This window comes from Hirundo rustica, chromosome 3 (assembly GCF_015227805.2).
Source record: "Hirundo rustica isolate bHirRus1 chromosome 3, bHirRus1.pri.v3, whole genome shotgun sequence".
NCBI classification, from domain to species: domain Eukaryota; kingdom Metazoa; phylum Chordata; class Aves; order Passeriformes; family Hirundinidae; genus Hirundo; species Hirundo rustica.
The window spans coordinates 36,134,179-36,610,214 of NC_053452.1; the positions used below are offsets into that span (position 1 = coordinate 36,134,179).

At 38.9% G+C, this 476,036-nt stretch overlaps 3 protein-coding genes and 3 long non-coding RNA genes across 9 annotated transcripts; 4 read left to right on the top strand and 2 right to left on the bottom strand.

Annotated features, from left to right (window-relative positions):
• The first annotated feature begins 165,000 nt into the window (after positions 1–165,000).
• LOC120750459 (uncharacterized) lies at positions 165,001–168,522 on the top strand. 2 transcript variants are annotated; one of them, XR_005699996.1, is made up of 5 exons: positions 165,001–165,217; positions 165,296–165,540; positions 165,805–165,929; positions 166,229–166,351; positions 167,879–168,522. It is a non-coding gene; the product is annotated as an uncharacterized LOC120750459 (long non-coding RNA). The 2 variants fall into 2 exon arrangements; XR_005699994.1 differs by lacking the exon at positions 165,296–165,540.
• An 18,982-nt stretch (positions 168,523–187,504) lies between these two features.
• Positions 187,505–191,025, bottom strand: LOC120750458 (uncharacterized). Its single transcript, XR_005699993.1, has 3 exons — positions 190,901–191,025; positions 189,125–189,168; positions 187,505–188,061 (listed from the first exon to the last, which is right to left on the bottom strand). It is a non-coding gene; the product is annotated as an uncharacterized LOC120750458 (long non-coding RNA).
• Positions 191,026–227,880: 36,855 nt separating this feature from the next.
• Positions 227,881–401,340, top strand: CRIM1 (cysteine rich transmembrane BMP regulator 1). 2 transcript variants are annotated; one of them, XM_040058377.2, is made up of 17 exons: positions 227,881–228,242; positions 242,112–242,285; positions 309,402–309,644; positions 318,403–318,523; positions 334,298–334,419; positions 346,755–346,937; positions 351,014–351,211; positions 367,640–367,768; positions 379,517–379,673; positions 382,294–382,415; positions 385,850–386,059; positions 390,347–390,562; positions 392,301–392,522; positions 396,975–397,169; positions 398,163–398,285; positions 399,631–399,818; positions 400,236–401,340. In XM_040058377.2, the coding sequence occupies exons 1-17, from the start codon at positions 227,891–227,893 to the stop codon at positions 400,410–400,412; spliced, it is 3,132 nt and encodes a 1,043-aa protein (XP_039914311.1). In that variant the 5' UTR covers positions 227,881–227,890; the 3' UTR covers positions 400,413–401,340. The 2 variants fall into 2 exon arrangements, with proteins under 2 accessions (XP_039914311.1, XP_039914313.1); XM_040058379.1 differs by lacking the exon at positions 227,881–228,242 and adding an exon at positions 283,194–283,294 and having other exon boundaries at positions 242,165–242,285.
• On the bottom strand, positions 362,342–371,632 carry LOC120750134 (uncharacterized). The gene is made up of 3 exons (XR_005699918.2): positions 371,493–371,632; positions 371,227–371,372; positions 362,342–364,649 (listed from the first exon to the last, which is right to left on the bottom strand). It is a non-coding gene; the product is annotated as an uncharacterized LOC120750134 (long non-coding RNA).
• Positions 401,341–404,965: 3,625 nt separating the features above from the next.
• FEZ2 (fasciculation and elongation protein zeta 2) lies at positions 404,966–431,692 on the top strand. Of its 2 annotated transcripts, XM_040058909.2 has the most exons (9): positions 404,966–405,230; positions 406,710–406,818; positions 409,851–409,967; positions 411,287–411,431; positions 414,060–414,328; positions 417,101–417,181; positions 421,296–421,371; positions 423,572–423,637; positions 429,527–431,692. In XM_040058909.2, the coding sequence occupies exons 1-9, from the start codon at positions 404,995–404,997 to the stop codon at positions 429,541–429,543; spliced, it is 1,116 nt and encodes a 371-aa protein (XP_039914843.1). In that variant the 5' UTR covers positions 404,966–404,994; the 3' UTR covers positions 429,544–431,692. The 2 variants fall into 2 exon arrangements, with proteins under 2 accessions (XP_039914843.1, XP_039914844.1); XM_040058910.2 differs by lacking the exon at positions 417,101–417,181 and having other exon boundaries at positions 404,969–405,230.
• A 14,494-nt stretch (positions 431,693–446,186) lies between these two features.
• On the top strand, positions 446,187–474,566 carry LOC120750971 (opsin-5-like). Its single transcript, XM_040060176.1, has 6 exons — positions 446,187–446,307; positions 454,788–454,993; positions 468,875–468,974; positions 470,283–470,387; positions 473,242–473,465; positions 474,126–474,566. Exons 1-6 carry the CDS (start codon positions 446,187–446,189, stop codon positions 474,564–474,566), a joined length of 1,197 nt encoding a protein of 398 aa, XP_039916110.1.
• The last annotated feature ends 1,470 nt before the right edge of the window (positions 474,567–476,036 follow it).

The following is a 476,036-nucleotide window of genomic DNA, read 5'->3' on the forward strand; positions in this document are numbered from 1 at the left end:
AAGGAAGGAAGGAAGGAAGGAAGGAAGGAAGGAAGCGAGGAAGGTAAGGAGAAGGAAGGAGTAGAGGAAGGAAGGAAGGAAGGGAAGGAAGGAAGGAGGAAAGGAAGGAAGGAAGGAAGGAAGGAAGGAAAGGAAGGAAGGAAGGGGAAGGAAGGAAGGAAGGAAGGAAGGGAGGAAGGAAGGAAGGCAAGGAGAGAAGGAAAGGAGGAAGGAAGGAAGAAGGAGAAGGAAGGAAGGAAGGAAGGAAGGAAGGAAGGAAGAACGGAGGAAGGAAGGAAGGAGGGAAGGAAGGAAGGAAGGAAGGAAGGAAGGAGGAAGGAGGAAGGAAGGAAGGAGGAAGGAAGGAAGGAAGGACGGAAGGAAGGAAGGAAGGAAAGGAAGAGGAAGGAAGGAAGGAAGGAAGGAAGGAAGGAAGGAAGGAAGGAAGGAAGGAAGGAAGGAAGGAAGGAAGGAAGGAAGGAAGGAAGGAAGGAAGGAAGGAAGGAAGGATCCCCTGTGGTGCTGTGGCTGGGCATTATCACATGAAAGGCAGCATGTGATGCACTGGGAAGTATTAATCTGGAGTGCAATGCTGCTTTTTTCCTCTGCTAGAGTGAGACCTCTGTGTGTATAAACAAACAAGCTCACGCAGGGCCAGGTGTCCTATGCCTTCCACCATGTATTTATTTATTTATGCAGTGTCTGCAGCACATTTAAAGGTCAGTGTGGATTACCTTGACTAGATAGCACCTGGAAAGTTCTGTTAACCACAAGTGCTTAACCTGAATGTCATGGATCTATTGGAAAACTTTTAACTTGCATAAAGCTACCTCTCAAGCCACTTTCCTGTATCCTCTCTTTCGAGGTCTTGCATTCCACATTCCTAACTGGGATGAAAGTGCTCTTGTAATCCTGACTCTAAAAAGTTATACCATCAGTTACAGGTCTTCTTGTGTCTGTTAATATTAAAGTTTCTTCAGTATTTATTTTATTTTGTTTTGGGGTATTTCATTTTGGTTTGGGTTTGGTGTTTTTTGGGTATGTTGGGGTTTTTTTTACCTATTGATAGTTTTGCTCACAGAAGTGACAGAGGGACAAAAAACTTGACAAAAAAAAAAAAAAAGCCAAAATAATTCTCCGTTAGTCTGTGTTCTCATTTACACCAGGCTTAATTTGAAAGAATATGTGTTTCACATTGAGCCGGCATAAAGGACTACACAGGTGCAAGGCTGTACAAAGTCTTCCCTGAAACCAGGAATGTTCAGCTCATCAGCAGTCTTTAAAATTTATTTTCCAGTAAAGCCACTCCTGTATAGCTTGTGACATCAGGACAGTCTCACTGAACTGATTGGAATGTGGCATAAACAGCTGGATCACCAGAGGGGCAAGGAGTGAAAACATCCTGGAAAGGAAATGGAAGGGAAAATTAGTCATATAATCCAGTGTTTTAAAATCCAAAGGGAGAGGCCCACTGGGAGTGGAGGTGGCTGCATTTGTGTGCCTGAGAGATGCAGTGGAGGTGGTGAGGTGAGAAAAGTTTCTTGTCGGGAGGAGGCAGTCAGTGATGGCCGAGTCAGGGCCTTCCATGGAGGTGGAACTGGGTTCATGGGTGTTTACTGTGTATCCCCCCACCAGCATTCTTCTCTTCATCGGACAGGAAGATCAGAGGGATCACGGACAGTGGCTGACAGCCAGACAGCAGTCTGGCTGCTGGGGGTTGCTTGCTGTAGGCAAACCAGGACCTGTCTGGGACCATACAGGCAGGTGGCATCACGATCCTTCACCAGTTTGACCTGTTTTGCTTAGGTAATTTACCACTCTACTCCTCAGACCAAGTTCAGACGAGTGAATAAGTCCTTCTTCTTTATGTTCCCATTGAGAGGGTCTCTATTTTCTCAACTCTTTTATAGTAATGATTTCATCCTTTTTCTAATAGCTCTATTCTCAGAGCCCATCTAAAAATTCTCTAAAGAAAATCCCATTCTCTTTCTTGAATGCTTTCTTTCCCTTTGGCCTATTTTGCTTTTCTCTGCTTTCATGACTATTGCCTTCTTTTTCTTTATTTAGATTGCATACCAGATCACTATCTAAGCTCATTTGCTTTTACTTTGGTATCTGTTGCTCATTCCCATAGTAAATGTCATTTGTAAGAACTGTGATTTTGGAATCCAGAGTCTCTTGTGAATTTTCTTCAATGTTCAGTGTTGTGATAATTTTTTCTTTCTTTTTTCCAACTCTCTTTGCTTTTCATGTAATTAAACTGTTCCTTTTCTCTTATGCTTTCACTGCCCTAAAAATCCCTGATCATGTATCTCCTTTGGTCTACATTACTTTATTTTTTGCGCTTCTGCTGAACTAAACCAGAGAATAAGTTCAAAGTTGCCCTCCTCCAGTTCAAATCCTGCTCGACATGCTATACTTTCAACCCCTTTTCACCCAGTTGTGCAGTGCTACCCTATGCTTCTTATTGAACATAACAATTCTTGTTTTTACAAACTTTGCTTTACCCTCTTTCACCTCCATTTATGCAAAAAATATTGCCTTCATATACGAGTTACCAAAGTTATAAGTTCTAATACCAGCTCTGAACATCTTTATTCTTGTATCACCTCTTAAAATATTTTAATCAAGTAGTTATGAGGTGAAAAACCTTTTCTATTTAAGTATAAATAGAATTCAATTAACAGCATCTTGTCTATTAACTGCTAACATGTGCATTAGGCAGAATAAGTTTGATATAAGACAAAACAGCATTTTGATATATCCTTTCCTTTTATCATGAAAAGGGTACTTCAGTGATTCAGGTCTCCAGGATTATGAATTGACAATTGACACTGAGGAAAAGCAGATTTATTTTACTTTGGATTTTTTAAGCAAAGCTCTAAAGATTCCCCTGAGGCTGTTGGACTTGAGGCTGAATGAAAAGCTGAAATTTATTTCACTTGTCCCTAAGCCACCACAGGAGACACAGACTCTTCATATATGTCACTGTTTTGCTGACTTTAATACATATTCTCAGAGAAACCTTTGCCTTTAGCCTGGCAGAAGGGGTGGTCATATCCTAGGCCCAGCCAGTGACACTGTGACCTGAAGACCCCCAGCCTAGAAATGATTCCTCTTAGTGCAAAGGCTCTTTTCTCTCCTGCCCAAGTAGCATTTAAACAATTAAAGCATAGTAAACCACTTCAAAGAGGCAGCCCCATTATGGAGTATCCTGCAGCAGCCCAGTGTTTTGGAAAACCCAGGTAAATACATCATTCCAGATACCTATAATAAATCAGATGGGATCTTCTGAACATCAGCCTAAGCAGCCACTCCCTGGGGATTTTGTTAAAGCAGAAATGCCTGAACTTAACCTGGCCCCATTCATCCTGCCCTGCTTGTTTTCCCTCGTACCAGCTGAAATCCCACAGGCAGGGCAGGACCAGAGCAGCACAGCACGGCACTGGGCTTTGGAGCACCAGTCAGGGTGGGCTTGCACACCAAACCTCAGGGCCACTAGAGGTGTCTGTGGAGTTGCACAGGGGGGGCTGAAAAAGAGGCTGATGGTGCTTAAGGGTTGTTCTCAGGAATCTAAGTTGGCCTGCTGGTACAGGCATCCTGTATGTGGAATATTTCACAAAAATGGCCTGTTTTCCAGGATGATAAAGGCCACTTGACAAAGCATGACTTAAGTATCTTCAACTTGGCCTGATATACACAACAAGACTCTCAAAATAAAAGCATTTCTGGCAGGGTCAGCAGCGCTTTTAAATAGGGTTTGGAACAATTAACATTTTGTTGTGTTCCCAGAAGACAAGCCTGTTGCTTTCTGTTTAGTGAGTGCCAATTCTGATACTGTGACTGGTTTTTTCTGAGCAATTGTGAACACCCACCTAAAATCTGAGGATGTTGTTGTTTTCAGAAAGCAATGTTTCTGAGGGAAATGAGATTTGTTTTTTTCCTCCGGTCTGACTTGCTCAAAAGAAATAAGTGTTGAAAGTGTTTTAGTGCCATAAGTAAAGCTCTGGAAAATTAACACTGGTACTGAACTTTTCCACCCTATAAAAGTCTAGATTCTCAACCACAAAGAATAAAACTTGGTTTTAGGACAACAATGCATGCTGAAGATTTTGTTGCTGGAAATTCTCTGAGGTAAATTCCCCTGAGAATAAGGCACACACTGGAAAAGAGGACAGACAGAATAATTTTTCTGTATTTACCAAGTAATTGAGTGCTTTCTCAGTGTTTTGAAAAGTCAAGTAGTTATATGGTTGGATTTTGCTAGTCATTGACTTTGGGATTAACTGATTTCTCATATACAGTGTTTCTCAGGTTCTTATGACTCATGTATAGTCTATATTGATTTACTGTATATTTAATCAAAATTTCTTGTATTTTTGCTGTCTGATAGTTTCAGCAAGAAGTAGAGTAATTGCAGCCCTCCTTTCCACTGGTGATAGTAATGTTATAAAATAACAGTGATTAGTCTCTGTCACTGTAAAGCACTTAACCCATTTTTGCCAATCGAGTCTTGATTTCCATGGAAACAGAAGATAGTAACACAGGCAAACAGACAACAGATTTTTTTTTTTGATTTTATTTTTTTTTTTTTTTTTTTTTTTTTTTTTTTTTTTTTTGTGGGTTGCCTTTGTTGAGTTCAGTTGTCTTCAAATTTCATTCACAAAGTTCTCCTTCCTCCACATTTTTTCCCTTAAACCTCTAGATTTTAGGGGAAGATTCAATCATCTGGTTTTCATTTTGTTGCAACTGGTTTTAAAGAAAATTTGTGGCCAGCGAAATTTAAAAAGATGAAAGACTTGGACATTGGAGTCCTGAGTTAATTCCCAAAATTGTCTGAAGACACTTTCTCAGAGATAAAATGAAGCCTTAGTGGAGCCTGTTGTTGCTGTAATATATCAGGAGAGATAAAAGTTATTGCTTAGATTACCACTTTTACCATATTAAGTTACATGTGTAGAGATGATTAGAGGGATACACAGTCAAATTAGATTTGGGTTACTATGTCCTTAGAAGGAGGATTTTGGCCTTTCTGAGAAAATGGAGATACTTCTTTAAAGCCTATTAAAATATTTTAATATCTCACCCTGCTGCATTAAGGACTCTTGAAAGGATAGCTTATCAATTAGATTATATTGACTTTAGGTGAGGTTGAGAAGGCATGAAGTAAATTTTAGAAATTAAATAGATCAAATTAGCTGTCTATCTGCATAGACAAATACTTCTAAAGGTCACAAAGGTGAACTAGATGCAAACCATTATTTAGCACAAAGTAATGCTAAAGTACTATATTCCAAGAATAAAGAAGCCGAGCTTCTTTTCCATGCAAAGCTTGCTCATGAATAAAAATGTAATCTTTTTCACCAATTCTTTTCTTACCAGTAATTTTGTGACAAAAGCTATGGGTGACAAATGAGATACCCAAAATAACCAATTCACAACATTTTCTGTTCAAAGGATGACTGATCATATAAATCACTTACAGAATAGGCTGCCACACTATACAAACAATGAGACAGGTCTCTCTAAAACAGAGGAGACTGATTGCTTCTTGTGGTTTTATTCTTTTCTAATTTAGAAATACATAAGAGATAGAACAGAACATGAACAGATGAATAGGGAAGGTGAAAGAATCCACTTATAATGTACTCTTTCCCTCTCCATATTTTGAAAAATCATTGTGGCCTGTGGAAGCCAAGAAGGCTTGTAGGTTTTTTCATTACCTCTCTTATTAACGGTGTTGTGTACTATATGGGAATGCGCACTGTGAATTCATGCTTCTCTGTGACAGGTATAGCTATTCCTGCCTTGAAAAGCTGATGACTTTGATTTCAGTGAACATCACCTCAGAGCTCAGGTGCTGTGTTTTGTCTCTTATTGTTGTAAAGTTGCTTATTTCCATCCCTGATAGGGGAAAATACAGCAGCATTGTCAATATAAATATGCTTTTTTTTTTTTGTCTCCAAACAGTAACTTATTTTCATATCTGCATGTTCCTCCATAAACAGAACATTGTGACACTTTATCCTTGTTTCACCACTCCTAGAGAAAACAATCTTAAAAGTCTTCTCAGGCTCCCAGCGCTCGCTGGAGGCAGCTGCTCTCGGCACAGCAGCACAGGCAGCCCAGCACTGCAGCAATGCACAAAACAGCACAGCCTCTCTATAAGTGGCAGTTTTGAAATACTTCAGATATTTCCTTTGTTATCCTAGGGGAGACTTACAGAACACACAGCTCTAGACTTGCCTTCCCATTCATTCCACCCCAGTGCCTTCTGCACTTATCAGAGTCCCTCTAGCCACCCACTGATTTCTGCATTTAGTGAAGGTCATGGTGCTGCCCAGGTGCCAGCAATAGAGGCAGAGTCTCACCATCCCACAAGCAACTCCTGGCTCAGCACAGCCACACCTCTTTGGCACCACCAGAGATGCCTCAAACCCCAGGTGTCACCAAGAGCATAACTCTGGGCACTGTGACACTGGACATTTCTCAGATGTCTGAGAAGCTCTCTGCCCTCCACAGCAGGTTTAAGAGGCTCTTGGCATGTATTTACATTGTTAGCAGCATCACTTTGTTAGCACAGTCATTCTCAGTGCTGATGGGATGCAGCTTCTCATACCCCTGTCCCTAACTGCTTTAGTCACCCTTCAACTGTGCATTAGAAGTGAAATAATTGCAGTTTCTGATGAGCACAATAAAATTTGTCTCCCAAATTTATTGATATGGAGACAACTATCTGGCAAATGCTTGAAGATTTTTATTTTGTTACACCATTTTATCCCCATGGACTTTTTACTGGGACCACCAATTAGCTTCACAGAGATAAATGAGAAACAAAGATGCGATTTTTTGCTGCTGTCACCATGGGACCTATTTTAGTTAACAAGGTAACAGGGAAACCTTCCAGGTCTTTTTCCCAATCCTCTCAGCTGTCTAGACCCACAAACTTGATTTTGCCAGAGTAAAGACTTCATCAAATATATTTATTTTGTTCCACAACAACTAAGAATAACAGTTGATTCAGCTAAAATAAGCCCAGAGTTTGATATTGGTGATATCATATGGGGAACCATCCCTGATCAATTTCTTTCATTTCACATTTCTTGATTTATAAGAAGTAGGATGCCTTTAGAAAGTAATACCATGGTGTCTTTACAATAATTGTGGTTCAGGGGTATTACAGAGTGCAATTTTTTGGAACACAGTCTTATGGTCTCTTCCCCCAAGTAACACAAAAGCAATTTATAGAAATAGAAGTCTAAAGAGGATTTGAGAGATTACTTCACCCATTTTTGCATCAAGGCGTAGTGGTATTGTATGGAACTACATAGTGGCAGATAGTAAATATGGCACAATGGTGTCCATAAGAAAAATTGATAAAGGGAAGTGAATATCACATTACAATGCATTTTCAAGAGTTTAATTTAATTTTTTTATCTTAATATTATCACAGACTTGATGCACTAAAACTTGTACTGTTTGGTGTAGGTTGTGTTTTTATTTAGCTAAATCTTGATGCCAGGGAAAGTATAGCTACAGGACTTAGTACCAAATAATATGCAGAATGTAAATTTTAAACAAAGACAGCAGTACGGACTGAAAACGTATAATTTGAAGTAATTCATAGGGGTTTTTTGTATATTGTGAGATATATATGTATTTTATGTCTTTTTCTGCTGCTCCTTAGATTTGAAACAGAAATTAGTAACACTACTTCAAATCAAAATTAATGCTAAGATTTAGGTTTTATTGTCACCATAATTTTTAGATTATAATAAAACCAAAAATTTCTAATATATCTGTAAAATAAACTTGTACTTGTTTCTTATTTTGAAAACATAATATTCTACCTGAAAAGTACTCAGTACTCTCATTCCTTTTCTTCATTATTCTTGTTTAAAGTACTTACAACATGAATGGCTATAAATCTCTGAGGGCTCAAAGCTTATCCTACAAGGGTTTTAACAGAGGAATTTCAGTACTGTGTGCTACAGAATAGCCTGCCGAAAACTCATGCCAAGTTGTGAACAATCCTTCCCAAAGGATATCAACTTTCCATCACAATTCCCTTGTGATTTTCAGAAGTCAGTACGTGCTTTAAATTTTGGTTATGTGAAAGACTTTGTTTTCTATTCTGGCTTGTGGGATCTATTTTTCATACCTTCCTAACCTTCTTGGGTAAATTGTGTGAAAGATAATTTAGGCTGGCAGCTCTCTAATACTCCACCCAATACAATTCTGCAGCACCTGTGCTCTGTTCTTGCTCAATAATCTACCTGAAAATTTTAATAATTAGGCTTGCCTCCATGATTTGAATTTAGAAAGGAGTGGATGGGTTTCCGGAAAGTAAGGTATCTACCTGCAGAGAGAGAACTGAAACACTAGTGCCCTCCAAGGATGCTTAATTGCTAGAAGCGACCCTAATTAGTGGGAGTAAACAGGGGAAAAAGGCAGCAGGGTGGACATCTGGTGCAGTTTCCTGATCTCTACCTCTTCAAAATGTAACTTACAGGCAAAATCTGTAAACTGAGTAGTAAACCTCCTGTGTCCTAAGGGATCACGATGTGAAGAACACAACACTTTGATGATTTCCCTCTATGTGTAAACAAACTCCATCTTTTGTTCCTGTGTATGCTTAAACTAAAAAGGCACTTAGCAGTTCATAAGCCAGAAAACTTGACCATTAGTTCCCTTACTGCTACAGTAATGGTGTCTTATGTGCTATGAAATTACTTCGACAGGAGTCAAACTACAATTTATATAGAAACTGTGTGCACAAAGTGGCAGCCAGCAATCATCAGAAGAGGAAAAAGAAGGTTGAAGAGCATTTGCCCTCTGAGTGTGATATCAGCCAGCTTGGAGCAAGTGTCAGAAGTGTTGACATATCACAAAGGCATTAATTCCTATCTGAGGTAGAACAATTCTCATTTCAGTTGTTCTGCTTCCAAGTTCCCTACACTGAAGGTTGTTATGCCTTTATTTTGAACACTGTATGTTATATTACTTTATATCTCTCTCCACTTAGAGATTTGTGACCAAATCATTTTAGCCTAAGATAGAATATTTTGTAATTAATTAGGCACATAATGTCCCCCAACTTGTCCTATTTCTTGTGATGCAGCAGCAGCAGCAGATCTACAGCTTCTGAACTGCCCTCCTCATCTCATGGAAAATCTGCTGAAGAATATAAGAATATGAAACAAATTATGAATGAGAATTAATGTGTTGTGCTCCTGATTGATGCTCTTTAGTTTGTCCTCTTTTATGCATCACAGAAAAAAACCAAAACAAAACAAAACAAAAAACACCAAAAAAAACCCCAAACCAAAACAAACCAAAACAAACCAAAAAACACCAAAACAAAACATGATGACATGTAAAACAAAGTATTCTTCTTGGGAAAATAATTATAAACAAGTATGATCTTATGGGAGTTAGGATTCTTTCCTTTTGTTCCTTTTTACTTACAGAATTTTTTTCCCATAAGTTGCTAGGAAACACTAATGACTGGGTACTTAAGAAAAACAAAGGAAGTGGCCAAGCTCAGGGGAGGAGAGCATCTGGTTGCACTTCTCTTATGTGGGAGTTTCTCTCCAAGGGGCAGAGATACTGGGAGGATTGGGCTGGTAAAAGACAGGGCTGGGGCAGCTGCTGGCTCTCTCTCTTGGATTCTGACAGTCGTAGTTGCTGCTTGGGGAAGGGAATCTGCTGCTGCTGCCTGAGCCCAGCTCAGTCCTGCTTCTTAAGCAGTGGGGTGAGCCTCTGCTCGTGAGAGCAGCAACTGAACTGGGAATTTATTATCACCTGCCTCACTAAAAGAAGGACCTATCCCATCCGCTTGGATTCCCGGGATCCTGAGCTCACCTCTCCCTGCCCTGCCATTTCTTCGGCACTGCTCCAAGCTTTCACTGCACCTGCCAAGATATCTTGCCAGCCCACCTTGATGCTCCCAAGAGTCTTGTTGGGGCACTGGGATTGACAGCCCCAGGGTTTGTGAAGCAAATCCTCTCCTCCATCCCTTCCCGCTCGACCAAGCCACCACCACCACGTGCTCCCCGAGCTCTCACCACAGCGCCCCCTGCAGCTGCGGAGGACTCATCACACCCACCCTGCCGGCCGGGAGCCAGCAGCGCCCCTGCCGGCTGTGAGCGGAACTGCACCAAAGGGGAAAGTCTTGCGGCCAAGAGGGGGTCACTGGGTTCCTGGTGCTGTTTGTTGTTAATGCCAGAGTTGTTGCTCATTTGCTTTGTTATACATACTAGTAAAGAACTGTTATTCCTATTCTCACATTTTGCCTGGCAGCCTCTTATTCAAAATTATAATAATTTGGAGGGAAGTGGTTTACATTTTCCATTCCAAGGTAGGCTCCTGCATTCCTTAGCAGACACCTGCCTTTCAAACCAAGAAAGATAGGAAAAAAATACCGAGGAAATAATTGGCAGCTTTTAAATGTTTTTAAATGTTAATACTATTGGAGTTTTCTTCAGTCATTCTTTTCTTATTTTCAGACCTGCCAGTTGGTAGTTTATTAATTACTCACAACCCAAACAGAAAAAAAGAAAAAAAAGAAAAAAACACAAACAAACAAAAAAGAAAATAAAAACAAACAAAATACCCCCAACAACAACAACAACAAACTGAAATAAATATGTATTTCTAACTTGTGATAAGAGCATCCTGTAATTTTAGATTAAATTAAATGTTTGCAACTATTAATAGGTTCCATTAGTGAGCAAAAAAATTACTCAAAAAATCATCAACAACCTACAAATTGACATATATTTTACTTGATTAATCTAATTATCATGCTTTGTTATAATTGTGCAAGTAATTAAAATATAATTCAAGGGTGAATCCTTCACCTTCACTTTCACCTCTGACAGAGCATTTCCTTCATGTTCCATTCACATTTTGTTGGGATCAAAAGTTGTTATGGCTATATTTGTCTATTGCCTCCATCTCCACTACTGTTTCCTTTTCTTTCCTTCAATTTCTTTTTAATACACCATAATTTTATACATAAACATGTAATTCAGAAAACAAGCTTTGGGCTATTTTGCTATATGAAAAATGTTCCATTTCTGATAAGCTTGAATGCTTTGATGTGGTTCCTTTAAATAAATTTCAGAATTATGACTTTATAATAAATCTAAGAAAATTTGGATTGTTAATCAACTTTCTGGCAGGAAAGAAGGATGAAAGATGAAAAACATGAAATTTTACCTTCAGGAAGGAACTTTTTTTTTCCCCCTTCCTTTTGAATAATTAATTTTTAGAAATAAATTTTAATATGTACTTCTTATTTCTACTCCTTGTTCAGACAAAGTCTTTTCATTGGTTTTCTTTCCAGAAATCACCTTCCATGCCATGAGAACATATGTAATATCAAGCATGTACTTGAAACTCCCTGAACAAGAGGCTCATTAATAGAGTTTTAAAATTTATTAATTAGTTCCTGTAATTGGGCCATCTGTCACAAGAAGATGAAAAGCTATGTGGAAAGAGTCATTCATTTGTGAATTGGGAAATAATTTTTAGTCATTTTACTGTTTATGTCCTTATTATGTCCTGTAGCTGTGCCTTTCCCACCGGGTGGATGCTGGCCCCTGGCTGGCTCAGATCTGCACAGCGACCAGGAAGTTTTCAGTCCGGATATGCAAGCAGGTTAACTTTACCTGCTGGCTCGGCTTCTCAGCAGCAGCTGGACCAAATAGTGTTGTGACAGCAGCGGCAGTAGGAAAAGGATGGCTCTTGGCTAAGCAGGTTTAAAGATGTTTATTCAGGCCAAACTGCGGGAGCACCGCAGCTGGTCCAAACTGCAGACCAGAGAGAGTTTGAATCTCCCTCTCTCATCTTATAAGTGGGGGAGGATTCAGGGGAGGTTACAACAGGATAACAAATCAGGGGATTCAGGGGGCAACAAGGGGTGTCCACCTCCAAGCCTCTGACCACTAAAACAAAGGGTAAAGGAATTCCCCCCGGGGCGACCTATCACTCAACACCTTCCCTCTGGGATTTCCCAATCTGGGGAGGGGTCTTGAAGTGATAGACAGGCTGCCCCAGAGCCGGGGGGGGGAGAGGGGATGGACAAGGATAGGTGGGGGGTGGGATGATTGACATAAAACATTTTCTTGTTATACAGAAAACTCAAAAAGCGGATGGACTGTTACAGAACTGGGGGTACAGTGAACTGAACCATAACATAAAACTTCTTATAAAAACTTAATAAAACAATTCTTGCCCCGCCACAATTTCCAAATAATTTTTTCCTCTGGTACCTGCAACTTCTACACAGAGGAGATATGTACCAGAAAGGCAGATGCTGTTAGAGAAATACTACAGAATGTTCTCATTTCACATTGTTTCTTGAAACAAAATTCCTCATTCTGAGTCATAGAATCATATAGGTTGGAAAAGACCATTAAGGTCATTGACTCCAACTGTAAATGGCCAGAGGCAGCTATTTCACAGAGAAATCAATGACATTCAAGTGGTCAACTACTAATTAAAAATATGAGCCATGAGTCTATCCTCCCAAATACAGGAAAAAAAGGAGACAAATATTTTAATGCATTGCATTATAGACAACTTATTAAAAAAGAGGATTGACAAAACACTTTGTCTCCTGGCTGTTGGGTTTTAGATACTCACCATATTAAAGTTGGTTTTGTTACAAACTTCTCAGGTTTTCCTTGGTCCAGGTCTGTAGATATCAGAGGGATGAAGATTTGCTGCTCCCTTGGAGAAGGGCTGCTTAAGTTCGGAAATATCATATGTTATATTAGCAAAGAGAGAAGTGTTTCAGAGCACAGCTACTGGCTGTGGTACATTGTTTTTATGAACATCAGAGCTGTGACAAACATGTTCCTGTGCTGGAGGAAGCTTTAATGTTTAGGGGTTAGTAGCCAAAAACCTAGCGAAAAAGATTTCCCTGAAATTTTCAGTCATCTCTGAACTTACTGTTGTTCCCAAATTCTCCACTTAATTTTTTGTCTGGGACTGAAGCTGTCAACTTCTCTGCCCAGGCTGAATTAAATCTTCCTGAAGGTTACACCTTGTAGAAATCATTGAGGATATAACTATTAACTTGAGGGAAGTAAATGTGAAGGATGGCAGAGTATTTCAAGCAACAATTCATTTAAACTTCATATTGCAAGAGCTGAGTGAAAAGCTTCCATACTTATGGCTCCTGCTCAGTAGAGTTTAACCCTGGTGCCATTTTCTGGGGTACCTTGTACCTAACCAGAAACCATGTCCAGTCCACGATAAGGAGCTGAACTTAGGATTTTAAATGCTAAGACCACTAACCTCCACAGTTTGATCGAAGGAAACAGGCTTCTTGGCTGGTAGCAGTTCTGGAGAACTGACATATAGAGCTACTAGAGGGAACCTGGTATATCTACAGTCATTTCTATTGGTTCTAAAAGACTAAAGTATCATGCATCAGTACTTCTGTTTATGCAGATCATCCACAGAACACCAATGGCACTTTCATTAGTTGGACAGTCCAAAAAACTTAGACTTCAGTGTCAAGGCTGACATGGATTTTGATAACAAAACTGGCAGTCGTCATATTTGTCACAGAAAGTCATCCAATACTAAGCCAATAGAAACATTAATAACCTGTATATCCTCTGCAGTAGGAGGTCTCAAGAAGGGTACTTTTTGACAGTCATTTTCCAGCAAAAGATTCTGCAATGAGATGATCTCTAGAGATCTTTGGAGTTCCTAAAAACCAAAACAAAAACAAAAATAGAGTTTAAGAGACAGCAGCTGTTCCTGGAACAAGGTAAAAATGTGGCTACATGTTCATAGGCCATACAAATGTCTCTTTATAAACAGTGTTTTGGGAGAGGCAATTCAGGATTATGCAGCTTCACTGTACATTGCAAAGTATTTCAAGCGGACCAGGGAGCTGACTTTAAGAGAAGATGGGAATTTGGCAAGCACTGTACCGGCTATCTGGAGCCAGGAGTATTTATCACCATCACATAACTGAAGGCCTAAAAAGTATCTACATGCAAATGGAATATTAAATTACAAATCAGTCCCTAAAAAAGCAGTTTCCAGGAATTTTGAGAATTGCAGATTTATTATTGTCCCATTTTTTATTACTATTACTTGTAACAAAATAATCTTCAATAATAAGAAAAAATATTGGGATTTTACTGAGGTTTTTTGGAGTTCATTTCAGACACCACATCTATTTTTTAAAAGTGTGTAAGAAATTTCTTACGGGAGGAAAAGGTATTAACCATCAAAGAACTGAGGCACACATAGAAACCAACCGTATGTAAAGCATTTGACTGCAGTTGTGGTGGCCACAGTCCTGTGTGTTGGTTTACAGTACATAGATTCCCTTTTGTGACTGACAGGTGAAGATCTAAACTGCATATTAAATTAACAATATGTGCTGGAGCAACCAGAAATGGCATTACCTTAATCTCAGTTATCCCTATCTCTTTTCCACAATCAGTACTGTTGAAAAAAGGTTAGTTCAGCAAATGATTCTTATACTATTGTCATCTTCCTAAGTTTAATTTAGATTTAAAAGTAATACATTTTCCATCTCTGAGTGATAGCAAACAAAATCTGGGAAACAGAATCCTTGCAGTTTACACAAACACACACACAACATACACACACACAAAAGGCAAATAGAAAGAACCAAAAACATCCTTGCAATTTCATCCATTTCTTTTTAAACCAAACATTATGACATTTCAGATCTTGGCTAAGTTGTAATTTGGGCTTTTGAAAAGCTTGGAGTTTAAAGCAAGATTTTTGCTTCTTCCCAAAAGGGTTATTTAGAAAGAGGCATCAGTAATGAGTGATACCCTATGAAGTTGCATGAGAGGAGTCTTGAGGTGTGGGATAGCAAGGAACGGAAAATACAATGGCTTGTAGTGTTTCATGGAGGTTGTTACAGACATTGAAGACAGGGAAGTTATGTAAGTTTGAAAGGTATAAATAAATTACAGGAAAAAAAGGAAATAGTTCCAAACCACCATAACTGCAAGCAAAGCCTGAAATCATTGCATTATGAATAAACCTGATGTTGCTACTCTTCACTCGGTGTCCCCTTTTCTTGTATATTTGCTCCAACACAGTCCATGCTCAGAGTTTACGCCTTTCTTTTCCTTCTTCTCCTTGAAAAAGAATCCTAATGGCATTAACGAGATCATATAAGGCATTTATTATGCCATAAAACACTGAAAGCATCTTTGAACATTTATGATTTCTTTTTATTTGAAGATATTTTATTAGAACATTAGCAATGGGCCTGGTAGTTTTAATGTCTCAGTTATTTACTACTGATTGGGTGATGAGGTTTGTGTCTATTTGGTTTGGAGAGGTTTTTTGATTCCTCTTCTTAATTTTTTTCAGATGACCTAGAGGAGTAAGTAGAAGAAACTCCTGATACAAGATAGATGACTTTGAAGCTATGATAGAATGTTTGGAAAAAAACAGAACACATAACAAAGAACTTAAATCTGTGTAGCTATCCTAATCACCCTCTATGTGTTCTGAATTTGGTACAGAGGATAAATTACAGAGATGAACATAAATTTTCTCTTATTCTTTGCCTCGTGAGTGTTCCATAAACACCAATTTCTGCAGAAGTTGATTTATCTACCTTCTCATCATGAATTCAGCAAGTTACTTAAGCACGTGCTTATGTATCATTAATCACTTTTTTTTGTTGTTGGATTTGGTTATAATATTCCAGCAGCTTCTAAAAATATTCAGGTACTTGAGTGCTTTGTTGAATGAGCTGGTAAAAGCATGCAATACAGGCTACAAATATACCTATGCAACCTAAGCAGGAAAATTGCCAAGAAAGAGTTAATAATCATCCTTACTCCTATATGTATGGCACCAGGGCTCATGGGGAGGACAAGACTTGGCACCTTGGGATTTACCACAACCATAAGTCAGCCCCGAATGCTGCCATGGGTCTTGAGTTTTCTACGAGCATACTGCTGATCTTGTGTTCATCTGTAATCAACCAACAAACACACTTTATGCCTAGTAATTGTCTAGGGTTATCTTACATGGCCTGTGTCTAAGAATAACTGAAAACATTTCAGAATTCTTTTCAGTTCAGAATACATGGTGCTATAAAATAACTTAGTGATTATACAGTCATTAATTTCCTTCAACTATTTCTTCCACTTTAGCAAATCTTAACTACCCTGCCTCTCCCCAAAGCATCATGGATTTCCCACTTGAAGTCAGATAGATAAAACACTTTATAGGATAGCATGAAATTACTTAGTTTGGTTTTATTACACGATTTATTTTTAAATCCTGAAACATGAAGGTACATTCATAATTTTATTTCCTTTGAGTCTGTTCATTTTAAGAGAGATATCTATTTTAATCTGTTCTCTGCATACTCCTACAAATAGATAAATTAGCTATGTCTCTCAACAGAATCAACTAAAAGGCTTATCTTTGCATATGCAGTTGTTCAAGGAAAGGAAAACACATTTTTGCAAAGAGAGGGTTCTGTTTGTTCTTTTAAAATTATTTTTTCGTACTGTTAAAATGACATTGCACTACTGAGTCTCCTAAGCTCCAGGGCTACCCATCAACAGCATGCTAGGGCAGAGACAGACTGACAGCCATCCTGCCTCTTGCTGCCAAAACATAAACTGATGCCTTACAGAAGACCCCCCCTTCAAGATGAAAATCATTGCATCCAGGACAACAGAAGAGGTATTTACAAGTCCAGTTCTGGGACCATAAATCATAGAGCATCAACATCTTGAGTGCAATAAATAATAGCTCAGTAAAATCTGCTGTAATCTGACTATGCTTTCTAGACGTTACAACAGGACTATCAAGGAGATGCTAAAGATTTCAGTGCTGTGAGTCCTGAGTCTTGCTGTCCCAGTAAACCACAGCAATGGAAGGGATGCAGGCTGCACACCTAAAATATTTATCTCTGTTCCCCAAGCTCTGTGAATCACTACAACCTATCACAACACTTCTTGCTTTTGCATTTAATGAGAGGACAAAGCTGATTTTCATAGTGATTGCTGCTAGGAACGGTGCACCCAGTAAATCAGCCATGTAAAAAATGGGTGAGGTTTTGAGTCTATAAAGGCGCATATTATGAAATCTAAATTTTATTACAGACAAATGAAAACAGCCATATCATCCAGATTTACAATCACAAATTTTCTTTGTGTAATTAAAACACAATTTTCTAATTACAAGAGTAGAAAATCTGGCATATGAGCTTTTTTCCAAATGCACTAAAAATACAGTAACAACTGTGGTATGTACTGACAGGCAGAATTTGATTACTGAAATCGGCTATTTTACCCAAAGTCTGTCTCCCTGGAACTTTATTTCAAGAATGAAGCATCATTTCACAAGTGGTATAATTTTATGGTGTAATAAACATTTAAATTGTAAATACAATTTCTGGAAAAAGCTCTTTTTAATGTTGCTTGAAACATTTACTTTTTTCATACATTACTTCTTTTTTTTTTTTAATCTCGTTTAAAACAAAAGTCAGTAAATTCTGTCCCTTATGGGTTTGGTTATATTATGGTTATATCACTCCACTTTCTCTATGAGTAAAAATCAGGAATAAATAAGCAAAAAAATAGTAGTGCAATGTGAGAATGTTAAGGGCTAACATTTATACATTTCAAGACCTATAGAATTTTCAAGTTAATCAGAGTTATTTTCTGTAGTAATTGAGAATAGGTTCTACTAGTCCCTCTAATCTGGCTCTTCAGTCAAACTGTATTTAATAGTGCCAATATTTCACTGAGAGTATCAGTTGCTGCTCAGTAAATGATGATTGCTTAAATGTCTTAGTCTTCCTGGACACTTTGCTTTTGGATATGCTTAGTTAACTTACTTCTGATCCTGCAGATACACCAAATCAGAATATGCTGAATATGGAAATTGCTTTCAAAATTGTCAACATAACAGAGCTGTAATTCTAGGTAAGACTCTGGATGATACTATGATATTAATACTAAACCAGAAATTTCTGTAAAATTGAGTAGTTGTAAGAACTTAGCCTTTTCTTGCTAGTTGCTTGTATTAAAAACTGTTTGGGTCTAGCTGAAGACTTCATTTTCATTTCCATGCTTCTACTGGCTTTTTGTTCAAGGACTTATGGAGAGAAAATATGTACTGGAAATCAACGTTAGCATTTCAGTCAGTGCCTCAAAGCTAGTCTCCTGTAGCAGGGAATTAATGATGTGACCAAGATTCAGGAACAGAGCAGCTTTTGCCAACTAGGGTCACAACTTCTACACATTCCCTGCACAGCTTAAGCTTCACCAGTGTGTAAAGCTTTGAGCTGCCTAACCCAGATACTTATAACCTCTTCAACTGGCTCAGCCTCTTTGTGACAAGAGCCAAGCTGAGAGCAGTGGTCATACAGAGGATATCTCCCACTTCCTGTTTTTCATGAACACATTAACTTCCACTCACCTTCCACCAGCACCTTATTCTGTGCTCATCTTTGGAAGGTGATGGCAGCTCTTCCACCAGATAGATTTAAAAAGTGTCAGATCAATTCACTAGGTATCAAGGATTTTGAGACACCAGCTATAAATGCAACATCTGCAATGATTCTCTGCTCAGACATGGTGGAAAGTGCCTGAACTTGTAGTGGAGGAGTGTCATGATTCAGTTTTTCTTCTTTAAAATTGACAGGGAAAAAAATAGTGATATAGGAAATGGCGGATACCTCAAACAGCTGGAGTGCACTGCAAAAGAACTTGCACTCGGCTGGTCCCAGCTATACAGAAACATGTTCATTCTGATTCTGCTAAAATGAATAGAAACTCCCAGTAACAGGCAGACAAGAGTTGAACATGAAAGTGTGACCCAAAGCTTAACCAGCTTGGAAAATAAAAATATTTTAAAGTCTACACAAAACAAATTGTGTATAGAGTTGCTAAATGCAAACACACGATGGACATTCAGGGAGAATATACATGGACCCTATGCTAATAAGCAATTAATGACTTAATGCCCTGAGGTACATGCAACACCTTCACACCTGCTACTTCCTTCCTTTTAATGCCACTATTGAACTGTGATTAAAAATCAGGTTATGTCTTAGCAGTCTCAGAGACAGTCAAGACCACTTGTGACTTCAGGCTCTTTTACAATTACGGTCATCCTGTCCCTAAATTCAGAGACACATGAAAACTGCTGAAATAGACAAGGTGTTCCGGGCGGTTCTACAAAAGACGGATGATCAAGTCATAATGATGCACTTCACACCAATTCCAGTGCACTAATGGCTATTTTGTAGAAAGCTCAACAAAAGAGATTGCAAGATTAGAGAGAAGATGGGAAGGCAAATTTTGAAGCCTTTCATCGCGTTCTAGCTAGTGTGTGTTTAGTTTGAATAGACAGTGTTCAGCTCCGTGGTACTCAAATGACTGTGAGCAGTCACGGTGCTATGCTGAGAGCACAAACTGCACCAAGCCTCACTCAGCCAGCAGGCTTACTCTCAGTTTTTGCTGTATGTCTGCTCAGACTCACCCTTGTGCTGGGTCTCTAACTGCAAATTCAGATACCTTTATTCTGTCATAAACCAAATCAGAAATCTCAGTTACAAATCTTCTTGGACCTCAGGCTCTGAGATAAACATCCAGATCTAAATCCAGTGCATTGTGGTTTTAATTTGGGTTTGGGAATGGATTTTGTTACAGAAGAAGATTAAAGATGCAAAATACTTCTCCGAAGAAGATTTGGGGAAAGATTATGGCTCCATCCTAATTTTATGGACATAAAAGTTCACCCCACTCAGCATTATCTGTCACAAAATAGAGTGTCAACATTTTCTGACTCGGATAAACTTCCCAAAGGAGGCTTTGTGCTATAAAGTGATCATCCTCTGCCCCAATGGGCTGTGCAGCCTGAAAATTTGTATCCCGCACTCCCCAGGGATCTTTTGAAGAGCAATGGAGCTAGAGAGCTAACTGTGAATCCACCAAAGCCATTCACGTTCATAATGGGGCCTGGATCTTGGCTTCCTGCACCCCACAGTAACAAGGTATCCCAGCCACCCAGCTATCACTTCTCCAAGATATGTCTTACCTAATTTTGCATTGTTGGAATTCATTTGTGGTTGAAACTCTTCAGTAGACAGGTACAGCATGGTCCCCCTTTCTTCACCGCCAGTGCTCTATCACCTTTGCAGGAGACTTAAGCCTTTCTTTGCCCTTTTCCTGTTCTTTTCTGCAGAATAGTCTAATCTTTTCTAAGGGAAATAGTCTCCTTCCCCTTTCTGCCCAGGCATCTGGACTATCACCCTTGAGGCACTAATCTTTCTCAGCTTTTGTGGGTCTTTGCTCCAAACTAGAACCATAACACTAATCAACATGAGAGGCAGAGGCAGCAGTACCATCCCCAGCACCACCATTTTATTGTTACTATCCCCTGTGCCACACAGCCTCTCTTTCAGAGGGCCTCCTCAGTTTAAGTCTCTCACAAAGCTTTAAATATTATCTAGCCATGGTGATATCAGTACCTTGGCACAGCAACCAGGAAAATGACTTCTCGCTAATTCAGGTAGCTGATAAGAAAAGGGATTTGAGATACTCTGTGGTTCCTAAATATGATGGTGAAAGTAACAATTAGGTGCTCATTTATGGACTGAGTTCTCAGAGCACTGATTCAAACAAAACACTTATTCTTGCCTTTTGAATTTATGCTAACCCAGTGCAGTGCCCTCACCAAGCCAGATTCATCATGTGCTTAAGTTTGGGTATATGCTGTCTAAGCTCTTTGTAGAATCAGGATCAAGAGAAATAGCTGAAGATGGCAAAAGTGCTCAAAAGCAAGTACAAAGCCATTATTGACATCGAAAAAGAAGAATCTACACAGAGGAAGGAAAAAAACCACCCCTAGGGCATGTTAAAAAAATGACTGGACAATATTTTGGACAATAAATATAGAAAGTTCACTTCTTTTAGTGATTAATGGAGCAGATTGATGTCTGCTTGCTGGTTTTGCTCAAGACCAATTTCTCAGCTCAGTCACCACTATATTGTGTTATAAGAATCCCAGAGGGAAGCGTTTTTCTCATTTAGCAACATTTCTGCCTTTGCACATATAAGGTATTACAATTTCTGGTAAATCTGGTTTGTTGGTGTTTTTTTTTACTTCTGTTTTGATCTAATTACAGGTTATTAGTTTACTAGGTACACAGTAAATTTGAGGTTATTATTTTTCCTGCTAATGTTAGTTTTTTGGAAACAACCCCACCCAGAGAAAAAGAAAATCCCCAAGGCTGTAAATACTGTACAGTGAGAAATTTTTTGGGGAGGTTTTGGGTAGGAAAAAGCAGACCTGATCCAGAGCTGACTAGTTATTATCCAAACCCTCTTGCAGCCTTTTATCAGTCTCTTAAGCCTGCACCAAGCAGTGGATGTTTGATAGCTGGTTATAAAAATTCTTACTTTTCCAGATTAGCTGTAAACCACTTTTAATGTATTCCTTCTGTTTGCTCATACAGCCAGTTTATATTATTGCCACTGTGGAAAGAAATTAGTTTATCTGTGAGTACAGATGCAGCCATTTGCAGAGATGGCAAACCAGAAAATAATTGCTTACCAATGCTCTTTCTTTTGTTTGCCCTCTTTCAGAGAATTCCTTCTGGATTTATAGATGTGATCATGAGTCACTGTTAGAACTGCAATACAAAAATCCAGTATTGCCTCTCCTATATAATCGCAGTTATGCCCCACTGATCATTGGGTAGTTCATGGGTTGTTGGATTTTTTTTTCTAAAACTTACTCTTACTCATTCACAAAACCTGACCTTACTGCTCTAGCAGTGATACATACCAGTGTTGGAAATGTGCAACTTATCTTTTCTTATCTGTTTTACAGGGCTTTTTTCCTATTACTTGCTAGAATAGGGACAACTGTTGCAACATAATTGAGACTCCTGCTAATCAGTTTGTTATCCAAGCTATCTGCTAACATCATATATAGACAAGATAAACAGGCAATTATCATAGAGAACATTTGCTAAACAAAGCTATCATTAATAATAAATGAAACTTCGTTCCCAACTGCTTAAGTACAGTAGTTATTAATTATCATGTTGCCCCAAGCTATTTGTGTAGAGTGTATAATTTAAAATTCAGCATGATCTCAGCTGTACTCCCTGAAGCCTTCAGAGCTATCTTTTGCATAACTTTAAACTCCAATATGTTGGCTGTGAAAGTTTCTGCCCCAGCTCTCTGCATCAAAAGGCCAAGAAATGCAATCTTGTGTTTATGTGGAAGAAATTACAACTATTAAACAGGCGTATGTAGAAAATTCCAGAATATAGCATGCAACTGAATCAGATCTGGTTTTGCCACCTGTCATACACAATCACCTCCAGCTGTGCAATAAGCAATTTGGAGGTAACCAACATTGTCCTACATATTTTTCACTTGAAAAATTATTGACAGTCCTGTTTTCATCACCAGACAGCTTTACCATCCAGTTTTCAAAATCCTACATAATTTAAACTCTTATTACACACAGTATAACTTTGGAAAATTAGATATTCTATGTAATGTAAAACCAGATGTCTTTCCCACTAGAGGTGACAGTATCATCGTCATAGTTCCATGGCCCAGGCCTTCAAGGTTCATGTGCTCACCCTGAGAGGGAGATGAAATACTAGGCTGCTGGCAATATACTTACACTACATTTTTACAACAGTACAATCCAAAGCTCCGAGATTATCACTTGCCTCCACACCTTGATCTCTCACCGTGTTTCTTTCAAATGGTTCCAAGAAGCCATAAGTATTCTCCTGGAGGCTTACCAAATTTAGAACTCAGACTATGACAGAGTTGTGTGTTTTCAGTGACAAAGACCAGACATTTTCAGAACAGGCCTGTTCATATTTGCCTGGTGACATAAGACACCATATAACTCTGGTGTAGAAGGGAAAACCGCAACATCCGCACAGGCCAGATCCACTGGCTTTACTCACCACTTTTTGCAAGCGTACCCAAGATCTCTCTCCATCTCTCACTTCCCTGCACTACAGAGCTCCTACTGCAGTTCCCAGCAAATTAAGTTATTTTTTAAATTGCACTTACTTTAGTGTTAAATCATCACTGCCTTGTCAGCTGCTCCCTGAAAGAAAACACCCAGTGGGTGATCTATTCTACCTCCACCTAACTCTGGTTTCTCTGTCTTTAGCAGCTTAGTCCTATCAACTGGTCTTGCCTCCCTATTACACACCTATGTCTCACTTCTCTATGCCACTGAAGGCATTGAATCTCAGTATTGAGCCACTTAAACAAACAGTCAGTGAAAAAAAGTAATTACTTAATTATTTTTCTTTAAGAAGACCTGGATTCTCCACAAATGCCTAATTAAGTAGTTTTAAAAGATATTGTCTCCATGGCATGCGGCATTACTTTGTTATCTGGTATCCCATAATGTTTCCCATGTAATTTTCTTTTAACATGATTAGTTCATGAAGATGAATCAAGTAAGCATGGTAATTGCCATGAACCATAAAACAACTTCTCTCTGTGGCAGACTCCTGCCATTCCCCCTGCCGACTGTACAGGGGAATTTAAGGCAAATTTCAGTCCAAAGAAAATACACGTAAGTTCAACTCTAGTCCTTGGAAATGTATGTACTTAACTAAAAGTGTAACAGGATCTTCAGCCTCTGTGGCACACCACAAATGGCAGACTTGAAATTATCTGGATGTGATGGAGACAACAGTGACCAGGTGCTTGTTGCAAGCATAGTCTGAGGCTGTAACTGGATGCTGGTAACTGGGCAGGGGGTTTATCGCCTGCCTTATTTTGCGGGGGCACTGTGGGCTTAAGCTGTGTGTTGTGAGGGACTTTCACAAGTAATAATAAACAGAGAGCAAACAAATAAATAATTAAACTCCAGTATTTTTTCATTGTTTCATTAACTTTATTAACTTTTCCAAAATTTTAATTGCAAATGCCATATAGAGGAATGAGGTGAAGGGATTGCAAATTCAAAAATTGTAATAATGATCTCCTGTCACATCCGAAAATCTCTCATGGGCAGAGTATTCCTTGGTCAAGAGACTCATCCTCCAGAAGTCTGGGATGGAGAAGATAAACATGATGTCTCCGGTCCCCATAGGTTCCCCAAATGTCTGCTTCTTTGCCCCTATGTTCTGCCCTGTGAGGATCAGAGCCAGTGCCAAGATGGCTGGTTTAAATCGCCATCCCATTTTTTCAGGAAGCCAGCGATTGCATGAGATGATGCCTTTAGGCGTGAATGGCAACAACAGCATTAGTGGGATCCCAAGGTGAGGTGAGATGAGAGTGAACAAGGCAGCAGGTTCTTTTCCAAAAGGAATTTCACACAACACTGAGAAAATATTAAAATACAGTGAAAATACAAAGACTGGACAATAGCTCAGACAGTCCTGTACAGTCCAAACTCACAAGAGAACAAGGAATTTGGGAAATACGGGATCATGCAGATTGAAAATGCATTTTGCTGTGATTGGGTACCAATCATCATGTTTCACCTGATGCCAAGGGTTCAAGTAATGCAATACATTATTAACAGATACTGCCAGAAATTCTGCCTCTTGACTTGGAAGCTGGGTGAAGCAGGTGGCTTCTGGAAGTCTACTGGTAGTGGTGTTTAAGTTCTCCAAAAATAGTACAGGCTAACAAACAGATTTAGAGAGATCTCTTCCTTGATAAAGAAGAGAAAAAGTGGCTTGGACATTAAGTGTCTAGGATGAAGTCGAACTGCACAGGAGCTGCTGCTCCAAATAAGGTCCACACTCCCTCTTGATGGATAGGCTGAATATCCAGCACGCTGCAGCTTTACTATCCAGTGCATGGAGTGAGTGCTTTTCCTTCGCCTCCTGAACACTGGACAGCAGGTCTGTCCAAAAGAGCTATTTCTACCTTTGTGTGCATGTGTGACAAAAATTCTAAAAGGGCAGCCTTTGTATCTAACCTCACTTTTATGTCTTTTGAGTAGCCTCTAGGTCAGAAACATTGTTCTGGGAATTGGAGAGAATGTAGAATTAACTCTGCTTGTAGCCAACTCTGTTTATCAGTAGCACATTTTTTTTTCTGTAGGTATGTGTAAAAAAGCATACTTATTGGTCCTCTAAAAGAAACTTAAAAATAGAAGGCCTTTCTTAACCTGTTGAAACATTGCTCAACTCTAAATTTGAGTACTTCTGCAAATATTAGTTGTAAGTATGAAATGTCAATTTTGTATGAAAATTTTCTGGTCATATGATTTTTATACATATTTTCCAAGGAACTGAAACTCTTTAAACAACCGGTTCAATATTCTCAGGGATAAAAGTACTCAGTAGTTAGTTATATCAGCTGAGTAATGTATTTATCATGTATGAGATTTATCATGTATGTTTCTGGAAATACCTCTGTGATACAGCTGTTTTTACAATTCTACTTCCCAAAAAATTCCATTTATTTATTCTGCTTGTGCTCTTAAATTCTTCTTCCACTTAACTAGAAAGTTTAGTGTGTGGCAGGAAAAGCATTTTCCTCTGTTTGCGCAGCCTCAAAATGATTCGTGTAGTTAAAATTTGCAGACAAACTCAAACAAGCCCTATGATACAATTGCTTTCTCATAACTACTATTTTTAAATACTTCTCTTAATTTTTTTTAATGTAGAAAAAAGTTATTAGCATTTCTATAATTTGTCCAAAATTAGCCATCAATTTCTTTGAAAGATTTGCAAGAGGGGAACCCTGGTTGCGTTATAATCAATCAAAGTTTGCTGCATGACAGCAGGAGTGACAGCATTTCTCTCAGAGATTTGAGCCGCCACTGGATTAATGTGATGTGGATATCAGATCCCAATATCAGACATGAAGTACAGGAATATTTCTATATTAATTCACAAAAATTAGGGGGGGGTTTGTATCTATTGTAATTGGGTTGTGTTAATAGTTTTGTTGTTAGTCTCCTATAAAAATAAAGGGGAAAAATTACCTATATTTTTGCTAATCTCTTTTATGACAGGTAAAAAATAGGGAGCATGAAAATTGTAGGCCGTTTAAATATTACTCTGGAAAGACCTCAAAGGAATGATGAGCATATCACTATTTTGGAGTTGGGAGTTTTCCTAGATTGAAGCACTTTTGCTAAGTTCTGAGTTTGAAATTCATAGTTTCTGACACTGACCCGCTGGATATCACCTTCTCTCAAGATAGATTTTGGGAATCAATGGATGTGATCGCAGCACGCAAAGGAATTACACGGAGACAAGAGATTTGCAAGGCAGAGCTGCTTCTCAGAGAGAGCCCAAGGCCGAACCAAGGCCAAGAGCCTCTCTGCCTGTTTATTTCTTACTTTTTATACATTTGTGGGTCTGGTTGTGGGTTGACTTCTGGAGTTAACCCCTCCCAGCCGAATGGCCAGACCAACTGTCAGTTACAACTGTTTTCAGGTTAGAAATATGCAAACAAAGGACAGGGAATGAAAAACAGAGAGTTTGTTTACGTTACATGTGTGAGAAAAAGCAAAAACTGCTCCTAATATTGTACAGAAGCTAAAGAGACTGACTGCATCTTATGAACAATCAGAAGGCTTAAAAAAACTCAGAAAAACCAGGGTGACAAGTGGACAGTAACATTTTTTTATTCATCTTTCATCTCATAAAAACAAAGTGCTATGCCAATGCCACTGTTCTGTTTCCAGAACATGTTGTCTCAGCAGAAGGCTACCTGTGAGATACAATCTCAAAATACCTTGGTTATTCAATTTTTCTAAATATTTTATCTTTCACATCAATAACACAGACAGGTTTTTCTCTGTCACAGGCAATGGCAGCAGTCCAAGATGCTCTGAACAGCACAGACTGAGAAAGGCCAAGCAGTTCAGTCCTCAACAGACATACTTGGGGCTTTTTCACCTGCAAATCAAATGTTTATCCTTATGAATTACAAGTCACAGAAGTTTCTAGGCCAACAGTCAGTCCTCAGTGGGTCTAAAGATCTTGTTCCACGTGCAAAAATCATACAGGGAAGTTAAAAGAGTTTGTTAATCACAATGAAGGAGCATGAAGTTTATGTCCATAATACATTGTATATTGACCCTACTCTTTATTGGTAACTGGACAATATGATTTAGCTCAATAATACCAGAAATTAGTAAAAGTTCAGTGTTTCTAAACCTTTGCTTAGAACCAATATGTTGTTTTGGTGCTCAGATTTTTTTTTTAATGAGACCACTGGGAAAGTCAAACATTTTTTGTCTAAAAACTCTTTGAAGAGAGACACAGGATTTGTTTTCTTACAACTTCCTGTACTGACCACCAGATATACCTTAGTAAGAGTTCTTAAAAAACATTAGTATATCAGAACTATAGGGAAGAGAAGTTCATATTTGTTGTCATTCCTGAAAATTAAGTTAATAAATTAAATCACAGTAAATTCCATGTAGTACTCTGGTCTTGCACCGAGCAATGATAAATATCATATGGGGTTATCATTCCAGTGGCATTGTGAGATATAAGAATTTTTCTCCTTTATTAGGTTGCTATAATATGACAGAGAAATAAACAAATAATTTAGGCGTAGCTTCTCCTTAGGTGCCAATATCATGTTTCATTTCTAGTTCCCTGTGGACACCACTTGTCACAGGGAAACTTCATCTATATGTGCTTATAAAAATGTTTTTAATAAATATATTGGAATGTTATTAAATTGTTCTAAATTTAGGGAGAATTTTATCAGCAAGAAAACTCATTAGGCTTTCATTTCTGCTCCAATGTTGACCCTTGTAACAGATTAGCTCTTCTATTAGCAAAGCCAAATGCTTATCAAAATTCAGGAAAAGAGCTGAACTGACACTTGGCAGAGATTCTTGACATACGCATTATTAATATATGGAAGTTTATTTTCAATTGCTCACAGTATCATAGGATCACAGGTTCACATATTGTTTGAGGTTGGAAGGGGGAGGTCACCTGATCCAAACCCCTGCTCAAGCAGGTCATTTGGAGCAGGCTGCCCAAGACCACATCCACATAACTTTTGAATATCTCCAAGGAGGGAGATACCACCACCTCTTGTGGGCAACTTATGCCATTTTTTCAGTGAAAGAAATCTGTTACAGTTGAAAAAGTGTCTTCTGATGTCCTATGTTTCAGTGTGTGTTGTTGCCTCTTGTTAGTGGGCAGCACTGACAACAGCCTGGCTCTGTCTTCTTTACATCCTCCCTCAGTTATTTGAATACCTTGATGAGTTACCCCCTAAGCCTTCCCATCTCCAGGCTAAACAGTCCCAACTCTCTTAACCTTTCATCATCGGAGAGGCGTCCCAGACTGTTACATATCTTAGCAGCCCTTTGGTGGACTCTCTGCTGTAGCTCCATATCTCTCTTGTTCTGGACACAGTAAACTGTGATCTATTCAGGAATAACTCCGCTGAATATAGCATAACCTCTGGGCATTATTGCACTTTTGATTAAGGCACTGAATACGGGTATTAATAAAAGGTAGCATAAACATCCCTTATTCTCACATAACTGACAAATAGATGTTATTTGGTGGAGTAGATGGTTTTAGTTCAGGCAATCACCTAAGTCAAGTTTTGAACAGATTTTGTGTACTGGGACAGGAAGGAACGGAAGATATTACAGCCTGGTAGCATCAGAGCTATCTGAAGACAGGTCCCGATTGTAGAGTTTTCCCCTGAGCACAATCCAATTCATTCAGCTCTGTACAGAGAAGGCCTGAAGTTTCACCTTTACTGATGCCACTTGTAGACTTTTGCTCTAAACCTTCTTTGTTCCAAATATTTTCTCTGTTGCTTCAGCACCAACTCTTATTATTGATCTGAGTTTACACAGAAGTAAGATATAGTCCTTCTGTAACTTTTAAATAACTTACTCCAGTTGTGCAATAACAGCTGGACCCTTTCCAAGAGAGGGATGCACAGCAGTTTAGGAAATATGTCACACATATGACATAACTGTGAAACCTACTTACTTTTGTAAGAAAACAGGGACTAAGATTTAAAAATAACTATGTGGATTTTGGCATCAACAAATAATTTTCAGAGAAGTCTGCAGTAAAGGTGAATGTCCAGTAATTTCAGCAGTGTAAAATAGTATTTCCTTGGCAGGATTTTTTAGTATTTCCAGATGTCTTTTATCTCCTCTGTCTTTCAAAGACAACAGATATTTACACCTAGCATTATCACATCAAGACCTAAACACATAATACTCATGTCTTTTTCCCAAAATACACACTAGTCTCACTCATATGAGTGTGTTTAAAAACAAATTAAAATCATACTTTATTTAGATCACGCAAGCAGTCTAGTTCAGTTTTTTTTCCTAGGGGACCAGCTCTGCATTTGGTAAATAACAAAGCAAATAACCAGCCCACCACGGGAGCAGAGTGTGGGAGCTGGCACTGTACATCCTGGCACTGAGCCTTAACTCCCAAGCTTGGGACCTGCTCAGCCCCTCCCTGGTCTCGTGAATTGTTACTGCATGCAGCTGGGAAGAGTTTCGAGAGCAAGGAATAAGGGAAACTTGCACTGCAACAGCTAGAGGCATGGTACCAAGATGTGAATTTGGCCTCTTAGGCAGGAGAGACCCTGAACTGATGTGTCCTGAATTGCACAGACCAGTTGTGTCCCTTAGTATTTGGGTCAGTCCAAAGCATTTTACCCTTTCAGAGAAAAAAAAAAAAAAAAAGCCCGTGCTGTTTGTGAGGTGCCCACATAAACAGACAGACCATTTAACGTGAAGAAGTACTTACAACACTCTGTTGGCTTTGAAAGATTAGGATTCTACTTCATGCTGGAAATGGGCAAAAAATCTGACCTTTTTAAGCAGATAGAAAAAAAAATATATAACTCTAAAGCAATTGAGAGTAGGAAGTCAGATAAATTTCAAAATTAATATTCTCCACTGACATAACTTTTCGAGGGTTTTTTGTTTTTTTTTTTTTTTTGTTGTTGTTGTTTTTTATACCAACATCTCTGTTAGTTAGTCCCAACCATTACACCAGGGTCAGAAGTCCCACACAACTTTGGAAATGGCTTGTAATGTGAAACCCAGCTTCTACAGTGTTTGTAGAAACAGGCAGGTATTAACTACTCAAAAACTCCATAAGGGTTCAACCACTACAGTCAACAAATGTACAAGACAATCTTACATGGAAAAAAAAAAAAAAAAAAAAAGGGGGGGGGGGGGCATAGCATTAAAATTTTCTTTATACTTACCTGGAATTCTAAACTTCTTTACTGAAGTGCTTTGGCTACTAAGCAATTGCATGACACAGCATATAGACATACTTTGACAACTTTAATTCTCTGCCTAGAAAATAAAGAGGGGACTTGCTGCACATGCATACACATAGATAGACATACATAGATAATGTTCATAACATTTACGTGAAGTTTGTGAGACAAAAAGTATCACAACGCTGTGTGATATCACTGGCCTCATCTAAAGACACCTGCAGCTGTGAATATAAAAGAAAGTCTTAAAGAAAGTCTGTGTGGTTGTAGACCCTGTGGAAGGCTGGGTATATGAAAAACATTACAATAAGTTGTGCAATACTAGGGAGTTCATAATATGTGTTATTAGGCACAGTAAAAATAAGGCATCTTTAAGTGGGTTAAGAATTGTGTGGCAGATCCAGAGAACTGATAGGGGGATGGCTCTAAAGTTGTTACTGTCAGGAATCAATACCTTGTCCCACAGAGATCACAGACTTTGAAAATACTGTTGTTTCTTGCATGCCACTGACGGGTCACCTTTGAGAGAAAAACACACAACTGCTATTCAACAAAATCGCACCTGATATGTGGGAAGGTTATATGAAGTCTACCAAAGAGTTTGCTTTTCCCAGTGGCCTTTTTGCCTGTGATCTCAGCCTCTCTTAACATGACCAGTTAAGCACTGCAATGTTTTAGGAATTGCTCTGTCCCTGGCAGACAACACTGCAGAAAATGTGTGCCTGGATGAGATGGGACCACCTTTGGCCCTCCAGTTTGATTCCAGTACTACTTGCCTGGTCTGTCAGAATCCCTTTTTGTTGATATTGTTGCAATTTTTTTCTTTAATGAGCAAGATACTTTAGTCCAGCACAGATTGACTGCTACGAACAACAAAGTAACAGGGTGAAATTTTAGCATCTGAGGGATACATTTTGGCTAAGTAGATCCAGCGGTTCTTTCTATCTTACCACTAGCTTTTTAATTGTTAATTCACTTGTATTTTGGTAACGCTAAATAATTCACGATATTGTAGAAGTTACCAGGATGGAGGGATTACTACTGGCATTTTAGTACATAGAAAACATAAAAACTTATTGGACATCTAAAGTAGCTGGATTTCCCTGGTAAAATAATCACTGGTGGTATAATTATGACATTCAGATGTTCATCTTTATGTCTCAAGCTTAACAGCCCAGTGAATGGGTGGAGCTGGTTATGGCTTGCAGAGTTATTGTTTCAAGTTGTCTGTAGGTTCATTAATACAGCATTGCATTGCACGTGCTTAGTTCACACTTTCAAGGTGAATTTCCACCAGAATGACTACAGAGCATATCTGTGAAATACCCTCTCTTCCAAACTGCCTTGGCTAAGATAACGTGCCATTGCCTCTGCTACTCCTCACTATACTGTTGTTTTCACAACTGTTTAAATACAAGGCACATTTAAAGAAATGGTTTCTTATATTTTGCCTTATGCCAAAATATGTCTGGTGAAAAAAGGACCATGCTACAGCTAAGAATATGTAACTGGCAAACAATATTTTCATTTCTTATTCAGGTTTTCGGAAATGTTACATAGCTATACAGTCCCACAGCATATGGATTGGGAATATTCTCCCATGTATACACTTTACAGATCTTGGAAAGAGAAGATGGGGATGAGGCATTATGCAGTGCATTAATACAGAACCCCATAACACTGTGAAATTACTGCTGTTGCTTTCCAGCATGTTGGAGGAGTTGGTGCTAATGACTATTTTTTGTCCTCTCAGCCAAAATGTCTCTCGCCACAATTGCTCCTGACAAAATTAATCACATTTTGCCATATGTTTCCTAATGATCTGCAGATGACAGTTTGATAGCAGCTGTTGGAGACCAAAGGTATGTAAGATAAACAAAGAATGCATCACCATTAAAAAGCTGAAATGTTCCTGTAATTACAGATCTCCATCAGAGTGCAAAGCCTGAAGTATGTTGACAGCAAGATCTTTCCAATGTATGGATAAAAATTATTTGTTTAGACATTTAGAGAAGGCAAACACGTGTCAGTAACTCTGCAATAGTTTGCTTAAGTGAAGGAATATCAATTACATCAACTCCTTTATCCTAGCACTCCACAGGAAAATATCCTTTCCTACTAGTCAGAGGCTATCCTTACATATCAGTCAGAAACTGCTAGTAAAGCTATACTATTAGCATAAAATTTGAATTTACCATCTTGACTCTGAATCACCTAAATAAAGTTCACACTGTTGTAACTTTTTTTTAATTTATTTCTGATGAGTTTCTTGTGAATTGTGCAGATTAATCATGTGTAACTCAAGTTATCAATTTGCCATGAAAACACTCATGAATTTAATTGCTGATAATTGCATTTCAAAGTGAAAATTTTCCCATCAAATATTTTTACCTTAAACCTTGTTTTCAACTTTGATAGTCATGGCTTTTCTTTATTGAAAATCATTTTAGGGTTTGAAATCTATTCAAGCACAAGATGAAACATAAGGGAAATGCCTGCATTGGGAAAGAAACCCAATCCCAGTGACTTTACTTTAAAATAAAGGAACAGAAAAATAGACCTTTCACTTTCTGGGAAAAAAAAAAAAAAAAAAAAAAAAATCAATAAAATTAGGTAAGATATGAAAAAGTTTTTTAAGAACAATTCTTTTCAGTTTTGGAATTGTCTGATCTTTAAGGTCCTTTCCAAGCCCAAGCAGTCTAAACTGAAATTTCAGTATATTCTCCAGAACACCGTGTATAAGTTAATAGTACTAGTTCAACAGAGTCTGAATATTCATAATGAAAATTTAAGTTTTACTAGGTTGGAAAACCAGCTGAAGACATGTAGAAAAAAATATAATTTAAAAAATTAATACAAAATTCTAAAGGGTATGATATCTTCTGCTTAGAGATTCTGCATACTCTCTCACTCTGAAACTCACATCCACTAGGTATGATGATTTGCTAAAAAAAAAAATAATAAAAGATATGTCCTTTTTGTCATGCTTGAGGTTTTTTCTGAGTTCATGCTATTTTGCCCTGGAAGAAAGAATTTATAAGCTTTTATAGCATTGAGCAGGGTTTTTTTTTTCCTCGCTAGAGGCATCTAAGAAATGCAGGGCCAAACACAAAGCATGCCCTCAACAAGGACTGCATTTTTGCCTCTGCAATTTTTCAGGCACAGCTGAACTTACTTGAACATCTAACTATTTGATTTACAGATGCAATCAGGTACCTGCATATACAAGTGATTGTAACTGCAGGTGTTAGATTGGGGACTGTCATTTGAAATTCTGCCTCAAAATTTACAAAATAATTATTGTTGAAATTATTTATGTGGATTCATCAAATGAGCAAGCTTTGCTACTTTGTATTCTCCCCATGTCAGACACTTTAAACTTTTAAACATGTTTAAATCCTTAGGTAGCCTTTCTGTTGATCTCTGCTCTCATTATCTTCCCTGCTCCATTTTTTTTATACCTAGTGTGAACAGAGTCACTCACCCTGGGAAGAAGGCAACATTTATTCTATGTAGCTGTGCACCTGGCTCAGTGTGCTGAAGGATTGGTCAGTCCTTTCCTTTTATATACAGGACCTGGGAACAAAATCAGACACATAAAAACTGTGTGAACCACGCTCTCGCTCCCTCTGATTCAGGCTTCAGCTGCACAAATGAAACCATTCTCACTGACACTGAGGCTTTATGTAAGACTTTAACAACTGAGCCAACAACATGATGGCCAAAATGTGGCTCCCCATGCTATTACTCCATCTAACAAACAACCTCAAAATCAAAAGTAAGGTTTTCCCCTTCTGTCCTTTTGACAGTCCTTTGTCTGCACTCATAGGAAGACAATCAATACACATGAAACAAAAAGATAATGGAAGACCTTGCTCTTCAAATGTTTTGCATGAGACAAAGTGATATTAGCAGGTCACACATCAGTTCTGTCCCACAGACAGGAATCATAAGGACTAATGTCACCTTACCCGTATCTGAAAATGCGTATAAATAATTTTATGTACTAACAATTTATATATTACTAAAATACAACAAGCAGATCATGTGCAATGATACTCTCTGAAATCTTATAGGAGCAATAGAAATCTTCACATGCGGCCCCTGGGACCTGTCCTAACATTTCTGTGTTTTCCAGACTGCAGAAGGGCCATTATAGTGACAGATTGTTCAGGTAAGAAATGTATTGATGACCACTATATTTACTGTTCCTGCACAAGACCAAGCTTTCCGAGAATTGTGCCTGTGGAAAGCTCCATGGCCTGTAGAGGAAAAAAACGACAACACTGAAGACTGCCTTTTCTACAGACTCTACCAAATGCTGTACATTTTAATAATATAAATGATCCAAAAAAATTCAACCATTACAAGATTTTAGTATTTAATTTAATTTAATTATAATAATAATTTTGTTCTTTCCCTTTTACATGAATTTTATCTCCCTTCTTTAAGATAATAGATAATAGAACCCTCTTCTGCCAAAGTGGTGTCTAGCTCATTGGGTTTAACCTGGCAGTTTTCCAGATCATTAAAGATATTTTTCAGTCTTAAATATTGGCTGTGACACAGTCGTCTCTTTACTCTGTCTAGATTAAAGTTAGGAGTATTTGTTTTCCTTTCATTACTCTCCAACATGATGCATGTTGGTAAAATTCATTAATAGGAATTACAAAAATTATTCTCATTTGCCTGGGCCCCTTTGAGGGCAAAGTAAAGTTTTCCCCAAGCAATACTGAAAACAGCAGAAAATGTAAATAATAAAAAATAAAATTAAAAACCCACCATGAGATAAGCCCAAGCAAAAATGCAAATGAATTAATCATGTTATCTGCAGAAGGGTAGCAGGAATTAAAATCAGCATCTCAAGAAAAGGAGCATCTCTGGGTGGTACCAATGCCAGGAGAGCTTTAGCAGAGTGTATGAACAAGGAGCCAGGAAAGAAAGATTTAATTTGCTTAGGGCTTCAGAGCATCTGCCAATCTCCACTGAGAAAGAACTTCTTCTTCTGCAAAGTGAAGTGGCAGCCCTACACAAGGCAAAGCTCTGGGAACACAAAATTGCATGAGGTAACATTTAATAGCCATGGGGCTGTAGCACGTCCTGCCTCTAGTTCCTGAATCATACCACAGGTCATCAACAGGATAATTAGAAAGATTTCTACTGACATCAGAGGCCTTGGGCCAGGCTCTGAGAAAGGTGTAAATGTATGCCTGGTGATGGCACACAGACAAGGACTTTGCATCAAGCTCTAGATGTTATCTGGTAGGTAAATGCAGACTCTGATTATTATGATTCCACAATGAAATCTGCAAACATATTTCTGCTTCTTAATATCATAAGATAAGCATAATTACAAAGGAAATTAGAATAGAATGACAAATGTAGCTGGGGGTTAGTAGTCATTAACATATAGAGGTTGGCTAGGATGTTGCTGTGGGGGAGAATGATGCCAAATGAGACATTAAAAGGGAGCAAATGCCAAAATTGTCTAACACCATTTTTCTTAATAATACAAAGAATAATTAAAGGGGGTGAAAAACACAACCCCTAGATAAACTTTGGGGTAGAAATTTAATGCTTTTAGGAATTAGAAATTCCTTACTGAAAACTTCCAGCTTCAGTTACCCTGTATTTCCAGTCACAGCCTCTGTAAATTAGCTTGGAGAAATTGTAATGTTCTCTATGGCTATGGAAAATTCTGGAATGCAGCAAAATTATGCAGCAAAAACTATGAGAACCCCCTAGAAATTAATTAGTGTCTTTCATCATTCTCCAGAAGCTGTCATGCTGTATTGGAAGGAATCATGATCCCAATGCCACCAACCACACACTCATTGACTGCAATGTGATTCTCAGTGAATCCAATCTTCCCACCAAGTACAGCCCTTGGTAATTCCTATGGTGACATCCAGATGTTTTGGAATCTCTTAATGCTCCACACAATTAACTTTTTTAATTGGATAAGAAAGAAAGAAAGAAAGAAAGAAAGAAAGAAAGAAAGAAAGAAAGAAAGAAAGAAAGAAAGAAAGAAAGAAAGAAAGAAAGAAAGAAAGAAAGAAAGAAAGAAAAAGAAAGAAAGAAAGCCTTTTTTTAAGGTCTTGTTGTTGGTCATCATGACTTTGGGAAATCTTATCCCTCACTGAGGCTTAAAGAGCAAGATAAAGCACATCAGAGATAAAACAATGCTGTGGAAACTTCCTTCTTTTAGATTAACTTATAAAGTTTTTTAATATTACCAAACACCTTTGATTATCAACCCTTAAACAACTCAACAGACCATCCTTCCCTCTTCAGGGCATTGTCTTCCCTTTCCTTTGGGACTCAATAAAACTGCTACCAGAGCTGCAAAAAATCAACACAATTCTCTCTGCATCTACTGCCACATGACAGAGGCAAGCCCTTGATTATTTCCATCCAACACAACGAGTACACACCAGCCTATGAAATGGCTGCAGTGTGCAACAAAAAGAAGGGCAAAAACCTTTAAAGATGTGTCGTGTTTTAACAGGCCATGACACAGCCTTGGCATGTGCCAAGGGGGAAGGCAGAGGGAGCTGCCTGGGAAGCATGTAATGTTTACCTTCCTGACACAGAAACATTTTTCCTGGGCTTGTCATCACTTCTCTTGAATAATTGCCTGGAGGAAAGAAAATGGTTTATACTGCTTCTGTAAGAGCAAACCAGTCTGCCTGCCAGCATCACTGGGGCAGGGCTGTCACACTCCTCAGACATGGGGCTGGGTCTCAACTTGCTCAATAAACTTTGAAGCAAAATACAGAGTGGGTAAGATGTAAGATATATGATGTAAGAGACAGGAGCTGGAGTTAGGGAAAGGAAGGAAAGAGGTGGATAAGACACCGCTATGAAAAATTCTTCCTGGAAGTGTCTTCATGAAGTCTAGAAAATACCCACTCCATTGTGAATATGGGAAAGCACAGGGAGGATGTTTCAGATGTCTGAATTGCCATGCCAAGAACATACAGCTACATGGCCCCTCAAATTGTCCTAGTTGGGACTGACAGACAGTATGATGCCTCCAAGTGTGCAACTGCACTCCACTGTGTTGACAGTATTACTTGTGCACACATTTAATGACTGACACAGTATAATGTTTTCAGGGTTGACCACATTTTCCGTTCCAGAGAGAAAGGTGTGGCTAAGCACTGGGCTTCTTTTGAGACCAAGCATCAAACCTGCCCCCCTGTTAAAAGTACTGTTGGGAATATAACACCCTTCTTTCAATCTCTCTGGGAAGACTATTTATTTGGTAGTATGACAGATATAGTCACATCTTGCTCCACCAGATCCATTTCAAATCAGATCTGAAGAAACACTTCAAAAAATAGAATTAAGATTAAAAAGGACCTAGGCTCTCCAGCCAGGTGTCTACACGTTTTTCTTTTGTTCCTAGCATTTTGCAGATGATTCAGGGAAAAAGGGAAAGAAGGTAGGATTTTCTGATGGGCAAATGTATGTGTCTCAGCTTGGAGTGGCCACAGAGAGAATTCCTCCCTGCTTTTCAGTGAGTGACTGATTTGTCTGTAACAGGACAGTCAGATGTAAGAAGCAAATGTTTGCTATATAGTGTAAAAGCACTGTTTGAATTTCTCTTCTTTTACAAAATTTTCAACCAGGAATGTACCCTTTGCATTACAGTTCAGGATAGGAACTAGCCACCCTTAAACGCTACTAGAGAAGTGGTTCCTCGGTGTGAAGAAAATGTGTGGATCTTTTATTTCAAACTGAATTGGGAGAACACCTGTTTTTAGACCAAGTACATGGCTGTCAATGAAACTTACATACGGTTCCAGAGAAGATTTCCTTTTGTCACTTATTTTATGCTTAGATCTGAGAGTTTTGATGGCACCTAATCAAATAAAAAGGAAATTGGAGAAAAATGCAGGATAGAGAAAATAGTAAAGGTGGTTATGCATTTGGTAGAGGTACAGGGAGAGATAATGGTCCCTTTGCTACCAAAAGAAAATGCGTCAACAGGGTTAAAAGGCACTGGAAGCAACACGGATGGCAATGTAATTTCTGAAAATGAAAATGGTTATGATTTTTATTGGCCTGTAGAAGAACTACATGGTAATAGTACTGCAGCTGGTGAATCTCAAAAGGCAGCTGAGGAATAAAAGCATGAGGTGCTGCCAAATGACCTCCTTGGCAGCCATGATACTATCAGTTCCAGTGGGGATGCACTTTTCAGATTTCCCTACAGGATGCTTTGCTTGGCCCTTCAGCCCATCAGCTCTGGAAAAGCTGGTAGGAACAGAAGTATTCGTTTTAGGTTTTAACACTGTAAATATTAAAGAGGATATTTTGGTCCCTTTTTCCCTCCACTTCCCTTAGCCATTCATGGCCCCTGGCCACGATGGAATCAGAAACAGCCAGAAATGCAATCTGCCGGTGCCACTGGCAGTGAGTGGATGGTGCTCAGGTGAACAGTGCCCCATCTCTCACCATACATCACCTCTGGTCTGGTCTGCTGGGAACAGAGCTCCTCTTTCCTCAGTGCCTGCAGTCCTCACTGCTGTTTGCCGCTGGTGTGTAGAGACAGATCACTTTTACGGGCATTGGTTCTCTTCCTCCTCATCTGTTTGCACACTAGAAAACAGGAGGAAAGCCTGACTTTAGTCTAATCTGACTTTACAACACTCCATCACTCAAGATAACCCACTGAAGTGTCCTTTCCACTAGAACAGGCATGCATGGGTAAAGCATGGAATTCCATAGATTTTATCCCAGTTCACACCATTACTATGTAAGCTTGGACACAAAGGGATAGTAGGAGAGAGGAAACATTAAATATTTTCATTGTTTACTTCACTATTTTAACTCAGTTGGAAATAAAAGACTTTCGTGTTTTAGAGCTGTTTGTTCTTTGTAAAAGGCATGAAAATGGCTGATGGAAACAACTGTTAGGGAAAGATTTTCTGTTGGGAAAACATAGGCTCTGCAAATCAATATACCTCAAGGGAAAGATCAGTTTTATGAAATTTTCCCATCATGGTAATATAAATTAAATGCTTTTTGTTTACATTAATTTTGCCTCCAGTTAGACCAACACTGTGCCTGATAGCACTTGCAGCCAGAAAATACTCTTCCTTATTCTCCCCAGTGAGCCAAGCTTTCTGTTTGATCTGTATCTCCCTCATGCACTAGAGTTTTGCATTGATGGTGATTTCCTCTGATGAATCCCCAGAGTTTCAACTGAACTCAGAAATGGGAAGGGAAGAAAAGAGAAGGGAAACCAAGAACCATATTACAAATAGGCATTAAAGAAGACAAAGACATAGTAATAACAGTCAGGCTGAGCTGGATGTGCTGATATTGCCAGTTCCCTTTGATTTTAAGTAATTTAATTCTGAAAAAGCTCCTAAATTCTTGGCTACTTGTTCTGAATTGGGTTTGGATTTAGGTATACTTATATTTTGCTTAGACATATTTGACTGCTAACAGAGGAATCAACAAAGGAGCGAGAGCAAGAATAAGTTCTGTAAATGGTATGTTAAGAACAGCAAGCATGGCAAAGCCCTGATCAAGTGCAGAAGGATGAAGAATTAAAGGGGAAAACATGAAAGAACAAAACTTGGTTGATTTCAGTCGAAGTTAGATTGTGATTGTCTTTCAAACTGTGCTGTGCACCACTGTCCTGACTGATGTTGCCATGGAAGAGGGAAAGCTTCTCACACAAATATTTTTGACACCAGGACAAGGGGATTTCCTGGCAGAATGGAGACAGCTACTGAAACCCTCTTTCATCTGATCCTAAGGTGGCCCTTCTTAAGGGTTTGCAATGGACAAGGAGGGGGACTTTGGGTGAAAAGTCATCATCCCTTTCAGGAGCCATGCAGACATCCCTTTCTGGCAGAAGAGGTAGTACAAGCCATGTCTGGGAAGGTGATGGGTATATAATGACTATCTGGTTGTGACCATGGGTCTGCACCATCTAGATAAGCCAGTACGTGGGGGCTGAGGCTGCCAGGGTGAAGTACAGGCTTTCTGTGATTCTCAGGCAAGGAGATTGCTGCTAATTGGGAAAACCTAGGGATATGGAGGGTGGTGTCCGTCTTTTTCCATGTTATAATATAGTCACTCGGTCATATATAAACTCTCTTCCTTAATTAGGAATACTTCCGAACACATGCTCCTTACTAAATATATATCTCTAATATCTGCTTGTTTAAACTCTAGTTTTACAATGCATTTTTTCTCTGTTTTAATTAGAAAATGTGATAAAGCTATTCAATGAAGTGGGGAACAAGGTCTTATAACATGAAAACTTGCAAAGGCTTCTTTATGACAGAGACAGTTTGAGGAGTGATAAAATAATAATGCAAGTTCTTTCTTTTTCGACAGGCCAGATTTACCAGTACACCCCAGACACATGACTCCTCAACAGCCACACAAAACAGCTGTAAACCTGGATTAACCAGGCTGTTAAATCGAGTTTACAGCTGCTTTGCATCACCAGAATGGCCCAAAGCAGGCAGCACATACCAGTGAATATGGGCCTAATTGTACACTAATGAACGATGAAGTAGTTTAGGATGCAGTATTCACTTTGGCAGAATGAAAAAGAAATTTTTATATAGAGCAGATAGGTTAGAATTTATCCTGGCTTTGCTCAAGGGGAAAAATTCATCCTCTTTTATTCTGAATGGATTATAATTAGGAAAAGCATCAGAGACTAATTATTCAAGGTTAGAAATTTAAAAGAGCTTTAAGAATATATCCACTCTTTACAGACATATTAATTCCTACTCAGGATGAAGTAACAACAAGTGGAATTCACAGTTTAATTGTAAAATAATGGTCAAAAAAACCTGCTTAGGTAAGCACGTGTTTCCATTAGGGAAGAAAAATCATTACAGAAAACAAGATTAAAAGTTAATGTTGCAGATCTCATTGTCTGTATAACTTCATTAATGCTGGATAACTACTGTATAATTAACACAGTGCTCATTGTAGAAATCTGTTAAAACAGTTAAAATGAAGTCCACCTGCTTAGTTTCTAGTTACCTTAAAAAAACCCCCAAAGATCAGAGTATTTTTCAGTGCTTTAAGACACTGGTTTTCTTCTGTAAATAAGGCTTACAGCCTTAAGGCATTCATCTTGCTGGGAATCCAACAGTCTTCAATATAATTTGACAAACACAGAAAGCATAAAAACTCCAGATGACTGCCTCTCATTTGTATATGCAATGAATCACACTTAAATTGCAGGGAAAAGCTGTGACAGGACAACTCAGAGCAGAGTGGCACATTTTCCTCTTCACCTTCCCAAGCCTTCACCAACAGAAGTGCAAGACATGATTTGCACACCTGGGCCCTCTGTAGTGAAGACTCCTGCATCACACATCCCTCCAGGTCACTCCAGAAGCCAAGAGGGACCTGGCCTTTCTACTTGACTTACCTTGGGGGCTCTGCCTTCCAAAACTGGTTGCCAAACCAGTTTTCATTCAAGCAGAACTGAGCCAGTTTCACCCAGGCTAGGCACAGTCTGACTGTGGGCACATTGGTGTGGCCAGGGGCAGGCTGAGGTGAGCACAGATTTGTGTACCGAGCCTTAGCCCACATCCATCCAGACACCCAAGGCTGTGCCTGCTGTGCACGAGCCCAGATCCCACCTCCCAGCTGGATGGTGACTAGGCCACCACGAATGTGCTCACCACGAATACATGGCTTCCCCTTCACAGCTGAGCAGCATCCAGCTGGCCCAGAGCACGAGCGCAGAGAGATGATGTTCACCTGCAAAACACCACGTAAAATACGCCAGTAAAATATTACATTCACTTTGAAAGCACATTGTCCCAAGAGGGATAAAAAAATAACAGTTTAAAGAAAAGGCAGGAAAATCTGGTCTTTAGGGTGTAAGATATTTGACCTTTTTCATTCCTGAGTGCTGAGCATCCCCCACAATTTCAGTGATAATAATAGCAGTAACAATGACAAGAGGAAATCAAAATCTGAAACAAAAGGCAGAGCTGAACTCAAAATACTAAGGAGGTATTCAGAAAATTATGCAGCTACAAGGCACAATTTAGGAAATCATACTTAAACAGAGGGAATAGAAAAAAGGAGGAAAACCTCATAAAAAAAAAAAGGAAAAAACTATTCAGAAAAGTCTTTTGTTGTTGAAACTATAAAAGCAAATGATGAATCAGATTGTGCTATATCATTAGAAGGAAATGTCTCTTCCCTATGAAAATGGCTTTTATCCAACTCAAAAATACAATTTCCATGTTGTATTTAGTAGAGATCTCACTTCTTAGGGAAAAAAAACAGGCACAAAAAATACATTTCCAGGGCCAATATAAAACCTTTTGATAAAAGTAACTACTTCAAACAAGTGAAAAGCTTGTGGACACATTCATAAAAGCAAATATTCAGGAAATATTACAATGATGATAGAAGATGGTTGTTTAATAGATGCACACTACTACTGCTTCCCTTTTTTACACCACCCAAGACATACTTTATTATAATAAATCTAGTCAAATCCAAATGGAAAGGTACTGCTCACATATATGTGCAATCCTCTGACCATAATCCCACAGGAAGTATATTGCTGCACGTCCTTACAGACCAGTCTCTCAGCTGGCATAAAATTTTGTCACCACCTTGATCTCAAAAGAATGAGCCCAGATTACACACAGGGAGGATCTGGACCCTTATTTAATGTGACTGTCTGTCTCTTTTAGTGCTTCATTATTACCTGCATGGATGAGCAGGTTAACTGGGTATCTCTGTCTGGGAGGATACCTGATATCTAGGGGGAAGAGTGGATGTTTTTCTGGGTGCCTGCTCCCAGAGACTAGATTGGTTTATGGAGGAGTCTTCTGGTTCTCATTTAGGGGACAGTTAATTTTTTGGTCAGACAGATTGCAGGTGTTTTGGGAACAGTTTGTTTTCTGGAAGTAGGATCTTGATATGAGAAACTGGGAACAGAAGGGGAAAAAAAAAAAAACAAAAAAAAACCAACAAAACCAGATTACAGGGTGCTAGCTCACTCCCAAATTAGGGCTCGGTGTCTGCAGCTTCCAGGCAGGGACAGCCACAATTTGAGCTGCCCACAAAAGGCCGTGGCTGAGCTCTGCTTCACTGCTCACTGGGGCACAAGGGAGACCCAAGACTGATGTGCACTGGATGCTCCGTGCCTCTATCCCCAGCCACCCAGGGCATTGAGGAAAGTCAAGCACATGTCACTCTGAATTTATCCCCGCATATGCTTTCTTGGAAACATGGGGGATAGGGCATGCTCATCCTCTGCCATAACAGCATGCACTTATGCATTTATGTAAGTGCATTGGTACCAGATGGAGCTCTCACTCCAATCACTCTCCACTTAATCCATATTCCTAAAGAAAATTCAATATTGAGTAAGGCACTGAAATATTTCAGGATCTGTGTCGCTCTTGAGGTCAAGATCGCTCAAGATGAACCTGACACTGATTTAAAATAGCTTGGAGGACATTAACTCTGAGTGTTCAGGACAGCAACCAGCTATTCCCTCCCTTGGTTTAACTTCTTTAAAGAAGTTGTTTTGCTTGCATCCATCACACGTGAATGAAAATCTTTACACACATCTCTGAAATGTCTGAAAGTGGCCCTTTGTTGGAGCAGATCACTAGATAACTCTTCTGATGTAGTACCATATTTCATGTGTTATAACTAACACAAAAATAATGCTGGTGTTTCGCCTGTTTGTACATCAAAAGCTAGGAAGATGCAAAATAGAATGTGAGTGAAACTCTTTATAAGAGAAGTGCTAGTGGTCAGCCAAACAGGGACTAATTACAGGCAAAGTAGAAAGCTTGCATGTGGCCCCAGGAATACACCGGACCTAGTGGTAAAAGAAAGCCCTATCAGATTTCTAAGAACATATCCTTTCTCAAGAAGAAAGAAAAAATATCAGTCCCACAGATTTAATTGAAAGTAGTGATAGAAAATCTACTCTGAGCAGCAACAAATAAATATATAGCACAAAAGCCAAAGGTCAGACAAGGTAGATTAATGGTTTTTCCCCTTCTAAACTAGCTTGATTTCTACATTCCTTTAAACATGAAGCTGAACATTAAACAAGGTGATTTTTACAAAATGCAAGTTTGAAGAAGATCTCTGTTGGACACAGTTGAATGTGTTGGGTTTAATCACACCAATGATATGTTTGATGTTCAACTGAACATAACCTCTTGAAATGGGTTGTAAAGTGGAAAAATAATAACAAACATGTTATTTTCTCATGTAAAAGAAAAAATGCATTTCTTACACTATTTTGCTACCATCATTTTTGGTCAAAGATCACATGTTGTTAAACCATTGCATATGAAGAAACTTGGGAAGAGTTTTGAGGGGTTTTTGTTTCTTCATTTTAAGTTTGGATAAATTACTCTCTTGAAAAACAAGATTATATAATAGCTCAGCTTCTATGGAAAAACCCAGTCGTCAGTCTAAACTAGTTTCTGATAAAAGCGAGCAAGCATGTTCACCGCACTGAAGACATTTCTCTCACAAATGAAACATTGTATGTGTTTCAGGTAGGACAGTCCTCAAAGACTAAAAGATTTGGGTTGGGTTTTGTCGCAGCGGTAACATTCTTAATTCATAACAAGAAACCAAGAAAGGACCACCTTTTTAAAATATATATTTGTTGCTATATAAATCATGGTTTATGAATAGAAAGAATGATGGATTGTATCCCATTATAGATATAATCCATGGAGTCTGGTGTATCATATTTCTCAACAAAGATTTGAGATTGTTACATTTGAGACCATTTGAGACTGTTACAGCCAAGTGAGTTCTGAAAAAGCATGTTTTCTGTATATTGTCTGTAAATACGCATCTGTGTTTAGACAGGAATACATGTGTGTGTCTACAGACATCTCTACACTGAAAAAAAGTAAAGAAAGGTACCAAAATAGTGAGAAATATATCTGAAAAAGAAATAGCCAAAACATATGTTTCCCCCTTGAACAACCTGGAGAGCATTGGATAAATTTGGGTTCTTGTCAGGTTTCTGCTCTGATTTGCCTCCAGAGCACAGGACGGTCACCTGTCTCCTCTTGCTCTACCATGTGCTGGCAGAGATTGCACATCTCCTGTCACTAGGTCCCTAATGCTGAGGAACCACAACAAACAGGGTGACTGCAATCCCCTCTATAGTTATCATGTCTTGGACACATCTGTGGAGATAGAGAGCAGTGCTGAAAGCCACAAAAACAGGCCATGCTACATAAAACAGCTTTTGGGAGTACAGGCTTCTAAACTTCAGCTTGAACATCAGTCTCACAGCTGCAAAACTCTCTGTCTCAGGCCCTTTTAGGGCTAGAAGTGAATCCTAAGAGTCTTTGATATTACCCCCTTCCTGTTACAGGAAGTATCCTCTTCCTTTTCTTGAGATCTACAAATTATGGAACTCTTACAGAAACAGAATTTGACAGTTTTCCAGGACTCTTGCTTGGTCTTCCAATGCTAGGACTACTCTATCTTTAGGGAGAAATATAGGTGTTTGCTCTGGAAAGGAAATAGATATGTGGAAGGTTAGACTGCAACAAAGAGGGAAAAAGACATCAGTTTGAACCCGCTCAAAAGTTTGGGTGTTGAATGAATTTTCTTGAGAGGACAGTAGCAGGCTTCAAACTTCAAACTTCTTGAAACCACTATATTAACACTTCTAACTGGAAAGGTTTCATCTACTTGACTTCGTAGTGACAGATGAAATCACATAACACATGCATTAGAAATGTATGTAGAAATGTGTATCAATCAAAAAACAGTAGGAATTTTCCACCCTTTTGTCTTTCTCTGTTACAACAAGAGACAACAGAGAAATGAGGCAATCGATCATAGCTTGTACACTCAGAGTCCTAAGGCTTGCAGGATGCTCTGTAATTTGTGAATTGACCTCTTGGTGCCTTTCTCTTACTAAGGTTCTCACAGAAAAAAATTATGTGCCAATGAAGAGTGACACAAGATTCATCTTGTTTGACTGGCTAGGTCACAACAACAGTTTAGGTTATTCTACAGCCATATGTGATGTCTGGGAAAGATATAGTGAGGCTCTGTGGAATTACTTCCTACAAGCATCACCAGGAAAGCCACAAAACACACCTAGGTCTATCAGATGGAAGATCAGGTGATCCATAATACAGCAGCAAGCACAACAACATAAATACCTTGGATTAAAGGAAGCAAAAACCAATCTGAATAGCAGTGGGTAGCACCCTGCACGGCAATTGTGTCCACTGCACTGCTCCAGTACATGCAACACGTATGGTGCCACAAGACTAATGCCATAATTTCCATGCATTGCCATTTGGCTGCCAGAAAAGGAATGGTCAAATTCAGCAACAAGGACAGACTGGCCTTGGGTCTGGCTAGTCCTCAGTTCCTCAGTGGGTGTGCTGAGCTCCCTGGCTGTCCCTGAGGTGGCCTGCAAAGTGCAGTAGTGTCCTCTGAGAGACGAACCAAGGCACTCACTGCTGGCCTAGGACCAAGGGCGTACATGTTTGTGCACCTGTTCATCCAGCATCCTTTGCACCTGCATCTCCTACTAGCTCACTACTGTTGTTTAATCAACCCATTGTTATCCCTGAGCAGCATGGGCCAGCAATCCCTTGTGTACCAGCCTCTTGCCGGGGCAACCTAGAGGTACTCTATAGATCTGGTAGTTCTCTGATAACAATAACCTTCATACTGTCATACAAGCCTGAGCTGTCGACTGCAAGAGATATTTGCCTACACACTAGGAAGGCAGAAGTGGGAAGTTCAGCAGAGGGTTATCCATAGAGGGATAATGTGCTCTTCTTATCTGGCCACCTTTGCTCTTCCTATCAGGTCATATATTTATTTACTGAATAAAACTGTATATAATGAGTCCTGCCACATCCAGCAGTGATGCACTGCCCACACACACACTCACATCACTCACTGCTCTGCTATTTACTTCTGATTTATGGTCCACTTGCAATCCACATGGAATGGGATTGAAAATGTTGCACTGAGTGAACTAATTATAGACCACTAGATTTATAGGCCACCTACTGTATTCAAAAATAATTGAACTGTGAAATTATTAAGTTAATTGACAATTTCTGTAAGTTTGAGGGCTAGGTAGTTACAAATGGCAAATATGGAAGAAAAAAAAGTATATTAAGCAGAAATGGAAAGAATAAAAAAATTCTGGTACTTCAGAGGTCTGTCTTTAACTTCAGTATGTATGAGCTCTCATCAAACCAGTGAATTCAAACAAAGTATGAATCTTCAAGAAGGAAGAACTAAAATAGTATCAAATGTATTAGAAAAATATATTAATTTCTGAGAAAGCAATGCTGAAAATCAGGCTAATAATGAAATAAAACTGAATAAGAAATATTGAGGAAATAGGCAAAAGCAGGAAATTGCAAATACTAAACAAAATATTTGTGTGAAAATAGTCATATGAGAAATATGGAGACATATATGGAGGAATAGATTTAATGCATCATTTTTAGAAAGAAGTTTTAATAATACAGGATGGGACAAAGAAGAAAATTCGTACAGTGGCCTGTAATGAAATCCATGATTCTGGTCACTGTAAAAAGAAAAATTACAATAGCATTTTAAGCAGAAAAAAATTATTAGAAAAGCTCAGAGGATCTTCAACTGTAACAAAGGACTGAGTACTGAAGTCACAAATATACTCAGCTAAAAAAGTGAATACACAGACAATATTGTCACAGACCTAAGTGTTTTCTTCTCCTTTGTGTTTCACCAAATAAAACTGGTGACATTTCTGACACTCGGACACGTTTATTATGCAGTGAAAGCCATGGAATAAGTCTCCTAACTGTCACTTCAAAAAAACCCTAGGTAATTACACTTCCTTGAGAAGACAAAACCTTTTTCATTGGTGAGATACTCTAGCATTTCAAGGGCTCAGAAAAGGGAATATACAGGGAAATCTTATCAGGACATCATTTAGACAAAGTGTTTATATTCAATTCTGTCAACAACAGGCTTCCCATCTGCTTCAGGAGGAAGAAGAGATTAATAAAAATAACTTCCACCAAGACAGAGTTAATCTCCAGTTCCTCCTCCTGTCACTGTGGAGAGGCAGACTGCAACAGGGTCCATGTAGTTCACCAGTTGCTTCCACAGCACTCTGGGCTGGTGGTGATATTTCAGGGACATGGCAAGGTCACAGCTGTCCTTCTGAATCCGCTCTTCCACCCTCTTTCCACCAAATTCCATTCATCCCTTGGACTAGTGCAGATGGTCCCCCGCCTCCTGATAAATCTGCTCATCTTATCCCAGTATTCATTTTTTTAACAGCATCTCTAGCCAAAGAGTGCCCACTTGACAGTATCACAAAAGTCTTGTTGACCAGCTTGAGAACAGAGATAGCCAAAATTCAGAGCTTTGTATTTATTGGAACCAGTAATATTTTGCAAAAAAACCCACAAACTGAAGGGAATCATAGAAATAATACCAGTGTAGTATAGATTTCAATTTCAAATTACCTCAAGTTTCATTCAACATTTCCAAAAAATTTTCTGGTTTCTTTTTTTATATTTACATTGATTTTATACAGTTTTGCAACATCAATAGCGGGTGCATGTTGCATGTCATATGATAACCTCCTGTGTTTGTTTTATAGTTAAATTATCAAAAGGCTTTATATATAATGATATCATAATATCATGATATAATGATGTAATATATATAATAATGACTTACCACCTTTTTTTCAGGCTCAAAATATCTTCTGCCTGATCCTATTATTGTGTGATAATCAAAGGGTTTTCCCTAAGAAAAACCTTTTCAAGGATAGTTTCTTAATAGCCTGTAAAAACTTCATTAATCCTGTCAAGTAATTATTCACAGAACTAGTATCATGTGACATGGTCAAGGGGAGAAATTATGATCATATCTGGGCCACTTCTCCCTAGTGATTTGGAAAAGCCTAATATGTGGAGCCCTTTCTTTGGTTACCATGTTCAGCAGGAGCAGAAAGGCTTCAGCAGCATTAGAGGCACTCAGTCTCTCCCAGGATCTAGAAGGAGTCAGGTATCTCTTGATGTACCTGAAGGGGGTTCTTTAACACTCCCTTACAACAAAATCCTAAAAGTGCAGAAGACTGTGAAAAAATCTGTCATAAACAGTAAACCATATAGAATAGTGTGAATTGAGTAGTCATGGGGAAAAAGAACACCCCGGAAAATGGATTGTTGCCATAACTTCAGAAATCTATGCAGCCTGTGAATTGTCTGCACAGTTCCTTTGGCATGGTGTTATTAAAAAGAAAAAACAGGACAAATTTCCTCATATAATCACTTGCACAATTTTTATGGTATCATTAGAATATACCTTAGTAGCAGAAATCTCACCGTGAACGTACATAGCATTATTTTCTGGGTTTTTTTTCCATCTGCTCTGCATTTTTTACCATATATTAAGTATGTTTGCTTTCCTCACTGGTGCTTAACAATGGTAATGGCTGATCTGTACAGTACAACCAGCAGCCTGTGCAAGATTTCATAGGAGCACTTTGTGGTGTGCATTGAAGGACCAATGGAGTCATCACAAATGTTTGAATGTGATTTATCTTCATTTTATCTCTTAAAGAAATTCAGATACCCTTTCCATCTAGCATGATAATTTGTTTAGTGCAACGTGCATTTGGTAATGATAACAAGGGAGACATGTTTAACCTAAGGTACTGCACACTGCACTCAAAATAGACTCTTTAATGTGTGCTTGTATAAACTGAGAATTTAAACTCTCAGTCCATGTGAACAGCTCCTCTGGTACTGTGTTTGTATTAGAGGAAAACTTTTAGGACATCTCTAGGAAACTAATCCCCAGGAGGGCTGAAATTCAGAGGAGGCTAATATGTCTGCACCTTTGATCCACTCTCCACACAGCAAAGCCAAACGGGATTATGTCAAAGCCTTTAACAAAAATACTTGGAGAATTTTAAGGCCAGAACTATCTGCAACATTTAGCATCCAAGATCTTTTTCATTAGGTATTCTTTTGTCGTATTTCTGACTTAGACACATGCAAAACAGTTTGCAGGGATGACAGGAGTAAATGACACTAAAAGTCTCTGTGTAGTCTTCATATTCTGCCATGTAGCAGACACTGCTGAAGTATGTCAAAGTAAGGGTTAATTTAAGGAAAAGAAGCACATTTTCACTTCCTTACCTCCCTCTATCTCCCTAAAATTACTAAATATACTGAATGTTTAAAAGTTCGACCTTCATTACTTCCTTTGTTGCTTACCTTCATTTTTCAAGGCAAGAGAACTTACTTATTAAAAAAGCCTTGAAAAAAATGTCTGAATTAAGTTATTTTGCAAAAATTTGATTCACTCACATAGCACTACAATACAGTGCATATTTTGCTGTTTATTGACAGTCAGCTCAGTGTCTGCACAATAGTATCAAAGTCATACTTACTGAAGAGCAGGGTAGTTCAGCAGGGCAACTCACCTCTGGTAAGATTACAAACACTGCTAATATCCAGAGCTATGTTTTGACTAGTAGCAATACAGGAATGTTTGCAAGAAAACTCGTCTTTCCAGCGAGAGAGACCACTGTGTCATTTAATTGCATTTGTAGAAGTTTTAAATGACAGGTTTTGTTCTGAGTAGGCGGTGACGATACTGCAGAATTTCACAATGTGACTGTGGTAAATGCACGGCAAAGGCAAAGACTGCTTAATAGACAAGGAACCTCAGCACCTATTATTACTATTCTTCTGAGAAGTTGGATTTCCTTAAATCAATTTCATATTTCAAGGGGTTTTAGTCAGCATTCAAAAAATTTGTATTTAGAACTTAACAGATCAAAATCTATAGACACAGCCCTGGAGATTCTGGTTAATGTAATGGAAACTGGCCGTGAATGTCTAAAGTAATATGTTTCAGGGTCTCGCTGTCACTATAGAAATGAAAAGTCAAGCCTACTAAGCAGTTCAGCTTCATGTCATCATTATTTTTTCTTGTCCAACTTTAAATTCCTGTGATCTGTCTTTTCTGTAGGGATCAGAAAATTTTTAAAATGATCTTCCCTCAAGATGGATATTTCAGGTTCTCAGAAAAGCCTTACACAGCTCTCAGAAACCATGTCATTCAGGTAGCCAAAGAAGCCAGTCTGATGTCCATTTCACGTTTTACTAGTGACATTCTGCTGTAAGACCAGCCTCGTTTGGAGCCAGTCCTAAGTGATTTTGCTTCTCTGTGCAGGTCAAAGGATAACTAAATGCCTGTGAAATAGTACCATGGCAGCAAGGTAATACTCCTATATTTCCTTTAATGACAGGTTTTGTTTTTCACTGCCACTCTACCCCATTAATCCCATTCTGAGAGCTGAAAAACGAGGTTCCATATATCCAGGTAATGGGTTGCATGTTTTCAAGGTCTCCTCCACATCCAAGTCTTCCTAACTCTTGAAGAACCATTACCAAAGTTCCTGAATTCTTTCTCATCTTATGCAATGTTATAAAGTACTTTATACCCCAATGAATTCCTAGTAAGGGTGGCTCTCCACCTTCCATATGCCAGCCCCAAGGTCTGCTTGAATACAAAGTCAGTTTGCTCCACACTTGCAAGCTCTAATAGGGGAAAACACATACGTGTTAGAGCTTGCTCTCGTTGGAATACAAAGGAAGTAGAATTTATTCTACTGAGGTTACAGCAGACAAACATGTTTCTTCTCAGAAGGACACAACTGTGTTTTCACCACATAGCTCAGGGCCTGTTTTCTGTCTCACTGCCCATCCAACCCAGGACTGAGCTCAGACTTTGACCCAATGTTGGCCAGGTTGGGTGACCTAGAGTTGTTCTGCTCAGACTCACTTGCAGTCTCTCTTGGGGGACATTATTTTTAATGGCATTGCATCCCAGCCCCACCCTGCTTTGGAGCTTCCCACCATTCCTGGGGAGCTTGAAGGAGTCGTGGGGCAATGATGCTAGGAAGCCCTCCCCTTCATCCACAGCTGATCCTTCACTCCGTACATGCCGGCAAAGTAACCTCAGAGTTACTTTGGTAACTCTGGTGGAAAGGGGGTTTGCAGAGTCTGGACACAGATGTGGCACCCAGTGTGATGAGGGATTTGTCAGAGGCATCCTAGATGAAACACTAGCAACTCTTCCTTCAGGATGGCTGCATGCTCTCTCTTGCAGTCTTCCCTGGAGTTATTCAAGGTTTTGACTTCCCCCTCACCCTTCAATTTTATATGACTAGGAGATTTTTTGTAGCAAGAGTTTGTCCCTTATTTCTATGAGCATGCCATTCATGTTTACCTCAGAAACCCCTGCCTGGACTTGTTTAGAAGAGTAAGTAACAAATCAGATAAAGTGTGTGTGACAGGGCAAAAGAGAGTAAATCACTTCAGGAGCATAAATCAGCCTCCTGCCGCTTGTCCTTCTAGAGGTTAAAGACAAAGTGACAAGCAAAGACAACAGAGATTAAGGAATAGAGTAGCTAAGCTGTCTTGCAAGGAGTTTATAATCTTTTGGTAATTAATCACCAATAATGGGGTCTGATCTGCAAACACCTACAGAAACTGCTATTCCTCACACTTTTGCCCAAATGGAGTAAAGTACAGAAGTGTCTCAGAGATGTGAAAATGGGCAGGAATCTTGAAATATCCCAACATACCAGCTGGGATAATTTAGATGATAGTTTTTACACAGATAGGTTTTCAGCTTTGAATAATAGGAGAAGGGCAGCTCGGGGTTTCTTTTACCCCTTTTCTTGTTTGCTTGTTTATTTATTTATTCCTATTAAAATATCTTATTATTAGACCAATGATTACTCAGCATCCATTAATGTACTTTCCTGGCATAGAAATTTGCAGAAGGAAAGTAATCCATGGTGAGTAAGAAAGCATTATTTTTAGGCACTAAAACAGGGCAGGTTCCTCAGGCTCTCTCTCACAGCCAGGAGTGAAACTTTGCCCTTGATACTGGTCCAATGCACAGTCATTTTACACTGCTCCATCAGCCTAAAACAGACTTCAAACCTAATTCATCCAACTTCAAGGAAGCACTGCAGGCTTTGCAGTGTTGCCATTTCAGGTTCCGAGGTGCAAGACCCCCAGCTAATAGCAGTTTGTGGGACCCTAGTAGGAGTCTGCAGCACACACCAGCTGCTCCAAGCATGGGCTGTGCCCGTTCTCCAGCACAGCCCTGAGCAGATTGGTGATCAGAAGACCACGTACCATGCCCTTTTTGGTCACCATTGAGGACTGGGCCCCAAAATTCTCATTCAGAGGGAGCTACAGGCCAGAACAGAATGTTCTGCTCAGGGTTGTTCCTGACAGCACTGCACATCCAGTGTGTGGTAACCACTGTCACACATGTGGTGCACTCAGCCCTTTATAACAATTAATCCACTCAACTGACCCATTCTTTACATTATTTAAGTTAGTTTCCTATGCAGATGGTAATTTACTCTAACATTCATCAGCTTTTTAGGATTTCTAGATGTGACCATTCCTAAAACCCGCCAAAGCCACCACTTCTCCATGAAACTTTTGTGTCCCCTGCCGGAAGGACCAGCAAAGCTCCATCTGTGGGGAGTCGAAGTTGCTGCCGCAGGGAAAGGACACTGACACAGAGACAGGAAGAGAGAAGAGGGAGGATTCTTGAGCTTTGTCCACAGTCATAAGATGGTACATCAGGCTTTCCCTGGGAATGTTCTAGGGGAGCTAAAGGTCCTGAGGGTTTTGCCAGTCAAAATCAACTTCACCTCATGCACGTGGGTGCTCAGCTTATCTGGTCTTCCAGAACAGATAAGATACTCTTTCAAAACAAGCAATCTGCTTCTCAAGATCATACAATACCTGGAGTGTTCTCTTTCTTAGCAACTTTGGTCCTGTGCCAGCAGGACCAGGGTGTCTTTGCTAAATGGAGCTCTATGAGCACTGGTTTTCTGCATCCCCTGCTTTTCCAGTGCGTACCAAAACCCAGCGGTGGCCTTGCCTACTGTTGCATTGTAGACACGCATCCGTTCATGCTGTATTCTAGACAAAGAGAAGAAGGGAAGTACTCTTTCCAAGCAGGAAGACTGTGTCATAACATGGTCCCAGGGACAAGGTTTCACATCCATCTAAGGACAGACCATTGCTTAGTGAACAAAACCGGGACCATTGATAGTCCACTAAATAGAGTTAAAGTGACAATTTGCATTAAGCCAATTCATGATGGACATTATTCCATCCAATTAATTTCCAAGGAGGAGCTATGGCTGTGGAAATATAAGAGTCTTTAAGTTTCTCAGCTTGCAGCTAGGAGTTGATTTTGAAAAAAGCAAAAAACTGAGAATGGCCAAGAAACATATTCACAAGAATCAAAGCAATGGTTTTAAAAAAACAGCCAATCAGAAGAAGACAGATTTGACACTATGAAGTAAAATTATCTACTAAGCAAAATTAGGTTCAAGTATTATGACCAAGAAGGAAAATCCACAAAATGACTGCTTTAAAAAGAATTAAAAACTCAAGTTAAATTAAGGTATTTTGAAAATAACGTGGAAAGAAATCTTAACATATGACTGTCAAATCTGGACAGCTCTACAAGGAAGGCAGAAGTTCTGGAATTTCATTTTGAGATTAACTAATAAAAAAGAGGGGAAAAATGTGAACTTGTGGTGCTTTATAGCCACCAAAAATACTGTTTAATCCCTTTAGAGATGCAAAAACCTCTTTTTTACTGGTTTACCCTCTTCAAAACTCAGGCTCAGTGTATCCTGAAAGTCTCAATTTTTTTTTGAATAGCAGTAGAAATGACAACCAAACACATGAAGAACCATGCCACTTGACAGCCAAATTGAAGAAGTGAAATTTTATTGAGATAGGAAATGCACATTTCAAAATCCTTTGTTTTGGTTTTGTGGTAGAGATTTTTTTTTTTTTTTTTTTTTTTTTTTGTGGTTGGTGGGGGTTTTTTTTTAATATTTGGGAAACTGTAAGTTTTGATATACAATGTTCTCTCAACACAGTTTAAAAATCTTAAGTGCTGCACTTGCTATAACTAAGTCATCCCCTGCTCTGAAAACACGGAAGATCAGACTTGATGTTTCTGGCATTTCTAGAGTAACAGGTAGAATACAAACATGTTACAAGTAAATGTTTTCTTCCATGCGACATAAATGAGTGAAGAAAGGCACTATCACCTTCTCCCCAAAGATTGCACACATCTGATGAAGTCATAACATATTGCTCAGCACAGTCTTTCAGGAAGCTGAGCCTCACCACTGAAGCTCAAAAGCAAACTGCTGTTGACATGTGGGTGTTAGCCTGGATTGTCAGCCAGTGCCCACACCAGGACCTTGCTGATGTTGTGCTTCAGACCTCAGGATATGAGAGGTGTTGGCCCTGCCCAGAACCTCAGGCAAGCAGGAGAAGGCCCTGGTTTCTGAAACCTCGGTCAAATCCTGTCTGTCTCTCTGATCATTTGTACGGTGTTCACTGGCACATCCTCTGAGGCCTTAGTCACTTTCTTGTCCCTGAGTCTCAGAGTAATTTAGTTCTTCCACCGAGCCTCTGAGTAATTAAATAACACTTTCCTTCCTTTTCTGATTCCCCCTTGTGTCTTAAAACTTCAGCGCATCTTCCATAACACATTAAGGTAGAGATCTCTGGCTTCTCTAGTCTGTCACACAGAAACACACGTGCCCACTTGGGAGATAAATACAGATAGGCTGTATTTATCACTGCCTACATTCTTCCCCAGAGTTCTTCCTCCTCCTCCTCCTCCTCCTCCTCCTCCTCCTCTTCCTCCTCCTCCTCCTCCTCCTTCCACGTCCATGCTCCAGGGGTCTCCAGGGAGCCCACGCTGATCATTCCACATCATTGTGAGAAATGTCTTCATATTTATGACATTCTGCCTCCAGCTAATAGGCACATCATTCCCCAGGGTAATCTTGGCATCAGCTACAGCTACAATAGCCTGTATGTTGCAGACAAATTGTTCTTGGACACCTACTTACCAAAACCTCTAGCAACAAGGCGCTATTCTGCCAATGCATTGCTAAATTTGCTGGGGTTAGCCTTGTCATTGGGAAACTGGTGGTTTGTTTTTTGGGGTTTTTTTTTGTTTGTTTGTTTTTGTTTTTTTTTCTATAATCCCAAATGTCTGAAGTGTTCAAAGCAGCTGAGTCTAGACAATGGTCTGGCTTGGATTTTCCAATTTTATCTGCATCCTTTCTCCAGGCTCAAGAATTAGGACTTAAGCAGTGACAGGGTATAAATCCACACAATTTATGATTTTGCGCTTTTTTCTCCCCTGTAATGGACTATCTGGAAACTGATAAAATAAAATAAAATTAATTTTATTTTCTTGAGAAACATGATGAAAGCAGAAAATAGCAGGTTAAAGAAAATGAAAAGTAGAGAATTCAGCTTTCAATCAAAGGACTTTTTTTTGTAATATATGGGGAAAAATAACTAATGGCTATCAGGAATCTGAGCAAAGAGATTATAGAATATAATTTTAAAACTTGAAAACATGAGGTAAACAGGGTTTTCCATGTGAAAAGATAAAGGAGAATCATATTAGAGACTACTGAAGGACTCATTGCTGTTGACTTTTTTTTACAAGAGCAATTTGGAATATGTGGGTAAACATGACCTGATGGAGAATTTTCTCTTTCTGTCCTATAGTAGTCTGCATGGCAACATGAGGTACCTTTGCAAACCATCACTAGCAAAGACTTTATAATCTCTGAGGATTCAGAAATATAAAAACTCGATAGGACCTGCAGTGCTTATGATGGAGCACAGACATTCTCATTCCTTGCTCTGGTTTGTTACACAGCCTGCATATTCCTTTTCATAAGGACGGCTAAAGTTTTCCTTGAGGAGGACCATTTAATGCCTGAGCTGTGCCAGTGACTGCAAAGCAGAAACATTCCCTTCACCAGTTCCTGCACTACAAAACTATTTGGAAATCTAAAAGCGAGAGTAGTAAGACTGTGCTTGTTCCCAAAAGCAAATGCACAAAAAAACCCCAAACACAGACACATGCAGAAATCCCTGCCTCACCCAAAATGCCAGAAGGATATGCTTAAGTACTACCTTTTCCTTAAGTCAGCATGTGCTTTACAAATGCAGATGAATCCTGAAGAATAAGAGACCCATGGAGAAAAATAACATATAATCACCAGACTAATGGCTGCTGTGCAACTCATATGTGTGAGCACATAGGAAAAACACAGCCTTGGCACGGAGCCTGGGATGCTGCTACCTAATGATCATGTTTCCACAGAACTTCTTCAACTAGGAAAAACTTGTTACCTGACAAAATACATTTTCCTTCCCTAGAATAGATATATGCAAAACATGTCAAAAATCCAGTATGAAATTATACCAGATAAGAAGTTTCAGCATCCTTACCAGGAAAAATGAGGCTTTTCTGAAACCCATTGGGGGGAAAATCCCTCTTTAAATTAGTCTATCTTCAGAAATTACACATTTTCTACAGAAAACACAGAAACGTCATGACAGCATGTCTTTCCATCATTTTTTCATTCTTCTTTTATTTTAATGGGGGATGTTATGTTTTGTTTGGGGGTTGCTTTCCTGTTATAATTTGGGGTTTTTTTCTTCCAGGACTAATATAATGGTTCTGTATAATGAGCTTTTCTCAGCGACAAATAATCTTATACTTTGTTAAAGCATTTTCCTAACATTGAGCACATACCAATATTTCCATTTTCTGTTCATGCCAAAAAACATGGCTTTGTGGTAAACAGGAATGTAACTGCAAATATAGATCTATTCAAATGTTACCTGGATGTGTCAGAGCTGATATCATTATTGGACAATGTTTAACTAATTGATAAGATAATGCTGTAATTATCAAGCCACAACTTAAAAAAATAAAGATACATCGTATGGGAGTAAATTGAGACATTACTCTTGTCTTTTGGCATAGAAATCAGAAACGGTAGCTATTATCATGGGCATGTACTAACATTCTTAGTAAGCTTATATCAAATGAAATGCGTTAAAAAGGAAGAACACAAGGCTAAACTTCAATGTTGAAATTGGTCTGACGGTCAAGATAAAATTTCATCACTGATTTATCAGTTCTGTTGTTTCAGCTCTTGAGTCCTAACACCTCCATCTCCGAATGCATTGTTTCAGTTGTTGTGGAAGCTGGTATTTCACACAGCAGAGGCTGGATTTCCCTGACTGAGATCAGTTTAACTGCAAGCAGTTTGTGACATCATCTGTAAACACAAAATACACCGTAATGGGATACTCACATGAAATTATTTTTACCTTACATGTGGCCCATCTAACATCAAGGATCTTTAAGTAACTTAGGAGGAGGGTATATGGTGTAGCAAAACAAAGACAAAGGTAATACTGTGATCTGGGCCAGCATTACGAAAGAAAAGTATGCAGATTTAGAGCTTGTTACAGCCTCCTCTTGATTCCAGCTGTAAATCCTGTTGGAATCTGCACTGACTTTAATACCTGATTAGTATTTAATTTTTTTTATGAAACCCCATTTAAACATACTTGTGTTTATATATATATATATATATATGCATATACATATATAAATATTTATGCTTTCATACATTTATCTCTGTGTGTACATATATATGCTGTAGAGGAATAGAAAGACATGTATAAATGCACTTCACAAAATAAAATTATATTATAAACTACAGGCAGATAACAAATAAGCCTGCCATTTTCCTACTTGAATTCTATCAGAAAAGCACTCTACTTGTACTTCCTTTTTTAAAAATAGGTATGTTCAGTGCTTACAGCATGCTGTTTTCATTACAGATTGTCAGTGTGCTGGGAATTAAGACCATGTTACACATAGACAGATGTTATTTTATAGAGTGTCATTCAATGTAATAGTACCAGATTTTAGCACTTAGCCTGCTTCCAATTACCCATTAGCAGTTTGTGTAATTGGGGAGGAGGAAAATACCTACTCTGCATTGTAGAAATTATTTCAGGATATCTGCGTCCCAAACTTTGTGAAGTCTTTGCTGTGAGCAGTAACCATTGTTTAAAATAAAATGCTTTAATCAGGAAAGGAGTGATTGAAAAGCACTTGAGTATTTCTGCACGGCAAAGTTCCCCTTCTCACCTTTATTTCAAATCCCTAATGAAGCAGAAGTCTTGCCTAAAATCCTGTGCAAATGTAGCTGATAGAAGGAAACAATCTGATACACAATATTCTGATGTCACTGTTTGCTGGTTGTTTGCACTCATTTCTGGTTTCTTAGTGGGTTTTTTAAAGGGAAATTTATGTATGTAGATGACTGTCAATTTTATTCTATCATAAAACACCCACACATCTGGAAAGTCCTCACATTCAGCCCATCCTTTGTCAGTGATGCTAAAGCAAGCATCTGCTATGTGCCTCTTCAACAGCACGCAAAATGTTATTGAGCATCAGGCAATGATATGCTGTTATTGTTCTCTTGATATATTTTTTGGATCCCAATTTGTGATGGTACATATAAAGATGGATGGTGTTTTCTGAGAAGTTTTCACAGATCCATAAGCAAGTTTACAAGAGAAAGCAGTATGCATTGGGCTGTAATGCCTCATCCAATACAACTGGGAAAAATCTAATGATTTACCAAGCCAATCTTGATAGCCAGTTTCCAGTGAAGAAAAGGCCAGGCTCTCCAAACACACCTTCAACAACAGGTCCTTATTTTAAGAGCATATTCAGAGTGCTGAAGCCGTGAATATCTTCTAGAGGAGTGCTTTTTCAGGGGGTGTGCACATTCATTCCTGTTTGTTGCAATGCCCACACCAGGACCTGGAGAGTGATTACCTCTAGGACAACCCAGTGTCCCGGGGTCAGCTTCCTCCTGGCAGCAACCAGCTGCACCCCAACTGGACTCCTGACTCTCACTACTGGCTTGCGAGCAACAATTTCATTGGAAATTGTCTCCTTCCACAGGTGGAATAGTTGCGTGTGCATGCATGTGCATATGCTTGTAATCAACTCTGAACCCCTTGTGAAGAAAGACATTTGCTGGGGAATAAGTTTATTTTTCCTTTTTGGGTACTACTACAGCCTCTAAATTTTGGAAAAACGTCAAAAAACAGTGCACAACAGGATCATCCTTCTTCATTAGAAATCTTTTGGTTTTTTTCTAACTTGCTCATGTTTTTTACTTTGTGGAACATTTTTTTGGCACTGAAAAACCAGAATTATTCAAGTATGAGCACAAACAAAGCCTGTCAAGGGTTGTACTCACCAGCTATTAGTAGAGAGTAACAATGGCATTGTATGAAGAGTATGAGCCATGCTGGAGAGGTCCACCAGGTATCTAGCTATGCTCAACAGCATTCTTCAAGATCGAGAATCTCCTCTGGGGAATTAAGCCCCCAGAACAACAGGCTAAAAGGCTGAGGAAGGGCTAGGTCACCAGGGGGAATAACTTGAGACACAGAGCCATAGACAATATGAAGAATGGACAGAGTGATCAGTGAAGTCCCTGCCATGGTACATACCAAGGACAAAGGTGGGTACTTTATGGATTGATCAGCTTTAAGGAAGCATTTTTTTTTACATAATTTGTCCTAACTGATTCCCATAATAAAATAATGTTCTGAGTTGCCCCAGTTAACAGAACCCAAATATCGCTGGCAATGACAGACCATTGTCCCTACCTGTCCCTCACATGTTCTGTTGCCACATTCAGTGTTCCTCTCTGAACATGAATTTATCCTCAGACCCAGGAAGGCAGCATTTTGCACCCTCCTCTCCTGAGGACCTTATGCCATTTGTACCACTTGACTACTGATCCTAAATTAGATTGGGTTAGAGAGCTGTACAGCAGAACTGAGTGTACATCTGACACTCTCTGGCACAGACACCAGAGTTTCCTTAATGATAGGGAATCCTTTAGGAAAAAAAGCCCATAAACATACTGGATAAAATGTGCAGAGGCAAGTTTTCCTCTTCTTACTCTGTTTTTCCTGCTTTGCCCTCCCCGGGTTGTAAGTCAAAAGGGCCAAAGTTTTATTGAGTCTTCTCACTCCCTTGCAGTTACATTTTGAGGACCTGTGTACAGGACCCAGGTCAGAGCAGCCTCGTGATAGTTCCAGCTCCTGTGAGGCAGCCTGTTCATTCCCTTTTCAGCCACAGCTAAGTGGCTGGGACAGTCATGAACTGGGAGCTATACAAAGAGCTGCACAAATCAAACAGAATCAAACAGACAAGGAACACAATTTATATAACCAACCAGACAGTTTATGTTACAGATTTGCTTATCTCGGTTGCTTTTTTAAGATAGTATTCAAAGAAAACATCTTTGTTGCCATAATGTGCAGATATGTGATGTAATGTGTCAAATTTCAATACACTCCAATAATAAACCTTTAATCTTTACCACTCAATTGTGGTCAAAAATCTCCTGACTCAGCCTTTGAGACATGTTGACATTTCTAGTGGTAACTTGATACAAGAATATTGAGTACTTAGAATTGTGATAAACACCATATTGAATGCGTTGGGTTTTTTGACTATTTTGAGTGTCAGCCAAGTTTGTGGATAAATGTATCAAATAGCTCTGCAAGAATATGCTTCAGCTTCACTCATAGGCCTGGACATCTCTGACAAAAATTTCTCTAGTTTTTGATTTATCTTCATAAAATATCATCATTTCTCTCGGGAATAACCATCCTTCTTTTGGAACAAGTCTTCTTGTTTTCTTCAAGCTATTTTGTACAACAGCTCCTAAATCATGAGTCTCTCCAGTCAATTGCCAAATCATGACAGCATGTCAAATTCCAGTCCCAAGTACACTGGTGTTAATTTGGATACTAGACACAAAGGATGTGCTCCTGATTTATGCCTTTGAAAGGCAGAGAAGTCTCTGTAATTCTCTGAAGAGGAATTACAGGAAAGTACTTCTGCATCAGTGGTGAAAAAAATTGTTTTGTCCTATCAGAAATTTTGTCTGCAGGACTTACCAGATAAAATGAACATTAAAAGATGTTTAAACCTAAACAAAACAATCAGAGGAATAATCCAGGCACTTCTCTCCCTTTTGTCTTATCGTCAAATCTGGTTCATCACTGTATTCCTCTCCCTGACTTTGGTGACCATCAAGGTGGTCAGAAGGCAGTTTGCACACACTGGCATGCTCTCCTGCCATACTCTTTCTGAGTATACTCCTTGGGACTTGTAGCTCCCAAAGGGGCATGGGAAATGTGCACAACTTTGCATTCCTTATGCCAGATGACTTTCCCAAAATGCAGTAGAATTATCTGATTTGCTAAACACTCTGAACTTCCGTCATATCTCCAAAGTAAATTGTAACGTTCCTTTGCAAATCTGTTTGTTCCACTCAATAGGTTCTCAGCAAAGGCAAAGCAACCATCTTTTCCTTCCTTCCCTCTCTTTTCTTAGACTCTGAAACGATTTGATTCACACATTAGGCTCATCTTTTTTTTTGTGGCTCATTTCTACTGTTATCAGTCTATTTCCATTTATTTTTACTGGAAATGGGCACTGTTGGTTGTCAATTAAGACCTGTTGATTAAACATCCCAGGTCCTTAAAGGATGTATCAAATTATGGCAACTAAAATTTCATTACCCACCTTCATTTTGGTAATATATTAGAAGTTAATAAGCATCATAAGTTGAGATTTATCAAGCAGAGATATAGGCTAGCTGCTGTTTGGCAATATTTTCTACGTTTGAATTTGTTCAGAATACACATCTCTTCATTCTTCAGTTTATCTATTGCAAAGCCATTTTTTGACACTGGAATCCCATCTTCCCTGAGCAATGGCAGAAAGGATTTAATAAATAAGGTAATTGTGACAAACACATAATTCCCTCCAGCCTCATATCTCAAAGATCTCAGTCTCATGCAAGCAACAGAGTTCTCCATGGACTCACCCTGCTGTAACATTCACATTGCACCTTTAATTCCAGTTAGATCTTGTCCAGTGGTTCAGTTTTGTTTTATGTTAATACTCCAGGCCATGAAGCAGGGTATCCAGGGACAAGCTGCATGTCTTGTTCATCTCCCCTAAATCCAAGGGAAGAGCACATTAAAACCCAGGCAGAAAAACAGGCAGGAAGCTGAGAGTAGTTCACATTACCCAGGGTTAAAACAGCCCATGATGATCAGTATGCCCTCAGATAGAAAAAGCATAGGATAAGAAGTATTTTGATAAAGGGCATTTTTTCCCCAGATCTTAACACCACAATGTAATAGTACCAATCAGCAATCCTTAATTTTCAAATGTTCTAAAACCAGTGGCTGAAAAATCGGTTTCTCACAAGATGATAAAATAGTGTGTAAAGTATGATACACTTGAAAAAGAATACAGCACAGCAGATTGGACACTGAGTTCTGTATAACTTACCAGCAGGGCGTTGGGGTCTTTTACTTTCATTTGTTCTAAAGCTGTATTTCAGATCAATTGTGATGAATATAATACAGAACTACCTTATGAGGAGCAGCTGAGGTCGTTTGGTTTGTTCAGCCTGAAGAAGATGAGACTGAGGGGTGACCTCATTGTGCTCTTCAACATTGCCACAAAGGAAAGCAGAGGAGCAGACGCTGATATCTTCACTCTCATAACCAGCAACAGGGCTCAAGAAAACAGCTTGAAGCTGAATCACAATAGGTTTAGTTTGGATGTCAGGAAAAAGTTCTTCACCCAGAGGGTGTTTGGGCCCTGGAACGGGCCCCCCAGAGATGGGGATGTAGTCACAGCACCAAAAAGTATTTGGACAACATTGTCAGGCATACGATATTTGGGATGCCCTGTGCAGGGCCAGGAGTTGGACTTGATGATCCTCGTGTGTCCTGTCCAACTCAGGATATGCTATGCTATGCTATGACTCTATCCTGATGGGTCCCCTGCAACACAGTATATTTTATTCTATAAATTTGGTGGGGAGTTAATTTCATCATATAGAATTTGGTACAGGGGGTATAATTGCTCAGTTTAGCCTGATGATTCAAATAACCCACAGAGAAGCTGAAAATTTGTAAGTGATTAAATAAGTTTTTATGATAGAAAAGGTAACAAAGGAAAAATTAACAGAAAATATCAGGAAAAAACTTCCAGATGGCAAGATGTATTAGTTGGTGAATAACTTCCCAAGGGATGAGGTGGAAGTTGCATTGTCTGGAACTTTAAAAATAGACTCTGACAGATATAAGCAAACTTACAATAAGCAACGACCTTGCAACAACAAGAGGAACTGCTTAGTCTTCTTCTCTAAGATTAGTTCTTATTTACAGTTTGCATCCCCTTGTCCAGGCAATGTCCTCTCTGTGTGTATTCAAGAGGCTCCAAAAATCAAGAACCGTGGCACTCCCCTTCATCATCAGATTAGGTGCTTCCAGTGTTAAATCCACGAGCAACAGTTTAGGTGGAAAAATACTACAGATGGAACAGAAACCATCATAATCTCTGCACTTCAGCAAAGAAGGTATCTAGAATATTCACTCTCTTTAGCCTTAAGTTACATGGAAAAAAAAAAAAAAAAAAACACCAAAAAACCAAAGGCCATGTACAAACTTTTTAGTACAAGTAAATGAACCCTTGAAAACAGCTGTCAATGAGAGTGAGGTGAGGAAACAGTTAGCAAAAACACAGAGGTACTGTGTGTCCTATAAGGAAAAAGGTGGTACAAAAATATGAAGCAGTATATTCACTTGTTTTTGGTGAGTACAAAAGCATCTTGGCTCTCAAATACCAAGAAAAATTATGAGCAAAAAAGTTGATTATCAAACATCTTGGTGGTACTAGAAAACAGAACAAAGTTTAGTGTGGCACACAGTTGATATCAATTGTTTCATTGGCAACTGACTTAAGATATGATATCTTAGACCATGATTTATTCAATGTTCTTAATACAGATGATACAAAAATCAAGCTCAATTTTAACACCTTATTACAAAGAAAAAAGTAAGATCATACACTTATAGACTGATTCCCATTAAGACAAAAGAATTTGCTGTATTTTTGATGCTGTAGGACCTATGAATGAATACAGTTTCAAGGTATTTTAATATTACCTAACTTGATTTTCAAAAACAATAGAGAAATCTAAAAGCTTGACTTTCAAATACCCCTTAATTCATCCAAACAAAGTGTGTGGTGGTACAGATGCTTTCCTACAGGGGTGCCATCACTTGGATTCTTTGCATGGATTTTGTTGTCAGTCTGAACAAAATTATGGAATAACTACTTCTTAATGAGCTGGCTGGTCATCCATTTAGCGAATTGTAGTCCTTGCTGTATGAATTGGCAGTGGAAAACCGAGCTAGACAGTCACTCTAATGTGAGAGGAGAAAATTGGCCTTCACACAACCTGCTTGGCTTCCAAACTAGGCTGCCTAAGCACTCCCAGAGCACCTAGGCAATACACTTGATGAAAATTAGGCTGTTGTTAAGCATACAATGTTTAAGAAAATCAAACCAGCAATATTTTTCTATGAACCATTTAAAATTTAAAAATGGAGAACTGGCATATGTCCACTGCTTTTTAATGCCAATTTCCTGAACTCCTCTTTCCCACATTATATCAGTGAGGTAACAGAGGCTGATCCTCTGATCCTCTACTGTACCTGAGAAAGAGAGAGAGGGAGAGCTGCTTAAGCTGGCTCTTTGCTGAATTTTTGAGCCAAACATATCACAACCAGAGTTAGAGCCATGTTCAGTCATCTTCAGCTTCTCTTGATGGCCTGCAGCCTTTGACAGAACTTGCACAAACACAGGGCTGCTTGAACACCTCTTTTGAGTTTGCCCTTGTGTAGTGACGTCCCTCTTAAGCCCTCTCTCCTGGCCAGCTGTGACCTCTTTGACATTAGATGTTCCAGCTTATTCTGCTCCAAGCACTGCTCTGCTGCGTGTTGTACACCTCATTTGAGTTCATGTGAAACATTTTGCTTTGTTCTGCATCTGCACCCAACCCACCAGGTGTCTCCTAGGGAAGGAACACTTTCAACAGCACACATCGATTACCAGGTCAAATGTACTGGATTTAAACCACAGAATTGTTTATGGCATAAGCTGAAGGTACTTCAGAAACCTCCTCCCCTCCTTGCAGACAGCACCAAATGAGGCAGGCTGCATCTTGGAAGGAGCGGTTCCACAGCTAAGACACTGGGTGACTTGTTGAAAGCAAGTCTTGTTTAAAGACAAATCATTGAAGGAAGCCAACATGCCTCTTCTTCCAGCAGAAACCAGATGCGCTGGCCAACAAGGCATGCACACGACTTATTATCCTGCTCAGGGTCTTCCCATAGGATTCTTGATTGAGACTGGGGACAGAAGAGAAAAATTATTATTCTAGAGAATAGTTGCAGTCTGCATATGGGAACGAGTCTGGTGGAACTGAATTTTCATTTTTTTTCTTGCCGTTCATGCATGGAAAACTTGCAGAAGCAGATTGTTATTTACATCTGCTGAAGTGCTACAAAGAGACACAATTTTGCAGGGCCACATTTGGTTCACATCCCACATAGCAATGAGCAGCTAAAGCTGAACATTAAATGTCATAACCTCTGAGGAAACCTCAACAAAGTAAAAAATCAATATGCCTCAGTGCTCACCAGAAAAATTATCATGCAAAGAGAGCACTTGTGTGTTTTCTTGAATAACACTGAACAATTACAGAATGCTGCCAGGGTGAGTAAGGGTGATCTATCAGGAATCTTTGTGCACAGAAGATGGTGAATTACACCACATTTCCTAGTTTGTCTGACCCCTCCTCACTGCTTTATGCAGCAAAGAAGAAATCGCTACCCCTATGAATTGTGTGTGAATTTACAGGCTCGTGTCGTACCAGCTGAAGTAGAGAGCTGGCAGTTTCACAAGGATTCAAGCTGTTAATGGCTAAAATGCTGGCAAACATTAAAGCTTTCTTAGGACTAAGCCTTGTTCTTGCTGAAGTTAACACAGCCAGTTCTCACCCTTCCTGCCAGGGTCGGCAGGAAGGGCAGCTGGGATAAGTATCATGTGAAACTCTGGTTGGGAGCCGAGACACCTGTGGAGCCTGTTTGGCTCTGGCCTCTGTTGTATGTTTGGAAAGGAGAGCTGGAAGGGTCTGTATTTTATGGATGTCCTCATTCACCTCTTCCACAGTCACAAGGTGAGTTCAAGCTTTTAGGCTTGTGGCACTAAAAGTGGAGGTTTTCATAGTCTTCCTCTCACTAAAAAAATATCTGTAATTCACCTACTATTAAATAGTGTCTGAGTCTGCAGCTCCTCTGCCTTTCCACCTATAATTAGTTATGGATATAACTGCCATTGTCAATAGGGTCCCACCTGGGAAACTACTTTTGATGTAAGTGCGCACAAGAAACTTCTTCCACTGAAAAGAGTGCAGTATTTATTAAGCAAAAAGCACACAGCCATTAGAGAAAGACTTAAAACTTTACATGAATATTTAAAACACTGCACATACCCGTTACCTTCCATATATTAATTCCAGTTTTAGCTGGTTCATTTTATCCATCCCCTAAAAAATGCCAGGCTTGGCATTGGTAAGGCTTTCATTTCTAGAACTTATGCCTCCTTCTGCTTATATCCTTCTGCTTTCTCCTTTAAAATTAATTTCTTCTTTACCATACCTAGGTTTTATTTATTTGGTGCTCCTATTCAAATTCCCTGGAGGCTGTGTGCCTCCAGATGAACCTCACCAAACTGGTTTGCTCTTCTCTCTGACGGGGAGATGGAGGCTGTTTATAAGAGGTTCTCTAGATTTTCTGCTTGGAAAGTAATACCTTCAAGTTTGAAGAATTCTCTAAATAGTTAGATATGCAGCATTCATGGAAGCATATTTGGATGTAGCTGGGCATAGGCAAGACAGGCACCATCCTAAGACAGAAGACTGTCAGCAATAGGAAAGTGTATGGGTTTAGCCCCAGCTGACAACAAAGCACCACATGGCCACTCAATCATTTTGCCTTGGGCTGGGGAGAGAATTGGAAGGGTTATAGTGAGAAAACTCATGGGCTGAGATAAAGACAGTTCACGAGGTAAAGCAAAACCTGCACTCTGAAGCAAACAAAACAAGGAATTCATTCACTGCTTCCCATGGGCAGGCAGGTGTTCAGACATCTCCAGGGAACCCAGGCTTTGTCATGGGAAATGGTTACTCAGGAAGAAAAATGCCATCACTCTGAATATCCCTGCCTCCCTCCTTCTTCCCACAGCTTTACATACTGAGCATGACATCATATTGTATGGGATATCCCTCGGGTCAGCTGAGGTCAGCTGTCCTGGCTGTGTCCCCTCCCAAATTCTTGTGCATCACCACCTCATTCACTGGTGGGATGGGGTGAGAAGCAGAAAGGGCCTTGGTTCTGTGCAAACAGTGTTCAGCAATAACCAAAACATCCTTGTGTTATCAATGCTGTCTTCAGCAGAAATCCAAAACACTGCCCCTTACCAGCTACTAGGAAGAAACTTAGCTCCACCACAGCCAAAATCAGCACAAAAAGGACTGCACTGCGCACACCAGATGTCTGTGACCTGTTTATTGCAAGGGAGCAGAAAAACAGAATAGCTGCAGATGCTCTCAAGGGAGAAGTTCTGTGTTTGGGATGGCAAACTCTCCTGAGAGAGAGAGGGTATATGTCCTCTCCAGAAGCACCAGATGCTGCCTTCACTCCTCTCATACCTTTGAAAAGGGAGATTCAGCCGCTTACCCATCCCACACCACAAGCAGTTCAGATATGGCCAGCCCACATCTCCTCATCCTTAGGGTAGGAAAATTCAGTTCTGTGTCTCTTGAATGAGCATGCACACTACACCATGACTGGCATTGGTCAGGTCTGCAGCAATAGAAATTTTGTAAATGACTCTTCCAGATTAAGCACGGAGGATTTTCCCCACTCCGGTTTGTGGGGAAAGGACATACAGCTTGTTTCCAGATGACCTCAGACTTGAACATGAGTTATCTTTCTCTGAGAACTACTTGGAATATGGGCATGCACTAATCTCCTAAGAGAAATCCTAAGCAAACAGAGAAACTCCAATTGTTTTTTTTGGTTTTCAAGTAATGAATGAAAACTCACTTTTGCTAGACCTGTGGCCAAATGCCTAGACAACAGAATGCATTTCAAAACCCCACTAACACGTAAGGGAATCACAGCTTATGTTTGTTTGAGTCTGCATATTTGAAGAGAACTTATAAACTCATTTAACTCACAATTTTTTGAGAGAAGCCTTGTCAAGGGCATATGAAATAGAAACACTGGCCTGATGGTGCTCAAGAATCACTGGCATCAGGCCTAACTCATTATTTTATGAAGGGTCTGGCAGTCAATCAATGGGAAATTATCTGTGCTGTATTGACATAAATCATAATTGGTTTCCCTTGAATGCCATGCCAACTCCTTAACAGAATGAGTTACTGTATGCTTTATACAAGTTTTCTTTCTTTATCAGTTGAGTTTAAACCCATCTTTGAATGCAGACGAACAGTGGCAACCCCGGCAGAGCAATCCCTTGGGAACACAAGAACTGCCATACCTAACCCAGCAACCTGCATCTAACAACAGATAGTATCTGATGTCTCAGAAGGCAGGGAAGTGAGAAAGAAAATGCATCTGTTTGACCATGCATTGGGATTATAGGAAGCAGGGTTTTAAGAGACTTCAGTGTTTCTTCTGTAAATGGGAAATTTGGCTGCCTCTCTCTTTTCCCTTTCTGCAACTTTGCGTATATGTGCCTATCAATATGGTAGCACATTCACATCCTTAAATTTTGCTCAGAAACTTACTGGGTATGGCCTTCTCTTTTTTTTCAACCTGGAGATGAGCATGGCAAAGCAGTACTTTTATTTTCCCTCTGGTTCTCAGCTGACAGTTTCTTCTGTGGGTACAAGAGTTCCTACATGTCATGGTATCAACCTGGCCTTCCAATGCTGTTTGTCACACCCTACCCAGCTGATACAGTGACCAAAGAGACCTAGCACAAAAGTAAGGCGGCTCTCCCTTGAAGACTTGTCACCTTGCTCACAGTCATCTTCGCAGTGGAGTTTCCTCCAAGAGTGCTGCTAACACAAGGACTGCCAGACTCTCTTTGAAGCCTGTGGCATCTCTGATGATGGGTACCAAATGGGGCTAACACCAGCCTCTCTTTCTCTCCAGTTTTGTTTTCTCCAGCTTTGTTTTCTCCAGTTAAAGAAGACTGGAGAAGCAGTGCTGAGGGTTACTCGCCAAAGCCCGCTGAAGTCCCTGTTCTGGGACAGGGAGCATAAGAAAATGAGAGAAGAAGGAAAAAGCCATAAGAAGGGGAAAGGATGGGAATAGCAGGGTTTCACATTCACAACTTTCTGATGAGTGGCAATGTTTTCCATCATGCTACAGTCAATGAACCAAAGTCCATCATGCCAACTGCCCCCTGCCTTCCTTTGTGAAGCAAGTCCCAGGGCCCAGAGCAGCCCTTGCCTTGTATAGCTGCTGCTGAAAGGGTCAAAGGAGCCGCTGCGGTCACATCAAGGGAAGAGCGGCTTCAGCGAGTTCATGGCAAGTGAGAAAAAACATAGGCTAATGGAACTAAAACTGCAGTAAATCTCTCCTCCTGATTGCTCTTTTTTCCCCATTTTTTTGTTGTTGGTGGTGGTGGTGGTGGTTTTTGTTGTTTTCTTTTTTTCCTGTATTCATTATAAAAATTTTCCCATCATAGACCAGCAACTATTCTACTTTTAAATTCTTGGTGAGTTAATAACTCTTAAACCATACAAACTGGCATTTAGAAACTTGTTGGGTTTGGGTTGGTTTGTTTTGTATTTTTTTTTTTTTTTTGGGGGGGGGGTGTTTGTTTGTTTGTTTTTCATGTTTTCTTTTTTTTTTAATTTTCCTTTTTTTTTTTTTCATCAAGCTGTTCTATGTTGAAAAACACATTCCAGGATGTTCTTCCATCAGCCAAAATAAGCATACTTTCTATCTGTTCAGGCACGAGGCATACATCTTAGATGCACTTGTATTAACTCAGTAACCAAAGGAGACTCAGGACTTAAAATGGCCTGTAATTTCTTGGCACTTGAACTGTGTACTTACAGTAATATCATAGGCTGACAGTTTGTTGATTAAAAGCAAGCCAAGTAAAGCACATGCAGATGTCAGTGCTTGATTTAAATGATTATTCACATACTCTCCTAGGTTAAATGGAAAAAACCCTCCACATTTCTTTCTGCAGCATAACAATGTAATACATAATCTGGAGTAACAACAGGACTTTTTTTCCCTCTCTAGTAAAATTTTTCTTACTATAGGTCTGTATAATACCTACATCAAATTTTCAGTGATCTTTTGAATATCTTGCTCCAGTATTGTATTCCCTGGAGCTAACCTCAGCTTTAGAAAGACATGCTTATTTTAAAAGAAAACAAACAAACAAATAGAATTGTTTTTAGATTGCAGTAAGTTAAAAAATTAAAAGTTATTTTTTCTTTTGTAGACCTCCAGAAAATCTTCAGACCATATAAATGCATACTTTGTAATAATAAGGCAGAGTGGCCTTGAACAAGTCAGTAAGTCTTTTGGTCTAACAGCATTTCATACAATAAAACCAGAAATTTGAAAATATATTAATCATGTCAATATACGACAAGAATCAATTATGCTGAAATCAGATAACAAGATAAAAGGTAATAGAAAAAGGTAAAGAAATACAGCAAAATGTTGTATTTCATACCAAAAAAAAAAAAAAAAAGTTGCAGAGATCTCTTCCCTATGGCTCTACATAAACTCAAAATGGAGAAAAAACCCAAAACATTTAACTATCCTAGGTAGGTATGAAATTATGTCAGCATAGGAGACATCAAAATTGTCTCAGAAAAATTTCCAGGCATAAGGTGGGAGTGCAAAGAGCTATGAAGAGAAGAAAATGGATAAAGATAATAAAATCGTGACGCATTATTGCAAAGTTAGCCTAGGGAAAAAGAGCTCTGTGAGCAGGTGAATGAGTGATCTGCTGTGATGATATATACTCCAAAGAACAGTTAGTAGTAGTTATCTCTCTCTTCCAGACAGCAATCAGACCAGGTCTCCATTCCAAGATACTAAAACATTCCCAGGAAATATCTGAAATAACAGCAATAGAAGAGGCACTGTAAGCAGCAGTGGGAAGTGATGCAGTACAAAAACACACTTTCAACAGCATTGCCAAGCCCTCCATTTTATATCAAAAGGTTAATAAAATTTTCTTTGTTTTTTTAATAGCTACATAGATGGAGATATCCTCAAAATAATTTCATGCACAGTTAACTTTGTCAAGAGGGTCTCAGAAGAAAGTCTCAGAGAAGAGAAGGGATCTGTCTCATTCCAAAGAAAAACAGCATCTTGGGACAAAAGCTTGATAGCTGGGAACAAGTGAGAGAAGTAAGTGTAAGCAGTGCTGACTTGGATGAGGGACAAGAGTAACAGAACAGAGGAAAACAACATCGTAGGAAGAACAAAAAAGGCAGAGAACAGACTGCATTTCTGAGCTTTTCAGATGTCTGTGTATTAATACAAAAAGCATGAGGAGCTCTCTGGCAGAGCTGGATGTCCTTAAACAAGAACAAAATTATGAGTCAACTGGAATAGAGACCTGGTGGGAATACTCACATGGCTGGAATACTTACCAGCTTATTCAGCCAGGGAAAGGCAGGGAAGAGGTGCTGCGGAGTGGCAGGACGTAAAAAGGTCTATAGAGAAGCAACTTGATAATAATGAGGAAAAAGCAAAGGTGTTATCATGGCACATGTCAGCCATCAAACCAAGGGGATCAAGTGGAAGACGCTTTGTGAGAAATTAGCAGAAAGCCCCCACATACAGGGCTTCACAGTAAGAAGCTTGAAAGCTCAAGCATCTCTTGGGAAAGAGGAGAGCAGGCTCTCCAGAAACTTCCCAAAGAGGAAGTTTGATTATTTTTTGATGGAGAAAACTGTGCAAGCAACCAGAAGGCAAGTAGGTCTGAATCTCAGCGAAGTCTGTAGGGAAAAATTATTTGAAAATGTCAGAATTGAAGGTAAAAACAGGAGTGAGCTGAGGAAATGAGAGTTAAAGAGTCTCAACAAGTGAAAAAAAGCAAAGACAAGATATTGGACTGCAAAGAGGATCTTGAAGACCCAATAAATAAGATTCTGTGGGAAACAGGGAAAAGGAGTTCAGAATTGTTGACACCTAAGGAGATAATAAAAGCAAAATTTTGGAATATTCTGGTCAGCTAGGGAGGAAATGGGTAGGAAATGTACCAGGAATGCAATTTGATAAACCATGAGGATCTCTGAGACAAGAAAGAGGCATACCAGAAGCAGAAATAAAGTTTGATTCCTCAGAATTACTACAGTCAGGGAGATCATTATGTGAAATGAGATATGACTCAAAATAAGTCTGGGATGACAAAACAATCCAGAAGTCCACTACAGCAGGTTGAACAGAGAGAGACAGAGACAGAAACAGAGGCAGAGAGAGAAAAAGGACAGAGGAAGCTAAAAGGCTGAAATGCTTGGTATATTCTTTTGATTCAGTTGTCATTAAATTCCATATGAAAAGAAAAGCTATCACACATGAGGAAAAAAAATCTAGGTTACTTAAGGGAGAGACAAGCTACCGAGCACTTTGGTTTGGGGTTAGTTTTTCTATTTTTTCTGAATTGCTTGGCCTAGTAGAATTCACCTTCACTGCTGAAATATGGTGTCAGAGTCGTTAGTGATTGCCTTCATAAGGGTTTGGTCTGGAAAACTGAAAAAGATCAAACAAGACACCTGTTTCAAAAGCTGTAGATAAGAGAATGGAGACTTTAACATCAGTTCCCAAGAAATGCCAGAAAATTACAAACTGTTTGTAAAAACTGAAAGAAGCCAAGTAGGAGGCCAGCTTGGTCTGTCAAGCATATACCAATCTGAACCCGTAAAATTTCCCTCTTTGACAGGGAACAGGATTTGTGGACAGAGGAAAACGTGTCAAAAGTCTTCATTTCTTAAGGTCCTTGACATTGTCTCAAGTAATATAGCAAAGGAACTAGAGAAACTTGGTCCAGGTGAAATTATTAAAATGTGTGGAGGAGAGCTGCTCAGATGTTCAGAAGGTTCATAATAAAAAAAAAGAAGGCAGTTTCAATCACCATTTCATCACAGATATATCCTGAGCTCACACTGTTCTTTCTTAATGTCCTGGAAACCATGTAGAAGGTATGGTTACTACAATTTCATATGACACAGTAAATTAGAAAATGGGGTAAGAATTCATAAAGGTCTTAGCAAACTGAAAAAAATTCTCTGTAGAAATATTCACTTGGCAAAAAAACTTCAGGAAAGGAACTCTGAAGCCTATAGACAATCAAAGCTTGACCATAAGTTACCAATCTCATATTGTTGCAAAAAGTGTAAACACTGTGCTGGCACATGCAAACATAAATATTTTGTATGAGACACACAGAAAGTTTCTTCCACACAATTTTCTAAAATTCTTTGTCCCAGAAAGGTATTCTTTAAGTAATATTAGTTCAGTGTCATAAAAGCCTATCTAAATCCTCTTTACAAAGAATAACAATACATCAAATGAATTATTCATTTACTGAATAGTAATGTTAATTCATGCTTGCAAGAATACAGAGATGCTATCAAAGTCTGTAACATGAATACTGTCTATCTCTGTCATGCTCAGATTTGGCATTTGGAATGATACACAAAACTCAGACATCAATTGATCACCAGGAGAAGGCAGGAAGATTAAAATTCATTGATAGTAAAGAGAAGGAAAGTCCTCTCTATCATCTTCTTCTATCCCCACATTTTGTTACTGCTGCCTTTTACAAAGCCAATGACAACAAATTCATTTCAATTTATATCTATATTTATAGTCACATTTTGATCATCATGCACTGTCACATTTTAAACCACAGCAGAACACGATTTCTTGTTTTAATTTCTTGGTTTTCCTTTTTTGAAGATTAAAGCAAAAAGTATTTTGTAGAAATGTAGAGAAAATCCCCTATCACTGTATTATTAACTGAAAGCCAGTATTTTTTTCTCCAGCCAGGCTGAGATGGCCTCCAGGTCACCCAGCTGCCAACCTGTAACAATGAGAAATAAATCACCCAGCTGCTTCATTATGGTTTTCCCAGTAATGTTAGAATCTTCTCCACTGGATTTCAAAAACAGAAACAACCATAAAGGTCCCCCAAAAATCCACAGGCTTGGATGGGTTTTCTGAAGCCTTCACATTCTTTGTTGGCATAAGAGACCTTGTTCAGGCCTCCAGCTCTGGCAAACACCTTACAGACGCATGGATCACACAAAGATGATTGGAACATCTTCTCCAGTGTCTGTACTGGATGTTTCTACATTAATGAGGGCTCAGCCTCAAAGAGAAGCAATACGACAAAAACTCTTAAAGAAAACTATAGGTTTTTATTTTAAAAGACATTGATCCCAAGTAAGAGAGAATAGAGGTGCCTTTGAGACAATGCCCATTTACAGCTACCTCAAATTAAGCAAGACCACAGGGCTAAGAATGGTTGACAGTGGGCTGCCATCACTAATGACATGCAGTTGGCATAGTAACACTTATGTTCTTTCCTATAGCTCTGCGTCATTCTCAATACTAGGTAGCATGGCAGTTCTGGGCAACTGATGAGAACATACGAATTATTAGATAATCTTTAAAAGTATTTGCTGAATTTTGTTAAATAAACTGACCTATAGTTCTGCATAAATACAGAAAGAAAAAATGTGTTATTTTTAAGGTTACACACTGCACAATGTTATATACAATATGGAGCTCCCTAAAGTTTTTAAACATTTAGAGAAAATAAAATTTGGCAGAAATATGTTGTAAACAACATCTACCTATATACTCAATGAATTACTCCTAATAAATGCGTCATAGGTAATTTTTAAAGGCCTTTTGAAACATCAAATTATTCTACTGCAAATAATGAAGTATTGGTTTGCAATATTTTAAATAAGTGTGTGACTGATGAGCTGAATTTAAATCCTTTAAATCAGTTTACCTCAATTTTATGTTGAAATATTTTCTGAAGCAGATAAATCTACCTTGCAACCCCTGTGTTTTACTCATTCAAATTGTTCCCAATTTTAATGTTGCTTGTATACTCAACAAAACTTCCTCTTTAAAATGCCATCTGTTCTGTGATAAATGGAAGCTTTCATTTTCATCAACACCTGGAAGAAGGTAAAACTACTATAAGAGCACTTGGAATAAAATAATAACATCTCACAAACAAAAATAAGCTGTTATCCACACCATCTCAGGTTAGCTGCATCTGCTAAACTAAATTTGTGAGTGTAAATATTGGATACATTGAAATAGTTTCAATAGTCTCCACTTCTCCCTCCTTCCCTCTCCTGTTTCTTAAGCTCTTCCCCGTTTCTCACTCTTACTGTAATTCTTAATGGCATTCCTTTCATTGTTCCTATGGCCAGACTGAGTTAAACCTATATGGGCATTTTAAGCATCCTCTCAGATAATCTCTCAGATATCCTTCTAACAATCTGAAATCTGGATTTTTTGAATTTGATAATGTTGATAAGGACAATATACCTCTTGAACTTTTAAAAGTACTGCTATATTCCCAGCTCTAAGACCCAATTTAATACGTCCTTTTAAGCTTACTGTATAGCAGCCCATAGAGTTTTAGGGATCTACCAATGCAGATCACCCATAATCACTTCCTTGGAAATTTTGCATCAAATTATAAGGTCCAAGAAAGTGAAGCAATAGATCATAACTTATAGCTGAAGTAATGAGATTGTTCAGCCAAATTTACTCAACTATTTATGCAGAATAAGTACCACATCTGTCCGCTGTTGGTAAGGGTCTTACTAATAGGGGAGTAGTGCCTTGAAGGATATATCCTGTATTCAGGATGGATAGGGTATAGCTGAAGGCCAATAGGCAGCTGTTGGAAAGGTACAAAGAGACTGAAGTAACCAGTGAGAGAGGGAATGGGAGGTAGGAAAGCTGTGGAAGGCAGTAGCTGAAGCCCCTGAAGGTGTGCAGGAACTTCCTGAAGTTAAGAAGTAGCTGAGAAGGTAGCCAGAAGAATGATGGAGTGGTGTGATGCAACCTCCAAGTTCAAAAAAAGCTTATTTCTTCAGAAATGTCCAGCAAAGCAACTTCTAACGAGATCTGTCACATGTTAGTACCATGCTGTGTGCGCTCTCCAAACACAGATAACAATGGGCTAGAGACCACGGGCTTCCTCCAGTGTAAAGCCTGTTACTGGTATAAAACCCTAAGAAATGCTACTAGTACCTTCATTATGGACACAACAACTTACATCATTCACTCAGTAGAACACATGAAAAATAAAATAATAATAATAAAAAAAAATCTTTAATGCTTCAGAAAGGCTTCCAGGTGGAACTCTCATGGTAGCTCCTAGCCCAGGTAAGGAGGAAATTGCCACTCTTAAGCATCTAATTAATGTCCGATTCTGACAGAGCCATCAGTCCTCAGGATATGTGCATGAATCTCACATAAGACTGTCTAAAAAAGGGTGTCACTGCAGACTCCAGCTGTCTGAGGATGTTGCCTGGGGCTAGGATTGCTGCTGTGGGCAGTGGAGACCAGGGCTGACATCTGGCAGCCAGGATATGCTTTGACTGGATTAAGTACACAACACAATAAGATACCTGTTGTCTGAGTTTAAGTCAAACTACATTATTCTCCTTTTTTACTTGGTTCCAGTCTTTCTTATCTTTAAATATTTTAGAGATATCCTTAAAGATTTTAAGACTCTGATTTAAATGTGTCTGGCACTTGTGGAAAAGGATGAACCAGAATAAAATTGTCCTGCTGGAAGTGCTCAGGCTGCAGGGTGGCAGCAAAGCAATTAAAGCTTCATGTGTGGGTGGCCCTGAGAAGTGCCAGAGAAATAAGGGCACAGAGCAAGGAAAAGCAGCATCTGGGGACAGTTTCATAGCAGTAAAGAAGCTCTGCATGGGCAGCCAGAGCCCTGCCCGTAGCCAGGGTGGACAAACCACTCTACCCTCAAGCAGCAGCAGACTGAGATCATTGCCGCTGTTGAGACTGACACACTAGGAAGGTGCTTTCGAAACTGTGTTTCACACAGGTGGACATGCTTACAATCTAAGATCTGGGGGACAGAGAGGTCACAGCAGCAAGGCAGGAGTCAGTTCCAGCTAACTTCAGGCAAAGGAGATCCTGGCATAGAAACTGAATCTAGCCCAGCTCTGTTTGGGGAGGGGAAGGGGGTAGGAAAGAGGGTGGAGACTAAATGCTCCCTTGAGGGAGGAAAGTGCAAGTGTTTGGGGCAAAAGATCAGGAATTCTGTTTCTCCCAAAGGCTGTGAAATTGAGCTTGCTAACATGATATACTGGTACAGAAAAATATAGGTAGCTACTTAGAACATTCCCTACAGTTGATAACATTACAGACTACTATGTAATCCTAATGAAAGCCTAAGGTGGACTGGGTTTTCAAATGGCCCACACAGAGCACCACAAGGTGTTTGTGCCAATAATTCAGATGACTTCACAGGCAGAGACATAAACGACTTCATGCTTTTGCTCCTATCACAGAGCCATGCAGTTTCAATAGTTCATGAGGACATTCAAATATATGAGTTATGAATAAATCTATTTCAACCAGTATATACACAGAATAAAAGTCTATATCTATTTACAGTGTATATAACTTTTCCTACATCCCAATTTTAATTGCTATGGAATTGAACATCACTAGCCTTGGCTGGATTTCTCTTTCTACAGTCAAGATAAAGTATTTTCAGTATTATCATTATGCCTATCTTCTGCCTCCTGCATTGCACAGTTGAGACTGGGTCCAGGATTTATCATTCAAAAGCCCAAACATCTGTGCTAAGAAATGCACTGCTACCCACCACTGCTACTCCAGGATGAGCTTATAGTAAGATTCAAAGGTTGCTTCATACTCATGTAAGTTGGCAAGTGTGAACTTGCTCCTTGGAGCAAGTCAGCAATGTCTAAAAAAAACCCAGAATCAACAGCATCCCTGTACAGCCTCTATCTAAAAAGTGATTTACTGCCTTCCATTCTGGAGAGCTGATCAGATAAGAAAACATAACTAAAGAAAAATATTTACTTTAAAAATCCATCCCTTCCTCCCAAAAACACTTGCTACACAGCCTTGAGCCCGTAAGAGTACAACCTGCATTGTCTACAAGCAAACACAAAAAGTTATATTGTTTTATACAAAAGCCATCTTGTAAACATTACCTACTACCTAGTAATTTTGTCTGCATTTTATGGCATTTTTCTATGGGCAGAGTACTCTAACCTATCTTAGAGTACCCAAAGCTGAATAAAATGTGTCGTATCTAGACATTTTTAAAGGTCATTAGGTCATTAAGTACCTACACATTTTGCCTGGCTTCCCAAGTAGAAGAAAGCCATTCTGTGGAGCTGCTGCTCCAGCCAGTGGCAAAAAAAATGTCACAGCATCTTGCTTGTTCCTGCCTCAACAGTAGCAAAAAAACCCTTCTTTTCACATCCTGTGTTTGTTTAAGCACAGAAGGTTTGACAAAATTACTTCTAACTTATGGAAGATCCTCTCAGAAAATCTGTCCAACCCTTTGAGGGGAGGCACTGGGTGAATACCCAGGACTCCAATTTCATTTTGGAGCTCTGCAGTAGGCTGGGATGATGGAAGCTGGTCATTCTTGTTGTGTACATCTGGTCAAGATGCCAGCAGCTGCCCACTGATTTTACCCATGTGAGACTTTATAAATACAGCCTCAATCAGCACTTACACAGACTTTTTTTGGCCTCGTATTCCGTAATGTTTCAGGTCTCCACCAGCACCAGACCTTCCCCAAGTCCATCTTCTCCACCTTTTGCCTGCTCTTAAGTTTGGGACAGTGTACTGGGAACATCTCCTGTAGCACCTGGACATCCCAGTTAACACAGTGGGGTACTGGCCCTGTTTGAAGAATCAAACCCAAATGTTGTTGATTATTTTTTTCTTTCAGTTTTTCTTCTTCTTCTACGCTATCCTTTCTTTGCCATTATGTCATGGTTTTTTGTTTTGTTTTGTTTTGTTTTTTCCCTCATGTCATCTTTGCTGTGTCTGGAAATAGATTAAGAGCCTGGAGCAGAGCTAGAAATATAAGAGTTGACTTCTAGCCATTTGAGGTTCTGGCCATGAACAGCCAAGAACTACTGACAACACATCCACAGGCCAGGGGAATAAATTCTCTTTGGTTTCTCAGAGGTCTCTTTTTCAAAGGTCTCTTTGGTCCCTGCTGAAGCTCTTATAGAAAGTATAATGGATGGGAAAGGAAAAAACAAAACAGTTGTTCTCATCAGTCACTGATATATCAGGGCACTCCTCCTAAGATTTCTGCAACTAAACACACTAATTGTTGCTGTAGCTAGGGTTAGTTGAAAATGGTTTAAGTCAAAGCAGCAGATGAGTCTTGTTACAAGAATTAGAAACCAGTGCTCCAGAAGTCTCAAATTTGACTGTGAATTTCTGCTGTTCCTGTATTTCAGGAGAATTATCTTTGATGTCAAGAGGCCCAGCTGCAGAGCTGAAGAATGAAAGACTGTCGCCACACCACAGCTGCTCTGTCATTTTTCTGTGTTTAGGCACACACCAGGCTGTGCCTCAGCAAGGTCTCTAGCCCGGGCTGAAAAGGAACCAGCAAGACAACTGATGTTTCATTTCAGCACCACATTTTTCTATCTGTCTGCTTGTTTTGAACTCTTTTAGAGTAATAAGCAAGATTAATATTACTGGTATTACTGGTAATAATCTACAAATATTGGTGAAGTGATAACATTTTCCACTTGGTGGCAGATATTCCTTTTAAAAATAAGCACAAAGCTCAAAGGAATATTTAATGCCATTTTGTAGTGCTGAAAAGGTCTGTGGTACCTGATGAGCACAGAACCTGTGGATGCAGGGCTGAGCTGCAGAGTTTTGGGGCAAGGACTTGCCCCAAGAGCCAGGTATGCATTTCCTCCTGCTTCTGAACCCACCCATCCCCACAAGTGTCCCCTAGGGTAGACAGAAAGGTATGGGCTTTACCATTCCAGGAATCCACGGCACTCCATGAAACCCACAGGCCTTGAAGAATGTTAAAGCACACAGTTTTGGGGTGTGTCAGCAGAAGATCAGCTTCCTGTAGGCTGTGTAATTGAGAGGAGATGCTCCTTCTGCTCCTGCTTTCTCCCACTTACCCGCAGGCTGGTCGCTGCCAAAAGGGGCAATTTCTCCCCATTCTCTCATGCAGTGCTGTGCAGAGCACCCAATAAGGACATTAACTGCAAGGACACTATTTTTAATTCAGGGCACCAGAAATACAAGCTGCTGAGAGCTGGAGAGAGATCTAGGGAAGTATTGCCTGGCCCCTGCTTCATGTTCTGTCATTCCAAGGCTTCCACGGTCATTCCTCTAGGAAACTGGGCTCTGGATAGCTAAACTGTTACCATGCCCCAGGACAATCAACTTTTTTCCTTTTTCTTCTAAGATCCCATCATGGTGGGAAGGCAGAGGACAAATTTTACCCTGATAGCTAACAATGAACATCCCAGAATCACGAGAATCCCATCTACCTGCAGGTAGGGCTGTTGTACATTCAATCAGGTTGCTGACTAGAAACAAGGTCACTGTACTAGCTGGCAAGAAATTAATCAATTAAGTTCATGAATGTCAATGCATATTTGCATGAAACATTTTCTTAAAAAAATTCACAAAATATTTAGGATCTTACTCTTCCTTCAATATTTAGCACGATCCTTAAAATACAGCCTTTTTTTTTCTGGTGGAAGTCAATGCCTGTCTTCAAAACAAGGCCACTGCCAACTCAGTGTTCCGAGAATACTTCTCTATTACTGTTCTGAGAATGCTTCTTGAAGTAATACTATGTCAGCTGGGGAAAACAAGCAAATATTGCAGTGAGACTTCTCTATTGAGCAGAAGGGTGTGGTGGAAAACAGCGCTGTCGCATAGTGCTGTGGACTGTCATGTCCTTTCTGCAGCAGGACCCCTCATTTTCCAGGTTATGTCTTCATCTCTAACATACCTGCATATTCTTTCAAGAAAACAAAGATATCTTGAGGCCATGACAGGTACTTCTGGAGCTGAGATTTATTTTGAACTGTGTTTAACAAGAACACATAGAAATGCATCCTCCCTTAGCACAAAACAAAGCTCTCAAAGTTCCCTTCTCTCAACACTGAATAGGAAGTTGAGTGCTTCTGTCTAATTATTCTGACCTTTCTACTCTCAGGATTTGACTAAGACTATTCAAGGAGCGGAGAAAGACGCTCTGTATTGCCTCAGTAATGTGTTTCTTGGTGGGATCACAGCCGTCTGACACTGTACTGTGTCTCTTCAGCACTCGCTTCCTCTTGAGCCTCTTATTTGGTACCAAAAAAAAAAAAAAAAAAAAAAAAAAAAAATTAATTCCACAAAAAAAAAACAGCAGGAGAATATAAACCATTCCCATCAATCCAGCATCTCTCCTGTGTAAGTGTGGCTCTTTGCCATTGAATTTTAATGCCAATGAATCCCATCCCAGAAAGGGCATGGGCCACTGCTTAGTGATGCTAATGAAACTTCCCTCCCTCGCTATTGCAGCTGTATCTGCTTCAAGAACTGATGGTGGAAGGAAGGTGGCTTTCTCTCAGCTGGAGGGTCATATGTGACATGGACAAGCGATAGGTGCCAAGGGGTCTGTTGGGAGGACCAGGTGCCAGAAATTTCCTAGCTCTGCCTCAAAACCAAAATTATATTTATTTCCACTTTCCAGATAGTTGGCATGATGCTGCCTTTGTGCTAAGTCAACCACATCATGTCCCTACACAGGGAATTTTGTGTGGGCTCACAGTTAGAGTCACATTTTCTATCTCATTACTTTTTCTCTTGCTCATCCTGACCTTCTCACAGGGCTTATTTTCCCCTTCCTCTTCACTTTTCCATGTCCTCCTCTCTGCTGCTTATGACAGTGACAAGGTACAAGAGTGGATATCTAAATTTCCTTCCCTTCTTACTAATTACTTTTGCACTCTAGAGGAAAAAAAATTCAAAGGTAGGTACCATACTAGTTGGGCATGAAATTTCACCCAGAATTTCCCCCCTCCATTCTTGTGCTACCTTGTATTGCCTGAGACTAGGCTGATTGATATCACACAGGAAAACAAACTGTTAAGTGAAAAATTACCAAGATCAGAAATGTGGAAAATGACAAGTAAGTAATTAGAACAGTTTAGCCCACTTATCTGAATTGGTTTTTATTATTTATCTGCTGACATTTTTGTACAGCATTGGAAAATTTCTTCTTCCAGCCAGGTGGACTAGTGAATACCCATGCCATCTGCTTAAATGTCTAATTTGCAGTATGCCATCTACATGACCTTCAGTTTTCAAATCATTTTATAACCCATCAATCTGTGCATCTGGCACAATATTCTCTCTGTGTACCTGATAACTGGTTAGTACACTTTAACCTCTCTCATTGCAAACAACAAATATTTTCTATGCTCATCACAGCTTTCTTCCTTCCCATGCCTTTGCTATTGCATGAGGACAACATAATGAATTTATCAGGATCAGAACCTCTTTCGTCTGACATTTTTGAAGAATCCATTTCCTCTCAGCACTCAGATTTTTTTATATATTTTGGCTGGTTTTACCTGTCCTGCAGACTCTGTGAAAAAATACCAGTTCTGCATTTTTAAACTGGAAAAACTATGCAACTCAGCACAGAAACTGAGACTACAAAGAGCATGTAAGACAAAATGCTGTGGACTGAGAGCATTATTCATGCAGGTGCTCACAACCTGGTATTCTTCATAAAAATAGTATCCGGTTCTGTCGTCACTACAATTGTCCAGAAGAATGAACAAAATCAAACAGCTTGCTACATGCTCCAGATGGGGTTAAGTGAGCGCCCGCTCCTTAAAGCATTTTCTGAAAAGTTTATGTCATGCCCTTCAGCTGCCTGGCCATCAGTGATTTTTCAGATGAATTCACTGTTTCCTTCCTTGCTCCCAGACAGTCAGATGCCGCTGATGCGGCAGTACCAGGAATGTGACTTATGTTAGAAAGGGAAATGCTCGCCCGGCACATGTTCAACATGTGTTGCAGGGAAGACACAAGCCCAAGAAGATAGCGAGAGCCGTAGATGCCTCCTAGTCCTGATCACGGGCAGAGTGAAGCGCAGAAGCTCTCAGAAAAGCTTTTGCGCTGAAGGAAACAGATTGTCAGGGCAATGCAGGGCAGTTTGATGGGAAAATGTTTGCATCCAGCAACACAATGGAGCAGAAATGGAAGGAAATGAAGCTTGCTGTCTTCTGTGGGGGCAGTAAGGAAATTGTTCGTATCTTAAGGCCTAAGCTAGGACACTAGGAAAAGAAGTTAATACTCCCTTTGTTTAAACTGGAAAGCATGGCTCATATTTCCAGTGGACCTGTTAGGTTTTGGCATGAAACAAGGCGAGACAGTCCATGTGAACATGTCTTAGAGATGCCAAAATGGTTATTGGTGGGTCAAACATAGCTGCGCTTCCCTCCTCAAAAGAAAGAAGGATGACGCTGAAGACCATTTTCAGGCAAATCAAGATGACAGCTGGTAACTGGCATTGGAGCATTTCTTCTGTCACCTCTGATGCCTTGTTTAAGCCATGCTAAGTCTGCTAGGATTAAAGTAAACATTTTCTAGTCTCAGCTAAATGTTGGCAAACAGGTCTTGAATCTGTGATTGGAACTGGCCAGGAATTTTCTGGCTAGTTCCTTTACTGGAAAATATGAATTTGTAAAAACTGACACTTTAGTCCAAAGAACATTTCTAAGTTAAGAGACAGAGAGACACATTTGCTACCACAGTAATATGAAGGCAGTAAGCAGGATATCTTATCCTTGCTTTATCTTACTCAGATCATAGATTTTGGTCTGGGTTTGCTTGCTGAGAGCCTGGTCCATGATTGTAGACACAGGGGTCAGTCTGACATCAACACCTCAAGGGTTTCTACTTGATGCCTGTGCAGCTGTTGATGACAACAGGTAATGTAAGAAGAATGACAGATTTTCTATAAATTATGGTGCATATCCTGGATGAAAGAAAAGAACAGAGCTTTTTCCCTCCAACCTGCTGGAATTACACCTATTTCTAATTCATGGTCAAAGTGTGACTTTCTAGAAGTATTCTGTTTCGTCCAGTCCTACAAAAGGAGGGATGCTGAAATCTGAGCAGAGTTTGAGCACGGCCCTCACCACATATGAATCAACCATGCTGGCAGTGCCAGCCAGCGGAAGCCCACCAGCAGTAACCTCACTCATCCCTTCTGCATTTTACTGGTGTAACTCCCACCTTTTATGAAATATCCTCTCTGTTCTCTTAAGCCCTGAAGATTTTAGCAACCTGCTGTCATCTATGAAACCAAGATCAAAGGCAACAAAAATGCCTGTCTAATCTTGAATGTAATCCTCCTTACATGCAGTTGTTCCTGAGCTGTGGGTCAGTGCCAGCAGTCTTTCTATCCCCATCTTTGAGCTCGGGGATTAAGACACTGGGGTCACTCACACTGCTGCCACCATGGATCTGACTATTTTCCAGCTGTCCAGTTTTTGCTCCTATTCATGGTGTGTAGTACACAAAGGCATGGGCAGAGTTTGTGAGTAGTTCCACAGCATATGACAAAGCTATCAGAAACAGGCCTGGCATCACACTTTTCAAAATGAAAGTTCCTATCATTAAACAGTCACTGACCCCTTGGCAGCAGGACCAGACAGGTGGGACACTGCAAACAACTTTCCCTATAAATGCCAACACACAGTCCTTATCTGACACTGTACAGCTCCAGGTGATAAAATCGGTTTGACAAGAGTGGAAGCTGGGAAGCCTGCATCACCGGAGCTGTATGAAGCTGGAAAAATAAATAAATGCATCACTTTTTTTTTTCTTCCAGATGGATTTTCTTTTATCTTTCATTCATGCTGTATTTCTTACATCTGTGTGAATTTGTTAGCAATGAGACAGCACATCCTGCACAGACCACAGATCATCCCTTTTGTGCATCCTTTTAAAGCCTGGCCAGGCTCTTCCTTCCTTGACAGGGGATTTAACATCACTCGTTTAATATTCCCAAGATTTTCTTGGGCTTAAGCATTCAAAATATTATGTAGTTCTAACTGTTCCAGTAAGACTGCAAAATCTCAAGTGCTTTCATTCCCCTAAAAGCTGGCAAGGGATATGTAAGTTCTCTGTGTTTTTGTTTCACTTACTACACGATTTTTTTTCTCTTTCTCTCCCACTTGCCAGTGCAAGACCAAAATCTGCAAACTTCTCTCTAAACCACCCTGTGCCAAATTTTCCAGGAAGTAATCTGTAGTATCAAGTCCCACAAGGAGCGGTTGTTCCCACTGCACACATCTGCACAAACAACAGCACAAGGAAAGATTATTAAAAGCTATGCAGTTTCCTATATTCTTTGAATCTATGTAGCTATAACCTATTTAGTAAGAAAATTTCAAAATTTCAGCTGTGATGTTTAATTTCATCTACGATCGCATTTGTTGCATATAGGAATTATTTTATCCACTGCCTTAAATAAGTAATTTACCATTTTTATCTAAGATTACATTGAATTCAATTGAATTCATACATTAGTGCTACCTAACTATAGTGCATTTAGGATAATAATTTTAAATTTAAATTTTACATTAATATTTTCTTCAGCTTTTAAAGAGGAAAAGTTGCTTAGCTTTAAAATGTGTATCTCTTAGGTAAGTAACATTAGTCATTGTTCATTGTGAAAAACACAGCCACATGTTTACTGTCATACAGATTCCTGTTGAATAATTATGAAAATCAATACCAGTTTTTCTTCCCTGGAGTTAAAAGAAAGACTCTTATTTAAAAGAGGGACTCTTGAGAAAACAAATTTCATTTCAAAGGTTATTAGCAAAAAAGAAGCCTTTGTTTTAATCTTAATGGAATCATTCTCTTAGGATGACACAAATATCCATAAAGCACCATGATTTCATTTGGGTTTTAAAGAAGAAAAAAACAACTTTATTTTCCCTTGACACAAAACAAGATTAGCTGGGGTGGTTTTTCTCTGCATTGGGTAATACAATAATGGCTAGGTTGTTTGTCTCTGGCCATCGCACGAGCATGCAGGGAGCAGGGATGAAGACATAAAAGATTTCCTCTGCAGAGCCACTAAGGAGCAAGAGGCGGTGTGCCTGGAGCTCAGCTTTCTCCTCCCACAGCTCCCGGGGCTGGCTCCAGCATCACACGTGCCTGCCGGGCACTGCTGGCTCCCAGAGCGACGCAGATTCACCCCTGCGGTTGGCACCGCAGTCATGGCCAAGGAGGGAGCCAGGAGGAAGTTGGGTGGGGGTCTTGGATTCTCTGGGCCGGCCAACAGAACCCATCTGGGCACAGCACACCAAAAATGAAGCTGCTGCTTTCTCCGTTGAGCAGGGTGCGGATTGTCCTGCGGTTTGCAGCTGTGGGGAAGGCTGTCCTTCCTCCAGCCAGAAACCACCAAGGGCTCTGTTTACATCACTGCAGCTGTGAGGTCTCCCAAATGCAGCCCAGCTGTTAAAAGCCAAAATGAGCTCCAAACTGTGAACCAAATTGTCCTCCTACGTCTGCGTCTTCAACCCCATCCGAAAAAATGTGCACTAGTAACAGGACAGAATCAGGGTGTAAGGTGCAGAGTACAGCTATAGCATTTCTCCAGTGGTTGGTCGATATATCCTACTGTGCATCCATGCAAAAGGAGCTATCCCAGCCCCTGGCAAGGCCCTGGAGAGAACCCCTTACCGTCACAGAGGGTAAAGCGACCAAATTGCAAAATATTTGCCTGACTTTTCCCAACTCTTATATGGGGAAAATCTCCAAAAATAATTAGGCCAAGATGAGTAACTGAGTTTACTTAATAGTTAGGGGTTTCTTAGAACAAATACTTTGAGGTCTTCAGTCTTGAAAATGTGCTCATTAATCAGAGGGCAAGACCTTGGAAAATACTGAAAAGGTCCAAGTGCTGAAAAAAATATTTTATCCCATGTTAGTAAATTACCTATAAAAGCAAGAGGCCTAACTAAAAAACATTGCAAAGCTGGAGAGGATCAAACTTTGCTCATACCCTGTAGCATGAATCTAGAATCTGGCTGTACCTAATAAAAATCTCCCCCTTAGTACATAGTGCCTTATGAGAGTTTGTGATTCCTAAGTTCAGGGGAATTATTCTTTCTTTGAAAGCGTCTACAGTGAAAAAAGACACTCTTTTGGAGCACAGAAAGAAAGAAAATATTGTGTTTGTAGCAGATATCTGCTGGAAATTCTGCTCCAGCTATCATAACCTGAACATGTTCTCAAATTAAACTACTAAGAAAGTTCAACAAGTAGAGCAAGGTTTGTTTTCTCCATGGTCCGTTGTGAGCTTGGGTACCTTATACTTCCTCAAGGCAGAGCCAGTGTCACATTTGAGAAACATGTCATGCTCCAGATTTATTTGCATATACAAGAAGCGTATTTTGCAGCACAGTTTGAGAAACAGTTTTTAAAAAACAAATGTTACTGATAAAAACAAGAGGGGGGGTATTTTTCAAGTCAAATGTTTTCTTTGGGAACAACTGAAAGGAGGACATGTACAAAGCCTTGTACCTCCTGGAGCCCTCCTGGAAGTAAGTAGCACTCTAAACAGAGGCATTATCAAAGGAGTCCTGAGCATCTCAGGAAATTAGCTGCGCTACCTTAACCACATTTGTATTCAAATCCGTATTAATATGGGCATCAGATCCGTGCTACGTTTTCATGATTTTGAGGCTATAGCACAGACACGTGACAATCATTTACATTGTATGCTTTGGAAATTAGTGGTCAATATAATAAATCTGTTTTCAGAATGTGCAAGAAAGAAAGGTTTCATTTCTACATAAGGAAACTATTTTCAGGAAATGCCAAGTTTCTGTCAAGATATTAAAAATTAATTTTGATAAAGCATTTGAAAAATATTAGAAAATATAAATAGCACATTAATTATAATTTCATAATAACAATAAAATTGTTTGCTTTTAATAGGGACTTTAGCCTTTCAAAAGGGATTTTTTTACCAGTGAATAGCTGATGTTTTGATCAGCAGGAATAAGAGGAAAAAAAGTTGTGAGTAAATGTTTTTAAATGGACAACTAGCTAAATATGCAAATAATCTACGCAACATTCATTTTCTATTATTTCCTAAGGGGAAAAAAAAAATATGGAACTGTTCCATCTGATTCCTCAACAAGTCCTGAAGGGTTGTTTAAAAATGACCCATCTATTCCTACATCTGTTTAATTAATGCAAGTGAATGTGTCAAATATCCATCCTGGTAATGGATTTAGAAATTATCTACAAGCAGCTTTGGAAAGCTGTAGGCAAACAGAATTTCTCAGTATCACTATGCAGAACATCCTGCCCTACATCAAGGCATAGCTGACAAAGTTGAGGTAAAGCGAATGGGCTACAAAAATATGTGCAGCTTTAAATTTTCTTGTAGCAGACCAAAGCAGCATTACCATAATAGTTACATCTATCATGTCTTCTGTCACATAATTTCTGGCTCTCCCGCTCTAGTTTTGCCAGTCTTGAATGCATATTTCTCTCGGTTTTGCTGGTGTATCTGTAAAGCTTCAGGCGAAGTTCCCTCACTGATCCTTTTGCACATACTCCCTGAATCAAGCCAGAAAGATACTTCTTATCGCCTTCTTCAAGTTCCTCCCCATGACATACATATTTTGGGATGCTGACAAGGAATGAGAACCTGTAGCAGCTGGGGTGAGCAAAAATCACTTAAGAGCCACTTTGAAAAATGCCTTTCTTGAAAAAATGTTAGTTAACAAAGACATGTGTGATCATGTTGCCCATGCCTAAATTGTTTCCTCCACTTAATTTTTATATCCTGGCCCATTTTGATGGCAACTCTGTTTGTTAGTAAAAACAGCATAATTTTTACAGATAAGGAGAGCAGAAGGTGAAGGAAACATGGCAGATGGGCTTTGATAAGAAGAACATTGACCTAGAGCAAATGAAACACTATCACTGAAGGAAGTCACTCTTTCACAGTTACAGACAGATTGTATGGGACATCTTTCTGCAAAATATTTAGCCATCAGACATGCAGTTTTAAAACAGCTAAAAGCCTTTTCAGAACTGAAGTCTATCTGCACAGAGAAGAAAATGAGAAAGCAATTGCTTGACGAAGCAATTACTTTCAGCATTTACCAGACAAGGATCTTCCATTGTGGGTGTTAAACTCACAAAAGGGTTACAAAGATCAATACATCTGGTTCTGTTATATTGTCACCTCTTGGGAATGTGAGGAGACAGTAACTGATGTCCAGACGTGTCAGGCATCCAAACTTTGAGATGGTCTCGCAAGGAAACCAGCTGAGGCGTGTAACATACTCAGTCCTGAAGAGATGGGTCAACAGCTGAAGACCACAGCTCTTTATTTAGCACTCCTCTGAGGATGTTCCTTGTTCCTCAAGGACCCTGGTCAGTAATGTGGCCCCAGCACTCCATAGGTTCTTTTCACAGAGAATCAGCTCAAAGTATTCTGGTGTTTCTATCAAATCTGTAGATGTGTGGGGCCTTTGGTGTGAACCTTCCTCTTTTTTACAAGAATAGAGGGACAGGCTACGGGAGCTGGCCAGAGCTCTGACCTGCTTCTAAGGGCTTATCCAAGTCTTTGCTGTACTGCCCTCTCCTGTCACTCCTCTCTATCATTCTCTCTAATCTGAGCAATTACAGATTTACAAGATTGAAAGAGGAACTTTGACCATAGCAGCCAGAGAGTCTTCAGATGTGAATTGAAAAGCAAAATACTCTCTGTCCAGCAGAGTGCCACTGACCAGAATCAATCAGATGAAGAAATCTTCAGAAGGCAAGGGGGCCGATTGTTTCTCTGCTAGTTTCACTGGCTGGGTGAATGCTGGTTTCTCCTTTCTCTTTTCAACAGGTGTTGAAACAGAGGAGCAGATCTTAATCAGCATGGTTGTTTCTCCCAGTCATTAGGGACTGGTACCTCTCTGTCTCTGGGACATCTTTGCCTCTGGAACTTTGACTAGGAGAATCCTGCAGTTTTCCAGGGAGAAGAACTTGCTGTAAAAGTAGCCTAATTTGAAAACTCAGTTAGGAGAGTGATGCAGCACACTGCAAATGGGGTAAGAAAGTTCTTCCTGGATGGGAGAAGACCACATTCTTCCTGCCCACAGGCTGCCTCACCCTTCCCTGTCCTGAAACAATGCCAACAAGAGGGACAGAAATAGCTGGGCATGAAAACTAGAGACATGGGGCATCAGAAAACTGCAGAGAAGTGCCACAATCAGGAAGAAAACATTCCAGCTAACTAAGGAGAGGGAGAAGAAGCAATACTCCCTACAACACCCAGAGGTTTTCATTCAGGAAAACTACCTAAAAGAGTATTGATCCCTTGCTTGGTTCGAAATGAGACAGATTAGGTGTGTAAGCCTTAAGAAAGGATTTATACCATGAAGCCCATGTTTACAGATATACTAAAATGAGGCAAGAAAGAGTGTTTTGGACACATCTGTTGTATCTTCTACTAATTAGCTATTTGTGTTCCCCTGATGAACACCAGGGCTTGTATGCAGTTTCTTCTCAGATATACAACTGTATAATTGATCATAAATGTCTATAGTGCCCCTTCACTGAAAATTAGGAGGCTACAAGCCTGACACCTGAAAGTTAATTCAATTCCAAGTGTAATATTTAGGCGTCATGTTGTCTGTAGATATTCTGTATCTCACTCCTTGATCTTGTACATGTACTATTTTTCACTTCCCCAGAAAATCACAAACCTTATCAATATTTAAATATTGGATTAGTCTGGTGTGAACTGCTCTTTGGCAGGTTTTGTTGAATTCTGTCCTCTGCTCCACTCACCTCTATTTTTCGTTATCATTTCTTTCAAAATCCTTTCTTTCTCTACTGAATGTTCCTTAAGTTTTGTTTATGGCAGGCTACTAAATGAGCCATTAGCTTGAAAAGCTAGCTATTTATTCATCTGTGGTGCCATAATTTTATACTCACAACACTGGGTAGGCTACACCTTAAATGTACGTAGTTAAAATACAGGAAATTCAGCACTGCTACTTTCTTAATTTCTACTGAGTTTGACTAAAAAATTGGCTTTTACTGGCAAATTTCAAATCCTGTACTTGTTTTTTGGTGCTGCTCTTACACAGAGAAATCATAGAGTATGTTGAGAGAACAGAAGAAACTCCAGGAGTGTCCTCTAAGGCTCTCCTATGCCAAATTTTTTGTTCTTGCCTGTGGTGTGTGACCAGTCTTTGCATTGCATCCTCTCTCTCAGCTTTGGCTCAATCATCCTTCACTCAGCCCCTGGTCTCTGATATTTGTTCAGAAACCAGAGCCTCAGCCTCACCTAGGGCTGGGGAGTGCACAAACTCCATCTCTCACTCTCACCCATCTGCTTCCAGGACCAGGGGTTTCTGCTACTGCTGCAGACAGAAGTACAGAGCAGCTCCTCCTTGATGCCACAGGGTCTGGGAGAGGGTCTGAGACTGAAGGTTCCAAGGCTGAGTTTCCAGCTGCTTGATTATGACATCCCAGATAGCTCAGGTACTTATGCTCTGCTCCCTCCATGCCTAAAGGAGCAGATGTGCTGTTTCAGAGATATTTCAGAATTATGGAAAAAATTCCTACAGCCAGCTGATTTTTTCCCCTCTCTTCTAATGCCTTCTGCTGCCACTCCCAATTTCTAGGAGCCATTTTCCTTCTATTTCTGGATAAAAAAATACTTTAGAATTTGAGCTAGTCTTAGTCAACTTGAACCTCTGCCCCATATTGAATGTATTCCACCTGTGTTACTTTTTTCAAGGTCATCACTTGAAGGCTAATTTTCTCATTATGTTTTAACATTTTTTAGAAGGCTTGTATCACCCTAATATCTGGTGGTTTTTATATTTTCCTGTGGTTTATGATCTGTATGAGTCCACTTCTTTCCTGATGTGTCCCTGTAATAATTTTTGTTTGCTGGATATGCTCACTCCTACCATCATTCACAGGCAGTTGTTGACTCAAATAGCTTTGGGAATTTTTTCTCACAGTTTTCTCCCTCTGATAGTTTGGCAAATTCCTTCTAGGTTTTATGATTTTGATTATAGGAGAGTCAAGCCTCCTACACTTTCAAACCCCTGAACACTTCAGTCCAGTTGACTTTACTGACCACCTCCTTCAATTTCACAAGCTTTGCCTTCCTGAAATGACTCTATTTATTTTAAACTTAATCTTAACTTTTGCTCATAAAATGCAAGATAATTTTCTGCAATCAACCCATTTAGAAAATCCTTAAGCCTACACAAAATCTAGCTTGAAATAAGTATGTGCAAATTCTCTTTGCCCTGTTGTGGCTGTGACAGAGAAAATGAACAGTGTTTAAGGACTCTGCACTTTTATTATCATAATGAAGAAATAAGAGCTGCAAATACAGTTTTCATTTATAATGAGCCTTAAATTTGTATGTTTCATCAGGAAATTTTTTTTTGCAAATGAACTGACATGACATATTCTGAAGGTAAAATCTTGGCTTTATGGGAATAAACAAGGAACTGAGTTTAGTAATGTTAGGACTTTGTCCAAGAGTTGTGAAAGCACTATCAAGTGTGGGAGCTCTCAGCCCGCCTTTAGAGAAGCTGGCTGTGCATCACTTCCAATGTGTCAGGAAAAACAGGCTGATAAAAGGCATCTGGGAGCAGACTAATTATTTTTCACTTTTGCATGTACTCTGTGTATTTTTGCAAAAAGTTCTAAGTAATTGTTAGGAGTCCAATGTGGTGAGAAAATGTTGACCTAAAAGTGAAATGTGAAGCTTAAAATACAGGCCCAAACTGAATCAAAGGTGTTATAGTCATGTGCACTGGGGCTCAGAGGTTATCTTCACGAGGGAATAATTTTTTCTTTTAGCTTAGTCTGCTTTTGCTTTATTAGTCTTGTAACTAAAGAGAGATAAAATATTCTAATAATAATTCATTTGAATTTTCCTTCCTCATATGAAAACCACAGGCATAGACTACCCTGATTTGTAGCTTCATGATACTCAATAATCAAGAAGCATTCAGGTGTCTAGGCTGCACTCTAAATGTCCTTGCAAGTCTTGGAAATTCAGTGCAATTGTTTACTCCTGTAATAGTTTTAATTTCAAAAACCTGGCGGAAACACCAATAAATGTAGCGGTTTCACATTCACTAAATTCTGGTCTTAGTACTCACTCTTTTTCTGTGGGAGAGAGACTAGGAGAAAAACAAAGCACCTCAACTTTAAAAAATAACAAGGAGATTTATTAACACACATTAAAAGAATGGAAAAAGAAAGTTGGGAAAAAAAACTAAAAAAAACCAGAATGAAACTCCAAAAACACTCTTCCTTCCCCTTACCAACTGCTAACTTTCTTACAAAACAACATAAGGAGACAAAACTTGTAATTTTCAGTCAGTTTCACCATTTGACAATAGTCTTTCATCAATTATTTAGGAGAAGAGTCTCTCTTAGAGTCATGGATCCCACTGACAACTTAGAGCAGTTCTCTTGTGGGTTTTTAACTGTCACAAAAACAACCTCCCAGAGAAAACCTGCCTTTGTGACCCTCCCAGGAGCAGTTTCCCAAGCTGCTTATGGGTTATGGGTCTTAGACTTTTGCATATTGAGGTGTCACCGTTTAAAGATAAATATCTCTAAAGGCAAAGGATTCTTCATCTCAAGGTATAGAGATATCTTCTCACTTCTTCACTAGTGCAGGGGGCTTCTCATCTCTATCTCTGTTGAAGCATCTTTTAAGATTAATATTACTTAGTCCATCACAAACACCTTTGCAAACAATCATCTCCCCAAATGCATATCTTTCCCATGATTTAAAGGAATAATCTAAATATAGAGATCGTTTCCATGGCTCAAATAAGAATGGAACAACCAACTCTTCAACCCTCTGTCCCAATAGTATTTTCACTCTTGCTCTACTGACTTCATGCTGTTTCTTCTTTATGTTCACTCTGTCCTTTCTTTTCTCTCTCAGAGAAGGGCCAAGCTCTGGAAGCATCATGTTGCCAGGAAAGGGTTAAATCTGCCCAGAGCCTCTTCTCTCCTGCGGCAGCTCATGGTATTAGACGTTCAAGGCCACGCTAGTGAGGGAGGAAGAACTCACACAGAAACATCAGAGATCAGAGAACCCGGACAGTCTGGAATCACAAAAAAAAAAAAAAAGGGCAGGACCATAAATGCCTTCTCAGCCCACCCCTTGGTGTAAATCAGGGCAGCCTCAGCCCAAATGGTGCCCATAGCTCTTATCAGAGGCCCGGCAGAGATCTCTCCCTGCTCCAGGGAGTTTGGAGAAAGTAGTTGTTGTAAAACAGTAACCTCTCCTTCTGCCCCCACACCCGGGAGCCGACGGAATCCGGCCAGGCCTCAGCCAGCTCTCCCCCAAAGCGGGGAGCAGCAGGCCCAACTCGATGTTACCTGTCTCTCTCTGGCCAAAGGAAAGAAGAAAAAGGACCCACCTACAGGAAATCAAGGGGTTTTATATGGTACTTCCCAAAGTCGTAGCCAACGATTTTCAGTGGTCAAAACAGATGCCAATATTCCAATTAACCCTCTGATAGGTCCCTGTCCTTTCTGAAACAATTCCCAGGTCCTGACCCGGAGAATCATTCTACATTCCTCTATCACTAAAAACTAAACTGTACTAACCCATGACAACTCCACAAAATATTCCAGGCATTCATTACCTTATTTTGCACAAGAGTTGCCATAATTTATCCGGAAGAGAGAAGTGTTACAGCATGCCACAAGCAACAGAGAGAAAAATCCCAGTAAGAGATAGACATGAGGCCATCTTCCCTCTAAGACGTCCATGTGCTTGGGGGATGGTGAGGAGCGCGCTGGGAGCCACTGTCCAAGTTGGCACAGGTAATTTCAAGATAGCTTAAATATCCTTGCAACATGCTTCAGTCCAACCCTGGTTAGTGGGATGTCACAAAAAGACTGAGGAGGTGTTGGGCCCTGTCTCTGTGGCAGCACAGGGTGGAGAGCAGGGCAAACCATTCCACCGCAGGCAGTTACGTGGGTACCAGTTGCACAGCTCCTTGAGGGTGTTGATGGTGTCCTTGCACCAAACATTCAAAACTTAGGAGCATTAAATAATATTGAGAAGTATGAAGTTCCCCTTTTCCAGTCAGAAGCTTTTTGTGGTGCAAATTGTTTATAACAGTGGGTTATTATCCTTAGGCATTTCAGATTCGGTGTACAATTACAAGTCAAGTTTAAAAGCTGGACTTGAACTCATGGTTTGTTTAGGGTCTTGTGAAATTTTCCCCAGAAGAAATTAGCCCAGTGTGGAAAATGTGTAAGAAATACCTACAAATCCTAATTACTTATCCCAAAGAACAAGTTCTTAATATATTCACTAGTTTTATTTTAAGAACTCATACTATGGTTTTTTTATTTTTATTTCCTCAGAGAGATGAGCACAGAGTCTGAGATACCTGAAGGAGCAGATCTGTACCCAGCTCAGCTGGTTTTCACATCCCAGGGGGGTTTCTTTCACCCATCCACTCTATACCAGGAAGCCTGTTCTTCTTTGCTACCTATCTTGCATCTGAAAACAAATATACATAAGATAGGAAACATGAGCAGGAAGAAAAAATCAGAGTGCACCACATATTGTAATGAAACATACAGCTTTTCTTCATCTCTAGTATTTACTAGAGAATAGACATCAGGTTTCTGACTGACCAAACCAACTGCAGCAGGCTTTGTAGACAAATGATGTTTTAAAAAGCATTTTAGATCCAGGTTTCTTGTGATCCCTCCTGGAAAGAATTAATCAGTTCAACATGTGAGGGGGCGTTTTGGTCACTGTTGAGTTGATGTCTGAAGTGCACGCAGACAAAATAGTGTTTGTTTTTCTTTCAAAGAACAAGCTTTGTTGTTTCATGAATGACTACAATTCATATTTCTTCCTGAAAGGAAAAGAAATAATATCTACATTTATATTTTTGCTCTGTGAGCATATTATTTTTTATGTGGGTGGTAAGCTAACACTGTACTTACTATAAACTGTGATCTTTCTAAAACCTGCCCTCAAAAACATAGCAGCTTAAGCCAACTATCAATGCTGTCAATACTTATGTTTTACAATTTCATGGTTGTCATGTAAGAATTCAGATAAGTAAAACAAGAATGACTAATTGCTGTGGCAAAATGTTACAGACATTTACAAAAAATCATTCATTGTAATGAATTACACCTGTGTACTACAGCTAATTATTAATGCTTGCTTAACTTTGGGGGAAAAGAAGTAGTAGTTATTTGATTACTGATTATAATTTTCTAGTTACAGCCAACAGCCAAATATTTTTCTTTCATTACCAAATAATGGCTATTAAGTTAAATGTGTCTGGGCAAACTTCCTATGTCTTTGCACAGTTCTGCAATAGGAGCCCAGCGCAGGGTAAAAGCCAGGGCTCGGGCTGGGACACTGCTCTTTCTCACCATGCAAATGAACGTTTTCCTGAACACGTTTCTTTTTCTCCCTTCTCTTACACCACTTGCAGCATTCACTCTTATGTTATGAGACGCATTCTCCTGGGAATGAAACTTGGGGAGAAAAAGTAAATGTCTTTTAGCCAGTGACAATCAAGAAGATTCAAAACAAGACTCTGCAAAAGCTGTTTGTGGCCACTGCCTGTAACACAGAGAGTACAAGTGTTGGCAACACCTCTGTCAAGGACTGCTTAGAGCAATGGACCAAAGACAGAGATGTGTGCTCCACAGGGAGAACTGTTGTCGGGTTAAGGAGAATTTTAGATAGGCAGGTCTTCATATACCCTTTAATTTTGCATCAAAAGTGATGTCAAGAGAAAATGCAACTCTCTTTCCTCCTCATGTGTTGATTAAGAGGTTAACTTCCAAATAAACCTCCAGGTAAATGCAGCATGGCACTACTCTTTCCTTTTCAATTTTTAACAAATACCTTGCTGTACTATCAGACCCCTGATATATAACTGAATATTTTCTTCTTAGCCTTCTGTCCAAACATATCCAGTGCCATTTTGTTCATATGTATGCACCACATTGCTCTGCCACATCAGTTTGTCACCCTTATGTTTCATTCTTGTCAGAATCCAGCTTCATTATCTTTTGATAGACCATTATTTCACCTCTGTCACACACAATGTTACTTTTTATTTAAAGCAACCCTGGCTTGAAGACGTTTAGAGGAATCGCCTCTGCCATTTCCATTGGTGCACAGGTGAAGTTCATATACTCCTTTTAGTCCCCAGAGGTATTAATTTTTACAAGGCTTTTTGTCTTCTGAGTGTGGAAACCCTTTTGCCATTTTATTAAGTAGGCAAGCAATACATGAAACATAACCTTATATCTGTTCATGCACTTATTCTTTGGCACCCCGTGTCACTCTGGACCTTCACTAGGGCAGCTGAAAGACTTCAAACACAACCACTATATATACCATTATGTAGTTATACAGATAATCCTCAGCTGTACCACTGAGAATTCCAACAAATCAATACTTATCCAAGTCAGTAAAACCAGGACCGAGTTCTGACTTCTTGTGCAAAATTTTTTATTCCTCCATTTCAAATGGAGGAATATTCCTCCATTTCAAGTAATTAAAACTACTGCCTACAGACTTACACACACTTTGTGGAACTCAGTATAAACCTAAATAATGGTCTAACCTAGTGCAGTGAACAGCAAACTCCCACAGCAGAGGGGCAGGTCCATGGGCTGCTCTTTGGCCACTGTGCTGGGTCAGTAGCTCTGGCAGAAAAATGAGGCCAGCAGCCAGGCAACAACTTTCATCTCCCTAATAAGAAATGTTGTAGCCTTTATATCTGAGTGCTCAGCAAACACTCCCCTATCCATTTCAGAGATAACTGAGGCATGAACAGGAATTATTGTTCAATTTTGGAATGTGATTTAATTACAATTAGAACCAATGTCAGTTACGTAGATTTCTGAGTTATTAAATTCCTTCAGTAGATAAGCAGACTCCCTTGCTTAGCTCTTTGACACTCTTTTAGTGATTTTAATGTCTCTATTAGATTACAGGACTTTTTACCATCTCAGAGATGTTCAGTTGTTAACTTAAGAACAACTTATTGGATTGAAAAAAAAAAAGTTAAATTTAATGGTGGTATTATCAATCAAATGATCAGCTGCCATCTCTAGCTTTACCTTGAGTGCCAGAGTCCTAGAAACTAAAATTGTAATAATAGTAAATAAAAAGCCCAAGAAAATCTGAGTGCTAAGGAAATGTGGCAAACTTTGAACAGAGCCAGGAGAAAAGGAAGATAAAAAGTGTGAATTAATCTTAGCCAGAGAGAAACTTAGAAACTCTAAAAATACTGCCTGCTGTCTCTTTCCATATACCTTCAGCAGTAGGCAGCTACCAGTGTGTCAGTCTGTGTCTGTGAATACATGTAAAGATAGCTGATATCCCAAGGCATCTGAAATAGCTGCCACCAAACACAGAAGTAGTCCAGAGGATTCAGCAGGGACCCTGGCAATAACAGATAGCAGTGATGGGGAGGGGAAAGGCTGCAATTCACTTGTATTTTCACTCATTCCCTACCATTTTTCTCAAGAATTATTAACTCTTCGGGCTACGCAGATGTAGATGCTGAAAACTGACTACAGCAGCTGCAATTCATCTTTACACTTCAGCAAGCACTTCTACGCTAAAAGGTAGCTTTTAGCAGACTGATACTGAAATCTGTGTGGCATTTGAAAGTGCATAAGTATTAATGGGTGTGAGGGGCTGAAATGGAGCCAGGTGAGTTTCCCGCAGGCCTCCTACAAAACACTGGCAGCCAGCTTCTCGCTAGAAATCATCTTCTGATGAGCAGCGTAACTCAGTGAAATTTAAACTCTCAGGACGTGCCATCTGTAATGCTTACAGAACCAAGAAAACATTAGGAAAACATGCAGAAAATGAACACATTGCCTAATTTGCCTCAACTGGATCTCAATCTGCAGCTGAGCGACAGGAGCATACTGCACCCACCTTCTCTTCTGGATCCACCTCACACCCTGCCAGAATCACAGAATCACAGAATCACAGAATCACAGAATCACAGAATGTCTAGGTTGGAAGAGACATTCAAGATCATTGAGTCCAACCCATGCCCTAACAGCTCAACTAGATCATGGCATCAAGTGCCACATCCAGTCTTTTTTTTAAACACATCCAGGGATGGTGACTCCACCACCACCCCAAGCAGACTATTCCAGTACCTTATCACTCTTTCCATGAAAAACTTTTCTTAATATCCAACCTATATTTTCCTTGATGCAGCCTGAGACAGTGTCCTCTTGTTCTGTCAGTTGCTGCCTGGAGAAAGAGCCCAACCCGCAGCTGTCTGCAACCACCCTTCAGGAAGTTGTAGAGGGTGACAAGGTCACCTCTGAGTCTCCTTTTCTCCAGGCTGAACAACCCCAGCTCCCTCAGCTATTCCTCACAGGGTTTGTGTTCCAAGCCCCTCATCAGCCTCGTTGCCTCCTCTGGACTCTCTCAAGCATCTCAATGTCCTTCCTAAACTGAGGGGCCCAGAACTGGACACATCACTCAAGGTGTGGTCTGACCAGTGCAGAGTACAGGGGAAGAATGACCTCCCTGCTCGTGGTAGCCACACCATTCCTGATCCAGGCCAGGATGCCATTGGCCCTCTTGGCCACCTGGGCACACTGCTGGCTCATGTTCAGCTGCTGTCACCAGTGCCCCCAGGTCCCTTTCCTCCTGGCACTGTCCAGCCACAACGTCCCCAGCCTATAACACTGCAGGGGGTTATTGTGGCTAAAGTGCAGGACTAGACACTTGGACTTATCAAACTTCATCTTGTTAGACTCTGCCCATCCATCCAACCATTCCAGATCTCTCTGCAGAGCCATCCTACTTTCCAACAGATCGATACATGCTCCCAGCTTAGTGTCATCCGCAAATTTACTAATCAAAGATTCAATACCCTCATCCATGCCATCAATAAAAATATTTGATCAGAACTGGTCCCAGCACAGATCCCTGAAGGACACCACTGGTGACTGGCCCCAGCTGGATGCAGCACCGTTCACCACCACTCTCTGGGCCCAGCCATCCAGCCAGTTCCTAGCCCAGCAAAGAGTGCTCCTGTCCAAGCCACAGGCTGCCAGTTTATCCAGGAGTATGCTGTGGGAGAGTGTCAAAAGCCTTGCTGAGTCCAAATAGACAACATCCACAGCCTTCCCTGCATCCACCAGGCAGGTCACCTGGTCATAAAAGGAGATCAGGTTGGTCAAACATGACCTACCTCTCCTAAACCCATGCTGGCTGGGCCTGAGACCCTGACCATCCTGAAAATTCTGTGTGATGAGACTCAGTATAAACTGCTCCATTATCTTGCCAGGTACTGAGGTTAGGCTAACTGGTCTATAATTACTAGGATTCTCCCTCCCACCTTTTTGTAAATGGGTGTCACACTTGCCAGTTTCCAGTCATCTGGCATCTTGCCAGTGAGCCAGGACTGATGGTAAATGATGGAGACTGACTTTACAAGCTCATCTGCCAGCTCCCTCATCACCCTGGGATGGATCCCATCTGGGCCCATAGATTTATGGGTATCCAAGCATCTCACCAGTTCTCTGACCGCCTCCTCTTGGATAATGGGGGGACCATTCTGTTCCCTGACACCATCAACCAACTCAAGAGAACAGTTGTCTCAAAGGCAAGTTGTCTTCCCACTGAAAACTGAGGCAAAGAAAGCATTAAGCACTTCTGCCTTCTCCTCATCTGTGGTTATTAAGTTCCCTCCCTCATCCAACAGAGAACAAAGGTTGGTCTTACCCTTCCTTTTACCATTAATATATTTGGAGAAACATTTTTTATTATTTACAGAAGTCACCATATGAAGTTCAAACTGAGCTTTGGCCTCCCTAAATGCTCTAGCAGCCCCCTTAAATACTTCCTGAGAGACCTGACCCTCCTTCCAAAAATGATACATCCTCTTTTTATTCCTAAGATCCTCCAAAACCTCCTTGCCCATCCAGGCTGGACGTTTACCTCATCGGCTCATCTTTCGACACACAGGGACAGTCTGTTCCTGTGCCCTCAAAATCTGTTTTGAAGTATGCCCAGCTTTCCTGAACTCCTTTGTTTTTAAGGGCTGCTTCCCAAGGAACTCTCAGAATAAGTCTCCTAAATAGGACAAAGTCTGCCCTCCTGAAATCCAGTGTAAGAGTCTTATTGCTGTTCCTCCTGATTTCACCAAATATCGAGAACTCTATAATTCCATGATCACTGTGCCCCAATCAAACTCCAACCACTACATCTCCCACCAGCCCATCTCTATTTGCAAACAACAGATCTAACATAGTCCTTCCCCTGGTGGGCTCATCCACCAGCTGCAACAAAAAGGTGTCCTCCATGCACTCAAAAAATTTCCTGGACTGCCCCTTTTCTGCTGTATTAAGTTCCCAGCAGATGTCTGGCAGGTTGAAGTCACCCACAAGAACAAGGGCTGATGATCCTGAAGCATTCTCCAGCAGCTTATAGAATAAGTTGTCCACCTCTTCCTCCTGGTTGGGTGGACAATAACAGGCTCCCAGTAGGATGTCAGCCTTGTTGGCTTTCCCCTTAATTATTACCCATAGGCATTCAACTCCATCTTCATTACTTTCAATACCTATGACGTCAAAAGTCTTAATATAAAGGGCCACCTCTCCACCTCTTCTCCCTTTTCTGTCTCTTCTGAAGAGCTTGTAGCCATCGAGTGCAGTGGTCCAGCTATGTGACTCATCCCACCATGTTTCCGTGATGGCAACTACATCACAGCTTTGCTGTTGCACCATGGCCTCCAACTCTTCCTGTTTGTTACCCATGCTGCGTACGTTGGTATACGGGCACTTCAGCTGGGCTACTAATTTCACCCCTAACTCAGCCTTGCAACCCTTGGGCCTGCTTCCAGACAGCCCAGCTGCATCCCCTTCCCCCTTCAAACCTGCTTTAAAGCCCTCTCAACCAGGTCTGCCAATTCATGAGCTAAGAACCTTCTACCCTTAACAGAGAGATGTATCCCATCTGGTTCCAACAGAGCAGGTGCCGTAAAAGTTGCCCCATGATCAAAGAATCTGAAATTTTATCAATGACACCAACCTTTAAGCCACTTGTTAATGATGTGAGTTCTATTTCTTTCATCATTTTTCTCTGCTACCAAAGGGACTGAGCAGAACACTACCTGGGCCCCTGTCTTATCAACCACTTGACCTAGTGCCCTAAAGTCTCTTTTAATCACCTTGACACTCCTCTTTTTGATCTCATCACTGCCAGCCTGGAGTATGAGCAGTGGGTAATAATCAGAGGCCTGAATCAGCCCAGGGAGTCTCTCAGTGATATTTCATACCCAGGCCCCAGGGAGGCAGCAGACTTCCCTGTGGGATGGGTCCAGGCAATGTGTGGGGCCTTCTGTTCCTCTCAGAAGTGAGTCACCTACTACTACTACTACTACTCTTCTTTTCTTCTTGATGTTAGAGGTAGAGATCCATCTTACAGCTGAATCATAACTGGGAGGCTCACTGGGCAGATAATTTCCCTCTAAATCATCTAAATCATCTGGCTAGCTCTCTAGATCCAGGGCCTCATACCTTTTCTGAAGTGGCACCTGGCTAGGGGATGGGGGTCAGGAGGAGGTTTTATTATTACCTCCCCGAGCAGGGACCCATTTCTACTCCCCTTCATCTACCAGGTGCCCTTCTATTGCCTGGGAGTAGGAGGCATATGAGTCCTCTGAATCTTGATGGGCCTCCCTTAGGGATGGAAGGGCTGAACTCCACCAGTCTATTTCCCTTTCACTTCCCCTGATACTTCTTAATCTTTCAACTTCCTCCCTAAGTTCGGCCACCAGTGAAAGGAGGTTGTTCACCTGTTCACTCCACAGGCACGCCTCCTCCGCAATACCCCTGAAACAACCAATAAGCTCAAACACTCCGGGCAGGAATGGGTCTGTACCTGTACAGATACATCCCTTTTGGAGGGCTCCACTTGGTCACGTACACTTGTACCAACCACAGTTTTCGACCGTGTCGAAACCATGATTAACAGAAACCCCAAGACCAACCAGCCAGCAGAAACACCTCAAACAACACACAGCACACCTTGCTAGCAAGAGAACTTTCAGCCCTGCTTGCTTGCCCTGCCTGCGTGAACTGCCGCGCAAACGGCCGTGGTCACGCCCCAGATCCGTGCCATGGCCCTGTTTGCGTGCTCCTGTTCATCGCGCTCCAGGTCACTGCGCTCCCTAGAGGGCCCTTACAATCAGCCACTCAGCAACTGAGGAAACTCCACCCCTTGTTCCTGAGTCACTCACCAGAGGCCCTGGGCAAAAGCCTGGGCACCTGGAGCTTTGGTAGATTGTGTAGTTGCAGGGGAATATCTGCCCATGATGGTGTTCCTGTCAATCAGAGGAAGACCCACCAGGCAAAAGGCCAGGAGCTTTTGCAGCCCTTTAGGCCAAAGGAGAGCTGCTAATTAGGGCTTGACTCTAACCTAATGGCAGGCTGACCCCACTTGAGGCAGACCTCTGTCAAAAGGATAGAGGTTTTCTTCCAGTTCTGAGTTTTGTCTACAGTTTATGCTGTAGCCTGGCCATCTATGAAGCATTAGATTGTAGTTGGCTGTGGGTCTCCTCATCTGACAGGAAGGTGTGAAAGAGGATTTTGAAAGAAACATGCAGTGGAATTTCTGTTATTTATGGCTTTTTCTTATGAAAAGTCAAGAGGTTTTGTAGGTATTTAGTGAACTGATTTTTCCTGCCTTCTTATCCCTTCATATTTTAATCTGCTCAATGGAAACGCTGAGAGGGAGCTGATAGTCTGTGGGGAAAGTGGGTAAAATCAGAAACACATTCAACATAAGAGTCTGTGAGAAATCTTAAGGATTATTTTTTCTTCCCTGGGAGGAAATATTTCTTTAAAGTCATCCCTAGTTTTACATGGAAAGGAGACTTGGTTATGTCAGGTTGGCCCAGAAATTTTACTTTCATCAAAGCTTAGACTAAGCTGAGCTGTTCAATGTTTCTCGTCTCCCTGATCTTTTCCCTAAAGGGGGACCAGATTGCTAGTGCATTTAAACTCTGCCAAGAACAAGTAGATTTTCATACGATTTTAACCAATTTTTTTCCTCCTTTCTACAAGTTCAGTTACAGCCACCATGCATTTCTTCTTTATAAGAAAAAATGCAAAACCTCACAGAAGATATTTTGGTGCCAGCCTTGCTGTCAAACTGGATCCTTTATGACCAAAACCTCAAAATTTCAAGTAGAATATAAAAATTAATATATTTAGCTTCTGTTAAATAATTACAGTAAAATAACAAATACACAAATCATATTGAATTATCTCCATACCATATAAAAATGAAAAAGGGTTCCTTCATCAAATTAGGTGTTAAACACTTAAGGATGTAGTGTTCTTTGGAAATATGATAAGGAAAAGGAATCATGTTTTCAAAGTGCAAAAAAACCATTGGCTAACATTATTAGCAGTGCATCACAGAACAGTTTGGCAGGAATTAACACAGATTTCCTTGTTACCAATGGAAGGAATTTGTTTTCTTCCTAAAAGATAACCAGTTTTCCATGAAGCATAAGATGTTTAAAACTCCATTACAACTCAGAAGGTGATGGTGACTGCTTGTATAGCATAAGTGATGGCATATGGGCTGTGCATTTTGCAATGTTCATGTCCCCATGAATACTGTCAAGTTATGTCAAGCTTCTCTTCAACCTCAGCCTCCCCTTCGTAGCACAACAGTATAACCCTTTTTATCCAATATGAGCAAGTTCCTAAATCCCTGCTGCTCCCTGCTGGACTGCAGTTCCACTGGCTGTGCCTTGGAGAAAATGATGCTCTTCAGGCAGAGGGTGATAGGATACGGCCCTTAGAATCCTTAAGTTCAGGAAATATTTAGGAAAAGTCTCTTCTGAGGTTCTCACCTTGATGTTTTTTCACCAGGTTTGTCCTGCTGCCTCTCACTCTTAACATGAAAAGGAAGGGAAGAGATGTTCATGTGATGGCTTGGATAAAAGCACTTAAAAAAAAATGGAACAGGAAAAGGAAAACACGGGAGAAAAAGAGACTTTGTATTGAGAATTGTATAAAGATAACTGGTGGTACGACCTACAGCCTCTGCATACTTGAGATATCATTTAGGAAATTACATTTTTAATCCACAGACAAGAAACACCATCCTTTGGTCTTCTATAAATGCCTTACTTTGGGGTATTTGTGATTTTTTTATCAACCTTCTGAGTTGATGATGTAGAAAAGAAATTATGTAGCTACTGATAATCAGCATAAACAACCTCTAGATTTTAGTGAATTTTCCTACATAGACAGCAGGAGGTCTCTCATAGAAAGAGGCCTTCTTTTCCTAGATGTCTAAAGGCAAATATGCATGTAGGATTTATTTGTAGTACAGTAACAAAAGGAGGCTCCAGCTGAGATAACAACATTGCTCTTTTCCAGGTGCTCTTTACACAGAAAAATAGAAGTCCTTGTGTCTGAAGGTTCACAATCTATCTACAGGAGACAAAGTAGGTATTATTGCCCCTTCTCTTGCACAGATGGCATTAAGGCACTAAGAAATAAAATAATTACTCCAGAAATCACCACAGGAGTCCAGAATCAAAATTTCCCGTACTTATCGCTTGGGTAGAGTGACCTAAATTTTCCTTGCCTCCTGCTCTGTCCTGTTGGGTTTGATCTGACCCGGTAACAAATGTTGCCCTGCAAAGGGTGCATAGAGCAGGCACAGAGCCAGAAGCAAACCAATATCCACTCATGGACTCTCCAGGTCGCCACTCAACCCTCCCACTGCAATGTCTCCTACTCAAGGGAAGCCAGGATTGTAGAAAACAGTGCAAGAGGTCCCGTGAAAAGACCCATGTCTGCAAACAGGAAGTCTTCTTCCTTGCCCCCAAATCAGAGATTTCCTTCCACTCCAAAACATAAAGTTTCAGGCCTTGTGGGATCCTTTTATAACCACTATTAGTTTTACTTTGGATGATCTCATCATTCATGTAAAATTCAATTCCTGCATGAGAAATATATACAAATGGAGGGGTCAAAGAAACTCATAGGGATTAACCCTCTCTGCTCTCCTTTGGGAAACCGAAAACTTTTTATTCATGTCCTGTTTTTCAGACTAATACCTTTCTGTATTTATTGAATATTCTCTCTTCTGAGAATTTTAGCCAAACCTCTTTCCTATTCACTATTGATATCCTGGCTTTTCTTTCAGTCACCTGTACAATATGTTTTTGTTAAACTAGTATTGATTGCCACAGAAGCTCTCAACATTTATTAAAGGACTATTAAAATTTTATCTTGTAGAGTGCTTATTTATTAGAAAGAGATAGAACACTTGAATCCCTTCATACCCTCAGCAGACAGCAAAGTTGAATTACTTCTGACTCTACCCAGCAGAGCTGAATGGCACCAGCAAGATTAAGCATTTCCACAAGTCTCATCCACACACACAAAAATGGGTTTACCTTGCCTCCTTTCCCCTCTTCTTAAATACACATATCATCTTTGCTAATATCCAGCTTCATGATATCAACATATTTTTATAATTTTCTAGAAGAAATGTATACTGTTGGACAAGTGAATTCATGCTGATGTTCTGCCAAAATCCTGGGAAAGCATTTATCCCTTGTTGACTACAGGAACCTCTTGCAGTTTTACTTCTGCCTCTAGCATCCGTTGCCAGATATATTCCTGCTATCAGTCTTGTCTTTATCTCCATATGCAGCCTCATTTCATCTACTGAAAAGAAGTTGAAACATTTATTTGAGTTTTGAGTAATACTTGCCTATTCTGAATCTGTATCCACTTCACCTTCTGTTTCACTATTTTCTTTAAAAATATGCAGCTGAAGAACTTGCTTTTTTTTGGGTGTTCTTTCTGAGGTATGATTCAGCTTGACTTAGCAATTCTCACCTCAGCACTACAATTTTTCACTTATAACACACAGCTCTCTTCACCCATCACAATTTTTTTCTCTTTCTTAGAGGCTCTCTATCTGACTGCCCAGGCTCAGTATTGATAAGGTAGTTACTTATCTGTTTACATCCAGTGCTTCTTTTCAAAAATCTTTCCATGTCACTTCTGATACAAATTCTTAATGATACAAACAGCTTTGTGACCCTCTTCTGCACTGAGGCTTTATATTCTCCAGTGCAGTCTCATGAAAATTATCTGTCACATTTAATCAAACTTAAGCTTTTCAATTTATTAGTCTAAGCTGTCCTATTTGTGTCTCAAATGGGATTAGTTCATGTTCACTTGGTTCACGGTTATTTTTTATAATGTCATTTCTTCTACAGCTTCACTCGCTGCTTACCTAAATCAAGTCTAATAAAATATTGCCTCTTGTAGCTGCAGTGATTATTTAGTGAATAGCAGTTAGCTATTACACCTTTGAACATCTGAGCACAATTAGTACTTTTTTCTCCTATCTATTAACTTACACATTAAAGCCATCCAAAATTATATTTTCCATGCTTAGATAAGACTTTGGGGTCTACAAAGAACTGACAGCACCTTGTTAGTAAAACATTTCTTGCAACATATCTCAAAATTCAGTTACTCAATTCCTTTTTTAGCCATGCTTATATCGTTTTTCCAAGAAACACACAGTGAAGTGTCTATACGATATCAGAGAAGTTACGTGTTGCAAAGTGGTTGACTAGGGATTTTGTTTAAAAATTATTTGGTTGTTGGGGAATTTTTCTTTGCTAAGAGATATACAATGGCATATTTGATTTTCTCCTTAGCCAGATTAACACCAGATAAAAAATTTTCTGCTTATGCCTTCAAAAACATGCATTTGGGGGAAGCCAAAAAAAGAAAGTAGGATCTGCACAGATGAATCACGCTTAATAATTCATTAGTCTAAGAAAAGAGGGTCTATAGCTGCAACCTTTTCATATTTTTAACATTTGGTGATAAGGTTCCATACAAGATAAGTATAAACTATACATAAGGTTGTCAAATTAATTATTGTAGAAGAATGTAAATTCAACTTATACCAGTGATAATCCAATAGAAGTTCACACTTTGGGAAATAAAAATTTTTCAAATAAAATTGAAACACATTATTTTTCAGATACTATTTTATATTAAGACTTGCTACATAAATTTTATGTTCCAATAGAATTTTTTTTCCACGGGAAAGCCATAGAACATTTGCATTTGTATTTATGTTTAAAATGTGGCTGTCATTGATCAGGGAGTGAATGCATAAGTCTTTATTTTAATCACTAAAGTAAAACAAAGGGACCCTTATTTCAATTGTAGGTGTGCTACTTGGAAAGCTGCAACTGACTGGTATCTCACTACTTGATTGGAAATGGAACATTATCACAATAACACACTATTGAGCTTGCTTTCCTTGAAACTCATAAGCAATGCAAGTGTATAATCTAGGTCTCAGTATAATAGCTGTGCTGTTTATTTAAACCTCCAGAGAATTCTGTTCAATCCTGTCTCTTGGGTGCCTTTCTTAAAACCCCTGAAAAGAAAATAAAATCTGACTTTCTGTGTTCCAAAGGCACTTAATGTTACATCATGTGTCTTTATAATTAACTTTTTTTTTATAAAGATGGGTTTTTTTCCAAAATCCTGTTTTCTCTCACTGCTTAAGAGAGTGGCACCCAGCTGGGAAGTCACACTGAATGGTCATAGGGTCTTTCAGCTCTCCCATTAAGACCTGCCTATTTGAGCGTTTTATAATGTGGCCATTTTTATTCACATCAGGCTAAATCTTGGCAAGTATGTCCCCAGCTTAGGAGTAGATTGTTTGTACGGAACTGAATTGATCTAGCTGTTGCTGACAGCAAGAATGATGCCAAAAACCACAGTTCCTGAGGTCAGCTTCCGCCTCGCAGGCAAGCCAGAGGGTAGCAAGGCATTAAGTAAACTTTGGTTTAGGACATCTATGATCTCGATCCCTCCCATGTCTGTCCTCTCCTCCCTGTCAGTTCTGTCTTTACACTTCCTGCAGGAGCCTGAGTGAAAACCATTTCTTTCCTTATCAGACTATTTAGAGGATATCTATGTTATTCTAAACTAAAATATTGCCATTTTGCCAGGAACAAGATGGACTCCGAGGTTTATCTACAAGGTTCATCTGGATGTTAGATTCAAGACCAGATTCACAAGGAGTGCAGATGAAGGTGTGGAGTATCCTGGCATGGATGGTCTTGGACAGGCCATGGAGTTCATCCCCAGGAAAGCTTGCCTCTGTCTCCAGGCCACTGCTTGGGCATGATGCAAGGGAGCATCGCAGTCTCAAAAACCCCCCAGAAGTCTCGTGTAAGAGGCTGCAAACCACTGCAGTCCTCAGTGTAATATCACTTCACTGCTCTCAGGTAGCCTAGATTATATTTCTCAAATTAATGCATTTTAATTTCAACAGTACTTTTAAATTATTATTTGATGCCTCTCAACGTGGGAATTATACTGTCTTCTCTTCAGAACATAGTGATTGCATTCTAAATACTTTGTATTCTATTACAAAGTAAAAGAAATAAAGTAATAGTCTACTCTTGCAGTACTTCTTCCCACTGTTGTTTTTAGCAGTATAAACAGCATGTACAGGTCTTAGGGTGGTTCATTGCTGGATTTTTTCTTTTTAATTATGAGGCCCACTTTCATTTCAACTGAAACAGAGATTATTTTCTGAGTACTAAATAAAAGCTAAGGTGTTGCTTAATCCTACTAGCAAACTAATTTTTTAATTTTCTGTAGGTCATCATGGAAATTTCAAATGCTCTCTTGTGTCCCATTAGACATGTCTAAAAATGGGATCAGGCCCAGTAGTGCATATTTAATGCTAAATTATATGGAACAGCTAAGCTGGTATGTTGTTTTGTGTTTGATTAAATTGTTCTTTTGCTGCCTTAATTGTAATTTGACAATTTTAGTTTTCCAGTTCAACCCTGTTAATGGACAGATCAAGTTTGCAGATTCCCTACGTATCCCACTGTGAAGCTTAAAGTCTGCTGTCAATTGGCATGTAAAATCAATTATTTTTTTTAAATGCAATGGCTTACAGTAACTTTCTCTACTTCAAAGTTTTTAACCTTCACCCTTTGGAAATCTTTCTATTACATGGCACTCAATCCTCAACAAAGTAAATGAAATCCTGTATCATTTTATGCCACTTCTGTCTGCACAAATATTGGGGGTTTATACTAAGAAGTGGTGTAAGAAAAAACTATCGTATTTTTCTTATTGTTTTCCTGTTTGATGCAAACCTTAAAAAATGCTTTTGATTAATGGTGCTCTTTGCTGAGAAACTAACTTTTCCATGTTTGCTCAATGCAGCTAAGTACCAAATAGAGGTACACTTGGTATCATTTAGTTTCAAGCATTACAGTGCAGACAGTTTCTACAACATACATAAAGAGTTCAATAACCACATAGAGTCAATACCAACTAGGTAATCTTTTTCATAGACATGACACTCTAAAATTAATCTAACATTAAAACTCTGCACACAATTTTTTGTTAAATTTAGTTTCAAATGACCAAAGCATTTAAGCTTTTGCAGTTCATTATGAAAAGTGTTCTGCAGAAGGGTAGACCTCAATATCAGAATGTATCTTCTGGAGGCTTTAGCTTTCCTCCACTTTATTCACCCTTTCCCAGCCAATCACTATTTTGGGGCTGCCCTTAGACACAGCCCTCCTTTTGCCTGACCTATTTGCATGCTAGACACAAAAAGGATGAGATATGCTGGGATGCAGACACACACCCAGCATTTGCTGCCAAGGCAACAGGAACAGAATGTTTCACATAAAGAAGGGGTGATGTTTCAGTCCTGCCAACACCCACCATTTCCTTCAGGAGAGGACAATTCTGCCAGTAGACCTAGAAGTCATCTAGGATAAGCACTTTGACTTGCCTTCAGTTCACCTGACTGAGACAAGTACAAAGCATGACTTTCAACATTGCTATTTAGAAACTGGAATCTGGGCTCTTCCTTCCACATGTGTATATATATATATGTACATATATCATGAAGACATTTCTCATTCCTTCTTCTTACACCATGGCCTGAGAAGATGTAATCTGATCCTGAGAGTATGTCTTCTGCTTAACAGTGGCACACATCTTTGGCTATTCGTGATATTACTTCATTTCAGCACTTTGATCAGGTTTGTGCCCTTAGGCAGGTGTTATGCTGAAAGGCGACAGTCTAAATAACAGGTGGCTACTCAAAACCTGTCAATGAAGGTATTTTGCATGTAAAATTAGGGAAGCACAAAAAAAATCTGTAGCTGTGGATAAATAGGAAAAAAAAAATGATGAAAAAAAAAAAAAAAGGGCAAGTTTAGTTAAATTATTTTCTTATCCAGCTTTTAAATTTCACTAAATGGGCTGAAACATTTTATAGGAAACAACTCTGTTGTGTGCTGTTGGGCATGGAAAACTCCTTCCTTTACTTTCCTGCAGGACTACACCTTCCAGCAGGGTAGTAGCCGGGAATGCTGTCGGGAACACCAGAGCACAGGAAAGAATCTGTTAATTGTCTTTTGGAAGCCTTTTTATGAACACCGGAAGGGAGTGCCATGTCCATTTAGAGAGAAATGCATGCGTTTGGAGCACAACACTCCTTATGAGAAGTCACTGGAGTCTGGCATTGCAGAAAGCCTCATGCAGCCAGCTCACACGGTGTCAGACACTGGCGCTTTTCAGCCTCTCAGATGTCCTCACAACTCATCAGGAAACAAGTAGAAAATCCTCCCTAAACGTACATTAAGTATTGTTCAGGCATGTCTGCTGAAAGACCTCAAAGCCCTCTGAGCTAAAGTGGCTGCAGAGTGCAAGGGGAGAAGTTGCACACAGGCCCCACTGCCCAAGACAGGAGACCTGCCTTAAGTTGTGTCAGGGGAGGTTAAGATTGGATATTTATGAACATTTCTTCATGGAAACACTTGTTAAACACTGGAACGGGCTGCCCAGGGAAGTGGTTGACTCACCATCCTGGAAGCATTTAAAAGATGTGTAGATGTGGCACTTGGGGACATGGTTTTGTGGTGGACTTAGCAGCGCCGGGTTCGTGGTTACACTTGATGATCTCAAAGGCTTTTTTCAACCAAAATGACTCCATGATTCTAAGGTGATGTCCTCATAACTTTCCTCCCTCCAGTGTGTCTAAAAAAGATAGAAACTTTCGTGTTATGACCTTAAAAACTGCAGTGGTTGAATACACACATGGTGTATTAGGGGACAAGTTACACACTTGTCACCACAGGTGATCAAATCCCTAATGGAGAACCATATTTAGATAGTCTCACACTCCTTAAAATCAGTGATATAAACCATTACAACATTCAACATAAATCTTAATTGCATATATAGAGGTATCAGGCAAAAATGCTACTTACTATGATTATTATGATGATGATTATTATTAGGCAAACTTCTAGTTTGATTTGTAAAAACAGATTTTCTTTTTCCTTAATTTTTATTTAACTGGTTAAATAACAGTAGTTGATGCACCACAGAGGAAACATTTGATTATCTGTTTTAGTAAACCATTATGGAACATATGAAAAATTTTAGTGGTTTTGGAAAGACTGGGACAATGCTATAGGAAATATTTCTAAAAGCAAAGTAAGTTTGAAACTTATTTCCAAAATGTAAGTTACAGTTATTTGAAATAAAAAAGATTTTAGTAATCCTCTGTCCCTGAAAAGTGTATTAAAAAAAGAATGTACATATATACATTTTACCTAACTGTAGTCACTGTAAAGTGATTTTAGAAAGTTTGGGGGTTTTAAAAGGAGCTATAGGTCTAGGCAATTTTTAAGAGACTGAAATAGGAATTTCTGGTGCTTACTACATGCTTACTCTGTTGCATTTTAAATCTACATAACTATTCAAAAAGTCTGTCTAAATGTATCAAATTTGGGAAGATAATTGGCTTTTACTGGAAATACAATCATGGATCTGCATATTCAGGTATTTTATGTCCACTGGCAGTTATTTTTTAGCCATGGTGTTTTAATTTTACCTAAGCACTTATTTGGAAGTTTCATTTAGGATAGCAAATAATAAAGGTTAGTGTTAGCATTCTTGGCTTTAATGCAAAGGAAATCCTCCTAAAATATATCTCACTGTACCTTGAATCTTCAGGATTTATGTATCCCCATGCCCAAGTTTATATCATCTAAACAGCAAGTGGCTGTTCCACTCCACCCTTTCAAAAGCTTTCCAAAAGCTCTCAGCAAGTGAGAGGGTTTTTCCAATATCTTTCCTTTCTTCTTGTATCCAACAAAAGCATTTTAATATTACAGCGGACAAAGCTTCTCTTGTGAACTGGCTTCACTTCCACAAAACATTAAGCACATGATTAACTTTCAATGCATTTTTTAAATTTAAGCTCAAAATGTATCCCCATATGACAAATATAGCTGATATATCACATATGTGAAAGTAAATGCATGCTGAAGTGCTTTACCAAATGTGAATGCCTGTCCTGTGTGCTGAAAGATAAGTATGTGCTTAACTGGTTGGACATTCCTTAATATCAGTAGAGTTTTGTTCCCTGTATTTTTTTTATTTCTAAACAAATCCCACAAACAAACCATAAAGAGACTTTGAAAAGAAGAGTTCTGATGGCCTTATGAAGGGTTTCTGTTCATTAAATGCTTAGGATCATGTTTTTACAAATATATGATCGTGCTTATTTGGGGGGGGCGGGGTTATACTACTTAAATTAATTACTTTTATGAAGTACGGTACTTTATGTTGTACTATCTTTGATTTAACTGAGCTAAATTACAACTTTTCCTTTTTCTTGATTTTTTTTTAATATAGAAAGTGTAATTTAATTTTCTTCTTTTTTTTTTTTTTTCTCTTTCTTTGATACATTTAAGCTATTACTGTAGTGCTTCTACTTGTGTACGTGTCAGATTTACCCATAAAATGGGGCAGATAAGGAAAAGTCCCCCAGAACATCATGGGGTTTCAGCTAACTAAAGCTAACTATTCCACAGGGAGTAGATGCAGAAAGTTACACTGGAACTTTTTGCGAGTCTGGGTAGCAATTGAGTATGTTAGAGACGATGTGCCCAAGCTTCATAATTATTGTTTCCCCTTTCTTTGCCAGAAGTTTCTGGAGATTCTGTGCTCTAGGACAAAAGTGTTCTGCTATTTTGTACAACAAATACAGGTAGGGCAGAACCTCAACTGCGGTGACAGTGCCATTACTATTATTTCTATTATTCTGTTACCATTACGGTACTATGCTTTATGATCTCTTCCTAGCCCATTAACAAAGTGTCCCTTCCTAAACTGGAATAGAGATAAGACAATATATAACCATATCCTTTTCCTCCTTCCTCAAATCCCACATCTTCAAAAAAACATTAGAGCTTGAATAGCAAGCAAATAATGAAAAAACCTGTGCCTAGTGTTTGCATGAAGTTTATTAAGAGATTTCCTAGGACATTTTTTTGTTTGTTTATGAGAGTATTTAAAACATCTGTATATGGATAGAAGAGCATGCAAAACCAAGCAATAATCATTTTCACCTAGGAGTGATGAAAAAAACTACCAAAAACTTGGGGTTTTTCAGTTAAACTATTTTTATGTTGTTGATCTATAAAAAAAAAAAGTCTCGTAGTGTGAGCCTGACATTTCTAAGTCTGAAGGGATTTTAGCCTGCTAGCAGTGCTGTTTCCCAAGGGAAAAGTTCTTGAGAAAGCCTCTTCTCAAAACAATCTTGGCAAACAACTATCCTTTCCCAAAACAATTTTTCTCCAGGTGGTGTTTTGCTGTTTCTCTAGTTTCACTGATGGGATTAGAGAGGTGTCGTTCCTTTTCACCAGTTATGTTAAGTCTGTATCAGAACACCTTATAAAAGGTAGTAAGAATTAGACAATAAAGCCTTCTATACTCTTTGCCTTCTGAAATATCTGGAGTGTTTCATCTTTCTTTTGTGTCCTACAGAGACACTTATAGTACTAGAAATTGTAGAAAGTTTACACAGGTGTGTTTTCAAAAAGAATAGATCATATCCAAATATCAAAACTTATTCAAAATCTCTTCTCAGTTATTTGTGAGCTTTGCCCATAGCAAGAAATGCAGTCAGTCTCACATCAACTAAAATATTTTCTCATATCCAGATTAATTTCCCACAAACCAGATTTATTTTCATCACAGTACATTGAGTCTTACAATAGAGATTGTTTTTAATGAAGAATTTGTACCTATTGCTACAATAATCAAAATTATTGATACACTTTCACTATCATTTGAATTCCTTCAGGTCAGAGCTTGTTTCTGGTGTCACCAAACAAAAAATAATAAAAAGAAACACAGCTGAAAAATCTGTCGCAAAGCTACAGTTTTATAAATACATTTCTTTAACCACTTTTATCTACATAAGGGGAATTCCCCTCATCTCAATTCTATGCGTATATTGACTTTCAGAAGCATCTGACTGGTTTCTTGGCTTTGAGGCTCACCCTCAGTATTCCACAAATTGCTCAGTGCTCACCTTGAAGGAAGACATAAGCAAGAGTTGCTGGCCCCTTTCACACCATGGAACATTTTTACTGTTAGTGGCTAACTAACGTCCCCACTATCTCCCACATCCTCACACCCTCACTGAAATACCTTCCTTGCTCTCTGTACAGCAGTCTTTATGAGAAGCCCTTTCCTGAATGCTGGTTTCTTGTTTCAAAATAGGAGGAACCTTCTGACCTTTTCCAGAAGCTCCCAGGCACCAGAGGAGCCATAAGTCACCCAAATCTGGCAGCAAACCTGCCCACATGTCTACTCCTTCTGCTCTCTCTCTTGTGCTTTCATATTTCATTCTGTCTCTTGGTGGTCATGAATGTATATACTTACCTAATAGCAAAGTCTCTCGTGTGCTCTTGATGGAGAGCCAGGGGTCCCACCCGGAAGGTTTCATTGGCACAGGCACAGAGATGTTAAATAACCACAGACAAGCTATAGGTAAAGGCTTCTGGAGCTCACAGGGTAGCGTGATCCCAGATGTGATTATCTTTCACGTGGCAGTGAGCCACACAAAACAGACTCTGCTTTAGTCTGGCCTACAGCTTGCAATGACCTGGTGATAAAGCAAGCAGGTACGCAGTCCTGCTGCTGACAGCTTTGGTCCTGCCCACAACTGGGCCCAGAGAGTGCAGAAAGGGGATGACAAAGGAAGCCAAGAGAAGGTGACGAGTCCTTGGCAGTGTTAAGAAGAAGTTAAAATGTTTTCATTTCCAGTTGTGATTGATGAGGCTACGGAAAGGGTCAATGTAAGGATCACTGTTTTCCTTCAGTCTCTGAAGAGGCACAAGATAAATTGCAACCAGGCTGCTTTTCTTTTTTTTTTTTTTTTCCCTGTACTTTACAGTGGTAGTTAATGATCCCAGTAAACAATATATTTAATAACACTATTTGGAGCAACAATGTGCACCTGTGTTAATTTAGGTTTTACAAAAGTGGGGCCAAGGGCTGGCTGCTGGAAAAATGGAAGAGATCCAGCCACATCTCTCCTGGACAAAGTCCTTTCTCATCACTCTTACCTGGCAGCAGCAGAGCTCTACATGCAGCTGAGCATTTTCAAAGGTTTTACAAATGTTTTATTTCTGAGTAAAATCTACTTTTCATAGTTATTTGATTAAGTCTCAATTTTGCCTGTTGTATTGGTCATAAAGAAATTACCTAATACTTTTTTAAAATGCATTTCAGATACATTCCCTAGCAAATAACACTGTCAAAAGTCTTGCTGGCTTACCCATGGTCCGCGGCTTCTATTACAGTGAAATCAATGGAAAAGGCACAGCAGTGTCTTGAGAGACCCTTTATAAGCTGCACAATAAAGTGAAAAGCTTGGATAAGGATGTGCCATTAAAGATTGTGAACTTAAAGCCACATACGTGGCAGATGTGTTTGATTGTATAGAGAATACACAGCAGCCTCCTTCTTCCAGTGACTAGAGTCCTGGCATATTAACATGGAACAAGTTAAATAAATGTCAGAGCATCTAATCCTCTAATATTTACTAGAGAAAATGATTGTTATTTACTGCAATAGTGTGACAGTGATAAAATAAAACAGGATATAAACTCAGGTAGGTAGGCAGCAAGATGGACTACAAATCTTCTCTTTTTCAAGTACAGTACAGGTATCTTTAGGTGAATACACCAAAATATTTCTCATCTATCTAAATTTAGGGTCAGGAGTTTATCACACACACACACCAGCTCCATGCACCTCACTGAGAAAGGTCAGTGTGGCACAACCCAGGCTGTGCAATGGTTTCTCCAACTGGGAAGCAACAGATGGGATCAGTGGATTGGCCACAAGAGTCATGCTCAGGCACTAACAACTGAAACCTGTATGTGTTATGAAAAATATTTCAATCTGCAATGAAGTGAGGGAAAGATTTGTAAAGGAAATCTGTACCTGTAGTTCCCTAGGCAAGCCATCTCTTTTGCTGAATAGCTCAAGCAGTTTTCACTCTGCTTGGATAACCTGCAATTCTTTGCTTAATCAGCTGTTCTGTCCATTGAATCTGGACACCGGACTAGGAAAAGGAAATTCCATCCTATGAACTAGATCACAAGCCAGGTTAAAAGAAAATACCAAATTTCAGACTCACTGCATGCAATTTATGAATTTCCACAAACCAGAGAAGGTCTTTAAAATCATTTGTCAAACAAATATAAAATAATTAAGAGTTTTGGTAAAAGTCAGTGGCACTACAGGAGAGTCCAGGAACAGTAGAAAGAACTGACAATTTTTTTGTCCAGATATAGAGGTCTTCAGCTCTGTATTTTGGTGATTACTGAGCTTTGAATGGAAGTATAAATTCCAGATGGAATCTTTTAAAAGAAATGCCTACCAAGCACACAGTGTGTCTCAAAGCCTGGCAACAGCCCTTTGCCATCCTACCTTTTCAAAAACTTTTTTTTTTTTGGCCAATACTGGTTTTAAAACAAAACAATGTAACTCTCTCAAACATATAAATTGATCCCATGTTCAACTTAATTTGTAATCCTCCAAGTAGATCTGTCTTTAACTCCCATCCTCCAGAAAAAGATAGATGGATGCAGTCAACTATGTAGGTAAGATTTAGGTTGGATTTAATTAAAGGAAACTCTTATATAATCAAGATCCTTTCCTTTCCAATGTAAGCATGAACTATGTCCTCTCATACAATAGTGCTCGCAACAGGGACTTCCTGTGGATGTTTTGTTAGTGTTTTCACGTGTCCGTGTGCCTGCCTGTGATAGTACAGGTTGCTGCAACATGGCAGGATCTCTTTGCTATGGGCAAAGTGCCTCGTGGCAGTCACTGCCCAGAGCAGCATGTTATCAAAGCTCCCAAGGGAGCAGAGCAGGTATGCCCCGTTGGCCTGTCCTCATGGCTAAGCAGGTTCACAGCCTTCTAAGGCCAGAAGGGAGTGTTATGATCACGGAGTAGTGTCACATTTCTCCTTTTGTGTGCAAAGGAACAGTTAAGCAGGTCTGGAATGGGACAGCTCTAGAGGAAACAGATATCCTCATTCTTCAGTTTTGAACAGAAATATCAGGTTAGGGCCTTGTTTTTCTGACAAAACAAGAGACGATTATCAGCACTTACATCTGATAACTATACTTATAACTTCCACCCAGGCTTTAGCTGTTTTTCTATGATGAGGGAATAAGCTCCCTGTTTATAACTAAACTGTTCCTCACTTTCAGGAACAGACATCCTGAAATTTATGAAGATCACTAACTCTCATTTCTTCATTCCAATTGAATATTCAAAAGATGATCACAGGAAAACAATCTTTCAATAGTTTGGAGCATTAACTTACTGCAATGATTAACTTAAAATGCAGAGTCCTAGCAAAAAGAGCTACATAAAGGCTACTGGATGGTTTCCAGACCTCCCAGGAGCCTTGACACATAAGATTATACTATTTATAAGACATTATAAGAGCCATCATTTATGGGAAGACACAACCGTAATACGAACAAGCAGATTGGCAAAATCAACCATGGCACATGTCTGGGGATCTGCACTTCCAGAGGGCTGGTGAGTGAACTGCAATCCTTTTGACTCCCCTTTGCTCCTCATCTTGTCCAGAAATCCTTGTGTCCTCAGGTCGAGAAGAAGTCATAGATGGAGGGCATCTCTTCTTCCCTCTGTTTCTGGAGCAATGCAGGATAACAGAAAAGAGCAATGAATACATCCTCATAGGAGGCTCTATAACAGATTTATTTAAGTATATATCTCCCAACCAATCTGATCTTTGAGAGGACATCTTTCCCCTGAAACACTGCAAGTATGTATGTGTGTGTATATACACTCACACAGCTGCACTATCAGATCAAATTTAGAGCATAATATACAATTTCAGACTGGGAGGGGAATTTTTAGTCCATGAACAACAAACTGGTATTCTATCAGCACTGTATATAAAATAAATCATGTTTGAAGTCTGGTGCATGTCACTGCCACACAACAGAGAATCCAGGGCTGACTCAGCTGCCAAGAGTGAAAGACTACTGCTTGTGGATATAAAGGAGGAGGTTGATTAAAAATATTTGGATGTATGCAAGAAGGGCTAAATTCAAGGAAACACCTAAATCAATAGACATCAGCTTTCAGCCTCTCTTGGGGAAGGCCAGAAATTACTCTCACCTGTAGGAAAGTAAATTCTGATGAATACATGCAATATAATGATAAAACTTCAATTCACTTAAATGGAAGTACCTGACTGTAAAAAGTAATTGATTACATACTATAAAAAAGAAAAGGCAATTACAGGCACAGAATACAGGAAAATTCTATTATATACAGGATGAAAATTACTGTACTGTAAACAAGATAAACTCTCATTTATGTATTTATCTTGAGAAGTTCTGATCTATGATGGCTACCCCAGAAAACCATTGTTCCCTGTGAAGTTGTTGAGTAAGTAAAATGGAATTTACATTCCAGTGAACCAGAGAAGATAATGTTATCAGTATAAATGTTTTATTTTTTTCCTATAGTATTATCTTTTCAAATTAAAAACCTGATCCTGCAAACATTATCTCTCCTGCCCACAAGCAAATTTACCGATGTTTAAACATTTCTAATTTGTGCTTGCTCTCAAACAGTGCAAGAACTTAGGACTTTGATGGGAACATCAAGGATTCACCAAACAGTTTGAGTAGAACAATTTTTAATCTTTGGGTGATTATCAAAAATTTTCATTTGGATTCTACATTCTTGGGAGGGTCACTGGACATTGCAAATTATACTATGCACAATTCCTCCCTCCTTGAAACCTTTTAACTGGCAGACAGCAAAGTAGAAACCAAGAAATTACAATCTGTCCTCCTGACCTTTAGGTTAAGCCAAGTCTGCCCTGCAGTATCATCAATGAAGCAGTCACAGTTTTATTGCCGTCCTTCCAAAAGGCTGCTAAGCACTGAAGCTACACGATGGTATTGCATTCAAAGGGCAAATCTGAACACATAATACAGGTTTCAAATGCACGTCCTTACTGCTCATAGCAGACCTGATCCAAAGCCCTCTGAAGTCACTTGGGATGTTATTCCCCTCTTTTAACCTTGCACAGTTAAAGCAAACAAATCTACACCTCAGCCAAATCCTTGTCTTTGTAGTCAGTGGAAGAAAACAGGTCCTTTAGGGTGTGTTTCATCTGACCAGTTTTTGACTTCTGCATGAGGATGGAATAAATTTCCCCACTGGAGCTCCTCTATTTTTCCATTGATTATAAAGTGATCGCAGCTCAGATGACTCAGATGACTTTATGAACATCTAAGGTTAGATAAGAGAAACTGGAACCTCTGGCTCACAAAGGTTTTTGGGTTTTGTTTTAGTTTATTTACTCCCTACAAGGTAGCACTGTGTTGCAAGTGTTAATCAAGACATGAAAATTCTCAGTCTCTATAGTTGTATCTGTGATGAGGAAGAGTTCAAAATAACCTGGAGAAGGAAAGGAGTCTCCAGTTCCTTTCTGAGAAACCCTGTGTGCCTTAGTGCGCATCTTCAGGGTTACACAGGTCTCTGGAGATGAGTGTTCACGTACATTAATTAAAATCCATTAAATACAAGTTCTGAGTTGCCCTACACTAGGTCAGAAAACACAGTGACCTTGTTTTACACAGAAGGCACCTTATACACGCTCATGCGAGCCCCACACATAAGCTCCTCAGCCAGCACCTGTCACAGTGTTGGGGGAAATCTCAAGCAATGGCAGAATTGTGCCCTAACCCTGTGCCATGGGGTGTCCGGCTTGTCCCTATGTGCAGACATTTCTGTGTTTTCTGTGCTCCCCAATGGTTCTGTCTGGCAGATTGGATTGATGGGCAGCAGCCAGGACGAGCATGGCCAGCACAGGGCAAAGAAGGGTACACAGCAATCACTCAGGGGCATGACTGTTTCATGAACTTGATCCAAAGACTGCGAGCGTATAAAATTCACTCTGGTGTAAACTTGCAAAGTGTCTGTTCTGTATAAACAGCTTTCACCGCCCCTGCATTTTCTACTTGCAACATTTCAGATGCAATTATGAGTTGTCATCAGAGACTGGGCACTGAAAGAAATGGGTAAAAGTCTATTCCTTTTATTCAAACTCTGCTTCTGCTTAAAGTAACTGAAAAACCGTATTAGATTATGTGAAAACAGAGTTAATCTGCTTCTGCTTTGTTCTGTGAACTGCCAGGAGACACTAAATACAAATTTAACACTGTAACATGAGGCACCCTTTCTCTGCCTTAATATTTTAAGAGCTAATTCGGGTTTATAATAATTATTTGACTTATTATATTTATTTTTGAAATTTACATATTATGAGAGAAGGATTCTAAGTCAGGCATTTTGCCTGAGTAAAAAGTACACGTCTATAGCTTCTGTAAATGAAAAGTTGGCTTGTTTTTTCACAGACATATGTAACATTATGAATGCAACAAAAACAGTTTTAGAAAAAGGAAATAATCTGAAAAGGAAAAGAAAGAGATTGAATTTCCAGTGATGTACTTTCAGGCATTTGCATTAATAGTTTATGCTTCCAGCTCTGCTCTCTCAAGAATCCATAAACAAGATAACTGGCTCCTTTATGAAAGAATAACACAGGTTTAAAAGATTATATAATGAGATGCAGCTTCTTTTGCAAATATTACTGAAACCATAATTGCTAACATAGTACCTGCCCTTAAGAAATACACATATTTAAATGCATTAATTATAATGTGTTGACTGTATTATCTAAGAAATTGATTTATTTTTTTTTTTCCTTCTGAAGATGCTAATCAGGTCCTGCGGCGGATTTGAGTGTACAATCCCCAAGCTCTTATACTTTAATTTAAAATAAATTCTGAGGTGCAAATTTCATTCTCTTGTTCTCCTTTTTTCTTGTTACTATATTTCCTCCTGTGCCCCCCAATCCATTCTAAATATGAACTTCCCATTTTTTAAAGTCCTGTTTGGAGATTTTAGGCACTAAATCTTCTCTAAGCAAGCACAATGACAAGCTTTAGATAAACTGCTTTTATGAGGGTAAGAATCTCAATTAATTACTCAAGTTTACTGGTGAGCAGGTTTGAATTTTAACAATGATAATATGAATGTGTTTTCTTTTTATACTTGAGAAAGCCATCTCTTGACCTAAAGCTTCATTCACCTCTGGACAGCATCAAGACGTCAGCGCTGAACCCCGAGGACAGGTTTGTGTGAACATAAAGGCTTCATTGCAGCATGAGTTTGCAATTGGTCTCTGTAATTTTGCAAAAATTACAAAATTAAATAGAACATAATCTCTGCTTATTTTAGTCATTGTGTTGGATTGAGATATCTAAGATTTATCATCCTTTTTTCTCACCCGGTGCATGGGAATGGCCTTCCAGTCACACCTGACACATGTAGACAGATCAGAAGGAATTCTGGTATTTGAACCACTAAAGCACAAATTTGTGCTGTAAAATCGGAAACAAACTAAGTAATTTAGCCTGTTACACTTATTGAAACTATATTGTGATTTGGCTTCATTTCCCATCTGTATTTCCTGACATTTGCCTTAGACTTACTCTGAATTCTGCACAAAACTTCAGCATACAAGAACAAGCAGAAATAAGATAAAAATCCAGTGCTTAGTAATGTTCATTTTCATTGTGTTAATTATCTGCAAAGTATTATTTAAGTTCATTCAATAGCTTCCACAGCTTTCCATTCTCCAATGAATGGCCTTGAGAAGAAAAATGTACCCTGAAACCCATGGAGAAAACAGAGGAAGAATGGGCTAGCTGGACTACAAGACTGAGCAATAATCTCACATGAGTAATACTGGACAGAGAGGCAGACTAGGACTTATATAATTCCTTGCTTGAATGCTGGAAACCCTGCTGATGGGAAGGGACTTCAGGATATTTGCCACAGAAAGGGAAGTTTGCTTCTGTCTTTTCTCCACTCCGTGCCATTTTATGTAACTCCTTTTTCTTCTTTCCCAAGGTGAAACAGGTCAGTTCATAAACCTGGCTGAGTTCAGCACATAGGAGAACTGTTAATAATGATTTTGCACCCTTCCCATTCATCCAGATCAGGTCAGTATTTTGGCTTCTTGACTTGAACAAGAACCTCAGCCTCAGGGCTCCATTTACAGCCCTGAAGCAGGTATATACTTTCAGGTGCAATTGTGTGGAGAATGCCCCTTCAGATGGATTTGGTTCTGACAAAATCCCGTTACACATGTTTGAAATAAAGTAGAGTCAGGCTGGGCCTCCTTTCCATTCTATTTTTTTTTTTTCTTATTTTTTTTTTAATTGTTAAGTAAAATGTGACTTTTGTCAAGACCAATTAGGCCCCCCTGAAGAAGAAAAGTTGGCTGGGTTCAAGCACTGGCATCAGGCAGCATCTTGGGCTTAGCTCCGCACAGGGTTAATTCAGGCAAGCATTCCCAGGGACGGCCAAGAGCAGTTAAGCAGCCATAACCTTTGATAAACAGGCTTGCTGCCACCCTGCCGCCCTTCCGCAGCCAGCCTCGCCCTGTACCTTGTACCTCTTTCTGCAGAGCAGCATGGCCAAAATGGGACTGAAGCCAGTGGAATTGTTTCAGCTTCAGAGCCCCATGTCTGGCAATAATCCAGCTTTCCTCTGTTTAATGTGGCCCTAGCAGACCACCCTGAGCAGCGGCATACACAGACTGGACTTTCTGTGGAAGCTCTCCACCAGCAGTGCCTGCTTCCCCTCCAGCCACAGCAGCACCAGCCCAACACCTCTGATTCTAGGGCTGGTTTTTTTTACTGTGGGGAAAAGAGAAGGAAAGAAAAAGAAGAAGGAAAAAAAAAAGGCCGAAACCTTTCTCAGTGAATCACACTGAACATGCATAGCTGAGGGAAAGGATGGGAGATGGCTGATCACTGTCAATTAAATTCAAGGTGCTCACTACTCAACAAAAGCACCATAGGAATCCCAAAGGTGACTCTGTGGTATTTCAGAGTGGATCTGCTGCTGTTGTTGCTCTCGGGTTTTTTTCTCAAATCCTGAACTGAGATTTTTTTCTTTAGAAATGAAAAAGAATTCCTGAGCTAATATGTTATTGAAGCACTGCAAAACAATACATTCCCTTTACTTCCAGGGCACATTTTGTGTTCAAAATATAACAGTAACAAAAATAAAATTACTTTTATGTTATTCAGAAGAGGATTTTGTAAGGCAGCCAAGAATTTTCCCTCATTATTTCAGGCTGTCATTGAGCCTGACTTTCATAATAATAATATTTTTATTACTTTGCATTAATAGGAAACACGAGCCAACACTATCCAGATATATCTGAGATGACTGATCACATCTCCCAGGACTGCACACATAGCTCACAGTACAAGGGACACCCCTGTCTTTCTCAGCATAGAACACACCACTAGCACTGCAAAGAAATCCCACCACCAGCCCCTGGCATGGCTTGGTAGGAGAGTCCTCAGGGAAGCACAGAGGAGCTCCTGTCCCAGAAACAAATTAAGGGGATCCTCAAAGGAAAAAAGAGCAGATTTAAGAATAGGGGGTATCCAGGACGTGTCACATGAGCCAACATTTTGAGAGGTTTCAGGCATACCTGTAGTGATTTCCTCATTTGTCAGTGCCGAGCCTCCTATGTTTTTAGGATATCATGTTAATTCAGACCCCTCCATCCTCAGCTTGCACAGCCCTATGTCCTTCTCTCTCTCATCATTTGTTAAAAAGTCCCCATTTGTAGCTGGGTGTGTATACTTGTTCCAAAGCTTTACCACCCTTCCACTTGAATCCCATCCTGTTTTGGTCTGGCCATTATTTCAGCACCTGCTTACAGGAATATAGTTGATGCCATTGGCTCTTCTAATGAGCTGAAGGATCTGGCAAAAGTTTCCTATTTGTTCTTCCCTTGGTTGCTCTATCAGATAAGAAGTTCATGACACTTTCCTGTCTCAGATCTCTATTTTTGAAGTACCTCAGAACAAAGCATTCCCCAAGTTCTTTCAGGAAGTCTCTGCGAGCTGAGAGCAGATTTTCTGTGGTTTTTATTATATCTAAACTAGGGATATACACACTCTGTGAATGTTTCCTTCTTTTAAGGAAATACAGGGTGGAAGGGGGTGTTTCTCTGATGTGACAACACCATGCTACATGCTTCATGACTGGGTTCATATTCCTTCCACCTATACCACTGTGTTTATTTTCACCCACCCCAGCCCCTGCACTCAACTCTACTAGACTCTACAGAAAGCAGCCCTTCATTTCTCTCAATAAGACAAAAATTCCTACAAATACTTGGCCCAAGTTTTAAACTAGTTACAAACAGAGCCAGAACCAATTATCACCATAGCCATTAAATGATCATTTTAGCATAGAAAATCAGGGGAAATTATGATTTCTCTAGAAAACAAAATAGCCTATCCACCTCCAATCCTTTTTCCAATGCACACCTACATCACTATTAGCTAAAGGAAACCTCACCACAGCCTCTACCTCTTCTCCAACAAAAATGTTAAAGGAATTTGAGAGAAGTTATGACCCCGTGTGTCTAAGGTCTCTAATTTCTAATCTCAGGTATGGGGAGAGCACTTTTTACTCTTTGTTGCCTTATAACATTATCCTGCTCTCTGAACACCCGGACTGAATGTTGCATTTCTCATGTACCTAGTCATGCTTCCTCAAGATGAATCACTCTCCCTATAACTACTCACTGCCACACCATCTATCAGTTCTCTCCATCTCACCCATTAAAATTAATTAAGCTGAACCAAATATTTTCCTTAAAAGAGATTATAAAAAATGTCCATTGCACCACTAAAAGTGGGGGCACCTGAGCTACTTGAAACCACTATTAACTTTTGGTATGGTTAATATCTTGTGGTTGCCTGATTTCCAGGCCTCTTTCAAGAGTAAATAGTTCATATAGAAAGAGCCAACAAATTGTTGGGATGTTTTTACAGTAAGTATGAGATTCTGAGCTGACACAGATGTCCTGCTAACTAGCCAGAAAATGCGAGTGCCCTGACTACTGTAGCGCTATGCCAGTGAAAGAATCTGCCTCTTCATCTAGTGCTTTGAGGATAATTCGAGACCAAAATCTATTCCCAACCAAAAGAACAAGCTGTGTCCAACCCAAAAATTACAAAGAGCTATTCCTTCAGTTTAGGTAATCCAGAGGAAATAAGCACTTCGCCTTCTGGCTGAGTGCTGTTTACTTAATACTCTGCTGTCTACTCAAATGGCAGAATAGATATTCCCGTACCATCTGATACATTTTCCAGGTAACATACAAAGATGTAGCTTTATAAGCAATTTATAAGCAATTTGGTTTGCAGGTACAAAAACTCTGTCCACAAAGGCTTCCATTAAATACCATCAGGCACAAAGAGATTTGTCGCAAGCACAACTTCCTACAGAGTTTATGAACCAGATCACCAGAAATCTAATACTTTAGTCCTGGATAGTATTCTCATTCTCTTGAATTTTACCAGCACATGTCCATTTCCACACAAAGCCCAAGAACTCAAATTCTTATGCCCATCCTTTCCCCCAAACAATTATAGAGAAGGGATGCATTCTCCTTGTGTAAATTCACAGAATCACAGAATCACAGAATAATTCTGTAGCCTGTGGGCATGTTTAGACAACTACCCATGGCCACCACTTGTTTCCGATAACTACTTTGATATGAACTTCACGGTAAATTCAGAACTTACAGTAATCCGACACACAGATCATTAACTATAATTTCCACAGTTTACAGTGCCCAAGGTTCTTAGACTGTTAGACACCTTTGCCCACTAACTAGCTTAAAAAGCTCAGTGATTAGGAACAGTGTGCCTTCCCTCTATCAATGCTTCCATAATAGTCAGACCATTCTCTAACTCTCACCACAGAGAAAATAAACTCTTAATTGTATCAGTACAATATATTTTCTTGAATTAATAAACTGACTGAACATGTGATGTACACAGTATTTTTTTCTGTAGACAGTCAAAGACAGGGCAAGTCTTAGGGGGTTTTTGTTTGAATACTCTGGTCTTAGCCATATATTTATGCTTCCTTCAAACTTATGTTGAGATAACATCTTGCATTTAGTAAATAAGAAAATCCCACCCCCTCTCCGTTTTCACATTCTTTGCCAGGCCTTGTGGCTGCAGTCACTTCACTGTGTGCATAGTGTGCATGTGCTCTGATTCCTGCTCCCCCATCTTGCACCACCCAACAAGAAGAAAAAAAATGACTGGAGGGATGTCCACTCATCAGTCATTGTCAGGAACTGGTGGTGACAGCAGGCAAGCTAACATCCCAGAAATCTCTTAAACAACTGAAGGGCAAGAGAAGAAAGGAATTAAAATAAAATAAGGTTGCAGACAATGAAAGAGCAAAGACTGGTATTAAAAGTATATGGACACTTTATTGGCACAAAAATAGATGTTGTAGGAGTGTCATTTGTTTGTATGCATAGAAGTAATTAATTGATAAATTGGAATTGTTCAGTGTTCAAAAACATTTTTTTCAAAGTTTTACAAACTAAGAAGTCAAATATGTATTGAAAATATTTCATATTTTATGTCTGTGTTTTTCCTCATGTCACTGTCTACTAGGATTTCTTTCAGGCGTATGTACTGGCTTAAAAATTGTTATAACTTCTATTAAAAATGTTATCATGAAACATTCATTCTCAGCAGTATTTTAAAAGAATATGCAAATATATCTGTCTTCACTCTCCTGAATATTGAGGGGCTAGTCGGCTAATCTTACGCTTCCTTAAAGCAAACTGAACAATATCTTTTAAGGAAAATTAAATTAAATTTTATGCTGAAAATTGAGGTGTTCAATAGTGGCAAAGCTAGGTATAGAACTCTTTCAAATAATGTGAGAAGGAAAATGCTACTCCCATAGTATTTCAGCATTGTGATATTATTAAAAAAAATCCCTTGCACAGTTTTAAGAAGATTTAGGGTTCCTCAAAAGTGAGTAAGTCACCACAAAGTGACTAAGAATCATGCAGTGAATCTCAGTTCCATGCCCCAGTGCTCTAACTAAATTTTTTGTCTTTGTGGCAGCAGAATGTTGAGATAATGGGAAGAGCTGAGCAGTCCCCTCCAGGAGGGGATGTTAAAGAGCAAGTTAGACTCTACCCACAAGCAGTGAGAGTTTGTACACGCCATTTCCCTGCAGGAAAGTGCAAGGCACTGCCTGAAGGCCTTTTTGCGGCTTCAGACTTGTTTCCACCACCCTGATGTGTCAGCGATGGGAAGCAGTAAACCACCAACCCCACCCCTGGAGCAGGTTATCATGTTTATAACCTTCATATGTGCACACAGTGACCCACCTCAATTCCTGCTTTTGCTCTTCTTCAGTGCCATGTGTCCTTGCCAGATAAAATAACATGAAAGAAAATCCCATAACTGCATATACATTTTTCTTTAAACAAGTCCAAACCTGTCTTCAACCCCTGACTCACCCTAACTCACTCAAGCCATGGGGTAGTCCTTGCTTGGGGTGAGCTTCTGGCATCCTGGAGCTTAGCAAGGGGGAAACCTTATACACAAACCCTGGGGGAACATCCCTTGTACACTGGTGCCTTGGAGTTGTTCCCACCACCACCTCATCCTGGCTTCATCAGTAGCTGGACATGCACGGCACTCTGCAGTCCCATCTGGCCAGCTTTAGCCAGAGGTTTCAACTTGTTCTGCTTAGCTGAGGGGCACCACTCACTGCAGCAAGGTGCTGCAGGAGAAGAAAGCAAGTGAGGAGGAGCAGCAGAAGGTTGGCAGGACAGACCCAGCCCTTCAAGTGGCTCTGTGTTCAGCCAAGGGGAGTCTGCTGCTCTTGGGATGCAAACTCAGTTGCCTTTGGGACTTCATGTCATCCTGCTTCCCCAAACAACCTGGGACAACGCAGCCATTCTTCAGAGGAGCCTGCCTCCAGGAGCTGAGCAACTGCTGGGCAGGATTTATCCCTCCATGATCAGGGATAAAGCAGCACATCTTGTAGTCTTTCCATTATTTTGTCTGTTAAGGATTTGTCTTAAATCCTTACACAGTGTCAGCCATGTAAAACTTCACTGTTAAATCTTCATTGTTATGTTGGGAATGACAACTAAACTCCAAATGGATTTTGAAGCATTTCGTTTAGCTGAGCATGGCTTACTGCAGCCCTAATGTATTAATTTCACATGCTGAGCTTTACGTCATAGTGACAAGAAAAAGAGTTTCAGAAAAACATTTTTCAGTAATTCATAAACAAAAACCCCAGCAATGGTCCAGCTGAGAAATTTTTTTCTCACAAAAAAGTGTGATACATCTAAAATATGTGTTGACCATCAATGCAATCTGTAGATAAACAAAGATCTGAGTATTTCATTATTTGCACTTGTCTATACTTGGTATTAACATAACATAAACAAGAACAGACAGTCAATTTGTTTTATACATAAACAGTATTTGAAAATATAGATGCATTACCAGCAATTCTTACCTTATTATTCCAAAAGGATTTTGTAAATTGCTCTCCTTAGTATATTACCACAATTTTTATAAATTGTTCTATTAGCACAATTTATAGAGATTGTGTCGTGCAGATTGTTAGTAAATTGAGAATGTTTTGCTCATTTATTTTCATTTTTCTTTGTGAGGGCACAATTCAGCAGAAATACAAGCATCAGATTCTTCTCTCAATTACACCAGGCAGTGTCTGGGTTACTACACTGTCCTCAATTTAAGAAAGTGAAACCTAGATCCTGATTTTCCATGTTTTAAATTCCATTAAAGAAAAAAAGATTCCTCAAATGTTTCTGCAGCTGAGATGAAATTAGTTTACCCATTGCTAAGAGGATGCTCAAGTATTTGTTTTGTTTTGTTTTGTCTTACTGCAGTATTAGGCTAGAGAGTAAATTCTAATTTCATCTAAAATAATTTGGTTGAATTATAGAGTTATTATCATTTAACCAAGTTTTGAGCAAATTATCAATGCAAGGGGGGGGGGCGGGGGGAGGGAAACACGTGTGAGAAATTAGCAAAGTGTATAGAAAAGGGAAAGACAACTAACAAAAATGTGGAAATTACCCTCACTCCAGGCTGACTTCCAAAGACTCTGGTAGCAATTCCCCTTGCACACAAACCTGAATGAAGCTCCTTTCATTAGACTTTTTCTCTGTCATAAACAATATGGGACACATTTTTAAAGACATACATTCCAGAGGATACAGCATCGCATGGCAAACAACTTAATCACAAATATTTGGAAAATGTGGGGCTAGATCTTGAAAGTTTTCAAAGAACAAATGGAATCCCATGGGGGTTTCAATAAATTCTGTGCAAAATCTTTAGTATTTCCATTTTAAGAACAGTATCCTGGGATCTCCCTAGAAACACCAAATAGTTTAATATTTAGAGGACCTCAGGAATAAGGATCATGGATAAACTGAAAGAATATGAAGAGGAGCCTGTCATCCCAAAGAGGAGAGGGACGATTCTGCCTCTCCAACCTCCAAAGGTTCACAGAAGCAGCAACAGGCTTGACAGCAGAAGGAAATAAATGTCCCCATCCCTTACCTCCATAAGAGTCATGAAGGAGAGGCACAGGAAGCCAATCTTGTCAGGAAAGGTTAATAGAGGTGCTGGAGGTTGGAGGCATTGGGGAGTGGGGTGTTACACAAGGAGACAGCCCAGAAACGCTGCCAAAAGCACCCTGTCCCACCAGCAGCAGGACAGAGGAAAGTAAGAAGCGCCTGAGAGATCAGAGGGGAGACAACAGAGACAGGCATAAAAAGTAGAATGCATTAGACCTCATGAGGTATAGAGGAAATGTGTCTGATTGTTGGACAGGAGTGAGAAACCATATACACGAGAGATATATTTAAGGACAACTAACAGTTTCAGAGCAGGGCCGGGTAGGGCAGAAACGTGAGACTGCTGCAAGGTGTGATTTTTCATCAAACCAAGAGATTTTGGCAGGTTTTTGCCATCCTGAGTGCTAAGAGGCGTAGCAACGAGCCTCAAGGCTTTGGGGTAGGAGCATACTTTGCGATGCAGTTTCTGCAATTTTACTCACCCACACCTCCTACCTTTTGCCTCTCTTGCTGCTCTACAGAGAGCAACTGCTTCTTAAAATGTGCTTGTGTATTACTTAATATTGAGCTCCAGCTCAGCATTAGTCTTACTTTAATGAGCAAAATAATATAACTTGCATTCTTTCATCTGATGGAAAGCACTGGTAAGACAACTGGGGCCTTGAGTAAGATGGAGTAACTTACTCTTATTGTTATAGGAGCAATTTGTTGATAATTTTTTCTCTAATATTGATAAAGACTTAGACAGAAAAAGTAAACACATCTTGATCAAGATACAAACATATTTTTAAAAGGAAAAAAAAATCAAACTAAAAGCTCAATAATTGAAGTTGAAACTGACCTTTAAAATGTTTTATATTAATTTTCCTTTAAATATACATTTTCAAATCAGTTTCATGGTTTCATAACTTTAATAAACATTTCCAGAAAAATATATAAATACAAATGTGATAAGAAACCTAGTGTAACAAGGGTCCTTCAAGAACAGTCATGTCATGTAATACAAGCATGGACTGAAGTCAAATAACCTCATGAGAAAAGAAACAAAAGTTTCATTATTTTCCTTTCATCTTCTGACTTTAGCCCAAAACAATCAGATCATCAGTGGGTCATCAGGTAACACTCTCCTCGTCCACTTTTCCCTCCTTTCAGTTTTCTTTTTAGAGAGCTTTACTACCGCAGACAAGAATGACATGAATAGAATCATCATGAATATAGTCATAGAATAGTTTGGGTTGGAAAGGAACTTAATGATCAAAAATTTTTAAACCCCTTGCCATGGGCAGGGACACCTTCCACTAGACCAGGTTGCTCAAAGCCCCATCCAACTTGGCCTTGAACACTTCCAGGAATGGGGGATCCAAAGCTTCTCTGGGTACCCTGTTCCAGCGCCACACCACCCTCACGGTAAGGAATTTCTTCCTAATATCTGATCGAAACCTTCTTTTTTCAGTTTGAAGTCATTCCCTTTTGTCCTGTAACTACACGTCCTTGTAAAATGTCCCCCTCTGACCTTCTTATAGGTCCCCTTCAGGTACTGAAAGGCTGCTATAAGGATACCACCATCATATTTGTGTAAATGAAGGTACAGCAGAATGCAGGTCTCCACAGCCATCTGTGCTTTATACAAATAGCACACGCATTCACATACTTGCAGGTGTCTAATAATGAGCAAGCAATGAGGTGTTTGGAGGAACAGGAGAGAGTGCTTTTCAGTGAAGCTTTTGCCCTAACTCAAATCACTGTTATGTTTTCAGGGTGTGTGACTCATCTACTGAGCTTTTTCTTCCCCTCCCCACATAGGTAGAACAGCGAACAAGAAATAAATGACAGGGTTTTAACACATACTACTAGAGAGAAATAATTAGCAACTCTGAAGGCTTAAGAAAGGAAGCTTCTTAAGAAAGGGAAGTACAACACTCATCTTGTACTTGCAAGCATTTTTTAAATTCTCTTGTCAAAATAAAAAACAGGATAAGAACTCTTGATCACAGCTTCTGCTTCACTTTCATTGCCATTGATGTGACAATAATTTAAAATTCCCCAAATTCTTCAAATGCCACTTATAAATTGTTTTACACTGACACCAAGAAATGACTAAAAATGCTACAGAAGACACATTCCACCCAGAACACTGGGGAAAAAAAAATCTGGTAATGGATATGGCAGGAAAGATTCTGAAGCATCATTAGTGACTAGGATGCAAATCGCTATGCTGACTTCAAATACATGTGCACAAAATGAGAACCTGCTCTATTACCAAACAATGAAGGATATAAGGAACCAGCTGAAGTTCTCCCACTAAAAAGCTGATTGAATAGCCACACTTGGTAAGAATCAATCCTCTCTTCACAACTTTAGCTACTGAACTTTACCTGCTAAGCACCTCCTTAGAAGAAAAGAACACTAGGCTGTACCTGAGGTGAAGGATGAAAGAATAAAATATGTAATTCTAAGAAAAGAGGCATCTAGGAGAGACCAATCCAGGCAATTCAAATACAAAAAATGAGCAGGCATAGCAAAGAGACAGTCATTACAGCAGGAAATGGGTGAAGGCAAGTCTGGAGAGAAAAGCATGCAGTAGAGGGTTAAGCAAAAGTAAGATAACCAGAGAGTAGTTGAAAACTACAAAGGAGGTCACAGATAATAGGTAGGAAGTCCCAAGACCTGCTTTTAGGGAAGATTAAACTCAGGTTGAATTGAATTCCTTTACAGGCCAAGTGATGGAACTGTTCACTCAGATGGCTGGGCAGTAACATTAAGAAACCCTGCTATTCGCTCAGGGGTCAACTCCAGCTGAGACACAAGTCTCTTGGAGCAAATCTTTTCTCATCCCTTCTCTCATGTATTTATCTTAGGAGCACATAAAGGGGGGCGTTTTCTGCCCCAGGCTTTTGCCACAGCAGGGAGTTTTAAGGTGTTCAGGTACATCTTCAAGTCAGGTGCTTGCTTTGCTCTGGGGAATTTTGAAATTTTATAAGGGCACACTGCATATTTCACCCCTACAGAGGGTACATTATAAGGAAGCCTTGATTTTGCAAGTGGTTCTAAATTTAAATCACCCCATTTTCTCTGAGATTTTAAGCTAAGAATTCTGTGTTTTTCTCACTTTTGGATTCTTTTTCATTCTTTGTTGTAGCAAGTTCTGTCCCATTGTTCCAAAACTAATATACTAGCATGACAGGAAAAATTCCTTTTTTTTAAAAAAGGGCAGGGATATGAGAAGGTAAAAAATAGTTCAGCAAATAGTCCAGAACAACAGAAAAAACTAATCAAGTGACAGGGTAAGTACAATCATTTTCTTTCTGGTGTTGTTTATACACATCCTATTTTTGCTGATTTTCAAAGCAGTCTTTGTAGCCATCAAACCACATAGTTGAGCCTTCTTGTTTTGTCTGTAAAATTTTTTTGTACTCATGCTAATCTAAGTCAGCCTAATTTCCAGTTTCTGTACAAATGTTTCTCTGGATTGGGTAAGTGAGAAGATGGTGATTCAGCTGGTGGGTCTCTCACTACCCTTCCTCACTGTCCTAGCACAGGGAGGGTTTGTAGTTGTGCTTTTCATACTGTTTTTGTCAGCAACACACAACTCACCTCAGCTCCTTTTACCCAGATTTTCTTCCTGAGGGCCCTGAGCAAGATGGACTCTGATTTGGCTGAATCCAACTTTCTGCCCATCTGTGGTCTCCATTTTCTTCTTTTTCTCCTTCCTACCCCAGGAGTCTGAAGCTCTATGCTTTCCTCCCTTCCTAGCACTCACAGCATGCTGTTTAGGATTTAATTAACCCCATATCCTCTCTTCTGCTAAAGAAAAGTCACCGGCTCTTCTCAGTCCTCTCCACCTAATCTGTCCCTTCATTGTATTCCTGAATGGTTTCATAATTAAAACTCGTCTTCCCCATTAGTGTCAGCAGGATCACCCCGTTGGGTGATTCTGCAAAAATTAATCATTCTCATTTGGGGGTCACCAGATAAATCCTGACCCGGTTTTCCCTGTGATGATTTCTCATCTCATTGATCCGCTCTTCAGTATGATTCCACTAACATTTGTACTGTCAGAACCAAGGGGATGCTAAACAGCAAAGTAAATCTGAGAAGAAAGAAAATGTCTCTGCCCCACAGGAAAAGGTTTAAAACAAATTATAGTTTTGATAGCTGCAGGACTTTCAACTTTGTGCTTATTTATCAGTAGCTTTTGTCAGAACTGAAGGAACTGGAAGAAAACAGCAGTAAACCAATATAATCTATTTGCATAATGGATTTACTACCTGTAAATTCTGATGAATAAGGTTCCCCTTGGCTAAGTTAGAGGGCAAAGGCAATTTTCCTTTTTTTAACATCAGCCCTTTCTGTTCCCTAGGCAAGCTGCCATTGTCTGGTCTCTCTACTTCTCATAGCCCAAATTTCCTTACTTTTTAATGACCAGAAAATTTTGGTCGTAACTCATTATCAAAGTGAATTCTCCCACAATTAGTTTTCTAGACACTCAAACACAGAAGATATGTAAGTAATAATTGGCATTTCATTTCTCCACCTTCAGATGATGGACTAAGAAAAGAATGCAACCTTTCACTGTGTTTCTGCAAACACACAAAAGCATCCATCATCTAATGAGAACATTTAGTTGCCTGAGCTTGAAGTGCTCAATTACAAAAGAGGGACTGTATAGGTATATGAATGCCAAATATTGGTGGAAGACGTGTTGGGACGTGTGGGCTAACAACATTTTGGAGAAGTTTGTCTTTTCGACATTTACATAAGCCTTCCAGATTCCACAAAATCCACATGGGGTTATGCTACCTTACTGAGGTACCGTAAATGATGAATGAGTGGCATAGCATGGCATCCATCAGAAGACAGGGAAGACATGAAATAGGGAAGGTAGGAATAGTTTTGTCAAAATATAAACTCTGCCTTTTCTCCTGTCATTTCCCCATCATGTCCTGCCATTTCCCCACTCTCAGGCAGGACAACCTTGAAAAAAGAAAGCAGTGGTGCCTAGCAAGGTGTTTTCTTCACAAAATTGTCAAAGCCCCTACTGGACCAGAGAACACTTTGTCGTCTTTGAACCTGCAAGTAAAAGTCCATTTTATATAATTTCAAAGGTACCGCTTTTCAACTATCATGGCTTTATATGTTTTCAATGTCTGGACAGGGTTCAGACCAAAAGCAAAGCTGTCCTGGTCAAGCAACACCTGAGTCAGAACTTCAAGCTGTCTGACAGATTTTCTGTGTCATGCAATAGCTCTGTGTTCCCAGCTGCAAATTATACATAATAATTAAAACCTCTGTTGCTTGCAGAGACCATCCACAAGCCAGAAATGCCCAAAACACTTAGTGGATAAGGACAGTCCCTGTGAGCAAGGCCAATAATAGCAATATCAATCTGGTCTACGAGGCATACACCTGAGGTACAAAACAAAAAATTGTCAAAAAAGAAGCTTCATTGATCACAAAAGGATAAAGGCATTCTTGTTTGCAGAAAGTTTTCAGATATGCAGCTTTAAAGTGCTGGATAAGAAAAATTCCTTCCTGATTTACATTTCCTGAAATAGATTTAATTAGTTGTGGAGTATCATAAAATGCCTAAGAAGTAGCCACTTGCTGATGTATTCACCTGGGAGCAATTTAAGGAACTGTTCTTCAGCCCTGCAGACACACAAGATGAAAAAACAGACAGATCATTAGCCAACAATGAAATTAAAAAGAAAAATACAGTGACTGGAAAAAGCAATTATCACCTCCATTAAATTTTATCTGATTCACTATCAAGTGTGGCCGGACAAAGGGACAAAAATTGGTGTCCCAACACTTCCTTGGTGAGCTGCTGCATTCAGGACAAGAGGAGATGAAATGTAGACCCCCGCACAGAAGGTTAGGTAGGACTTTGGCATACCAAATCATTCGCTCCCAGGATCACAAAATGTTCACAGGGAGCTGGAGAAATAAAGCTAGCACTGATGAATAATTCAGAGACAGGACCTGAATTTGGAGCTGCTGCTCAGACCTGAAGTGAGTAGCTGTTTTGCCTACAGAAGAGCCATGGGATTCCTAAATAAAGTAATATTTTTCATAATGTGTACGAAGCAGTCAGCAAGAGTCCTCTTCTGCTCTCCATGGGCAATCCTCTTGCAGGGCAGACCCCTGCCTCTGCTGACTCAGTAATTGCATGACTTGGTGAGTGGTCACAATATCTTCCTGTATGCCACTGGACCAGGTACCCATGGCAATGTCTGTCTGAACCTTTCCTCAGTTCCAGGTGGTGACTCCTGTCCCTGTTTGCACCTTAGGGCCTTCCTTTCCTGAGCCATGGCATGGTCATTCTCCCCTATTAAGGTAACAGACTTATTAGGGCTACAGCTCCTTTGCACAGAACAAGCTAAAATACTTTATTAAATTGACAAGAATGCACACCAGCAATTTTCTAGTTCATTCTCTCAACTGTCTCAGGAATATTAATAGATCACAATTCTCCAAGAAGGCTGTCAAATTAGGATCTCCAAACTAAGAGGATAAAGTTTATTTTGAATACTTGTAATGTCTGTGATTAAATATGTATATTTCTTTTTTCTATTTTTCAGGCTTGCTCTGAAGAATAGGTCATATTTAATGTCCACCATATGGGAAACAGCCCACCAAACGAAACACTACTTGGGATAATTTCATGGGAATTCAGAAGAACACAAAATTAATTAATTTTCCTTCTGGTTCTCACAAAGTACCTAGACAGAAGGGAGGCTTTATGAGATGCTAATTTTCTTTCTGTCCCAAAATACCATAGGAATAATTTTCCTAATGTATTTTGCTATTTCAGATTCTTGTCCTGATCAGAAATGAAAAAATTCAAAGGATGAACAAACGTGAAAGGTTAGCAAAACATATTTGAACCTCAAAAATGTTACATTTGCAGTTTTGGAGAAATCTAAATGTCATTTCATGCAAACAGATTTTCCCACAGCTCTCCTTAATTCTTAGGGAACATGATAACAAGGATACAGTCAAGAGGTAAAACCAAGATTAATGAGACATAAGTGAGGCACTTAATAGTTGAATCTGTAGGATGATACGCACAGGAAAATGATGAAATGGTCATGAAGCATGATTCAAGAGTGAACTTCACAAGAAAAAATATGTATCACAGGAAATATATTTGCATTTTAAGAGGAAAGAACTCAATAACCCAGCAGGGCGTTTCCGTTTCTAATTATTTGCTACTGTGATTCAGTGACTGGATCCTGGGTTTTGTGAAAGTGCTTCTGTATGCTGCATGAAAGAGATCAAAAGTCATCCATTTTTATGCTAATGTAAAGGAGTTCAATCTCAATACAAGATCTGCCTTCACAGGCCCCTACAGAAATACAGCATCCAATTAAAAGCAGCCCAATACCTCTATTGACATGAAGCTCTACAGTGGCATGCACATTTGCAGTGTCCTACACCATCTTAGACAATTTTTTTTAGGTAATTCATTGCTCAGGTGACAAATTTCTCAGCTTTGTTTGCTGATAAACACAACCTGCATTTTCACATTTCCTCTCATCCAGGGTCCTGGACCAGGAGTACAGAGCAAAGAACTACCCCACACTACAGAATATAAGAAAGAGGATAAATTATTCTGAAGTATTTTTGGCAACTAGTGTAAAACACTGAAAGACCACAAATGTTCCTTTTGCAAAATATGGACTATTTATCCCATTTGTCTTAACATTTTCCTTGGAGAATAATATATTCTTTAAATGCTGTGATTTTTTTCTTTAATGACAATGCTTAAAATAATCTTTTCCCATTTTTGTGGGGAAAAAAAACCTAAACCACCAATCATAATTTTAAATAATTTCTCTCAAAGGAAAGACATTTTATTCACACTGACAACACTCTGATATGTGTTAGCTGATAATAAGCAAAATGGGAAATTATCAAGATTCCAATATTTTTCAAAGGTATTCCTGAGAACTGATGAGTCTAGGTTATATATTAGCCTTAAAGTTGCTTTAGTATGAAGTTTCTTCATTCCAATTTAAAAAATAATTTATGAGAAACACAGTCTCTGTATCACAAGGCGTTACATTTCCATGGCAATTTTGGAAGGCGACTTTTTACTACTTTCTGGGTGTATGATGCTTATTCTATGAAAGGTAGGGAGTTGTTTTATTCTTGAAGATTCATTTGTTGCAGATTAATTAATAAGCAGCCTGCTTTTGCCCAACTCATCTGTCAAGTCATGTTAAGGACTCGACCAACCCTATCTGACAGCACAAATCAGAAACTGATAGTAGGGCCTCTCATTGCACCTTGTAAATGAAACTCATACAGGTACCCAAAATTAGTTTCCTTCCTCAAAGCCAGAACATTCTGGGACAGAAGAACAGGAGTACAGTCCAAACCATTAGGCTGTGGAAGGAAATTTGAGACAGGACAGGTAGCAGTAAAAGAGAATAGACAGGAGAAAGTCAGGTTTTTCCTTCCTCTAGGCTCTACTGACATAGTAAATTTTATTAGAAGTAGGATCACATTGTTAAAAAGGTTCACAACCTGGTTACTTTTCTATGCTTTGCTTTGACAACCAAACGCAACACCAGGAGAAGGGAAAGAGGAGGATGGCAGCATTGCACACCGGCTGCCATAAGGAGTTCAAGTTCTTGGGAAAAGAGGACTGTGGCTTTTTCATGTGCATCATCTATGCTACAGTTCATAAGAAAAGGATTTGATACATGAATAAATACAAGACTGAATTTAGGAAAGGCAACAAATAGTATTATCAGAACAAAACAGGCCTCCAAAAGGTAGCTGCAGTACTAAATTCCATTCTGTGCTGTGGGACATGAAAGTGGATGTCCCCACCAGTGGCTCCTTGCCCAGGGAACGGGTCGGCATCCAGCCTGGGAGCCATGGCAGCCATGGATCAACGGACAGCCCTACTCATCCTCTCCATCCTGCCTCTGGGAGCTGGGGAAGAGGCTCAGCCCCTGTCACTCCTGGCATCTCATACAAAGACCAGCCTGGGATGTGACTGTAGATGTGACTCATTCACATCCCTTCCAGGACTTCCTGGCAAGACCAACAGGGAAATGTTTAACAAACCCTGTAGCACTGACCAGATTTGGGGAACGCATATTTTACTATGAAAACATGGAGCAATGAGCCTTGCTAAGAATGCAAATACAGTGCAAGACATTATATATGAAATATTTGAGTCTCAAAAGGATACTCAGAGCAGTATCACAGCTGTTAAACAGCCCTATGCCAAGTGCTCAGCACAAATATTGCTCTGAGACATTGCACTCCTCAAAAGCCACCTGGGCGAAAGGCACCACCTGGGCATCTGTGGTGTTACTAAAGGCTTTACAGTAAAAATGAACCCATCAGGATGCCTTCTTTGTTCTGACTTCCAGCTTGGGTTATTCAACTATGACCTAAGACATCAGCTGGATTATGTATTTATCCCTTCCCTCAATAGACTGGTATGGCATGTGACCATTAAACAGCTGTTGGCTTTCCAGCAAAGCTGGCCATCATTCAGCCATGGATAAAATAATTATGTACAGCACTTCATTGTGTCTAGCCATCCCAAGACAGCTGCTCAAGTGGTAAAGAAAGAGATTTCAGGGAATTTGCCCCCGCCCCCATTTCTGAGGTGTTGCATGACCATGGCCAGCACTCTCCCGCACAAAGGGCTGTGTAGTAAACCTTCTTTTAATCCACAGATGGGTGTGTGCAAAAACGCCCATAATGAACTTCAGTCTGAGCTGAGGAATTTGGTGTAGTTTTATAATGCTGCTTTTTTAAATAAGATATCCAACTCTATAGAGCTGCTGTAGGTAATCCTAATAGGTACTTAATGATTTTCTTCATTCTATTGTTTAGGCTTGAAGTATAATAATGTTACTGTGCTACACGCATTCTAGAGATAAATCTTTTTCTATTTATGATTTTCTGATTGCCTCTTGGACATTATGTACTTTTGCTCCAAACTCCCTCTCATTTGTAAACTGCATTTGAGAACAATTTATGAAGCACCATTTGAACCAAGAAGCATTTTTAATGAGTATATTTTGCAAAGGGCAGCAGTACCAGGAATAACACTAATTAAGAGCTGTATTTGATCTGGGAAGGAGGAAAAAGCAGATAGAAACTCAGATTGTCCAATATTGATTTGTCTAATGGTCTGCCTGTTGTAACACATAGTAATCCTATGTGTTCTCCACAGTGTTCAATTTTCATTTATTTTCTTAGCATGTGCAAGTACAACATCTGAGCAGAAATAAGAATTGGGAAATTCTCTTTCTGACAGCATACAGTAAATAACGTATTTCTTTTGGCACTTGATCAGAAGCAACTCTAGTTTTGATGTAGTTTGACTACTGAAAAGTCCTTGATTGGAGAGACACATTTTTATTTCTTGCCTATTTAGTCAATACCTACAAACTGATAAATCAAAATAATTAGACTGGTCAGTTTAATTCTTAAAGAAAACAAGCAAATATTGTTTAGTTCTTTAAAGCTTTCCCAGTTGTGTTCTTTGCTTCCTGCATTTGTCAAAAGCTCACAGTTTTCTTTCCTTCCCTGCTCCTTCAAGACTTTATCTAATGACTTAGTAAGTATGATCCTCATGAGTATATGAGGGCGCATGGAGAGTAGACAAGGGCAGATTTCACAGTCAAGGGCAAAGAAGCCCTGCCCAAAGGTCTGTACTTCTCACAGTGCCACACAGAGCATGTCATCTCGCAGCTAACTACCAGTTTGTTCCACATTAGCTCAGGCTCCTCCAAAGTTGATACTGAATGCACTGATTCCCTAACCCTTGAGCAGCCCTTCTAGCACCTAACCCTTGAGCAGCCCTTCTAGCACAGCCCACCAAATTTTCAGTTCTAACTGCAAGACTTTTTAGGTATTTTGTCTTGACACCTGAGTTGCCCCTCAGAGGTTTCTGTATCTTATACTTCCCCTGCGCCCTTATTGCACTTCCCATGAAACAGCCCCCTGTGTGACAGAATGTAACAAAAATTAAAACAGACTTCTTTAACAATACTGTAGATCTGTAACACAATATAATATAGAACACAAAGATTATAGAGATGATTCTAAAATATGTAAAATAAAAATTAAAAAATATAGGGGCTTTGACTATATCCATATCTCTTTGGTATTAAAAAAACTTGTTGTGGAGAAATAGTTGCAGCCATTAGGACGTTTTCAGTGTTGCAGTAAGTCCCTCCATCTCCCTGTCACACTGAGAATTAACACAATTACAACACATTTTACTACTGTGATTTTCTGGAGGCTATTTTCTATATGTTGGACACCTGGTAAGGGGGAATGACAGGGAAATTCCCTCCGGCCTCAGGGCAGAGTGATCCAGCAGTGACAGACCTCCTGTCCCTGGCCACTGCTTCCTCCTTCTCCCCAGCTCCTTGTGGACAGCTCAAGGGCTCTGTAGCCACCAGGATTGGCTCTGGGTTACAACATTAATGAAAGAAGGAAAGCATTTTAGATGGCAGGGACAGAGCAGCTGCAGAGAGAAAGAGACAGAAGTGAGGATTTGGTTTGCCAGAGGACCACAAGCCATTTCATTGAGAAAGCCTTGCTCCAGGTTTTTCTACAGGGCTCTTTCCTGATCAGTAGAAAGGAATGTCTAACTGACTGCTTACCAGCATTCCCTGCTTAGGAAACCAAATTAATAACATTTCTCAGGTATGCGCGTTTTAATACCAGTATGTGTTTGGATTTCTTCTGAGTTTGACATTTACTGTGAATTCTGAAATTTCCTTTGTAAAACAATATGAGATCGTCAGGTACCCCTCTACTAGAGCAGGCATTGTTGCTGCTGTAACCACATGGTCCTCAAATGCGGAAATTTCATATGTGAGTCCATGATGTACCAGAATATCTGATGGGACTTATAAAAACCATTAATTGTTAGTTACATCAAGAGCCAAAACTCATTCAGCATACTGAAAATAAGCACGTGGTGCAGCCTGATGAATTTACTTTTAGTGGCCAAAGCCTGAAAGGCCATCCCAGAAGGTTCTCTCTGATGAACCTGTGGTCAGGGAGAGGAGGCAATGGCATCCCCCAAAGTCATTTGCAAGCTCAGCAAGGCACAGGCATCACCTGAGCCGCTGCATTCAGAGTGTGTGTCTGTGGCAGAAATGCAATATATTCTTTCCTCTCCATGTGATTAGTTTCCAAGATTATTAGAGGTGTTTTGCTGAATGTTAACCTCCACTCATTAAAGCCAGTGATCCTGCCTGCTCTGTGCATGACACCACCACTGTATAGATGATCTCATCTTTCAGGGACTTCACCCATCCATCCCTACCACCTTGCAGAGCACTGGGTCCTGCAGCAAATCAGATTGGAGGGGAGGCTCACTGGCCAGCTCTTCCCCTCCTTTGTGTCTATCCCCTGGACATTTCAGTCTGTATTGAGAGAGCAAAATAGGTCAACTAGGCTCCAGCTGGCTCTGCATTATTTTAAATAGGTATTATGGAGGCAGAGGAAGACATGCATTTAGCTAGAGCCACATAGAAATGCTGTATTTCTTTTTAAATGTGCATAGACAATTTAAAAAGAAGAATACTGTGATTGCTTCAGGACTGCCTTTGGCTCTGATTAGAAACAGCTGAGCAAAGCTAAATGCTCAGCTCTTTCTGCAAAGAGATTAACACCTGTTGAAGATGGAATAAAAATATGTGACAGAGTTTAAGAGCAAATATCAAAAGACCATTATTGTAAAACTAACAGTAACACCAGTGACTGATTGCATCCCCACCCTGTCATGCTACATCACTCCTGGGAGGGAAAAAAAGCACTTTAACACATCCACAGCACATAAGCAATATGTGCACATATTTTCAGCTCTTCGTCCACAGCTGGGAGAATGGTTTCTTGACCCTGTTATCCAAAGAAAATTTACAGATGGTATCAGGTCGTCATGAAATAACATCTACCCAGGCATGCCATGTACACTTGAGGCAGACAGCTGTATTACAGCATGTGTTGTTATAGTTCATGCTATTGTCCCATTTGGGGTAGGAAGAGCATTCATAGTTTTTTACACAGCAACCCTTGAGGTACATACAGACTGGGGAACAAGAAGTTGGAGAGGAATTCCACAGAAAGGGTCCTGGTCGCTGGCAAGTTGGACATGAGTCAGCGGTGCCCTGGCAGCCAGGAGGGTCAACCCTGTCCTGGGGGACATCAGGTACAGCATCACCACCTGGGCAAGGGAGGGGATTGTCCTGATCTGCTCTGAGCTGGGGCAGCCTCATCTCAAGTGCTGGGGGCAGGTTTAGGTGACACAACGTAAGAAAGACATTAAGCAATTAGAGAACATCCAGAGGGCAACAGAGATGGTGAAGGACCTTGAAGGGAAACTGTATGAGGAGCAGCTGGGGGCCTTGGCTTGTTCAGTTTGGAGAAGAGGAAACTGAGGGGAGATCTCATTTCACTTCCCTCACAATGGGAAGTGGAAGGGCAGGCAGTGACCTCTTTGTGGTGACCACTGACAGGACCCGAAGGAACGGCCTGAAGCTGTGTCATGGGAGGTCTTCACCCAGCGGGTGGGTGGGCACTGGAACAGGCTCCCCAGGGTGTGGTCACAGCACCAAGCCTGACAGAGTTTGGACAATACTCTCAGGAACTTGGTGTGACTCTTGGGGTATCTTGTGCAGGCATAGGAGTTGGACTCGATGATCTTTGTGTGTCCCTTCCAGCTTAGCCTATTCTGTGATCCTGTGCGTGATTTCCCACATTACTATTCCCACGTGAGGCAGGCACAGTAGGCACATGTTTATCTCCCTTTTGTGGGTTGAAGGCAGCCTCCTGCCTTCGGGGCCAGAGTTTCCCCCTCAACCCCATAATGCCAGCCTTGCGCCAAACAGTTCCAGAAAAGAAATCTGGCACTGCTGGAGCTCCCCCAACACCCCAAAGTGTCCTCCCAAGGGCAGCAGTAAAGTGCCAGGCCCTGTGCGCTGCTCAGCAAGCTCACTGCATCTCTCTGAGGCTGATGCTGAAACTGAAATAAGAGACCTTGCATTTTTGACCCCAAAACAGAGTTTCTTTCCTGATGAAGGGCAGCTGCAGGAGCACTCCAGATCACAGCGTGCTCCCTAGTTCATCAACGTGGAGCTGCACAAAGCAGGGGCTACCAGGCTCACCCCAGGATGGGGAGTTGCTCACACTTCCAGGAAGGGAAGCACTCCAGGCAATGTTGAAGGTTACACTTGCAGGCTCCCTGAGATCGTGCCTCAGGAGTGCCCTATGGTGCAGACATACACCAATGCACACCACACCACAGCTGTGGGCATGGCCCACCCTTGTCCCGAGGTGAGGAGCCCACAGCTGTGACCACTGGGATGGTAGTGGCGGGGACACAGCCTGGGGCTGCTCTCTCTCAGCACTGATAGGACCTCCACAACCTCCGGCATGTGCATTATTACTTATTCCCTTCAAGAATAAACATTGTAATTGTACCGGAGCCACATCCAGGGGTGTTCCAAAGCTGCCTATTGTGGCGGAGCCCATGCCACCCAGGCTTCCCACTGGCATCTTCCCTCCAGCTGCTAGAGACTGCTGCCACCTCTAGTCATGTAAAAAACGGGCTGAGGCAAAGGCCACCCCTGGCTTTCCTCTCCCTGAAAACTGATAAACTGCAGCTTGCTTCTCTCCCGCAGATATGTCATTCTTCAGGCTGGAAATGCTGCTGAAAAGGCTGTGTCCAGTGCATGTCCCTGCACAGCTTCCCCACTCCCAATGGAGGCAATGGCTCAAAGATTTACACCAGCTAAAAGTTTTGAGGCATGTCCCCTGAAAGCAAATTTATTTTTATTCCAGGAGGCATTAATAATAGAAAAGCCTGGGTTCTGTTGGCTGATCTCTTTACTTTTTCTCTTAGTCAGTTATTGCAGCTCCATTTATTTGTTCCTCTGATTTCAATTTCTGTTCTTGTTTCATTTTCATTCTAGTTTCCTCAAATATTATGCACATAATTTAAGTAGCAGTATTCACCAAAAAAAAAAAAAAAAAAAAAAAAAAAAAAAAAAAAAAAAAAAAAAATAGCCTGGGAGTCACATGTGTAACCCAGAAGCTATGAAAGGATGCAAAATGCAGGGAGCACAGAGAATGAGAAAAAAAATTTACAGACATTTTAATTCTATTTTCTTTCAGTGTTATATATGGAATGTTGTATTTCTCATGTTATTAAAAAAAAGTTAGATATAGGAAGGGCTCTGAAAATATACCTTGAAAAGATAAAGAAACTGGAAGACTATCCATAAGAAAACAGACTGTAAAGATTTACAAAGAGAAATTAAAAATATGATATGCAGTGGGTATACCTAATAATGGATTTTTAGAGAAAGTAATACAATATATCATTTTTCTGTGGTATAAAGGAAAGATGTTACCCCTTTAGACTAGAATTTCTTTCAAGGCTTGGTGAAAGTCTATTTATTAATTTAAATCATCAAATCTTCAGAAAGTCATTGCATAGGATTAAAAGTAATTCAGAATAAACATCCACACATTATTCTTAGTGTATTATTAAAGAATTGATTGTTTCATACTGTTCATCTTGAAATATTTCTTATACCTCTGAAACATCTAATATTATCAGCTTCATTGTTAGTAGCTGGACTAGGCTGATCAAGAAGAGAAATGTTGGGGTTTCTCTAACTGTACAGACTTCTCCAGGTCCAAGCAAGAAGAGTAAAGACACTTATCTGTTCTTAAATACAGTATTACTTGGAGCACTTGGTTTAAAAATCCACGGCATTTTGCATGTCAAATACTGAAAACTAAAAAAGTAGAAAAAAAGAGGCTACTGAAACTAAGACAAGGTTAATAAATCTTTTTAATGCTTGAATAGCTAACAAGGAAGGGCATGCAAGGACAGACTTAGTGATATAATCATTACCAAAAAAGGATTTTGTGTCACCTACTACAGAAGTGTAGAATTTAAAACATTTGAAATTATTGCCTGAACACGAATTTCCTTGGGCCAAAATACCATATTTCTGGTAATTGCTTCATGCCATTATCTGCAATCACAAATTATTTCACTCTGCCATTCACATGAAAATAATCCAAGGATTGTTGATGCAAGTTTGAACCTATTTTTTCTCTGGGCTGTCACTTTCAGGTGAATGTTGTAGAACAGCATTTTTCACTGCCAGGTTCCCTCAGCCAAAGGGGTCTGACTGGCTATGGCACACAGCATCAGAAAAGTAGTAGAAGCCTCTGTTTACAGCTTTTAATGGTTCCTTTACTTCAACAATTAGCACTGTTTATAACTAAAGGTAATTATTTACTTCTCACATCCCAGTTTTAAGGGTCCCCCGTTTTAAGAATCATCAGATCTCACTGCTGGAAGAGGCAGTCATGGAGTTTTCCTCGCTGAAACCAAAAGTTACTGTATCAGAGAGAAATTGCCACCTACATTGATATAATAGTGTTCTCCCTAAAACGAGTCTTCTGAGCATCGTTTCAGTACAAAACTTGCACAAAGTAATCAAAATGAAACTTCTGCTAATTGCCCAAGCTATCTGAAGTTCCCCAGTAATTTGACAAGCTGCAATTAGCTGCATGTTTTCCAGAGGGACACTTTGAGAGGAGAAACAAGGCGGGGGGGGAATGAGGAATCCTGTGGAAATGCGAGATTTCAATGACTTGCATTTTCTTGTATTTATGGATACAACCCTACAAATGCAGTTAGAGATCTTGTTACTTGGCTGTGACAAAAGCCTGTGTGCACCATGGTGGAGCCAGTCTTTAGACCCTGTTTGAAGCACTGCAAGGCAGGCAGCCATGGCAGCAAGCTTCCAAATGCTGCAGCTGCCCCGCGAGCCAAAGGCGTGGCAACAAGGCCCTGGCTGTGGGCTACCACAGTTACATTATCATCTGTTTCAAACCAGGTCAGGTGTGTCCATATGAACATCAGGAGCAGTTTTGGCAAGAGAGCAGATGTGGCTACACATCTACATTTTTTTCTTTTTAAAAACACTCTTGAGCTGTAAAGGCTGGAGCTGAAAAACATTGATCTTTTCTGACCATGCATGAAAGACAATACAAGGAAGAAGTTATTGAATACACATGTGAAATGGGAGAAATTGAGCCCATCTCTTTGTGAGCTGGTTTGGTTACTACAGAAGTAGTCCACCAGGTAGAGCACATCACAGATGAGGCTGTAAACTGTAAGGTAACTTGCCAGCCCATGTCCTTGATGAAGAGAGAGGGACTCTGGTAGAACAACCTTCTCACAGAAGCCAGCAGTAGCACCACATGCCCCACATGCTCCTTTGAGAACAGCCCAGTGAAAATCCAGGATTTGTTCCTCATGCACCCAGGTACCAAGGTAAGCATCTTGGCAAAGGAAATTACATTTATTCTGAAAAATCTTGCAATCTCATTACCAAGGGTGGGAGTTTTTCCTTGATTTTGGTGGTTTTTTCCCCCCATTTGTTCAAAGCAGAAACCAAATGGACAGTATAGATAGTGTGCTTTTGCAAACTCAGTATATTTTTCCAAGTAGTGGCAGCTGAATATAGTAGGCAATTTCCAGCCTCCTACCCCAGAGTAGGTAATCTCTGTCTTCCCCTTCTGCATATTTCCTCAACTGCCAAGTACTAAGCAAACACAGGAGGAATGCTGTCAGGACACAACGAGACCTGAAAATTTAGAATTTCTACCTACCAACATAAGCAAGACTCTGCAGACAACAAAAACCTTTGCTTTTACCTCTATATAATAATAATTTATAAAATTAGTTAATATGTAAGGTAGAAACCTTCATAATTCAGTATTGCAGAGGTTTACTTGTGCAATTGAGTAAATTGCCAACGAGGATTTAGGTCTCTCACTGTTGCTAGAGGTGAGGGAATTGGGGGAGAGGGGGGAAGAAAACAAAAAGGAAAGGTAAATTACATTTTTTAAAAATCCCTCCATGTGTCAACCTGGGGAGTTTGATTTAATGTGGTAGGTGTTCTTGGAAGTGAGCATTCCAGATTTCATGTGCTTTTTGAGCTCTAATTAAATAATTTGAAGAAGAATACCATATGTGCACAGACTTCTCAAGGGATAAGCATGAAAATTTCTATATTGGTATTTGCAGACTGTTGAACCCATACCAGCATGGAAGGAGGCTTAGGGATTTTTCATTTCTTCCAAATAACTGCCTGAGCAGCTAGGAAACTAAGTGGGCATCTAGTAATCTTTGTCACATTCTCCAAGGTTAAAGTTCCCCAATAAAGAAGCTACTGCATTACTGAGAAATTTTGCCAGAAAGAAAATAAACCTTCATGAGTGTTTTTGTTCTCCCATAGTAATAATAAAAACACATTAAAGCGCACATAATGCAGCAGTCAGTACCTATTTTAGCGGCGCAGTAAAAAGCAAAAGGAGCCCAGAAGAACAAAGGAAGGTGTGAATAAGTGCTACCACAGCACCAGGTGGAGCGGCACATCTGTACCCTGACTGACTGACTCACCCAGCTTGTTTTTATATAGATCAACCACGAGACAAACTCCACTGTTATGTGCAGCGTTGATAATACATAATTAGTTGGTGATTTAGCAACCATAAAAAAAAAAAAAAAAAATAGGACAGTAATCATGGCAGGGTGAAAGAACGAAACACCACAAAAAGGAGCTGAATTAGCCCCTGCAGCCAGCAATTTTTTGAGCTCTTTGGGTAGTTTGTCAGACTGTAACAATAGAAGTGATTTTGGAAATAGGAGCAGTTGATAAAGTGGCAATGCTGCTGATTGACATCCCTCTTCCAAACTAAGGAAATGCCTGTGAATCTGCAGTATAGAACTCTCTTTAAAAAATGTATTAAAACCTGAGTAACTACTGCAAGTGTTGTTTCTCTGATCAGAAGGATGAGGTGAGCGACACCTACACAAAGGGGGATACAAGGAGGCAGGAAACAACCAGACCTGAGGTTTAATTCTGATAGAAACTCACACCTCTCTCATCAAAAAGAAAGCTTATCTCTACGTCTTCTGCTGAATAAAAAGACAAGCATTTAAAAGTAACAAAAATGAGTCCCAGTCCTCACTGCAGCCAGTGTGGAACTGGCCACTAGCATCAACTGATGTACATATCTGCTGAATTCTGCTATTAAAAAGAAAAGAAATATTTTCTGTTGGAAGAAAGCACTGAAATTAGCCTTTGCATTCATTAGAGGTACATATTACAGGGATTATGCATTTATTAAAATATGTAATATAACTGCAGTTTTAGGGAAGGGCTCTGAGGGCTTATACTATGATCACTTTTTTCAGTTTGAGATCTCTGGGATCACAGACTGGGAAGAGAGCTTTTACCCACTTTATCATTCATCTCAGCTGTCTCCCTGTACCACAGAAGAAATTCATTCCCAAAAAGCTAACCTGAAGGCTCCAACTTAACTTGCTGCTCTGTATTTATGCTTAGCATATTCCCTTATAGAAAACTATTTTTGAACAAGAATTTTATACACAACTGCAATTTCCTTTGCAAAACTTTGTGCAGGAGAAATAACAGCATCATATTTGTAACCTTAAGACTCAATATGGGCACAGTTCTGTGTTTAGTTTTGGGTTTTTTTCCAGCTAAGCTCTACAAAGAAAGAAACCAACTCAAGTTTTATTAAAATATAAAAATGGTGTTCTGGAGTTGGAGGTAATCCTAAATTTCCAATTATTTGAGATATTATCTCAGAATTTTTCCCTTTTGCCCTCAAAACAATTCCAGATTGTGGGATCTCTAAGTTGGAGATAGTTTTATATTTAACATTTCTTAACTTCCAGTGCATTCTCACTTAAATTTAATAGAAAACTCAGCTTAAGAGCTTCAAAGTGGAAGTTAAATTTTGATTAAATTTATCATAATCAAAACATCTGTCAAGGCAGGCTTCTCTTTTACTGGCTGACTTAAATCTTGAGTTTTCACTTAAATAAATAAATAAATAAAACCTCACACTTTCCTAACTCTGAAGGAACTTCATTAGAATGAAAATTACTGATCCAAAGTCTATTCTCCTTCAGCTACTGTTGCTTGGGTACAAATTCTCCTTACCCTTCTTCAGTCACCCTCTTCACTAGTGTTCCGCACAGTTTTGAAAAAAAATTACACACACACACACAAATATATATATATATATATATATATTCACTGGGGAAAAAAAGTTTAAATCTAAGTATTAATTTACTCTTAATAAAATGGGAAATACACAATTACTTAAATCTCAAATATTCAATCAGTTGTTCTTATGAGATAAATTGTTACTGTCACTCCAGTTACACAGACAAGAGCCATCAGTCAGTGATGTAAGAACTTGTTCAAAGGGAGAAGCAAGTGTGCATGTGCTTATGCTAGCTAGAAGGGTGAGAATTTGAGAGGCACAATTTTTTCCACAGTGTTGACAGAATATTGTCTACCATACCAAATAAAAATAGAAAAAAAAAATCAGAACTTTACATTTGAAAATTTTGCACACATGATGTCAAATCAATAGGTTTCAGGCAGGAAGCATACTGCCCTTTTGGTCATGTGTTTGTCCTTTGGCATTTTAACATCTAGTAGTGACTCTTGATCAAGAGGATCAAGAATGATAAATTCAGAAATGGTACACTGAAGACATGAGATTAAAATACAGTTTTGGTAAAAAAAAAATAGTTTATATGCAGATTGCATATAAAATGTAAGATTTCATGGTAAATTTCATATTGATAAATATTGTCATAAAAGCATATGAAGAAAAAGGAAGATTCTTGCTGAGAAGCTGTCTGGTTCATTTCTAAGACATAAAACAAGAACTTCTAAAATGTACCTGAGGTGATGAGACACATATTACATTTTTATTTCTTAATTTTGCTGACAGACAGTATCGACACCACTTGTTGCCAAGTTGTTCTGGAGTTTATTTTTTTCCAAACAGCTACTTTTTTTAAAAAGCTCTTTTGAATGTTGAGAGCACTCCATAGAATAATGGCTTGGTGCAATCTTGAAATCTCTGCCTCACCAAAGATAATGGCAGTTCCCTCAAAAGCAGTCATCTGTGCTCCTGCTGTTTAGTGATGTGTATCACTATGATTCATTTGAGTCTATTAAGGTACCCATTTCTGTGGCTTTCAAAGCACAATATTCTTGTGATTTAAAAATCTTTTTTTCAAATGGTACTTGATGTGTAAGAGTGCATTTGAGCCCTGTTATACCAAATTGCAAGGCTCATCCTTGGAAGAAAGTACTACAAATCTGACTGAGGGACACGCTTTGACTTTAGGAGCTTGTATTTCTGGAAAAGGACTGAAATTTAAGACCTTCTAAAAACTCTGGCTATTTGGACTTATGGCACCTGCCAGCAGCATCAGCATTTCATGAGTCTTTTCCAAAAGCAGGAAGCCCCTCATTTCAATTAGGGTTGTGACCACTTCCATTTCCTTCTTCAATTGTAGTTCTCACCACTCTTCCGCAAGTGTGAAGGAGTAAGAGAGTTCAAGAGGCAGTTACACTCATTTGTCTTAGTCATCTACTTTTCCTTTATTTTGTTTAAGTAGAAGACACTCAGGTCTTTTCATACTCTTCAGTTTCCTAGTGCTCAAATGTAGCTTTGTATTTCCAGATATGCACAAATTTCTCTGAAAAAGAGAAGAGGCAGGCAGGAAGGTTCCTGAAGCTTAGAAGTTATACATAACATTGCATAAAATTGCTTTTTACTGTATTTTCTGGGGCTTCCGTTTGATCCTGAAAGACCTGAAATTGTCATCTGCAATTTCTGGTAAATAACTTTTGACAAACTTCTGCTTTTCAGGAGTGTCCTTTTCTGAGTGTGCTACATATGATGGCACTTGGGAGGTGGGGGTAGGATTTACTTATTACTGAGGAATAGGATCTGAAGAAGAAAGCTAGATAACTGGCTCTGAAATGGGGGTTTCACCATAAAATAACCCAGCTCGGCGCTACATTTCTGTCTGGCTCTGGGAAAAGTGCTTTTTGAATTTCCTGGCTAAATAGACACTTGCTTTCATAGATCGTCGGAGTTCATACACACCATGCATTTTTGTCAAGTTGGCAATTTGGTTTCGTTCTGATCCAGTGCCGCAGTCAATTTGTTGACTTGATTTTGATTTGATGTCTGTAATGCTCCAATTTTACTTTTGTGGAATATTAATGCTAGATTGGCTTTGATTTCATGGTTCTATTTTATTTCAAGTTTCTTACAAAATATATTGAACTGATCCTTCAAATGGGATTTTCAAAAGTGCCTAATCTGCACAATTTTTTCAGTATGCAGCATCACTGCGGAGTCTTTGAAGACATGGGTAAGTATGAGCTAGCCAACCCAAAATACCACCTAGCTCTCAGTGCAGCAAGGAGTGTGCTCAGTACAGCAGTAAGCATAACAAAAGCATAATCTTGTGCAGTAGGTATTGGGGGGGGAGCTCTATTTCCTTTTGACCTTCTCTCTCTCTCTCTTTTTTTTTTTTTTTTTTTTTTTGAGAGTAATCTTCTTCAACAATATCTAAGACAGAACAGAACTTTCATGATTGTATACTATGAACCACTTAAGGATGCTTCTGGACAGAGAAAAAGGGTGTTTGCACACCAGATGTAGCTATCTGAAGTGTCCAGCTAGACTAGAGCCCATTTCCATTTGCCCCTGCACTGCAAGAGGAGACAGAGGGTTGTCAGACAGAAGACACTCGCATTCACCACTTGCACAAACTTGTTTTTTCCACCTGTCAGGGACCAGTCCTCTAAGTTATATGCCTAACATTGGGTAAAGCAAATAGTCCACACAGCATGCAGAAATGCAAACACAACTTCTGCGTTCAGCCGAGGGTGTTTCTGATAGGAGGCAGGGATGGCTGAATTGTGAGGAAAACCCCTCATGGAATGTTTTATGCCATTTCTTTGCTCCACAGTCTAGGACTTAGAAGAGTGTTTCAGGTCTGCGTACGTAGCTCCTTTCATTCACCTCTAACACTCATCACACCAAGCATACTCACCGTGCCAGTGGTGACTGAGTTGACAGCAGGACTGCAATTTCCGAAAGCTTCACCCTGTGTTTGAACTGTGAGGCAGCCTTGTCTACACTTCTGCACTGCATTTACAAGCACCCCACAGCTAGAGTGAGGCTAATTCACAGCTCTCAACACCTTCATGCACTCCTGTCTTGACTTGGTATTTTGAAAGATTGAGAAATGTAAATGTCCGTGACTTAAAAATTGTATCATCTTTTCAGTCCAGTTGCTCTTTGTCTTTCTACAGGCTCTAAAAAGATTGGTTTTTACTGTATTATTATGATGAAAAGCTAAGTTAGGGCTGCCACAAGTCACCTTCTTATCAGTTAGTTTTAGTCTGGACTTGTCACTCATCATCCTCAGCTCAGACCAAGCACCCACTTCTCTGAGTAACAGTTACAGAACCACAGAATCATGGAATGGGAAAGGATGGAAGGGACCACACTGGGTCATCTGGACCAACCCCCTTCCTCAAGCAGGGTCATTCTAGAGCACATGGCATGGGATTGTGTCCAGATGGTTCTGGAATGTCTCCATAACCTCTCCATGCAATCTGTTCCAGTGCTCAGTCACACACAGTAAAGAAGTTCTTCCTCATGTTCAGGTGGAACTCCCTGTGCATCACTTTCTGCCCGTTGCCTCCTGTGCCATTGCTCAGCACCACTGAGCAGAGCCTGGCTCCATCCCCTTGGCACCTCCCTGCAGATCCTCACAGACATGGATGAGCTCCCCTCCCAGTGCCTCTTCCTGAGGCTGAACAGCCCCAGCTCCCTCAGCCTTTCCTCATAAGAGAGATGCTCCAGTGCCTCAGTCATCTTTGTCACCCTCCACTGGAGCCACTCCAGGAGCTCCATGTCTCTCTTGTCCTGAGGAGCCCAGAACTGGACACAGACTCTGGATGTGCCTCACCAGGGCTGGGCAGAGGGGCAGGATCACCTCCCCTGAGCTGGTGACATTGTGCTGGTATAGTCTCTGTAAATCAACCAAATAGTCTCTGGGAAAGCAAATTCACCTGGTAAACAGAAATCACAGGCGTTAACTGCTGGAGTTTATTGTAGGAGACACTTTCCCATCTCCTTTGTAAATTTGAATTTGGTATGTTCAACTTTACTTTCATCAAGAGACCATCTTCCCCTGCCTTCCTCTCAACATTTATTCCCCCTGAATTCCCAGGCCTTTTTGCTGCACCCCCTTCCCAGGCTGCCTTCCCTCCCTCTCCAAGAGAATACTCTTTCCCAAGTATTTGCCATATGCATGGCCCCATCAGTCAGTGCTGCACCTCTCAAAAGTTTGTGTTTTTCAGCTTCCACAGCCAAATGATTAGGTGAGAATCTTGGCTTATGGTTTTAAGTGAGTTTCCTAGACCTCATAGTAGCAAGGAGAAACTTAAAAACATGACTCAAGTGCACCCTAAAGGCTAAGAAACCTGAAGGTAATAAACCACACCCTAAACTTATTTTATTTTTAAAATCTGAGTTTTAAGTTTTTAACCAATATCAGGCCTTTCTCAGGCTTTTCTTGTGATTTGTGAACATCTGGGATTGGCAGTGGTGCAATCTGAGCAAGCAGGTTGGAAAACATATTCCTACAATCCAGCTGCTCCTTAGGGTCCACTTCCCACTGGTTCCACCAGACTGCATCTCCTGAAATGACCTTCTTCTGAGATGCACCAGGGACTCCCCAGGGTCACATAATGAACCACGGCACTGCCTGAGCTTCTGCTTCCCCACTGCTATCTTTGGAAAAGTTAATGACCATGCTGGTTTTTTGAACTACTCAAGGGAGAGTAGCGTTCTTCAGGAAAGCACAGATATTTGGAAGCAGGAAAAGAGGTGTGATCAAATCCATGTGCTTTCTGTTCCCAGAGGAATTTGTATTCAGCCTTCACCAGAAAAATCCTCCCCACTGGCCTTTCTTCTGCAAAACAATGATTCCAGGCACTCCTTCAGCTTGGTAAACATGCATAACCAGAGTCTGGATTTTTCCGAGTAACTAGTTTTTGTTTCCTCTGTTGCAATTTCCAAACATAGCAGGCCTAGAATAAAGGTTTGTATAAGATTTGCCCATCAAAGATTACTGATTTCCTGCCTAACAAACATGGCATTTCACTCCAGCTGCTTACTCTGGTTTTCCTCTGTATCTTACTCTGCTTTCAGATCCCCCTGTCATGCTAGGCAGAAGAGCCTGCCTCCATTATTTAATCTCTAGCCTCAGTAAGTGCTTGAATTTTAAAGTTAAATTGATTTTTCCCTTTGTTCTGTGAAAACTGTCACTTGGTCTTCCAGCCACACCAGTCCACCCACAACAGCCAACAGATTTTGCAAAGTACAAAGTATATATTTTGTAAGAAGCCTGAAGAATGCTGAATTCTAATGAAACAAGGCCAATGTAATAAAAAGCACTGAAATTCAGTGCGGATGCTACTAACATCACTGTTAGACTTAGCCCTGCTGCGATGAGAACTGCAGGGATTATTAAGTGTGTCTTCCTTCTTAATAGCTCAATTGATGGTTTCAACAGTGATGCACAAGTTACTGCCATGGGCTAGATAAAAATAACTAAATACAGTATGTTCACAACAGTGCTGATCATTGTGGGTTATGACAAAGAGTCTTTTAAAGGGAAAAATAATTTCCCATCTTTGGTCTACTAAGGGTTATCTGATTCATAAAACTTACATGGAATAGAAAATAACTTTTTTTTTTTTCTTTTGTGCACATTCTTACAGGTCATGATCCACTACTGGAGGGCAATAGCAAAAAAAAAAAAAAAAAAAAAAAAAAAAAAAAAAATTATTATTAATTATTAGTATAAAGATACCAGAAAAACCAAAGCCCTGATATTTCAAGGGTTGGAGTTTAAAGTCACTGAAGTCTGTGGCTTTTGTTGTTGCCGGGTGAATAAACAAATTAGTGGAAAACATGAGGAGGCTCCAATGACAGAAATCCAGATTGGATGGAGTCACAGAAGACAGAAGATGACTTGGGGCATCTCATTTTTAGAAAGTCTAATTTCTTGATGCCCAGACAGAAAGGCTGCATCAAACAAAATCAGACATAAAAGCATATCAGAAAATTTGCAGGTCCTCTGCCTACCAAGAAAATGTCTAAGGTGCCATACACAAAACACATTAAGTAATTAATGAAAGTTGTGATTATGCTACTGACCTTGAGAAAAAAATGCTTTCTGTCACTGAAAAAAACAAAACTTGTGAAAATGAGCTGCCCTTTCGTTCTACATATGAGCTACAGTGACCTCTTCCTCAAGTCTATGCTTTGCTAGATATAAGTGGGGTTATCAGGAAATCACCTTATTATTGTGGGTTGTTGGCTACTGAGAAGAGCTTCGGTAGTAGCTACATGAAGGCATTAAAGCTCCTTGAAATGGAAGCAGACAGCTGAGGGAGGGTTGGGCTGGGAAGGAAAGTAAAGAGAGAAATGAGACTGCAGCCTGCTCCTGTTGCTGCTTGGTCTGTGAAAATCACAGACCCTTTTCTTAATATATGCTTCTAGGCTAGGATTGAAACACTCAATAAAAATATACCAGGAGCTAACAGACAATTAGCTTTTATTGCTACTGCTTTTTGTCTGTCAGAACTTCTTAGATTAACTGCTTCACTTTTATTTCAGTATTTGAACAAATGGTGCTATTACAAGCTTCTCCTCAGAACCAGTGAGGTGGTTTGTTTTGGTAGCTAAGAGTACTTTATACCCCACAGACTATCCTCCAAGACCTAAAAAGAATAAAAACCTTTGTACTGTGCTAGATATTATATCAAGCAGAAAGTGAAAATTTTAGAAGCAAAACACCTCTCTCAGAACATGACTTCTGCAAGTGTCAAGCTCCAGGAGGAGTTGGGTTTCCTACACAGTGAGCTTCCAGTTAATTTTTTGAAATCAGTTCAAAAAATGCACACTGGGAGTTCTTACAAATTTTACAGGAATGCAAACCAGTGGATGCCATTATGCTGGTGAACTTGCAGTCTGAAATGCATGTTAAGGTAAACAAGCTCCTCTTCTGCTACCTTTGTCCTCTCCCCCAGAGCGCTGCTCTCATTTTTCTGCTAACTGGCACCACATGCTGCTGCTCTACAGGGATGAAAGAGACCAAAAGGAACTGGTTCTCCAGAGAGTACTGCCAGCTTTCCCAGAGTCTGAGAGTGGCAACATATGCTTACATTTTCTCTTTTTCAACTTGTAACTTTTACTCTTGCAACACCAAGACAAAGAGGAAGGTGTGAGCTCTCTCTTGCTTAAGCTGAAATGCAATAGCCATTTTTGCTTTCTCAAACTCCCTGGTAGCTATGCTCCTTTTCTTGTTCAGAAGGCAGCCTTAGAGGAAGGCCAGGTAGTGCATACATTTAGGTGACAAGGCTGTGATGTTGGCAAGATCAAGGCCAAAACTGTGACCACCTTTTCCCCTGGCAGAAGCTGATTCACTAAGAGCTCTGTTATGTGCTGTGTCTGCTGTGCCACATATCGTGAAGTAAAGCCAACAGCCTGGCAAGGGATCAGTATTGAACAGAACAGAGAGATGATACAAATCACTGGGGAACTGAAATGACTCACTGACTTTGCATTCAACTCCACACCTACAGCTTTGTGGTTATTACATTAAAAATAAATTAAAGCCCTTTATATTATCTGCTTTATAAGGTAATATTAGTGACAGCTACCGGGGCACTATGCTTCTGTAAAATTCACACTTTACAAATATTAAATTACACAATTATTTATAAACACAGCAGTTTTATAAAACAATAGAGATATGGTAAATGCAACTAAACCCAAGTTGCACTTAAGTCCAAAAATAGATAAATAGTGAATGAAGATGTCATGCTGTCATGAAAAATGAGTGACAGATTAATAATTTTTTCCATGCATTTCAATATATTTACCATAAACCTTCACTGAGCATTTATAATTACGATATGTTTGCATAGGATGCCTTTTTTTTTTTTTTTTTTTTTTTTTTTAATAATTGATTTTTAGCAAATGCTTGGTTTCCCAGAAGAATAATAATGCTGGACTGGACCAGTGGTCCACTGGGTGAAATTCGTGACAACCACAGTTCTAATACAGCTGCATGATGAACTTGGTCTTCAACTTTATTATCCTTGTGATTAAAGCACAACTATAAATGAAAACAAGTGGATTCCTAACACTAAAGTTGTCAGCAGGATATTTTCTTCCATTTACTTCTCCAACAGTAAAATATCACCCATAGGTGTGCCTGGGAGTTGTTCCTAATTTGCTGAATTGGCTTATCCTAGAGTTTTGGAGGTGGTTTGTTGTTTTGGGATTTTTGTTGTTGTTGTTGTTGTTTGTGGTTTTTTGTTTGTTTTGGTTTTGGTTTCGGTTTTAGTTTTGGTTTTTTGTGGTTTTTTGTTGTTGTTATTGGTTTTTTTTTTCCTTTAAGATATCTAACTTTTTTTTTTTTTTAATTTGACCTCCACTTAAAATAGCAATAACATTTTGTTCTTCCTTTTTCCAGAGTAGCTGAAGCTATTTTTTTTCCAACTACTCTGTGTTCTTTGCCTTGCATTACTCAGGGATATTTTTTCAGCTTCCACTCTACCATGCTTTAGCTTGCTTTTGCTCCTCCAAGTCCCTCAGTCATCTCTCATCCAAGCTAACCTTGATCACTTTCCCTACTGCATATTTTCCATCTCAGTGTTCACCTGCTTTTCAAGAAAAGTATACATGTAAACCCATGTATGCTGAGAGAGAGCCAGAGGCACTTTAGTATTAACCTTTTCCATTACTAAGGTTTAACCATTTCATCCCACTTTAGTGAGGTTTTCTTGTTTTTCCATCAGGATGGTGCAGCGCTTCAGCTTTTCTTCCGTGAAAACCTATCATCCTCCATCATACCTCTAATGAGGGATGCAGAATTTTCTGAAAGAAAAATCCAACTTAAATGCCGTCCTGTTCTTTACTAGATTTCTGTTAACTTATTCAATGTGTTATTTTTTTATTTTTTTTAATACAAAAGTTAGGATTTATCACCTAAAACACAATATGGATTTAAAATACCTGAATATTATTTCAGTATCCCCATGTGTTAGAACCCTGATCTTATAACATCCTTTACTTTTGTTCCTTATAAGAATAGGTTTCAGGAAAATATATCTGCTATTAATTCACATGGTGGAGATGGAGACAAATCTTTCACCATACTGCAGTACTCATTCTCCTTAGCCAGAGCTCAGCAAACTCACAGGTTTTCATGCAGGTTTTCTGATTGCACTTTATTGAAGACTTAAGCTTTATTTGGTCTTCTTTATGTCTGGTTATTTGTGTTTCCTAGGTTTCCCACATTTCTGAATTCTCATCTTTTTGTCCTCTATTTCATTCTGTTAAGCAAAACTATAATTTTTGAAGAACTACCGATTGCTCAGGAAAAATCATTTGAGCCTTGCCACTGTGTCTGGGGTGCTTGTTCTTACCACTTGCTTTTTGTTGTACCTATTTCTGTCAAGAAACGATTCCAGGCAGCCTTCACACTGGTTTCTAATAATTTCCACATTTTAAAGTACCTTTATCTGTAGGAATTTTTTACCAGATTTCTTATTACTCAAAATACTTTTCTTTAACGCTAAGTGTTAGGGTGATAATTAATTTCTAATAACTTATTTCTTTGGAGCACTCATCAGAGCTTTTTAATGCAAGTGTCTAAATTTAGGCTGAAAAATAAATTAATTTTTCTAAAGCACTGAGCTGTCTGAAACCAAATGAAACTGCGCAGCATTTTTAAATCTTTATATTTGGAAGTAAAACTTTGCATACCATTTATTTTTAAAGTCCTGGAGCACATCATTTTGGAGAAAGAAAACAAAATTTACATGACCCTCCAGATGTCCAAAACAAATAACATCCACAAAACTAGGGCTGCAAGCAGCATTTTAGAAATCTTGGAGAAAGCTTGCCTGGTCTGTACAAGCTTTAGGGGCAGCTCATAAGCAAAACCTTTATGAACAGAAATCTGGGGACACTAGTGCTAAAGATAACAGAGCAATTTAAATCTCTTCCTCTAGAAATATTATTAATTATCAACATTTTTAAAGCACTGCCATCCACAGAACATACCCAAAGCCCCCAGAAATTATTTTTTGACATCAGCCTTTCTTTCCTACGTGCCTGTACAGATTGGCATACTTTCCACAGAAGCACTTGACTTCAGTTAATAAAGCTATCACTCAACAAAAGAGAAATACTTGAACAAAGCTTCTGGTTTTGTCATTTTAATATTTTTCCAGAACCTCACATAACCAAGACTGTTGCAAGAAGAGCATTTGCAAAGAAATTGTAAAAGGCAACATTCTGCCACACCAAGTTTTTCTGGAGTCCTCCCTGGCTTTCTTCTTCAGCTTTATTGTCAGTAGCTATGTCAAAAAATCATAAGGCATATGAAAAAAAGGTCAAAGTGAAACAGAATTTTGAGGTTTGTTTTTAAAACAACCAAAGACAAAGCATTTTTTAAATTTTAAATAGATTAAACATTCAGTTCAATAAGAATCTCTGAACTGATTTCTGAGTCACTTCAACCTAGTTGTCGTTTTTCCACAAGTTTCACAAGCCAGTAGATTTCTTGACACTTAAAAAAACTTTTAGTTGTTCAAGAAATTCTAGAGCAAGCCAAAGAAAAATATCTTAAGAAGTTGCTTCAGTATTTCACACGACTCAATCCAAGTCATCCTTCTAAAGTCCCTTGCCTTAACGAATCACTTAGTTAATTATGGCTCTGCCATCACAGCTAAGTGCTGTTATGCATAGGTGCTAAAGCTGTAGTTCCCCTCTGTTATTCCAAGTAACAGATTAGATAGCAATCTGATGTGAACTCTCTCAAACATAGGAAAAAGAGTATTCATTTTAATTCAACAATAGCAGGTTCATGTTCATTATTATTACCAGTTTGATGGCCTTCTTCCCCAAGAGGCTCTTATCTTCTTGAGAAAATTATCTTCTGCTGCTAAAGAGATTAAATATGTAGTGAGATGTCACGTTTGAAAACTATATCAAGAGCAGTTTATTTGGTTTTTTTAATATTTGTTCAAATGCCAGAAAGTGTTTCCCAACAAAACCATAAAAATCTTTCAGGTAGACTTTGGTACTGCATACACAGATGGGAGCAAGTTCTCAGGGAGGGTAAATATTATGTCTTCATCTAGTCATAAGTGGTTTATTCCCTCTGATGTAGCCCTGCTAAATAACCATTTCTTGGTTCCTTAGTTACTACCTGAAGTAGCAAATTATGGCTACTGCAGAAGCAGACCTCACTCACAACAGTGAATAATGTGACAAATGGAATTACGTGGACTGACTGACTCTGAAGATAACACGAAATGGAAATTCCTACCAGAGAAGTGCTTGAAGACATGTTGTCAATAATTTCCTCAGTCATTAAAAGAGCAGTGCATTCAGGGCCGGCAAATCTTTTGAGATTTTAAATTTTTACATTTTTTAAAGCTTTTCTCAAAAGATCTCACCCAGGCTCTTCTCTGAAGACCCCATCTGGGCTTGACAGGCACATCACTTAGTTTCTTGAGCTTCTTGAGCCTATTTATAGGATAATATATCTCTATATATTCTTGAGCCATCTTCCTGTGTGTCAAACCACAACAGGATCTTCACCTACACCTCAGGTCTTTCTCCACAATAGTCAGAACTGGTAGTAGTATCTTCTTCAAAAAGAAAACCCAAACCCACAGTGAGTGACTTGCTAAGAGCGGATGTGCCATGTTCCACAGGGGGCATGTCACTTGGGTTTTTTGCCCTGCAGTCCCTCATAGACTTGCTGGTTTGTCAATACTTTTCCAGCAGCAGACTTAATGCAAAGTAGATAAATTTATCTTAATTCTAATACAAATTTAGGAGACCTAGATATTGAAAAGATGAGATTTGGCATCAAAAGTCACCTGGAAATAACCTGTATTATAAGGCTGCCTCAAATTTGTGATTTTAAAAGTAAAATTCCCATCAGCTGGGAAGTTAAAATACAAGACAAAAGAGGTGAGGCTTGACAAGAACTAAAAATCTTTTCCTTCTTTGTTTTTAGTCTGTTTGCATCACGCATTGCCAATCATTTTCCCTTAGGTCAAACAGTCCCGGGCACACAAATCGCTGAGCGACATAACGTCACCCTTACAAAGAGCAAGCTTCCCTGTCCACATTTAGCGAACGTGCTCTTCAGATTCTAATGAGTTCAGATAAAACCGCATCCACGAATTAAAACGGTTTGCGTTTATTCGTCACCAATATTCCAAGCGCGGGTTGCCCGTCACTTTGCGTCTTCCGTATCGAACGGCTTTATGGACAACTCAGGTGAGACAGGAACGTCCTGCGGCAAAAGCAGGGGTACACGCGGCCAGCCCGTGCTCCTCTCGTGGAGGGCGGCTGGGTGCCGAAGCGCCTGTCCGGGCGGGCGCAGGCCGCGTCCCTCCGGCGGGCTCGGCCGCGCCAAGGGGCCGGGCGCCGTGTCGGGGGCGCGCCCCGCGGCGGGAGCGCGCCGGCCTGTGGGCACTAGAGGGCACCCCGCCATTAGGAAGCGCCGCGCCGCTCCGCAATCCCCGGGGCCGCGGGCGGCCTGGGAGCCCGGCGCCGGCTTCCCACCAGGATGCCCGAGGCGCGACGAGGGCAACGCGCTCTGTGTGCCCAGCCCGATGAAGGGGACGTGGGCGGTGCGGTGCTGCCAGTGAGGAGGCGACGCTGCAGCCCTGCCGGCAGAGATAAACAAGTCACCTCAGGGGCGAAGCGCGGGGCGTGGGAAGAAGCGACGTGGCTCTTCCCGAAGGAATGGTCAAGTGTAGCGCTTCTCAGTCACTGTGCTGGGTTTCTTTCCTCGTGGGGTAGTAAGTGTTCCTTTGGCTTTGTCTTCAAAACCCTGCTTTTAAAGAAGCTCAGATTGCGACTACTCTCCCGTCTTGCAGAAAATGCCTGTGTGAATGAACATCTCCACCTCCTCCCCAGCAAGGCAGGGAGAACGGCACATTTCCAGACATCTGCTTTCCCGCAGATGCTACGAGAAAGCCGCTTAAGAAGCGTACAGCTACTGGGCTAAAATATGAAGGAGGAGAGAGGGCTACTCCACCAGACAGTCGCTTTCCAGAAGGGAGAAGAAAACCCTCGCTGAGGTTCAGAAGACAGCCCATGGCTAGAACGTGAACCTCTCCTAGTAAAGCTGCGCTGTCCTCTTTGTGATGGGATAATTAAACCGACCTTAAACTACCTCCAGCTGTGCTTTAGAAAGTTTAGCCTTAGTCTCAATGATGTTAATTCTAAAGTATTCCCTCCATGACTAACTCATATTTTTCCTTGATACTTAATCTAATTTGCTCCAGGCTCTTTAGTTTTTGGCCTGTTGACAAACAAAAATTATAGTCCCTGTACTCCTATTCCTTCTCTCTGTGGATCTACGGACATTTATTATCTCTTTCAGGTATTTTTTGTTTCTTCGACTCTCAGAGCATAAAAACGTCTGCTAATCTGCTCCTTCCGAGTTAAGAGAGAAGATTCCAGGTGTGCAGGCATGACTGAAGGAGACACTATCAGCAAGTTTTTTTGGTAAATGCTACATTCCCCATACATCTACCTGGATGAAATTCTTTTGTGTCTAAGTGCCTTCAATTACCACCTTTAATTAATAGCCTCTTACTGAAATACTTCTCCCTGGAGTCTTTTCCTCCTTGCTCTTCTGGGTAATATATCAGGGTATCTTCATTGCTTCTGTTGGCTTTAGTTTAACAGCTATTAAATAACTTCATTAATATTTTAGGTAACACATAATATAAACCTAATGTTTAATATGACCCTTTCAAATGGCAGTAGGTTTGGTTTTGATCCTGGACTATAATATTGCACAGATCGACTACAGAGAGTTTCTCAGTGATTGATATATGGAAATTTACAGAACAAAACTGGCACACTACGGCCACCAAGTTTCTGTTGCCTAAGAAGACAATATCTCTTTGTCATCCTAGAGCAAGGTTTGTATTCTTTTATTTAGAAAATACTCTGAAAATTCAGACTGCAAAGAAAAGATGGCTCAGTAGTTTTTACAGCAATTGGGATGACAGTCCAAATTCCAGCCCAAGTTTTCAAAGGCAGCCTTGGGGAGCTATTTTACCCAACCTGTATCTCTCAATTTCACTTCTATAAACTGAAGATAATGTTCCTTTTCCCACCTGGGAAATGCACTGATACTAGTGAGATATTTGGATGCTATAAAAGAAGACCTAGGCAAAGCTCATGCACAGTCAAATTATAAAAGTCCTAAAAGATAAACAAAATAAATCAGATTTAATATTCTTCGGCTTTTGTTTACCTACCTTCAGCACTGGAATTTCCCTGGGCTCACTACTATTTCCTTGTGTTGTCTTCATAGCTGAAGCCTTGAGCTGGCCAGATCACTTAAACTCAGGCAAAGCTTTTTCCTGAGGTGCCTCATTGTGGTAGCTGGTTTAAGCACCCCAGCCACAGCAATGGCTGGAACAAACGGAAGAGTTCCTTGGGACGCAGGTTTCTTTTTGGTTTGGAGTAGCATGCAATAAAAAACATATAATCCAATGCAACGAAATTTCTAACCTGTTTTGACCACATTTTAAAGAAGAAATCATTTGGAGACTAAAATGGAGAATGAGAAACTTAATCTCAATGAGCTGACTTTTGCAATCCAAAACATTCTCCCTTGCAGAAGGAGAAAAGGAGAGGCATTCCCACCTGCTGCATATGGTGGCTGCCTGTGTCTTCTAAAGCAGTGATCCATCCCACAGGCAAAATTCTTCCAATCTTGGACTTGCAGGTGCCACCTACACAAAAGAGCCCAGTGCTGTAGCATATCTTTTTTTAAATGAAAAATTATTAATTTAAGTATGCTGCAGGGATATACATGAAGCCATCAGGGAAAAAGGAAATCATACAAGCTGAGCTTAATTTCTAAGCCTGTGTTGCACAGTTACTTAAATACGTGACTCCAAGGTTTTTCAGATAACAGTGGAGCATTCAAGCAATATAAGGTAAATTCAGAAAGTGATGGACACACTGCTCATGCCCTGCACATTCTCAGTGAGTGTGCACAGGGAATGTGAGGGCCTTGCTGTGAATACGTGTACACGGAAGGTAAAGGTCTGCCAGGTAGAATATCTGGCACTCGCAAAATTGTGTTCATGTATGCCAAAGGGCTGCATCACAGGGCTAGAAATCCCTGTAAAATAAACAGTTTCTCAGAGGCTTCCCAAATTTTTCATGGGATAAGAAATAATATTCGGGGGGAAATGTGCATATATCAACCCCAGTTATCAATATTTTATTTTGACTTTTTTCAAACCCCTGGGCAGCAACCAGCTTAAAGTTACTACACTGAACTGGATGGAATTACTCACATATTGGCATGTAAATAGGTCTCTGCAGAATTCTGAGCCTGCTTTATGATTAAACTTCTCTGCCAACAGCAATAAAGTTGTAATTAGCATTATTGTAATAATGGCATCATCTTTTGTCTTGTTTTTTCCCAGTCAGGAACTAGAAAAAGGAAATGGAATGGTGTCAGTCTGCATGAGAAGAGTGCTGGACCTGCAGAATTATATAGAGCACTGCAAGCATCTTGCTAGTGCAAACAAGAGCAACTCACCATAAAATTAAGGGAACAAACACTATCCACTCAACAGCATAGAACACAATGTTGTTCTTTATTATATTATTTAAAGGGGCAGATTTACTCGGTCATAAATTAATAATTCAGAAGGTGTAAGAAGGCACAGCCAATTAGCTGCAGTAATTTGCATTTTTATGCTCCTTCATTAATTTTCTAAGGTTCTTCTCTCCTGTTATAGCAATGCAAATGCCATCTTCCAAAAGGTGAATAGCCAACCTGTTTTTTGTTTGCATGGTAATGAAGCCTTTTCAGTTATTGAAAGACCAAACAATTTAATCAGTTTTAAGACAAATTTTTGTTGCTATAATATCTCTTCTTTGTGGTTTGTTTTTTTTTTTAAGAAACATGCTTTTGTAATGTAATTTATTTTAACCTGAAGCAGGGAGTCTATCATGTGGCTGATCTTCTGAGGTTCCTAAATTCATGTCTAACTTTAATCATGTGAGTATATCTCTCAAAGCAAGGTATTAAAATCCTTTCTTAATTTAGAGGCTGGCAAACAACTCAGTGTATGATGTCTTTGTTTGCAGCATGGAGTCTCTTTACCCTTTGTGCAGGAATGAATTGAGAAGGTTTTAATATATGAATTTGACTGTTAGGGGAACTTCCCTTTCCTATGCCCGTGCCCCAGATATCTGCTGGCACAAGCACCTTCAAAAGTTTCCTGCAGCCTGCCCCAGGGATTTCCCTTTTGGTCATTACTATCTATGGGCACAGCCTTGCTAAAGTTGACGTCTTTAGCTTCTGAGAAATATTCCTGAGGCCAGCAAGGTTAAAGTCCTCCTGCGGGCATACCTGAAATCCCGGTCACCAGAGGGCTGCAGGGCAGCTGTGCTTGCTTAGTCTCTGCCTTCCCACGCAGGGCACCAGCAAATCCCACTGGCTTCACAGAGGGCTGCTCCTAACCTGCAGCTGGCCTGACACGTACTTATTTTTCCATTTTTACTCTGGTATTTTCCTTTCCAAATGCTTTCCATGTGAGGCCATTTCATTTTATTTTTATAATTATTTTATTTTTAATACGGCCCCTCGTTCCAGATGTAGATAGTACATACACACACTCAAACACATGTAAAAGTGAAGTAATGCTGGGGCTGCACCTTTATAGAAATGTATCTGAGGCAGAGGGTAACCCAGGAGAATTACACAGGTATTTCAGAGGGCAGGTGGGTACTAATCCAAAAAAAAAAAAAAAAAAAAAAGGGTGGGGAGGGGAGAAAAATTAAAACCTGGATAATAAAACAAAGATATGTTATGTTTCCTGAAGCAACCTCTGAAGGGACTGGTGTTCAGGTTACCATGAATGCTATCATTTGGCTGAAGAAGACAGGAGACTTGCTCTTTTCCATTTATATCAGCAGAATGCTTGTCTTTTGGGATGTTGGTCTTCCTATGGGCAACCTGCAGCAGTGCTTTCTCTCTAGGAATATGGCACCACTCCCCAGCCTATTGAAATCCACTCCATCCTGTTCCCTAGTCACTTCAGCTTTTCTTTCTTTAAGCAGAGACGTTGTTCACAAACTGCACAGATCATCTTGGAATTTTTTGCCAGCCAGGAGCATGTAAGGCACAGTTTTTATCACTTCACTGATAGTGCAGACAGCATGCCTGTAACACAGACCAAATGACTGACCATACAAGAAGCAGGGTATGTCAGTGTGTTTTAAAAGTCTCTCTTCCCTTTTTTTGTTAACTTTTTGGTGAAAGCCAGGCTCTGAATCACTTCAAGCAGGAAGGGCAGGGTGGCAGAGGAGGGGATGGCTGAGTCAGCTCCAGTACTCAAAGTGACATTATGCCAGTGGGTATCATGAGGTGAAACTGGTGCCAGCAGGTGCAACAAGAAAGAAGAAACAAAATGGCTTGAGGTAATATGTAATTTAAAGTAGAACTGGCCAAAACTAAAATAACCAAAACTTTGTAAACTATACAAATAAAGAAATCTTTGGTATAAAGTAAGTATAAAAGAGAAGATTTTCTAACATCATAGTAGTGGCAGCAGTCTCTGTCTATGGCCTTACTCCCGCCCCTCTGTTACCTCCCCCCCTTGTCCCCAAACCCAGCGCAAACACATCTCCTGCACGACCCCATGCAAGGGCACAAGGGTGGCCCACGGGCAGGCTGGGACTGTGGGCTTTGTTCCCACAGCAGGACAGAGCCTCCTGACTTGCAGAATTAACCTCTAGAGTTGCAGTGCTTTGTGCTTTCCTCTTCCTACGTGGACAGGAATGGGGGTCTCTGAACGTGTTTACTTAGAGACAAAAGACCAGATCTTGTGATCTAGGTGATTTTCTCGTCTTAATGTCAAACAGAAAAATCAATCTTTTATTACTTAGTGGAGAACTCAAAGATTTTTTATCTTATATGTCTCCTATTTAGCTCATAAGTTAAAATTATTTGCAAAGTACAATTTAAAAAAAATCACTAAGACCTTATTGCAGATCATGTCAACAGAATAACATGATCATTTCATATTTTTGACTGAAATATATTAATATCAGAAGGCTTCTGTTGATTAATTAATGTACTTCTTATATCACACATCTACAGGACTCCCTTAAAATGAATTATCAAGACCAATAGCACAGCTAAGCCAGAATAAAAACTGATCATGGTTTCAAATTTTCTCTTCAGACAAAACCCACTGCAGGCTACAGTAAGTTTTTCCAGTGGTCAGTTCCCTTCTCTGAGGTAAATTACTTTAAGGCTAAATTTCTATAATTCCAGGCAATGGATCTTGCTAGTCTTTTCCAGAGAAATTAGAGATGCCTCTGTACCATTTTTCTATTCTTTAGTAAGTCAAGACTTTGAACTGTAGTCCCTCCTTTTCAGCATATTTTCCAGTCCTTTAAGCTTAACAAGAGTAGCTATTAAACCCTTCTTTCCAAAGAAAACCAAATAAATAATAATATTTAAAAAAAAAAAAATTAGAAAGAAGACCAAAGTCCTTTTCCACAGAGCAGGACGAGCAGTGATGAAGCACAGTGGCAGGCTGCTGGACCCCAGCAGTGGCACTTGGGAGCAGCTGTGCAGTGCCTCCCTTTCTCCTCTAGCAGAGGCACAAAGTCCCAGACTTCCCTTGCCAAGGGGCTACATGTAGCACTTTCCCCTCACAGTAAATCTTCACCTGAATAATGCAAGCTCTCTGCTTTTATTCATATTCTCTTCATTATAGTCCAGTGATCATTTTAGCACTTTGGCCGTGGTGCACCACAGGAGCTCCACGTGTATCTGATTATCCATTATAAAATCAAATCCCTTTCAGTTCCTACTTCCCAGCATGGAGACTTTTCCATCCAGCAAGCGTGGCTCACACTGTTCCTCACTGCACAGGCTTCCAAAAAAATAACTTGTTCCATTTCGTAAAATAGTCAGATTGCTGTGTCATTCACCAGCCTTACTTATCATTTAATCCTCCACTAGTTTTAGTAGTGTAAGAAAACTTCATGAAGAAAATGTCATATTTTCTTATCTCATTAAGAAAGATAAGGTGTGAGGGAGATGAACCTCATGAGGATCAAATCCTCACCACGATGGCTCCTCATTTGCAGTCATACTTAAATATACTTACATTTTTAATAAAATTCATAGGTGTTAGGTTGATTTTCTATTCCTTTATTTTCTTAACAAAATGTCTTCTGGCACAAGTGAGGGCATGTCCTTTAAAAATTTTATTACATCAACAATATTATCCTGATTGAAAATAACTTGTGATCTTATCAAAAGATGGGATCAAATTAGTCTGACAATAATTATTTTTGTGAAACTAATGTTGATAGACATTAATTGTGTTTAAGCAACCTCATTTTGATAGGCCCTTAATTTCTTGAGTTAGTCCTGTTATAATTTTTAAATATTGGTACACTTTAAATTTTTCCCATCTTGAAAATTCCCCCGTTTCAACCCTGTAATCACCAAAATAAAGTGCCTGTGAGGGTCTTTTACTAGTTCTTTTAAAACTATCAGATGAAAGTTAATTAGGCATGCAGATTTTAAAATGTCTGACTTAAACAAACCGCTGTGTAACTGGTTAGAATTAAAAGGACTGCATCATCATGTCATATGACTCCACCATCTGGCTTTCCCCAAATGCAGACTCCAAGTGACCAAGATTCTGCTCCTCATGAATTCCTGTCAGTTCTGCTATCATCATACAGCCATGGAACAATAATAGTATCGGAATTCCTGATACAACTGGGAAGTCCTCTCTCTGCCTTTCCCTTCTTAGATCTGATAACCATAGACATTTGCGTTAAACATTTTGCTTCCATCATCTACTTCCTAAAATCCAAGAGACTTGTTTCTGTGATTGTTCCAGCTTTTTTTTTTCATGTTTCACTATGATTTAGAGATGTTTTTCATTTTACTTTGACCCACACCGTTCTTTCCCTAAGTCACTGCAACAACATCATTCTGAAATGTGCAATTTGGGCATCAAGTAAAATGTCAATCAACAATCAACAATTATATTTCTCATGTTTCTGTTTACATTTTCTCCAGCTGATGATCTCAATATTATTTTCAGCTTTATTAAATTGTCCTTTTCAGCCCCCTGAGAATATGTATTCTTGGCAGAACTCACAATAAAAATGTAATCAAGATAAAATCAGTTTCATCTATTTTTTCAGTTCTGTGATTAACTCTTCACTTCAAGGTCTTGAATAGAGTTCTGCCCCATTAGAAACAATTTTTGTTTATATAGGATATTGTTATACATAAAATTTTAAAAATTCAAAGGCTGCCTTAAAATCAGCAATTTATATCTCGTCTTTCGAATTGATGCCAACCCCTAAAAATATTTGTTCTTGTAACATATTGTAGCTTCATGGTTGCACAGCCAATTTTCTTATTCTCTAGTGTGTTTGTGCATTTCTAGCAGATCAAAGCGAGCAAACTCTCTTGTACTTTGATCCTACAGAATCCTTCTCTTTTTTTATCCGTGGCCTGTAATTGGAACTTGAGTGAGGCCATTTTCAAACAGAATCTCTCTCACACTGCTGCATTTTTCATTCCATTTTCTCAACATTGTTAAAGCCAATATTCTTAACATTATCAACATGGGAAACTTCCTATTTGTTTTCAGAACATCTAGCTTTATGCTAATTATTGAGAAAATTACACTGTGTACATCGCACATAATAAATGAAATGCTGTATGTATTGGAATCAAATTAGTTGCAATTAATCTATGTTATTAAATATTTTTAAATTTCACTGTAATTGTTCTATTTGTCATAGACAATGTCAGGTAACTTAAATTTAGCCAGTGTGAAATTCCAGGAAAAGCAGATATTCCCTATTTTTTCTCTCTACTTCATTTTCTTGCAATCCTTCTACAGGTTATAATGAGTATGAAGTATGACTGAGTCTAGACAAATGTGTTAAGGCCTTCTATTAACAAATTTCTTGGTACAGCTGTCTTTTTCTTTTTTTTTTTTTAGTTGCTATGGTGACTTACAAGTTTGAGGCATCACTGTTTCGATGATTTTCCATAGCAATACTGCTTTGGCTTCTGTGCACAACCCAAAACAACCGTGAATGTCCTCCAAGATAATTTATGCCCAGTTGAACATACTAAACTATCTACACAACTGCCTAGAATATGGCAGTAGCAACAGGATGTGAAAAATCAACTTGCTAAACCTATTGTTAGATAGAATAAATTCCATAACTGAGATTTCAGTAAAAAAAAAAAAGTTAAAAAATACCTAGCTGGGAGATAATAGGAAAGGCAGAGTATTTTGTCAAAATAATATATTTTTTTTCTCCCAGTATTTTAGATTTTAAACCTTAAGGCCAGATCACCCCTGGTAAACTTCTGAGAAGAAGTTAAGATACTAAACATTTTCAGGTAATTTTTTTCCTCTTTGTACTCAAACAGAAATAACTATTTTCCTTTTTAGGTAATCACTGCTTTATTGAATTGTGGAAATAATAAATTTTAGGAATTGTGCAGCTCAATGGCAATAGTGTCAAATGACAAAAATCCTAAACTGCCTTTATATGGACAAAGCATGTAGCTATTACATGGATGAATGAAGATCTCTAACTGCAGACATCTAAAATACTCAGAACCTGATCTCTCTTTCACCAGCTGTGCAGAGATATAAGCTGCCAGGAGTAACTAGTTTTACACCAGTGGAAGTCACAGGAAATACAGGAAGTCACTCCAGCCTGGAACTGAGGAAGACCTCACCTCTAAGTGCTGGGTAGGGACAAAATACACCGAAAAGTTTACTTCCCACCATTTATTTTTACTGATGCTTCTTAGCCTTTTGTTGCAGCCTCCATCGCTTTGTATGATGAATCCAATACAGCCTTCTAGAGAGAAAAAAGTGAAGTAGTTCAAGTGAGAACTAAAAGCAAAGTAAATCAAAGCAATTTTTGCCATTGCAGTGGTAATTCAGACTGCTGTTGAGTAATTCAAATAACTTAATTGATTCATTAAACAAAAAGGCCACAGAAAAGTTATTTCTGCTGAGAAAGAGTTCAAGGTTCTCCCCCAACCATTCAGCCCCATGATTTCCACACTCCTGGTGAGCAGCAGCAGAGGAGATGCCCTCACAAGGACATGCGGCCCTTGAGTGGGGTTCTAGAGGAGCAAGAGCGGCCCTGTTCCCTTTCATTTCTCATCATCGCCTCCATCCACACTCTTGGCCTGCCTTCCTGCAGCTCTCACATAACTCAAGGCTACATCTGGACGTTTTTCATATGAGTAGCTTTTCTTATCAGTTTACTGAAGTCTATTAATAAAGAAAAAACAAAAATAAAAATAAAAGCCCATTCTGTGTTTCTCTTAATAATTTTATTTCACTGTTTGGAAGGAGCACCAGGAGACACCTTCAGTTTTCTTAAATGTGTTCTGTTTTTTCATTTTCCTAACATTTCGCCTTGAGAGTTAATTTTGTCTGCAGGTATTTTCCTTGCATTGCTAATATATTTTCCATTAACATACCCCTTTGTAGGCACATCCAGACCACAGGATGCTCCTCTAAGAACTTCTTTACGATAAAATTGCTGCATGGTGTGTATAACTTTGAGTTTTCACCTCAGTAACATATCTTTTTGTTGGAGGAAAAAAAAATTAAAAAAAAAAAAAAGCATTTTTCTTCAAACAGCTTGGACTCTCTGCATGCTAGAGATACTGGCTTATGGCAAGCCTGAACTGGGTTGCAAACCTCTGCGTGGGTTTTGAACTAGTGACTAACCAACCGAGTGGCCAAACTGGTTCTGTGGACGTGGATGTGTAAGTTAATTAAATTCTGTGACAAGGAAGCAGAACAGCACTTTCATTTATAACCATGCGGAAAACACTTATCAGTGTATGACATATGGCTTAATTTTTTTTCTGGAAACAAGATTACATGGAATACCTCTATTGCAATGCAGGAGAGCAAAGATGCAAGATTGCAGGAGAGCAAAATGCAAGATTGCAGCACCTGGTGTAAACGGGCACTGTACAGAGTACGTACAGGACCAGTATACATTGTAATTTCCTTAGCACAGAGTATGTTGACAGCATAGAGCAGAACATGCAACAAGTAAGTCAGTGTGCTTTGATACCATAGATCTGACACTTTTTGGTGTGGAGAATTAAAACTGTCTGCATTTTAAGGTTAAGGGCGGACTTGTTCCTCTAGTCATCTTAGTTATTTATACATGGACATCAAAATGGCCAAACTGTGTCAGACTACATATTCATCTATTCTAATTGTCTAAAATGGTCCCTCTAAATGCATCAAACCACCCTCTAAAGCTGTGATAATGTGGGAAAATTTTGATTGCGTAAGAAATGTTTTATTTTGAATAAAAATAGCCTGTGATACATGACAATAATAGCACAGTTAAAGTCTGAAGTATCTATCCATTCAAACACGATTAAGAAGTGAAGAGTGGGCTTTTGCTATTTTTCCAGCCTCTCAAAGAAAAGAAAAATCAATGTTGTTACAGTATAAAAATGGTAATTACAAGAATTGAAAATAATTCTAGCTTTCTGATGAATTTGTTCCTAGCCCAGGATTATAAAAGCGTTGTACTTAAAAAGTGGATTGCATTTGCAGGTGAGAAAAAGCGTTCTTGTCACCACTAAAGTCTCTTCGGAGAAATATCCCAGAAATGGACATATGAACACTTATTTCTGTCCAGCAGCTAAAACTCAAACTTTGCAAGGAAATTTTTAATAACATGTGTGACTCTGAATTCATACAAGCCAGCCAGAAACAGCTGTGAAAAAAGTTCTCATACAGAAATGATCTGAGGCTATTAATTTCTTATAGACTAATTGCCCCCATGTGATTGATCCCTATAGGCACAGATGGACTTTCCCCTGCCAGACACTGACATGTGTCCCCAAAGGAAACAAGCATAAATTGAATGAGATTAATCAGCTGTTTCACAGAAAGCTCAGTGAGACTTCCATGCAAAGGGAAATGTGCCTTTAATCCATCTGAGCCAAGTACGATTAAGAAGCATGAAGAAATGGCTAAAACTCTGGGGTAATGTTATTTGAGTGAAGGAATCACTCTGCTTTCACACCCTGACTTCTGACTATCTAACTGTATAATTTTATGTTTGCATAGTACATTGCAGAAGAGCATGTACTGACACCGGCTATCAGCAAGGAATATAGCTAGGACCAACGAACAAAAGAATTGTAACTAGCTGCCAGAGTTAGTTTTGAGTCCATCTACTGAATATGTGGGACCAGATTTCATTACAGTTTTCTCTAGAGACACCCGAGAGCCCCCGGGCTTGGAAATGACTGCTGAGCTCTGTCCAGGATGAGGGTGTACCTGTCGGCATTCTGACTTCTCACAGCTGACCTCCACTGGCAACAAAGCCCACTGCTGACTGACAGCCAAAATGTGAGATCAATTGCAACAAATTGTGCAGATCCTCAATCCTACCCCTTCTTACGGGGAGGGGGGAACAAAAACAAAAACAAAAACTAACATGACATTTCTAAAACTCCACTAAGATGAACAGAATAGTTCCAGGCTCAATAAAATTGTTCAGAAAGTGGCTTGGGTCTTTTTGCCATCTGACATCTTTGTATGAAAAGACTGACATCTTCACTTATATCAATCTTTTTGTTCCGTTTTTATTTCTCATACAGAAAATCACCTACACAAAAATCAGTACTAATAGGAAAAGAAAAAGGTTTGCCAAAACCCACCCAGCCTTCTTTTTCAAAACAGTTAAAATTATTTTAAACTACATTAGGATCATCTCTTACAATATCTGTCAAAAGAAACTGTAACCAAATTCTCCTCTATTTCAGAATCTGTACAGAAGAACTACATTCCTTCTGTAATGCTTAGACTTGGTTTATCTTTATTCTAGATTCCCTTCACAGGCAAAAAAAGATGTTGAAATACAGATTTCCTTAAACTAAAAAGCACTGGGAAATGCAGATAAGCATCTAATGGCATGCCTAATGACATCCAGATACATAATTCTAAGGACAGGGGAAAGATTCTTTTACTCTTTATTTCAGGTTCAGGTAGCACTTCATACTGGACCTGACACAGGGATATTTTGAATTGTGAATTGTATGTCTCAGCTCCCTATGGTGATGCCATGCACTGTGCAGCCTTTATTATTGAGGAGCAAATGGGTGCCAGAGGCTGCATCTTTTGCAGAACAAGAGGTGAAACCAATCCATCCATCTCTCCCTTGAACCAAGCACCCGCAGCACCTCAGGACAGGCTCTGTCTAACGTAGCTGTGAAGCAATTCCTGAAGCTGCAACTCAGTGTTAGTTCTTTTTCTCAAGTAGATGATCCTTAGACTATAAAAACCTACTGCTCCTGCCAGCTAACGTAGGAAATCCTTTCCTTTAATTTAGTGGTGTCTGTGCAGTGAAAGTCTGGATCCAAACACAGCTGATGACTCACTTGGGAAGCTGCTACAGCCACACATAGCAGCACTTGTAATACCTACCTTCCTTTTTTGGGGGAAAAAAAAAAAATACCAACATTTTACTTGCAAAACAGAAAGCAGATTCTCCTTCATTTATGTCACTGAGTTCTATATTCATTGTTGTCTTTTTCCTGCATAGTGAAATTTATTACTTTAAACTCTGAAGGTGAAAGAGTAAAGAAGTCATCCCCTCACCCATGCTATGAATAAATATTAGATTAAGTGCAAATATAATTATTACAGTGGATGTGCACTTGGTTTGTATTAATTATACCTCTGTGCATCTGCCACCCAGTTAGCTCCCAATATAGCCACACAGATCCAGCAGCTTTACACAACTGAAAGGAGAAAATAAATCATTACTCTAATGAGAGTTCAAAACTCCTTTAAAGAATATGCTGGAAAAAATATGAAAATAATTATATCTGGAACAACTCTGGAATAAAAGAGAATATTTCAGTATGAATTGAAACATGACCTAAAAATGCCAGTAAAGCAGTCTTCTTTTTTACATTATTTGAACTGTGAGAAGTCTCTGTACTCTCTAGAGTAACAGTAAGTATTCACTCCTGGTAAAATCACAGCATGTGGATTTTTCAGTGTGCTATATTTTATGTTACTGAACCTCAGATTTTTAAATTGCCAGTTTCATTTATAAAACACCAGAATCTGCTAAAAAAAAAATTCAAAATATCAACATTTTTCCTTTAAATATGACACCTCAAGAGCACTAACTGATCAACAGTCAATCTCTCTGACCAAGATCTTATCACTTGAGAGAGTGTGTGTTCTAAGATACTATTACAGGATGTTTCTAGTCAGCTTGGCTTCACGAGAATATAGAGATGGAGGAAAAGGGAGGGATTTTCTGTGTAAAAAAGACAAAAACTGATAATATGCATCATAAAACCACATTTTTTTGCTGTATTTGTGAGCTATCAGCTTGTTCTGAGATTCTGAGTTTAAACTGATTACAAGTAAGCACACAACTGCAGAAGGCTCCAGTTTTGCAATTGCTACTGTAAGGAAGTGAATTATCCTACATATGCAAGGCAGCCCCGGATGCAAGAGAGATATTCGCATCTCCACTTGTGCCTTTCTGAACATTGCATGATGAATGATGGTTTGGGGAATCACTCCCAGCTCTTTGCTTGCTTTTTTTGAAAAGAGAAGGCGTGTTTGACACTGTTATCTCTACAGCATAGCTGCAAAGCAATTCCAAGTAGCAAGATAAATTAATTTTTTAAGAGATAGTACATTCTTCTGTGTGTCACACAGAAGACAAGGAACATTTCAGCTTTAAATTAGCATATGAAACCCATCTTTTAGTTATAATAAATGAGATTTTTAACTGCAGAAACACAACAAATTAGGAGGAGGCTACAATCACTTCTTAAGGGTTTATAAAATTGCAAGTATGAGTTTGGCTTTCGTTTGTTTTGTCACATGTCACACGTATGATGGGTCATTTCTGGTCATGCAAAGCGAGTATGAAATACTGCAACCCAACCCTGAACTTAAGGAAAGAAACAATTAGACAAAGTATAATGTGGCTGTGCAGTAAACCAAATAATCATATCAAAAATTATCACAGGGTTCATTCTTCCTCTAATAAGTGCTATTGGCTCAACAGTAATTTCAAATTACCGATATGGCATAAACTTGATAACACTAAAAAAATCCCCCAGCGTTCTGTACAGGATATCCTATTGATTTTATGTTTTCCGTCATGCGTTTGAACAGAGCGGCTTGCTTTTGCACCGATAAGCAGCGGTTTCAGGTGCACAAACAGCAACACATCTGAAAGGAGCCTTATTCGCAGAGGGGTAGCAGCCAGTAGGCACTGCACTAGGTCAATATAGCCTTTCCAAGTTACCTTCTTATTCAAAAGAGTTTTTTTGGTTACATCCTGAGATTATCACAAAGGAAAGAGGGACAGATTCCAAAGTCCTTTGGAACCTGAGCTCAAGGAACACAATCAACTCATGCATTGTTTGATGTTCATATAATAAAAACTTGGAGTGCATGACAGAAACTCACTCTCCAAAAAATCAAGTAGAGGTCTTGAACTATGATGCCAAGAATGTGAAATTCATGCTTTGCTTATGTGTACTTACAGCAAGTGTTTTAGTGAACAAAATCCACTGCCCAGAAGCCAGCTGTGTGCCCGTTTTTATCCCTAAAACAGCTGCTGCATTTGACTACACCACTAAGAGAGAAAGAGTCTCCTCCTCTCCCACTGGCCACTATATTAAGTAGTTTGCTGTAACTGCTGCACAGCACTTGGCAGTGGCAGGCATGGTAACAGTTAGCATTAACAAAAGCAGAAACTTTTTCACAGTAGCGTGTCTCACAGTCTCTCTCATGTATGAAACAACATTTGGTGTAGACAAACAGGACATCTACAGCACGGACGACTGCGGATTGTGACAGAACAAACGTCCTCAGCAAAGAGGGTGTTCATGTGAGCTCATACAGTATAGAAGTTAAGTAATCAGGCAGTAAGAAAATGTGGAAGTGTGATGATTACTGAAATCACTACTTATTTATTTCATGTTTCAGCACTCAGAGCTGCACTAATAAAAATTAATAACTTTGAGGGACTGTTTTAATTTAAACATGCATGCCTTAGTGCATGAAAAATAATGTGTCTGTATGCATGTTTAGATAGATTTTTCCTTCACCTTCATCTGTGGGGAAGGAATGAGTCAGAGTAGCCAGCATATAGCTCTATCTGTACCTGTCTATTCCCAAAATATCACAACAAATATTTAAGGATCTTTTCAACTGACAGAAGTAAAGGTCAGGGTCACAGCAAAGGGCAGTTTGTGGAGGAGGAGATTAGCATTTCTCTAAGTGATTTCTTCTTCCATCTACTTTTTTATATCCTCTATAAACAGTTCTCTCTAATTTCAACCATATTTTTTGAATTCTGCAGAGAAGTCAGTTCTAAAAAGGTATCATCCAAAACAAATGTTTTTCTTGGCTCATTCATCAGCTATCCTGTCTTTTCTAGTATAGATATTGGTGGAAGAAGGCATATGTGTATGTGTACATTCTGTATATACACAAATATCGGTGTAGCCTCAATTTAGCTTTCTGTACCCACACGCTACTTATGCAAAGGTATTGACTGGAGAGCTTTGTTACTAAGATTTTTTTACCTTCTATTTAATGGAAAAATAATTATTAGATTGATAGATTGATTAGATTAGTATTTATCTCTTTTATCTGACTAGTAGGCTAATGCCAAAAGAATGTTCCAGGTGCTCAGCTCCTCTACAAAGCAGATCTTTATTTTGCATATCCAAACACAGGGCAGCTCTCCAGCATCCCACACACACACTGAATTCTCCTCTTATAAGCATCTTTAAACTGTGTGCTATGTCACCTCTGAATTCATACAGACTGCATCCCCTTTTCATTTGTTTTTAAAAATTGCCTTTACATCAGAGCTGTGTAAATAGCTCTGTGGAAGGGTGACCCCTCCAGTGCCCTCCTCTGCCTTGTCACCATCCAGCATCAACCATCTGCTTCTAAAATAAAATGAAATGCACTGTTTCCTAAAGACTGTGACATAGAGTGCTCATTTCATTTGTGTTTTGGCAAACAGTTTTCCAGGTTCCAGATGAAATTCCTCAGTAAACAGTTTCTCTCTCTCTCTCCCAATGTGTGGCCAAAAAGCATTAAAGAACTCAATTCTTAGTAGCCTTTCTGTTCAGGTCCTCACCCACCATCTTGCAAAATGAAGACAGACAAGGAAAACAGAACCAGTGATCTGTCAGCGACTCATAGGCTTCTCATACAGGTATCATTTATTCCCATTCAGGCTGCTGCCACCAGCTGCATTCAGCCCCATCCCTGCCTGGCTCCGTGCATGTAGGCACAGCTGCTGACAGACACTGCACAAGAGACTGGAGGAGTTGGGGATGCTGAACAAGGGAAGACTCCAGAAGCACCAGCCCTGGCCCAGCACTGGCTGTGAGCTCTCTCGGAGCAGCAAAAATCCATCCACCCCACTGGCACCTAAGGGTGGGGCTGCTCCCCAAACTCATCACTGACAGCACCTGTGCCTTTTCCTTGCCCCAGGAATGTAAACTTTGCCCTGCCTGATAATGTTTCTGAGGGCTCTTGGGAAATATTTCCTTCAGGCCTTCCCCAGTTTTTAGCCCTGTACTGTCTTCAACAACTGATCAGTGCTGAGCTCATGGAAAGTTCCAAACAGAACAGCTGAGGATTGGCTCCTGATTTCAGGCAAAAGCTAAGAATTCGGGACTTTCTCTCACCATGTAGTTTTTGGAGGGAACAAGGAGGCCAACTATAAAGAGGTAGAAGTCAGTTCTGGAAATGAGTTTCTGTGCTGTTTGGCTGACTTTCAAAGGATCAGATCATTTTAATACTGTACGTATTAAACTGTTCTGTTAATGATGTGTTAAGGCAGTCATGGATTTGCTAGAGGTTCTAGGCAGATCAGGGCTACATCTTCCCCACTGGGCACACAAAATCTTGGACAGACGTCATTTAGCTATCATTTCAATCAAGGAAAACATAGTAAGTCCTTTCTCGAGCTGAATGAATTATTAACATCAATTGTCCTTCTATTGCACATAATTTCTACTAGAAGGATGTCTCCAGGAATGTTTCATTGCAAATTTTCCATAGATTTTTCATCTCTGGTTGCCTTGGTGCATGGCCCTACACTTTTACTATTCTCTTTGGCTTGGAGATACAGCCAGAAGCATTTTGAATCACTTCATGTTCAGAACAAGTGGCCTTTGTGGATGTGGTTTTAGCCCACTGGAAAAATAAAGGCTGAAACCTACTTGTTAGCCACGAATTTTGCTCTTCCATTGAAAGAGGACGGGTTTGCACTTTTGAGCCTACATCATCACCATTAATAATTTACTGAAGACAACGATTCTGTATCACCCATTGAAAAAATCAGGCAAAAAACAAAACAGCAAATCATCTGCAAAGGTGAAAGGAGAGATCACAGGCTATCGATGATCTCCTAGAGATGTCGTTAGAGAGTCACATGGATACACAGAATGGAAAGGCAGAATGGATTCAGCTTTTTGGTCAAGTTCTTAAGAACTCTGAAGATGGTTAGTTTAAGTCTATGCTCAGCATGAAATCTGCCTATGCTAGTTATTAGATAAACGGGATTTTTTACTATTTACCTTGAAATATTAAAAAACACATTCTTATTACCAGGAAAATCTTTTATAGAGAGCAAGACACCAGCACATATGGAAGGGTGGGTTTCTCCTGTGCATAGCTTCACACTGGCATTTGGGAGAACTGTGTCCTTGTCCCAGGTGTATCGCTGCTTTTCTGGGTAACCATGAAGAAGTCATTCCTTTGTCTTCTACCACAGCTTTCCCCTCAGAAAAGTATGAATAATAATGTCAGGCTTCTTTGGAAAGAACTTTGAAATCTATGGGTGGAGAGTATTGTGTAAGGACAGGGTATTACGGGTAATTTATTTATGTCTTGTTCAGATGTGTAGATACTGGTCTAAGCTCCCCTACAGCAGTGATCACAATAAACACTACAGTCTTGGCAATTAAATACTTCTCTTGTGTTCACTGTCCAAACTCTTGTTCTAATTCCTCTGTCTCCTGCAGCTGAAAGGTAGAAGATCCATCCCAAGTTCTGGCCCATTCTAGAGCTGGGCTGTCTTCGTAAGTCCTGCGTATCCCAGTGCACAACCTCCACTGGGTTGGGCTCTTCCTTTCTCTTTCCCACACTCCATTATGTGACATAATGTCTCACAAGATCCATCCCTTGTTGTGTCACCGGGGCAGTGATTCCCACTGGACTACCTGCACTGTGCCAGCCAAGGTAAACTCCTTCCTCCCACTTCCTCACTCTCTCTGTTGAGGGCTGGCACAGTTTGGTTGAAAAAAAAAAAAAAAAAAAAAAAAAAAAAGCAAAGCATCAATGTATTTTCTTGTCCGGAAGCACAACGTCTGATAAGGATGTGCATAACTATAAGCTGCTGACAGCAAATTGGATGAACACTGGTTTGCACACAGATCTCCAAGCAAGCACTCACTCAGTCAGACTTGGTTCCCCACCCCATGAGGAAAGGCTTTCAAAATAAGGAGCACTCTCCAACCCAGTAAAGTTCACAAGCATCACTGAATTAAAGGGGATGACAGGATGGTTTGCATATTAGACCATTGTTATGTGAATTTGAGTGGAGGGGCAGGAACCAGCCACCCCAAAGACAATGTCTCCATTAACCATGTGAGAAATTTGCAGTGTCAGGATGAAGCCAATCTGGTTTACCTGAAAAATAATTTAAATAATGCACAGGATAAAGCCTTGAAATTTCCATAGAAAATATTTGGGGGGGCTCAAAACCTAGGTAAAAATTAGTCACAGTTTCATTAGGTTTTCCCCTAAAGTTTCGTCTCTCATTTAAACTACTACCATTCATACAATACAGCTTAATCACACCAATTGAAAATTAATTATAGGTCTGATCTAAAAATGAAATCTTCCATCCTGTCTTTATTAATTCCCAAGGCAATTTGTTTTACTTCTTTTCACCTTAATCTGTTTTCAGCCCTACATCACCACTGCCTTCAGAACTGTCATTTTACTATCACAGTATTTACGTTATTTTGATTCATAATACAACATCACAACAGAGCCATTCTTGGTGGTAGGTCTGTGCTGACCTCCTCCCTATTTTTTTTTTTTTTTTAATCAAAACAATTCTTTACCATAGCAACTTTCCTTGGCTACCTCCTCATTCCGATAACTTGTGAGCAGTGAACACTTGAAAACACTGATCAGACCACACTGTCTCCGTGCCAAATTGAAAGGCCATTCCTCTTTGCAACAGTGAAGGCAGTCCCAAAGTAACAGGATGAAGCTGTTGCAGGTCTCTCAGAAAGCTCATATTCTTTAGAAAGTTACTGAACATTAAAAGTTGATTGTGCCAAAACTTTCAGAACTTAGAAGTAACTCGAGGGAGCAACTCCTCCCAAAGCCTTGTAATTTATGATAGGAAAGGAAGGGAAGAGCTATAAAAGTTAACAAACTTTTCATAAAACTGGTAAAGGAAAAAAAAGTGTTCAGCTCAAGAAAGTATCAGACAGGGAACAAAAGGTGCCAAAAGTCATGCTGAACCAACTTCTTCCAACAATACTTTAGTTACTGTCAGTTTGACATTAGATTTTTAAGTACATGTGAAAGCAAGAGCCCACTAATTTAATAAGTTGATATTTTACCTATCTAACCATAACTTTCATAATTACACTTTATGTAAAAATATCACAATATTATATTTTCCTTCAAAAGTTTTTACATACATTTCCTCATGACTTAAACGTGTGTGTGTATATATATATATATATATATATATATATATAAATTCTTTCAATATTCACACTTATGTTTTCATACTGATAAACTTTTTCAAAGTTAAAATGCAAGGAAAGAGGCTTAGATTTTTACTGAAAGATTTGGAAATGATTGAAAATCATTAATTATATTTATACTATCACAATAAGAAATAGCACTGAGAGTCTCAGTAATCCATCACATACTTCCAAATCAGCACATTAAAAATAGTTTTCAATTATTTTTATACTGAAAAACTAATATTTTTCAATTTATTTTTGGTCAGAAATGCCATCATTAGTCTCTGATTGCAAACCAACAAATTAAAGAAAAACAATTTACTTGCCATTAATAAAGTTGGACGAAGTTAAGAAATATTCAGGAATGTAACATTTCAATGTAGCCAAAAATCTGTGGAGATTATTAAAAGTGAGTGATTTTTAAGAGTAAGTAGCTACTATGAAAACAATACCACCGCATAAATATAGAATCCTGTAAATTGTATGGCAATTTATGGTGGTAGGGGGTTTTCTTATTGGTATAATCTTAGTGGTGCCACTCATTCCCTATTTTTTATGAAAATTACCAAGGTTTTGTAATTCTTTCAAGGTTCAGCTCCTAATCTTGTTGCCAGAGATTTGCATGCATGGACAGGACAAGTGCTGCAGCAGTGGTACAGATAAAGTCACAGGATATGAAGCAGTCATGTTCCTTCTTCTAGAGCAGCCTAGCTCTTACTTCTCAGGTCTACACCTGGAGTATTTGTTCTCTCCAAAGCCATGAAAAACAACAGTAGATTAATCTCCACTTCTGAAATGAGCCACTCTGTCTATGCTCCTTTTCATAATTTACCAGGGCACCTCTCCTTAGTCCTTTCCCTTACCAAGTCCCAGACTTTGCTCTTTCTATCTCTTCATTACCTCAGCTGGCAACTTCAGTTGTTCCATGAAACTTGTCAGGCTCTTCATGATGTATCTTCCCAATGCCTTCAAATGCAGCTAATACTGACTGTTCCCCTGGTCCAGGAAAGTTTTTGTTCTCACCTTTCCTTTCGCTATTCAGACCCCCACCAAGGTATGTGAGAAAGTGTTTCTGCAGGGCTTGTCCAAAAATTCTCCAGGTCTCACTCTTCAACTTATTTTTCCTACCATCAATATGATCTATATTGGTTAGATTTTTTCTTCTGTGTGGCCCATGAATCCACCTCTGCCATTCCATTTGTACTGCTAATGTAGGGCTGCTTATCCACTCTTCTTTGGCAACCTGCATTCTCTCCTATTCCTGAAATAGATTTCTGCTCTCTTCTCCTGTCCCAGGGAAAACCTGCTCACTGCACACAGTTTAAACAAACTAGAATCACAGTATTTTGTTAATGACATCATTAACTGGTAATCATGACCAATATCAATAACAGAAGAAATAAACCATAGTATTATATACCATAAATGTCTGATTTTTCCTCGATTCAGTTTTGCATTTTGTACCCTTCTCCCTGTAAAATGTGAGAGCTGCAAGGACAATGGCAACAGCCAATTTAGACAGCTGCAAAAAGAGAAACAGGTTTCAAACTAAAACCCCAGAACTCTGTGTAAAGACCCAAATCCGTCAAAAGCTGAAACTTGTTAGAAGATATAGTGCTTGTCAACATTTTTGTGAACTGTTCCAAAATGTGAATGCTAACTGAATCATTTCAAACTCTTTTAGACATTCCAAGGTTGTTTGGAGTTGTTTTCTCAGAATGACAATAGAGTATTTTGGAATGAAGCCTGATATATTTTTCATAGGCTGAGAAATTAATAAACTAATTCAATGAGAGCTTGCTTTGTTTTTGGCAAATCTGATTGTGTTTGCATTCTCTATCCCTTTCTTTGTGTATATTTCTTGTTTCAAACAATCAGTAACACAAAGTCATTTGAACTCTTTGTCATGGAAGTGGTTACATTTTATCAATGCCCTTCAATCAATCCCCAATTTTATCTTAGTTCCAGCCTCTTCTCTGATCTGAAATGTTCTGCATCCTCACACACCAGTACCTTTCATAAAAATCAAAGCCCTATACTTCAGGGAAAAAAAAAAAAAAAAAAAAAAAAAAAAAAAAGGCATCTATCTTTTTCTATTTTCCCTTTCCTTGTCTGACATTTTTATTTGAGAAAAAAAAATTACCTTAAATCCTAATTAAGACAGAATTTTATAAATAAATAAGATACACCTTTCAGAAACCAAAACTCGTTTGGTAAGCAGCAATTGATTCCCAACTTTAATAACAGAAGATGCTTTGAACCACGAATACTGTTACCAGAAGATTATTTGTGAATCTATTAAAAAAGACCTAAAAATAGGTTCATACAGAAAACACAAAAGTAATTAGCTACGTAATATTCACACGGACTTAGTTGCAGCACCTCCTGTCTGAAATATTTGCATTATATTTCTGTACCTTGCTGATTCACAATTCAATTTCAAGCTCCAGAAGAGAGCTTATCTTCTGTCCTGTATCTTATTTCCTCTGTGTGATGTCCTAAATTGCACTTGAAGCCTTGCTTCAGAATTTTTCTGGAGAAAGTTACTCAATTTGTTTTGGCATTTTCTCTTTGCAATTTTTCCAGCTGTCTTCTTGCTTTCATTAATATTTTTTAAAACATGACTCAAAAGGATTCCATCATGCATTGCAGATGACAAATAGAGATCATATCCTATCAGATGAACATTCCTGCTGGTAGAGAGAAAGCATGAATGATCCTGATTTTCTTGAAAATTTGGCTGCATCAGACCTAAAAAAATCAAAATTCATTAGCTCTCCCCATGGTAAATGCATGTGAAAGACAGTGCTGTTGAATTAACTATGTTTCTTTCTCTGGCCCACTGTGTGCTATCTTTTCCTGCACATCTACACCACCTGCACCTGGTGAAAAAGCATCCGAGAACAGCGCACATGCACACCCTAAGTTGCTGCACCCCATCAAGCTCATGCTGGCATCAAGCTCTCTGCTGGGTGCAGGCTAAAAAGCAAGTTATTGAAAGCTCTATTTAAACTTCCACAACAGCTCAGTAATTCATATTTAACTGAGTGTTAACTGCGTCAGATTTAACTCAGTGCCAGTGTTCCTTTGTTGTATTGCATGGCACCACTACATGGAAAGGACAAGACTTTTTTCCTGCTATTATTCTCATGTTCACAGATACCACTTCCTTTGTATTGAAATTACCATTTCTCCAGATGCCTTTGAGACATTCTACAGGCAGGGTACCCTGCTGCAGTAGGGCAGACAGGGCAGTCACTGCCCCAGCAAGAGTTTACAGACCTGCAGTCTTCATGCACACACAGAAGGGCCCTGCACTGCCAGCTTCTGGCGGCTGAAAAGGGATATCCTGGGAACCCTCAGCTTTCTGAGAAGCAGCATTGTTTACCTGAACATGATCGCTAGGAGTCAAAGAAAGGGTGAAAAATAACAAGCTGCAAAGCTGATCAGAATGTGTGAACCTAAGATTCAAGAGAAGTCCTTTCTTCAGAGTTTTAGTCTTTCTTTTCTCACAGTACAGTTCCTAGGACCCTTCTCCCTCCTTAGTTTCAGCCAACACAAGAGACATGCAAACATTACATTTCTCAGCAGCAGACCCTGGCTCATTCTTCTATTGACTCCTATCAATGCCCACCACTACCTCTTACATATTCACAGGAAATCCTCTGTTTTCCTCTGCTGATGCTCCCTCTTGCCCCACTGAGCCATGACAATTACACTTAGACCAAGAAAGGCCTCCAAGATAATCTCCCAGACATGGTGTCTGATCTAGTATCTGATCTCCGAGTCTCACTGAATGAAAGATTTTACTCACCTTCTATTCAGTGATATGTTCACTGTTCCAACTGGTATAAACATCTGAAAGGCAGAAAATCCAGCAAAAATCTTTCAAAATTCCTCATAAAACAACCTCCTTTCACGTTATAGATTGATAAGAGATGCTTTATACAGTCAATATCGTAAGTATGTTTGTGGACTCTGTTCATAGTCTTATTTCAGTGCAAAGGAAAGCAGATGAGAACATAATTGAATAGAGAGCTGAAAAGCACCACAGATTAATGTAAAATGATAAGAACAAAATGATTCAGCTTCTGTAATAGTAAACATGTCTACCCCATTAAAATTCTTAGAAAAAAATAACACAATGATAGGTAAGAGCAAACTGATGGATACAATTAATTTGTTCTTTGCAAAGACTTTTGCAAACCAAATCTCCTACAAGTGGCTCTTAAGAATATTTGGAAAACATCTGAGAGTGCATCTACAGCAGTTTTAATTCAAATCTTCCCCACTTTCTGTGGTTTGAGTTACAATGTGGAGCTGCCTCAGAATGCACAAGGTTCTTCCAGACAGATCTAAATTAGAAGATGCAGGCATAAACCAGACCTGTGACGCTTCAAATGCTACCATGCACTTACACTCCAGACTGTATCAGAAGAAATCTAGCTGAGTACAAACTCCCAAGATGCATGAGGCATGTTCATGAGGGACTCCCAATTGCTTTGGTCTACAGACTTGCACACCCTGAGATGTTCTGCTGGCTGATGCAGACCTAGTCTGGGGCTCACATTCATCCTGTGAAAGTTACTTTATCAACTTGTCTATCCTAAGCTAGGATGTCCCTTTGAGGCAGTAAAAAAACCTCAGCCTCACGTGACTAATCATCTGTCTTTCGGGTGGTAAAACTGAATCCTTCAACTTACTATACAGGGAGAACTGATTTTGTCTCATATATACTGTATGGAAGCTGGTGGTGGGAAAAGACTAAGGTGGCTCAGCACACCACAGGAGTGAAAAGGCTTAAAAGGCAGCTAATGGGCACTGGGACAGATGGTGGGGCTGGAAGAATTTGGAGACACCCTGGAATATGAAGGTCAAAAACTGAATGGAGCAGTGGACCTTTTTTGAGGTGTTGTAAAACAGGAATTTAGTAATGCTTGTCTTTTGGCAAACTCTCACCCCTTTCTCAGCCATGGAACAGAGGAGGTGGAGGAAGAGGAGGAGGCGGAGGAGGAAGGAATTTGCTGTTTATGCAGCAAGCTCTCCTTTTACAAGCAGTCCTTGTGCCCTTTGGCACAGGCAGAGCTGTTGGCTCTGCTGCTGCTGGCTACTTACTACTCACCGCTCTGCCTGAGCAGCAAGTTGGCCCTGTCTGTCTTGAATGAGACACCCAAAGAACAAGGGTCTTCTCTGGTGCACCAGCTTAAAGCTGCCTTGCCAGCCTTCCTGACTGAGACAGGCTCCAACAGTGCCTGTTAAAACTCCCCTCTGCCTGCAGCCATATCCTCAGCAGCCTATAGTTCCAACATTTTGACGAGGCTAATTGCAAGCATCAGAGATTACAAGTGTCCTGAGATAGTTCACTGCAATCAGATCATATCTAGCAGATAGTCTAAATGAGAGAGGCTGAGAAAAATGTATGCAAGGTCAACAAGCACACCAAGTAACCCTGATACCAAGAAGTTCCAAAAGTTCTCTAATTGTTAACCTTGCATTTTTTTGGCACTTAAATCTATATACGTAAAATACATTTCTCTTCAGTCATACTCAGGAAAAAAAAAATAAAAAGTTCACAAGACTGTAGTCTTACCTTGAACATTTCCCTGGTATTTTGCTGCTCTTTGGGTGTCATTTATCTGGCAATGCATCCTGGCCAGCAATCTAAAAAGAGAATTCCAGGTAGTGTTTACACTGGCGCTTTCCTGCGACTCTCTCTTTTCCCTCTGATACAGCTTCTCTGTGTGCAGCATCAAATTACCATGCTGTTTTTCTACTGCCATCTTGTATTGCAGCCATATGAACTTGCTATCTACATTTAGGCCTGTTTCGATATTCCCTCAGAAGTCAATATTCATAATAATTCTCATCATACTTTTCAATATTAATTCTCCATAAAACTGCCTACATGTGCGTTAGATCTCAGCCTCGTGACTCTTTGCCTATTCATAGAGAATATTTTACATGCTCTCAGTATACTGTCTCACTGCTTAGAGAGACAGACGTTGAAACAGATCTGTGAAAAACAAGAGAATTAACTTGTTTTGATGAGACTAACTAAGAAGCTTGGCTGAATGTCCTACATCAGAATCTTTGGCACATCTCCTCCACTTTGAGGTACTGTGACATCAGTTATTTTTTGTTTACTGAATATCTTGATAAACCAAGGTTTATTTTCTGCAGTAGTTATTTCAGTGGGGTTGCTTCAGTGGAAAAAAAAAAAAAAAAAAAAAGGTAGAACTTGTACCTAGTGTGCTGTGTTAGGTTCCCACATGCTCTTTCTCTCTCTTGCTTCCTCTCTATTTTTAATGTCTCGCTACCTTTTCCCTGAAGAAGCATAGCCAATTGCAAGATAGTTTGCTTGCATCTGAAAAAGTAAACCTGGCCGCTCTCCAAGATCTCTCATTTTCACTTACCTGGAACATTGCTTTAAACAGGAACCACATGTATTTACTCTTAGGTAACCCAATAATTTCATTCTCTGCAGGAATTTTGGGATGCATACATTAAAAGTATAAGCATAGGGGAAAAAAGTTATTTTGAATGAGAAAACCTAGTGTTTACAAAAGCAGTGTTTGATACTTCAGGGTGGAATTTGGTTTCATTCCTCAGCATGTTAAATCATAACTAGGCATGTGTGATTTAATATAGCAGAGAGATTTCCTGATTTGTTTTTAATTGCCAGTATACACAGACTGCATTTTCAGCATGAGTTATTTTTATTTGAGATGAAAGAAAATGGGAACAATAACAAAGTCTTCATGAGAAAATACTTTTCTGTAGCATATCATATTGACTCTGCCTTTCAAAATGTGAGTTTCAAGATGTCATGATGCCCAGAAAAGGAAAGCAACTGCCTAAGGTCCCAGATTAAGAATGGATTCAAGCACAGCTCTAAATTCAATGGGAGTTAAATAGAGGCTTTCTTTAAACACATAACTCAAAGTCTTCATAAGTCAGGATGGTTTTTTTATGTATACACACATATATAGTATATATATTTGTAATGGATTCACGAATAACAAAGACATGTGTAACATATACTAAACATGGTTCTCATGACATGTTTAAGCCTAAGTTTTATTCTGTATATGCCCTACGGCTGAAGGCAGCTTGTTAGGAAGGGAATTGGCATTCATTCATTCTCAGCCCTTCATCTGTATTAAAAGATTCACATCCTACTGTAACATTTTCATTTACAACCCCTTCAGGCCAATAAAAAGCATAATCATTTTCCTCCCCAGTAACTGCATGGACATCAGCTTTAATTTCAGCACACTTTTCTCTTCCTAAACCTTTTTGTATCTTAACAGCTGGTCAATATATTTCTTCATTATGTCCCTTTTTCCAAAAACAGCCATGCCGTGCTCCCAGTAATACAGCTTCTTGACAACACCTTTGTCCTAATTGTTTCATCTTTCGTTATTTTATGCACATTCTACTGATGGATGCAGAATGTCTGGGAGGCATATATTACAGATTCTATTTCCTCCACTATATTTATCCAGTTCCTGTGCAAAATACCTGCTCTCTGTAACGAATCACAAAGTCTAGAAAGCCTTTGATTAAAGTTGCTGGTATGGTGGACTTTGATACAGAGTTTGTATTTGCAAATAAAATTCTGCCTAATTTTCCCCAGAGCTTTTTCAAATGTATGTACAAAAGCCTTGTTTATCCATTTGATCCTGGGAGATAAGCAGCAGTTCTAACATGCTTTAGTGAATGTGTCTGAAATTGTTTCAAAACAATTGTGGGCTATTATCAAACAATTTCTTCAGATAATCCAGAAGCAATCAATAAACTCCATGAGTTTTTGATATTCTGGCCAATCAACAAAGCTATGTGCTGGGACGAGCACCAGCTATAGTTACCTACTTGACTGAATACTAATCTCTGTGAAATCTAGATAATTGCTGTCTCATTTATGTGTCCTGTGACAAAGTGAACCTACTAACTATTGTCATCCTTTATGACCTTTTTCTTTGCTCATGACAAATCAGAGATGATGTTTAAATTATGGCAAAGAAGAAAAATAAAATATCTATGAAAGTGCTAAAAGACTGTCCCATAGCTTAACCTAATGGGTCAAATACTCTCACTGCTCAAATCCCCAGCAGAGAAAGAAGTAATCTTTTACAATTAAGAAAAAAGTAACAAATTAATGCAGGCCAAAATTATACTACAAGTAGCACTAGTAATTTTGATTCCAGTTTTGCATAGCTCTTTAGGACATACTTAATTTGTCTGGTTTTCTGAATCAGAGCATAATTAAGATGTTCTTAATCACTTCTTATAGTTAGTGAAGAAAAATTATTTTAAGATGAAATCAATCGGAGATTGTGTCTAAAAAACTTATAAAATTATGAAATTGAGTGACTTGTGAAAAAGTGTATCTAAACTTTAAATAATTTTAGAAACATGTTAATAGATAATTATTATTTAAATATTACAATACCTAAAACCCCCCACCCTCTTCTTACCTTCCCCTCAGGTTAGCCACCACTAGAGTAATTGGCTGATTTTCTAAATGCATCCTCCTTAGGAGGAATTTTAAGGCAGATGATCTGAAGAAGTAGAGCATGAATGGCTCTCCAAATAATTTCAAGGGAGGCTCTCCACAAACACAGAGCAGCACAGAGGAGCAGAAGTCGGTGACCCCTGTACCAGAGACTGGCAAATGCAAACTGTGGGGAGAGAAGGTGGCTGCTGCAGGGGCTGACTGGGGAACTCTCAAGGACCCGTGAAAGTAAGGACAAAAAGCATGGGGAGTCAGAGGATGTACTTAGTTCAGGCAGGAAGTTGAGGTGGTCCTTTCAACCTAATTGTTACTGAACCATCAGACTTCAGGCTGAAAGAGTTCTGTGCAGCCTTTGCAGGCCTGGTGAGAGTGTTGTGCTTTCTCCCTCTTCTGTGACAGGACAAGCTACATCTCCTCCTCTTTGCTGTGTATAAAGAAAATGTTGGGGAATGGTGTAAAAATCTCTGAGCAGTTATTTTGACTCTCGTGTTCACGATAGCTGACATCTGTCAGGGCCCTGAATGCTCTCAGGGGTTCTGCAACCTGTCTCCTGCTCCATCTCTGGGGTTTGGCTGCCTGTACCTAAGGACAGCTGCATTTTGTTGCATTGGTGTCCCTTTGGTCAGGCTATTGGGAAAGACCTGAGAGACCTCCATGGGGCTTCCATTCCTCACCTTGTAGATGCCTTCAGGCTTAGGCCCTTGATTCAAGCTGTTGTTTTAGAGGTGTCTGTTTTATGAATATTTGTGCCTAGATCCCAAAATCCTCTTCTCAAAACTGAAGACAACTAAAATATCTAATAGATCCTTCTACCTGCTTTTAATACAAACCTCGAGGTGCAGTAGCCAGATTAAGGAGAACACTCAGACTGAGGGCTCATCTCCATAGGGATGGAGAATTTCTTGACCTCTAGCTAGTGGTTAACCCAAATCCCTCCAAATGAAACTCAAAGCATTTCTGTCAGTAGAGAAAGGCGTGGCAAGACATAAGATGAGACACCATACCTCTTGGAGTCATGAGGTAGAAAGGAGACTATAAAAACAAGAACTTCTCAGGTTTCCTTTCTGGATTTGTTTTATTCAAATTATACAAAACATAAGTCAATATACATTTTTGTTCGTTGGCAAGGTATTAGATGTGTGGTAGACAAAAACATAGACATAATACCTGTTTGTGTAATAGCCACTCAGACCTCTCAACATGCACACTCACCTCCCCCCCATTTTCCACCTCTTTGATCCCTGAAAATATTTACTTTACACTGAAAGCCAAAACCTCCTTCTACCCAACTAAACTAACAGCTGCATAAATGTCTGAAAAACAGCTCTGAAGTCTTTTTCTACCAAAATAAAACAAAACAAAACCCAAAAAAAGGAAAAAAGAAAAAAAAAGAAAAAAAAAAAAGAAAAAAAAGAAAAAGGCCAACTTGATCTGTAATTATTTTCTATAAAACTTGTTGCTTTTTATGGATCTGTTTGCTTCCAGAAATATAGGTTGCATCTGCTTGCTTCGTTTTAAAGGGCTTCTGTGTGATGAATCATTCCCATATATGAGATGTATCAAAAATTGGCTTAACAATTTGGATCAGCAGCTACAAGTTTGGGTCTGACTGGGAGCTTCTCAACACTTTTACTTCAGCCTGTGTTGTAATTTTTGTTGTTTGAAAGTATATTTTTTGAGCTACTACAGAGAAAAAAGAACAGAAAAAGGAAAGGAGGAACCACTTAAGTATGTGCAGTGGCACATTTAAGTTAGCAAACTGGCTCCAAATAACTAAGAGTAAAGTGAGGGTATTCAATGCATTCTGAACAGAAATGCCCATATCCATTGAAATCTCTTAGGCCCAGGTCTTGAAAACAAGACTGTGATAGCTCAATTAGGGAAAAAAAAAAAAATCCCTGAAATGGCTGAGAGATTGAATAAAAGCCTCTATAATTTGCAGCAGGCAAAAAGGAAAAGAAAACAAAGATGTATCAGGAAACATGGAGTAGAATTGGCACTAGGGGTGGTTATTTTTGGTGGTTACAACAGAATTCACACTACCAATTTACACTTCGAATTTAATAACATAAATATAAAGCGTTCATGCAGTTTCATCTGCGATGTACACCATGTGTCTGTGCTGTCAATTTTGTCTATGGAAGGGATTAGACTGGGACGCCTCCAGAAGCAGCAGTGATCTCTCACTCACAAAAAGCAGCACACCGCTTACTATCAATAGTCAAGCAAATCGTGTTTTACCCCTATTTATCACAGCATGGTTCAGCCAGGAGTTGCAGGTTTCAACAAAAATGAATAATTTTACTGGTAAGCAATACAAACTTGAGATGCCCTTCGCCGGTCCCAAAATATCTTGTTTTCCTGGATCACATCCATAGCCTGTATGTCAATGGTAGCTGTACTCTAGCTGAAGTGACTCAGAATCGAAGCATGGAGTGGGGGGTTTAACACAGGAATTTATACGGAACCTACGATTACTTCATTTTCACATAAACCTGCGACATTCTGGGCGTAGCTCGGAGCCAGCTCTGATCGCGTTCGCGGCACCGCGCTCCCTAACGCACCCCGGGGAGCACAAACTTTAAAACCAGGGCATTACCCCGTGCTTCGAGACACTTTGCTACGAGGAGCCTAGTAAAATCCGGCGGGGCTGGTGGAAAAACCCCGAAGCTGCCGGCGGGCCGGGCAGGCGGGGCTCGGCTTCACCCAGCTAAACAAACGGCTGATAAGGCGGCAGCGCGGAGCTCGGAGCGGGGCCGCGGCTCTCCCAAGGTCAGCTATTTAGGGACAATAACAGGAACCCGCGGCGGCGGCGGCGCTCCCCGCCCAGCGCTGCCCGCAGCGCCCGCTCCGCCACCTGGCGGTACCGGCCCGGGCCCCAGCCCGAAGCCCAGCCCGAACTCCAACCCCAGCCCGAAGCCCGGAGCCGCGGCGGGCCGGGAGGGCGAGCTCCCATTTTGAGGCGGGCCTGCCCGCAGCCTGCCCGCAGCCTGAGGGTTGGGCCCGCGGAGGCCTCTCTGCCCTCAGGCTCCCCTCAGCCCGGTGTCTCCACGGTTTTCCTGACGATCGCGTGTCTTCTTTCTTGCGAAGAAATGGTGGGTTTAGATCAATTATCACAAGAGCGACAGTTGGCTTCAAAGAAGATGGACAGTCCAGTTAAATACCTTGATGCTGCGGCCTCTTTATCGCAGTACTAAATGTTGTGCGTTTGCGACCCCTGCCCCACAGCCCGTGCACACTGTGCCCTTACTCCCGTGTGGGGTGTACCTGGAATTCCTGCAAGTCCAATGTCCCATGAGTTACATGAGCTTCCCTGGCCTGTGACCTCAAATCGCAGGGGCTTGCCATATTATACCGTTTGTCTTTGTGGTAGGAGAAGCCCCTCCATGATCCTGAGTGAACATATACTCAAACTCAAATGTGACTAATTCTTCTTAACAAGAAAAACTTTGCATTTCCTGGTGAATAGGATAAGCAGAGTGTTTAAATACACTTGTTTCAAAGAATTCTGCTTAATGTTCTGAATAATCGTTTCAGAGAATAACAGCAGTAACAATCTATTCATTTTAGGATTAAAATAGCAAGAATGTATTTTAAAACAACTATTTTTTCTGTCCCAGGAAATGGCCTGCCTACCTCCTTTTTTAAATACTATTTTTATTCTCCTGGTGGCCTGGATTCAGGATGGAGTTAATATTTTTCTCCATGACGCAGTAGGCAGAACATGCTGAAACTTTATGAACCCAGAAGCGTATTCTCTATGATAAACAAAAACAAACTAAAAAAAAAAAAAAAAATCTTTCAAGAACTCTGCAACTCACATGGCTTTTACCATCTGGCGCACAGTCCTGGCACACTGTAAATCCTTGCAAGTGGTATCTCCTTTACAGACCCTAACACATAAAACCCATATGCCAGCGGCTTGCAGAGGCCACCCCCTCAAGTTGCAGTCATCATATTGTAGCGATGTGAGATCTTCTATGAAGCCAAAGCTTTTGTGGTATTTCAGAAGGTAAAAGGAAATTAAATCCATCGCCTCCAAACTGTAACAGTATGGACATTGACAATGAGGCAACTTTCAGTCATGATGCCTTTCTTTAGAAATGTCACCAATCACACTCAACACAGAGAGCTGGGAGTTGAGCAAAGGCAAAACTGGACTGGGGGATTGAATGCTGAGTGCTCTAAAGATAATTCCAGGGTTATCTCTGGAAAAAATTAAAACAACTCGCATTGAGACATTTAGTAATACAAGATACTGAGGTTACATTTGATGAATACCAACCCTAATGACAAATATACACTGTGTAAATCTGAGCTCCATGACTTTTGGCAAGGATATTTGCCAGCAGCTCAAAAGTCCTGGCACAGAATATCCACATGCCCATAAATTTCTGCAGGCACAAATATGTCTGTTAAGTCATTCCTTCATGCTTCCCTTCAACATATAAAGTCTTAAGTGCTGGGCACTTCATCACCAAGCTGTCGTAGGTCATCCCTGACCTCCCCAGCACAAAGGGACTGGAGACCTGAGGGAGCTCAGAGTAGGTTCCTGGAGCAGTATGTCTTCATCTGCAGCAACTGAAAGGACACTCAAAAGCAGAAGACCCTTAAAAAGTTAGATTGCTCTGAATGAAGTCTGTCCTCATGGATTTCTACTACATTACTGTTCTAGATTTTGATGCCAGAAGGCATAATCAGGTCTAACCCTATGAATAATACACATGTGGTAATTGATCCAGCTCATCTCCTCTCTATACTCAGGATCTTTTTGATCTGCTAAAATGAGGCTAATGAAAATAAGGAATGTCTACATCTTACCAGGACCTTGTTTGCTTTCTGTGAAGAGCTGTTACCATTTCTTACCTGAATTGGGCAAGCAGTAGAACTGTAGTAGGATAAACACAAAATTTTTAATCGTTAACTTTATACATTTTTCTCAAATGTTGAGGTCACACAGCAGCTCTTTCTGATGGCATCACTGCTGAAGGATCATACTGTTAGATTGCTGCTGCTGCTTCTGGATTATCCTAGAAGGTGGGTGTTGAACAAGGGGGCTTCTGTGAAAAACATCAGCCTACTGTCTGTACGCACACAGAGGGATGCACAACTTAAGGAGCATGTTTAGGGTGAGGTATAATAAGGAAACAAAATCCACTCTGGAAAAACAGTATTTCTTCTCTATTCATACATACACTTAAAATCTGCAATTAGTTACTTCTTTTTTCTTAGAAAATTAGATAACTTGATCTCTCATTTGTATAAATATAAAACGTTACTAGAATTCCTATCATAATATTACCAGCAGCAACTTCCATAGCCAGTGATGGCCCTTTTCTTTGACTAAGGAATGTACCAAGAGAAGTGAAAGAAAGCCACTTCTTTGTGTGCCGTCCAGTGACTTTTATCCCAAAGTGCCTTCTCCATAATTCACAGCTTTCAAGTACAGAAACTACCAATGCTTTTGCATTGCTGAAATATTTTAATTGAAAGAATGAAGTGATTTTTAAATAGATAAAGCAATTTTTAATTTGATAAAACACTAACATTTGTCTGGTCCCAAATGTAATACTAGAGTAATAACAAAAGACTTAGAGTTTGGTTATGGTATATTATTTTTATATGCACAAATTAATAATTGTTAACTATTATTACAATTTTTTTTTTTTTTTTTACTTTAGCAGCCACAACCTCTCTCATAGCAGAGATTTCTCTATAGTAAGTACTGTACCATAGGGAAAAGCAGGAAAAAATAACCCATTCCCCAAAGCCTTTAAATTTAAGGATACATACAACAAGTCCCTTGTAGTGCAGGGGTTAAAACAAGGAAGTTCAGGAAACAGTAAAGCCAGTTGGATCAATATGACGGCTTGACAACCTTTGACAGAATCTGGCTGGTTTCAAGAGATTTGCAGAAAATGTTGCCCAGGAGACTATTAAGGAAATATTTACAGGCAGATGACATGCTAACTTTGCACAGGTTCACAAGGACAGCCCATGGCCTTCTCGCTATGTGAGAAGCAAACTCGGAAAGGCGTATCCAAAATGTTAACAGGTGGGTGATAGATGCTAGAAACTGAACATGACAGGAAGCGGAGGCAAGATTTTAAACCTGATCTAAAGAGATGAGTGGGAGGAATGATACAGGAGGAAGCCTGAGTGGGAAGAGCAGGACACTGCTCTGTACGGTTTAAGAACAGGGAGGCCATGTGTTGATGCACAGGAACAGATGAGACAAGATGTCAAAGACAAGAAAGAGAAAACAAGAAAGAGCCTTTGAAGCAGAATTGTCCATGAATCCCCTTCCTTTTGTCAGCCTTAGAGGGGGAAAAAGAAGTAAATATTAGTAAATGTTAAGAACAGTTTTGAGATGTAACACGTGTCTCACAGGGTAAAAAGAAATGGCATATAATGGAAACATTTGTAGGTTTAAACACTGCACTGCAGCACAGCTATAGAGAAGCCTGAGTGATATCAGAGGCATTTGTGATGTTGAAGAAAATGGGGCTACTTACTGGCTAGAAAAGACATTCTGGGTAAGGATGGAGAATTACCTCTGAGCCTGAATATGAGAAGGTTTTAAGAGGTTTTGTTGGGAGCATGATAAGACTCTCTTTTGCTATTAAGCATTGAACTATGCGTTCTGATATAAATAGGAAAATATATGTATCAATTTAAGTCTTGACAGTAATATCTACCACTGATATGAAGAGCAGCACCATGGTAAAATGAGTGATTGAAAACAGGGACTATGGTTGAGGAAGTAAGAGAAGGTAAATATAGTTCCGGAACCAATGTTCGACAGATGTAGCAGAAACTACAGTGAAAAGTGTTCTCTATGTCCCCTGTCATTAAACAAGCAAGAAAAGTGAAAAAAAGCCCAAGTTCAGAGCTGGCTGAGAAATTTCATATCATCAGCATTTTTAACTGAAGTGAGGAAACCAAAGCCTGTTCATATAATATTTTTAGACATCTTGTTGAAGATCAGTTTCATGATGAATTTAAGCTGGCCGGAGAACAGCCTGATGCAAAGCTGCATGGTCAAGCTTTCACATTTCTGCTGCTTCTTTCCTATTACCAAGGTAAATCAATTTAAAGTTAACCTTGGAAGAATATAATGAGTTTTAAGCAACACTAGTGCATTGACCTGATCTCCCTGAGACTGAACAAGTCACTGTAGTTGCTGCAAGGCAGTGGGGAGAAACAATCAGTTCTGGGTGGGATGGAGAGGGAAAAGACAGGACTGCTCTTTTCCAGGGCAACAGTATTAGATCAGCCTTAAAACAGTGATATCAAAGTCAAAGCCGGTATCAAATTTAGGTGCTCTGAATGATGATTAGGAGTACCTAGTCTTTGCACATTTCTCTGCTCTCTTCAGCAGCTTTACAGTAAAGGAAGATGAATATACTATATAAAAGGCCTTTTATCATTGATAAAAGACATATCCCATAAATGACAATTTTTCTTGGAAATTTTATTTTCCATCAATTTTCCTCCACATTTTTCATTCATTTCAGTCCTTACATTCCAGAGAAATGCATACTTATATTACAATAATTACTTAAGTCTAATTGTTAGGGATTCAAAGGCTGTAGCAAATTTTCACTTTTGAATAATTTGTCTATCCTTACTCTATCCTATGCAGATTTAGCAAAATACAGTATCTTATTCTGAACAGTTGAATTTGCTTTCTGTTTTTTCAAAGTATCATAAAATATTTAAGAAGTTGTTCATATCTTCTGTATTCTGGCTTTTGTTTCATCATTGGTGTTTTTATCCACAAAGAATTTTGAGCTTGTGCCTAGTACAGTGATCAGGCAGAAAACGAGAGAAAAACAAATGAACAACAACAACAACAACAAACTATGTCAGGATATTGTTGCAAAAACTCAACAATTATTCAATCACCCATGTAAAAAGAATAACTAAATACAGCCTCAACACATGATTTCTGGGAATATTTAGCAATTAAATTTGGGACATACCTGTTTGCTGAACTTAACTGCAGGCTTGAGCTCATAGACTAGACCATTATTTATTTTATTAATACCTGCTTGCACACTCATTCTATCAGATAACATGAATAATGTGTGACTTACCAGGCTTACTCAATAAAGCATACACGTTCATAGTTTAAATGTCTAGTAATGATACCTGAGCAAATTATAATTGAATTTAAAAATGCATTGAATGCATTCTCATTGTGGATAATTTGGGGAGGGCACACTTATTTGTTTTGGATAACTCTCAAGAAAGAAAATTACATTTGTCATTTGAATTAAATGCTTATGTTTATCAAAATGACACAGAGCTGATTTAAGTTATATTCATAGACGCCAGTGAGGAACAGCATTGTCCTTCTAAACATATTTTATCAGCTTTGATTTACTGTTTAATCTTAATTTCTTTCCCTCTTCTTTTTCCCTCTCATTTAATGCTAAATTTCTATTTTTAATTATTGGGATCTGAATTATGCTGCCCAAAGTTTGCATTTTGATTTTATATTAATTTGTTATATTTTTATCTTTCACAACCATGTGTCTTAACCTTGTGAAGGTATCGTGAGAACCATGACATAATAAAAAAGTTATCTAAATTTAATAATAGGAATCCAAATGGGGAAAAAAAAATGTAATAAATGTAAACAAGGGCTTCTATTGCCATAGTTGCCATGATAAGTTTACAACATACCCATTCCTAATGAAACAATATGCTGAACAATGTTCTAATGACAAAAGCATACACAATATCTTTCCTATTTTAAGAATCCATGCAACATCTAAAAAAAAAGATGTTCAGAAATCAAACAGATTATGTAACTCTGAAGTATGCAATTATAAAGGAAACCAAAAAGTGCTGAAACAATTCAAACTTTGAACAAAATTTATTTAAACCCTTTATATATTCAGATGCTACAAGCAGCTCTGTTGTGAATTCTGAGCAGAGTGAGAACTAATAAAGAGCAAAACCAAAAATGCAGGATGTGCTGAAGCCAGATGCATCTCTGGCTTTGCATTGGCTGTGGTGATTCTTTTAGTGGTTCTGGTGGTACAAGAGACAATGTTTGACATTGTAACTTCTGCCCTGTTTTATCTGGGAGCCTGGTATATTTCAGAATATTCTGTATCCCATTTTCAGAGGCCTGTATTAATTCTTAAAGGCCTCCAGTTCAGGAAAGTTAACTTTAAGCATGTGCTTAATCCCTTTTCTGAAACAAAACCTATAAAATCAACTTTGTTAGTGCAATTTTTAATAGATTTTGTTGGCAGAGCAATTTTTATCATATTAGTAGAATCAATCTACCTTAATGCCTTTATCCTTTTTAATAATTGATATTCTCATTTGGCATTTTTACAATCTTACATTAAGCATGAAGCTTTCCTATTGGAGGTGTAAAATAGCCCTTTTGAAAGACATGGGAAGGGAAACCTCCCAACACTATGTTTGCTGAAACTATGCTGATTCTGCTTTGACTTTCACCAAAGACAATGAGATACAGTTACGGACTTATTTCGCTTTTGTTATTACTGACTTTGTAGCACTTTTTCCTCCTATAAATCTTCATGTGCATGTTTACATGAAATCAATAGCAGAAAAAAAAAAAAATTCCAAACCTAAGGCTTTTTATTTTCAAAGGACATTAATTTTTATGTACTGTTCATGATGCTATACTTGGGGCTTTCCTATACAGGGCCAGCAGCATGACTTCAATGATCCTTGTGTGTCCCTTCCAACTCAGAATATTCTGTGATTCTGTACTACTTGACCCACTCTATTAGACTAAAATAATCTATCAATAGAATTTTCATTATTTCCTAGAAATTATGATAAATGCTAGGATAAAGGACAGCTATCCCATGATACAGGATGTTGTTTAATCAGTGCATTACTTTAAAAGAATAGAAGTTCACCTAAATATAAAGTAATCTGATAAAATCATCTCACAGGTCTCTGAGATTCTGATCACTTTATTATTCTTAATCCTTCAAAATTTTAGAAAAATTACATCCTTTTAACAATACATAAGGAGTATGCTTTTCCTTTTACAGAAATTCTTTCCTGTCAAACTTCATAAAAAGCAGCAAATAATTATGACCCATCCAGAGCATCTGTTGCTAAATTTGGCTCTTTTCTACTTACTCAAATGTGAGGAATATTTCTAGAGGCCTACATATTATAGAACTGACATGCCAAAAGTTCACTGACCACACTGTCTTCATAAAAGCTTTGTTTGCTAGTTAGTTGTTTCTGAGTGCACTTATTCAAAAGGATTTTGAAGCTGCTGATGTGTTGTATTTGGTTCTTTTGAAATGCTGAAAACAGTGTCTTATTATGTTTAGATTTTAGCTTACCTTTGTAACCAGTTCTAATTGTTTAATTTACTCGTGCTCTTTTAAGGTGGAAAGCGGGAAGATCCTCCCTTTTCAAATTACTTGAATTACTTGAAATTACTCCTTCAGTCAACTGTCATTACATCAAATTAGTAAATAAATAGCTTTTTTAATTGAAACTAAATTACAGCTGTCAAGTAAATGTACCTAGATGAAACTTAAGAGTTCAGGGCTTGGCCAAGATTTCCCTGCCCAGCCTGGACAGGATTCTCCATCTTCTTGCACCTAAGTTTCCCTGTTGTAAAATGGAAAAAGAGTAGATCATCTCTTTATCCCCATCTTCATGCATTACTGCAATTTTATGCAATGAGAATCAAGATCTTTCACTAATTATGCAATAAGAACTATAATTTGAGAACAAAATCAACACATTTGTGATTTTAAGAATAAGAGTTGTCCCACTGAGATGCTCTCTACATGGCCTGTCTTTACAGGGTCCTTAGGATTAGTCACAAAGTATGAAGATTACTGTGGTATATTGGCTGGTATATTGGCAGTTAGATGCCATTAAATTTCCCTCTTGCTATAATTTTTAAGAAAGACTTAGAGACAGTTCCTGACTTAGCCTGTATGATAATGACCAAGATAGAACGAAAAGAAGCTGTATTTCCCTTTGTATCATGACATTCTGAATCCAGGCTGAAAGTTAGATCTAGCCTACCTTTTTTATGACAGCGAAAATGATGCATGTTTATCTCTAAGTATCAGGTGTGCTTTTCTTCAGCTGTCAATTAGACTTAATTCTGTTTTTAAAGGATTTGGCAGTTTGTGACTATTAAAAACAGTTTGCAAGGGATATTGTTGCCCTTGGCTGAGTTTTGCATTTTAGCTGTATCCCTATTTAAAACCTCTGAATTTTCCATGTCGCATGAATTGTCAAGTGTCATCTTTCAGAAGAATGGACTGCAGCCTTCACTGCAAGCATACAGAGTTTACCTATGTTCCCAGTGTGCTGTTTATGTATTTTATATATTGGCTTAATATTTACTTAAATGCACATAAGAGAAAATAATATCTGTATGCTTCAACAGTGAAAAATAAACTATAAAATCATCACAAAAATGAAAGTCAAAATGACAGAATATTCTTTGTATATGCACATCAGCAACAAAATGTAGAAATTATGTAAATTAAATCTTCCCAGATCTAAAACTTCCAAGCAAACAGCAACTTGGGATATTCAGCATTTCTCATTTTAAAGTAACATGCCTTCTAGGAGAACAAATAGATTTAAACTATTTTAGTTTGGACAGAAAATGAATTCTAATTTGCAGACACCTTCTCAGAGAAACCTCTAACAGTAATGTCTATTCTTAGCAACAGAGGAAATTCTGAGTACCTCTGTGACTTATGTTATCTGATACCTAATGTTTCTGAGCAGTTTTTGGGGGGGTGGCAGCAGGGTGAAGTCCCACATGAAGACACCATAGGCATGCAAGTATTTCCTCCATCTGTGATAGAGTAAGTTCCTTTTAGAAGAGGAGTGTCTAAAGTAAAAACTGTGTCTTTCTTTAATTGAGATAAACTAGCCCTGACAATTGAAGTCATGAATTTCTGCTTGCATTATCTGCATTTGTATCTTGTTTAAATAAGAACTGACATTCTTATTCACATTAATTGTGAAGCCCTTAAAATTAAAAAGAACCATATCTTATTCTGATAAAATACACGTTTACATGATTATATTGTCTATATATACACATATACATGTTTCCAAAAAATGAGTAATTTAAAAATGGCTCAAAATATTTCTTTAATCACTTACTTTCTAATATATTATACCCTTAGTAAAGGGAGACTTCCCAATGTTTGAATGTTTAAACCAATATCTGTCAACATCGAGTATGAAGTTAACACCAGTTATGAATACAACCTTCCTGCTGGGCAGCCATTAGAAAGTTGTTCTTTCTGATTCCTGTGTAAATATCTAGGTTAGATTCCTAATAAAAATTCTGTGAACTTTAGCTGAAACAAAAATAACAGAACTATTTGAGGTTTGTTACAGTCACTTCTATATCCAGCTGACCTTGTCCCAATTTTAGCTTTGTTTCCCTTTTCTGTGTGGCTTCTGGGAAACCGCCTTGAAAATAAAATCAACTCAGAGGATGAAATCCGGAACTTCTTACTCTGATAAAACTCCTATCTAGCTCTGCCTTGCAAACAGTTGCCTTTGCACTCCTCATTTTTTTCACAGTGTTTAAGTCAGCTGCAAAGGCAACTGATAACCTAGAACAAATTAGGATATATTGAACACAGTCAATTTGTGCCAAATGAAGATTCATAATACCGGAAAAAAGTTACCAACAGTTCAAGCATACAGGAATCTTAATAGTAAATAATGGCTGTACATTGAACATTAAGAATTTGTTTACTTTTTTTTTAAGGTGTAGAAAAAGTAGTAAACTAACTTTACCTGAGAAGCTAATATTAAGTTCAGCAAAGTATTTTCATTTCAGACCGTATGCTAAGGACTAGATTATGCCTTTAAAAAAGTGAGTACAGAGAACTTTTCCCAGTTTTTAATCCTGAAATGAAAGGGGAGGAAAGGGGTAGAATGTGTTGCTTCCCTCCTCCAAAGGAGGAGCTAAGCTTCTCCAGATTTTAGCTTTGCACTGGTCTGTAAAGCAAGATCAACACAGGTATCTGCCTTTTTGTCCCTTCACGTCCCATAGTGTGAGCATGGACTACTTGTGTTACTTACCTGGCAACACTGAGAAAAATATTGGGGAGTTATATTCTTCTTTTCCTTTGATTCTTGTTCTTCCTCTGTTTCTCTGTTATTATTATTTTGACCTCTTCTGTGAAGTTCTTTAAAATGCTTAATGACAATATTACAATCCTTATATTTATTTTTAACTGAAACAATGGGAGACAAATGCACAATCACAGGCAATTTTTAGGGCAGTTTTCCTTTAAGTAGTAAAGAATGTCAGTCTGTTCAATGATGATCAAGTATGTACCAGCAAAGTTGAAATTTCTGTCTCTGTTTCTTAAATATGCTAAAAATTTTTATTCTGTTCTGGTAAGCTAAAAGAATCTTAAAACTTAAACCTCAAAGGCCTCATAAATCAGAGTTTTCCCAGGGATGTAATATACACTTGTTGTGAAATAAAAAAATCAGGAAGCCTAATTTGTAGCCACCATTGCACTTCTGGGCATTTTGTAAACCAAAGATAAACTTCTAACTAAGATTTTACACATATATTCTTCTGATCTCGTAAACTGTCACAATAGACAGCACAAACGTTCCTGAGTGCAGTCCTGGCCCCTGTGAGTGTTGCAGTGCTCCATTAAAATGCTTGCTTGCTAAGCCTCAAATGCTGCTGCTCAGAGTACTCTGTGGCTAAGGATAGATCTTTCACAGCCTCACAAAGCCACAGTAAATGAAGTGCTCCCCAGTGCAGACCTGAGCTGCCCTGAACTCCAGAGTGGCAGAGGTAGACTGGCTGCCCTCCCAAGTCAGCTGCATGCTATGGTAAAAAAAAAAAAAAAAAAAAAAAAAAAAAAAAAAAAAAAAACCAAACAAAAACCAAACCAAACCAAAAACAACCAAAAAACCCCCAGATGAACTGAGGATTGCATAAGGCATCTGTGAAAGCCGTGTTATGCAAACCTTTACTGTTTATCCTGTTGTTTTTACCAGAATCACACAGGGAAGTATAGATTTTGCATCCTCCCCACTTTACCCAGAGTAGTAAGTTCCAAAGTCTAATAGAAATAGCCAAAGGATTAAGACAAGAAGGACCTCTGAGCCAGTGTGTCATGCTCATCTGATGTTTTTTTTCTTCTAGTAGTACAGCTGTTGATGTCGTGTGGGACTACCAACAAAAACTGGACCAGATGTTTTATCTACTGGAGTAAATGCTAATACTGACCCATAAGGGGAGCAGGCACCAAGAACTTGTGAAACAGGTGCTACAAAACACATAGCTATATTTGGAAGAGATTTTTATATACCACCTACATGGCAGAGCATGAAGTATTGATTTCAATCTCTTTAATCATTCATGTTGTGGAGAACCCCCACAAAGAAATAATTTGGGAGGAAGTCTGCCGTAGGATGGATACCCAGTCACAAAAATATGGCAACTAGTTCATAAGATGATACACCGCTAAATGAACAATAAACTACCTATTCAGGACATAACATTCTCCATGTTACATTTTATGACCAGAAAAACATTTGCAAGAAAAACTCTGACATAGTTTTGAAAAATTACCATCATGAGCATCCAGTAGGATACAAATAATTCCCTAGAGCACCATGAGTTCTAGCATCCTTTAAAGAACAACAATGGATTAACCTTTGTATGTCACAGGTAAATTACGGTCTGTTAGCTGAAGTAGTAGATTTTAACGCAATCAGATGCACTTGATTTCAAATAAAAATTGTCTTAGAAGTACACTAAAGTAGGAAATTCATAAAATGTCATGAATTAAAGAACTTTGATTTGACCTACTTGAACATATGCACTGTAACAGTCTTGTTCTGCAGTACACAGAAGTTCCTGGCAAAGTAAAGCTTTTGCAGATCTCACTTTGGTTAAACTATGTACAAGAGAAAATGTCTTCTTTCTGTCTTTTTTGCTTCATTCAGCATCTATCTCAAACTCTAAATGGCAGAGGGGGATATGGCATAAATTAGGCATAAAAATTAGCCAAATGAAGGTTACACAACACATCACGTGCACAAAATTAATGACACCCACTTGAAGTGTTTAGTCAGGAAGTGCAAATAAGAAGTCTTGAGGCCTTTATCAGTACATCTTTAACAAACTCTACAGAGGATATAGAAATTATATTCTCAAAGGTTTATAATTTAGATGGTTCTGCCTGGATGTTCCTTAGATTGGCACATTCATCTGTCTTATCTCAGGACTGCTTTTTCTATCTCTTAAAGTAATCTTTATGGCAATGGTACAGTTCTAGTAAGTAGTGGTTTGTGAGAAGAGGAGATGACCAAACATTTGCAGAGATAATTCTTTACCTTTCATTCATTATTTTTCTTTTGAATTTAAGTTAAAATAAAAAACTGCTTGGAACAAAGAATAAATGTGAATCCTCTGTTCCACCCACCTGGGCAGCCCATTCCAATGCCCAGTCACTCCTTCTGTGAAGAACTTTTACCTAATACCCTAATTAAACCTCCCCTGGCACAGCTTAAGGCTGTGCTCACTTGTCCTGTTGCTGGTTGTCTGGGAGGAGAGACCAATGCCCACCTGGCTACACCCTCCTTTCAGGGAGTTGTAGAGAGTGATAAGGTCACCCCTGAACCTCCTGGTTAAACACCCCCAGCTCCCTCAGCTGCTTCTTATAGAACTTGTGTTCCAGACCATTCCCCAGCTCCATTGCCCTTATCTGGAGATACTCCAGCATGTCAACATCCTTCCTAAACTAAGGGGCCAGAACTGGACACAGGACTCAAGCTTTGGCCTAACCAGTGCCACGTACCGGGGAAGAACTGCTTACCTGGTTCTGCTGGCTACACTATTGCTGACATAAGCCAGGGTGTCATTGGCCTTCCTAGCCACCTAAGCACACTGCTGGTTCAAGTTCATCCTGCTGTCAATCAGTACCCTCAGGTCCCTTTCTGCCTGGCTGCTGTCCAACCACTCTGTCCCCAGCTGACTGTCTTGCAGAGGGTTGTAGGGGAAAAAGTGCAGGACCTGGCACTTGGTATTGTTAAACCTCATATTGTTGGATTCAGCTCATCGATCCAGTCTGTCCAGGTCCCTCTGCAGAGCCTTCCTACCCTCCAGCAGATCAACACTTGCACCCAACTTAGTGTCATCTGCAAACTTGCTAATGGTGAACTCAATCCCGACATCCGGATCATCAACAAAGATATTAAACAGGACTGGGCCCAATCCTTGGGGGACACCACTAGTGACCAGACACCAGCTGGATGCAGCACCAATCCCCACTACTCTCTGGGTCCAGCCATCAGCCAGTTCTTAACCCAGCAAAGAGTACACCTGTCCAAGCCATGGGCTGCCAGTTCTCCAGGTAGATGACATCTACAGCCTTTCCTGCATCCACTCAGTGGGTCCCCTGGTCACAAAAGAAGATCAGGATGGTCAAGCACAACCTGCCCCTCCTAAACTCATGCTGCCTGGGTCTGATCCCCCAGCTGCCCTGTAGGTGCTGCACGGTGGCACTCAAGATGATCTGTTCCGTAACCTTCCTAGGCACCATGGTCAGGCTGACAGGCCTGTAGTTTCGCAGATCCTCCTTTCAGCCCTTCTTATGGATGGGCATCACGCTGGGCAGCTTCCAGTCATCTGGGATCTGATCATCAGCCAGGACTGATGATAAATGATGAAGAGCGGCTTGGCAAGCTCATCCGCAAGCTCCCTCATCACCCTAGGATGGCTCCCATCTGGTCCCATAGACTTGTGAGCATCCAAATGGCTCAACAGATCACTAGTTGCTTCCTTCTGGATTACAGGGGTCTGTTCTGCTCCCAAAATTGTGCTGATGGGCACCAGTCCTTTAGAAATTTATAGGTAGCCTGGGTTTTCCTGTTCCTTTGATCATCCATCCTTGCTACGAAAGGAAGTGAGCAGAACACCACCTGCACTCCTGTCCCATCAACCAATCGACCCAGAGCCTTGAAGTCCTTTTTAATTTTCCTGGTACTTTTCTTATCAACCTCTTCACTTCCAATGTGGCTGAATTAGTTCGGGGAGTCCCCCGGTAATATCCCATATCTGAGCCCCAGGGAGGCAGCATAGAAGTATCTACTCCATAATGAGGAAATGTGTTGGAATTAAGGCTTTTACGTTTATGGAACATTATAATATGTTCTCAATTATTAAGTATTATTCAATTCACTTTAAAAATGTAAGGATCAACTTCATCCAAGAATAACTGAAGCAAGGTCAATTCCAGTGTCAGTACACTTACTTCTGCAGCAGTCTTTTTGAAAATGGAGACTGGAAGGATGGAAAGGATGAAGAAGAATGAAAAAAAGACTATAAGATCTGACACTATAAATTCTTCATTTTCCTTTTCTAGCTGGTTTAAGAATTTTTTCCTCATTCTTAAGAGTGCATTCCTCAGAAATTAAGTAAAATCATTCCCTATTTTGCTTACCAAAGGGCAGAGGGAACTTAGCCAAGGTCTGTTCCCATCCTGTTCTGGCTTCTAAAGAAATTCTTAATTCTTGGTGGAGTCAACTGCTCCCAAAGGCATGTAACAGTACCATAAATATTTCAAATACCAACTGTATGCTGGGAAGCTCCGGGAGGCATTGGGGTCTCAGTGGAACAAGATGCCTCCCCTGGGAAGTCATGAGGTTGTGTAATGCTGAGCTGTGCTTACGGGGATAACCAAGCTTCCTGTGTTGCTTATTAAAACTTAGATTACTTCTTGTTCCTTTTAAGTCTACATTTGTGGTTTCTTATTAACCACTCCTTTAGCATATTATCAAAGTCTGATGATACAAAGTCCAGTGTGTGCATTCCTTTAGTTTTAGTTCAGTTTCCCCAGGAATATGGCTTGCAGCTATAGCATTTGTAAGCTTTTTGTGTTGCCTATCTGCCAGCCCCTGGAAAATCTGTTAGCTACTTCTGCCCAAATTCAACAGGGAGCTGAAAGACTCATCTGTATACATTTTCTGCAAGTCTCATGAAAATAACTGGCCTCAAAGGTCGAGGGGATACAGACATTGCTGTCCTGGCACCAAAGGCTGCAGCATGCGTGCAATCATGGCTAGGCATAGGAGAATCCACATGGAAGTTCACCCTCAGAAAAAAAATAATATAAAATAAGGCTTCATTAGTTCCACTGTTTATGGAACTATTTGATTTAGGTAATATATTTGCACTGAAAAATCAGATGACAGGAAGATCTTTGTTAATTATGGATCATTAACAATTTTGTATACTAATGTATTCGCCTAATCCTGCTCCCATCAACATCAAAGGGATCTTTCCACCAAGTTAAGAGGTAATTGGACTAGGCCCATACATAAACATTTATAATACTAACATTAAAACATAATTATTTTCTAAAAGGCTCAAAAGAAGAAACAAAAGAAACATTTAAATCCAGTTTTAAATGCTGTGGTAGATTTCATTTATACAAAACAACAACATAAAAGGAAACCACAAATTCATATTCATAAAGTCATGAATGAGTGTACCATAAGTGCAAGTAATGTTCACTTCCTTCACTATCCCTGCAATTTTATTATATTTTGGAAATGAAACTTTCCATTATTCAGGAACACTCTGCTTACAGAGGAGGTTTTCATTGAAGTGCAAGATGGCCAAAATCATTCTGCTGGATGGAAAATTAATGTATATGAGGTATGGGATTCCATGACTCTTTTTTTAAAACATCTGTATAAATTAACATGAGAATATTCAGAAGTCTTGGCTTTCACAGATTCATGGAAGTCCTACAGAGACTTTGGTAAATGCCTCCATTGAGGAAATATTTCATATCCTCCAGTAGCCTGCTATTCCACCCAAGAGAGCACTCGTATTCTTTTGAACCTAAGTTAAATCCCAGCTAAGATGCCATAAACTGTTCAGATTAGTCCTGTATTGGAAAATCCTTCAGGGGAGATGGAAATTCCATGGCAAACTCTTAGCAGATTTTCCATGGTATTGTTCTTGTAGGGAGAAAGAAGGGTTGTGTTCCCACAGAATGATCAGTGGACCCAGTCCAAGAGGCTCTCACAGGATTCATCAGGGTCTAGGAGCACCAACCACATGTAAAACTCCCATGCCTTCTGATGGCATTTTTGATCTACTCCTCCCAAAACCTGTATTATCAAGTTCTTCCTCTCTTGTTGCTAAATGGCATAGATAAAATTAGCTTAAAATATGAGCATTTGAGGTGTCTGTTCTAAGAGAAAGTCGTCAACTGGTTGCTGATTCTACTTGAGACCAAATTAGTTGAGAGAAAAGGCTTCAGGTGGGAAGGTGTGAAAAGTTATGGCAGTAGTATTTAATTTAAAACATCTATAAGCAGACTCCTATTTTACTCTTCTTGTGAGGCAATAATTCTGGGTAAAGTTCTTTCTGTAAGATCACCATGTCCTGCAAAGAGCTAAAGAGGACGTCATGATACTCAGAGCTTAAGAAACTGCATTACAGCTTGGTTTACCCAAAATATGTCAGGAAAAGAGAGGACTGCTGTGAAGGAGACCTGACTGCTACAAGAGAATGCAGTAGAGAAACCAGATCAAATTATTGCCAAAACAGCAAGAAATCAGACTTCATGAAATAAATTAACCATGTCTATGAGTAACTTGAAACAACTGTATCAAGGAAGATTATCTGAGTGACCATTTTTTCTTAAGAAGGCAGAAATAGAAATGAAGTGTTATGAATTCCTGATTTATTCTGTGTGGCAATAATTCTGTAAGTATTCTAATGGAAATGTCTTTCCCTGGATAGCAGGAATATAATGCAATAAAGTTTTTTGTTTGTAGAGTTCCCTCTTCTATTTTTACATTTCTGTAATATTTTGTTTAAGTCTTGTTTACTATCATTCAGAGTGTATTTAGACTTCTTGTAGTGGCTTTGCTGTAAAGGAACTGACATTATATGTTAATAACATTTTGTGAGGATATCACCAAAGCATACAGAAAATGGTCACTAGTTTGGCTTGAATTTGCCACGCCATATTAACAGAATAATTTTAAAAATATCAAAAAGTAGTAATTGACATATCTACAAAATGGATTGTTTCAACATAATATTGTTTATGTATGTGACAGAAAAGGCAAATAAAAGAAGGGCTGCTCCTCCAGATGAGAAAGGAAGATGTATGCTGCTCTCCAGCTTCTTAAGAAGTTTTGAACTGCTGTTACTCGTGCATGGCACTATGCTCAATGCTCTTACTGTTTCCTAATACACTGTGACTGAGGCTTTCTCAGTTCTGTAACTGATAATGTCCATCCTGAGAGGCCTATTAGAAAAAGAGACACTTAGAGACAATATGGTGGCTGGAAAAGACATGAAACATCTGGGCTCAGTGTTGTGCTTTAATGCAAAGAGACTGAGGATCTGCCCAGAGTTGTCTGTGCTGTGCTGTGGCCATACTGTTCAAGAAGGAGGATAATACAGATTCAAGTCCTCTCAGGAAGAGAAAAGATCTCCTCACTTCCCACCTTCCTAAGCTGTCTGATATGAGGAAAAGCCCTGACAGTAATGCCACTAGGAATCTGATTTTCCATCTCCCTGACTTTTATCAGTGTGTACCTAAAAACCAAAATTAAAGTGTCCCAAATGGTAAACCAATGACTAAAAGCTACCAAAATATTTCAGCTCTGGAGAATCAAAAATCAGATTTCCCCGATGTGGATTAATTGGGTTCCATTCAATTTTCTGGATTTCAGTCTTGATGAAGAGAAATAAGAATATTCAAATGGCCTTATTGTCTGTGTAATTGGTTTGACAGCTGAATAAAAAATTGCCATAAACCAAAACCCAAAAATAAACAGAAAAAAACCACTAAGAAACCACTTCAGAGTCTTTGCCCCCCAAGCAAGGTTCTTTGTGTAATGCAGCAGAGTGTCACCCTTCAAAGACAAACTCTTTCAGATTGTGTTGAATAATTCATTTTCTGTTTTCTGACTGAATTTCATAATTGTTGGCTTGTTAAGAATTCATGTGATCATGTAGAGCACACTTGGATACATGTAAAGATTTTCAGCTTTCTCTTCTGCCTTGCTGGGGTATAAAAATTGTCACATTATCCTTTAGATTTCCAGCTAATATTTGCTGATGGAGGTGAATGGTCGCTGAGACACGGTAATATCATTGTTGCCATACCTCCTGTACTGGAAAAGATGTTATTACTACATTTGTTGTTGTTTGCTTTTGTATAAAAAGAAGAGATTTGAGCTAAAAACCTCATCTGTTGAGCACATATGCTTCTATTTCCAAGAATCTGGAAAATTTAATTATATTATCTGTTACAAAATGTTCTTCATACAAAAAGTGGTATTTGAACAAATTATTTTAATTAATACTTAATTTTAATGCATGTCATAAAATGTCATTTTTTCCCAGACAGAATATGCTCTTGTTGACTGATGTGATATGGGTAAATTCATGTGAAATGATAATTCAGTCTATTAGCTACCACTTTTGCCAACCGGCAACATTCCCTCTCTACCTTTTTTTTTGTGGTATGTATTTGTTGCCAGAGGATGCTGTGGAGGAGAGGAACCTCAGCCTCTCTTCTGATCTACTGCTCCTCCCTCATTTACTACTATATCCTTTGCCTATTGCCTCAATTTCTTAACTAAGGTTACTTTTATACAGTACTTTCAATAATTCCAAAAATCTTTGGGAGAACTTACACATAACATTACAGAGTTCATTCATATATGAAATGAGCTCTGTTAAATACCCAAAATACAGATTTTTTTTTCTGAGGTTTTTTTTTATAAATTCAGTTTCAATTTCCCAGGACTGTGTGAATGGAGATAGCTGCAATTCTGTGAAATCTGTAGAAAATGTGTGCTTTAAAACTTGCCTGTCACAAATGAGGAGAGGAGAGGAGAGGAGAGGAGAGGAGAGGAGAGGAGAGGAGAGGAGAGGAGAGGAGAGGAGAGGAGAGGAGAGGAGAGGAGAGGAGAGGAGAGGAGAGGAGAGGAGAGGAGAGGAGAGGAGAGGAGAGGAGAGGAGAGGAGAGGAGAGGAGACGATACTAAAGAAGACCAAGGCTGAATAGTCACAGAGGTGAGAAGTGTTTCGCAGATATAAAGGCAGCTTACAGATAGTTCCCCTAAATGCCCAAATTTCATTGTTTTACACATGCATACATACCTATATCTCAGAGAAATTTTGTTTGTATATAGTAAGACTTTTCTTAGGTCTTAGGAATTCCTTAGCAGAATTCCAGGTAAAGATGGATTTAGAAGTGTTGTCTACAAAGGTCCCATCTCTGACAGATGAGATTAGGGACCCAAAATGTGAAGGGAGCTGTGCTACCCAAACAGGACAAAATTGCCAGGTACCAACTCCCCTGTCACATCTTACTCAAATGGTGCAACAATGTCCAGCCCTCTTCAAACACTGGCACTCCCTTCCTCCACCAGCACTGGGCCTAATTTCATTTAAAGCAACACAGAGGTTAAACAAACATGCAGTTTGGACAGAAAATCACCATTCCAGAAGTTCAGCATTAGTTAGTGGCCTTTAGAAATTACCTTTTTCTTATATTAGGTTGAGATTATATTTATTTGTAGTTGCTGATCTTCCAGTTTTTGTATTTGGAATATTTTATTAGTATAGTTTTAACCCTCATATATCCTGAAGGCAGACCTACAAGTATATGTAGACATAGAAACAGGACTTTGATTAACATTAACAATGGCCATTTCAATGTTATTTTTAAAGATACTGGTGATTTTGTTGCTGTTCTAGCAATAGTAATAAAGAGAAAGGAAGTGTTCTGCACACATTGTATCTGTGAAATAAGCAGAAAAATACATCTAAATGGAGTCCTAGGACTACCAAAGAACCATTTCTCTGCCCCTCTTTGCCAAACATATTGACAGTTTCTGATTTCCTTTAGGTTTTATCCAGCACAAAGGTCATCAATAACCTGTCCCACCTGACAGAAACTGCCAGCACATGGTAGAACTTGAGCTTTCATCTCATTCATCTAAAATACGTGTCACAACAGGCGACAGCCATTGTCTGCACTGTCCCCAAATTGTCGAAAAAGCTCATTTTAGAGCCCTAGTGCACATTGGTATTGATTCCAATGAATGAAAGCTGTGAACAATAAAACAGGAAAGTAACTGAGAAAACAGGGAGAAATAAAATAGTATTTTGGAATGAATGGAAAGTTTTGCAAAAGACTGAGCACCTGATTGCTCTGATTTGAACTCCAAACAGTCATTTCAGATAATATGGCTGCAATGTAATCTAATATTTCCATATTGAATAGTGAACACTATTCCTCAATTAATATTTTCCCCAGCAGAAGGTTTAAATAGAAAGACACACTTTGGCATTTAAAGCAATATAATCTAAAAGACAACTGTCAGGTTTAACCTTTTACATGTCACGACTGTTAAATTGTTGAAACTATTGATAGACAAATGTATAACAGGGAAAAAAACAACTAAAAAAATAACTTGTAATAGCTTATAATATAAGAAACATTATTAGTAACTAATGGCTAATCTGAGAATTTCAAATATCCTGATAATATTCTATGTGTTGACATTTCCTGGATAAGTAGTCTTGTTTCCTATTTATTCTACATATGCCATCAATATTGTCATGGTTACAGTCCAGCTGAATTATTAATACATATGTACAAAAATTCTGAGAGCTGTTAGATTTAGAATGAAAGTAAGCATTCCAGCAGTCCAGATTTGTATGTCCCTTCTCTGCCTACCAAAAAAAAAAAAAAACAAAAAAAACAAACCACCAAAAAAACCACCAGAATCATAGTTGAATAAAGTTACATGTATTTCACGTACATAATTATTAGGTAGAACTTTATGAAGTCAATTAGAGCATTTTTACCAGCTTCACTGGGTGTTCTGTCCTTTAGTTACATGCATAAAGTTCTTGTAATGGAATGTTAGCTTCAGTGTGTTTTAGGAGTCAGACAAATTAAGATTTTGCTACTAAAAATATGCTCATCAGACATTTATAGCTAAACCAAAGTCTTTTTGTCACTCTTACTTACTAAAAATTGCATTTTAATAGCAAAATGACAAAGCATAGAATATAAACTAAGATGTCTGTTTGAATTATTCAGGGTGATCTGGAAAAATTAATTGATACAGTGAGAATAATGGATGTCCTAGGAGTATTCCTTTTGATAATTTTCACTTTTCTTTGCCTATTTTCTAAATTTTTTTAAAAAAAATCTTTTTCTTATAATGAATGTAAAATATCAAAGGTATTATGGAATAATTTGTAATATAAATACCCAGATTGACTTGAAATACTGCATAATTACAGGTTTTTTAAGCTTCAGCTAAAGAATTAAAAATACCTTATCTTCTTCATATTTTTAAGGTTGTGTCTCAGAATTGTTATCTTGAGAATGAATACCCACTGAAGTTTAAGAATTAGAAGAGTCTATTTGTATAGTTTGTTTGTGTTCATTCCAAAAGTTCCTCTATAAAACATATCATCTAAACCAATTGCATCACTTAAGCTGAATCAAGGATCATACTTTCTTGTACAAGTGAAAACAAATAACAAAACAAAACAAAGCAAAGAAACAAAAAACTCCACCAAACTCTCTCTGTAATTTGAGAGATAAGAAAATTTTATTTAAAAAAATGTGTTGGTTCCTTGATCTGCTGAAAGTAATATTGGATGACCAAAGAAAGGAAGGTGATTCAAGATGCTTTTGCCCTGCCTTGATGCTGGACATAAACACAGAATTGTGTAGAGAAGACATGGGCTTCTTTACATCCCACTGCTAGCTATTCTGAGTCTCTTTCATGCGGGTCAAGGGAACTGTGAATTGTTGTCCCCTTCCTTGATGGCCTGCTCAAGTTCTTGAGAGAGTATCAATGGTTTTATCCTCATAAAATTTACTGCAAAGACTAGTATGTCAACAGGACTGGAACACCACTCTGGTCTCGGTTGGACCACAAGATCCAGCAGAAGGCTGAGAAAAACATTTCCAAAGTGCACCTCAGTGCAGTGACAGTGCTGCACTTCCACAAGAGGGTGAAAAAGCTGTATCGAGCCTGTACAATAGTCACAAGTGTGATCTGCTTGCTGCTTGCAAATCTTGTAATGAAATCTGTAGAACCAAATCAACCGGACAGAAAAGAACACCTTTATACTCCTACTCTGCATGGTTGTGAAGAGTTAAGCAGACACAGCATAACAGAAAATCTTTCTCCTTATTACTAAGTACAAAAATTCTAACAGCTTCACTGCCATAAGGTGACAGGAGCCCTGTAGCAGAGCTTCTGGTAGAATTCAAAGATTAGCTTGTGAGAGCTGATTAACTTTTTTTAAAAAACTTCTAACCTAAACTCTTTGTATCTTCTTTTCTGAAGGGGGGAAAAAAAAAAAAAAAAAAAAAGTCAAGCACTCAAGAGAATACATTAATTATATTAAACCTTACAAAGTGTTTCATAACTAAACTCACTATCATGAGTGAAATCACACTAAAATGCTCTAGAACCTAGTTACCATGGGGGCAGGTTATAAAAGGCTGTGATCAGCTGTGGGGCCTAGAGCAACTAACTAGAAAAGGAGATGGGAATTGTTGCTTTAACAGCAAATATAATCCCAAAAATAAGGCATTTCCTATAAAGGTGGTCAGCTTCAGCTCAAAAGCAATGATGACCTGAACACTGAGAGAAAAACCCTTCTGATTTAAAAGGGATGGCATAGTAGGCTGTTGACATAATCCCCTATATATTAAGAGGGAAGGACTGGGAGAATAATACTGAAAATGAGTTGTGGGTTTATTCTTTTATTGTTAGAAAGTGGTAGAATTTGAAATATCTAGAAAGCTGCTAATATGTGGCAAGTTCTTGCCAATGGTAGGATGCTATTCCCCATAATTCCAATGCATCTATCCCCCTGGTTTGAGAAAAATTTTCTTGTCTGCTTGCTCTCTATGAGACTGAACTAATCAAACCATCCTCCTTCCCATCTTTCTTATTGCTGAGACTTCTCCTCTGGGTGTGTTTCCTCTCACCATCATTTTTCATATGAAATGGTAATTTGTGAGGCAGAAATGTTTTGAGAAGTGGGAGATGGTGCGTTCTCTTCCTGACTGCATCACTGCTCCTGTTACAAGCAAGTCATCTTATCTTCCTGCTTGTTTCCTTAACTCCCATCCAAGTCTCTAAAGTTAAGATTCCAAGGTCACACTTGAACAGACATGTGCTGTTCAAAGCACTGGCTATACAGCTACATTCATTTGCTTCTGGCAGCCAGGTCTGACCAGAAAAGCTACTAAATGTGTCTTCCTGCAGACTGAAAGAAAAGGTGTATGAACTTGCACGATGTTGAGTATCTCCTAATCTTGGATGGGTGTACTAACATTTGTTGAAGCCTACAACAAATCCAGATTTGCAACATCTCTCAGGCTCCTTAGAAATTTACAATATGAATCACTATATTTCTAATTATCTACAGGGGGAAAAAAAAAAAAAAAAAAAAAAAAAAAAAAACCAACAAACAAACGAAAAAAACACCAAACAACCAGGGATATTGCCAAGACACTGAAATCAGCCATGGAAAGCCAAGTCATATCGTGAGATGAATAAGAAAATATTGACCAAAAAAAATTCCCAATGAGAAAATAAGGCCTAAATATCCTTGGGGAAAAAAGCAGTTATATGTGGGTGTTTGCCCTAAGATGTTATAAAAACTAACGCAGACTCAACAATTGTTATGAATATTGACCTATACCACCTTGTTCTCTCACTGTAACCATACCCCAGTAACTTTAAGCATATGGACTTTGCAAATGGTATCTAAGTTGTACGTGCTTCTAAGATATTAGAACGTTGAGCAGATAGACTGCTAATTATCCATCAAGAGAAATAAAGAGGCTCAAACATTTTATAGAAGTACACATTTTCTCTGGGAAAATATCTCTGCTTTACTGTCACAAGCAACATTATCTTCCTAGGATTAATGGGTGAACTAGCAAAAACTGATTCCCTCAACATACTCGGTAGATACCAGAAGACAAACTTCTTAATTTGGCAGACATGAAGTTGTTGCAATCAGAACAGCCTTTCACATTGTCCTAAACATTTTTACTAACCCACAGATCATCCACAGAAATTGAGAATGTGATTATAGACATGAAAGAAATCAAGTCAGTAGGGATAGGGGCTTTTACAGCCAGTTATATTTATCAGCATTAAAATCTAAAAATAGCTAGAAAAACACTGGAAATTTGCTGTGATTTCTTGGAATGAAAGCTTCTATCCAGCTTTAATAAAGACAAAATCAAAAATGGATTTAATTAGCTAAGTAAATAATGGGGAAGGTTGAGATTGTTATTAACAACCTCTGGCATCTGTGAGTTCCAGCCAGAATATGCAATGGTTCCTGAAAAAGTTATAGAAGCATTGTCAGGAAACTCACAGGGGGTTATACAGCCCTCTTGCCATAAAGCAGCATCAGCTGTAACTGCCCCTCAGTCAGCTGCTGATGGCTTGTCTGGGCTATGGACTACTTGTGCTGCAAGTCCAGAGGCTCCAGAAAGGCTCCGCATGAGCCAGCTCACATCCATGAGAAGGAGAGTTGTGTTGGCAAGACCCCGACCATGCTGGTGTGCTTCACACCTGCCAGGTCCCCACGCTCTGCAGTCACCACTGGCACCAGATCTCTCTTTTCCCCATTTCATTCTCATGGAGTGATCCCACAGACCATCTTGCATTCATGCTATACTTCCTGGGGTCTGAGGTAGGGTTGGGTTTCAAGTATTTTGTTTCTTTCCCTTTTCAGCATTTGATTGAGCTGAAAGCCAGAAGACAAGCGGTTTTGCCCCTGTTTGAATCAGCCATTTGAATAGTTTCAAGCTCAGACAAGTTTTGATGGGTTTGAGACGAAATAGAAAGTATTACCGTTGGGCACTGACTTACCTTGATAAGCAGCTACCCACCAGCTTTGTCTGTACCCACCAGCCTCAGCCCTCCTGCTTTTCCTTCAAGAGCTCAAAACTGTGTCCAGAAGAGGAAGTACCTTGACTAGAATGCTGTGAACTTTCCGTGGACCTACAAAGCTAGGTGATTAGCTATGACAAACCCTTGTTCACATCCAGTGTATCCCTGATCCTATTTGATTTCATCTATTTTATACTGCAGTTATTGATACATGGCAGATTGCAGTGAAATAAACACAGTATTTTCGGATTTATATTTTAGCATTTTAAATCTTATCAGTATGCAGCACTATGAAGAGGATTGTGGATGCTGATCTAATCCACTTACTTTTCTGGTGGCCAGATTTTCTGTAATAAAAATGCAAATAATCCCTGAATGACATATCAGTTTAAAATACTTCTACTTTTCTTCTGTAAACTGACAGCAAATTGTCTTTCCTTGCTCAGTATGCTTATTTGTTATAAGAATATTTTCTTCATGTTAAAGAAGCTAAATCCAACGTGACCTTGAGTGTGAACAATTTACATTCAACACTGTATTTCTAGAAATAGTAGGTATTTCTGCCAATATATTTCTGGTGTATATCTTTAAATAGATATTGACTCCCTAGTTCCTAAACTTTGCAATTTTAAAGTTATATATTCTAACACGTTAAGGTCTGAAAAAGTCCTTGGGTTGAATGCACAGTTTCAGCGACTTCGAGGCAATGAGAAAATGGCCATTCCTATTTATTTATTTATAGCCGTTCCTATTTATTTACATCTTATTTATTTACAATTTGTATTAATATATAGCTTCTAAATTTGAGGAAAAAAATATTCAGAAGTAAATTAGTCAGGCAATTGTATTTTAAAATTGCTTATGCAGTTGCACTAAGGCTATTAAAGAACCAGATACTTTTACTTCTGTGTTCCACATGAGGAATCAAAGATGCATTAGGAAAAAGCTGCAAACCTGCTTGTTAGGTATTCCAGACTTAAATTTTGAACTACTGAGCTGTCCCAAGCTAAGGTCTCAACTGAGAGGAGAAACTTGCAGGGCTAAAAAACACCCCAGAGACTTTCTGATGGGATATTTATTGGTTATGAAATGGTTCAAAACAATTCATATACAGACTGTTTGTATTAAAATGAACTCTTATATTCACTTTCTCAATTTCCCACCTATTTCCACTTAGGGGTTTTGAAACACCTTGCAGCTACTAATGTAATAAGCCCATGATATTTCTGTGAAGATGACAGAAATTATTCTCATGTGGTTTAGACTGATTCAGCACTGCTTGTATTAGTGGCAGGTTTCATCTTGATCCTTTTTCTTTTCTGGTAGCTCATGTGTTTATGATTGCTCATATGTATAACCTGTTTACAAAAGAGTTTATGTCAAGAGACTGCTACAAAGGAGACATAAATGATCTTAACAAACTAAAGCATGAAAAAAGAAATTTAATGTGCAGCAAAGACACAATGAGGTACAGAATAGAAACAAAACATTTGTCTAGGGAAAAAAATACAGTTTTGGTATTAAAAGCAGGAATGTTCCCAAATTCAGAGATATATAGGGAGTTACCAGCATATATCAGCTCAGTGGAAACAGCCTTTTGAATTGAAATGGGGACATTTTGATACTTTGGGGGGGGAGGGAGGGGGAGGGCAGGAAGATGTTTTTATTTTGGTAGTATAAATGTCTTCAACCATGTTCATAAAATGAAATCATTTCAGTTATCACTATTATGCTACAGTGAATTTCAGACTTACAGGAAATTCACACTGAACACATACTTTTCACACAGGGAGATTTACCAGGAGGAAGGGTAGTGAGTACAGAACTGAGCAATCAGTGAAGGGGATGGTAGTTTTCTCATATCACTTTGTAGTTTTGCAAAAGCTCCGCATTCCATGATGACCAAGAAAGCTATACAGCTCCACTCAATTACTGCTGCAACTTCATCCAACCTAAATGTGGCTTCAATACAACACTAACATTACAGGAGAACAAGCCCAGGAAATTTCAGCTGCTACAGCCTGTTTACCAGAATGCTTTCGTTCCTCCCACAGTTGTATTCAGCAGTATTTACTAACCTGTTTCTAGGGGAAATAAGGAGCTGGGTTTCACTTCAGTAGTTGAATCCACTTACTACTAAGCTATTTGGATCTGTAGAACCCTTAATAAATCAAGAAACAGGTAGGAGCAGGGGTAAGTGAATTTCCCAGTGAGAAGATGGATCCACTGCTTCTTGGTGGGGAAAGCAGGGATATTTACTTTCCCTGTAAAGTCATCAAGTATCAGATTTGCTGATTTTCAAGGAGTACCTCATTGTCCCTATGGACTCTTCTCAGGTTTGGGGCAAGAGAATTCTCTGCCTTTCCTATTGGATCTGTGCCACTGTGCAGTGACATATTTTGATTTCTGGGGCCAGAAGAGGGAAACACAAGCATAAACATGAGCAATTTGTGACTTGTACCTAAAGGGCAAGACCTAAGGAGACAAGAAACCTAAAATTTGGTCCTCCTTCCACACATATTTCTGTATTTTCCTCTCTTATATGCAGCTATCACAGGATAAACAGCATATAAATCAGGGTACTAATCCTGTTCACAGCTGAAGCCTCTCTCACTTGGCAGTCAGCTCAGAAGTTTGCTCTCTTTTTCTCAGGGCCCTACAGCATTCTTATCTAAGCTGTCCATAGCTTTCCTCTTCATCTGTTTTTGTACTGCTTCTAGAGCTTCTTTGTTCATTCCCACACAAGCAAACAGGCACAGTAGGTCCAGTGAATTCTTTGTGTGTTGAATATACTGTACATCAGTACAGTACATGACGGGTAGGTCTGGCATGTCTGGGAAATATTGAACTGCCTGAGCATGCAATCCAACATGTCTGGGATTTCCATGCTGGCTATGTACATAAGTCCTGGAAAAATACCTACGTATTTTTCATAGACCAGTTCATTTTTTCACATGAGGGGATTAATACATTGTAATCAGTTCACTTTTCATCTTTTGATAAACTAAGCCTATTAAATTCAAGCCTCTGACCATGTATTGTACCGTGCAGCATCCTCCCTAGCACTAAAATCATTGTTGTGATTCCTTTCTGCACAATTTCAGGTTTGTGAACAGTGTTTTAAAAATACAGTCGCAGGAACTGTATGCCTCATTCAAAAAGCAATCTCAGCCATGCTATACATGGAAGGCAAAACCCCTTCATGTGCCTCGTCAGTAAAATACATGACGGAAAGGCGATGTTTCCAGATTGTAGGAAACAGTAGGTTTTTACAAACTACTCTCATCCAAATCACAGCGGGTTTTTTGGTGTAAATTTCTGGTGAATCAAAAGTACTCTGACCCCTGCAGGTGCTTCGGCAAACTGACACGAGAGGGCTGAGGATAAGGGGAGGAAGGATTTGCATTTTGGAGGAAACGGCACAAAACTTCTTACTTGGTGTGTTACTTCACCAGGGAGAATCGTTCATTCGCATAATATTCAGAGTCCGAGGCTCTGTCTAATATGACCTTCAGGGTGCTTTCCTGCCCTACTGTTTTCGAGAATTCAGGAACATGCAATGTTTTGGTTGCCTTCAAAGGTGTACACTGGGTTTGTTTATAGCAAAACACAGTGCATTTAGCAAGACCAGCTTGTCATTTAGTTTCTAAATCTGCTAAAAAATATATCACGGTATTACTTTAGATACTATTGCCCAGTAAATCACTGCTTGCCCATTTGTTGTTGAGATATGTCAGCTGAATGGCCCTAATCCATGTAATGGATGTTGTATCAAGTGTTTTATTGCAGTAATGGGGTTTCACCGAGAAACAGACCAATGTCTTGCAAGCTGTTGAGACTAATGAAAACATTGTAACTCTTGAAAAATACCTCCTACAATTTAGTTTAAGATCTGAATTAAACACAATACAGCCTGCTATCCTGCTGTAAATGTTGCAATAATGCCTAATGATGTCTTTTTAAAAATAGACAAATATGGAAAAGACTTTTTTTAAACAAATATGGAAATGCTTTATTTTTCAACGTCATGTTACCTGGTTGCACTGCTACCATTACCAATGAGCCTGTTCTAGCAATAGGGAATCTTTGATACAGTAGGTGTTTAGGCTGCAGTCAACAACACTGAATTGTAGTGTTTTTAAAACTCACCTAAAAGGTATGCTAGCGCTGACAGAGCTTTTACACTGTAGTGTTGTCTCTTCCTGGTGGCAACTTTTCATTGCCAGTTCGGAGCTTTGCTCTTCCATAGCAACTCCTCGGCTGATATGAGAACTTGGTTGTGCCAAAGTGGATGCGTGTGGGACAAGAGAAACTGCAGAAACCATACCTTGGCCTCTCTGTAATAATCTCTATTAAGGTTCCAGACCCTCCCTCCCAAACTGCCGGCACTGGTACATGCAACGCAAGCCTTCCCAGGCTCAGCACCCTGCAGCTGATAAAATCCACTTGCAGAGCCAATGGCTTCGTACTCTAAATGACCCCAGTTTCGGGCATTCCTGACCGCGGGATGCATCGTTCCCAAACCTGCCGTCGCACCTTGGGCTGGGCAGGACAGGGCAGGGGCAGGTCCCGCTCCGAGATTATACCGGGGGGCTGTGCGGCCAACTATCGCCTGTTTCCTGCCGTCTCCTCCGCCGGCTCGCTGCCGCCCGCAGACAAGGCAGCATTTTGACCTTCGGCAACACCGTTCCTCTTGGTTTCTCTCCCGCCGCTCCCTCGCCCGGCTCGGGGCGGGCACCGCGGGCCAGCCGCACTCCGCCGGAGCGAGCGGCGCGCCGGGCGCTGCCGCCTGCCGGCCTTGCAGGGCCAGCGCCACAGCGCCGCCGCACCTCCCGCCGCCGCTCCGGGCCGTCCTTGGCCCGCGCAGCCCCGGCGCACCGGGCGGCGGCAGGGCCGCGGCCGCCCGGCCGGCTCGGGGCAGCGACGGCAGCCGCTCGGCAGGGAACACCGGCCGGCAGCCGCGGGCGCCTTTTGCCCGTGCGCCGCCGAAGAGCACCAGGCGGGCCGGGGTCGGCGGGCGAGCGGCGGCACCGCCGCTTGTTTATCAGCGGGCGGAGGGGCGGCCCGGGATAGCGCCGCGCCGCCGCTAGAGCGGGACGGCCCCTCCCGCCCCCGCGGAGCGCGTCCGCCACGGCTGCCCCGCACCCGCGGGGCACCCGGGCGCGCCCGGGAGCCGGGCTGCGGGAACGGAACGGGGCGGGGCGGGGAGCGACCGGCTCTCCTCTCCCGTGGCGCTGGGGCTGAGAGGGCGCGGAGCCGCTCCCCGTCCCGGATCCCCGCGCCCCTCGAGGGAGCAGGCGGAGGAAGAGGAGGAGGCTCTCGCCGCCACGGCCGGGGACGGCGAGGCCCCATTCGCGGCTCCCCGCAGCATCGCCCTGCTGGGGCTGCGCCCTTTGCGGGGCCCTCTCTCTCCCCGCCCCCGGTGTCCCCCGGGCCGCCGCCAGCCCGTCCCCGCGGTCTGGCGCCGCCGCCCCGCTCCGCTCCGCGCCCGGAGCCCCGGGAGGGGGAGGGGAGGTGCAGGGGGAGGCGGAGGCGGCGGCCGCCGTGGGGCCCAGGCTGCTCCTCGCCTCCGCTGCGCCTCTTCCAGCCCCAGGATCTGGGGCTGGGGGGGCGCGGGAGGAGAGGGGGCGGGCCAGCCCCGGCAGCGCCCAATGAGAGGGGCGAGGACGGGCGCTTGGGGCGGTGCGGAGGCGATCATCGCCCAATGGGGGCAGGGCAGAGGGCGCACTTGGAGCGGGGCGAGAGTGAGGCAGCAGGCGAGTCGGGACTCGGGACGCGCGGGGGACGGAGCCGGCCGCCGCCGCAGCCGCGCTCGTAGCCGCTCGCACGCACGGCGCCGCGGAACCGGGAGCCGGGGGGCGAGGGACGAACGGACTGAGGGACGCCGCTTCCCGGAGGGGGGCAGCGGGCGGAGCCGCCGCCCGGAGGAGAAGTTTGGCTGAAGCCGCCGCCGAGAGAGGAAACTTTCCTCGGGGGGCCGGAGGCGGGGGCGGCGGGAAGGAGCCGCGGCGCGCTCGGGTCCGCCGCCCGGCGAGGGGGCTTCCGAGAGGCTCCCCCCGGCCCAGGCCGGGCTGCGGCGGCTGGGATGTACCTGGCAGCGGTCTCGGCGGGGAGGAGACGCCCGGGCGGAGACGGCGGCTGGCACCTGGCGGCCGCGGGGTGGCTGTTCCTGCTGGCCCTGCTGCTGGGCGAGTCGGGGACGCGTGCTCTCGTCTGCTTACCCTGCGACGAATCCAAATGCGAAGAACCGAAGAGCTGCCCCGGTAGCATCGTGCTGGGGATCTGCGGTTGCTGTTTCATGTGCGCTCGGCAGCGGAACGAGAGCTGCGGGGGAGTCTATGGGCTGCACGGAGCTTGCGACGGGGGCTTGCGCTGTGTCATCCGACCGCCGCTCAACGGAGACTCCATCACCGAGTACGAAGTGGGCGTCTGCGAAGGTGAGAGGTGGCGGGACGCCATCCATCCCTCCATCCATCCCCCGGGGTGGGGGTACCCGAGGGGCGGCGGGAAAGGAAGGAGGGCGCACCTCAGACGCGTTCGGCGCCGGTGCGCCCTCCTTCCCTTCCAGCCCGCCCGCCCGTCCCGTCTGCGAGCCTGTCTTCTAACCTTCCCCGCTTAAAAAAAAAAAACCCGCAAACTCCTAGTTAGAAGTTTTGCCCTTAATTTTCTTATCCTAAACTTTAGGGTTCTACTAATTCTCCGCAGCGTGTCACTGGGTTGCTAATAGCTTGTAGCAGCTACTGATGCCCAACTAAAATTCCTTGATAAAGGACTCGGGGTAGAGTTTGGCAGATGAAGATCGGCGGAGGTCAGTCGTGCACGCACGATGCCTGTTCCGTATTCCCTCCTGTGTAAAGAAACAACAAAGACTGATCATCTGTTATGAAGTTTTCTTTCCTGTTCCTGTCACTGAATATCTCTCTGCCTGTCCTGCTCGGCATACAATGATAAGAGGTATCTTTTTCCCTGCTGGAGCATCAAGCGGTAGAACTCCTCTCAAAGTCGCTTCAGCTTCCTGCAGTCTTGTGAGGTGATGAATTGGTACGAAATGCAAAAGGACTTTACCCCCCTTCAGTCTTTTATCTATCAGAATTCCTAAGATTAATTTTTTTATGTGTTAGAAATTAATGAAAGACCAGAGGCAAATTTTTACTCTCTTGTACCTCCAGTTGCCTTTTCTCCCAAGTTGAGGGAAAACATGGCGCTGTAAAGAGATTGCAAATAAGCAGTAGTTTGGGATATGTACAAATGTATATGCGATTCGAAGCGGGAGCTTCGACAATTCTGGAAAAGGAGACGGAGGCGGTCTCCTCTCGGCGGGTAGAGGGCAGTAGAAAGTCCAGAGAGCTGGCGAGGCAGCATCTGTCCAAAAAACGTGCATTTAAAATGATGCACTATTTTAAGAAAGCTAAACCCGGTCATTTTTAGTGGGCAGCTGACCTTTGTCCTGGCGCTCGCTCATTATTAGTTTAAAACTCCATTTGCCTCCATAACAAATAAGTTGCAAACCACAGCAGAGCATGCAGTGTGTCCCTGCCTGTGCTACAGCCAATGCTGTCAGCCTCGGGAGCTGATGCTTGGGTAGAATGAGCTCTAGATTAAAAGCTGGATTTTTATTCATTTAAAAATGGCTCTAAACTATTTTGAAGGCCTTGGTTGAGACTAAGTTGCTGAATGTGTACATTGCTGTAGTCTCTTATTTTTAATAGGCATTGGAAAAGAAAAGTACAAGCAAAGGCACTTGGAAAACTTACCTGGTTTTGCAAGAGTTTTTCTTGTTGCGTGTTTTTGAGCAAAAGCCAAGCCTTCCCGATGGTTAAAGGGGCTAAAAGCCTACAGTCACTAAAAGCCTTAATGTTCCAATTCCCTTACTGTATCACAGTATGGACATCTCTGGCAGTTTAGGAGTATTTCATTCCTTTGAAGTGATGCAATCTGTACATTGCTGTAGTTCAGCTCGTAACACGTCCCATCTACTGTTGAAAATAGTATGAAGCATTTGTTGGCAAGATTGTGTTTCAATTAGTGTTGTGGTTTGAAACTAGTTCCAGCTGTCCCTATAGCAATAGTCCTAGGGGATGGAGATAACGATCTATTAACTATAACTAAGGGAGATAAGTTAAAATAAGAAAATTAAACAGGAAAAGTATCTATTTAATTTTCATTCTCATAAATGAAAAGGAACTGAGCTGAGCTGTCAGCCTAATAAATGGTCCTGGAATAGTCCTATCGGTGAATTGTCAGGAAAGTGCCACATTCTAAGGAACAGAGGCAATATGTTGTTCTTCACGGTGCATGTTTTGCACGTGAGGTGGCAGCAGGGATGAAAGAGTACTGATTGTACTGCCTCTGATCGCTAATGTGAGGTTGAATAGCTCTGGTTTTTTGATTGTGATGACCTAAACAGTTGTTCAGTTTACAGGCACGCATGCAACAGGCTGTGCTGGTGATGCCTGATGTGAGTAGTATTAAGCCTTGCCTTTATCCATTAACAGAATAAAGGCTGCACTTTTTTTGTTGTCTTGCACATTGGGAGTGCAAACCCTTTCTTTCCCCAGTCCAGTGAGGAGGAAATGGAAGTGTCTTACAGAACTGTGTGAATAGAAATTAATGTTTTTACTCTCCTTCCTGTCTCTAACCTTTTCTTTCATTGCAATTTTTTACACTGAAATGACCCCTACTGGCTACAGTTATAAGCATGGGGTTTTTTGTATCATTTTTGAAGTTTGTCCCTGTCTTATTTCAGACTATCAGCCCGTGCTGGGCTACAGAAGATTTTGGGAGCTGGAATAGCAACTAGTAGAATACTTGTAGCAATAGTAGAAATACTTGTCTGCTGCCTTGTTTTCAGCATTTTACACACTTGACGTAAATGATTTCCCTAACACCCAACAGGGAAGTCTCTGTGGCATCTATTGCTAGTAGCTTCTCTTTCTGAAATTACAAACAGATGATTCTTTGTTAAAGCACTGTTTATTAATGAAATCTATTGCTAATCCTGAGGGTTTTTTTTCCTTGTTATTCTAAAAGCTGAAGGAAGTTCTCATTCATTTCACCACCTTAACTATTCACATTTCTAAGCAGTTCTATTGCTCTGTTTGTGTTATCCTGAAGTGAGTAAATGCCTTTCCTGAATGAAGTTGTATTCTTAGTAAGTAATAATTCTGAGGTCCTGGTGCTGGTAGCTATACCTCCTAAAGGGTGTTCTTGAGAGACTCTGCACACCTCCAGCTTCTGTTGACTTTACAACATCCTTTACAGGGAGTTTCTGGATTGGTTCTATGAGGTGTTGAGAGCCTACACCCACTTCCAGAGACTCTTAAGGTTGAGAAATTTTGAATGCAAAACATGAACTACCCTTACTCTCTACCTTTAAAGGTAGTCCTAGAGCCGCCACTAAATTAGACTGAAGTTCTCCAGAAACACCTTAGCTTTGGCTTGTGCAGGTGGGCAGAGCTCTGGCTTTCCGGGGGACCAGAGAATCTTGAAAAAGCTCTGCCAGAGAAGTTAGGTTACTCTGTGAAGGCATTTCTTGAGGTGACTCCTTTGTCTGTTTCCATGCTTCCCCAGTTTCTGGTGCTATTAGATGAGGAGGCCTAGATTGCTTTGCTAAACTCTGCAAACTCATTACAGTAGCAAATAATGTGATGCTGGAAATGATTTTTAACTGTGTAACAGAAACGTAAGTTTTTGTGATATATTTGAAATGCATCTGAAGGTGTTCATAGTTTCTGTTTAGATTATACTTCCATATGAATTAGCCTCTAGGTAGACAATGAAAGAAGGTATCACTGTGCCACTAGCTTACCAATGTTATCTATTACTTGGGTTTTGGTTTGTTGGCTTGTTTTAGTGGAGTTTGAGTGTGGTTTTTTGCTTTAGTTGTTGGGTGGGGGGGTTTTTTTGTTTTTTGTTTGTTTTGTTAGGGGTTAGTTGTTGGTGTATTCATTTTGCTTACTGTAGGTAATTTAAAGCTTGCCTTGAGTACTTGAGGCTTGTCTGCCTAGTACATAACTTTGGAACTGAAGTTTCCTTGGGACAAGGAGAAGGTTACTATAGCAGATTTTAGGCAAGGATTGGGAAGTATGTGTGTTAATCTCCTAGAATGATGGCAGAAGCTTTCCTTACTGTGGCTAGTCCTAGTCTCATTTACTGAACTGCATCTTTTTGCGAGTTTGGAACATTACAGTCTGTCTGTCTCCTTGCTGGGGCAAGCTGGGAAGGCTTGGATGTGGCCATTGTCCTCTCCTCACCCATAAGTCTGCCTGGTTTGCCTCCCTGAGAAATACATAAGGGCGCAGTGTATGGTATGTAACTGCAGCTTCATGAAACTGGAGTCGATGAGAAGAATTTAAACCTTGAAAGCCTGACTTTTTAAATTTGGAAGAGGAAAGCTGAGTTTGTTTTTTGCATTGGTTTACATGTCTGCTAATGCATTAGTTTACATGTCTGCTAATGCAGTTCTTACCTGCTTTGCTGAAGTAAGAACAACCTGCCTGCAGACTTGATAGTATTTTTATCATAAGTAACTTCGGTAGCTAGTACCCTTTGGATAACCTTGTTTTCAGTGTTTTCAGTCCTGTGCTCTCTAATGGGTCAGTGGACACAAAGCCCTCAGCTTGGTGCTCTGTCCTCAGACAGACTGCTATACTACATGCTTGGCTCCTTGCCTGTGATGCAAGTCCAGACCCCTAAAGATCAGGCAGTATTTTCCTTTCAGTACAAGTTACTGAAGTTCAAGTAATCTGGAAGTTGCGTCTGGGTAACCCAGTTGTTTACATCAGTTTGGACTGGAACAGTCCTGCCTAGATTTCTTAACTTTTTGTTTGGTTGGGTTTTTTTCTTTGTTATGTAGTGAATGGCTGGGGAAGTGTCCAAGTGGTTCAGTGCAGGTGCAAGAGAGCTTATTTCAGTAAAATTAAGTGTTAGAACTGATGGTCTGGTTGGGGACTTCATCAATATTAAGTGGTGTAGCAATGGTCGTTGGTGTGAAGACAGTCAAAGTACTGTGTTCAAAGTCTGTCAGCAATGAGACTATCAGGGTGACAAACAGAAAAATATTTAAGTTGTCAAAAAAGAGAACGATCAGAAAAATTACCTAAGTTGTGAAACTGGAAGTAGTTCTTTGGTGAATATTCAGCTTCTGATATGTTAGTCTTGATCAAATTTAAGTCTCCTTCCCCTGCTCCTCCTCCCTGCCACCCCCAAAAACACTTACTGGAAGAATGCTGGCTTTTTACACAGACTTGATAATTTATAAGCTATTTCTACTCTGTATTCCATCAATGCTGGAATCTCAACATCAGTAAGAACATGTAACTCTGAGTGTGGCATGGAATTTGAATTGGATCAGGTGCTTATTTGACTTGGAAATGGTTTCCTCTCTGTTTCTGGGCATCATGTTTCAATTTTAGAAATGACTTGGTTCCAGTATTTCAGCAGAAATTAAATGGAAAAGTCTAACAGATATGATGCAGGAATTAGCAGGGTTTTGCTGTTGTGGACCAGCACAGTTAGTTAAAAACTGGAAATCTCACTGTGGATAGGCTGGATTACTAGGCTTTTTAACTTTTTTAAGATGAATACTCTCTCTTTAGTTGTTTTTAGTTTTTAAAAGTTTGTATAAGCATCCTCTTCTTCTGTGACTTTTTCCACACAGAAAATGATTATTTCACTAGGTTCCCCCAAATCATAGTGCTTATAAAGATTTTTTTTTCCTTTTAGAATTTGTTTTAAACTCCCTTCGAACTTGCCCCTAGGCATCTTTGCTGGTTTAAGCACCCTCTAGCTAATTCAAGGATTCTTGCATAATTTAACTTCTTGCCTGGTACTTAGTCAACCAAAATGTTATTTCACTGACAGGCACATTATGCAATAATTAACCCATTAATATGGTTCAAAAATGCTGTCCTCTTCCCCTTCTTGCATTGTGCCCCCCAAAGGATTCTTCATCTCAATAAGTAAAGTTTGTAGGATCTTGCCGGCAGAACCAAATGTTCTGTGTTTTAATGGATTAAATACTTTGTAGAGGTGACCTATTAAGTATCTCTTGTGACTTATAAACTGCTTTTCATTTGAGAATGCATTTAATCCACAGGGAATGTAAACTTGGAAATCATGAACTCGTGGTTTTGCCTGAGATTTTGAGTGACACCGGTTGTGTCTGACAATACTGGAATTTGGAAAATGACTGATACTGACACAGAAAGCTTATGTATATGGAGAAACCAACATGGAGAAACTTACCAATATAAACTAAGTTGGGAAGATAAATTTGCATAGAGACCATCTAGATTAAATTCCACATAAGCATATGGATTAAAAATAGTCCCTGGGGGAGCTCTTGTCTAAACAGATTAGTTTGGGCTTGTTTTGGGGAAGTAAGCCCTTCCAAATGTTTTGAGAAGAATGGAAGCAGCTCACACCTTTACCAGAGGCAATACTCAGTCCCCAGCAGCTTTCACTGGGGATACTGGGGACTTAACTTGAGAATCTGCAAATTGTGTTAACACCACCTTGTAGGTCAGGGCTATGCAAGTCTTTATTAAGACTGAATAAGAAAAGAGACTGGGGAAGGGTTGTGGGGAGGAGGAAGAGCAGTGACTGGCTCACAGGCATGCACCAATTCCCATGTTCTTACTCATTCCCTAAGCTTTAAGCCTTCTATAACCACTGTTAATCTTCAGTTGTTGGTTGGGTTTTGTTCGGATGGGCTTGGGTTTTTCTTTTTATTGGTGAAAAATCTAGCAAGTGTAATATTTCTGAATCCAAGAGAGCCCATTCTATTGGGTCATTTATCCTTGAAACAAATTAAAGTTCAGTGTTTTTCTACAGGCTACGTTGTATTCTCTTCAAGATTTTTTCAGAAAGGCTGGACGTATGTGTGGAGGTATTTCTTCCCCTCACTGATGGGTTGTTGATAAAAAGCTGGGGTCGTACTGATAGTGGTGCTATGTGCACTGATGTAACCTGTGTTGCTTTCACAATAGAAATGACGAACGTGATGTCTATCTCTAAGTTAGGTTTTAGGAAAAGAAAAGAAACCTTGAGGGTAATTCTAAATCCAGGCTTGAGTTTTTCCTGTAGTTTTCTGTGACTAAGACATGGGGTGCAATTCCTCTGAAATATGTTGTAATTATGGTATCCAGTGGTGCTGCATTAATGGGGGGGGGGTGGGGGGTGTGTGGCAGGGAGAAGTAGCAAAATATTTAGGATATCAGATTTCTTACAATAGTGTGTACTGTTCTTGGTATAGGATGCTTTACTCATGGCCCTCTTCCAGAATTTGTCTTTGACAAAACTTTTCCTACTCCTGTCAGCTTTGCCTCTGCCTAGGAGCTTCAGCAGGCTGCCAGCCAGCTGCTTGTTTGCAGTGAAGCTGATGCATGCTGCTGTACATGCAGGCTTCTGAAGCTTGTGGGTGCAGAGTGAAGCTCAGAAAAAAAAAAAAAATTGGAACTTTAGACTGCTTTGGAAAATGGTTATGAGGCTTTGGCCCTTTTCTGAGGCTTTAGCAATTATTTTTGCAAAGAATTTTCTAGAGCTAGAGGAAAAATTTGCTATGACAGCTGAAACACTGCTGTCCTTGCTTGTTCTAATCAAGGGAGTACAGGCAGAGGCTTTTTCTGACCAGTTAAATCCTGGGACACAGTGCAGTATTTTCAGTCAGCTATTTATGAACAAGACATGTTTCTGGTCATGGGATTAAAATAATTTGCTTGTAAGTCTTTTTTCAGATGTGTGAATGTGTAGGGGTCAGACTTGAAAACTCATGATTTATTATTTCAGACCGTCTTTGGGAAAGAAGGCTTTTGTAAGTACCATTTACTTTTGCTGTGGGGAATCCTAAGAGTGAAAGTCATAAAACCCCAAAAGACAAAACACACTCCTCCCCATCCCTCCCTCCCTCCCTCCCTCCGTTCCCCACCCCCTGCCCCTCAAAAAACAAAGGGGGGGGCGGGTACCTGGAGAAACAAAATATTCCAGACAGTGTGGGGAAAAGAAAACTAAATTTGCAGTAGTTGTCCATGTCACGTGCTTCACTTAACATTTCTATTTATCTCCTTGCCTTCCTCAAGACTATTGTAGACTTTCTGGAGGTAATTCACTGGAAAGCTGGTCTGTTTAAATACTTTCTCCATTCCTTAGTATGAAATATCTGTCTTCAGAGACATGAAGAGCTGCTGCAGTGAAAATCTTTCTCACTGCATTGGGGATTTGATCACCTGAGATAGATGCTAAGATAAAGCTGACAGTTAGGTTGGAGGCAAGCATTACATGCTTGTGTTCCTGAGGTATCTATATGTTAGGATACAGTTTTGCTTTCTAGCTTTGACTAGAAATTTTCTCAGGCAGCTGCAAAACCCTTTTGTAGTGCTGTATATTCCACATGAAGATTTGATCTTGGAAAATGGACCATTCCAAAATGTGGGATAAAAAAAAAAAAGCTTTCTCACAAAACTCTCAGCTGTGTGTCTTACCATAAAAGTTTCTGCTGGTCCTAGTCCTTGATTCATGACTTCAGTGGAGGAATAAGTTGCAAGAGGGGAAAGGATTGAAGCCAGTATATGAGCTCAAACTCACTTCAAGGCTAGTCTTTCCTTCTGCTGCTTTTCAAGGTCTGGGGCTGGGTTTCAAGCATTCTTTAGTGGTAATTAGTCATTTCTATTGTTCAGCTCCTCCAAAACATGAATTTCCTTTCCATCATTCTTTTTTCCTGTTCAAAGAGAAGCGAGAGTCTACTGGCAAGAAGCATTTCCTTTTTTTTATTTTAGCAAGTTAGAATCCTTTCAGAGTCTCATACCATCTTAATGAATACCACTGATTTGAAAATGCTGTTGTGTATGCCAGTGTGCTGCAGTGGAGAGGCTCTGACCTTGTGTATAGTTTCATGGAGGAGTTTCTGAAAGGTTCCCCCCTCTGCCTCCCAGTTCCCAGAGGGCAGTACTAGGCTGAATAAGGATTGCTTCTCTCTTGTCTTCAAATGCAGATTTAAAAGGATGCAAGAGTCTGTGAGGTGTGACTTAGACAGTTTCACTTTCAGGTCATCAATGTATTTTACAGTGTCTTTGCTCTTCTTGGCATCCTAAGAACTACCTGGGATGCTTAAAAAAAAAAAAAAATGGAAGTAGCAGAGCAACATGGTGCAGTTAAATGTAAATTATGGGTGTAGGCTCAGTTCACTCCAGTTAAATTACAGTTCAAAGGTTAGGGTGGTAAACAGAAGATTATTGTGGGCAAAATGCTTGTGCATTTGTTTTCAACGGTGATACTTCAGTGATCATTTTAGTGTGTGTCTTGCTGTTTTGAGGTGATGCATTGTCTAAACTGTGAAGGTGCACAGTAAAGCATTCTCCAAACAATAGCTGATGTTCATTAGATGTCCAGAAAGAAAGAGAAGGGTTGGGGCACAAAAGAGAAGTTTCTGTGGTAGGCAGGAGAAATTGAGAACTTGAAGGAAGGGAAAGAAAGAATGTAAGCAATGGAGAAGCTCTAAAAAGGTCTTTCCTTGTGCTTTTAGCTTGCAGCGGTTTTGAGATGATCCTTTGCCACTGGGCAGCAATAAATGTAACTAGAGTGAGGTTGTGTGTGCCTTGGAAGTAAGGCTTAAAGTTAGTTTCTCAGTACCATGCTTTTCTAAAAACACAGGCAGCTCTCCAGGCAAAGAAGATGAATGCTTCAATCGTGACCATCATGCCTTGCATGGTGCTGGTATGTAGGATTTAGTATGGAAGAAGGGATGGAATGCTGCTTACCAGGGACATATTTCTCAGACTATTTCCCAGACTAGACCTGTTTAAGGACCTCTTGTTCAACTTGTTAATACCTTAATCCTCTGCCCTGCTTTAGATGCGTGCTATGACAGGACTTGGGAATTCAGCAACCCAGAGCAGTATGTGAATTTTTAGCAAGCTGAAACATTTGCTTTGCAGAAAGCAAGTGATTATATGAATGATAGAAGAGAAAAGGAAAAAAGTTTGGAATTAATGTGTAGTCTCCCTTCCTGTGGCTTCCTTTTGGTATGAAAGCACAGTTAGAAGAATTAAAAAGGTATGTCCAAGATTAACTTTGATCTGAGTAAATGCAGAACTGCTTTATCATCTGAAACTTTATTATCTGGAACTTGCCTGAATGAGTTGGAAAGAGTGGGGAACTGCATGTAGATAGAAATTATTTGAAAGAAGAATCACTTCGAAACTATAGTTATGAGCCTGCTGGGGGTATTTCAACTGCTGTGAGGCTTGTGTGCAAAAGGTTACTAAAGTGACCATATAACAAGACTCCAGTGACAACTCAGGATGGCTAAAAAGTGTAGCCCTTTGATTTTTTGCCCTTGCCTGATCATGCCAGCACAATGAGGTGGTAAAAATCAGAGCTAAACAAAGATCAGTTTGGATGAAAACTAGTAGTTTACTTGGACTTCTTTCCAGCTGCATTGCTTCTAAAAACTCTTGAGTGTTAAGTACATACTTGATTTTTGTATTTTTATGTGTTCTAGAAATAGCTAGGGGATAGTATGTGCATACCAAGGTTTGAGGCACAGATTCCTGTATTTGGGGGTTGTTGGCCCTGTTTGCAAAGAAGTAAAGCTTTCACAAATTATTACATTTCAATTTCTTTGTTCACATCATCCAGATTTAAGAGATAGGCATAAAAGAACAGTCTTCTGAAAAGGATGCCATAGAGGACAAGCGGAGCATGCTTGTATGCAGTCTGGAATAGTTCATGAACTGTCCCAGGTCCCAGACCACTAGTGTGTAGTTTATTTTTTGAATAGTCCCCAGGACATGATGATCTTTGTGAGTAATGGAGGATAGATTATATGTTTTGTACAGGATATCTGTTGTTAGTTGCAATGTTGCTGACCACTAAAGGTGTGAGCATGCTGTGCTGTAGCACTGTTTATCTGCGTCAAGGAGAGCACTAAATGCCTTTGCATCCAAGTATTCCAAGGCTTGGAATTTAAGTGATATGCTGGATTCATCCCTTCAGCTCATGTGAATACTTTCATGTGGTTGTACCTTCCATTCCAAAGAATTTTGTTCTGCCTGCATTGACGTGACTTCTGAGAGTTTATTCTAAGTGGTAAACAATTATTCATCAAACAGGACCTTGAAAGTCTGTTCATGAAAGGACTGCATCATCTAGGAAAAGGAGTCAGTCTTTAGTCTGCATGAAAAATCATGATAGAGTTGGCACTGATTTACTGAACTAAAATAAGCTCTTGCTACATGTTTGCTACTTCATTGATGGAAATCTTGTTTCTAAATAAGCTCGTGTGAATAGCAGGCTAGTAGATGATGTGCAGGCTAGAACTGGATTTGCATTCTTCCTGTCTGAATGTAACTTTTTTCTATTCACACGGAGTAATGAAAAAGAAACACCTTGTTTGAAGATTCAGCATGTTAGAGGTGTAGTCTGAACAAGTACTGCTGAGGGATTTCTCTTCTCATTAAGACTTTAATGGCTACTGAGCTAATTTTTGAGGTGTGTGGCAGTGAAGACTTTAGGTACACTGACTGTTGGGCTCTCTGCTTCCTGTCTACCTCCTTTTCTGGAAACTTATGAGAGCTGGCAGATGTGGTACCAACCACTAACCTGTCCTGGAAATCGGTGTGTGTAGTGCCACGCTGTGCATGGAGGTGTGGGGACGATTCTGCTTTGCGTGCCAATCGCGTCCCACCTTGTGGGGTGGGCAGCTCTTGTGTGACGAGATCCTGCTGATCTGTCAGCCTTGAGAAGGTCTAATGCTGAAATGCCACAAGGAGCACAAGTGCTCTAAAATGGTTTGCTAGAAAAGCAGCAGAGCATCGCCATCTGTATGTCCTTCCAGTCTGCGCTGCGCAGGGCTGAGGATGCATGCGCTGCCTCCAGACCCCTGTCCTGCCCCCAGGAGTACAGGAGGAATGCTGTGTCAGAAACAGGGAGCAACACAAACACTTCAAGGCTGTTAGGCTGATCTGGATGAAGCTGTGGTCCTTGCTGTTAGAGTTTCAAACAGCGAGTCCTGGACCATAGGTGTAGCTTTTGTTCTTGTCGTTACATGGATTGCTGCTGTGACTTCTAAAATACAAATTGTCCGGGCTGCATTCCGGCTTCTCAAAAACAGGATGTATTATTGTTCTCCTAATTCTCAGGGTTGTTTTTTTTTTTTTTTTTTTCCCTCAGTGTGTACAGCCTCATCACAATGAGAGTATCCCAAGCATTACTGGAGAGGCATCTTCCTTTGAAAGAATTTTAATAGTTTCTCTTCAGGAACTTCTGCGCTTCCTTTGACTTTCATTGATACAGTTGCTATATTGCATGATAGGTTAAGTTAAGAAAAAAAAATTACTTCCTGGGATTAGTAACTACTCTTCCTTTGTTATTTTTATGGAGAAGAGCCATGAGGTTCCCATGGAGGTTACAGTCTTCACATCTAAAATGGACTTTGTTGTTTATCAGTGCTTTTTTATCAGCAGAGTACTTTGCCAGCTCATAATAGAAGATAAGGAGTTTGTTGTAAAGGGAGAAATATACCTTTGAGAATCTGCTGTGACACTTCCTGTAGGTCATGTACAGTACTGAATTGGTAAACAGCTCTTTCTAGATTTTTTTTTTTTCCCCAAAAAACAGGAAAAACTTCGGGTTAGCAGATATTCTTCATATTTCTATGAGTGGAAAGAATTTACTTGCCAACCTCAGCATATACTGTTATTATTATTTTTATTAATATTATTAACAGTATATACTGTTATTTGCTAATAGTTTTTAGGCTTCTGTTGAGCATCAGGCTACTGAATGACAGTTTTGTATTTGCTGTGGCCTCTCATATTGGAGGACAGCTTCTGATAACCCCAGCCACAAGAAGAAAACCACCCTTCGTAACTGGAAGATATTTTAACTTTTTTGAAGTGTTTTTTGGCAAGATCTATATTGGAAACTTGCTGTTGATGATAAATAAAATTGGAGTGAACTACTTTGAATGTGCAGTGTGAGTGCTGCTGTTGAATGTAAGGATATAAAGATTTAAAATGCCTATTTTTTCCTTTTGTCATTAGTAGAAGTTAGTGGACTCTGTGCAACTGTTTTGTAGCACTGAATTTTCCAAACTTGTCTGTCTATAAAACATCTGGTGTTCTGTCACGAATAGTATCTAATGCCCAGTTTAGCTTCTTCAATCTTGCTTAAAAAAGCATGTGATATGACAAGGAGTGGTTTAAAACTGAAAGAGAATAGGCTTAGATTTGATTTTAGGAAGAAATTCTTTACTGTGAGGGTGATGAGGCACCGGAACAGGTTGCCCAGAGAAGTTGTGGATGCCGTGGAATTGTTCAAGGCCAGGCTGGATGCAACTTTGAGCAACTTGGTCCAGTGGAATGTGTCCCTATCCATGGCAGGGGGGTTGGAACTGGATGGTCTTGAAGGTCTTCAAATCCAGACTGTTCTATTTTTCTACCTTGATTAATCTTCTGAGTTGGTGGGATGTTGCTGTATGTGCACTTGATCTAAGGCAACTGAGATATTGTAGGACTGGTAATCAATCCAATTCTGGATTGACTGGATTTGTATTTCTTTCTGGAGGAAAAAAAAAAGTTAATCTTGTTGCGTGTGACCACACAAAAGAAGATGGACAGTTGTAGAGTGGGAGCGCCAGTTACACACGTTTGACAGGACTGATTCAAAAAGAACAGAGTTCTTTAAGCAGAGAGACTCATCCTGACCCCACAATCCCTAGACCCTTGACAGCAAGGAGTGCAATGTGCTTGACCAATTCTCCAAGAACATGAATGAAAATTCAGGGCTTCTGGAAAGCTCATTTTTTGGTCATATAATGGAATCGGAGGTCTGGCGTCTTTTCTGTAATAAAAAGTTATCTCCGTGGAGTGAATTCTCTGTGAAGCATTTTTTAATCATCTTTTAAGATGCTCTCTTTCTGACTCAATTTTGACTTCTGTAACAGCTGCAGATTCTGTACAATGTTCTCACTTCCATTATAAATATAACTTCAGCTATCTGCAAAAGTTATTTCTGTTGGAATTGCACTCCTTTGTACTACAGCTATGTGTTTTCCTGAGATGACATAGTTTTTCATACAGATGGAAGTAAACAATGCCAGTTGTTTTAGCAAAATGGGCAGTAGAACAGCTGAAAGATACGATATTTGGCAAATCCCACAGTTTAGATTAATCTGTTGGTTTTTTAATGTTATCTTCTGTTTAGCACTGTGTTGAACTTCAAGTGAATTGCACCCAACTCCAAAGCAGCTGAAATTTACATACTGCAGCTGGAATCCAATAGTGAGGAAGTTTGTTTGTTTATTTTAGATGAAAACTGGGATGATGATCAGCTTCTTGGATTTGAACCATGCAATGAAAACCTTATAACAGGTTGTAACATAATCAACGGGAAGTGCAAATGTGACACCATTCGGACCTGTAATAATCCATTTGAGTTTCCAAGCCGGGATACTTGTCTGTCGGCCTTAAAAAGGATTGAAGGTAAGCACTTATCTTCAGTAATTCAGAGTTAGTAATTTTTTCTGTGCAGTTGATGAAAAACTAGATACAGTGTGTATGTTGAAGGATGACTTGTGTAGTTTCAGATACCTCTGGTCTTCTATGTGTCAGAAAACAGGTGGATGTTTTAGAGGAAGATAGTACCTCTCAAGCTTGGAATTCCAAATGCTTAAGTTTAAGATGGCAAGAAACATGCTTTGTGTGCTATGATGTTTGCAGATTTTTAAGGCTAAACATTCTGTTTGTAGTTTGTGGTGGCTACCTTTGCTTATCTTCAGCTGCAGAGCAGTGTGGAATACTCTTGAAATATGTTGATGTGACTGAATCATGAATAAACACAGTGGATTCAAGAGTAAAGACATAGAAAAAGGAGTTGTTACTGATTATACTTTTTTATTTTATGCATGCATGAATTGCTATTTTCTTTAAGTTTACGTAATGTCACCTTACCTTACTGCTTGTATTTTACAGTTCCTATGTTCCTTTGATTAGATCTGTATTGGGCCCCATATGTTTATGCTTATGCATACATCCATATTTGTCTTGCCTTTTTTTTTTTTCTTTTTTGTTGCTTATAGCTAAACTGGAAATGAGTTGGCTCAAATATATCCAGCTGGAATTAAATTTGCATGGTGTATTTCTGAATTGTTCTGAACAGCAGTTAAAGGAGTGATCTTGGACAGTTTCTATGATGCTGTATTTATTTACATTGTTTATTCTCCAAAGTGTTCAGGAACACGCAGAAGTTGATTAGTGGTGTGGACCTGCTTAATTAGACTCCTTTAAGCCAGCGTTTAAAGCATTGAAAAAGTTGATTTATTTATGAGGCTACTGACCATCTTTTAAGTTAGGGGAATCTTTGACTTAAGGAAGTGTGATGTGATGTCATCTGTTGTACTTTTTTGTGTTAAGAAATTGCTTTTGAGCTGCAGACTTAAGTGAAGGAGATGTTCTGCAAAACTGAAGAAACCTGCTCATGATGTTGCTCACTAAAGGTGTACAAGCTCACAAGTGTTTGGTCTGGGATTTTTGTGGGTTTTTTTCCTTTTGTAACTCTAAGAAGAGCAGAGGCAGAACCTTTGGTCTGTAGTTGATGTGGTACTGGGCAATAGCACATATGGGTTCTTCAGTCTTACCACTTCTCTTTTGACTTGTGAACGTGTGACTAGGTCTGTAGTATTTCAGCAGGACTCCACTGGCATGGCAGTTCGTCATGTGTTTCACTCGCTGTGAAAATCTGCTGTGGGTTGTCTTTTTGTACTTTGCAGCCTTGGGAGAAATGGACTTAGCTTGTGGAATGACATAGCTGAAGCAGGTTGATTGTGAGTCACTTGCTTTCAGCGATCTCTTTTTTTTTCCAGCTAAATTTTCATTTTAAAGCACCAGCATTTTATAATTAGTCATGAGGTAACAATATTCTACATGTAAACTGTCTGGTATAAGTGCTGTGGTCTAGTTATTTTTTCAGAGGTGTAATTTTCTTTTTTTTTTCCCCTTGGTTTTATTTCTTTGTGGAGTGGGGAGCGGGGGATGTTCTTCCAAAGCCTCAGACTGTGGGGCACCAGTAGAAGTGTTTAGGGCCTGTTGACTTTTAATTTTTCACAGTTGGAAAGGCTGGCTGATGCAAGTGTTGAAGCAACAGCGGTACCTTTAAATAACAGAAGTCTGGCAGTTATGACTTGAGTGTTATAACAGTCCAGCTTTTACTCGTAAGAATATGAATTTGCATTTGCATCCTCAGACTATGAAACTGTACCACTGAGGGATGTTGGAAGGTAAATCCCTTTGTATTTCCTAATAGACAGGCAGAAGTAATAATGTAATTTTGATTTTTGCATTTTACAGATATGGTCTGTTAAATTTGCCTACTGGATGTTGCACAGTAAATGCATATTCCCTTTCTCCGGCAAGGATTGGTAATTGAATGCTAACTGTTAATGGAGGTTGTTTCTTTAAATGTGTTAGTTCTTGTTTTGGTAATTAAAACCAAAGTAATGCTTCATCCTGTACCTCTGCTAATGGAAAAGAAGGATAACTTTTTTCCACCGGTGCTTGCCACGTCCCTGTTTGCTAAGCAAGCCAGGTCTCTTAGGTAGAATAGAATAGACACTTTGGTGTGTTCGAGCCAGTATTTGCTGCTTGAATATTTCAGCTTTTCAGTTTTTAATAGTCTGAAAATAGAATTCAACCACTTGGAAAGTCCACCTGAAACATGGCTTAGGTAGTACACAAACCAGAGGGCTCTATGAGCATGTTAAAATAGAGAAACATTTCGGTTTATTTTGGGCAAGCTCAATCTTAAAGTGTAGTGTCATGTAAAAAGGGATGATTCATAAGATCTGTTAAGTATGTCAAATTAAGATTTTCCTGAAATCCGAAGTACTGATGTATACTTCACTCTTTTGACTTGTCTGCTGAAGATAATAGCAGGAAGATTTGAAACTAGTAATTTCAACCTTTAAATACTCTAATAGGATCTGTTGCCATGGAAAATGGGACCAAGGGAGGGTAGTCTAACTTCTCTCTCCTTACCACACTTTACATGGATAATTAAATACACAGTGTGATTAAAAAGACGTAAGTTGAATACCTGAATGATGGATGCACCATAATCAGAGTTTCTGAAGAAAACTGCACAGCTTGCTGAAAGCTTGCAGATAAGGAATCTGTTGCGTAGATACAACCTGACAAGTAACAAACAGTGAGCTGAAATCTGGAATCCTGTTTTCCATATAGAAATGTGCGAAGGGATTGAGGCTTTTGAATGTACTTCATTTTCTTGTGCCTTTTTCTGCTAGCACCTTCCCTTTCAAGAATCATCTTCCTTCTTTATCTGGTTTGCCTTATACTTAAGCTTTTCAGCCTGTGCGTGGTCTTCCCTTCTGGGCTTGATGTCAATTCTAGCATTCTTACTCTGCTAACCCAAAGTTTTCTCTTGTTAACTTCATGTAAGATCTTTTCCTATTGGCTTGGGTTCTGCCTGCCTTTCTGGGCTCCTCATATTTCATTCCAACTTTACCTGTCTCTGTCGCTTTCTTTGCCTACCTATTTAATGCTGTTGTTATCCCATTCACTTAGAACAACTTCCTCTATCCCTCCTTCCCCAAATCAGGTCACCTGAGCTCTAATGTCATGTTGTTTATATGTCATTGACAGGCCCTGAAGCCACGTTCTTTATTTTGTCTCCCTGAGACCTGCTCTATCTACCCTGTGCTGGGAAAGCCTGCAAAGAGAAGAAATTAATCCCTACTCAGTTGTGTGTAACCTCTTTAGGGGCCCTGATGTCTGCTGGGAAGAAAGTGTGGCGAGGCTAAAGTGCAATCTCAGGAATGCGGGTACTCAGGGCAGTTGCTGCCTCCGTTCCTTGCCCTTGTTTTCCTGGAAAACAGTAGGATTAAATACATTCGAAAGGATTGGTTTGGTCATAGAACTTGGTAGCCAAATTCTGTCTAATTTTCATGTAGACATGCTGGAAATGTTTAAAGAGTTGTTACTTCAATAGAGTGTATAGCATAAAGCACATTTGTGCTTCGAGGCCTCCCAGCTCCCTCACAAGGCTTGAAGTGCCTGTTTCTCTACATGGACCATCAGTGACTTTTCGTAGAGAAGGTTTGGACAGAGGTCATGAACCATCCTACTATGAGGAAATGCACACATTTGGGCCCAGAAAGAAATTGTCTGGAAAAGCTATTGCATACCTAGTAGTAATAATAATACTAACAATAATAGATTCCTGTGTTTGGGGTGTTTGGATTTGGTTTCATTTTTGTTATTGTTGTTCAAAATGCTTTTGGTTATTGTCTTGATGAGTGCCTGTTCTGATATGGTTCAGGAAATCCTGTGTTCTTGAGCTTGGGAAGCTTGTTTCTATTCAGGAGCCTGCTAATGATGACAGCTTGGTTGAACTTGGACTGCTGGAGTGGACTGTGAAAAATATGGCCAGGGGGTGGAAAGTGACAAAGCTGCCTTCTGTCTGCTGAGCCACAGCTAACAGACAGGTGTCTTAGTAAACTGCATCTGTGCATTCTTGCAGTCACAATTTGCAAAGAAATAGCTGCAGCCAGCACAAAAGAGTCGATTCTTCAGATTTGATGTGAGATGCTGAGCATTGGGGATGAGGAATTAAGAGGGGAAGTAACTTGTTTTTATTTTCATCAGTAATTTTCATCAAGATAAATTTGTAGGGCAGTGATATGAAATGGCATGGAAAACTTGTAATGTAGTGCCTGTTCAGTTAGCTGAAAATCTAATTTTAATTTCTCCAGTTCTGGAGTCTTCTGCTTTTTCTCCCTCTATGCCTGACTGGCACCAGTTGAGATAGCCCTACAGAGCTTTAAAGAACAGGAACCTAAGTATGTTCTTGAGCCTGCTGCTCCACCTCTACTAGAGCAGGCCTGGATCTGTGCTCTTATGAGCTGCTGCTTCAGAGGCATTGTCAGGTCTTTAAATGATAGCTCATTTATTATTAAAAGTTCCCTGCTAGAATAGCTATCTCCTCTTCCCTCTGGGAAGTGAAGGGAAAGTTGAGGGTCAGTGCATGCAGTCTCTCACTAGGTGGGCTGCGCTCTCTTAAGCTGATTTAATAAAAGCTTCACTCTGCAGATTCTTTCCAAGAGTTTGCTTTGATAATACCAGGTTGTGATGGGACACAGACAAACATGTTTTCCAGAGTGAGGGTAAGTGCCATTAGTCATAGCAATGATGGTGCTTTTGCCGCATAGCTTCAGTGTACACTTGAGCTCTAAGAGGAGAAACCAGTCAACTTCATCAGTTCTTCTCTATCCAAACCATAAACATTTTCCATATCAAACTTAAAAGTCAGTCTTTATTCAGAACAAATGTGAAGGATAAAATCTGTGCCTTTTTTGATTAAAGATGTGGTTAATGCTTTGGGTAAATGAACTTCTTGCACTTGTATCTCTGTCCACATGTAAAATGTGCTGCTAATACTAAATCATTGAAACTGTTGTTTTAAGAATTGCTCCCTGGTTACCTGGCTTGCACCTTTCCCAGCTATTCACTGCTGTCCTTCAGAGGTGAAAGGAAAAGGCCTTTTAAGTTGCTGGTATCTATTAAGCTGGCTTATTGCAAAACGCTCCTCGCATTCCATTATTTTTTACATGTAACTGAATAACTTTATGCTGACAAATGTTGCGATACCTGTTAGACCAGTCCTGGAATAACAAATATGAGAAGGTAATTTTATTCTGAATGCTTGTTGGGTTGTTGTTGAGTTTGATTTTGTGTAAAACTTCACTTGTGTGGTCTTAATGGCTGTAGTGAAAAACTAGAAGAGAGTAGATCCAGCTTTATGCTGGTTTATCAAGCAAAGACTGAAATACTTTCAGATGTGCTTAATCTGATATACTTTCCACTCCCCTTGCACAACAATTAATGTATGTTTTTACTCAAATAACTGAACTTTGAAGGTTGGCATGTATTTGCAATGAGGAATGCAGTTGTGGCAGAGATCCAGATTTTACCCTTAAACATGCTTGTGAGAGCCAAGTAAGTGCACTTGAAGGCAAGCATGAACACAGAGAAAACCAGAAGTGTAGCTTTTGGGCTTTTTTTCTGAATGCATAGAGACAGAAGGGAAAAACCACATTTGATATGGAGATAATGCAGATTACTTATATGAACTTAAATATACAAAGCAATTTTCCAAAACAAAAAAAAGGAAGAAAACTCTATTATTGACTTGATGAGGAGGTTCTGTGACAGTGCCACATCTGGCAGTGGAGTTGCTTTCACAGCCTGATGGTGCAGTGTTACACTTGCAGGACTTGTCACTTCTTCCTGACTCTAGTTGCTCAGAGAACTGTTCCCTGATCAAGGAGGTATGATCTTTTTAGCCAATATATTGGCTATTTTAGCATGTCCTGTTTTTAAGGCAAGATATCACACAGACAAAATCTGTGCCATGAGATTTCAAGCTAACCAGAGGAAAACCTTACAGAAGTTTCAGAAAGATATCAAAAGGGAGAACAGACTTTCATATTTCTGTATTGATGTGGCTGGATACCTAATTTTAGGCTTAATTAGATTATGAATAATGCAGTTTGTATTAACAGGGAAAAAGCTGCATTGCAGGAACTGTTAAGAAGGATGATTGAATACAGAACACAAAACTGAGCACCTGTTAAAAAACCCTTGAGTGTTACTATCGCAAAAATTGTTTACAGTTGGAAGTAGTGCTGTATCTTTTCTATTTTTCCTTGCCATTTTATGCAAACATGTGGTCTTTTGGCAGTGTAGTAACTGAGCTTATTGCCCTGCTGTGCTGCACTTGCTCATGTGAGCTGCTGTACAGATGCCATGCCTGCTTTTCTACATCTATATCCTTGGGCGTGTAGTGCGTGTGGAGAGCGTGCTGGGTCTCCAATTTGTGACACTTCAGTTTCCTTCAAACTTGGCAGGTTTTGAGATTGCTGTGGACAGAAGTGTAACCTTTACTGTAGGCCCTGGGATAGGACTGCGTGACAAATGCCTCCTACAAAGCTAGCAGTCAGATGTGATGGTCAAAGCAGGGTTGTTCCTAGAGACAAAGGAGCATTCTTCTTGCCTTGTTCTTTCAAATGCTTATCTGCATTCACCTGAAACTGAATACAAGATAACTGATTGTACCTGGAGCTTCTATGAGACTAGGAAAAAACAGGGCAGGTATCTTACAGCTGGTCAGATCTTACACTTGATAAATTCTGTGCCTCTCAAAAGCTCTTTTCCATGTTGGCAAGTAGGCAATGCTTGAAGTATGTCCACTTTAACTGTAGTGGCAAGCTACAGGTTTAAATGAATGCTTGACCTTACTTCTGTTCAAGTTGAGGAAGAGAGTGAGAATGGAGCAGGTGACTTTCAGGAGAACGCTTCCAAGTGTAGTGTTGATTTTAAGGATCAAAAGTTAGCTACAAGTGACAGAAGAGACCTGAGCAAAGATCTCAGATTGAATGGTGTGTAAACATTAGGTTGATGTTGTATAGTGGCAGGAAGCTATATTCCTGTCCCTGGGTCACAGGTCTTGTTTTGACAGGGCAAGTCTTGTTTGGATATATGTGGCATCGATGCTGACAGAGATAACTGAGTGTTGAATGAATGTAGGCAGTGATACTGGTATCAGTGACATACTGGTCAATATGACAATTTTAGTACAGTGGCTATGTCTCTAGAAATAATAAGAAACAGTTTATTGTAAAATCAACCTTTTGTTGTTGTTGTTGGATCACCTCCAGTAACTTCACAGTTGTCTCTTTAAATGAATGATATACCAATATTTTGCGATTCTGAACAATTGTATAGCATGGGACAAACTATTTTAGCACTTTGTCTCCAAATTTTGGCCTTGAAGTTGTTGTGGTGTTGTTTTCTAAATAAAACAAACACTATATACCACTTCCACATCATCAGACTAATTTTTCTTTCTAATAGAAAGTAGCATTACCAGCAAAGTGTTTGTGTCTAAGATGTATGTATGGAGACCTGATTCAAAGCAAGAGCCTTTGAACCATTTGGCTTTTAGAGAAACTTTGATTTTAAATGTGAAGCCTGATCTTGAGATTGGTTGGGTTTTCTTTTGAGAAAGCCATTCAAAGGCTTTCTTAGCCTTAACGATGATAAGAGAGAGCTCTACCCATTCCTGAATTCCTGCAAACGTTGCCTTCCCTATTGTTCTAGATTCCTTCAAGTGCTCTGTGTTCAAATTTTTTAAATTATAGCTGTTCAAGTTCATGAAAACTTCCTTCTTCATTCAACAAGTAACCTATATAGTTTGTTATGTAAGCTATCAGATATTATCTAAATTTTGCCCTTCTGTCCAGAAGAGGTAAAGCTTTCAATAACTTTTGGCTTCAGTAAGGAACAGGAAAAAATGGTACTTTTGTATGTTTTAGACATGTAAAAATTGTTGTCATAGTGACAAACCAATCTACATAATTTAAGATGCTAGAATTTAAATGACTTGTCAGATGTATATGTCAAAATTGCAGCTTCTATAAATGACTGCACTAATAATGTTAAATGTTGAACATTTTTGGCACTAGCATATAACTTTAGAAGGACAAAGAAAACACTCTTTTGATTTAGAACAAGTATAAAAAGACCCCCAGGCCCCAAACTGGAAACTCAAATCTGCTTTTGACCCCTGGTTAGGAGGTGCAGTCATACACAGCAGCAGAGGAAATGCTTGACATTCTCATCATGTGAACTGGGGCTTCCAGCCCTTTTGGCACGCTTATGTGGGTATGTCTGAGGTCTTTCTTTAAAGTTGTCATGTCAGACTTCTTGTAGATGTAAATATGAAACAGATTAATACCAAAAGCAACATGTTTCATCTTTCTACTTTAGGTCTTTCTGTAATTTGTATTTATTGCTTTATGGGAGTTTTGAACACAAGTTCCTAAACTGTTTCTCATGTTTAGAAGTCAGGATCGAGTACTAGTATCAAGGTTTTACAGCTTGAGTAAAAATAATATATTTTTTAAAAGCTAATCTGGCTGCTTCTGGAGAAAACCACTTCAAACATCTAAAATGGTTTAATAAACCTGTGACTGATACACTATACGACAATGACGGATAGAAAACAAGATGTAAAGTCCGTTAATTTTTTTTAATTACTATGCTGCTATAGTTTGTGGGCAGTGTGGGTATTCTTTACCTGGGTAGATCACTTGTGACAGAAAACTCAAATAGCAGTCTTGATGCTGTTGCTTTTCAGAAGTCTTGCACTTCATAGTGCCGTATCAGTTGGAGAGTTAAGGTGTATTCTTCAGTCTGTGACATCACTCTGGGCATCCAGTCCTTGCCATGGTGCATGCCACTGCTCTTAGCTTCCACTAACCTCCAGTAATTTCTTGGATACCTTTTGCTGAGGCTTTGAATGTCCTGCAACGTAGGCATACCCTGGGTAGAAGGACAAACACCTTGAGCCTGGAATTCACCTGCTAGAGCTGAAGAGCTGTTGGGAGTTAAATACTGTCAGTCTCCTTGAACTGGATCTGTCCTTGAACAAGATGCTGGCAGCTGCCAAGTCATGAGTAAGAAGGGCAGAGTAAGGCAGGACTCCTCATCCCAGCTTTACTAGAAACTGGAAACTCCAAGTGAGCCAAGCAAGATCAAAGTGCTCTCTGTGTGTGTGTGTGCGTGGAGGGGAGGAGGAGGGGAGAATGAAAAGAGAAATACCCTTTTTTTTTTTTTTTTTTTTTTTTTTTTTTTTTTTTTTTTTTTTTCCCCTGACATCTCCTCCTTGTGTTGGAGAGTTAAAATGCTTAATGGATCAGCATGCTAATGCTGTTGATGTGTGATCTTAGGTGTGTTAAGCAAGAAACTGAGTATTCCAGGACAGTGGATATTTGGGAGAGCATGTAGGTAGGTAACTGAAGGTGGATGGGACTCAGCTCCTGGCTCAAGGGCTGTACCTGGGTAGCAGGGTCCTTACAAAGAAATGTGATCTGACTGGTTCACTGATAGGTCTGAATCTCTTACAAAACACATATATATAACACCTAAAGAATGAGTCTGAGGTATGGTAGAAAATGAGGAGAAGAGGAGAATGTTGCCATTTTCAACATGTAAAGTGTGCTGTTTTAGAATAACTTTAGGCGGCAATGAAAAGTTCTAACTTAAGCAAGATTCTTGTTTTCTAGGCATGTGCTTGCTTAGTCTTTTTCAAAACTGTGGGGTGTTACTGAGATTCCTAAACCAGGTCTGTAAGAGCTAGCATCCTGTAAAGGGATGGTACACATTGGTACTGCCTAAAAACAGTTTGCTCTCTCCTTTGCCATTGTCTGAGCAAGCTGTTTATTGAAATGAGGTTAAATAAGGACTCTGACTAACCTTGTTAACAATCCCTTATGTGGCTTGCCCTGTACAGTGAACTGTGCTTTACTGCTGTGTTCTGCAGGTTTCTTATACTTTGGAACAAATCTGTTCCATAATGATGTGAAATGAGATGAAGTGAAACTTTAAAACTGAGATAAAGCTGAAACTTCACAGTAACACATCCATAACTTCTTTTGAATGACACTCTAACATTCTAGTAATGTAAGTAGCTGTCCTTACATGCAGACCAGAGCATGAGCACTCATTGTAAGAAAGCCCCACACTTTCTGTGAGCTGCCATTGGTTTGGTTCAGGAGGCTGCAGACAGAAGTGTCTGTGTTTGACATTGAGCTTACTCGGAGTCCTGCATTTGTGAAGCGTTGATTTGCCAGTGCACTTATTCCAATAATCCCTGTTTCTCAATCCTAGGGACTATTGCTGTAAAAACTACTAACTCGTTGACAAGGGAAAGAGTGCTTTGCTTTCTAGCAGAAACCTAGTCTGTCTTTATAGCTGCAGTCCACAAAACTCATCACTGTGAGATCAAACATGGTTTCACATCAGGTCACTCGTGCACCTCTTTCCATCACTGTGGTGGACTGCATACTTGGTTGACATTTTACATAACTGAAATTCAAATCTGTGAAATATGGAGCCAGAAATAAAACTTACTGAAATCTTATTTTCTCTTAAAAGCCCATTGGAAGTCTGTGACTCACTGTTAGGTCTTCAGGTTTGGATCACCTGAGAACCTCTTGTGGCAGATCTTCCCTTTTTTTGTTGTTTTTCTCCTCCTCCTTCTTCTTCTTCCCCACCTCTTAAGGGCAAAATTGTCATAGGCTACATATAGTTAAGGAACTTTCTGGGGAGTGTAGGGATTGCTATGGATTTGGAGGAAAAGCTTGAGAAGGTAAAGGAAGCTTGTCCAAAAGATAAGACAACTGTATCATGTTTGTGATTTTGCTTATGTTTTGGGGTTGGGGTTTTTTATTCTTTTCATTTTGTAGCCTGATGGCTTGTTTTCTCTTGCTTAGTGAGGGGTTTTTTTGTTCTTTGGGATTAGTTAGTGTGTTTGTTTGTTTTTCTGGACTGAAGTTAAAATACCTCAGCCTATGTCTTATTTACTAAGGAATGTGTAGTAGATACCAGACCAGAAGTCCTCATGGTGTTCCAGGGTTACAAAAGTTAGCAAATGGGAGCTGAAACCTAAAGTAACTGTGAGGTATAGCCTAATAGAAATATGACATCACTTTAAATTTCTTTGTCAGTTTTCACACAGAAAAAACATCTTAAATTAAAACAATTGTTTGTTACCTGGCTACATCTGTGTGAGGTGTGTTCTCTGAATGTGCCTTTGATAAGGTTTCTTTTCTTAAAAATAAACAAAAAACTGGCAAGCTTCTCTTTGCCTTGTAGTCCAGTGGTTTTGACCCATCCTAAGTTGAATGAATTGATACTTCCTTTCTCATGTGTGTTTTGTGTAAACAATGATTGACCTAATTTAGGCATTAAAATGCTTCTGGCTTTGAATCCCAAGTGGAAAAGGGGGCTTTTGAGTTTATGAGCTAGTGAAAAGGGGGATTTCTGCTGCCTCTTGCAGTAAGGAGTTCATGTCTCTATGCTCCTCTGTCCCTTCTGCCTCTTGCCTTGGCATGACATGCTCTGTGTCCATGCTGTGACCTGGGAGGGGAATCCCTTTAGCTGTTGGGGCCAACAAAGTTTCTCTGTTGACAAATTGAAATTCAGATGGTGGTGTGAAGAAATGAGGCTTTTATCAATCTGCTGCTTTTCTCTCTGTTTCTGCTTTTCCCTGTTTCCTGCTCATGATTACTTTTGAAATTTATTAGGTTTGAACAATTTCAATAAATATTCAAAGATATTACCATTCTGCAAATACTGAATATGGGCAGGTGACTGAGACTATACAACAGTAAATCCACTTCAGTATGAGGCAGCAGAGAATCTGTGGGAGCTAGAGGACTGATGAAGAGAAGTATACTATTACTATTTGAACTAGAAAAGCTTCAATTGAAACTCTCATCATCTTGAGTGCCACTGAATGCAGTTCTGAAATGAAGCCACAGGGAATTTCAGTAATTTCAGTGCTAGTGAAACTATGTGTTCTCTATTCTGTTCTCTGCTGTCAAATCGTTCCAGTTAAAAAAAAAAAAAAAAAAAATAAATTAAATGATATGGTAGATAGTGATTTGAGGCTCTAAATGCCACTAGGTGGCAGAACCCCTGCATCTGTTTTGTGGATTTCATTTTATGCCTTGATTCTTCATCTGAGTATGAAATTTCTGAGTGAAAATACTTTTCAGTTATCATGTAGTGAGAATAGACGTCAGTAGGGATGTTTACATGTGGTCCTAATTGGGCTCACATTGTCTGTTGTTGTGGGAAACATGGAGGGCTTGCAACACGTTCTTATGCTTACTTGTTCAGACTGCTGCCTCTTCTGAAAAGCCTGCTACTCAAAGAAGTTGCTTGCATTCAGTTTCACTTTGATGTCAACACAACTCTTTCCCTTTTTCTTGATCCTGTTGTTAATAGATGAGAAATGAGGAGATGACAGTGACATTTAAGAGGAATGCTTTGTAAAGAATACAGTGGCAGGAACATGGAGGTGGTGAATGGTTTAACCTGTGGTAGAAGGTGTGATTTTTTTTCAGGTGTTGGAACCTCAGTGTTTGAGTGACTCATTTCTGTTGGTGAGACCCTTGTAGCTGAGTAGTTACCAGCTGGGAAACAAATGTGTCATGAAGAATACCCATTAGTGATCTTTTCAATAAGGTTCCTCTTCTCTTAGCGCTACTCTTTAATTGCAATGTGCTTGTCATCCGTTCATTATTGGAGATAATTTTAGCTTCGTTTTATTGCTGTTTTGACTTACAGAGCAGCTGGGATGGTGGCTGAAAACAGTCCAAGAACAGGGTCGCTGCCTGCCTCTATTTACTAGTAGAGGGCTATGTAGTTGTGGGTGTTGGGGACAGTATAAGTTCTGCAATTATGTATGCTTACATGTTGTATTAACTGGGATACAGCTCCCATCTTGCATTAGGGGCTACAGTGCTACTAAGGCAGGAGATATCCGTGTCCTCGTGATGTACTCATAAATATGCCATCTCTTTTCATGAAGACGTCTCTGAGTGCATGCTTAGTAATGTATCTGATAAATACTGATTGAGGAATCTAGAAGCAGTATGGCTCTGTTTCTTCTGGCGCTGGATTTGAGGAACATCATACAGATATTTCAATATGGAGTATTAAGACTGAAGTGTCAGATTTCAAAGCAACATGATTAGGGTTTTTAAAAGGTGTTAGAATCAACCTTTAATCTCTAATCTGTTAATTAGAATTAACACATTGTGATACCTACTCGACATTTCATATACAGTTGATGCTGGGCTGCATGACAGCAGTTTTATTCAGATATTTCTGATCACCTGTAAAGAAATATGAAGGGATAACAGCATACTTCATTTGTTGGGTAAATATTGCTAATTTATGACTTTAATTTGCTCTTCTGGAATGGAGCACATGAATGAGAATCACTTTTTGAATGTAGAGTCTTGGTGGAATTGTACAAGTCACTTAATTCTCAGTAAGTTCAAATAGAGGTTTACATGCAAATGGCTTTTCCCCACCTCAGTTGCATTCTGTGCACAGTCTTCTTCACCTTTTTCGTACATATATTGTGCCTGCTTCTAACTATCTCTTCTCCAGCTACCCTGCATCAAATCATTCCTTGCTTCTGATGATCTTTCTGGGCATGCCCACACCTCATTAATACCTCATTCCTTCCTTCATCTTGTGTGGATCTGCTCCGAACAGCTGGCTTAGAAATGTGAGTGCTGCTGCAGCCACTGTCCAGCTCTGCAGTGCCATGTTGTGGAATGTGATAGGGATGTTTGGGACCTTGTGGTCTTGGTGGTGCTAGATGTAACTCTTGTTCTAGTCTGGGGAGAGTGGTTTTGGGTGGGACTTCTTTTTCTTTTTTTTAAGGGGGAGATTTTGGGCTGTCAGATGCAGGCAGCATGACCTTTTTTGAAGAGCTCTTTATTGACGTATGCATCTGAAGCTAGTTTGTTTTTACTGCTCCCTTTAAAACTACTGGTGTTTGTTTGAAGCGTCTTTGTGGAATGTGTATGGAAACATTGAAAGAAGTACTGTGAAGGAAAGAAATTCAGCCAAAAGTAGAGCAGTTTTCAGGAAGGTGCTACTTTGGCTCTTGGTCTCTTTATCATAGAAAGGTAAATTGAAATAACAACCCCAAATACCAAAAAGACATCTGTTTTTAATTTAAATATATTTTTAAAAATACACTATGCTCACAGAAATGCCTGAAGCATCTTGATGTTCAGAATTATGTGTATAGTTCCTCTGTTGTATCCTGTTCATGTCATCAGCTCTATATAATTTCTACCTACAAGCCAATACCGTGGAGATCACTCAACAGGCTTTACTTGTGGTCTAACAGCCAGGAGTATTTATGCATAATATGCCTTCAGTTCCAAGTTATGCTCAAGTTATTGTTTTCCTACATCATACTGTAGGAAAGATGGTATTTCCTCAAAGTTTGAGGTTGATTGGTATAAATTACATTATGTTTTGGTTTTCCTACTTTTAATTAGAACTTCGAAAACTGTGCATAGAAAGCAATTTATTGATCTTGTGTTTTCCTGTGATGTGTTGAAAATAGTTGGTGGTTGGATTGTTGCGGCTTGGGAGCTCCAACACACAAGGTCTGTTTAACGCCTGGTGAATCTTGCTATTGTCATTTGAGGTATAAAGCTAGCACACTAAACTGATGATGAAAGCAAGTTTGTACTGAGCAGATGTGCAGTGATGTCTGGATGTAACATCCTAATTTTGTTCACTGTTTGGAAGTAATGCTGATTCCTGGTGAAGCTATCACAGTGAGGTAGAGAGAAAATAAACTCCTTAAGCAGCTTTGGCAGACCTGAGATTCTGAAGATTTCAGTGTTGGTGAAGGGGGTTGCTGAAAAGAAATGTAGTGGGCAGGTGGAGACACTGAAAATACTACAGTTGCAAGGACAGCTGTGGAGTATGCATTAAGAACAACACTGTTAGAGATAATGGTGTATTTCTGTCCTGTTGATGAGACAATGACTAGTACTGAAGATACGCCTTCCTTTGTAGTAGAGGTCTTGCATATGGGGTCTTGTTGGGTTTTTGTTTGGAGAGAGAACTGGAAGCCCACCATGAGGGAAAATATCTTGTGTGACTCTTCAGCCTTGGGTTATGTTGGACCTTGTTTTGAAATATGTGAAACACTGTGGGATATTTGCCCGTGATATTGGGTGACACTCTTGGAAAGAGGCTTGGCTTTAAAACTGTTTTGTCCTGATGTAGAGGGCCGTACCGAGGCTGTATGAGTGCAGTGAGCTTTATTTAGAAATCCTTGAAATGATAATGATCCTTTTAGTCTTCCTGAAACAAGATGCAGAGAAGACTGACAATGCTTGTTTGAATGTCCAGATTGTGGCTGTGGTTCGAATGAATTTTCTGCTGACTTCTGCGCGAGGAAATTTAATTTCATCCTTGCAAATCTTTTTTCATTTCACGGTAGATGTAATTGCTAACTGGGATGCAAATTTTTTAATTCTCCGGTGTAGCTTGATGTGGATTATTATTTTTCTGCTTATTTACAAGAGCATGTCTGGGGAGTGATGCATTAGTCTGGTGTGTCTTGTGCCTCTTTGGGACCTCAGTGACCTTGGGCTGTTGGTTTCAGAGGGCTTCTGTGACTCTGCCTGGCCAAGAAGCTAGGCAGTAAGGTTCTCTAGAGATGTCATGCTGTGTTAAGTGAATTAGATTTGGACTGTGCAGCCAGTGGTTCTTACCAGCTCCAGCATGATCCTTTTTAGCAGGTGGATTAAGTCTATCAGCTCTGCAGTCCCTGGCTTCCATCAGTCTTGAGCCTGTGGATTCGTTGGCACTGGAAAAGGTAAGTCCCTTAAAAGGGAATTTTCTTTGGAATAAAACCACCTCATCAACTGCAGCATCACTTTCAGTTAGTTTTGACGAGGCAGTTGTAAGAGTCGGTGCTGTGTATTTAGCCCTTTATTAATAATGCTGCACATGCCAAATTACCATGACTTGGAGCATAGCTCTCACGTTTCTCAGCGCGACTTTCTGAGTCTGACAAAGTTCTGCTGGATCCAAGGGGATCACAGAGTGCTCAAGAGCAGTTCTGTGGCCCTTTCTTGTGTGGTCCTGTTTGGACAGGGTGGCAGACAAATTATAGACTGCAGTTGCTGGCACCGAGCATCTGCAGAAGCTACTGAAGGATGCTCTTGCTCATCTCACTCTGCAGTAGTGGGGCTGCAGTTGATCCAAAGAACTGTGCAAGAACAAAGGAGCTGAGCAAGAGCCATGCCTTAGAAATGTTTTGAGGCACTCTTCTTGTATGTGTGAAGGTGCTGATCTCCTTTCCAGAAGATTACGGTAGAATTACCTTCTTTCAAGTGCCGTAAGTGGTTATTGCCTTCACTGCCTTGCTAAGACTTAAAAAAGGAGTGTTAAGCATACAGATGCTTGATCCATGGAAAACACTTAAATATCTCTCAGGTATAGTCAGGTCACACAGCTTTCTCTCTCTTGCTTAGAAGTTCATCAATGGATTGTGGGTTTTGATGTCCAAAAATGACGACGTGATTGAGAATTCCACTCTCTGTGGTGTCAGAAGATATGTGGATATTTACACTTCTTACCCTTCCACAGCAAACATTGTGCAGCAGTGGAAGGAACTATGACCATGGTCTGAATCAACTCACCTGCCCCCACCACATTCTTTGACCATGTAGGAATTCAAATGCATTTCAGTTTTTGATTCTTAACCTATAGAACTTGAAAAAGCAGTTAAACAGAGGGAAGAGCATTAAGAAAATAGTAATAGAAGAAGAATTTAAAAACTGAGGAAGAGAGATAAATGTTAAAAACTATTCCGGACTTGCTTTCTAGACAATGAGAGATACTCAGTTTTGGATCTGTTTGAAGCATCTCTGCAGAGGATGCAGAATTTGTCTTGCCCTATTTCCATCCTTTTTGCTTGAAAAACAGGTGCTAAAATAACAGGTGCTTGAAAAACAGGTTCACTGAAATTATAGTACTGGTGCACTGTAGTTTTCACTACTGAAGCTTCTGATGTAGCAAATATGAGTTGTAATCCATGTTACATTGTGGGTAGCTTGACTTGGGAGCTTCCTCTTGTTCAGTCAACAAACACCATGGTAACTGACTCTCTCCTACTTTCGTCATTAATTTTGCTCTTACAGTTTTCTAACTGTAGTCACTTTCCTTTTTACAGGCTAACATTTGTGTTGACTTTTTCTTGGCTAGTTGAGGGAACTTTATGTTCTTAATTTCACTTATTTTACCTCTAAGATTAATATTTTAGGGAGAAGTTCATTGTTCCTGGTCATAAAATCCTTTCTCTTCTAGTCTAGACATCTGCTTTGTTCTGTCCTGTATTCCCCAGAAACTATGAGATGTTCCCCCTTCAATAGTGTGTAAAATTGCTCCTTGCTAATTGCATATGGAAGTACAGGATAAGTTTTTATCACTGTTTATTATACTTTCGTTTCTGTACTTTCATGGTGAAGGGAAAAAAAAATCTAAAGCGTGTTTTTAGGTGGTAGTAATGAAAATTTTAAAAATTAGATTTAACTAACACCCCCCCCCCCCCAAAAACAATAAAAAAATCCTGAAATATCTCAAAATTAAAAAAAGCCCAGTACTTGGACAAGGTAGGAGAAGTGACAACCACTGTCTTTTCCTTTCAATGTCTTCCCTATAAAGAAGAGATAGAATCTAAACTGCCTTAATTTTCACTATTTTGCTCTTGCATAGTCATGTTTAGATTCTCTAGTACTATGCACCCTGCCTGTGTGCCAGTTAGACTTGATTAAAAAAAAAGTCAACTTCTTTATTTTCTTAAGGTTCCAGGTTATATAAGAAACAGGTTACTTTTCCTGGGTCAGCAGATGTGTAACAAATACAAGGAAAGCATTAGTGCTTAGAGAGCTTCCTAACATTTAAGTGTGGTGGAAATTCCTTAGTTGCAGTCTTCAGCTCGGACACAACCTCTTTCTCATGCTTTCACAGCATGCTTGTCCTTTTAACATGAGGAGGAGTAACATAAATGGGAGTACTCAATATCGATTCTGTGCTAGTTCTTTTTAATTCTTGGGAAGCATTTTCTTCCTTAAGATTTATTTATTTTTGGATTTTTGAAATAACTTTATTAATAATTGTGACAGACTGAAGAGTTCTTTAGCTTTTCTAATCACTTTTAGAATATAAAATATTTAATGTGAATATTAAATAAAACTCAATTTTTCTCTCTTTGTTAGTTCCCCTCTTCCCTTCCTCCCCACTTTGTGGATAAACCTTTGCCAGTCATAGTCTTCGCCTGTAGTGCTTCCACCACTGTTGGAATTCTTTTTACTCTGACATGTTTATACAGACGTAATTACATTTTGTAATTCCACATTCATAACATTCCTATTACAGCGTGCTCCCATTAGTTCTTAGTTCCCACTATTGATGCTGTTTTATTTAATATTGGGAGTTTTATAATTGTTTTCTGTTATAACACACCTATGATTTTATTCATGAAAAGAATCCTGTTTGCTTTATGTATTTGTGTATATAATGTATATGATTTCAGATTATCTGTTCTTATATTCTTGTCAACTGATACATTGCTGACCGAATTCTAAAATGTTAATTTTTTTGAAGTATCTTTTAAATAGTATCTAAAGTCTCAGTTAAAAAATAAAAGGCCTGTCTGTCCCTGTAAGATTTGAAGAGCAACACCAAAATATTTTTGGAGTAATGTACTCAGCCTCATTCCTGTTCTCTGCATTGCCTGCTTGTTGCCTTTTACTTTCATAGCTGGTGGTACAGGTAAACACTTCAAAGATTGAGGAAGAGGATGCACTTGAGCTCCCCTCAAAGCACTTTAGCGAGGAAGTACGACTGACTCACCAATGAAATTGTCTATGCAGCAAATGCTGGTAAGTGTACTAAATGAACTGAAAAAACATTGTCTTTTAATTTTAGCAGTCGTGTAACAGGACTACTGTTTAGATGAAAATGTATGTTTGCTTTATAAGCTGAATGATGCTAAGTTAATCGTTCTGTCTTTAGTACATCTCTTCTCTCATCTTGGATCTAGAGTTGCCCATTTCTTTCTGACAGTACAAGAAGTTGCTTTCCCTAGCCTGCTACCTGTCTTGACTGGCTTTCTTCCTTGCAGTTTATTCTCCGGTTCCTTTCACAGGAAGAATATTTCTCAGCAGCAGCTCTACTTATCCAGATAATTGAAGCACTACTTTTTCTGGTAGAGGGTGGAATTGCTTCCTGCAGTTTCCATGGAAGCATGCATGAAAGTATCTTAGATCTGCATTTAAGTCTTGCTGCTTATTTGCTAACTGTGTTGAGTGTTTGTTACACTCAAACCATTTTGAGTCCTTCTGTAGTCAGATTTACTTTGTCTCCCTAAGATGTGGGAAGATACATGATCCGATAATAGCTAGGTGAATGTCAGCTGATTAAATTGTAGCTTCTCTTGTCCACGTGTTTAGCTTACTGCAAACACAAACTCAAATTTCTAGATTTAGCTGGAATTTGCAGTTGGGACAGAGTGAGCACCCTGTCATTTCTTGTCACCGATTAGCTGATACATGCTGTCGTTTTAAGACAAGGTAATATTAAATGGTTTGTATAGCATAATTTTTGTTCTTGATTATCACTGAGAGTGGAAATTTAAAATTTGACCGTTATTATCCTTCCTTAATTTCTGTTCTCTTTGTGTTTGCTTCATACATTACTGCTGCTCTACATTAAAGTTTTGTTTTGTTTTCCCAAGAGAGCCCTTCAGTAATAAAATGCTTTGGGTTTTCTTTGCTCTGAATTGATGCTCCCTACCCTTTTTATCCCTACCCCCTCAAAGTTCCAAATACACATTTTCATTAGCTAATTCTATCAACTCCAGACACCTTCAGATGCATAGTTCTGAGTAGCTTCAGGTGTTAGATTTTTATGTCATTGACTGAAAAATTGTATGGAAGTTATGCTTAGACCACTAATAATTTTACTGTTAGTGAGATCTAGAACTTTTGTGCACTTTTATTTTTTCTTTCCTTCTTTGGGGAGAACAGCATGTAGCAGGCTTTCCAGCAGAATAGCCCGGAATCCTTGTTTCCCTTCATTGTTTTCAAACATGGTTCTTAATGGCTTGAGAGACTGTATTTTAAGCAAATCTCTGCTTGCTTATCTTACAAACTTTGCTTGCGTTTACAAAAGCAAAAATACTTTCTGAAATACTCGTTGTCCCTTCTGCTGCACAGCTGTCGAAAACTCTCAGTAGCATTTTGCTTTCCTGGTGCTGTCATTCCTGGTAAAAGTTTTTCCATGTTATAATAACTGATGTAGTTAATATTAAACCTTGAGAAGCAAACAGACTTTCTATGACAATTTTTTGATTAAACGTTCATAGAAACATCTGTTAACTCCAGTAAGGACTGAAGTAAATGGCATGCTGTCTTCAGGTAGTATTTTGGTGCTTAAGGCTCTAAGGGGCTTCCATCACTCCAAGTTAATTTTAGGTATGAGATAGAAAAATTCAAGGGACAGAAAACTTAAAGCCGTCTATTTCAATACTGAGAGACAGATGCTGCTTCACAAAAGTTCCTTTATGAACTGCTTTTGTCCTGAAATGCCTGTCTTCAAGATGTGAAGTGATATCAGACAAGCGTCAGTGTGTGTACGTGGGTTTTGCTAACCTGCAAAGGAACTGAAAACTGAAATGGGATAGAGTAAGAAATGCAGTGATGACTGTTGATGGGAACTTCGACTAAAGTAAAACAGGCAGTGGTGTGACCAAGAACTAGATGATATAGATATAAAAACAAAAGAGAGAAACTAAATAGATGGTAAAACTGACAGCTTAATGTCTCTGTAAGTATTAAAGAAGAAAGGCTGAGGTGTGATGGTAGCTGGTGTGGTGCACAGGAAGGTCTAGAAATGGAAGTAACAACAGAGGTGTTAGTAACATAACTGAAGAGGAAAACTGTGTGTGTTTAAATTATGCACAGTTTTGAGAAGGTGAAGAAGGCAGTAACTAAATAGAAGCCTAGCTTTGTAACTAGGTGAGGTTAAGACAGTCTTGAGAAGGCTGCAAGATGCTTGAGCTGCATGAAAGCGGTTGAGAATGCCTGTCACTGCGAGTGGAAGAGTGTCACTCTTAAGAAAATTGTCTCACTGGATGATGAATCACTGACAGGGAAAAGTACAGAGGATACAGCTGAGCAAAGTGAAGAGTATTAATTCTCTGGGGCAGAAAGGTCAGCTGTGGATTAGGAATTTAAGGGCTCTCCTTGCTTTTGATTTTGACAGAAACATGACATCTAACAGAAGTGGTAACTGCCATCCTGGAAAGTCATTGTAGTGTTAAATACCTGTTGAAGGGCTTTTGGCAGCCTGGTGGTTTACAAATGTGTTCAGAGAGCATATTTGATAAGACAGATACTGACTAGTGGCAAGGTACCGTCTGTCAGGGATGAAGAACTGCAATATTGCCCACTTACAAGCTTGTTTTTCTAGGTCAATGGATCTGTTTGAAGAAATGTTCCTTCTGTTATTATAATTTTATATTCACGGGTGGTGGGTGAGTGGGAGTAGCACTGAAAGCAATGTTAGAAGTGTTGGTTAGGTGTTTGAAGGTGTTTCTTTGTAGAGTACCTACTAGGTCAAGATTTTTGATCACACAGAGTGGGTTAAATCTTCAGTGCCTTGGGTATAGGTGTTTTGGGTTGGTTTTTTTGTTGTTGTTTGTTTTTTGGTTTTGTGGTTTTGTTTTTGGTTTTTTTGGGGGTTGTTTTTGTTTTTCTGTTTGTTTTTGTTAACCTGCTTTTCATGCTTAAAGAGACATGTTTTATTAAGCTTTAAAGTTTTAGAGCTATTCAGCTTCTGACTTCAAACTGGGAATCTTTAGCTCCTCTTCAGTTAAATTGGCTAATTCCATATATAAATGTTCTTCGTTGTCGTAGGGGTGTTGTATTTGTTTGAATGGCAGGAAGACTGGGTACACTTCTATTTTCCTTCTGTTCTTACACAAGGAAGAACATTCTTTCTACATTTATTATGACCCCTAACTTTCCTTTGCCATGGTTTTTCTGCTTGTATTTTGCTGGTAAATGTTTTACCATATTTTTTGAGTTTGAGTGGTTTTTTTACACAATGTCTGAAAAATACAGAGGCCAAAGGTAAACATCCGTCTCTCTTTTTCTGGAGAAAGGAAACTATGACCTTTTCATGGAATCAGAGATTCACCAAATGGTTTGGGTTGGAAAGGATCTTAAAGATCATCAATTCCAACCCCTTGCTCTAAGCAGGAACACCTTCCACCATCCAGCCGGGCACTGAACACTTCCAGGGATGGTACATCCACAACTTCCCTGGGCAACCTGTTCAAATGCCTCACCACTCTCACTGTGAAGTTTCTTTCTAATATCTACTCTAAACCTACTCTCAATTTAAAACCATTCCCCCTTGTCCTGTCACTACATTCACCTCTGATCTATCCCTCTCTACAATGTTTCTTGTAGACACTCTTCAGGTAGGCTGCAGTTAGGTCACCCTAAAGCCCTATCTTTTCCAGACTGAACAAACCAAATTCTCACAGCGTTCTATCCCTCACAGTGTTCCATCCTCTCATCATCTTGGTGTCCCTCCTCTGGTCTCAATCCAACAGGTCCATGTCCTTCCTGTGCTGGGACCCCAGAGCTGGATGCAGCACTCTAGGTGGGGTCTCACCAGAGCAGAGCAGAGGGGCAGAATCCCCTCCCTTGCCCTGCTGCCCACGGTGCTTTGGATGCAGCCTGGGACACGTTTGGCTCTCTGGGCTGTGAGTGCCCATGGCTGGGTCATGTCCAGCCTCACCCACCTGCCCCCCCAGGTCCTTCTCCCCAGGGCTGCTCTCCATCTGTCCATCCCCAGCCTGTTGGATACCAGGGGTGCCCCAACCCAGGCACAGCACCTTGTACTTGCTCTTACTAAACCACAGGAAATTCCCATGGGCCTGCTTCTCCAGCTGACATTTTGAGCTATCCCTGAGAGTGAGTATCCCTCCAGGAATACTCCTTGGCAGTCTGTAAAGAAGAGACTCCATTCCTTCAACTTTTGCACCTCGGTGTTGGGGTGTTGTTTGAGCCATGCATACCTTAAGTGAAGTGAGCTTGACAGGTGTCTCAAGTCAGTAAGTCTCACAGATGTAACTTCATTGATGTGTTGTCTTTATTTGACACACAGGATGTTTTCTATGGTTTTAATTTATTTTATCAAATAATGACAGTTTTTCTTATTTACTATCATTTCTCATTTCACCCCTCTTTCCTAGGTAGCTGTAGTTCCTGGATGCTTACAAATAAGTGCTATATGATGGACAGAGCTAAAATAGAAACAGCTATTTTTTGAAGCTTTTGAGTTAGAGAGTGTTTTCTGTAAGTGATAGTAAAATGTGACTGTCCTTGAAGACTTTATATCATTTGTGGAATCAGTGAGTTATTTTTGATTCTCAGCTCCTAAATTATGGAATTTCAAAAACTTTATTCAGAGAAACTTTCTTGTAAAGAAAGTTAACATCAGGGGAAGGTGAACCTCAAATAGAAAGATGATCTAATTCTTGTTTTCTCTCATCATCCTATGTGTCATCAGATCAACCTCTTGTCTGTAGCTAAGATTTTATACCTCTACATTCCACGAAGACTGAGTTTCAAATGTGATAATGCCAATAACTTTGGCAACTGAGATGCCTGTCACTTTTACTTTAAAATAAAAGCCACCTTTTTTGTTAAAACAGTTGTAATACTTGTAAAAAGCATGTTAGAAGCATGAAATCTTATGACAACTTTGTCATGTGTCCTCATTTTAGACAGGTAAATTGTCTTTAATTAGCTCACACAGTTCCTAAAAACAGTGTTTTGCACTAGTCAATATATTTTATATTCCTCCTCTTCAAAGACTTCTGAGGATTGATAATTTTTTCCCCTTCTGTACAAAGATTAGGTCAATTTTGCAGATACTTTCCTAATTTCCAAAAGGAATAGCTAAGTATAACGTGTTTGTCCAGGCCTTTTTAAAAAGGTATGTGTATACAGTGCAATCAAAGAATTTACTTATACACATGTAGGGACAGAATAGTTTTATGTAGGAGTGATGCATATAATCTTTGTGTGATCATTCCCTGGAGGTTGCATTAGTAGAGAAGCATAAGTCCTTTCATATCCTTTGTCTTCAAGGGACAGTAGCCAATGCAGCTAAATACTGCAGACAGTTGAAGTTTTGTTGCCTGAGAGCACAGGGTCTTGCCATAGCAAAATCAGTAAGTGTCCGTAATAGCAAAAAGTTCTATTCCTGTGTAATTTGCTACACCCCATTAAGCTTCAACAGTTCCCCTTGTGTTTAGATTGCACAGGTTTGGATGTATGCCTCAAGTGTGCATTTGGCCTCTGGTAACTGTTTATAGCAATCTTTCTTTTCTCTCTGATTTCTTCAGCAGAGATTCCTATGTAAGAAATATGTGGCAGGGAAGAAAAGAGATATCAACAGGCCAGTGCTTCTCTCTAGCCTCCTGCTGCAACAAGCAATTACTTTCCTTTGTTCTTCTTCATCATGGGTTGGTGATGAGGTTTTTCTGGATTTTCACATGCAGTTTAGGTATCCATGATATGGAGATGTGGCTGAGATAGAAGTGCACAGTCTGGTACTTCCCTGATGACCGTGATTGACAATTCTTTTGCTTCCTGGTAGGTGGGAGCCGTAACTCTTAGTATAAGGACTCTGTTGTAGGCTGGAGGAAGAGGAAGACTGCAATAAAGAGGATAACTGGTAAGTAACGTTTATCTCCCTCCCATAAAAGTGCTCCCAAATTATGGCAATTGTTCTGGAAAAAAAATGTTTGATTCTGGATGAAAAAGGCCCATTCCTGAGGCTTCCCAGAAAATGTTCTATATTACCCAGTGACATATCTTCAACTCTCAGAACACTGGGGTAGCTAAGAATAGTTTAAAGTTTTGAGGGTGCCAAGGGCAATCTCAGTATGAAAGGCTTCAGAGTAGCAGGTATTTCCATTATATTTCTGGATTAAAAGTGCTCAAATACAATGTTAGGCAGTGTATTAATTTTTGCTGCCGGTGAACTTTCTATTCTTATCTGTTAAATAACTGAGCATGGTTTCCCTGGAAAAGGAATACAAGCATTTCAAAGCTATGTCTGCTGTTTTTCTGTACATCATTTTGAGGTTGTAGACAAATGTATGCTCATTAATTCAATTGCCTCTGATATGTACTTGGAGTGATGTGTTTCATTCTAGTGCTCTTAAAATCTTTAAGATTTCTGGGTGGTGGTAAAATAGGCTCGAGGATGGACTACTTGGTGTTTGGATATTGGTATCAGTAAATCCCAGTAAAATAGCACATGTTTGTAACCAGAGGAAGAGAAGGGTGAAAAAATGACAGCTACCTGCCTTGTCCATCTGTACTTGAGCAAAATGAGTGGTGCCATTTAAAATGGTGTGTGTTGCCCTTAGTGTAGCCTTGAAAAGCAGGTGACTTCCCAATGCTTTGTGTTGAAAATGATTCTCAACTTCTTGATGCTGTGTGATGAAAATTACTAGTTTTATGTACAGCATCAACATTGCAGCTCTTTTTTGATGTTCATTTTTAATGTAAACTGCATGGGTGTGATTACTGGGCCAGAGCCAGTGCTAAAAATTAGTGGAGAGGTTTCAGGAATTGTCCTGATTGCCCTTGGCCACCTGGTAAGTTTCATAAGGTATTAGAAGACAATGATAGGACATGGTAAAAAATCTGGTGACAGTAAACAGAGAAAGTTAGAGTGCTTTACAGGTAAATTTTGCAATAGTTTTGCAGGTGTAATCACAAGAACAGGTTGTGGAATGCTCATTCATTGAACAGTGGTTGCCATCCTTCTGAGTCAGCAATGAGTTGGGGTAAATTTGTGTTTTCAGAACGTAAGTTTCCAGAAGGTCTTGAGAGGAGCTGGTAAGGTAGTTATGCTGACAAAGAAATCTGTTTAGGCAAGTAATTTTTCACATTATTTGCTGAAATTTGCATGTTGATGAAAAATACGCTATGGGCAAAGCAGGAGGGACAGATGGATTACAAATGAGTGTCACGTGAGTTTGCCTTAGGATCTTGAGTATGCAATGATAAATGGTTCCTTTCTACGGAATAGAATAAAGCATTGTTACAAATTAAAATTGCTGTCCCTTGCATCTTTCAACAGTACTTTAATAAAAATGGGAAACATTGGAGGATGAGACACACTTGGTTTGTTACTGGGCTTTTTGTTAAATATGTAAATATAAACTAATCTTGTAATCTTTGCAAATGTCGAACTGTTATTTGACCTCCAATTACATGGAAGCATTGCCTTCAAAGGGTTTTACTTAAAAAAAAAACCTGTTGATGATTCATAATTTAATACTTCCCTTGGTTTTCTTGTCATCAACTTTTCAAGGTAGAGTTATTTTGGCAATATTGCCATGCTGTCATAGATTTCCACCCTTCATGCCTTGAGAGCATATCAGTGTCTCAAAACCATATTAATGCTTGATCAGACTTCAGGTCTATATGTATGTAGTCTGGTAGCTCAGCAAGTATAGAAAGACAGAATACATGAAGTTTTCTGTAAGTGGCAGGGTTCCTCCTAAGCCCTTTGAAATAAAGATATTCTTTCTGCTCCAGTTTCTTAATCTGAGAAACTACTACGTACCTCTGTGAGCTTAATAAAACTTAGAGGGTGCTCATGTATTTTAGTATCTCTAATAACCAAGGCATTTGAAACTGAAGGGCCTGGCTTGCTGGGCTCTGAGGATAAAAGGAGTTAGCCCACAGCTGATTTTAGTAGACAGTTACATTTTAGTGAGGTTATATGAGCTGAAAAGAGTGAATTAGTACTGAGAACTTAACTTACTGGCATCTTCTTGGAGCTATTAAAAGTCATAAGTATTTAACTTGCATCCACTTTCAGATGTCTTGAAAGAGAAAGAGACACTGGCTGCACATGTCAAATAAAAGGTGCGTTAAAAGCTGGCACATATGTCTTTAGCCCTTAGTTTGCTGTGAGTTACGCAGTGACCCTTTCACAAACAGTTTGTCTCTTGCACTGATGCTTCTGGGAGAATGTCCATTAGTAGTTCTAGCTATAAACAGCATTGATTTCTACTTTGATATGTCTAATTAGTACCCATGCCATCTAACTGCTTCTGATTGGGAGCAAAGGCCTTGATAGTCAGCTGCAAGAAGAAACAGATTCAATGCAAGACAGGTCCTTTTTTCATTTTCTCACGTTTTTTAGAAAACACGAGAAGTCTGCTTAATTGCTTTCTTCCCTCTTCCTAGTCTTCTGAGTTGTTCAGAAAATTGTGATATTCTTGCAGGTTTCTGTGAAGCTTTTATTTCCCATTCCACTTGTTCCCATATGATTTGGAAAAGTGGCATTTCACCACTCTGGCAACAGCTGATTTTCCTCCTCAAAGGAATTATATGGATATAATGAATAACTTCTACTTATGTGTGAAATTTCCCATGTGGGGATGATCAAAAGACTTTAACTACAAAATAGTGTCTGATGCGATGTGGAGGTGCCATAGTTACTGCTACTCCATTGCATGTGCAGAGAACCATCTGCAATCTGGCTAATAATTGATAGCTTATAGGTGGTTATAGCTCATGGTAGTCGTTATAAGGTGCATGGACCTTAAAGAGGAAAAAAATACTCTGAGACCAGAAATTGTTTCAAATGTATATCCTACTTAGAGTAAAGGAGGAAAGGCAACTGGTTAGAAACAAGAAATGCCCGCTGTAACCTAGTACATTGGGCTGAAATTGTGTTCATTCAAGAAAAATCTCACACATAAACCAGAAGATTGTTTAGAGCTGAGGAGTAAATGTAACTGGAGTAACGTTTTGAAAGTGTGATGCTTGCAGGCTGCTTTCCAGGCAGACAGATTTGGTGTTTGCCCACCCTTCTGTGAAGCACATTTTCCATGTGTTGGACTGGAGTGGAACTTGCTGCAATTTGTGACTCGGTTGCGCCCACTCTCCCACTGAGCATCTTGCTGAAGAGTTGCGTGCTGCTTTCTCTGTAGCTCCAGTCAGGCACTTGGAGCCAGCAGCTAGAGCAGCACTGCCAGTAAGGGGTCACCTGCTGTCGTCAGGGCTGTAGCCGCTGGAAGCCTTGAGGCTGCTACTCTACCATGTTATTCACTCACCTTGCATTCCACCTGTCCAGTCAATTTCTTTCTTTGGTAGCAGAGGTGTAACAGGGGACCCATGTTCAAAGCCTCATTAAAGTCAAGGTAAATGGCATTCACTGCTCTCCTCTCATCCAACAAGAGTCTTTTTTGTTGTAGGTAGTGATGAGGTGTAATTCCAACAATGGTGGCTGTTCTGAGCCACTTACTTCATGTACCCAAAAGTAGCTTCCACAGTGACTAGCTCTGTATTATTCTTCTGTACTCAGGAATTCTGTAAGTCCAGTCTGCTCTTAGATGTCTCTAATTTTACCTTTCTCAATCCTGATATAGTCCGTCATCCTCGTGAATTAAGTGGCAGAGAGCCAGGAGGGCTGAAAACAGACCTTATCAGGAAAGACTGAGCCAAAGGAGACACAGAGTAAATCAGCCTTCCCCGTTCTTTATTACTGCTAGGTTTTCCGTCCATTGGGTACCTGCTCTTGCTTTCCTTCTTTTTGCTGTCATTGTAGCCTTCAGAAGTCCCTGTGGTTTTTTACCCCCACTCCCAGTTTCAAGTACAGCTTTGGCTTTCTTAATGTCACCTTGGTGTGTCTGAGCAATTGTCTCTGAGTAGCCCAACTCTGCATACACTTTATTTTGACCTTACATAAATTTCTCAAAGATGTGCCTGGGAAAGATTGGGTTTACTTAAGCTGTTCATGGACTTTGGTTATTGTATACTTAGTATATGAATTGGTCTACACTGTAGACTGGGAAAAACTTGACCCTTTTTTACAAGGACAGCAAATTTTAATAAGTATTTGCAGCAATGGGGTTAGCTGTCTTTCAGGTACACGAGAAGAAGGAAACAGGCTTTTCTAAAACTCAGCATTAAAATTTCAGTGAAAAGCATTACTGCAGTCTGTCTTTGCCCTCAAGGTATTATGATACATTGTCTTCCTTGATGACATTGTATGAAGAACAATATTCATGGTTAAAGTACACTTAGGAGCTTTAGAAAAGCAGCATCTGATAAATTTTATCAGTAAAACAAACGAAAGGCCAGATGATGAGTGTTTGGGAGTTACTTGCTTAGTACCAGTCCTAATTGAATTGGTTTTGGCATTGACAAGAAATTGGTCTTATTCCAGTACATGGAAAATTACAATAGTTGTCTATAAGTTTATTTTCATGCTTTCCTAGTAAATTCAAGCATTCAGGAAGCTCTAATAACTGTTTTGAACAGAAAATGTGCTAGAGATGATGAAGGCAAGCAAGAGATTGATGCTGTGCCTGTGTGTGTGTAACTAATAACCACCGCAGGGCAGAGCAGCACTTCCCACAGTCAGTTGTGCAGCAAAAGGTTCAGATTAAAGCATTTTTATGAGGCTTCTCCCATGGAGATTTATCACCTTGTGTGTACACTTGAGGGAAGAATTCTGTGCTTTGTAGCTCTTCTTCCCTTTGACTTTTTTGCATTGACTTGGGGATCTGTAGTCTCCTCGTTGTTTTCATTGGCTATAATTTACTGCAACAATTCTTCATACTTGCTTCATTACATAGTGGTGGGAGCTGTATAGGTGGTTCATGAGTCATATAATGTTAAGCAAAATAGGAAAGAAGGGTGGCAAAACCAGTGAGTTTGTCTTTATAACGTTGATAATTATTCACTTTGTGCTTCAGGAATACTGAGTGATTAACACTTGCTTAACACAGACTTATCAATATAATAAAGCAGGATCAGAAATGCAATCTTCAATTGCATCATAGGGGTATTGGAGAGCAGCGTAAGTATAATGAAGGGCAATGCTAAATGCTAGAATGTTGAATGTTGGTGTACCAGTACATTGGGATACTGTGTCACGTTAAAACAGTAGACTTTTGTATTGCAATCAGTTCTGAAAGTGATAGGATGTGTATTAATGCTTCCACATGATTATGAGTTGTGCAAGAAGTAAAGTATATTATCTCTGTCCAGAGAAACCAGGAGTTTCTGACCATATATTGACATATAACCATGCTGCTTATATTTTGCATGAAGGCAAAAGATAAAGAAACTTTATCATTTTGTAGGGGGATGGGAGGCTAAAAACTGATTATTAAATGAACAATGTAATGACTGAAAGTCTGTTAGGATACAACTGAAAGGGCATACTGTAATTAGGTCATTTGATGACCTGGAATAAAAGATCTTCCCTAAAGCTCTGCTGAGAGCCAAGGTTCTCATTTTCCTTCCTTCACAATTTTTCCTCTTTCCAAATATATATGCATGGCATTTATTAATACTGAGATTTCATAAATAGGTGTTTTAGGTCTGGTAAATCATAATTGTTATTTCATGTATCTCCTACTTTTTGTAATCAGTCTCTTGTATCAATCTCTGCACAGAGAAGTAAATGCAGGTTTTTGCAGTTTCGGAGCTCCCTGTTTTTAAAACAAGCATGTTTCAGTGTGTGTATATCAGTCATATTTTTAGGATGTGAAAGAACAGTTTATGCCATTTAAAATGTTCTGACTTGGACTGTAACGCAGTCAGATCTAGCAGTAGCTTACAGGAAAATAAGGTTCTGGAAACTGCATCATTCAAGAAAATTTGGCACTTTATTTTTACTATGTCCTTAACATTCAGTTTTTCATGCAATTGCATTGCTCATTAATTATAAATTCCTACTTCTGTGGATTCTTAAGAAGAGCTCTTAAGATTTTAATTGATAGTTCATCATCTTAAAATCATATTCTAATTCTTAGTTTCTAAATTTTTGGAAGGATATTTATGAATGGAAGGAGAAATATTTTCAGCACCAAGTGGAATGTTTTTCAGAGGACAAGCCAAGGCACAATGGAGAAAATGCTTAGTACTCATTTTAAGGATTCTCCTGTTAAGTTGCAAATCACATTAGGATTCCCCTTGAGCTGCAGTACAAATGTGGAGAGTATAGTGCTGTCTATGACAGGTTTAACTCTGAAATAGTAGAAATTAATGAAACTCAGGCACCTGTTTCCTGGATGTTACTCTAAAAGAAGGGAAGCTTTTATATTTGGAATAGTAGCTCCAGTAGGGTTATTATCTCCCACATAATTTTAGTTGATAAAATTCAGCATACTTTCTGGTTACAGCATTTTCTAACCCCAGATTCATACCTTAAGACAGAAGATACCATCCAATCTGACCTGCAGTTTAAAATTACTACTATAATTTTAGCCAGTATAACTCAGTTGCAGATATTAATAGCAAGATTACTCATCTGCAATAACCAGTGAAAATTCTCAAATGCAGTACACACTATAAACCACAGAACTCTTTCTTATTCTTTCCCAAAAAACCTTTACATTGAAATTCAGACCTTCCTTACTCTAAGAGAAAAATGGGCATTCAGGCTGGTTGTTTTCAGATTATATAATGAGAGCAAGGGTACTGGATAAAAAATTGCATGTATGTAATGTCAAAACTTGAGCTCTTAATAATTATTAAAATTTCGGAAAGAAACAAAGATCCTTTTTCTACTTGTTGTAATGGATTTTGTGGTTTGGGTGCCTTGAGGTAGAACTGTCCTGTACCATGCTTACAGTATGTCTCCCCAAATGCTAAGTTTTCGCTTTAAAAATAGATTATGTAAGAGTACAAAATATGAAGTCAAAATGCATACCACAAGAACTCGTGTCTGCTTGGCGAAATGTTAACATTAGTGGTTTAGAATCGGAAGTATCTATTCTGTCTTGCAGCATTTTGCTTTCCAACCAGGCAGTTTTCACAGGCTTTCTGATTCATGGTAAGCCTTTCAAAATTGCCGCCTAGACCTTGAGAAGATCCTGCTGTCTTTCCCACATCTGTGGCTGGTTTGTTCACCTGTTGTGTACCTTCTCAGGGATCTCCTGTGCACTGGGATCCTGGGCTTGCTGTGTCTCTGCGTGTCTGCTGGGTCATCCTGAGACTGTGGCAGCTTCCCCTGGCTGGGTATGGCTAGCTGCCTCCAGAGAAAGGGACACTTTCTCTCATCTTTCCATAAGATCTCACCTGAAAGGGTTCAACGCACTGGATACGGCAAACATGCAATGCAATCTTCTTCATGGTTCTTCACCAAATGCTGGGTGTTGGTTTAATTGGGGGATAACACACTCAGCACTGAGTACTACTAGTGTGCCCCTGAGTGAGCAGAGCATGGCCCTGGGGGATACCCCTGCACATTCTGAGATACCTGACTTCGATAGAGGCAGGGCATCAGTGTCTTAATGAGCACCTGACAGGTTGATCTGTTGTCTCTCCTTTCTGATGTTTCCATATGGGAACCAGGCAGAATTCCACAGCGGCCACAGTCTGCCTTGGGTTCCTGCAGTGGCCCCATAGCACTGCAGCTTATGGTTCACCACAGGGTAGGTGCTTTGTGGTGAACCGTAGGAAGTCTGGCTTGAGACCATTGCCAGATGCTGTTTCCAATGCTGGTACGGCTCCAGAGGCAGGAGAAAGGCCGGGTTCTACAAACAGTAAAGCCAAGGAAACGGCATAAATCTAAAAATCAGTTATCTAAAATAAACCATGTATTTTTCCATTGCGATTTTTCACTAAGGCTTTGTAATAATAATAACCTGTTCCAAAGTGTTGGAGGAAAATTTCTGAAGGACATTTTACTTCCATAAGGAATTAGCGTCTTCAGCCAAACCTTGAACTTTCCCTGTGATTATTAAATATGAGTTGAACTCCCTCCCTTTGCTGAGGACTTCAGTTCTTTTTTTGAGGTGTAGTCAACCATTCTGGTCTCTTGCCCTGTAATTTATCATACTGTTTCAAAGTGCATACTTACCAGCTGGTTTCCGTTGAAAGCTTAATTGTATTGACATGTAACTGATGCGACTGGTCAGGAATCTTGAATTACAGAAGATAACAATTTTAATATTACATCATCAGCATAGTCTTTTGCTGTAGTCATATGCTCATGAATAGTTCTTTCACTCTATTTTACCTACAGTATGTATTAAAAACCAATATTTATTTGTTGTTGTGAGTTGTAATCAAGTATAGCAGTTAAATAGCTTGATCAATGTGGCTAGCAATCAGGCTGCATCTGATCGTGCATTTTGAAGTGGTGTTGTTTTTGATTTTTAAAAGGGCATTGCCATAATGTAAGCCTGGATGAGCATCTCAAATTACATTAAGGGTTATACAGATTAAAAACAAGCATCCTTTTCTCTTCAGCTTATGTAGAAAGTAAGTGCAGGATACCAACAAATGTCTAACTGCACAGAATCAGTGGAAATGTGGTTAGCATGAAGGCTAGCATTGGAAATGTAGCAGTGGCAAGATTTGTATATGGTATCTTAGCAAGAGCTTAATAAGGATCTAGGATAATGACACTGTGGGACAGTCTAGTAATCTGAGGGTGGCAGCTGCACTTTTTGTGAGAATGACCGTTTGTCCTTCAGCCTTGCCATTTAATTATCTTTCTTTTCTATTTTTTCTTATGTTATGGTTACAGTGAGACAGAAGTAATGTATCTGAATAATTATGCTACTTGAATATTCATTACTTGATTATTAAGCAGGTCATTTTAAAAACAGGTAATTTTAAAATATAGATTGCTTTTGCATGGCAGTGAGCCAAACCTTGCCCTAGGTATTGGTGTTAGATATGTATTCTGCTTGTTTTCATTTTGACCTGTTCTTAGTGCTTAGCTCTCTTTTATTTTTTTTTTTTTTTTTTTTTTTTTTTTTTTTTTTTTTTTTTTTACATCAGTTCTAGAACCTTAATGGTAACTAGCATGTGCTCTTAGGAAAAGGTTCCTAGATGTGTTTGTAACTTTTTTAGAATTGGAAAAGTTCATTCTACCTTTTCCAGTCTGTTTAGTCTATAAAGAGAAGTGTTATGGTTATTTTTATTATAATTCTGTAACAGGAGAAAAGATTCCATTGAATGGGGTACATGCATGGATTTTAAAGATGAAGATGTAAAATACCTAGAATCTGCAAGCTAAAACTTATGAAAAAAAAAATCAGTAATGTTAAGGCTGGTTAAGCTTTAAATTAGTTTTTCCTATCACTTGCAGTTTTAAAGTCAGGCTCTGGGTATCTTTCTAAAAAGATTCATAGGCTTCATTGGAGACAATAGCTGCTTTTTTTCGTTTTGGTGGGGTGGTATGTGAGTGTTACAGAAGCTGATTTATACAATACTGATTCTCCCACTTGGTATTGAAATAGTTTAGGGATGCATATGTATGAATGATTACAAAATTTATATGAATGGAGTGTAAAGCAAGGGAGTAATGGTCTACACTAGTAAAGACAAGGTCACCTGGACTAGGCACCACAGTGAAGTCACACTTGACCAGCTCAATAACCTCCCATAATGATATGACTGGCTTGGTAGATGAGGAGAACAGTGGACAGTGGCCTACCCTGGCTTCAGTGAGGCTTTTGGCACTGCTTCCAATAAGATCCTCATAGAGAAGCTGATGAAATAGGGGTTGGGTGAGCAGACAGTGAGGTAAAAACTGGCTGAATGGCCAGGTCAAGAGGTGGTCAGTAGTTCAGGTCAGTAGCTGGAGTCTGGCAGCTAATGATATACCCAGGACTGAGTACTGGAACCAGTCCTGTTGAACATCTTCATTAATGATTTGAGTGATGGGGCAAATTTGTTGATGATACAGAACTGGGTGGACTGGCTGGTACACCACGAGGTCGTGCTGCCATCCATAAGGACCCTAACAGCCTGGAGAAATGGGCTGGCAGGATCAACTAGGTGGAGTGCCAAGTCCTGCATCCAAAGAGGAAAAACACCAGTATATGCTGGGGGCTGCCCAGCTGGAAAGCAGCTTGGCAGAGCTGTCTGGGTGAGCCTGGGCCAGCTTTGAGCCCTTGCAGCAAAGAAGGCTGATGGTATCTTGCATTAGAGTGTTGCCATCAGGTGAAGGGAGGTGATCCTTTCCAGTTACTCAAGCCTGATGAGGCTATACCTGGAGCATTGTGTCCAGCTCTGGGCTTCCCAAGAGAGTTGTGGCCATAGCAGAGTGTCCATCAAAGAGGACAAGGATGATGAGTGACTAGAGCGTGTCTCTCACAATGAAAGGCTTGAGGAAGCTGGGGCTGTTCTGCTTGTGGAAGAGGAGGCTCAGGAGTGGTCTCTACAATATGCCTTCAGGTAGTAAGTGTACACTAGACAGAGCCGGGCTCTTTCCAGTGATGCCCAGTGACAGGACCAAAGCCAATGGCCACACACAATGGTTCCCTCTGAACCTCAGGAAACACTTTTTCATTGTGAGAGTGACCAAGTGCTGGCAAAGGTTAAACCAAAGTATTAATCCTTAGAGATACACAGAAGCCATCTAGATGTGATCCTGGGCAACTTGCTCAGGATGGCCTTGCTTGAGTAGATTTGGTCCTTGTGTATTTCTGTCTTCCTGATTAAAAGAATACAACTGACTTTTTTATGGAAGAAAAAAAAAGAATTTATTAAAAACTAAAAGCCTACTTGCAAGGGCTTTTATGTTCTCTTCCACACAACTGTTGACTTCAGTATAGGCCTTCAAGGAAGGGGATTAGAGATCTATCTATCTATTCCTTGGCTGAAAAAAAAATGCAGTGTTTACTGCAGGGAAAATTTTCTAGGGTAGGCATGTAAGATAGGCAGGCACTGGCTGGATCATACTGTTCTTTCCTTTGAACACAGAGATTAATCATTGTTGTCAGTGCAACTTTTTTAAAAATAAAGCCTTAAGGGTTTTGTTTCTTTGAAACAGTTGTAGAGCAGTAGAAATATCACAATTTCTGAATTGGATGTTAATTGTGAACTAAATATTTGAATTTATTGTTCTCTATTCTTAGTATGCTTCCATCTTAGTATCTTCAAACTGCAAGGGTTGTACTATGTAAAAATATAAAAGCTGCATTCTGCAATAAATTACTGCTTTAATAGTTGTGTTACAATGCCAACATATTGCAAGAAAATGACCATTTTCCAAATAACTTTCATGTATTTTTTGAAAGGTTATTGCAATCTCTTGCCCTAAAACCTTGGATGAGGAACATGTAATTATTATTCTTTAGAGTGTGACTTGGTTTTCATACAATTACCATTCAGATTTGGAAGAAAATTGACTCTTGGTAGTGTGTCTCACCTCATATACAACATTCGGATTTTAATTTCATAATTCAATTGAGACATTCTTTTCTTGTTTTGGAACTGTAGAAGAAGTAACCACAAAGTCATGAGAAATCCAGTCTTTGAAACAAAATGTTTGAAAATATAGATGAACATTTTCTCTGCATGTATCTTTTGGGAGAGGAAAATGTCCAACAAATGTTGACATCTAAAATTAATTTTTCCAAGAAGGTAAAGTGGAAGTAGATAAAGAGTAACAGCAAGAGCTTTTTTGTTGTTCTACTTTTGGGGTTTTGTACCTCTCTCCCTGCTGTTTTTCATGAGTGTCCTACTTTGCCTCAGCAATCTTTTGGTGTTTTTCTGGTTCACCGAAAATGCTACAGAGTTTAGTGTTTTGACAGGATCAAAATCCTGTCTTGCACAGTAGACTAAACCTTAATTTTCTGTTATTATAGTGATAGCTGCTTTAAATTCAAAAGGATGAAAGATACTGTAGAGTTTTTTGAGACTCTTCTCTACTTCCCCATTACATGCTAAATCGTTTAATTCATGGAGCTAGTTTAAGCTAAGAAAGTACTGTAAAACTACAGTATTTCTGGTTTTCAAAATGCTTTTCATGTCATGCTGGCTTGTTCCAGTAAGAGAACTTCAGCAGGACAAAAACGTTTTATGTTGTGAGAAGTTCCTTAGACATCTTGTTTCTGAACTTGCATCTCTAAAGGCTCATTGAGGAAGGTGTGAAAATCAAGTTATACCTGCTCACTTTTTTCATTTGCTGCTTGCAGTATAACCTTAAAGGATGTCCTGAAGATATTGTCTGCCACTAGTCTGTTACAGTATTTGGAGGCTGACAAAACTTCTTCACTTAGTGAGAGCACTTGAACTTACTTCTGTGCCTGAAGTAGAAGGGCTTCAAAAAGCAGCCCTGTAGAAGAGCCACAAAGAGTTTAAAGCTGCCCCTTCAACTAGCAGTTGCAGCAGTTTAAACTACATGATGGCTGATGGTAAGCACTGCCAGCATGGAGAGCTTTTCTCCTCCACTGGCTGAACAGCTCCTCTCAGCTCTCTTCCAGCTGTCTGTCCAGATCAGCCTCTTCTGACCCCTCCTGCAATGTGTCTTCTACACTGCAGCTCCTACCTTCTCCCATACACTCCTGGACGTGACACAAACAAAGTTCAGAAATTAAAAATATATCTTTTCTCGCTACCTATGGTTTATCTAAAACAGTAGGGTTTTTCATAGCAGACTATGGTGGCTAGCAGCACTGCAGCGTCTCTTTTAGCCTTGTTATGGTTATTAGCATGTAAACATAAGTTTAGTGTAAAAATTATTCATAATACTAAAAATATGAGCAATTGATTAAACTATTCCTTTCTAGAATGCTTTTTCCTTCCATCACAGTCTATTTTACCATGTCTCTTTTCGAAGAAAAGCCCAGAAAACCTATACATATATAGTGGTACACCTGTTCTTCTAAGAGTTGAAGATTTTACTGGGCTGTTTGGATTAGGATAGTTTCTGGAAGGTGTAATTGTGATACATTCTGCCCTTTTTTTAGTGTGTCAAAAGTATGGATATGTTACATTGTGGTTAACAGGGAAACTGGGGAAGATGATCCAGGTCACCAAAGGTCTGAAATGCCATCACAGATATTCAGACTCGTCCATAGCATAATGTCAGAACGGGGAAATCGGGTTTATAGTTCAGATACTTCAGCTGGATGCCTCGAGTTGAGCATGTCTTGGTAATACAAAGCTCCTTGTCACTGTTAGAAAAGCTTGTGCTGTGTTTTATGGTTTTCTGCTTATTTTTGCATCTTCCGTGGCACTTGCACTAGGCAAAGATGCATGCATGGTATGTAATTAACAACTAGGTGATTGCCAACTATTCCAAAAGGCAAAAGAGTATTGAATTTTAAATAAACAAACAAACAGAAAAGCCAGCAACAACCAAACAAAAAATCCCCCAAACCCCGCACCCACCCCATCACTCCAAAAATCCAACACAATCCCAAGAAGAAAGAAACCACCTTTTCTAATTTTCTGTGTCTCAGGTTACAGAGATAATGGCAGTAATCAGATACTGGCTGCATTCTTCCTCGTCCTTACCTTTTAAGAGTTTATTTTCCTGGATTTCAAGCTCTGTCCTTATTTGACTGGAATTGGCAACCAGTTTAAAACCTCTCAGGTAAAGGTGCTAGCAGATTGCATAAGCTTGAGAAATTCAAATAAAAAAGGGTTGACTTGCTTTTAGCACTGGTAAGAAATGCCAGTATTGCTTCTCTTCTCTCATTTCCTTGAAGAAATACAAGTTGACATTGCTGAAATGTGATGTTTTTTCTCCTTAATAGAAAATACTGGTGCTGAAATACAAGGAGTCCTGGGTTAAAGGGCTAAGTTTGCCAGTTAGAAGCAACCAAAATACGATTTCAATGGGAAATGATAAAAAGTGTTAGTTACAATTTCTAATGATGAAATGTAATCTAAACCAGACTTTTACAGCTACCTTTTGTTGTTTTGTGGGGGTTTTTTTGTTTTTTTTCCCCACTATACAGTCTTTCAACATAATGCACTTTTTAATTTAAAACTTTGAGCAATATCTATGGCACTTGTGGTTTGGTTTCAAAGAAAACCAGACATGCATCTGAAATGTCTTTGAAATTGAAAGTTCAAGGGCAGCGTGTTGAATGGGCTTGCAGACCTAATGACTGGGTGGCAAACAATAGAAACAGGCTATTTTAAGACTTTTTTTTTTTTTTTAATGGAATAGGCCAATGCTGCTTTTAAAAAAACAAGTTCTATTAAAAATCTTTTATCTTGACATTTCCAAAAAATGAACAGTTTCCATTTGCAAAAGAAAGTAACTGCTGTGGTCTGTCCCGACCTGAAGAAAAGGTTGGGAGTCTGTAATAGGCAAGTGTGTGAAGTACTGCATTGGTCTCTGGAGAACATGAAGCACATATTTACCACGGCTCCCAGTGTTATACTGGGTCAAACCTCTGCAGATGGAAGTGCAAGATTAATGCAGCAAGTAGACAAAATAGGAGGAAGTTAGCAAAAATCAAGTAAATTGGGGTAAAGATATTTCTTAACAGGGGTCAATGCTAAATCAAAATAAACCTGATAAATTGCAGTGAAGAAAACCTAACTTTTGCCCAGAAGTAATATATATTTATATATATATAAAGTAAAATTACTCAGACTATTGCTTGGGCTACTTCGGCGTAGGAGAGACAGATGAACCTTCTGCTCCAGAAAGCTTGAAATTAGCCTTTTGAAGTGAAGGCTGAATCCAAGGTAGTTGTTGCACTTGACAATCTGTTTCACATTTACCTTTTCTGGTGACAGTATGTGCAGATCTCAAATGGAGTATACCCAGGCACTTGAGAAACACTCCAGCCAGAGTGCTGCAAGCCCAGCTGCTTACAGATGTGTACCAGGGCTCCTGCCTGGCAGAGGAAATTGCCGTTTCCAGAGGGCAGTTGTTTTTCTGGAATAGGTTAGACATTGTACAGTTAAAAATGCCTTCATTCTGCCTCCTGTTTCTCTTGTATTTTACAATTGCCTGTTTGTTGGATCTGAGAGATAATTAAGTAATTAAAAAGATTAATTGGTTTCATAACTGAATTTGCATTCCAGGGATTCTGGAATTGCAGGAAGCTATTCATGCAAAAAATGCCTTTGTGTTAGTTCTAAATAGCTCTATAAATGTGAGACCTTATTGGTTTTATGACTGTAGCCTTTAAGCAAATAACTCATCTGTCTTCAACATGATTAATTATTTTAAACATTTAGGGTAAGATTGATTGTCAAAGGTGATTAAGTAGTTTTTTAACTAATATCTTCTCAATACAGGATTTACAATTTAATTAAGATATTGCTAGCCAGCTGTCGTTTACATGGAAGAAAATATTCTCCTTGTATACTTGTTTAATTAATGGTAGTTATAGGTAATAGATCCATTGAAGGCTTACATTGTAGCACGGACAAAAAAGATTAGTAGTTGAGTTCATAATTTTTTGTGTTTACACCAAATGTTATAAACAAACTCATGAGTTCCTTGTCATAGAACTTATATGGGCAATTTCATCTGTTTTTTATTAATGTTGATAGATCTTAAGGCTGGGATACTATGCTGTAATGGGTGTCACTTTGTGGTGCAGTGTAATCCTCTATAATTTTCTTCTGATGTAATAAGATTTTGGAAATTGAAGAGGAGAAATATTTATATAAACAAATACCACTTGGATTTCCCCTTAGTCCCAGCTTTTTTCAGATAGAGCATGTGTACTTTTATTTTGGTTTTGCCCTAGATGACAATAAGTAATTACAAAGACATTGTTGTTTTGCCGTAGATTGACGTGTGTGGAAATGTTAGTACATGGAACACGGATTTAATTTACAGGGTGCGGGTTTCTCATAATTTCTTCTAATTAGCTTGTATCTGTTGTTCATGAAGTTAGTTTGTATGTAAACTGAATTTCTCATATAGCTGTTTATAGTCAGGATGTTTCCAGGAATTTCTTTGGGAGAAAATCTTCCATTTTATTAACACTAGACAACAGTTGCTAAGCTTGGGACATATGACTTGATTTCAAGTTTCAAATATATTTCCTCAGAGTTTAGAATCCAACGAGCTTTACCTATCTCATCTTCCTTAAATTCAGTTTTACATTTTGTTCCATTTTGTTTGTAGGTGCTCTCCCCACTTTCCTGGTTGCACAGTGGGACTTTTCCCACTGCTGCTGATGCCCAGATGGTCTCCTTGCGGGAGGAGCAGCCTCAGCCGTTCTGTGGGTGAGTAGAGGCCATTGGGATGGAGGCCTGGACAGTAGTGCCTCTCCTCCTACTTGCCCCTATTCTCTGCTTGCCAGGCAGCCTGTGAATTCCTCTAAAACTCTACCTATTTGGCATGCAGCATTTGCATTTCCCTCCAGTTTGCAGGTAGGGTGGAGGAGGTCTTGTGACAAAAGTTTTTATCTGGAGGAAAAACTCTTAATAGCCTCCCAGTCGTGTGGCAGCTCCTGGTTAGTCTGTTAAATTGCAGTTAGAAAAAATCATCCATTCCCAAGGGCCTCTCAGTGTCTGTGGTTCCTTTTGTCAGAAGTCTTGGTCACAAAGCTAAAAGACCACGAAGTCTTACAGGTCATGACTTGAACGTACTCCAGTGCTTCCTCTGTTTCTTCTTCTTCGTCCATCTGTCACCGATGAAAATGGAGATCCTGCTTTGTTAGGAATTGTAGAGATGTGCAGGGCTGCCAGTTAGCAATGGGTGTGGGAAGACCCAACAAAACTTTCTTTTTTTTTTAACAATAAGGCTCCTGTAACCTGTATGTTTTTGGAGGTATGTTTTGGCCTAGCTAAAAGAAAATCTTAGGTTGAAAACAATATATTCGGTTTTGCTTCTTTTAAAAGACGTTCTTTTGCCTGAAGTAGTTCAACGAGATACTTAATCACTGATCGTGAAGTTTTTCATGTTGGTTGGAAGTGGTGCTTTGAAATGGTGCTTGATTCAACAAGTTAGACAAGCTTTTTCATACTATCAAGGTTTTGCTTTCCTTAAGTGGTGGGATTAAGTCACCTTCATACTGAGCATTACTTTGTTAGCTAGTAACTCCATTTAGGATTTGTGTAAAGCTGTCTAAAATAAACCGGTGTAGTTCAAAAGCTGTATAGTAGCTGTTAGTGCTAAATGAGCATCTGAAAGGTTCATCAAGATTTAGTGGCAATAATCTCTTAAAGCATTTAGTAAATGAGTGCTTGAGTTTGTGGACCAGCACTAGATAGTAATTTGTGGTGTACCTAAATGAGAGCCTAAAGAAGGTGGTGGTAAAAGGACCATTGCCATTCCTTAGCATCTTCCATTACTTAAAATAAGCACCTCTCATCTACAAAAAACATGTAAGCAAGCAAAGTAGAATAAGAGGAGACTTCTGAAGTAAATGTACTTTGAGGTGGAGAAGTTTCATGGTACCTGCATAAATTTTTTTTTACCTTATGCAGAGATTATTTAATCTTTTTTAAGACAAGATAATTTATTAGAATCTCTGTTCATTTGCCAAATTAAATAGTACTCAAATTTAGGCAGTCAACATTTGAGTTGAGTACCGTTTTATAGAATTCCATGTTATGTACAAGGCTGTAGTCAATTAAAGTAGACTTGGCAATTTAAGAAATGTTAAATTCAGGTTAAAAACCAATACATTGTTTACAAAGTGAGATTAAATTTACTATGTTAATTGGAGCTTTTCTCATTTCAAGTTGTAGTTGATAAGAAAAACTTTGAAAGAAGTTTTGTCTTCAGTTTCTTGAAACATTTTATGGCTGATGTTTCTTTACTGCTGTCTTGATCTTGATTGTACATTTCTTCTTGTTATCCTTTACTTTTTCTCTGTACTTTATTTTGATATGATTTTTCTGGAAGGATTTTTCCTATCAGTTAACATGTACTGTTTGAACTGTTGTCCAGTCCAGTATTAAGTAATGTATTGCTGCTGTTGTATTAATGTTAGAAAATACAGGAGTTTAAAAAAGAAATCACTTACTGATATCATCTACAGTGGTAAATCATAACAGGTACTTTGTGTGGAAATGCTTGTGTCTTGTTCTTTTAATGAGTTTTGCAGACAGCTGTAGCACTGTTTTATGCATTAAATGATGAGTGGTGGTGGTGTTATAATTATAGTAAGAGTGGCTAAATGGTGACATATATTTGTGCTTGTTTTTTACATATCTTAATCAAAAAAACCACTTAATACAAGGTAGAGACTAAATGCTATCTGTACTCAAATGACTATTATGTCATCGTTTTTATCAGTCTTTTTGGTTGATATTACTGATTTTGGCTAATTGAATATTCTAGATAGATGTAAGACTTGGGGAGGGATGGGATACTTTTATCTATTAAAACTGACATGGTCAATGCACAAATACTACATCCACATGGCGAATGTAGCTATTTGGTGTCGGCGAAAGGAATCGTCTCTGTGTTAAGTGTCTGATGCGAAGATTTTTAGAGTTCCATTGCACAGTTATGTCCCTTTGCTCTGTGTGGAAAGATCTTTGCAGAATGAAGCTACATACTACACATTTGTCAGAAATGTATCTTGAAACCATTTTTCACTATTAGAATGAGGGCTGAGGGTGGTATGAAAATTGCCTTTGATGCATATATTTTTAATCCCAGCATAAAGAACTGATCAGAGAGAGAAAGGGTAGGTGTGTGCCTGCAGCGTTTGACTTCTTAGCGAACAAAAGGAGTGATTTCTGTTGCAGAGAAACCAATAGTGGGCAGGTGGCCAAAGCTGCTTTGGCTTGCTGAGACACCACTGAGGAGCAGGATGCTGACCGAGTCCAGCTCAGGATTGTTTTGGGATGTAAGTGAGCAAGTAGCCCTGCCAGCTTTCCCTCTGCTCCGTGCGAAGCCATGCTGCCAGCTGCCTGCAGCAGCGGTGTGGGCGGTCAGACGCCTTCCCTGGCACTGCCTTCAGGTAGAGATCTGAACCGTGGTGTTAATCCTCTTCTGTTTACTCTGCCTCGCACCAAGGGAGGATTTTCACATTTACTGCGTCACTGAATAAAAGCCATTTACGCAGTATGATACTCCTTCTCAACTTTATCACCTCTTCCACTCCTTTAAACTTCTCCCAAACTAAGTTTTTGCACATCTGATGGTAAATGTTCTTGGTAGCACACGACCTTTTTTTGATATTGATTTGGCTTTCAGGCAGAATTGTGTTAGTCTCCTCAGCTGCCCAGTTAAACCGTCTGATATTCTAGTCAGCTCTGCATGTTTCGTATCATCATTAAAACTCACAGTAGAAGTTAATTTGAATATTTCTTCTCCTACATGTGCTTTTATGGACAAAGTGGATGAGTTCATTGCTTGTTTGGTTCTGGCAGTAACATTTAATGGAGAAAGCATATGCTTGGAGCAGGCATGCAAAACGAAGCTGAGGGTTGCCTGTGGGGAGAAGGAGGCTTTGACCTCGTTGCAGGTTTGTTTTGATATGTTCTCGACTCATGGCTTCCAGCATGTTTCTGGACACTACACTCTGTGCCAGGCTGATCAAAACATTGACTTTTTCTCCATTAGCTGCATCTTTTATTTCTTACCTTCCTGTGGCTTCTGTGGTGCTGTTGGTCCCATCAGGAGGCCAAGACAGGGAAGTTTGCACAAGGAATGCCTGCGGTCAATGCCAATGATTCTCTCTATGCAGTTTTCCCTGTTTGAAGAACATGATTTTTTCTCAGTCTTTGCTTTGTTCTTCTGCAGTTGTGCCGTTCCTCGTGATCTATCAAATGTAATTAACTCTTCCCAGATTTGTGGTACCCCTGAGTAAATCTTCTGTCTGCAGACAAAACAAGTGTTTCTTGTTCGTTTACTTTTAGCCACTTCAATGGTACTGCCCAAGGGAGGCATTGTTGATGTTCTCTGTAGGCCCAGTGCAATAGAAAACACCTTTTCTTTTGAATAGTTTCCTTGATTGATCTTGATATGTGTTTCTTTCTCATCTGCATTTGTGGTGGTGCGTAGAAATTAGAATATGACTGAAGAGATTTGAATATTCTAGAAATATGTTTTTCAAAGAGACAGTAGCATGGTTTTTCTGGAGGTACAGGTGTGGCAGCTCTTTCTTTTTACCAGTGATCTTTATGCTTCTGATTTACTGTTAACAATAATAGGAAAAAATCCACTAATACATCTCATAGCTATTATCAGTAGCAGCAGATATATGAGTAATATTGTAGCAAATTCAATGATGATTTTAATGAGTGAGTTTTCCATAATGTCATAATGTTCTGGGAGGGTTTTTACTCATATACGTGTTTGTGTGTGTACATATATATAAACCTACAGACCTAGCTGACTAAAATTTCATAATGTGATGCAGCATTGTTTCATAACCTATCTAAAGTAGCCCATTGCTTCCGTATCATTTCAGAGAACAGCTGCATCTATTTCCAATGTTATGTATAGTTCAACATGGTCAGAAATACCTGGGGTAAACCAGTGTGCTGGTGAGAAAAATACACTGGTAATGGTAGTAGAATGCAGGTAGTGTCTGTTTTGTTTTCCCCAAAGTTTAACAGTCTTAAATTAGTAATATAGCAGCTGCTTTTTAGTTATTGTTATAGTAATCAATGGAATTTAGCTTCATTTATTGTAGAGTAAAATTAAGGCAGGCTTCTTTATATGTAATGAAGCTGCTATGTGGTGATGCTGAAGGGATTATATATTCAGGATTAAATAAATTTATGTTATAAGCCATAGGTACTTCCAGTTCTCTGAGCCTCTGTTTGTATAAACAGATTGACAATTTTATTGATTAACATTTTTGTCTCCCAACATGATTTAATAATTTCTTTGCCTTCTTCCATCTTTGTAATATAGAGTAGAATATTAAGTGTTGTTTGTATGTAACATTTGTTTATAGTTTAGTAATTCACTTGATATTAAGATGATGACTTCTGGTATGAGTTTGGAAACTTAGTTCAAGTAGGCTGATTTTATTGTTTCCGTATCCGTAGAAACTCTAGCAGAGTCCATGGGATGTTTATAGCTTCTGTTACTGAACACAACAAAGAAATAGCATACTCATGGTGTAACATCCAGCCAATTATTTCAGGTCTTTGTACTCATTCTGCTGTTTGCTTGTTTAGTATTACAGAAGGTGTTTCCATACCTTTTTCTTCTCCAATAAAAACTTAATTTTTACTATCCGATCTTAGGGAACAGCCCTTCTTAGTCATCATTCTTGTCTATTGCATTTTTATTTTTTCAAAGAAATGGCTGTGCTTTATACTTCATTGGATTATGCATTTTGCTTCTGCATTTGTACATGTGTGTAGTTGCTTCCATTATATCATGCCTGGTACAGTAACTAAACCCATAATGTAATGGGGAATGTGCATTTCATCTTAAAGTAGTCTCTTTCCTTTTCAGTGCTACAAATCAGTTTTCTTGAAATCTGATGCAATTATGTTAAAAGCTTCATTTTTAATTTATACTTCTAAGGGATCTCATTTATGAGCACTGCTTCTCTATGTATTTTCTTCTTACTGCATTTTTTCTTGAGTCAGCAATAATGAGTCTTTAACTCTGGCAAATTTGGGCTGGAACCAAGAAGAAACTACTTAGAAAAAAAAGGTAAAAAGGAATCCCAGCAGACAGCAATGACACAATTCTTAGTGTTTGTTGCCAGCTAGGAGCGTAAACTTACAATGTTTTTACTTGTTGGGGTGTGACTGCATGTGTTTACTCCTCTGCCATAGGATCTCTGAGGTCAAGCTTGTGATGTAAAGTCCTTACAATTAACTTACTTTTGCTTTTTAAGAACACAGTGTTTATTCTACCACTGATGGAATACCTCAGGCGCAGTATGTCATCTTAACAACCTAGTTTTGTTTGTATTAGTTATGGCTTTTTTCCTGTCAACAAAAAGTTCGCCGGGATTTAATTTCGCGTCATTCTGTGCTGTTCTGTGAAAATGTCTTTGTATGAAAACTGAGTTGACTTGCACTGTTATATTGCTGATGTTCTGCTGACACTTTCAGGAGGGTAAATGTACAGTTGCAGGCTTGCCTGGTTTCTCTTGAGGTTTGTTGCTGAGCCACGATGGCAATTATAAAGTACTTGCTAAAAGTGTAACATTCTGACACACTTGTCTCAGGAAGCATGGTCCATGTGTGTAGGCACAATGGATAACTTTGCTAGCATGACACCGATGAAGTCAACAGAACCAGCAGCAACTAAAGTTACCTGAGTTTTGGTGGGTCAGGCCATTAGGGCACTGTTGTGGTTATTTTTCGGTACAGCTGTGCTGTGTGTAGCAAACATGCAAGTACACTGGATGTTAGTTAGTGACTAGATCAGGACCCTGTTTGATATCATCTTTTGGGTGCAAATTTAGTATTACTAGCCTCTCAATCATATTATTATCTCCAAAAAATATTTCAACAATTATTGTATTCTGTTTGTATGTTCCTTGTCAAATCTTCTTCCAAGCTAAGGTTGAGTTCTAGTTTTTGTGCTTCAGTGTGTATACCTTTAAATGTAGGTAAATGCACCACTTAAAAGTCTTAAGAGGGTGGATGAGGCATGTTTCTTTCTACTGTTTTGTTTCTTTGTGTACATGATATGGTGGGGGACAAAAAGGCTATCACGCCTGCCCTGATCATTGCTGTACTCTTCTCCTGCATTCTTGGTGGTATTTCCTATGTGTGAGAGGTAAGGGAGGGAGCAAATTACAATTAGTGTTAAGATAGTTTAGCAATTCAAATATTTTTGCTGCTGAACCTTAAACATGTAAATTGAAGTGCTTTCTGCTACATCTGCTTCTGGATGATTTAAAACCAAAGTAAAAACAACAAAGTGCAATCCCAGAGGAAATAATAGGTTTAGATTTTTTTTTTTTTTTTTCTTTAAGGGTTTTGTATTAAGTACATTTTACTGTTCATTATTAAGGAAAACAAACAAACAAACAAAAACCCACTCTGAAGAACTCTGTACCTCAGATTTAACTTTAACATTGATGACTTTTGTACTTAGATAACCAGTAGGGAATCTGTATTCATTATATGCTTTCTCTTACCAGTCATCTCTTTAGTTTTTGATGTGACATTATCTGTCAAAATAGAAACTGCTTGTAGTTAGCCAGGATATACACCATTCAGAAAATGTTTGCAAAAGTTAAGTAGAGATTTAAGAAAAAACTTTTCCATCAGTGGGCTTTTGGACATGAGAATGTAAGGGACAATTTCATGCAGTCTTGTAACTGTGTTGTCAGGTGTAAGGAGTGAAAGCAAGGACAGACTCTTTCTTCTCCCCTCAAACTTGGACAGTGCATTGGAAGGAGGTTGTTTGAATTAAATGGAATAGGGATGGGATCTGAAGAAGGAGGACTAGGCAATTAAATATGAGCTGAATGGATGATGAAGGGAACAGAGGGAGGAATTTAGAACGAGCTAGAGCAGTTGGGAGAGTGATAGGGGCTGATGTTTGAAGAGGAGGTGGGAAAGGAAGGTGTGCAAAGGTTTGTAGTTTTATACTTTCACTCTTTGCAATTCAAGCTTGGAATCATTGACAGGTTTCCTGTATTTACCATTTACTTAGCAAGTTAGGTCTTGAGTCACTGTAATGTTGGTCCAGATAGAAATTCATTACTTTCCCTGCCTTACAAGATATTATCATTGGAAAATATTTGCAAGCATTGTAAATCTATGGTGAATCTAATAAATATCCTTCTTATTTTTGAATTAATACAATTCCAAATGATGCAAATTCGTATTCTATCCTAAATATAAATGCAACTTTCTAAAACAAGTGTTATATCACAAATCCTTGGATTCATGTGGTACATGTGGAGTTACATTCAAAAGGATCTGTAAATGCATCTCGTATTTTATGTTTTTAATAGTCTTCCAGTTGCTGTCATGGAGTAAAATGTTTCTGCATTTAATTATTTACTAGGCAACGGTAGTGGGGCTTGGAAATGCATAAACTAATGTGGACAGAGTTGGTCTGGAAACTGAGTTGTTAGGGAAAACATTCTGCTGAAAGAAAATACGGTATTTAACTAAATTCTAATTCTCTTTGAATATCTCAGAATAATCAGAAAGGGTTGATCTCTTTAGGAGCTGTACTTAAGGGTGGGTAAACCTGTGTGCATTCACTAGGAGACTACCTTGCAAGTTGACTTCTGATGTTGCCTTGTGCTGATTTAGAATGGGAAAGAATTGCTTTTCTCCATAGCAGCTTGTATGGGATACTTATTTTTTGGATTTGTGATGAAATAGTTTTGATAACATACTGGTGTTTTAGGAATTGCTAAACAGTGTTAACATGGAGTTGGCGCCCTTTCTGCTTCTCATGCTGCCCCAGCAGCGAGTTGTCTGGGGTTGCCAAAGGAGATGGGAGGGGACACGGCTGGGACAGCTGGCCCCAACTGCACCATACCACATCATGCTCAGCAGCAAAGCATGGGGAGAGGTTTGCCAGCCCTGCTTCTTCTCTGGGAGTGGCTGAAGTTCAATGGGTTGGCTGTTGATGAGCAGTTGTGGGATTTTTGCATTATTTATGGTTATTTTGTTTTGGTTTTCTTTTTATACTACTATTTTTTCCTTATGAAGCTGTTTTTATCTCAACCCATGAGTTTTTTCACTTGTACCCTTCCAATTCTCTCCCCATCTCAGTGGTGGGTGGGCAGGGAGCCAGCATCTTGTGTGGTACTTGAAATGCATACTGGGATTAAACCATGACATAAACTTTCAAAAATGAACTGAAGTTATCAAAATGAAGCCTTGAAAAGTTTGGCTGATTGTCTACTGAATGTTTTGAGTTAATACAAAGTAGTAATCTAGTAGAAATATCTATCGCTTTCAAGATCTGCTAGTGGCATGTTATATAGATTCCTCTATATGTGCTTTAAGGGATTGCTTGCTTATTTGGAGCCTTCATCATATTTATGTCAGGTTTGACATTTTGCTTCTCTATTTCACTTTGACTTCTTCTGGCATCTAAAGTATTACACAAATTATTTGTTTGATACTACTGCTCATGAAGTTGAATCACTGTAGTGAAGTTGAGTCTGCAGTGAGCCTGCTACGGTTGGAATTTTTCTATTCCACGTGTACATATTGTAAGATGATGTATAGGTGTTGTTTATTATGTATATTGTTTGATTTTAATATATAAGATGCTAGTGTCCTGTCACTATGTCCTCAGTATGTTTTCTTTTAAAGTTCAAGCAGTATTTATTTCCTGTTTAAAAATAATTTTTGAAAAAAGGATTTAAACTTTAAAAGGAGAGAAAAAACATTCCAGTATTCTTGTTTCTCAGTGGTGTATTCACCATTTAGTCTTGCTTAGTATACAGATCTGAATTTAATCTTTGTATAAAAGTATAAATATATTCATAGACTAGTTATGTTGCATTAAATATTTTAATAATGTCTACATATATTATTAGAAAAACAGTGCTTGAAATCTCTGAAAGATACAGAGGTATTAAATTTTTACCAAAATAATTTGCCTTTTGCACCACTGTAAAATAATTTGCCTTTTGCGCCACTGTAAAATAGATCATTATTTTTTACCTAACTGTAAGAGGATAGTGTTACTGAAGCACAAAATTATGCAGCTATAGCATCTGAGCCTTGTTAACATAACAAATGTCACCCACTTAATGTTGGCCACTGTACAACTTTATTTTGAGAAGATTACTACAGTGCTATGTTTTGTAATAACTGCATCCACAATTGGAGCATCTGTGTGACTGGCATTCCAGGGCAAACACAGAGCTGTGGCTATGGGCACGAATGCAAATGTATTTGTTTTACCCAGTGTTTGTCACAACCAAGTCTGTTTTTTGGAGGCAAAGGCTTTGTAATGGAAATGAAAATTATTTCTTATTGAAAATCTTGCACTCTTAATGTTGAATTCTTAGAAGAGGAGAATATGTTACTGCAGGCTAGTCATTTATGTAGTTAAACACAGTGTAGGTGTAAATAACACGTATCTGTCTAGTTACACTGTGTGGTCATTTTGATTTACCACAACATATGTGGTAAACCTTGAGGTAATCAAAAGTTTGTGATAGCTGAACTGTGGTTGTTAGTGAAGGTGGGTGTGTTTGGATGGAAGAATGTAGCCTGTTGCATCAAAGTTTGATATGTTGGGACTGGCCTCCTACTTGACCTGTATAGACATGGCTGTGGTCTTTCAGACTCTGTATAAACGTGGCTGTGGTCTTTTCCTGGACAAGAGTGGGCGTTTGAAGAGGGACTGCAGTGAGTGGAGATGCAGGACATGATAACCTCTAGACTGTGCCACCCTATCGGCTGTTGAGCTTTTTGCTTGGAAACAAGTGAGCTTCTGGGGATAACTTAAGTTTATGTTAAATATTTAGGGACAAATTTGTCTTGGAGTTGAGGGGAAGAGTACTATTGTTTCTCCTCAGCTGTTATTCAGTACAGCACACCCCATGCACACCATCCACAAGTACTAGAAATAGCAATGCTGAGATGAGAGGGAAGGTTGTCATATCTCACCCTAATGCTTCTGGCACTATCCCCTTATGTCAAATCAAGTCAGCAAATTATTGAAGAACATTTGTTAACTCTAGGAGGAAGCTTATTGGCACATTAGTGTCTGTATGGCTCTCAACTAATGAATTAATCTAAGTTCGGAGTTAATATTAAGATCAAGGGTATCTGATCTGACTCTTGAGATTATATTGCATACCAAAACTGTGAAGGGTGGATGACAAAATACTAGTCAGGATTGTTTCCTTCATAGCCCAAACAAGCTGAAGTTCCTAATAAAAATAATAGATACTTCTCTACAAACAGAGCAGTAAATGTAGTGAAGTACTCAGAAAATTTCCTCTTCTTTATTCGGGATTTGTCTACTGCAGGTAAAGTTGAATTCAGGTCACAGTTTGAGATGAGGAGTGCATAAACTCCCCACTGTAGTAGCAATTTGTGGACAAAATTAATTTCTATTTTTTGCAGTGCATAAGCCTGTGCTACTTCTGAACGTTTGAACAGCTTCAGGAGACATAACTAAGATACGTGGAGGATCTATCCAAAGACTGAATCCAAGGTTAAAAATACATGTCTTTGAACTTTCTTTTGTCACATCTGTTGGTCATAAACTTCTAGCTCCAAGGGAAAATAATTAAAATTTTTGAAGTGTCTGTTTGGCTGTTGCCAGTGATGGGATAGAAAACGTACCCTAAAACTCTTTACTTTCGCTTTAAAATAGTATACTATTTTACTATACCTAAAATTGCCCACTTTGGGTACTATGTTCTTGTTGTAGAAGTTGTTTCGCCCTCGGGAGAAAGCTGATCGGGGCAGAAGCGTGCCTCTGGCGGGCAGGAGCGGCGGCGTGTGGCGCCAGGGGCTGGCCGTGCGGGGTGCCGAGCCCGCAGCGTGCCCTGGCCGTGTGCGGGGTGCCGAGCCCGCAGTGTGCCCTGGCTGTGCGGGATGCCGAGCCCGCAGTGTGCCCTGGCTGTGCGGGGTGCCGAGCCCGCAGCGTGCCCTGGCCGTGTGCGGGGTGCCGAGCCCGCAGCGTGCCCTGGCCGTGTGCGGGGTGCCGAGCCCGCAGTGTGCCCTGGTGGCGGCGGTGGCCCACTGCAGCCCGCACACTTTCCCCGTCAGGGTGCTGCACAGCCTCGGCATCCCTCCTGCCACAGCCGTGCTTCGGCAGGAGATGGCGAACACCACCTACAGCCAGGAGACGTTTTGTTCTGTCGGAGGTAGAGGGGATTTTGATGCCGTCTGCAGCGGCCTCCTTTGGCCGCAGAGAAGATACAGAAAGGTGCTGCACCAAGGTGCACAGTGGAAGGATGAGGAGCATCAGACATCAGCTGCAACAAAAACATGCCGAATACTTGGTGGTATGTGGGAGGGATGAACCATCCTCAGGGTTGTCTGAACTCACCTGGATCTGAGCAGCTGACCAGCATAAGCTTTTGCTTAGAGTAGGGGAGCGGACCAGATGACCAGTTGGTCCAGTTACAATGTCCAGTTGGACTGGAATTACTCTGCAGTTGGCTGACTTGAAAAGTGATATATCCTCACCAGAAGTGGTAGAAGGTCACAGACTTGCCTTGAAAGTTCTGAAAGTACTTGCTATGGGGAAGATGCTCAGGAATTTGATTTTTAGTTGCACCATTCTTGGGAGCAGTTCTGGACTGCTTATTACCTGAAAGGGTTTGGTTTTCTTTATATGATGTCAGTTGGAACAGGTAATTTCTGTGAGACATGAGTGCGTCACAAGGTGATACCTATGAGACATTAGTATATTATATTACCTGATTGGTTTAGCTGCTGTCTTGATCTCCTATATCTTTATTGCTAGGATGCATTCAAGATAGCTTGCAAATTTACTCCATAGAGCTCACCCTGCTGGGACGGTGGTTGGCTCTTCTACCTTTTCTTAGAAGCAGCTCCCTTCTCAAAAAATTGTTTGGGAGCAATGAACCAAAATGTGTTTTCTTACATTCTTGCTTTGTTCTGTTCAGAATCGCCTGATTCTAACAAACTCCCTTAACTGCATGTGGGTCTATAGCCTAGGCCATAATGGTTAATTTAAAGAAGAGAAATGGATACATCATGCTTTGGTTTAGACTGAATTTTGCCTACCAAGAACTGAGTGAACTGAAGTTTCTTTGCAAAACACCAGTTCACAACTACTTGGTAGTGACTGACTAGTGAATGCATATCTGTATTACCTTTTTTTCAACTGAATCTAGTCGAGGACGACTACTCGGATGTAATTTTTCTATTGAAGAAAAACTTGTCCATTTTTTCTTGAATACTCAGAATTTTTAGCAAGCGTAAAGCCTTTTCAGATACATGCTGAAGAGTTGGGATTTTGTTTGGTTAGAGTGGAGTGGCTTTTTTGTAGCACCTAAGAATTTTGACTGAAAAAAGGATTGTGTGTTACACAAAGCATATCACACACAGAACAATTTTCCTGTGCTTGTGAAGAATTTGTGTTGCTAAAAAGGATGGTAAATTGGGGAGTGAAGCAATCAAACTAGCTTGTTTGAATTTACTGAAATGGGGAGTAGAAACTCAATCCCGTTAAATGTGATTCTAAAATTTGGTCCTAAGTCTTCTGAACTTTCTGTCCATTGGTGTATCCTTTCTGTTTTTGTTAGGTGTCTCTTGGTTTGGATACTTAGTTGTTAGATAAGCGTCGCTATTCCTTTGGTCGTGTTTTTATTAATTTTCTTCTCTTTTTGTGATGCATTTTTTAAAATTCAGCTTTGGGTGATGACTTTTGTTTGTTTGTTTGTTGTTGTTGTTGTTGTTTGCTTGGGGTGTAGGGAATGTTTTTTGGGGGGTTTATTGTTTGGGGGTTTTATGAGTCTGTGATCTTAGTTACCATGTTGTAATGCACAGGACGAGAGACAGCACAAATCCACACAACTACTTACAAGTCCTTTCTAAGTCAAGCAGCTAAGTCAATTTAACAGAATATTTGTTCTTAAATCTTGCTCATAAATACTTCAATTTATAAGACAGTTTTTCCACATTTCTTAAACAATGCATTTACTGGTCATTTAAGCTTGTACTGTCTACTCTTATGTGATCCAAGTGTTGCTTCTTTTTTGTGGCATAATAGAAATTGTAGCTGAACTTGACACTTACTCAGCCTAATTTTTATTTTTTAACCTTTATTCTGAAATAGTTGGTGCTTAAATATATTTTTAAATATCTTAAAATCTTCAGCATAATTCAAGAAAATTATGTGAAATGGGAGAAGACCAGTTTATTAAAGCTGATAATTAAAATCTTGCTGTATAGGACATTAGTAGGTTAAATGTGAGTTTAAGTGCAAGAGATTTATTCACTTTAGCTTTGTTTCTTTTTAAGCATTCACCTAAGGCATTTATAGACCATAGTGCATGGGGTGGGGGGTATGCATGTAGTAAGAAATTTGAAATAAAATTTCTAACTTTCTTCTGTTGTATTTCAATAATTTCTTTTTATGCTGATGAGATTCTGAAGACGTTTCACAAGGCATGCAGGTCACAGAATTGACATTGTTGCATCCTATTTTGCTATTATTTATTTATCAGTTTTACTTGATCTTGTCTTTCCTGCCTGGTCATATCACAGAGACTTTGAATAAATGTTAGTATGTCTTAATCCAGTTTTCCATGAAATCAAGTACTTATACTGTGTTGAGAAAGTGCATTCATTGCATAGATTGGTTGAAAGATTAGAGCAGAATTGTTTGATTGGCAGCAGTAATACTCAGTGGCATGTTTTGTACCTTATTTGTTGAAAAAAGGTGAATTTTGAGTTGTGCTAATGAAAACTCTCCTTTAAAACTTACCTTATTAATAGTGCTTTTGTTAGCAATTAGCTCCTACAACTGCTTTTAACTAAAGACCCGATTTTTTCATTTTTTCTCATTTACTTCTGTTGCTGCTCCTTTACTCTGAGGACTGCTGCTCACTGAGGTGTACTCCGGAGGAGATATCTTAAGTGACATGTGTGATACCTCATCATGTAATACTAGATTTTATTCTCTCTGCTGTCTTTTTCCAGCCAAATAGGGGAAAACAATGAAATCTCGACTTTGAGATGTGTAAGCGTCAATAATTGTGAAATTTGATGAGGCTTTTTGGTGGCTTTTGCTTTCTGCTGTTATTGATTTGAATGCCAACAGGCTTTCCTGCTTAGCGCTGCTCAGGCTTTGCTCACTTCTGCAATGATTGGCCTGTCTGAAGGAATAAACTTACAGCTTTGGGATTTCTTGGATGTATTGCGTGAATTTATAGTATCAGTGCAGTATCATGGGCATAAGGATCGCTGAATCTTTTGAGAAAAAAAAAATCTCAGTGTTTGCTAGTAACCTCAGCTCCTTTCTTCTATCTTCATAAGTCTGTTTCAAGCACACAGAACTTTCATTTTGTTCACAATAGCGCTTAGTTAAAATTCTGGTCTTGCTGCTCACGTTGCCTCCCAGGGTGTGTTTGTGAGGTAGAATCCACTACCATTGTAGCAGAGTGTACAGAGCCCTTCCCTTCCTTGGGGCACTCAGTAAATACTGTTCAAAATTCCATTTACTGTCTTCCCTCTCCTAGAGTTTTTCCAGGTTTGCCAAGGAGTCCATCCTCATCAAGCACAACATTGGTGTGTCTCAGTTGTTTTAAAGATGATAATAACTTTTGTGGATAATGTGCCATCTTCATACTTAACCAATCTGTTAATAAGCCCGTATGCCTCATCTGTGGTCCTGGAACCACATACACTGTAACATGTGCTGCAAACCTTTATACATAGGATTAATGTACACTGATTGTCTCCTGTGCCGAGCCCTGTACTGGGTTTGATCTAAAAATGGAATGGCTTTGGATGTGACTGGATCCCAAATTTGTGCCTACCATCATGGGAATCTTGCTGGAAATAATTACTAATTTGCTTCACTTGGGAAGTGCAACTGTATCTGCAGTTTCCTGGTAGTAGCTTCTTCCATGTTCCACAATGGTATGTAACCTGCATTTTAGTGTTTGTAAATTTAATCTGCATTCAAGGCTTAGCCACACTGCCCTAAGAGATTATGCTAATCTAAATCTTCTGCATTTGAATTTCCTAGTTGTTTTGGTTTTGTTTTTTTCAGTTGTGTCATGGAAGTTGCTGTGCAAAATGCCCCAAATATGCTTTTCTTTATTGCTTAAGAAAATGTAGTATTTTGTATTAAGGTAGATTTTTACACAAAAGTATATTGCTGTGTATTGTACTGATGGAGATAGGAAAGACTGGTTAGAAAAGATGTGAAGTAAATAGTACTTGAGGGTTGCTTTAAAGAGGGCATAAACTGTAAGTAGATAGCTTAAGAGGAAAGGTCAGTGAAGAAGAAAGAGTAGGAAAAGCAGAAGAATCAGAAAAAATGTCTGAGCCAGGATGATTTGTGATACTTTTTAGTAGTTATGATTTTTAAAAAATAAAAAAATACACTTGGGAAAAAAAACAGATTACCATGCTTGCAATCCTCTAGATCATTCCCCTTTAAGCTGCTCTTGGAAAAAAGCTTTCCAGGTAGTTAATACACAACTGTATGCTTCAAATGAGATCAGAAACTGAATCTAATTAAAGAACATTGCAGCCAAAAGCATTCTGAAATTGAGATATTATTTTTAAATATTTGGCATAGGATTGTTGGTCTTTTTCCAGACTTGCTGTCTTTTGTTTGTAATACAAGGTGTTGGCTTTCATCCAGTTTGAAACAGAGGGGTCCAAGTTTAATGGCTACTGAAGTCAGCAAAATACTTGTACTCCAGTGTTAACAGCAGCTCGGTACTGTGTAAGCTCTGACTTTCTGCTTTTTTGTGGTTTTGATGTTTAATTCCCTCTGTGAGGTGTTGGTGCTTTAACACAGAATAAGGGATGCTGCAAGAGGGTGGTGATGTCTAGTGGCATTTAATGGTGGACTTGAAGCTGTGTTTAATTGGTATTGTCAAATATTTTATTTATGTACCTGCATAGTCCTGTGCAGGCACCTGTTTAGTGAAGATCTGAGGAATAAAGACTGTGGATATTGCATGATTCTCAGTTTGCCTTAAAAGTGATCTGGCTTCCTACATTTTGTGCAGCAGTACTGCAGAGCAGAACAGTCTTGTCATACTGTGATCCCTTGTGGTCTTGCTGTGTGTGAGGGCTGGTTATGAATCCAAGTGTGCATTGCAGATATTGCCCACCTGCCACCCCCACCACCCCTGAAATGTGTAGGTATTTCTGGTTAGGATACTGCTGTAGTTTGAAAGCAGGACAAGTAACATGATTCTCAAGTTTCCAGGTGTCTGCTTATTTTTCCAAACAGCTCCCAAAAACCTTTGGTCAAGCAGCTTGGGTAGCTGTCTTCTCAAGCTTAAGCTGTCTGGATCTTAAAATAAAATTAAAATTTCTTGTGCTTCTTTTGTCTTTTTGTTTATTTTTTTTCCCCATAGATTTTTTTTTCCTTTTATATTTGTGTGAATGACAGTTGTAAAAATGCAGAAACACATTCAGACTAGCACTGAAAATAGATGTTGCAAGCAGGAGCTCAGAATTCAGTGGAATTCCTTGCATGATTTTTAGATGCCTTATTTAATTTTATTTTGCCTAGTGCAAATGTTCTCTGGAGTCAAGAAAGCACAGTTTCTATTATAATTATTTATTCCATATTTTTCTATGGAATATGAAAAATTGCCTTCAGTATAAGAACCCAAGAACAGAGTGCTTTAGCTTCTTTTTCATTGGAGTCTTCTGATAAGCTGCTTATTTTTGCATTTTGCATTTTAAGTGTCATATATGGCATTAGAAGACTTTGCCTTTGGAGAAAAGATCATGTTTTATGTGGAATATCCACCATTTCTGTGTTCTCTGAAATGCTCCTAACTAGTTTTTTTAAGTGTCATTTCTCAGCAAAAATAAATTTGGTAAGAACCAATATCTACTTTTTTGGAGGACTGAGCTGTGTAAATTCCTTCAGGTTGACAATTTCTCTTCTGTTTGGAAATGTGGAAATTCGAAAACTCCCCAAAAGTTTGTAAAATCTCTTCGCTGCAAGACACCAAGAATTCCTGCATCAGAATTATCTCTGTCAGTATAGATTTCCCCTAAAATTATAATGGCCCCTTTTTGCTTTGCTGTCATATTTCTTATTATAAGTAGATATTTTTTTTCTGTTGTCTTCAGTAATGCATAGAAATATTGTTCGATAATGACGCAGATTTGGTAACTGATGAATAACAAAGGAACAGTTAGTTGGCAATAAAACTCATTCTGGGGAGACAAACCTGACAGAAAGATTAATGTTAAAAAAGAAATAAAGGAATAAAGCAAGAATTTGGGAAGAACTCTGGTTGTATGGAAAATCTTGTGCAATAAAAATGTGTTTAAATTCTAAATTAGAAAGGTGATTTTGAAGGGCTTAGGAAGATGCTACCTCAGAGAAGTCAAGAGAGATGAGCCATAGCAGTTGGAATGTGAAAATGTCTTGAAATGATATTGGACTTCTCCGTTGAAAGTAGTCACTTGCTGTTTGCCTAAAAGAAGGAAACCATGCTTCTCTTTGTAGTTTCTGACCACTGTGGTATCTTAGGTTAGCAAAGAGAGGACCAAAACGTTGAATAAGGTTGATTTTCGTATTATCATGCACTTTGAGTGTTTTTGTGAAAGAGTTTTAGAAACACGTGGTTAAGCCTCTAATAGACATACAGAGGTTAAGCTGGTAAGAGACAGAGGTTCTTTGAACATTATAACTGGGAAAACTAATTTGCATGCTGCAGTTTACTTGCCAGAAGTGTCTTAAAGCATTTAGGTTCTTTCACTGTGCGTGGGTTTAGGGTTGTGGGGTTTGGTGGGGCTTTTTAACATTAGCAATTATCAGAGAGAACTAAAAGAAATCGCATACCTTAAATTTATTTGTATGAACAAAGCAAAGCACTGAGGGGCAGACAGTAGTTGATTCAATTCCGCTAACAACAAAAATTACATTTCTTTGAATATCAAACCCCTCATTTCTAAGTTAATGTTTACAACTCTGTTGCTTTTGTTAATCAGCTCTAGAAAACTGATTGCCCTTCCTGCAGTTCAGTCTCAGTTGCTAGTTTCATACATTTGTGAATTCTTATTCTTTGTAAACTCATGTATGTATTTTCATTATAATTTGCATTTATTGCAAATGCAAGTGTTTTCTAAGTCCTTGTTCTGCTTATGGTTTTAGACTTTGAGTAAGAAGCAAAGAGTAACTTGAGACTTTAATCTGAATGTGATTATGTGGTAGAGTAAGTTGTTTGGTGCTCCTTCCATCCTAAGCTGCCTCCAGAGGTTTGTCCATTGGAGGGTATACGGTGTGTCCTCAAATTCAAATCCCATTCTCCTCATCACATCAAACTGTGTGTTACGGTGCTTCTCCTTCAGTGAATATTTGTGATTATTTCTCCAGATATCAGCTAGGCTCATGTTGTTTTCTTAAGCTGCATTAGGCAGAATTGTTCCAAATAGTTGTGCTTTATCATTATTCTGGTACTCATTCAATGTTACCTTTGGTTTTGCAGCTGAATATATTGTTGCAGTAAATAATACTTTCTGCTTTAAATAAATCTACTACTGGTGTACATTTTTTGTAAGTCATCAAAGTATATACGGTTTATACTGATTATAAATCTAGTATTTCCATTTTTGGTTTATTCCCAGAATGATTTCGCATTCTTCAAAGTCCTAACTCTGTAGGTGAGACCATCTCATTACTGTATACATACTATTTCTTTGACAATTTCTGTTGATTTGCTAATATAAAGATTGAGCAACAGTAGTAGTACCATTCATCCAGATAATAGGTTCTCTTATATAAAGAAATTACAATGTACCATGTTATTCCAGCCATGACAATATTGAAAACATTTTAAAATGTTACTTTACAATAGAGGCAACACAGCTGTAAAACTGACTACAGCTATCTGCTCATTTCTCCAACTAACTTCTGAAGGATTTTCACTACTGAAGTTTAAAGGTGCTTTATTTCTATTGAAAGCTGTGCAGTTAGCAGTAGAAATGGATCCTGTCCCAGGGATGGCACATCTTGCAGTGGGTAATGCTCAGTCCTTCATGTGCAGTCCTGTCATCTGATGTTATCCATTACTGATTTGGATTAACTTGATGGTGTCAAGCTAATACATATTCATTGAAAGCAGGTTTTGAATGAAATGGAGGAAAAGTAAAATTACTTTTGAGTTTTCAAGGCCTGATTTTTTTCTAAGCATAACAGAGAAATGCTGTGAGCTGGGAGGTCTGAACCCAAATGCAGCTACTGCCACAAACAGGATTGGTTTTATAGAACTTGCATTTCCATTTAGATGCAGGTGTTTGATAGGTCCTCACTGAGTCTGTTAACTTTCTTTGGAAGACAGTTTGCAGTCAGGATTGTTTGTGATTCTGGTGTGATGTTTTCTGGGGTCTGTTTGTTTGTTTTGAATTACCACCTTTCATTTTAATATTTCCAGTACAGGAAAAGAAACTAGTTCAGGAAATGGAATTATGACATTGTAATAGCTTTGCTATCTACCCAAAGGGGATTATTGTCTTCCTTGACTGTAGCTGTCTTGAGCGATATAACCCTTTTTCTGGTTATTTGGTTCTCAAAATGGAAAGTCTTTGGCAAGTCTGTAGTGAATACTGTGTTGCAAAGATGCGTATCAGTGAATGCATGTTTCTTAAAACTGGTATCTATGACTCTCTTTTTGTGTGTGAATTTTTTTAACCCAGCTTAGTTCCAGGCTGTTATATTACAAGGAGATTAGGCTATAATGTGGGTAAAACAGGTTGCCCCACTCTGTAGTATATAAAATGCGGAGCACCTGAATGCTGGGAAGCGTAGCAAGACTCATTTAGAAAATAGAATGGATTTTAAATAAAGTTCAGTTTTAGGTAAAAGGTCAGGCTCTAGTTCTCTTTTTTATTTGTAGCAGTTCATCCGTATACAGTACTGTGCATGTTGTATGTGTAAGTTAATCTCATTTTTAATCTACTATAACTGCCCTTTTGATTCTTGAAAATCCTTTTGGGTATTTTGCATTCCGATATCGATCCCTGTCTGTCTGACTGCTTCAGCTGGGTAATCATTTTTCTTGTTTATCCCTAATCCTTTTAATATTTCCTTCCTGCCACTGTATAACAGTACAGTATGCCTATTGTTTGGAATGTATCTCAGTGATGACCGTAAGACTGTACAATAAAAGTGACTGTGTTTTAGCCTAGATTTCACAAAAATCAGTGAAACAAAAATGTGAAGCTGAACACGTGCCTTCAAAGCATGTGTGCCAACTGTAGTGCATTGTTATGTTTAGTCATGAAAATTGTTCATCTTTATAAACCATATCGTATTCTGAATGGCTCAGGAAAATGAAATATGAAGCTTGCTATTTCAAAATGCTTTTTGTTCTGTGTTCTCTGTATGGACATAACAAAAAAAAAAAAAGTATTCCCTCCATCTCTGTGTATATACACATCTATGTATTCCATATGCATATGTATTAAAAATCTGATTTTAAAGAATCAACTGTCGAACCATTTAAATATCTTAATGGAAACATTTGGACCTGAGAAATACCAATTTCTCTTCAGCCATCTCCTTCAATAAAACATTCTTCTCTTGTTTCCATGGTGACTGAGTAAGAGCATCACATGAAGTTCTGACAAAACGATAAAAATTCCTCCCTGAAATGGTTTCCTGAGAAGCATGATTCTGTTCCATTTCACCTGAAGAATGAGAAGAATCTCCCATCTCCTCTCATCAGGGCTTGGCTTCTCTGTTTCTCCCACACCAGATGATACCCTAAGATCCTTTTTCACTGTACTAACCAATGTTTTAACTGTTCTGCTTTTCTCATTAAATAAACTTGACATGTACTTTCTCTGCCTGTCAAAGCAGAGTATGCAAACATAATGAAGGAAAAGAATTTGATAGAGAGGTGAAAGCAAAGAGTTTAATTTTTCTTAAGGAGCTATTTTTATTTCCATGCTGCTTTGGTATTAACAGAGTTGGAGAGGGTTGGGGTATGGTTTGGTTGGCTTTTGTTACAACTGCTCTACTTTAAGAAAAGGAATGGAAAATGCCTGAGATCTAGACTTCCTTTATTCAGTGACTCTCTTAATAAGAACATATCTAACTAGTACCCAGTTTGAGTATTGCATAAACCTTTCAGGAAGGTAAAGAAGCTGCATTCTCTCAAAGAAAGCATTGGTTGCAGCATAAGTGCTTCGGTAACTTGCTGTTATACCTCCACTTCCACCTAAGAACTTTGTATGGTCATGGGAAGTATAATTTTAAAAATACATTGTAGTCTTTGATATGGAGAAACTTTGTGACAAAATTGTGGGTTTATGGCTGTTGCTTTATGACAGACACTTTCTAAAGTTAATTGAAAGAAAAAAACCCTAATCCATATCTTGATTTCTTCATATTATTATATTCTTTGAAGATTGTTCTCCTCCCCTTCGTGCACTTTGTAACAAGTGTGCTGTGGTTGCAGTGAAAGGTCCCTCTGAATGTTGTTGTGTTTCAGCTTCTGAGATGCTCAAATTTCCTGTGCGCTTCTGAGATGACAGCGAGAAATTTTTTTGAGACATCCTAACTTTTTAAGTGAATGATGCCTGTTTTAATAATAAAGCACATAGTGCATTGTATCTTATTCAGCTATTATTTTTCAATTATACATTGTAACTTAGCTTATTCTTAATAATTGTAGGGTGTACTCTCTCATGTGCTCAATAATAGCAAGCTCTTCTTGCAGGCTTGTAGAGAAGTACAAGTAAGCCTGAACCTTCAGACCTAGAGAAAGTAGAGTTTGTCTTGAAATGAAAAATGTCTACCAGTAGTAATTTGTGTCTAAACATAACATTGTCACTGGTAAACTGAAGAACTTTGTTTGAAATTATCCCTAGAGCTGCCTTTTAGAGTGGGGATTAAGTTTGTTTCCTAGGATAGAAGTCTTATTTAGAATTCATCAAAATGCTACTTTTCCTGTCTGGATTGTGTTCAGTTTATTAAGAATGTTGCATTTCTAGCTACATTTCTGAATTTCTTAAGAAAATTGTCTGTCTCAGAGAAGATAGTTTGCTAAAGCTTGATTGATCCGGACTCTTACTTTACCTCTGTAGAGGTTCTTTGTTGGCTCAGGCTGCTGAGATGTCAGGGATACCAGAATGCTTCTAGCTTCAGTGGTTTTTGATGAAAGACTATAAAGAGAATGTGTCCCACAGAGAAACCTCATCAGAAAACCAGCCAATATTTTCTGTTCTTTGTGTAGCTATTTGAAATGCTGCTTTTTTGAACATAAAGGCAGCACTTGCAGCCAGCTGTTTTTCTTAGTGAGTTGTAGGTTATCTGTTCAAACTTCTATGGGAAGCTTGATGGATGCATCCCTGAAAAGTGATTGTTCTCCTTATTAATGGTAGAGGTATTTTTTTAAAGGACATACTGAAATGTGATTGAGTTTTATGCTATAGCAGCTTTACTGTCTCTACGTGCAGTTAGGGTTATATGAAATTCTTCTTGTGAAGGAATTTGCACTATGGATAAGAACAATGTGACACATGTATCTTGCTGTGTAATCTGTTTGTTAAGATGCCCTATTATTCAATAATATATATATATATTTGCTGTACTAATTTGTTTCATAGTAAGTCATAGTCCCATGTATAGTTCTCCCTCTCCTTAAAAGCTTAATTCTTTCGGCTCCCCACAGTGCTTTGAAAAATGAAGTTCTCCTGTTTCTGGACACACATAATATTTGTTTATATTCTATTTATTATCAAAATGGATTTTAAGTCCTGTTGTTTGACTGTGAAGATGTTGGTCAGGAAGAAGATGATTTGTGTAATAGTCAGTAGCTTAAAACATCCAGAGGACAGGTTGGTGCTTTGTAGTGTATGTGTCTATTTGACAGAGCGGCAGTAGGCTCTTGTGAATCTATTTTGGTCTCTTGAGAAGCTGCTTTGAAACGGTATGTCTGGTGTGAAAAAGGGGGCAAAATAGCAGAAATAGCACTGGTGAGTGATTTCACAGGTTTTTTTTGTGGAATACAACTTGGCATTATCCTGCTTTCTGTCTTTTGAGGCTGTTGGTGTATTTTGATTATTTTGTTCTTACATTTTTTTTAATGTTCCCTTTGTAAGGAGTAGAAGTGTTTGTTAATAAAGGAAAAAGGAGCTATTAAACAGTTCTTGTTTGATGAAATCTTAAATAGCTGCATCAATTTGAATTAAATCAGGAATTCTGCTAAGGCAGTGACATTTATGTCTGTATTAATGTTTGTAATTTATTTTGAGAACAGATTAAATTTTGATGCCTTCTTCGATGAAGTAATGAGAAGGTAGAACTAGTTTAGTGTAATGAATCCCTGTGGATAGAGAAGATTTTGTCATTTGCTGAGATAACAAGAAGAAAAACCTTGAAACTTTTCTGAATGATTGCTTAGAAGTAATGCTCTTTATCTAAACTTGGTGTCAAAATGAGGAGCCCACATCAACTTTTACTGAAATGCAGTAAAACTAAACTCCCATCTTCTTACATTGCAGTGAATTCTGGACTTGGAAAGCAGTTACACTGGCATAATGCTAGCTGATTAAAGCTTTAACTAACATTTAGTCACTAGCTGCTTTCCATAAAGAAAAAGGACAACTAAATCAAGAAACAAATGGTGACATAATCTGTAAATTTTTCTTATCCTGCTTTTGACTATGTTGTGGGCTAGAGTTTGGGAAGCTGAAAGATAATTGGTTGATCTATTGGTTGATCCAGCTTGGGTGAATATATTTGAGTTTCCTGTTGCTCTGTTGTATTTGTGTTTTGGGAAGGGAATGTTTCAACATGTACGTAGTTTGAGATGTATTTACACGAGTATTAATAGGAAGTTATTAGTAGGGCTTTGTGTGTTTATTTTTCAGGACTATGAGGTACAGAGGTAGTAGTGACACTGGATTAGGAAGAAAACCCTTGGTTTATAAATACCTACTGGTGTTATATTCCCTAGTATTAAAGCATAAACACGTCTTTGCAAGGTGGTGGTTATGTTTAAATAATTTCCTCTGAAAATGGTGCTGGCTTTATGTAAGAGTCCCATCACAGTCTGTAACCTTTAACAACATTGAGCGCAATACTCTAATGTGGAAAAGACTATCAAAATATAATATAATAAAAAATAATGACAAAACACTGAGTGAATATTTCATGCAAAAATACTTGTCATGGCTCTCTGTTTTAAATTTCTCTCTTCTATCATTTGTGATGCTTCTTACATGTTGATAGTGACATGTCCTTATTTTCATATCATTGCTAGGCGATCTTACCAACTCCAGCAGTAGCCTTGGCACTGGTCTTTAAAAATTACACATCTAGAGTCCTGAATAGTCTGAATTAAAACAGTTTGATGTGCATTTCTCACAAACCTTGCCTTTTGGAAAATCAGACAAATTAGTCAAAAATAGTTTTTATTGTATTTGACCAATTGCGTTGTTCAAATTTTATTAGTATTATCTAAGCAGTCCTTAAGGAAATGTTTCTCTTCATATAGGTACATGTATGTATGTAAGTGCAGTCAAGTGAAAAAGAGCAGGTCAACTTTTTAAAATTCTTATAATTCAAAGTATTTTTATGAGACAGATTGCATGAGAATGGGATTATCTGTTAATCACGGAAATTGGAAGATCACTGGATGCATAATGCTAGGGCACATAAAGCAATGAACAGTGGGGATTTAAGGATCGTCATGAGTACAAGTGATCTGTCAAGAGCCTCTCATGAGTACGTACTTCAAGGGCTGCTACTGCAACAGTTCTCTGCTTCTCTGTGCATGTTGAGCAAACATGCAGTGGAAAATGAAAATAATTTTGAAAGCTAGAATGTCAAGCCTTTTATTGTATTTATATCCATAAACTAAAGGCTATCAAAAAAATACTTGAAACTACTATGTTTTCTATTATTTATACAGCTCTGTGCAGTGAACCTCTGTAACCATTAATGTTCTGTCTGAACAATGTGTTTAATAAAGCCGATAAGAACCTAAACATAAGGGTAGGTTTGAAAAAAAACATTGGTCTTAAAAATATTATTTAACATTTTAGGCAAAACACATATCTAGTCAAAGCTGTTTTACAGATAGATGGAAATAGGATTTGAAATGTAAGAAAAGAGCTATAATATTATCTAGTAGCACATTTAGGTTAGTAATGTTTGATGGTTGTAAGAAAAAACATAAACTACTTGTACATGAAGGAATCATAGAATATCCTGAGTTAGAAGGAATGCATAAGGATCAACAAACCTCATTACCATAGTCAAACCTCCTATCTCTTAGTGTTCAAGTTGCTGAAGTATGTAGGAACAACACTTCTAATGTGAATATTGGGAGTGTGTACAGGAAAAATCCTTTTCTGCTAATGTATTCAAATATTTTAGCTGTTGAACTTTTAACTTGTTTTTGGAATATGAGAGAGCTTAGTTCATGTTAATAAATCAATTTAAATCAGTCTGTAATGGAAGGTCTTAGAAAACTGAAGGAACAGGTGTGAACATCAGGGCTGACATGATATGCCAGGTGGTTTCTTAACATCCTGGCCAAATGTAAGTTCACAGCTCTACTTGAGGCTGTGTGGGTTCAGCCGTCATGCTCATGGCATGAATTAGAAATTTTATAAAAGATTTTGTAGGACACCTAGCATCTTGAAAATACTATAGTTTTTAAAGGATATTTGATAATTTTTCCTAATGAGGTCATCAGCAGCTGTTTCCTTTTTTATTGTTTTGGAGGGAGGGAGAAGAGAGGGAGCTTATCTGATTTTATCTTTACAGCTTCAGTAGACACATATGGCATGATGATTTTTCTCTCCGTTTCAGAAGAGAAACCTGATTGCTCCAAGGCCCGCTGTGAGGTCCAGTTTTCTCCTCGATGTCCAGAAGATTCCATCTTGATTGAAGGCTATGCACCTCCTGGTGAATGCTGTCCGCTCCCAAGCCGTTGTGTGTGTAATCCTGCAGGCTGCTTGAGGAAGGTTTGCCAACCTGGCTACTTGAATATATTGGTTTCAAAGGCATCAGGAAAGCCAGGGGAATGCTGTGATCTCTATGAATGCAAGCCAGGTAAAAGTAGATACAATTTCTTTTCCCATTTTTCAATTTTTTCTGTCTGACAAGCAAAATAATCTATATAATTGCATCCAATAAAGCCTATAGAGCCTCTAAATTCTTCTGATTATTCTTGGAAGTTAATTATTATATGTAGGCAATACCCATTTTAAAATAAATGATTAAATATTATGGTAAAATTTACTTCCTTTTTTCATTAGACAATAATTTAAAGTGAGTAGCAAGGGAAAAGTAACCTAGTGAGACTATTGCATTTCTGTGAATGCTAGTGGGGCAAGTGACATACTCGATACACTGATTAGATTATACAGAGGTTTTTCGTAGTAGGAATACATTGTGCATGTACATGTGCATTTCTGTTTCAGGATCTCTATAGATGATCAAGTGTTGACCCTTAAAAACTGCAGAGGAAAAAGATAATGGATGGGCATACTAATAAACTACAACATTTTCTGTATTTACTCATCTTCCATTTCATGAGAACAAATCACCCTTTATTGTGACTTATTATTCCAAGTGAAGTGGAAGATGTAATTCACTCTTTGATCCAGACTTTGGCAAGATAAATAGTCAAAACAGAGGACAGAAAGCGAGCATATAAAATTATATAATCCAAAACATTATATGCAAACAGTTTCAAGTGTGCTTAAACTGTGCCTTTCCTATGTTTGTTTAACGTTTTCTTAAATCTTCCACAGAAGAAGATTGTACTGTCTTTGTATCTTCTAGTGCTTCTCTTTGTGTTTTTTTCCTAATACTCAGTGCAAATCTGTGTGGAAATTTAAGCAAACTTTTTTTGTACCCTGTCCTGAGTAGCTGGTGAATAAGTCTTTACGATAATTTTTTGCTCGGGAACATTTTGTCAGCCATGGGCTTCTTTCATCTAGAATTAGCTGTATTTTCTTGTGACATGGTCTTTTTGGTTATGTTATGTTTCCCTTCTATAAGGTTTTTTCAGTTAGTCCACACTTTAATATGTGGTATCCAAAAGCAGACTAATATTTTGGGAGAGTCTTCATCAGCACTAAATACTTTAGAATAATTGCCTTCTGTTTCTCATGCAAAACTTAAAACAAGATTTTAACTGTTCTGCAAGAGGTATTTCTAGATGGTGAGCTGCAGTGATGTTAGGGTCTTTCTGGAGTATGACTGCTACTGAACAGTTATATTTGTACATTTTAATTCCTCCTATATACTTCAATTATGTCTTTACTGAATTTCGTCTTGCTGACTTTGGATTATCATTTCCAAAAGAAATTGTAGCTCTGATCTTGTCTTCCCAAATATTATTTGAATTCCCATCTTGTAGGTGGTAAATAAGTCCATCCAGACTTCCCCGTGGAAATTACCTCTTGAAAACTGTTTTCAACCTGCTACAGAATTTTACAGATTTTTACAGAATCTATGAATTGAATGCGATTCTCTGTCACATTAGTGAATTTATGTAACTCTGTGTGCATTGTTTTCTGAAGAATCTTATGCTGTAGGGACTTTTAAGAGGTACATGGGACTGGAAAAATGAAGGTGTATGTTATGAGGGTAGAAGAGCAAGGGCTTTGAAGAGAGTGGGGAAGGAAAGAAACTAACGGGATTTAAGGGAAGAGCAGAGCTTTGCAAAGGGGAGTTAGAAATGGAGAGACCTGGTGTGGAGGGTTGAGTGCCCACCAGAATTATTCACTCTTTTCCTGCTGTGAGATAGGATTAGGAAAAAAAGCAAAGCAGGCTCAAACTTTAAAGAATATAAAGAAAACTTTATTAACAAAACTATTAAGGAGAAAAAAAAATTAATAAGAACCAGAATAAAACCTTCAAAACACCTTTTCTCTCCCTCACAAGCTCCTTTTCTTTCTCACTGACAACGTGCACAGACAAAACTTAGAACTTAAGTCAGTTTACCACCTCTAAAAATAGCCTTTCTTCAGGTCTTTTAGAGAGAGAAGTCTCTTTTTCCATGCCATGGAAACTTCTGCATAAGAAAAACAGTTCTCTTGTGGCTTCAATTCTCACAAATAGCAGCCGCCCAGGAATCTGCATTTGTGAAGTCCCTCCCATTTCACGCAGCCTTCCCACAGCTGCGTAATGGACCATGTAAACTCATGGGGTACCATTTTAAAGATGAGTGGTTCAAAAGCAAAGGTTCTCTTCATCCCTCACTTTTTATCTGAATGATATGGAGATGAATGATATGATAGGAATGGAGATTGTCTTCTCTTCCCGGAGGCAGATCTTAATCTCATCTCTCTCTGTTCGAACTTCTCATAAGATCACAGCTACTTCAACATTTATTTGCCTTAACACAGAGCCTTTGCTCCTATCTGCAATTTGAACACTCTTCATCTCCCCATACATGTCTTCTATGACTTAAAGGGATATTCTGACATATTGCAGTCCATCACCATGGCCTTACAAAAGAATTTCAGCCTAAGACCAGGCATCTTCTCATTCTCCTCTCATCTAAGATTTGACTCCTCCTTCACTGACTTTGATGTCTTCATTTTGTCTCTCTACCTGTCTTCACTCTGTCCTTTTCTGTCACTGAGAGAGGATTCAATGTTTTGCAAGCTTCATGTGTGCAAGGAAAGAGTTAATATCTCGCCCGAGGCCTGCAGAGGGTCATGATGGTTGATCAGTGGTAGATTCAGGCCGTGCTGGGGCTGTGCCAGGATCTCGGGGGCTTTAGCTGCATTCAGTTCTGGCTGGAGGCCACTGCACGGCTGCAGAGCTGCCCCTGGGGCGGAGAAGCAGTGAGGATCTCAGCAGCAGCACTCCGCGCTGCTGGGGCCTCCCCCGCTTCCTCTGCCCGGCAGCCGCTGGCGGGGCGGGAAGCGGCTTAGAGGCAGGATGTTGACAGCTGCTAGGGCCCAGTCCGGCTGGGATGGGGCCTTCTCTCCTCGTCTCTTTGCAGCCGCCAGGCCCAGCCCCGCCAGGGCTGCAGCAGCGGCAGGGCCCGTCCCGGCTGTGCCAGGCCCGTGGGCTACGTGGCAGAGCCGGGCCAGCTCCGTCAGTGACGTGTTACCGCCTCCCAGGCCAGAAGGGAAGAGCGCCTCTCCCGGGGCTTTTCGATTTTTAACATGTGTGTTCATGGAGGCATGTCCATTTTTCTAGTGGTTTAACAAGATGTCAATATTCAAAACTAGTCACTGATTGGTTTTGTCACAGCTTTTCTTATAAAAATCACTTCTGTTGGGTGGCTTCTCTCCTCACCAAATGTCAATCAATGCAAAACCAGTACATCTGGTAATAAAGCCTGCATCTTCGGAGTCTGACTTGGTATCCTGAAGAATTGTGGGCAAGAAGAGTTATAGAAGAACTGAGCTATATGAAATATTACTGAAAGGCAGCGTTGCTAGAAAAATATGGCTAAAGGGCAGAGGAAAGCCTGGGAGGTTGGTGTTCATGCAGAGACTCTCATGGGGCTGATGTCATCAGTTTTACAGCAAGTAAACTTGTCAGCAAGTCTATGGAGTTACCCCGTTGAACAGAGAAAAATATTTTTTCATTATTTGCCACAGACCTAAAAACTTAAGTCCTGTGAGTAATGCTTCCAAAACACTCTTCCTGCACCTCCACGTCTGCTTAAGCAGCCTCAATAGGGATTTTGCAACAGCAAGGGCTTTCTAGTGGAAATAAAGGTGGGAGGACTACTTCCTATGACAGCAGTGCTGTTTTATGCCAAGATAAAGTGCTTGTGCAGTTAAAGCGTAAATTGCGTTTATTTTTGTTCCTTAAAAAAAATATCACTGCTCCTTAGTTTACTCCAACATTTGAGTTGGGAGCCTTCAGCTGAGAACTGCGTATGTTCAACTGCTGTGATTGGCAGTGGAGTTAGTGAAAGGAAAATAGAAAGTATTTCCTCAACACTAAATGCTAGAATAAAAATAATATATTTCATCTTGAGATCCACTTCCTCTTCTGTCCCTTTTACTTTAGGAATACAATTTAAGGCACTGGTACTTAGTTAAAATGAATACTGAAAAAACTTAGTAGCTTAGTCATAGATGTCTATTAACCTTCAAATTAATTTGCTCTAAATGTTCTTACCTGTTGCTCCACCAAGCATCTCATCACAGTTGTGGCACCTACCGAGAACTGTAGGAGAAGGGAATACAGGTGACCTGGCCCCTGATAAGGATCAGCTGTGTTAGTTACCCAATACAGCCTGGCTCCTGATGGGTCACAGCTATAGCCAAAAAAGATCAGTGTGATAAAAGGGAGTGGGTTAGTAGGTAAGGGAGAATCATCATGAAGGAAGAGGAGCCTTGAGGAGGAGGGACGATCCTGAAGGATCAGGATCCTGGGGAGAGAGAATCACTGCTGTGAGATCAGTCTGGGTCTGCAGTTAGAGCCTGTTCTTGGACTCTGCAGTCACAGCCAGTCATAGCCAGGTAAAAGCCTGCAGTCGGAGTCTGCAAACCAGTAACTGCAGTCACAGTTCAGCAGGCAATAAGCAGCAGTCAGAGGCTGCAAGGGAAACCTACAGTAGGAGCTTGCTGCAGCCAGAGTCAGTGAATAGCTGCAGTCAGGATGGCTGAGCTGTAAAGAGGAACAAACCAGGGCCCTTTTCATGCTGTGATAAACAAGAGGTCTGTGTCTCAGCTCATTTCTACCCTCTAACAAGAGGGCTGCCGCAACAAGAACAAGTATGTCATGCTCATTGTTTTACTGTGGTTGCAAAGCTGTGAGATGAGATAACCCAGGTTTGATTCCATTAGCAACCTCTTTTATTCCTACAAGATGCGTGTAACTGTCCATTCATGAGTAGGGAATTACGTCTTTGTGCATTGAATTTAGTTTTAAGCTGGGGACTACATTTCTCAAAATGCATTTTCAGGGTTTGTTTTTTTGTTTGGGGTTTTTTTGTTTGTTTGTTTGTTTTTAATTAAAGATAGTATGAATGAGCAATCTTGAATGGAACTGCATAATATGTTAATAGCAAAAATAGAAATAACCCAAAGCAAGATTTGTGGAAGTGTATGTGCTAAACCACTATGAACAAGGACATTTTTAAAATCATCTTTGTTTATTTAAAGAGTTTGAGTTAAAAATCTAAATTAAATCGTATTTTACAGAAGTGTTGATAAGATCTCTAGCTGTCACTTCTGAATATCACAAGCTAAATAGTTTACTTTGGCAGTTGTCCAACAGTTGTTTGTTGTACCTTTTTTGATAACTTTTGTTGTTGTATGTGGTGCAATGGAGAGTGTAATCTTTTAGTATCTGACATATTTGGGAAAGCATTGGGAAATGTCTGTCATGATAGACATAACCTGTGTTGAAAAGACCACTCATTTGTCATTTTTTTAGAAGTCTTTTTGGCAGAGCTTTCATTCACTCATCTCCAGCATGGCCTGAAAATTACTCTTTTTTTCCTGTTCCAAATATTGGTTTAAACGCAATTGTAAAGAAAACGTTATTGTTTGCCTTACTTCTTTGGGGAATTCTATGCAGTCAGGGCTTGATGGAAAGTCTGAGATCAGCAGCATAATTTAGTAGGTAGTGTGTAATGAGGTACAGGGAAGTAGCTTGTGCTCCACCCTGATACAGCTTCAGCATTGAAAATCGGGTCTGGAGCTCATACAATCTTGCTCTAAGGACAAGGGTCAGCAAAATCAAGGTTTTATACAAGATCAGAGAAAAGGAGTTCTATGTTTTTCTTTTATCCTCTGTTACTTATGGAATAGTACTTAACATTGTTTTATTGGATGATTTGTTAAAAGCTTACGTTGACTGAACTTGAGATAGGAGTGGGAAAGGATTGGACAAAGAGAGTGGGGAAGAATTACAAATATGTTTGTAATGGAGCTGGAGAAATGAGCTGGCTTTTAAGATGACAGTGAAGGTGTGGGAGGGGGGAAAATCAGCAAATGTGGAGATCCATGTTGGGAAATACCTGGGATAGGGCAGTTAAGAAGGTGGTTCAGGCTGTGATACGGGTGCATTGAAGGTCCAGGAAGACTATGATTGTATGTAAGATGTTCTAAAGTGTCATGGAATGTAAAAAGGATAATGCCTTGTCATGGAGAGATACTTCCTTTCTACTTCTCCCATGGCAAGACAGTGTGACTGCCATTGTCACGTGTAGTTGTGTTGTGTTGCATTGTTCATGAGGAACCAGTTCAAATGCATCTGAACTGAAAGCAGAGGATGTTATGTGATGCTTCCGTGCTATTAGAGCAGACTGTGTATCCTTGTACTGAGACCTCAGAAATTTGCAACTTTTGAAACCTTAGCCTGTACTGAGCCGCTGTTTCATCAGAAATGAAAATACTGACCTGCTCCTTCACCATTAGATGTGTAGGTATTTATTTAGATCTTGCCCTAAACTGTACATCATTTTAATAGAAAATCCAGCCATTTTACTAATTGAAATATGTAAAGGTGAAATTTAACACACTTCATACACTTTGTTAACTTACTCTGCTAGAAAGTTTTATTCACCTGGTTTCGTTAGCGGTTTCAAAACCTTTGATTTTTTTTTTAGTCTACAAAGGAGGAGCACATTACTGCAGATATGTCAGGGCCTGCAACCTTGGCAGGGTTTCTGCTGCATTCTTGTGGAAAAGTGGTAATTCTCAGATGCTTATATATACAAATTCAGTACATGAGAAAATTCTTGAAGACTTGTAAGCAAAGGTTGATTGGGTGACTCTTCACTGATAGGAAATTGGAACATATTTATGAGTTCTTGAAGACATAGATTTTTCCAGACTGTATTTAAAGCTTGAAGTTTCTATGATAGACGACCAAAAAAAAAAAAAAGTTTAGCATAAGATAAATTATATCAGTTTATTTTAAACTGATCATGGATTTTACAAGTGTTAACTATTGGAGTCACAGTAGGATGTGAAAAGAAAACTGAACAGTCAGCGGCAAATGTTTGCAGTCTTACTTTTCAGGACAGTAGTGCAGCTAATCTGGGAGATACCTTTTAAAGAAATGAAGAATCCAATTTCAGGCTGTTCTGTAACCTCAGAATGTTTTCAGTTTTTCTATAATTTTTTGCCAGTACTTTTTCCAGCTTGATAAATCTGTTTAAATCTGAAAGAAAGTAGGAACTTCTTTCCTTTTTCAAATATTTTTCATTTCTTATCTGTCTTCATCTCTCTCCTGTGAGGAAACTGAGAGAGATGGGACTGTTCCACCAGGAGCAGAGAAGGCTCAGGAAAGAGCTCGTGAAAACAGAGCCCGGTTCTTTTCAGTGGTGCCCAGTCATAGGACCAGAGAGGCAAGAGGCACAAATAGAAACATAGGAGGTTCCCTCTGAACATCAGGAAGCACTTTTTCACAATGAGGGTGACTGGACACAGTTCTCCCAGAGAGGTAGTGGAGTCTCCATCCATGGAGATATTGAAAAGCCATCTGGGCATAATCCTGGGCAGCCAAATGTACATGGCTTGGCTTGGGGACCTCCAAGAGGTTCTGTCCTACCTCAGCTATTTTATGGTTAATCTAATAATGTAGTCATAAAGAGAGAAAGTTCTAGTTCAGTAGTCTTAACTAGGGGGTTGTTTGTAATGATTTTAAGTTTGTGCTTGATTGAAAATGACAGACTGTGCTGCTTTTTAGTGTTAGTGAGCCATGTACTATCACACTGTAATCACTGCAGTGGAGATAGGCAGAGCAGATGTAGTTCTGACACTGATGTCTCTTGATGACAGAGTCAGTTATTGCTATGTACCACTGAGGATCAAACTTGGAAAATGTAGGACAAGAAGAGAAAAAATGGCCCTTTGAAGGTTATGAGCTCTTGCAAGGAATGTGGGTAGCATTGTCAAGCTGCTTTAGTAGTTCAGAAAGCCGCTGTGATAGTGTCAATATTGCAGTGAAGTTTAATCAGCAATCAGGGATATCGTACTGCATAATTGGCAGTCTGGTAACATTCTGTTCATCCTGCTTGCTCAGTCAGAAAGTAGCTCATTTCTTAAAGAGGGAACCGTGTTTTATTCTGCACTTTCTTAGTATAATTATGAAAAGGCATAGCAGATGTGTATTACCTGAGCTGGTAGTGTTTCTTACATGGAAGATTTAGTACCAAATAAGAGAAAGATGTGTTTCAGCTTTCCTGAGTATGACTTAGAACATAAATATATATTTAACTTGTTTTGGATTTTGGGGGGGTTTTTTGGGTTTTTTTCTTTTGCATTTCTAGACATTTGTTGCTTTCTAAAAACTGTTGGTCAGTCTTTCTTGTTAAGTAGAATTCTTCATCTCACTAATGCAGAAAAATTTGTTAATTTTCTTTTGATTTTTGCCATATATAAATATACAAATAAGACAACCTAATAAAGTAGTCTTTAAAAATGTACCTTACACATGCACACATATATCTATAGCATATATCTTTTCTTTTTTTTTTCCTGTAACTCAAGTATTTTGCTGTTTAAACAGACTTTAATTAGTTAAAAATTAAGCAATGGATTATTTACTGTTTTAAAAGCTGTGGAGAATAAATATGCTTCATAACTAGGGTACTTGTATATTCACAGCTGTAATGATTATGTAAGAATGCCTATCTAACTTCTGTAATTTTTTTATTAACTAATATCAGTTCAGTTGCTTCCTAGTAATTTTAAAAAGTGAATCTTTAAGAGAAACTGAGTCTTTTTGTAATGTTACCTAGCAAGCACGCATTCATTGGCTAATTTTTGTGACTTAAAAGGCTGATGCATGAGTGGTTGCTTATGAGGAGGTAATTTGCTGAAAGCTTCTAAAGCATAAGTAAAAGAAATGTTCTTCTTCCCTTCCTCCGTAGTGTTCAGTGTGGATTGCAGCACAGTGGAATGTCCTCCTGTTCAGCAAGTTGTTTGCCCTCTGGATAGCTATGAAACCCAAGTCAGGCTGACGGCCGATGGCTGCTGCACCCTGCCCACAAGGTTGGTGTCTCGATGGCTCCGTACTTTTAACTTGTTCTTGACAATTCGAGCAGACAATTCTGTAAATACCAGATAATGATGCGTACTTCTGTGACAGTAATGCTGATACTGAATAAAAGCTACGTGAAGTTGGTTGTGTCAGGTTGATGGAAATACAGAATCTTGTCTTTTTAAAGCAGAAAAAAAGTTGTCAAGGTATAGGTGCATGAAGTTGGTTTCTGCTAAAATTATTTGAGGAGTTTTGTGTCTCTAGATTGAATTTCAGTTAATTCAATTAATTTTGCAAAAGTAAACTTTTGAAGGTGTTTGATGGTAAGGAGTCAAGTGGAGACAACAGAAGACATGCTAGAAAAAAATCTCATTTAGTTAAAGGAGAAAAAAATATTATCTTTTTATGTGGAAGACCACTGCAAAAAGTGAAAGATGGAACTCTCTGGAACTGTAGGAGACAAGAAATTTCAAGTACTTGCTTGCATTTTACTTCTTTTGTTATTCAAATAGGTGTAACTTACTGTGATTAAAAAAATAGAGTTGTTTTATTCCACAATTATACACCACTCTTTGAGTTTGTGTTTTTGCAACAAATTTCCCCAGACCTGATTCATGAATATGCTAAATAAATACATATTCAGGCAAAAATTAACATTAATGAAAAGATTTTACACCAAAAAGAGAATTTTTCTTGTAGATGTAACTAGTCGGCTTACTTAGTGGAAGGTCTTTGCAGCCGTAGAATATTGTCATATTCTCAGCCTCTTGTGTAAAGTAGTAAAAAAGTTGCAAAGAATTCAGAAAGTAGAAGATGGCAAAGATTGTATAATCTAGGTTGTTCTCTTTTGGGTACCCTTTGGATGCACATTTACTGGGGCATCTTCTTTAAAACTGTTGTTTCCATGACATATGAGAGTCTCTTATTACATAGAGAATCAAAGACCTTTAATAAAATTAAGGCAGAAAAAGAGATATGGAAAATATCTTTTAATGCACTAATCCTGCCTCTTAAATTTTGAAAATATATTTTTAAACTTGACAGGTTTCATTTGTGATATTGATAGCAGTCTGATTCTTATTATCCCTACTCAGTGAATGCTACAAATGTTACTTAATTCAGGGTTGTTTTCTGAATTTTGTATACCAGAACATGATATGGATTCTAGTATCTCCCCTTTATTCTTTGACATATTTTCTGTAAACTTCCTAGGAAGTGGAATCATTTATTAGTTCAGAGCTGACCTGGCTAGCTGGGACTGTTCAGGAATCTGCAGATTTTATACAGTCATCGTACTGTTGCAAATGTAGTTCAGCATATTCAAGACAACTAGAATAAAATGCTGCTAAGGACTGTTGATACATTAGAAAGATTAATGGTACATTTTTACTTAGAAATTTGTTTCAACTTGTTGGATTAAAAAGTGATATATAAGCCAAATTATTTTCATTTCACAAAAGTAAAATTATGTTCTATTTTTGTGCAGTCTAATATAGCTTGTGGTTTGATTTTGCTAGTGCTTGGGTGAAGGGAATGAAAAATATCCACTTTATTCTTTGCCAGTGATAACTTCAATATTCCTTCTATTGGTAAATATGGAGTATCAAGAAAATAACTATTCATTTACTATAGAAAAATTACCAGTTTGAAATATCTTCTATTTCTAGTACACACGTGGGAACTGACCTTAAATTAAACACCTAGAGCAAGCATGTTCTTGAAAGAATCTTTTTATTTTGTTTGGTAAACACTAACTGATGTCTGAAGTGTCCTTGTCCACATGCATGGCAAGGCAGTGATGAAACAAGTATTCTCTTCTCCTGTGCACAACGGTTCCAGTTGTACAAGCAGGCTTGCAGCGTGTGAATTACTAGATAATTGTGGATTCCTGAGACCTCTTTGAAATCAGTTGTTACGCATTCCCGGGATCAGAGTTTAACAAGAGATCAGAGGTAGGATAGATGAGTACTTAGCTCCTGGAGTCTTAGGATCTGATCTTACAATTGAAGGGGATTTTGTGTTAATACCTTTGCCCTCCTTGATGTATAAAACTGCAAAATACCTCCACAATTAGCTTAACCTAGTATGTCTGCAGGCCGGTAGAAACAATTGTAGGTGTCTTGTACTCCTCCATTATTTTTTAATTTCATGACTCAGTCTACATTGCTGTGTGTTGCTATTATGTGGGTTCCTATTTGGATTGCCTTAAATCAGCCAAAGAAATAATACACTTTTTAATGGAGTGGATGAGAAGGAAAGAAGAAAAGCTGAATCTGGCAGCAATATGATTATATAGATGAGCAATATAATCATATAGATGCTTTACATGTTGTGTGCCTGCTAGGAATATATTTAATTATTTTGATTTTCATATGCTACTATTTCTTAAAGAAGACAGTGCCCTAGTCATCATTCATGTGCTATAAGTAAAGATTTTGTTTGAAGGGGGAATAAAGGAATACAGGCATGGAGATAACAGAAAAGAGAGGTTTTAAAAATATTAGGAAAGAAGTGCATGTCTGAAAAGAGAAAACAGAAAGGAAAACCAAGTGCAGGTACTTGAAGCATGAAAATTGAGCCATTTGACTTCAGCTTCAGCGTTTCCTCGGATTTGAGGAGACATCCATTATATTTGAAGGGTGAGACTTGCAGGTCAAAATTATAGAAAAAATGCAGATTTATGGATGAATATGTCTACGGTAGGAAGATGGGATGGTTTTCCTTAATTTCAAAATTTCTTAATAAAATATTAAGTATGATGAAATATCAACATTGCCTTTTCTGAGATTTCAGTTTAGACTCACATAATTGCATATCACATCTCTTTTTCATTGTTAGAATTAAGTTAAAAAGAAGTGGCACTGTAATTTTTTTAGTGTACGTTTGAGAGTAATTTATTAAAAGCAGAGACATTTTCTATAAGGTCTTGGACTTTAGACAGTCATTTAGACTAAATGAAATTGTGATTTTGAGACTATGAACTCATTGAAGAAATTAGGGTCATCTTTTTCATATACTGCTGCCGAAATAAAAGTGTAATACAAGCAGAACCAAAAAGCAATTAAAGGAGAGTGCCATGGTTAAGGACAGGTGATGTGTCACTGAGCTGATTAACAAAGAGTTGATAATTTTATATACAGTAGGAGCAGATTGACTTCTGCCTCACATCTTGTTCTTGATGTGTTTCTTGTACATGTGCCAGGGAAATGGAGATCCTTAAATCTTGATGATAAATTGGCATTTCTTTTGTGAGCAAACTCTTGAATGCATAATCATAACAATGAAAATTCCTTGAGCAATGTTAGGGGAAAAGTAGGAATAGTAAACATCTGATACCATGAGTTCTTGTTCTTGCACTCAGATTACATTTAGTGTCACACTGATTTCTAATGCATTGGTTCGAACAGAACAGAACATACTGATTTGGCATCAACATCAAAATACCAGTTGCCTCAGCTTTCATCAGACTGTTATGAGACACGTATCTTAAATTTCCAGCAATTATGTTAAGAAAGCTAAATGTTTGGAAAACAGGAAAACAGCTATTATGTTAGGAAAGCTTAGAACAGTCTGTCTCTGCTCTTGGTAAAGATGCTCATTTCTCCAAGGAGGTTGTTGAACAAAAAATATATTAGAGCTCTTACAGAAAACATTACCATAGTTTTTTGTTTTTTTAATGTAAGTTTGAGGTCTTCAATTAGAAACTTGAATGTGATAATATCAAGTTTACAGAATCTGTTCTCTTAGGATGTTCTCAGTTTCTCCTGCTTAAATGAAGTGTCTTCAAATTTTCAGATTCCTTTGGGAATTTATAAAGAGTAAAAATCTTTATCAAAATCTGTTTCAATTTTTTATATGTGAAAAATATAACAGGACAGTGATTATAAACAGGTTATATCTTTATTACTTGCATTGTTTTGTACATGTTTCATAAGATTTTTACAACATAGTATATGGCCTGTTTAGATAGCTTTACACCAAATATTTTTGGATTATCATTTTTTTCTTTGTGACTGTTGTCAGAATAATTTGGAAGTTTAGTCTTTATTAGGTCTCTGTTTCTTGCTACTGTTTTATACCCCTGCTTGTGTGCTGTCCTGTGTTACAGATTTGGTAATTTCAAGATTCATTCAGTGCTCTGTTTTCAGAGATATTTCATACACATACACACTCCTCCCCCCACCCCCAGTAATTCTTGATCAGTCTTTTAATAAAGCCAGATAACCAAGAAAACTCTACAGAGAACAAAGATGTTAGCACTGTGCCAATATTAAAATGAACAAAACCTAAGTAATTAAATCTGGTTGTCTTGTTATCAGTCCTGAGAAAAATAGTGGGAAAATTGACAGGGGATTGAATTAAGGATTAAAGAATCTAATTATAGCTAGAAGCAACCAATGTTGCTGGAATCTGATACTGTCTTTTGAAGATACTTAGTTTGCCTTAAAAACTTGACCATCAGAGTGCCTTCCTTTTCAATTTCTGTCTTCCATCATCACTAGTCTTTTTTTTGGTGTTTTTTTTTAATTGGATTCTGGCATTAAACAAAACAAACAAATGAAAAAACAACTAGGAGTTTTTAATTACTTTTGTCTCTCAGAGTTTACTTTATAAAATGGAAATGTATCCCCTTCCCCTTAACATTGAAGGACATTTCCCGCACCTCCCTGAGATGTTGGGAGTGACTCAGTCTCAATGAGTCAGCATGGTTGTGCTTAAGCTCCTGAGAGCAACTCTTGCAGCATATGCGTGCTGGCTTGAATATCTTGGTGATAAATATAGGATATAGTTGTACTCTTATGAGAGGAGAGAAGCATCCAGGAGTATGTTCACTACTTTGCTTCACATACTTCTTAAAAAAGCTCACACCATAAATGCTGAATATGTTCTAGATTTGAAAAAAGTTCAGAAATAATTGATACATATTTATCTCTCAAAATTTCCAGTACTTTATTTTCTACCTGAATGCTAGCTTTAAAAAACGCAGTTTCAAGAATGATGTGGGATGAGGGGAAGAAAAAGCGATTGTAAGTTGAGCATAGCAGGAGCGGATAAATTTCATATGCCAAAAAAGTGATTAAAAGCTTTTTACTGATACAGTCTTGCAAGACTGGAGCCCAAAAGGCTTGGCTTGATGGATGAGCAAACAAAGACACTTTGAATTAGACCATTTCACTATCACTTAGTTACAGATAGCTGAATGACATTACAAATGCAAACCTCTCACTTGGCTCAAGTAGCATGAAGGAGTAGGATTAGATTTGTATTGTTTAGAAGAAAACCTCTGAAAAAAACTTCGTGAATGAATTAGTCATAGAATTCCTTTTTCCTTGTTTAATAGTCTTTGACCTGTCATTTTTTCCTTGTATGTGGCTAAAATGTCTCAATCTGGGGCTGCTGTGAGTGTCAGTGCCACCATTTGGTCTGCAGTATGGTAAAGAAGTGAAATGTGCTTGGTCAGCAAATCCAAGTGTTAAATCTCTGGATGATAAAATCTTGTTTTACGTTTTCATCATCTACTCAGCCCCATTGGATTGTCAGAGGGGCAGTAAATATGTGCCTTAAAGATTTTCATAGAAAACAGCCCAGTTCTTCCCCTCAGTTTTTAAATGCTTTTATTTTGATACAGCTCATGAAAATGAGTAATATCTTGATGTAGTAGGAGATAGTATTTTAGATAAGGTTTAATTCAAGCTATATCTGGATAGAAATGGAATATAACTTGGAAATAACTAGAATATTCTAATCTATCATATTTAATTACCTTTCAATTTATGACATAGTAGGAAGACTAGTAAATCTACAAAATGTACTTCACTCTAAGAATCCTAGGAGAATGCTCTTTTTTATCTGTCCTGTACTAAAATATTTTTAACATGTGTGCATTATTTAGCAGTTCTAAAGGCATTAAGACTAAGTAGCAATCTAGATTAGCAATCTACATCTAAAATTTGTTTATACCATTGCTGAATTGGTTTTGATTACAAAGGAAGAAATTACTTATTTTATTATTTTTAATCTTTTGTTTCTAATAATAACTTTTGCTGTCTTAGGCACAATATAGATGTCACTTGAGAAATTCACCATTAGTAGTTTCACTAGAATTTTTCAGAAAACCTGTAGATACGTTAAAAGACATGCTGTCTTTTCATGTAACTAAACTAAAAGTGGGTGGATTCAAATTAGATATTAAGAGGAGTTTTTTCACCATCAGGGTGGTAAAACACTGAAACAAGTTTCCCAGAGAACAAGTAGATGCCTCATCCCTGGAAGCGTTCAAGGCCAGCTTGGATGGGCCTTTGATCAGCCTGGTCTAGTGGAACATGTCCTTACACTTGGCAGCTCTTCTATGATTCCATGATCTTTTATCATCCTAGATGACTTTGTCCAGTAAGCAACTGCTTTTACTTTACTTTATCTTCTTTTATGGCACTTGGACATGTTATTGTGTCATATATTGTGTTCACAACCTTTCACAGCCTTAGACCTACCAGCCAGTGTTGTGTATGTGGTGTTACACCAGTGTCTAGGCAATCTAGTGCCAGCAACACAAAAATCAGCACAATTCTTTTCTTCTCATTCTGCGCCAGCCAACAGAATCATAACTGGCAAGTATACTATTGTAAGTTCCCCTGAAAGCTATTATCAAATATATTTGCATTGTATTTGAGTGCACCCATACACAACTAGTGGAAAATGTTTTTATTCTGACAACATCCATAGAGGTGGCCTCTGAGTCCCTGATTAGCTTTGCACCTATCCCATTTAGTAGGAAGGGTATTGTACACCCATTCTTTTCATTCTTCTTAGCTTTTTGGCTGTTTCAGGTCTTCTCTGTGGCATTCCTTGTGATTCTCACATTTGTCTAGATTTTCTTAGGTCTTCCTGTCTTTGGAAGACCTTCATTTTATGATAATGTTTTGGTGTTCCATACAGCATTCATCGTTTGGATTCCTTCAACCTTCTTTAGAAGACATGATTTTCCAGCAAGTGTAACTTTTTTCTTTTCCCCTGTATCAGTCATCTCTCTTAAGCAATTTTTGCTGATACAGAGGTCTCCCTTGTATATGTTGTAGAATTTTAGATCCTTTTTCTCCACCCATCTCATCCTCAAGAATTGTATCCAAGAGAAAGTGGTTGTGGATTTTTTGTTAAAGAAAGGCTCAGCTGGAACTGTTAAGACCAATCATTGATCCAAGACCTGTTATCTTCCTAAGACCTCTATTCAGGGATTGGCTTCTGAGTAACCCAGGTAGCTGGATCAAAGGTCTGTGTTAAGGACTCTGCAGAAGCTTTTTTTTGCCTTCAGTTCTGTCATCAGCTTCTTAGAAACTCTCGTTTCTAATCCTGGCCAGCTTGTTCATGTTGGTTTTTTGCCACCTCAAGTGCGTCAGTGCCATGGTAATGTAACACTTGGTGTTGAATTGGAGACTTCCTCATCGAAGAGGCAGGTTTATATTGAAGGAAAGCTCTACATTGATGACAGTTTAACCGTGGTAAATTCTGGCTTGCAATAGGCTTTTGTTTAATGGTTGATGAATAGAACACTGCAATTTTTTTGGAGGTTTTGTAATAGCTGGAAATAGGTGTTTAGGCATTTTCATTTTAGTCTTTAAAATCCTCAGAAGTTAGGAAATGGTGAGTATTTTTCCCAGAAAAACCATTTTGCTTCATGCAGGTCTGCTGAGATATTCAGTCCTGCTTACAGACTATTTACAGACTGAATATCCATAAAACACGAGGATAACAGGTCATGGTGTGTAACCTTTCTAGGTGTTTCATGACTGTCCTCTCCTGATGTGTTCCAGGAGAGGTAATGAATTACTGAACTCAGAGTTCAAGCATTCCCCTTCTTCCCTACTACAGCTGCCTCCAGAATTCCCATGTGTTCTCAATGTGATGGTAGTTATTGCTGCCTTGGCATTGATCCTCACCATGTGGGTTGTTTTGGCCAGCAACCATATTTTCCTGAAGTACACAAATGAGGAAAAGATGATATGTTGGTTGGTTTGCTGTTTCTTTAAAGCTATTTCAGTAAAACTTGAACAGAAGCTCTTGAAACAGAAGACATTTCTGGAGCCCGATGGCTGACTCCTGAGGGTCAGAGACCTCAGACATGGAGAGGAAACAACTTTGCAGGAGAAATAGCATGTAAAACTTTCGCAGAAGAAGTTCTAAAACATAGTAAATGCAGAGGCCCCTGCTTGCATCTTTTATAAGATCAGCATTTTGTGCCTGTATGATCTGTGGTGGTGGTCTTCCACCAACTTCTAGGAAATATTGAATTGGAAAACCTGAAGCACAATGCCACATAAAGGTAGAAACACATTTCCCAAGAGCAGAACAAAAAACCCATTTGCGCTGGGGGAGGAAATATCAGTGATAGCTATGTAAGCAGTTTCCTTTTTATGGAAAAGAATCCATAGTACTCCATAGTATCCATGTGCTGAGTTAATGGTATATCTACTCCTCCTCTGTGAAACTCAGAAAGAAACTTTAAGCCAGATAAGTTGAAGCTACTCCTAATTGTATCTACTTTTAGGTGGTGTTTTATGCTTGAAATTAGAATGAAGTTGTAGTGTTTATAGAATTAGGGGTTGTTTCTATTCTTTGTGAGCAAGCTGGTGTTTGAACTCTTTCAGCTTATAATAAGCTGGTAGTTGTGTCTTTCTGTTTCAATTTTTGTTTTCACTTGTCAGTCTAACAATTAGTGTGTACCTTGCTCACACAGAGTATTGTTTTTCATCTTTCCCCTGAGGCTTCCTACTGTGCTTTGTTTCTACTTAATCAGCTATTAGCTTGTTTGGAAATTAAATTAGAGATTTAGTTGAGAATAATTTCTGACTTGATCAGGCAAATTTCTGTTTGCATCACAGAGATCAATGATGTCTGACTTTTGTCTTCAGACTCACAGGTGCACAGATGTCTAGGGAGACTCATGTACATAGTAAAGCAATAGAATTATGATTTGGATGCTTGCATTTTAAAAGGGAAGTGGATATGAGAATTCCCCAGCAGTTTCCAATGGTGCTTGGGGCAGATGGTAATATCAACATTATTACAGAGGTTAGATGAAGAGTGTGAAGTTGTGTTTCCTCTAGAAAACAGCAGGAAACGTCATGTCAGAATTCACCAGCCCCAAATTCTGTTTCTTTCTTCCTTCTCAAATTATTGAAAAGTGGAACCAGAAGGTCATGGACCATTTTAAAATGAAAAGTAGTTTCTCACTGCGGTTCATTGAAATGTCATTGGTGAATTTCGGTCTGGTTTCTACAAAAGTGTTGCAGTTCTTGCATGCATGGTTTCTATTATACAGGAAGGGTGCCATTAGTTGAGTGGAGTTGTTTGGTCTCAAAACCACATAGATTTTGGAGCAAACGTTGGTATTCATTTTTATTCAAGGTCAGGTTGAGTGGGACTCTGAACAAGGTGATATAGTTGAAGATGTCCCTGATCATTGCCAAGGGTGGGAGTGAGCTAGACGACCTTTGAAGGTTCCTTTCCAACCCAAACCATTTTTTCTTACCTTTCCTAAACATGTACAGAATTGCCTTTGGGGATTTGAGGAAGGTGTTTAATAGCATGAATGGCATGGAAAAACTAAACATGAAATAATTATTAGAGGTTTGGGTTTTTTCTTGCAAAGAGGAGAAACTGGTCATGAAATTAAACAGTCACATAAATTAAACAATAATGCATTTGGGGGAGGTTTGTGGGGGGTTTTGCTTTTTTGTTGATTTGGGGGGTTTTCTTGTTTGCTTGTGGCAAAGCCATCTCTGATGGCTTAGTTGTAGGGAGACGTATCATTCAGGAGTAAGAAAGTTTGGAATTACAGGAATAAAGAAGTTTATGCATTACTTATAAAGCAATTATCTGTAAGTGATTTTTGACCACAAGTGCTCAGGAATTGTGTTTTATTTCTAAGAGGATCAGATATTTATAATTCCTCATTAAACAGTGGTTGAATAAGAATATATTTCATAATATTTCATAATATTAGAAAACTGACATTTGTATAACAACTGGTACCTTATTTTTAGATTCGAAATGTTTGTCATATTATGAAGGTAAAGCTGATAAACCTAAAAAAAAGAGCAACTGAGGTACACAGTGGTAAAAGCCATAGAGACCATCAACAGAAAAAAGCACCTGCTCGTATGGCAAAATGTGAGAAAAATACAGGGCTGAACTAGTTTATGTTGTATTTTATTTCCACTACTGATGAAATCAAAACAGTCTATACATGTATTTGTGTACTTGAAAAAAATCAGCACACTTGAAAAGTCATTGCATTTGGCCACTGGTTGTATGCCTACTGCATCTCTGACATCACTCTTTTGTGACTACCCTCTTCTGTCTTAGCTCTCAGGGAAATAGAGGAATTGATTTAATATTAGTCAGAGGATGAAATGAAGTTTTTTTTAGTCAGATGAATTCTTTAGATCCTTATCAGCCCTGGAATGTACTTGATGTGAATGCTGATTTTTATGACAACTTCCCTTGCTTAGCGTCTGTTTGCAATTTCCTAATGCTAATAAAATGCAAAAGATGCACCAAAAAATTCCCTTTCATGGTATCTTTAATTAAAAGCTAGATAGTTGCCTTTTGTAATATTTAAAAACCCCTTGTGTATCAGGATTACTATATTCATGGAAAAATTCTCTATATTGGGTGTCTCTAACAATATCCAAATTTTAAAAAGGAATTCTTACTTGGGGCACACTAACTTTGATTTCTCAATAAATAAACCACCTGAAAAATTAAAACAGTAGTAACTTCCATATGAGTCTGTTTACGTAGCAGTGATGTAGTCTTTTGAGCATTTGCAAACAGTCTCACAGTAAGTGTTATATGCAGCTTCCACAGTCTTTCTGTCATCTCTCTTTAGAGGTTTTTTATTGATCTTTGAAATAAAATTCTGAAAGATTTCCATGAAAAAAATTAACATTTTCATTACTGATTTTCTAAATACTATCTTTAAAACTAAAAATGCATGAAATAGTGATACTGAATTTGTGAGCAAAACCCCTCCAGCCTGTTTGATTGAAGATTTAGGAAAATTCTAGTTGAAATTTGTGTATGGTGGTGTCTCAATGGCTTTGGCTTTGCCTGCAGTGTAGGCAGTGGCTTTGTTCTGTCTGCCTAACTCACATTGCGGATTCAGGTGTGAATAACATGGAAATAATTCTTCAATAATTTCATGAGATTGCTATGTCAATATTTAATTTTGCTATATCATCATCGCTTATATCATGCGCTTGGTGGTAGCCGAGGTCTTGCAGTTTGAACTTTTCTTTGCCACTGTCAAGCTTTGATAATGCTCTTCTGAAAATTCCTGATTTCACAGTATGCTTAGGTGCTTATAATATTAAAACATCTGTGGAAATTTTATCTACTACACTGACTGATATAAGTGTTAATAATGTTAATGCAAATTGTACTAGATTGCTGCAAGGGGGGAAAGAAAAAAGGACTGTGATAAAATCTCCACAGGAATGTGATGTATGTTTCAGGAATGCTTTTCTCTAGTCTCAGTGCTTTAGACTTTAATTTTGTTTTGATCCTCAAAATAAATATCCTTCTCATCAATACACCCCTGCCTCAACCCTCCCATTCAATGATAATAAATCTTTTTTTCCAGGGCGTCTGTTCTTATTTTCATAGCCATTATGACTTGTGCCTGGAGAACTCTTTTGATCCTACCATCAAAACAGCTTTTCTGAGGCTAAGCAAGCCCTTCTCTCTTTAAATCTGTTTAACAACAGAAGTAAATGAACCAAGATAATTGGATTTGAAGTAAAAGTTGTCACTTTCAAGTATTCAATTTGATTTTTTTTTTTTATCTTCTTCCTTTTCCTTTTTGCACTTTTGGGGACATAACAGTGCTAAGCAATTACATAAAAAAAACCCAAACAGCAAAAATCAAACCAAAACAACATAAACTAAACTGGTATGAATGAACTTACTTATCTTCTGAACAACTTAAAAAGTGATTTAAAAAATCAGGCATTTATATTACTGAAGGAGTCACCTCCCCCAATCTATAAAGTATTGTTTAATGTACATAATCTCATTTCTGCTTTTTTATATGCTGAAATTTGTCTTGCTCAGTTGCTGAAATTTCTAGGATTGCTTTTGTCGGGTGGGTTTTTCTTGGGGTGGTCGTTTTTTGGGTTGGGTTGGAGGTTTTATTTGTTTGGTTTGGTTTTTTTGTTCAGGTGCCATAAAGGCTCTTGCATTACTGTTTGATTCCTCTTTTTGTCTTTCTGGGCCCTCTTGTAAGGTAACATTGTATTCTGGTACAGGGCTGTTCTTCCTTGTTAAAAGGACATGTTCTTGGCTTGACTTGAGTGCTGTTATGGTAATAACATGCCAAGAGGCTTGTTTCCATGCAGACTTTGCTAATAAGGAGTGTCAGGGGCAGATATGGGTGCCAACTTCCTGGTACCTCAAGTGCTGCCCTCCCTTTAATGCTGCAGCTTTTGGATGCCGCGATGCCATTGATGTTGCGGTGGTGTCGCTGCAAGCCATGTGAAAGGAGGAGGTGCTCTACGGTGCAGTCTTCTCTCGAGGCAGGTTTCCTGGCAGCAACTTGTGCTGTGACTGTTTTCTTTGGGCGAGCTACAGTTACAGGGTGAACAGCTCAGGACCAGCATGGTGCCTTACTGAACAGCAATCTGAACAGCAGAATTATAGAGAGATTAGCCTGAGAGGGACCATGGCCACTGGCAACAAGCTTAACTCAAACTGACCTGCTGAACAACTTCAAACCTAGTGTTCCGTTACCAAGGGTAAGATACAGACAGGTGCATAGTTGCCTGTGGCAGAGCACAGACCTGGGCTGCAACTTCTCTTCCATCCATCCCTCAGCTCCAAAAAGCACTTCAGAAAAATCCAGCTCTATAAAGCTCATCTTGCTCTCTTGCTAAGAATGGGATCACTTATTCCGAATTTCCAGATGTTGTTTTGGCAGCATGACAGCCATGCTCAGCTACCAGAATTCCTTGGGTTTCTTTCTGACAGACTTCTGTCTCCAAAACAATGTTTTCCATGCTAATAGCCTGGACAATGGTCAAAGGTTTTCCTAGCAGAACTGGCTGAAAAGAATGCAGACTATTTAAAAGTCCATCTGAGATCATTTTCTACTTTGACGTTATCCTATGCATGGATTACGTTTTAACCAAATGAGAAGTCAATTTATAAAATTTTGGATTGTTGAGGTTTTGTTTACTTACATTGTGAGTATGCAAAACTTTCATTACACTGAATGGGAGGGAGTCTTTTCTGCAGAAAAGAACGTTGGCTCCCACTAGTCTTTTAAATATCTCTTTTGTCTCTCTTTGTGGAAGATTGTCCTATCTTAAGTTATTTAAAGTGGTGATTCATATTTTCTTGTGGTTTAGTTTTGTGGTTTGGGGTTTTTTTAAGCTGTTGACTGGGAAAAAAATGAGAGGGGGGAAAGTACAAGTTATTAATCTAATCATTTAATATTGCAGTTCTATGAGTTACAAGGAATGTGAGACAAAAAGAAAGAAGATACTTCTGAGAAAGCTTTTTGTCAAGGCAGTAGAACTAAGAGTGATAATTTCAGCTCATGAAATTTGGAAAATCAAGGTCCACAACTGTTTTCCTAATGTGTGCTATTTTCCCTGAATTTTCAGTAGGTTTGACCTACCTATTTTCCCCAGAGGTCGTTAGGATGTTGAATATAGGGTTATTGAAGTGAAACCTCATTTTTTATTTAGTCTTTTAATACCACTTTCAGCTTGTATTTGCTTTTTTTTCTGTCATAGATGTTTTAAAAGATTTTTTTATATATGTTTCATTAGTAATATGTAGGTAGTCATTTCTGGGTTTCATTCTTCTCAGAAAGGAAAGGCATCTTTCAAAACAGTGTGCTACATGGATTAAGGTACAAAATCCATGAACATGACAGTGCTAATTTTTCTTTTCCATTGATTACTAGAGGTCATCTTTTTTTCTCCCCAGCCCCTCCCCCACTGTCTTCCTGTACTATTGGGACAGCAAAATGAGAGATACTAATAATTCTGTAAAGTTATTTACAGAGTCATCTTAAAGAGAAACTGCTGCCACAAATTCTTTAGATTTTTTGATCACATGTAGTAGAAATCAGGATGCCTTTTCTTCCTTCTACATCTCTGATGGCAAACAACACACGGTAAAGAAAATAACTGGGTTCCCTCTGTCTTTGTATTTACAAATAAGTTGAGAAAAAAGTGTCACAAGCAAAGGTGTGATAAATAAAACTTTGATTTTTGTACTCTTACTTTTTGTTTAGTCCATTATCCCTTATTGTTGTGGGAAGCACAGTATTATTAAAAACAACCAAACCAAAAAACTGCAACCAAACCAAACTAACAAAAAATCCCACCAAACCTGTTACTACACTGTAGCACATATGTGCACATAAAGTTAAATTGCTTCACTTTATCTTGATGTATTCAACGTTATTTGTGAAATGGACTTTCTCTTTAGAGTAACATGCTTCTGTAATGCAGTATTTTAAGAATCCTTTTCAAATATTTTAATAGAGGTTCTTTGCGGTTCCTTGACTTTACTTGTATTTCTTGCATTGAATAATACCTTACACTGGATAATATAACAATTTTATCTAACACTGATGAAGTTAAAGACAGATATATTAAAGACCTGTCTGTTAAGAGGTGGTTCTTCCTCATTCATTGCATGTTGATCTGACATGAAATGGCTGTTGGGCGATTAAGGAGACATGCATGGCAGAGGAGAACCAAACTTCTTGCATTTGGAGCATAAAGAATAAGCAAATACATTAAGGGCTGATGCTACTTCTTACTAACGGGTTGTGTAATGTGGGGATTATCTTGGGATACTTAAAATATTTGAAATAGTTGTTAACAAGTAGAGTTCTTATTTCTTTAACTCATAATTACCAGGTCTTCTATGATAGAATCATTGCTGCTTATCCATATAATGTGCCCATTGTTCAGGGCAAGAACTCTGTTAAATGTAAACTTATCAAAAGTCTTAAGTGCTTGACTTTTAAACTGTTACGTTAATCATAAAGCAAAGAATCTGGAAGCAAACATGACTGTTGTTTATCCAGATTTTATATCTCCCAGTTCATTAGGCTGTTTTCTCAAATAAGCAGATAAATATTATTTACATGGAGAAAGTAGTCCTTTTAGAATGATCCAAAACTAACTGGAGTATTTAGTATATCTAGCTTCCCACATTATTTAGCTCCACATGTAACTGTTTTTTCCCCCTCTGCAAACTGCAGCACAATCAACACCAAAAGAGCAATTGTTTTCTTTTAGCTTAGATTTAATGATTCTGGGCTTCCTTTTTCTTTAATTTTTCCCAAGATTACACTGGATATAATGTAGTTTCCTAATGAGAGAACACCCTTCTGATGAGTGAATGCAATTTCTGTTATTAGTGTTTCATCAATTTTGATTATTCAAGACAGAATTGGAGGAGAAGCCTTATTTTGCAAGTCCAGAGAACACAGTTATTACAGTTTTCAAATTTTTTACACAGAGGAGAACAGCACCATTGGCGTGGCGCACTACCACCTTTTTGTTTGACAGCCAACAGAGTTAAAAAGAGCCCTTCATGTTGATAAAATATCTTGGTTCTTGAGTTAATAAAAGATGATCCTAAGACATGAATATGCCAAAGCTGTAACCTTTGCTCTGACTTTCTGTTTTTCTCTTGCTTATTCCTTCACCTTTTGTGTGGTTTCCTTTATTTACGGGGTTTTCCTTGCTGTTCTTTGGTTTCAGATGCGAGTGTCTCACTGGTCTATGTGGTTTCCCCATGTGCGAGGCAGGCTCCGTTCCCCAGATAGTCTCACGTGGAGATGGAACGCCTGGCAAGTGCTGTGATGTCTTTGAATGTGTCAATGGTATGTGAAACTTTCTCTTGCACCTGAAGGAGGAGGGTTTTACATCTCTCTGGGGGATGCTGGGCATTTGGTTCTTTTTATTATGTTTTCAAGATCTAAGAGAGTTAATTTTCTTGAATTTCATTCAGTAAAAAGGAACTGGAAGTTTAGGTGAAGATACTGACGTGAGAAACTGTCATTTTGAAGTGGTCATGCTGCTTTAGTTTCTGAAGCACTCTTCTCTGTGACTCAGGGAATTATGGTTTTAGCAAGACTACCTCGCTGCACGTCTTTCATATAGTCTTTTGCCAGTAGCAAACACTAGAGGCCTTGTAGAAGGGAAATTTTTGTTGGCCATCTCGGCAGCTTGGGGAAGCACTGTAAGTGAAAGCGTGCTGGTTGGACTATGAGGTTTCCTTTAAGAATCAACTGCAAAGTAATTTTTAACACAGGTGTACAACCTTTAGAAATTATAAGACAGTTTAGGAATATATTTATTATTGCTCTTTGCTTCCCAGTGTAAATAGTTAGAAAATACTTAGAAACCCTTAATTTGTCATAGAAGTTGTCTTTTATCTGAGACTGTTCTATATAGAGAGCGGTAGATATATGCTGTGTGTAAGGTGAATTGTGGAGAAACAATATTTGACTATTGGTAAGCGGGAAAGTACTCTTGAAGAATTGCATAATAAATTCTGACTATTAAAAATTACAAGCTGTTGCAGTATTTATTAATTTTATCCAGCAATACTTGATCTTCTTTAGTGGTATGTGTATCAAATGTTTGAAACAGCCTTTATTTTACAATTGTCATTGCAAACGGAGAGAGAGATTTCTCCAGGAGAGGGTCTGTGTTATTTACACATAGCAATATTTTAAATGCACAAATGCTGATTAAAAATAATAGTACATGTAATGGGATATTATATATAAAAATTAAGTTTTCCCATATAATTAAAATACTTTATATCAGGAAGAGTTATGGATTCCTTAGCTTTTAGAGTAATTCTTTCACTATTTGGGTAAGGTTGTATAGATGCAACTTATCTACTTTTTGTTTATGTATGCTAAAGTAATACTCAGCTTTCTTTGTTTCATCCTGTTAAAGTATCATTTCTGAATCCAATTTACCTGTGAGACTTCAAAATGCAATGTTTAATTCAGGATTTACTTTACTAGTTTAAGCAAGAAATATAGAGCAAATTTCTGATACAATGTCTCAAAGGTACAAACCACCATGCTAATTGCTTCTCTTCAGCCTGCCTGTTATTTGTCGATACCGCTGACAAAACTATTACAGTTTTATATATATAACAGCAGTATATCTAATGTAGCAGGTGTGAGATGGAGCTGTTTAAATTGCCCACTTTTTTTTGTGGCATCTTCATGTCCTGTTTCCACGTAGAAGTCAGTTTCATTTTTCATTGGTAACAGTGAATTTGGACCGTCTTTAGCACTGTTGCCCTGGGCACCACTGCTTTGTGCACTGTAGCTCATTCCAAAGATCCAAGCTGCTTTTGGATCAAGATTCCTTTTTGCCTTTTAGGCTTTCTATATCTTAGTAGCCTATGAATACAGAGTAAATTGGAAGAGAAAATAGGATTTTTTGAAGGGAAGGCAGTGCCACAGAGGGAAGCAGAAAGGGCAGATTGGAGAAAAATTAAGGGGTTTAGGTTTGTCTTATATATGTCCTTAAAAATCAGTTTTAATATATTCTAGGGCAAAATCAAAATTATCTGTGGTAAGTTCCTCTTTAAAAAAAAAGAAAATAATCCTGAGAAAACTGAAAAGTCAGAAAAGTTAAATACTTTATTTAGAAAATCATATTTGTTATTAAGTTACTTAATGCTACAATCAAATTTTAAAAACTAAGGCTGTATCACATGGTCTTAAAGTGCATCAGGCAAACTTCTAGGTGCAGTTATTAGTGATGATCCAGTTTGGAAAAGAGAAATAGTTATAAACCTGAAGATGATAAATATTTTGAATAACAATCTGTGAGCAATTGTGAAACTGCTCATGAATGTGTGACATTTGTATTGAGTGGCATATCATTGGTAGAGAAGACCTCTAAATTCCTAGACTAACTGTGGCAAGAACTTCTAGATAACTGTTTAATGCAATAACAAACTGGTGTGTGTATGTGTTTAATAAATCCCTACCATTACTTTTGTCAGTTTAAAATGAAGAGGCAGGGGGAATGTTCTTAGTGAAACTGATAGTTGAATTCAATATCCAGTTCTGAGTTTTTACAGTATTTTTAAATACTAACAAGTGCAGAGGAGATATAATCGATATCAGTGGCAGATGGAGAAAATATCTTAGTGATAGGTTTAGGTCAATTTCTTTGCTTCATTAAAAAAAAAAATCCTTCAAAGTAAGAATCAAATCTGTAAGATCTGGGACAAGCTGTTCTCAGCAGTGAGGGTGGCTAGCTGTTGGCACAAATTGCTGGGAGGATGCTGAATTCCTTATCTTCATCCTTTCCAATTAGGATCAGATGCCTTTTTAAAGCATGTCTTTTAATCAAATGCAATTTAATGAGTTTATAGATGGTAAGTGGGGAAGTTGTATAATCAGCATTACCAACAAGTTTCATTAGTTACTTCTGTGTTTGAAAACCTCTGGAAAACAAGCAACAGGATGGAATTTAAAAAAAAAAGTGCATATTCGCATTAGTATAGTTTTCCTGCTATTATCACATCTATTGCATTAAAGAATTAAAAGAATTAAATGATTCCTTTGGCAGTGAGGGGGAGCAATACTGATCATTATCTTAAAATAAACCATTACAAATTAGTGTATGTGGACTGCAAAAAATCCAGCTTGTATATTTGGGTAACCCTAATGATTGTCATAGTGTTAAACCAAACCAGACTTCTGCAATATTTATTGTAAGTTTGGGCTAATGTGATAGGTGCAGAATTGTATGTTCACATATGGGTAGGTTGGCTTTACTGTGTAGGAAAGAGCTCTGCTGCAGTTGTAGGATAACAGTGGGCAGTGTTGAGGGGATTTTTAATAATGACTGCAAAATACATGTCATGGACACTGCAGTATGTTCTCTTGGTTGTTTGTCAACAGTTTGGAGACCAGTTATTCTTTTGTACGTGTTTTTCCTGGATTTAATATTGAACTGATGTGAAAGCTTTACAATACGTATGTAGATTTTGTGTGGCTATCTTTGTTACTGATACACACTGTCTCAAATTAGCTTTGGGTTAGTCTGTCTAAGAAAATAATACTAATCTGTGGCAAAAGAAACTTCTGCAGTAAATATTCCTTTTGCAGATTGTAATGGCGGTGGTGTTATTTGATTATAAATACAACATTAAGTCAATACACTTTCTTTTCCTGCTTCAGATTTATATTGGGTGTGTCCTTATGCTTCACATCATATGCAATCTGCTGCTTCTCATAGTTTATTCTATAATTATATAGACATTATAAATCATCAAAATAACATTTATTCCTGCTTGGAAAATGATCCTGGTATTTTCATTTAATTGGAGCTTGTTGTTAAGTAGCTACTGTCTGCAACTGTACAATCTTTGCATAGGTCAAGCTTTTTTGGGGATTTTTTTTAATACCAAAAAAAAAATTTAGAATGTCTTGAGAACAGCTTTCTTATTGGTGAGAAGAAAAAAACTACATTGCAGATAGATTACAATAGTTCTGTATATTTTAAACATCATTAATATATGCAGATATCAGAGTATTTTGCATGAAAATGTTACACTAACTAGAGACATAAAGTTGTTCTTTTTAAAGCACTGCTGTATTTAAAAGTTTTCACTATTATATTTAATGCGTACTGTTAGTAGAATGTGATTTTTGTTCTAAAGGTCAGTCAATTGAAAAGGTCAGTTTTAAGGCATGCATTGATTTGTCCATTTTGAAGGGAAGCTTCTTTGTAAGTAAAAACATTCCGTGTTGTTGAATGGTGAGAGGATTCAATCCAAAGTTCTCTTTTGACATGATCAAGTTCCTTGTCATTTATTTAGGATAAGTATTTGAGCCATCACTGAGTATACCCTGCCTGTTCCTTGGAACTCAAAATGAGAGCTCAGACAACAGTGGTGGCTGCAACATTGTTATTTCTTTTTGCTCCTTTTTCCTTGTCAGGAGAAAGGTTTTTATGGTTTAATTTGTAGCTTAAACATTGCAATTCTATGGAACTGTCTGCAACAGTGATCTAAAATGCAGTAGTGATGTGGTTTTGTCAGTCCTGTGTGCTTAGATGGCTGGCTGGCTGTTTCTCCTAATCTTATATTCTTGATGGCCATCAGAGCAAGCCCTAGTTTGTGCATGTAACACAGTTTTAGCCTGAAGGAGACAGAATTATTAATTGCTAAATTTAAATCTCTGGCTGCCGTAAAATAGTATCACTAGAGGTATAACTGATGCAAGTAAATATATCACTGCTTTTTGGTTATGGGAATAGAGATTTGCACAGTAGTGTTCAGTAGTAAAGTTTTCAGGGAAGAGCTGTATGCATAGTCAAATGTACTCATTTCTGAGAAATGTGAAGTCGATATAAAGGAAATGAGGCAACATGGGAAGTCTGTAGCAAATAATTTCATCTTACTGTATGAAACTGAACAAAGATTTTGTCTGTTGCGTGGTTCCGCGGCCCTGTTCCGGGGAAAGTGAGAGTCAGTGTTGCTTTGTTTAAAGGCAGACTATGCCAACTGCCGTGAAGTTTTCCCACTTGCACTTACCTAAAAACTGCTTTTCATCTAGAGAACACTAGATAGTATGTGATACTTATTTGGGGAAAATTGAGTGAGAGATTCCCAAGATATGCAGTCTTCCAAAAAATCCTGCATTTTGCAGAAGCTAGTTTTTTTCTGATCCATGCAAAATATATTATTCATCAGGACTTTTGTCTGCTAATCCTGGTGTGCTGCTTTTACTCATGGGGGAGCTTGTAAGGAAAGAAAATTGATTTGGCATTAAATTAAAAGCATCAACAAGTGAGTCTAGAGAGATTAAAAACTGCATGTGCGGCAAGAGTTCAAGTGCTTGGAAACAAGAGCGAGTATCCAAACTTGCCTGCTCTCTAATTAGGTATTGATGCATGGATCTCTTGAATATAAGTTGCACTTAAAGCACATACTGACTGTGAGCTGTGCCTTAGAAATTTGAGAGAGCAATTACCAGGCAACCTGCAGCTGCTGTCTTCTGTCATTCAGGGCTTTCACTTCTCAGTAATTTTCCTTGAAAACAACTGCTACACCAAAAATGTTGTGGATTGGTTTGTGAAATGTGATACATTACTTGTGTGAGTGGTCATCATCGATGTGTCAGCATGGTTCAAGGTCAAGGTGACCTGGCTGCCTTCTGCCATGGCCGTGTGTGAGCTGTGATTTTAGAGCCCAGATCTGCCAAGGATGGCTGTGGAGTCCAGTTCCATTTTCTCTGGGGGATGAGGTGTGGACTTTCATTGCCCTGTCCATTGAAAGTGGAATTACCTGATGAATGCATGAAAATAACTGGCATTGATCCTGGGAAGACCAAATTGCACCTTCCCCAGGAGTTAAGACTTTGACCCTTTCTATACTGCTGGTTTAGGCTGTACGGATAATTGTGTGGTAGTGCAGAAGTGATCTCCTACGTCAGTAAGACCACTTGGATGTGACTCATAGTCAGTATTTTATAACTGTTTCTATGATTTTTTTTTTTTCCTCATTTGAAAAGATAAATTGACATAAAGGTGGCATTTCTTTTTCCTCTCTGTGCCTTACGGCTATTTTCACCCTTGCATTTCTGTACAGTGGTACTGCATTGGAAGAGAGATTAAAAATCCCTTTTAATCACATTTCTTGTCACTTGCCCCTCACAGCAATTGCAGATCCATTACTAATCTCATGGTGCAGGAAAGGATAAAGGTCATTCCTGTATTTCTAAAAGGAGCTAAGAGTGGCCTGTTTCTAAAGGGGGCATCAATTTGTACTGAAAGGATTTGATGGGGAATATAGGGTCAGCAAGGAAAATACTCACCTTAAAAGGAGGAATGAAGTCTAAGTGAAGTACCTCACAGACACCATCTACCATGGGGTTCCCGTTGTTTATTGCACTGATCTTGGCAGTCTTTATTGCACTTTCATTAAACTTACTTTATGTGTACTCTAAAGAAACAAGGATTTGACCAAGATAAGTCTGTCTCGGAGCAGAGAACTAAATAGTCCTAATACTAGTTGAACAATACTGTGTATTTTGGCCGTCCAAAACCACAGATTTTTGTGGTGGACTTCAAATAGGCAGCTGCTTAAAAAATCAGATGCAAAATGCAGCTTGTGAGATGCAAAAGATAACAAATTGTTTGGAACGTAATAAGATTAACATTAAAGGAAAAAAAATTGATACCAAAAAGGTAGAAGGATTTAGTTGTTGTGGGCTGAGGTTTGGTTTGGGGGTTTATTGTTTTTAATTCAGTCAGAACATCTGAAAGGTATTCAAAAATCATGGCTAATCTGACCAGTCACAGCTGGATGAAAATTTGGTCTAGTATAATGAAAAACTTGGCCAGTCTGCCAAACCAAATCAAATGTTTTAGATCCTCTGAACCTGTATTATACTTGCCCTAGTCAAATTGGGAAAAGTATGTGAAACAGTGCAAGTCATTACCAGTTATATTTAAAACAGGAGGTTGAAGGAAAACACAGAAAACTGAAGATGGGGCAACACAAAATTACTGGTAAAAAATAGTCTATAGATAAATAGATTAAACAGATAGGGTAGGGATTATCAGGACCACAGCTGCATGTAAAACCAGGCTCAAAACCCGACAGTGTTTCACTAGGAGCAGGAGGGTTGATCAATGGGAAGTAGAGACTGCGTTTTTAAAACAGTTATTTTTTTAAATAAAAGTGGACAAAATCTATTTTACTTATTTCATGTTGGTTAATGAAACACAAGATGCTGTGAAATTATATGATATATGCAAAGAATAGCAGATGTCAAATGGTGTCGTTCTGTTTGTGTTTAAAAGTTTCTTAAAAATTAAGTATATACTTCTAGTGTTTACTTTGGTGAAATAGTAATGTTTTTTGCTGAAGTGAATTGTCTTGGTAGACTAATATCTTCAATAATGTTCTGGCTCAGATACTGCTGGATTTTTAAACTTGGACAAAGTTGCCAATACGTTGGAGGACAAGGTTAGAATTCAGTATTTTTCTCAAAGCATGGAAGACATGGCTAGGCCTATTACAACGCCAGACCACGACCTTGTGTTACAGGTTTGGAGATTCCCACCCCCCGCTATTCTTAACTTCTCTCATGCACTAGAGACTTCTCACAAACGTCCTGGCAATGCACGGTGGGCTGTGCCAGCACCAGTAGTGGTGCTGTTTCAGATGTCTGTGCCCTATTGACATGCCTATGGCTGACCTGATCACAACATGTATTTTTTCCTGTGATGGACTGACAGAAGCCACTGGGATTTAAACACATTCCTCTGTTACGGAGAATGCTTCCAAGGATTGTTTGGCAATTTCATCAAGAAAAACTGTCACTGTTGCGGGGTTTTAGAGCATAGCCACCACCCTCTGTGGCCCCAGCTCTTCCTTTGTTGTCCTGGTATTTTCCTGTAGTAGGACTGAAGGATGTTAAAAAACAGCAGTGCTTTATTTCTAGAAGGAGCTAGAAGAAAGAAGAGGGATAGCCTTGTAGAAAGTCACAGAAACAATCAAACAAAGGTGTACATTTCATTTGTAAGAGGGGATGTAGGCAGGGATACCCTGAGGTGTCCTGAGGATGAGTCCTCTTAGCAAGAAATTTGTATACTGGAGGAGAGAAAAAACTAGAACATGACACCTCAAAGATGAGAAGTGTGATGAAGCTTAGAGGAAGCTTCCTTTCTATTTGTTTGCTGTTTGTGTCTAACCTGAATTATCCCCTCCATGATTTTTGCTGTTACGGTAAATAAAACTGTGGAATTGTTTAATAAGTAGGTTGCATTTCCTCCATTACTGGTGGTTTTAAAGAAAATATTAAGACTGGGGTGTATCAGCTGTATTCAGCATCTCAAGTATCTTTTAATTTCTCTTGCAGACTACAGTTGCCACAAAATAGTGTTTCATTCCTTTAAGCTGTGAAAATATTTTTAAGAAATTGTATAAATAAATGCATTCATTTACAAATAATAGGTACAGTTTTATTTTAATTCGGGTTTCTCTCTTTCTGGATGACCTTTTTGTGAGCAGTCCTGTAATTGTGTTAACAGGCAATATGCTGCAATATAATATGCTGCAATAATAAGGAATATGCTGCTTAGGGAAACTAAGCAGCACAACCTGAAGAGTAAGAATCCAAATATTTCTTTCTACCTAGCTTGTTTTTATATGCTTGGAAGAAAACAATAGCCTACAGTTGTCCTATAACATTGTTATGGGCCAATTCTAATGACATGTAATCTCTTTTTTTTAAACTCTTATCAGCTCAGCTTTTGAAAAATTGAAAGCTTTTCTGTATTTTGTTTATTCAGACAAAGGATTCAAATTTATCAGTTTCCTTCCTTTTTATTTAATAGAAAGTCCACAGCATTTACCTGAGTTCCTTCCAAGGCTCTGGTACAAATACTTCTTTATACTGAAGGAACATCTGAAGTCCTGGAATCATGAACCTTTTAATCCTTTAAACAACAGAAAATTGTTTTGAATTTTGCTTCCAGTTTGGGAGAGGTGGAATTTCTGATACTACAAAAGAAAATGCCCAAACTTGCCTACAGAGAGCTGACGCCCTGAAGCATCTCATGTGATTGGTGTAACCGTGTGCGGAACTGCTGCCTTGCAAAGGATGGTTTGCCAAACTTGCATGTGTTTCTGAGCTGTTCCATGACTCTAATTAAAGAAAACCATAAGTATTTGGAAACTACAGAAATCTCAATAACAGAGGTTTTACTTTGGAGTAGTTCAGCCCATAGAACTAATTTAGATTTACACGTGGAAGGTAAAATACCTTTGAAAACCAATTTGATAAAACAGATTGTGTCCCTTTGCAGTTCAGACTGGTGATAAAGGTTTGAGAAATGATCGCTGTGTAGTGTGAGGCTGTGGGTTTAGTGCAGCCTTTTTGGGCTCTCACCCCCAGAACAAAAAAGCTGTGGTCATGGGATCGGTAGAGCTAAAATTGTGTCTGAACTAGTTTTCTTTTAACCCTGTGGAACGTTAATGCCAAATCAAGTCAGTTGTAGTCATGCTTGACTTTATATAGAAGCAGAGATGTCATTTGTTCTTCCACTGCCAGAAAAAAACCTATATCTTTCTGGGGACCATCCCCTCTATCCTGGCTTCTTTCATGGGTGGGCTTGGACTGGATTGATCTTGTATCACTGGGTTATCTGAGAGCTAGCAGACACTGAATTTATGTTCACAAACCCATGGCCTGTCTCATGCCCATTGCTTTCTTGTGGTAGTCTGCGTCACAAACAGGATTTTGGAGTCTCAGATATGTTTAACTACTTTGTACTATGAAGTTTTGGCACTTTGAATTCCTTTATGACACACACAAGCTTGAAGAATCAAACCTGTAGTTTTCTCTGTTTTGGCAGAACAGTGAATTCACGAATTTAGGAAAAGATGCATTTATTTTAGCTTTATGTTCTTTTATCCCTTGGTGAATGTCATACTTAGCTCAATCAGGCAATAAAAGGGACACTTGGAAAAAAAAAAGAGAGAACTGAAAGATCTTTTAGCATATTGTTGTGGAAGAAATCATTATAATTTTTATTACGATTTCTTTATATTATTATAATTTTACTGTGTGTTCCTCACTCTTTCACCAGGTTTCCACCTGGCATATATAAAGATAGAGTTCTTTGTTTTAATGCTTGTTTTGCCTTGACTCAGTCTCAAGACTGGAGTCTTACAGATGGTTCTAACAAAAGTAATCCTTGTCTCATGGCTGGATGCAAGGGCTTCGGTCTATAGTTTAATCTGGATATATGCACTTACTGTGAGGCTGTATGGTAAAAATACACATGTAGTGAAATTCTGCAGTGGTTTTCATTTTGGGAAAAAAATATGCTGTTACCTTACAGGATTTGCAGTTACTTGCCTAGTCTTGTTTGGACATGTGAAAATAACGATAAATAGTGGGAAATGATGTTTCTGCTTCTAATGAGGCAGGAATTCATCTCTACTGTTCAGTTATGGGGGAATCAGTAAAAATCAGGAAAGCTGCGATCAAAACAGTGAAGCCAGAAGCAAATGGATTAAAGGAAGGCCTTTTGAGTTTTGTTGGCACATTTCCTTTTTGAGAAGGTTTTTAAACCAACAGCTTGAGCTGCATAAACTTGAAATATTTCTCAAGTGTTTGTTTATGTGAATTGCTTTCTAATGAGGTCATTGCTGTTTTCCTGGACACAGTGGTATTTCCTCCTCTTGCTCTTGTTTTTAATGCTGCTTTCTACTTTCTACCTTGAAGACAGAACAGGCATATAAAAATCAAACATTGGATACCTCCAAGCTTCAACTCTAAGCTCCAAGCTTCAAATCTAATGATTGCTTTACAGTCATTTCAAATGACTCAAGGCTGGACCACAGTATAAGCATGTGATGAAAGAAGTACTTGAAATGCTTTAGAGTTTTAAAGAAAACCTGTGTCATTGTCAAGAGAAACGCAGATGTAAAGTTCTTAGCTCCAAAAAGTTAAGAGAATTGGGGTGGATTGAAAGGAATCTGCAAATGCTGATTTTTTGAATGTTGAAATGTATTTTGTCTCCCATGTGAGATTGATCACTAAGCAAAAGAAAAATAACCTGAGCATAAAGTGGGCACAGTTTTCAACTCTCTGTGGCTAGGCATTACACATGTAAATAAATAATCTCTACCATCTGTTCTTCAGAAATCAGAAACACGGACAATTGTCCTTTCTTTTCTTTGCTGTTTACTTTAAATGCAATGAAACATGTTGGGTTTACCTACAGTATTTGATAATGTTTCTGAAATAAATAGCTTCCTGTTTGCAGAACCTCTGTTTTTTCAGACTGCTAGATTTACAGCTTCTGAAAAAAACAGACTGGTGGACTAGATACTGCTGTATTTCAGGTGGCTGCTTTCAAAAAATTTGGGCTAGTGTCATAGGAGGCCAAAATTTTATTCTGAAGTGGGGAAGAGGGAGGGGGCTTAAGTCATTGAGTAGTACAATGATGATACTGTGAAATCATGGTTTCCTAATGACTAACGTGGAGTGCTATAGTTGGACATAAATTTGGAGTGTATTTTCTCCAGCGTCTTGAATCGTAGTGATTCAGCCCTGGAGCTGCACAGTGTCATGGAAGGGGAGGGATCACTTTGGCTGGTTGAACTGAGTGGGCTTTGCTGGCAATAGGTGATGGAGGTGGGGTAACTGCAAGGTCAAAATCTTTATGAAGACCTTATGACGTATACATGATGTGCAGACCTTCTTCATAATCTGGAACCAAATCTCTTTGTTATAAAATACTAATAATAGTGAGAAAAAAGCTGATTAAATCTGCAGACTGTTTCATTGGTTTAATTAGCATCTTTTTTTCCTTTCTTTTTTTTTGACTGTAAATGGGCTATGTTCTTCCCAAAATACTTCAAAATTTTAAGAGGCTCTTAGATTCCCACAAAGTTTGGCTTCAATTATATGTGAAGGCTCTTCTGTAGATGGAGGCATACAAGAAATACCCAACTTATGTTTTTGAAACACTGAAGTGATCATGTAGCTATTATTACAATTGAGGTTTTGGAGGGTTGTTTTGTTTTCTGGTTTTTTGTAGGAAGTATGGTTGTGAGCTGGCTATTACAGCTCCAGGTTGCTTGAAAAAAAGAAGTGTTCAGTTCTGCATAACAGATCATACAGTCACAAAATGTTCGGGTTTTGTTTTGGGTTTGTTTTTTTTAACCTATCGATTGGATAGCTTTAGCGCAGTTTATCCACCTGAGTACCAAGTCCTACGGAGAGGAAGATTACACTTAAGAAACATCAGAAACTGACTTTTTATGACTATTTAAAGAAGAAAAACATACTGTTTAATGAGATGAAATTTGAAGTAGCTTCAGGTTCATTGAGAATGAGAAATATTTAGCACCTACAAAGAAAAACTGGCACTGCAGCCTTTTCCCAGGATTTTAATTTTTTTAATTGGGACTTTTAGTTGTAGACAGTTGCTCTGAAGGTTATTTTGAACAGCATTTTATTTTCTTCCATTGTTGAAACAGAAAATAAAATATACCACATTCTTAAAATGAAATTTTAGTTTACCAAATGAAAGAAAAATCAACTGTCTCTTTTATATCTGTTTTTGTCAGTAGCAATATAAGCTTAAATATTTCCTGTTTTAACATTATCTGTAAAATGCTTTTTTCTTTTTTTTTTTCTTTCAGAAGTGAAGCCAACTTGCATATTTAACAGCATAGAATATTATGATGGAGACATGTTTCGGATGGATGCTTGTCGATTTTGTCGGTGCCAAGGGGGAGTCTCTATTTGTTTCTCTGCCCAGTGTGGTGAGCTACACTGTGACAGGTACTATGTGCCAGAAGGAGAGTGCTGCCCAGTGTGTGAAGGTACAGTCTCTTTTTAATCCTGTCTGCTTTTAATTCTGCTGCCTTTTTTTTTTTTTTTTTTACTTGCCTGTTCAATGGAAATGAACAAACAAGGACTTTTGTTCTTCTGAAGTTTGCAGATTCCTCCATAACTCAGTTTATTTCTACATTTTTGCTGCGCCTGAATGTGCTGTCGTGTTCTTTGCAGGTCTTCTCTGACCTTGACGCTGTATCTTAGACGTTGTCAAGTTCGCAGTGCTTTTTGGGGGAGCCTTCTTGACAAATGATGTAAACAGCTGTTTCTGATTTCTGCACAGACATTTAGACAGCCATCTCCAGAGCTGCAGTTGTGGCCCTGAGACAAATTTTGATTGCTTTGCTACCTTCTTATTCTGCTCAGCTAGACTAGTGCAACTTCTTTCCTCTCCAATTACAGCAAAGCAATGGGGCAGCAATCTGATGTCAATGTTTTTCTCTTCCTCCTTTGCTCTGCTGAGAGCCTTGCTAGGCCTACAGTCCTATAAAGGGGTCTCTGGGACATTGCACATGGACCCTCTCGCTTATATTAGAAAGTACTGGAGGCATCTTCTACCAGAATACAAGCAGGATTCCGGCAGAGGAAGACAAGGGTGGTGCTGTACGCTTGGCTCTTGCCTCAGTGAGGGTCAGGTTATGGCCACCAGGTAATCAAAAGGTCTGTGAAGCATTTCTAGTCCCTTTGTTTAAATGTGGGCATAGGAATATCTTCTCAATGAGTGAAATCACCTGGAAATCTGAAATCTTCTCCTCAGAAGAGAGGAATCTAGTAATTACTGTGAATTTTAAACACTTTGCAGTCTTCTTAATATCATTATTCCTGTAGCTCTTTGCAGGAGATTTAAACCAGAAGATCCATTATAGTCATGTTTTATTCCCAGAAGAATTAGAAAGTAAAGTACCCCATAAAAAATACTTCTAATAGAGGCAGCTGTAAGAGCTGGACCTTCTCATTCAGCACAGGATCTGGTGAAAAATGGCTTGTTTTCCTATAAGCTACTGAAAGCTTCAGAGATTTAAACCCAAAATATGGATAGTAAATTATCAGGTGGGTAAGTTAGGAAGTCATTTTAAAAGAGTAATTATAATTTTTTTTAATATTTTGGTGTATATTTTAGTGTAAGTTTGTATCAGGTTGATACATGGAGATCATGTGTAGAGAAACTGAAATTCATGTATTCAAGTCTTGTAGGTTTAAGTCATCCAGAGAAATACTAATCCATGTTTGCCCTGAGTTTAAGACCTGGCCTAGACATCCATTTCTGAGTATACTTGAAGGCAGGATCCTAGATTTTTGGTCTTTCCTGGTGCAGTTGCACCAACACTTACAAGAGTCTGCATGCTGTAAGGGTGGGGAAACAACAACAACAAACTAGAGAAAAAAAAAAAAAAAAAAAAAAACACAAGAGCAAGAACCCATGCTATACTGTCATTTAATGACAGATTGAAAAACTCTAGAGGTCCAGAGAAGGCATGTCTGGTAGGGTGAATCTGCTCCCAAGCAAATGCAGATCGCCTCCTCAAGCCATTGCTGTATGAGCTACTGACTATAGAATATATAAAATTTCTTGGGTTCATTTCCTATAATCACTACTTTTTCTCATATGTGAATATTCCAAGATATGGCATTATGAAATCATTGTAACAATATATATAGTTATATAAATAATGTATCTATATATCTGCTCCATCTGTCCTCTCTGTCATATTCAGATATGGGTGCTGATTTTCCATATTGGACTTGCAGATCTAGATATGTCCTTTATCCTCTTTGATTTCAGTATTCAGCTACCTTATTTTTTATCAGTAAATTGCCCTGTCATATCATCATACCACAATAAAATTTGATTTCTCCATTTTTGCAACATTTGAATCAGACTAGAAAGTAAACCTGATAACATTGCATTTCAGGTTTCTAACTTGGCATGTATTAGTCTGCACCGGAAATTTCTTAAGACAGGTCCTTAGTAAGAATAAAAATGATAAAGTTATATAATTATATAAAGAGTCTTTTTTTCTAGTAATGACTGTGGCTTAATGCCAAGTTACAGGGTCCTTCATCAAACCACCTGGTGCCATATAGTTTGCTTCTTTCTGTTGTGTATTCTTCTGATAGGGGTTATGGCACTAAATGAAGGAAGCCTGACTTCTGAATTCTGAGCAATTGCACAGTAAGATACATGGTGGTTTTTATTAGAAATCCCTCTTGATTTAGTAGCGTTCTTTTAAGTGGGCCTAGACAACTGGCTCCTTTAACATATTATAATTGTCCAGGTTTCTTTAAACACTGAAGAAAAGAAAAAAAAAAAAGACAAAAAAAGGTGGCTCTGGTCCCCTTTTAAATAACTTTGGTAAAGCTGACACCTAAATTAACAAGGTCAAGTATTTTAAATGGGCAGAACATATCAACCCACCCATTCATGCTTTTCTAGTTGTTGAAGTGGCATTTTTTCTACCTGCTCTTCTTCTGTTGAGTATTTCACGATTTGTTGTCAAGGTGATTAGTTGCTTCCTACAAATATTTACTTGGTTATAGAAATATCAAGAAGTATAAAGCTTTTTTTCTCCAAGAATTCTAAAATGGCAAGTACTAAAGGCACAAAAAGCCTTTCTTGACTTGACTGCAAGAGGAGTTCTTTCTCAAAGTTCTGTAGGCTATTATATCAGCGTTAGGAGATGTAATTTGCTGGACTCAATTTATAACTTCAAACACTACTGACCTTTTAAGGTCAGGAACTTTGTGCTTTAAATTGCATAGAAAACTATTGCAAGTAGCACAAGTCTTGTATGCATTTTCTGTGCCTTTTCTGTATTCCTCTGTCAATCAGCATCCTGTACATAAGTTGAATGATAAAACTCACTTCATTTCTTTGTGTATGATTTGATTTTTGGCTAGGTCAAACAATTTATTTATAGATGCAAGATCATCCTAAAGCATGAAAGGTGCAAAGTTAAGAATTTAGGAAGCATTTTAATTTTTAAATGCCTTATTTTCACAACCATCTGGTTTGGGGCTTAATCAGAATTTTACTAAAATTCTGAATATCAGTACAGCTCAGGATAGGGATGACATTATGTGCCATTTCACTCCAAATGTTTGGAGTGTCATAAAGTGGCTTAGAATAAGACAACAGCTACTGGCACTGCTACAGGTTTTATCCTACATTCAAAATTCATTGCCTTCCTTCCAAAGGGGACTGATGAATGTTCAAATAAATAATCCAAGTTTCATTCAATCCTTTTTTTCCTTCAGATAGGACAACTTATTTCTCCCAAGTCCTTCCATCTTAACACTCCTAGAAAATTAACGTATAATAAATTGCTTGTGCTGCTTTGATGTCTGCTAAAAAAGATGTTTTCAGGTATATTTATTGCTTTTAATCTATTAGATTTGCTTTAATATGTAATTTGTAGTATTGCTTGCTTTGCAAACCTGACTTACTGTGCATTCTCAGATACTTCATTTTTGAGCCTGACAGTTACCTTTTATTAGCCATCATGATAAGTTGTATACATTCACATAATATATATATATATACACATAAATATCTTTTTAACCATTAATATCAGTGCAACTTGCCACATCTCTGGACTACTATTATTTCTGAAGAGTAAAATCTGCTTTTATTTCAAGTAATGGGTTAGCATATGCATGGAACTTGAGGAGAAATCTTACACAAAGTATGCTCCCTAAAATTCTGTTAATTAAATACCCAGATCTTAATTTGATTGCTAGCAGGTAAGTGGGACTTGTGGCTTTTAAAGGGCAAAAACTTCAACTGAAATGAAATTGAAAACTGACCCTGTTCAAAAAGGTAGTATATCTCCAGGCACTCTTCCTGTTCCAGCAACAAATGTGCCAGAGGCCTCATCTTTGCTCATAGTGTAAAAGAGTGTTGCAGTGCTGACGTGAGTCATTCCAGGGGGTCATTTAGAAGTGTTGGTACAAGAAAAGAATCAATAGATCCAAGAACCATTTTGTCCCAAGGAACAAAAACAATAAATCTAAACAAGAATTAAAACACACTTGCAATCTTCTCTTGCAATTGCTCTCCTTTCAGACCCACTTTATCCAGTCAATAACCCTGCTGGCTGCTATGCCAATGGCCAGATCCAAGCTCACGGAGACCGCTGGCGCGAGGACGACTGCACCTTCTGCCAGTGCATCAATGGGAACCCGCACTGCGTGGCCACGGCCTGCGGACAGAGCTGCCTGAACCCCGTCAAGGTCCCCGGGGAGTGCTGCCCTGTGTGTGAAGGTAAGAGTGGTAGTTCATTTAGTTTTGCTCTGTCATGGCTGCTGCTTACATGGCAATTCTCAGCTTACTTTAAAATTTTGGAGGATGAAAAAGCTGGTACCAGAGGTGGCTGGTTACTGAATAATTACTGAGGGCAGAAAACGTCAGCGTGGTTTAACTACGCCTGTATGTTGGCAATCCCCGGTACTCTTTCAGCACAAAGAATATAGTAAGAGTTGGTTAAGATCATCATTATTTACTGATTTTTCTCTTAGCTTTGCTTAAACCTTATTAATAAATATAGGAGAAGTTAGAAGGTCAAAATGTTTATTGCTAGGTATTATTGTTAATTGGATTCTTCCTGTGTTGTTCTTCATTGCTGTCATTTAGTTGCACTGGGAATCTCTTTGTACAACATAGTTTGATATTGGACATAATTAATTCAGTGAAACTTATAAAAAGGGTTATTACCTGGGAGATAGATTAATTTTTCAACTTTACAGTTATTTTTTCATTTGTTTGTGGAAATATATGTACATGGTATAACTAACTGAGATTTAACCTTACTATAAAGTAAAATGCCTGCCCAGCCTGACAATGGAAATGTGAAGACTTGCAATCTGAGACATTAAAAAATATTTTTAATTGTATATGTAAATGTACATTTAGAGCTGCATTTTATGGAGTAGCTGTTCATTGGGAAAAACACCAGATAAATTTAGAAATGGTTCATCTAGACCTAGAGCCATCTTCACAGTATGCAGACACTTGTAGGTGCTCAGTGAGTTTTTCTCATTCCATCTCTTATTTAAAAAAAAAAAAAAAAAATTATATATCTACATGTGTCTTAGGGCCCTTCTTGGTTTGCAGTATCCATCCAAGTAAGTTCACTGGGATGCTTTTCAGGATAAATCTGAGGTGCATAAGGATTTCTTACAGGTGCTCTTTAACTCCAGAATTCACATCACTAGGTATGAAGACGGTGTTTGATACAATGTGTAAAAGCTGTCTGTGAATTGCACAGAATTCCACGACTTGCACTGAATTAATGTCACTGCTTGGAAGCAGGTTAACTGGTGTTAATCCTCAGTTATCACCTCAGGATGGGTGTCACAGAGTCTGTGCTGTCGCCCCTCATTATCTTGGTGTCTGAGCCAGCTTGGGAAGGCAGTACGAAGAGAGAAAGACTGATGGAAGTATTTTCAACATGTTAATACACTGAGAGGATTCTCTTCCTCTAATGAGGAAAGGATAGGCAAATGTCTCTATTTTCCTCTTCCAGACTGGAGAAAATAGATGAGACATAATTCAATTTAAATGCATATAAATATATATATATATATGTGTATGTATGTATATAAGCTAATTACAAAGAACCGTGGGAAGCAAACACAGGGTCAAGCATAGGCTTCCATCTTTCATTGCTGAAGGTTGCTACATAAACAAGCTGGTGCTTCATTAACACCCCACAGTAATGCCTCTGCAGTGCTCTCAGGACACAAGCGAGGTCCTCTGGAGTAGACTGTGTAATTCTATGCAAAAATGTATTTCTACATTTAGAAGGAGATGTAGCTACAACTGTTAAAGTCCATAAAAGTTGTTTTGTAGTTGCTTGGGTGAGTGGCATATGGAGTGCAATCATACTTATGATACAAATGGTTGAAATCTGACACAATAGAATTGTGGGGTCAATATGTAAATGAGGTCCTTGTGTCATCTATATTATGTTTTATTAAAAAATAATCTGACTTCTTCTTTGTCATGTTAGCTGTTGTATGATGTATGCTTAATTGTAGTCATCTAGTTTTGAGTGTCATCTGGAGGGCAGTGATACTGAATGGTATTTTGAGGAACTTCTGAACTTTTAAGCTTAAAAGCATCACATTTGCCTTGGTGGTTTATTTCAATGGGAAATGAAATTATGTAAGTGGCAGAACCAGCAATTAGTAGGAGTTCTTCTAGTTCGTGCTAGGACAAAGTTTCAGCATACTTAGATACCGGTAGTCAGAGAACACCTGAAAACACTTGAATCCCCTTCTCTTTTTTCCCTTCTCTTCCTTTTCCAACAGCAAACAAATAGAAGTAAAACAGATTATTATGATCGATTATTGCAAATTATTTAATTCCAGGAATCCAGATACAGGAGTATTTCAAGGATCAAAAAAATACTGGATTGTTGCAACACAGTAGTGAGTTCAGATGCTAGCATGCAAGATTTTAAAAAATGAGTTTGCAAGAAGCACCTTTGAATGATTTGGTGAGAAGTTATTCAGCATCTGATTCTTACCTTGCAATAAAACAATTTATCTTGCAATAAAAACAAATGAAAAAAATCCCTGAGAAATGAACCATCAAGGGTTTCCACAAATCTCTTGAAGTTATGTTTTGGGGCATCCAGCAAGTTCAAGGCTGTTATGCCTTTTGATTAGCAGCCTGCATAAAAGTATTTAGATACATGAGAACAAGGTGTTACCTGATTTGAAGTATGAGCCCTGTGTGTCTTTCTGAAGCTGTTAACGTTTTTCTTTGAAAGCACACATTAGGAAAATCCGAGAACATTAGGAAAAAAACAACAATTTTAGATGCTGACTGTCTGCATTTAACATTAAGAATTTATGTCTTAAAATTACTTTTTTAAAAAAGGTAATGTTTGAGCTGATGGCAGCAGGGACTTGTGTATTAGCTGTAGACATCTGGCCCACCTCCAAGGTCAGACAGCTTCATGTGTCTTAAGCCTTAAATCTGAGATTAGTAGTGTTTCTACTTGGAGTTTAATGCGTAGGATAGGAAAAAGTACTGACTGCTTTTATTACAATACAGCTGTTGCTTGCTAACCCAGTAGGCATGGAGCTTCTTTAGATTTCTGTTCTCTGGTTTTCTCCTTGTTCTAAGGCTGAACTGGAAAACCATGCGTGCCATGGGAAGACAGTTAAAAACTTTTACTTCCTTCGCACAATTGATTTCTCCTGAATTTTAGTTATATCATTTTAATGACAGCCTAGTCCCATCGAAAATGCTGTTTTGTTTCTGCCATCAACCTGACATCTCTATTCTCTTAATCAGGTAAGCTGCATGGATCAGTGCTCCGTCCCATTTTAAATCAGCTTCTCACTCTTTTTCCTGAGCACTGTTTCTGTTGATGAAGTTCTGCTGCTGATGCTCCATGACCTGCAGGGGTGGTGGGAACAGGGGAGAATGAGGTCTTAGCTGGGAAGTTGGCTGACAAATCAATCCCTTGATTTTAATGATTCTAATGAAAAAGATGTGCAGTACCTTTTAATGGAGCTACAGGCAATGAAGTAAATTCCAGGCACATTTTTTCCTAAAGAAGAATTAAAATGCATCATTGTCAGCCATTTGATGCTTTTCTGCATAACACCTAATTGCACTTGCGTATCCACAACTTAACCTGAATTTCACGGTGCACTGTATGAACAGAAGCATTGACTGTCCTGTGCTCTCCAGTTTGGTTTTCTCCATCCTTCTGCTTCTCTAATTTCCTCCTGTTCAGAAAAGAGAAGCAGAATTCTTATCTAGTGTGGGCATCAATGATGTCATATAAGTGTCAGATTTTCAACTATGCAAGTGATTAAAGAAGAAAAAGCAGTGTACTTTAATGATGTGTTCAGTAAATGGGCAAAAATAATGTAAACTTTGCAGCTGATTTTCAACTGGTGGTTGTAAAGGTAAACACGCCTCATTTTGCACTCTTTTTTTGAATGACTTCTAGTTCTCCCTATCATCTCAACAAGAGTATATACCATAGAGAAATAACATAGTTTTTGCAGATTAGTTTAAAATTACTTCTTTTCAAATGGTGCATTATGTAATTACATCATGACTATACTTTGCTTTTTCGCTCTTACTTGTATACTACATTTCTTGATTCAGCAGTAGCCCTTACTTTTTGCATTAACTTTTTCACTTTTTTGTGGAGACTAATGCAGAATGTAGAAAATAATTATTTGTATTTTAGAATCTTAACTATGCATCAGATCTAAAGCAGGAAGAAGAATAAGACCTGCTGAAAACCCCCTACTATTTCAGTCAGTTTAATTGCTGATGGACCAGTTAATTCCCATATTTCTATTTAGAAATAAATGCTAGGTAAAGAATCATAAGGAAGACATTTTATATGCTTATCACTACTTTTAAGCATGCATTTATTTCTCATCAGACTTCTATTTACACTTGGAAGAGACCGCACTTCCAGCAGCCAGCTTCAGTTGTGTGAGCTTACTTTAAGCGTGTCAGATATAAGCTCTTTAATATGCAAACTAAAACATTTAGTCAAAGATACTTCTATCATATATTTTGGGTTGAGTGTTGAGGGATACAAGGATTTGTGGGGCATGGAACTGATGAGAAAATTCTCATCGAAACTGCTTGTGAATCTGGCCTGGCTGTGGCTCATCCAGAGTAAAAGGTTATTAGTATCAGTCACTTCTGACTCTTCCTCTTTGTCTTTGATCTAAACGCTGCTGTACCTGCAGTTCTGCCAATTCAGTTATTTCTTGGCTGGTTTATAATCAGTTTCAATGAAGGACATATTTGTTCCCCTAGATAAGTTTACATTCCAGCAGCTTCATAAGGATAATTTTTTTCTTGGCTTACACTTGCAAAAAAATTTTGCTGCCAGAGATCACATATAACATACTAGAAATTCTGTGTACAAAGATTCTTGAAATATGAGCACAGTATGTCAGCACACAAATGTACTCACCCTTTGAATATGGTAAGTTCAGACCAAACTAGAACATTCCTGTTCAGTCATGAAGAAAATCCTGATGTTCATACTACCACGGTGAGAAAACCAGGCTGTGAGGATTGTAGAGACTGAACTTACATAAAAGTAGCTGTTGACACTTTTCTAAATTATAGACCAAGATGGAGCCAATTGTGATATTTCTGTTACTACACAGAGTTGCTTTGTATCTGTTCTCTGCAGTAAACCCTTTCCAATTCTTCCTAACACACTGCTGTATGTGTATCCATGGTATATATCTTGTATGTGTGCTATGCGATACACGCTCCCATGTTGACTGGATGCCCGGACTGGTTTGAAATATATAATTTTCTGAATGCCTGCCTTGGTTTTGCTGGACTTAGGGAAGATGGTAACAGTTGCTCCCATCACTTCAGTCTTGCCTGCTGCTGCTGCTGAAAGGGGGAGGCTGAGTGAGGTGCTTGAGATGCTTTATACTGGAACTCCTTGGGGAGATTGAGAAGAGGAAGAGACAGGAGCATTCAGGGGGTAGGTGCATGAAAGAGAGGGGTATTTATGGATGTGGTGTGCCAATGCAATGGGTTTGTATATAGATTTTATTTTCCAATTGGTGGGCAGTCTTTCTTGAGTTGCACTGTAACTGATAACCACTAGTATCTTTGCCAGCTCTGTTTGATGTTTTTACTAGCTCAGATCAAAGGTAAATTTATTTTAGCGATAGACAACAAAGCTCAAAAGAACAGCTAGTGTCTTGGAAGGCAGAGTATGAATTCATATGTGTTTCGAAGCAGAGAACTGACAGAAAAATGCTGACCAAATTCAACAAGGAAAAATACAACGTGCTATGCTGTGAGGAACCAGATTAATTTTGATTTTTGTCTCAACATTGTTTGACCAGAGGTATATGGGGGAAGGGCTGCACATGTGCCACTTGCAGGAGGCAGCTAGGAGAAGATGGAGGAAAGCCCTGTCTCTAGGAAGACTTTGCCTGACAGCCATTTCATGTCTGACATGAAAGTCAGCAGGAGGCCACCAAGGACACTGTGTCCTCCAGAGAGGTTCTCCAATCGGGTGGCAAAGGTGTCCACCAAGGGACTTCAACTTGGCCAGTGGTCTCCTGCCAGTGAGCAGACCTTGGGAGGAGCTGGGGAATATAAAAGTAACTGCATCTCAAGCTGCTTTTTGCCCTTGCTCATTTTGCTTGCTCTCGCTCACTCTCTCTCCTTCTTGCTGGCTGGACACCTGTTGACCACCTCCTGTGTCCTGTCCTACCACTTACATCTTCCTCACCTGCTCCAGCCAGCACTTGTCACCTCATCACCTCTGCGTTCCTGCCCAGGTTCCTGCCTGAGCCACCTGCTTCCAGCCCCGTGTCACCAGTCCAGCCTGTCACCACCATCCCTGCTGCAACCCTGTCCAGGGTTCTGGAGCTCCTGCCTGATCCCCACTCACCTTGTGCCCAGTCCCGTGGCTGTGGCAGCTGTGCCTGCCCAGGAGCTGTGCAGGCTCCTCGGCAAGGCAGCGTGCACATGCCCCAGACACGTGGACGTCAATGGCGCACTCCAAAGTCCTGGTGGTAATGCACACTTTTTCTCTCTGTCTCCCCATTCTCTCTTCTCCCCACCATTATTTTTCCTTCTCGTTCCTCCTTTTCTATCTTTCCTACTCTTCTTTAGCTGGGCATCACCCTTTTCATTACCAATAAACGGTTCTCTCTCTTTGCCTCATTTGGCTTGATTCTGTCCTAGAGACCATCTGCTTTAAAAGAACCTCCTGTCACCTGCAGTTCTCCCTTAGTGGAACATAACATGCTTGGAGGAGATTCTTCATGAGTCATGAACCAGAGTGATTGTTAGAGAGCAGCTTTCCAGGAGAGGTTTGGTGATTAAGGGGAAAGAACATGTTGAACATGGGTTAACAGGGCCTTGAGAAGGCAAATACCATACTGAAATAAGGATCAAGAGGAGAATTCACAAGACCTGAAGTAATCCTTTTTGCTCTCTTTCCTGTGGGTTGATATGCCCCTGGATAACGTAGTAGGTACTTGGTTCTTTTGTGTACATTGCTACTCTGATGAAGGTGGAAAGCATTGGAGAGCTATGAGCACAGTACAAAATTTGTAAAAAACATCCTAGGAAGACAGACAGAGTAAATTGGATTGGTTCAGCTTAAAATAAAACTATGAAGTCAGAATGTGAACATAGCAGTCCTTAAGTGCCTGAAAGGTTGTTGCAAAGAAAAAGATAAGACAAAAAATAGTGGAATTGGATTACAAAAGAGAAAGATGGGATTTAGAGGAAGGCAGAAAGTTGTTGAGGAAAACAAAATTCCCTCTGTGGCATGTTGTGACTAAGATTGTCTTTTTGATGTGTTCGGGGCATGGCAGTTGTATTTTCAGCCATACTGAAAAGAGATTTGCTCAGGAAATTGCTTGCATTACTGAAAGCAGTGAAGGTAATTCACGTGTAGTGTTCAGTGTTCATGCAAGTGATGGCTGTAGCCTGCCAATATAGAGCCCAATATATAACTGGGGCCTTGGAGGGGGAGGGTGTTTGGGGGTCTTTTTAACTAAACATCAAAGTGATCACAACCCTTTTGGCAAGACACCTTGATACGATATATCCACTTAAATCACTTTTTTCCAGTTAGCTGACACACCAAAGCCCATGAGCTGTGCATAGGGCATATTAATAAAAATCCAATGTAAGAGGCTGGGGACTGGGTACTTTGAGGTGGCTGTTTCCACAGCGAGAGAGGCAGAAAGCCTTTCCACAGAAAAGACATGAAATTGGAGACAGAGGCATATTGAGACATGACAGTGTGGAGGGGAAGACCTTCCTTTATCCTTGGCCTTTCCTCAAACTCAAGCTCTTCAATTTAACAAAGCTGTTCAAGGCATGCACTTCCTTTCTCTGGTGACAGCTGGGAAAAGTAGGCCCATTCCCTTCTGTGGATCCAGCACAAAGAATTAGTTTTAAGCTCTGTAGTGATATTGGCCCTCTGGATTTGACTTTGTTTATTTAATCTATTATCTATTTATCTGTTTCATTTGTTTTCTCTCTTTTCTAGACTTCTCTTCATTAATCACCAAGGCTTAGGCAATCATACTGGCCTTCTGTGCTTTCCCCATGGTTTTAGAGCCAATGGCTTATTTTTGCAGCGCAAGGAAAGGATCACATTTCTTCCGATTAAAAGAGACAGATAGGGAGAAAGGGGTTTTTCAAGTGCCATAAGGGACTGCAAAATGTTGATATGTGCTCACACTTCTTTAGGCTCAGACCAGCTCTTCATGGGGGCTGGTCTGAGTTCTTGTTCCATTGCAGCTAACCAGATCCATTGTCAATCAGCTGCATTTTAGTACTGCTGCTTACAGTGCTGCTTGCTTCTTGCTGGGCTAACAACTTTGCTTTCTAAGTAACATTACTGTGGTTTAAATAGCAACTCCATTTTTAAGGAATCTTACGAAAAAAGAGGGAATATACCATATGAATAATATATAATATCATGTGAATAATATTGGAGAAGATAGTGATAGAAATAACTGTTTCCCTCGGGCCATCTGCATCTGTGGACAGCCATCTGCAAATTAGAATAATAGCTGTGTTCACAGCAAGTAAATATTGGTTAGGATAGTATGAATTTTTTTTAACAAGATAATAAATACAAGCGTTCAGCACTGGCATTGATGCCAAAAACGTCCCTTAGGAAAGTCTGTGGTTGCTTCTATTCCCTTGCATCTCCAAGAGGCTAAGGCTGTTCATAGAGAAAGCTGATACACAGTAATTGGTTATCTCACAGCACGTCCTTCTGCAAGAGAGCCCTCAGGTACAAATGGCAGGGTGCCAGCATAAGCTGTGAATGAGAAATTAAGTGTTAAACAAAATCCCCTCAGAGGATTTTCATTAATAAGACCCACAGTACTTTGCTGTCATTACAGCTGACACTTTATCTTCACAAAAAGAAATTAACATTTTCATCAATAAAGGAATCCAAACTCTAGCTGAGATGTAATTCAGTTCAGTTCCTTTAGCGTGTCTAGCACTTCATTAAGTAAAAACAGGCAGCAGAGTCCAGTGAAAAGAAACTTGATTCATTCAGGATGAAGTCAGTGGTAGTGAGCAGCGTTCACTGACACGGGGTGTGGGCCCAGAGTCCTCCTTAGAGCATGAAGTGTGAGTTATTGTTCGGCAGCAGCGCTGGAGCTCCCAACCAGCCTTTTCATCAAAGTCATTAAGGGATGCAAACGCCACGCTGCAGAGAGCTGGGCTTCTGTTTGCCAGATCGTGATTTAGTGTAGTGGTTCTGGAGAAGGCAGCTGAGCCTGTTGAGCCGCTGTATGATGAAACCAAACTGGCCAGAGCAAGCCAGTGATATTCAGGAAGACTATGCAAGGAGGGAATAACGTTTTCATGGTTTTCAGTGATTCATTGTTGAATTCAGTGGGTGACTGATGAAAGGATAAATAACCAGAGAATCCTAATAAATATGTATCAGGGGATGTCTCACTTATAAAGAACCTCATGGATCCTCCTAATTTTTTTTTAGCACCAATGGTTTTCATAGATTTGCCCCAGATGTACACTAATTTAGTGTTTATCTTCATGTACGAAAATAAGTGAATGGCTTTTTTAATGTATTTGGACATTTCTTGATAGACTTAATTGATTCTGCTTCAACAAGGTGATGGTTTCTTAATGTCATTCCGCCTAAAATTGTAAAAAAAAGTTCTTACCAGCATTAAAATTCATTTGAAGAGTATGCATGCCTGTTAAACTAAAACCTGCTAGAATTGATTATGATAGACAGAAGGTTTTTACTTCACATTTTGGGAGTAGAAAGTATGTATTTTGATTGCATCACTGCAAAAAAGACATATATATAGCCCTGGCTTCTTTACTCTGCAGCAATAAATAGTCTTTGATTATAATAGTTACTTTCAAAGAAAAAATACATATTTTAGCAGTTTCAGGTTGGCAGCGTGAATAAAATTTGAGACAAAAGGCTGCCAAACTGAACTATGCATTCCAGGATATTAATGAATATATTTTCAGAGTTACTTGTGACATTGGAAAATTATATCACCTAAGTCCTTGCATAGATTTATAAATTGTTACGTGATGCTGAATTGTTGAACCTTGATAGCCGACACAGAGAGCTACATTCTGGGAAAAAATTTCCTGTAAGGCATTAGGTATTTCAAACCCAGGAAGGAAATTCTTTAGCCTAGGACTCAGGACTGATATTTTTCGTGTAATGAATTGGAGGGGCGGGGAAGGCTGGAATGCGAACTATGAGGATGGAAAACATTTAGCCACTCTTGGAATGATATGAATGTTTTTACAGGAAGCTTAAGTAAACACACATGCTGCTGCTTAGTAGGCTGCAGTTAACGTTTTTGGACAGTAGACAAAATTTAAAGAAGTATGCAGACTCGAATGAAAGGCTGTTGAGCAGCACACCCTTCAGGCCCAGTTTTGAACCAGTTACTGCTTAAAACATTAGGTAAAAAGATAGTCTACTGTTTGATTGGGGGTTTCTTCCTTTTTTTTTTTTTATGGTAAATGCTTGAATGCACTGATTTTGAATTTCTTTAAGTCAGTTGATACTGGTTTCATAGGATCAAAACATCTTACTGCTTTTAAAGGTGTAGTCTGTGTTATGAATTACTACAGAAGAGGGAGCTGTTTCGCTTTCCCCAAACATCGATATGTTCTTTATTATTCATGCTGGAGATCTTTGCTCCTTGTTTATTATATGGTTTTTTTGTTTGGTTGGTTTTTTTTAACTTTTCCTCCCAGAAGAGGCTTTCATTTTATGAAAACAAAAGAGATGTTGGACATTCTGGAATCCTATTCTTTTAAGCTTATTCGGAAGAAATTTTGTGCAGAGGAAAAAGCTTAGAATACAATAGTTACTTCCCTGCTTACAAACAATTTTGTAAAACCATGGAGTAGCTATTTCCCTCACATGATAGTACTAAAAGTAAGAAAGAAAACCTTTTAGGAGTTAAAATATTGTGTTCCAAATGAAACAAAGCAAAAAGATTGTTTTTCATGTAATAATGATAATAAAAATACCTTGCTGAGAGGTGAAGCCTGTATATTGTATTAACTTAAAGGAGGACAACGAAAGTGAGGCTGATTAAATCTGGTTGTGGCTGTTACTAAATAACTCTTAACAGAGAATTGCTCTTACAAACACCTGGAAGAAATTTTGCTTCCTGAGTAAAAAAGCTAGTTTTTAAGTCATGAAGTGGATTCAGAGAGATAGTGTTAGGCAAACATTATTTTGCAAAAGGAAAGTAATCAGTACTTGGCAAGAACATACAGAAATCATCGGAAATTGAGATGATAGTCTTTTTATTTCAGTTCCTTGATTAGGATTTATCAAGAAAATATTGCTGCTCTCACTGGAGATGTCCTGAGTTTATATGAAAGTGAAATTCATGGAGTCACGCAAGTTGGAAAGGGCCACCAGAGATTTTTCTAGTCCTATCTCCTCCTCAAAGCATGTACAGTGACAGGAGGATGTCAGGGCCTTGTCCCAGTTAAATTTTTGGAGTATTTTGAAGGATGGACATTGCACAAGTCTCCATGGCCATGTCGTAGTTTGACCCACGTGGTTTAAAAGGAAGATCAAAACAGCTTTTATCAAGTTGTCTTTTCCCATTTCATGCCTCTCATCCTGGCCTGGAGCCATCTCCAAGATTAGCCAGGCCTCTTCACCTTTGAGCCCTCATGTTAAGGAGTGGCAGACAGCAGGAGGATACCCCCTGACCCTCCTTCCCCAGGCTGAGCAAGCCCTGCTTTGTCTCAGCCTGTCCTCGTGTGCCACCTCTCCAGCCTCTGGCCGGCTCAGTGACCTTGTGACCTACTTGCTCAGGTGTGTCCACTCTTGTCTTCTGCTGTGGAGCCCAAAGCTGGACGCCGGCTGTGGGCTTCCAAGTGCTAACTGGAGGGAAACCATCGCTTCCTTGTACCTGCAGGCTGTGCTGCTGCTGGTGCAGCTCCCTCTTGTCCTTCACAGAAACCAAAACTGAACTCTTGGTTCTCTCATAATAATTTGGCTTTGTAGTGGAGCAGTTAAATGTAATCCCTCTTTGCGCTCTGATACAAACTCTGTGGCCAGAGTTCAGATTTTGAACATCTCAGTTCATATTTTGAATATGATAGGAAGGTGGGTATCTTTTTTCTTTCTGGTTCCACACTTAAGAAGGATTCTAGTTAGCTAGTTATTTGTCTTTTATATCATTTATATAATTATAACTAAATCTTTAGTAAATGGTTTGTTTTTAACGTGCAGATAAACAGTAGAAGTTAACAAGATTGCAATAAATTGTAAATTGTCCCCGGTTTTTTTCCTTTATTTTTATTTGGTTTCCAAGGCTTCAGCTGTCAATGGTATATTTCGGTTTTCATTCTCTTCCCTTTTTTGTGTGTGTTTTTAATAATTGATCAAATTTTGTGTATAATAAAACTGTAATCCTGAGAAACTGATTTTCCCTGATCTCACTGAAACATGGGTGCACCAATTTCTGTCCATATCTGAACACTTGAGCAGTATCTTACTACCTCAGTCCTCATCAAAGCATAACAAATACAGGGTACAGTACTAGGCCAAATTGGCCATCATGTATTCTTTTGCATGTATTTATGTAGTTCACATTGTTAAGAGAGGAAAATATCTGCTCCTTGTACTATAAGCTGTGTCACTTCACTCAGGAGAAGTTGGAGGTCTCAGAAATCAAAAAAAGAGAGGTATAGGGATTGGGTTTGCTCGTATTACAAAAGCATTCTAGATTGAAAAAAAAAAAAGTGCAAATACTACTCCGCCTTGATATCGTCTTCTTTTTTGATAACCAGTTTTTGTGTTGGTATTGTTAATATAGGTCCTTTAGGACAAAGCTAGCTCCAGGCATTACTTGAATGGCATCCTTCTTTCACCATAAATGCAGTTTGATTTCAAGCTAGAATGATAAGATTCAGGGTTTGATCACATATTTTAGTATTTTTCAATGGACTAGTCAGAATGAAGGTCCACCAACAGCTGAAATACCCTCTGTAGATTTTAAAATTGCCGAAGTTGTTTTTAAGTAAATGCCATTGTAAAAAATGAATTCAAATATTTTTATCAACATCACAGCAAGCAAATTAATAACCTGCACCAAAATTCAGCAGAGAAGGTATCAGAGATGATATATGGAAGCATAGTATTCTATGTAGAAATCTGCCCTTATATGTAAGCACTTGGCATCAGTAAAATCTGTGCTCTATTAAATAATCCATTGTTTTCATCCAGACTCTCTTCAATCCCCTTCTCTTTATTTTCTTCTCGCTTTCTTTCTGTGGTATAGCTGTATTGTTGGTAAAGCACACAGGCAGAAACAGCACCCGTTTTTCCCACCCATTGTCTGTGCATTTGTGCACTGGATCTTTCTTCAGCCGTTTCTACCGAGAGCAGCAGTGAAAGCCCAGTTCAGATCGTGTGGTGGTACTTGCTTTTTCAAGCTTAGCTACTGCTTGCCTATTCAAATAGCCAGAAGTCTGGCAGAGCAGATCTGGCTTTATTTGTTGAGTCTTGTCTAGTGAAGTGAAAAGGCCTGAATTTTTTTTTTTTTCCTGGCTGCATTTTTGCACATGTGGGGGTAGGGAATGAAATTATTTCTTTTGTCCTCTGCTTGCAGCTCATTGAGAAGCAGGCATGCATATGAAATTACTGTATCTCGAGGCTTACCTTTAGGGAGAGAAGGGAGAAAGAAACAGATTTGTAAGCTTGACTGGAAACACTGAGGATGCTGAAAACGGGCCCAAAAGTGGAAGGTAACGGAATAATAAAGCACAATGAATAGAGGATGAACAGAAACTTTTCAAATTAATGTAACAACAGTTTAATTTCATCCTTTGTAAGAAATACCATATTACCACATGTATCAAAGGCATAATAATTGTGCCCGTGTGTCCAAGGCAAGGGAGCATCAAAATACAGATCTTTAGTTTTGGAAAGTGACCAAAAATTATTCACCAAATATTTATAGATAGATATATAAAATTATGAATGGTTTTCCTAGATGTTAAGTTGTACCTGCAATTACAGGGGAGTTATCTTGAGAGGCAGACTTTAATGATGGGGAGTAAAACACAATTCGCTTTCTCCCTAGCTTTAGTTTACATCTGAGTGGATCAATGAATACTGACTAACCTGCATCTCAACTTTCAGAAGGGTTTTGCAGACTTTTTTTTATCAACATGTTTTACCTCACATCTGCAGTCAGGTGGTAAAGCTGCAATCTCCTTCAGTTCTCTGGCTTGTGTTACTGTCAGTGAACTTTGCTCTGGGCAGCAGTAATGGTTCATAAGATTTGTACTGGTTTTAGCTACCTGTGAGTACAAGCATTACTGTGGCCTTTTTGTCATTTGAAGTGTAAGGCTTGTGGTGGCTGACCAGCAACCTGAATGTAGCTTCAGGGTAACTCTTGCATTCTGGCCTTTTGCATGTTTAGGATATTTTGCTTAGAGAACAGAGTGATGCTAAAAATCAGTTTGGTTGCAGAATTAGTTTATACACTCAGAGGCCTAAACAGCCAGGATTAATCATTGGAATTTATCATGTTATTGGTATATAGCAATACCTTCATGATTTCTAAACTAATGGTTTGGTGGAGTTACAAGTGTTAAGTATTTTACATGAATGTGAGTTAGTCAGATACTTTACTAAATGAATTTGAAAACAACTGCAAAGAGTTCATTTAGATTAAAGGAAGTCTAGTTTGGAAATCCATGGATTTTGGAATACTTTGCTCATTATGGCTGTTCTTCTACACTACACGTGCAAACTCAGAGCTGTGAAATGCAGAATTCGTGGAAAGCAATCCTTTGACCTCCAAGCTCATTATTTGTGATAATTCCCTACCAAAAAAAAAAAAAGGAAAAAATTTAGTTTAAATAAGAAGATATTTGAGAGATCTAGAGACATGACACCATCATGCAGGCTTCCAGTTTGTGCGTGAACGAAGCTGTTGGTGCTGTTCTATATATTTTTAAAATGTATTTTTCTACTAGAAATTATACAAGCAACAGAATTTGAGTGTTACTCAGCAAGTGCGTAATCTGAACCATGACCTCTGAGAAAAGTTTGAAGTTATCTAACTTAATTGTAGTGTCTTTAATGCAGTTTTTTTCACTCCAAACTCTAGTTAGCTGACCTAATTTTAAAAGTATTGAAAACGTTCATTGGCTGTATAAACTGTTGTGCTGGGAAGAGCAAGGCTGGAGAGAAGCTATGAAAGCTGAAAATTGTGAAAGGCAGTGAAAGCAGAAAAGTTCATTCTTGTAATAAGATAATTTTCAGTTGACTGGAAGGCGTGGGTGCAAAAGCTGCCTGCTGGAATGTAGCCAATAGGCTATTTTGTTTAACAATGTATGCTTCTAACAACTTAATCTGCGTTGAGTAATATTTTACCCTTACTCTGAAAGTAAAGACTAGTTGCCTATAGGTATAAATGGCAAAATCTGTGGTCTGAGGATGAAAGATGGTGTCATGTGGCCACCTCCACTCCATATAATTTCTCCATATTTTCTCAGTTTATCACTTAAAGTGTGGAAGGTTTTTTAAATTTAATTTTGTCTAAATCTTCATTTTTTGAGATGGAGAAACAGAGTACACTTAAACAGTTGAAGCACTGAAATGAAAGCTCACAGTTCTTTAAATCACACAATTTTTGTTTCCTGAATATCTTGTATAATGTTAATAATGCTCATAACTTTGAATTCATTGGTTCTTCAGTACCTGAGTTCTATGGAGAACACAAGATAGACAAAATTAGTCTCAGAGAGCAAAAAGTTGTTCAAGAAAAGATAGGTATTGCTCTCCTTCTGTATCCGGTTTTATGATGGTAATTTTGAGGTTTCATGTTATTTCCGTAAGTCTCTGGATTTTGTTTCATTTTAACAACTTTCTGTACTTGAGCGCTTTAATATTTCTGTTTACCCTATGTGTTTAAACAATTTTCATACTCTAGCATATTTAAATGGTGTCAAAAAGTAAGTATTATACCGTTGATAAATAATTTATAATCGACAATAATCTCCTCAACTTCAGAAAGCATAATATGGGACTGCAAAGTATACTGTAAGAAGTGATGCTTTTGATAAATAACCATGTTAAATGCTTTCCAGAGATCTTTCACATGCAGTGCATCTTACGTTCCCTTTCAGTATTCAGAGTCTCTTCTGCTATAAATTTTAGTAGAGGTGATGTTATTCACACAGAGAAAGATTTGACTTCTGAGTTCTGTGTTCGACATGCGGCTTGGTAGTATCAATCAATTCAGCTTTAGAGAAACTCTTAAGTTTCTAAAGCAAAAAAATCTGCCTGGAGTTTCAATTAAACACTTCTGGAGAAAAGCGGGCAAAAGAAATATTTTGCATTTTGAAATTGCTTGTGCAGGAAAGCTGATTTCATAGTGAACAAAAAAATAAGGTGGTATTTTTTTCTGTTCCAATACTTCAAAATTTTCTGCAGCTTCATGCTGTTTTTGTTGAGTGTATATCACTTTGAAACAAAGTCTGTTTATCAAATTGTTTCTAAGGTACCAGGAATGTTCATCAGAAACAAAAGTAATTTAAGTTACTCTCTTTACTGTTACATTGTGTACGGATTTCTGTGAACTTAATTAAAATGCTCAAGAATCTCAAATTCATTTGTTTTCTTTTTCTTACCCCCAGAACCAACGTATATCACAATAGGTCCACCCACCTGTGAGGCTTTGGTGAACTGCACTTTGACTGAAAAAGACTGTATCTATAGCTTCAAACTGGACCAAAATGGTTGTCGCATTTGTCAGTGCAAAACTAGTGAGTATGCAGAAATACGGTGACTTCTACCTTTTATATCAAGCTATATGTGAAGATTGGTAGTGTGCTGGTTTTTCCATTCATGATGTTGATTATATGTGTGTTAGTATGTGTGCACTTTATAGTTGTTCATCTTTGAAGAGCTGGTTCCTGATTTCTGACATTGCTTCCTTGCTTAAAATGTGTTTTGAGGAGAATGTACAGTGTTTGACTTTTGAGGTAAAAAATTAACAGCTAGCTAGAAGAGGTAGTAATTTGGGACCTAATATTCATAGACTTTGAGAAATCTTATGTGTATTCCACATTTCATTTTCCTCTGTTTCAAGAATTTTAAGAGCATCTACGTTTCTGCACTTTAAACACTCCTATTGCTAAACAGCCTGTTTTCATGTTAGCTTTTTATGTCAAAATTTAGATTTTGAAGATAAATGTTTGGAAGTTTTATGCTTGGGTGTGGGTGTTTGTATATATACGAGTATATCCATATTTATTTCTATAACATATTTGTATATTTATTTTATATACATATATAATATTTTAGTTAGCACTTTTGCAGGCTTTAACGTCTATTTCTTCCAAAAGGAAAAAACACGGTGCCTTGTGAGAATTTTGTATCTATCAAGAGAAACGTATTTTCTATATGCCTTTCCTTAAGACTTCAGTCTTTACAGGTGAAATACAAAGCAGTATCAGGTTGGTTTTTCAAATTGGCCAACAAAGGACACCTGTGGAGTACTAGTCTCAGCTGCAGGATGCATCTCTGTGGCTGCCAACACAACCTAGGAGTGGGTTTAAACTCTCTTTGTAATATTACTGGCATTTTTCAGCTTTCTTGCAGCCTCTAAGGCTTCCACAACTAAAGTCTTACTCTATTTCTCTTCTTTTGGTTTCAGTCCACTCATTCTCAGCCACTTTCTAAACCAATATGACTATTGTAGGGGTCCCAAGTAGAAATGGTCAAAATAAAATTCTTAAGTAGTACAAACTAAAGAGCTTTAGGAATGGATTGGTGTTGGAGAGGACATCTTAACAAAAGTAAATAGATGGCAAGCCATGACATTATCATGGCAATACGGAATTAATACCTCTGATTACAAGTTGTATTTGTGGAAGGATGACTTTCCTTAGGTTACGTCCAAGCTACTGTATACTTGCCTTACTTAATTATTCCTAAGGAAAACATTAGACATGTTAAGGTTTGCTTTTAACATTCTAATTTGATTTTCCTTCTCCTTCTGTTATTGAGTTGACTGGGGAGTTTGACACAAACAAGAAGATGGACGTACTTGACAAATTTCATCATCTATGCCTGTGCATGCAGTTCTTCCCTCCAATTTGGTGCACTGGAGGCACACCACTCCAAAGAACGATGTCTATTGTCCTAGGTTACTAGGCTGCATATGAACACAAACCACATCTCAGGATATTCTTGCTTAGAGTATTTCTGATTAAACAGTGCATAAGAACCTATTCAGGGGAATTTTTCTCTTGCCAGATTTGCTTGAAATTTTCTTCACTTTACAGTAGTAAACTGTCTGGAGCAAGTTAATAGTATCATTTATCATCTCTTTTTCTCAGTTAAATAATATGACTAGTAGATTGCTTAAAACTCTCACTCATTTAGAAAGAAGAGACCTTTATTTTCAAAGGAAGTGAAGAAAAATAACAGCTTGGAAATGTTCATCATTTGGTGGTTATCAATCAAAATGACAGAAATTGAATTTTTTGTCAAGTAATGGCTCTTGCTTTCAAGGCTCTCCTCTGGAAAAAAGAGCATGTGAGTGATGAGAAGCGAGGAGTCTTTGGTCAAATATGCTGAAAATGTACTGTGCTAGCTCTCTGTGTTTTGAGATCCTGTGTACTTTAACGTCCAAACCCGTTCAGTCGCATCTTGGTTCTCTTAGAACATGTATTATCTTTAGCTCATGTAGACTCATGTGGATTTTTGGGAACATCATTATCTTTATACTGTATTCACTTGCTTTTTGCTGGTCTAAGCTGCTCAACAGAGTCAAATTAACTGTGTCAGTAAGAAAGCCCCTGTGCCCACACTAACATTTCAAGTCATCATATCCTAATTCTACTAATCTATTTCAAATAAAATCTCATTTTTTCTTAATTTATCTTTTTTATCTCTGCTGAAGTTTTGTTATACTTCAGTTATTTCAGCCAAAATAAAAGCAAAATAATAAAGTGGAAGAACATAGCGTGAAGATGTAATTTGTTCTTTATTACCTTCATTTACATGCATGTTGCCAGAAGTAAGTACGATAGGTTTATTTGGAATGATTATATAAGCACACTATAATGAAAATTGTTTGGTGTTTCATTGTAATTTAGTTTTAAGTCTATCCCACCTGGTTAAAGCCAGCTACAGAGTGAGAAGGAAGAAAGAAGCAAATCAAAACATTTCTAGGATATTATTTTTAATAGAAGTAGTTTACTTTGTCTTTTATCCTTCTTTCCATTTCTGCAGTGAATGCAACAACATTCTGTAGCAACATGCATGAAATGTGAAAACATACATGCTGTGAAGTAAAATAAAATATTTTTTTAAAGTAGCAGAGCTAGACCATAGTTGTAAGAGAAGGGAGAAAAAAAAAAGCACTGAGCAAAGAGTGAGCATAGCCTGATATGGGAAAAAAGTTCAATAACTACACATGGAACCACAAATGTTAAGGGAGAAAGAATGATCATACTGACCAGAAGCGTCTAGAAGTCAAAGCAGCACTATGTGACAATAAAAGTCGGTAAAAAGTAGAATCCAGAATCTAGGAAGAAGCGCTGCAGAATACCAAGAATAAAACTGAAACAAGTAGAGAAAACATGAAAGGCATTACCCAAAAAAAAAAAAAAAAAAAAAAAAAAAAAGAAAGAAAAAGAAAAGTAAAAGAAAGAATGGTATAAGATGATACAGGAGCAAAACACAAACAGAAAAAAGTAAGTAAGAGAAAAATTGTAGCATGCAGTGATTGCTCTTGTGGTTGGAGTGACTAGGCCCTTACTTTCCTAGGGAGGACTGGAGAGGAATGAAGTCTTTAGGAAGACAAATCCATTCAGAGGAGGCCTTGTGGAAGACCAGTGGTCTGCTGTTTGTGAGGCAGGACTCCTCTTGCCCCAAGGAAGACTAATGGCATATTAAATAATGCCTGCTGATTGAAGCAACATAGGATTTAAAATCTGTGTGCTGCTGCACTCAAAGCATTCACAATGTGGACCTTGTCTGTAACCTGGATTAGTTTCATGGAAAAAAAAAACCAAAAAACTTTAAAATCTCTCCTGTGACTGAGACTAGTGTTTTACCCCAAATGAACTGAACATGTAGTACTCTTCAGGATATAACTGTGAGCATGTATGACTTTAACATTTTTTTAACATTTCAACTCTTACTAAAATGGAATTAAATTAGAGTGTTGCTGTTAGTTTTAAAAATTGTTTTCATCATTTAGAAGGCTTACCTTTGCTGTTCCAAGATGCAACTGTCATGCAGTTTCACTAATTTCAGACTCTTTATGGAGAGATGCAACTGGAGAAGGCGGAGATGAGTTGTTTTCCCTGCACATTTAATGCATCACCTTCCACTTCATGTCGTGGTCTCTTTTGTCTGTCAAAGCAAGTCATGCAATCACTATTCAAAAATAAAAAATCTTGGTATATCATGTGTTTGCAAGTCCTCTCAACATGAAACCACGTTCTTCCCAAAACACATCCTAGGGATACTTACAGAAATAACTTTGGAACTGTTGGTACCTTTTCCTTTAATGAGAAGAATGTGTTTTCTACCATGGAGTTAAAAGAAGGCATTATCATTCAGTCTATACTAGCACCCAACAGAAACGTGGTCTTTCAATATTCTGGCAAGTCACACCACCTCCCTTTATAGCTGATGAAGCAGAGTGAAATTCCAGCATAGAGTTTGGGTTTGACAGTGTGTGTCTTTTTTTAGTTCCGTAGGCATTCAAGGGCAGGATTGGTGGGTGTGAGAAAAGGCAGGTATGTTCATCTACAGGCTGTCTATATATAGCAACAGTTAAGGCTCTGAAAAAACCTAAGGACTGATAATGGAAAAAAGCCTGGGAAAACATTTCAGGGACTGCAGTGAGAGAACACATCTCAATTACTCATTTTTGTGTGTTAATTCTTCAATAGTTAGAGTCCTGATCTTTCAATCCTATAGCCAAAATTTGTATATTTCATTCTGGTATTTCTCTATGTAATCCATACTCAGGGATGTGTGTTCTCAACACTTAAACTCTCTCAGTGTTAAGTTTTCCCATTTAAATAAACTTATTTTGTGTTTATTTCTATGTCAAACTGAGGTCAGACAGTAATTGCGTACTATTCACACAAAAAGTATTTCAAGCAATGCAAAATTCCTGGAAATAGTAAAGTAAAATATAAATTAGGTAACACTTTTCTGTTTTAGTAGCAATTGTCTTCTAGTATTACTTTGATTTCACAACAAATTCCATGGAAAATAAAAGTTATAAAATAAAAATTCAGGTAATCTTTTTTAATGCTAAGGAGAGCACATATTAGATTTTTGAGTAATTCTGTAACACAGAAGAAGGGTGCATCATCTGCAGGGATGTAAAAGGGAATAGCTATTGCATGCAAGGCTTCAGTTAATGAAATACAACCACAGAAAATTTAGGATGAAGCACCTTTCCTAAAAAATTTAAGGCTCAGATCAGGAAAAAAAAGTACGTATTCTTAGAACGAAAGTACTAACTCTAAGCACACATGCAAGATAGTGAAAGTGCTCCCTAAGCAGGATGGAATTATGATGAACAACTCACGCCAAATAAATATTATCTCTGTTTTCACTAGAGTGAGTTTTTGGCAGGATCTCTGAAGATTACAATATATTGGAGTTAGTGCTTACAATATATATAGTGCAACAGAAGTAGATGAGAATTTCACTTAGCTTGACTTGTGAAAAAAAAAAAAAACAATGAAAAAACAGTGTGCTTGAAGCTCGATCATTCTACAGTAATTCCACCCTTGAGATATCACTGCTACAGTTTCATTTTCATGAATTCATGTGTTGTATGTGAATCCTAGATTTGTTTAGATCACATATCCAAGTGGTTAATTTGCCTCAACGGACTCACAAGATGATTTCTTTAAACAGGGTTTTCTAGCATCACAGCGCCCAGTCCCTTCCTTTTTATCCAGCTTTTGTGAATCATGATTTAAGTCTAACAAAAGGAGGGAGGGTTAGTGTGGATCTGTGGAGGCAATATATTCAGAGAATTCCAGTTACTGTTAAGTAACCTAGTTTTCTCCTTCATAAATTTGCCTCCCCAGATCCCCACCCCCGAAGATTAAGCAGCAGTAGCAATCCACACCGAGAGGACGGCTGAGGAGTGCTTAATTATAAAGGTATTGTGAAACAGTTCTCCTGATATGATCTGTCCTCAGCATCAAGAAAATAATACTGGTAAAGGTATGTAGCTAGCTTTGTGTAGCCATGCTACAGATTTGTAAAAATGGACACCAGCCTAAACCAAGTTGAAATACTGACATAATTCTTGTCATGTATCTATTAATATTCTCTGGCAGTTGTTTTTTTTTTCATCTGTGAATTACAAGACTGAAAACTAAAAGTATTTCAACATAGGATGCATTTTCAAAACTTTTTAGAGTAAGGTGATTTTAAGTCCTTATGGTGCAAATATCAGTGTGTCCATATGTAAAATAATATATTGAAAAACATAAACATCCCAGTTTAAGAGCCTAGAGTTTTTTAAATACCATATATATGCTAGAAAAAGGAAAGTTGTGGTGTTTTGTTTTTTTTTTTTTAACAAAGAGCTGGAATTACAATCAAGCTATTAGAAATTCAAGCAGAAGACCCTTTTTAGAGCTAGCATGCAATTCATGGAACTGAATTTTGTTTACTTTTTAAGGGTTTTTTGGGGTAATACTTTATAACACTCCAAATATTCATAGGTTCATGTGAGGTAGGGATATGAGCACTCTGAAATGGGGAATAAATCATGCATACAATGGTTTGAATTTAGGATGAAGACCTGGGATTCCTTTTGAGATGCATTGCCCCTGCAATGCCATATCCGAAAAGGAGAGGTTGCATTGTATCTGAAACATTCCACTGCTAAGTTAATTCTGCCAAATGCAGTTATTGCTAACATATCATGGGACAGAATGTTTTTGTTGTCTTGTTTGCAGGGTGGGACCTCAACTGTAGTAGTTCACATCAGTATGTCAGCTGCTCTTACATGCTGATTTTTGAACATGCTTTTCTTTCCTTCAGCAGCCAGTGACTCAGTTTTACAGACACCAGATAATATTTTAAAACTAGAGTTGATGTTAGTGTTGAGAGTAAGATACTTACTGGAAAAGAGTTTTAAAACACCAGATAGTTTGTGTGTAGCATGCTCACCATATCTTGGTAATCATTAGTTCTCAAGACTTTATTCTACAGTGTTGTCCCACCCTCCATATCCCAAAGAGATTCCTCTTAAACACTGCAATGCTCTTCCAAAACTCTCAGTATTTGTTTTATTGTAGTCTGCGTGTATGAGAGGGACTGTAAATGTGTGGAGAAAATGGGTAAACAAATCAGTGTGTTTAAAAGGAGTTTATGGACAATGGTGACCGGGCTTAAATACCTCACCAATATCAGTTTGTTGAAAATTCTCAAATGGGTTTGTTTGGAAGACTAATTCATTTTCAGCTGTTCTTTCTGCTTGTATTTTTTCCAACAGCATCACGTTAAATTGATCCAAATGAATCCAATAAATTGAAATTCCCATATTCAAGTCAGAATATAATGTGTTTAATTGCATCAAAGTACAGAACAAAGTATTTGCTAGTACTGTAGTCTTTAGAGGACTCAAAGTCTGTAAGCAGTAGCTTTTGCCAGTGTGGTGAGGACTGTGACTGGACTGTGAACCAACTGGCCCTGTTGGTTACTGACTTTGCTGCTGCTTTTGCAGTCATGGTTGTGCATGGTCTTGTTGTATGGGCAGAATTCACTGCTGTAAGTACTTGGTGCTTGTTAGTTCTCAAGTGGGCATGTGTTCTAAGCAGGAGACTATTTAATAACATCATTGGCTCAGGACAAACAACCTCTCCATGTTTAGTGTCTCAGCCTTCTACTGTACTTGATTCTTTCAGCATTTTATGTGGTATTTCAGCTAATGTCATGACATTAAAAAGTATTTGTAGTAAAAATAAGTTCTATGAGCCTGAGACATTGAGGAACACGTTCATCTTTTCCTAAAGTCATAGCTCATCAGTATCATTCTGGAACCATCCAATATCCTGCGCCTGAACTCTGAGCTTGTCATGCAAATTCTTTTCTGTATTGGCATGACCTTATCGACAATTCACGTTTTATAAAAATAATTAATGAAGATGTTTCTATTAACCATGCAGAGCTCTACTTTCCATCCAGATATTTCCCTAAGCAGCACAATGAGAGATGTTTTCCCTTTAATTGATTTCCTGTTCATCATTTTGTTTCTGTTTTGGTCTTCTACTTCCTATCTAACCATCAGTTTAGTTCCCTATGTGATGTCGCTATAATTAATCAGTCACAAAACAAAACAAACAAAAAAATAGCTTATACTATGTGATCGAAGCTTAATCCCATTCTGTTAGAGTTGCAGTGACGTTCAAGTGCATAATGCAATTCTGTCAAATGGTAGTTTTCTTCTGCATTAGCTTTTAGAATGTTTGCTATACTCTCATTTCAGCCTGTCTGGGTGCCCTGATACACTTTTGAAGCAGTTATTAGGCCAGGTAGGGCTGGATCTCATCTCTGCAAATATACATTCATGATTTGGGATTCAGTTTCCTTATGAAATTTATCTAAGCAGAGATGGAAAACACCCTCAAACAAATACTCTCCTAACATTTTTGTCATAATAGATTTCCTCAGTTCATTGGAGTTGACTTTCATGAACTAGTTCTCCTTGTTCCTTAGTATGTGTAACTTGAAATGCAAAACCTTAGCAAAAAATCTAGTTTTACTTATCCTTACATAATGAATTAGTCATTATTTTAGTAGTGATTAATTTAAAGCAATAGCTAAGGCTACGGGAAAATCATCAGGATGACAATTGTATATGCTGAATTTCATCCACGTTTGAATATTTAGGTTTGCAACCTTTTTGATCTTTTTCTCTTTTTTTTCTTTCTTTCTCTGATAGCTACACTTTGCTTTGTGACATAGGTAATTCACTTAATTTTCTGAAAAAAATACCTGGCTTAAAATACTGGACTGTACTTTTCATCAGGCCTGTGCAGCAAACATACACTCTGTGTATCAGAGGTACTTCATTTAGAGAATGCTTCTTGTTGTCATGTTTTTAATAATGTTTTAATAGGAGACATTTAGATGATTAGATGTAAATTCGAAGGCAGACCAGAATTCAGTTTCTCTAGTTTCATGACACTACATTTCTTCATAGAGAAATTTTTTCAAAAACAATTTAAAATCTATTTCCACAGTTTGTACTGTCATACTTTCAGAAATTTAAGTGCAATAACATGTTAATTTCGGTAAAAAAAAATCTTGTCAGAATTTAATTTTCAACATCTTATTAGAAAGACTGTGAACAGAGTTCTGTGGTGATTATTCTAATCAGCTTATACATAACATTGAGATAACACTAGAAAGTCCATACATTAACAGTTGTCGGCGCTGACTTCAGCAAACTTTCCCTTTATGTTTGACACAGCCAGACTTTTGATGACTTTTCTTATGCTCTTCATTGTCTATTCCTGAGAGGCAATGGTGGTTATTAGTCACCCACCTCAAGGCTCTGAAGAGCTTTTCTTTCTTGGCCACTTACAAAGTGAAAATTCTTTTGAGGATAACTCACTATATAAAGGATTAAGCAAGGAGGATATTGCTTCGAGACTGGATTTCCTGGTTGGTATGTCAGCTGACAATTTGAGTTTTAAGTATATTTAACATCATAAGCTACTTGGGGTGAGACACTTGGGATGTCTTCCTGCATGTGTAGCACTGCCCTTAGACACCCTGGGCCTTTAAATAAAGTATAGTAACTTTACATGTAACAAACTTGTTTTACATATCTGAAAAGAAGTTTCACTAGCCAAATCAGAGCAGAATAGGAGACTGGAAAAAAAAGTATTTGGCTGTGGGATTCTGAGGCATCATTATTTTCCCATCTTCTATAACTTCGTAGTCAAACCTGGATGTTGTATTTTGATGGCTCTCCTTAACAGATAATCTGGAGACAAAATAGGATAAAGAAATATACCATTTAAAAAATCTATTTTTGCTGGTTTTTTAGATTTTTTTAAATTTGTTATTTCCAGCTCTTCCTTTTACTTTTTTAAGATACATATTTATTTCTCCCATGCCTTTGCATATATACCTTTTTTCTTTACCTGTCTTCATGATTCTACTGTTTAAAGACAGCCATGTAAACATTTCATTTTCCTTAAAAAGTATGCTTCAGAAAAGGAATGGCTCTGCTCTGTTCAACCTGTGCAATTCCAGGTTTATTCACTGATCAGTTCTGAGCATCTGCCGGAGATATCATAACTTACATTATATCAAAGGTCATAACTGGGCTTAATTATTTTTGGAGATATCCTAGTGTACATCTTCATACATTCTTTGTGAAGTTCAAGCCTAGCTTTAAAAATTATGACTACCTTATAAAGTCTTGCATAATGGAAAGTTTAGTTAATTTTATTAATTGCTGTGTGTTGCTAGGGAATAATTCTGTACAAACATCCTAGTATAAAAGCTCATAAATGAAAGACAAATTCTCCTTATTTAAACTTGCTTCAAGAAAAGTCTTTTTATTACACACAACTCACTCTTTAACAGAAAAAAATATCAGTTTCCTCTGCATTATAACATTTTAAAATTAGAATTAGTGGCTACATATTAAAATGATTAGTATTCTTTGTAGATCAGCCTGACTTAATCCTCCAAAACCGTGTAAAACTTCATGAATATCTTTTTATGTGTGTTTCTCTCTAAAGCAAGAACCTAAAACAAGGGTTACCATTGCTGTGCAAAGGTTAGATCTGACCGAGAGTAAATGCTTAAATCTTTTGGTATTGATTCTCTGCTTCCAGACACAATCTCTAGAGGTTATGAAAGGATCTGGCATTTCTTTTTCTGTATTCTGAATGGCAAAACCAACCCCAAACGTGCACCCTTTTTGCTTCAGACACCAAATTTGCGTAAAAGTGGAGAGGTGAGAGCCATGACCCTGATTATATTCATTCTATTCAAACTGAGCACAGTTGGGATAAGGAGACTTTTATGTTGTATGGCACTTGCATGCCCAAATTCCACCTCAGAAGTAGGCAGTGAATTTGCTGATTTTCCCTGAGGTTTTGGTCTCATTCTGACGCAGTAAGGAACATGCCTTCTTTACCAAATGAGCATTAACTTTGTAGAGTAGAGTAGATAAGGAAACACTTAGTTTAGCCACTTCTGGGTATGTCTGTATTTTGGAATCCTAAATGCAACATTACAAAAACAGAAGAGGAAACATTTAAGTAAAGCAAGATTCCTTCTGTAGTTTTCCTTCAGTAAATTACCCTTTTAGAGAATAAGTCAATGTTAGTAACTGATCTCCTCTTTGGAAAAACTGTGTCCCTAAATTTTCATCCCCCTAAAGGAAAGTAGTCTTCAGGTCTCAAATGAGGAGCACATCTGAAGGAATAATCTTCAGCTGACCTCTGTACAACTAGTGCTTTGTAGTCGTGTGGATGTTTCAGCCAGAGATCTGCCATCCTTTAAATATCACTCTTAAAATCAGGCCTTTGGATATGACCCGTCATATTCTTCTGTTGAAGAATGTTAATTTTATTTCCCTCTTTTTCTATTTTCATCTCACTTTGACTATTGTAATAATGGTCATTTCTTCCCCTCGTGTTTTGCATCCTTAGTATAAAAAAACCCATAATTTTCTGTTTCCTCTCACCTCTGCAACCAATAAAAGAACATTGTATCCCACAATATGTTAAGCGTGGTCTTTCTGACATTTATTCTTTCAAGAAAAACAAAAAAAACCCTGATCAATCTCAAAATAGTAAATTGCAACGAGAAGGGGTATAATAACCATTATTTATCTCTCTACTAGAAAAATTGAGATGCCAACAGTTCAACACCTTCCTTATGCTACAAAAGGCAAATGAAACTTGGTACTGGACTTCAAGAGACAGATCTTTTAGTCTAGCATCTTCTAAGCTTTGATCACATCTTAGAGTATTGCAGTTATATTTTTAAAAAGCAGATCTTAATCAAGTTGACAGTGAACAGCATAAAGAATAAAAGTTTTAATATATTCCACCCTTTCAGTACTTAATTAAAATAAGTAGAAGAGGAATAAAGATCATTATAGAGAAATAAAGCCTACTAAACCCATATACTGTGTGTCAATTATGTGTTATTTTAGATGTATTATTAAAAGCCAGTGGAGTGATGGATGTTGGACTCCATTGGCTGTGCACTTGTTTACAAAATCATGTTAGTTTGTGGTACCAGGGGGTACTCCCCAAGTTGCTGACAGGAACTGAAGAATCCTGTAGTGTCTGCTCCTACAGTTTCAGTTGTTACTGGAGAATTCTGTCAAATATTTTAAAAATAAGGCAGTCTGAAGGTAAGGCCTCGCAGTATCAAGAAAGTGACAAGGTAAAAGGGAGCAGAAGGTTTAGCATGCTGAGGATGTGTTTTGTATAAACGGTTTTCGTATCGTGATGAGCTGCGTGTGTCCTTTGCAGGGGAGGAGCTGTGCACCGGCCTCATTTCGGGCTGTTCCTTGGATTGTTCCTTCGGCTTCCAGACTGATGCCCACAACTGTGAGATCTGTCAGTGCCGGCCGCGGCCCAAGAAGTGCAAACCCATTGTATGTGACAAGTACTGTCCCTTTGGATACTTGTACGTATTCCCATCCTGAAAGCACACTTAATGCAATCCCTGTGTGTACTGAAAATATGCAAAATTCCAGGCATATGTACTTGGGTTTGCTTTGTAGCAAAGCGGGGGCAAGTGTAGGAAAATAGAAACGGCGTTACGGATGTGCGAGTGCAGTATTCTTCAAAATGGATTTTGGTCAACAGATTTAGGAACAGAAGCTCAAAAAACAGAGGATTATTAAAAAAAAAAAAGGCAGTGCTAATTTTTTTTTTTTAAGAAGAATTTGACAAACAAGATGAGAAAGCTACTTACAAGTAATATCTCTCACATGTAGCTTTTTGAAATTCTTTTGGCATGCTTTGATAACCTTTCATTTTATAATCCATTTATTTTATTCAAATTATTATCTAATACTTCAAGTTACTTTTTAATCTTGTTATTACAGCAGACAAGTTTTAGTAAGACATTTTTGTTAATTACAGGATTTGTGAAGAACGGTGCTGTATCTTATTTACATTTTTGTAAATCCGTTCAAAAACCTGTATTTGTGCTGGACTCTTTTCTCCATAGACGTAAATATTTGTGGTATTTATTCAGTTGTGAAACAGGTGATGAAAACTAAGTGGGACTTTTGTCACATAAACTTCTTAGTAATTAGTTCTGGAATCTCTAGATATTTTACCAGTAAATTTTATTTTTTATTTTTCCCATGTTACTGCCTGATTTTCATAATAGTTTAATTTTTACCTCATGACAGCAGATCTTCAGATAACATTCAAATGTAATTTTTTTTCTTTTTTAGGATTTTCGGTGAAATTTACTACATTTGCAATTCCTAGTGTTTTTGATAGTAATGCTCCTTAAATTTCTGATTCATTTAAGAGTTCTCTTTGGCCCTAGTTCATAAATGTTGCAGGCTTTTTAATAGCTGTCTTTACTGTGGCCTGTCCTCTTAATACACTGAGTAGTAAATGAATGAGGGAAACAAGGGACTTTAAATTAAGGAGTGAATAAAATTATCTTCAGGCATGTTAACTTCAGGAGTGGATGAGACGTATTGTCAATTTCGTAAGTGAGAGAAAGTAGAACCAGAGGGAAGTTATAGAAAAGGAATCCTGTAAAGAGCAGTAATTTTAGTCTGTATATCTCATATATTTAATATATTGACCTACAGAGCGTAATTACAATTAATGTATGTGATTTTTCTACTTGGATAAGCTGAACCACACTCTTCTTCCTTTTTTTGTGTTTTACTCAATTGAGAGCTAAACAGTTTTATTAACAAATCTATGTGAACTATATATCAAAATCATTTTAACAATGACAGCCCATTTTAATGTAGCATGGTAGTAGTAAGATTAAGATATTTTAAAAACAAGTTGATTTCAAGTTGATGCCAGTGTTTTCAGGAACCCTGTCTTTGGGATGATTTTTCCCATACATTTTTGTGCACCTGAAAAATATATGAACTTTAAAACCTTTTAAGCTATTTGGAAAATAGTTTTCAATTTAAATTCTGGGTTTACATACAAAATGTAGTTTTATTATGCACAGTGGCTGGTATTTTTAAATGATGAATGTTTAATAAAGTCTTCAGACAATTTTTTTAGAAATTGGAAATGAGTACTCTGATCTTGTCATTCTCTACAAAATACATGAATAATTACACTGAATGAAATTAATAACATTTAAAATATATTCATATGGAACTGTTTATAGTATAAAGAGCTAAAGTTGTGGCAAGAACTACTGTAGGATCACTTCACTTTGAGTTTTACCTTGGTGTGAAAATTATATAGATTTGTGGTTATATGCCATGTTTGTTCAGTTTACTGGTGCTGGGCCAAATTCTTTTTTATAATGTCATGTATTTGACTTCCATGTGTGTTGTGGTCATTAAAAACATGGGCTATAATGGAGGACAAATCTCTATTATTAACATTTAGTCAAAAATAGGACACAAAAGAGGGAAATATTAAAAGAAAAGTATATTAGAGAGTGAACAGTTAAGGAGTAATCATCATATTTGTGATTTTGATTTTTTTAAACTGTTAAAAGTTAGTAATTGGAAATACTGAGTTTGTGCATCTTTAAAGAAAGCAAAACCTCTTCATAACTGTCTGAAAATATCTGCTAGATAAATCTCACTGTTTGAAAGCTCTACAGGGTAATGGAAAGAAGTGTTCCTTTTGATGGGATAGGAAGAAAGTCTTTCATTCTCCACTCTACTGTATTGCAATTCGTTATTCTCAGCCTTTTAACTAAAAATTAAATTAAGTTTTCTACAACTTGAAGCCAGGCTTTTTAGAGATTTACATAATTTATTTCTCCTCTATCCTCCTAGATCATGTTCTGTAACTTCCCATGTCTTTCCTTTGTTTCGTACGTCTGTGCCAAAAGTTTGAATAGTATTATCTGCCTTTGTGGAAAAAGACAAGGAAGCATTCAGCATAGAATGGAGGGAGCATAGGCCAGGGATGGAGACTTGTACAGCCCATAAAACCACCGAATCTAAGGGCAACAATTAAACAATAACTTCTTTTGTTCATCAGTCACTTCCTTAGGGGGGATGCTCTTGCTTTAAAGATGTAGATGTTTAAAGTGATTTGCTGACCTTTTACAAATTATTTTGGTCCTTTAGGAAGAACAAGCATGGCTGTGAAATCTGTCGGTGTAAGAAGTGCCCCAACCTGCCTTGTGGTAAAATCTGTCCATTGGGCTTCCAGCAGAACAGTCATGGCTGTGTTATCTGCAAGTGCAGAGGTACGTGCCAGTGCATTACCACCTCTAACTACAACTTGTTTTCAAAGCAGGTGGAAACCATGGTGAAAGAAAAGCAACACTGCACAGAATATTTACAAATTGAAATATGTTAACTGGGGAGGAGCCAGTTAAACGTTGCTCAATGGAATGTATTGTTTTGCTGGTGTTTGTTATTATATGTTCATCTTGGCTTCAACTGAAAGCTTCAGCTCTGCATTCATCTCCCACTACAAAGTCACAAAAAGTTACTAATAAAAATTGGATCAGGCTTTTAATAAGCAACTACTAATAATAAGCTAGTTGAGGGCATTTTTTCAGTAGTGATATTCATCCTGGCTTCTTCATTTGCTTTCTTTACAAAGAAGTGTTGGATTTGATAGATATCCAGTCTATCACCTAAAATTGGAGTGCTGTTTCTTGGATGCTTTTCAGGCAATCCTAATGAGCAATGAGTAGAGAGAACAGCTGCACAGGAGAAAAGACTTGGTAACCTTAAGCTAAATGTTTCACACATGCCACATCCCAAACCTGTAACCACCAAGTTCCAGGTGGATATTGAGATCAGACGTTCATTTGTTGTCTGCCATATACTTGTGCTGCTTTTAGCATGTTTCTTCATTTTAACCTGATATTTTCAGATTATGTTTTTTATTAGTCTGGATATCAGACTTCCTTCATTTCTCATATCCATGTGTTGCATTTAATAACTTTTTTGTTTTGCTCAGAAATTAAAATTTTAAAAATTAAACAAGAAAGGATAACTGCTGAATGGTTATTAACTTGATGCTGCTGAATGAAATTAACTTGATCCGCCTCTAAGTAGTATTTATTGTTGTGGTGGTCATAAACATACCAAGCCATGAGCATATCACTCCAACATCACTTCATTAGCAGCTTTGTCAAAGAGTGATTAAAGCAATCACCAATATGTTCTGGGGAAAATGTGAGTCCTTGTTAAAATTTTGACCCAGAATCCTTAAGTAAGAGGAAGGGTTGGGTAAATCCCCCGCCTATGAATTAGCTCCACTTTCTAAATTGCTTCTGCCAGAAATAGCTTATGCTAGGATTAATAGAAGTAGAACCATAGAAGTACAGCCTGGAGTAGTACTCTGAGAAACCGAGAGTCCACTTCTTTACCCTTGTATAAAATACAGTGTATCTGGATACTCCTTCATAGATGTTTGTCTAAGATTTAATTTATTAAGAATCTCCACTTTCAAAAGACACAAAAAACCCAGAAGAAAACAGAAAGAGAAGAAAACAAACCTTTCTACAACAGTGTTTTCCTGTAGTTAGAAACATATGACATTTTAAAATGAATTTTCTAAAATTATTGTCTGCCTTTATACACATTGAACTGGTTTGAACTAGCAGACGTATGGAGCAGCTAAGCACCATTCCCTTTAGAATTCTTGCAAAATTTAAGAGAGACTTTTATAAACTTTTTGGGTGGGAAATAGGTTTCTAAGTCAGACAAACCCATTTACTGTGGTTTCTCATCGGTGTTCAAAAATTTCATACTGTACTTTAGCCATAGTAAAATCTTCATACTAGTAAAAATAGTTGTGCTGTATTTAAATTTACAGTGCTCCTGTACTTGTGTCTTATACTGAACTTGTCTTTTCAGCAGTGGTATCACATTACACACTTCCTTTCCTTGTGAACTACTGTATCTCAGATCATTTCAACCATGTCCCTAGTCAACTAGTTACTCCCATTTTGTATTTACACATTAGATTTTTTTCAAGTGTTAGCTTTTGTACTAATTGTTTTCACTTTTCAAATTTTAATTTTAATCTCAGTTTGTGAACTTAATTTTGAATATCTGCTTTTGTATGTTTCTCCAAATTATGGAGTGTACTTTTAAATACTTTAGGAGAAAAAGTCTGATTGCTTCAGATACCCTTTTCCTTTGCTAAATAAATGAACTCTTACTATCTAGGACTTCTGACTGTCAAAAATTATTTTAATATAGAGATATATTAATATATTTAATATAATTCAAATCATAATTTAAATATTTTGGTGCTGAAGTATGAAAGTATAGTAACTGAATTTAAGTTTTTTCATAGTACTTCTGTTCATGCAATAGGAGGAAGGTCTGTTCTAAGAAGTATTTTATCCTTATGCAGCACTTTTGTTTAGTTGACAAAATGGTATACTAATGTAGCTTCTGTGTACTAGCTTTCTATTCTGATAATGTGCCTCAAACTAACTTTGTACCATCTGCTTGGGAGATCATCTTGTATAGATCTGCCACTGGTGAAGAAGTGCTGACCTACATACTAGTGTGCAAAAAACAAAAATGACAACAAAAAAAACCAAAAAAAAAAAAAAAAAAAAAAAAAAAAAAAAAAAAAAAAAATAGGAAATGCCCCAGCCAAAAAGCCAACAAGCAGAAAAGCTGAACAGTTCATAAAATTACATGTAAATGTTAATACTTCTCATATATGATCCTTTTTTAAAAGAAAATGAAATTAAGAACTGAGTACAAATAACCTTATAAATATGTCAGCAGAACATGGTTGACATACCACTGAAAACAAGTCAGTTCACTGACGCACTGATCCTGCATCCTTCATCATAACAGTGATGAGGGAGTGTTTGGCTCTAAATTCACTCTGCTGATTAACAAAGAACATATTGAGGCTGAATCCTGCAGCACTTAAATACCCCTTAAGATACAAATGAAACTTTATCCTCCCTAGACCAACTGCTTATGTGTTCCAACAGAGTACAAGTAATGCCACAGTCTAAGCTACTGTATTCCTATCTCAGTATAAGCTAAAAGAAATGAGAGATGAAATTCTCATCATTCTCTTCCAAATATCTAATTTTTCATAGTAATAAATAATTTCTCAGAGGAAGTACTTTATGAAATGTTTCCACTATCTACCATTACCCTGTTAGCACCTGATGGCAATTTTTTAACATTTTTAAGACCATCTACAGCTCATTTAAATGTTTTTATATGCTCCTTGCTATCAGATACATTATAGAAAATCCAATGTGCTATGGTATTTAAATATTTCATTTTAAATATGCTTCATGCTTTCTGCTATTTCCCTCCATTGCATTTCTCTCTCTCTCTCTCTCTCTTTTTTTTTTTTTTTTTTTTTTTTTTTTTTTTTTTTTTTTAAATACGTATTATTTAAACACTACTGCATTTCTGGTTGATTAAAAAAGTATAGGTTCAACAGAAGAAGTGATTATATTTTCCAAGGAGATACATTCTACTACATCCTATTGTCAGTATACCTTTTAATTGTTTCCTGTGTGTTGTTACTTTATTTGTAAGTGTAAAGGATAGAACTATTATTAATTTGGTCTTATATGTGCTTAAAAAATAAATGCAACCCAGACACAAAGTTGGTGTTTCTTCCTAAGCAACAGATGCTTATCAGGACACTTGGTTTTCCTTTGGTATTTTGCAGAGGCAACAGCTTCTCTTATGCCTCCTGTTAAAACAGGCTCTTGCCTGTCCATGGATGGGCACCGGCACGAGAACGAGGAGAGCTGGCACGATGGCTGCAGGGAATGTTACTGTCACAATGGACGGGAAATGTGTGCCTTGATCACCTGCCCCGTCCCCAATTGTGGCAACCCCACCATACATCCCGGACAGTGTTGTCCATCATGTCCAGGTAACACATGATTTCTTCTACATGCTTTGTAATGGAGTTTCATTTCACTTCTGTTCTGTTTCTCAGTGCATGAAAATAATCTCATGCATACTTCAGTAGAAGTCAGAGATGAAAGTTTCTATGCCCTAATGTCATTAAGTTCTCAGCCGTGGAAAATGGGAACTTACATATTTAAAGCATGTGCAAGCTGTGGGTCCTAACATGTTAATCTTTTACACGTTGGAATCTTGAAACTAGTAAAAGTAAGTAAAAGTTTCTAGTCCGTTACCTTATTTTAATAAGCCATTACGTTTTCATTTTCCATTTTAAAGTGGAGTTTTATTAAAATGTATCTCCTGATGTCTGTTTTACAACTCCTCAAAGATGTACACAAGCAGATGTCTTAAATAATTGAATATTATGATTCTGTGTTCTGAGGGAAGGCTCCTATGCCACCAGCTGTAGATTATTTCAATACTTTCAGTGGGAAGGCCAAGTACAGTTCATGTTGCATTCCAATACAATTTTAATAAGTGTTAATATGAAAAACATCTATGAAAAAGTATGGGTAGAATGTAAGATTAAGACTCTGTTTTCAGAATTATTCCTACAGTATTTTATGTGCTAAGTAGATAAATTTGTAATACTGTGATATTGTCTATGACTTTATTGGAACTCCTGTTAGGAGTAAGAACAATGTGGCTCATGAAGCTTCTATAAATTGCAGAACAGTAAGACAGTATTGGCAGGATATAAGCAGTTAGGAACTTTTTTGAATTCTTTGTAAGTGACAGAAATCCTGGGGGCAAAATAAGCAGATCCTCTTTCTGAAAGTGAGAGAGAAGAGTGCATCCTCTCTGTGACCTAAGATAACCAATCTCTTTTGATTGCTTAAACAAAGGGTGATCAATCCAGTTCACACCTTGTGGTAACTGGAAAAATTCAGTAAGTCCCCAGAAAGATGGAAGAGTCCAAAGGATCTGAATCTCTTTCTGCCTTTTCACTATGATTTGTGTAGTATTGTAGGGAATGATATACTTCATATAGATGGGGGCAGGTTAACGTATCAGTCTTGCCTTATATAAAGAAACGAGTCAAAATTTAAAATGTATGGTGGTTGTTCCAATTCCAGCAATTCTCTTGTTAGGTTCCCAAGAGTCATCTTTGACTGCATTCTACTGTCAGCATACTCATGCATCTTGATTTACTGAACATGTACAGAACACCTCAGAGCATTCAAATAAGAGTAGTGGTAATTTTGGTCTTTCAGCTGAGCAGCAGCTAGTTACTTTGTGTATAGAGAGTGAGTTTGGGTAAATTCATTCACAAGCCTAATGTTCATTTTGTGGAAGAAAGGTCAATATGAAGTTAGCAGAACCTGTTATCTCACACTGGACATTCCTTGTGGATGAGATCAGCTTTTGATTCTGAGCACCAGCAGTGTTGGTCTCTTTTATAAAAGAGCAGTTGCTTAGGCAGCAGTGTCCATTCCTTCAAGAGAGAGGGTCTGCATAGGTTTCACTGTCTGACATCAATCCTGCGTTCAAGCCACCAGTCACCCAGCTTCTGTGTAAGGAAAGTCATACTAGGTGTAAACTCTTACAATGCAAGGGCGGACACAGCATTTTAAAGATGGCATCTATAAGTGTAGGAACTACTATGGCCAAATTAGTCTCAGGATGGGGTGTTTTGGTTTTTTTTTTCCCCACTGAGGTCTTGTATTTGTTAGAAATGTAATCCTGATTTTATTTTGCAACGTATTGATTCCCCACTGATGATGTTAAATATACATCATGGCTTTAAGTAGATTGGAATGCAGTTTGGAATTTTGAGACTGTAAGCAGGTCACTCAAATGTATATGCCATAAGGATATTGAAGTAATTAGCAGTCCTGATGTACTGGGTTTTGAATTGCACTCATAACCTATCAACAGGAAAGTGGCAGCCCTCAGAGATCATTTTGCAAACTGGGGAAAAAAGTGTGGTTGCATTCAATTCCACATTCAGTTCGTTTTCAGCAGAGCTGAAATATACCTTGAATGTTAAAACGTCCCTTATGATCACATTTCTGTATATTCAGAGGTTTACGTGGATCATCACAATGCTTGTGAAAATCTTAAGGTTTCCTGTAAGATTTAAAAGCCATTAATTGCTAATGTTTCACAGAACCATCCCGTGTAGAAAGTGTGTATTTGTTTGACCAATTGCTTTTTGAGGTAATGTAGTTGCACATTTGTGGCACTTCAGTTGCAGTGATACATCGTTATCATTGCTGCTAAGGGAGCAGTAGGGCACAACAGCACTGCTATCTGGTTGTGCTTTTTTGATCAAGAACAGTAATGAGATGTAGCAAAGCTGGCCTGTGACTTTGCAGAAAACTAAATGCAAAGGAGGCGACTCAGAAAATTTCCAGAAAATCTTTGTAATGCCTTTGCCATGGTGAGTTAAGATGCCATTGCATGAGATGTTATGGTTCCAGCTGAAATAAAAATCTAACAGTGACAAGGCAGCAGACTAGCAATCTTATTTCAGGTAAATGCTGCTGAATCGTGTATGTGGTTCATAAATGTAAACAATTGGAAAAGCATAGCATAAGCAAATTGGTGAAAGATAAAATAATTCCCTGAAAGAAAAACACAGGTACTTTGTGAATAAAGATCAGCCAGAGTCAGCTTCCTTGAGTTCTACTGATCATTGTCCAGAAGTGAAAACAAACAATTGAGTGGTGTTTCTTCTACGTGGCAGTGTCATAGAGCAAAGGGCACGAACGCTGTTCTCCAGACAGGAACAGCAGTGCTAGAAACATGAAGGGAAGCCACAAGCACTTTGTGAGCCTTGACCGGCCTAAATGACTGGAAGAGCTGCTGTACTCTTTACTTTTCTCTCCATAACCAAGAGATTTGGGTTAGGATGATGTTCACAACAGGCAGCATTATAATGAAGTAGGAGAGAAGCACCTTCGGAAACTGGTTTAGAGATGTAGCACAATTAGCAATTTTTCTTCTCCTTCATTCATAGCATAGGAAACCTGAGGAGGTTCAGTCCTTAAGAGAATTGAACTTAACATTCTAATGTTAAATGGGTTGAATTCAGGCTGAAGAACATCACTTACAAGCCTGAAGCTTCACTTGATAGCCTGTAGCTTTCAAAGTCATGGCTTCTGCAGCTGAAAAAAAAAAAATGGTTGTGTGATGCATCTTGGTATCTGTGGATAATGCATGGAAAAAGCTGGTGGGTTCATTCCTAGTCCAAAACAACCAGCATGGTAAGCAGGCAACTATTATTGCCCTTATTGCCCCTGGTGTGGGATAGGCTTCAAAGGATTTTAAGCAAGCTGAGGATGGTGGCATAACCTTTTCTTAATGGTGCGTGCTGAAGCACTCAAGGTGCCAGATAGGTTTATTTTCTTTTTTTTTTTTTTAATGCCCCAGAGGCTGGAGGATACTCACGCTGAACAAGGGAAACAGTTCCTTCCTTGACATGAAAGACATTGAATTTGTTCTCTAGACTGCCAGGGTGAATCTTTTAGCCAACACTGCAGAGGCGATGTAATTAATTGTTTGAAAAGAAAGTAAGGTTCATTTGGTGAGATACAATTACAAGAAGGATGAGGCTACACGCTGTGGCATTTCCTTGGATCCAGATGGGTTTTTTTTCAAATAAGGCAGATATATATCTTTTTTATGGAACAGTGATGAAAGCACTTCCACCAATGTTTAGTACTTATACATTTTTAGGGGGCTGGGAGGGGGGGATTCTGTGTTTTGCTTTTTCTTTTCTGGTGGGTTGGGGTTTTGAGGATGGGTTGTTCAGTTGTTTTTTTTTAATGTAGCATCTACACAGATAATATAGACGCATATATTTTGGGAAACTTAACCTTTACCAGGACTTCCTAAATCCCAGAGGAGAAACTTTCTTATCCATCCTTTCAGGAACTTATCTGAAACTAATATTTAGCAGTTAAGAAACTGCCTGATCGTTAGAATTTTCCAGAAAATGACAATTGTTTGTTGAAATTCCTAAATCACAAGTTAATTTGTTGGGTTTTTTTCTGAAATGCCAAGAAAGCTTGAAGTTATCTCTGATTTATATTAACTAGTCTTTATTCAGACTTATTCTCAAATTGTTTCTCGTTCATATATTTCCCATTTTTCATGAGATGAAGGTGCCATAAAGTCAAAAGAGCTTCATTAAGAATAATTTATATATGTATTTTCAATAGTAACAGAAATCCTTCATCTTGTTTACAATTGTTAATTATAAGATTCACAGTTGATTTTGCCTGTCTTCCAATTCTGTTTTTCCCAGATGAAATAATTGTGCAAAAGCCAGAGCTCACCAGTCCATCAATCTGTCATGCTCCCGGTGGGGAATACTTTGTAGAAGGAGAGACATGGAACATTGATTCTTGCACGCAGTGCACGTGCCACAGTGGACGTGTCCTGTGTGAGACTGAAGTCTGTCCACCTCTTCTCTGTCAAAACCCCACCCGCACACAGGACTCCTGCTGTCCTCAGTGCCCAGGTATGTGCTGACATCTGGCTTTCATCAGAGCCCTTCCTCCATCTGAGGATGTCTGATGTTTCGGTGTGAGAGTGCTTCAGTGTGTGCTCAGGTGGTTGTTGTGCTGCCTTTGTTCTTCAGCAGTTTGGGGTCCTCTAATTCATATGCAAAACTTGACTGTGTGCAAGAGAGATCTTATGTGTAAAGGGGAGTTGTGACCCTGAACTAGGAAAATCTTGAAGGCAGTCTAATGTAGGGGTTGTGTAAGAACCAGAATCCTTGGAAGGTTTATGAAATATGCACTCATTTATGGAGACGTGCAGGATTAGAGAAACTATGAAAGCAATCAAAGTGTTAGGTAGATACTGGCTTGTTTCTTTTTCTCTCTACACGCCTTGGTTTCTATGTACCTTTTTATTACTATCTTGTCTATTTGGGATTTGGTCTCAAAAACACTTCTGTTTGCTTTTACCTTCACATGGTGTCATTCTGAGAGTGATTTGGAGGCAGCTGAGTAATATCAAAGCATTCCAGCCTGGCAGGTGTGCCAGACTCCTCCTAGACTGCCTCACAGCGTCAAGAAGATAACAGAATTTGCTTTCCCACAATGAAAGATATTCAATTATAAATGAACGTAAATTCCAATTTTACATAGCAAATGGGGGAGTTTATTGCAGTGGAAATCTAGTAGAAACCTGTGAATTGCATGTAAACTCACTAAGAATATACACCTTTATTAAAACCAACATTAAAAAAAAATACTTTAGGAAAAAATAGAAATTAGGTTTTGACATTAGGTTTTGCTACAAGGTATTTGTTTGGGTTGGGGGCTTATTTCCTGACAAAATATTTTCAGTAAACATGGTAGCCAGGTCTCCTGATTTACTTTTTTTTTTCTTTATTAAAAATTAATATTTGCTTACTTCAAAATACTGTTTAGGAGGAGCTGTTGTTTCCTCACTGATTATATAATAAGCTTCAGTCTCATAGCTTAATGCAGTTAGATTGAGAACCTGATCTCAGCGCTCTTATGAATCCTTTCTTTTCTTCTCTTTTTCTTAGTCCTGTTTCTTGACCCATAATGTCTGTTAAGGTACAAGTTCATTGCAGGAATATGTCTCCCCCATGGACAGGCATGAGAATTAATGCAAAGCATTGGCATCAGGCTGAAGCATGATCAAGTTCCATTTGTTTCTCAAGAGCCTATAATTAGCTCATCTAAGGCCACTAGTGAAGGTGACAGCAGCATAATAGCTTTTCACTTTGCATCACTCAAAGACTTGGGCTGACATGGTAGAAGATGGGATTCAAGCTTTAGATCTTTTTTAAGATGAATTCCTATACACCATGCTATTTAGAGCATTCGGAGTCACTTTCTGAGGGGCTGCTTCTGATGGTGATTGCTTTTCACTTTGCTTTCTTTTTTCCAAGTTTTTTGTTTGCTTTTTTTCTTTTTTTTTTGCTTTTTGCTTTATTTTCTTTTTTTTAATCTTTATCAAATAAATACGCCAAAGGTCTAAATAAGCATTATGCTAGAGCATATCATGAGGTCTTCATCCCATATAAGGACTGAAGAGGGATGAGGCTCTGTCCTTCTAGTTCTTCTAAAGTAGTGAGCCAATGTGTAACAATTCCATTATGTTCTTCAAGAGCTCTTAACAGAGCTATGTTCTCTCATGGCTCTGTTAAGGAGCTATGAGAGAAGTTGCCCACTGTAAGTTAAATAACCTAATCTGTTAGCTAATGTTCCTATTTACAGATGAGACTCTTCAGCCCTCTCCATCAAGCAACGAGAGCATGCCCAGTTACTGCAAAAACGATGATGGCGATATTTTTCTGACAGCTGAGTCCTGGAAGCCCAATGTCTGCACTAGCTGCATTTGCCTGGATGGTGTGATCAGATGCTACTCCGAGTCTTGCCCACCGGTATCCTGTGAGAGACCAGTTTTGAGAAAGGGACAGTGCTGTCCTTACTGTATTGGTGAGCGAATAAAAACAGTTGTTAACTTGCTGTTCCCTTCCTGGGAATAGGACAGAAGTTTTATTTCCAAACTGAAATGCTTTCCCTGTTTGGTGAGATGCAGTCTATGCCACCAGTCGAACTGGAGAGTGAAGTCTGCATAGGGAGCTTTGAGGATCATCATCTGTGGGTTTTAGATAGAAGTGCATAGAGATATACATATAATTTGCCAACAAACTCCAGAGGCCATCCTCCTGGAATCTTGGTAAGACACCTCATTGGATGAAGACATTGCAAAAAAATTACTTTATTTAGAGGAAGATCTGCCAGGTAACACAACACGTGTGTTATATCAAGATTTATATGATAATATGAGGAAAACATTGTGACTGCAGAAGATGAGCTGAAGCATTCTGAAATCTCACAGAATGGAGAACTGTTAATAAGGTATCTAAATTAAAATAAAGGAAAAAATGGAATTTCATTAATGATAATATCTTTGAGATAAAAATAGGAAAAAAACACATATTTTTAAATACTGAAAATGCATAAAGAATTAGGGCCATGCACTGGTGTTGAATTTGAAGCTGAAGTAAATGGTGGTTGCTGTAAACAGCAAAAATTGCCAGGCCTTTTTAAAGTAGCAAAATTGGAGATCACTTTTCCACTGTGTGTTGAATAAGAGTATTTATGTACAGATGACTTTTTTTGTGAGTTCACAGTAAGTACAAAGGCTGTAGGATGGAAGCTGCTGATAGAGAGAAATCATATAATGAACTTACTGTATTTAAGTCTTTGTAGCATTGTTGGAAAGCATTCAAAGCTTACTTACCTTCATGTGCAAAAGTAGTCAGGAGAGATACAGTAGAAAAGAACAGTAAGGTGTATAAGAAAATTGATGGACTTTAAATATTTAATTGCACGGATGAGTCAACTTGCCCATCTATAAACAAAGCAGTCCTTCATCAGAAATATGTCAGAAAGATTGTGAAATATCTTCGGACATTGATACAACTCTTGAAATCTTTATATCATTGCAGCTAGAATAGCTTTAATAACAGGTGATAAATTTTTATATGATGTACAAGGAATTTGATGGAAGAATGCCTGGAAAAGTTACAAGGTATCCAAGCTTCAGTTGCCTTTGGAAACCTACTTAGATTCCTGATGAGGACATTTTAAGGTGAAAGTTCCATGTTAATCCTATTACTATTTCTTCTCATGGTTTGCATACAAAATGGGAAGAATTTAAAGTTTCTTTGACAGAAACAGTGTCTTGCTGCAGGCTTTTCTTCCAGTGAGTTTGAACCATAAAATGATTTTAATCCAGAAAACACTTTAACATTAAAAAAATAGTGTTTGAAAAGTTGGGCAATCACACCAGTAGAGTCAGAATATACTGGAGAATTCTATGGATAAGGAGGGGATGCACATGGGGAACTTCTGCAATGAGCTACAAAAATAAAACCTTTAAAACCTTGTTGCCCACATCTTGCATGTCAGGTTTGCAAATATATACACACAGCATGTAGATACAGCTTTAATTAATTAACTTTGAATGCTGTATAGTTGTATAATGTTGCAAAGAGTTAAATGTGTGAGCTATGAAAACTTAATTTTTTTTTTTTTTGTAGCAACTGCTCAGCAGAGCAAAATACAGAAGCCAGATTTTAATTAACACTCAGATATAAAGATTCTCAGTGATGCTACACTTTATTAATCCATGTTGTTCTATACAGTCAGAATGTTTTGTGGTTTAAATAACTGAAATTCATGAAAACTTAATTTTTTTGTGGTTTCCATGAATGATATATACTCTTACATGTAAGAGTAGTCAGGTCATGCACTTAATTTTCATCTTTCTGGTTCTTACTGATTTACTCTTCATTTTTGAGAACTATGAAGCGCATCTCTTTATAGAATTCTTTCTAATTATTTTCAGGTAATACTTGATAAATTGTTTAGAATGATAGAATCATTTATGTTGGAAAAGACCTCTAAGATCAATGAGTCCAGCACTGCTAAGTCCACCACTAGATCATGTCCCCGAATGCTGTGTCAACTCATCTTTTAAACGCCCTTAGGCATGGTGATTCAGTCACTTCCTTGGGCATAGGCAAACTCTGTGGAAAAAGGCCTTTTCATTTTTTGGAATTTGAAAAATTATACAGTTTTAGCACTGCATTATTTTATTCTGCTTCTTTCTGGATCCAGTTTGTATAGACTCAAATTCAAAATTTTACAGTCCTGGATGCTTTTTTGTTTGAATCTTCAAATTCATCCTGTGTGTTCAACATTCATCTTTCTCATGCAAAGAAAGATTAATTTGGAAAGATAACCTTCTAGTTTAGAGAGGATAAAGAGGTATCTGTTTGATTAGAGACAAGATTAGTCTTCTGCAGAAAACAGAGCAATGGCTGTTTACAGTAATTTACCAGATGAGAATGATTTTCTGGTGCAGCTAGAAGAATTTTGAGAGAAGTGGGTAGAGCTAGACACTGAACTATGTTTTTGTATGTGGGCTTCTTATTGCAAATCTGTCTTGTTTCCGCTGTCCTTGAGCACATGGTGGTGTTGTGGCCTTCATCTTCATCCTTGTTTATACTTTCATGGAGTTGGACACCAGAACAGGAGACACTCACAGGATAGTACTTAAAAATTTCCTCTTGAGTTTCTGAGGTACAGCACTGTAACTGTGATTTTTACCTTTGCTCATTCTTCTAAAAAATATTTGCTGAATTAAATTGTGATGTGTTCTTCACAAATTTGGAAAAGCCTGAGCAAGTTAAAGGACTGAGCAAGTTAAAGGACTTTTCTAGACAAACCAGCAGCTGAATTGAAGAAGGTGTCCTCGGTGAAGCAAGGTAACATTTTGGGAGCAAATATGAGTGGGCCAAGAGTGCTCAGCTTTAGGTCTGCATAGGTAATGAGCAACAGAGGTATGCTCAGGCTTTGTGCCTCATCTTGTCCCCAGACACACCTTCCTAACACAGGAATATGTGCCAAATGCATATATATGCCAAAATGCACGTAATCTAGGGAAGAACCTAATGTCCTTCCTGCAGCTTGCAGCCATCTTTTCCTCCCACTCTTCCTTTCCCATGCCCACACCACATTCACTTACAAATTCTACTTTGAGAGGTTAGGACCCAGTCATACTAAAAGCCATGAAAGCCATAAGATTCCAATGACCTTGGGAACCACTTGTGCTTTTTAGATAATTCCATTAATGTTTTCACAACAGTTCACAATTCTTGCTGGTCTTTTTTTGTGTTTGAATTTACTCTCTCAGATCCGTTGGACTGGTCTGCTGACTGCTAGCCTTGTTATTCCACATTATGTCACTCTATTATGTTGTCACTAATTAAAACCTCTTCTATGGCCAAAATATATAATAAGGCTGACACAGGGTAAATATGTGTAACTAGCGTACTTAAATATGTAATCTGTGTGAATGCTAAACCAGTATTTATCTGGAAGTTTATGATTTCATTCTGTTATCTCATTCATTTCTTTAATGTGCAAGCTCATGTCATCAGCCGGTTTCATAATAATTTTTGCCTCTAAGAAACAAAGGTAGGAGGAAGCTAAGATGAAAATGAGGTGCTGCTTAGCTTTTGGAGTTTCTGTTGTGTGGGGTTTTTTGACTACCCTCAAAGTGCTCCAGCACCAAAAAACATTCGAGGCTAAGCAATTCATTACTGCCTTCTCAGTGAAATAAGTTTACTGCAGACCACCTAAAAGGCTTCCATAGGACGCAACATTAAAACTTGGTGTATTGACTGCCTAGGCAGAAAGATCACGTCGATTTCCAATCTATATAATATTAACTATGGAAAAAATGTACTGGGTTCAGTTATTGCTCTTTTCCTGGGGTATTCCATTGATGCAGTTGCAGGGAATTATCAGATCCCCCTCAAATCTGTTTTATCATTACAGCCTAAGCCCTTCTAGTTATTTAATCTGAGAGTTGTTCCAATCCTTCTTGGCATCCTGCCTAATCTGCTTTTTTAAGTATTCTAGACAGAGTTCATCATTCTTGAGCTTTGGTAGTTAGAAATTTAGGTAGTTACCTAAATTAGTTAGGGGTTAGGGGTTATTTTAGCTTAATAGGATTCACTAGGAAACAAGGAGGAAGATGAGTAGTTGGCAGCCTCAAACAGTCAAAGAGAATGAGTTTTTCTTAATTTTCACAGCACTTTTGATACCATCTTTTCATGTTCCAATCATCCATCCTCTAGCCTCTTGCATTAAGAAAATTAGGAGAAGCAGCCCAGGCTAATTATGTACTTCATAAAGAAGCAGAAATTACATTCTTTTCCCAAAGATTTTCTGGAAGATGAAGAGAGGATCTTTTAATTACGCCTGGGATTTCTTTGTGGCAATTGTTTCACTTTTGTGTCTAGGAAAGAAATCAGATCGGTGTGTAATTGGCTGTTTCTGCATGATCACAGCAGTGTTTTCTTTCCACAGAAGATACAGTTCCAAAGAAAGTGGTCTGCCACTTCAGTGGAGAAACGTACGCGGATGAGGAACGCTGGGACATTGACAGCTGCACACACTGCTACTGCCTGCAGGGTCAGACTCTCTGCTCCACTGTCAGCTGCCCACCTCTGCCTTGTGCTGAACCCATCAATGTGGAGGGAAGCTGCTGTCCCATGTGTCCAGGTGATGTGATGTGACAACCCAGTTTATTCTGATGCTGGTTTCCTAGGACCGATAATAAGGTTTTTTAATTGGGTTTTGAATGTCAATCCCTGTTTGAGTAGCTTCACAAAAGCAACAGACTTTTTGACTTCAGGAAAATTAATATTCTTAACAGACAGGCACATTGTGGAAAAACATAGTTTGAATTTCACTTATTCTGAGAACTGTGAACTGAAAAATTGCTTGCCTCCATTTTGTCCTTTCACAAGGCTATAGAAATATATTAATGAAGTGGGAAAATTAATATCCCTACATCTCTGCAGTTTATGTCACAGTGATTAAAATTTGTCTTTTCCGAGACTCTTGGTTACTTTTCAAATATCCCATTGTTTTATTTATCACTTTAACTTGGCTTAAAAACAAAGTGACATTTTCCTAGCTATAGGCACAAGGGACATAAGAATTGCAAGTGGTTTTCAATGTGAGTCCTGATATATTTTTGCAGAAGTTTGCTCACCTTATTCAGTCAGCTGGTAACTACTTCTAACAGGACAACTGGGGATATTCAGCAGTACCCCCTTCTTGAAATTCTCTTCCTTTGAGGATTACAAAAAAAACCAAGGCAAAGAAACCAGTAGGGTTTTGCATATCAGCTGGGAAGATGTAGCCTTCCCTTCATTTTTGAGGGCAGGGGGTTTGTTGAGTGTTACAGAGGAGCAAGCCTGTAGTAAAGCATGTATTCTGAGATGGTGTTTTCAAAAGCAAGTTTGTCCACACCAGTCCTTTGTCCGATTCACATTATGATAATGATAATGACAACAGTCATGTATCCCATATACAATATGGACTAAGTTTTAAAACAAAATCCCAGGCTAATGATGAAAATTCTGAAACAAATAAAAGAATTTAAAGGACAAAGAACTGCAAATGGGCAAGTGTATTTCCTCAATTAAGAGCAGCACTGAGAAGTTAAGTAGCCTGTAACTTGTGAAACACATTTTTCTCATTTCACAGAGATGTATGTACCTGAACCCACTAACATCCCCATTGAGAAGACAAACCATCGAGGAGATGTAGAACTAGAAGTACCAAACTGGCCAACTCCGAGTGAAAATGATATAATCCACATTCACAGAGGTCAGATCTAATATAAACCAGGATAACTTAGAACTGTATTTATTCCCCATGTTTTAATGCATCTACTTTTTCTATTCAGGAAGCAGTTGTATCAGAGAATATTCTTCAGTGCATAATTCTTACATGCATTTTGCTTTGAGTAAAGATGAGTCAGTCAAATTATATTTATACATTTCGGTCTCGTTATCACTCCATGTTCTGCATAGAAGAAACATCTGTGTTGGTATGATGGAGTTCTATAAAATTTAGAATACAACAACATGATGAATCAGAAGTGATTCTTCAGTGTCTTTTCTGATTCAAAAAACTAGAAAGCAGGCCATTGGAGTTGATAGACCTTCATTTGATCCATCTGACATTCTCAGGAATAGATGAACAAAGATGGAAAAATATGTACCACAGCCCAACATATAGCCGTGATGTCAGACCTTAGACAAAAAAAAACCCACCTCAGATATAGTGACACACAGACAGTAAGGTTGTCTAAGAATGTAAATTCATCTTCTATTTAAAACTGCACTGTAATACTCTTCCAGCATAGAGGAAACACTCCATGCCACAGTTTTTGTTAACCTTTCCTAACTGAAGGTCAACCTGAACTATGTTGTTTTGTTTTTTTTTAATCTAAGGATGATCTCATAGCATTCTATTGTTTGGAGAAAGGATGCATGAAATGTAACTTAGAACAAAGTTCTAAGCTTACCCTTTTGTAACGACAGCATTTTAATTTCTCAGGCATTAGTAACCTGCTTGCCTGGGGATCATAAACACACACTACAAACTGTGAGGGAATTTTGTATATGTCATTGAAAGTTACCATTCTTTGCAATTACACACAAAACTTGCTAGAGTCTAGTAGGCTGCCAGCAGTCTGTTTTCACAGGCTGAGTGCTGCAGGTATTGTAATATGCTGTCAAGAGATGAGAGCACATCGTACTTGTCCTACCAGTTTTTAAAAGTGAAAAAATTACTTTCATCCTAAGATTTCCAAGTTCTCCTCAGCCTGAAAACACAGTCCGATTTTTTTTACAAGTAGGAATTTGGTTGTGATCAGATAAGATCATGCAAACACAACTGAGTTGGGAGATTATTGTCAGACTTGGTCGTTACTGTGCTTTAGGTTTTCTTCTATCTCCTCTCTTTTTGATGGCCTTTTCCTGACTGATATAGTCCCTCTACAAGATACTAGCTGTTCTAATTTATGTAAATAAGGTGACATTGCAGGAGAGAAGGCCCAAATTCATATGAGTGACAAGGTGTACACCTGAGACTTCTATAATTACATTCTTCCTTAGAGCCAAGGCCCATTTATAATTACTAACAAATGCTCCCCTTTGCCTTGCAGACATGAACCATCTCCAGGGAGAATACCGGAGTGGCAGCGGGCCACACCCCAGCGAGGATGCATCCGTCAGCTCTGTTGCCTTGGTGACAATCCCAATCACGATAGCGCTCTTACTGATCATCGTGCTCCTGCTCATCAACCAGAAGAAGCAGTGGATTCCAGTGTCCTGCTACAAAGCTCCAACAAAGGTACTGTTGTCTGTTTCCAGGCTTTCCCATTTTTACGAAACTGGGACCAAAACATTGTGGAAAATGTTAAATGATAAAGAGGCTGTTAAAAGTCTGGGAAAAAAGCTGCTGCACATCTGGGGCAACCAGGTTAAGCCTTTTTTGTGGTGCTGAATTAACAGAGAACAGTTAAACCAGCCCAGCTGGGATAGGGGAATACCAGAGCTCCATTCAGAAGATGAAAAATGGTGACTCTGAAGAGAGTGTTGATCTGTTACCATGTCTGACATAAGCCAACTTTAACCAAAGTCCAAACCCTTTCATTGCCAGTTTGATTTTGTCTTGTGCTGATGGACTTGAACAAAATGGACTTTTAAAATTATGTGTGGGATACAAAAACTGTAAGATTTACTCATAATTTCCTTTCTGTTTTAACAGCCTTCTTGCCTAAACAATCAGCTGGTATATGTGGACTGCAAGAAAGGTACCATGGTCCAGGTGGACAGTTCTCAGAGGATGCTAAGAATTGCAGACCCAGATTCAAGATACAGTGGATTTTACAGCATGCAGAAACAGAACAACCTACAGGCAGATAATTTCTACCAAACAGTTTGAAGAATTGCACCCTTACCAAGGATTTAAGAAAGAAAGAGAGAGAGAGACAGTCTGCTATTAAAATAAAACTAGAATTGTGCAGTTGCTTAGTGGATTGTATTGGATTTGTGACTACATGTACAGCTCTAAGACCTTTCTGGGATGAGCTCTGACTCCTGCAATGTGCCAGAAAAAGCATTCCCACTTTTCCTTGAGATAACTGACCAAGTGTTTTCTTAGAACCAAAGTTTTAAAACTTGTTAAGATGTATTTGCTTGTAACATAGCTATAGAGGTTTTTTGGGAGGGGGAATCAGGGGCTAGGGGTAGGCAATGAAGTAAAAGGAAGCTTCAGAGAAGAAAAGCTGGTCATGCTTGGCTGGAGACAAAAATAGACTGCCGAGCAGCAGGATAGTGGTTTTCCTTGTTGCTCTGAAATTGCATCTGTTGCAGCAAAAGCCTAACCCCAGGTGAAAAAAAAAATGAAAAGGTCTAATTATTTTTTCCAGCTGTTGCTACAGTAATATACTCCTAGAACAGAATTTGTCACATCACAGGTGTGGTGTAGCTGCAAATATTTTTCTATATGATGAGAAGCTGCAGTAGTTAATGAAATAGCAAGGAAAAGATTATAGCAGAAAATAAAGGGTGGGTTTATTAAGGATGTATAAAATTATACCTTGTGCTGCTTTTTGTTTTTATTTTTGTTTTTATTTTTGTTTTCTTCAAAGCTGATTGGCTAGATTAGCCAGACTTCAGCAGAGTTAGCAAATGACTGAGGCCTAAGTAATTCCTGATATGAGCACTGGATCTTTTGACAGCAGTATTGAAGGGAGGAAGGAAGGATGGAAGGAAAAGTCAAGAACACCATGCAGTTCCAGGGGCTTTTGTTTGTTTGTTTTGTCTGTTGTGGTTTTGTTTTGTTATTTTTATATCAATCTCTGGTTGTTCATACAGGAGAAGGAAAAATATTTTTGTTGGACAAAGCTCTTGCATACAAGAGAGTAAAAAAGAGACTGTTTTAAGGTTGTTGTTTTTTCCTGTTGATGTTCTTATTTACTGGTATGCAGATTTAGAAACTACTTCCATGCTAGGAAGCTGCTTAATTTTAATTGTATATTACTCAAGCACCTTTTTTGAAGCTCAGAAAAAAAAAAAAGGAGATCATGCTTCTTTAAACTTTAGCATTATAGGAATATTTATGTAAATATAATTATGCTAAAAAACAACAAAAAGTATTTGTATGTTTGTGTATATATATGTATATACAAATGCATGTAGGTATACATATGTATATATACGTGCATGTGTATATACACTATACATATATATACTGTATATATAAAATACTATGTATACAGTATATATTTTTTCTATTTTTTTTTTTTCTTGTTGAATGTATTTTTATCTGAGAGAGATTTTACCCAGAGCAGAAACAGATAACAGGCATTCCATATCAATGCTTAATTGCTTGTGAGTTTAGGAAAGACAAGAAAAGAGCATCTCATTCTACCTACAGTTTGATTTGATTTGATAGTGTTTGTGTGTGTGTGCGTGCGTGTGTGCACTCTTGTGTTGGCGTGTGTTCAGTTCGTGCACGATTATAGCAGTAAGCGTTGCTCTTGCTACATTTCAGGGTGTTTCTTATTTTTCTTTTCCTGCTTAGCCTTAAAAAGGCTTTTTAATGAATGCATTGGCTAGAGACACTGATGACAATATACATGCAGCACTAATCAACTCCATAAAATAACACAATCAGCTCCTGGATTTTGGTTGGTTTTGTTTTTCTTTTTTGGTTTTGGGGGGTTTTGTTTTGGTTTTGTTTTTGTTTTGTTTGCTTGGGTTTTTTTGTTTGTTTTTTTGCAAACAATTGTTTGAAACAACTACTGGAATATTGTCCACATTAAGCTGGAAGTTTGTTGTAGCTTGCCTCATTTATAACTCTGACTGTATAATACAATGTTAACTTTCCAAACAGGTCTTGGCACTTTTATACTAATTACCCATTTGTGCATTGCCTTTTTTCTTTCACAAATGCTTGTCATAAGAGACACAGATACCCAGTATGCTTAATGTGAAAAGAAAATGTATTTTTTGTAAAGGAACTCTCAAGTATTGTTGTAAATACTTGGTCAGAGATTGCTGAACTTTAAAACTGAAAAAAATACCTAATTTATTATTATAATGACCTAATTTATTAATCTGAAGATTAACAATTTTTTTTTGTTTTAGAATATCAAAAAGGTGTTCTAGCTGTTTGCATCAAAGAAAAAAAATAGGTGTATCATTAAGGGTCAACATTTTTTCTGCTTATATAACTTCAGTTTCCAACCACCAATAAGAAAAAATGTAGTCTCCCCAGTGTTTTGTACTCAATCTGATAATGAAACAGAGATGTTTCTGTCCAGTAACTACAGAGATTTCGACAAGACAAAACATCCATTCCTTGCATAAGAGTAAGCAGTCTTTATCCAGAAATTGTAAATGCTTGCTTTTGTTTTACAATCAAGGCCATATTCTGAAAATATTAGCAGGATATAGGACATGGTGTAAAATGTTTTTATTATTATTATTTTATTATTATTATTTTAAAGATATGATTTATCCTATGTGCTGTATCCATTACACTCTTTTACTTTGGTTCCTGTTGTGCTCTTGTAAGAGAAATGCAGATATAATTTTCTGAAAAATAGATGCATATGTGGCACTCGGAGTGCACTGCGGTTCAGCAGATTGCTTGTTTACTTTTTTAACTGTAAGGCGGTTTCTTGTAATTTGGCTCTTGGCAGCACAATAAAAAATTTTAAACCTATGGATGCGTGTCTTCTTGAATGTTTGTATTTATTACTTCTGGACACTGGACCACTGGTCATATAGATGAATCAAATGCAAAGTTATGCCTTTGTCTTGCCATGGAGTTTGTGGTCTAATCTTACCTGACAGAAAGCCACGATTAACCATACAAGATTCTAATGCAAGGTCCTACAAAAAGTGTATGGAATCAGAATTTGCACTTCATGAACTTCTTGAGCCGCAATCAACTACTTATCTATTAGGCTACGATGTTTTGGGGTTTTTTTTCATGTAGTAATTTTCAAGTTAATTACCTTGATGTCCAAGTTCTGATATGTAAGATCCGGGGGCAAGGTGGGTTTGAGATTAACTACTTGCTCTGTAAAAAAACTGCCTCCTTTCTTTGAACCTACTCTCATAATGGTTTCATTTAATATCCCTGACACTGCATTCAAAGCAGCAGTAGTTCAGTATTTATATGTCACCCATTAATTTAGAGACCTCTATCTTGTTCCATTTTTTCTTAAGAATCCTGATATGATTCTCCAGTAGTTCCATGCCTTATGGCCAACCTTGCTGTTCCTGTACATCCTTTAAGATGAAGGGTTCGGGGACTGAAAATGTCCACTTTGTTCACATGTGGTACTCCCTGGATCCAGCATGGTGTTTAGTGCTTGGATTGCTACTGATGGCTGAGTCAGTGTTCTTGCAGAGCTAGCTGCAATAATACAAAATGCCCAGTAGTTACTGCAAAGCCCATAATTGAATTTAACTAGAATAGTGCTTCCCTTTACATTTCCTTATGCTGAATTTTTTCTCCCTTGTTAGTTACCTGTTCCAGCATTATTGCTCCATCCCAAGACTAAGGCTATGGAAAACTTACGTATTCTAGAAGAGCATTGTAAAACTCTGCAAACATTTTGGGTTTTCATCAGGATGAAACAGAAAACATCATTGTACCAATGTATAGAACAATGATGCATCCACATTTTAACACTTGTAAGTAGTCCTGGCCTCCTCTGGCTTACAATGTCTGAAAGGATCATATCTGGAATGCATATTTACACTAGGGCTTGTCAGCTTGTCATAATCCTGAGTAGGATGGGATGCAAATCCTTTCAGTGACCTCAGTGACACTCAGATGCTTAACTGGGAATGCGTTTTGCATTTGCGCTGTTGCCAAACATCAAGTAGGAAGTATAGAAAGAAAATTAAAGGAGGCTCAAACCGAAGCAGAAAGTTAAGCAGAGAAAATTCCCATCACGTACTTTATGATATCAAAAGATTGTGGCTGCTCAAAAAAAAAAAAAAAAAAAAAAAAATAAAAAAAGTGCTGGTATGAAAAAGTATCTCCAAAGCTTAGATTCTTGCGTACTAGGTGACTGAATGGAGGCATCAGTGACAGAAATAAAAACAAGTTACAACAATACTACCTCGAATACTCCTACCACGGCAGGGGCGCTGAAATTGAGTGATCTTGAAAGGTCCCTTCCAAACCAAACCATTCTGTGCCTCCCCCTCCTGCCCGATGAGCCGCTCCTACTCGGTGCGGAGCTGTGAGTTAGTACGGACACCGCTGGGTGCGGCTCTGCCATCGCTGGCCCGGCCCGGCCCGGCCCGTCTCTGCCGGCTCTGCCATCGCTGGCCCGACCCGGCCCGGCCCGTCTCTGCCGTCTCTGCCATCGCTGGCCCGGCCCGGCCCGGCCCGGCTCTGCCATCGCAGCTCCAGCCCGGCCCCGCCCGCCGCGCGCCGCCGGGAGCGCGCAGAGCCGGGAGCGCGCAGCGCCGCGTCCGCAGCTGCGGCGGCGGCTATGGCGGCGGCGGCGGCTTCGCAGCGAGACCCGGGCGATTGGCAGGACTTCTCGGGATTCCAGCCCTCCGCCGGGAGCGGCCCCGAGGCTGCCTGCGACAAGGGCGGCTGGGGCGGCGGGGACCTCGGGGCGAAGCTGTCCCTCTGCTTCGAGCCCCCGCAGGCCCGGGCTGGCGGCGGCGAGAGCCGCGTTCCGCTGCGGCCGCTCACGGAGCAGAGCGCGCTGCAGGACGACGAGTGAGTGCGGGCCGGGGGGCGCGGAGAGGGAGCGGAGGGGAGGCCCGGCCCGGCCCGGCCTGAGGCGACCGGGCTGCCCGCCAGCCCTGCCCTGCGAGAGCGCTGCCCCTGGGCCTTGCCGAGCCCGGCAGGGCTTGTGGGCTGCGGGAGCGGAGCCTTTCCCCGCCCCCGGGGCTGCCGCTGGGAGCCGCCGGGCCCCGGCAAGGGGGCACGTTCGGCCTCCGCGGCGCGGGTTTGGCGTGCTGCCCTCCGGCTTCGTCCCCCTGACCGCCAGAGAAGCGTGTCAGCATCCCAGAGCTTCCTACCCCGCCGAGCTAGCGAGAAGTACTTGTTCTGAAGTGCAGTGACCGTGGTAGTATTTGTTTAGCTTCTTGCAAAGTGCCCGCTGTCTCAGTGCTTGAAATTAAACATGGGAAGTGCGGAAAGCAGGCGAAGAACAAAATTGCAGCTGCAACTGCGATAATTGTTCGGGGAATTTTTCCCCTGAGGGACAGAGCCTTACTGAGCCATGCTCCTGTACAGTTTTTAACATTATTTTACTAATATTTTTATTTCTTATTTTATAGTAAATTTAGTATGTCTTGTTCTGAGAGAAGAATTCTAAAAAGTCTGTTAGCAAAATACTAGATCTGTGGTGTAAACAGTGAGGTAAGCTCAGTGAACCATGAATCACGTTGGGCAGTGATGAGGCTCTGTCTGCCCTTCTGTGTCTGCCTCGGCCTTTCCTGTGACCTCCTGTGAGCCTTAGCTAGGCAACCCTTGCAAACATCCACCCACAGCACAGTGCCTGGAGGCAGGGCTTGGCTGGGGACTTGAGGAAGCAGCCTGCTCACAGGACTGCTGCGGTTAAAGGCTAAGCTGCTTCACCAGCGTAGGTCTGCATGGGCAAGGCTCCAGGACGGCCTGAGAGGATGTGCACTCTAGAAGCAGTAAAGGTTGACCGAGGACAGGAGTGGTGGGCTGAGCTCTGCAAGAGTACTTTTAGAAAAAAAAAATGAATTCTTCCAAAATCTGTGTCTGATCTCTGCATTTTCAAGTGGAAAAGGAGAAAATTTAAAAAAAAAAAAAAATATATTTGGCTCAGAATTTGCTACTCAGCCTGAGCCTGTGGTAAACAACATGAGGAATGTAATTTATAGCTCAGCTCAAATTTCATTGAGGGAAAGGCTCATCCACCCCCAGAAAACGTTCGGAGTGTAGTTACATAATTTGTGTAGAAGTCATGTCTTCATTTATTGTTTTGTTTCACTGCTATGCATACATTGTTGTTTAAAAAGGGAAGTAAATTATGTTTCTCAAAAAACATGTTCTCATTGCTTTAAAACACTAAAAAGATTGCCAGTAACTTGCAGATGAATATTTAGGGAGGAAAATAGAGTTACTGATAGAGATACATGATCATTAGGAACATGGTTATTGCTGATTCAGTTGCTGCTCGTTTTGGGGTCAGCATTTTTGTTCCTTTATTCTTTTCTCCAGGATTTGGAATGCCTTGACTGATAATTATGGTAACGTGATGCCAGTTGACTGGAAATCTTCCCACACAAGAGCTTTGCACTTGCCAACACTGAATCTTTCAGAAAAAGGGGTAAGTTCTGATCAGCAGAAGTACCCTCTTTGGAGCTTTGGTACTCAAGGGGGACATAGAACTGTTTGCATTTGTATAAAAGAATGTTGTTATTAAGTGGCTGAAAATATTTTTGGTACTTGCCATTATACGTGAGAGCTTTTTAAAATCAAAGAACCATTGATGTATGTTTGCATCTCCTGGAATAATTCAGGGTTAGTTTTATATGACTCTTCAACAGAGCCAGAGCATGATAGAAAAAAAATGTAAAATGAGAAAGCGTTTAACATAAAATCTTTCTGCTGTATGATTCATGTTAAACACTGGTCTGGGTAAGGGAGGAAAAGAGACAGGAGTACTCCGATATGGTAAATCCAGTGAGGACTTTCTAAAGTTCGTCTAATTCCACAGTCAGATGGCTTCTTTAAAAAGAAAGGTGGCCCAGGAGACACTGAAGTGCAAGAGTTTGTTTTGTTTTCCTTATTTAAGAGTTAGAATAGTTCTCTGGAGCAGGAACAGGGAATTAAGAGCTTCAGAGAGGTTTATAGAAAGGATTGTCCTCTGATGATCTTAAAAGTGGATTAAAACACTTCAGGAAGAAAAGCTGTGAGGAATTCCCATCTCACAGGTTTTCTGAGGAAACTAGTGGCTTATCTTTTAAACAGTGAAGTTCAGTTGTGTTGTAAAAATATCTGAGTGTGTAATCTGAGAATCAGGCAATGCTTTGGCTTCTGCCATCCCTTGAGTAATCAACAGATCTTTTTACTGTGACAAGAGCAATTGTTCTGCTGAAGAGGATACTTAAGAGTTCAGTGGAGGAAGGTGCAAATTTGGAACTCATTTTCTTGATTTGAGTCTCAGGGTTATCCCTTGAATTTGACTTGTGTTTCTTCTAATTTTCATTGAGTCCTTGTTCAGATTTTATAACAGTAATTAAATTCTTACAGTCTAACTAGAAATACAACCCTGCCATGCTGTGACCTTGTGTCAGGGAAGTATGGACTGGAGGACTAATGGATTTCTTGATAAGGAACTTATCAAGAAACTATATATTATATATATTATATAAGTGTATAAGAAAATGTTTCATATAATTTTTTAGGTTACTTGCAGAAAGTTATGAAGAAAGTACGTAAAAAAATGTGAAGTGGTGTTGCTGGACTAGAAATAACCTTAGGTATGCTGCCAGTAGAGAGAAAGCCAGTTCATAGAATGAACGTATCAAATTTTTTCAGCTTTCGCTCCTCATGGCATGCCTTCTGATGTGTAAAGGCTGTGGGGAGCGTTTGACATACTTCTGCTTTGTGTTCAGCAGTATTGCTGGATATGTGACAGCACATATGGACCAGCTAGTATCTTGTTCTGTTCTTTCAGTGAAAACTAACAGCTAAGCAACACTTCCCCGATGCGTTTGAAACAAATAATGTGCTACCAAAATTGCGCGGAAAGCATTTCTCCTCCTGTTTTAGTAGGGAAAGATAGGAGGTCAATAAGGCTGAATCGCCTGATCTTGGTTCCTTCACATGACGGGTCTGTGCACACTTTTATACATCTCTGGCAGTGAAAGTAGCTGGGTGAAAGTGTTGTGCACAGTGGTACAGGAATGGGATTGTGCAGTTCCTTGTTTGTTTTGTTTTCGCTAGATTATTTTAAATGGGTCATTCCCTGGTAGAAGGAGGGATGGAGTGTGGCTGGATGGAAAGCCAGATGTTCCTTTTAGTCCAGATTACAGCTGATGCCTTTTTTGGTGGTTTATCAGTCTATATTATGAAAATGTATTCAAGGGTCTCTCAAAATGTTTCTGGATATGTCAGGAGGGAAAGCAGATATCCTTCTAGATAAACTGTTATCCTTGCTTACTATCCCATCATTGTTTTCATATCCTGTGTGCATGAAAAATTATTTCAGGAAAGCAGATATTTAAAAAATGTCAAATTGGAGCGTATCTGTGTAGTAGGTGAAGAGAGAGTCATAGTGGAGCCTTGCCACTGTTCAGTCACTGGAATTCAGATTGTGGAAAAAAGTGGACATTTGACTTCATACCGAGGCCTGAAGAAGTGCAAACTGTGTGTTTTCCCCTACAGATGAGCTGTCTGGGGATAACGGTTGCAGGTTGAAAATGATTCTGAGAACTATTAGGGCTTCTGAAGAAACTGAGACAATTGGAAGAATTATGAGAAAAATTGAAAACTGATTCTGTGAGACTGAGGACTTTGTACAGCCGGTCATGAAGCTTGTAAATTAGCCTAAAGATCAGTTAAAGAAGTTGAGCTCAAATGGCAGGTGTTGGAGGTTGCAGCTTTGGGGGACTTTTCTAGGCTGGAATCTAGTATTAGGCAAAGTCCAGAAACAATTTTGTAGATAAACCAGGATATATCACTGTGTGAGACTAAAATATGCCTGACTTATTTAGGAAGGGACTTAATGTCTCTTAGTGTATATATATCTTTGGTTTGAAAGGATGAATATCATTTGGTGGAATATGTATGGGAACAGTGTTACTTCTCTTTCTGAAAAGACCCTGAGATATTCAACAACACATTTTTTTAAATAATCTGGGGTGATATCAGTGTTCTGATATCACCATTCAATATCAACTCTTCTCAGCTTTTTTCCATGTCTTTTATTATGTGACAAAGTGAAACCATAAAAGCACTTAAAGTAAGAGGTTTGTGTAACATTAGACATTATAGGCAAGTTTTTCACTCCACATTAGCATTTGTCAATCTTCAGTTTAGATTTAAGAATTTGCTTGACATCCTCCCATGTAGATATCTGCATGTCAGCGTGTGTCTCTATGTATGGCCATTATTTAACAACATTAACCATTGACAGCAATTTTAACTTTGTCCAATTGCAGTTTTAATTTCATTTTCCAGGCTATTTGACAGAAAGAACTCTTGATTCCATTATTATGGGCTAAAATTCGGTTTCATTCTTAAAATTAAATGATAGCTCCCCTTTTGTTTTTTGTACACGTTACATGCATTTTATACCCTCACGTTAGGGGTGTATATATGTTTATATAAACACAACCTTTTCATGCTTTTTAGGTGAATGACAACTTGAACCTTGATTTGTCAGATGATGAAGAGCTGAGAGAACAGTTGGATATGCATTCTATCATTGTTTCCTGCATCAATGAAGAGCCACTCTTCACAGCAGAGCAGGTAAAGTGTTCAGCAAAGACAGTCTTGTTGGTGTAGAATGTTTTTTTAATGTTTTATTATTTGCTGTTGTTCTTGCACTTCACTGTAGCTAAGCTTCTGGTAGTTCTTTGAAATTTTTGTATATTTCTTACCATGAATTAGTCAGGAATGCTACTAAATTAAATATACACGTTAAAAAGCAAAAATATTTTCAGAATCTTGGTGGTATGGTAGAGTTTGTAGTTTTCCAGCATGACTGTGTGGCAGTTCATGGTTTCACAGGGCTTTGTTGTTAGCAAGAATTCTTGGAAATTTTTGCCTAACTTGAGGGCAAATCAGTGTTTCTGCTACTAAGCTTTCAAATTACTTGGTAACTAAAGTCTTCAAATCCCTGGATTTACTTCAATTATCTTGAAAATTGCTCCTCTGAGTAAGGTTAATGAGAGTAAGGTCTATTAAGATCCTGCTTTAGTAAGCCAGTAAATAATCTATTTTGTTGTTCCTTAAATGGTTAAGCAATGGTTAAGCTGTGAACTCTGATGAACACGGTTATTAATAGTACAGGAGACAGGACTACTTGAACTGCCTCGGCTCTTTTTTACTGTGTGTTGGATCTCAGCACTGGCTGCAGCCTTTAAACTTCTAAAAGTTGATGTGTTATTTATTCAGATGTCTTGTTAATAATTTAGCCTGTAGAAATGTAATCATTTATATGATGTAAAGTAAGCTACCTATGCACAGAATTTCTGTTGTCATACTTTCTGTTTGGCTCAGGTCTTATGCCCAGGGACTCAAATCAGCTTCAGGTTATGGTGGATCAGTTCAAAAAACTTCTCACAAGCACAGTTGATTTTCAGGCTGTTTGGATGGGCCTTTTGGTTTTTCATAGTTTTTTTTGTGAGTTTTTCTTTGTTGTTTTTGTTTGGTTTCATTTTTTTGTTTGTTTGTTTTTTGTTGTTGTTGTTGGGGGAGGGAGAGGTGTTTCTTTTACACAGGGAAATGTGGTGAAATAGGGAGTGGGGGAAAGTTGTTGTGTCTTCCTTCAACTGAATACTCAGGAAAGATAATCCAGCTAACTCTTTAATTTAGTTCTCTTAAGCAGAATCATGGGTACCTTCATATAGAAATAACCCCACAGTTTCAAAACACTGCTTGTTATGCCGTCACCAGTTTACTGTTACAAGGTGTGATTATGTTCAGAAGCAAGGATGGGGAGGAAATGTCAGTATGATTTTATTGATCCTCTTCCATCCAGTCTTGGTGGTAGTTTCATCCAGCTTTGCTTCAAATTGCAAGCTCTTCATGTAAGAGGGTTTTCATAAGAGTTTTCATTTTTCAAGGTGATTGAAGAAATAGAGGAAATGATGCAGGAATCACCTGATCCAGAAGAGGATGAAACGCCCACCCAATCAGATCGGCTCTCTATGCTTTCCCAGGAAATTCAGACCCTCAAGAGGTCCAGTACAAACAACAGCTATGAAGAGAGTAAGTGGTATTTATTTAGTATTTTTACGCTTATGTTTAGTGAAAATATTTTAAAGGGTAAGTTTGCCATGTGTTTGATTCTTAGCAAATCCTGCTCATGAAATACCTGCATTCAAAAATATTTTCAAAATGTCCTGAAATAATAGTTTAGATTTAGTTCATAGAGGACTTACCTTTGTCAGCTTTCTTATGACTAAGAACAAAAATAAGACTTTATAGAATTTCAATTTAAAGCAATATTCTGAAGGTTGATACAGTGGAATGAAATTCCTTCATAGGTAAAGTCATAAGTCGGTCACTCTTTATTAAACTTCATTATTTTCTGTAAAATGAGACACTTTCTTGGTGCCAGTACACTATATTTAAGATCAACTAAAGCTCTTGAAAGCTATTCAGTAAATAAAGCTTTACCATACCTTTGGTACAGTTTCAGCAGCATATCTTGACAGACAGTAACACAAATAAGGCAACCATTTCTTTTTTACCCCATAAGGACCATGAATATTTTTGGTCCTCCCTTTCCATCTCTCTTCAGAAAGCTTAAAAGTTAATATCCTCTGTATCTTCTACTCAAATGAAATCATCCATGCTTCCCTATACAAAAGCAAAGGAGAAATTAGATGAATAATTTAATTGTAGTAGGTTGAATTGTATGTAAAATGACTAATGTGACTAATCCGTTTCATGATGGAAAATTTTGCTTAATCTGTGCATTTGCCAGCATGAATTCTAGAAGGTAGTAGGAACACAAAGAATATTTGGTAGATGATCATTCTACTTTGGTCTTTCTTAAAAAGTTTGGTGCTTTCTTTCCTGTAGTCTGGGTCAACAATATCAACTCTGTAAAAGATTCAGAAAACTGGCCGACCGCTTGTGGCATTACTTAGAGTTTCTGCTACATTTCAGATTTATGGAAGAGATTCCAACCATGAAAATGGTCTCTTAACTGTCTCAACACATAAATTTCAGGAATGTGAAAGCAAAATGTATTCTGTTCAGCAGGGCTTCCTGCTTTTCTGACAGTTCCATATGTCTTAAGGTTTGAAGCTAATCAAGCTTGCTCGGTATTTCATATCGTATCTGTTTTCTTTTGCCTCAGGAGTCCATCTTGTCTGTTGCATCTTTACAGTTTAAAGGTCAATCTCGACCAAATAATGCCTTGAGTTACGTTGGCAGATAATTTAACTTTGCTTCACCAGTTTCTCAGAATCTGCTTTCATGTCTTTTGGGTCACTATTTTATTAAAAGCTCTTGCTGCCTATTTTTAGTGTGTGAAAGTGCTTCGGAATTGATCTGAGTCTCTCTGAAATTTTTACAGGTTTTTCCTAGAAACTGTCCGGTCTTTGAAGGATAGACCAGAGATTTTCATTCATTTAGGATTTAGAGCAGGAAATCACTTGTATTTACTTTTTTCTTGGATAGGAAAAGGCATACATTAAGGCAGTCCAAAAATAAAACTTGGTTGCACAACTGAGTTCTTCAGCCTACTAAGTTTCAGTCCAGTTTCAATCCATGTAGTCTTCTGCATTTGAAATCCTCTGTCTCCACTTGGCTGCCTTAGCTGAGTATTTCCTATGCAGCCCTTTCAAGACTCTGATAATAAGAACTGATCTGTCATCAGTCAGGACTGCAGTTGGGTAACCTACACCTATTTTTTTAGAACAATTGTTTTTTAGGCTGTGAAGCTGGTTCTTAAGTGTTGTGACTCACAGGTGCTCTCTCTCAGTCCTGTTACAGTGTTTGAACAGTTTAAGGCCTAAGCTACCTTGAAAAACTGTGGCTCCTTGACAGAGTATTGTCTTAACAGGTTTCATTGCCTTCTCTTCAGTTAAGTAAGTCACAAGGAGCTTTCTCCAATCAATTTTTCCCTGCTGTAATTTAAGAGAAAAAAGTCAAATTTCACTTACTACCTTTGATGCTTCTAAGAGCTACACTTTTTTGTAGTTTGTGGCCTTATTTGTCTTTTTCAACACGTGTCTGTAGGTGCTTTCCCTTTCAAGAATTCTTGTAGACATGATAATTACTGGACTAATTCAATGAAACGGAATAATTGCAAGCATCAATGCAGTGTCCTTAAACAGATTGTACCTGTCAGTGTAATCAGGACTTGCTGTTTCTCAAGTGCCAAATAAGATTATGTTCTTTGACACAGCAACTGCTGGGACTTGCCAGCTTCCTGGGTGTGTCAGACCTAAACTGGAACAGAAAGCAGTCCTCAAAGATCTGCTCACTTTTAACCCAAGCAAGCCTCAAAACATTTTCTTGGTCATAATTGCACTCATCACTCAGTAGTTCAGAAAATATGAAAGCCTTTTCCTTTGAACAGTGGTTGCAGAGGAAAGTAATAGTTTATAGCTGTGTCACAAGTTTAGCACTTAGGTCAGCCTCCAGCATAAACTACCAGCGCATTCTTCATATTTGCAGATTATCACAGATTTCTCAGTAGTAAATAGAAAGTTTAATCACCTTTTTGTGGCTTATCTTGTCACCTCTGGGATGTGTTTATTCCTTTAGGAATATTGTTTTGTTCTATGTGGTTTTAGAACTGCATTTTTTGTTTTGAGAAATTTCAGAGTACGTTTTTATTGTAACTCTTGACATACTACTTTTTATATGAACTATTTGTAGGAGTGAAAAGATTGTCTGTTGCTGAATTAAATGAACTGCTAGAAGAAATTGAGACTGCTATTAAAGATTATTCTGAGGAGCTGGTACAGCAGCTGGCTCTACGAGATGAATTGGAATTTGAGAAGGAAGTGAAAAACAGCTTCATTTCTGTCCTCATTGAGGTACAAAACAAACAGCGAGAGCACAAAGAAACAGCAAAGAAGAAAAAGAAGCTGAAAAACGGTAGTCCTCAGAATGGCAAACAAGAAAGAGGTCATATGCCTGGAACAGTAAGAAAATTTTTATAAGTCTTTATACATTTACATTTTTTTTTTCTTTTTACTATGGGAAGTAGTAGTCCTAGATTATATTAACATATCTGGTACTCCTGCTTCCATGCCTTCATTCACAAACAAGCTTTTCCTAAAAAATCTATTGAGGTTTTTTTCCACATGTTTTACTCTTCTTGTATTCAGAAAAGGTTTTTTTAACTGTTTGCAAATCAGCCTGGAACTAGCATACCTTTTTTGCACTTCTTGCAAAAAATACCGTCTTTGGATGTACTGCTCTGTGTTCTGTTGTTAGTAGTCAAATTCACTTGTGTGTTTGATTTCACTGGGTGAATTTTAGTATATGTTAGTCTTTCAAGAAATTCAGTACTGTTGTTGCTGTAGTTGCACAGACATTTATTGATCATGCTGGTTTCTAAGTAAGAAAAAAGTGAATGTCTTACCATGGATCTCCTAACCTGTGGCAGAGTTATTATGGTCAACAAGAGACAGGAAGGAGGCCAAAGTGTAGTGCATGTCTACAGGGAGGAGATAATTTGTTTTATTCTTTGCAAAACATAGCAACAAAAGGAAAATCATCTTTCAAGTGAAGTTGGATAAGGGCAGTCAAGGAGCAAAAGAAATTAGGTTATTAGCTTGTCACATTGTCAATGCAATCTTTTCTTTCTTATCATTCTAGTATAGTTTAAAATTACTTGAGATATTAATATTTGAATTTCTTAGTGCCTCTTAGGGAAGACAGAAAATTTGGTTTTGTAGATCTTTGGTAAGTCCCAGAAAGAGTGCTTCAGTTCAACATCAAGGTTTTGGGGTTTGCTTTTCAAATGTAAGGAATAAACATTTCTAATGAAATAATACTTCAGAATTTATTTCTAAACTTACAAGCATAAGATACCTGTGATACAACTCAAATGGGGTTCTAATCTCATCTGTCAAATGAGAGATGTTTGTGTGTGTCACTAAGTTTTAGTGAAACTTAAGGAAGTATACATCTGGAAAACCATACGAAATTGTCATCCCTTTACAAGAGCACGCTGAATAGTTCCTTTTTCCTTCCTAGTCATGAAAAACCAAAAAAGGATATTCTACCTAGAAAGAAAAATAATTACTTTGTTTTGAAGCTTGAGTCAGGTGATTCACAAACTGTCCTGGTTAGTTTACAGATTAGAAACTTGAATGATGCTTTCAGGTATAATTTACATGGTCCCAGGATAAGACATTTTGGTATTTGGTCGCTTCAAGATACAGATGGGTCAGGTTGATTTCTAAGAGGGATTGAACAGACTAGCTCACACATGAGGCTGTTGCTGCATGTGTGTGATTCCTTTGAAAACAGATTTCGTTGTCATCAAGGACAGGTTTGAGGCTCCTCTCCCAGAAGGAGGTACAAGCTTCAAGGTTTTAAGGTTCCTTTCTTCAATGATCCTTTTTTTCCTTTTTTTTTTTTTTTTGAAAGTGCTGAGAATGTGCATACAGACAGTATATTCTAGTAGCTTTGTGAGGACTGAGTTTCTGTTAATAAATGATGATTAATTGGTTATTTTGCTGACTAAAATGAAATCTCATTTAAATTTGAAGATAGGAAGAAAAATTAAATTGTCATACTCTTAAGAAAATTATTTCTCCTGTATATACTATAACTGAATATATATACACATATATATATATATATATATATATATATTTTAAAAGGTATATTAATTTTTTTGTCCTTTATACCATCTTTCGGTAAATCAGTTTCTTAGACTTCTCAACTTTCACCTCTTTCACAAGGGGAAATTGGGGAGCAGTTAAAAATAGTCAGGGCTTGAAGATACCAGTTCCTTCAAGCAGGATATCTTAAAAGACTTAAGATGGCTTCAGCAAAATTTATATCTTTACTGACCTTGTGTGCTTTAGAAGATGAAAGAATACTGTATTCCAGCACATTTTATTTCCCCCACATAAATAAATACATTAAGATAAATATGTTGAGGTATGCTCATCATACTGCCCTGTGTCAGCAGCTTGGCTGTTTCTTCTTTTTATGTTCATGTCAGTTGTTGATTTTATATCACGTGCTAAACATCAAAACTTGATGTTTGCTTTTGACTTATTTTACTTCTCCAGGAAGCAAAAGGGATTACAAAGTTCAAGAAAAAATGTGTAGTTGGATGAGATACTGCTTCTTCTTTACTTGGATTCCATGATTCCATGCAATGGAGCTTGAAATCAATATGGATGCATTATTATCTAATTGTGTATATTTTATGATATTACAGAAAACAGAGAATACTAATTGTTGCTTCAATTGTGGAAAAGGAAGCATGAAAGCATAAAAAGTTTTAAAGAGGTGGAGCTGAAAGTGTTTCTAGTAGTACATGCTTGAAATCGGAAAAGTTGGTGTCAATAGTGTCTGTAAACATACACTGTTCAAACACAAATGTTAGAGGAAATTTTACTGTGAGCTGAACTTTGAAAAATGCTTTTTTTTTACATTTCTAAATGAAAGGGCCATAAAAGGCAAGTCTCTGTTATCAAGTCTGCAGTGTGAAGATTTCATTTGAATAAATTTTGGTGTAGAAGTACTGCTTAACTGCCATTACAAGGTCTGCTTTTTAATTAAAAAAATTAAGTAGATGAGCGAAGAAATAGAAATGTGCTGAAATACACTTTAGAGCTTGTCTTTGCCATTTGTCTTTCATAGTCTTGATAAATGCTGATTAATAGTCTTCTGAACTTTTGTCTGTCCCTTTTTTTTTTTTCTTTCTGCTATGTTTTCACTACTTTTAGCGCTTCAGCATGGAAGGGATCTCAAATGTCATACAGAATGGCTTCCGCCACACGTTTGGAAACTCGAGTGGAGAGAAACAGGTGCTGGGCTATCTTCTCCCTTTTTTCTCATTCTTTGCCTGCACTTTTGGTAGGAGCTGAGATCTTGAAAATTGACGGTAGCTGAAGATAAATGCTGAGACAGGAAAAAACAAGATAAAATGCTGGAATCTCTGCTACTTCTCACCTCAGGTTTCCAATCAGCCTACAGTCTCTTTCTCTCCTCAGCAGCTCCAGAGATTCAAGACTTGATACCCTGATGCACTGAGCTACTAACCCGTATTTCTTAGCCCAGACTAAAAGCCTCTTATAGCATAATGCATGTTTTAGATACATTGCATGTCTGTAAAAATCTAATAACCAGTCAAAGAACGTGTATCAGGTTAGACACAGTGTGTCAGCCTTCAGCATTAGCATCTTGCATAATGAAAAAAGGTTTTGTTTTCTTTTTTCTTCAAATGTTCAGAGCTGCTACGTTTACAAACAGAGTAGCACCTGGAAAATGTATAGACTGTGTTGTCTTTTGCCTTTGAAAACTGCGTGATTTTAAAAGTAACCACATATGGGCAGTGCAGATTACCAATGTAAAATACACGAGCTTTAGGCAAGGTTGTGTTTTTTCACTGGCTATTTAAATATTGAAATGTAGAGGAGAGAGACTGCTTCAGAGGGCATCATACAGATATTGTGTGTACCTTGGAAGCAAGATTCGTATGCCTATTTCATTGTAATAACTTGCCTGCTGTTTCAGATCTGTAGTATGTATTTTATTAACTGCATTCTGAATTTTAGTGAACTGCTAATGCTTATACTGTTGTTTAGTCTTTTGGCACACTACGAAATATTGGTATTTCACATTATTTAATGTCTACCCACTATTTTAGTTTATGTGGTTTTGTCAGAGGAGTCCATTAGAGTTATTTTTTTCCCCTGGTGAGAAGTCCATTGAGGCAATAAATTGACTGGTAGTTTAGAAGTCAAGGCTGATTAGGTTTTTGTCTGGAAGATGAGTGTTGTATCCTGCAGAGGAGTTTGGGAGGTGAAACAACTCCTCTAAAGTCATTCTGCAGTCATGAGGCTAGAAATCAAAGACCTGCCTGCTTTCTCCGGCAAGGTAGATGTATGAGATTTTATGAACACGTTGATCCAGTTATTTGTCCTCAGTTTTGGGGAACTTGAACACATGCACAGAGCTTACCTTACAAGAGTTTTTATCACTCTGAGTTATCACAGTACCAGTGTGCTGTTTTGTTTTGTTTTTTCTTCGTTATCTTCACCATAAATCACAGCTGTTTGTACCTGTATCTTTAGGTATTTTAAATATCATATATTTTCACAAAGTGAGCTTATTTAGCTATGCCACTCCATCACACTTAAGCTTAAAGGACTTTCACTGTCTCCTATGTAGACATAAGTAGCATACTCATATGTTTAAAATAACAGTGATTGAATAACTCTTCCAGTCATCTTTTTGAGTTAATTTACTATTGTTATTCTTCGTATTGATCATACTTTTCTCCTGATTTATCTTTTTCTATATCCTTATGGTTATGGGGTTTTTTTTATTCTGCTTCCTGTATCTTAAAGCAAATCATGGAAGTAATATGAACTTAAAAGGAAATATAGGGTGGAAAGGTAGAAAAGATAACAGCTCGGTTATGATATATGCCTGGAAACCCATTTTCCTATAGCATTTGTTTTCTTTTTGGAAGGTTTTTATTTGATGAGGATTTTTTTTGTCTCATTATGAAACCCTGGGCCTGCTTTTGAGATACTGTTATAATCTTTTTGCAACAAGTTGCAAAATTGAAAAAGTATCAAATCTTCATTTCCTTGATGCTGTTCTCACAATATAAATTTGAGAGTTTTTTTCAGGGTGTCATTATAAACTCATATTCAGGTGTTTTCTGCTCTGTTTTCTTCTCTGTCAGGCAAGAGTTAGTTAGAAATCTGGAATTGTGATGAAAACAATGCACAGACAGACAATTTTTTGTGTACCTTGGAAGCCAGAAGTTCCTACATGTAAGGTTACAATGTAAAAAAGTTTGACAAGTTTGTACAGTTTTTCATAACTCTTTTCCACTTTTTTTTTTTTTTTTAATGGTATTTACCACCTTCTACTACCAGCTCATAGTGGGTACATCCCTTTTTATAATCTTAGTCCCATTTTCTGTGCATGTGTGTGAGACATAAGTAAAAATTACTTAAGAGATTTTCACCATGTAAAGAGAAATTTTCAGTGGGAAAACCCTGGTCCTACCTGATAATGTAGGGGAAAAAAGAAAAAAGAAAAAAGAAAAAAAAAAAAAAACCACTGAAATGTTGGTAGCTCTTTCTGTGATCATATATCCAGAAGAAAATTCAAGACAGTCATCTTCATTTTGATTTTCAGGCATATCAAACATTTTTCATAGGTGATGAAAAATTGCAGTGGGAATTGCTGCTTTATCAAATCTTCTTCAAAAATTTAGTGGTCACAGCAGATTTAAGACATGGTCTTGTCAGTAAGCTACACTTTAGTCACGCCTTCATTCTTTTCATAATATGTTATCCTTCACAAGCAATTCAGGAAATGAGGTTTTATAGTGCTGTTATGGAGACTGATTGTTACAGCTGCAAAGTTGATGAGTAGAAGGAAAGTATTTTTGGAAACTAAGAAATTCTGTGTTTTGTTTTTAATTGCTACTGAGAGGAAAAATGGAAAGAGAAATTTACAGGAGAAGGGAAACAGGTTTAATTGATAACTGGTACAGTGAAATATCCTAGTATTTTATTGTTCAGGTAAAGGATAGAATGCCAGTTAGTTCTGAAGGCTGCAAAAGACAGCCAGAAATCTGATTTCTGTGTTAGTAGATCCACTTTCATCTCTGCCATTGCCAGATTCAGCAGACTTATGTCTAGCTATCAATTCTGGTAATTTTATTAAGAGCACAGGTCTCTGGTGATACTTGTTGGTTACATCTCCCGGAAGAGAAATCGAAAATTGATTCTTTCCTGAGAAGCATTGCGTACTTTTCTCCAAAAGCAAAGGGAGGGAGAAAAACACCGTGTGTTTGCAGAAGGTCTTGGGGAGGTGTCAGTACCCCCTGTACAGTTGGTTACATGCCGCTGGACTGAGTCTGTTTGGCTTTTAGGCAGATGCTGTGGTTGGGCTGGAGGTGTGGGGTCCTGCTGCAAACATGGCAGCGGTCATAGCTGCGTGTGGCAACCCTCAGCCTCCTTCTGCAAAGCGCAGCTCTTCACCGTAGGCTGAGTTAGGCTTGGCTCTCCCTGAAGGGCTGTGACTGTGGAGAGGGGGAGACCTTGGACCTTGTGGGTAACGTTTTCTGCTTGTTGCCTGGAGAACTACCTAGACGTCAAGCTGAATGAGACATTGAGGGTTACTTTGCCTAGTGCCTGGTAGCTGTAAAAACAGAATAAAGTTCCTGTTTACTTCTTAAAAATTGACTTGAGGGAAATTTTAGGAAGCTTTTCCATTGGGGAAAATTCCAGCTATTTTAGTACTTTTGAAATTATGACCTCTTTAAGGAGAATATGCATTCATATAGGCTGCAAAGTAAGATGTCACCTAAAATGAATCTGATAAAAAACCAACAAGGTTACGTCAGGAATTTGAAAATTAATCTTAGTTGCACTGTGGGTATGAAAATCTTGAAAAATTTAAGAAATTTTGTTGTGGTGGGTTTTTTTTAAGCAGACAAGAATTAAAGATTTCAGTAAATAGAATTGAAGAGTTGGTTTGAAACTATCTGTTAGCACACTCAACCATTAAAACTGATAATCTAAATCAAATTCTGTATTCTGGGGTGTTATGTTTTATTAGCCTTGCCTTGTTCTTTTTGGTTGGAAGTGTATAGCAGCAGAAGGTGAAAGCCATCTGTTTCCATTTTCACCTAACTGTGGGGCAGCATCGTTTTCTTTGCAGAGAGGGCAGTTAGCTGCATGACTTCTAGTGGTCACATAATTCGGAAAAAAAAAAAAACCAACTTGGTTTCTGTGATAAAAGCTCTGAGATAGAAAGGTAGACTCTTAATCTATTCTGAAATACGGTTATTTGTGGCTAGCAATTTCAATTGCTACAATTTTTACAAAATAAAATGCAAACAACAAAGTTGCATGAAAGGACAGTGAAGTAACTCTGTTTTTCATTTGACAGTACTTAACAACCGTCATTCCCTATGAGAAGAAAAATGGACCCCCATCTGTTGAAGATCTTCAAACATTAACCAAAAGTGAGCATATGAAATTCCCCTGATCCTTTCCTCTTTGTATTTCCAGTTGTGGCTGCCCAAAGCCAATGAATCCATCCAGTTCTCCCTCCCCCCTTACCCTAGGACATGTATGTTAAAATGCGTGATTTTAACCATAGATGTTGGCCAGCCTGTTTTCTGTGCCTTCATGTGAGGTTTGTTTCCTAGCTGTTGTCTGAAACCCTGGAGGCCAGAAACCTGCATGTATCAGGAAGTAAATGTTCCCACATTCTGATGTTGGCTGCATATTACGCATTTTGGTCTTATAGTGCCTGATGTATCCCTGTCTGTTTACATTTGCTGTGCTTTATTGAGGTTCTTGTAATGACTTTGATGAAATTGGGTGGCTGTCAATATACTTAGGACTAGTTCCGTAATGATTGCACTCGATTGCCTTTAAAATACCCTGCTTCTCTCTGTGGTTTTGGTTGGGGGAGAGTTGCTATTAACAAATTTTGATAATTAGGAATTTCAAGCCAAACAGAGTTTTGACAATGCTTTGAATTCTCCATTCTTCACACTGTTTTTAGGCCAGATCCTCAAAATTATTGCAAGTTCTCAGTCCTCTAGTTGTTTGATTGTATTGTTTTGGTTTTTATTTTAAATCTAAATTGCAAGAAATCAAGGTAATATTTTTTTAAAATTACTTATTAAGTTGCTTTTATACAATAGAGTATCTCTAGGAGTCGATAGCATCTCCTTCCTTGGATGCTTATAGGAACACTTTAAAAATAGATGGTAGAGTGCATCAATGCATTTGATCAGATCTCAGTGGAGAATCTCACTATGTCTTAAGGTGATTTTCAGCAGCAGTTCTGTGATTCCAAATGTGGCTGAGGGGTGGTAAAAAGCTCGTTGGCTGTTTCCTGGAAAGAGAAAATAAATATTGTATTAATTCTAGACTAAATGAAATGTTTAAGTAGGAATTAAAGTTCCCTTTATTTTTCTACAGTAGGCAGCCTTAGGTGTTAATTTATACTTACTTTGTGACAAAGGATTTCTCGTTTTATATTTATTCTTACAATGAAATTTTGTCCTCTTGCCATATTAAATTTCACTTGACACTATCAAGCACATGTTAAAGCCTCTTGAAGACATTTTGTGTTGTTTGATGGTTTTATTAACAAAATGTCTTGCACAAATGCATTGTAAAGAGTATTAACAGTATTGATTCCTGTGGGCTGGTTGGAACTTGATCCTGTGAGTCAGTTGCAGATTTGTGACTCACTGTCTCTGCTGCTGTTAAGGCAGGCAGTAAAGCAGGTGTTGTTCAGTTGGCTTTTTCTTCCGAAGCTCTGCATTACTCCATAGTTATGAACACTAATGTCTTAATTCAACGTAGAAGTTGAAATAAAACACTTGTTTTAATTTGAGTTTAGAGTCTCCTAGAGGAATTTGGAGTTTATTAAATATTGCTTTTCAGTATAACTTTGTATTTATGCTTCTTTCAATCATGTCCTGAGCAGTTTATAAAGAATAGTTATTGTTTTTCTTTATGTAGTGATAGACGGGCTTATATGTGTCCTGTCAAGCTTGTCCATGTGTTTTCCTTCTTCAGAAATAGGCAAGATGGACAAGGTCCGTTCATGTACGTCACAAAATGGCATTTTTGCATTATTGTAAGTTAATGACAAATTTGGTCATGTAGTTAAGATTTTTCAAACCCACAGCAGATAACATTCGCCATTTCAGTGCGGGAAAAAAGCACCGCTAATATTTCCATTGAATCATTCACATCATTTTTCCATTATTTGAGGTAATGATAAAAGATATTAAGTAGTGGAGCATAGTCTTCTGTCCTGAGGTTTCCAGCCCATCAGTAGTGGTTAGCCTGCTTTAGTTCTGGATGTCTTGACTTTTCTTTTGGTGAGAATTTTTTATAGGGAAGAGGTGCTTGTTGTTTTTGTTGTTGTTGTTGTTATGACTTAGGGCATTTTACTGTAATATTAACCACATGAAATGGGACTCTTGCATCCATGGACTGTGGAGCTCAGTGAAAATTACACAAATGAAAAGTAGAGAGGATGTGATGTCTCATTGTATCTTCTCATCTTTCAGTTTAAGAGATTTCTTAGCGTCTCATAGTAGTATCTCTATGAGTAGCTGGAACTGCTCCAAGGTATTTCTTTTAAGTGTTGTGTTTAATTTATGACTAAATGTCTGATTTTCTTTCATACTTTAGTTCTGCATGCCATGAAAGAGGATAGCGAGAAAGTGCCAAGCTTGTTAACAGACTATATTTTAAAGGGTGAGTATGCATCTCTGCAGGGATTTTATTTGATTCTAAATTAACTTAATTTACATATAACATGTATTTGAAAATAGTGATCCTACAGGATTCATGAATTATGTTGCCTTTCAATCAAACACAGCTCTCTTTTATGTTCTGTTTTGTCCAAGCATTCTGAGCATACAGTTCATAAATAAGGCATGTTTATTTTGTTTGTGTTAGTAAAATAGAGCAAACTGCTGAATGACATCAGTAGGAGCAAAGGAGTCTGGCTTATGAAGTGGAATGGGTATAGTTGAAATCTTCCATAGTGCAGTCTTTTCAGTGATTGGAACTCAGACTGCCCATGGTAATAACACGTTTGCTATGCAAAGTGCTTACAGCTTCATTTCAAGTTTTACCCTCAGATCAATAATAAAAAGTATTTATTTTACTTACTACGCCTTCTTCAGATACTGTTTTAGAAGTTTTTATCTAAGTCATTTATTTTCCAGTCTTACACGTTGATTGTGTTTAGGGAATGACAGACATTGAAAAATACTGTTTGCCTTAGCTTCTTTAAGGAGTTGTTTCAGGTAGTTTCCAGGTTGTTAAATTATTTTAAAATGTTTTTCATCTGTCTTCATTTTTGCCTAGATCTTGCTAAGGCTTACGTTCTTACTTAATTCTTGGCATATGATACAATTTTCTTAAGTGTTTAAAGTTTAGCAAATGCATTAAACTCCCGAGATCTGAGCAAATACCTGTACAGAAGGATGATGAATGCCATTTTGTTTGCCACATTTCTGTTTTTCATATGCCTCAAAAGTTTTCCTCTTCTTTTGATATCATACATTCCAAGTCTCATCTTTTTTTCAATATACTGTCTTTCGACTTAACTCACTCCATATGATTTTTAGAGGTTGTTGTATTTCTTACACAAACTTACAGTCACTCTCATAATCTCATCTCACAGATATTTGAAAGTACTCTCAGGTTTAAGTTATGGATGACATATAGTGTGCTGTCACTTAAGAAAATCTGAAAAAAGCCATTCAATATTCTGGAACCTCCAACAGACTTCCTGTTGAAAAAGATCCATTTCTAAGTTTTGTGTAGGGTTGAAGAACTGCCACATACAATAAGAATTCAGAGACCCTTCCAGTTGATTCCTTTGATTTTTCCATTTTTTACTTACTCTTTCTGAAAAATTCTTCCTAAATTAGACAGATGTGTTTGTGCCATGTAGGATCACAGTCAAGTTTTTTTATAGTGGAGATGGCACTAAACTGTAGTTTTGTGGAGCAGAATCTTTGTCCAAGAGGAGGAACTGTTGTCAGTAATTAAAACTGTTTGTTCTTCATCTGGTAGTAAGTGACTGAATTTAACAGTGCTCTTCACAGTGTCTGCTCTTATTTTTAGGTCTAGCTGCTCAAAAGAAATTTCAGACTTCTGGGGTATTGAGAATAAACTGGCATCTTAGGGAAATAGAGAAATAATTTTTTAAAAGCAAAGAAAGCTTTTAAAAGTAGATTGATTACCTGAACATATGAGAGGATGATCTAGGAAACTTGAGCTGAAGTTCCTTCATGCGTCTTGTATGCTCATTACTTAAAAATCACAAAGAATATTCTACTAGTGAGATGCAACAATTGCAAAAACATTGTGCATTAAGTGTCTTGGATCAAACAGGTCATCCATCATATGCAAACACTGTTACCTTTAAATTGTGAAACACAAATTGTGGGAACATGAAAAATAATCATTCACATCATTCATAGTGGAAGGAAAAGGCAATTTTTCACCAGTTACCACTTCCTTAGTGACCAGAAACAAGATTTTCTTCATCCTGTGTGGGTTTCTGTGCTCAGTGGCAGACAGCTGTGAGCACAGAGATAGTGAGCGTGGAATTTTACTCTTCCTTTCAGTATAGCCTTGACTAAGCTTCATATGCTAAGTTGACATTATGTTAAATATTTACAACTCAGCTAACAGTGTTACCTTATATTGTAGATTTATTCTGTGGCAAAGTCTTCCAGTCATTTCTGAAATTGTAACATGTTGCTCTTTTTCTGCCACTAAAACTTCTGGCCTGAAACTCCTTCAATGCTTTTTCGTGGTACAAAATCCTCTCAGCCACCAGTCTATTGTCTGGACATTAATTTTAAAGCTTGTTAAGAGGAGATTGGTTGACTTCTTTACAACCACTTAGATCAACTTTCAGCTGAGCTTTAATATACCTGAAATTATAACCTATTTCTTAAATTCCAAAATAAAAGGAGTGACCTACTTTTCTGAGGATTCCACTCTCTTCGCTGTAAAGATTAACAATGTCTTGGCAAGGTAAAAATCTTTAAGAAGATTGAGGGTTTAAATTTGTTTTCTGAAAGAAGTTCAAAACCCAGTGGTATAATCCATATGGTATAGTGTTAATTTTATTCATTTTACACTGAGTGGATTTTATTGCTTTTTCTTAAGCTTAAATCAAGAAATTAAATTTTGAAATGCGTGAACTATTTGACCAAAGGTAATTGGTTCTGTTAAAATCTGTTAAGTACATGTTCCTTTGAGGATCATTTTTTTTCAATCCTGCAAAAGAAAAAGCAGACAATAAATTACATGTGACATTAGGATATGTGTAGCTTTATAGGAAATTCAGTTTGGCCTCTGAGTGCGCAGAGGTAAAACCTTTTTTCAAACTTTATATTCTGTTTTACAGAGCAGAAAAAAAACATGCTCTTGATTATTTTTTCTAAAGCAGCACTGTCTTGCTATTCTGTGGTATGTAAAAAATTAGGATATGTAGTCTTATGTGGGTGTTAAGTTGTGCACAGAATTATTAATAGATTTGCCCAAATATTAGTGCTCACTGCTGAAAAGTTGTTCAGAATTGTTCAGAAGCAAGAACTGACTAGTGTTCTGAGGATATAGTGAAATAAGTTTACACTGTCTCTGAATTCCAGTGTGTTTTGTAGGATTCACAAATTCTGTGTTATCTTGAATAACTTGAACTAAATGCCCAATAATTCTGAAATTTGGATCATGTAGGAAGACACACACAGACCCCCTCTGTGTGTGCTGTCTAATACTCACCATCTTCATTTAATAATGATTGAATAAAGTTGTTTGGACAAGACCTGGAACTTGAAGGACAGTTCTGCAGCCAGAACTGCTATTGACCCTCTGTGTTACCACAGATCATTCTTGGATTTTTTTTTTTCATAAGCAGCTAATCCTTCTGAAATGCTGGAAGTAGAAATCTTCAATATATGGTGTGTGCAAATCCAGTGTAATAAAGAAATTAAAAATAACAACTTGGTGCATTTCATGTTAGGGGATAAAACCACCTCTATATGCATTTCTCAGTAGGATTATTAATTTTGAAATTATTTCTGGTGCTTGCTTTCTCTAAAGCATCTTCTTTCCCCAATTTCTACCGCCCCCTTGTGTCCCCCAAAATGTTAAAAATATCATCATTTTCCTTGTCATGCTTAAGTCCCTCTTTCCAAGGGTCATTTAGCTCTTCCCTGGATCTTTTCTGTAAGGAATATCTCCTCAAATGTAAGTATCCCAAAGCCAGACTAAGTTCATACCCTGTAAAGAGTCTGGTACAGTGTAGCAGCTTATTTTCTCTTGTTTGTGTTGCTCTTATTGCAGCCTAAAATATTTTCAAGGGGATCTTTTTCCTTTTGTGAGGTTCTGTTTGTTTTTACTTTTCAGTGAACATTTCTATCCTGAACTTAACAGTAATGAAAGGGAATTAGTGATTTGCTTTGCAAGTAAACTAGTTGTTCTCCCACTAGCGTATGATTCATATTATATTTTATAGATTTAGACTTGAAATAAATGGTAGCATGAAACTGATCAGCATTTGCAATTGTGTTTAATTTTTTCTGAATGTATTTTAATGTATCAATATTGTTATTTTATCACTAGGAGTCATGAAGGAGAAACTGGGATTTGAAAAAGGGTAGGGGAAGGAGTTTACTGACAGGGAAAGAAATACCAAACCAAGACTGAAATTCTTTATCTTAGAAAGCACACTTCTGGACTGAAGCTGGCAGATTAGTAAGGTCACAGTATTTAAATGCTGTTTGTTCTCATCTTTCTATTGACTTTTGTTGATGGTTGAACTAATACAATGTGATTTGAAAACACTGTGCTTATGTCCATTGAAAGACCTAAATAAGTTAAGATTTTTGTGCATAAGTTAAGCTGTGAAGCAGATGGAGTATATTTGTGTCATACCTTGTAGCTGCATTGGTACAAAAATGCAAGTAGTATTTTATATGTATTATAAAAATTAATATTTATATTACTAGTATTATGTATGTTATATGTAGTGTAGTGGCATCTGTAATCTTTGCAGTGTGTAAGTTTAGGTAGCTTTCTGAAGAAAATGCCTCTGTTTGTCTCTTCTCTCCCACAAATAGTTAATTGCCAATGTCAACCCCACAAGACAGAAGCAGGTGTTGTGGGAGTAACAGAAATATGTAGGGAACAGCATCTAGGTAGGAGAAGGACTGAAGCTGCTGTCTGCATTGAGCTGATGGCTGTTGCCTTGAAAAGCCAACATCTCCTTGGGTCTGATGTATTCACCTCTACTTCAATGCCAATACAGGGGCTCCTGTTTCTTTGGGATCATGAGAACTTGGGGAGGGCCTGCTGGGGTGGAGTTCACAGCAGGGTTAAAGTAGAAGCTGAGGACAGCATTGTGGGAAGGGGAATTACTCTGTTTTATTGCCATATAGGTAGTGAAGAATATCTGACAAAATCTGCTGGAAGCAAGAGTTCCTTAAATTAGCTACTTCCAGGACAAATCAATGATATATATGAAATGTTAACCAGTGTATGCACAAAATTAAGTATTAGGGTTGTCTGGTATCACATCTAGACACATTATTTCAAGATTGCTACTTTTTTGCTCTCAGTTTTTACAAAATGTGAAGGTATAGCTTTGTGCACAAGGATAATTTTTACATAACTATTATATAAAATACATAAGTATGTACTTACAGCTGAAATTATTGCCTTTTAAATCAGATTTGTTATTACAGTAAACTTTATAAGATTTATTTATTGCTAAGCTTTGTATCCATTTCTAATTGTCCTCAAACAGTAATTGTGACAAAAAGAGAGTGCTAAAAATAATATGCTATACATTACTAGTTAGTACAATGCATGAAGTGTCTAGTATTTTCTTCTTTTTTCTGAATGTAGATGTCGTGAAAGCAGAGTAATTGCCCATCTTTCTCCTTGCATTTCATACCTGATCTTTCAAGTAAAAACTTATAATTTTTTTCTCTTTTAATGAAGTAAGAATTTGCACCGTGTTCTATTTTTAAATTATGCAAGTATTTCAGATAATTAGAACATTTCTTTTGTTGCCTTTGAAGTTTTTGTTTAATTGTTACACTTGACTTCTTTATTTGCTTTTGTGTTGTGCTAGCATTGGTTTGAAAGCTGGATTGCTCTGAGGTTTGTGTCTTATATTGGAACAGGAATGAGAAACACATGAAGGACATGTCTTATCTTGCCACTGTGTGATTCTAGTACACGCACCAGAATTAGAAAGTAGAGTTAGAATCTCAAAAAAATCTCAGTGCATATTTTTAAAATATAACCGCATGCGTCACCTGTTAGTTAATGTTCTGTTTTCTGATATAACACTTCAAAAAGCACTATTTAAGACATGACCTTTGGTTAACTCATTTCTGGATAATACTAGTTAAAGATAGTAGGTTGTGTCACTTAGTTACCTTTTGAGAGAGGCTGAAAACTTAATTGCCAGTTTCAGTTGATTACTAGATTTTACTGTGTTACTAATAGGGTAGAATCCAACGTTTAAGTATTTTAGTATATACATTACATTTTTATGCAGACCAACTTCACTGATATTTTCAATGTGTATTTGTGGGTTTTTTGCAGTTCTGTGTCCTACATGAAGAGGGCTGCCTTTCCGAATTAGCCATGCTCCTTTCTGTGATGAGAAGCTTTCCTTGGATATAACTCAGTATTTTTTCATTTGGCACTGTACCTAAAGCAGTATTCATTTACCTCCTCTGTGTGTATGGATTTTCTGATCCTGCAGTAAGTCATCTGGGCATGACAACTCATCCAGTTTAACTTAATAGTGCAATGAACTGGAGCAGGGAACAAACATTGTACAGTTTTACTTGCATTATTCTGACTTTTTAAAGTCTATTTTTACATTGTATAGCATGTAGTAGATCCTCCTTCACATTTTGTTGTTGGAAGGAAAGGTAAACTTTGAATAGTGTAAATAAAATAAGCCTCATTTTAAGGAATCCATATTTAAAAGCATCCTTAGTTCCTAAACAAAGATGAAGAAATTATCAGACTTGGAATTTAAGATTCAAGTGAGCTCTCCAGGACACTCCAGAAAGGTGATTGTGAAAGTCAGCAATCAACGCTGCTTTGTAAATGGTAACTTTGAACTACACAGCAGATTGGTTCATAGATTAGCAAATCCAGATTTCTTGGTTTGACATAAGTAATTGTGTGTTACTTGTTCTTGGTATTAACACAAACATCCAACTAATGTAACGTTAGTTACAAACATTTCATGTTTGGTTTTATTTTAATAAATAATGTTCATGTGGCTTAGATATTCTCCCATATTGCTGCTATAATTTTCCTGGTTTTAAAAGGTGTTTGGTCTTAATGAAAATGCTTCAATATATAAACATTTTAAAAGGCAGTATCTTTTTAAAAATACATGTACAGTTTGAAAAACTTGCACCTGGCTTCCAAGTTAGTATTATATTGAGAAGTTTGTTGTTGTGTATCTCTGAATTTTACTACAAATATCTCTTGTAAATTGTATGCACTGTCTCCTCTGTGATGATGTACCTGCATTCAAACAGATGAGAATGTATTTTACAAATCCTGTAAAAGAAACATACCCCATAATCTCAACTTTAAGTACTTGTCACAAGTAGTTTTGCCAGTCTAAAAGATGAGCTTGAAAGGTAAGTACTAATTAAAAAAAAAAAAAAAACAAAAAACCAACACAACTAAAACCCCACTTTTTTGTAGGTTGAATTCCTATTGATTCTTCATCCAGATGTATATACTGAATATCTGAAGGTGTTGGAATATGAGGTTCTAAAGAGATAAACATGTGTTTTCTTCAGGTTTTTCCATCTGAAGTCCTCAGGGCTTTTATTAAAGAGAAATTTGATCCTGAATACTTTGCATCATCTTTAATCTTCAACTTTATCATCGTCATCATCACCGAATACTATTTTGATCAGTAAAACAACATAGTTTGAAGATCGTTTTCTTTATTTTTTTCCTAAAGGCCTCAATATTTTTGTCTTTTGTGCCTTTTTCAGCTTAAAATTCTTTTTCTCCCCCAGTTGACCACCAATGGATACTTGCCAGCCTGCTCAGGAATAAATAGATCCTCTCCATAAGTGTGGCATATGTGAAGAAGTTTTTTTGTTGCTTTATTTTAATTCATCTGTGGTTTCTCTAGAAAGAAGGCAGCCATTTATTTCTGTAGCTGGTGTATTATAAATTCATTATGGTATGCTTTTTGTGTAGAAATTATTGATGTTGTCTGTTGATGCCTGGAAATGGGCAAAGGGGATGACCCTGCTTTATTTTTAAGAAGGTGCACATGTGAAACCCACCATGTCTCTGTGTGAGATTATTCAGAGGTGCTTCAGTCTGATGAGGCATGAAGTGACAAGATGGAGCAAAGTAAAACAATAATTAAGAGAAGAGTAAAAAAAAAAAATTTAAAAAGGACAACAACAAAAAAACTTCTGTCAAAGTTTATGTTGTATGTAACAACTCTTGGATGACTTAAAGTCACAAACTACTAAAAGTAATAAAACTGGAAATAAAGACCAGAAACAGCTTTAGTGAGCTAAGCATCTGCTTGAGAATTTCATGCCTCTCATTAGACTAAACAAGATTTCATTATGAAAAGTACCCGTTTACCTTGTATGCATTAAACAACAGCTGCCAAATGTGGCAAGTATTATATGTATACCTGTATATGTACATTAAAAAAAAAAAAAACCCACAGATCTCAAAATATTTGAATAAAAATCATGCAAATCTGCTTTTCTGCTGAGTTCTGTGTCCTTTGTATTTTCTACTATTCATCCTTTTTTCCCGGATCCTGTATTGAATCTTGCATTCTTTCAGGGAGATGGATTTCATTCTTCTTAATTTCAGCATGTGACAGTTGTAAGTGGCCACCCAAAAACCACTGACAGATACCTTAGCAAAATTTCATTAAAATCCACTCCATTTTTGATATGAAGAGACCTGGAAGTCAAGTTGCCCTAAAGTCATGGAATTTTAAGGTACTTAATTTATTTGTATCACTTGCTTTATTTGTTTTTATCTAACCCTTTTTCTGTGTTTCAGCTACTTTGTTTGAAGTTTATTCTCTTCATGAATAGAGCTAAAAATTTGAGTCAGGGTCTGTCTGGACAGGATTTCAGAGGTAGTCAAGAGTCCTAAAGTTATGTCATTTTGGTTGTGGGAAGAAACTTGAAAACAATATTAGTTCCCTTCTGGTGATAGATAACGATGTGACTGGACTCGCAGCTGGTGTAGGGAGTAGGTGAGAAAGAGCATCTGCTGTTGACTGTGCCAGGTAATTGTAGCCCTTCACTTGGAGTGCTATTGGTAGCTGTTCACATCATTGTTGCTTCCAGAGTGGATTACCGTGGGATTCTTTAAGTGTGGTTGTCACTTGGAAACAGTAGCCAGACCAAAAGGGCCCCCTGCGTGCTTGGCAACAGTGTTGATAATCAAGTGTGTATCTGCACAGGACCTTTCGCAGCAGCTGCCTCCTCATTTCCAAAGGGACAATTTATGGTCTGGGTTTCAGCTCATGAAGCTGTAGATGGTGAAGAGCATGTGCAGCAGGAAGCCTGCTTCTCCAGCTCTGGCAGCCACAGGCAGTGGGCAGCAGCAGCCTCACTGGCAAAGCTTTCTTGTGGAGTGCTGCTGGTTCTGATGGATCCAAACCAGAACCTATACTGACTCCTCATGTCATTCTGCAGTATATCTTTCTTTTGGACAATGATGGAGTTATTATTTGATTCAGATAGTAATCCTGATTTTTGAAACTCATTAACCTCCCAAGTTATCCCTGGATATAAAGACACTCCAAAAACCACTAAGACTGTCATACAGTAAAATGCAAAATCTCAGAACAAAATAGATCTTACGTCACATTGTATGAATTTAGTGTTCTACTTTTCTTGTGGGCCCAGCAGTGTTTATTTTAACCCTGAACAGAAACACTGTGTGATACAGGCAATCTACCTATTTTAAAGCAAAGACAATGCAATTTCTTTTCAGTCATGTCTACAATTTTGCAGGTAGCAGTGTGATTGGCGTGTTTTATAGGGACTGTCTAATGATGGAGAAGTGCTAGTTACCTTCCTTACAAAGTTTCTTACACCTGAGGCGCCAGAAGGAATGTGTTAAAGTGGTTTGTCCTGGTGAAATGAACTGGTGAAATGAAATGTCTTGTGTTGCCCTGAGTGTCCTCTAGCAACAGTCTTGTTCCCTTGCTAACATTCTTTTCACCAGGACCTACCTCAGGAATACTGGCTGTTTTGTTTGAATGTCTTGATCAGCAATGGCTGTCTGGATTAGCTATTCAGTCCTAACAGTAATTCATAAAGAAACTCTATGAACCAGGAGATCTAGTTACTGAATTTTTTTGCTGCATTTTTTCCTCCTTTTTTTCCTTTATCGTGTCCAGAACTTGGATACCAGTGTCATCATTCTAGAGCACATTACACAGGATTGTGTCCACACAGTTCTGGAATGTCTCCAGTCAGGGAGACTCCACAACCTCTCCATGCAATCTCTTCCAGTGCTCAATCACACACAGTAAAGAAGTTCTTCCTCATGTTCAGGTGGAACTCCCTGTGCATCACTTTCTGCCCGTTGCCTCCTGTGCCATTGCTCAGCACCACTGAGCAGAGCCTGGCTCCATCCCCTTGGCACCTCCCTGCAGATCCTCACAGACACGGATGAGCTCCCCTCCCAGTGCCTCAGTCATCTTTGTCACCTCCACTGGAGCCACTCCAGGAGCTCCATGTCTCTCTTGTCCCGAGGAGCCCAGAACTGGACTCAGACTCTGGATGTGCCTCACCAGGGCTGGGCAGAGGGGCAGGATCACCTCCCCTGAGCTGCTGGCTCATGGATGGCTTCCTGTCCACCAGGACCCCCAGGTCCTTCTCCACTGAGTTGCTTTCCAGCAGATTGTTCCCTAGCCTGTACTGGTGCCTGGGGTTCTTCCTCCCCAGGTGCAGGACCCTGCATCTCCCTTTGCAGAACGTTCCTCCCTGCCCATCTCTCCAGCCTGTTGAGATCCTTCTGCAGGGCTGCACAGCGCTGGGGTATCGGCCGCTCCTCCCAGCTTTGTGTCATCAGTGAACTGGCTGAAGAGGCATCTGTTCCTTCATCCAGGTCATTGATGAACAAGTTAAACAATACTGGACCTGCTACTGTCATTCCACAAGTTGTCACGTGTTCCCAGATGCCTGGGTCTCAAAGCCATGTTACAGGAAAATTTCTCCCACCAAAGACTAGAACTGGTGACAAGATGTGAGAAACAGAATTTCAGAAAGTAACAACCAACTGGTCATTCACTTGTTCATTTGTGCCACACTCGTCCCTAAACACACCCCTTAGGCTCGGTGTTAGGAATGGTGCTATATGTTCTGAGTTTGGATACAATCTTAGCAGAGGCCTCACCTTATTTGAGCTGTCTGATGGCTTGTCCAGTTGAAAACACCAGCACAAACAGGGATATCCTTTTATTTATGTCCATTCTGGAACTAGCAGTCTGAAATGGTTAGGATTAGAACTGGGCTAGAGTTAACATCCTTTTTGGAGTTAGAGCACTGAATGCTGCAGTACCTCTCAAAGTAAAAAGGTGACATGAGCCCATTCCCACCTGGTCCCTATTTTCTGCTTCAGAGAGTAATTTCTAGTAGAATCGCTGTAATGGCTAATGGCTTTCTAAGATCTGAATATTGCAGGTTACAGACGACTGGCTTCTGTGGCATTTCAGAATATTGCTGTTTAGTTCTTTCTAAAACACCCTATAAGGGCTATTTTCTCTCAGGCAAGTGTCAGTCTGAAATGCATGTGCTTGCCGCAGGATGGCAGCAATCCGTCACCACTGAAGCACGCTCAGTTCCAGTGTTGCATCTCAAGACGAAGCCCGAAGATAAGCTATTCAAACGCAATCGCTTTGCGAAGGTGGTATGACAAGCACAGGAAAGGCTTTGCGTACACTTACTCATTATTAATTTAAGCCATGGTTTACAACGTTTGTTAAAAAGTGATCATTTGCTTAGCTACAAAAGCTGGCCCTAGGGATGAGCTCTGGATACTTTCTCATATAGCAGTTGGTAGGTGAGTTCATTCTGTGGAGGGTTAAATACTGAGGGTAAGGTAAGTAATCTCTTTTTAATGCTCCCCAGTGAGCACATATTTCCTACCAATATCTGAGGGGTTTTCACCTTTAGGCCTGTGTTTTCTTTTCCTAAGGCCATCTGAACTATGCATCACTACAGTGTGATGCCCGTCTGCAATATACCTTCTGTTTCCCTGGAATTCAAGACCTTTTTGAAGACATTCAGTGCCTGGAGCCAGTAATTACAATTTTCATGTCTATGTGAAATTATAGCGAGTTTTCTGTCATCTCTTCTGAAACAATAAATTAGTTTTTATATCCATGGGTCTGACTGTGCTTGTAGTGGTCCCTGGTTGGTTCTGTGGTCAGTGACTTGTCCCATCACTGACTTATAAAGCAAGACTCTGTGAAAGCTTAGGGGGCTTTGTAGCCATTACCATGTAAAGGATCTTGTGAAATTAAATTATTCTTCTAAGACCTTACTTTGTGAAAGCTGAGCCTTTCTGTTAGAGAACACAGTTTTAAACATCAAAAAGTGCAGGGGCAAAATAGGATTTGTAGCCAGCAAGCTCTCTGCCCTGCAGACAGTAAATCAAGCTGCATCCAGCCAGGGATACGCATCTCCCTGTCCAGCGCTGCGAGTGTGCAGTGGAGTGCAGGGCCAGTCTCTCTCACCCCTAAACCCAGTAATGACTGCAGACATGAGCTGTGCTAATCTGCTGGTGCTTCTGCAGAGGTGTCTCAGCTGCCCGCAGAACCAGAGCTAGCCTATGCCTGAGGGAGCACTAGAGACTAGAATCTCCTCCAGCAGGGCATAAAGCCAGGGATGACCCAGTTTGCGTGGTGGCTGATGTGAAAGGGGGTGTGAGGAAGGCAATTGACAGAGAAGCCCTGGACTTCAGGGGGGCAGACTTGGGCTCCTTCAGACAGCTCAAGATGGGGTGTTTATCTTCACCATGACAGAGGTAGCAAAGTAAAAGTGTAAGCTGAAGGCAAAACTTAGCTTCCCAATGAGCAACAAAAGCATGCTATAAATGTCAACTGTCTTTCTAATATTCTCATATGGCTCAGTATGGAGAGGCCAGTACCAGGGAAGGCATGGGACTTTCTCAAAGCTGTTAGTAGCACTCTGACAGGTAGACTTTCCTGGCTGCTTCTGCTAGTCTGCATAGCAATGCATCAATTGCTGTGCCAGAGCAATCTGAAAAATATACGCTGATATTTGTCAATTCTTTCCTTGCACAGACGATGGAAAGTGTCCCGAGAGTCTTTGCCCACTTGTTTGATGCCATGTCCCTTTGGGGTCTGCAAAGTAATTTTCAGGTATTTGAAGGAATATATCCTGAGACAGTATAATAGTGGGATGACACATTTTTATATCACCATAGTCAATAACCTGAGGCTGTGTTTGGAGTAGTACTGAGAGAAGAAAGACTTGAGCTCCTCTTTACTGCAGAACCCTTTTTCCCCATGGTGTAGGAGACATACTCCATCCAGTGCTGGCTGTAATGGGGGTAGATGGGGGCACATCCAAATCTAAAGTGACAGAAATCATACTCTTTGGTGATGGGTGTGAAGGTACTTAGAGTCAGAAAACAAAACAACATGTGGGAAGTCCTGAGGGAGGTAGGAAAGGCACAGCTGAGATTTATCATCATTGAGAGTGTCAGGCCAGAGGCGGGGTCAAGGATCTATTTAGCAAAGCATACCTCCTCATTCCTGAGATTCCAGCAAGTGTACATAGGGAGAGGGAACAATGGAGCTATTGGCAATATCTGTATGATCTCATGTGGCATAGAGTTTTAGGTTACAGATTTAAAGGATAATTGTCAATTAGGTGTGTTCTGTCAGAGCTCTCCACTTGCTGTTCCTGCAGTGGCAGTGCAGGCTCCTGAACTCATCACAAGGATGGCATCAAGAGGCATTTAATGGGAGATTTCCGTCTGCTGTTCACACAGGTCAGAAGGTTTGTGTTCTTGACTAGCAGCTGATTGCAGTATTTGTATATTCATCCATTCTCAGTCTCCTGTTGCCATCAGTTTTCATTCCCAGAAATCCCAAACAGGGTAGAAAATATACCATTTCTGCAGAGAACCATCTCTGCTGCCGGGCTGTGAATTACTTCCCTGGATGTTTTGCTGTGGAGAAAGAAGGAACCTCATAGGGAATGGAGACGCAACCTTCTGTCTAAGACCAGTTGCTATTGTTTTTTGGGTTTGCCTCTGTCACTTGAAATTACACAGGTATCTTTCAGTCTGACTTCTTGCTCCAAGTGAAAGTGAACATTCAGTAGTAGTGCTGCTACAATACGGATAACTCCATCAACTCTTCTTTCCAGTTAAGGTGTCAGAGAATCAGTTCTTGTAGCCTTTTAAAGGGAACTTCCAGTAGCCTTGAGCTTTACAATTCTCCTTCTCAAGAAATACCATGTTATTGAAAGCATTATGAAAAAGCAAATATCTCTGACCTAGTATCGGAAAAGGACCTTTAAACTCCCATCTGGTGTGAGCAAGGCTCAGATCACTTGCCTGAGTTGTGGCCAAGCCCTGAGAATGACAGGGATTTTTGGGTTTACCTGGGAAAATAAAATATTCTCTGTGAAAAACTTTGGCACCCTAATGGTGCAAAATACCATTCAAATTTTATCCTTTATTTTTCCAGTTTGCATTGGTAAAGTGACCTGAAAGTGTTTAAAAAGTTCACTTCTTGTGTATCTGTGAACAGTGATGGTCTCTGTTTTCCCTCAGCAGATACAGACTTGGCTGACCTGCTCAAAGGATTATGAGCAAAAACGGGCAATGTGATGAAATGCCCAACTCCTTGGCCATGTCAAGCTGCAGTTTGGATGTAACTCCTCACCTCTTCTGACCTTGCTTGGTAGCATGTGCTCTTGCCCAAGTAAGCAGCCCATTTATTTATACACCAGGCAAACAGCCCTGTAAAGCTGATACTGCTTCTTTTGAAGTGTTGAAGAACTTTGCCATTTATTTACAAGATCAAAGAGACTGTGATTTTTAGGCAAGCCAAAATGAAATCCCTGCTGGAGTTATCTGTTCCTGTTTCTTCTCTCAGTCATCTGCTTGCTTCCTTTCACTAGATTCATCTCAGAGCAGAGTCCTTGCAAAGAGCATTGATGTTTTAAAACTTTCCAGTGAAAGAAGAGACAGTGTTTTCTCTTCTGTAGGTCTTATGTTGTTCTGAATCTATTCTTCTTGTAGAAATGCTGCACTCATTCACATGGAAAAACTCTTTGTAGCTCCATATGGTTTTTCAGTGAAAGTTACTGGTACCCATTACTGTTTTTTGTCATCCTTTTAATTTGAAGTTGCAGCGTCAATACCATTTTGTTATAGAGATCAACTTAGAAATGTGAAATGCTTGGAAGCTTAAAAAAAAAAAAAAAAAAAAAAAATTGTCTTTACGTATGTCTTGTATCAGTGTTTCCCATGAGGAAGACTGGTATCTATAGCCTTTGTTCCACCATGGTATCCTGAAGACTGCTGAGTTGATGGTATCTCTGTCTTCTGTAAGACTGTTGATCCCAGCCTTGCGGTGAAGACACAGACAAATAACCACTATTGCCAGTTTTTAATGTCTTTGCAAGAGAAGAGGCTAGGAAAGTTTATTAGGAATTCCCACTTGGCATTATTACAGGCTGAGAAAGCTTTACCTGAAACCTCTTATAATCCTTACATCTGAAACGACTTCTCTGTTGCAGGTGTTGGGACTGGCACATTGCTTCAAATTTGCAGGGAGGAGCAGGCTGGTAAAGTGATGGCACCCCTCCTTTTTTTCTTTAGGAAATGCTGCCGGAAAGCAGTCAGCTTCAAATAAACCCAGTGAATTGAAAGAATACATTCTGATTTTGTACAGGTCCTGGGCTTTGGATGGAAAAGAAAATAAATGAGCTCCATTAAATCCTTGTAGAAGGGACTGTAAAGGGAATCAGCTTTTCCCTACCCAAAAGCCCAGGAAGAGAGAGTGGGGTGGGCAGTGGTGATGAGGGGAGAGATGGCTGAAGTGCTGCAACAGACACAGGCATCTGCCTGTGCTCTTGCCATCCCACCACCCCAATTCTTTGGCAAACGTGTGTGACTGCATGCAGGCTTTATCCACCTTCAAGGTGAAACCTGGGGCTCTTGCACTGGGAGTTCAAGAGGCATGAGCTGTTCCTCACAGTGCTGTGGCTGAAGCACAGCTGGTGCTGGTGGTGGAGCTCAGCTGTTAGAAAGTCAGTGGAGCAGCAGTGCTGCCTTTCCTGCTCTGTCTCTGAGGTACCCTGTCTTGGAATCACCAACTGTATTTATGGTGTTTCCAAATTATTCTTAAGGAAGCCAAAGCCCTGAAATTTGACAGAGCTTTCCAGCACTATGAAATATGCAACGTTTGTGACATTTTTCACTTTCTTTCACTGGTATTGTTGCAAATGAGCATGAGTCTTGTCTTTAGTAAATAAAAGCTTAATGGAATCAAAGTTTCTTCTAAAAACCCACTGCTTGTATGGATGTGCAGCTCCTTCCTCTGTAATAGAGTGAGTATGTACAATTTTGTTATAAAATATTTTCTATACAAATGCCAAATTAAATTCTGAGCCAGAATGAAGTCCCTTCACCCAACACTTGTATTCTGTGGCATAATGATGTTTCTGTTAAAACTGCTCATGTCAGGAAATAATGTCTGCGATAAAACTTGTGGGATTTACCATATGCCCCAGATACCCGAGATTTATGCAGAATTCCTTTGGCAGTCACACAAAAGAGCCAGTAGGTACATAGTGGCAATCCAAACCTCAGTTTGCTTTTCTAGAAATGGTACTCCTGACTTCTTCCCCAAGTTTGGAAGGAAAACCGAAGTGGTTTGTCCAAGAATAATGGTCCCACTAACTTTCCAGAGTGTGGATGTTAGAGTCCTATATCCTGTTCAACAAGAAAAAAAGGGACCTTTACCACTGTGTAAGTATAAATACAATGTTTGGGTCTTTTTCATATACGTATGGGAAAGTATTAGCCCGAAGTAAACTAAATCATATAAAGGGAAGGAAACTTCTGTTTTCCTCTTCCTTGGGAGTTCAGACATAAAGACTTGTGAGTACTGATATTTCAAGGTATGAATCAAAGCCCAGTTTAAGAGAATAAATAAAAGGGTAATATTTGATGTTAAGCAACAATGAGGAAGTAAGGAAAAATGTCTTGATGTCCATAAAACTTTATAGTCTTGAATTGATTGAGTACTGTTATATAGCTTGCAAATGATTCTCTAAACACTTGTACCGTTTTCACGTGACCTAATATGTTAGATGCTTTCCAAACTCTAATCTTGTTTGTGTGAATGACATTCTCAGTATTCTGGAAATGTCCATTACCTCTGTGAGTGTGTTAGATGTGCAGGAGCATGAACTAGGTATCAGAAGAAAAACACCTTTCCTTTTCAGGATTCTGGGAGGATGTGTTCTTTCTGATTTTCAACAGAAAGTTACAGGAAATCCATAAAGGGTAAGAGTCCATAAAGAGAAGAAACCAGCATGTCTAGGACTCCTCTGATGCAGCAGTTTCCTAGACTACTCATTGTTATGAACCAGTTCTACTACCTGCTCCCACACCTACTGGAATGCTAATATTAAACATTTCATAGGAGTCTACAGGATGTAGCTTGTAATAGCAACTGACACCTGGAAACCTTGACATGGATTCAGCTGACAGAAGCATAACACCAGGTTAAGATTATTTATGTTTTCAGTGATTTCCTTCTCCTGTTGTGTATTCTCTTAATCCAGGATTAAATTCTAATTGTGGTGTAAGTCCTTGGAAAGCTCATCACTTTGAGTGGAAGTTCTAGGAAGACAACATAGGTTTGAATGGGAAGTTTCAGGATGTGAACCTTACTACCCTGTAAATTCTGGATGCTTTGTGCAAGACAAACACAAATAACAGTGATGAAGACAGAAATCTCGCAGGCTCTGTTCTCGGACATGATGGGAAATGCAATGCTAGCACAGTGCCCTAGGTTTTGCTCTATTTGATGCGGCCTGCATGCAATCCCATATGACCATGTTAAGATAAAAGACTGTGTTATTTTGCTAGTTTGGATGTTAGAGCTGAGCATTTTCAGTGTCATCAAAAGTGATTTAAAAGCATCATCCAAAAGGAAACCCACACTTTTTCGAAGTGGTCAGAATCAACCTGTGCATAATTTGGTACAGCGCAAGAACAGATGGAGTTAAGCGGGAGGCTTGCTTTTTTCTATAATTTTACGTGATGAAAAAAACTTTAGTGAAGCCAATGCAGCTCTGTCCAGCCACTGCCTGATCTGTGTAACTGGTGGCCCACAAATGCAGTTATTACTATTGCTGGTGATGTACCAAAGGCTGTGTGCTGGCACTGCAGTATTAAGGCATGTCAGGCTTGCTTTGCCTTAGCCTGCCTGGAACTTCGTTCTAGCTGCCTTAGCTGTGACAGCAGTTTATTTTAGTTATCAGGTTACTATTTCCTGATTTGATCATGGGATATAATCAAAATTTTTGTATAGACAAGAATAGTGAGTAAATATTTTGTGTAAAGAGAAATATTTATTCAATCATCTTAATGTAAAAGAAAAAAACGCGTGAACTGGTGACTGGGGGCTGCCTGGGGCAACTCAAGGTGCAGGGGAGAGGAGTGCAGATGTGAAGAGAATAAGAGAAGAGGGCATGGGAATGTCAGTTAAGAGCTACGGACAGCTCAGCAACACACAATTAAATGTAAACCTTGGACAAAGGCAAAATTGATTTATAAGTAGCAGAGGAAACAGAAAAGAGGTATACAACACATGCAAGATATTTTTTTTATACAGGTCATTCAGACATAATGTGGAGTTGCAGGTCAAATGAAAAGAATAAGCTGCAAAGTAAGAAAGAAAATGTACCAAAAGAAGCCCCAAACAGACTTTAGAAAGAGAAGGAAGAAATCAGCAATTTCAACATGCTTTTTGGGCACCACCATCATGTTCCTTCCAGAATATAAATGGAAAAATTATGCCCTCTGTAACCATTTCCTCCCTTGACTGAAGCCAACTGCTTGAAGACTCTAGAGAAAGAGTGGAAAGGTAAGTATAACACCAGGCAGAATGGTAGGAAGTATGCATTGTATTGAATAGTTATTGAGATTTTTTTCCATGTTAGTGTTCTTTATTTATTTTCTTTTGTCATAAATGAAATACATTTGAAAGGCTTTATGCTTCCCTTTTTCTTCCCCTGTCTTATTTCATAATTTGCTGAATTTGCAGTAGGTTGCTTGGTCCCTAGAATGCAACTTTAAGATTCTCCTGACATTAAAGTCCTGCTGATACATGAAATGCTGGAGGTTTTGTTCTGCCTTTTCTGCAGAGTGATTTCTTCATGTGAGTCAAAGTCACAGATCATTCAGTGCACCTGCCCCTGTTAGTGTGCTCTAGAGCTTGGTACAATACATTCTGCCTTTTTGAACCAACACCTAAGAAATTAGGGATCACTTTTCATGTTTTAAAACATGCAACATTTTGAAGTTGGAGGCATATGATGCAAGCCCAGAATTGGGGAAAATTGATGCTCTCACTGGGCTCTCCTCTGGACTGGAGGAGTGAAGCACTGCTGCAACACAGAGAGTAAAAGCACCCCAGTGACAGAACACCAGCCAAACACTCTTTTGAAGTGGGTTTGTTTAAACCTGCTACTGTAATGAGCTCACTAAGGATGACTGGAAGGCTTTTAAAGCCAAAAAATTTTACTGTAGCAGGAGCTACAGTAACATTCCTTTAATTTAAAAAAAAAAAAAAAAAAAAAAAAAAAAAAAAAAAAAAAAAAAATCAGTACAACATATGAAGGCAGGTTAGAAATAAAAGAGCTCAAATCTTGTATTCCTTTGTGCCACAGAGAGGCTCTGCCTTTTAGCCACTCTAACAGTGGTTGCCAAGAGTGGCTCCAACTCTTATTAAGATTTTCTCTATCACCTCAGAAGCAGGGCTTCCCACACTTCACTTGAGATCTCTCACAAACTGATTCAGCCGCCCAAAAGGTTTTAATTTCCTTTGCCATCACCTAACCTGCTCAGTGCAAGTTCAGGTCAGAGCAGGGAGTTTAAATAATACAAGGCTTCAGCCATCTAATCTGCACAAAGGATTTTCCATTCTCTTCAATCATCTTTCAACATGAAAGTAGAATGTATCTAAAGCAACCAGGTCTTAATATTAGCCTGTCTTAATATTTGCATCAATCTAAACAATGTTCCTTGACAAATGGTTCATTTCAAATTGCATAGTGGGGTAATAAGCCCTGACCAAGCATTTTTTTCAGATGGGTAGTTTTCTGTATCGGTCACAAGATATAGAACACAACCCCTCAGAGAAAACTCAGCATTCAGGATTGATGAGAACAAGAATAATGCATGAAACTGAATAGGATAAAGTCCACAGAAATAAAGGAAGAAGTATGGATTTTAAAATATATTAATCATATATTATGTAACCATTTTCTTAACTAAGCTTGGCAAAGAACCCAACACAGGGGAAGAAATGTGGTTTAGACATTTAACTAGAGAATACATAGAGTGCAACTGTTTTCATGCTAAAATGTCACAGCAAGGGTTAATGTCCAGGATTAAACAGACATGTTTTGAAATATAGGTGGTCAAGCATGTTCCACATTATGATCACTCTTCAGTTTAAATATTTCAAATGTGGTTTTTGTTCCACAAAATTGAACTTCAGCAACAAAAAGCAGATTCAGATCTGGTTCTTACAGGTAAACAACTCCAAATGGCATGCAGCAAGCACAGTCACTCCCATTTCTCCATCAATATATTTTAAACATTACTTACCTGATCTTGGGGCTTTTTTCAACTTCATCCAACATGTGTTAGAAAAGGATTTGTGCAAATACTTTCAAGAAGTGTATTTCATTGGAACCAGGGAAAAAATACGTGATCTGAATTTGGAAAGATCTTCTGTCACTTATATAAAATACATTTTCTGGCTACCTCAATGAAGTCTATAGGCATAAGTCATTATTGTGTGACTGTTCATTGCAAGACTAAGTGATATCTTGTTGCATAGTGACAGTTTTTTTCATTTTGTAGTGAATATTCTAATTAAAAATGTGAAGTAAAAATGAAAATAATTTATCAAAAGTAATCTATGTAGGCATGTTCCAACTAATGTACCATTGGATTTGCCTTGAAATCCCGCAATTATATTTCTGTAAAATCTCAGAAAATTTTATGCCTTACAGAGACAAAACTGTGTTTTCGTTTCACACAACCAATTTTCTATCCTGCTTGTGGTTTCTTTTAACCCATCCCTTCTGAATAGTTTTCATTTTGTCTTCTCCTTCTGTGGTCCTTTGCTTTAACCCATGGTTATGGTCCTTTAACAGGTATTGTGAAAAAATAGTGCAGTGAGAACTTACACCAGCTTTCTGACACGATCACTCCTTTGGCAACTGCCCAAATCTCTGTGCTCCTCAGGGAAAACAGGTGCTTGTTAGGAACATCCATCATATGTTTTCTGTCACACACGCAGATTTTCATTTTTAGGATTTTTCTGGTTTTCCGTATTGGAAACAGTACACTGGATTCCAATGTAGCCAGACTATGTCAGGCCAGTTAGAGCTGCTGTGATACTTGCCTTTTTGTACTGGTATATATGTCACTTTGAAAGCACTTAGAGAGGCAGATAGGGAGGATTCGAAGGCTGTTGTACGTTTTAGCAGTACAAATAGAAGATACTGTCACTGAGACACGCAAAGCAGTCACACGGAGAGAGAGGTTTCGCAGGGCAGAGGTGCCTCCGTTCCGACCCAAGGCTGAGTTCAGGCAGAGAGAGAGCCTCTTTGTTTATTTCTTACTTTTTATACATTTGTGGGTCTGGCCAAAGATTGGCTTTTTGGGGTTTCCACCCTTCGGTATCAGTGGCCAGACCAGTTGTCAGTTACCATTGTTTTCAGGTTAGAAATATGCAAGCAAAGGACAGAGAATGAAAAACAAAGGATTTGTTTATGTTACATATGTGGGAAAAAGGTAGAAAACTGCTCTTAATATTGTGCAGTAACTAAAGATCTGACTTCATTTTATGAAAATTCAAAAGGGTATAAAAAAACTCAGAAAAACCAGGGTAGCAAGGTACTGCTGCCTTATATCTGCTCTAAATTGGCTTTGCCTGCTGCCGCGGAGACCACTGTTTGGTCTGGCATGTTCATAAAATGGGCTGCATTGCCCTGTTATGTCCTAATCCGGTCATTTCACCTCTTTCCCTACTCAGGTGTCGCGCGGTATCAGAGGTTTCAGGGCTTTCCTCGCTCCGTTACCTCAGGCGCAGCCCCGAGCGGCGCTGCCAGGGCGGCGCTGGGCGCGTCGGGTCAGGCGGGGCTCCCTCGAATCCCGTGCACTTCAACAAAACAAGATCTCTTTTTTCAAAAGTGTGGGATAAATCCCACATCATACTTGGAGCCTACTTCAAGACTGGAGGGTGCATAGCAGTCTAAAAATATGACCCAAAGTACTTACATTTTTTTTTTTCAACCTGTACTGGAAATTACCTTACCTTCTTTTTAAATTAACAACTGTCCTGCTGGTAAAGTAAGTTAATAGATTATTTTTTTCTGCTGTGTTAAAGTAATATTGTCAGGTGGTGACACCTCCCTGTTTTGTTTTCTTTTTTTCACTGCACCATTTTTTAATTTGTGTGAGATTTTTCCTGAATTTCATTTGAACTAAAATTCCACTCATCTTCAGTGAAGAAAAAAAGATGAAAGTACAGCTGGGTAAGCAATGTATCAGTATGGCGTGAGCGCGCCTGTGAGCCTGTAGCTTAAGTGGTGTCACCTTATTTTAAAGGAAATCATCTCTCTTGTCAGATACACACTCTTCATTAGAGATTTTTGCACATAGCAGTAATGAGGATACAAGGAAATCTGTTGTCTTTTGCTGGCCACAGGTTCACAAGCCGTATTAATAGATAGGATTAGTGAAGAAGAATAGGTCAGAAGGCTGTAAAGCTCCTGTCTCTCGAGATTTCCTTCTTTAGATCATTAGTCTTACTTATTGAGTGCTCCCTTGAACACAGCGAGAAGAAACTGAGGAAAAGGCTGGAACCATCTTATTTACCAGTAGATCCTGGGGAAGGGTGATTTCTGGGTCAGAAGCTCCACTGAAAATGTCTGCCCAGTTTTCTGCACAGGCACCCTGGAGGAACAACAACAACAGTTTTCTGACCAGAGAGGCAGCTGTAACAGAGCAAGGAGAGACTATCATAGGTTTCTACCTGTTGGCTTTAGGTAGGTGTTTGGTTTGGGTGTGAAAGGAAACTCTTAAATAGATGTTGTTATTATCAAATTCAACGTGATTCATTTGAGTTTTATCCCTAATGGAACAAGATGGGAGAAAATGTAACTTTTTTTTCAGCAAATGCAAGATCAGAGAGGTACAGAGCTTGCTTTTGTTAAAAAGACATTTATAATCAATGCAGAAGTCTTGAGGAAAAATAAATAGTCAAGCCTGTAAGTGTTCGACTAATGTTTATTAAGCTTAATATGTGGGAGGATAAAAGAAGTACCTTATCAGAAATACATGATAATTCTGTGTCTTCTTGTTTCTTAGCAGCACTGAATAAATGTTCCCTGATTTTCAGAGCTGTGGCTGTTGACAGTTAGTTGGCATCTTACAATTATCTTCTGGGGAGACACAAAATATGTTTTGTGATTCTTAACTTTAATTGTTTGTACTGGTCTTGTTTTAAATGCTGTATGCATATAGAAATTGATTTCTTCAAATAGGATCTAAGAAATATCTAGGCACTGGAACCTTATCCTGTGTTAGTCACAATACCAAGTGTTTCATTTAGTTCTGCTGGAAGACAGCTACTGTAAATGGATAACAAGGAATTGAAAATGGTCCTCAGTATAGATGAACTCTGACATGCATTCTTTAGTAATTTTGTTTCATTTGTTTAATTGTTATCTGTTTTGGGCAGACTTATCGTATAACACAAGGAAACTTTATGAAATTTCAAAGAGTGCAAGTATGCTAGATAATAAAAAAGTACAATCATAGAACCTCACCAAAAAAATAGAAGAATTAACTTAGATTAAATCTGTCCCTCTAAACAGCATGTACAAAAATGTTTCTGTTTTTAAATTACTATCAGGGGTTTTTTAATTCTAAACTTATTAAATATTTCAATTAACTTATTAGCCCTCTGCTTACACTTGACAAAGGACTGAGAAAGTTAAAATGTTAAATGTATTTTATTATGTTTACATGAGATTTTCTTACTTTTATCTATAGGAACTAGGAACAGTTGTGCTTAGAACAAAAACAGATATTCTAGTAGAAATATGTTTGGCTTCTCTCTTAGGAGAGTGGTTGTATGGTAAATCAGAGATATTCCAATTTATCCCCACTCTGTTCACATCTGTGTATCCTCTTGTGAATGGCTGGAAAATGTCTGCATCATCAGCTAAAGAATTAAGCAGTTGCACTTAGGACTAGAAAGAACATCTTAGGTCAGCAAGGTCAGTCCCCTACTGAGACAATGTATAATCTCATTTACACAGACATTATGCTCCCTCCTATAACCAGCTAGGGGATTTTTTGGTGTTGTTATCACTCTTCCAATTGAACTCATGTTCCGGATTTTATTTCTCTGTTGGATAGGAGCCTTCACCTAAATTCTTAGCTAAAGTGATCACAACAACTTTATACAATTTTTGGTCACTCTTTTTTTTTTTTTTTTTTTTTTTTTTCTTTTTGCCTGCAAATGATCCTATGGCCAATCTATGTTCCTGAAGGGACAATCATACCTTAAGGTCATCCTCTGTATTTCTATATTAAACAATTGATTAGTGGGCAGAGGGTAATTATATTTATTTATCTCATGATATCTCATATTTCATGATATCTTATCCCCTGCCATCCCAGCAACCTTATAGCCAGGACTGAATACAGCATCCAAGCAAGGTATTGCCATCATTATTTACATTCATATTTGCACTCTATCAGCTCTACTGATCCCTCCCAGTATTGCCTCTGCATCACACTGGTAGTTCAAACTCCTTCCATCAATCAGCCAGCAGAGATGTTCTCCTCTGCTGCTTCCTGGGAGTGACCTCACATCTTCTAGCAAATATCTAGGTGCCTGAGCCTTTAGGCTATGGGGGTTTGATTTTTTCAGATCCTTCAGCCAAGTTTACAAGTGCTCTGCATGTCATAGTTACTGTTCTTGAAACTTAGCTCAAGATTCAAAACTTAAGTTCTTTTTCTTGCAGAGTGTGTACAACGAGCAGGAGCACTATGCCAGGTTAAGCGTAGTGTAGATTTGGTTAAAATTAATGGATGTAGGTTTACCCTTTAGAAATGATAACTTCTGAAAAAATCTGTTAGTCATACATAAATCAGGAAAGTGGTAATTTCTCTTCTCCTCAAAGGTCTACTATCCACTTCTGCAAGTACCAGCCACAGCAATTTATAGTTATTAGTTTTATGTACACCAACAACTCATTCTATCCAGGGAGCTGTGATGTGGCAGAACAAGTTCTCTGTCATACAGACACCCTCTTACCCATCTGGCAGCAGAGAAAAAAGGCCAGTCCATGCCCTAGCTTCCTGTACCTCTGGTGCTTTAGGGGGCTGGCAGGACAATCTACATTGGCAGGAGCCTATGGATACTTCCTCACACAAAGCCCCAAAGATATTCATATTTGATACTCCTGGGGGTTTGATGCCTTGGAAAATGGCTTCAGTGATTACACTTCTTTTGAATCTAAGTATGGCAGTGCAGCTTCTTGCAAATTATGATGTACTTTTCCAAAACCAGAGAGATGTACGTGATTGGTATTAGCATTTATCCGGAAGATGGTGTTACTCTGAATCTCCTCACCTACATGGGATAAAGTCCTAAAAACCTAACTATACTTGGCCGAGCCTTCTCAGAGTCACACACCTTGACAGAGGACATGGATATCCAGGAATGATGATCTGACATGTTTTGCTGGGATAAGGCCTCTGTGTGTGTCCCCTTCTGGAAATTCTTGCAGGTCACAGGTGGCACAGCTGTCATTTGTGACAGACAGGACACATGGTGCAGCAGTCAGGCGGTTTTGGATCCAGAGGAGGGGTCCTCAGCCCCCTGGATGGGAGCCTGAGCGCAGTGGTGTCGCACGCTGACATCGCAAGCGAGCCAGTAGGAAGCGTGTGGTGCATTTTGCAGATGCTGATGGGCGTTGAGAGCGCTGCGCTGCTTCTTGACACCCAAGCCACAGTTCCACTGTTCTCCTTGCTAAAGCTTTGGCCAGGGGACCAACAAAGTATGGGGAAGGTGCAATGCCCGTCTGGCAGCGGTGATCCATTCTCAGCGGGACTACCTGCAAGGGACAGCAACCACCGTGTTACCCTGCGCCAGGTCACTTGCGTCAGCATCCTCTTTCCGAAGGCAGCACTCTGCTCCCATCCTTGCCTTCAATGAGCTCAGAACTGTCTCTAACAGACAGGTGAAAGCTTGTCTTGCTGCTGGGATTACATCTGACCCCTTTTTGCCTCTGCCATAAGTGGTGCAGTTCTGTGGAAAATCCTTGCACAGTTTAAATGATGAGGTGCAATTTAAAAGCAGTCCCCGCTGATGCTGGCTGCTAGACATGGGGAAAAAATAGAAAGCATTTTTTTGCTTCATAATTATTAACTAGAATTCTTAAGTTGAGCGTTTTTTTCTGCATTTATACACAATCTGTTCTCTGGTTTTTTCCCCAGGTTTCACATTTAACTGGGCTTGTTAGAGTAAATACGAGGCATAAAAGGAAATTTTAATTCAATAGGAGAGAGTATTTATTAAAGAACAAATTCAGACTTTTTGTGAGTGCTTCCTTCAGAAAGGCATGCTGAGTGTATTACCAATCCCATCAGAACAGATCACAAGATCCAAACATGCCTTTAAAAGGCACACACTTCCGAATAGTAGTAGTAAACTGTTACTTGACAAGTGACAGAATGAGTGTTATTTTGGGATTTTGCTTGACAGATAAATCTGAGAAGGTGGGAAAGGAAACAAGCTATTCACAGAACATTCATCCCTAAAATTATTGCATTTATTGAACAAATAATCTGTCCATGCTTTGTCAAGTCTAAGACAAGATGACTCTTCTCCTTCCTGCCAGAACTGGCAATATGCCCTGGACAGGATATTGTGTGTATAATTGGCAGCAAAGACTGAAAACAGTCGGGTCACTTCACAGTTGCAATAGTTAATGACAGCTTTGCAAATTTTCTGGGTTCTATCACTGTTTTAATTAAAGTTTTCTGGGCAGAAAAATCTTTTGCAGCAAGCCTCTTCTGATAGGCATTTATGCATGTGCATATGTAGTTGTGTAAGTAACTGATTTCATTCATGCCTGCTCTGCATTAAGGTGTTCAATTCAATTTCTGTCCTAGAGAAGGGTTATTTGCTGAGGAAAGAGCCTAGTTTGTCTTGTGGCACTGAGCCTCACCTTTTGCTCCCATTTCTTGAATTCTTCCACTTAAGGCTTCACATTTTAAACTGAATATGGCTGAATTATAGCACCCATCTTTCTATTTCAGTCTTGCCAAGATTTACAAGTAAAGGCTGTGCAACAATGTCTAATAAGAGCAAGTCTAAGTAGAAAGCATAATAATCTATTTTGGCTGGGCACAGGTGAACTAATTTATTGGAAATGTGGATGACCAGCTCAAAGCTATCAATTCACTTGTGCCAAATTTAGTTCTTCGGAAACAATGTTAACAATGAAACCGCATGCAGCCTCAGGTGCCTATTGCTTGTTCAAAGACCATCTCAGGAACAGGAGAGAAAAATAGGGCATATCTGAATGCACAGGCTTGAGTGATTTGACAGAAACATTTGTAAAACTATAGTGTACTTTTTCGATATCCTTAAAGTTAATCTCAGTGTTCTCAGTTGCTTTCAACAGAAAGATTTTCAGCCTCCTTAGTCACTTCCTGGCTACTTTTCTGCTTTCTTTGCATGGGCTGGTGGACATCACAGTGACACAGGAGCTTGTGAATAGCTGAAGGGCTGCCAAGCAGGCTGACTTTCACCAGCTTGCTTGGCAGCTCTTCTGTACCTCCCCAAGAAATCATGGATAGCAGCACCAGACTCCCTTGTGGAGTGCTTTTGACATCTGTGGATTAAAATGCTCTCTTAGGGAGTGTTATTCCAGGAACTATATAGGGGCAATACAACATTTTTAATACTGCTGTCCATCCTATTCCTCCTACCTCACTATGTTTGCAAAACTACTTCAGTATTTGCATATTGTCTGTGTATTTTGTCACATCAGAACATCTAGCATCTTTCTTATGAACAACTCATGTCAGACTGTGCTTATGGGAAAGATGTGATGATCCTTCTCTGAACCTTATGCTGGATGACAATGCTCAGTTTCTACCTAGCTGTTATTTTTGCTCTCTCTCACCACATTTTGACCTCAGTTGAAATCTGTCTCTTTCCCCAGGATTACCTTAGTATGCAGGATTTGGATTTTTGGGTTGGTTTGGGGTTTTTTCTGTGTACTTTTTGGAGTGAATATTAGGGATAGCTCGCAAAAAATGGAACAAGTCCCTTCGGTTGTTTCTTTTCTATCTTCTGTTTTACTGAGGCGACACCTGGTAACATGGAGGCACTTAAAAGTTCAGAGGTTTCTTTTCTAGGCTCTTGATCTACCTCTGATGTCCCCTGGGTCGCCCACCACCTGCAATGTTGCTGAGGAGATCTCTGCCCTTGCTGATAGTGTCAGAGCTGTTACTTTGCTTGCCATTTTCAACCTCCTTCCCTGTTGTACTGTCATGGCTTGGGGGAGAAAGGGAGAAGGGGCTGTTTGGTTTGAGGGGTTCTTTTGAATGGGGTGATTTTCTATTTTGGGGCGGCCTGTTTGGCGTTTCTTAAGTCAGTCAGTCAATACAGGCAGCAACCAAGACTAGCACATGTATCCAATGGCACAGAGATCCAGCGTCCCATAGTCACTACTCTAGGTGACAGCACCATTATGTGACCACTGATTTTTTTACTGCATGGTTCACTAAGAATTTTCTTCCATTTCTTATTTATTTATTTGTTTGTTTGTTTGTTTATTAATAATCCAAATTTATATGGTGTACTACCCAGACAGACCATTTTAGGGACTGGATATGCCAGTGCAGGTTCTCCACTGCTTTGCTTAAAAGGATTGTGCCTACCTGCAGAAATTATAATCGCTTTGTAACCTTATCTCCCTCAATGCTTCCCTCATCTCCAACCTCAGTTTGTGAATGTAGCTCCCAAAAATTATCACAAGTATTGTGTCTCTCTCACCTCTCATTGTTCTAAAATGTGCAATGTTGTTTGATGAGATGTTTTGCTCAAGTTCTTCCTTCCTTCCTTCCTTCCTTTAAAGGGAAAATTCACCCTCCAGGCTAGGGGGAATTTGCTCTCTGTATTCCCAGGAAGGTCAGGTGTGTGACACTGTGAGGGTAGCCCCCCTACCCATCACACTGCACTGGCAAAATTTTGCTGTTTATAAAGGAGGTGCCATTTTATTGTCTCTGCCATTTTAGTAGTGTCTTCATATGGATAGGGAAAAATCTTTCATACCTACTGCCTTGATAACTATCTTACCTTGCAGTGGGTAGAACCGACATACACAAACAACACAACTCCCACGTTTGCATTGCAGGCTACCCTCATTCATCCCCAAAGCCTTCCTCCCCCAGTGCCCTGCTCTGCCTATTTATAATACCTAGACTCAAAGAAAAGTCAGAAATCCCTGAGTTAAAGAGCATGCAGTTATTCAAAACAAGACTTGATTAAGAAACATTGTCACCTAGTGACCAGAACAAGGTATGTTTGTTATTGCTGATCTTGTAACAAGGTATATATGGAATGTATGTGTGTGACTCAGTGTGTCATTGCACCGGTGACTGTTTCTGGTCAATACCATATGCCGACACTTCAGCTCTTCCCAGTTCAAATGCTCTGCGGTAAACCATGTGCATTTACTAAACAAGGTAGAGCAGCAGCAGCTTGGCAGTGCTGCAAAGAGAAACTATTAAAAGTAAATTGCTTTGCAGAAGAACCAGTTCATAGATCCATAGAGACTGTCCCATCAACCACCTCCCTCCCACTCCAAAGTACCCAGAGCACCTCACTGGCAGGTATCTGCCCAATCTCTTTCTTTACAGAGCAAGTGCCTTGCTCTTTGGCATTTCAGCTTCTGAAAGTCTTACATGGCCTGGAGATTGTGAGGCAATCTCCTCCCCTCCCTTCCTAGCCACAGCAGCCTGGCAATGAAGTGCTGGATTACCTGACATTGAAGTGCTTCTCAAAGGAAGGCAGCTGCTCTCTTGCTAAAACATTAAACCTATCAGCCACCTTTCATTGCACAGACTCCTTTGAATAACCAGAGATGATGTGTGTCCCTCTTTATAGCGTTTGTTCATCCCTTGCTGGGTCAATATACAGCAGCCTTACTCTGGGGTATCTACTGCTTGTGCCTGGGCAGAGGGCTGTGGATCAGCTCATTTCTCCCTCACCTGGTAATATTGTAACCTGGCATAAGCCACCAGGTGTTACATTCCTTATCCTGTCGTAGGCAGCAGACGCTCAAAAGAGGTCATGTCTTGCTCTGCCTTGCCAAGGTGAAGTGAGGCCGCCAATGTCACAAGTGGCAGAGCTGGTTTGTGGGATAAAAGCAGGAGCCAGCAAGGAGCCAGGTGCTACCTGGCATGCTGCTCTGCCCTCCACCCCCTTAAACAACTAAGCCACATTTTCAACACTGAACTTACCAGTATACTTATCAGTATACTTTCTGTTATAGGTCATTCACCTCCACACATCTGTGTAATTTCAAAAAGTGGGATACAAGCTACCAGGGTCTTACACTGATGGGCAGAGCAATAGCTATGGACATTTGGAAACTATAGGTCTCTCCAGCAGAATAAGTGTCTGACTTTCACCAGCTTTACCGTTATCTCCCTTGTGTTTGCTCACATATTTAGACACATACAAGTCAGGCATTTCTGTTTCTGGAGAGTAAGAGAGAATGCACCTTTCTGTAAAATGAAATAAAAGAGACTTTGAAGTTCTATTCCAAACATTCTCTTCATATGGATTATCATGTGCATTACTGAAAAATATTCCCATCTGGGACAGACTTTGCTGCAAGGTTCTAGATTGTTCTAAGAGAAGAAACCTAGTTTTATTAGCTGCCCTTTTATAAGAAGAACTGATAAAGCAGCTCTTTGGCTATGTGCATGAATTTTCTGTATCCGTCATTGCATATGAGGAACTTAAATAGCTGCAGATTTTGGCAGATTGTTAGTAGTCTCTGCTCTACTCTACCAATCTTTCTTCCTTCCTATTTTTCCTAGATGTAACACTTATGAGTTTCATCTATCTACTTAAGGAAAAAAACTTGAGCGAAACAGTCCGCTTTAGGCCCTTAAATGGGGCATTTTCAGCAGATGTAGCAGCAGTTCTTTATGTTTGTTCTGTTTTATTGCTGCACTTACTCACTTGCTCCTATTTCTGAAATGTACCCAGCTGCTCAAAAAGGTTTCATGCATAGTTTTCTAGTGGATAATCTAGTTTAATATGCTTCTAAAGGAACAAAAGGGAATTTTAGGAGATATGTCATACATTTACATACTCAAAAAATTCTTTCTTTATTTGCTTTTTGATTTCATAGAATCATAGAATAGATTGAGTTGGAAGGGACCTTAAAGATCATCAAGTTCATGGATTTAATTTTTTTTCCAGGCTGGTTGTCTTGGTTTGGAAACAGCATTGTGATTTTTGTCCTGTACAAACAAAGACACCTTCTGCAGCCTACTGACTACCTCACGTTTAACTTGGCAGTATCAGATGCCAGTATCTCTGTTTTTGGGTATTCACGGGGCATCATTGAGATCTTCAATGTCTTCAGAGATGATGGATTCATTATCACGTCAATATGGACTTGCCAGGTAAGACTGGATTACACTTAATTAGACAAAAGGGATGTAGCTATATCTGTGAGTGTGTTGTATATAAATAACCAGACAACACCCAAAGAATGAAAGGAGGTAGTCACTAATCTTTCAAAAGGACAGTGTCCTCTTTTGTTATGCATTTGATCAGTGCTTCATCAATTTTCAGTGGGTTCTTTTCCTGCATATTTGCAATAGTTCTTACTAGTCTGAGATTTTTTTTTTTTTACTTCATGTCAGAGATCACACTCATGTTGGAAAATCAAGATATGGGCTGTGCTTGTTTTCAGGATGCCTGAAGCCAACCTGGTTGTTGCTTTAAGCCAAATGTTTAAGTGCCAATGTTGATTCCTGCTTGACAAAGCATGTAGACAAAAGCCTCCACTCAGCATTTGGGCATACCCATACATTTTAGCATGCAACTTTTTGCACTAACTCTGTTCTAACTCTTCAATCACATTCCTAAACTGTTGGTTGATTCATTGCCTGTGGTAGAATGAGTGATTTAACTTTACGGCACAGTCATCCCTGATCTTGGTGGGGCCTTTTCTGTTGGAGTACTCAGAAAAAGTTATTATTGTTAATTCTGAAATATACCTGCGTGGACAGACTATAAATGCACCCCATGGACAGATAGACACAAAGCTGGCTCCCTGGTGCTTTCAGCAACCTCTGTGAGAAAGATTATACTCTGTTTCATCAGGGAATCAAAAATCTTAAAATGACAGGATAGCCTACAGCAAGGTGTAAGAAAGATCATGATGAAGGGAAAGGGAAAGAGAAATAATCCTCTTTTCTTGGAGGTTTGTTTTTTTGGGGTTTTTTTTAGAGGAGGAAGTTGAGCTATTGTGCAACATAGATGAAAGAGCATTTACAGGTCGTGTCCCTTCCATTTCAATAAAAAATTCTGTTTATGTAAAGATGAAGGTTTCCTGTAGGAGACTGATTAACCTAGGATCTGCAGTTTGATCTAAAAAAAATATTATTTTATTGTTTAAAACATATCTCATTTGGCAGAAAAAGATTTATTAAAATGAAGCTAATTATTTCCTTAGTAAAATCATGCTTTCTTATGAGATTATCTACAGTTGCAATCCAAGGTCTGTTGAGCAGAAACTTTGAATTTTTTTATTAATGGAAAATTTAAAAGTCATCAGATAAATAAACACATACCTGAAAACTGTAAAATTCACATCCATACTCGGAAATAAACAGATACATATTTTTTCCCCTCTTTCAAAGAAGGCTGGAGCTATGACTGAGAAAGGAAAGATAAAATCTGCATCTCCAGGTTCAGTTCTAGCTTTGTTGCAGATTTCCTGTGTAAGACAGGGTAAGCCATTCGGTGTGAAATCCTGACCCAAGGTCAAGGCATAACTTGATGCTTACAATTCGCAAGGTTGAAAGAGGTAGCATTAAATGACCTCTCTGCATCCCTTCTCCGAGCTCTTTCAGAGCCCTGCTTGTACTGTGGCTCCATTTTGGGGGGATTGCATAAAACAGCTCACAGAGGAAATGGCAAGGAATGGCACACTGCCTGTGCATCTTGGTTTGAGTGGGAACTTCTGTCAGCAGCATTACAAATTCCTTTCATGATTCTTCTGCCTGGGAATTTCTCTTTGGCTGACTTGGAGCTACTAAGTCTTGTTATGATGATCTGGCTTTTTTTTTAAGATTTAACAGTACTGGGATAAAGGGGTGCTTGAACTTTGTGAGATGGATGTATGCTTAATCTTGCCATGCTTGAACGGCCTTTTCAAGGGAAGAAGTGCTCCATAACATTTTTAGTTTAAACGGATAAACAGTTAGTTTATTTTTTATTTTTAGTTTAAACAGTAAACAGATAGTTTACTGCTCAGGGTGTGTTAAGTAATTGAGTTTGGATCGTCTTGTTTTAAATACTATTAATTTGTAAAATTTGGATATCAAGCAAAGTTTTAAGGTATTGAGATCCAAAGATTTTGTGCAGGACCCTAATAATGTATTGGCTTTTCTTAACACTCTGATTTGTAAAACACTAAAGTTTCTGCTTTGAAAGTCCTCTGTAGGTTCTAGAGGGTAACATTAACCATTCAAAATATGAATTTGTTATTAAAATTAATTAAAAATTAATGGTAATCTGGAAAAGTCAATTTGTACTTTGAATTAAGTTTGGATTTGTTGTGGCTTGTTGAGTGGTCAAGCTGGTTACAGCTTGTTGAGAGATCATGTAGGATTCCTGTTTCCATCAGGATTTTGTTCTGTCTTGAGGAACTTCAAAAACGTGCAAACTCTGACATCCATCTTCTTGATTTATAAATTTGACAAAACAGAAGCCAATGATGAAAAAATAGGTTATGAGTGACTGGATTCTAGCAAAGAATACCGTGCAGAAATAGCAGGAAGTTTCTGTGCATAAAAAAAAGATGTGAAAATTTCCACATATGTGTGGGCAGCCAGCACAAAGGTAGTTCTGGAAATATTTAATGTTGAACAGCAATAATGTTTTGATTGTTGTAGTCTAAATTTGTAGTCTTACTGGAAGGGGTCTCACAGGTAGAACATGTGAAATGAGAGTCTTTGTGCCATGAAGGTAAAGCCCATGCTTTCTGTCAGGACCCACTGAGGTTGGTGTCTCTTGCTCCCCTCATACGCTCAGGCTTCTCTGCAAGTAGCTGGGGCGGCACTTGGCATACGTGAGCATGGCTCTTTCCTTGGCATGGCCCATGTGCTTTCCCTTACTTGGTTCGTTTTGACGAGCCCAAAGGACAGCCTTACTTGGCTTTCTGTCGTCTGGTTCAGTACACATTTGCTCCTGCTGATCAGTCAGCTTCTTCTGTCAGGTATGCTCAGGGAAATTTTATTTTTCCAAGCTAGCCTGTCATTTCTGTTCATGAAGAAACTTCATGAGCTCACCTCACTTAATCCACCTAACTATTTTGTTTTCCTGTGTCTTGGGTCTCCTTCTGTGCCCTCAGGTAACATTTTTCAACATTAAGGTTCACCCTCCTTGGCTGCCCCTGTTGAAGGGAGTGAGGGAAAGATAGACAGAGTCCTTCTCTCAAAACAGCCTAGTCTTTGAAAATTCTCTGTAACAAAAGATATTTCTCCAGCTACAGGGACCACCTCACTGCATACCTGCTGAAAGGGACAGAAAGGAGTTCTCCTGTTCTCTTCCTCTGTATGGAGAAAAAAAACCCAACACTTTTCTTTCCTATGCCAAACATTATTTTTTTGAGTCTGACAGGGCTTTTCTCTCATTAAGGAGGTTACATGGTATGTCTGTATCCAAATGCTGCCTCTTCTGAATGCTCTGTACAAATACAGTTTTCCAATGGTAGATTTTGGAATCCGCTTTCACTTTTATGCCTCTTTCTACCACTGCCTCATTGCTGAACTGGACAGAGGAAGGACAGTCAGTCTCTGGCACATCCATTTTTCAGTCTCTCCCAATATGATCAGTAAGTAAACTGGTTAATATAGTAAGTTTCAGGTCAGGGAATGTAACCCAGTGACCAAGAGCCATCTATTCCCCCACTGACTGTATTCCCAGTGAAAAGCTATCTCAGAATATATTTTTGTCCTTCACATATTTTTTTTTATTTTTATGTCCTGCTGAACCAGAAGTTGCACTGAAATCTGCAAGTAGCATTGTGTGCAAATGTTCCTATATGTAGGAAGTAGAGAAATACTCATTCTCAACAGGCAAATCTGGCTTATTCTAACCTTATTTATCAAATAACAGAAAGCTTTTCTTGTATTTTTTAATCACGTGACAAATACAATAAAAGATGCAGCTTCAGGAGGCCTCTAAACACGGGGAAAGGATTACAACCTATCTGGACTCCATAGGTACATTACAGTCATGTCTGAAAACAAGAATGGACTATGGAATGCCTTAGAATTTGAAATCCTTCATAATCCTGGTACTTCAGTTTAAATTTGTTTCCAGTAGTTAACTTTTGTAATTTTTTAAGATTATTTTTTGATAATGCAGTTTGGTTATTTAAACATCAGTTTTTCAAACACTTAGAGGTTTTACTATGATGATCAAGAAAACTGACTGTTCTTACCATGTGCTCACTCTGTTGGCATAGTCTTCTTTTAAAAAACATTTCTTATTTCTGACTGTTTCTTACATGTAAGATGTGTCTGGGCTGTGCACCCCAGAGCACAGGGTGGTTATCTCCAGGTCACAGTACCGTCACGGACCTGTCTCCAGTGCTGATTGACGCTCTTGCCACGGATGCACTCAGCTCACAGTCAGCCTAGGTATTCCCAGCCCATCTGGCCAGCCAGATGGTGCCAGAGCATCCTCAGCAGGTCTGTCTCTGCACAGAAACAGCCTCTGGAGAAGCCATTTAAAAAAAAAAATAATAAAGTTCCACTTTCAGGTATTAGTGAGCAGCAGAGTAGCTTGTGTGACAGGATCCACCCCCACTGACTCAGTCCCTGCAGCCTGCTCTCACCATCACAAGGGCCAGCCTTCAAGGACCTGCCCTCAGCCTCACAAAGCTGCTTCGTGTTGTGCAGAATAATAAAGGCACTGAGGGGAGCAGAGCAGAAGAGAGAGAAATGACTGTTTCATCCTGTGGCTTGGTTTACTACAAAGTAGGGAGCAAACCTGGTTTTGAATCCTGCGATGCTTCCATGCTTCACACAGCGCTTCTTTATTCCTGTCTGGCATACCCTGGGCACATGCAACGTGGTGGTCAGCAGTGAGCCCCGCAATGCACACAGGTATAGTTCTGCTCTGTTACCCACAATATACTCATGCACAGTTTGCCTGACAGCACCGGATCTGTGGACTATGCGCATCCCAAAAGGGCATGGTGTGGCCAGGAAGTCAAAAGTTATCTGGAAGCACCAGACTTAGTGTGTACGCATTGAGTAGTAAGTGGCCCACAGGTGACTGGGATTTCTTGCACTTTAGCAGATTTTCCAGATCGTGGTGGTGTAGCTCATCAAGTTGCCATCTGAAATCCTAGATAAATAAGGATGTCTAAGAAAAGCTAAATTAGACATGTGAAATCCCTGTTTTAACAATGCTGCTGTGGGACAAGGAGGGTTCCCTTCCCTCCAATGGATGTTTAACACTAATTTAAGGAACCTCTTTTAGTCTCTAGCCCCAGTATTTGTTTGCTATAGGAATAGTTGGGCACCCCCTTATGATGAATAAACTTGGGTCTGTGTTCCACAGCGGGGAATTTAAATGGTGCACCTTTAAATGGAGAAAAGTGAACCCAGCTCTCCCAAACAGTCCATGGGGGTAAAGGGAGAATGGGCCAGCAATCCCTCTGCTTTTTTCAGTGACACTGCTTAATTTTTGAAAAGTCTTGTACAGTTAAGAGAAGGAAATGGCTGTGAATACAAATGAATCACAATTTTTCATGTTAAAAAAAAAAAATATGAACAGAGGGTGAGATATGTCAACCACCTTGTTCTGTTGGCTTCCTTAGGAGCCTAATTTGCTCCTCATTTGCTCCATTGGAGGTGCTTTGCCACCTCCAATCTAGGAGCAGAGCTCAGAGCCAAAACCCTTCCCTCATCAGGCAAGCGACCAAAGCCTTCAAAGCTGAACACAGTGGCCCTTGCCATGTTTTGGAGATTCAACTTCCAGCCACTCCGTCTTGCTAGCACCTAAAAAACTCCAGTATTTTGGGTGTTATTAAATATCTAGGGCTCTATCATGACATATCTGAGAAGAAATAATGCCCGCTTTTTGTAAAAATTAGAACTGAATATTTGACACACCAAAAAAAATTGCAACAGTAAGAAATTATGAGAAAAATATGATAAAAGCACACGGACTCTTTTCAGAAGTTTTGAGGGCAAGGCTTTTAATCTTGAATAAATTCTTTTGTATTTTATTAATATCATTTGCTTTCTCAGAACATGCATTTATCTCTTTTCCTATATACGGATTGTAAAATATTGCTAAAACTTGTCGGAGGAGGAAAGAGAGGATTAATACTTTCCTCTTCTAACAAAATCTTCTGTAAATTGTCTGATAAATCAAAAACCCTAAAGTCATTTATGTTCTTATAAACAGATTAAATTTGGAGCACATTGATTTTTGTCCATTTAATATAACTCGTAAAAATGACCAATTGTTTATTTAGCTAGACTATTGACTCTCTTGACTTGGTTAGTGATTTTATTTGTTTTATAAATACCAAAGAAAGTGTTTACACGTTACTTTATGTGGAGTGGTACTCCCTCACATTCTGGGGAGCTACACAGTGGTAGCTCCACAGTCCATATGAAGTCCAGTAATAAAAGCAATGTCAGACGGGAAGGGCCAAAATTAAACTTCGCAAGTTTTCTTTTTACTGCCTTCCCACTACTGCTGTTGGGGAGATTACTGAGGAAAATGACAGACAGCCACTGCGGCCAAATGTCTCTATGCATTGTTTGTCAAACTTGTTCCAGCTTAACCACCAATTCACATTGTTCCATCATCCATTAAATTTTTTCCTTCATTTTTTCTGAAACAAATTTATATCTCAATTATGAACACTGGAATGTATCCTGATTCTTGTTTCCTTGCCTGCCTGAGATTTGGATACTGAAATAAAAAGTTGTAGAGGTACTAGTCTTCTGTCTTCCTTTATTTCTGGTCAGCCGTTATATAATCTAAAGAGTGTACACACTGCAGTCAAAGAGGTAAAAGCAACTCATGTAGACATCTGTGAGCTGAATTTTAATGAGAAAAATACTTCATCTGCAGGGAAGGAGGGAAAGACTGCCTTTGCACAAACAGAATCATTAGCAACATAGAAGATCATTTCAGTGTAACTAATGTGACTTCAGGGAAGTTCCGCCAGTTTTCATTAGTCATGAATTCTCCTTAATTTTCCTCTAAATTATTATTTCTGCAGTCAATTGTGACTAATTAGGTAAGTTATATATTTGGTGGTGAAAAATTATGAATGTCCAAACTATCTGTTTCCTTGTTTAACAAATCTGACGTAGCCCCTGCTGTGATACCCAAGCACTGTGTCAAACCACACACCGCTGCCTGGATTGGGCATTCCTTGCTTGAGAGTGGTCCTAGAGAAACAGGAATTTACAGAGCTTAAGCTTTGATTTCTGTACTTGTTTTTTCTCCCAGAGGGCTTTGAAATACCCTTTCTCATTTCTCTATGTGGAAAATAGTAACCTTCCACATCCTTCTGTGCTGATGTTAAAGATATTTAATGTTTTGTTTCAAAAAATGCTGTCCATCACCGCTTCATCATTCAAGCTCTTCTCACATAGGGCTGAACAAACCATATTCTTCTGGCTCCTCTCTGTGTGCCACATTCTCTCACTGGGTTTTAAGAAAAATTTCATCTGAAATGAAAATATCACTCTGATAAAATTTGTAAATATCTTATGTAGTTCTATCTCACATTTACTCATCTTCTCTGTTGGAGTCCAGGGCATTCCTTTGGTTGCCCTGGAGGGTCAGGGACCTGGGCAGGGGGGTCTGGGACCCCAGCCCAGAGCCCAGAGCTCAGAGAGACACTGGATTTGATTTCAGTCCATGGGAGAGGCTTCTTGCACTGCAGGAAGCATTGCAGGCCACAAGAGTGTAAAAATAGTAGTTTAGTATATCACAGGGTGAAAAAGCAGTGAGTTTGGGATTCTTGGCATTGAAGTGAATGGGGCAAGATGGAGAATTTAGGGCGTTGTCCCTTTCTTCTTCCTTCTTGTTCCCTCACTCCATTTCTGCAGTGACGTTGGCACAAAGTAGTTAGTGAGGATTGGGTCAGAGTAAAGATGACCTTTTTAGTAATAGTGATAGACATTGGTAAGAAATAGTAAATAAAGAATACGTAGCAATTAGTATAAAAGATAAGGACAGCCCAGAGACAGGAGGAGTCACCAGATGTCCGAGCCACGGCAAACATCTTTCGGACACTGAGAAAATTGTAAGATAAGAACTAATAAACGAAGCATGTAACCTTGAAGACTCCGTCTTTTCCTGCGTTTGGCACAGAGCTTTGCAGAGGGCCAGAACTCTAAGACCACCGGAATGCCGGGGAATTTAAGCTCCTAAAAAGGAGCCCCCGACACTTCTCTATCACAAAAATATATTCCATTAAGTGAGTACACTGATAGAAGATAAATCAGGTCCTGATCTAGATCTTGTGCTGAGGGAATCAGTGACAAGACGACTGCTGCTTGTAATGGGCTGTGTATGACATGACATCCAGAACTTCCACACCATTGTCCCCGCACAAAGGGATGATGTTGAGCCTGGTGGGTTTCCAGATCACACTTTAAGGCCAAGAATAAACTGTATCTTTTATACTTCCTTCCATGCTCTCCTTGGTCTACTCAGACTCCTTGGAAATTATTGTGACTCTCCTGTTATTTTGGTACCAGATCCATAGGGCAAAAGAGTACTAACCTAAGACAACACCTGCTAGTAGCCATGCAGCTTTTTCAGGTTTTCAGGAAAATAACATCTTCCAATCTTGGGGACTTAAGGCCAAGCTGGTACCATCACTAACCTTCCCTGCCTTTTGCCTAGGACCTTCATGAGCAGCAGCAGAAGTTCAATTGTAGGCATTCAGCCAGCAGTCAGAGATGTCCTTGTATAAACCTGAGGGTGGCTACGTAAGCAGATTCCTTCTTGTTGGGAAGCAGCCCAGAGGATTGTACTTTGGAGAATGAGGAGGGTTTTTTTCAGTCTCTTGGCTGTCCTGTCAAAGTCCATGAACAGTGGGACCTCTGGTTCCCTTGAGGTGTGCAAACCTCAATAAATATTTAACATGATATTCTGAAATGAAAAAGAAAATACTTTGAAACAAAAGTCTGATTTTAATCTGTTGTTCATGGATATCAGTTATCTACAGGCCACAAAACCAAGCCTTGCCTTTTATGGTAATGTAAAGATGAGACAGGTGACTCTTCTTTTATAAGTGTAATTTTTTGTTTGTATTGATGGTGATGCTAACAATAAACAAGTAGACTCTAAATTAACATCACTAAAGTGGAGAGGAGTTTTGGCTCAGGCCCACTGAAAAGAATTGTACAGTGTAGCACAGATGTTCCCAAAGGGCAATGCTAGATTTTCCTATCTAGTGCTTCTTAATTTCCCTCTACACTAATTCGCAGAAAGACAATGGCAATTCAATATTTAACCTGAAGATGGAAATATTTCCATTGTGTCTGGATCGTCTGGTGGTATGAACTGAATGCTCCCAATTTATTTTTCATGAGGGGACATGAGAGGCATAAAACCTTCTGTGATTTCCACGACATCTACCCAGAGCTAGAAAGCAGGTGTTCCCAAGCATTTGGAGATGGAGTATTTGAAGTAAGATTATTATCTGATGAGGCTGTGTAAGGAAATTCTGCAAGCAATTCCCTCAAGAGCATCTCCACCAATGGTAGGGTTGTTGCATTTGTAGATGTGTTCCTTGATAGGGGCAGGTACAACTAGGAGTAGAAATTGTGGCCTGAGAGGCTACAACTAGAGTAGTTAAAGGTCAGCTCAAAGTAAGTACACTTTGAAACTCAATTGATTAACCTGGTAGATGAAACTGGGTTCCCCAGGTTTACTAAAGCCGAAACTTGACCTGCATATATTAATAGTGGCACTGAACATACATTAACTATATACTAAAATTGGTATGATTACAAATCTGGACAAAGTATAGTCTAAATAGTGCATTCATACTTTTCTATATTTCGAATATATGCCATCCACAGGAAGATTAATTACTTTGTGAGTGCAAAATACTGAATGTCTGATGCTCTCATTTAATGGTTTAAATTTTTTAATCCTGTAACATATAAATTCCCTTTGTACTTCTGTGAATTAGTCACCTGTGAAGACTAATTTTGATTATTGAACTCAGTAGTTCTTCTAGAACCTTTGTAATTAAAGAGTTACTGTAGTCCAGTTGACTCAATGTAGAATATCTGAGAGATGGAAGAATTATGTTGTAATCAGACTCAAGTGGAATATTTTTGCATTTACTTCAAACTTTAAGAATCATTTAATTTAACATAAAGGGTTTTAATTTTAAAATATCTATTCAGAGGTTTCTACAATTGCTTTTACAATTTTTTTTTTGAAGATTGATTTAAGTGCTTTTTCATTTCTTGATGTTGAATGAGAGTTATTGCCATTATCTATTTACATTATGATCTCAGAATCATCTGATCTGTATTAAAAAAAAAAAAAAAAAAAAAAAATCTGAGAGAGCTTATTGTGGCAACCTTAAGTATACACTGCAGGCAAATAATCCCTGCGTGAAGTTTATGCTTTTCTTTACATATTCATTATGTCATTTTCAATAGAAGAAAAATACAAGATGCTGTGGTTCTGAAGGGAAACAAACGGATTTTGGGAAATTGCAACAGATTTAGCAGCTGGCCAGAGGAGGGAGTGAGGCAGCCTTTGTTGCTGGTGAGATCAATGTTTTTCCCCAAAGTGAAATGTGATAGCTATTTCGGCAATCTGCTTTTTGTGCAATTAAACCTTGATTAATCCAATAATAAGAACAATAAGTTGTATTTTATTCTGATTTAAATGAAGATAACCCTTATGAATCAGTAGGAATTCATAAGTATTAAAGGTAGTAAAAGTGAAGCACACCCAAGCTCACAGCTAAACATTTTGTAGTGCACTGGGGATTCCTAACTCTCACTGTGTTGAAGTAAATGGATTTGCATGCAATAGGAGTTCTAGGGTTGTAAATAGTGCTCCGAGAGCATCAGTGAGATTTAAAGTCAGGCACAAGTACAAAGCAGAAAAAAACCCACAATATTTTCTTCAGTTGTGTCTTAGCTTCCAGGCAGCATGAAGATAACGAGCACCTTCCATGTGTATCTATATAGCCAAGGGAGTAATGCTGGTAGAGCACTGAGAGAAAAGCTTTTAAAATTGCTAATCTACTCCTGCTTCTTAATGGGTAAAAAGGAAAACTGGTGTATTAAATTTACCATGCAATTAACTTTGTGTTTATGTCAGAATTCATTATTGCCTGTTAACATTGCTGCTATTTGATCATAATTAATAATAAGAAGGACAAAATTGCATTACACAAAAATGGAGGAAAAATTATGACTATGGAAGGAAGGAGCTGGATGGGGGGTAGAATAAAAGGAAAACCAGAACAGTGTTAAAGGAAAGAGCATCAGTCTTCTAAAGCAATTACATGTTATTTACTATTCTAGTATTTCCTTGGCTGTCATTCTATGTACCTTTAAAGATGCAGAAAACAGAAATTATCACATATTTTTGTAACCTGCAGACATTAATCTCTGCCTATAGAAATTGGGACTATGTTAAAGCAGTTTTTCTGTTGTTACCTACTTGGGTGCCTAGCAGTTGCCTTGCTACCTACAGTCGGTGTTGTCTGTTCAAGAGCAGAAAAAGCAGCAGAGACTTTTCTTCCAAATCCAGTAGGTGTAAGCTTGAAGTAAGTTGGCTATATCTACAGGAAGATCCCTTGTTTTCTTCTGAAGACATATGTCTAAGTGACAATGATATAAAAGTGCTGCAGCATTGACAAACTTGTTGGGAAATGGTAAATGCATAGCAGGGCTCAAAAGCCACTTGTCGCCAATAGAAATTTGGGACAAGAGCGGTCTGAGCATCATGCTCCCAAAGCAGCCTGTGGATGGTCTCTCATGGCTAAATGTTCCAGACGCTGTGGCTCCTGTACTGCAGCTTGAGAGCCACCATTTAGCGCCTTTATTCATTTCATCTGAGCTCCTGTCATCCCCAGAGCTCCCTCTGTTTCATGACATTTCCCGCTGTCACCTGTTGCCAAGCCACCAAGCCTGTGGCCATCATGGGGGCTGTGACAGCTGCCCTGGGTGGCTGCTGCCACTCAGCCACTTACAAACCATTTGGCCCTGGTAACATCTCTGGTGATAGCCCCCACACCTGCAGAACATCTGATGAAATGCTGGTATGAAACAGTATGAAAACAAGACGTGGTGCTGACAATGCCCCAATCCTATGGATTATGCTGATTTAGAAAAAACTGTTTGCTTGTTTGTTTGTTTGTTTGTTTGTTTGTTTTTAGCAAGGCACCACTCCAAAGAAAACATTTAGGCCTTTCTTTGGTGACAGCTTCATCTTAAAGGCCAAGAGTGTAATTTTAGACCCACCCTCCTCCCTTGTAGGTGTGCTCAAAGCCTGAATGATCACTTGATATAATTGTCCCTCTTTGGTCTGACATCAGGGAAGGAGGGTAGGAGGAAAATGGTCACATCTGCCAGTGATAAAAAACCAGATTATTTCAGAAAAACTTGCCTGCTTTTAACATAAGCCTATGATACACAGTGAGAAGCCTATTCTGCTCTTTTAGTATTCAGTCTCATAGCTCTTTAGACTTAATTTCAAAGTGTTTATTTGCATCCTTGTTGAAATCCTGTTGAAATACTTATTTTCTAAACTAATAACTATGCAATTCCTTAATATTATGGCCATTATGGTTTTTGCATCTATGAAGCATTGTTAGAGCAATGGAGAAGTGGCAGCTATTTGCACCACTGGGGCTGATGAAAAGCAGAGCACATTTTCATATCCAGATATTTCACCAACATCCACAGCACACAGCAGGCCAAATTCAGCAAAGTGCAGCTTCTAGCAAGTAGCTGAGACATCCAAGAAAGTCTGTTTTAAACATGGTTGCATTTGCACACCAAGCATGAACTGGCTGTAATTGGAGCACAGGTGAGTGTAGATTGTTGTAGTTGCAAGACTTGCACGCATTTAAAATGTGGAGGGTCTGTAAAACTTACAATAAGAAGTATTTAGAGTCAATATGAGGACACTGGTAGTAAGAAAAAGCACTAGTGAAGGAAGTGATGAAGCAGTCCTTTTTCTAACCCTTTACCCAATTTAATTTATACAATCTGTCAGGGTCTTAGCTTTAAGCCTGGATTAAAGCCCCAGATTCAGTGCTGGGATAAACTGAATTCCACAGGAGTTGTGCCCGTTCATACAAAGACAGAGTTTGTTCCTGTAGAATAATGATGTGCTTTTCCACCGATAATTTCAGCATTTTAACGCCAAGTTACTGTCCAGAGACACTTGCTTAATATTCTTGCTTCACTAGGTGTAAAACTGGCACCTCCAAGAACTCCTCTGCTCTGGGCAATTTAATATATCATTACAAGATTCCAAAAAAATAAGGGACTGGCTGTCAGCATTTTGCCTGGATCATTTCCCAGTCATACAGTGCTCCTAGCAGATGGCTGCATCCATGTCCTCTACAGCTGACAGAACTTCCTGGTTATACCTGGAGCTGTGTCTGTCCTGGGATGCGGCTGAGGCACTGGTGTCAGCGGGAGCCACAGAGTTGCACAGCTCTGCCTGCGTCACAGCGAGGGGATGAGGATCAGGGCTTCAGAAATAGCAGGCAACCAGCAGCACCAGACATTGAGACTCAGTCTATTGGATCTATTTAGGTTTGGGGGCCTTTTAAAAAAAAATCTTTTCTCACTCAGCCCAGCCCTTCACCTCCTACATTCCTTCCCTCTCTGGCCTAAACTTCTTAGGTTCAGTTTGCATATTTGTTCTCTATAAGCAGGGCAGCTGCATCCGGGGCATTTTTGCCTGTTCAGGGCTTTTCTTCTTTCCATTTCAAAGTTTTTCCCCTTCATTTAGCAAGTCATTTAAGGGAAGCATAGATGTAAGGGTGTGCTTGCTTGCTTGCTTATTGTATGTACATGACAGAACACTTATATAAGTTTTGAACATTTACTTGCTCACTGATCCTATAGAAGATAACTGCACCTGACATTTTGTACTTCCCTGCTAGTTGGGTTTCTGAAAAAAGTTTCGAGTTCATTTACATGAAAAGGACAGGAGAAATTCCTGCAGTTCTTTTCCCCATCAAATCTGTGCAGTAATGGAACATCCTGTACTGGTTTGTTTTTCAGGTTGATGGCTTCATGACACTTCTTTTTGGCCTGGCTAGCATTAATACCCTTACAGTGATCAGTGTGACACGCTATATCAAGGGCTGCCATCCTGAGAGAGGTAAGGAATAAAGGCAAGTTCAGTTCTGCCTTCTCTGAACCTGGTGCAAATCTGCATTTCCTTCAGTCACTATTATCAGTCAGGCAGGCTATATTAAATACAAATTAAATGCATTGAGAACCAGGACATAATATAGTAATTTACATTACAAACATGTTTTCATAGAATCCTTCAGGGTTAACTCCAGTAAGAGCCAAATTATTACTAGTGTGTTTGGGTTATCATGGATAAATTCATCCTTGTGCCAAAGTTACCACAGGTACTGCTGACCCTCTGTATTCCTCAAAATAGGACTTAAATTGCTCCTAAGTTATACATTGTTGTCTGGATATCACTGAAAAAAATCCACCTTCTATGAGATGACGTTTGAGATTCTGATCAGGGACCAGATCAATTTTTATGCCTTTGTTGCAAGTGCTTGCACCATCTTTCATGCAGGAACGTATCAATGTCTGCAGGGAAAGTATGTGTAAGTACATGGGATGCATCAGACAAGTTTTTCTCTTTACTAGCATGAGGAGTATTTGCTGTGAAAAGAACTTCTGCAGGGAGGTAAGTTTTTCCACAGGGAGTTCTTCTACAGTTTAATGTAACGATAGACTTGTTGAAGTTAAATTTCAGCACAAATTGCTGCTGGAGCTGATAGAGTTTAGCTGTGATGTAATCCTACATCTTCTATTCATTTCATGTAAAAACTCATACTTAAAACCCACATTTCTCTTTTATGAAGCTCTAACACATATCCATCTGATGGTGCGCATAATTTGTGTTTGAATCTCAAGTAAATCTAAGCAAGTACCCAGTATAACATCACAGAAATTTTAAGGAACACAAATTGGTGGTTGCATAAATATTTCCCACATAAATGAAGAAATTAACACAATGTGTGACAACAGCAGGACAGATTGAATCTTTTGTATTGAATGGTTGATACAGTCTGAGCAATTTTCTCCCTTTTTAATAGGGAAAAATCTTGAAGTGAGTAAGAAAATTCCCTGAATTTAGATTTATCTTTTTCATTTCTACATAAAATACAACTCTTTCCTGCATTTAAGTCTAACACAGAATTTGCTAATTCCGCAATTGTCTCCTGCTTAGAAAACATGCACTTCCACTCTTCAGTGGTAACAGAGGCCTGACAGATGCTTTCAAAATCGAACTTTTCTTATGAATATGCATTTTTCTATCTTATTTCTTTTTTAATAGATGTGTTTTACTTATTAGCTGGTGGTATAGGAGTTCATTTGTATTTCAGAGATATGTTTGCCTTTCCTAGTACTATTTTCTGACCCAAGCACGCCATTGCAGGTCACTGCATCAGCAACAGCAGCATGTCGGTGGCTCTGGTTCTCATTTGGGTGGCAGCTTTCTTCTGGTCCGCAGCCCCATTGCTTGGCTGGGGCAGTTATACAGGTAACAGGTACCTTTCTGTTGCACTTACTTGGCACCTCTCCACTCAACAAAGATACTTACCTTTCTTTCCTTCTTGCTGTTTGTGATAAACCAGACTGATTACAAATGGGACTGAGAAAATCATTAATCGTTTGCGATGTAGGCAGAGTGTTGCCTGCTTTGGTATTGGCTATAAAGAGATTTTTTTTTTTTTTAAGATATCACAGGAAAGGCTTGGACCAAGTGCATATTGCCTATGGAAAAAGAGAGGCCAGAAATACTTGGCATGGTTAAGCAGTGAGATAAAGAAACTATCAAATTACATCCTTCAAAAACTGTCAAGTTTAGGAAACTAGCAAAGAGCACAAGTTCCAGCAAGTTAAACTTGAAACCATAATAAGACAAGCCAGAAAGATTTGGCAAAATAATTTGTTGAAAATATGAAAACTTACATAGCACAGGAACTCAAAGGTGTGGAGAAGTTTGTCAGTCCAAGAAAGATCTAGGGTGCAAGATAAGACAATATCAAAAAAGGAGGGTGAGGAAACAAAAGGGGAAAAAAAACCCTGTATAGTGAATACTACAGAAATTCAGTGGCTAGGGCATGTAACAAAAAAAAATCTAGGAACAAATGGTAATGATACAGAAGTCCCAACAACTGAAATTGTGTGTCTGACATGGTCCAGCCATCACCTGTCTGGATCGTGTGGGCCTCTGCATTCTTTGAGAAGTCATGAAATCTATGGAGACTTACTGAAGTGCTTATGTGCATTTATTTTCCTACTTACTAAGTACATAAACTTTGAGGTACCTCTGAACCCGTGAAGTATTGTTGTGAGAAAAGCAGCCATTGCTATGGTTGGTTAAATGTTCTATCCTTCAAAAACCAAAATATTCTCAAGATATTAGGCTCAATGGACCTTTGGTTTGAGACAAATTCAAACTGTTTATTAGACTGTCAGAATTTTATGTTGTATTTTTGCACTCTGGACACGTCATAAACTTGGTTACTTTGGACTGGTAATTTTCTGTGTATCTTCTGGTAATCCGTGTTCTCTTTACATTAATCTACCAGATCTTCATTTATAGGGGGACTTCTGGGCTTTTGGCCTTAAACTGTAGCCAGGTATTTTTGGGCAAGACTATTTTGTCAAGACATTCAAGTGCCTCCATGGGTGCTTTTTGAACTCAATTCTTGAAAACGGTAGTTTTCAAGACTTCTAGGAGTGCTTTCTCCTACTGAGACTCACAGCAATTTTGGGTTCCTGGGCTATCTATCTCTAAACACACATCCAGTGAGGGATGAGGGAGCCCAGCTGCACCAATCCCAGCAACAGGCACCAGCAGACCACAGCACATTACAGCTTGCTGCCTCGGGCCTTTCACTACTACACAATATCTTCAAGGGCCCCCAGGTCCCCACTGATTTTTGGGAAAGCCACTTGTTTGTGTCCCTGTGGAGGGGGAAAACATAGCTCTGAATTCTGACTAGTGGAAAATCTACTGGATTTTCTTTTCCTGTCATCTGGAGGCTGGTTTCATTTTTCGGGCAGACGTTTTCAAAAGCAGAAACCCAGAACCAAGCCAGACTTTACGGTTATATCTTTAAATCTTGAGGTCTACTGATGAAAAAGGCAAAGGAGAGAAAAATCTAGTTCTATTACAGAACATATTCAGACAGCAACATCTAGAGGTTTTGGTGATAAAAATACCGAGCTCTTTTTGATGAGCATCACAAAAGAGATTTTAATCTTTTTCTCATTTAATTTCTCCTGTTTGAATTTCCTAGCCCCTGTGAGGAATTAAGGGAATTTTTTTTTCTTCAAAATTACCTCTGGATGTTAGGGAGAGATCTGCTGCTAAATCATGTAGTCTTCACCTTGTATTGTATCTCCGGGACCTGTTAATACTTGACTTACCTAATTTGCATTCATGCTTCATTTATCTGTAATTCAATTTGTTGCCATAGCTGTCAGGAACAAAACCCCAGCCTTTTCTACTTAAAAAGAAAATGATGCAATTCACAATCTATAGAAAAGCTTCCAAAGTTATAGAACTCAAGTTTTCTATCAGGACATGTTTGCAAAGACATCAGGGGATCTAAAGAACTAAACTGTTATTCATAAAAGTGTTCGAGCTAGAGACTACATGTTATCTATTCCCACTGCCTTTTCCTTAAGCCCCTGGCCAGCTAGTTTCTCACTAGTGGTAGACCCTGCAATCTGCCTGACTTCATTTTTAGAAGACTGCACCTCTGTTTTGCAGGACTGTGTGTTTCCCATTTATCAAAAGGTCTAATATCTTTCTAGGTATTTATATGTTTTATCTTCTCATAATCTTTATCATTAGGTGTATCAATTTAGTCTCATGGCTCTCACTGCAGTAGAAGTTCCTTTACCTCAAGGAGCCTCAATATTTTTATTTCCTGCTTAGTTATCTAAGTACTGACTTTTTACATTTGGCATATTGTCTATGGTATTCCTTGTTATGCTGTTACAGCACTTATCTTAGGAAATTACTATGTAGAGTGTTACGACAAATAAGAATACATATCACTTAAGGATATAAAACTTCTTTTTTTTAATAACATGTCAAAGTTTCCTATCCTGAAACAACAGTTTCTGCATTACAGATTTACACTGGCAGGACAAACTATATTATCAGAATGATAATATACATTAAAATATGTTACAGTCTAAATGGTTTTGAAAAATTGTTTTTGTAGGAAGTAATGTCATGTCTCATTAAATCAGAAAGATCAATCTATTCTTCAGTGCTTAACAGAAGAAAAATACAGCATTCTAACTAATAAATTAATTGCTCAAAAGTAGATTAATATTCTAAAAATGCTAACCAACATATTCTTGCTTTCCAGATCGCATGTATGGCACATGTGAGATAGACTGGGCAAAAGCCAATTTCTCTACAATCTACAAGTCCTACATCGTCTCCATTTTTATCTGCTGTTTTTTCCTACCTGTCACAGTCATGGTCTTCTCATATGTGTCGATCATCAACACTGTCAAGCTAAGCCATGCATTGACAGGACTGGGTGATCCCACAGACAGACAGAGGAGAATAGAGCGGGATGTCACCAGGGTGAGTTTGTGTTTTGTATCTGGCGGGATTCCACTCAAGGAAATCTGTCTTTCCAAAAATTGATCTCAGTTAGAACAGAAGAGAACAAAACCAAACAATTGCATTTCCTTTCTTTATAACTCTAGTGGCAGAGTCTGAAGTCAGTGAAGAATATGAGGTTTGTTTAAAATTTCTACTACATCAATTGGTTAATATTGGTGCTATATCACATTTGAAAAACAATCTAAATACAATTAGGGTGGGTTATATAGCACAGACCCCGAAAACTTGGTTTGGCATGTGCTCTTTTCTTTCAGAAGTTACACTGCTTCTGAGCATGCTCAGAATTTAGAGTGCAGATTTCAGTTTACTCACTGTTTAGTTAAGTCTACCTGTAACCCTCTGTATTCATATAACCGTATGGGAATGTAGCTATTTTCATTCCATTAGATGAGGCATTTCTCAACCACACCACGAGGCCAAAATTCAGTATGTAGCTCGTAGGTCTGCCTGGCTGCATCAAAGAAATTTGCTTGCTCATATTCTCCTATAAGCCATACCCTCAGGGCAATCCAGACCTTTCCCTTCCAGCCAAATGTTCAAGTTACTATTTTCAGTGTTTTGCTCCCTTGATGTAGTCTTCCAAAATAGATTTAAATTTATTCTTCTTCTGTCTTTTAGGTTTCTATTGTCATTTGCACAGCCTTCATTATTGCATGGTCACCATATGCTGTTATCTCTATATGGTCTGCCTATGGTCACCCTGTGCCCAACCTTACCAGCATCCTTGCCAGTTTGTTTGCTAAGTCTGCTAGCTTCTACAATCCCATTATCTACTTTGGAATGAGCTCCAAATTTCGAAGGGACATTTTCATCTTGTTCCATTGTGCCAAGGAAGCCAAGGACCCTGTGAAGCTCAAACGTTTCAAAAACCTCAAACCGAAGCAGCCACAGCCTTCTCAGAAAGAAGAGAAGTATGCACCAGCAATGCACCCTGCACCAAGCCCCGATTCCGGGGTGGGAAGCCCAACCAACACCCCACCTCCAGCAAACAGGGAAGTGTATTTTGGTATTCTGGATACACCATCCAATAACCCCAATATTGAATGTGATAGATTGTAAGTTTTGTGGCTGCTTAATAAATGCACACGTTGTTCAGGAAGACCCTCTACAGAGCAGTGCTTGAGTAATTTACTAATTCCCGTTCCATCTGTTTCTTGCTACAGCACTGGTGACTATGCAACTCAAGCAAATCAGATGGTAAAGGGATATTTTCCCTCTGTGTAGGTACAAAGTGCTCCAAAGAACGTTAAAATGTGGGCAGCACACCCAGTACCAGAAACACTTGATTTTGACATGCATGCAGGAAAAGAAAGACTGACTTCAGGAAAGCAGGAATTAGCTAGCAAAATTAACTACTATGTTCAAATCCAAATTCTATCAATTCTGAACTACATTTCCAAATACGTCTTTTGCTCTTTAACAGTCACAGCCATAGATGATTGTTTTAACTGTGGTACTCCACAGACATGTCTGTAGGAGACGACAAGCCCTGCTGAGATTGCTGTGGAGCTTCTACAGCTCCAAAGGTGGTAGAAAAAGCCATGTTCCTCCTGCAGGGTACACAGCTGTGCCCACCATAGGGCTCCCAGGCCCCACAGGCATCTCATGGGCGTGTGTCTGATCATAGGATCAGAGAATGCTTTGTGTTGGAAGGAGCCTTATAGACCATCTAGCTCCAGCCCCCCTGCCATGGACAGCGACCAGGTCCAAAGCCCCATCCAACCTAGCCTTGAATGCTTCCATGAATGGAGCACCCACAGTTCCCCTGGGCAACCTCTTGCAGTGTCTCACCACCTCACAGTAAAGAATTTCTTCCTAATATTTAATGTAAACCTACTGTCTTTCAATTTAAAGTATTTTCCTCTTGTCCTATCAGTAGTAAAAAGTCCTTCTCCATCTTTCCTGTAGGCTCACTCCCCTTTTGCACAGGAAGGCTGCTGTAAGGTTTCCCCAAAGCCTCCTCCAGATTACAGCCCCAGCTCTCAGCCTGTCTTCGCAGATCACCTTCGTAGGCCATCTTCTGATGGCCTGTGCCCAACTCTCTGTGTGTCTATGCCAGGACTAGGAGTTATGATATATAGAAAATACTGGCCTGGTATTTTCTATTCACTGTAGTCTGAGCAGTGGCTTCATATTTTCCTCACTGGTTTGCAGAATTATTTCCACCTCCACTGACCTTTCTTGTGAGCCGGGCCTGGCTGTGGCATTCTGTTTCAAGAAAGTTGGCCTTTGATTTTCCTGATCTGCCTCCAAACTGATTGGTTTTCTGCCTTCCTCTGAAGGTGGACCAAGAGATGTACAGGTAATTAAAGCAAACTGACTTAGGTTTTAAGAGTACTGATGAGGTATGGCATCAGAGCTATTTACAAAACATAACCAGCACTTCACTTTTGCTTCTAAAGAACGTGTTGTTGCCTGCCTATGGGTAAAGAGTGACTTTTCTGTAAACACAACTAAGTAGCAACTAAATCTAATGATTTGAATAGCTATACTGTAGGCCTAAATCAGTTGCAGACTACCAGTTGTTAC

What these genes read in the sequence shown, in the direction of transcription:
- LOC120750971 (XM_040060176.1), top strand. Translation starts at nt 446,187, where the DNA reads ATGTCTGCCCAGTTTTCTGCACAGGCACCCTGGAGGAACAACAACAAC. An exon ending in TTTCTACCTGTTGGCTTTAG is followed by an intron (nt 446,308 to 454,787) that starts GTAGGTGTTTGG and finishes TTTTTTTTCCAG; the next exon opens with GCTGGTTGTCTTGGTTTGGA. An exon ending in TAGAGCGGGATGTCACCAGG is followed by an intron (nt 473,466 to 474,125) that starts GTGAGTTTGTGT and finishes TCTGTCTTTTAG; the next exon opens with GTTTCTATTGTCATTTGCAC.
- CRIM1 (XM_040058377.2), top strand. Translation starts at nt 227,891, where the DNA reads ATGTACCTGGCAGCGGTCTCGGCGGGGAGGAGACGCCCGGGCGGAGAC. An exon ending in CGAAGTGGGCGTCTGCGAAG is followed by an intron (nt 228,243 to 242,111) that starts GTGAGAGGTGGC and finishes TGTTTATTTTAG; the next exon opens with ATGAAAACTGGGATGATGAT. An exon ending in TCTCTATGAATGCAAGCCAG is followed by an intron (nt 309,645 to 318,402) that starts GTAAAAGTAGAT and finishes CTTCCTCCGTAG; the next exon opens with TGTTCAGTGTGGATTGCAGC.
- FEZ2 (XM_040058909.2), top strand. Translation starts at nt 404,995, where the DNA reads ATGGCGGCGGCGGCGGCTTCGCAGCGAGACCCGGGCGATTGGCAGGAC. An exon ending in AAACAACAGCTATGAAGAGA is followed by an intron (nt 411,432 to 414,059) that starts GTAAGTGGTATT and finishes AACTATTTGTAG; the next exon opens with GAGTGAAAAGATTGTCTGTT. An exon ending in GAGGTCATATGCCTGGAACA is followed by an intron (nt 414,329 to 417,100) that starts GTAAGAAAATTT and finishes CACTACTTTTAG; the next exon opens with CGCTTCAGCATGGAAGGGAT.